We start from the raw sequence: 576,716 nt of genomic DNA, 5'->3' as shown, positions 1-576,716 counted from the left end.
GTGGTCTTTCCAGTAACATGTTCCTTATTCTGTATCAGTACAAAGGAGAAAGCATCATCAGTGCTAAAAGGTGTAATATACTTATTATTCTGCTGGATAACTCTTTCGTATGTTGTACTTGTTACATTTCACAGTGAATGGAACATTTATTTCCAAAGATTACTGTCAGTGCAAATTATTTTTTTTCAAATAATTAATTAAATTTGCATTTGTTCAGAATCTATAATCCCATTTCACAATAATTAAATCATCAGAACTGAATTATTGGACGGAATGTAACAGAATAATTTCACCTCCTTCAATATCCTTGAATGCATCACATCCTGTCCCGGTGTCTTGTCAACTTTAAGTACTGACAGTCTATTCAACACTTCCTCCATATCAATTTTGAACCCTTCTAGGCACAGAGGGCGCGATACAATGGGAAAATTTCGATGTTAATTTTTGGTCGGATTTTTCAGGAAGTTTCCTGCTGGCGAGTTTCCGATCCAATGACGCTTAGAGCGTGATTCTCCGGCCTCATTGTACTCTCGCTCAAGCGTACTGAGGCCGGTGAATAGCAGGAGGGGCCAAAAACGAGGTCCGCGCCAAGCGCCAAACAGTTTGCGATGCAACTTGCATGCCAAGGCGAAATCAGGATCTCGCCGTAGCGTGGCGAGAAACCATTTATCACCACTTAAGCCCCATTTCCATACAATTAACGGGAGCCACCCCATATCCAACAGCCTCCTGTCATTCAGCAGCCTCACCAGCAAGTGCTCACGCTGGCGCCGATCAGAACTCCGTTTGAAAAACGTGAACCTGGTGGAAGGGCTTCCATGGGGAGCCGAGGAGGTGAGACGCCATTTCTGCTCACGGGCAAAGAACCCGGGGGTGCTGGATTTGCCACCCCAGTGCTTGGCTGAGGATAGGGGACCCTCCGCAGGGGTGGACCGCACGGGGAGGGGGGGGTGCGCTGGGAGGGCAACCGGGGGGGGGGGGGGTGAACCGCTCGTGGCACTACCATACCAACGCCTGGATCATGTGTACCCATTCCAGGGGCAGCCCTTGCCTCTGCTCGTCTGCCGCACCAGCCACCCATTACCCCCAGCGACTGCTGCGGCCTCTGGCAGCGCGGCTGAATGCTATTGTTAATAGGAAATCGGCAATCGTGGTGAAAGAGCACTTCACACATGTCAAGTGGATTCCCGTGGGTGGGCGGGCCATGTAGCATGTGGGAGTCATTGCCTTGAACACTGAGGGAGGCAACACCACACACACAACGTCCGATCACCCAGGGGACATGTCCATGGCTGGAGGGTAGGTGAGCACCATGGGGGGGGGGGGGGGGGGGGGGGGATGCCTGGAGAGGCAGGCAAAGGGTCCAGGGGTCAGCCCACATTTTGGAAGGAAGTGACTGAGGCATCATAATGGTTGTGCGAAAAGGTGTTTAATAAGGGTCAGTGGGCAAGGGGGGGGGGCATGCACATGAAATTCGGGTAGAGGGGGAGTTTGAAGGGTGGGGAAGTGCAGGGCAGGTAAATCGGGTCCTCTGGAAGGGTGGAGGGGTGATGGGTGGGGGTGCTGGAAGGGAGGAAGTTCTGTAAGAGGGCTTGGGGGGGCCTGAAGAGAGGGGACCCCCAGGGACCCCATAGCGGGGTGTCCTAACTTGGGGGGTGTGGGGTAGTGTCCATGTGTGTCGGGCGTGATATTGTCCATGTGTGGGGGGGTGACCACATGCTCGCTCAGAGATCGGGGCACCCTTTCAAAATGGCGGTCCGATCTCTGAGTCCAACTTCCCAGTACTAAAAAGGGCAGGATTCTCCAGCCGCGTCTCGCCCATGGCGTTCTTGCGGCGATAGGGTGGAAGAATCCAGCCCTAAGTGTGGGCTAAACCGGTGAGAAATGCCCCAGGGCCCAAAAAAGTGAGTAAGTGTCATTGAATAGCAACGGGGAACTCGCCGGCAGAGCCGATGGGAAACTGGCTATAAAACCCGCCACAAATGAACTTCAAATGTTTTGGGGAGAATCGCACCCGGAATTTCTTTCAGCACAGGGGAGCTGAACTCAGAAATCGGGCCGCCATTTTGATAGGGTTCCCCGATCTCAAACTGAGCTTGTGGGTCTCCACCCATGGGCAACGTTATCCCCCCCTAAACACACATGGGTGTTACCTCGCACCCTCACAAGTAAAGACCCCACTTTGGGCTCCGTGGAGGCCCCCACTCTTCGAGACCCCCCACCCGTGACCCCCCAACCTCCCAGAGGCAGTGCCAGAGTGGCAGTGCCAAGGTGCCTAAGTTCCGGGGAGGGGGGGTGCCAGGGAGCCCCCCCTGCACTATCCCTGGCCACTCGGGGGCCTCCGATGGACCAGTACTGAACGGCACCGGCTGCGCCCTCGCTGGGGAGGCTGGGAGCTCCCGGGGTAAGCTTGACTGAGTATTTTTTTAAAATTAATTTAGAGTACCCAATTCTTTTTTATTGCACACCTTTTTGGGTTGGGGGGTGAGACCAACGCAGACACGGGGAGAATGTGCAAACTCCACACGGACAGTGACCCGGGGCCGGGAACGAACCGGTGTCCTCGCCGCCTTGAGGCAGCAGTGCTAACCACCGTGCCACCCGAGCTTGCCTAAGTAGGTTTAAAACCTACTTAGGTGAGCGCCGTTTGGTCACGGCCCCTTTGGGCGGGATTCTGATTTTGACGCCTCAGGGGACTTGGGTATATCCCGCGAGGCGTAACGGCTGCCGGGAAGCCCACGGGAGGCCTCTCCCCGGGATCTACTGGCCGTGTTGTGCTGTCGCTCGAGTGCAACGCGGCCAGCAGATCGCGCCCATTATTGTACTCAAGATGTAGAAGAAAATGCTGGAAATCCTCAGCAGGCCTAGAAGTATAGTTGGAGAGAGAAACTGTGTAGAGGTCTCAGGTTGCTGACCTTCAGTCACAAATTATTTATCAATATTTTTATTTCAGTTTGCCAGCACCTGCAGTGATTCGCGTTTGTTGTTTTTTTCGCACTGTCTGACGTTTGGTATTTGGTTTGAAACCTGAAAAACTCAACAGAATTTACATCAATAACCCTGCGTCGTCCACTCAATCACTGGCTACAATTGAATCCAGCCCAATAACTGGCCCAACCGTCTCTCAGCGCATACCACAACCCCAAACCATTCAATTTAGCAAACCTATTTACAGCAAGTAGTGCTTCTGACTTCACAGCCATCTATTTTAATCATCTTCACTCCTGCCTTCTCCAATTGGCAGCCCCTGCCTCACCCTGTCCAGGCAGGAACCTTTGCACACCCATCAAAAGAACAACCCAACTCCATTCAGTCTAATTGCGAGGTAGATTAGTCAAAGGTGATATTCTAACTACAGTGAGAAATGTAGACGGGTGATGTGGAGATTGAATAAAAAATAGAGCAGACCAAAAAAAAGCGGCGGCAAGGATAGAAAATGGGGGAAATGTTTAGCTGAATTGCGAAACAACATCATTCAGGTGAGGACAATGGTTTCAGAAAGGAAGACAAAGCTGGGGGAAGAGGAATGAGCGGGTGATGGATCCGGTTCTGCGCAATTGGCACCAGTGTCTGTATGGTGCTGTTTCGTCTAAGACAGCAGTGTGCAGGAGAACTTAATAATATCATTGCCCTGGATTTTTAATTCGAAAAGGAGAAAGTAATATGTATCATCATAGTGCTACAGAAAACACAGGGCGCGATTCAGGGGCCTCGTTGCATTTGAGCGAGAGCGCGACGAGGCTGGGAAATAGCCGGAGAGGACAAAAACCAGAACCGTGCCGACGCCAAACCGTTCACGATGCAACCGGCCCGCTACCAGCGGCAAAATCGGGATCTCGCCATAGCGCGACAAGAAAACAATAATCACCACCTGAGCCCCATTTCCATACAATTAATGGGAGCCACCCAGTATCGGAGCTGGGTGGGGAGGTCCCTGCTTGGGGGGGGGGGGGCAACCGCGCACGGCTCCACCATGCCAACCCCTGGGGATCGCGTGTATCTGTTCCAGGGGCAACCCTAGTCCCTGCCTGTCTGTCCCACCGACAAGCCATAACCCCCACTGATCGCGGAGACCTGTGACCGTGCGGCTGAAGGCTATTGCTAATAGGGAATTGGCAATCATGGTGAAATGAGAATGTCACACATGCCAAGTGGATTCCCGTGAGTGGGCGGGCCATGTAGCATGTGGGAGTTGTTGCCTAGCGTCCCAATCATACTGTGATGTCTGGACACTGTGCCTGAACACTGCAAGAGGCAACACCATGGACGCAGTGGAAAACATCTGAACACCCAGCGAATGGGCCCCAGCCTCGGGGGCATGTTTGTGGCTGGTGGATCGGTGAGTACAATGGGGAGAGCACCTGAGTCCGGTCCAGGTAACGTTATGTACAGGTGTCTGTGGCCGGAGTGTGGTGACTATGGGATTTGCACAGTAACTTCATTGCAGTGTTAATGTAAGCCTACTTGTGACAATAATAAAGATGATTATTATTACAGGGTCTGGGGTCTGGTGATGGGGAACCCTGCTGCACCCAGATGTGTGTGGGTAGGGCGTGCCTGGTTGGGGGTGCAATCAATGGGGGAATGGAGGGTCCTGGGTGAAGACATTGCTGTTTGTCGGTCTCACATCCTCTCCCAATTCCGTACAGATATTGAACTGCATGGACGATATTTTGCACCCTGTTGAACTTGCCCTAGCGGTACTACTGGCAGGCCGGGCCACCAGGCACCAGAGATGGCGGCAATAGCAGCAGCGTCGTCACCCCCCCCCCCCCCCCCCCCCCCCCACACCCAGAGGACCTGCTGGCCATCAACCCAAGGTGAGACCCAGAGGGTGAGTCCCGCGACGGCCTAAGGTGTACAGGTGTCGCTGTTCTTACGAGCAAATGACGGACAGCGCGTGCCGCAGGAGACGCCACCTCAACAAGAAGACAGTGTGGCACCTGCGTCATGTCCTTGTGGACTTGGCAGCACGTGGAGGAGGAAATTACCCGCTCTCTGTGGCCATCAAGGTCACCGCAGCCACGAACGTCTACGCCTCACGATCATTCCAGGGCTCGAGCTGGGACCTGTGTGGCATCTCACAAGCTACAGCCCACAGGTGTATCCGACAGGTCACAGGTGCAGGCTGTGGTCACCCTGTTTGCCCAGGCAGGAAACTGTATAAACTTTGACATGGACCAAGCCTAACAAGATGCCCGGGCCGCAAGATTCCCCGTCATTGCTGGGCTGCTCTTGGTCTAGATGCTGATTGACTGCACGCATGTCGCCTTGCGCTTACTGGGCCATCTGTGAGTGCCCTACATCAACAGAAAGGGGTTCCACTCCCTGAATATCGAGCTTGTGTGTGACCATCACTTTAGGATCATGCACATGTGTGCATGCTTCCCAGGGAGTGTGCATGACAGCTACATCCTGGGGCAGTCAGGCATCCCCGGATGGACCACCCCAGGATGGTCACTTAGGACCTGGCTGATTACGCCATATGGAAGCCAGTGACTGATGCAGAAACCCAGTACAACGAGGCCCATGTGGCCAGCCGGTCTGTCACTGAGCGGTGCATCAGTCTGCTAAAATTGCGGTTCCGATGCTTCGACTGCTCCTGTGGTGCCCTGCAGTATACTCCCCAAAGGACCACCCGCTTTTTGGTGGCCTGCTGTGTCCTCCACAACCTGGCGCAGTTGCGGGACGATGTGCTGGCGGTGGAGGAGGAGGAACATGTGGCCACTTCCGGAGGACCAGCCGGAGACTGGAGGACAGGCGACTGCGGCAAGGGCCTGGCAAACCTGGAGGGCCAGGGAGGCCCTCATGACCGCCCGCTTCAGGTAGGACATAGCCTAGTCCGTCAACGTTATCCCCCCTCCTCCCCATTTCCCACCCTCCCAGGGTCTGTGGTACATCAATCCAGGGGACTGGGACTGTGCCGGCACTGTCAGGGGATCACTGTCGAGGGCAAGGGCGTGGTGATAACCTACAGAGAGCTGAGCACTGGTGCTCCTCAATCTATGCCATAGTCTGACCCCTGCTTGCCTGCTGAGTGCTCGCTCACCCCCAACACCCGCACGTGGCATGCCGGGGGCATGAGGGAAGGGGCAACGTGGAGGGTCCAGGTCCCCATGTTTGGGAGATGGGGCTAGGGCTTGGAGGTCGGCCCGCATTGCAGAAGAAAGTGCCTGGGGCGTCATACTGGTTGTGGTGACACATAAGTGCCCACCACAGCCCCACTTTCCCGATGGTGCCGCCTCACTCTCCCCACCACCCCTCACCTTCCCCAATGCACACTCACTCCCCCCCCCCCATTACCCCTACCTACCCCACTTGCCCCCTTCCGCCCCCTCCCCCAGTGCCCTCCCAGGAATCCTCGCCGCGCTTAGCTTTCCTTGTTCCACCACTACACCTAGGTGTTTCCCCAGGATGCACATCAGAGGTGGAGGCAGTCAGCTGCTCACCATGTCCTGTGGCCTTCGACTTCCCTGGTGGGATTCCTCTGAGGGCTCTGGGGCTTGACGGCCCTGGTGCACTTAACGGCGGAACATCCACAGCCGTGTGCCCTGTTCCAGGTGCTGAATGTGAGATGCGGTGTCGTCAGAGGGGTGAAAGGCGGGAGCCACCGTCGGCACTTCATAGGACGGGTCCGGGTTTGCATCCAGCGCACCCTCTTCCCGGTCGGTGCCCAACTGTAGTGGTCAGACCTCTGGGGCACATTCTGGTGAGCACCACACAGTTGCAGATGACATCAGGTGGAGGCAGGAATGCCCAGGCGAGACAACAGTTGAAGGTCTGCTCTACCTTTCCAGTGGGGGGGGGGGGGTTAGGGCTGGCGAGAGCAGCCCTGGCAAATCAGCTGGCAAGCCTTGATTTGTGGCATGAAGCCCGTGGGGCCTTCTTAAGTGAACCAATTAACGTTGGATTGCAGTGACTGTGTTGCCGGGCCAAGCGGCAAAAAGCTCGCGCCAGTTAGCGCTCGCTACCACACTGAGAAACTTTTCACTGAATCACTCCCACAGCCCACCAAATGAGCTAGGTGACATTTCAATTCAATTTCTTTGACAAAGCCTTCAGTAAGAATATAAATCCCAATAGCTTTGTACGTTATTTTTATTTCTAACAAGGACAAAACAGAAATGTCGGCAGAACTGGATTGTTTCCATTTTCAGGTGGCATTTGTGATTAGCCCAAACCCAGTTTTGATGAATCAGGCACCATGCAAACCTCCCCACTTTTATGATTGCAATGCGCAGCCCAGTAGTGAATGTACTACTGAACACTCAACAAAGGGACCAAAAGCATGCACAGCAGTGTTTCAGCTAACCTGCCCCTCTTAAACTGAATCTGCATCAATTGTAAGAAGGCTGCAACTGAATGTCTCTGTTGTGTTCTTTGAGAATCCCGCCCAATGTTTCTGCAGGAGATCTTCACGTTACATCCCTGGAAGGGAATGGAAGCAGGTGGCCGGGGAGGTTAATTCCAGGTGTCTGGTCCCCAGGGCTGAGCAGCAGTGCCACAAGATGTTCAGTGGCCTCACACGGTCGGTCAAGGTTAGTGAATGTATCCACAGCGGACATATCCTACCCACCGCACCAACAACATCCCACACTACTCAGTGCACCACACTCCAATCAATCACTCTTAGCAAGCGAGACTCGGGCCCAATATCCAGATACTCTACTCCACTCTCATACATCTGTCAATGCACCCACCTCTCACTACACACACTGACTTACAACTATTCATTCATGGCAGGCACAACATCCAAACACAATGAGTGACAAAGTTGAAGCTTTGCGCAAGTGAAGGAGACACAGCCGGAGTGAGACATATCCAGAGTGGAAATTTGGAACTTGGTAATTTGGTGCAGTGAGGTAATTCGGTGCAGAGTGGGAGAAGGTGCTTTTTCCCGACTGTTTTGTTCTCTCTCTTTCTTCTGGCCTGTAACTTTTAATATGCAGGGAGAGAACCAGAGAGCATCTGTGACCCTCGGAAGGTAAGTAAGTGATTTTTATTCATTTTTACTTTTATTACCTTTTCAAATTGTGTGTGGGGGTGGGGGGAACTGAAGTGACATCACAGAAAAGCTGTGACCTGATTGGCTGGTTGGGAATCTACACTAAATTTAAAAAATCAAGCATTGTTAAACTAATTAAACATAATTACTTAATTATAATTTAGAGGGGTATCTAAGCCAGAAATCGGAGAGTAATGTATTTAGCTTTCACACTTATAGTAGAAAACTAGTGCTCGGAAACATATAGTTAACAGTAACTTTTTTTTTTAACTTTTAAATTTAATTTACTAATTAATTGACGCAATGTCAATTAGAACAAAGAACAAAGAAAATTACAGCACAGGAACAGGCCCTTCGGCCCTCCCAGCCTGCGCCGATCCAGATCCTTTATCTAAACCTGTCATCTATTTTCCAAGGATCTACTTCCCTCTGTTCCCCGCCCGTTCATATATCTGTCTAGATGCATCTTGAATGATGCTATCGTGCCCGCCTCTACCACCTCTGCTGGCAAAGCGTTCCAGGCACCCACCACCCTCTGTGTAAAAATCGTTCCACGCACATCTCCCTTAAACTTTCCCCCTCTCACCTTGAAATCGTGACCCCTTGTAATTGACACCCCCACTCTTGGAAAAAGCTTGTTGCTATCCACCCTGTCCATACCTCTCATAATTTTGTAGACCTCAATCAGGTCCCCCCTCAACCTCTGTCTTTCCAACGAAAACAATCCTAATCTACTCAACCTTTCTTCATAGCTAGCACCCTCCATACCAGGCAACATCCTGGTGAACCTCCTCTGAACCCTCTCTAAAGTATCCACATCCTTCTGGTAATGTGGCGACCAGAACTGCACGTAGTATTCCAAATGTGGCCTAACCAAAGTCCTATACAACTGTAACATGACCTGCCGTCTCTTGTACTCAATACCCCGTCCGATGAAGGCAAGCATGCTGTATGCCTTCTTGACCACTCTATCGACCTGCGTTGCCACCTTCAGGGTACAATGGACCTGAACTCCCAGATCTCTCCGTACATCAATTTTCCCCAGGACTCTTCCATTGACCGTATAGTCCGCTCTTGAATTAGACCTTCCAAAATGCATCACCTCGCATTTGCCTGGATTGAACTCCATCTGCCATTTCTCTGCCCAACTCTCCAATCTATCTATATTTTGCTGCATTCTCTGACAGTCCTCCTCGCTATCTGCGACTCCACCAATCTTAGTATCATCTGCAAACTTGCTAATCAGACCACCTATACCTTCGTCCAGATCATTTATGTATATCACAAACAACAGTGGTCCGAGCAAGGATCCCTGTGGAACACCACTAGTCACCTTTCTCCATTTTGAGACACTCCCTTTCACCACTACTCTCTGTCTCCTGTTGCCCAGCCAGTTCTTTATCCATCTAGCTAGTACACCCTGAACCCCATACGACTTCACTTTTTCCATCAATCTGCCATGGGAAACTTTATCAAACGCCTTACTGAAGTCCATGTATATGACATCTACAGCCCTTCCCTCATCAATTAATGTTGTCACTTCCTCAAAGAATTCTATTAGGTTTGTAAGCCATGACCTTCCCTGCACAAAACCATGCTGCCTATCACTGATAAGTCTATTTTCTTCCAAATGTGAATAGATCCTATCCCTCAGTATCTTCTCCAACAGTTTGCCTACCACTGATGTCAAGCTCACAGGTCTATAATTCCCTGTATTATCCCTGCTACCCTTCTTAAACAAAGGGACAACATTAGCAATTCTCCAGTCCTCCAGGACCTCACCCATGCTCAAGGATGCTGCAAAGATCCCAGCTATTTCTTCCCTCGCTTCCCTCAGTAATTAGAGGGGTGCAGTGCTCTGACTGTGAGATGTGGCAGGTCCGGGAGGCTTCCAGCGTCCCGGATGGCTTCATCTGCAGAAAGTGCACCGAACTGGAGCTCCTCACATACCGCATGGTTCGGTTGGAGCAGCAATTGGATGCACTTAGGAGCCTGCAGGTTGCGGAAAGCGTCATAGATCGCAGTTATATAAATGTGGTCCCACCCAAGATGCAGGCATAGAAATGGGTGACCACCAGAAAGGGCAGGCAGTCAGTGCAGGAATCCCCTGTGGTTGTCCCCCTCTCGAACAGGTATACCCCTTTGGATACTGTCGGTGGGGATAGCCTATCAGGGGAAAACAGCAGCAGCCAGAGCAGTGGCACCACGGCTGACTCTGATGTTCAGAAGGGAGGGTCAAAGCGCAGAAGAGCAATAGTCATAGGGGACTCTATAGTCAGGGGCACAGATAAGCGCTTCTGTGGATGTGAAAGAGACTCCAGGATGGTATGTTGCCTCCCTGGTGCCAGGGTCCAGGATGTCTCCGAATGGGGAGCGGGCATCCTGAAGGGGGAGGGCAAACAGGCAAAAGTCGTTGTACATATTGGTACTAACGACATAGGCAGGAAGGGGCATGAGGTCCTGCAGCAGGAGTTCAGGGAGTTAGGGAGAAAGTTAAAAGACAGGACCTCTAGGGTTGTAATCTCGGGATTACTCCCTGTGCCACGTGCCAGTGAGGCTAGAAATAGGAAGATAGAGCAGCTAAACACGTGGCTAAACAGCTGGTGTAGGAGGGAGGGTTTCCGTTATCTGGACCACTGGGAGCTCTTCTAGGGCAGGTGTGCCCTGTATAAGAAGGACGGGTTGCATCTAAACTGGAGAGGCATAAATATCCTGGCCGCGAGGTTTGCTAGTGTCACACGGGAGGGTTTAAACTAGTATGGCAGGGGGGTGGGTACCGGAGCAATAGGTCAGAAGGTGAGAGCATTGAGGGAGAACTAGGGAATAGGGCCAGTATGGCTCTGAGGCAGAGCAGACAGGGAGAAGTTGCTGAACACAGCGGGTCTGGTGGCCTGAAGTGCATATGTTTTAATGCAAGAAGTGTTACGGGTAAGGCAGATGAACTTAGAGCTTGGATTAGTACTTGGAACTATGATGTTGTTGCCATTACAGAGACCTGGTTGAGGGAAGGGCAGGATTGGCAGCTAAACCTTCCAGGATTTAGATGTTTCAGGTGGGATAGAGGGGGATGTAAAAGGAGTGGTGGAGTTGCGCTACTGGTTAGGGAGAATATCACAGCTGTACTATGGGAGGACACCTCAGAGGGCAGTGAGGCTATATGGGTAGAGATCAGGAATAAGAAGGGTGCAGTCACAATGTTGGGGGTTTACTCCCAACAGCCAGCGGGTGGTAGAGGAGCAGATAGGTAGACAGATTTTGGAAAAGAGTAAAAACAACAGGGTTGTTGTGATGGGAGACTTCAACTTCCCCAATATTGACTGGGACTCACTTAGTGCCAGGGGCTTAGACGGGGCAGAGTTTGTAAGGAGCATCCAGGAGGGCTTCTTAAAACAATATGTAGACAGTCCAACTAGGGAAGGGGCTGTTCTGGACCTGGTATTGGGGAATGAGCCCGGCCAGGTGGTAGAAGTTTCAGTAGGGGACAGTGACCACAATTCAGTAAGTTTTAAAGTGCTGGTGGACAAGGATAAGAGTGGTCCTAGGGTGAATGTGCTAAATTGGGGGAAGGCTAATTATAACAATATTAGGCGGGAACTGAAGAACCTAGATTGGGGGTGGATGTTTGAGGGTAAATCAACATCTGACATGTGGGAGGCTTTCAAATGTCAGTTGAAAGGAATTCAGGACCGGCATGTCCTGTGAGGAAGAAGGATAAATACAGCAATTTTCGGGAACCTTGGATAACGAGAGATATTGTAGGCCTCGTCAAAAAGAAAAAGGAGGCATTTGTCAGGGCTAAAAGGCTGGGAACAGACGAAGCCTGTGTGGAATATAAGGAAAGTAGGAAGGAACTTAAGCAAGGAGTCAAGAGGGCTAGAAGGGGTCACGAAAAGTCATTGGCAAATAGGGTTAAGGAAAATCCCAAGGCTTTTTACACGTACATAAAAAGTAAGAGGGTAGCCAGGGAAAGGGTTGGCCCACTGAAGGATAGGCAAGGGAATCTATGTGTGGAGCCAGAGGAAATGGGCGAGGTACTTAATGAATACTTTGCATAAGTGTTCACCAAAGAGAAGGAATTGGTGGATGTTGAGTCTGGAGAAGGGTGTGTAGATAGCCTGGGTCACATTGAGATCCAAAAAGACGAGGTGTTGGGCGTCTTGAAAAATATTAAGGTAGATAAGTCCCCAAGGCCTGATGGGATCTACCCCAGAATACTGAAGGAGGCTAGAGAGAAAATTGCTGAGGCCTTGACAGAAAACTTTGGTTCCTCACTGTCTTCAGGTGATGTCCCGGAGGACTGGAGAATAGCCAATGTTGTTCCTTTGTTTAAGAAGGGTAGCAAGGATAATCCAGGGAACTACAGACCGGTGAGCCTTACGTCAGTGGTAGGGAAATTACTGGAGAGAATTCTTCGAGACAGGATCTACTCCCATTTGGAAGCAAATGGACGTATTAGTGAGAGGCAGCATGGTTTTGTGAAGGGAAGGTCGTGTCTCACTAACTTGATAGAATTTTTCGAAGAGGTCACAAAGATGATTTTTTGCAGGTAGGGCAGTGGATGTTGTCTATATGGACTTCAGTAAGGCCTTTGACAAGGTCCCTCATGGTAGACTAGTACAAAAGGTGAAGTCACACGGGATCAGGAGTGAGCTGGCAAGGTGGATACAGAACTGGCTAGGTCATAGAAGGCAGAGAGTCGCAATGGAAGGATGCTTTTATAATTGGAGGGCTGTGACTAGTGGTGTTCCACAGGGATCAGTGCTGGGACCTTTGCTGTTTGTAGTATATATAAATGATTTAGAGGAAAATGTAACTGGTCTGATTAGTAAGCTTGCAGACGACACAAAGGTTGGTGGAATTGCGGATAGCAATGAGGACTGTCAGAGGATACAGCAGGATTTAGATCGTTTGGAGACTTGGGCGGAGAGATGGCAGATGGAGTTTAATCCGGACAAATGTGAGGTAATGCATTTTGGATGGTCTAATGCTGGTAGGGAATATACAGTGAATGGTAGAGCCCTCAAGAGTATTGAAAGTCAGAGAGATCTAGGTGTACAGGTCCACAGGTCACTGAAAGGGGCAACACAGGTGGAGAAGGTAGTCAAGAAGGCATACGGCATGCTTGCCTTCATTTGCTGGGGCATTGAGTATAAGAATTGGCAAGTCATGTTGCAGCTGTATAGAACCTTAGTTAGGCCACACTTGGAGTATAGTGTTCAATTCTGGTCGCCACACTACCAGAAGGATGTGGAGGCTTTAGAGAGGGTGCAGAAGAGGTTTACCAGAATGTTGCCTGGTATGGAGGGCATTAGCTATGAGGAGCGGTTGAATAAACTCGATTTGTTCTCACTGGAACGACGGAGGTTGAGGGGCAACCTGATAGAGGTCTACAAAATTATGAGGGGCATAGACAGAGTCGATAGTCAGAGGCTTTTCCCCAGGGTAGAGGGGTCAATTACTAGGGGGCATAGGTTTAAGGTGCGAGGGGCAAGGTATAGAGTAGATGTACGAGGCAAGTTATTTTACACAGAGGGTAGTGGGTGCCTGGAACTTGCTGCCGGAGGAGGTGGTGGAAGCAGGGACGATAGTGACATTTAAGGGGCATCTTGACAAATACATGAATAGGATGGGAATCGAGGGATACGGACCCAGGAAGTGTAGAAGATTGTAGTTTAGTCGGGCAGCATGGTCGGCACGGGCTTGGAGGGCCGAAGGGCCTGTTCCTGTGCTGTACTTTTCTTTGTTCTTTGTTCTTTGTTCTTCTTTGTTCTTTCTCGTCTCTAACAGGACAAAACCAACAATAACAAAAGGAAATAGACCCAGAACCAGAAGGGGATAATATAAAGCAGAGTGTAAAATTCCAAAAGGGAGCAGAGCAGAGAAATTATGGGGGTAGGTGGGGGGTGGGTGGGGGTTGGGGGGGGGGGGGAGGGGGTATTGGGAGCAGGGTATAAGAGAAAAAATAATCAAAAATATCAGGGAAAGTTCAGGAAGCAGTTAATAGAGTATATAACATTGTGGGTTTTATAAATCGAGGCATAGGGGCGGGTTTAGCACAGTGGGCTAAGCAGCTGACTTGCAATGCAGAACAAGACCAGCCGTGCGGGTTCAATTCCCCTACCGGCCTCCCCGAACAGGTGCCGGAATGTGGCGACTAGGGGCTTTTCACAGTAACTTCATTGAAGCCTCTTTGTGACAATGAGCTATTATTATTATAGAGTCCAAAATAAGGAGGTTATCGTAATCCTGTAGAAAACGCTGATTGAGGTATGTCTGCGTCACCTAGTCCCTCTGGAAGAGACATGACAAGCGCTGTGACAAAGCCCACTGCGTCCAAGGATGTTCAGCAGGAGGATGTGTTGCTCCATTATGCTCCCTCTCAACCCCCACCTCACCCTCATCCTGGTATCTGGCATTAAGTACAAGCTGCAGATGGTGTGGCCACGGATGTCTCGCTTTCCACCCCTCTCCCCTTCCCTCACCCCAACCCTCCCCTTCCGCACGTGTGCTCTTAGATACCAAAGAGTTGCCACGTGGCCAGCAGCTGCAGCCCTCGTAAGGAAAGGTGAGAGGAGCACCAGGTTTCTAATGAAGAAACATTATCTGACAATCGCAACAGCCTGCTCCAATACTGGTACAGCGCACAACTTGGAGACCTGCATATGCTGAGTCACTGGGCACAACTGGCAGATTTAATTCACAGAATTGTGAAGTGATTCACTGACAAATGGCAGATTTAATTCACAGAATTGTGAAGTGATTCATTTTGGTAGAAAACAACATAAAATAGAGGGTAAAATTCTAAAGGGGGGGGGAGGAACAGAGGGATGAAGGCTGAGGAGGCATATGAATAAAAATCATCAAAACTGAATCATCAACAAGTTTAGAAAGTAGTTAATAATGTGTATTGAATTGTGGGGTTTATAAATAGAGACATAGAGTACAAAGTAAGAAAGCTATTAATAGAAAACACTGATTCAGTCCCAACTGGAGTATTGTGTTCCACTCTGGTAACCACACTTTAGGAAGGACGTGAAAGCATTAGAGAAGGTACAGAAAAGATTCACAAAAATTATTCCAGGAATGAGGCATGTCAGTTTCAAGTCTTGTGTAGCACAAATGCAACTTGCCACTTGTCAGCCCAAGCCTGAATATTGTCCAGGTCGTGCTGCATTTGGACATGGACTACTTCATTGTCTGAGGAGTTGCGAATGGTACTGAACATTGTGCAATCATCAACGAGCATCCCCACTTCTAACCTTATCATGGAAGGGATTCATAAAACCCCTACAGTGCAGAAATAGGCCATTTGGCCCATTGAGTCTACACCAACCCTCTGAAAGAGCACTCGACCTCGGCCCAATTCCCCACCCGATCACTATAACCCCGCCTAACCTGCACATCTTTGGACACTAAGGTCCAATTTTAGCATGGCCAATCCACCTAAGCTGCACATCTTTGGTCATTGATGAAACATCGAAAAGTGGTTGGGCCTGAGACATTACCCTGAGGAACTTTGCAGTGATGTCCTGGAGTTGAGATGATTGACTTCCAACCACCACAACATCTTCCTTTGTGCCAGTGTCTCATTTATTTATATGAAACTTACTTTGAAATCTGTTCATTAGAACAATAGTCAGTTCATATTGTCAGTCAAAATGGTGCATTTACCTTCAACTAGTTTGTGGATATGTCAAATTTTGTACCCCTGTTTTGTCATGACTTAAGGTTATGAATGCTGAAATCCTTATTTTAAAATGGGTATTAAAGACTGGGCTTTAATATTTACATTAAAATGCCCTTTTACCTATCAGAAATAGCTGATTTCCTTCAGCCAGGTATGACTGCAATCAGCGAGAGTTTCCTCCCAATTTCCATTGACTCCAGTTCTTCCAGGGCTCCTTGAGGCCATTCTCGGACAAATGCTGCCTTGATGTCAAGGGTAGTTGCTCTCGTCTCACCTCTGGCATTCAGCTCTTTTGTCCAAGTCTGAGCCAAGGCTGTAATGAGGTCAGGAGCTGAGTGACCCTGGCAGAACACAAACTGAGTGTCAGTGAACACGTTATTGTTGAGTACGTGCCGCTTGATAGCACTGTTGATGATCCCTTCCATCACTTTGCTGATGATCGTCAGTAGGCTGATGGGGCAGTTCATTGGACGGGTTGGACGTGGCCAGCCAGGGGCTGGTTTAGCACAGTGGGATAAATAGCTGGCTTGTAAAGCAGACCAAGGCCAGCAGCGAGGGTTCAATTCTCGTACCAGCCTCCCCGAACAGGCGCCGGAATGTGGCGACTAGGGACTTTTCACAGTAACTTCATTTGAAGCCTCCTTGTGACAATAAGCGATTTTCACTTCATTTTTCATTCACTTGTCCTTTGTTTTGCGCAAGGTCTTTCCTGAACAATTTTCCATATTTCCGGGTAGATACCAGTGTTGTAGCTGTACTGGAAGACCTTGGCTAGGGGTGCGGCAAGTTTTGGTGCACATGTCTTAGAATATAGAATATAGAACATACAGTGCAGAAGGAGGTCATTCGGCCCATCGAGTCTGCACCGACCCACTTAAGCCCTCACTTCCACACTATCCCCGTAACCCAATAACTCCTCCTAACCTTTTTGGTCACTAAGAGCAATTTATCATGGCCAATCCACCTAACCTGCACGTCTTTGGACTGTGGGAGAAACGGGGAAAACCTGCAGACCCCGCACAGACAGTGACCCAGCGGGGAATCGAACCTGGGATCCTGGTGCTGTGAAGCCACAGTCCTATCCACTTGTGCTACCGTGCTGCCCTTCATTATTATTGCCACCATATTGTCAGGGTTCATAGGCTTTACAGTATCCAGTGCCTTCAGCAGTTTCTTGATGTCACGTGGATTCATTCAGATTTTAAAAACTGTTCACATTTTCTATCCACTTGGGTACCATTTTGTTGTTTCTGAATGAAGTGGGAATCGTCAGGTCATTGTACACTAGGTTGAACCGCAAACCTCTTTTTTACTTCTTCAAAATCTTCAGTATCTTATACCCACCAAAATTTGGTAGGATTTGAGTAAATGGGAACTCTATATTTATTATCATTCAACTGAATCATAGATCATTGCAGCAGAGAAGGAAACCACTTCATAGCTGTGTTGACTCTTTATAAGAGATGTTCTGCTTCTCACCCGTACCCTTGCATTTACTCCTGTATATCCTCCACCTTCCTCAGGTAACGGGCTCAAAGAGGATGGTGGCTGTTGTATGATGTTGCATTATGTGCCTGTAAGGTGCTGCCTAGCTGAGGAAGGGTTAACATGGGACTGGAGTATAGCACCACCCACAGTATGATGTATAGAGTCACATGGCAAGGGGCTCAGAGAGAACGCTCTGGGAACAGCTTGCATGGGGCAGCAAGCACCATGCATGGCAATATCTCGGAATCTGAAAATCGTTAATGAGTAACATTAGACAGTTCATGTTTAAACACTCAGGTCTCAAGATGTCGTTATTGAGACACCAAACACAAATCCATAATGGTGCATAGCAGTGGACTTCCACTGGATTGGTCCATGTTTACGCTTGGAAAAGTACTGCAGTGATTTGTCTTTGACTTCTCTCCTATTCTTACTGTCTGCCGTTAGGCATATTGCAAGGATATACAGGCTGATTAGCAACCTGTTCTGCCATGTTATGCACTCACCTTCCATGGTCATCAAGTTCTGAAGTGGGACTTGAACTTGAAGCTTCTGGCCCAGAGTTAGATCACAGCCATTGCACCCTGAGACCTCCCTAACCCTGTATACAGTTGACTAAAATGCTATTTCAGTTCAGTAATCCTTTCCGGAAATACTTTTTTGACATTTATATCCCAGAACATTATAATCTTTTGACCTTCTCCTTTCTCCCCCTTCCACTCCACGAATGAAGGGAGCATAGCGTTGTCTGCTAGTGCAAACAGGATGGGCCAAATGGCTTCCATCCGCATTGTAACAATTCTGTGACTGTTTCCCTCTTTCACAATACAATCTGAGGAAAGCTTGTCACTATTTTGTGCAAACATACAATTGAGACACACGGGAATGAAAGGTCAGTTTCTCCCTTTGGTCTGTCCCCCAATGTTCCCCAGCTGTACGAGAAGCCACATAATCTTCTGCCGGAAGCAACAAAATTTTTTTTTCGAGAAACCTCTGGGCCACTGTAGGGGGAAGAAGTCCGGGAAATTCCTCCCCAATCCCTGAAGGCAATCAAAATGAGTTTCAGGAAATATAAAGAGATCATTCGATAATCTTTCAACACAGCAATATCAGCCTCCCTCCTTCACAACCTTCCCCAGCACCTTGTTGAACCTTTACAAAAGTCGCTGTAAAAGCCAGCAACATATTCCAAAGGTCGACAATCCAAGCAGAAAAAGCCAACTGACATCAAACCTAGTTTTGTGTTTCTCCTTGTTCTCCCTAACTTATTCAAATACCCCATCCACGTAGTGTAGTCCCTTCATTATTTTAAATACTTCAATCAAATCACCTTGAAGTCCCCCCGTTTCCACAGTAAAAGATCCAGATTTCGTGAGACTATCATAATAACTAGCTAAACTTGATAGGAGTCCAGTCACCCTGACCTGGACCTGCTCATAAGAAATAGGAATAGGTCATTTGGAGCGTTGCGCCTTCTCTGCCATTCGATAAGAGAATGGCTTAACTCCATTATCCCATATGCCCCCGTAACCCTCGACCCCTCTGCCGATCAAAGATCTGTTTAACACAGCCTTGAATTTATTCAACAATCCAGCTGGGAATGAGATAAATGACCCACGGAAAAACAACATCTCCATCTGAAATGGGAGATCATGGATTCTTCGATTCTGAGGTTAAATCCCCATGCTGGCGTGGAAATGGTGGTGTTTTACGCCAGACGTAAAACAGCCACCGATCCTCCGTTTGGCTGGGGGCGAGCATGCCGGCAGCATAGAGCACCCGGCTCTAGCTGCCGATACGGCCCAGAGAAACGCCCGGGTCCATGGCTGTGCATTTGCACGGCGCCGATCTGTGGCGCCGCTGGACTGAGTGCGCAGCCGCCACGCCGTGTTCCCAACGGATGAGACCGCACGCGACTGACGCCACCGGAAACTCGGCCGGTCGGGGGGGCGAAGCATCGGGGGGGCGGGTCACAGGCAATGTCCTGAGGCCGTCAATACATTGTGCGGGCGTACTCTCCAAGTATGCCGCTTTGGAGCGGGCGGAGCATCGCAAACGCGGCGCCGCCCCCGATTCGGTCGTGAACTACGATTCTCCGGCTGATTGCCGAACGCAATTTCGGAGTTGGCGACCGAAGAATCCAGACCCTTTCATTTTTAAAACTGTGGCCCCGAGTTCTAGATTCCAAGAAGAGACATCCTCTTGGAATCTACCGCACCAAGCTCCCTCGTAATCTGAAATGTTTCAGTAAGATGACCTCTTATTTTTCTAAACTCCAATGAGTGTAGATCCAACTTGCTCAACTTTTCCTCATGAGACAACTGCTTCATCCTAGGATTCAGCCAAGTGAACCTTCGCCAAACTACTTCCAATGTCAGTAAATCCCTCATTAAGTAAGAAGACCAAAACTGTACTTGGTAATCCAGGTGCGGTCTCACCAATGCCCTGTACAGCTTAATAATAATAATCTTTATCATTGTCACCAGTAGGCTTATATTCACACTGCAATGAAGTTACTGTGAAAATCCCCTCGTCGCCACATTCCAGCCCCTGTTCGGGTACATGGAAGGAGAATTCAGAATGTCCAATTCACCTAACAAGCACATCTTTCGGGACTTGTGAGTGGAAACCGGGGTGCCCGGAGGAAACGCACGCAGACACAGGGAGAACGTGCAGGCTCCACACAGACAGTGACCCAAGCCAGGAATCGAACTTGGGACCCTGACGCTATGAAGCAACAGTGCTAACCACTGTGCTACCGTGCACTGTAGCAAGACTTCCCTCCTTTTATACTCCATCCACCTTGCAATAAACGGCACCACTCAATTTACCTTCATAATTATTTGCTGTACCTGCTTGCTAGCCTTTTATGGTTCAAGTACCAGGACATCAAATCCCATTCGACTACAGAGTTCTGCTCCATTTAATCTCTCTCCATTTAAATAATATTTGGTGTTTTTTTCTTCTTTGGGTCGAATTGGACAACCACACATTTTTCCATATTCTGCTCCATCTGCCAATTTCTTGTCCACTCAGTTAACTTCTCTGTGTCCCTTTGCAGACTCTTTGGGCACAATCTAACAAAATGGGAACAGAGTCCCATGGTGAGAACGTTGAGCAGGGTTTTTCCTGGTGCTCGCAGAGCCGAGAAAGACAACAATATCTAATGTGACACTGGTTAGATTCGGGGCCTCAGCGGGGAATACGTCCCAATCTCTCAAGCCCTTGACGTGACCCCCCAAATCCCCAACTCACCTATAAGGGGGCCCTCAGGGCCCGCTTGCACCCCACCTCACATGGCACCCCTGGGCTCGATTCCCATCAGTGCAAGAAATGTCACCTTTCCACCCTGGCAGTGCCCAGGCATTTGGCAGTGCTACTTAGGCATCTTGGCAGAGCCAGCCAGGGTCCAAGGTGGCATTGCCCGAGGTCTTTGAGGCGAAGAGGATAGATGCCATGTCTAGGTTATCTCAGTGAACTGCATATTAGAGTGGGACCAGCTATCTCGCTCTAATATGCAGATTTGCCAAGAGGGGCAGGATTCACATCGCTATGTCTCGCGAGATCCCGTTAGATCACCTGAGGAGTAGCGAACTGCGTAGATCCCGGGAGCTTTCCTACTTTGCGTCATCAGCAAAGTTGGTTACAATACAGTATGCCCCTTCATCCAAGATTGTAGATTATAAATATTTGAAGTTCCGGACTGGTCCCCGCAGTACTCCAATAGTTACAGTTTGCCAACCTGAAAATGACCCATTTCATAGAATCCCTACAGTGCAGAAGGAGGCCATTCGGCCCATCGAATCTGCACCGACCCTCTGAAAGAGCACCCTATTGAGACCCAATCCCCCACCCTATCTTCGTAACCCCACCTAGGAGTATTTTAGCAAGGCCTAACCTGCACATCTTTGGACTGTGGGAGGAAACCAGAGCACCCGGAGAAACCAACATAGACACAGGAAGAATGTGCAAACTCCATACAGTCACCCAAGGTCGGAGTCAAACCCGGGTCCCTGGCACTGTGAGGCAGCAGTGCTAACCACTGTGCCACATCATTATTCTGCTCCTGTTAGCTAATCCTCTATCCATGCTAATACAGCACCCCAATACCATGAGCTCTGATTTTGCCCAGTAACCTTTTATGTAGCACTTTATTGAAGGCCTTTTGGAAATCCAAATACATTACACCTACTGGTTCCCCTTTATCCGCCCTGCTTGTCACATCCTCTGATCAATTTATCAAACACAATTTCCCTTTCAGAAAGCCATGTTGACTTTGCCTGATTGTGTTGTGATTTTCTAAGTGTCTGCTACTAATGGATTCTAGGATTTCCCAATAACAGATGTTAGAATATGTGATCTATAGCTTCCTGCTTTCTTTCTCCGTCCTTCCTTGAATAGCGCTGTTATATTTGGGGTTATCCAATCTGTTGGACCTTCTCCAGAATCGAGAAAGTTTTGGAAGGTAACAAGCAATGCATCCATTATCTCTACAGCCACCTCCTCTAAAATCATAAGATGCAAGCCATCAGCTCAGATTTTAGCCCCATTAGATTTCTTGGTATATTCTTAAGGCAGCCTTTGCTGATTTCTGAAATGTTCCCAGTCTTTTGGCCCACACTCATCTTTGTCGTGTTGTAAAAAAATCTTTGTAGTGTCTTTTTTCCAATTTGAATACCATCCTTAGCCAGGGATGGTGTATCCTGCTCATAGCATCATCATTTCTCTTTGTTGAGAGTTATGAAATTATCTCCTCAAATGTCTGCCACGATCGAATGGTGGAGCAGACTTGATGGGCGAATGGCATAATTCTGCTCCTATATCTTATGGTTTTATTAGTGCAATAACTTTTTTACTGCATGTTAACCTTAAGAGAACCCCTGAGCAACTAGTCTCTCACCATTTCCCAGGATCAGAACTGGTCTGCTGTGCTATAAAATTTCAAATTAGTTTTGGCTCCTTTCTAGGAATAAAAAGGAGTGAATGTATTTGGAAAAGGTTATTTGGTGTGGGGGTTGAGTACAGGTGTGAGTGGTGTTTCAGGAGCCCTGCGAACCATACACACGCGTTCTGGGTCCTGTCCTAAGTTGGGGATTTTGGGGGTCTTCTTTTTAAACACCATATCGGCAATTTTTAATGTGGATTTGGAGCATTGGCCATTAGGAGCGAAATTTGGGGTGTCAGAATAGCCGGAACTGAGGATGGGGGTGGGGGTGGATGCTCTGGCTTGTGCCTCATTGCTGGCTCGTTGGAGGATCCTGCTGAGTTGAAGGCAGGTGGCACCGCCCAGTGGCTGGCTGACTTGATGGAGTTTTTGCATCTCGAGAAGGTCAAGCTCACGCTGAGGGGAGCGGTTGTCGGGTTATGTCACAGCTGGCGTCCGTTTATATTGCATTTCTGTGACATTATACAAATGTACAGCATGTGAGGAGTTAATGTTATGTTAAGCCGAGCCACTAGAGGGAGCTAAGGGACAGTACTATAAATTGCACTGGCTCTTAAGCTAAGGGGAGGAGTTTAGACTGGAGCTAACGAAGAAAAGATTCATAGTGTATTGCAGTTAGTTGAGATATAATAGTTAGAATTAGTATATAGTGGGCGAAATTCTCCGGAAACGGCGCGATGTCCGCCGACTGGCGCCCAAAACGGCGCCAATCAGACGGGCATCGCGCCGCCCCAAAGATGCAGAATGCTCGGATCTTTGGGGGCCGAGCCCCAACATTGAGGGGCTAGGCCGACGCCGGAGGAATTTCCGCTCCGCCAGCTGGCGGAAACGGCCTTTGGTGCCCCGCCAGCTGGCGCGGAAATGACATCTCCGGGCTGCTCATGCGCGGGAGCGTCAGCGGCCGCTGACGGTTTCCCACGCATGCGCAGTGGAGGGAGTCTCTTCCACCTCCGCCATGGTGGAGACCGTGGCGGAGGCGGAAGGGAAAGAGTGCCCCCACGGCACAGGCCCGCCCGCGGATCGGTGGGCCCCGATCGCGGGCCAGGCCACCGTGGCGGCACCCCCCGGGGTCAGATCGCCCCCTGCCCCCCCCAGGACTCCGGAGCCCGCCCACGCCGCCTTGTCCCGCCGGTAAGGTAGGTGATTTAATTTACGCCGGCGGGACAGGAAATTTATCGGCGGGACTTTGGCCCATCCAAGCCGGAGAATCGAGCGGGGGGGGGGCCCGCCAACCTGCGCGATTCCCGCCTCCGCCGAATATCCGGTGCCGGAGACTTCGGCAACCGGCGGGGGCGGGATTCACGCCAGCCCCCGGCGATTCTCCGACCCGGCGGGGGGTCGGAGAATGTCGCCCAGTGTTCGTGAGTGTAGTTTAATTCTTACATGTATGTTTGCTAGTCAGAATAAGTGTGGAACTCAAATTTAGTAGTGTTAATAAAATGAGTTTACTTCCTCAAAAGAGGTTTGTGTATCTATGTGATCACTACACCTTCCATTCTGGAAACCCCTCACAAAGATCACCACAATTTCAAGGATCTGGTCAGTGTTAACGGTTGGGGTGGGGAGTGGGTGCGGTTCTACTGGGGAGGGAGTTGTAAGTGCTGGGTGGGGGGGGTTGGTTTTGGATTGTTGTGGTTGCTGATACATATTTCGTAGTTTTGATCGCTATTTTGTATAAAATGTTAAAAACCTAATACAAAAATATATTTTTAAAAAATGTTTTAGGTGGTGTTAACGACAACATCTCACCCCTCCCCTGTTCAACACCCCTCTGTAAACCCAGAAGATTTCTTAAGAAAACAACTTTTCAATTAATTGTGAGCTGAATTTTATTCAGTTGGCCGCACTGGATCCAAACTTCACTTGAGTTCTGCAATAACCTCTCTGGGATACTGAATAGAATGAACTGCAATACTTAACGTCAAATAAAATCACAGTCATGGACATCCCTGTGTTGTTGGATTTCTCATCCTGTTAGCTGCCGGTACATCACATGAACACGGACTGATGCAGATTCACTCCTGCGCTTCTCCCCATTCTCCCCCTGATAGGAGCATTCGGCCCATTGAGTCTGTTCCGACATTCAATGAGAACACAGCTGATGTGATAGCTGTAAGGGAGGCTCAGCATGGAACAGGATCTTGCACAGGGAGAAGTAAAATAACAGAGAACTTCCATTCATGCATCCTTTGTGCCGTACTGTGAGACCTTACTGTGGGTGGATATGCCTTGAAAGCCAATACACCCCACGCCTTTCTGCAATTCAATAGGAAATTAACAGCAATGAAATATAGAACCACCATCAAAGTTTGAGTTAACAAAAAAACCTGAAACAACTGTTTCTTGCTATCAATTCAAACAAAACAACAAAATGGAATAAAATGGTTTTAAGCAAAGGAATAGGGGGGCGGGATTCTCCCATTGGGCGGCTAAGTGCCGACGCCGGAGTTAAAACGGGAGTGTTTTACTCTGGCGTCCGTTCTGCGGCCCAAAGGGGGCTAGGACGGCGCTAACAAACCCCAGCACCGCGGGGTCTGCGCATGCGCAGTTGGGCAGGCGCCAACTAGCGCATGCGCAATGGCCTTCTTCCCCGCTCCGGCCCCGACGCCAACAGGACTACAGGAGCCGGCCAGAGGTAAGAAGGGCGGAGGGCAGAGAGGACGGCCCGCCGATCGGTGGGCCTCGATCGCGGGCCAGGCAACTACGGAGGCCCCCCTTCGGGGTCGGACCCACAATTCCCCCCCACAGGATGCCGCCGGACCCTTCAACGCCGAGGTCCCACCGGCTCAGAGGATGTTAGAACAGTGCCGGCGGGATTCGGCTTTTTGATGACGGCCACTCGGCCCATCCGGGCCGGAGTGTCGGCGTTTACCCCGAGCGGCGCCGCGCCGACCACGCCGATTCTCCGCATTGCCTATCTTGTCACAGAACCTCCGGTCCGCCAACATTCCATTTGCCACCTCGGCCTCTGGGTTGCGCCCGTCTCCAAAAAACTACATCCATCCAACGTGGAGCGTGATCCGAGATCATAATTGCCAAGTACTCCGACCTCTTAACTCCGCCAACAGCGCCTTCCCCACCACAAAAAAGTCTATCCTTGAAAATATCTTGTGCACGGGGACAAACACGAATACTCCCGATCCCTTGGATGTAACCCCCCCCCCCCCCCCCATTATGTTCCAATTGCCCCATCGCATCAGCTCATGGGCATCCAGATCCTGAATGGCACCCAACGCTCTCTTCACAAACCCCACTTTGTCCCAATTGTGGTCATGTACACTTCCCAACGTCACCAACCTCCCCTCCAATGCACTCGTCACTATCACATACCTGCGCCCCCCCCCCCCCGGTCAGCCACCACCTTCTCCATCTGAAACCTCACCCTCTTGCCCACCAATATCGCCACCCCTTGAGCCCTGCTATGAAACCCCGAATGAAACACCTGCCTCACCCACCCTTTCCCATGCCTCACCTGATCCTTCACCTTCAAATGGATCTCCTGCAGCATCACCACATCAGCTTTTAAATTCTTCAGGTGCGGGAAAACTCTTGATCTCTTCACCGGTCCCCCGAACCGCCTGATGTTCCACATCCCCATTCTGAGCGGGGTTCTCTCATCCCCCCACTCCTCCTATCTGCCATCACCATTCCCCCGGCCCTGCCCATCTGGCCAGGCCTGCCCCATCCTTTTGTTATTGTCGAACCCCTCCCAGAGTCCCCCTTCCACTTCCTCTTGCAAACACCTCACTCAATATTGATCCCCTCCCCCCACCATTCACATTTCCCAGGTCCATCGAAACCTGCTCAATCAGGCTCCAACGACAATGGCCCCTCCCCCACCACACTCCCGTTCTCTAGCCAACCTACGTTGGCTAGTAGTGACCCCTGCCAAAGCCCCCCATCCCCCTCCTCAGTAACACAGCCCCACATGCCCAAAACCCACCTCCCTTAAACCAATAAACAATTCAGAACCGCAAACATAAGGAAAAAAGAAAAACAGTACCCAAAGGATATATAAACAAATGCCCCCCATTCAAGAGACAGAGAAACAAAACCCCAATCAAATAAAAAAACCCTCATAAGAAAAACACCCCTTCCCCACCAACCAAGTCCAAACCCCAACTCTCATCACAGTCCCAGTCCTTCCATCGTCTCAAAATAAAAATCCTTGGGATTGTGCGTCACTTCGCTGGGTAGACCACTCCAAATCTCACTCCGCTGTTGCACAATACAGCCTTCACCCATACAAAGACCGCCTGCTTTCTCGCCAGCTCCGCCGTCAGGTCCTGGTATATGTGTATACCAACGCCTTTCCACTTCACACCTCGTCTCTGCTTCGCCCAGCTCAAAACCTTCTCTTTCACGTGGTAGCTGTGAAAGCAAACTATAACCGCCCTTCGCGGCTCATTAGCTTTTGGCTTTGGCCTGAGTGACAGATGTGCCCTGTCCAACCCATAGTGGGAGGGATCTTCCCCCTCCCCCATCAACTCCGCAAACTCCTTTGCAAAGTACTCGGTCAGCCTAGGGCCCTCAACCCTCTCGGGCTATCCCACGATTCTCAAGTTTTGCCTCCTCGTTCTGTTTTCCAGGTCCTCGACCGTGGCTCTGATCATTTTGTTGATCTCCGCCACCCCCTACAGCTCCTCAGCCATCGAGGTGAACTGGTCGCTATGTTGCGACAATGCCTCCTCCACCCCCTTCAACTTCTCTCCTTGCTCTCGACACCTCGACCGAAGACTTCACCATTGCCGTCTTCACCGGGGCAATCACCTCCTCCACCCACTCTTTCATTGAAACCATCATCTCTCTCCAAAGCACCTCCATGTGCTTGGCAAACAGCCATCTCGAACACCCCTGACATCACCTCGGTCAGAGTTTCCACCATGAGGGGGCGGCCCCACCCGACGACCCAGCTCCTACCATCTTTCTACCCGCAGAACTCTCAGCCTCACTCGCCAGTGGACATTCACTCAGCTCCTTCTTTCCAGTACCTTTCCTCTGGGGCTTCAACATTCCTAGTCTTCCTTGTGACTTCCCACCCCAACTCAGCCACAAACTACCCCTGAAACCGGGCATAAAAGTCCAAAAAACAGAGACTGTGGCAGGAGCCACCTAACGTTTGGCATTCACCTACATGCCACCACCAGAAGTCTTATTCAACTATCTTAGCAGCTCTTGCAAAGTGTGCGTCTACCTACCAGTGCTGGGGGAGTACACCAGCACTACTGACACATTAGATTCGGTGTCCGTGCCATCCTCATGTATACGTGACCATCCGGTCTACATCTTCCCTATATAAGTTGAAGCAGGTGGTACTACAGGCATATGACAATGTAGGACCAGAGTTGAAAGGTTACATACTATTTACAATGTACAGAGCACAAACTTGGGCAACAGAACATAAAGTATTTACAATACGCGGAGCACTGACTTGGACTGCTACACTTGGCCCATGGCCCATTGTGTATCCCCCCCCCCCCCCCGTTTCTTTTAGAGAACACAATTCATATGTAGACTAGGTCAGCACATAATCCTTGAACTTTGAATTTGGCCTAGTCAGGCACCCTGAGCATGTGATTGCACCATTTGTCTGTCCTTGGGTTGTTGTCCTCAGGTTGGATGGCATTAGATGTCCATGTGGTGTGCCCAGTGGCTGCAGGTCCTGTTGCATGGACTTCAGGAGGGGCGTCCGTTTCCACCAGCGCAAAAGGCGCAGATTGAAGACTCGGTGTGTTGGGCCCTCTGCTGGTTGGTGGTGCTGGTTCGGGTACCTGCAACAGGTGACACCAGTTCCTGACAGAGAGCACCGCCCGACGCAACCACATGGCTGTTTGGTTGTGGGACATGGTCATGTACCACTGTTAGTGGCAGCATGTGGTTTGGATCTGAGCCATTTGGCCTGGTTTTTGAGTGCAGAGTCTGTGGGCATTGCGATCATAGTACCCTTTATCTCTGGTCGCCGTTTCCTGAGGATGGCACACACACCTGTCACTTTTGGTTGCAGGGCTTTGTCCATAGGTTCCATGGTTATGGGATGCCTGGAGAACATAGAACATACAGTGCAGAAGGCCATTCGGCCCATCGAGTCTGCACTGACCCACATAAACTCTCTGTACTGGTGAGAGCAAGCCCTGCCTTACGACGTTTCGCAGGTTGAGTAGGGCAGCATAAAAGTCTGCGTTATCGGAGACACAGTTCTCAAGGAGCTGCTTTGCTGAGTGCCCTTTCTCCCAGACCATTCAACTGTGGGTAGAGGGGACTATTTGTGATGTGCTCAACGTCCCATGTTTGCATAAAGTCCTTGAACTGCTGAGTCTTGTCCATCATAATTTTCTGCGGTTGCCATGTGTGGTAAATTGTCTCTTCAGCTTACTGATGACTGTGTTGCTTTTCAGATCAACCAGAGTACGAATCAACCAGGACCAGGTGCGGTTTTCCCTTCAATTCCAATATGTCTGCTGCCATGTGTGACCACAGCATTCCTGCACATAGTTGCAGTGGTTCTTTGGGTAGATGAAGCCTGAGGGTGTTGCACAGTGCACATCTGGACACTTCCCTCTATACTGTCTGTGTGCAGTTTGCCCAATCTCCCCGTGTCTGCGTGGGCTTCCTCTGGGTGCTCCGGTTTCCTCCCACAGATCCAAAGATGTGCAGGTCAGGTGGATTGGCCACGCTAGAAATTGCCCTTTCATGTCCAAAGATGTGCAGGTTAGGTGGATTGGCTATGCTAGAAATTGCTCCTTCATGTCCAAAGATGTGCAGGTTAGGTGGATTGGCCATGCTAGAAATTGTCCCTTCATGCCCAAAGATGTGCAGGTTAGGTGGTGTTACGGGATTACGGGGATAGGGCGGGAGGGTGGGCCTAGGTAGGATGCTCTTTCAGAGGGTCGGTGCAGAATTGATGGGCCAAATGGCCTCCTTCTGCACTGTAGGAATTCTACGATGATTGTATACCCACATACATGGCGGGCCAGTTCAAAGATTTCTTTGCCCTATACCTTGTTTCCAAACTCAGGTGCCCTTAGTGGAGTTGTTGAGTAGAGTAACTCTGCAGAGGGTTGGGGATGGTGAATCGCTGGCTATGCAGTATCAGTCCATCTTGTGCGGTTAACCCCTCTCTCTTAGTGAAGAAGGTGCGGAGCTCGTGGGGAAGCTCTTTTGGTGACTTGGGTCAGCCTTTCATAAGGCTGCCTGCATGTGTGATCAGCCTATAGGGCAGCTTTGAGTTTGTCAATTTGTCGGGATGACAGTACCTGAATCTTCATCATGTCCTCCAGACAATCTGCGTGATCAGTGGCGGTGGGTAAGCCCTGGAGGTATAGCTCCTTACTGCACTTGTAGAGACACGGAGGGTGTAGTGTTGAGGCTTGAGCATCAGGCACTGCAGTCGTGCTAACGCAGTGCAAAGAGGCTTTTTGAGAACAGTTACGAGCTGCTGTTGATCAGGTTCAACATTGGCGGGGCAGCCATAGGTGAAGTCATGAAATTTCTGACAAATGAAGGGCAAGGAGTTCTTCCCAATCTGGGCATAATGCGTTTCATTGTCAGTGAGGCCTTGTTGTGAAGGCGACTGGTCTGTCATCTTGGATAGAGACTGCACAGAATCTGTGCAGGGAGGCACTGCTGATAAGAGTAGAGGTGCTCTAATGTCAAAGTATTATAACATGGCAGGGGCTGAGAGTGCCTGCGGGAACATAGTGGTGTAGTGCTCCTACCAACACCATTCAGCATCTTGGTGGAGGAGCTGACAGAGGGATCCAATCACCTCACTGGACCAGGGAACGAACTTGGATAAATAATTCATACCAAGGAAGCACTTCAAGACGCATTTGTCCTCTGGAAAAAAGACATCTGTCACATAGTCGGCATCTTGTCTGGATCTGGCCTTACATCGGCTGCAAGCAGCTGACTCGCGTAAGGAACCTGGTCGAAACTGCATTTAGCAGGGTTGAGCTTCAACTTTATGGTCCTGGTTCGGTGGAGGACCAAACAGAAACATGCATCGTGTTCTGGCATTGTACGATCCCAGACCAGGATGATGATTTTGCAGGGTTGGCCTGCAAAGAGTTGTTCCATGCACTCTTGGAAAACCTCACTGCCAGTAGAGATCCCATAGGGCATGCGGAGGAAATGGAGTAGGGTGCTCGTCCGAGGGTCGGTGTAGAAGCAATGGGCTGAATGGCTTCCTTCTGCACTGTCGGTATTCTATGAAACTGGAAGTTACCCTGCGCGCAATGAAGAGTGGCCACTCCTTCCATACGGATGGTTTGCCCACCGTATGCCACCTTTACCTTGATGGTGGAATCTGGTGCAGTATATGGGCAATTGGCAATCTTTAAAGTAGCAAAGATTTCACCTTACCCTGTGACGGAGTCAGGACTCTCGCAATTGAGTGTTTTGAGAGGCTCAGTGCTCTGATTGAGCTCCAGTGCATTCACACTGTTTGTGTTCCGAACTCTGGAGGAGTAACCAGTTGCACTATGGCTATTGGCTGTGACTTGTACCTGCAGCATTTAGCAAAGTGGCTCCACTTGCCGTAGTTGTTACAAGTGTACAATTGGGGGCTGGTTTAACTCAGTTGGCTAGACAGTTGATTTGTGATGCCAAGTGAGGCCAACAGCATGGGTTCAGTTGCCGGGCTGGCTGAAATTGTTCATGAAGCCTTCATTTTCTCAACCATTGCCCCTTGTCTGGGTGGTGATCCTCAGGTTAAATCACGCCCAGTTGGCTCTCCCCCTCCAAGGGGAAAGCAGCCTAAGGTCATCTGGGATGGTGGGGACTTTACCTTTAGTTGATCAATGTTTATTAGTTGCAAAACACTCGCTTCTGCTCTGTGTGATGGCCGACGCAGTTGGAGCAGGGAGTGTTATGTATTGCAAAAACTTCTGTTTCCTGCCTTAACTCTTTGGTGCTGCTTTCCGACTGCTCATTTAGCATGCAGATGCTGATGGCAAATTCTAGTGTTAGGTTTTTCTCTCAAAGCAACTGTTTACACACATCGCTATGGATTCCACAGGCGGTGATCTCTCACAAGTTTGTCGAAGAGGGTGCCTGTCATGGGAGTGTCCCTTTAAGAAAGGTTTGTGTCTTATCACATGGCTTTAGTGATGTCATTTGTGTGGGTGGAGCTGGGCTGTGGCTGTAAGTTTTTTACTTTTGCTTTGGGTTTTGGACTGGTTTGAACTGCACAGGTTGAAAGAAGTGTTTTTCTCTTTCTTCTGCTTGGTAACCCAAAAGAGATAATTGCTTTCTGGAAGGAATTCAAATCTGCTGTTTGAAAAGGGGAACAAGAGTATCAATAACAGGTCTTATACCAGTGAGAATGCCGTGTGCTGGGCTACACCGTTGAAAAGGGGTTTCTGGTTTTACTTGGATTTTGTTATTGAATTGGAACAGTTAAGGGGGAATTCCTTAAGGGTTATACATAGATTACTGTAGCTGTGTGGGGGCTTTGGGTTTGTAAATGATATAATTCTTGCTGTGTGTGTTTATACAAATGTTAACTAAATTCTAAGAATAAAGCTTGTGTTTTTGATTAAAAGCACCTGAATAACACTTTGAAGTTTTCTAAACCCTGGCCCATAACAGTGCCAAACGCACACCTTTTGGTAAAGATCTTTAAAGTCGTGGTGTAAGACTTTAACACCTCGTCGAGCTTTTGGTTGGAAGTGTTAAACTCAATGTCTGTCTAATGATATTTTTCACCGACATAAATATGTTAAAATTCCTTTCACAATATCTCTGGGTCCTTGCTCTCTTCCACTCCTTGGAAGGATTCAAACTTTTCGACTGCTTCAGGCCCCATGAATTTTCAGTGTGTACGCTTGTACCTTTCGGAGAGGCCGACACCACAGTGGATACACCAATCTTTTTCAAACTTGGTCCAGTTATCCATGTTTTCATCGAAGAGAAGCGGGTTGATGTGGCAAAGTCCCCTGTGCCATCTCTTGAGAACATGTAGAAGTTGCAGGGTTGCGTAGACTGACGACAAGGGACTAACAAGCAGAGAGGTTTATTCAACAATCTTAGCAGCTCTTACAGGCGGTGTGTCGGCCCACGTTGGGGGAGAACACCCCTTCCATCGACATCACTTCCCATGTCCACGTCATCCCGATGTACATGTGACCACCCAGTCTACAGTAGCGAAATGTCAGCTTCAGTTATTTATCAGTATCTGGGAAGCATTTTTTATTGCAAGAAACAGCAACTGAAATCTCATTTGCTTTTGATTCCCTATCTTTTAACAGGATAGTGGTTGCACTCCCTTCTGCCTTAACAATCATTTGCGAGAAGCTGAAGGTACTGTCCGAAATAAAAACAGAAAATACTGCATAAACTCCGCGTGTCTGGAAGCGTCTGTGGAGAGAAACAGCTAACATTTCAAATCCATTTAACTTTTCTATAGGTTCTGTTTTGATAGAGTAGAAACTTTTTTTGCACGGGGTAAATTAAAACAGAATATACCACAGCACTTTGGGAAGCTGACATCTTTCTGAGCTGATCAGGGATTGGTGCTGCCTTCGAGAGAACTGAAGTTTCAGATTCACAAACTTCGCATCATGGCAAAAAAAAAAAGCTATTGGCTGGGTAAGAAGCCATGAATGACAACCATCACTTAATATAAACGCTCTTTTCTCTTAGTCTCGGTTAGTGGGCTGTGACCATTGACTGCACTCATTATGCACTGCCTGTGAAAATTGCCTTGTGGAAGATCATGGAGGCAAACTTTAGGGAGTGAAGCATCACCATGCCAACAGAAGAGAATGGGTTCCAGAAGACAACACGGCTTGATGCTGTAGCATATTTTTTCTGTTTACAAATGGCAAAGCCAAACATAGCACCACAGCCAGTAGTAAATGTCCATGGTTTCGCAGAAACTGGGTGAATGGCAGGGGAGGAGGAAAAAATGGAATCCCTTCCTGACCTCATTCTCATCTAAAAATGTGGTTATACGGAGGCCAGCCGATTGTGCTCGTCACCAGGGATTGATATTTACAACGAGAAATCCACAATGACCACCTTAGGAATGATTTAGACCAATTGTTAGAGTCAAGCAACTTCTACAAAAATGGCAGAGTCCAATAGAATGAAATGTACAGATATAAAATGTATTTAGAGCATATGCAAATTGTCTGTGCCATTGTCTAAGTTTAATTGATTCAGTGCAAGATTCGTATGAATGGCGTGGGGACAGGATCTATGTGCTCTATGCAAGATTTTAATAAATAGGCCCACTCCTATACTGCTTGAATTAACAAGGTCTGAAAATATTCATCTTGTCAATAAAAGGGTGTTTATAAGCATGTTTTGATCTGAGGTACACACAATAAATAGATACACAAAGAATATGAGATCAAACCATTTGGTCAAGAGTACAAGTTTATTATTTATAACTAAGTTGAAATACTTTATACACATGCAGAGTGTACTGCCTGGAACAAGTTCAAGTAATCCTGGAGAACCATTACAGTCATTCACCATATCACAAGAGTTTGCACCTCATGGAACAGTAATCTGTGAAAATTTAAATCATATCTTTTTTTCACTTTAATAAGAGTACTGAATACTCTGTAAACCTGTTTCTTTAAAAGGAGCCCCTGCAACACGCAAACACATTAATATTAATAATCTATTAAAGGTTGCTCAGGATAGGTGAATGATCCGGCAAAAGGAGAAACGTAAGGCCTCAGCTCAGCAATATACACCTGACTAAATCAAGATGGACAAGTCGTTAATTTCTGACTGGATACTGACAGGTTTGGCACAGGATTAGTAAAATTGCTGATAGGAAAACTGAAACTGTACAACTCACTGGGGTCAGTGGTCCAAACAAAGTCCAGGCCTTCAGCCCAATTGATAAACACTCACATCAAAACAGGGTTGAATCTTGAAGGTGTTCCAGGTCATCTTCCATGAGTTGGCTCAGTTAAATGGCCATCATGATTCAGATCATCGTTGTCCTCTTGTCTTGAAAAGGTGGGAAGATAGATAAATGTTGCAAGGAAAGGAGTTCAGACAAACAAATTTGTTTTCTAAATTAATTTCATGTCCCTCACCATTACCATCAAGAAAGGAAAGCCACAGTGGCAGCATACATGATCTCAATAGGGGAGCGAAACCAACATTGTTACTCTACCATTCAAGCTGCCATACCTTCATATGTCCTACACAACATGTTTTTCTTTAATAAACTACTGCTGATTCTAATAACTTCTAAAATAAAAATGATTCCATTAGCAGTGTACAGCTAGGGATTTCAAGGTGTAACGTTGAACCGAGTATTCAGTGCTAGTTTTATTTCACATATTTCAAAATAATTGTCGCCAATAACTTGCAACATTTAGACAAATACCTTTGAGATAGTGTGCTATGTTTTGGAAGAGTATTTTTGAAAGGGCCGACGAGTGGTTATTTATTTGCAAGATTGTAGATTTGAAGGATCTTTGTCAAGGTTTTTGGAGGAATGGGCTTCCAAAAAGACTCACTTTTTAAAGCACCATTGCAGCAGATGTTGTTCTTATTGTGCAGCAAACTGCTTGTGGAGTCCGTGTTACTGAGGGATCAATAAATGTTTCATTGGTAACCGGCAAAATTGCTGGCACAAAACAGTTCACATTCACGTTACTCAAGATCCACACAGGATAAAAAAATATACCTCTCAATTTTGGATGATAATACTGAAGAATGGTGGCTCAATTCGTTAAACAATTTTCAGGAGAATTCTTCGCCCAATAATAAATTGCTGTTTGCAAGGTTGGATTAAAAATAAGTCAAATGTGCCGCTGCAGTTTAAGGTTTTCAAATCATGAAAAAAAGAGGATTAAAGTTTTTAATGAGGTAGTCACTCTTAAGCACGATATTAGTCTTCCTACCAAGCAGTTTACAAACTCTTAAAGTGCTTGTTGCTAGCTTGGGTGTCTCGCAGCTCAACAAGATTAGACGTTTTATTCAGCCATCCTCAAATCCAATTTAAAGAGTCTTGGTGCCGCTTCTTCTCACAGATCAGACCAATCCCTTCTCACCTAGCACAGATCAGACCAATCCCTTCTCACCTAGCACAGATCAGACCAATCCCTTCTCACCTAGCACAGATCAGACCCATTCCTCTACTAGGCCAATTCCAGTGCTTACAGTCTTCTGGTTGATTGGAATTTCTCACTCCAGCAACATACCATATCCCTCATTAATTATCTAATTTTACATGGAAATCAATCCAAAGGTAGCTGTGGCAACTCAAAATGGCGGCAAATTTAAAGCCCAATTGCATGACAAGCTAAGTGTTGATGGCACAAATCTTAATTTCAAGGGGAAAATGAATGTCAAATTTCCTGAACTTAAACCTAACAAAGGCATCTTTCAGTCCACAAAAAAAGGAGCAACTTAAGTGATTGCTTGTATCATTAAGAAATGGAATGCACTTGACGCCATTCAAGGTAACATGTACATCTAACCGGGCAAGGAGGAACTTAACAAAAAACAAAGTCTTAAAGAACTAACCTTAGATAAATAACTGAGTGGAAAAGGATTTTTTCGAACTAATAGTTCTTATATTTTGTGAAGTGAGGGTACTACATCTAGCGGGATTCCCAGTATTCGCTACAGTCCCAAGCTATCAGAGTAATGCTGATTGTAAACACCGATTAGAAAAACTTCATTTTAATAAGCCACCGTATCCTTTGAAAACAGATAGATCAGGAGGTCACAAAGAACCTTCCTGGAATTAATCATTAAATGCAGCATAAGAAAGCACCAAGTGTAAATGGTCTGTTGTTCAATAGAGATCTGGTACCATAACACTGAGATACAAGTTGTACAGGTTAACAATCAAAACATTAGTGCAAATAATATAATTAAAGTGAACACAATGGCAGGATCTGGGAGGAAGGGGCTTAGAATGGATCAGCAAAAACACCTAAATATTCACCAAAGGATTACAGCCTTTCTCCCATTTAAAAACTGAAAAAATGTTTAAGGATCTTTAATGCAGTTATAAGACTTTTGCTGGGCATGGTAATTGTCGTCCATGTATAAACTCAACATAATGAAACAGTCCAAATATGCAATGCACATACTTAAACAGCAGATGAATCCCAATTCACATCATCTAAGTTATTAAACACATCAGTTTAACCTTTTATTTACTCACTAACCATGATCTTTTTTTAAACTGGGCTATTAAAACATATTAAAAATTAGTTCTATTATATGCCATACAATGTACTGTTCAACTGTATGGTCTGTCAGGGAAGGCAGAAGCAGAGTGGCAAGTATATACAAGAACTGCAGTGAGGAATGATCTTTAGAGAAAATGTTGGAATCAGGTTCGTCAGCAACTGAAGAGATGAAAAAGAATTAACATTTTAGGTACACTGGGTCAGAATTTAAAGATTTAAACTCAAATCATTAACCTGTTTTATTTCTTTATGGGAGTTGCTGCATCTTTCTCCCCGGCTTTATTATACAACAAATGGAAATCTATTCCAAACTTAAAGGTGACTCCAGAAACGTGATGGCAAAGGGAGGAGAGGAGATCCAAGTGATGCTTACATGTTACAGGCAAACACAGAACAATTCTTCAAATTAAGCCAATCTGGTAGAACCAGACATGAATTTAGATGAGCAAAAGGCAAATTTAAAACAATCATGTCTATTCTTTACTCAGAGTGATAAATGTTTGGATAGGTTTGTTAGGTAGGGTAAGGAAACAAAACGAGGGATTCCAAATGAATCTGGATGTCATAATGGGAGAATTGAGGTACTGGAGGGTTGAGTTTTGGTGGGCTTTGTATCCTTTTCTCATTCTTGACTTATTTTAAACTCTTACATACAAGAGTTTAATGTTGATTTCACGGTCAACAGCTTGACTGAAACATTAAGGAGGTCATTTACCACTTAACTGTTGAATCATCTTCCTTCTATGAAAAATTATACCATGAATTTCTTTTTAAATCTCCAAAAAGATAACACACAGCTTCCCCTCACTTAATCCTCAATGGCAGCTTTTGTTTTTCCTTAAGGCAACTTAAAAATAGATGTAAAATTTGAATAGCTGGATTATACAACAGAATCCAGAAAAGACAAGTTCCATTTTACAAGAGGAAATAGATCACCCTAACAGGAATTAAACTACATTTAAAATAAATAGACTATTTTTTTTTTTTAAAACAAAAAGTGTTACAAAAATATCATCCAAGTTTCTTAAGCAGGTTAAATGTAGTATTAAAAAAATAGAAACAATCTTAAATCTTTAGAAAATGAGTCTAAAGCTGAATTAAATTAGATCCGCTAATGACAACATACTATCTTACTACTGTTTTCTTATTTACGGTGACAGACATTTTCAAACAATTCATTCATTGGTTGGACAAGTTGTTTAAACCTAGCAGAGCCTTACTGAAACCCAGACATTTACAATTAATAGTCATATCAAAATCTGCGCTAACGCTAGTTAATCTGACAAAAATCAAAGCGGTTAGTTCCTGGACTCGTTGAAACCTTGCAGAAGTTATCCAATCAGCTAATTTCCACTCAATTTAACCAAATGGGCGTTTTCCCACAAGTTTGATTTGACTAGTTCCCTCTCCCTCCCCCCCTATAAATTAGCTTTATTAGGTTTACAACCCATACTCGGCATACTATTCCACGATGTGTGAGTGAGTACACCATAATGAGGGCTGCACTTATAACAATGAAATTAATTAGCCACTGGAAGTAAACTGGGTGCCAGATGCTCGAGGTTAATAAGGTAAACTGTGTTGAAATGTTGCTAAAATTTGAAAACTCCATTTGAGTACTAGCTCTTCTTTTAAAAAAAAATCAATAAACTAATTTCACCACACCCAACTATCTTGAGAAGTAGCCTTAAAGCAAGTTGCAACATCAAAACTCCTCTACAAGATCAGGTAACGACAGCCCGAAGTATGAGATCAATGCGAAAATGTTTTAAAAGGTTCACAATTACCATCTTTGAACTAGTTAAAAATGGTACTGGGCATGTTCATCACAACTTCTGGCTAATCCTCGTGCCTCTTAATAGAGGACTTCTGGCTGGCAAATAATAGTTATGACATGTTTTTAAAGTTCTCCAACATAGATGCAATGAGGACAAAGGTATTTGAGAAATAAGTACTCCTGTCCCAAAGGCTGAACTTGGGTCTTCTCACGTTTTTGCTTCTTTGCGGCTCTGGGGCCAGGGTTTGGGGGGGGGGGGGGGGGGGGGGTGTGGAAGAGACAGTCTACAGGACAGAAAAAAAAAAGTTTTATAACAAGTAAACGCAACTGAAAGTCAAAAAATGAAATAAATCGAGTCAAAAAACAAAGTTGCAAGTCCATCTTTGGCATTGTCAGTTATCTGCACAGAGATCGACACATATTTTATAAAGACAAATGCTAGCTGTGTCAGACAATGCTGTTGGTGCCTCTCAGTCCCACTCCACGTGCAAACTGTTCTAGAAGTCCACCAATGCCTGATGATGGGCTGGATGACACAGATCTGAGGCCCACAGTTGCGCTGTATGCAGACAAGAATATGGCTCGGACTTCCTCCAGCTTGGCCCTGCGTTCTGGGATGAGTGGATAACTGCAAAAATAAAAGGAGTTATTTTGACTTGAGATTCCATTGAGGTTGTAAAATTACTCAGATTTTTCAACACCAAAAGTTTGTTATTCCCTTTCATTAAACATAATACTTGGAATATTTCACTCTTGGGCTATTTCATGACAAGAAACAGCTTTCCAATCACGTCAACTATCATGTTGTTAAGCTGTCAGCTTGTGCTCAAAAGAAAATAAATCAGCATCTTTGCTGAGATTGGAGGGTGTCAGAATGAGAGATATCAGAAGACAGGTTTGTCAGCTGTTAGAACACATTAGTTTGGTTGCAGGAAAAGAATGGGCAGAATATTGCAAAAGTATCAGGGGTCTCGCCTACTGGCTGCACAGCTGCCGAGGGGTCTCGCCTACCGTCTGCACATCTGCCGAGGGGTCTCGCCTACCGTCTGCACATCTGTCGAGGGGTCTCGCCTACCGGCTGGACGGCTGCCAAGGGGTCTCACCTGCTCCGGCTGGACAGCTGCCGAGGGGGTCTCGCCTACCGGCTGCACAGCTGCCGAGGGGTCTCGCCTACCGGCTGCACAGCTGCCGAGGGGTCTCGCCTGCCGGCTGCACAGCTGCCGAGGGGGTCTCGCCTGCCGGCTGCACAGCTGCCGAGGGGTCTCGCCTACCGGCTGCACAGCTGCCGAGGGGTCTCGCCTACCGGCTGCACAGCTGCCGAGGGGTCTCGCCTACCGGCTGCACAGCTGCCGAGGGGTCTCGCCTACCGGCTGCACAGCTGCCGAGGGGTCTCGCCTACCGGCTGCACAGCTGCCGAGGGGTCTCGCCTACCGGCTGCACAGCTGCCGAGGGGTCTCGCCTACCGGCTGCACAGCTGCCGAGGGGTCTCGCCTACCGGCTGCACAGCTGCCGAGGGGTCTCGCCTACCGGCTGCACAGCTGCCGAGGGGTCTCGCCTACCGGCTGCACAGCTGCCGAGGGGTCTCGCCTACCGGCTGCACAGCTGCCGAGGGGTCTCGCCTACCGGCTGCACAGCTGCCGAGGGGTCTCGCCTACCGGCTGCACAGCTGCCGAGGGGTCTCGCCTACCGGCTGCACAGCTGCCGAGGGGTCTCGCCTACCGGCTGCACAGCTGCCGAGGGGTCTCGCCTACCGGCTGCACAGCTGCCGAGGGGTCTCGCCTACCGGCTGCACAGCTGCCGAGGGGTCTCGCCTACCGGCTGCACAGCTGCCGAGGGGTCTCGCCTAGCAGCTGCACAGCTGGCGAGGGGTCTCACCTACCGGCTGCACAGCTGCCGAGGGGTCTCACCTACTGGCTGGACAGCTGCCGAGGGATCTCGCCTACCGGCTGGACAGCTGCCAAGGGGTCTCGCCCACCGGCTGGACAGCTGCCAAGGGGACTCGCTTACCGGCTGGACAGCTGCCGAGGGGGACTCGCCTACCGACTGGACAGCTGGCAAGGGGATTCGCCTACCGGCCGGTCCGGCTGCACAGCTGGCGAGGGGTCTCACCTACCGGCTGGATAGTTGCCGAGGGGTCTCGCCTACCCTCTGCACAGTTGCCGAGGGGTCTCGCCTACTGGCTGGACAGCTGGCAAGGGCGTCTCGCCTACCGGCAGGACAGCTGCAAGAGACCGGGATACAGAAGCAAGGGAGGTGGTAACTCTCTGTAGGCACCCTCTCTCCTAGTGCCCAGTTCCTCAACAAGGCACTGACTACCTTTGATTAAGGATCCCCGCCTGACCAAATGTGACAAGCTGCCCGTATGGTTGTAGTTGCACTTGCAGATTGACTAGAGCATGGCGGCAGGCCCACCTACAGCTGGATTTATCTCAGCGACGGAGGGATGAGGCCCTAAGTAGTCGTTAATGGGCTTTCCCACCCAGAGCTTAATTCTGAAAGAGGTGGGAAGGCAGCGGGATTTAGAATTGTCACCACCCCACCTAAGTATGTGCCCTTCCTTCCTCCAAGCTCATCACCAGTGAGAGTTACAAGATTTCACCCAATCGAATCAACCAATTAGACATTCCTTTTTTGCCAGTGTTTGTTCTGCACAAACTTGAAGTGGAAAAAAATGAAAACTAGTTCGTCCCCAAATACATAAGGGTGAAGTCTAATTTTCCTGAAAGTATGACGCGAGTTGATTGTCTCACTTGAAGGTGTTTTCTTTCCTCCAAGACTACATTTAAAAAGATAAAAGGTCACTGGTATGGATGCATTAATTGGCTTTATTTGAGTTTACCTGACTTTGCATAATGGCTAGAGTTGGAGTGGAGGTAGCGATATTGAATGTGAAAAATTACCAATTTACACTCAAAATGTGGGCAGCATTGTTGCGCAGTGGTTAGCACTGCTGCCTCACGGCGCTGAGGGCCTGGGTTCGATCCCGGCCCTGAGTCACTGTCCATGTGGAGTTTGCACATTCTCCCCGTGTCTGCGTGGGTCTCACCTCCAACAACCCAAAGATGGGCAGGTAGGTGGATTGGCTAAATTGCCCTTAATTGGAAAATTCTTTTAAAAAAAACACTCAAAATGTACTAAATCCAAAGTCAACGTGACAATTTTGGTGGCGGATGTCCACCAGCACTCATACCCCATTTTAATACTCAGAATCCTCTTCAATAACATCTCAATCCACCACTGCTGCAAAATGCTTTTATTCTGCTCAAAGTTACAATGAGATATCTACGGCTTGAGTTAAAACAAACCTGTCTTTCAGTTATACTCTTTGCCTTCCCATGTCATAATGCCTATATTCTGGGCATGCTTTTTTTAGCTGAAGCGTTGTTGCTGCTGTGTCACCTTTGATATAGCTCAGATGGTCCTAGTTTTCTATTCTGTCACACATCCTGGTACAACTTCTCACATCGAACACTATTGTGGCTTGGATGCAAGTGAAAATCTGGTACCAATTTCTAGATTCATGGCTCCCAGAGGGTTAGGTAGAAAGCACTGAAAGTAATTTCACACAGGACACTTATAGCCTGGAAATAGAGTTAACTTTATTTCATCAATCTAGCCTGGATTCAAATTACAAGTGCAGCCTGCCCTCTCTGCACTGCCCAACTTTCTGCATTTTGTATTTAAAAAGTTGACTCCTCTGCCCTGTTAAGTCCTCCATCACTTTTCAAATTCCTCATCTCAGTAAGCAACCTCCATTCTCCTGGATGTCCAGCAGACTTCAAAAATCACCATCAGTAATTGCCCTCCCCTGGGTACGCCAATCTATTGCACCCAGGACTGCCACCACAGGACTGCTGAAAAAAAGATGGCGCCGGAGCGAGGCGACCTCTTGCAAGCTGTGTCCAGCATACCCTCTAATTCTATCTTTTACTCTCGTTCTATGCTTCTAAAACTTCATTCTAACTCTTTTAAACTCTCTAACAATGTTGTACATTATATTCTGCATTCTCTCCTTCCTTCCCTATGTACGCTATGCATTGTTTGTACAGCATGCAAGAAACAATACCTTTCACTGTATACTAATACGTGACAATAATAAATCAAATCAAATCAAAAATTTAGATTTTGAGTTTGTATATTTCACCTCTGAACTGGAAACTATTAAATGAGAACGAATGGCACAGAATTTAGTTCACAGGAATTCAGTTTGGTGAAACATAGTCCAAATCACTGGAATGTTTTCCCTGTTGGATTAAATGGATTTATTTACGTGCTGCGGTTTAGATATCAGTCATACAAACACATAATACTTGTAGTCATACGTAATAATTTAAAATAACTTTTTCTTGGGTGTTCAGATAACCTGAAGCACCAAAAGCACAAAACTGAAATCGTCACTTCGTTCAATCTCAAAACTTTTAATTAAAAAGAAAATAAAATAAAAAACTTCTCCACATTGCCATCAAAACCATTCAAGCGAGTTACATTATTAACCCAATCTCTCGCACGCATACTAGGTTCAGTGAAATTGAAAATTTTATTTGGACAGGGGTATTGAGAGCATATTGTACCGTTGGATGATCATTTTCCATAAAGGACCCTTTCTTTCATCAACAAGATTCTTAGGGCATTCATTGGCAGTGTCAGCAATGATTCACTGCCTGAAAGATGATGGATATAGGAATTATTTTGGCTCTTACTGCAACTCGCCTTTATTTGCTGGTTTCAATTCTGACAGCTATTTAAGCATAACTGATTTCTTTTATTGACAGCTCACAACCATTTGGTTTCAAATTGCCACAAGGATCAGCACAAAATTCATCCTCGCAGCCCGTTCATTTCCATCTTCATACTTTGATTCTGTTCTTCTTTCTTCCTCCCGCCCCTCCTCCCTAACTGTGCTCATCACACAAATGAGAGCTTTGACCATTTGAAGTCAAGTATAAACGCCTGAAATGCAAAGGAGACTCCACCAAAAAACACGAAAACAATTGAGCGCTGCGTCTCTGATATTACATTTAGTAACATTAATTACAGCTCCCTCTAGATTTTAAAATTATTTTCTTCCACTTCTGGAGGCCTCCCCAAAATAACGACTTCTTCCAGGTTCTCAGCATTATTGGTGCAATTGAGCTTCTTTGAGGAATGCAAGAAACAGGCTAGTTGGACTGGTTACAAATATTTCTTCCTTTTAGATAAAATCCCTGCTCTTTCCTACTGAGCTCCAGCTGAGAATGGAAGCTCACTGCGTAAAGCATTGTGCAAATAGTGCACGGGGTCAGAGAAGGACATGGGAGAGACAACAGCTGGACAGACAGAGAAAGACACCTACAACAGGATTAAATCATTCTGATGCAAAAGCTGCATAATCTCAGCACACTCACAGTCTCCCATTGGCTCCATCATCTTGAACATTGAAGGGGAGGGATGAGTCATTGGTAACTACAGCCTGGTCGTGAATACTGCCACAGCCAGATACGATCTGCCAGCTGCCATAATCCGTGGAAGAGGATGAAGAATGGCAATACTCTGTGGAGCTGCACAGAAAGACAGTGAAATACAAAATAAGCACAACTGGCCTTTTGGACTGAGATCTTTTAAAAAAGAAAATACCTTAACTACATATGGAGTATATGGGTTATGAAAAATTTTCTCAATTGGTTTCTTATTTACTGTGAGGCCAGTTTCTTCCTCAAGCCAATGGGGCAATAAGCCATGTAGGCAAAGTCTAACTGCATCTATAGATAAAACTTCAGTTCAAAGCAATAATAAAATGTTGCCCAAAGCACATGGCTTATAGTTGCCACCCAGGTTGATAGGGCTGTTAAAGGCGGCGTATTGTGCGTTTAATCATGGAATTAAAATCAATGCTTGCAGGAATCTTGAAATGCTCTTCAAAAAATCTAAAAAGGGTGGAGACAAGGGTAGTATTTTCTATTCCGTTCTCCTAATTTCATGTTTTATTTGAAGTCTCTGAACCTAACAGAAGATATTTATATTTGCCATTGTTTCCCTAGTTGTGCAAAGACATGCACTTGCGCTGGATATCAGATGGACAGTCGATGTTTTCTACATCAACATCTCCAGTCAGCATGCAGGGCCAGAAACAATGTTGATCTATGTTGCTCCTTACGGTACCGTTCATGAGCTGGGCAACAGGCGAGAGTGAAAACCTAAAATTGTGGGAAGAGCCAGTGCAAGGAGGTAAACATTTGGAGGTCACATTATGTTCTTGTTGGGGACGGGTTAAAGAAGTGTTTTAGCAGAAAGTATGTCCCATTGCACATAACAATTATCTCTACATTAACTGAGTATTTGTTTATCTGCCTAGTGGAGTAACTCAAGAGGAGATTGTAAACTTTAAAGACAAAAATAAAGGGTTAAATCAATGATAGTTTTGGAAAGGAAGCACAGTAAGTCATTAAAGAGTTTGAGGAATTGAGGAAGTCAAGAGAAGCCACAAAATGTACACTGGGGAAAGAAATGCATTTAGAACATAGAACAGTACAGCACAGTACAGGCCCTTCGGCCCACAATGTTGTGCCGACCATTTATCCTAATCTAAGATCAACCTAACCTACACCCCCTTCAATTTACTGCTGTCCTCGTGCCTGTCCAAGAGTTGCTTAAATGTCCCTAATGACTCCACCACCTACGCTGGCAGTGCATTCCATGCACCCACCACTCTCTGTGTAAGGAACCTACCTCTCCCCTATACCTTCCTCCAATCACCTTAAAGTTATGTCCCCTCATGACAGCCATTCCCACTCTGGGGAAAAGTCTCTGACTATCCACTTTATTCCTGCCTCTCATCACCTTGTACACCTCTATCAAGTCACCTCTCTTCCTTCTTCGCTCCAGTGAGAAAAGCCCTAGCTCCCGCAACCTTTCTTCATAAGACAGTCCAGGCAGCATCTTGGTAAATCTCCTCTGCACCCTCTCCAAAGCATCCACATCCTTCCTATAATGAGGCGACCAGGACTGGACACAATATTCCAAGTGTGGTCTAACCAGGGTTTCATAAAGCTGCAGCAAAACCTCGCGGCTCTTAAACTCGATCCCTATGTTAATGAAAGCCAACACATCATACGCCTTCTTAAGGACCCCATCAACCTGGGTGGCAACTTTGACGGATCTATGTATGTGGACCCTAAGATCCCTCTGTTCCTCCACATTTCCAAGAATCTTGCCTTTAACCCGGTATTCAGCATTCAAATTCGACCTTCCAAAACGAATCACTTCACATTTATCTAGGTTGAATTCCATCTGCCACTTCTCAGCCCAGCTCTGCATCCTGTCAATGTCCTGTTGTAACCTGCAACAACCCTCAACACTAACTACAACTCCACCATCCTTCGTGTCATCGGCAGACTTACTAACCCACCCTTCCACTTCCTCATCCTCATCCAAGTCATTTATAAAAACCACAAAGAGCAGAGGTCCAAGAACAGATCCTTCCAGGACACCACTGGTCACCGACCTCCAGGAGGAATACTTTCCATCCACTACCACTCGCTGCCTTCTTTCGGCCAGCCAATTCTATATCCAGTCAGCCAAGTTTCCCTGTATCCCATACCCCCCCGATTTCTGAATGTGCCTACCATGGGGAACCTTATCAAATGTCTTACTGAAATCCATATATACCACATCAACGGCCCGACCTTCATCAATATGTCTCTTCACATCCTCAAAGAATTCAATGAGGCTTGTGAGGCATGACCTTCCCCTCACAAAGCCATGCTGACTATCTTTAATCAAACCATGTTTTTCTAAATAATCATAAATCCTATCTCTTAGAATCCTTTCCAGTATTTTGCTCACCACAGACGTAAGACTGACTGGTCTGTAATTCCCAGGGATTTCCCTATTCATTTTCTTGAACAGGGGAACAACATTCGCCTCCCTCCAATTATCCAGTACTGCTCCAGTGGAGAGTGAGCACGCAAAGATCATCACCAATGGCGCAGCAATCTCCTCCCTCGCTTCCTGTAGTAACCTTGGGTGTATCCCGTCAGGCCCAGGGGGACTTATCTATCCTGATGTTTTCAAAATTTCCAGCACATCCTTCTTCTTAATATCAACCTGTTCGAGCCTATTAATCTGGTTCACGCTATTCTCACGAGCAACAAGGTCCTTCATGCCCCCTTCTAGCTCTCCTAAGTCCATTTTTGAGTTCCTTCCTGGCTACCATGTAACCCTCTAGAGCCGTGCCAGATTCTTGCTTCCTCAACCAAGGCTCCTTCACCTTACCATTCCTTCCTTGGCTCAGTGGAACAAAACTATCCAGCACTCGCAGCAAGTGCTCCTTAAACAACCCCCACATTATTGTTGTGCATTTTCCTGCGAACAACTGTTCCCAATTTATGCTCTGGCTACCTTGTAACACCTCCAGAGCTACTAGGTGGTTTAAAACAGGTCAGTAGCCAATCCCTGCTGATTCTAATTCTTCAGCACTGTTACAGCATAGAAGCCATGCTGAGGGCTTTACTCACGTCAGTCCTCTGTCTGGATGTCGGAACCCCAACTTTGACACAATAACCATATTGAAGATGCTCAATACATTGATTCGCCAAACTGCCTAATAAAGGTTAGTAATTTGAGACAGCGTGGCACCATAATCACGCTGGAGCTTCAATCTGCTGGCCGATTGGGTTGTAGAACTCAGGAGCCGTAATCAGCTGTCTATACATGGCCTTTCGATATTTGCCGGCATAACAGCGATTGCACTTCAGAAAATAACCCACTAGCAAAAGTAAATCTTTGGGAACATGACGAGGATATGATAAGCCAGGTCCATTCCAAATCTGAGAAGTCATTGTCTATAGGTATTCAGGGCAAGGTACATGCTTTTCCAGGGTTGTGAAGATGAAAACAAAATTATCAATGACTGAGAGTCTGTTACAAGTTTAGAACACTAGGGGTTTGAATAAAGGCAAGATAACCTCCATGCTCCTTCAAGCCCCATGTGCATCTGTACAGCCTCAAACATAGTCAGCTTTGCTGTTAATGCACGTGGCTAAAGTTAACCTTTGCAGATATTACTGCGGCAATTGATGGTAATAAGCGTATCTGTGAAGATTTCTTTCTATCAATACGCTATCATAGTTTGTTAGCTATCAAAAAAGCAAACAGTGTATTTCAACCCAGAACTCAAGCATGCCTGCAAGTAAACATTACCCGACTTATCCTTGGTAGAGGATTAAAACACACCAACCTTCTTTCAGGAACAGCTAAGGGGCTACTACTTCCTGTTCTGAGAAAGTTATTTTCTGATTGGTAGAACGATGGCCTAGCTTCAGATATACCAGATTGCAAGAACCGGTCTTCTAGTTGGTTAGGCAAGTGAGGTTTATTCCACACAATAGTCTGTGGTGATGATGTTCGGCCCCTTCTCCTGGAATTTAATGAAAGCAGATAAAATTGTAGGTGAATAGAAACATTTTTCCTTTTATAAATCCAAAAGTCCACATGCGGATGACATTAGAGTGATGGTAAATTGTTTGAAGGATGCATTTAGTGATATTGCTTCAAGTAGCTTGTTCGAGTAAAGCCTTGACTTTAAAAAGGAATGTAAGCCAGCTTTGAATAAAGCGAAAAATACCCTATTACTTTCAAATCGCCGAGGCTGCTGAGAATCGGACCAAGTAGCAAAACGCTTTCCCAGCCAGCTCTGCCAATGGGACAAAGATTATGTATTATGAGCAGCTAATTAATGCACAGAAACGCTTTTGAGAAAACAGACATTTCTTAAGATCTGGAATGGAACGAAGAGAACCTTACCCCCCAACAGAACACCTACTCTGGATCCTGAGTTCCGTACAGTGCTTTGTATATAGAGAGATAGTGACTTCAAAGCAATTAATTGCACATATGTACTTTGAGACGTTTGCAAGATGCAAATTAAAATCCTTCTTTCCCCCATAAACACCTGGCTATAAAGAAATGCATAGGCTTCATTTGTCATTGTTGAACATGTTATGCAGTGCAGCACCCCATGAGGAGTGTTGCTAATGGCACAACCGCAACTATACACCCCAAACCCTTCAGCACCTTCCTCCGTGACACTTTCCTGAAAGAGATGAAAGCTTCTTTGTGCTATTTAAAAGAATTGCCTAGAAAGGTTCTCTCTGATTGTTTGGAGACTTAACCACTAATCTTGTTAGGTGTCCATGGTGTACCACATAGTGCTTGAACCGTTTGGATATGGGTGACAATAGGCAATCCAGAACATCACATACTCCCCTCCTGTGGGAGGATACTTGTCAAGAGAATGCCCCATACACAGGAACCAGTGAAAGATTTTGGAATGCCATTTTCCAGATGGAGACTTATGCTCTCATGTGGGTACAAGATTTTAATTTTAATTTACAAAATATGCGATTTAATATAAAAAATAAGCCATTTGGGGAAAAAAATACTTGCCATCTCCGACAATCAAAGAGCTAATGAAATGCAATAAAAGCCGGGCGGCATGGTGGCGCAGTGGTTAGCACTGCTGCCTCACGGCACTGAGGGCCTGGGTTCGGTCCCGGGTCACTTTCTGTGTGGAGTTTGCACATTCTGTGTCTGCGTGGGTCTCACCCCCACAACCCAAAGAAATACAGGGCAGGTTGATTGGCCACGCTAAATTGCCCCTTAATTAGAAATATTGAAGAAATAAAGGCAAAAATGTATCACTCAAAAGGTATCCAAAAGAATATAATGAAATGGGGAAGGAGAGGGAGGGGGTGGAAGGAAAAACAAGCAAAGAAACATGAGACCTGAGGAAATAAGAAAGAAAAGGAGACAATACCACATTAAAATCGTAATTGATTTATCCACACTAACACTGTTGCTGTCGAGAAGGACGGATGATTTAATGATAGAGTTACTCACTATGCTGTGTGCTATGTAATTTTAAACTAAAGGAAACAGGGTCAGCATGAAAGCAGTTTGTAGCTGCAAGACATATTCTTAGTAGTGGCAACATAATATACCTGGGACTTGCAGAGTGACATGTATAGTAAGTAGATATTATGCTAGTTAGAATTAAGCAGTAGATTTGATACGTGTGTTTTTGCTTTTGTTCTGTTGTAAACTTAAAAAAGAACATTAAAAGATGTTTTATCACCAGCCTTTAAAAAAAATCCAAAGTCAACAATTACAATAAATGCTGGAAATGACCATTTGTCATCCAGCTGAAATGTTAACACTATTTATTTTTCTACAGACGCTGCCTGATCAGCTGAGTACTTCCAGCACATTATTTTTATTTGATTTTTAGAATCTACAGTATTTTGTTTTTGGACGAGGGGTCAATTACAATTTTTCGTTGCTAATTTGAAATTGTTGTTGCTTACATGATGAACACAAGATTTACTCAAGTCCTACACCTCCAATTTTAGTGCCTGCATGTGGAGTAAAACATTCAGAGTATTGGGGGCAGCACGGTAGCATTGTGGATAGCACAATTGCTTCACAACTCCAGGGTCCCAGGTTCGATTCCGGTTTGGGTCACTGTCTGTGCGGAGTCTGCACATCCTCCCAGTGTGTGCGTGGGTTCCCTCCGGGTGCTCCGGTTTCCTCCCACAGTCCAAAGATGTGCAGGTTAGGTGGATTGGCCATGATAAATTGCCCTTAGTGTCCAAAATTGCCCTTAGTGTTGGGTGGGGTTACTGGGTTACGGGGATGGGGTGGAGGTATTGACCTTGGGTAGGCTTTCCAAGAGCCGGTGCAGACTCGATGGGCCAAATGGTCTCCTTCTGCACTGTAAATTCTATGATTCTATGATCGCAGAGTCGGGCTGCTCCCCGATATAGCCCCCACCTATGCACTCTCAAATTGAACATATTGGTGTAGTTCCTCCGTCCACTGCCTTCGCTGTCAAATTGCCCACTACTCGAGGACTATCCGAGTAGGCAAAGATAACACTGGCCTCCTTTTCCCTCACGTCTGATTGCCTCTTAAATCCTCTTCCCTCTCCACCTTCAACTCTAATAAATCTGAGGTGTTCACATATTTTTGTCACCAAGGCAACCCTTTTCATGCCCTTGAAGATAATTCACAAAGACGACAGCCCAAAATAATCATCGCTCTTTCTCATTTCTGCCTCATCAACCCCTCCCCAGTCCTCTGTAAGCTCATTTTATCTTTGAGACTTAGTTCTTACTCCCCCGACTCCAATCCATCTAAATTCCTGACGACCTAACTTCTGTTCCCAGTCCTCATGCTGGTAGACAATCTAACTGGTTCACTTTCCTTAGGCACCCTCCCCTTGCTTCAATAGTGCTATCATCTACCCTTTCCTGAACAAAAGAGCAGAACCAAATTTTTGTCTGGGCTCGGGAAAACATAACCTGCGCACATTTGCGGACCACAGGATGCATTAAACTCAAATTTATATTTTGAAATATCTCATGTGGATCCTTAGAAAATTCCTTCAGATGCCAGGAACCGGTCTACTCTCCCTCATCACTCCTGTCTGAAGTACTTTTCCCGTTCACTTTGATACCTTGCTTTTAATACAGAAGAACCTGGGCTTTCCAGGTTGCAAGGATCTGAAGCTGTTAATCTGCTGGATTAAACAACCCATGGCATGACTCCGATTCAGTATTTACATGGACATCGAATGTGACAAGGTTTGTCCATGAATTCAAAGTCTGTGTTGCTGCCTCCTCTCGTAACTTCAACTGGAGGTACAAAGAAATATGGCCTGAAAAATATTTCCCCATAGCAAAAACTATTTCCGCTTCCAGACCCACACATGGTTAGCACTTAGGAGGGTGGGAGGTTTCAGTAAAAGAGGTGAATGTTTTCTTTTAATTTAAAAAAATCATCTGCATCTTCTGGAATTGAGGTTACATGCAATTTATCAACCAGAGCCCCAGGTTTCGGAACAGGATCCAAGGTCGAGTTAGGGATAGACCTAAACAGTCAGAGGTGGCTAATATGGGGGCGGCATGTGGCGGTGGTTAGCACTGGGACTGCGGCGCTGAGGACCCGGGTTCGAATCCCAGCCCTGGGTCACTGTCAGTGTGGAGTTTGCACATTCTCCTCATGTCTGCGTGGGTTTCAGCCCCACAACCCAAAGATGTGAAGGTTAGGTGGATTGGCCATGCTAAATTGCCCTTTAATTGGAAAAAAGTAATTGGGTACTCTAAATTTTTTTATTTTTTTTTTTAAAATGGCAGCATGGTGGCGCAGTGAGTAGCACTGCTGCCTCAAGGCGGTGAGGTCCCAGGTTCGATCCCGGCTCGGGGTCACTGTCTGTGAGGAGTTGGCACATTCTCCCCGTGTTTCCGTGGGTTTAACCCCCACAACCCAAAGATGTGCAGGCTAGATGGATTGACCACGCTAAATTGCCCCTTAATTGGGAAAAATGAATTGGGTACTCTAACTTTATTTTTAAAAAAAGAGGTGGCTAATCTGTATATCAAAGTTATGCAGAAAAAAAATCCATGGGCTAATGAGAAGCCTATCTAGTGTAACAACATTGCATAAAACAACGAATCAACTGATAATTTGTTCTTATTGTGCACTGTGTTGTTCCGTGACAAGGCAGTTAGCTTCCTTTGTGAACTGTCTCAGCAATAAGTGCTGTTGCACTCAGTTAAATGATCTAAATTTAGAACTTCTACAAGTAGTTCATTAAAAAAAAAAAAAAAAATCACAATTGAAATAAAAATACAAGCCAATTTCCCCTGTAAATAAACGTGGCATCAATCAATCAACTGGCTTCAACTTGATCATAAAAGTGATTATGCATACCTAAATCAGTTCCTATCCATGCATCAGTATTCATTATAGTGACTATAGCCAAGTTAACCTGACAGGTGAGTGTATTTAACTGACTTTTAGTATTAGAGGTAAAAGCATTTAAAATCCGATGTTTCATGCTTAACTCTTATCAATTTATCATCAAAAAAGAAATGCATACACTTGCTGACATTAAATACTATCTACCACTTCTTGATAACACACTTCATTTTTGTGTCAAGGTGGTTAGGATGTGACCAGCCCCTCCCATCCTATATCTAAATCACTGTTGTGTAGTGAACATTCTGTGCTACTGAGTTCTGTAGGCTAGGATAGTTTCAGATCCAAATCGTGTTCCATGTTGAATTAGAAGACATCAAGAAGGGTCAGAAAGAGGGGAGAGTTACTACAACTGGGTTTAGAGCAGATATTATTCAATCTCCCCACTCTTAATTGCCCCAATAACTGAATAATCTGTCAGTCCTTTCTATTCTCTAATTCAGATAGGTTAAAGATCCTATTGGGTGAAGTACAGTCAGCCCACTGAACCACAGCCCTAATATTAAATCACCTCCTCAGGACGGAAAACAAAGAAACAAAGAACACAGCACAGAAACAGGCCCTTCGGCCCTCCAAGCCTGCACTGATCACTTGTCCTATCTAAACCAACCGCCAGTATCCTTCTATACCCCGTCTGTTAATGTGCCTATCCTGGTAAGTCTTAAAGGTCGCTAACATATCTGCCTCAATCACCTCACTTGGAAATGCATTCCAGGCCACCACCACCCTCTGTGTAAACAAAACGTCCCACACACATTTCCACTGAACCTAACCCCTCACCTTGAACTTGTGCCCCCTTGTAATTTTCAATTCTGCCCTGGGAAAAAGCCTCTAACTGATCAACCTATCTATACCCCTAATAATTTAATAAACTTTTATCAGGTCGCCCCTCAGCCTCCATCTCTCAAGGGAGAACAATCCCAGTTTATTCAATCTCTCCTCATAGCTAATACCCTCCATATCAGGCAACACCCTGGTGAACCTTTTCTGTACTCTCTCCAAAGCCTCCACGTCCTTCTGATAGTGCTGTGGCCAGAATTGGACACAGTATTCCAAATGTGGCCTAACCAACATTCTATATAACTGTAACATAATTTGCGAGCTTTGATACTCAATATCCCGACTTAGGAAGGCAAGCATGCCATATCCTTTCTTTACCACCATTTCCACCTGTGCTGGCACTTTTCAGGATCCGTGACAAACATGCCCAGATCTCGCTGTGTCTCTATGCTCCTGATGATTCTACCATTTATTTTATAGCTCCCACCCGAATTGGATCTACCAAAATGCATCACCTCACATTTGCCCGGGTTAAATTTCATCTGCCATTTCTCCGCCCAATTTTGAAGCCTATCTATACCTTGTTGTATTCGCTGAACAATCTTCATCACTACCCGCAACTCCTGCAATCTTAGTATCATCCGCAAACTTGCTAATCAGACATGCTATGTTTTCTTCCAAGTCATTTATATATATTACAAACAGCTGAGGTCCCAGTACTGATCCCTGCGGAACACCACTAGTTACAGATCTCCATTTGGAAAAACACCCTTCCACTGCTACCATTTGTCTTCTATGGCCAAGTCAGTTCTGGATCCATCCAGCTAGTTCACCCCTGACCCCATGTGATTTGATCTTTTGCACCAGCCTGCCATGAGGGACCTTATCAAATGCTTTACTAAAGTCCATGTAGACAACATCCACAGCCCTTCCCTCGTCAATAATTTTTGTCACCTCTTCAAAAAACTCAATTAAATTAGTGAGACATGACCTCCCTCATACAAAACCATGCTGCCTGTCGCTAATAAGACCATTCACTTCCAAATGTGCATAGATCCCATCTCTGAGAATCTTTTCCAACCATTTCACTATCGCTGACGTCAAGCTCACTGGCCTATAATTACCCGGGTTATCCTTGCTACCCTTCCTAAATAATGGGTCAACATTGGCTATCCTCCAATCCTCTGGGATCTCACCTGCAGCGAACAAGGACACAAAGATTTCTGTCAGAGGCCCAGCGATTTCAGCTGTCTCCCTCAGTAATCTGGGATCGACGCTGTCTGGCCCTGGGGATCTGTCTACCTTAATGCTTTTTAACACAGCTAACACTTCCTCCCTCGTAATAACGACATGTTCTAAAGTGTTTACACATCCCTCAGACACTACCAATCAACGTGCCCCTCTCCTTTGTGAATACTGATGCAAAATACTCATTAAGGATCTCACCTACTTTCTTTGGTTCTACACATAATTTCCCTCTATTGTCCTTGAGTGGACCAACTCTTTTTCTAGCTACCTTCTTGTTCCTAATATACATATAAAATGCCTTGTGATTTTCCTTAATCCTATCTACCAAGGACATTTTGTGATCCTTTTTGCCCTCCTAAAGCCTGCTTGAGCTCTTTTCTACTCTCCTTGTATTCTTCAAGTGCTTTATCTGTTTTTAGTTGTCTGTATCTCACGTATGCATCTTTTTTCTTTTTGACTGGACTCACAATTTCCCTGGTCATTCATGGTTCCTGAATCTGCCTTTCCTGTCCTTCTCTTTTACCAGCACATGCCCGTCCTGCACTCCCATCAACTGCTCCTTAAAAGACTCCCACATGCCAAATGTGGATTTACCCTCAAACAGCCACTCCCAAACAGCCTTCAATTCCGGCCTAATCTGGTTGTAGTTAGCCTTCCCCCAATTTAGCACCTTAACCCTAGGACAGCACTCGTCCTTTTCCATGAGTAACCACGGAATTGTGGTCACTGTTCGCCACATGTTCCCCCACTGCAACCTTGACAACCTGGCCGGGCTCGTTCCCTAGCACTAGGTCCAGTATAGCCCCCTCTCTAGTCAGACTATCCACATATTGTTCCAAAAAACCTTCTTGGACACACTTAACAAATTCCTCACCATCCAGACCCCTAGCCCTAAGGGATTTCTAGTCAATATGAGGAAAATTAAAGTCTCCCACTACAACAACCCTATTATTTCGACATCTATCCAGAATCTTCTTGCATATCTGTTCTTCAACTTACCATGGGCTGTTGGGAGACCTGTAGTACACCCTCATCATAGTGACTGTACCCTTCCTGTTTCTGAGTTCTACCCACAGTGCCTCATCACTTCATTTTTCCTCCCGCTGAACGGCTGCAATATGTTCTCTAACCAGTATTGCAACTCCCCCATCGCTTTTACCTTCCTCCCTGTCTCGCCTAAAACACCTATATATCCTTGAATATTTAGCTGCCAGTCCTGTCCCTTTTGAGAATTGATTGAAGAAATTTGAAGAGAATGAAAAAAAACCCCAATAAAATAGTCATTCACAAGGGCAGCAGGTAGTCTGAATTTCCAACATGCCGAATGCACTGATGCGGTGCGAGTTTGTGTCATGGTTTCTCACAGAACAAGTCATAAAACTTGAGCTGGGGATCTGCATCAAAGTAAAACACCTACAGAAGATGCTACCCAACAGAGGCGGAAGGAGAACTTTATATCTCGTTACCACTCTCACTTATCTCCAGCTGCCTGGAAGAACACATGTTTAGAAACCAAAGAGCAGACGAGAAGGGAGAACGAAATCTGAAGAATATGTATACAACAATAAAAAGGTTACTCACCAAGCCACCTGTGTTGCTGGGCCCGCTGTCATTTCTACTGCTTCATAGTTGAAAGTCCCTGTAGTAGTGGGAAACTCTTCCATGATGACAGAGAAATCGCTACTTAGACTGGTAGTACTTCCTCGATCTGCACGTGCTAACACAAACACTTGTTAAGCATCAGGTTCTAATACATATGCATTATGCTGCAGGAGCTTTAGCCCACAATGTGCACCATTCTTGTGCCAGGCCAACCTCAATTAAAGTCACGAGAAAGTTATCTCAAACCTTTTTCAGGGGCAGTCCTCGGGTCATACATATCTCAAACCTTTTTCAGGGGCAGTCCTCGGGTCATACATGCTATCTGTTCAAATGAATTGTTTAAGTGTGAACTAGGAAAACACAGCTTTGAAGCTCATAAATGACTCCATTTGTTGGTGGTGGTGTTGGGTGCGGGACCGGGAAACAAGTAGCTTTTAATTGTTATTATTTTCAATTAGCAAACGTGTGGGTGGATTAAAGGCTCTAAACATTTATCCCCAGTCACTTTCTTCAATAAAAGCTTGCAGTGCCAATGTCAATCTTTTCAGACCCTTCTTCATAACAGGAGCATATCACAAAGCCCTTGCACGCAGTAAAAGGATTCTGAGAGTAGAAAATGAGTTATGGATGACTCACTACAGGAGAAGTTATTGAATAATTGAACCTTCAACATGTGCAGCATGAAAACCAATATATTTGTTAATGGCAATACTGGATACCAAATTATTTTTTTAAAAACAGTATATATAAGCCATGTGAGACTGGGGTATACAATGCATCACAAGTTGGCAGATAATTATCGCTTTCAAAAAGTCTGATCACATCAGTGATTGAAGTGAACAGCAATTCAGAGTCCATTCTAGAGATGGTAAGTACTGATCCTTAGAACTGTTCCAGATTTTTTTTTTTTTAAAAAGAAGGCTCCTCTACAGGATTCCGCAAAGCTGCTATTTCAGAAATCAATGAAGTGGATTCATTGGTTGATGCAAATGTTGAAATTCCCTTGGATCGCTCCATGCAGATTGACAGTCTGATTGTTCTTTTTATAAAAGGACTGTGAATTAACCATTTATTTTTCAGTCTCCTCCCAGCAAAAACAGCAATAAAAGGATCATTTTCTTTTTCAGGATCAGGAAGATACTAAATGGCCAATCAGTAAGTACTTCGCCAGCAAATCTCTATTTGGCAAGAGATCCCACCAATACAAATATTTTGGCAGTCTCTAATGATAGAAACTGGGCAATGCATCACTGCAGTGCAAATAGCAGGGCAGATCGAGAATACTTCAGATATTCCGAATAGGTTTACTCAGCATTTGAGGCTCTAACACTCCATTTCTACCACCAGATCTTGTCAGTGAGCAAAGCAACATATCAGCAAATGCAGCTGCAGCAAGCAATAGAAAAGGCAAATGGTATGTTGTCCCTCATCACAAGGGGATTTGGATACAGGAGTAAAGATGTCTTGATGAAATTGCACAGAGCCTTGGTGAGACCTCACCGAGAGTATGGTGTAGTGTTTTGGTCCACTTATCGAAGGAGGGATACAACTGTCATAGAGGGAGTGCACGGAGGTTCACCCTTGATTAATCCCTGGGATGGCAGGATTGCCTTACGAGGAGACTGGGCCTGTATTCCCTGGAGTTGCAAAGAATGAGGGGATAACCTCAGTGAAACTTACAAAATTCCGACAGGCCCAACAGGGTGGGTGCAAACAAGATGTTTCATCTGGCTGGTGAGTCTAGAACCAGGGGTCACAGTCTCAGAATAAGGGACATGCCATTAAAGACTGAGATGAGGAGGAATTCCTTTGGAATTCTCAGCCCCAGAGTTGTGAAAGCTCAATCATTGAGCATATTCAAGATATAAATCAATAGATTTCTGGAGACTAATGGCATCAAGCAATGTGGAGATAACTCAGAAAAGTGGGAATGAGGTAGAGGAGTTCCAGATTCACCACCCTCTTCAGCCAGAGGGTGATGAATCTGTGGGACTCTTTGCCGCAGGAGACTGTGGAGGCCAAATCATTGAGTGTCTTTAATACAGAGACAGATAGGTTCTTGATTAATAAGGGGATCAGGGGTTATGGGAAGAAGGCAGGAGAATGGGGATGAGAAAAATATCAGCCATGATTGACTGGCGGAGCAGACTCGATGGGCCGATTGGCCTAATTCTGCTCCCATGTCTTATGGTCTTATGATCAGTCATGATCTGAATGATGGATCAGGTTCGACTGGTTGAATGGAATACAGATTGAGCATCCCTCATCCGAAATTCCAACTTTTTTTGAGCGCCGATGTGACGTCAGGAGTGGAAAGTCCCGCAAGGCTCCCGGCTGCTGCATATGCCCAGTTCCCAACGGGCGCCGTACATGCCCAGTTCCCAACGCATTTCACACATGCCCAGTTCCCAACGAGCGCCGCATGTGCCCAGTTCCCAACGGGCGGCGTACATGCCCAGTTCCCAACGCATTTCACACATGCCCAGTTCCCAACAGGCACCGTACATGCCCAGTTCCCAACGCATTTCACACATGCCCAGTTCCCAACGAGTGCCGCATGTGCCCAGTTCCCAACGGGCGCCGTACATGCCCAGTTCCCAACGCATTTCACACATGCCCAGTTCCCAACGAGCGCCGCACGTGCCCAGTTCCCAACGGGCGTTGCATGTGCGCCGCACATGGGCTGTTTCCAATGCGTGCCGCATATGCGCAGTATATTCTGAAATTCAAAAATCTCATACACACTCGCCCATAGCATTCTGGATAATTCAACCTGTACTCCTGCTCCTACGTCCTTGTGCAAATGCAGTAGAAACTAGGAACTATGACATTTATTGCAACACTCATCGGGTTGTGGCCTTGTAGTTTCTGTTGATCTTGTAGAAGTCCACTGCAGCATACAGCAAAGTCTTCGATCACATTCATTACTATATTATAGCTACTCTGTAACCTTGAAAGTGATACAAATTAAGATTTTATTTGTAACTATCCAGTTACCAAATCATTTCCAGCAGTGTTTGGTGCCGAGATTGCATTAGAGTTGAGATTAGGGCAACACGGTGGCGCAGTGGTTAGCATTGCAGCCTCACGGTGCCGATCCTGGCTCTGGTTCACTGTCTGTGTGGAGTTTGCACATTCTCCTCGTGTTTGTGGGGTTTCGCCCCCACAACCAAAAGATGTGCAGGGTAGGTGGATTGGCCATGCTAAATTGCCCCTTAATTGGGAAAAAATGAATTAGGTACACTAAATTTAAAAAAAAAAGAGTTGAGATTAAAGTTAGGGACAGTACTACTGTAGGCTATGGTAAGCTGTTTCACCTTGGATTTAAGAGGATGTGGGGAGCAATTGTGCTTACCTAGTAGACAGAGATCTTCCATAGGAAACTCAGATTCTTTACAATGCGTCATCTTCTTTCTGCAAGGAAAAATAAAGTTAACTACTGAAAAAAGGACTGGAGCTTTTCTTTCTTGGCCGACTAGAATATATTTACTTGGGTCTATTAAAAAAAAAATGTAATAGCTACCACACAATTATGGCATAGACACTAACACATGGAATTACAGTTAGTGGAAAGGAATATATTGGAAGGAAACCAACAAGAAATCGAGGTGAATCCGTGTCTCATGGGCAGCATAGCAAGTTGCGATCAACAAAAGGTTTGTCTCGTTGTCACTCTATTTACTATGTGCATTAATCTGAACTTGAACAATAACAAAATTTGCTGATAACCACACCACATTGGGTGACACTGTGCAATTGTGCTGCACGGTGGCACAGTAGTTAGCACTGCTGCCTCACGGCGCTGAGGACCTGTGCCCTGGGTCACTGTCCGTGTGGAGTATGAACCTTCTCCCCGTGTCTGCGTGGGCTTCACCCCACAACCCAAAGATATGCAGGGTAGGTGGATAGGTCACGCTAAATTGCCCCTTAATTGAGAAAAAAATGATTGGGTACTCTAAATTTATAAAAGAAAAAGACAAAAAAACAACAACTGTGCAGTGGTTTGTGAAAGACTGCAGGAGGACAAGACAAGTTATCATGATTGACAAACAGTTGTCAGATGCAGTTCAATGGAGAAAAATGTGAAGTAACATTTTGGAAGGTGAAGGGATTTAAGATAGAGAACCGGACTGACATCAGTGTATAGGTACACATCATTAAAGATGGCAGCACCATAGATAAAACCAGAAAAAAAAGTATTTGCTTTTGTAACTAGAGGGATATATTTAAAATGGAAGATGATCATACTGAAAGTGCAAATTGTTTGTTCGGCTCCAACAGGAGCACTATGCAGTGTTGGCCATCTTCATTATAGGAAGAATGTAAAAACAATGCATACGGTGTAATGTAGGTTCACCACGATATTATCAGGGATGTGAGGTTAAAGTTATAAAGGGAGATTGGAAACACAATTTGGCAAAGATTTAGCAGATAGAGTGTAATGTGGAATAATGTGAACTTGTTCACTGGCAGGAAGAGTAGAAAAGCAGTATCTTATTTGGAAGGAGAGAGACTGTAGGTCTGTGTGGTACAGAGGGATCTGGGTGTCCTGGTACAAGAATTGCAAAGAGCTGATATGCAGACACAGCAAGTAATTAGGAAGGAAAACAGAATGTTGGTGTTTATTGGAAGGGGAAATCGAGTATAAAAGTAAGGAAGTGTTGCTGCAGCTGTAAAGAGCCTGAGTTAGACTGCATCTAGAGTAAACAGAAAATGGGAGCAGGAGTAGGTCATTAGGCCCCGTGAGCCTGGTCCATTATTCAATACCATCATGGCCGATTCTCTATCTCAATGCCAAATTCCTGCGCTTTCCCCATACCCCTCGACACCTTTAGAGTCTAATTCCTAATTCCTTCTTAAATATATTCAGCGATTTGGTCTCCACAATCTTCTCTGGTCGGGAATTCCCCAGCCTCAGTGAAACAATTTCTCATCTCAATCCTAAATGCCCTACCCCGTATCCCAAGACTATGGCTCCTTCTTCCACACCCCTTCAGGCCAAAGGAAACATCATTCCTGCATCCAGCCCTGTTAATATTTATTGCTATGTTCCATTTCCTGTACTGTGCGCAGTTTTGACTCTCCTTGCTTAAGGATATAATTGCATTAGAGACAGCTCAGGGAAGGTTCACTCGACTGAGGAGGAAAAGTTGAATAGGTTGACTATACTCACTGTTTAGAAGAATGAGAGATCTTATTGAAACATACAAGATCCTGAGGGGACACGACTGGGTGGATGCTGAGAGGATGGTTCTCTTTGTGGGGGATTCTAGAACAAGAGGACACAGTTTAAAAATTAGGAGGCTCCCATTTAAGACTGAGGGGAGGAGAGTTTTTCTTTTGTTATCGAGGAGGGTTGTTAGTCTGTGGTATTCTCTTCCCCAGATGTTTTCCAAAAGGCAGGGTTGGATAGATTTTTGACAAACAAGGGATTCAGTCAAGGACTATGAGGGGTGGGCAGAAAAGTGGAGTGGATGCCACAATCCGATCAGCCATATTATTATTGAATGGCACAGCAGCCCCAAGGGGCTAAGGGGTCTACTCTTGTTCCTAACTTATATGTTCTTGGATGGACATTTTGTTTGCCAGAGATGAAAAGATTAAGGGGCGAGCTCAAGATTACCCACAGTTTGATGAGGTTAATAATGTGGATTTGTTGTCGGGTGGACATCCAACAATGGGCACAAATTCATTCAAAAAAGAATGAAAGGTGAGGTTGGAAAATAACTCTATCCGGGGGGTAGTTAGAATGTGGGAATTTCTGTCCTAGGTCATTGTTAAAACATATTCTAAAAGTCAATTTATAAAAAGACTGACGCTTGCAAAAGAGGAAAAATTACGTTTTTTTGGAGTGCGCTGGATCAGGTTGGGTGACTTACATGGGGGAAAAACAGAAATGACACCAGCTTGTCTTGCTAAACCTGCTTTATCTGTGTATTAAGATTGTTGTATTCTATGAACAGGACTGCTGTAGCTGTCCAAATTGTGCAACAGCTCTAAACTCCCAGGTGACCATTGCATATTTAGAAATGACACGTTTTCACAGAAAGGAAGTAGTCTAGTTACAGAGGTATATTAATGTAAACAGGATTATAACTGGTCCTTCTTCCCACCCTCTTCCCCCCCCCCATACCCCACAACTAACTGAGTTGTTATTCTCAGTTCAACCTCCTGGAAAAGGTAAAAAGTGACAAAGAAACAGGCAAGGGAGCTAATGAAAGTTGTTCCCCCATTGTCGAGGGTTACCCTCACCCGCCTCCCATCAATCAGCACAAGGCAAGATTTAGCAGAAACTGAGAAGCAAGTGAATAGAGCAGCTGTAGTAACAGCGAGAAACCGGAGGTACTAAGGGAAGAGCTGAAACAAGACTATCAAAATACAATGTTTTTTTCTAATTGTCAAGGTCAAGTTCAGGTGCTTTCTGACACCTACCTGAACCCTGGGCACAGCCTAGAAAACAACAGAAATTAAGGTTTAAGGGGTGAGCAAAACAGAGGGAAAGAATAAAGACAACATAAAAAGTGTGCAAGATTTTAAAAAATCATATGGAGGCATCATTGTTTCTACAGGTTAGGGAAGTATTTAAATAAAATCAGCTTCTATAAAATTAGAGACCAGCTTCCCACTTTGGGCCTTTTTCTGGATGAAAGCCCCGGTATGGGTAGCACAAGTCCTGAAAGACGTGCTGTTAGGTAATTTGGACATTCTGAATTCTCCCTCTGTGTACCCGAACAGGTGCCAGAATGTGGCGACTAGAGGCTTTTCACAATAACTTCATTGCAGTATTAATGTAAACCTACTTGTGACAATAATAAAGATTATTATTAGGAGCATCACAAAGGATTTTGTGGACAGAGTTTTGTGATTTGCCAACTGAGAGATGAGCACAAAGCTCATTGGTCAACAGAAGAAAAAATGCTAATAGAAGGCAGTGATGCACAGATGTTGCATTATTAAATATTCATCTCTTCTTGTCATTTCAGTACAACCACTGAGTGGCAGTATATCCAGACTTTCTCCCCTCCCAAACTGTTTTAGTCTGGTATGATTTGTGCGTAGATTTCCACTGAGGTTTCTTTCTAAATTTAGTATAGGATAGTAGCAACCAGAAGCTAAAAGCTCCCACCTCTCTACCAAATCTTTTTTAAGCCTTCCTCCTCTATCCAACCTCTTTCAAGATTGTTTTTGGTGCTACTAATATTGCTGTACTTTTGGATCTCTGGTGACTTAGTGAGGTGAGATGTTTTTGAGGCTCTCTTTCCATTGGATATGGAATAAGGTAAGCAACAATACAGAATTCTTGTCGAGAATCAACAATTTGCACCTTTTAATGTAACAGGCATCCCAAGGCACTTTGCACAATGAGCAAACAGATGGCAGGTTAGGAGAGAAATCTAAAAATATAACCAAAGGTTATGCACCAAACTTAAAGACAGGAAGCAAAGTAGCAAGGCAAAGAAATTTAGGGAAAGTGTTCAAGAGCACAGGACGGAAGAGGAATGGTAGAAGGCAGCACCTCACCAGAGGCGGGAGTTGGAGACAACAGATGAGGAGGAGATTAGAGGTGCGGAGGGTTGAAAACCTGTGAACCAAGCTTTGGAACCTTCGTATTTTGAGATGCGGGGGGGGGTCCAGGCAACCAGTGGCATTTGGCGAGAGTGTGTAACGTGAGATCAGGCCTTACTTCAGGACAGGGGATTGATTGGAAGTGTCGGAGCCGCTGAGGAGGGTTTGGGATACATAGAGCATTGTTAAGGATTACAGCAGCAGGAGGAGGGTGCTGGAAGAACAGACATGGGCAATGTCACATAGATGGAGTGAGTGCTCTTGGATGATGGATGTGCAAAAAGTTAGAATTTTGAGGGCAGCACGGTGGCGCAGTGGTAGCATTGCAGTCTCACTGCACCGAGGTCCCAGGTTCGATCCCGGCTCTGGGTCACTGTCCGTGGAGTTTGCACATTCTCCCCGTGTTTGCGTGGGTTTCGCCCCCACAACCCAAAGATGTACAAGGTAGGTGGATGGGCCCATGCTAAATGCCCCTTAATTGGATAAAATGAATTGAGTACTCTAAATTTGTTTTAAAAAAAGAAGAAAAAGTTAGAATTTCGGGCAGCACGGTGGCACAGTGGTTAGCACTGCTGCCACATTGCGCCGAGGTCCCAGGTTCGATCCCAGCCCTGGGTCACTGTCTGTGTGGAGTTTGTACATTCTCCCCGTGTTTGCATGGGTTTCACCCCACAACCCAAAGATGTGCAGGGCAGGTGGATTGGCCACACTAAATTGCCCCTTAATTGGATAAAATGCATTGGGTACTCTATATTTATTTTTTTAAAGTTTGAATTTCAGCTCTGGATCAAAAACTCTGGGCTGGATTCTCCGATTCTAAGGCTATGTCCGGAGCATGTGTCTACTCTTACGACCCAAAAGTCAGTGCTGCCGCTGCACCAATGCTCTGCCCGGTTGGGGGCTAGCAGCAGCGCCACAGAAAGCCCCCAGCTTTACCTGCAGATACGGACGGAGAATTGGCAGGTCTGTGGCCGTGCTTGTGCACGGCGTCAACCTGTGGAGGTCGCGTCGTACAACATGACACCGGCCACACGTGGACATGGCCTGCCAGATAGTGTCCCCCTCGCCACCCCCCACCAATCTCCCCAACCTCCGCCGAAGCCCCCCCCCTTCCGTCTGTGGCGGTGCTGGGCACAGTACGCAGCTGCCACGCGAGGCTGACAAAACCTCAAGTCCCACGCCATCGGGAAGTCGGCCCATCAGGGGTCGGCCCATCAGGGGTGGTGCATCGGGGGAGGCCCTTCAGGTGACGTCCTGAGGCCGTTCCAATGGCGTGCGGCAAACTCACCGATGATGCTGTTTCAGAGGGGGTGGAGCATCCGAAAAATGGCACCGCATCCGATTTCGGCATCTAAACAGATTATCTGGCCAATCGCCGAATGTGATTTCGGCGTCGGCATTCGGAGAATCCAGCTTTAAGGCTATGCAACATCTGGTGCAATACATTTTTTTTAAAGAATTGGGTACTCTAAATTTATTTTGAGTATATTTATTTATAAAAAGCCTTCAAAGGTAAAACACATATCTGATGCTATTTTAATACAGTCTGCGAATCAAGAGTTTAAGCAATTGTGAGCAGTCTGCACAGCAGTCGAGACAAAGAAATCCAAAAGAGATTGGTGTGAAATCCTGCACTGAATTTGCTGTTAAAGGTTGGGCTAAGCTTTGGTCAGAAGTGTCATTTGGAAAGCCTGGTCTGGATTTCAGAATGCAAACTGTTAAGGGAAAACATAATTCTGAATTAAGATTTTAAAACAAGATTTTGGGTGTGGAGTTTGCAAAATCTTACATGAAAATCATCTGGAGGGGGATTGTGAGGAGATACCCACAAACAGTCACTTGGGGTTCAGAGTGGAGAGTGTATTTGCCCACAGTCATCTTGTGGGCTTAAAAGGGACTTAGTATTAATGAGACCATGTTGTGTAATTGATAAGCTAAGGTGGGAATGGAGTATTGTATTGTAGATCAATTCTTTCATGTTTAATAAACTATTTTTCTTGTTGTTAAAACTAATTAGCATGACTTCCGGTGGCGGCCATGGAGGGGTAGGTCGCACATTTGATAGCTCCCGCCTGTAACGGACTTTTGGACCTTTCCCCCCCGTTTTTTTCGGATTTTATGGGATAAAGCAGTGAAGAGTAAGACAGTAAGGAGAAATCCCCCTCCATGTATGGAGAATTGGACCAAAAGTGGACGTGTGAGACGACAATATAAGGGAGACGCAAGCAGAGCTGGTAACACGGGACAGCATGGCGGAGGGCAAGGGCCGCAGGGAGACGGCACAGTGGTCGACGGAGCAGCTGGTGAAGTTTTTCAAGGATTGCTTCGCCAAGCTGAAGAACGACTCGCTGGACCCGATTAAGGCTTCGATTGATCAAGTGGTTCAGAATCAGAAAACCAACGGGAGAACGATCCAGGTGGTCGAACAAAAGTTGTCTGAGCACGAGGAGTATATAACCATGCTGGAAAGCAAGATGGGGATGATGAACGACCGCCAGAAAAGAATGCAGGAGAAGCTGGAGACCCTGGAGAATAGGTCCATGAGGCAGAATCTCAGAATTGTTGGCAGTGAGGGATCGGATGCGAGGGCTTCTGTGATGGACATGTTGGAGAAGTTGATGGGGGCTTGGGCATTCCCTCAGCCCCTGGAATTGGACAGAGTGCACAGAGCCCTCGCGAGGAAGCCCAGAGCGAACGAACCGCCGAGGGCCATGGTGGTACATTTTCACCGTTTCATGGACAAGGGTCACGTTTTGCAGTGGGCCAAGAAAGAGCGGAGCAGCAAGTGGGAGAACTGTGAGTTGCGCATTTATCAGGACCTGGGAGCGAATTTGGCCAAGACGCGAGCTGGGTTCAATCGGGCAAAAACGACCCTCTTTAAGAAGGGGGTGAAGTTCGGGATGCTGTACCCAGCTCGCCTGTGGGTCACACATGAGGAACAGGACTTCTACTTTGAAACGCCAGACGAAGTATAGACCTTTATTAAAGAAATGAAGCTGGAGGCGAATTTAAAGACACTTAAGCCTTGGAGAAATACTGTGGCAGCGATTTGCGGTGCTGGATTGTAAAAACTTAAGTAGCTCTATGTGAAATAAAGGGCCGTGTGGATGCTTAAAGGTTGATCTGTCTTGCAGGGACCTTGTTAGAGGGGGGGGGGTGGGCTTTGAATTTAGTTCTGCTTTTTGGGTGACTATTTTTCTAAAGTGATTGTTTCTTCACGGTTTTATTTTCTGTTGTTTGTTTACTGGGGAATGTGATGCTTTAAAAATGTTTATTCATGTGGGGGGGGAAAGAGAGGAGAGTACAATAGGGAGACAGACTGCTTGGTGCCAGGGGCAGGAGCTATCGAGTCAGCATGGGTCAGCTGACTCTCAGAAGCGCAGTGGGGGGTGGACAGGTGTTAAGCTGGAGCTCGACTTGGGGGATTGGGTTTTTAGTGTTGTTGCTGGGGGGGGGGGGGGGGGGGTGAGCTGCTTTGCTGACAGGGGAGGAACTATTACTAGGGGACAAATGGGAGGTCGAGTGGGGACTTGAGGAAGCAGAGGGTGTGACCTCGAGGCTGGCCTAAAAAGGGTGATGGCTAGTCAGCAGGGGGGGGGTTGGAAGCCCCCCCGTCCAGGCTGATCACATGGAACGCGAGAGGACTGAATGGGCCAGTCAAGAGGGCTTGCGTGTTCGCGCATTTGAGGGAACTGAAGGCAGACATGGCAATGCTGCAAGAGACACACCTAAAGGTTACAGACCAGACGCGATTGAGGAAGGGGTGGGTTAGCCAAGTGTTCCACTCAGGACTGGACTCAAAGACCAGGGGGGTAGCGATCTTGATCAGCACACGAGTGGCATTCGAGGCAGGGAGAATCTTGTCAGACCAGGGTGGTAGGTACATAATGGCGAGTGGGAAGCTGGAGGGGGTGCGAATGGTACTTGTGAACATATGCTCTGAATTGGGACGACGTGGAATTTATGAGGCGCGTGTTAGACAAGATCTCAGACTTAGAGTCACATAACCTGATCATGGGAGGGGACTTCAACACAGTCATTGATCCGGAATTGGACCGGTCAAAATCTGGGACAGGGAGGAGGCCGGCTGCTGCAAAGGATTTAAAGGGTTTTATGGAACAGATTTGGGGGGGGGGGGGGGGGGGGGGGGGAGAGAGAGAAAGTAGACCCAAGGAGGTTTGCATGGCTGAGGACGAAGGAGTTTTCCTTTTTTCCCCACACGTCCACAAGGTATACTCTCGCATCAACTTTTTTGTTATGAGCAGGGTGCTAATACCGAAGGTGGTGGATACGGAGTACTCGCCAATTGCAGTGACGGATCATGCCCCACACTGGGTGGATCTACGGGTTAGTGTGGAGAGAGAGCAACGCCCGCTGTGGAGACTGGATTTGGGGTTGCTAGCGGACGAGGCGGTCCGTGGGCGGGTTAACAAGTCCATCCAGAATTACCTGGAAACAAATGATACGGGGGAGGTCTCTGCAGCGACGGTCTGGGAAGCTTTGAAGGCAGTAGTCAGAGGGGAATTAATCGCGATACGGGCCCACAGAGAAAAGGTGGAACGGGCAGAGGGGGATAGATTAGTGGAGGAGATATTCCAGGTGGACAGGAGATACTCGGAAGCCCTGGACGCGGGGCTACTGAGGGATGGAGGAGGTTACAGGTGGAGTTTGGGCTGTTGACCACATGAAAGCTGTGGAACAGTTGAGGAAGACAAGGGGGGGCGATCTATGAGTACGGGGAAAAGGCAAGCAGAGTGTTGACGCACCAGCTCAGGAAAAGAGAGGTGGCCAGGGAGATAGGTAAAGTAAAGAGTAGAGATGGTAATACTGTTCTGGACCCAGCGGGGGTGAACAAGGCGTTTAAGGACTTTTATAGTAAATTATATGAGGCAGAACCCCCGGCTGGGGTGGAGGGGATGAGGCAATTTCTGAATCAGTTGAGGTTCCAGAGGGTGGAGGAGGACCTGGTGGAGGGGCTGGGATCCCCAATTGAGATTGAGGAAATAATCAAGGGGCTGGAGGGCATGCAGTCGGGCAAGTTCCCGGGGCCTGACGGCTACCCGGCGGAATTCTATAAGAAGTTTTCAGAGATATTGAGCGCACTGCTGGTGAAGACATTTAACGAAGCAAGAGAGAAGGGAGTCCTCCCCCCAACAATGTCGCAGGCCTCGATTTCATTGATCTTGAAACGGGAGAAGGATCTGGAGCAATGGGGGTCATACAGGCTGATTTCTCTACTAAATGTGGATGCCAAACTGCTGACTAAGATACTGACCACAAGGGTAGAGGACTGTGTCCCGGGGGTTATAGGGGAAAACCAGAAGGGATTTGTTAAGGGCAGGCTACTCAAGGCCAATGTTCGAAGGCTTTTAAATGTTATTATGATGCCCTCAGAAGGTGAGGAGGTGGAGATGGTGGTAGCGATGGATGCGGAGAAGGCTTTTGATCGGGTGGAGTGGAAGTACCTGTGGGAGGTGCTGGGAAGGTTTGGGTTTGGTGAATGCTTTATTGACTGGGTGCGGTTGCTCTATCAGGCACCAGTAGCGAGTGTGCGTACGAACCGGCTGAGGTGGGGGTATTTTGAACTACAGCGAGGGACGAGGCAAGGGTGCCCACTCTCCCCGTTACTGTCTGCTCTGGCCATAGAGCCATTGGCCATGGCGTTAAGAGCCTCTAGGAACTGGAAAGGGCTGGTTCAGGGGGCGGGGTGGAGCACCGGATCTCGCTTTACGCAGATGACCTGCTCTTGTACATTTAGGACCCTTTCGAGGGGATGGGGGAAAGTAATGCGAATCTTGGGGGAGTTTGGCAATTTTTCAGGGTATAAATTGAACATGAGGAAAAGCGAGATGTTCACGATCCAGGCAAGAGGGCAGGAGAAGAGACTGAGAGAGCTGCCGTTTAGAATGGTTGGAATGAGCTTTCAGTATCTGGGAATCTAGGTGTCCTGTGAATGGGCGGCAGTGCACAAGTTAAACCAATCCCGGTTGGTAGACCAAATGGAAGGGGACTTTAAGAGATGGGACATGCTCCCGCTATCACTGGCGGGGAGGGTACAGACCGTGAAAATGACGGTCTTCCCCAGATTTCTGTTCGTCTTTCAGTGCCTCCCCATCTTCATTCCCAAGGCCTTTTTGAAGCGGGTGAATAACTTTATTTCCGTCTTTGTGTGGGCGGGTAAAACCCCGCGAGTGAAGAACGTGTTGCTGGAGCGCAGTCGGGGGTAGGGTGGGTTGACGCTGCCGAACCTCTGCAATTACTACTGGGCAGCTAATATAGCCATGGTCAGGAAGTGGGTAGTGGGGGAGGGGTCGGCATGGGAGCTGATGGAGGCGGCGTCATGTAAAGACACCAGTCTGGGAGCATTGGTAATGGCTCTTCTGCCATTCTTGCCGGCCTGATACTCCACAAGTCCGGTGGTGGTGGCGGCTCAGAGGATCTGGGGCAGTGGAGGAGATATAAGAGAGTGGAGGGAACATTGATTTGGACCCTGATTTATAACAACCGCAGGTTTGTACCGGGTAGGCTAGATGGCGAGTTCCGGAGTTGGCAGAGGGCAGGAATTAGAAGGATGTGGGGTCTATTTATAGATGGGAGCTTTCCCAGCTTGAAAGCTTTGGAGGATAAATTTAAATTACCAGCAGGGAATGGTTTTAGGTATTTGCAGGTGCGCGACTTCCTGAGAAAACAGGTGCCGGCCTTTCTGCTTCAGCCGCCATGGGGGATACAGGATAGAGTAGCTTCCAGTACCTGGGTGGGAGAGGGGAAGGTATCGGATATTTACCAGGAGTTTTCGGAGGCGGAGGAAACTCCGGTGGAGGAGCTTAAGGGCAAGTGGGAGGACGAGCTAGGAAGAGAGATAGAGGTGGGTCTATGGGCGGATGCCCTACGCAGGGTTAATACCGCCTCATTGTGCCCCAGGCTTTGCCAGATACAATTTAAGGTAATCCACCGGGCACACATGACAGCGGGTAGGATGAGCAGGTTTTTCGGGGTAGAGGACAGGTGTGCGAGGTGCACGGGAAGCCCAGCAAATCATATCCACATGTTTTGGGCAGGATTTTGCTAAGGCAATGTCCACGGTGCTAAAAACACGGGTGGTGCCGAGTCTGGAGGTAGAAATCTTTGAAGTGTCGGAAGATCCGGGAGTTCAGGGGGCGAAAGAGGCCGATGTCCTGGCCTTTGCCTCCCTGGTAGCCCAGAGACGGATCTTATTAATGTGGAGGGACCCGAAGCCCCCGAGTGTAGAGACCTGGGTTAGTGACATGGCTGGGTTTCGCAGTCTTGAGAAAATAAAGTTTGCCGTAAGAGGGTCAACGTTAGGGTTCACCCGGAGGTGGCAGCCGTTTGTCGACTTTCTCAGGGAAAATTAAAAATGTCAGCGGATGCAGTATTGCAAGGGGGGGGGGGGGTGGGGGCGGATTGTTGTATGGTTGAGGTGTGTGAAGATTGGGCTGGGGGGGGGGGGGGGGCTGGGGGAATGTTTATTTTACCATGTTGATGTCAGTTTTTATTACTGTTATAAAAATGTTCAAATACCTTAATAAAATATTATTAAAAACAAAACAAAACTACTTAGCGGACCTGTGACTGTTCCTCCACGTTTTAGTTTTAAAGAAAAAGAAAAAGTTTGTCTTTTGAGCCAGGATCCCGTTCTGGGATCTTCCAACATTAAATAATCAAACCATTTCCCCTCGACACTCAATGGCATTCGGTGAATTCCCCACCATCAACATCCATGGGCCAGTCACATAAATACTGTGGCTCCAGGAGGAGGAGAGGGGCTGGGAATTCTGTGGCAACTAACTCACCACAAATAGGTGGAATCCTTACCTGGGCTTCTTTGCTGCAGAGAACTCTTCCGAGGTGATGTGCTTCAAAAAATTGAAGCAGAAGAAGAAAATCTGGGTGGGTGTGGTTGGGGGAGGTGGGGGGAGAAAAATTATAATTTGTTTTAGATTTCAAGTTCCCTCATGTGATCTTCTACATTTGTTCAACAATACAATCCCCATCTTTGAAAATGCAAAGCTAAACACACACGGATGTATTCAGAAATAAGTCGATATAGGGAACAAAAATGCTTTATATCTGGAATGGTCAAAAAAAACTGGCTTTTTTCACCATTACAAAGCCCCCTCAACTTTTCAGCTGAAAATGCAACTAGGTTAAAAGCCTACACTGCTGGAAACACACAGCAGGCCTGCCAACACCTGGAAAGAGATGTTCAATTTAATATTTGGAGACCAATAATCCTGCCCCATACTTCCAACGTTTTCTGTTATCTATTTCAGATTTCCAACTGTTTTTCGATTTAATAATGCTGGTTTCCCGCAGTAACTTTTCCCCATCAGCAGGTGGTAGTATTGCTAAACTGTTCACGGAATGAAGTCAAGCAGTGCAAAAGTGCCATCTCCTGGTGGCAACTAATTCTACAGAACAAAACTGTTCGACTAAATAAAATCGAATGCTGATATACATCATTCTTTCACCCCTAGAGGAGGCAAAATTCAGACTGTTTCCCTACATTCATACTCGGCCAAAAAAAAAAAAATCAACAAACAGGTGAGCTGAATTATTGTTTCCAAGGGCATCTTTCACACCACATATATTCCAGTGGCAAATTTGCAAATTACAGTAATTTTCACAACACAAAACACCGATGGTTTTTTAATTAACCTAAAAATCTGCACAGCCAGTCTTATTATAATTATTTGTAAAGAAACTAAATTGTCAGCTTTTTTGTCATTGGGTTGATACAATATGAATGCAGATCACCAAACTAATCCTACACAAGATATTTCTCCAGCTTTTGACTCACCTCCTCCCCTTTGCTGAGCCTGTCGGACAACATGTGCCTGCAAACACATACACAAATAGAGCATTTAATCTATAGAATGAGTTGGCGTTGTGTGTAATAATGGCAGAACAGTCAACTTCCCTTTATTTATATCTAGAACAGATTATATACACAGAGAAAGAGAGAGCGAGAGAGAAAGAGAGAGCGAGCAAGAGAAAGACGAGAACTTAGAACATACAGTGCAGAAGGAGGCCATTCGGCCCATCAAGTCTGCACCGACCCACTTAAGCCCTCACTTCCACCCAATCCCCGAAACCCAATAACCCCTCCTAACCTTTTTGGACACCAAGGGCAATTTAGCATGGCCAATCCACCTAACCTGCACGACTTTGGACTGCGGGAGAAAACCGGAGCACCCGGAGGAAACCCACGCAGACACGGGGAGAACGTGCAGACTCCGCACAGTGACCCATGCTGGGAATCGAACCTGGGACCCTGGCGCTGTGAAGTCACAGTGCTAGCCACTTGTGTTGCCCTCTTAAGTTCTGAGCCACTTTTCTTACAATTCTGCACATGCGCTCTAACTACTTTGCTACATGGGGCATTGGCTGACAATTAAAATACTGGCAAGTCCTCAATGAAAGAAAACCTCTTTGGCTGGGGTACAGAGGGGAAGGTGGTGGCATAGTGGTATTGTCACTGGACTAGAAATTGAGACCCAGGGTACGTGGCCTGGGGACCCGGGTTTGAACCCCACCAGGGCAGGTGGTGAAATCGGAATTCAATAAAAATCTGGAATTAAAAGTCTAACGATGACCGTGAAACCTTTCGGGACGGAAGCTTCCCTGTGACTCCAGATCCATAGCAATGCGTTGGTCTCTTAAATGCCCTCTAAAGCCCCTAGCAACCACTCCGTTCAATGATGGGTGACAAATTGCCAACACCCACATCCCATGAATGAATAAAAAGAGTTCATTGGGCACATTCCACTCTTGGCACCTAAACCATTGGGCATCTCTTCACCCTTTAAAAACTGCCCATAGGGATTGATACTCATCCCATCATACTTACACCAGGGACTCGGAACAATAGTTAGTTGCTTCAGGTCAAGTATCTCAAACACACACGCTTTTCTAAAATCTTTATTGTTAAAGTCGACGAACGGCTGCCACCTCCGGGTGAACCCGACCATTGATCCTCTTAAGGCGAACTTTATCTTCTCGAGACTGAGAAACCCAGCCATGTCACTAACCCAGGTCTCTGCACTCGGGGGCTTCGAGACCCTCCACATTAATAAGATCTGTCTCCGGCTACCAGGGAGGCAAAGGCCAAGACTGTCAGCCTCTTTCACCCACTGAACTCCCGGCTCTTCTGACACTCCAAAGATCGCCACCTCCGGACTCGGCACCACCCGTGTTTTTAGTACCGTGGACATTGCCTTAGCAAAACCCTGCCAAAACCCTCTAAGCTTCAGGCATGCCCAAAACATGTGGACATGGTCTGCTGGGCTTCCTGCCCACCTCGCACACCTATCCTCTACCCCAAAAATGTGCTCATCCTAGCCACTGTTATGTGTGCCCGGTGGACTACCTTAAATTGTATCAGGCTAAGCCTGGCGCATGATGAGGATATTTTAATCCTGCTTCGGGCGTCTGCCCATAGATCCGCCTTTATCTCTCCTCCTAGCTCGTCCTCCCACTTGCCCTTAAGCTCCTCCACCGGAGTTTCCTCCGCCTCTGAAAGCTCCTGGTAAATATCTGAAACCTTCCCCTCTCCCACCCTGGTACTGGATACTACTATATCCTGTGTCCCCCATGGCGGCAGCAGCTTAAAGGCCGGAACCTGCTTTCTCAGGAAGTCTCGCACCTGCAAATACCTAAACCCGTTCCCTGCTGGCAATTTAAATTTATCCTCCAAGGCTTTCAAGCTGGGAAAGCTCCAGTCTATAAATAGATTCCCCCATCCTTCTAATTCCTGCCCTCTGCCAACTCCGGAGCCCGCCATCTAGCCTACCCGGTACAAATTGATGATTATTATAAATCAGGGTCTAAACCGATGCTCCCTCCACTCCCTTACATCTCCTCCACTGCCCCCAGATTCTCAGAGCCGCCACCACCACCGGACTTGTGGAGTATCGGGCCGGCGAGAACGGAAGTGGTGCCGTTATCAGTGCTCCCAAACTTGTGTCTTTGCATGACGCCGCCTCCATCCGCTCCCACACCGACCCCTCCCCCACTACCCACTTCCTGATCATGGCTATATTAGCCGCCCAGTAGTAATTGCAGAAGTTCGGCAGCATCAACCCACCCTCCCCTCGACTGCGCTCCAGCAACACTTTCTTCACTCGCGGGGTTTTACCTGCCCACACAAAGCCCAAAATAACCTTATTCACCCACTTGAAAAAGGCCTTCGGGATGAAGATAGGGAGGCACTGAAATACAAACAGAAATCTGTGGAGGACCGTCATTTTCACGGTCTGAGGGCAGCATGGTGGCACAGTGGTTAGCATTGCTGCCTCACGGCGCCGAGTTCCCATGTTCAATCCTGGCTCTGAGTCACTGTCCTTGTGGAGTTTGCACATTCTCCCCGTGTTTGCATGGGTTTCGCCCCCACAACCCAAAGATGTGCAGGGCAGGTCGATTGGCCACGCTAAATTACCCCTTAATTGCAAAAAAATGAATTGGGTACTCTAAATTTATATTTTAAAAAAAAATTCATGGTCTGTACCCACCCCGCCAGTGATAGCGGGAGCATGTCCGACCTCTCAAAGTCCCCTTCCATTTGCTCTACCAGCCGGGATAGGTTGAACTTGTGCAGTATCTCCCATTCCCGGGCCACCTGGATTCCCAGATACTGAAAGCTCTTTCCTACCATTCTAAGCGGCAGCTCTCCCAGTCTCTTCTCCTATCCTCTTGCCTGGATTGCGAACATCTCACTTTCCCCATGTTCAACTTGTACCCCGAAAAATTGCCAAATTCCTCCAGGATTCACATTACTTCCCCCAACGCCTCCACGGGTCTGAAATATACAAGAGCAGGTCATCTGCGTAAAGCGAGGCCCGGTGCACCACCTCGCCCCCGAACCAGCCCTTTCCAGTTCCTAGAGGCTCTTAACGCCATGGTCAATGGCTCTATGGCCAGAGCAAACAGTAACGAGGAGAGGGGGCACCCTTGCCTCGTCCCTTGGTATAGTTTAAAATACGGCGACCTCAGCCGGTTCGTACGCACACTCGCTACTGGTGCCTGATAGAGTAACTGCACCCAGTCAATAAAGCCCTCACCAAACCCAAACCTTCCCAGCGCCTCCCACAGGTAATTCCACTCCACCCGATCAAAAGCCTTCTCCGCATCCATCGCCACCTCCACTTCCTCTCCTTCTAAGGGCATCATAAGAACATTTAAAAGCCTTCGAACATTGGCCGTGAGTTGCCTGCCCTTTACAAATCCCGTCTGGTCTTCCCCTATCACCCTCGGGACACAGTCCGCTATCCTTGTGGCCAGTATCTTAGCCAGCAGTTGGGCGTCCACATTCAGTGGAGAAATTGGCCTGTTTGACCCGCATTGCTCCGGATCCTTTTCCCATTTCAGGATCAATAAAATCGAGGCCTGTGACATTGTTGGGGGGAGGACCTCCCTTCTCTCTTGCTTCATTAAATGTCCTCACCAGCAATATTTCTGAAAACTTCTTATAGAATTCCACCTGGTAGCCGTCAGGCCTTGCCTGACTGCATGCCCTCCAGCCCCTCGATTATTTCCTCAATCTCAATTGGGGCTCCCAGCCCTTCCACCAGGTCCTCATCTACCCTCGGAAGCCTCAACTGATCCAAATCTGCCTCATCCCCTCCACCCCAGCCGGGGGCTCCGACTCATATAATTTACTTTCAAAGTCCTTACACACCTCATTGACACCCACTGGGTCCAGGACAGTATTCCTGCCTCTATTCTTTACTTTACCTATCTCCCTGGCCGCCTCCCTTTTCCTGAACTGGTGCACTAACATTCTGCTTTACTTTTCCCCGTACTCATAAATCGCCCCCCCCCCTTAGCCTTCCTCAATTGTTCCAAGGTACTTGCGCCTTGCTCAGAACAAAAAAGTCAATGCGAGAGTATACCTTGTGGACATGTGAGAAAAAAGAAAACTCCTTTGCCATTGGCCGTCAAACCTCCAGGGGTCTACTCCCCCCATGTTCCATAAACCCCTTTAAGTCCTTTGCCGCGGTCGGCCTCCTCCCTGTCTTGGATTTTGACCGGTCCAATTCCGGATCAATGACGGTGTTAAAATCTCCTCCCATAATCAGGTTATGTCACACTAAGTCTGGGATCTTACCTAACACCTGCCTCATAAATTTCCCATCGTCCCAATTCGGAGCATATATGTTCACGAGTGCCACTCGCACCCCCTCCAGCTTCCCACTCACATTATGTACCTACCCCCCCCTTGTCTGACACGATTCTCCCTGCCTCGAATGCCACTCCTTTGTTGATCAAGATCGCTACCCCCTGGTCTTTGAGTCCAGTCCTGAGTGGAATACGTGGCTAACCCACCCCTTTCTCAATCTCATCTGGTCTGTTACCTTTGTGTGTGTCTCTTGCAGCATTGCCACGTCCACCTTCAGCCCCCCTCAAATGCGCAAACAAGCAAGCCCTCTTGGCCAGCCCATTGAACCCTCTAACGTACCATATAATCAGCCTGGTCGGGGGCTTACCGCCGCCACCTCTCTCTCTCTCTCTCTCTTCCCCCCCCCCCCCCCCCCCACCCCCCCCCCCCCCCCCCCCAACTAGCCAACTAGCCATCACCCTCTTCAGGCCAGCCTCTGGCCCGCGCCCTCCGCCTCCTCGAGCCCCCCCTCGGGGCATTTGCCGTTCCCGACCTCCCAGTTGTCCTCTAGTAACAGTTCCTCCCGTCAGCAAAGCAGCTCCCCCCCACTTCCTCCCCTAGCAACAACACTAGAAACCCAACCCCCCAAGTCAAGCTCCAGCTTAACACCTGCTCGCCCCCCACTGTGCTTCCATGAGTCAGCTGACCCTTGCTGACTTGATAGCGCCCACCCCTGGCACCAAGCAGTCTGCTCTCCCTTGTTCTCTCCCCCTCTCCCCCACTTGAACAAACATATTAAGAACATCACATTCCCCAGTAAACAAACATCAGAAAAAACAGTGAAGAAACAGCCACTTTAGCAAAAAAAAAAACCACCCAAAAACAGAATCAGCCCCAAAGACCACCCCCCCCCCCCCCCAACCAGCTCACTGCAATCCAAAGTTACCGTTAGCCATCCAAACAGCCCCTTATTACACATAACACTACTTATACTTATACAGCAGAACACAACAAATCGCCACCACAGTACTCTCCAAGGCTTCAGTGTCTTTTAGTTCGCCTCCAGCCTCTTTTCTTTAATAAAAGTCCATACTTCGTCTGGTGTTTCGAAGTAGAAAGTCCCGTTCCTCATGTGTGACCCACAGATGGGCTGGGTACAACATCCCGAACTTCACCCATTTCTTAAAGCGGGCCGTTTTTGCCCGATTAAACCCAGCTCGCCTCTTGGCCAAATCCGGGCCCAGGTCCTGATAAATGCACAGCTCACAATTCTCGCATTTGCTGCTCCGTTCCTTCTTGGCCCACCGCAGAACGTGTTCCTTGTCCAGGAATCGGTGAAAGCGGACCACCATCGCCCTCGGCGGCTCGTTCACTCGGGGCTTCTTCGCGAGGTCTCTGTGTGTTCTATCCACTTCCAGGGGCCGAGAGAACGCCTCAGCCCCCATCAACTGCTCCAGCATGTCCGTCACATAGGCCCTCAGCATCCGATCCCTCACTGCCCTCAAGGAGGCCGACAATTGTAAGGTTCTGCCTCCTGGACCTGTTCTCCAGGTCCTCCAACTTCTCCTGCATTCTTCTCTGGCGGTCGATCATCATCCCCACCTTGGTCTCCAGCACAGTTAGGTTCTCCTCGTGCTCGGACACCTTTTCCTCCACCTCCTGGATCGCTCTTCCGTGGGTCTCTTGATTCTGCACAACTTGATCAATCGAAGCCTTAATGGGGTCCAGCGTGTCCTTCTTCAGCTTGTTGAAGCAATCTTCGAAAAACTTCACCAGCTGCTCCGTCGACCACTGTGCCGTCTCCCGCGGCCCTTGCTCTCCGCCATGCTTTCCCGCGTTACCGGCTCTGCTTGCATCTTTCTTATAGGACTTTGTCTTCTCACACGGCCACTTCTGGTCCAATTCTCCATACACTGGAGGGCGATTTCTCCTCACTGCCTCGCTCTTCACCGATTTATCCCATAAAATCCAGGTAAAAATGGGGGGCAAAGGTCCAAACGTTCGTCACAGGCGGGAGCTGTCAAATGTGCGACCTACTCCTCCACAGCCACCACCGAAAGTCTTCTAAAATCTTTATTTGATAAATTTTATTTTGTAAGACATACTTTCCTGGTTGCAAAGCATTTGGGAAAGACACAAACAGGAAAAAAAGGAAGGGGTGGTGGCAGTAATGTTATTTATAGCACAGGAGAATGATGTAGCAGGGTTCAAAAACATATTCTGTTTGGTTAGAATTAAGGAAGTATGACACTCGTAGGTATACACTCTTGGCCACCAAATAGCAAAGAGCGAGAGAAGCAAATTTGCAGCTGAATTATAAAACAAAATGCAAAAGAGCAGTAATAATGAGGCTCCTCAGTTACCCTAACGTAGACTGGATTTGACAGTGCCAAGGCAAAACAGTGAACAGAATTCTAGAAATGCACATAGATTTTTCTTGATCAGCTTGTTCCCTCCCAGCCTTGTGAGAAAGGAAGCAGCAGTGGATCAAGTTGAGGAAAAGTGAGGCAAGTGTAATATATTCGAGGGGGGAAAGCATTTTGGGAACGCTGCTCAGTACATTATCAGGATTGGAATAGTCATAGAAAAGGACAAGGAACAATCAAGTGTAAAATTTTTTAACTGGAGTGAGTTGAAGTGGGACCCTATCCAGGTGGATCAGAATCAAAAACTAGGAGGCAAAACAGTAAATGAATAATCGGGTGATATACAGTTATATTCTTTTGGAGGCAAAGGATGTGGGTGAGGTACTAAATTAGTTCTTTGCTTTTGTCTTCAGTAGAGAAGATGCTGCCAATGTAGCAGTAAAAGAGGAAACATTATTTCTATCCTATCAAATGTTTTTGAAAGGAGTTACTTAAAAAGTTGGCAGTCCTCAAAATGGGCAAGTCACTTAGCCCGAAGGGGATACATCCGAAGCAGGGTGGAAGGTGCAGAGGTTCTGACCACAATCTTCCAATCCTGCTTGAATGCGGAGTTGGTGTTAAAGGACAGGATGATTACAAATAGGTTACAAATCTATTTAAAAACAGGAACGATGATAAACCCAGCAACTACAAGCTAGTCAGCTCAAGGTTTTTAAAAAATTTATTTTATTAAAGATTTCAATTAACAAACGTGATCTAACCCTGAAAATTGTTCAAACAATGTCCAATTGGCACGCTAACAAGGAATCAGAGAAAAACACACAACAAAGGCTACATCAACCCCCCTAATCCCACAAATAAACCCTACCTCCCCCTCCCCAGAACAGCTGATGGTAATTAATTCTGAAATAGGAGATAAATGGCCGCACCTTGGATAGAATCCCGCCTCCGATCCCCTATCGGTGTGCTTGACTTTTCCAAGTATAAAAAGTCCATAAGGTCACCCATCCAGGCCAGAGCACTGGGCAGAGTGGACACTCTCCATCCCAGCAGAACCCGTCTCTGGGCTATCGGTGAGGCAAAGGCGAGCACATCCGCCTTCACCCCGTCCGCCTTCCCGGCAAGTCCGACACCCCAAAAATGGTCACCAATGGACAAGGCTCCAGATCAATGTTAAAAACCGCTGACATGGTGTTAAAGGAAACCCGAATAGCCCGCCATCTTTGGACAAGACCAGAACACGTGGGTATGGTTGGCAGGCGCACAGGAACTTCGCTAACACTTGTCCTCCACTCCAAAGAACCCACTCAAACTACTTTTGGTTTGATGAGCTCGGTGAACCATCTGGAATTGGATTGGGCTTCGCCATGTGCAGGGTGAGGTGGAATTTACTCTACAAAGGGCCTCATTCCACACATCCTCATCGAAGATGGGTCCCAACTCCTCGTCCCATTTCACCTTCACCTGATCAAGTGGTGTAGATTCCAATGAGATGGTCCACTCATAGTCCCCCGACCCCCCCCCCCCCCCCACCCCCACAAACCCCCCACACACAGTCCTTGCCAACCGTAAGATTTCCTCCAGCAGGCAAGGCTGTGGCTCCAAGGGGAACGCAGGGAAAACCCTGCAAACTAATATTGGAATAGGCGTGTCCTTGATAGATGGTATTTCGCTGAGAACTGCTTCCAACTGGCGAATCGTCCATCTATAAACAGGTCCATCTATAAAGCACGCTGACCATTTTCCTTTCCATACTTTAAAGTCAAGTCCAAACCCGATGGCGCAAACAAATGGTTACCACTTAAATGAGCCAATAATGACATGGCACTCAGCTTGTAATGTTGTCCGAGTTGCCTCCATATCTTCATAGCGGAGATCACCACTGGGTTTGAGGTATATGTCGTTGGAGAGAGCAGGAGAGGTGCTGTTACTAGAGCCCAGATGCTCGCCCCCTTACATGAACGTGCCTCCATCCTCCCCATATGGTGTCCGATTCTATGTACCACCCTAACCCCTTCTCCATGTTGACCACCCAGTAATACATGAGGAAATTGTGTAGTGCTAGACCCCCCCTCCCCCCCTCTCAACTGCTGGCCCCTCTGGAATTCTCGGCACCTTACCCACCCATATAAAGGAATTCACTAACTTGTTCATTCATCCTAGCAAAGAACGATTTAGCGAGAAAAATAGGAAGACATGGAAACAAGAATAGGAAACTCTGCAGAATATTCATCTGAACTCTGCCCGCCAGGGATAATGGGAGGCTGCTCCATCTCTGCAAATCAGGTCTCACCCGATCCAACAAACTTATAAACTTTAACTTATGAAGCCTATGCCAATCATATGCCACTTGGATACCCAGATACTAGCAGCTACCTCAGGCCCAGCAGCCTTGCTCACCCCTCCCTGGGGGATTAACCTGAAAATATTCACTTTTCCTCATGATTAATGTATAGCCTGAGAAGGAAAGCCTCTCAGCAGTTTCAGAACCTCATCCAGAGACCACCGGACCTGCGACATATAGGTCATTATCATAAAGCAACACCCTAGGTTCCCTTCCCCCTCGATTAATCCCCCTCCATTTCCCAGAAGCCCTCAGTACTAACGAGGTTCTATTGCCAGAGTGAATAGGAGTGGCAACAATGGGCATCCCTGTCTTGTACCCCCCGCTCAGAGGAAAGTATCCGCACTCATGAAATTAATTTCTGCCCGAACCCAAACCTCCCAAGTTCCTGAATGAGCTACTTCCACTCCAACCTGTCAAATGCTTTCTCTGCATCCACAGATATAATCACCTATGGTTCAGGAGCCGAAGGAGGTGAGAGGACAACGTTCAGAACCCGCTGTATATTAGATGGCCGCTGGCTTCCTTTCACAAATCCTGCCTGGTCTTCTGCCACTATATCTAGAATACATGGCCCTAACCGCAAAGCCAGCAGCTTAGCCAGTACCTTGGCATCCACAGTTAGCAATCAAATGGGTCTCTGAGAACCACACTCTATAGTATCTTGGTCTTTCTTTAAAATGAGGGAGATGGAGGCCTGTGAAAGCAAGTCAGGCAGGGAACCTCGAGCTCAAGTGTCGCTGAACCAATCTACCATTAATGCCCTAGCTGGTCTAAAGACTTTTTGTAAAGCTCAACAGGATACCCGATCAGCCCTCAGCACCTCATCTGAGCCTCCAGCTCCTCATTTTCCTCAACTCTTGGGAAGGACAACCTGTACAGGAATTCTGTAATATCTGGCGCCCCTTCTGAAGGTTCTGAATATTGTTGATCCTTGTAAAAAGTCTCAAATGCTGCACCGACTTCCTTCGGAGCTGTCACTAAACCACTCCTAGTGTTCCTGACCTGAATAATCTCTCGAGGCCGCCTGCCACCTCAGTTGGTGCGCCAACAGATGACCTGCCGTCTCCCCATGCTCCTATACTACACTCCTCACGTGTCGTACTGTTTCACCGCTCCAGTATATAACAAGCCAAACTGCACCTGGAGTCAATTCCTGGTTGCAAACCGCTCCGAGGTAGGAGCCGGCAGGTAGTGACGGTCTGTTTCCAGGATCTCTCCCGCCAAATCAACAGCTTGCAGGTTTCCATCGACCGGAAGCTGAACTGGACTAGCCATATTAATACTGTGGCTGCCAGGCCATGTCAAAGGCTAGGAATCCTACAGCAAGTAATGCAACTCCTTAAACCGCCCCCCCCTCCCAACCGCGCCCCCCCCCCCCCCCCCCCCCCCCCGGAAAGCCTGTCCACCACCTGCAAGGCACAAGTCAGGAGTGTAATGGAATACTCTCCACTTGCCTGAATGAGTGCAGCTCAAACAACATTCAAGAAGCTTGACACCATCCAGGACAAAGTAGCCCACTTGATTGCTTCCCCTTCCACAAACATTCAAACCCTCCACCACCGAAACTGTGGCAGCCTTGTGTACCATCTACAGGATGCACTGCAGTAACTCACCTAGAAGGACAAGAGCATCAGATACCTGGAAACCCCACCACCTGGAGGTTTCCCTCCAAGTCATTCACTACCCTGACTTGGAAATATATCGCCGCTCCTTCATTGTCGCTGGAGCAACATCCTGGAACTCCCTCCTTAATAGCGCAATGGGTGTACCTACCCCTCAAGTCGGCAGTGGTTCACAAAGGCAACTCATCACCACCTTCTGAAGGGCAACTAGGGATGGGCAATAAATGCTGGTCTAACCAGCGACGGCCAGAATTTATTTATTTTATTTTTTTTAAAAAGGTTGCCATTCCTCCCTCACTGCCCTGTCTAATTGCATTTTATACGAGATCACCTCTCCTCTTATCACTGGTTTAAGTGTCTCCCATAGTGTGGAGCTCCTTAGCCCACCGCAGGACGATCTCCTTATCTCCCACCATCTTCCAGAACATCCGTGATAAATACTCGGTGGGGTTCGGGCCTTCCATTCCCACAATTTGGAGGCTCTGCCTCTGTCACCGATTTCCCAGGTCGCCGACCTCCGTCTTCAACCTTTTAGTTTCATTAGCTATCACTGTTACTGTGATCTCTAGTGACGCAAGCTAGCAACAGATTTGGCAAAAGAACCAGAGAACGTGAAGAAACTTTAAAAAAAAATCAGTGCAAATGATGATGATTAATAAGAAAGAGGAGAGTGGGTCTCATTGGACAGCTCTATCAATAAGCCTGCACAGGTATACAAGCTGCAAGGCCTCCCTTCCATGCTGTATGATTCTATGATTCTATATATGTAATGGCTCCATAACACATCCAGAATCACAGAATTTCACAAAATCCTGCCAGATGTTTGCTTTTCACAATAAAATCAATAACATTGTCACCTAATTACTGTGCTAGCCCTGCAGTCATGAAATACAAAACAAACTCACCCAAAAAGGAACCAATCATAAGCGATGGTTAGATAAAGGATTTCCACAGGCTCCAGACAAGTATGAACAAGTCCATCCTGTAAAAAGCAAGTTGTGGCAAATTCTTTAACCTACAGATGTGGCTCCAACAACTCTTCGATAGAAACTTTCAAATCAACTACATGAGCAATGTTAATTGTAATAAAAACAAAATACTGCGGATGCTGGAAATCTGAAATAAAAAACCCCAGAAAATGCTGGAAAAACTCACAGCCAGTCTGGCTGCATCTGTGGAGAAAGAGAAACCCTCTTCAGAAGTTACATGGACTCAAAACGTTAACTTTGTTTTCTATCCAGACGCTACCAGACCTGCTGAATGTTCAATGTAAAGCTGTGTAAGGATTTATACAGAGGAATTTCCAGGTTTTAAAACTGCATGTCCTGTCCTTAATAAATTTAAATGTGAGAAAAGTCATACACCTTCAGTATTTTGGTGCTGTTTACCACAAACGGTAGGCACAGATATGAGTGGCTTTTCATCTCATCTTAGTTCATCTATAGTAATCCTCCTTCCCCTGGTCATTAGTATCCAATTGCATCTTAAATAATACCAGTGTTTGCCTTTCCTTCCCCATCTGGAATTCCAATTCATGTATTGGTCACCTCTAGAAGTGAAAAAAAACCTGTTGACATCAGTCATAAATTTGCCCTTCAGCAGTTTGAACTTATTCTACAGTCAATATTTATTACCTCACACACGTGACACTTTTCAGTTATCTCCTTTAAAGACTTTCCCTATAACCTGTTCCTGACACTAGGGATTTGACTTGCCATATATGAAATATCATGGCTCATTTGCAGAGTGATTTGGTGAAGATTCCCAGTATATTTTTATTACTGCCTCTAAACTAGAGCCCTTTATAAACGTTCTCACAAAGTACTTACAAAGCATTTAAGTGACAGCACGGATAAACAAAGACATGAAATCTTTCCTTAGGGAGCTTTTAGCATAATCAGCACAGTCCCAGAGTTATTCCCATTCAGCGTTATTGAAACTTAATTTCTTCCAGCTTTCTAACCCACATTCTTGTGTCATCTGCGGTTATGGCAGATACAGCAAAGGAAGGCAGTCTGCAATTTTTTTTCTGCTGTGTAGCTGATCTTTTGTGCCCCAGTGCCTAATGGCCTTCGGCTGCAGCTTTGATGACTTTTACTAAGGCCCGGACATCTGGATTCAGAGTGGCACCAGTGGAGACCTGGGAGGTGGTCTAACCTCCGCCTGCAGGACGAGCATTGAGGTAGGAAGAACGATGGGGGGGGGGGGGGGGGGACAAAAACAAATGGGGTCAAAATCTTTTCACACAAATTATAACTGTGCAAAGACAAAAGGTAGATTGTGATTTCTACATTATCCTTGGCCCATGAAGATTTCTGTTACACGATCCATAACTTAATTTTATTCAGTGCGGGAGAGCACATGCCTCATTATAAAAGAAAACTGAAGAATCTTCAATCCCAGGGGCTGTATTATAATTAAGGATAGGCGGTGACAGATTATTCATTGCCCTGGAGAATGAGCAGACAATGAAGCTGATTCCAGATGGCAAGATGCAAACGAGGAGAAAAAAAGTGAAGGAATTTCACTTCCTTCCTTTGGGGAAGAAACCTTGAGGTAACCTGACCATGAAATGTCTGAAGATTATGCAATTGGAATCAACAAAGCAGAACGTGTAAAACTAACCACAACAGTGAAGGGTTCAAATACCGTGAATATAAGTTGAAAGTTAGAAAATTACATGCCCAGAAGGGAAGTCCAGCAGAATTTTTCCACATAAAAGGCCAATGGATTTATGTAATAAGTTACCAGGCAAGCAGCTCAAGCAGGCAGTATGATTGGGTTCAACATAGGTACAATTCTGGAGAAGAGACTGATGGATATAATGAGACAGTGGATAAAGTGGCCTTGATTAATCAAAGAGCGACTGCTTCATGGAGCCAAATGACTCTGCCTCTTTGTAAAAGGCAGGAATGAGGATTTTCAAAAGTAAAATAAATTAAAAAGTGCAACGATGCAGTTCAATGAACAATTTCCAACCTCATTCAGCACAACTGGAGAATGTGAGTGTCTTTGGCAGCCAAACTCAAGTGACCTGGATAATTTCTATGTCCCATTTCATTACAGGAGCTCGGCTGATTGCAGGCACACATTTATCCCATCACTGGGTCTGTGAATCTGGTTTTGTTCCAGACTGTCCAGGGATACTAATCACGGCAGGATTTGACAGCAGATTCCATGATCACCATTTCCCCCCGCCTATCTTCTTTTAGGAAAAATGATCCATGATTTGAAAAGCAATGTTTCTCTGAAGTTTGTGAAACCAAAACCTGGCAAAGGACAAACAGGCTGGATGCAAAGCAGGCCCCTGTATCCTTCCAACAAATGCAGAGCAATCACTCCCCATATCAGCAGCACAAAGACAACTCAACAACAGAAAAGTAGCGACTGAAATTTTCAACACAGCTGATTAGTACCGTACCAGTGGCTAATTGTAATGTTCTACTCCATAGCTTGGCAAAAACAAGCTGAAAACACAGGAACTGGCAGAACATACTTATTGCTAGAATTGTATTTAGTCAAAACTGAGCATTAGAGCTTTAAGGAAAATTTAAATCATATGCATTCTAACATATATTTATAATACACATTTAAAGAATATTTAAATATTTTAAGAAATATTTAAGCAAGGCATTAATGTAAACATTTGACTTTGTTCTTTTCTGAGGTTACAATAGCACTTCCGGCTGAGAAAAATTAAGAGTATGCATACTTACAGCCCACAGTGACAGACGAAGAAGAGAGATAAAGAGTGGAGTTCGATCCCAGCCAGAAATACAGTGCACTAACAAACCACTGTCTTCTGTCAGCAGAAGAAAGGAACAAAGATTAGAACAGTGCATCAACATCAAGAATCAAATTCAGATCAGAAGTTATGAACCAAATTTAAAGGGCCACCTTCTATGTAAAAGTTTAAGGACAACGTTGTAACGCACTGCTCCCCATTCCTTCAGGAGAGGAGGTTTCTATCTTAGATTACATCGCATCATTTTCAAGCCAACTGTGAATCAAAAGTCACTTACCATCTCGATTTATTGTATGAATAAGCAGCTTCAGGTAATTCTGTGTCTGTTGAACAAGGTCCCACGACTATACAAAGAGGCAACAAGAAATAATGTTAGCCTGACATGACGGAGAAACCAGAGGAATAAGATTTGGACATGTATTAGCAGAGAGAGGATTTCAGACTAATAATGCAGTGGGCTATCTCCATTACTGGCATTTCATAAACACAAGTTGCAGGAATGTACTTAAGAACAGAAGTCTGGAAAACACAATTAATCATGTTTTGTCCCACAAAGTCAACAAAAATACTGCAGTGCTTGTCTGCCGCCACTAGAGGAAGCTTCAACCCAGTACAACACCCTCCAGTGATATGAATCTGGTATTACAATATTTAAATGTTTTGTTAAAGTAAATCATAGATTGATCATAGAATAATAGTGTTTCAAACAGCAAAACACCCAAGAAAATGTATTTTCATGGGTCCGTGCACCCAATTTTCCTGGCACACTGATAATCTGGGTTTAAAATTCTGCATTGTCGCCACACTTGACATTTGAATGAATATGATCTTTACTTTAAAAAAACATATATTTTTATTCTCCTCCTTTTTCACATTTTCTCCCGCATTTACACCCATCAACAATAAACAATAATCAGCAAGATATGTCAATCCCCATAATAACAACGATCCCATCCGCCCACCAACCCCCAAACATCAGCCCGCATGTTTACATAAACAAATGACAAAAAGGAATCAGGGATTACCCATAGTCACCCTTAATCTACACGGCTCTCCACCCACCCCCCAACCCCCCCACCCCCAACTTTGGACAGGACCAAAACATATGAACGTGATTAGCGGGGCCCCCCTGCAACGCTCTCACACATCCTCTACTCCTTCAAAAAAATCGGCTCATCCTCGCCCTCGTGAGGTGCGCTCTATATACCACCTTCAGCTGTATCAGCCCCAACCTCGCACATGAGGTGGAGGCATTCACTCTCCGGAGCACCTCACACCAGACCCCCTCCTCTATAACCTCTCCCAGCTCCTCCTCCCACTTTGCTTTGATCCCTTCCAGTGGTGCCTTATCCTCTTCCAAAATAGCTCCGTACACCGCTGACACTGCCCCCTTCTCCAGTCCCCTTGTCGTCAACACCTCCTCCAGCAATGTGGAGGCCGGTTCCTCTGGGAAGCTCTGTATCTCCTTCTGGCAAAATCCCGAACCTGCATGTACCTAAACACTTCTCCCTGCTCTAGCCCATACTTCGCTTCCAGCTCCCTCAATCCTGCAAACCGACCCCGAAGAAACAAATCTTTTAGCGTCTTAATCCCACTCTCTTCCCATTTCCGAAAACTTCCATCCCACCTCCCTGGCTCAAATCTGTGGTTCCCCCGAATCGGCATTTCCCTTGACCCTACCCGAAGTGTTGGCGAAACTGCCTCCAGATTTTCAATGAAGCTATTATTACCGGACTCCCTGAATATTTCCCTGGAGCTATCGGGAGCGGCACTGTTGCTAGTGCCTTCAGCCCCGATCCCCTGCACAAACTCTCCTCCATTCTGACCCACTGAGAATCAACCCCTCTGACCCAGCTCCGCACCTTCTCCACATTTGCCGCCCAGTAGTAGTACAACAGGTTTGGGAGACCCAAACCCCCTGCCTGCCTTCCCCTCTGTAGCAGCACCTTTCTCACTCTGGCCACCTTCCCTCCCCATATGAATGAGGTAATCCTTCCCTCAATCTCCCCGAAAAAAGACTTTGGCAGGAAAATCGGTAGGCATTGAAAAATAAACAGGAATCGCGGCAACACATTCATTTTAACCGCCTGTACCCGACCCGCCAGTGTCAGAGGAAGGCCATCCCACCTTGCCAGATCGGCTTTCACTCTCCCCACCAAACTAATGATGTTGTACCTGCGAAGCTCCCCCACTCCTGGGCAACCTGCACCCCCAGATACCTAAAATGAGTCCCTGCCCTACGGAATGGCAGCCCCCACACCTCTGCCCCCACCCCCGGCCGAGACACCACAAAATACTCACTCGTGTCCAGGTTCAGCTTGTACCCCGAGAAAGACCCAAATACCCGCAGTAGCTCCAATATTCCTCCTATCGACGCACTCGGTTCCGACACATACAGCAGCAAGTCGTCGGCATATAAGGACACCCTATGCTCTACCCCCCCCCCGCACTATTCCTTTCCATGCTCCTGAACTTCGCAATGCGATGGCCAACGTCTTAATCGCAAGTGCAAACAGCAGGGGGGACATAGGACATCCCTGTCTCGTCCTACGGTGGAGAGAAAAGTATCTCGAACTGATATTATTTGTGCGGACACTCGCCTTCGGCTCCTTATATAATAGCTTTACCCAGTTCACAAACCTTGGTCCAATCCCAAACCGCTCCAGCACTGCCATCAGGTACCCCCATTCTACCCGATCAAACGCCTTCTCGACATCCAATGGATCTTTACTTTTAATGCTGCACCTAATCGGTTTCATATTACAATGGGTGTGTGTAAATCTCTGGCCCTTGCTATAAATAAATCTAAATGATTCAGTAATTATTAATTATCCATTTCGTATCTGTTAAAAGAGACCTTATGTTAATGAGAGGCTGAGTAAATTGGGTCTATACTGATAATAATAATAATAATAATAATTGCTTATTGTCACAAGTAGGCTTCAATGAAGTTACTATGAAAAGCCCCTAGTCGCCACATTCCGGCACCTGTACTCTCAGGCATTCAGAAGAATGTTTCGTCATCTCACTGAAACATACAAGATTCCGAAGGGACTTGACAGTGTAGACAGACAAGTTGTTTCCCCTGGCTGGGAAATCTGAAGAGGGGCTCACATTCCTGGAATAAGGGGCTGTTTATTTAGTATGGAGAGGAGGATGAATTACTTCACTCAAAGAGTAGTGAATTTTTGGAATTGTCTACCCCAGAGGGTGGAGGCTGCTGTATTGTTGAATATATTTAAGGCCAAGACTGACAGGTTTTGGTTTCTCAAGAAAATCGAAGGGCGGATGAGAAAGTGGAACTGAAACCGGCAATCATTTTTTCCCGATTCATTCATGGGATGTGTGTCACTGGCTGGGCCAGAATTCATTGTCTATCCCCAACTTCCCTTGAACCCAGTGGTATGGTAGGCCATTGCTGTGGATCTGGGGTCACATGTAGGCCAGACCAGGTACGGGCGGCAGGTTTCCTTCCCTAAAGGGCATTAGTGAACTAGATGGGTTTTTAATGACAATTGACAAGGGTTTCATGACTTTTAATTGCAGATTTTTATTGAATTTAAATTTCACCATCTGCAGTGGTGAGGTTTGAACCCAAGTGCCCAGGCATGACCTTGGGTTTCTAGATTACTAGTCCAGTGGCAATACCGTCATGCCACCGCCTCTCCTCCAGGCACCCGTTGAATGGCAGAGCAGGTTCAACAGGCTGTAAACTCTATTCCTGCTTGGCGCTTGTGTGTGATCTTAGCAAGAGCAAGTTAGCCAGGTTCAGGATAGTAAACTCATGGAACCAGGCCTCTCATTTCCATTGAGCAACGTCCACGCATAGCAGTGAAACCCAGTATAACTGGCACTATACCTCAAATCATTAAGAGAGGGTGATGCACAGAGACCATTTTACCATGACAGAAAATAATTAACTGGCAACGTGAAATAGCCATGATGTTAAAAACTTGTCTCCACTTTGAAGAACCTTCATGTGCGCCTGTCCCTTTTTTAATTTCACTGTCAGATTTCCATCTCAGTACTCTCACTGGGTTCAAAGCGAATGTATACAGACCAGATTGCTGTAGATAGTGCAAATACGCCAGACCAGCTACCTAAGGGGGAATTTAGTGTGGCCAATCCACCTAACCTGCACAACTTTGGGTTGCGGGGGTGAAACCCACGCAGGCACGAGGAGAATGTGCAAACCCCCACAGTGACCCGGGACCGGGATCGAACCCGGGTCCTTGCCGCCATCGGCAGCAGTGCTAACCACTCTATACCTCCAATATAAATGATGTTATCATGAATAGGCTCTAGGGTGGCAAGGAAGTGTAACACGTTAGATTGCAGTGGGGGCACTGTGTACAGTTTCGGCATCATAAAAAGGAATTGAATTATTACCAGGGATGAGTGGTTGCAAGTTAAGATTGAGAAGTTAAAGCTTATTTAACTAGAGCCGAGTGGCTCTTTGTGTTGAAGTGACAATAAGTGGACCCGATACCTAAATGTAGGTCTGTCCAGCACTTGAGCATTCCCCTGACCCCGAATGTTCAGCATTTTCTTGGAGCTGTATTATCAATGTCAACCAGTGAAAAGGAGCGGAAAAATCTGGATAATAGCAACATTTATTCTGAAGATAGAATCCAGTATTTCTGGAGCACAGACTCACCTGATAATCCTTCCAGTCAATGTTCAGATTCTCCGTCAGAGAAGGGGGGATATTCAACGGCGCATCTACAAAATCCTACAAGTAGATTATGGTCAGCAATCAAGTGCAAAAATACTCATTTTATACAATGCATGGGCTACTATTGAAGCTGGGAATTGCAAAGAATAACTGCAGAGGCCGTTATGATGGTCAATGTCTTTACTAGGAACAAGCAGACATCTGGTACTGATCTCTTTTTTCATGAACGTTCTTACACATGGTAGATGGGGGTGGGGAGGATGGAGGGGGGGGTGGAGGGGAGGTTGGATGCAGTATATGGAGGTTGCTTGAGAAGATACCACGCATGGGCATCCACCTTTTGCGGATTGCCACGCTTGAGCTTTCCGCTGATCTCAAACCCCTGGCAGGGTCAGCCATGAAGTAAAGAAGTAAAGTCTGCGGGGAGGAACCAGTCAAAGCGCAATTCCAAAACAACTCAACGACGGAGCAGGCGGAAGATACTAATAGGGTATCAACGATTGCAATGGCAGGTGAAGGTTGCAACAGTAGGGAGGTTCCCGGTCGTCGAGGCTCTCTTGTCACTGGAACTGGGCCTACCTTCTGTCAAGGACTGAGTGTCTGATGCGCAACAGCACACCCACGTTAAAAGATATCGTGCACCAGGAATCCTCAAGCCCTGTGGTGATAGGCAAGAAATGATGGGGACAGGACCACGAGATCCAGAAGTCCTAGCTTTTGACCGTCATGTAGGTGGGGAGAATGATTCACTCATTTTGCTTTTGGAATAGGAACAGGAGAGCATTTTTGCAGCTTTCTTCACAACTGAGCAGCCCTCTTCAGCATCCACTTGCTCACCCAGCAAGGGGAAAGGGCCAGAAAAGATGCCCTTAAAATAGTCCATACTATCTCCAACCGGCTGGAAAACCGCATCCAGCAGGCTCATCCACCCATGGCTAGAAAATCACAGTTAAACTCAATTTCAGAACCTCGAATGTACCCTCATGGATAACGAGCAAAACAATTGACTGGAACGGAGAACTGCCCTTATTGCCAATGAACTCAGGCAATTCAAACTGGTGTTGTTGCTCTGCAAGGGACCTGAAGAGCAGGCGAAGTGCAGCTGAGGGAACACTGTGGTGGTTACACCTTCTTCTGGAGAGGAAAACCCGAGGATCAGCCCAGGACACATGGAATTGGATTCGCCATCATGAACAAACTCATCAACCGACTCCAAGAGCTCCCTGTTGGCATCAACGAATGCCTCATAACTCTCTGTCTACAACTTACCAAAAACCAGCAGGCAGCAGTCGAGAGTGGCTACGCCTCAACCCTCAATATCATTGATGAGTCCTAAGGAGGCTGCTACTCTACACTGGGCACCATATTTTTCAATATTCCTGAGGAAAATAAGATTATCCTCCTTGGGGACTCCATTGCCGGGTTTGGAAAGCGCTCCCAACTCTGGGAAGGAATCATCGGAAAGGAAGGCACTGGGAATTGCAACTCCCAATGGGGTTCTCCTGTCGCCAAATGTGCTGAACACGAGCTTGTGATCACTAACACACTGTTCTGCCAAAGATACAAGTTCAACACTTCCTGGAAACATCCATGATCAAAGCACTGGTACATGATTGACTGTTCCCGAGCCCAAAAGCATGCCCTCATCACCCAAAGCGACGACCAGTGTAGGCCACTGCTGGTCAGACCACCATTCCTCTATGCCCATCAAACTCCATCAGAAGAAACAGCTTAGAAAAAGATTAATGTTGCGAATCGTCAAGAGCCAAGCTTGCTAGTTAACAATGTCTTCTCCAAAATCTCCAAAGCGTTCATTCTAACAGTGGAGGAAAACTGGAAAGAGTTGGAGACAGCCATCATCTCAAACTGCGAAGAAACCATCAGCTACAAGACCAGGGAACATCAAGACTGGTTGAATGAAAAGGACCACACCATCCACGACCTCATCGATAAGAGGAATGTTCTCCACACCTGACAAACTGACATCACCAGCAAGGCAAAGAGGAGAATTCATCAAACAGCAACGGTGGAGATACAAAGAAGAACTAGGGAAATCAGAACTAATACTGAACTGAGAAAACTAAGGAGCTATAGGGGGTTCTTCAGTGCTACCAAGGCAATGTATTTCCAACAGTCTAGGCCTCAAACCGGTGCGGTGTAAGGACGGAACCCTTTTGAGAGGCAGAGAACTCATCAACCTTCAATGGAGAGAGCACTTCAAAGAACTCTTAAACCGTGATACAATCATAGATGAGGTGGTGTTCCAGGATATCTCCAAATTCCCCATCAAAGATGATCTTGGACTTCCATCAAACATGGATGAAGTCGAAGCTGCCATTAAACACGTGAAGAATGGAAAAGCAACAGGAGTAGGTGGGATCCCAGGGATTTTCACACTTGGAGAAGAGATCACCTTCATTAACTATTCCTGAAAATCTGGGACAGAAGAAATCCCTGCCAACCTCAGGGATTCTGTCTTCACCACCATCTTCAAGAAAGTAGACAAAGCGGACGTAGGAACTACCGAAAAATCTCCCCATTCTCCATCGCCAGAAAGATCATTGCCCTAATCCTCACTAGCTGCCTTCTCCCAGTCTCTGAAGAAATCCTTCCAGAAAGCCAGTGTGTCTTCCGACCAAATTGTGGAATAATGGACATGATTTTCACTGCTCAACAACTTCAAGAAAAATGTCAGGAGCAACATCAACCAGTTTACATAGCCTTCAGTGATCTGACCAAGGCTTTTGACTCAGTCAATCATGAAGTGCTATAGAAGACCCTGTCAAAGGCTGGCTGTCCAGAGAAATTAATTAACATCCTCTAACTCCTCTGTGATAAGATGCCGGCACCAGTCCTCACTAATGAAAATAAGATAGAAACCTTTCTGGTCAAGAATGAAGTGAAGCAGGGATGTGTCATCGGCCTTGCCCTTTTATCCATCTTCACCGCCACGTCCTTTACCATGTCAAGAACATGCTTTTCAGTGGAATGGACATCGTCTACAGGATGGACGGAAAACCTTTCAACATCAACGGGCTGAAATCCAAGAAGAAAATTACACTGACATCGCTCACGGGAACTTGAGTATGCATGACAGCGCCATTTCTGCTTTCTCGGAAGAGAATCTCCATGCCATGCTTGACGCCTGCGGAAGCATACCAAAGAATTGGTCTCAGCCTCAAGTCCTTTACCAACCTGCCCCAAACCAATGTCTGGTCTCTTCCTCCATTAAGATCAACAGAGAACCCCTCCCAAACTTAGAACATTTCCCCAGCCTGGGGAACCTCTCATTTATGGCTCACATCGGTGTGACGATCCAACATCGCATCCAATCTGCAAGCGCCACCTTTGGACGCCTAAGGATGAGTCTTCGATTGCCTCAACATCGGCGCTGATACCAAGATCCTTGTGTACAAGGCAGTCATCCGCCCAATTCCTCTATACGGCTCAGAAACTTTGACCATGGACAGATGACACTTCAAAGCCCTGGAGAGGTAGCAACAAAGCTTCAACGCTAACTGAGACAGTTTCTCCGCATCAGCTGGGAGGACAGGCATACTAACAGGAGTGTCCTTGAAGGAACCAAGAGCACCAGCATAGAGGCCATATTCACCCGAAACCAACTCTACTAGGCCGCCCATGTGCTTAGGGTGCCAAATACCTGACTGCAAAAGCAAGACCCAGAAAAAACAATACCGAAAGAAGGCTTCGGAACAAGAGGTCAAAGGAAGCATTTCAAAGACATGCTGAAGGCTGACCTGAAGAAATGTCACATAGGCGTCAGCACCTGGGAGAACCTTGCTCAGAAGTGACCTACTTGGAGGAACCTCCTGACTGAAGGGACACAATTCTTCGAGAGCACCCGGCAGCAAGAGGAGATCCAGAAAAGGATTCCGAGAAAGGAATAACAGTCTAAAGGCCAATCACACCTCCCGGAAACACCAGCCAAATGTGCAGTCGGAGATTTGGACTCATCAGCCATGCAACAACCCACAGAACTTATGATCAGTAACACAGAGTTACAACCATACTAGCTAGTGAGTGATTGCCAAAGAAGAAGAAGATGACGATACATAATTAATTACTCGGGAAGGTTAAGAGGAATGGAATTAGGGAAAAGAGTAAGAGTTAAGCACAGTTTCTCCGGAGTTGGTGGAAGTGGCCTGCAGGTATTATTTATCTTAAGTTGTTTATCAGTGATTTGTATATAGGCCTCGAGAAAGAGTGTCAACATTTTCAAATAATGCTAAAACAGGAAGTGTGGCTAGTTATAAGAACAAAGGAAGCTGAAAAGGGGAAGTGACAAGGTGGAGGATACAGCTAAAAGAGAGTCGGAATTCAAGTGTGAAATTATACACTCTGGTAAAAATAAACTATATTCTAAATGGCAGTATGCTTCATTGCTGTGATATGCAGAGGAGTCTGGAGGTGCAAATTTACAGACCTAGAAGGCCTCAATTTCATCCCCTTGCACGCCGATGAATTTCAAGCTCGGCACGACTCTGGGATGTTCTTGTGTTGTCTACTTCTTTGGCCAAGAATCCTCCCCAACACAGCAGACTCTTGGTCCTTGTCTTCAGAATTCTCATTCCAACTCAACCTCTCCCTCAGGCATCAACAAATTCAGTTCATAACCACTACTTCCATTTTTTTCAGCCAACAACTCAAAATGATTCTGCTGTTACTCTTGACTCACCTTTTGTTTCTTGTTTATTTGCCCCATTCCTTTTTGCGTTGCATCCCTTTTGACATGTAGCCTGCTTTCCACTCCATCGCAGACCTGCCCTTTTATTCTATTTCCCGCCCCCTGCTTTGTACTTGCTTAAAACCTTTTAACTTCCAGATCTGATGAAAGATCATCGACCTGAAAAATTAAATCTCTTGATTCTCGCTTCACAGATGCAACCTGACCCGTTGAGTATTCCCAGAATTTTCTGTTTTATTTCAGATTTCCAGCATTGTCATATTTTGGTTTTCTATTAAAGACAGCAACTCAGGTTGGTAACATTTTTAAAATGCTGGAATTCAATGTTGTATCACAAGATACAACTTAGCCTGGAATGCATCCCAGAGTGCTAAAAGAGATGGCTAGGGAAATTGCAAATGCACTAGTGATAATTTACCAAAATTCACTAGACTCTGGGGTGGTCCCGGCGGATTGGAAATTAGCAAACGTGACACCACTGTTTAAAAAAGGAGGTAGGCAGAAAGTGGGTAATTATAGGCCAGTGAGCTTAACTTCGGTAGTAGGGAAGATGCTGGAATCTATCATCAAGGAAGAAATAACGAGGCATCTGGATGGAAATTGTCCCATTGGACAGACGCAGCATGGGTTCATAAAGGGCAGGTCGTGCCTAACTAATTTAGTGGAATTTTTTGAGGACATTAACAGTGCGGTAGATAACGGGGAGCCAATGGATGTGGTATATCTGGATTTCCAGAAAGCCTTTGACAAGGTGCCACACAAAAGGTTGTTGCATAAGATAAAGATGCATGGCATTAAGGGGAAAGTAGGAGCATGGATAGAGGATTGGTTAATTAATAGAAAGCAAAGAGTGGGGATTAATGGGTGTTTCTCTGGTTGGCAATCAGTAGCTAGTGGTGTCCCTCAGGGATCAGTGTTGGGCCCACAACTGTTCACAATTTACATAGATGATTTGGAGTTGGGGACCAAGGGCAATGTGTCCAAGTTTGCAGACGACACTAAGATAAGTGGTAAAGCAAAAAGTGCAGAGGATACTGGAAGTCTGCAGAGGGATTTGGACAGGCTAAGTGAATGGGCTAGGGTCTGGCAGATGGAATACAATGTTGACAAATGTGAGGTCATCCATTTTGGTAAGAATAACGGCAAAAGGGATTATTATTTAAATGATAAAATATTAAAACATGCTGCTGTGCAGAGAGACCTGGGTGTGCTCGTGCATGAGTCGCAGAAAGTTGGTTTTCAGGTGCAACAGGTGATTAAGAAGGCAAATGGAATTTTGTCCTTCATTGCTAGAGGGATGGAGTTTAAGACTAGGGAGGTTATGCTGCAATTGTATAAGGTGTTAGTGAGGCCACACCTGGAGTATTGTGTTCAGTTTTGGTCTCCTTACTTGAGAAAGGACGTACTGGCACTGGAGGGTGTGCAGAGGAGATTCACCACGTTAATCCCAGAGCTGAAGGGGTTGGATTACGAGGAGAGGTTGAGTAGACTGGGACTGTACTCGTTGGAATTTAGAAGGATGAGGGGGGATCTTATAGAAACATATAAGATTATGAAGGGAATCGATAGGACAGATGCGGGCAGGTTGTTTCCACTGGCGGGTGAAAGCAGAACTAGGGGGCATAGCCTCAAAATAAGGGGAAGTAGATTTAGGACTGAGTTTAGGAGGAACTTCTTCACCCAAAGGGTTGTGAATCTATGGAATTCCTTGCCCAGTGAAGCAGTAGAGGCTCCTTCATTAAATGTTTTTAAGATAAAGATAGATAGTTTTTTGAAGAATAAAGGGATTAAGGGTTATGGTGTTCGGGCCGGAAAGTGGAGCTGAGTCCACAAAAGATCAGCCATGATCTCATTGAATGGCGGAGCAGGCTCGAGGGGCCAGATGGCCTACTCCTGCTCCTAGTTCTTATGTTCTAAGATATACAGGATGTCAAAGCCAAAATTCAATGAACCACCAATATAAATTCTTAATACCGTTTAAGGATACTGGATCAATATTAGGCTCCAGACAATAGGAAGGATATTGAAATTTGAAAAAGGACAACACAGATTCACTAAGATAACAAAATACAAATATGAATCTTTGAAATATTAGAAAAGCACAGATTAAGGGGCAATACAATAGAAGCTTTTAAAATTATGAATGGGTGGGACAAGTAGACAAAAGCAGACTGGAGTATAGTGTAGTTTTAGTCCCCTTATTTGAGGAGGGATGTAGTTGCATTAGAGACAGTTCAGAGGAGGTTCACTAGGTTGATTCCAGACTCATTAATGATAGGCAGGATGGTTTTGTGAAGGGAAGGTCGTCCCTCACTAACTTGATCGAGTTTTTTGAGGAGGTGATAAAGATGATTGATGAGGGGAGGGCTGTGGATGTTTTTACATGGTCTTCAGTAAAGCCTTTGACAAGGTGCCTCATGGCAGACTGGTACAAAAGGTGAAGTCACATGGGATCAGAGGTGAGGGGGTAAGATGGATACAGAACTGGCTCGGTCACAGAAGGCAAAGGGTAGCAGTAGAAGGGTGTTTTTCTGAATGGAAGGTTGCGACTAGTGGTGTTCCACAGGGATAGGTGTCGGGGCCTCTGTTGTTTGTAGTATACATAAACGATTTGGAGGTAAACAATTTGGAGGAAGATGTAGCTGGTCTAATTCACGGATGACACCAAGGTTGGTGGAGTGGCAGATAGTGTTGAGGATTGTCAGAGGATACAGCAGGACATAGATAGGTTGGAGACTTGAGACAAATGTGAGGTAATGCATTTTGGCAGGTCTAACATAGAGGGAAAATATACCGTAAATGGCAAAACACTTAGGAATATAGAAAGTCAGAGAGATCTGGGTGTGCAGGTCCACAGATCTTTGAAGGTGGAAACACAAGTGGACAAGGTAGTCAAGAAAGCATATAGAATGCTTGCCTTCATTGGACGTGGCATTGAATAGTATAAAAACCGGCAAGTCATGCTACAGTTGTACAGAACCTTGGTACGGCCGCACTTGGACCATTGTGCACAATTCTGGACGCCACACTACCAGAAGGATGTGGAGACTTTGGAGAGGGTAGAGGAGGTTTACCACGGTGTTGCCTGGTCCGGAGGGCATGTGGAGAGACTGAATAGACTCGGAGTGTTTTCATTAGAAAGATGGAGGTTGAGGGGTGACCTGATAGAGGTCTACAAGATTATGGGATGCATGGATAGAATGGATGGGCAGGCACTCTTTCCCAGGGTGGAGGGGTCAGTCATCAGGGGACATAGGTTTAAGGGCGAGGGGCAAAGTTTAGAGATGTGCGAGGCAGGTTTTTTTACGCAGAGGGTGGCGAGTGCCTGGAACGCGTTGCCAGGGGAGGTTGGTGGATGCAGATACATTAACGGCGTTCAAAAGACATCTTGACAAACACATGGATAGGATGGGTATAGAGGGATACGGCACAAGGAAGTGCTGAGGGTTTTGGCAAAGGTTGGTATCATGACCGGTACAGGCTTGGAGGGCCGAAGGGCCTGTTCCTGTGTTGTATTGTTCTTTGTTCTAATTCATTTCTTCCCAAGGGAGAATAGATCGGGATTGGTTATCTGAACCACCGAGGTAGGCAGCCAATAAAGAGAAGTACAGACACAATTACATCCGACAGAATAGTGCCCCTCTGTATGTGGCCGCTAGCTCAATGGTGGGGACTTCCTTGTGACAGGCCGGGAGTGCCATCGGAGCTTGAGGTTCCATAACCAAAGAGGGGCCTGCCGGCAGGAAAGGCCACACCAGTAGTGCATTCAATGCATCCGAAGAGGCCTAACAGCTCTGCCCTTCATTATATTAAGTTTCAACACATGCCCCCCAAGGGCACCTCTATGTTGAGATACCCTAGTGCAGCTGCTGAGACTCATCTCTCCTAGTGCGGCTGCTGAGACTAGAGTTGCCAGCCCTCTGATTGGGCCTTCAGCATCAGCTGTTCCTTCTGCAAGATTCTCTTTGGGCCCACTGTGGGCTCGCAACCTCTATTTCTTTTTATTTGTTTAGATTGTGGATGGCGCTGGCTAGGCCAACACTGAGTGGTTTGCTAAGCCATTTCAGAGGTTGGCAACCCTTTATGGCAACCAGCAATGGTTTCAATTCCAGGTTTTTATTGAATTCAAATTTCACCATCTGACGTGGTGGGATTCGAACCTGGGTCCCCAGAGCATCATCCTGGATCTCTGGATTACGAGTCGTGACACTACTACTGCGCCACCACCTTCCCTAGACATCGATGTCCCAAAGTCCATGCAGCTTCAATATATTTAATTTCAGACATAATATTTATTTTTACACAGGGTCAAATTTCAAAGTGCATTCTTACAGATGTGTTGTCATGACTGGACTGAACATTTGTATTTGAGTTTAAAGTATATTTTTGCCTAATTAGACCTCTAAGCACTTTGGAATTGTTTTGCTACAAAAGCTTCTAAATAAATGCAAGTTGTTGCAGAATTTATTACACTATTTTATGGCAGTTACAAACATAGATTACATAGATTACATAGAACATACAGTGCAGAAGGAGGCCATTCGGCCCATCGAGTCTGCACCGACCCACATTAATCCCTCACTTCCACCTTATCCCCGCAACCCAATAACCCCTCCCAACCCTTATGGACACTACGGGTAATTTAGCACGGCCAATCCACCTAACCTGCACGTCTTTGGACCTTTTAGAATTCTCCGTTTGGCTCAAGTGAATTATTAAAATGCATTTGTTCATGCAGATGAAGCCTACACACTCTTGTCCCTAATGTCAACCAGTGATAAGATTCTAGTTCACTGCAGAAAAACTGTCTCAATCACAACTAATGCCTGTTCCTGCTCCATGCCACCCGTTAAGCTCAAAGCCAAGCAGACAGCACACAGTTGTAGGAGGTATCCCTGCACATGTTCCCACAGTACACAACAGAGGGCAAAAGAAAATCTGTAGTATCTACAACCTACCCACCATGGAAAACTCCTTCCTTGATCAGTAATCTATACTCTAATTATATACTTGTTTTTCTCAATTGTGAAGGGCAGGGAAAAAGGGTGTTGGCTGGGAGAAAGAAAAACAAGACAAACAGTTTCGACGTGCATGCCTCCCATCAGCTGAAAACTCACCTGGTTCCAGTTGAACACCAGCCCTTCAGCTGTGTAATCACGATCCTTGTAGTCCTTAAAAAATTCACAACCTGCAGACAAGGTAGAAAAAAAGATGCAATGACTATGACAACACTGCCTTCACTGTGCCCTTAACTAACAACAGTGCAACAGGTTCCAAATAAGGGTCATATTGAAGCATTAACTATGTTTCCCTCTCCATAGATGCTGCCAGATCTGCAGAGTTTTCTCCAGCATTTTACGTTTTTACTTCAGATTTCCAACATCTGCAGTATGTGTCTTTTATTTTAGTGAAACAGGTTATCTGATTATTATAGTGCGACTTGTGGGACTTTCCTGTGGGCAAATTAACGGTTGTGTGTTCCATATTACAACAGTGGCCCCACTTAAAAAGTACTTCATTGAGTGCAAAGGGCTTTGGGACAGCCTAAGATCGTGAAAAGCATTGGATTAATATAAATATTGCTTCCTTTTCTATCTACACCTCAGGAGTGTACATCACTCTACATCTACTATCTACATCACTCAGCATAAATGGGTTTTTCAGAAACATCAGAATACTGAATGGCTACAGGCAATCAATCATCTCTTGATCCGATGCTTACTACCCACCTAAGAATAATCTACATCCAGAATTTTCCACAGATGTTGGTGACATTTTATCAATTCAAGCTAGGTTTTAAAAATCAAATGTTTCTTTTCATTCAAACTTGATGAGAAAGATGCAACTGTGTAGTCTCAGTAATCACTGATAATTCAAAATGAACATTGATTCTTTAGGTTTAAACTGATACATCAACAGAAGTGATAGTGGGCAGACAACTAGTTCAATGGGCCAGGAAAGGTTTCAAACATTGACTGGGCCCCCACAAACAGGCTGCTGCTTGTGTCAGCTTTCCCATAGCTGTCTTTGGACAAGATGAAGCAAGAACATTGCTGATTTGAATTATTTAGCAAGTCTATTTAAAGAAAAACAAGGACCAATAACTTTGATTAGCTATTATCTCTGCAAACATATTCAGCCCTTGCTGTGAAGTGGTTACCTGGGTATGGTATAGATAACAAGGTGAAATCTGCGTATCTCTGGGCTTTGTCCACCTTCTCAGATGAGGTCACACTGAACAAGGAGACATGAAAAGGATCATTATTTATGATACTTTGCCACCTTGTCACGACAAATCTTGCATATTTGGTGCATTTATATGCTAAACTTAACAGATTCTACAAATGGGGAATGAAACTTTGTTCCTCTTTTGTCAACTTCCAGGCAGGGCGTGGTGCAGTGGTTAGCACTGCTGCCTCACGGCACTGAGGACCCGGGTTCGATCCCAGCCCCGGGTCACTGACAGTGTGGAATTTTCACATTCACCCCATGTCTGTGTGGGTCTTACCCCCACAACCCAAAGACGTGCAGGGTTGGCAGATTGGCCACACTAAATTTCCCCTTAATTGGAAAAATTAAAAATTAAAAAAGAACATCCAGGTAAAGAAAACTGGGTGCAGTCACACCGGGTGATAGCAGACTGCACTGAAATCAATCTGAATGCAGCCCACCATACAAAGAGTAATTTTAAAAATTCATTCACGGGGTGTGGGCATCGCTGATTAGGCCAGCATTTATTGCCCATCCCTAGTTGCCCTTCAAAATGTGATGGTAGCTACCTTTTTGAACTGCTGCAGTCCTCAAGGTATAGGTACACACAGTGTTGTTCGGGAAGGAGTTCCAGGATTTTTCCCCACTGACAGTGAAGGAACGGCAATATATTTCCAAATCAGGGTGGAGAGTGAGATGGAGGGGGAAACTCCAGATGGTGGGGTTCCCAGATATCTGCTGCTCTTATCCTTCGAGATGGTAATGGTTGTTGGTTTGGAAGATGCTGTCTAAGGAACCTTGGCGAGTTATGCAGTGCATCTTGTAGATGGTACACGAGGCTGCCATTGTTCATCGGCGGTGGAAAGTTTGAATGTTTGAGAAAGGGGGAGAAATCCTGTTTGCCCTGAATGGTGTCGAGCTTCTTGAGTGTTTTGGAGCTGCACTCATCCAAGCAAGAGGAGAGTATTCCATTACACCCCTGACTTGTGCCTTGTAGATAGTGGACAGGCTTTGGGGGGTAAGGAGGTGCGTTACTTGCCGTAGGATTCCTACCCTTTGGCCTGCCCTGGTAGCCACAGTATTAATATGGCTATTATATATTATTCAACGCCATTGAATGTCATGGGGTGATGGTTAGGTCCTCCCTTGTAGGCGATGGTCATTCCCTGGCATTTGTGTGGCACGACTGTAATTTGCCACTTGTCAGCCCAAGCCTGGATATTGTCCAGGTCTTGCAATATTTGGACATGGGACTGCTTCATTATCTGAGGAGTCACAAATGGTGAACATCCGTACTTCCGACCTTATGATGGAAGGGATTGATGCATTGATGAAGCAGCTGATGATGGTTGGGTCTAGGACATTACGCCTAGGAACTCCTGCAGTGATGTCTTGGAACTGAGATGATTGACCTCCAACCACCACAACCATCTTCCTTTGTGCCAGGTATGACTCTCCAACCAGTGGAGAGTTTTCCCCCCCGATTCCCACTGACTCCAGTTTTTCTAGGGCTCCTTGATGCCATACTCGCTCAAATATTGCCTTGATGTCAAGAGCAGTCACTCTCACCTCCCAACAATTGGAATGGCACAGTGGTTAGCACTGCTGCCTCACAGCGCCAGGGACATGGGATTCGATCCGGCCTCGGGTGACTGTCTGTATGGAGTTTTCATATTCCGTGTCTGCATGGGTTTCTTCCGGGAGCTCTGGTTTCCTTCCACAGTCCAAAGATGCGCAGGTTATGTGGATTGGCCATTCTAAATTGCCCCTTAGTGTCCAAAGATGGATACGTTAGGTGGGGTTACTGGCATGGGGAAGGGATGTGGGCCTAGGTAGGGTGCTCTTGGTAGGGCCGATGCAGAATTGAGGGGCCAAATGGTCTCCCTTCTGCACTGCAGGGATTCTATGATTTTGTTTTACACACCAGACATCATTGTGGCCACTAAGGAACACTTTCTAATTTATAGTTATTCTTGTGCTATTGGCATCGAGGGCCCAAGTTCGATACCGGCCCTGGGTCACTGTCCGTGTGGGGTTTGCACATTCTCCCCGTGTTTGCATTGATTTTGCCCCCACAACCCAAAGATGTGCAGGGTAGGTGGGCTGGCCACGCTAAATTGCGCCTTAAATGGAAAATATGAATTGGGTTTATTCAAAAAAAGAAGCGGCGCGTCATGGCGACGCCTGTTTGGAGGGGGTGGAGGATGATGGACCGGCATTAAACAGGCGCTGGCCTCGATTCCGGCGTCAGAATCCATTCTCCGCCCGATTGACGATCACTATTTTGGCGTCGGGCTATGGAGAAACCAGCCCAATCCGGTGTTTTAAGTGGTTGCTCTGCCAGCAGGAGGGTTCAAAACAAACATTTGTCATATCTCAGGAAGATCAGTCACACCAATCTCAAGAAATATGGTGACTTCTTTCCACTACATTCTCATTGGAAGCAAAATTACAAACCAGATACTATTGTTACTTTAAAAAAAAATTATTTCACGGAGTCTAGGTGTCACTGGCTAGACTAGCATTTGTGGCCCACCCGTACTTGCTCTCATGGTGATGGTGGTGAGGTGACATCTTGAACCGCTGCAGTCCATGCGGTAAAGATCAGTGTTGATGGTAAACAATTTCCCGCTGTGGTCAGATAAATATACTTTAGGTATTGCCATTCATCCCTACAATCAGATCTGCACGACAAATGGCTGAGAATTAAACTATGCATAATCATACTTCACTTAGCCTTTCAGTTTATGTGAGCTTTTGATTGAGTTGTAATAGTGATTTTTGATCATTAAATGCTACCCACTCATGCTTCATAGAATTCAATCTTTGAACAGCCCTAAGCGTAGATGGTTCTTAGCAGCAATTTTAGTTTTAATCAACGCCAACAGATCAGCAATGATTGAAGGATGAAGGCAAACTAGCAATTAGAATAAAACATCGCACCCTTGGACCAATGTCTCCTTCTAATCTTGTACCATAAGAACATTAAACATCCTCTCCCAATGACAGGCAAATATGGTTCCAATGTATCACATTCAAAGCAAAATGAATAGAAGTTTCTTATTATGGTTATCTGGAAGATCCTCCTCATACAGATAGTTGGAATTAATATTTCCTGAAGGTGCATTGATTGAACTTTGTGAAATTTCTGAGCAATTCTGGGATTGACTTGTTGCACAATGAGTGGCAATTCTACCAACAGAAATCACACACTCGAGTCAGTTCTTTTTCAAACTGTCAGCTGATGACCAATGTTGGATGGGATGCACATAGTTGTGGAGGATGTTCCTTCAGACAAGAATTAGTGTGGTGAATAAATTCCCTTTTGACTTTCAGATTCGGCCCCGCTACACATATACCTTCTAAAGTAGTATTTATTATGAAGGAGGTTGACAGGATTACTTAGGGAACAAGTAAACGAGGCACCGTGAAGGTGTATACGAGGAAAGAAAATAATCAAAAGAAATAACAAATAACAACACCCATTAGATCCAGGACATAGTCTGACAAACTGAATTGATGATCATGCCACTGACCAAATTTCCTCAAGCTGACATATATAATCTGCTGTTGAGACAAATTAACATCTATCACAGTGAACTCTGCCTTAGATAGGGCAAAGGCAGTTTGCCAAAGACTGGTTAGCAATAATTGAAGGAGCATTTTCATGTTCAATTTGCAAGTCATTGCAGTGAAATGCATAGCCTAACTATCTGAGAGAAAAATCGAGGACTAGGACGGACTGATTGAGATAAGTACCCCCACTTACAATAGGAACCAATAATCTTGGTTGCTCAATGTCAAATGCGAAGCCCTTTTGCAGAATTGCATCATTAGTTGAAATGTTGCTCTAATCAAAGTGGGACATTGGCTACTTTAAAATTTTCATACTTGGATTCAAAAGTTACACATCTGCTAGCAAACGGTGAACATGGCTAGATAAAACTATCAAATTTTATCTGCATAAGAAGCCAGCCCCACATGGAAATGCTAGTTGAAACTTTGGCACGGTAGCACAGTGGTTAGCGCTGCTGCCTCAGTGTCAGGGACCCGGGTTCAATTCTAGCCTTGGGTCTGTGTGGAGTTTGCACTTTCTCCGTGTCTGCGTGGGTTTTCTCTGGGTGGTCTGGTTTCCTCCCACGGTCCAAAGATGTTCAGGTTAGGTGGCTTGGCCATGCTAAAATTGCCCCTTAGTGTAGGTTAGATTAAGGGATTAATGGGATAAAACGAGGGAGTAAGCTTGGGTGAAGTACTCTTTCAGAGGTTCGGTGCAGGCTTGATAGGCTGAATGGCCTCCTTCTGCACTGTGAGAATGATTACTTAATTAATTCCTGACTTTAACTTACATTTTTATTAAGTTATGAAATGCACTTCAGCATGTGGGATACGCACACACACAGTGAGATAGGCATATAAGTGAGGAGAGAACAGATAGTTATGCTGATTGACTGACTAGCAGATGGCAGAGAGTGGGAACAAAGGGGTCTTTTTTAGGATGGTAGCCAGTGACGAATGGTGTTCCGCAGGGGTCAGTGTTGGGATCACAACTATTCATGTCATACATTAGCGATTTGGAAGAAGGAAGTGAGGGCATTGTTGCTAAGTTTGCAGATGATACAAAGATATGTAGAGGGACAGATAGTGTTGAGGAAGCAGGAAGGCTGCAGAAGGACTTTGACAGGCTGGGAGAATGGGAAAAGAAGTGGCAGGTGGAAAACTGAGAGATTATGCACTGTGGTCAGAAGAATAGAGGCATAGACTATTTTCTAAATAGGGAAAGGCTTTGGAAATCTGCAGCACAAAGGGAATTAGGAGTCTTGGTTCAAGATTCGCTTAAGATTAACATGCAGGTTCAGTTGACGGTTAGGAAGACAAATTGATCGTTAGCATTCATTTTGAGAGGGCTAGAATATAAGAACAGGGATGGACTGCTAAAACTATATAAGGCTCTGGTCAGATCCCATTTATAATATTGTGAGAAGGTTTGGGCCCATAATCTAAGGTAGGATGTGCTGATCTTGGAGGTGGTCCAGAGGAGGTTCACAAGAATGATCCCGGGAATGAAGGGCTTGTCTATGAGGAGGGGTTGAGGACTCTGGGACTGTACTTGGTGAAGTTTAGAAGGATGGGGAGGGGGGATCTCATTGAAATTTACAGAACACAGAGGCCTAGAAAGAGTGGGTGTGGAGAAGATATTTACAATGGTAGGAGAGACTAGAACTCGAGGGCACACCACAGACTGAAGAGACTATGCTTTAAAACTGAGATGAGGAGGAATTTCTTTAGCCAGAGGGTGGTGAATCTGTGGAACTCACTGTCACAGAAGGCTTTGAAGGTCAAGTCACTGATTTGATTTGATTTTGATTTGTCACGTGTACTGAGGTACAGTGAAAAGTATTGTTCTACGAACAGAACAGGCAGATCATTCCATACGAGAGAAGCATAGGACATACGATAAATTCGCAATGTAAATACATAGACATAGGGTGAAGCATATGGAGTGTAGTGCTACTCAGTAGAAAAGATACATGGAGATCTCAATTGAGTCCATAGGAGGGTCAGTCAGGAGCCTCGCAACAGAAGGGAAGGAGCTGTTTTGAATCTGTTAATGTGTGTTGTCAGACTTTTGTATCTCCTGCCCAATGGAAGAGGTTGGAAGAGAGAATAACCCGAGTGGGAGGGGTCTTTGATTATGCTGCCCACTTTCCCAATGCAGCGGGAGGTATAGACAGACAGAGTCAATGGTTGGGAGGCGGGTTCGCGTGATGGACTGGATTGTGATAGATTCTTCATTAATAAGGGGATCAGAGGTTACAGGGAGAAGGCAGGAGAATAGGGATAAGAAACATATCAGCCATGATCGAATGGGGGGGGGGGGGGGGGGGGGGGGGGGGGGAACAGACTTGATGGGTCGAATGGCATAATTCTGCTCCCATGTCTTATGGTCTTAGGATGGAATTAGATTTGGGAGAATTGGAAGAATCTCAAGTGAAGCATAAATGCCAGCAGGTGGGTCAATTGGTCGGTTTCTATGTAATTCTGTGCAACTGTAACTGTGATTTAAGATTTCATATTATCTAAGACATGCCAAGCACACAAGGAAATGGGGTAAGTGCTGGGAAATAGGATTAGAATACTTAGGTGGTTGTTTTTGACCGACTTAGACGTGATGGGCCAAAACGCCTTTTTTGTAGATTCTATGACTCTATCTGAGAATGAAGCAAATTGAGGGCTTTTGTGAGGCAACAGGTGAGGGAATTCCCGCAGCTCCCGACGCAGGAAGTGCAGGATAGAGTGATCTCAGAGACATGGATGGGGGACGGTCAGGTAGCGGACATATACAGGGAGATGAGGGACGAGGGGGAGATCATGGTAGATGAGCTGAAAGGGAAATGGGAAGAAGAACTGGGAGAGGAGATTGAGGAGGGGCTGTGGGCGGATGCCCTACGTAGGGTAAACTCATTGTCCTCGTGTGCCAGGCTAAGCCTGATACAATTTAAGGTGTTACACAGGGCGCATATGACTGGAGCACGGCTTAGTAAATTTTTTGGGGTAGAGGATAGGTGTGCGAGATGCTCGAGAGGCCCAGCGAATCACATCCACATGTTCTGGTCATGCCCAGTACTACAGGGGTTCTGGGTGGGGGTGGCAAAGTTGCTTTCGAAGGTGGTGGGGGTCCGGGTCGAACCAAGCTGGGGGTTGGCTATATTTGGGGTTGCAGAAGAGCCGGGAGTGCAGGAGGCGAGAGAGGCTGACGTGTTGGCCTTTGCGTCCCTTGTAGCCCGGCGCAGGATATTGTTAATGTGGAAGGAAGCTAAGCCACCGGGGGTGGAGACCTGGATAAACGATATGGCAGGGTTCATAAAGTTAGAACGGATTAAGTTTGTGTTAAGAGGTTCGGCTCAGGGGTTCACCAGGCGGTGGCAACCGTTCGTCGACTACCTCACAGAAAGATAGAGGGAATGGAAAAGAAGTAGATAACAGCAGCAACCTGGGGGGGGGGGGGGGAGAGAGAAGAGAGAGAGAGAGAGGAATCGGACAGACTCTCAGGGATGTTATTGTACATGTATAGGTATTTGGTATATGTAATTGTATATTGGACTGTTGGACTGTAATTTTGGAGAGTATTTATTTTGGACAAGGCAGTTGCCATTTAGTTTTGTTTTTCTTTTGTTTATATATATATTATTTATTTATTTGTTTAAAACTGGCCACGGCTATTTATATTGCTTTATTGTTGTGTAAAAGAAACACGACGTATTGTTATGTTTGGCCAAAAAACTCGAATAAAATATATTTTTTTTTTAAAAAGAGAATGAAGCAATTAATTAATGAGATTTCTAATGCACACAAACTCTCTTCATGCTCTGATCAGTCAGAAAGAGTTGGAATACACGGGACACAGGATAGACTTGTGCAAATGTTCAGAATCCTCGAGATTTCAGAGACAAATTGCATTGTTTTATTTTAAAAGGCGAGGATACACATTATACTACTATGAATGGCTAAACCTGGCAGTCAAGATGATGGATGACAAAAGCCATGACTAGAAATATTAGTTACAGAACTATAGAAAATATAATAGATGTCTGGAAACACATTAGATTCAAGGGTTCACATGGCAACAAAGCAGAAGTGATTTATCTACATGATGGTACCCCAAGAATCCATTTCAGCCTCAATAATGCATGGAATTTGCAAGAAATATTTCCAAAATTAATATACAGCTGGTGTGTCAACATTGCAAAGAGAAAAGAGGTCAAGGTGTCGACACTTTAGATTTCAGCATCCTTTTCTTTATTTCTAATATTTATGATTTATTTTCTGGAGCTGGCATCTTTTATGAAAATTAATAAATTGTTGCTCCTGCTGGTAATCACCATCATTACCTCTGCTGATTTATGCAGTTGTGTTTCACATGATAAGTGATCTTGTTTTACAAGATAATTAAAATGGTGTTATAAAAATTGGTTAAAGGTTTTAAATATTTCTTTCCCTGTGTGGTTGGCAGTGCTGGTAAGGCACTTATTGCCAATCCTTATTTATCCGGTCTGTGTTAACAGTCAGCCACAAAGTGTAGGACTAGAATCACACGTTGGCCAGAGCAGCACCGGTGGCAACTTCCTTCCTTGAAGGACATGAGTGAACTACTGGAAATTTTGTAACAATCTCGCAGATTTTGTGGTCTTTTCTGCTGCCAGCCACACATGAGCATAGGTTTATTGCATTCACTTTCACAACTTTGCTGGCTGGGATTTGAACTTAATAGTCCACTATCACAACGATAGTGCTCCCCGCTGACCACCGACCTTGGTTTTCCTAATAACATATTCTGCTTTCCTACCTTTGCCACCATTTACACCCTTCGATCCTTAATGGCTCCATTAACTGCCCTTTTGTCTCTTGTCCATGACATCGTTGTCCATCACTCTTTAGCTCAGACATATCACAGACATTCTTTTCTGCCCCACTCCTCTCCAAACATACAATTCATCATATTTCTATCCCTTTTCAGTTCTGTAGAAGGGTCATATGGACTCGAAACATTAAATGTTGGGGAAACTCCAAGTGGTTTAAAATAACCATCCAGACCACAAGAGCAAGTTATAACCTTGATCATACATGTTAGTCTGACTTCTATTTCCACTCCCCCCTCCCTTCGGTTACGAACATTACCATGTCGCTTCTTCACTCATACGTGTCACAGCAAGACACCAAACTAATAAACCCGACAATCAACTTACTTCAACCCAAACTTCACTTTCTTCTTCTCTACCATCAGATCACAGATGTAGCGAACAGAAAGATATCGCAGCAGCTTTATGTCATGACCTCGGACCTTATCAAATAGCTGTGAATCACCATTCCTGGAATAATCAACAAAATAAAAAATAAAGCAAGGTCAGAACAAAAACAAAATCTAGCATCTTCTTCAGTGAAAGTTCTCCAGTGATAAATATTCATTACAGAGAATGTAAGCCCATACACTTCTGAGAAAACAATTTGTGATTGAGTCGCAATGTTGGAGATTCTGCTGATTCTTCTTAGTGCATCATTCCTTCAAACTATGAGTCACAACTTGATTGCAAAACATACTGTACAATCACAGAACATAAAAGAGCCCAAGTGTCAAGAAATATTTTCGGCAAAATCAGCTAAAAATCTCTTTAAAAGCACAAGCTCAACTTGGTGAAAGACTTTAGTGTGGGCAACTGTATGTTCATCCACTTTAGACCCAAGAGAGAGAAGTCATAAGCACTACTTCCTCAATATGATTATGGCAAACCATTGATGAGAATGCATTACTGATTCTTATAAATTGAGGAAAGAAATGACAGCATATTTTAGGAACCATAAGTTTAACATTCGTAGACAAACCTATTTACATTCAGTCCTGCATTACCGCCCTACATTATTGCTCTAGGGGGAGACGGTGACATAGTGGTAATGTCACTGGACCAGTAATCCAGAGAACCAGGCTTTTGCTCTGGGAACATGGATTCAAATCCCACCATGGCAATTGGCAGAATTTAAAATTAAATTAATAAAATGTGGAATTGAAAGCTAGCCCCACCATGAAACTATTATCTATTGCTGTAAAAACCCAACCCGATCACTAATGTTCTCGGAGGAAGGAAATCTGCTGTCCTTACCTGGTCTGGCGTACAGTCCAGATCTACAGCAATGTGGTCAACTCATAAATGCCATCTAAAATGGCCTAGTAAGCCACTTAGTTCAAGGGCAATGAGTTGGACAACAAATGCAGGTCTTGTCAGCGCACATTCCATGAAAGAATAAAGGGGAAAAAAAATCACCATTCACTGAAATCTACAAGGCCTACTTCAAAACAACAGGATCAACAATAATCAGAAAAACATTCAAAGGAGAAAAACAAGAAATATAAAAATGCTATCCTCTCACGTTAGATCAATTCAAATGGCTGCACTCTCATTTCATGTTTTTAAAGACAAACATTAGTGTCACTATCTCTCTGCGCAGTAGCTAGCACTGCAGCCTCACAGTACCAGGGACCCAGGTTCAATTCCACCCTTGGATGACTGTGTGGAGTTTGCATTTTCTCCCCGGATCTGCATGGGTTTCCTCCGGGTGCTCCTGTTTCCTCCCATGGTCCAAAGATGTGCATGTTAGGTGGACTGGCCATGCTCAATTGCCCTTTGGAGTCACAAAGATGTGGTTAGGTGGGGTTACGGAGATAAGGTGGGGAGTGGACCTAGGTGGGGTGCTCTTTTGGAGGGTCGGCGCAGACCTGATGGGCCGAATGGCCTCCTTCTGCACTGTAGGGATTCTAGGATTCCTAACCCTAATACTGGAAGTAGATCACTTACCGTACTGCAAAATCATCAGGCACTTCATCAGACTCTGCCCCTGCATCATCAGATCCTCCTAAGGAAAGAGAAAAAAAAGAAAGATTGCGCACATGATTAATCCATAACAGCGTGAGGAGATTGATAGAAGCACTCCTATCCTCCAGACTAAGAGACTGCACTGAGCTTTAACAGATCAACCCAGCTAAGTACTTCAAATGCCCAATTTCAGAAAACTATATATACAGTTCAGTACATCAGTTTAATGTCTGGCACATTTGAACCTTGAAGGCAACTGTTGCTTGTTAGTGCTCAGTTTAAAAGCTCTGGCTCATATGGAGCATAAATAAATACCTGGCATGGACAGTTCGGCCAAATGGCCCATTTCAATGTTGCATTTACTATTTAAAACTACGTATGTATCAGTCTGAAAGCAAGGAACCCCTGGATCTCATAATGCCCCTGCCCAATTCTTCCCAAAGCAGAGCAAAGAGCATAACCAAGAGTATTAGTGGGTGGCACAATAGCACAGTGGCCAGCACTGTTACTTCACAGCGCCAGGGTCCCAGGTTCGATTCCCGAATTGGGTCACTGTCTGTGCGGAGTCTGCACGTTCTCCCGGTGTGTGCTTGGGTTTCCTCCGGGTGCTCCAGTTTCCTTCCAAAAGAGCCGAAAGACGTGCTGTTAGGTGAATTGGACATTCTGAATTCTCCCTCTGTGTACCCGAACCGGCGCCGGAGTGTAGCGACTAGGGAATTTTCACAGTAACCTCATTGCTTGCGGTGTTAATGTAAGCCTACTTATGACACTAATAAAGATTATTGTTGCCATCTGCTCAAATACTATCAATATAATGTCAAGTCAGCCCAATCAGCCTAATTCAAGCCAAGGCAGAAAGATTTAAGTTACAGTCAGATCTGCATTCCCACCAATTCTGACATCTTGCTTTGGAGAAAAAGACATAATTTAAAAAAAAAAAAAATTTTCATGGGATGTTGGCTGTGCCAGGATTTATTGCCCATCTTGAGGGCATTTAAGAGTCAACCACATTGCTGTGGGTCTGGAGTCACATATAGGTCAGACGAGGTAAGAATGACAGATTTCCCTCCCTAAAGGACAGATGGGTTTTTACGACAATCGACAATGATTTCATGGCCATCATTAACTTTTAATCCTAGATTTTTATTGATTTCAACCCAGATTCGAACCCTGGTGCCCCAGAACATTACCCTGGGTCTCTGGATTATTGGTCCAGTGACAATACCACTATGCCACTGCCTCCTCATATTCCTACAACTAGTTTGGTCAGAAAATACTTGTACATCTAATTAATTAAATCATTATTCACCTGAGAATAAGTAATTGTACCCACTGCGTCCATACAGTTCCCCCCAGCCAGCCAAGGTTGCCGACCGACAAATATGCTGCAATAGGAGAGAAATGGAAATTAAACCTGGGAAAAGGAAAATCAATAACACTTAAGTAAATAACTGCAGTGTAACAAATAAATATGTTCACATAGTGCATACTAGAAAAATAATGAGAAACTGTTCCCACTCAAGAGAGCATCAAGAACTAGAGAGCACAGATTCAAAATAACTGGCAAAAGAAGCAAATCTGGTGAGAGGAAAAAAGATTTCACCCTGAGGGTGGTTGGGGTCTGGAACAAACTTCTTGAGAGAGTGATGGAGGCAAGTACGATTGAGGTATTCCAAAGGGAATTGGATTGCTTTCGGAAAAGAAAGAATATGTAAGTTTACGGGGCAAAGACAGGGGAGTGGGACTGAATGCCCTTTCAGAGAGCCCGTGCAGATTCGATGAGCCAACACTATAAAGATTCTGAGAATTAGGGTTTTTTGTCCTTTAATTATAGAGGCAGAAATATATGATTAAAATTGACAATGAAAGCAGGAAAAATCAAGGTTTACACATACTCTTGCCTGTACATTTCTGTTCGCTGACTCAGTAATTTTGGCCAGGAACTAGGAGTTTGCGACGAAGCGCTGGTCGTTGCTGTGGAACTCAAAGAAAGCTGTCCACAAAGGTCTAGCTTTCTTTGTAGTTAAATTTCCGTTTCCCAGTGTTAGTTTATGTTTGGTGCCAAGTTATGGGGATTGCCAGGCATCCAACAACAGTGATGTCATCAAGCAGGATAAGCAGCCATTTACATTGAAGTATTCTCACAGACAGCAAACCAGGCAAATACATGATTTTCCTTCACCTTAATTCAGTTTTACGGATAGAAATAAATGATTCTTTAAATTCTTTCACAGGATGTGGGCGCCTCTGGCAGGCCAGCATGTGTTGCCTACCCCCAATTGTCCTTATGGTGGTAGTGAGCTGCCTGCTTGACCTCTGCAGTCTGCATGATGTAGGTACATGCAGGGTTGATATGGAGTTCCAAGACTTTGACCCAGTGACAAAGAAGGAACAGTAATAGCATCCTAAGTCAGGATGGTGTGGGGTTCGGAGGGTAACGTGCAGGTGGTGGTGTTTCCATGCATCTGCTGCCCTTGTCCTTCTAGGTGACAGATGTCATGGGTTTGAAAGTGTTGTTGAATTAGCCTTGTTAAGTTGCTGCAGTGCATTTTGTATATGCTGCACTCTGCTGCAACTGTGTGTCAGTGATGGAGGAAGTAAATGTCTAAAGTGGCAGATTTTTAACAATTCATTTATGGGATTTGGGCGTCGCTGGTTAGGCCAGTATTTATTCCCTAGTTAACCTTCAGAAGGTGGTGGTGATTTGCCTCCTTGAACCGCTGCAGTACACCCACTGTACCATTAGGGAGGGAATTCCAGGATTTTGACCCAGTGACAGCGAAGGAATGGTGACACATTTCCAAGTCAGGGTGGTGAGTGACTTGGGAGGAGAACCTCCAGGTGGTTGGGTTCCCAGGTATCTACTGCTCTTGTCCTTCTAGATGGTAGGGGTCGTGGGTTTTGAAGGTGTTAGCTAAGGAATCTTGGTGAGTTACTGCAGTGCATCTTGTAAATGGTACACAAGGCTGCCACTTGTCAGCCCAAGCCTGGATATTGTCCAGGTCTTGCTGCATTTAGACATGGACTTCTTCATTATCTCAGGAGTCGGGAATGGTACTGAACATTGTACAGTCATCCACATCCGCAAACATCTCCACTTCTGACATTCTGACGGAAGCAGCTGAAGATGGTTGGGCCTAGGACTCTACCCTGAGGAACTCCTGCAGTGATGTCCTGGAGCTGAGATGATTGACCTCCAACCACCACAACCATCTTCCTTTGTGCCAGGTAAGACTCCAATCACCGGAGAGTTCCCGCCCCCCTCCCCTCCCCCAGGATTCCCAGGTGGCGTGCCAATCAAGACTGCTTTGTGTCCTGGATGGAGTTTCTTGAGTGTTATTGGAGCTAGACTTATGCAGCAAGTGGAGAGTATTCCATCACACTCCTGGACTTCTGCCTTGTACATTGTGAACAGGCTTTGGTGAGTTACACGCCACAGTATTCCCAGCCTCTGACCTGCTCTTGTTGTGACAGAATTTAATTGGCTGGTCCAGTTCAGTTGCTGGTCAATGGTAACCACCTGGATGTTGATAATGGGGGTATCAACAATGGGAATACCATTTGGATGCCATGGGATTACGGTTAAAGCTGAAATGAACCTTCTTTAAAATGTGGAATTTATCATAATTAATGTATCTAACATTCTACAAATATAAAATTAGTTTTTCAGGGTCAGAGGGGTCTGTCATCAGTAATTAAGAAATTGGTACACCACCTTACTGAAAAAGGCAAAACATTTTCAGGTTTTTGATGAAATTAGTGACATAAAAGGGAAAATTTGTCAGTTCAATGATTTCCTGTTGATCCCAGTTTGGGGCCACTCCAGTGGCATTCCAGATGGAGCGAATCATTGAAAACAGCTTCTGGATTTCTGTTTAACTGCGTTTAATGTCTAGATTCGAGAAGATTCTGCCTTTTTCAGGGAAGTAATTATAGAGAATGCTGACAGTTTCACCATCATGCCTACTGCAAAACCCAGGCATTTGTTTTGATAAAGGGGCTGAAGAGCCACAACATTTAGCAGAGAAGCTATTCATTTAGCCGAGAAGCTATTACTGGTAAGCAAATTCAGACAGGAAGCACCAAGAACATATGAATTATTTTAGAAACAATACATTAGGTCCAAAAAATGTATCATTTTGATGCACTCAACCTTCTGATCTTATCCCTCAATTCATCTCTCTCAAGAAACCCATCTACTTTCTCAAACTATATTTGTTGTCAGTTTCAATGGCATTCCCAGTCAACCTTCATGCGATTTCCCTCCTTACTCTTAACTTTCTACTTTTTAAAAAAAACCTCACATTTGAAGCCTTCATCACAAAAACAAAACAGTTGCCTTCACAATCTTGAAAATGCATGACAGGAGCAGCAATGTTTCTCTCCCCTCTCACCCCACCCCACCCCCACCCAGAGTGCACAAGTCTAATTTAATTTATGGTTCCTCTTAGGGTTCCTGATGCATAGAATATCAAAGGAAATTAGGGATGGGGAATTAATGTTGGCCTTGCCAGTGTTTGCTCTTCTCAGGGGGCAGCAGTGGCACTACTGCCTCACAGCATCAGGGATGCTGGTTCGATTCCAACCTTGGGTGACTGTCTGTGTGGAGTTTGCACATTCTCTCGTGTCTGCGTGGGGTTACGGGGATAGGGCGGGGGAGTGGGCCTAGGTGAGTGCTCTTTCAGAGGCCGAATGGCCTCCTTCAGCACTGTTGGGATTCTATGATTCTATGAACCCAGGAACAAATATAAAGTAGCACGATACCTTACTTTTTTCCCTATGTCAAAGGTTGTCTTTCCTACGAAGATTTAATCCAGTACTTTATTTACCTTTGCTTGTGCAGCTAAGCTTCGGGCTGAATGTCTATAGACTGACAATAACTCAGTCTCTTTCTTGATCAGCATGAATTGCATTTACGACATATTAATCAAGTTACTTTTAAAAAATGCAAATACGGGCAGCACGGTGGTGTAGTGGTTAGCACTGCTGCCTCACGGCGCCGAGGTGCCAGTTTCAATTCCTCTGGGTCACTGTCCGTGTGTAGTTTGCACATTCTCCCCGTGTTTGCGTGGGTTTCACCCCCACAACCTAAAGATGTGCAGGGTAGTTGGATTGGCCAATGCTAAATTGTCCCTTAATTGGAAAAAATTAAGTGGGTACTCTAAATGTCTAAAAGATAATGCAAATACTTCTGAGTTGCTGTTGATTGTTTTTTATTTGCCGTCCCTAGTGGAAAACAATGTTCATAGTAGAGGGGATTTCGACTTCCGGGTGCGGCGATGACCAGCTGAGTCGCACGTTTCGGCAGCTCCTGGTGGAACGGACTTTTGGGCTCTTAATAAGAGCCCCAACGGCAATTTTAACGGCTAAAGGTACTGTGCGGTGAACCAGAAGGGAATCCCCCCTGGATACGGATGAAAAAAGGAGAGGAAGGTGGCCGGATTGCGGTGGATCCTTTAGAGCAGCGGCAAGGAAGGCAAGCAAAAACCAAGATGGCGTCGGAAGGTGGCAGTTTAATATGGGGCCCTGAACAACGCGAGTTTTTGAAACGCTGCGTGGAAGAACTCAAAAAGGAAAAGAAGAAGGAGCTGTTGGCCCCGATATTACAGGCGATCGAAGGGCTAAAGGAGGAGCAAAAGACCCAGGAGCGAGAGCTTCGGGTCGTGAAGGCAAAGGCTGCCGAGAATGAGGACGACATACAGGGCCTGGTGGTGAAGACGGAGATGCACGAGGCACACCATAAACGATGTGTGGAAAGGCTGGAGGCGCTGGAGAACAACGCGAGGAGGAACAACCTAAGGATTCTTGGTCTTCCTGAAGGTGCGGAGGGAGCGGACGATGGGGCATATGTGAGCACGATGCTGCACTCGTTAATGGGAGTGGAGGCCCCGGCGGGTCCGCTGGAGGTGGAGGGAGCATACCGAGTGATGGCGCGAGGACCGAGAGCAGGAGAAATTCCTAGAGCCATAGTGGTGAGATTCCTCCGTTTTAAGGACAAAGAGATGGTCCTTAGATGGGCAAAGAAAACTCGGAGCAGTAAGTGGGAGAATGCGGTGATCCGCGTATACCAAGACTGGAGTGCGGAGGTGGCGAGAAGGAGGGCGAGCTTTAATCGGGCCAATGCGGTGCTTCACAAAAAGATAAAATTCGGAATGCTGCAACCGGCAAGACTGTGGGTCACATATCAAGGGAGGCACCACTACTTTGAGACGGCGGATGAGGCGTGGACTTTTATCATGGAAGAAAAATTGGAATGAGCGGGTTATTAAAAAAAAGAACGTTTGAAACAAAGTGGTGGGGCGAGTATGGGGGGCGAAGAGGGGGGTAAAAAGGGGGGAAAGAGGAGTTTTATGTAGAGGGGATTTCAAGAAACTCCCTTTGGATCCTCACCTACTAATTTTTCAGCTTGAAAAGTTTTAATTTTTGATTATCTTCAGTTTCTTATTTTTGAATCTATTATCCATACTTTCCACTTTTTACTCCTTATCATAAATCAACAGTCCACATGCGATGGCTATTGGAAGTATTTCAGATAATGCAGATATACATATACTAATTCTCATGTCACTGGCATCTATAATATTTCTGAAAAAATAGTGGATAACCATTGAAATCCCAGCGCTCATTTCCCCCAGCCGAGTTGGATTTTAAATAACTGGTGGCAGATGTAGTTTGGCGTTGAATAGTTAGTATGGAGCACTAAAAGTTAGCCACAGGTTCTCAGCATCATATGATGGGAACATATGATCATATAGATCAATAGTGATTGATCTTCTGTAATGTCCAAACTGATCATATCAAAAGTAGGCAATGAATAATGATAAAGTATCTCATTTTTAAATTCAGAAATGTTATGGAATTACTTTATTTCCCTGAGAATTTAGCAACTCACACCTCTTCAAAACTATTCAATTATTCACTTCCGATTTCAAGACAAATACATTCTATTCCACAAAACATCAACAATAATTATCATTCTCCGCTGCAATGTTTTTCAGTTCCCTTCGTAAATTCCATCTTTTAAATCAAGCATAAGTTCCAGTCAAATAAAGAGCCCATCTCTTTCTGTGCCCTAACCATTTTAAATTAATATATCAACTGGAAACCCAATGAAAGAGAACGGTTATACCTTTCCATGGTACAAAATGACTGGGCACACAAAGCGACTACGACATCTTGCCATCTTACTACGGCTCACAAAGTCCTGCAGTTTGCTCGTTTGAACTGTGCTCTCAAACCTGCTAAAGAAAGGGAAAATATTAAAACCAAAATTAACCAGTGAAACTCTGGCACATTGCATTGGCATCCATTGGTAAAACATACCACAGGGAGAGAAGCTTTGCATGCACTAGTAATCCAAATAACCAGGGTAATGCTCTGAGGCCCCAGGTTCGCATCCCATCACGGCACGTGGTAAAATTTGAATTAAAAGATGATCAGGAATTAAAAGTCTAATGACGGGGAACCATGTGATGCAGGCACAGGAACAGCAGCTTTTCTGCTGGCGCTGGCGCTACTCTTTTTGTAATCCTGCTTTTATCCTATTTGCGTGGCACATGCTTGCCTAATCCGGGAGTTAATACTCCATAGCATGTCCCCAGAAGATTTTTAGAGGCGTGTTGGAGAAAAAATGCTGAGAAATTCTAAGAAACGTGATGATAAAAGGGAGCAATCGGATGCAACATGGGTGAATCCATCATTTCATTATGGTGACCTGATCCTCGAGCAGGCTCTTGACCCGGCGCTTGGCTAAAGCGCTGTAAATGATGACTGTGAATATTATCAGAGTACTTGATGACAGACTTGGCCTGTTGGCACATAACCCAAGTGCTCATATGACCGAGCTGCAGAATGCTAATAAAAGGCTCAATAAAACGGAGGAAAGAATCCGGAACATCAAAAATGTTGCTTCCTGGACTTCCGGGTGCGGCGATGACCAGCTAAGTCGCACGTTTCGGCAGCTCCCGGTGGAACGGACTTTTGGGCCCTTAATAAGAGCCCCAACGGCAATTTTAACGGCTAAAAGTACTGTGCGGTAAACCAGAAGGGAATCCCCCCTGGATACGGATGGAAAAAGGAGAGGAAAGTGGCCGGATTGCGGTGGATCCTTTAGAGCAGCAGCAAGGAAGGCAAGCAAAAACCAAGATGGCGTCGGAAGGTGGCAGTTTAATATGGGGCTCTGAACAACACGAGTTTTTGAAACGCTGCGTGGAAGAGCTTAAAAAGGAGATGAAGAAGGAGCTGTTGGCCCCGATATTACAGGTGATTCAAGGGCTAAAAGATGAGCAAAAGACCCAGGAGCGGGAGCTTCGGGTCGTGAAGGCAAAGGCTGCCGAGAACGAGGACGATATACAGGGCCTGGTGGTGAAGACGGAGATGCACGAGGCACACCAATAATGATGTGTGGAAAGGCTGGAGGTGCTGGAGAATAATGCGAGGAGGAAGAATTTAAGGATTCTTGGTCTTCCTGAAGGTGCAGAAGGGGCGGACGTCGGGGCATATGTGAGCACGATGCTGCACTCGTTAATGGGAGCGGAGGCCCCAACAGGTCCGTTGGAGGTGGAGGGAGCATACCGAGTGATGGCGCGAGGACCGAGAGCAGGAGAAATTCCCAGAGCCATAGTGGTGAGATTCCTCCGTTTTAAGGACAGAGAGATGGTCCTCAGATGGGCAAAGAAAACTCAGAGCAGTAGATGGGAGAACGCGGTGATCCGCGTATATCAAGACTGGAGTGCGGAGGTGGCCAGAAGGAGGGCGAGCTTTAATCGGGCCAAGGCGGTGCTTCATAAAAAGATTAAATTTGGAATGCTGCAGCCGGCAAGACTGTGGGTCACATATCAAGGGAAGCACCACTACTTTGAAACGGCGGATGAGGCGTGGACATTTATTGTTGAAGAGAAATTGGAATAAGCGGGTTATTAAAAAAGAACGTTTGAGACAAAGTGGTGGGGCGAATATGGGGGGCAAAGAGGGGGGAAAAAGGGGGGGGGGGGGGGAGAGGTGATTTTTATGTTGTTAATCCTGCGACCCGGTAACTTTTCTCTCTTCCACAGGTTGTGGGGGAGGGAGGAAGGGAGGTGGAGGAGCTGGGGGCGTTGGCCATTGGGGGCGGGGCCAAAAGGGAAGCGCGGGCTTTGTTCCCGCGCTATGATAATTATGGCGGGAATAGGGAAGCAGGAAGGAGGGGGCATCACACGGTGCGAGCCGAGGTCACGGGGGGAAGCCGAGGTCGGCCAGAGTTTGCTGATTTCTGGGAGCAACATGGGGGGTGTAACTACGCTAGTGGGGGATCTAGCGGGGGGGGTGGGAGGGGGGATTTACTGGGTTGCTGCTGCTGGGGAGAAGGGGGAGCTGGTATGGGGTGGGGTGGGCGGGGCGGGAGGGCACCGCCTGGGGGGGACACAGCTGCGTGGGAACCGGATGAGAAGCTGGATAAAAGGGGATGGCTAATCGACAAGGGGGAGGGGGGGGGGGGTAAAGAGCCCCCCAACCCGGCTGATCACGTGGAATGTGAGAGGGCTGGACGGGCCGATAAAGAGGGCACGGGTACTCGCACACCTTAAGAAACTTAAGGCAGATGTGGTTATGTTACAGGAGACGCATTTGAAACTTATAGACCAGGTTAGACTACGCAAAGGATGGGTGGGGCAGGTGTTTCATTCGGGGCTAGATGCGAAAAACAGGGGGGTGGCTATACTAGTGGGGAAGCGGGTAATGTTTGAGGCAAAGACCATAGTGGCGGATAGTGGGGGCAGATACGTGATGGTGAGTGGCAAATTACAGGGGGAGGCGGTGGTCTTGGTGAACGTATATGCCCCGAACTGGGATGATGCCAACTTTATGAAGCGCATGTTAGGACGTAACCCGGACCTAGAGGTGGGGAAGTTGGTAATGGGTGGAGATTTTAACACGGTGCTGGAACCAGGGCTGGACAGATCGAGGTCCAGGACTGGAAGGAGGCCGGCAGCAGCCAAGGTGCTTAAAGACTTTATGGAGCAGATGAGAGGAGTAGACCCATGGAGATTTAGCAGACCTAGGAGCAAGGAGTTTTCGTTTTTCTCCTATGTCCACAAAGTTTATTCGCGAATAGACTTTTTTGTTTTGGGAAGGGCGTTGATCCCGAAGGTGAGGGGGACGGAGTATACGGCGATAGCTATTTCGGATCACGCTCCACACTGGGTGGACTTGGAGATAGGGGAGGAAAAAGAACGGCGTCCACAACGGAGAATGGACATGGGACTAATGGCGGATGAGGGGGTGTGTCTAAGGGTGAGGGGGTGTATTGAAAAGTACTTGGAACTCAATGATAATGGGGAGGTCCAGGTGGGAGTGGTCTGGGAGGCGCTGAAGGCAGTGGTTAGAGGGGAGCTGATATCAATCAGGGCACATAAAGGAAAGCAGGAGAGTAGGGAACGGGAGCGGTTGCTGCAAGAACTTCGGAGGGTGGACAGGCAATATGCGGAGGCACCGGAGGAGGGACTGTACAGGGAAAGGCAAAGGCTACATGAAGAATTTGATTTGCTGACAACGGGTACTGCAGAGGCACAGTGGAGGAAGGCATAGGGTGTACAGTACGAATATGGGGAGAAGGCGAGCAGGTTGCTGGCCCACCAATTGAGGAAAAGGGGAGCAGCGAGGGAAATAGGGGGAGTGAGGGATGAGGAGGGAGAGATGGAGCGGGGAGCGGAGAGAGTGAATGGAGTGTTCAAGGCATTCTATGAAAGATTATATGAAGCTCAGCCCCCGGATGGGAAGGAGAGAATGATGTGTTTTCTGGACCAGCTGGAATTTCCTAAGGTGGAGGAGCAGGAGAGGGTGGGACTGGGAGCACAGGTCGAAATGGAGGAAGTAGTGAAAGGAATTAGGAGCATGCAGGCGGGGAAGGCCCCGGGACCGGATGGATTCCCAGTTGAATTTTACAGGAAATATGTGGACTTGCTCGCCCCGCTACTGATGAGAACCTTTAAATGAGGCGAGAGAAAGGGGACAGCTGCCCCCGACTATGTCAGAGGCAACGATATCGCTTCTCCTAAAGAAGGAAAAAGACCCGCTGCAATGCGGGTCCTATAGGCCTATTTCCCTCCTGAACGTAGACGCTAAGATTCTGGCCAAGGTAATGGCAATGAGGATAGAGGATTGTGTCCTGGGGGTGGTCCATGAGGACCAAACTGGGTTTGTGAAGGGGAGACAGCTGAATACGAATATACGGAGGCTGCTAGGGGTAATGATGATGCCCCCACCAGAGGGGGAAGCGGAGATAGTGGTGGCGATGGATGCCGAGAAAGCATTTGATAGAGTGGAGTGGGATTATTTGTGGGAGGTGTTGAGGAGATTTGGCTTTGGAGATGAGTATATTAGATGGGTACAGCTGCTGTATAGGGCCCCGATGGCGAGGGGGTCTGCGTATTTTCGGCTCCATAGAGGGACGAGGCAGGGATGTCCTCTGTCCCCATTATTGTTTGCACTGGCGATAGAGCCCCTGGCAATAGCATTGAGGGCTTCCAGGAAGTGGAGGGGAGTACTCAGGGGAGGAGAAGAACACCGGGTATCTCTGTATGCGGACGATTTGTTGTTGTATGTGGCGGACCCGGCGGAGGGGATGCCAGAGATAATGCGGATACTTGGGGAGTTTGGAGAATTTTCAGGATATAAACTGAACATGGGGAAAAGTGAGTTGTTTGTGGTGCATCCAGGGGAGCAGAGCAGAGAAATAGAGGACTTACCGCTGAGGAAGGTAACAAGGGACTTTCGCTACTTGGGGATCCAGATAGCCAAGAATTGGGGTACATTGCATAGGTTAAATTTAACGCGGTTGGTGGAACAGATGGAGGAGGACTTCAAGAGATGGGACATGGTGTCCCTGTCACTGGCAGGGAGGGTGCAGGCGGTTAAAATGGTGGTCCTCCCAAGATTCCACTTTGTGTTTCAGTGCCTCCCGGTGGTGATCACGAAGGCTTTTTTCAAAAGGATTGAGAAGAGTATCATGAGTTTTGTGTGGGCCGGGAAGACCCAGAGAGTGAGGAAGGGATTTTTGCAGCGTAGTAGGGATAGGGGGGGGCTGGCACTACCGAGCCTAAGTGAGTACTACTGGGCCGCCAATATCTCACTGGTATGTAAGTGGGTGGGAGAAGAGGAGGGAGCGGCGTGGAAGAGATTGGAGAGGGCGTCCTGCAGGGGGACTAGCCTACAAGCTATGGTGACGGCACCGTTGCCGTTCTCACCGAAGAAATACACTACAAGCCCGGTGGTGGTGGCTACTCTGAAAATTTGGGGGCAGTGGAGACGGCATAGGGGAAAGACGGGAGCCTCGGTGTGGTCCCCGATAAGAAATAACCATAGGTTTGCTCCGGGGAGAATGGATGGGGGATTTGGAACATGGCAAAGAGCAGGAGTAACACAATTGAGAGATCTGTTTGTAGATGGGACGTTTGCAAGTCTGGGAGCGCTGACCGAAAAATATGGGTTGCCCCAGGGGAATGCATTCCGGTATATGCAACTGAGGGCTTTTGCGAGGTAACAGGTGAGGGAATTCCCGCAGCTCCCGACGCAGGAGGTGCAGGACAGAGTGATCTCAAAGACATGGGTGGGGGACGGTAAGGTATCAGACATATATAGGGAAATGAGGGACGAGGGGGAGATTATGGTAGATGAGCTGAAAGGGAAATGGGAAGAAGAACTGGGGGAGGAGATTGAGGAGGGGCTGTGGGCTGATGCCCTAAGTAGGGTAAACTCATCGTCCTCGTGTGCCAGGCTAAGCCTGATACAATTTAAGGTGTTACACAGGGCGCATATGACTGGAGCACGGCTCAGTAAATTTTTTGGAGTAGAGGATAGGTGTGCGAGATGCTCGAGAAGCCCAGCGAATCACACCCACATGTTCTGGTCATGTCCGGCACTACAGGGGTTTTGGGTGGGGGTGACAAAGGTGCTTTCGAAGGTGGTGGGGGTCCAGGTCGAACCAAGCTGGGGGTTGGCTATATTCGGGGTTGCAGAAGAGCCGGGAGTGCAGGAGGCGAAAGAGGCTGATGTTTTGGCCTTTGCGTCCCTAGTAGCCCGGCGCAGGATACTGTTGATGTGGAAGGAAGCCAAGCCCCCGGGTGTGGAGACCTGGATAAATGACATGGCAGGGTTTATAAAGCTGGAACGAATTAAGTTCGTCCTAAGGGGATCGGCTCAAGGGTTCACCAGGTGGTGGCAACCGTTCGTCGAATACCTCACAGAAAGATAGAGGGAATGGAAAAGAAGAAGACAGCAGCAGCAACCGGGGGGGGGGGGGGGAGAGAAAGAGGAACCAGAAGGACTCTCAGGGATGTTAGTGTATAAGTATAATATGTATAGGTTGTTGTTATAGGTAATTGTATACTGGACTGCTGAATTGTATTTTTGGAGGGTATTTATTTGGGACAAGGCAGTTGCCATTTAGTTTTGTTTTTTAATTTTGATGTTGTTTATATATTATTTATTTCTTGTTTAAAAAACTGTATATTGTTATATTACTGTGTAAAAGATACACAATGTACTGTTATGGTTGGCCAAAAGTTTTGAATAAAATATATTTTTAAAAAAAAATGTTGCTTCCTTGGCTGAAACTCACATTCAATCTTTGGGAAACCAGCTACACGGTATATCAAAAATCCTGGAAGATTCGGAGAACTGAGGCCAGAGAAAAAATGTCTAGGTCGTCAGTCTGCCAGAAGTGTAGGGTAAAACTCCTCTTACGTTTGAGTGCTGGCTGCCATGTTTCCGAAAGCTGGATGTGAAGGCTGGCATTTCAAGTTGGAAATGACGCACCATATCCTCTCTGGACTGGTGTACATGCACATCAAGGTCCCCTCTGATCCTCAGTGCTTCCCAGAGTCCTGCCGTTTACCATGTATTCCCTTGCCTTGTTTGTCCTGCCCAAGTGCATCACCTCACTCTTACCCAGATTGAATTCCATTTGTAACTGTTCAACCCATCTCACCAGCCTGTCTATATCCTTCTGTAATCTCAGGCTATCCTCCTCACTATGTACCACCTCCCCAATTTTCTTGACAAACCTCCTACATTCAAGTCTGAATCATTTATAATAACCAAACCTGGAAGGGGCCCAAACACTGATCCCTGCAGGACCTCACTGGACACAGGCTTCCAATCAGAAAAAAAAACCTTGGCCCTCTCCTTCAGCCAATTCTGAATCCAATTTGCCAAATTTCCTTGGACCCCATGGGCTCTTACATTTGCTATCAGACTCTCAAGTGGGACCTTATCAAAAGCCCAAGCAGTCTACGTCAAGTGCATTTCCATCATCTACAAATCTGGTCACCACTTTGAAAAATAAAATCAAGTTGGGGCAGCACGGTAGCATTGTGGATCGCACAATTGCTTCACAGCTCCAGGGTCCCAGGTTCGATTGAGGCTTGGGTTACTGTCTGTGCGGAGTCTGCACATCCTCCCCGTGTGTGCGTGGGTTTTCTCCGGGTGCTCCGGTTTCCCCCCACAGTCCGAAGATGTGCAGGTTAGGTGGATTGCCCATGATAAATTGCCCTTAGTGTCCAAAATTGCCCTTAGTGTTGGGTGAGGTTACTGGGTTATGGGGATAGGGTGGAGGTGTTGACCTTGGGTAGGGTGCTCTTTCCAAGAGCTGGTGCAGACTCGATGGGCCGAATGGCCTCCTTCTGCACTGTAAATTCTATAATTCTATGGTCAGACATGACTTCCCTTTGACAAAACCATGCAAATTGTTCTCAATTCATCCCTGCCTCTCCAAATGCAGAGTCTCTCAGAATTGCTTCCAATAGCTTCCCCACCCACCACTGAGGTTAGACTGACTGGCCTGTAGTTTCCTGGTTTATCTATTCCTCCCTTCTTGAATAATGGTATCACAGTGGTTATCCTCCAGTCCCCTGGCACCTCTCCTGTGGCCAGAGCGGAATTGAAAATTATTGCTGGCACCCCTGCTATTTCCTCCCTTGCCTCACTCAACAGCCTGGGTTACATTTCATCCGGCCCTGGAGATTTATCTACTTTTAAGCTCACCAAAGTACCGGGAACCTCCTCTCTAACTATGTCAATTTATTTAATTTTATCACAGTCCTTCTCCTCGATTCCACTCATCATCCCTCTCATTAGTGAACGCCAACACAAAGTATTCATTTAGAACCCTACCTACGTCCTCTAGCTCCATACACAAATTACAACTGTGGTCCTAAATGGGCCCTACTCTTTCACAAGTTATCCTTTTACCCTTAATGTACTTGTAGAACTATTTAGGATTTTCCTTCATTTTACCTGCCAGTATCTAGTATCTTATCATGTCCCCTTGTTTGCTCTCCTAATTTCTTTCAAGTTCCCTCTTACACATTCTATACTCGTCTACGGCTTCTGCTGTTTTGAGCCCACAAATATCTGCCACAAGCCTCCCTTTTTCTCTTTATCCAATACTATATATCCTTTGATATCCAGGGTTCACTGGATCTGTTGGTCCAGACCTTTTTCTTTCTTGGAACATATTGGTCCTGTACTCTCCCTATTTCCTTCTTGAATGTGTCCCACTGTTCTGTTACAGATTTACCTAAAAGTGTCTGCTTCCAGTCCATTCTGACCAATTCATAGCCAGTGTAGTCATCACTGACTTTAAAGCGCTTTGAGATGATCGTGAAAAGTGCTGTATAAACGCAGAGGTTAAATTCGGATGGATTCTATCTTTGTAAAGTTAAATTCCCAGTCAGTGAAGTTCCTTGTCAATAATTATAACTGATCATGCTTTTTAAAATTCACTTACACCCAAAATCACCAGCACATTTTTTTGCCATCTTTAGTGGCTAACCAGCGGGTTAGTCAGTACTGCAGGTTCATGCCAATTGATTTCATTGCTGAGTCGATAAGTGAGGTACTCTTATGATTGCAGCCTGCAGAGGAGCAGGGTAACTCGGGACCTCAACTTCTGACTTTGCATGTTTAATTGTGCATTTGCATACTCCAGATGTTGCTGCCCAATGAGTGCTCTTCACCGTTCTGTTACTCTCTTCACAAAATCAAGGCCAAACTCTCAGAGACCAAACCACACAGATGCAAACAATCTTTTACATTCAGGATGCAGATATCTACCAAGAATCTTTCAACAAAAACAAAAAAATTAAATTACCCAGTGAAAGACACTCCTCAGGAGTCCGGGTATTTTAGGTGGGTCAAAGTTCTAATTTGCACTCAGCTAATATCACCCAGAGGTTCAATGTGAGCCTGCAAACTCATAACAAGGTTTGGTACTCTTAACATTCCTGATGTTAAATATTAACTGCCGTTAAGTTCCTTATCAAAAACTTGCCCGTCTCAGAACTCCACATGACCTGAACGTTGAAGTCTCCACAAGGTTTGCTGCAATTATACAAATTATATACTCTTTAATAGGCAGAATTTTAAAATTAAATTTAAACAGGAAACATCAAATGGGAAAGTTTTTTACATTGAAGTTATTTTCTCTGCACTATTAATATTCCACAAGGTACTCGGCCAAGTCTGGTTACCTGTTAAACATTAACTGTGCAACTGGAGATATCTAGCTGACCCTAACAGCCAGTATCTAAGAAAATCAATGTATTCTTATGCACCATTCACTCTTCCGCCAATGTGGCCCAAAACCAAAAATCCGTTTGAACATAAAATACTTTCCATCATCAAGTACAAATGTTTCCTTCCCTTTTCACTGCAAATAATGTGTTGCTATAAAAAGAAACCCACAATACACATTAGGACTGTTTCACTTCTGTTACTGCTCTTACAACATCAGCCAATCACTGCCCAAAGGATATACCTATCAACACTTGCAACCCCATCTACATTTTTTAGAAGTGATTGGATTTGTTTGTTTATTGTCACATGTACCGAGGTAAAGTGAATAGTATTTTTCTGCGAGCCGCTCAAACAGATCATTAAGTACATGAAAGAAAAGAAACTATAAAGAAAATACATTATTGGGCAACACAAGGTTTGCAAATTGGATTGGATTTGTTTGTCATGTGTACCAAGGTACAGTGAAAGGGATTTTTCTGCGAGCAGCTCAACAGATCATTTAGTATATGAAAATAAAATAAAATAAATTATATAATAGGGCAACACAATGAACACAATGTAACTACATAACACCGACATCAGGTGAAGCATACAGGGGGTGTAATGTTAATTAGGTCAGTCCATAAGAGGGTTGTTTAGGAGTCTGCTAACAGGGAAGAAGCTGTTTTTGAATCTGTTCGTGCGTGTACTCAGACTTTTGTATCTCCTGCATGATGGAAGTTGGAAGAGATTGCATAGCGCTAACATTTGGTCATATTAATTATGATGAGCCGATCTGTCAATGGATTATTTTATTTGTTTGTAACAGTGATATCCACAGCAGATGTCATTGACACATAGAAAATACTTGTTTTGGTTGGGGGGCGGGTGCGGAGAGGTGAAGTTGAGAAAATTTGTTTAAAGTCAGAGAAAGTATTGCTTAATTGATTTTTAAGCAGGCCTGGAATCTTCCTTTAAACTGTAGCTGAAAGAGTTTCACTATCTTGCAATACAAATTACAGCTATTTCTGAAAAAGAAATGGTAATTAAGCAGATCAGGAGCAGCGGTCCCCTTTGGTACTCAATGCGTAATGAAACAAACACGTGGATTACTGTAGGCCACTTCTCACTATTTGGGTCACTGCCATTCTCTCACTAAGGCAGGGAGTAAAAACGGTTTAAAAATACAAAATACTTTGTCCAGAAATATTATTCTTGGATCAGTTCAATATTTTTTTTCAATATGAATTTCTTAGTGCAGCCCAAACAACTATTCATTCAGAAAATCAACCTACATTAAGACAGAACACAATGAAAGAGATTGATTCAGTTTCTGAATGTGTCTAGTTGAGATTTGGCACTGATTTGACCACATTCATGGTGATTATTGATAAAACGTGTAACTAGGTCACATTTTGTGAGCTGATTGGAATGAGAATGAATGGAAACATGACCTACAAGGATGTTAAAGCTTTGATCAGATGTGGAATTTCCTGGAATAGAGGAGCTCAACATCTTTTCCCAAAGGTAGAAGAGTCTAGAACTAGAGGGCATAGGTTTAAGGTGAGAGGGGAGAGAGATATAAAAGAGACCAGAGGGGAATTTTTTGTACACAGAGGGTGGTGAGCATCTGGAACGAGCTGCCAGAGGTAGTGATAGAGGCAGGTACAATTTTTTCCTTTAAAAAAGTTAGACAGTTACACGGGCAGGGTGGGTATAGAGGGATATGGGCCAAATGCGGGCAAGTGGGACTAGCTTAGTGATAGAAACTGGGCGGTATGGACAAGCTGGGCCGATGGCCTGTATCCATGCTGTAAACATCTATGACTCTAATCCTGCTCTGTAACCAGCAAACGGGTGGCACGCACAAATAACCCCTCCGAAAGAGCAACCTACCTAGGCCCACTCCCCTGCCCTGCCCCCATAACCTCACCTAACCTGCACATCCCTGGACACAAAGAGGCAATTTTAGCATGGCCAATCTACCTAATCTGCATATCTTTGGGCGGTGGGTGGAAACCGGAGCACCTGGAGGAAACCCACGCAGTCACGAGGAGAAATACAAACTTCACACAGACAGTCACACAAGGCCAGAATTGAACCCGGGTCCCTGCCGCGGTGAGGCAGAAGTGCTAACCACTGTGCCATCATTCCGCCGCTTCCTTTTGAGGGAGTGAGTTCCAGAGGTCCTCAGAGCAAAAAAATCTCCTAATCTCTTTCTTAAATGGAGACTCCTTATTTTCAAACAGTGACCACCAGTTCTAAATTCTCCAACATGAGGAAACATCCTCTCCACATCAACCTATTCAATACCCCTCAGGACCTTACCAAGCATCGATCAAGTCGCCTCTCGTTCTTCTAATGTGGATCTCTAGTGGATCTTCATTAGACAACTTGCCCATTCCTGATATTAGTCTAGTAAACCTTCTCTGAACTGCTAACATATTTGAAATGAAATGAAAATCGCTTATTGTCACAAGTAGGCTTCAAATGAAGTTACTGTGAAAAGCCCCGAGTCACCACATTCCGGCGCCTGTTCGGGAAGGCTGGTACGGGAATTGAACCCGCGTTGCTGGCCTGCCTTGGTCTGCTTTAAAAGCCAGAGATTTAGCCCAGTGTGCTAAACCAGCGGATACATGTTTCCGTAAATAAGGAGACCAATACTGCACACATTAGAGGTCTTATCAACAATGCTCTGTACAGCTGAAGCACAACCTCCCACTTTTGTAATCAATTCCCCTAACAACAAACAATAACATTCAATTAGCTTTCCTAATTACTTGCTGCACCTGTATACCAGCCATTTGAGATTCATTCCCTGCGGCAGGCAGGTCCCTCTGCACCTCAAAGTTCTGTTCAGATAATAACTATTTTAAAAAGTTTGTTTTATTCTTCCTGCCAAAATGGACAATTTCACATTTTCCCACATTATACTCCATTTGTCAGATTGTTGTCCACTCACTTAACTTAGTTATGTCCCTTTGTAGCCTCCTTACGTTCTCTTCACAATTTACATTCCTACCTAATTTTGGCTCGTCAGCAAATTTAGCAACCCTATCTTCAGTCGCTTCATCCAAGTCATTTATATAAATTATAAAAAGTTGAGGGCCCAGTTTTGTGTGGTGTGACACATTATACTACTGACATTGTCACATAAATTATAAAAATTCAAATTCATATGAAATGAATATTCAATATGCCCTTTCTCCCAGGTTAAACAGTTAGCAAAGGAGGAGGAAGCAAAACCAGGTGCAAAAATAATTTTTAGCTTCTGCGGTTCAACCTTTTGCATCTGTTAACCAATTCCCTCCCTCTCTCAGATTTATCCGAATATTAGATAGCTCCCATCAGCTATATTTCCTCCAATAACCATAACCAACCAATTTATTATTAGGTCAAAATAGCTCCTTCTATTTTCTTTGATACACAGCCCAAATTTGATAAATAAAGTGGCAAATTTCCACTGATGGCTCAATGAGGTGATACAACATGTAACTGACCAGAGACCAGAAGATCTCAGCCTCATTCCCCAATCTATGCTTATTTGATAGTCTGGCAATGGTGTTGATGCCACAACTGCTGCCTCCAACAGTGGAGGCCAAAGATGGAAGTCCGCATGTGAAGTTCCAGTAAGGGCAGAATTGGTCTTGACTGTGATCTATTCAGCATACAAACAGGTTATCATCACCCTGCTAAATCTCTCGTGTGAATCATACACCTTGCTACGGTACTGTAGAGACTATGCAGAAGGAACAATAGCTACATAAAATATGTCAAAAGAACATTCGTATGATGTAGGATACCATTAAAATGATTAGAAGGACCAAACAGAAACATTGGCATAAGCACACAGAATTAAAAGTTATGCAGATCACGGATTTAACTTCAAAGAGCTGACATAATAAGTAACATACTGTAGAGCCTATGCGGAAGGAACCATGCTCCTGAGGAAGGAGCAGCGCTCTGAAAGCTAGTAACATCGAAACAAACCTGTTGGACTTTAACCTGGTGTTGTAAGACGTCTTACTATAATAAGTAATGACAAAGGTTTGAGGTGCGGTAATTGTGGATGAACAGGAAAAGATCAAGGTGTGGTATGTGTTGTATGAAATACTTCATTATTTTAAAGCACTTTGGGACGTCCAGAAGCCTTAGTCATTATAAGTACAAGTCTTACTTTATGGGAGCACCCAGCAGCTTCACAATTCAAAAAGGGCAAGATGACGATAATTGAAGATGTGAAGTGACCCAAAAAACAGTCAGGCACAAGTTTATTAAAAACAAAGTTCTGCATTATTAATTTTTCCACAAAAATGGGGTTACAAGCAGCAGGCGAAACCCATTTTTATATTATTGCCCTGGCCTGGAGTGTGAACAGGGTTGTCAGGGTTGATACTGAGAGGTTGTTTCCCTTTGTGGGGTGTCCAAGGCCAGAGGGCAAAATCTCAGAGTAAGGAATCACCCATTTAAGACAGAGATGAGGAGGAATTTATTCTCTCAGAGGGTAATGAATCTGTGGAATTATTTACCACAGAGGGCATGAGAGACTGGGTTGTTCAGTATGTTCAAGGCTGAGATTTCTAATTAGCAAGGGAATCAAGGGTTATGGAGATACAGTGGGAAAGTAGAGTTGAGGATTATCAAATGAGTCAAAGATCTCATTGAAGGGTAGAGCAGACTCGTTGGGCTGAATGGCCTACTTCTGCTACATGTTATGGTCATTCTCCTGTGTTTAGTACTTAATAATTACACTATTCATCCCAACTACACTTTAGGCCTTAGTATTCTATTCACATGTAAGCTGTCATCACAGAAAGAAGTTTTGAATCCACATGGTGATTTCATTCTTGCTGCCAGAGCAGTAGTTTTGTCCCAGGAAACCCAGCAATAGTTAGGAATACCTGGTTTCAAAAATCCATCAGCTGAAGTCAGATCTAAAAACAGTTAAAGGTTCCCTCCTACTTTCTAGTACTGAAAAACATCTATAGTCAAGACAATTGCTTGTACTTATTGAATGAACGTCACCATTCAGGCCATCTTTTAAATAATTTGATTCACTATTTGTTTTTCTTGTCTATTTGCTTTTACTGGTTTTCTTTGAACAGAGAGAGGGGGGCAATGACATGATGTGAACTGAGCTAAGAGTCCAAGAGTGCAACAAAAATAGTTGAACTGCTGTGTTGTTTACCATAACCTATGTCATTAAAGATCTCCCTCACAAAACAGGCTCAGCAACAACTCCCAGCAAGATACCCTGTGCGGAGTCTGCACATCCTCCCCGTGTCTGCGTGGGTTTCCTCCGGGTGCTCCGGTTTCCTCCCACAGTCCAAAGATGTGCAGGTTAGGTGGATTGGCCATGGTAAATTGCCCTTAGTGTCCAAAATTGCCCTTAGTGTTGGTTGGGGTTACTGGGTTATGGGGATAGGGTGGAGGTGTTGGCCTTGGGTAGGGTGCTCTTTCCAAGAGCCGGTGCAGACTTGATGGGCCGAATGGCCTCCTTCTGCACTGTAAATTCTATGATTCTATACCCAATTTCATCAGTGCAATGGAAAACAAATACTCCACTCAAGAGAAAGCTCAACAAAAGAAAAACAAAATTGATGTTTCTTAAAGTGCTACAGCAGAAGAGACAAATTGAAATCCTGGAGAGAGGAACAGAAAATTTTCCTGGAAGAGAGGTGGAAATGAATGAAACAATCAAAAGCAAAATAGTGCAGGTGCTGGCAATCTGAAATAAAAACAGAAAACGTTTTAGGTCATTTACTGATGAAGGGTCATCCCCCTGAAGTTTGCTTTCTCTCCACAGCTTCTACCTAACTTGTGTAGTCTTCCCAGCATTTTCTGTTTTAATTTTGGATTTTCATCTGCTGTATTTTGATACTGTTTGAGCTTCTTAAAGTTGTCATTAATCTACTCCAGGCACCAGCTCACCCTCGTCTCCAACTGAAGTCAAAAGGCAAAACCAGAATTATCAGCATGCTTTTATTTTTCTGAGGAGATATGTTGTTTTGGACAGTTTTATAATACTTTTTTTAAATTCCATTCATTATTGGGATGTGGATATCACTGATAAAGCCAGCATTTATTCCCCATTGCTAATAGCCCTTGAGGAGGTGGTGGTGGTAAGCTGCCTTCCTGAACCACTACAGTCCATGTGGTTTCTTTATATCCCAGTATTATTCAGGGGGAGGTTCCAGGATTTGACCCAGCGGCAGTGAAGGAATAGCAATATAATGCCAAGTCAGGATGGTAAATGTCTTGAAGGGGAACTTGTAGCTGGTGTAATATATATCTGCTGCCCTTGTCCTTCTAGGAGACAGAGGTCGTGGGTTTTGCCAAAAGAACAATCCATTGCTGTTCCAATGTAATGTATCATGGACAATTCGTCAATTAGTTTTCAACCTCGGCCATTAGAGGAGATGGGGGTTATTTTCCCACAGAAATATTGGGATTTTTTTTTAAAAAGCAGGCAAGCATCCCCAAACGCTTTTCCCTCACTGCTCTTTTATACATGCTGCTTATCTACAATAACTTATTAGTTCTGATGAAGGGTTATGTCTGCACCATTAACTAGTCACTTTTCAACATAGATGCAATGACTGGCTTGCTGACAGTTTCTAGCATTTTCTGTTTTTGTCACCACATAGTCATTAGTTACTGAGCTGCAGAGGCTGAGGCTTAGGACAAAACCATCTGCCCATCCACTTAGCTAGGGAAAGGTGTGTGACGTAAGGCAATTTAAGAGACAGGAAAAGGGGGGAAAAGTGCCAATATTCAATAAGCCAATTTCACATTACATTATTGTAAGGATGACAAAACATATTCAAACATACAGCATGTTATTAGAAATGAAGGCTTCATAGGTTGCTGTGAACAATTAAAATTCTTTCTCTCATTTCCATCCCCCCAGCCCTCTGAAACAACTTAGCTTGCAAGTTCTCTGAGAAACATAAGAGATATGAATAACCAAACAAGATTCACAAGGTCCTGGTCATTTTGTCTACTTGGATTTAATCCCATTACCTGTCCTTGTCACTGTCTGTGCTTGCATATTCCATAAAGATGATCTGGCGTGGGTAATGTCCACAAAGCTCTCCATTTGGGTTCTGAATCACACTGAAAACATAGTCTCGCCTGAACAATTCCAGGCAGCGATTCTCAATCTTCTCCACCTGTAACCAAAGAGGCAGTCCAAATTACTACAGTGAAGAGTGACAACCTGCAGTGAAATGTCAGCCTGCAGATATATCCAGTGTCTTGAACATAGCATCTAAAGGACATCACTGTGAGGATATTGGAGTCATTTTTCAGGTTCTTCTAACTGGCCTTTATACAAAGATATTATTGCATGTGATTCTTCTTGCATAAAGAGGTTTTTATTTTTGTTCAGCAAAGCCTTTTAAGTTGTTTATTATCCCATATTCCTTCCAATCAACTCCAGTGTTCAATCCTTACCTCAGGTGCACATTTTAGCCAAAGTATAGGACTTGAGTTTGTGTGTGTCAAAAGACACCCAATGATTGAAGTTCATACGTATAACTCATGAGACACACAGATACTGAGTTTTAAATGTTGAAATAAAAGACAGAAAAGAGAAGAAACTTACATTTGTAGGCTATCTTTCATGGCCTCGGGATGTCCCAAAGCACTTCACAGCCGAGTACTTTTGCATGTATGGAAACACAGGAACCAATTGGTGCACAGCAAGGTTCCACAAAGTGCAATGAGATAAATGACCATTTAATTCTTCTAGTGGGTGAGTTAATCGCTGGCAGAGCACTGGAGTTCCCCTACTCTTCACTCTGGCAGTGCAAAACTCCCTCAATATTGGACCAAAGTGTTAACCAAGATTATGTCTTCAAGTCTCTAAAAGTGGGTTGAATTGTTCTGGTTCAGAGAGTGCTTTCAACCATCCAAGCCTAACCTTTTTGTATTACATATAGATGAGGATGATCTAGTAACATGCAAATTACATGTGTAGTTCACCCTCGGCACTGAAAAAGTTTAAAGTCCCCAGTTGCCAAGCTGCTTAAGATGTTGAGCTGCACAACTCCATTAGGTTCCTGGGCACAAGTAAAATTGGGTTCAGCATGCTTAAGCTCGGGAGGGCAAAACTAGCCAGCTACCTACTCCCGATTGCTTTTCCTGCTGTGATATAAATGCAAGTGGATGTTGTCCAACGACAGGACTGCAATCACACGATGCCTCCGACCACTAACTTTAAGTACATTGTTCAAAGTCACACATGATAAATGATCCTTGGGTGAGAAGCTAGAACGCCGAGCACCTGGAGGAAGCTCAGCGCCTTGGGCAGACAGATAGCAAATAAAATCTTTTAAAGAGATGAGATGATGAATTTTGAAAATATGAACGAGGACAGGAACGATACATGCTAAATGGCACATATATTTCTCCAACAATAGAGATGGAAATATTGTTTGCACTATTGCTTGTAAACTACCACAGCCTTATAATACAATTCAAAAGTTTCTCAGTTGTGTACTAGCCAACAAGATGTTCTGCAGCAACTTGCCAAGCACCTTCCAAACGCATGACCTCTGAAGGACAAGAGCATCAGATGCATGGGAACACTTCCACCTGCAACTTAAGCCACGTACTATCCTGACTTGGAAGTATATTGCCACTCCCTTATTGTTACCGAGTCAAAATCCTAGAACTCCCTATCGAACAGCGCTCTGGGTGCACTGACAATACACAAACTACAGCGGTTCAAGGTCATGGTTCACCACCACCTTCTCAACAGCGATTCAGGATGGGCAACAAATGCTGGCCTTGCTGGTAACACTGGTTCAGTGATATCATACACTGCGCATTTCTTAATGGTGAACTAGAATTATACTTCAAACATACTGCTGTAAATAGGTCAATATGTTCTGATGAGACCTAAACAAAGTGTGCATTCACAAATGGAAATTATAAATTGCATGGCGCGGGGAGGGGAATGGTGGGGGACAATTCCTGTTGTAAAATGAAAACCTATGTTATCGAGACAGATGAAAAAAAATTATTGCACAATATAATCTCAAATCAGTTGAAATTACAAACTTCGCATCCACAGGGTCGTCACTCGCAGATGGCAAAATCCAGTAAAGGTGGAAATATCAGCAAACAGATCAAGAAATTGAAAAATACACAAATGGCAATCGACCGCTTTCTTTTCAGAAACAAAACTCTTTGCATTACTAATCAGATTTTATTCAAAGCTTTCTGGTTACCTTGAGGTTAGCAAGTACAATATGAAAACAGTAGGGAGGAAGCACGGAATCCGCTGCTGCATGTAGAAGTTGCTACTTATTACTGACAAATCAAAGAAATAGACTCCTAAACACAATTAACATGAATATGTAGCTCGGTGCCACAGTACAAGCAGTGCTCTCACTGCATTGTACAGCATTGGTAAGACTTAGCACCTGCCTGCTACATGGCATTAAATGGCGACTGGCCAAATTGGCAAACAAGTCACTATGGGCAGCTCGGTGGTTAGCACTGCTGCCTCACTGTGCCAGAGACCCGGGTTTAGTTTCAGCTTTGGGTGACTGTGTGTGGAGTTTGCACTTTCTCCCCATATCTGCATGGGTTTCCTCCGGGTGCTCCGGTTTCCTCCCAGTCCAAAGACGTGCAGTTTAGGTGGATTAGCCTGATAAATTGTCCCTTAGTGTCCAAAAATGTGTAGGTTAGGTGGACTTACGGGGATAAGGGCAGTGCAGTGGACCAAGGGAGGGTGCTCTTCCAGAGGTTTGTTGTAGACTTGATGGGCCTTCTGCACTGCATGGATTCTATGGTTCTATGAACTCATAACTGGTCAATAGTCATTGGATACAGGCAGCTAAGTATACAAAAAACTGCCCATAAGCGCTAACCCTGTATGTAGTAAATAATCAAACACAGGAGGGAAATTAATTCTTAAATACAGGTGAAAGGACACACAGGGTTTTAATGCCGAGCACCAATGTACAATAGTACTCAGTTCAATATCCCGCTCTACTCAGTTCCTGATATGAGCCAGCCAGAAAGGACAGTACTGAAGGTGTAGTAACTTTGATGGCAGGCTTTTGTTTTGTTAAATAAATGTTTGCCTTATGGTGGTCACCTATATATTTTTTTAAAATAATTTTTTATTCGGGTTTTCACAAAATATCAACAACAGAATGAAAAAGAAACCCAGTAAAATTAAATACAGAACAAATTAAAACAACCCCCATACCCACCTCCCCCCTATACATATATAATAAATTAACACCCCGAGTTAACACAAAGCAAACATAGCAAATATATACACCCCCTCAGATCCCCCAGGGTAAATAAACAAAAATAAAATAGAACCCCCCCCTCCTCCCCAGGTTGCTGCTGCTGACCATTGTCTACCGTTCTGCCAGGAAGTCCAAGAACGGTTGCCACCGCCTAAAGAACACTTGTACCGATCCCCTTAAGGCGAATTTCACCCTCTCCAATTTAATAAACCCCGCCATATCGTTGATCCAGGATTCCACGCTTGGGGGCCTCGCATCCCTCCACTGAAGAAGAATCCTTCGCCGGGCTACCAGGGACGCAAAGGCCAGAATACCGGCCTCTTTCGCCTCCTGCACTCCCGGCTCCCCTGCAACCCCAAATATTGCGAGCCCCCAGCCCGGCTTGACCCTGGATCATACCACCCCCGACACCATCCTCGCTACGCCCTTCCAAAATTCCTCCAGCGCTGGGCATGCCCAGAACATATGGGTGTGATTTGCTGGGCTCCCTGAGCACCTAACACACCTGTCCTCGCCCCCAAAGAACCGGCTCATCCATGTCCCGGTCATGTGTGCCCTGTGCAGCACCTTAAACTGTATGAGGCTGAGCCTCGCGCACAAAGAGGAAGAGTTCACCCTCCCTAGGGCATCTGCTCACGTCCCCTCTTCGATCTCCTCTCCCAACTCCTCCTCCCACTTACCTTTCAACTCCACCACCGAGGCTTCCTCCTCCTCCTGCATCACCTGGTAAGTTTCCGAGATCGCCCCCCCCCCCCCCCCCCCCCCCCCCGAGAGCACCCTGTCCTGTACTGTGCGTGGCAGCAGCCGCGGGAATTCCACCACTTGCCGCCTGGCAAACACCCTTACCTGTAAATATCTGAAGGTTTTCCCGGGGGGAGCCCATACTTCTCCTCCAGTTCACCCAGGCTCGCAAACTTCCCGTCCACAAACAGGTCCCCCAACCTTCTTATCCCTGCCCTGTGCCACCCCGAAAACCTTCCATCTATTCTCCCTGGGACAAACCAGTGGTTCCCCCATATTGGGGTCCACACCGAGGCCCCAACTTCCCCCCCTGTGCCGCCTCCACTGCCCCCAGATTTTGAGGGAAGCCGCCACGACCGGGCTCGTGGTATACCTCTTTGGAGGGAGCAGCAGCGGCGCCGTTGCCAGCGCCTCCAGACTCGTACCCTCACAAGACACCGTCTCCAGCCTCTTCCATGCAGCCCCCTCCCCCTCCATCACCCACTTGCGCACCATCGCCGCATTGGCGTCCCAGTAATACCCGCAGAGGTTGGGCAGTGCCAGCCCCTCCCCATCCCTACTCGGCTCCAGGAACACCCTTCACACCCTCGGAGTCCCTCGCGGCCACACAAACCCTGTTATGCTCCTGTTGACCCGCCCAAAGAAGGCCTTCGGGACAAAAATGGGGAGGCACTGGGACAAGAACAAAAACCTTGGGAGCACCGTCATCTTAACTGACTGCACCCTACCCGCCAGGGACAGCGGCAGCACATCCCACCTCTTGAACTCCTCCATTTGCTCCACCAGCCTCGTGAAATTAAGTCTATGCAGGGCCCCCCAGCTCCTGGCCACCTGGACCCCCAAGTACCTGAAGCTCCTCTCTGCCCTTTTTAGTGGGAGCTCGCCAATCCCCCTCTCCTGGTCCCCTGGGTGAACCACGAAAAACTCGCTCTTCCCCATGTTGAGCTTGTACCCTGAGAAATCCCCGAACTCCCTGAGGATCCTCATTACCTCCGGCATTCTCCCCACCGGGTCCACCACATTTAGCAGCAAGTCGTCCACATAGAGCGATACCCTATGCTCCTCCCCGCCCCCACCAACCCCTTCCAGTTCCTCGACTCCCTCAGTGCCATAGCCAGGGGTTCAATCGCCAGTGTGAAGGGCAGGGGGCACAGGGGACACCCCTGCCTCGTCCCTCGATGCAACCAAAAGTACTCAGACCTCCTCTTGTTCATGGCCACACTCGCCATCGGGACCTCGTACAACAACCTAACCCACCTAACAAACCCCTCCCCAAACCAGAATCTCTTTAGCACCTCCCACACGTACCCCCACTCTACCCTATCGAAGGCCTTCTCAGCGTCCATCGCCACCACTATCTCCGTCTCCCCCTCCCTCGCTGGCATCATAATAACGTTCAGGAGCCTCCGCACATTCGCGTTCAACAGCCTCCCCTTCACGAATCCCGTCTGATCTTCGTAGATCACCTCTACCACTCAATTGAGTTGATCACCACTCAATTTTCGTGGCTAAGACCTTCGGCAGCACCTTGGCATCGACATTTAACAACAAAATTGGCCTGTAAGACCCACACTGCAGGGGATTCTTGTCCCCGCTTCAGGATCAAGGAGATCAGTGCCCGGACATCGTCGGGGCAAAGCCCCCACCTCCCTTGCCTCATTGAAGGTCCCAACTAGCAACAGGCCCAACAGGTCCACATATTTCTTGTAGAATTCGACCGGGAAACCATCCGGCCCCGGTGCCTTCCCCGCCTGCATGCTCCCTATCCCTTTGGCCAGCTCCTCCAGTCCAATCGGGGCCCCCAATCCTGCTACCAGTCCCTCCTCCACCTTCAGAAACCTCACTTGGTCCAGAAAGCGGCCTATCCCTCCCTCCTCCGTGGGGGCTCGGACCGATACAATTCCTCAAGTCCCTGAAGACCCCATTGATGAATACCCCACTCCGTACCACACTCCTTCCCCTATCCTTAACTCACCCGATCTCCTAGCTGCGTCCCGCTTCAAAAGCTGATGCGCCAGCATCCGGCTTGCCTTTTCGCCATACTTATAAATCGCCTCCTGGACCTTCCTCCACTGCGCCTCCGCCTTCCTGGTGGTCAACAGGTCGAATTCGGCCTGGAGGCTACGCCTGTTCCTCAGCAGTCCCTCCTCCGCCACGTCCGCATACCTCCTGTCGACCCTCACCATCTCCCCCACCAGCCTCTCCCTCTGCTCTCTCCTCTCCTTGTGGGCCCTAATGGAGATCAGCTCTCCGCTAACCACCACCTTCAGCGCCTCCCATACCATCCCCACTCGGACCTCCCCGTTATCGTTGGCCTCCAGGTATCTCTCTATGCTTCCTCGGACCCGCTCACTCACCTCCTCGTCCGCCACCAGCCCCACCTCCAAGCGCCACAACGGGCGCTGATCCGTCTCCTCCTCCAGCTCTACCCAATGCGGGGCGTGATCCGAAATGGCTATCGCCGAGTACTCAGTATCCTCTACTCTCGCTATCAGCGCCCAACTAATAATAAAGAAGTTGATCCAAGAATAAGCCTTATGGACATGCGAGAAGAATTAAAATTCCCTAGCCCCCGGCCTTGCAAATCTCCACGGGTCCACCCCTCCCATCTGGTCCATAAACCCCCTCAGCACCTTAGCCGCCGCCGGCTTCCTACCCGGCCAAGACCTGGAGAGTTCCAGTGCCGGATCCAACACCGTGTTAAAGTCCACCCTCCCCACCCCGCCCCCCCCATTATCAGGCCCCCCACTTCCAAGTCCGTGATCCAACACAACATGCGCAGCATAAAACCCGCATCGTCCCAGTTGGGGGCATACACATTGACCAGCACCACCCTCTCCCCTTGCAGCTTACCATTTACCATTACGTACCTGCCGCCATTGTCTGTCACAATGCTCGACGCCTCGAACGACACCCTCTTTCCCACCAAGATCGCCACCCCCTGATTTTTGGCATCCAACCCTGAGTGAAACACCTGACCTACCCACCCCTTCCTCAATCTTACCTGGTTTGCCACCTTCAGGTGTCTCTCCTGGAGCATGACCACATCCGCCTTCAGCCCCTTCAGGTGCGCGAACACCCGGGCCCGCTTGACCGGCCCGTTCAGTCCCCTTACATTCCAGGTTATCAGCCGGATCGGGGGGCCACCCCCCCCCCCCTCCCCCGCCGACGAGCCATAACCTCTCCTTGGCCAGCCACGCGCCCACACCCCACACCCGGCCCGTTCCCCACAGCGGCAGACCCCCTTCCCAACCCCCTCCACTCGCTCCAGCTCCCCCTTGACCATAGCAGCAGCAACCCGGTTCCCCCCCACCCACCCCCATCCCAGCTAGGATCCCTCCTAGCTGCTTTACTCCCCCCATTGCACTCCCGCAAGTCAGCTGACTCCTGCTGACCCCGGCTACTCCCGCCTCTCTTTCGACTCCTCCCATTGTGGGACATATCCTCCTCCTCCATTACCCATCCACAGGCTCTCCGCCTCCCCCTTCCATCCCAAGCGTGGGAAACAACCCTCGCTTCCCTGCCCCGGCCACGCTCCCTCCAGCCTTCAGCGCAGGAAAAAGCCCGCGCTTTCCACCTGCCCGGCCCCGCCACCCCTGTCGCCGCTCCTTTTACAGGCCCAGTCCCCTCACCCCCGACTCGGACCTCATCCTCCCCCGCCGGGCCTCCCCCTCCCCCGCCGGGCCTCACCCTCCCCCGCGGGGCCTCACCCTCCCCCGCGGGGGCCCCATCCCCCCTACCGGCCATCCACCCCTACTCCATTTACTTACCCCCCTCCAAGAGCCCACCCGACAGACACAACCAAAACAGTGCCCAACCCACCTTAACCACCCTCATCAAACCAAACAGAAATAAGAGCAAATAAACCCCCCCTCAAAGTGTAACACCCCAACAACAATCCCCGACCACCCATCCCGACCCTCAGTGTGTGTCCAGTTTCTCGGCCTGGACAAAGGCCCACGCCTTCTCCGGAGACTCAAAATAATGGTGCCGGTCCTTGTAGGTGTCCCACTGTCGCGCCGGCTGCAGCATGCCAGACTTCATCCCCTTTCTGTGCAGCACCGCCTTCGCCCGATTGTACCCGGCCCTCTTCTTCACCACCTCCACACTCCAGTCCTGGTATATTCGAACCTCCGCGTTCTCCCACTTGCTGCTCCTCTCTTTCTTGGCCCACCTGAGCACGCACTCCCGATCAGCGAACCGATGAAACCGCACCAGCACCGCCCGCGGCAGCTCGTTAGCCTTGGGCCTCCTCGCCAACACTCTATGGGCCCCTTCCAGCTCCAGGGGCCCCTGGAAGGACCTCGCTCCCATCCGCGGGTTTAGCATGGTGACCACTTCCGACCCCTCCAGCCCCTCCGAGAGGCCCAGAATCCGCAAATTCTTCCACCTCGACCGATTCTCCATCTCCTCGAACCGTTCCTGCCATTTCTTGTGGAGCGCCTCGTGCGCTGGAGGGGTCGGAAGTGGTCACCATGCTAAACCCGCGGATGGGAGCGAGGTCCTTCCAGGGGCCCCTGGAGCTGGAAGGGGCCCATAGAGTGTTGGCGAGGAGGCCCAAGGCTAACGAGCTGCCGCGGGCGGTGCTGGTGCGGTTTCATCGGTTCGCTGATCGGGAGTGCGTGCTCAGGTGGGCCTCCACCTTTACCGCCAGGCCTAATATCTCGTCCTCATTGTCAGAGGTAGTTTGTCGAGCCTCTCGGATCGCCACTCCCTGGGCCGTCTGTGTCTCCAGCAGCTTATCAATAGACGCCTGCATCGGCTCTAGCAGGTCCGTTTTAATCTCCCTGAAGCAGCGCTGGATAACCTCCAGCTGCTCCTGCGCCCACTGCATCCACGCTGCCTAATCCCCGCCCGCCGCCATTTTGCTCTTCTTCCCTCGCACCTTCTTTGGGTTCACCACCACTTTTTTTTAAATCGCCCCGCTCCTGGTCCAAGCCATACACTGTCGGGGAACTATTGCAATCTCCTTCCCACACGGGGAAACGTCGTTAAAATGCCGTTGGTGCCCCTGAAAAGAGCCCAAAAGTTTGTTTTTAGCGGGAGCTGCCGAGCTCCGCATAGCCGCGACCGGAAGCTGGTGGTCACCTCTATTAAGCATTGTCTGGTGTGGCTAAGGAGTCCCACTCTGGCATGGCAGTCTCTGTCACGTTTTCGGCAAAGAAAGACAATAAGCTGAGATGGTGATTTACTGGCCTTTGGTTTCTCTGGGCCCTCTTCTCGGCCAGCTGAGTTTTTCGTTTCTGCTCGCCTCTTCCAATGTTCTTCCAATGACCTTCCAAACAGTCAGCTTCCAGAGATCACAATGGTCTCCCGCACGCCAATATACACCATCTTCAGAGTGATGGACACCCAGGAAGCTATGAACCAGTGACATCACTGCAGAGAGGTCTTTATGCTGATGGAATTGGAACATTTCAGGACTTCTGAGTTGGTGACCTTGTCCTGTCAAGAGATGCCAAGGATATGTCCCAGGTAGCAAAGGTGAAAACATGAGCCTTTTCTCCTGCCGAACATATGTTGTCCAGGTTTTACCACTGTGCAGGAGTGTGCTGAGGACACACAGTTTGGTGCTCACAGTAAGGCTGCTGCTTTTCCACACTGCTACTCAGCTTGGATATTACAGCTGCAGATTTACAGGGTGTAATGGGTTAAGTTGCACATCTCGGCACAAAAACAATCTAAATGCAAGCAGATTTGAGGGGGGGGGGGGGGAATTGAATTAATTTAAAGGGGAAAATGACAAGGTAAGAACAATTTGTATGAATGATGCTTTCTCCATTAAATCATAGACGTTACAGTGCAGAAGCAGGCCATTCGGCCCATCGGGTCTGCACCCGCCCTTGGAAAGAGCACCCCATTTAGGCCCATGCCACCACCCTATTCCCGTAACCCCACCTAATGTTTTTGGACACTAAGCGGCAATTTAGCATGGTCAATCCACCTAACCTGCACATATTTGGACTGTGGGAGGAAACCGGAGCACCCGGAGGAAACCTACACAGAGTGTGCAGACTCCGCACAGACAGTGACCCAAGCCGGGAATTGAACCTGGGACCCTGGAGTTGTGAAGCAACTATGCTAACCACCGTGCTGGCCCCACTGTGCTACCGTGATTCAGGGAAAAACACAGGAATTGGTAAAAACAAGTTCTGACCATCAAACTGCATTTGCACTTTACCAGTCAGTTCACAAAAGATGTGCGCCAAACAATTATTTGGAGGAACATTAATATCAGGGAAAGGGGGAAGTAATGCAAAGCATGCTTCTAAAAATATTGGGGAAATGAAAGTCCTTTAGAGGAATTGTTCCACATTCATTTTAGTGTTGAAGAACAAAAGTTCCTCCATCCTTCAAACAGGTGTTTTAGCGTGTAAATGTTGTCACTGTCTAAAAACTTGTTAAAACAAATTGGAAATCTAACACTGGGAATTACGTCAAATCGGTTATCCAAAGAATCCCGACAGTGCAGAAGGAGACCGATCGGCCCACTGAGTCTGCACTGCCCCTCTGAAAGAGCACTCTTCCCAGAACCATTCATCCGCCCTATCCCAGTAACCCCGTACATTGACCAGGGCCAATCCACCTAACTTGCACACCTTTGGACGCATTTTTAAACATATGGACATGTTTTAAAGATATGTATCCAACATTTACTCCAACAATCCTTTCACTAATATTTCAGAATTAAATACTCTTTCCCCATCCAAACTATTGGACACCTCAGCACAGGGTATCACTTTACCTAGCAAGACCCGAGACCAAAAAAGTGCTAAGTAAGAATCTGGATTTATATTGGACCTCAGGACATTCCAAAACACTTCACTGCCAATTAAATACTGTTGAAGTGTAGTCACTGTCATAATATTTTACGATGTGGAGATGCTGGCGTTGGACTGGGGTGAGCACAGTACGAAGTCTTACAACACCAGGTTAAAGTCCAACAGGTTTGTTTCGATGTCACTAGCTTTCGGAGCGCTGCTCCTTCCTCAGGTGAATCATCTGAGGAAGGAGCAGCGCTCCGAAAGCTAGTGACATCGAAACAAACCTGTTGGACTTTAACCTGGTGTTGTAAGACTTCGTACTATAATATTTTACAATGGGGGTCGGTTTGCTCCGGGGCGGCCCGACCCGGCCGCTCCGGGGCTGCCCGACCTGGCCGCTCCGGGGCTGCCCGACCTGGCCGCTCCGGGGCTGCCCGATCCGGCCGCTCCGGGGCTGCCCGACCCGGCCGCTCCGGGGCTGCCCGACCCAGTCTCTCCGGGGCTGCCCGACCCGGTTACTCCGGGCTGCACGACCCGGTTACTCCGGGCCCAGGCTGCCCAACCCGGTTACACAGAGGGAGAATTCCAAATTACCTAACAGCGTGTCTATCGGGACTTGTGGGAAGAAACCGGAGCACCCAGAGGAAACCCACGCAGACACTGGACGAACGTGCAGACTCCACACAGACAGTGACCCAAGCCGGGAATCGAACCCGGGTCCCTGGCGCTGTGAAGCAACAGTGCTATTCACTGTGCTACTGTGCCAACACTGCTACTCCGGGTCTGGGCTGTCAGACCCTGTTACTCTGGGTCTGGGCTGTCAGACCCGGTTATTCCGGGTCTGGGCTGTCAGATCCTGTTAATCCAGGGGGGTCTGGGCTGTCAGGCCCTGTTACTCCGGCGGGGGGGGGGGGGGGGGGGGGCTGTCAGGCCCTGTTACTCCGGCGGGGGGGGGGGGGGGGGGGGGTCTGGGCTGTCAGACCCTGTTACTCCGGGTCGGGGCTGTCAGACCCTGTTACTCCGGGTGGGGGCTGTCAGACCCTGTTACTCCGGGTGGGGGCTGTCAGACCCTGTTACTCCGGGTCGGGGCTGTCAGACCCTGTTACTCCGGGTCGGGGCTGTCAGACCCTGTTACTCCGGGTCGGGGCTGTCAGACCCTGTTACTCCGGGTCGGGGCTGTCAGACCCTGTTACTCCGGGTCGGGGCTGTCAGACCCTGTTGCTCCGGGTCGGGGCTGTCAGACCCTGTTGCTCCGGGTCGGGGCTGTCAGACCCTGTTGCTCCGGGTCGGGGCTGTCAGACCCTGTTGCTCCGGGTCGGGGCTGTCAGACCCTGTTGCTCCGGGTCGGGGCTGTCAGACCCTGTTGCTCCGGGTCGGGGCTGTCAGACCCTGTTGCTCCGGGTCGGGGCTGTCAGACCCTGTTGCTCCGGGTCGGGGCTGTCAGACCCTGTTGCTCCGGGTCGGGGCTGTCAGACCCTGTTGCTCCGGGTCGGGGCTGTCAGACCCTGTTGCTCCGGGTCGGGGCTGTCAGACCCTGTTACTCCGGGTCGGGGCTGTCAGACCCTGTTACTCCGGGTCGGGGCTGTCAGACCCTGTTAGTCTGGGTCTGGGCTGTCAGACCCTGTTACTCTGGGTCTGGGCTGTCAGACACTGTTGCTCCGGGTCTGGGCTGTCAGACCCTGTTGCTCCGGGGGGGGGGGGGGGGGTCTGGGCTGTCAGACCCTGTTACTCCGGGTCGGGGCTGTCAGACCCTGTTACTCCGGGTCGGGGCTGTCAGACCCTGTTAGTCTAGGTCTGGACTGTCAGACCCTGTCGCTCCGGGTCTGGGCTGTCAGACCCTGTTAGTCTAGGTCTGGACTGTCAGACCCTGTCGCTCCGGGGGAGGGGTCTGGGCTGTCAGACCCTGTTGCTCCGGGTCTGGGCTGTCAGACCCTGTTACTCTGGGTCTGGGCTGTCAGACCCTGTTACTCTGGGTCTGGGCTGTCAGACCCTGTTACTCCGGGTCTGGGCTGTCAGACCCTGTTACTCCGGGTCGGGGCTGTCAGACCCTGTTAGTCTGGGTCTGGGCTGTCAGACCCTGTTAGTCTAGGTCTGGACTGTCAGACCCTGTCGCTCCGGGGGAGGGGTCTGGGCTGTCAGACCCTGTTACTCTGGGTCTGCGCTGCCATTTGATCTTTTAGTTGTGTCTTGGCAGCAATGCCGTTTACCTTGTAGTTGGCCTCCTTGGCCCGGTACTGGTGTTTGGAGAAATGCTCGATCAGCTCTCCGATCTCTTCGGTCCTGCTGCCCAGCCCAGGCTCGGTCAGGCTGGTCTGCTGCCACATCGCGCAGGCCTCACTCCACTCCCCGATCCGCACAGCTTCCACCGGCCTCTCGGTGTAATGTACCGCTGGGGCTGCGGCCCATGGCCCTGCCGCCGCACCGGTGCCGACCTTCCCGGCGGCTCTCACCGCCCAGCAAGCGGACCGCTTCCCGGGGAGCGCGGGCCCAGCGCCCGGCCTCCGAGCGGACCGCCCGCGGCGTATCCTGGCGGCTGGCGAGGAGGAGGGGCGGGGCGGGGGGGGTCGCGGCCGGTCTCTTCGGCCAAAGGCCTCTCCAGGCCCCCGGGTGGGCAGCCGCTTACTCCAACTCCGACTCTCGCCCGAGGAAACTCCACGTGACTGCCATCGTCATGGGAAACCGGCCTGACCTCTCACCCCAAAGGGGGCGGGCAGCAGGGGGCGGGGCGCTCGGGGAGGGGGCGGGGCGCTCGGGGAGGTGGGCGGGGCGCCCTGGGGGCGGGGCAGCAGGAGGGCAGGGCACTCGGGGAGTTGGGGGCGGGGCAGCAGCGGACGGGGCACTCGGGGAATTGGGGGCGGGGGAGCAGGGGGCGGGGCACTCGGGGAATTGGGGGCGGGGCAGCAAGGGGCAGAGCGCTCGGGGAGTTGTGGGTGGGGCGTTCTGGGGGCGGGGCAGGAGGACAGGGTGCTCGGGGAGTTGGGGGCGGGGAGTTGGGGGCAGGGAGGGTGGGGTGGGGGGCTTTGAGATGGGATAGGGCACTCTGGGGCAGGATGGGGTGCTTGGCACTGGCTGGGCGGTGTGTTCCTGATGGTGTGTGGCATTTGGGGTGGGGGGGATGGGGTGCTCTGGGGGGCAGGGTGGGGTGCTCTGGAGGGCAGGGCATTCTAGGGTGAGGTGGGGTACTCTAGGGCCTGGTGTTCGGGGTGGGGCACGCGGGGCAGCCAGGGGAGGCGGGCAGCTGCCAAACCAAAGGGAGTCCCGTATTTTGAGTACCCAACCCTATGTTGACCCGTGTCCCTCGTTTTGATGTAGAGATGCCGGCATTGGACTGGGGTGGGCACAGAAAGAAGTCTTACAATCCCAGGTTAAAGTCCAACAGGTTTGTTTGGAATCACTAGCTTTCGGAGCGTTGCTCCTTCATCCCGATCTCAGGGATTGAGTCCCTGATTCCTCATCGTCGTGTTTAGTGTGAGCAGCATTTGCACCACGACACCACCCCTTCCCCACTCGACACCCCCTCCGCTAGGCTGCCCAACTCTCATGGAACAGAGTGAGGGGCACTCTGTGACTGTGGGACCTGGGGTGGGTCTTGAGACCATAATATGGGGGATTAAAATCGACCAATGTGCGCAACCTCTCTTGTTGAGTCACAACATTCATTCCTAGCCCACCCGCTCATGTAAGAACTGCAAGGGTTAATGAAATGTCTAGATCAGCCACCAGAGGGAGTTAGAGTTACAAGTATATAAAACGTTGAAGCTAAGCCTTGGGGGAGAGAAGCGAAGGAGATAACTAGAGTACAGGCTGATGGAAAGATAGTGTGAGAGAGCAGATCATAGTTAATAATAGTGTAGAGATTAGTAGTAGATGAGTGCAGATTATGAGTTAATTATCAACTGTATATTAAGTAAGTGTCGAATCTAATTTAGTGTTAAAAAATTCATAGTTTTGTTCAAGTTAAAGCTATTTTGTGGTCTTTGTGAACACTACACCAACCATCCTAAATTTAGCAACACAAAGAACACCACACTCACTTGCAGCCACTCTCGAATCTCACCCTGGAGACTGCCAGGATCAGCCTCCCACAGGCTGTCCTAGAAATATGGGACAGAAGGGCGGTCCTTCGGAGACATGCATTAACAGTCAAAATAAGGGACAATCCCTAAACATTTGGGACAGTTGGTCATCCTGCACCCCCACCAACACCCATTCTTATGGTCACCAACTCCCCCACTCCTTCCCCATCCTCCAGTTAACATATTCCTTACTTCTGACATAAGAGTAGATCACACTGATTATATTGGGAATAAGAGCAGGAGTGGGCTATTCAACCTCTTGAGCCTCCTCCATCATTTAATTACCAAAGACCTTGCAACATTTTAATTTTAGAAGAAGGTTCTACACTATTATCAGCAATTCCTCAACTAAGATATTGAAAACTTGTCTCGTTACCTGTGCCCTGAAGCATTCCATCTAACGAGGCAGCCATTCTCTGTTCTGATAATGCCGAAGGGTTGTTTCAAGGGGTACCTGAAGGATCACATCCTGTGTGTTACCCAGGAAAGCAGAAAAAAAAGCAGGATGCTAGGCGACAAGAATACGATTGATCGGAGGTCTCCTGGGACCACAAGGGCTATAAGGTTACTTTTAATGTAAATTGGACTTAGAGCCGAGATTGTTAGAATGTTATTTGGAGCAGAACTGGACAGGCTCAAGTGAATATATGGCACCTGGAGTCTGAACATTTCCGCTGGTATAGTTATAAATGTTGTATCTCAACATCTTGTTTACCGTGTTAACCTTTATATTTTAAGTATATTTCTTGCTTTTTTACTCATTCATAGGATGTGGGCATCGCTGGCTAGGCCAGCATTTATTGCCCATCCCTAATTGCCCTTGAGAAGGTGGTGGTGAGTTGCCTTTTTGAACTGCTGCAGTCCAGGAACACTGATGCTGTTAGAGAGCGCGTTACAAGATTTTGACTGAGCGTCGGTGAAGGAACGATGATACATTTCCAAGTCAGGATGGTAAGTGGCTTGGAGGAGAACTCCCAGATGGTACACACTTTGCCACTGTGTGTCAGTGTTGTAGAGAGAGAATGATTGTAGACGAGGTGCCAATCTAGAGGACAGCTTTGTCCTGGAGTGATGTTGGAATTGCATTCATCCAGGTAAATGGAGAATATTCCATGACATACCTGATTTGTGCTTTGCACATGGTGGACAGGCTTTGGGGAGTCACGAGGTTACTCACCACAGGATTCCTAGCCTCTGACCTGCTCTTGTAGCCAAAGCATTCGTATGACTAGTCCGCTTCAGTTTCTGGTCAATGGTAACCCGCAGGAAGTTGGTAGATTCAGCAATGGTAATGGCATTGAATGTCAAGGGTGATGGTTAGATTCCCTCTTGTTGGAGATGGTCATTGCTTGGCACTTGTGTGGCACAAATGCCACTTGTCAGCCTAAGCCTGAACATTGTCCAGGTCTTACCTGGAAATAGGATCTCTTGACAACCTTGGGTCAGCCCCAGCAAGGATCAGCTATCATCAAGGGGAACCCGCGGAAATCTCAAGTAGAATTCCATGAAGCATGTGAATAAAATTTAAAAATTCCGAAATTGAGAGGGATGATATCATTCCCATATCTCATTGAAGCCTCTTGTGGTAAAAGCTAACCACTTAAATCTCAAATGCAACAGGAAACACTCAGCAGGTTAAAGCATATCAGTGGAGAAATAAACAATTAACGTGATGATCCTTTATAGGAACTGGAATATGTTGGAGGGAAACACATTTAAACAAGTACAGAGCCAGAAAAAAGTGCAGGAAAGGATCAAACAGGGTCGGCCAACACATTTAGCTTTGGTTTCACTGAAATGATGGTGGTTCCACCAATTCATTTTTAAAATACAGCCTCGCACTCACCTCTGTCCTATCTTCACCCCCTTCCCATTTCTCACTGGGGCAGCAACAACAAGTAACAAAAGATAATACTTATGAAAGATAACTCTTTCCTCACCCCTACTTCAGCCTCTTTGTAGGTCAGGGCAAAAGAAAAAAAAAATAATTGGGCAGTCAATCCTCAAAATCCAGAAAAAATGTAACGCAGTGCATCCTATCTTACAATAACTTCTTCCAAGAACTCTTTCTTTTGCCCCTTCTCGTCCCTCACTCCCATTTGAAGACTTTATTTCCCCTCTGTAGATCTCAGCAACAACTAACGGTTAGCAAGGCCTCAGAAAAAAACAAACCAAGCATGGGGCTTTATTTCCAGAAGGATACAATTAAAAAGTAGGCAAGTTATTCTCAACCTGCATCAAACCCTGGGGTTCCATTAGAATTCTGCAGACTGTTCTGGTCACCACATTATAGAAAGAGTATTGAGGCACGGGAGAGGGTGCAGGGTAGACTAACAAGGATGATGCCAGAAATGCGTGGGTGTACACATCAGGAAATACACATTAATTCTATGGCTACCAGGGTAGGTCAAAGGCTAGGAATCCTACGGAGAGTAACCCACCTCCTGACTCCCCAAAGCCTGTCAACCGTCTACAAAGCACAAGTCAGGAGTGTAATGGAATACTCTCCACTTGCCTGGATGAGAGCAGCTCCAACAACACTCAAGAAGCTCAACACCATCCAGGACAAAGCAGCCCCGCTTGATTGCTCCCCCTCCCACAAACATTCAAACCCTCCACACCGACGAACAGTGGCAGCCATGTGTACCATCTACAAGATGCACTGCAGTAACTCAACAAGGTTCCTGCGACAGCACCTTCCAAACCTACGACCACTACCATCTAGAAGATAATAGCAGCAGATACCTGGGAACCCCACCACCTGGAGGTTTCCTTCCAAGTCACTCACCACCCTGATTTGGAAATATATCGCCGCTCTTCACTGTTGCTAGGTCAAAACCCTAGAACTCCCTCCCTAACAGCACAGTGGATGTACCTACACTTCAAGGACTGCAGCAGTTCAAGAAGGCAAAACACCACCACCTCCTGAAGGGCAACTAGGGATGGGCAATAAATGCTGGCCTAACCAGCGACGTCCACATCCCATATGAATAAAAAACAGGAAAGAATTGACAGGCCGGGTTTCTCTTCTTTTGAAAAAGGCTGAAGGGTGATCTAATTTGAGGTTGTTAAGTTTATGAGAAGGTTTTGATAGACTGGATACACAGGCGATGTTTCCTCTTGTGTGGAAGAGTGTAACTAGAGGCCATCAATAGAATACAGTCACTGAGAAATTCAATCGAAAATTCTGATAAAACATCTTCAACCACAGAGGGCCGAGAACCACAGGTGTAAACAGGATAGTGCATCGAAAGGGAATCGAGAAAAGCACGTGAGGGAGAAGATAATAGAGGGTTACAATGATAGATTTAAATGAGGAGAGATGGGAGCAAGCTCAAGTGAAGCCGGCATGGACTGCTAGGGCTTAATTCTGTGACCTGTTCCCTGGACAATCCTTCTGTCTGCCTCCGAAGTAGCTCCAGCTAAAATTTGCACCGGTTGGATTTATGTAAAGTTCCTGGGAGCCTGAATGTTTAACGCTGTCAGTTCATAAACCTGTGCAGCTACAGCTTTTTTCATACCCAGCCCTTATTTTCAAAGATCAGATATGCTAAGAGCTTGCAAGAGCTTTACTTACTTGACAGTACAAGCACAGTGGCTGGTGCCAAATGCCATTAGCAGGCTGCAATTCACAAAACATTAAAGCATCAGCTTATCCTGTCAAACTTACAGTGATGGCTCTACATGTCGCTCGGAAAATGACATTTGGCGCAAACCTGCTGACAGTCTGAAAAGCCGTTCAAAGAGATTCTTCACTTTTCCTTGAGCAGGCACCTGTATGAGAGGGAAGAGATTAAAGCCAAACAGAAAGCACCACCAGAGGCTGTAAATCTCTATGACTCTAATGCAGGAGGGGCTATCTCAGACTCTGGATAGACCATTCATTTGCAGGACCGTAACATTTTAATTTGTGTGAGTTGCTTTGCTTTGTTGCAGGGTGCTATTGTTTGCTTTTTAATATTATTGTCCCTTGGGATTTCCTGTTTTATTTGCTTCCGTTTTTATGGATTGTTTTCATAGAATTATATAATTTACAATGCAGAAGGAAGCCATTCGGCCCATCGAGTGTGCACCGGCCCTTGGAAAGAGCACCGTACTTAAGTCCACCCTATCCCCGTAATCCAGTAACCCCACCTAACCCTTTGGACACTTAAGGGCAATTTAGCACGGCCAATCCACCTAACCTGCACATCTTTGGACTGTGGGAGGAAACTGGAGTACCCGGAGGAAACCCACGCAGACACGCGGAGAGAACGTGCAAACTCCACACAGACAGTCAACCTGGGTCCTGGAGCAGTGAGGCAACAGTGCTAACCACTGCCACCGTACCACCCCAATATACAGAAATAAGATAATAATGACAGAACCATGAACTCCTTACAAATCCCCTCATGTCCGGCACTCGTTAGAAATATTTGTCACAAGTAGGCTTACATTAACACTGCAATGAAGTACTGTGAAGATCCCCTCGTCGCCACATTCCGGCGCCTGTTCAGGTACGCTGAGGGAGAATTCAGAACGTCCAATTCACCTAACAAGCACGTCTGTCGGGCCTTGTGGGAGGAAACAGGAGCACCCGGAGGAAACCCACACAGACACAGGTTGAAGGTGCAGATTCCACACCGACAGTGACCCAAGCCGGACTCAAACCTGGGACCCTGGTGCTGTGGAGCAACAGTGCTAACCACTATGCTACCATGCCGCCCACAAAATTCACAGAGTACATAAAACAGAAGGAAACCTTTTATTGTGGCGTTATTAGGTTAGTTGGATGCCGGAATGTACTGGTTAGATTACTAGATTCATGAGTTCAATTCACGTCATGGAAATTTGGGAATTTAAATTCTGCTAATATCATTTGGAAATAATAAGCTGGTATCGGTCAAATTGCCTGTGAAACCATTGTACTGTTGCAAAAATCCAAATAATTCAGTAAAGGGAAGGAAAATACTGTACTTATCCAGCCTAGACTATATGTGACTCCAGTCCAATATCCCAGTATCCTAGCAAGGGTGGGGGGGTGGAGAGCAGTTTAGCTCAGTTGGCTGGACAGCTGGTTTGTGATGCAGAGCAAGGTTGAATTCCCATAATGGCTGAGGTTATTCATGAAGGCCCACCTTCTCAGCCTTGCCCCTCACCTGAGGTGTGGTGACCCTCCGGTTAAATCACCACGAGTCAGCTCTCCCCCTCAAAGGGGAAAGCAACCTATGGTCATCCAGAGCTATGGCATCTTTATCCTTAGCAAGTCATTCCCAGTTACATTAAAATTACTGTCGCTAGTTTAAAATCCTGGAATTCCCTCCCTAAAAGCACTCTGGCAGTACCTACACCTCAGGGACTGCAGCAGTTCAAGACGACAGCTCACCATGAACTTCTCAAATGCAACTAGGGATGGGCAATAAATGTTGGCCGAGCCAGCAATGCCTACATCCTGTAAAATTGAATCTTTAAAAACTACCAGTGGACAACTATCGCCGTCTTGAAGCAACCAGCTTTTCCAATGATACCCACAGCTGAAACTGATTTTTGTAGACCACATTGAGTCCGGACAGAGATGGTCAAAAGAAAATTTTGTTTATTGCAAAGTAATTTTATTCATAATCTGTATCAGATCCCAGCCGGGTCTCTCTGTCAGTTCCATACCTGGCCGACTTTATACAGATCTTGATCCCCTTAACAGGGAGCTCGTATTTAGCGAGACTCACGGGAAGACTGATTGCTCCAACCCCGTAAGTTGGTTATAACATCCCCCCCCCCCAAAGTCCGAAGAATGCAGAGTAGGAGGGTGCCGGACTCTCTTCGCCCGTGGCTATGCTTCCTGCACTCACAGTGCTGCATCTGGTGGATTATATCTGGACAGTGAACGCCGCTTCCGATTGCATCATGGTGGTGGTTGCACTGCCTGAGGCTGCTGTACTGCTTGCTTCCCATTGGAGACCTGCGACGCCAATGTTTCCATGTCAAACTCCATGGGCTTGATTCTCCACTGTCGGAATGCTCTGTTTTGCCGGCAGTGCGGGGGTTTCCCAACGGTGTGGGGCTGCCCCACAATGGGAAACCCCATTGACCAGCCGGCGTAACGGAGCCGCCCGCCGGTGGGTGATACAGAAATGTAGTGCAGCAGGGCGGAGAATCCAGCCCCATATCTATGACCTCCCACATTTTGGCGTCTTGACACGCTTGGGTTAATGCTCTAGCCTTTTCTGGCATCGAATTTGGTTTGACTGTATCTTTACTCTCCCGAGGAATTGTGTGCAAAACTGGTCATCTTGACCATATGTGTTGGAGGCGCTTTTTCATGACATGACTGTGTGCCTGAACTGGATAAGATACTGGCCCTTTCTGTAGGACGATTGTCTCGGAGATCCACTGGGAGATTTGCAAAGTTTCACCATAGACTGCATCATTGGGTACAAATAGTCTGGGCGATGTTCATCAAACAGGGCAATGCCTTTGCAGCTCCTGGCTGTGGCGTACTTTCCTACCTATAATCAGGAAAAACAAGACTGAGACGGGTTCAAAGTTTCCAGCCCTTTAGCAATTCAGCCAGCGCCACCCTGGTTGCGGCATGCTAAGTGGTCCTGTAGCAGAACAGGAACCAGGTCAGTCTCGTGTCCATCGACCCCAAAGTCTGCTTTTTATTCGTTGTTTGAATGTTTGTGCCACCCTTTCCGCCAGCCTGTTTGAAGCCAGGTGACATTGGACCATATGGATGTGCCGTACTCCATTAGCCTTCAGGAATCCCAAGAACTCCTCACTTATAAAAGACGTTCCATTGTCGGTAACCAACACCTCTGGGATACCTGGTGTACAGAAGGACAAGTGCAATTTTTCAATGGTCACTCTAGAGGTGGTCTCTGACATTCGATGGATTTCCAATTGCTTATAGTGGGCATCTATCGGGTGTAAGAACATAGTCCTTGAACAGGACCGGAAACGTTGGCGTGTAACCGCACCCATTCCCATAGTTGAAGGGGCGCAGCTGGCTGAATCTTCTTGTGTTGCTGACACACGCAGCACTGCTGAGCTACTCTCTATCTCAGCATCCAGACCTGGCCACCAAACGTAGCTGCGTGCTAGCATTTTCAGTTTGGACACCCCCAGGTGTCCGTTGTGCAGGTCTCACAGGATCAGATCCTGGCCCTTGCCTGGCACGACGATACGCGCACCCCACAACAGGATGTCATCCTCCACGTTAAACCAGGACATCTTCATCGAGGAGGCCCGCAAATCGTCTGGTAGCCACCTATGCTGACCCCTATGTAGAACTATGGGTAGAACTTTCAAAAGGCCTGAGCCAGTCTGTGTCCATTCATGGATTTGGGACGCTGTATTAGGGAACAAACCCATGAGGTTGAGCGTGGCCACTACCTCATCCATCCAGGGAGAAGGAGGGCAGGTCAGCAAAGGCAGCCGGCTCAATGCATCCGCATTTGCAATCTGACTACCGTGACGATGTTCAAACTAGTACTCGTGGGAGACCAGCAGGAAGGCCCAATGCTGGATCCTGTCGGAGGCGGTGGGCGGAATTGCTTTATCTTGTTTAAAAAGACTGAGCAGTGGCTCGAGGTCCGTGAGGATTGTGAAACGTCGAATGCACACATATTGATGGAATTTTTTCACAGTGAAGACAACTGTCAAACCTTCTTTCCTGATTTGCGCATAATTGCGTTCAATCACGGCCAGTGTCCAGGGGGGAAAAACGATCGGCCTCTCGCTGCCATCTTCCATGCAATGTGATAAAACGGCCAAAATGCCGTATGGTGATGCATCACATGCGACAATGAGCTGTTTGGCGGGATCATAATGTGTTAATAAGCTGAAGGAAGTCAATTCACTTGCGCGAACGCTGCTTCCTGTTGCTTTCTCCATACCCATTTCTGGTTCTTTTTCAAAAGGAGATGTGGGGGGGGGGGGCTATCATGATTGCGAGGCCGGGGATGAATTGCCATAATAGTTCACCAATCCCAAAATAGACCACAACTCCCTGGTGTATTTATCCACTAGCTTTGACAAAGGGTCATCTGGACTCAAAACATTAACTCCTTTCTCTCCCTACAGATGCTGCCAGACCTCCTGAGATTTTCCAGCATTTTCTCTTCGGACACCATTTCCCTCGCTTGGAAACACAATTTTCTCTCCACAGGTGAGCGCCCATCTCCGAGAAATGACGGAACACCTCACCCAAATTACTTAAATGTTGCCCCTGTGACCAACACATCATGCAGATATACTGCCACTCACGGCAAACCTCGCAGTATGTTTTCCACTACCCTCTGGAATATGACACAGGCCGACAACACGCCAAAGGGTAGTCTGGTGTACTCGTACAGGCCTCATGGGTGTTTATAGTGACGTATTTACAAGAGGCAGGGTCCAATTCTAACTGCAAATCCGCATGGCTCATATCGAGCTTGGTAAATGAGTGTCTAGTTTTGAGTATGTCCTCTATGCAGGGCATCGGGTAACAATCCAAACGGGAGGCCCTGTAGACCATTAACTTATAGTCCCCACGCAATCTGACAGTCTTATCAGGTTTGACCACCAGGACCACCAAAGCCGCTGAATCTGCAAAATGTACCAGCCTAATGATCCCAAGGCCCTTGAGTTGCTGAGTTTGGCCTTAACGTTTGCTAACAAAGCATAAGGAACCAGGCGTGCTCTGAAATACCTTGGTTGTCCATTCGAGTTGACCTGATTTTTTGCCATGGCCCCTTTTATTTTTACCAGGCCGGGTTGAAAAACCTCAGGGTATTTTCCAAGCACTTTGCACTGGCTCACGAATCCCATTTGGAAAATCTGTAGCATGTCCAGGTGCAGGCGCTTTAGCCAATTGCGGCCTAGCAGGCTGGGGCCGTAGCCTTTGACTATAATCAATGGGAGTTGCACCGACTGCTAGCCATAAACTGCCGGGTTCTTTGTGGTTCTTGCAATGGCTAATGGTTCACCGGTGTATGTCGCTAATCTTGCCTCCGTGTCCAGCAAATCCAACTGTTGCATCCCCGACTTTATCCTGTTGAAAGTCTGCTTTCCAACAATGGAAACTACAGCTTCCATCCAGCTCCATGTCTAATGGATTCCCATTAACTTGCATAGCTATCTTGATGGGAGCCACTCGTGGTGCTGTAACACAATTCAGCTGCATACACGGCCCCACAACGCCCAGGCTCTCCCTCAATAGACTCCGGGGAGGTGTACCGTTGGGACAACTCAGTCCTTGAACAATGGACCTGGTCCATACGGTACTCAGTCCAGGGTGGGGTTTCAGTCCTGGGGAGGGCGCTCGCCGGGAGGAGGTGCGTCCTAGGGTGTTTACCTCTATTCCCCGAGTCTCCTGCACTCCTCTATTGGCACTTTCACGAGAGAACGAGATTTGTACGCTTGCTGAAGATCTAGGAACGGTACAGCTAGCAACATCCTTTGAGTAGCCATGTTATTTACGCCGCAGACCAAACGGTCACGCATCATTTCAGAAAGGAAAGTTCCGTCTTCACAATATTTGCCTAGTTTTTGTAGCCTTGTCAAAAACTCAGTTATGGACTCTCCAAGGGTCCTCTCTGCTGTATTAAAACAGTCTCTGCACTATAATGAATGGTTTAGGGTTGAAGTGTTGCGCCACTAGGGTTACCAATTGCTCAAAAGTTTTAGTGTCCGCAGCTGCAGGATATGTATGGCCTTTTATCACTCCACAAGTATGTGCTCCACAGGCAGTCAGCAATATTACTGTCTGTTGATCAACATCTGTGACAGTATTTGCCCGGAAAACGTTTAACGCATGCTACTGTGTCCAATCTAAGCTTGTGTCAAAGACGTCCAATCTCCTGAACAAAGGCATATTTGTAAAAAAAGAATTTCAACCTTGGTCCAGCAAAGTGCTTCATTCCACGGTGTAGCAGCGTCGACAGTATTCCAGTTTTATCCTTGTCGCCAGATTTGAAGGCCTCAAACAAGCCCGAACCAAGTTGGTCAAAACAAAACTTGGTTTATTGCAAAGCAATTAGATTTGTAATATATATCAGATCCCAGCCGGGTCTGCTCTGTTAGTTCCATATCTGGCCGACTTTATACAGATCTTAATCATGAATGATCTAGGGCTCCCCGCCCCCTTAGCGGGGAGCTCATATCTGGTGAGAGTCACGGGGAGACTGATTACTCCAACCCCGTAGATCTCGTGCAGGTTACAACCGCAGATATTTTAAAAAAGTTGAGGGTGACTAAACTCCTGAAGTTGATGATCACCATACTGGCTCCATTTTGCCACAAGGGAGGATAAACATCTTCCAGTCAGTGCCATTTGTCTGATATGTGTGACTTTGACATGTAACATTTCACCACTTCCAACAATTGTCGCCTTACCAATTGAAAAAATGGTTGGATAAATAATTTTCTACAATTTGTTGTTCACATTTTCGACGTGGCAAGTTTTCACAAGATCATAGTTTCTTTTTCAAGTGCCTACTCAATTGAAATCTAGACGTTTCCGCAAAATGCTTTTGATGGAACTTCAGCAACTCTGTCCATTTATGGCAGCACGTGTGTCTTTTATCTCAATGAGCATTAGTTTTGCGCAATATCTACGATCCATTGGGATCATGCTGAAACAATACTACGTGCTACATACTAAATTAGAAGGTAACCTAGAAGGTAAAGCAATGCAACATAAACTACGTTAGAACGTCAAATGCTTCAAAATTGTAACTCAAAATGGGCCATACTTCATTATGCTGTAGTACTCAATGCTGTCCAACAGATGGAGAAACGATGCAATATAAACACATAAGTACTCTGCAGAAATGAGTGCATCAAATCATTTTGTAAATGAAGGATTTGGATTTATACACGTCAACACATCTCAAAGTCTTATGGTCTTTTGCATACAATGAATAACGTTAAAGTGCAGTGATGGTTATTTGGCACTTAGTGTCATCTCAAAAACTGCTGTCAGATTCAAGCAGACTAATCTGTTTGAGGCAGTATAGATTGAGTGAGGAATGTTGGCCAGGACAGTGGGACAATTCCTTGGAACTTTTTGAATTGTGTCTGAAGATCTTTAGAGTCCACTCTATTAACAGACATTAACAGATTATCAGTTTTGCCCAGTTACTGCAAGTCACTCCAAGACTTGAACATGCAATCTTATGTGATACATTAATGCAATACTGAGGAAATATTTGCAGAGATTATGCATTGTGTATAAGACAGTAGACAGAGGCCCTGATTGCCTGTACTGGTGGATATAAAAGATCCTATGACATTACTATAGCACGGTAGCATATTGGTTAGCACAACTGCTTCACACCACCGAGGTCCCAGGTTCGATTCCCGGCTTGGGTCACTGTCTGTGTGGAGTCTGCACGTTCTCCCCGTGAGTGCGTGGGTTTCCGCCGGGTGCTCCGGTTTCCTTCCACAGTCCAAAGATGTGCAGGTTAAGTGGATTGGCCGTGCTAAATTGCTTATTGTCCAAAATTGCCCTTCGGTGTTGGATGGGGTTACTGGGTTATGGGGATGGGGTGGGCTGGAGGTGTGGGTCGGGTGCTCTTTCCAAGAGCCGGTGCAGACTCGATGGGCCGGGTGGCCTCCTTCAGCACTGTAAATTCTATGATAATACTCACAAAAGAAAAATAAGTTCTTCCAGTGTTTTGGCCAACATTCTTCCCGATTCCCAAGAAATAAAAGTGACTACATATTAAAAGTAAAACAATGATTGTGAAGCTCTTTTGGATATCCCGAGGATGTGAAAGGTGCTATTTAAATGAACATTCTTTCTTCAATGTTTTGTCTGAAGGACAGCACCTCTTACAATGCCGCACAGTGTCATCACTGCAGTGCGGTGTCAGCCGAAATTGTGTTCCTGAGGTAGGTTTTAAAATGAGGGTACTATGAATTGAATAATGGTCTCTTCCAAAGCAATTAAGCCACAATGAGAAACTCTACCGTGTTTGTGTGCGGAATTATTCATTATTCCCATGATGTAGCTGAATTACTGTGCAAAGTACCAACTATTTTTTGACATTTCGCATGTCTGATACAATTTCTATGCTCACTGGCACAAACCTTCATCACAACTGTCACCTTGCTGTCTTATTTTTGAAAGAATGTCATATTTATTTTCACTGGGTCTGAATTCACTACTGGATGATCAGACGGGAGTGTCTCTCGCAACTGGCTGTCAATGCTGTATTCTGTGTTCTGTAACAAATTGGGGCGGATAGCCTCAACTCATTTTCATTTGAGCGCAAACACACAAACCACGGAAATGTCCTGATTTTGGCAATTGAACAACATTGGCAGACTCACTGACCGAGGCACAATCTAAACTAAAATGCAGTTATGGGAGAAGTTACCTGAAATATTCGTTGACTCTGTTCCCCTCTCCGCAGATGCTGTCTGACCAGCTGAGTATTTGCAGCATTTTCTGCTTTTATTTGAGCTCGTATGCAAATTGAAATCCTTCATTGGTACAGTAGGAGGTGTTCTCTGAAGCATGACCCTAAGCAACATAGTTGGTGTTTTACTCTGCAATTAGCTGTGCTATGTAGCTGTGACTACTTGATGCTGACGCTCTGTGTGCCTGAAGGTGTCAACATTTTATTTTTCAATATAACTATCATTCCACCTTGATGGGCACAAAGAAATTACTTTTGAGATATGATGTTACCGCGCTTGTCAGATGTGGTGTTATGTGGGGACATCACTGTGATCAACAGTGCAGATGTGGGGGGGACAGGTATCACCATGGTTAACAGAGTGAAGATGATCGGCGAGACAGCATCATGATTGACAAGTGGACGTGAATAAGTATGGGGGGAGTGGGGTTGGATGAGACCGGCAGCACAATGGTTGGCAATGCTCCCTCACAGGGCCAGGGACCTGCATTTAATTCCAGCCTTGGGTGAGTGTGTGGTGTTTGCACATTCTCCCCGTGTCTGTGTGGGTTTCCACTGAGTGCTCCAGTTTCCTCCCACTGTCCAAAGATGTGCAGGTTCAGTGGATTAGCCATTCTCACGTTGCTCCTTGGTGTCCAAAGTTGTGCAGGTCAGATGAGGTTACAGGAATAGGGTGGGGGAATAGGACTAGGTAGGGTGCTCTTTCGGAGGGTCGGTGCAGACTCGATGAGCCGAATGGCCACCTGCATTTCAGGGATTCTATGACAGCACCACGACTGACAGAACGGACAGGGAGGGAGTATCAGCATCAGGACTGGCAAAGTGGAAAAGCTGGGCTGCCATCACCATGATTGATGCAGGAGGCATAATGGAATAAATATTACAGTGATTGACAAAGTAAAGGGTTATGGTGCATTAGTTAATACCTCAGCTTGATATCTCAGAGTGTGCCTATCCCTTAAGCCCTCATATGAGATTTGGAATTTGTGGAGGGAATTACAAGGGAAATCCATACCCTATCAGTAAATGGCAGAGGCCCCTCAGGGTGCTCATGCACTGTGTTTTTTATTTGTTTATTGTCTAATTCACATGCCTGTGAGATTGTGTTGACAGCACAGCAAAGGACAATTTCATTTCTAGATGAAATAAGTTAACTCCCCAAGGATTGAATACCCCTGTTGACTTTCAGATTTGCATGTGGCTTTTACCTTGTAACCTCCGCACTCGTTGCTGTGAATACTGAGAACTGTAAGCTGGATTTGAAGAAGCGCGTGGAATAATAAACAGTTTTTGCATCCAAACGAAAGACACAGGGGTTGAATTCTAACCCTGAGCGGGTTTTAGACAGACTAAGGGTGGAACAAGTGTGAAATACTCTCCCTGGTCTGGATCTGGGACTCAAAGGAGGGCAGTTTAATTTTACGGAGTCATAAAAATGCCACTCGTCCATTTTGAAGTCACTCCGGGTGGGAAGAGGGTGCATAGGGGCTGCAGCAGGGAAATAGTGACCCTTTTCTCACCCATTGCCTTGGAGAAGATTTGGGGAGGGTGCCATAGGATGGAAGTAGAGGAGTACAGGGGAGGACACAACTTTCCTTGTCTGGCTAGGAGGAGTTCTCTTGGCTCCTAGGACCCACAACGAATAATTATACTTTCCGGCCCTCTTCTCTCTGCAGACCAGGCACAGACCTGCTTCCGCCTGGTGGGATTTCTGACGTGGATTTCATGCTCAGGCCCCAGTTACAATGTAATTGGAGTCCAACTGAATTAATAGGACCCGATGTACACACTTATGATACTCCCCACTTCCAGCTCAAGGACATCCCCTTATCCACGTACAGAACTCAGCAGGTTAAAATTGGTAATGGAAACCTGGGCCCTGGGCCACATTTTCTCAAATGCAAGGTTGTCCCGCTTGTAAGGTTCTGATAGTAAACGAATTTTCAGGGTTTGGTGTTGATCTGGCGTAATCTATGGATTTTATTGTTAACCATTTTTTAAACAATTCTGTTAAATAATTAAGGTAATTGGGGAAAGAAAGCGACTTGTAAGGAGCCATTTTTAAGTGAAGTGTATGACATCCTGGTTCCTCCGGGATGCATTTGAGAAGTTGTCTGCTTTGAAGGAAAAGGCAAAAAAGGTTGAGTTCAACAGTTTGAATTTAGGATGACATCTTGGGCTGGATTCTTCGCTGTCGGGATTCTCCGTTGCGCCGGCAGCCCGGGGATTTCCCGATGGCGTGGGGCTGCCCACAATGGAAACCCCATTGGCTGTTTGGCGAGACGGAGAATCCCGGGGGCGCGCCGCACCAGAAATCTGGTGCGGCGGGATGGAGAATCCCACCCCTTATTTTTAAACAAACCATGCATTGCTTTAATTGATCTGTACTAGAGTGAACCCTTTCTTTTCCGATACTATGGTCAGAAGTGTTTTCAACATTTGTTCTTGAAGGCTTTAATAGCTGTGGGACTTGGGTTACACTGTTTGTAACTGCTCTGTATCAAAAGGAAATGTGTTATTTATTCACAATGGAATGTAAATTCTGGGGGCCCGGGGAAAAGGGATGGACATTTGCCTTTAGTCCGTATGGGTTGAATTACAATTGGGGGTGACACAAGATGACTTGCACCCTAGGCCAATGGAAGAGGTAAATTTGGACTCCTTCCAAATTAGGGATTCCGGAATAATGAGAAGAAGGGATAAAAGTTGGAAAATTAGAGTCTGCATTGGCAGTGTTACCATGGCTTCTGGGGTATGATTCTTCTGACAGTTCAATATTACTTCAGAGATCGAAAAAGAGAAAGAAAATGGACTGTGCTGGCAACACTCAAGGAATCCTAGAATTTGAGGGATAACGAACTCCCACATTGTCTTCGTTGTTTAAGTATATGTAAAATCTTGCTTCATAAATTCTACTTGTTCGTAAATACTAGATATTCGCACCTCGTTATTTCACGCACAACTGAGGATCCTAGTGTTAGAAATTAAGAATTCAGAACGTTAAAATTTGAATTGGAAGGGTTTCGTACTTTGAAACCCTAAATTCTTACACGCTGCTGGAACCAAAATGGGTCCTCAGTGGGCCTGTTCAAGTAGTCAGTGGGACCCCAAAGGATATTAAGAGACTGATCGCCTGGAATGTCATCCAATTAAGGATGTTAACCCGGCTCTCAAAACTGCTGGTTCAATCAGGGCACTGATGACCAGGAGAATAGGGTTAAAGTCAACCGCATAAGTTGCAATATATACTTTTGGACTGCGAGTAAAGTATTTGCCATTTATATGAGGAAGGTTCATTTGGCCCACTAATCAAGGAACCCGTATTCCAATTGGCCAATCTCAAAGGCCTGGCCTAAGTCATTACATCCCCCCCCCCCCCCCGCCCCAATGGGAACAGCCACGGCATCATCCATGATGTCCATATCAGAGTCCAATGTCCTCACGTACATAGAACATAGAACATAGAACATTACAGCGCAGTACAGGCCCTTCGGCCCTCGATGTTGCGCCGACCTGTGAAACCACTCTAAAGCCCATCTACACTATTCCCTTATTGTCCATATGTCTATCCAATGACCATTTGAACGCCCTTAGTGTTGGCGAGTCCACGACTGTTGCAGGCAGGGCATTCCACGCCCTTACTACTCTCTGAGTAAAGAACCTGCCTCTGACATCTGTCCTATATCTATCTCCCCTCAATTTAAAGGTATGTCCCCTCGTGCTAAACATCACCATCCGAGGAAAAAGGCTCTCACTGTCCACCCTATCCAATCCTCTGATCATCTTGTATGCCTCAATTAAGTCACCTCTGAACCTTCTTCTCTCTAACGAAAACAGCCTCAAGTCCCTCAGCCTTTCCTGATAAGATCTTCCCTCCATACCAGGCAACATTCTGGTAAATCTCCTCTGCACCCTTTCCAATGCTTCCACATCCTTCCTATAATGCGGCGACCAGAATTGCACGCAATACTCCAAATGTGGCCGCACCAGAGTGTTGCCTAGCTGCAACATGACCTCATGGCTCCTAAACTCAATCCCTATACCAATAAAAGCGAACACACCGTACGCCTTCTTACCAACCCTCTCAACCTGGGTGGCAACTTTCAGGGATCTATGTACATGGACACCGAGATCTCTCTGCTCATCCACATTGCCAAGAATCTTACCATTAGCCCAGTACTCAGTCTTCCTGTTATTCCTTCCAAAATGAATTACCTCACACTTTTCTGCATTAAACTCCATTTGCCACCTCTCAGCCCAGTGCTGCAGCTTATCTATGTCCCTCTGTAACTTGTAACATCCTTCCGTACTGTCCACAACTCCACCGACTTTAGTATCATCTGCAAATTTACTCATCCATCCTTCTACGCCCTCCTCCAGGTCATTTATAAAAATGACAAACAGCAGTGGCCCCAAAACAGATCCTTGTGGTACACCACTAGTAACTGGACTCCAGTCTGAACATTTCCCATCAACCACTACCCTTTGTCTTCTTCCAGCTAGCCAATTTCTGATCCAAACTGCTAAATCACCCTGAATCCCATGCCTTCGTATTTTCTGCAGTAGCCTACCATGGGGAACCTTATCAAACGCTTTACTGAAATCCATATACACCACATCAACTGCTTTACCCTCAACCACCTGTTTGGTCACCTTCTCAAAGAACTCTATAAGGTTTGTGAGGCACGACCTACCCTTCACAAAACCGTGTTGACTATCTCTAATCAAATTATTCCTTTCCAGATGATTATACATCCTATCTCTTATAAACCTTTCCAAGACTTTGCCCACAACAGAAGTAAGGCTCACCTGGTCTATAGTTACCGAGGTTGTCTCTACTCCCCTTCTTGAACAAGGGGACAACATTTGCTATCCTCCAGTCTTCTGGCACTATTCCTGTAGACAAAGATGAGTTAAAGATCAAGGCCAGAGGCTCAGCAATCTCCTCCCTAGCTTCCCAGAGAATCCTAGGATAAATCCCATCCGGCCCAGGTGACTTATCTATTTTCACACTTTCCAGAATTGCTAACACCTCCTCCTTATGAACCTAAAGCCCTTCTAGACTAGTAGCCTGAATCTCAGTATTCTCCTCGACAACATTGTCTTTTTCCTGTGTGAATACTGACAAAAAATATTCATTTAGCACCTCTCCTATCACCTCGGACTCCAAGCACAACTTCCCACTACTGTCCTTGACTGGCCCTACTCTTACCCTAGTCATTCTTTTATTCCTGACATATCTATAGAAAGCTTTTGGATTATCCTTGATCCTACCTGCCAAAGACTTCTCATGTCCCCTCCTGGCTCTTCTTAGCTCTCTCTTTAGGTCCTTCCTGGCTAACTTGTAACTCTCGAGTGCCCTAACTGAACCTTCATGTCTCACCTTTACATAAGTCTCATTCTTCCTCTTGACAAGTGTTTTGACTGCTTTAGTAAACCACGGTTCCCTCACTCGACCACTTCCTCCCTGCCTGACAGGTACATACTTATCAAGGACAAGCAGTAGCTGTTCCTTGAACAAGCTCCACATTTCCATTGTGCCCATCCCCTGCAGTTTTCCTCTCCATCCGATGTATCCCAAGTCTTACCTCATCGCATCATAATTGCCTTTCCCCCAGATATAACTCTTGCCCTGCGGTATATACCTATCCCTTTCCATCACTAAAGTAAACGTAATCGAATTGTGGTCACTATCACCAAAGTGCTCACCTACCTCCAAATCTAACACCTGTCCTGGTTCATTACCCAGTACCAAATCCAATATGGCCTCGCCTCTCGTTGGCCTATCTACATACTGTGTCAGGAAACCCTCCTGCACACATTGGACAAAAACGGACCCATCTAATGTATTCGAACTATAGCGTTTCCAGTCAATATTTGGAAAGTTGAAGTCCCCCCATAACAACTACCCTGTTGCTTTCGCTCCTATCCAGAATCATCTTTGCAATCCTCTCCTCTACATCTCTGGAACTTTTCGGAGGCCTATAGAAACCCCCTAACAGGGTGACCTCTCCTTTCCTGTTACTAACCTCAGCCCATGCTACCTCAGTAGACGAGTCCTCATCAAACATCCTTTCTGCCACCGTAATACTGTCCTTGACTAACAATGCCACCCCTCTCCCTCTTTTACCACCTTCCCTGAGCTTACTGAAATATCTAAATCCCGGCACCTGCAACAACCATTCCTGTCCTTGCTCTATCCATGTCTCCGAAATGGCCACAACATCGAAGTCCCAGGTACCAACCCATGCCGCAAGTTCACCCACCTTATTCCGGATGCTCCTGGCATTGAAGAAGACACACTTTAAACCACGTTCCTGCTTTCCGGTACACTCCTGCAACTTTGAAACCTTACTCATGACTTCATTACTCTCAACCTCCTGTATACTGGAGCTACAATTCAGGTTCCCAAGCCCCTGCTGAACTAGTTTAAACCCTCCCGAAGAGCATTAGCAAATTTCCCCCCCAGAATATTGGTACCCCTCTGATCCAGATGCAGACCATCCCGTTTGTAGAGGTCCCACTGATCCCAGAATGAGCCCCAACTATCCAGAAATCTGAAACCCTCCCTCCTGCACCATCCCTGTAGCCACGTGTTCAACTCCTCTCTCTCCCTATTCCTCGTCTCGCTATCATGTGGCACGGGTAACAACCCAGAGATAATAACTCTGTCCTGGATCTAAGTTTCCACCCTAGATCCCTGAATTCCTGCCTTACATCACCATCCCTTTTCCTACCTACGTCGTTGGTACCTATGTGGACCACGACTTGGGGCTGCTCCCCCTCCCCGTTAAGGATCCCGAAAAGACGATCCAAGACATCACGCACCCTGGCACCTGGGAGGCAACACACCAACCGTGAGTCTCTCTCGATCCCACAGAATCTCCTATCTATCCCCCTAACTATGGAGTCTCCAATGACTAATGCTCTACTCCTCTCCCCCCTTCCCTTCTGAGCAACAGGGACAGACTCTGTGCCAGAGACCTGTACCCCATGGCTTAATCCTGGTAAGTCGTTCACCCCAACAGTATCCAAAGCGGTATACTTGTTACTAAGGGGAACGGCCACAGGGGATCCCTGTACTGACTGCTTCCTCCCAGCCCCTCTCACCGTCACCCATCTATCTTTATTCTTCGGAGTAACTACATCAACTACATCCCTGAAGCTTCTATCTATGACCACCTCTGCCTCCCGAATGATCCGAAGTTCATCCAACTCCAGCTCCAGTTCCCTAACACATAAAGCATTTATAAAGCATTAGTTAGGCCCCATTTAGAATACTGTGAGCAATTTTGGGCCCCACACCTCAGGAAGGACATACTGGCACTGGAGCGGGTCCAGCGGAGATTCACACGGATGATCCCAGGAATGGTAGGCCTAACATACGATGAACGTCTGAGGATCCTGGGATTATATTCATTGGAGTTTAGGAGGTTGAGGGGAGATCTAATAGAAACTTACAAGATAATGAATGGCTTAGATAGGGTGGATGTAGGGAAGTTGTTTCCATTAACAGGGGAGACTAGGACCCGGGGGCACAGCCTTAGAATAAAAGGGAGTCACTTTAGAACAGAGATGAGGAGAAATTTCTTCAGCCAGAGAGTGGTGGGTCTGTGGAATTCATTGCCACAGAGGGCGGTGGAGCCCGGGACGTTGAGTGTCTTTAAGACAGAAGTTGATAAATTCTTGATTTCTCGAGGAATTAAGGGCTATGGAGAGAGAGCGGGTAAATGGAGTTGAAATCAGCCATGATTGAATGGTGGAGTGGACTCGATGGGCCGAATGGCCTTACTTCCACTCCTATGTCTTATGGTCTTAACACGGTTTCTGAGGAGCTGGAGATGGGTGCAATTCCCACAGATGAAATCAGCAGGGACACTGAAGGCGTCCGTCACCTCAAACATTCTGCAGGAGGAACATTGCACTACCTTCCCTGTCATCCCCTCTAGATAAAAAAAGAAACAAAGAGCTTACCTGTTATTCACTCCCCTTCTCAGCAAGCACTCACTCAGCAACCTCTGCACCCCGCACGATAACACCCGAGGGAAAATAAATAAATGCTACTCACCAGCCAATCCCTTACCTGCAGGCTGTGACTTCACGGTTCAACTTTCCACTTCTACCTGCCCTCGAGCCTTCCTCTTGATCCTTACAGCGGTTGGTTTTTTTTTGGTTAGAGGAGGGGGTAGGGAGGGAAACACTGAAGAAGTGTTTCGGGTTTAAGTGTCACTTGACAAGAGCTCCTCCACAAACCGCCTCCAAGTTAGGGGGAGCACAGGGACGTATGCAAATTTCCCCTGCAACGGCCAATCAGCAGCTCCGCTCTACTGCCCTCTGCTGGACGTAGTGCCGGAGGGGTGTGAATAGGCTGTCGGGGAGGAGTCTCCACAGAGCTTGCTATGCTGGTCTGAGTCAGCTCCAGAGGAGGAAATGAATCCGAGGCCCGCACCTGGTCAAGGTGCTTTTTTACGACGTGTTCTCCCACACGTATTTCAAACAACACAGGTCCTAGTCTGGCTTTGACCATTCCTGCTACCCATGTGGGGCCATTTGCATAATTTCTGACCCATACCTTTTCGGCCGCACTGAACTGCCTTTCTCGGCGAGTGTCGTTGTGGCCCCTGCATTGGGCCTCTTGGTGTTTTTCCACTCTTCCGCCTACATTTGGGAATAGTAGGCTCAGCCTGGTTCGGAGTCGCCTGTCTGGAGTAGCTCCGCCAGTGCTATTCCCTTTGTGGCATGGGGGGTTGTCCTATAGTCGAATAGCTAGCGCGATAGTTTAGTGTCTATTGATGCTGCTGACTGCTTTTCAATCCGACTTTAAGGGTCTGGACGGCTCTCTCCGCCAGCCCATTTGATGCTGGGTGGTATGGTGCCGTCCTTATGTGCCAAATGCTGTTTGACTTCATGAATTTTGTGAACTCCTGGCTGGTGAAAACCAATCCATTATCTGAAACTAACACCTCCGGGATACCATGTGTTGCGAACGAGGTGTGAAGTTTTTCGATGATTGCTTTTGTATTTGCCGAGTTCATTTTGTAGACATCCAGCCATTTGGAATGGGTGTCTACTATCACAAAAAATATTGAACTCATAAACGGGCCTGCAAAATCGACATGAAGTCACGACCATGGTCTACCTAGCCATTCCCATGGGTGCAGCGGGGCTGCCGGTGGCACCTTCTTGACACCAACCTACCAAGTCCGCTGTCGGATGGCGAAAGGGAACCGGGAGTACACATCAATCACGTTTAAGAAATACGTGTTGCGGTCGGTGGAGGAAAGGGGCGTTTGAAATCCACGCTGAGGCGTTCAAAGGGGTGGGAAGCCTTCACCAGGTGCGCTTTCTCTGGCCTGCAGAAGTGCGGCTTGCACTCCGCGCAGATTTGGCAGTTTCTGGTTACGGCCCTGACCTCCTCGATGGAGTAGGGCAGATTGCGGGTTTTAACAAAGTGGAAGAACCGGGTGACCCCCGGGTGGCAGAGGTTGGCGTGGAGGGTCCGGAGTCGGTCTACTTGTACATTGGCACAAGTGCCGCGGGACAGGGCATCAGGAGGCTCGTTGAGCTTCCCGGAATGATACAAGATCTCGTAATTATAGGTGGAGAGCTCGATCCTCCACCGTAAGATCTAATCATTCTTAATTATGCCCCGCTGTGCATTGTCAAACATGAAGGCTACCAACCGTTGGTCAGTGAGGAGAGTGAATCTCCTGCCGGCCAAGTAATGCTTCCAATGCTGCACAGCTTCGACGATGGCTTGGGCCTCCTTCTCGACGAAGGAATGGCGGATTTCTGAGGCGTGGAGGGCGCGTGAAAAGAAGGCCACGGGTCTACCCGTCTGATTGAGGGTGGCAGCCAGAGCTAGGTCTGATGCGTCGCTCTCGACCTGGAAGGGGAGGGACTCATCAGTTGCGTGCATTGTCGCCGCGGGCCTCTGCCGATAGGGGGAAAACCGTGGACTGGATTAGTGGTCGGGCCTTGTCCGCATAATTGGGGATCCACTGGGCGTAATAAGAAAAGAAGCCCAGGTAACGTTTCAGGGCCTTGGGGCAGTGGGGGAGGGGAAACTCCATGAGGGGGCGCATGCGTTCGGGATCTGGGCCTCTGACTCAATCATGCACTACGTAGCCAAGGATGGCTAGGCGATCGGTGCTAAACACGCATTTGTCCTTGTTATAGGTTAAGTTAAGGATTTTTGCGGTCTGGAGGAATTTGCGGAGGTTGGTGTTGTGGTCCTGCTGGTCGTGGCCGCAGATGGTGACATTGTCAAGGTACGGGAACGTGGCCCTCAGGCCGAACCGGTCAACCATTCAGTCCATCTCCCATTGGAAGACCGAGACCCCATTTGTGACACCAAAGGGAACCCTTAGAAAGTGGTAGAGCGACTTCCGGGTGCGGCGATGACCAGCTAAGTTGCACGTTTCGGCAGCTCCCGGTGGAACGGACTTTTGGGCTCTTAATAGGAGCCCCAACGGCAATTTTAACGGCTAAAAACACTGTGCGGTAAACCAGAAGGGAATTCCCCCTGGACACAGATGGAAAAAGGAGAGGAAGGTGGCCGGATTGCGGAGGATCCTCCTGAGCAGCGGCAAGGAAAGCAAGCACAAAGCAAGATGGCGTTGGAAGGTGGCCGTCTAGTATGGGGCCCTGACCAACAAGAGTTCCTGCGGCGCTATGTGGAAGAACTTAAAAAGGAGATGAAGAAGGAGCTGCTGGCCCCAATATTACAGGCGATTGAAGGGCTAAAGGAGGAACAAAAGACCCAGGAGCAGGAGCTTCGGATCGTGAAGGCAAAGGCCGCGGATAATGAAGATGAAATACAGGGCCTGGTGGTGAAGACAGAGATGCACGAGGCACAACACAAAAGGTGTGTGGAAAGGCTGGAGGTGTTGGAGAATAATGCGAGGAGGAAGAATTTAAGGATTCTTGGTCTTCCCGAAGGTGCTGAGGGGGCGGACGTCAGGGCATATGTGAGCACGATGCTTCACTCGTTAATGGGATCGGAGGCCCCGACGGGCCCATTGGAGGTGGAGGGAACTTATCGAGTTATGACGCGAAGACCGAGGGCTGGAGAAATACCTCGAGCCATAGTGGTGAGATTTCTCCGATATAATGACAGAGAGATGGTCCTCAGATGGGCGAAGAGAACTCGGAACAGTAGATGGGAGAACGCGGTGATCCGCGTATATCAAGATTGGAGTGCAGAGGTGGCGAGAAGGAGGGCGAGTTTCAATCGGGCCAAGGCGGTGTTTCACAAAAGGAATGTCAAATTTGGAATGCTGCAACCGGCAAGACTGTGGGTCACACACCAAGGGAAGCACCACTACTTTGAGACGGCGGAAGAGGCGTGGACATTTATTGTGGCGGAGCAGCTGGAATAGGCGGGCCAAAAAAAGAACGTTTGGGACAAAGCGGTGGTGTGATTACGTGGGTTGAAGGGGGGGAAAAAAGGGGGAAGGGATGATTTCTCAAGTTGTTAATCTTGCGACCCTGTAACTTTTCTCTCTTCCCCATGTCGTGGGGGAGGGGGGGGTGGGGAAGGATGAGGAATTGTGGGCGCCGGCCATTAGGGGTGGGGCCAAGTGGGAAACGCGGGCTTTGTTCCCGCGCTATGGTAATCATGGCGGGAACAGGGAAGCAGGAAGGAGGGGGCCTCGCACAGTGGGGGCCGAGGTCACGGGGGGAAGCCGAGGTCAGCCAGAGTTTGCTGACTTCTGGGAGCAACATGGGGGGTGCAACTACGCTAGAAGAGGATCTAGCAGGGGGAGGGGGGGGGGGGAGGGATTAACTGGGTTGCTGCTGCTGGGGAGAAGGGGGAGCTGGTACGGGGTGGGGTGGTCGAGGCGGGAGGGCGCCGTCGGGGGGAGATACGGCTATGTGGGAACCGGGTGAGGAGCTGGATTAAAAAAGGGGATGGCTAGTCGACAAGGGGGGGGGTAAAGAGCCCCCCAACCCGGCTGATCACGTGGAACGTGAGAGGGCTGAACGGGCCGATTAAAAGGGCACGGGTACTCGCACACCTAAAGAAATTAAAGGCAGACGTGGTTATGTTGCAGGAGACGCATTTGAAAGTGATAGACCAGGTCAGACTACGCAAAGGATGGGTGGGGCAGGTGTTTCATTCGGGGTTAGACGCAAAGAACAGGGGGGTGGCTATATTAGTGGGGAAACGGGTACTGTTTGAGGCAAAGACTATAGTGGCGGATAGCGGGGGTAGATATGTGATGGTGAGTGGCAGTTTGCAAGGGGAGGCGGTGGTTCTAGTGAACGTATATGCCCCGAACTGGGATGATGCCAATTTTATGAGGCGAATGTTGGGACGTATCCCGGACCTAGAGGCAGGAAAGTTGGTAATGGGGGGAGACTTTTGACAGAAATCTTTGGATCCTCGCTGTCTTCAGGGGATATCCCGGAGGACTGGAGAATAGCCAATGTTGTTCCTCTGTTTAAGAAGGGTAGCAAGGATAATCCCGGGAACTACAGGCCGGTGAGCCTTACTTCAGTGGTAGGGAAATTACTGGAGAGAATTCTTCGAGACAGGATCTACTCCCATTTGGAAGCAAATGGACGTATTAGTGAGAGGCAGCACGGTTTTGTGAAGGGGAGGTCGTGTCTCACTAACTTGATAGAGTTTTTCGAGGAGGTCACTAAGATGATTGATGCAGGTAGGGCAGTAGATGCTGTGACCAGTGGTGTTCCACAGGGATCAGTGCTGGGACCTTTGCTCTTTGTAGTATATATAAATGATTTGGAGGAAAATGTAACTGGTCTGATTAGTAAGTTTGCAGATGACACAAAGGTTGGTGGAATTGCGGATAGCGATGAGGACTGTCGGAGGATACAGCAGGATTTAGATTGTCTGGAGACTTGGGCGGAGAGATGGCAGATGGAGTTTAATCCGGACAAATGTGAGGTAATGCATTTTGGAAGGTCGAATGTAGGTAGGGAATATACAGTGAATGGTAGAACCCTCAAGAGTATTGAAAGTCAAAGAGATCTAGGAGTACAGGTCCACAGGTCATTGAAAGGGGCAACACAGGTGGAGAAGGTAGTCAAGAAGGCATACGGCATGCTTGCCTTCATTGGCCGGGGCATTGAGTATAAGAATTGGCAAGTCATGTTGCAGCTGTATAGAACCTTAGTTAGGCCACACTTGGAGTATAGTGTTCAATTCTGGTCGCCACACTACCAGAAGGATGTGGAGGCTTTAGAGAGGGTGCAGAAGAGATTTACCAGAATGTTGCCTGGTATGGAGGGCATTAGCTATGAGGAGCGGTTGAATAAGCTCGGTTTGTTCTCACTGGAACGAAGGAGGTTGAGGGGAGACCTGATAGAGGTATACAAAATTATGAGGGGCATAGACAGAGTGGATAGTCAGAGGCTTTTCCCCAGGGTAGAGGGGTCAATTACTAGGGGGCATAGGTTTAAGGTGAGAGGGGCAAGGTTTAGAGTAGATGTACGAGGCAAGTTTTTTACGCAGAGGGTAGTGGGTGCCTGGAACTCGCTACCGGAGGAGGTAGTGGAAGCAGGGACGATAGGGACATTTAAGGGGCATCTTGACAAATATATGAATAGGATGGGAATAGAAGGATACGGACCCAGGAAGTGTAGAAGATTGTAGTTTAGTCGGGCAGCATGGTCGGCACGGGCTTGGAGGGCCGAAGGGCCTGTTCCTGTGCTGTACATTTCTTTGTTCTTTGTTGTTCTTTAATACGGTGCTGGACCCAGGGCTGGACAGATCGAGGTCCAGGACCAGGAGGAGGCCGGCTGCAGCTAGGGTGCTCAAGGACTTTATGGAGCAGATGGGAGGAGTAGACCCCTGGAGATTTAGCAGGCCTAGGAGTAAGGAGTTCTCGTTTTTCTCCTATGTCCATAAAGTATATTCACGGAGAGACTTTTTTGTATTGGGAAGGGTGCTGATCCCGAAGGTGACAGGGACGGAGTACACGGCAATAGCTATCTCGGACCACGCTCCACATTGGTTGGACCTGGAGATAGGGGAGGAAAAAGAACAGCACCCGCCCTGGAGAATGGACATGGGACTATTGGCAGATGAGGGGATATGTTTAAGGGTGAGGGGGTGTATTGAAAGGTACTTGGAGCTTAACGACAATGGGGAGGTTCAGGTGGGAGTGGTCTGGGAGGCGTTGAAGGCAGTGGTTAGAGGGGAGCTGATATCTATTAGGGCACATAAAGGAAAGCAGGAGGGTAGGGAAAGGGAGCGGTTGCTGAAAGAACTTTTGAGGGTGGACAGACAATATGCGGAGGCACCGGAGGAGGGACTGTACAGGGAAAGGCAAAGGCTACATGTAGAATTTGACTTGTTGACTACGGGTAATGCAGAGGCACAATGGAGGAAGGCACAGGGTATACAGTACGAATATGGGGAGAAGGCGAGCCGGTTGTTGGCCCACCAACTGAGGAAGAAGGGAGCAGCGAGGGAGATAGGGGGGGTCAGAGACGAGGAGGGAGAGATGGAGCGGGGAGCGGAGAGAGTGAATGGGGTGTTCAAGGCATTCTACGAAAGATTATATAAAGCTCAGCCCCCGGAAGGGAAGGAGAGAATGATGTGCTTTCTGGATCAGCTGGAATTCCCTAAGGTGGAGGAGCAGGAGAGGGCGGGACTGGGAGCACAGATTGAGATGGAGGAGGTAGTGAAAGGGATTGGGAGCATGCAGGCGGGGAAGGCCCCGGGACCAGACGGATTCCCGGTGGAATCTTATAGGAAGTATATGGACCGCTTCTGACGAGAACCTTTAATGAGGCTAGGGAAAGGGGGCAGTTGCCCCCGACTATGTCAAAGGCAAAGATATCGCTCCTCCTAAAGAAGGAAAAAGACCCGCTGCAATGCGGGTCCTATAGGCCCATTTCTCTTTTAAATGTGGATACTAAGATTCTGGCCAAGGTAATGGCGACGAGGATAGAGGACTGTGTCCCGGGGGTGGTACATGAGGACCAGACTGGGTTTGTGAAGGGGAGACAGCTGAACACGAACATACGGAGGTTGCTAGGGGTAATGATGATGCCTCCGCCAGAGGGGGAAGCGGAGATAGTGGTGGCGATGGATGCCGAGAAAGCATTTGATAGAGTGGAGTGGGATTATCTGTGGGAGGTGCTGAGGAGATTTGGCTTCGGAGATGGATATATCGGATGGGTACAGCTGCTGTATAGGGCACCGATGGCGAGTGTGGTTACGAATGGACGGGGGTCTGAATATTTCCGGCTTTACAGAGGGACGAGGCAGGGATGTCCCCTGTCTCCGTTATTGTTTGCACTGGCGATTGAGCCCCTGGCCATGGCACTGAGGGGTTCCAGGAAGTGGAGGGGAGTGTTTAGGGGAGGAGAAGAACACTAGGTATCTCTGTATGCGGATGATTTGTTGTTGTATGTGGCGGACCCGGTGGAGGGGATGCCAGAGATAATGCGGATGCTTGGGGAGTTTGGGGATTTTTCGGGGTATAAATTGAACATGGGGAAAAGTGAGTTGTTTGTGGTGCATCCGGGGGAGCAGAGCAGGGAAATAGAGGATTTACCGCTGAGGAAGGTAACAAGAGACTTCCGATACTTGGGGATTCAGATAGCCAAGAATTGGGGAACCTTGCACCGGCTTAATTTAACAAGATTGGTGGAACAGATGGAGGAGGACTTCAAGAGATGGGACATGGTGTCCCTGTCACTGGCGAGTAGGGTGCAGGCGGTTAAAATGGTGGTTCTCCCGAGATTCCTCTTTGTGTTTCAGTGCCTCCCGGTGATGGTCACGAAGGCTTTTTTTAAGAGAATTGAGAAAAGCATTATGAGTTTTGTGTGGGCCGGGAAGACCCCGAGAGTGGGGAGGTGGTTCTTGCAGCATAGTGGGGATAGGGGGGGGTTGGCACTACCGAGCCTAAATGATTATTACTGGGCCGCCAATATTTCAATGGTGTGTAAGTGGATGGGAGAAGGGGAGGGAGCAGCGTGGAAGAGATTGGAGAGGGCGTCCTGCAAGGGGACCAGTTTACAAGCAATGGTGATGGCACCGTTGCCGTTTTCACCGAAGAAATACACTACAAGCCCGGTGGTGGTGGCAACATTAAAAATTTGGGGGCAGTGGAGACGGCATGGGGGAAGGACGGGAGCCTCGGTGCGGTCCCCGATAAGAAATAACCATAGGTTTGTTCCGGGGAGAATGGATGGGGGATTTGGAGCATGGCAAAGAGCGGGGGTGGTACAATTGAGAGATCTGTTCGTAGATGGGACGTTTGCGAGTCTGGGAGCGCTGACGGAAAAATATGGGTTGCCCCAAGGGAATGCATTTCGGTATATGCAACTGAGGGCTTTTGCGAGGCAACAGGTGAGGGAATTCGCGCAGCTCCCGACGCAGGAGGTGCAGGATAGAGTGATCTCAGAGACATGGGTGGGGGTGGTAGGGTGTCGGACATATACAGGGAAATGAGGGACGAGGGGGAGATCATGGTAGATGAGCTGAAAGGGAAATGGGAAGAAGAGCTGAGGGAGGAGATTGAGGAGGGGCTGTGGGCTGATGCCCTACGTAGGGTAAACTCGTCGTCCTCGTGTGCCAGGCTAAGCCTGATACAATTCAAGGTTCTACACAGGGCGCATATGACTGGAGCAGGGCTCAGTAAATTTTTCGGGGTAGAGGATAGGTGTGGGAGATGCTTGAGAAGCCCAGTGAATCACACCCACATGTTCTGGTCATGTCCGGCATTACAGGGGTTCTGGGTGGGGGTGGCGAAGGTGCTTTCGAAGGTGGTGGGGGTCCGGGTCGAGCCAAGCTGGGGGTTGGCTATATTCGGGGTTGCAGAAGAGCCGGGAGTGCAGGAGGCGAGAGAGGCTGATGTTTTGGCCTTTGCTTCCCTCGTAGCCCGGCGCAGGATATTGCTTATGTGGAAGGAAGCCAAACCCCCGGGCGTGGAGACCTGGATAAACGACATGGCAGGGTTTATAAAGTTAGAACGGATCAAGTTCGTATTAAGGGGTTCGGCTCAAGGGTTCACCAGGCGGTGGCAACCATTCGTCATCTACCTCACAGAACGATAGAGGGAATGAAAAGAAAGAAAGACAACAGCAGCAACCCAGGGGGGAGGGGGGGAAGGGTGGGGGGGATCCGGGCGGGCTCTTAGGGATGTCATTGTATATGTATAGACATTTGTTATAGGTAATGTATATTGGACTGTTGGATTGTATCTTTGGAGAGTAACTATTTCTGACAAGGCAGTTGCCATCTTGTTTTGTTTTTGTTTCTGTTTATATATTATTTATTTACATGTTTAAAACTGGCCACTGTTATTTATATTGCTTTATTGATGTTTAAAATAAAAACCATGTACTGTTATGTTTGGCCAAATAATCTTGAATAAAATATATTTTAAGAAAAAAGAAAGTGGTAGAGCCAACCATCTGCTTCGAATGCAGTGTACTTGCGGTCGTCCGGGTGAATGGGGAGCTGGTGGTAGGCTGATTTGAGGTCTACTATGGAGAAAACCTTGTATTGCGCCATCTGGTTGACCATTTCAGATATGCGGGGGAGAGGGTACGCGTCGAGCTACGTATACCTGTTGATGGTCTGACTGTAGTCTATGACCATTCTATGTTTCTCCCTGGTCTTTACAACCACCACTTGAGCTCTCCAGGGGCTGTTGCTGGCCTCGATAATATCTTCCTTTAGTAACCGTTGGACGTCCGACCTAATGAAGGTCCGGTCCTGGGCACTGTACCGTCTGCTCCTGGTGGCAACGGGTTTGCAATCGGGGGTAAGGTTTGCAAACAGGGAAGGCGGGTCGACCTTGAGGGTCGCGAGGCCGCAGTCAGTGAGGGGGGGTATGGGGCCGCCGAATTTGAACATTAAACTTTGCAGGTTACACTGGAAGTCTAGTCCCAGGAGTGTGGCAGCACAGAAATGGGGGGAGGACGTAGAGTCGGAAGTTATTGAACTCCACGCCCTGGACCGTGAGGTTGGCTATGCAGTACCCCCGGTTCTCCACAGAGTGCGACCCAGAGGCCAGGGAGATCTTTTGTTTAATCGGGTGCGCAGCGAGGGAGCAGTGTCTTACCGTATTGGGATGGATGATGCTCTCCGTGTGTGGTAAACCACTGTTGCACCTGTATTAGGTGATGTACGGTAGGACCTGTACTACAGGTTCGCTGGTAGTCCCTGCTTGCTGGCTCCGCCCAGGGGGTGGGGTATAAATATGCGTGTCCTCCAGCCAGCAGCCATTTCGCCAGCTGCTGTGGGAGGCCACACATCTGATAGCAATAAAGCCTCAGTTGGATTCAACTATCGTCTTTGTCCAATTGATCGTGCCTCAATTTATTGCTATCAGTTTCTAAGGATGGACCTCCGTATCAAACCGGATCGCCTGCAGCTGGATCCGCACTCAAGCGACGCCAGAAAGGACCTCCAGCGCTGGCTAGCTTGCTTCGAGGCGTATATCAATGCGGCAATCAACTCCCTGGTGAGTCCATAGAAGACTTCTGCGGGCCCTAATCCCACTAGTCCGGGACTGTGACTGTCAGGCCGTTACGGCCACGGGACACTCAGACCTCCTTATGCGTGACGCTTTTGTGACTGGAATTGGGTCAGATCTCATCCGCCAGCGACTTCCAGAAGGGGCCTCGCCGAGACTAAAACGCTAGCACTATCCATGATGGTCGCCCTGCGCAACATCCAGTCCTACACACCCAGCCGCGCGGCCCACCCCTCCTACGCTTCGTGGACCCCACAGACAGCCGCTCCAGTGGGGGCGCTGCCCACCCAATACGCCTGTGCTGCAAACCAGCCAGTGAACCCCGGGGGCCCCCGATGCTATTTTTGCGGCCAACAGAAGCACCCCCACTAACGCTGCCCGGCCCGCGCTGCCCTTTGTAAATCCTGCGGGAAGAGGGGCCACTTCGCCGCGGTGGGCCAGGCCGCTCAGCAGCCACTAACGCCCCCACCCCCCTCGGTCACGGACAATGGGCCCCACCATCATCCCCTCCACGCAACACGTGTGTTCCATGCCTGCCGCCATCTTGTTCCACCCCCGCAACATGCGTTCCATGGGTGCCGCCATTTTGTAACCCTCAAGATCTTCGGGCGCCGCCATCATGTCTACCCCTCAGCACATGGGCATCACCAGCGTTCCAGGACCCGGGCTCACCAGCCGCCCCATTACCCGACGACAAGCCAAGACTCGCCTCCATGTCAATCGACCAGTCTCGTCCGCATAAATCTGACCAACGCATCCACCAGCGTGAAAGTCGACGGACATGTAACCTCCTGCCTGCTGGACTCCGGGAACACCGAAAGCTTCATACACCCAGGTACGGTAAGGTGCTGCTCCCTCACGATACACCCCGCCAACCAAAAAACCTCCCTGGCCTCCGGATCCCATTGCGTAGCGATCCAGCGGTACTGTATGGTCACACTCACGGTCCAGGGCGTAGAATTCAACGGCTTCCGCCTCTACATCCTCCCTAACCTCTGCGCTGCTCTAATCCTCGGCCTGGACTTCCAGTGCAACCTCCAAAGCCTAACTCTGAAATTCGGCGGGCCCTTACCACTTCTTACTGTGTGCGGCCTCGCGACCCTAAAGGTCGACCCACCTTCCCTCTTTGCCAATCTAACTCCAGATTGCAAACCCGTTGCACCAGGAGCAGACGGTACAGCACCCAGGACAAGACCTCCATCAGGTCCGAAGTCCAGTGGCTGCTTTGGGAGGGTATCATCGAGGCCAGCAACAGCTCCTGGAGAACTCAAGTGGTAGTCGTTAAAACTGGGGAGAAACACCGAATGGTCGTGGACTACAGCCAGACCATCAACCGGTATACGCAGCTAGACGCGTACCCCCTCCCACGCATATCTGACATGGTTAACCAGATTGCGCAGTACCAGGTCTTCTCAACGGTAGACCTGAAATCCGCCTACCACCAGCTCCCCATCCGTAAATCGGACCCTCCAGACACCGCCTTCGAGACAGACGGCCGCCTATACCACTTCCTTAGGGCCCCCTTCGGCGTCACAAATGGGGTCTCGGTCTTCCAAAGGGAGATGCACTGAATGGTCGACCGGTACGGGTTGCGGGCCACCTTTCCGTACCTAGACAACTTCACCATCTGCGACCATGATCAGCAGGACCACGACGCCAACCTTGCTAAATTTCTCCACACTGCTACTCTCCTAAACCTCACTTACAACAAGGAGAAAAATGAAATGAAAATCGCTTATTGTCACAAGTAGGCTTCAAATGAATTACTGTGAAAAGCCCCGAGTCGCCACATTCCGGCGCCTGTTCGGGGAGGCTGGTACGGGAATTGAACCGTGCTGCTGGCCTGCTTTGGTCTGATTTATAAGCCAGCGATTGAAGTGCGTGTTCCGCACGAACCGCTTAGCCATCCTCAGCTATGTGGTCCAGAACGGAGTTCTGGGGCCCGATCCCGACCGCATGCGCCCACTCATGGAGCTCCCCCTCCCCCACTGCCCCAAGGCCCTCAAACGCTGCCTGGGGTTCTTTTCGTACTACACTCAGTGGGTCCCAAACTATGCGGACAAGGCCCGCCCATTCAAACAGTCCACCCAGTTTCCCCTGACGGCCGAGGCCCAACAGGCCTTCGCCCGGATCAGAGCTGATATTGCCAAGGCCACAATGCACGCTGTAGATGAGACACTGCCCTTCCAAGTAGAAAGAGACGCATCAGACGTCGCCCTTGCCGCCACTCTAAACCAGGCAGGCAGGCCCGTGGACTTCTTTTCCCACACCCTTCATGCCTCTGAAATTCGGCACTCATCCGTCGAAAAGGAGGCCCAAGCCATCGTTGAAGCTGTGCGGCATTGGAGGCATTCCCTGGCCGGCAGGAGATTCACTCTCCTCACTGACCAACGGTCGGTAGCCTTCATGTTCAATAACACACAGCGGGGCAAGATCAATAACGATAAAATCTTGAGGTGGAGGATCGAGCTCTCCACTTATAATTACGAGATTATGTATCACCCCGGCAAACACAACGAGCCCCCAGACGCCCTATCACGAGGTACATGTGCCAGCGCACAGGTAGACTGACTCCGGGCCCTGCACGACAGCCTTTGTCACCCAGGAGTAACATGGTTGTACCACTTCATTGAGGCACAAAATCTGCCCTACTCCGTCGATGAAGTAAGGACAATCACCAGGGACTGCCAGGTCTGTGCGAAGTGCAAGCCGCACTTCTACCGGCCGGACCGCGCGCGCCTGGTGAAGGCCTCCCGCCCCTTTGAACGCCTCAGCGTGGACTTCAAAGGCCCCCTCCACTCCACCGACCATCACACATATTTTCTCAGTGTGATCGACGAATACTCCAGATTCCCCTTTGCCTTCCCATGCCCCGACATGACTTCTGTCACCGTCATTAAAGCCCTCACCATAATCTTCACTCTGTTTGGTTTCCCTGCCTACATCCACAATGACAGGGGATCCTCGTTCATGAGTGATGAGCTGCGTCAGTTCCTGCTCAGGTAGAAAGGGAGAATGGGACGGTGTGGAGGGCCGTCCAGCTGGCCCTACGGTCCAGGAACCTCCCGGCCTCCCACTGGCAGGAGGTTCTCCCTGACGCACTCAACTTCATTCGCTCATTACTCTGCACTGCCACTAACAATACACCCCATGAACGTCTTTTTGCCTTCCCCAGGAAGTCCACATCCGGGGTGTCACTCCCGACTTGGCTCGCAGCTCCGGGAAGACTGCATCTCTGTAAGCATGTCCAACTCCACAAGGCGGACCCGTTGGTGGAGAGGGTGCACTTACTCCACGTAAACCCCCAGTACGCCTACCTGGCGTTCCCCGACGGCCGCCAGGATATTGTCCCCCTCAGGGACCTGGCACCAGCAGGTTCCACCCCCACACCCTCTCTGCCCCCGGTGCCAGCCTCCCCTCCCCCATCGCTCCCAACAGCAGCCCCCCAGGACCATCCGTCCTCACCCTGCCCACGCCTGACGATGAAGAGGATTTTGGCATGCGCCCGGAGTCACTATCGACCAGATCAGCACCAACATCACCGACACCACTCCCTCACTCCCAGAGGAACATCAAGGCCCCGGACCGGCTAAACCTCTGACCGGTCCACCAGACATCAAAGGACATTTGTTTGCTCAAATCCTGTAAATATTAACTCATTGTTGTATGTAGTTATCCACCACTACCGCCGGACACAATATTTAACAGGGGGAGAATGTGGTAAACCACTGTTGCACCTGTATTAGGTGATGTACGGTATTACCTGCACTATAGGTTCGCCGGTAGTCCCTGCCTGCTGGCTCCGCCCAGGAGGTGGGGTATAAATATGCGTGTCCTCCAGCCAGCAGCCATTTCGCCAGTTGCTGATCTGATAGCAATAAAGCCTCAATTGGATTCAAGTATCACCTTTGTCCAATTAATTGTGCCTCACCGTGCTCCCAGAGTCGATCAAGCAGGATGTCTTGTGCCCGTTGACGAGTACCGACGTCGTAGCGGTTGAAAGTGTTCAGGGCTGAGACTGGTCCAGTGTCACTGAGGCAAGTTGTGGCAGAAGCTGAGAGATCTCGTCGGGCGATACACAGCTACCCGAGTCGGGGTCCTGAGACATCATCCAAGATGGCTGCCCCCATGAATCGCACATGGCCGGCTGGGAGATGTGATCAGGCGATACATGGCCAGCCGAGTCGGGGTCCTGAGACGATATCCAAGATGGCTGCCCCCATGAATCACACATGGCCTGTGAGGAGAGGAATGGCAGCGGGCCCGGTTCGCCTGTGGAGACAGCGGCGGTCGACCGGGCCTGGCATACTGCCACGAGGTGCGCCTTCGTCCCGCAGCCCTTGCAGATTGCGGATCGGGCCGGGCAGCGTTGCCGGGGGTGTTTGTTTTGCCCGCAAAAATAGCATCGGGCCCCCCCCCCCCCCACCTCAGGATTTCCTGGCTGCCACACTGCACAAGCTTGTGGGGAATTTAGGGGTGCTTTGGAATTGCCCGCGGGTGGGGTCCACCCTGTCCATGCGGGTACCGCGCGGTCGGGAAGGTAGGCCTGGGCATTGCGGGAGGCTACATCTAGGGAGTACGCAAGTTTCTGTGCCTCTTTAAGCCCTAGCGTGTTGTTTCCGCTGGTGGATTTTAGATGACAGCATGCCCGCAACAAAAGCAATCCGTATTAAGAGTTCGGTGTGGTCATTGGCTGAGACTTGTGGACAGTTACAGTTTCTACCTAACACTAACAATGCACGGTAAAAATCGTCCAGTGATTCCCCTGGGATCTGCCGTCTGGTAGCTAAAAGATGCCGAGTGTATACCTGATTCACAGTGCGGACGTAGTGCTCTTTTAACAAAGTCATTGCGTCCTCGAAACCGTCCGCGTCTTCGATAAGCGTGTAGATTTCTGGGCTCACCCTTGAGTGGAGGACTTGCATTTTCTGTTCCTCCGTGGGGGTAGTCTGGGCCGTCCTGATGTACGCGTTGAAACATGCCAGCCAATGTTTAAAAGTTGCTGCTGCATTTGCCGCGTGGAGGTTGATTTGTAGACACTCTGGCTTGATGCGGAGAGCAGCCATTCTTCAATTTTGTTCATTAAATTGATGCACGATCAATCACTACTGAAGCAAGATTGTAGTCCAATTGAAGGCTTTAATGAACAAGTAATTACCCCAGCAGCTCCGGTACAGAATGACTGCTGTGGGTGAAACACAGACTCTTATGCTCCGCCTGCTGGGCGGAACCAGCAGGCAGGTTCTACCACTCATACTACAGTATAAGGTACATCCCACCTAGATAACGCGATACCCCGAATATAGCCTACCACATTAACAAAACCAACAGCAGTACAGCCATGTGCATTCAGCTTGCTGTCTACACTGGGAGTGCAGAGGACCTGACACTCCCTGTTATATACAAAGAAGTGGTTCCCTGATTGGGCCACTAATCAGGGAACTCGTATTCCAATTGGCCAATCTCAAAGGCCTGGTCTAAGTCATTACAGTTGATGAGATTCCCTGCAAAAATACAATTCAAAAACAGGGGCGAAATTCTCCGGAAACGGCGCGATGTCCGCCGACTGGCGCCCAAAACGGCACCAATCAGATGGGCATCGCGCCGCCCCAAAGGTGCGGAATGCTCCGCATCTTTGGGGGCCGAGCCCCAACATTGAGGGGCTAGGCCGACACCCGGAGGAATTTCCGCCCCATCAGCTGGCGGAAACGGCCTTTGTTGCCCCGCCAGCTGGCGCGGAAATGACATCTCCGGGCGGCGCATGCGCGGGAGCGTCAGCGGCCGCTGACAGTTTCCCATGCATGCGCAGTGGAGGGAGTCTCTTCCACCTCCGCCATGGTGGAGACCGTGGCGGAGGCGGAAGGGAAAGAGTGCCGCCATGGCACAGGCCCGCCCGCGGATCGGTGGGCCCCGATCACGGGCCAGGCCACCATGAGGGCACCCCCCGGGGTCAGATCGCCCCGCGCCCCCCCCCAGGACCCCGGAGCCCGCCCGCGCCGCCTTGTCCCGCCGGTAAGGTAGGTGATTTAATTTACGCCGGCGGGACAGGCAATTTATCGGCGGGACTTCGGCCCATCCGGCCGGAGAATCGAGCGGGGGGGCCCGCCAACCGACGCGGCGCGATTCCCGCCCCCGCCGAATGTCCGGTGCCGGAGACTTCGACAACCGGCGTGGGCGGGATTCACGCCAGCCCCCGCCGATTCTCCGACCCGGCGGGGGGTCGGAGAATGTCGCCCCAGGTTCCTCCCCGCTATTACCAGATTCCTGAATGACCCTCTTATGGACTGAACTGATCAATCTAAGCATCTTCTCTACTGTTGTAGCACTGTACTCCACATGCTTCACCCGATGTCTATGTCTATGTATTTTCATTATGTATTTATTTTATGACCTATGTTTTTCTCATGCGTGGACTGTACACAGAATCATACTTTTCACTGTACCTCGGTACACGTGGCAATAAATCTAAATTTGGTAAAACTGCCCCTGTCAAGAAACCAGAGAAAATGGAAACTAAAGCTTTTTAATTATGGGCAGCAAGGTAGCACAGTGGTTAGCACAGTCGCTTCACAGCTCCAGGGTCCCAGGTTCGATTCCCGGCTTCGGTCACTGTCTGTGCGGAGTCTGCACGTTCTCCCCTCCTAACCTTTTTTGGACACTGAGGGCAGTTTAGCACGGCCAATCCACCTAACCTGCTCGTCTTTGGACTGTGGGAGGAAACCGGAGCACAAGGGGAGAACATGCAGACTTCGCAAAGACAATGACCAGCGGGTAATTGAACCTGGGACCCTGGCGCTGTGAAGCCACAGCACGAACCATTGTGCTACCCTGCTGCCCATACAAATGGAATCAAACCTAAGACTTTATGGATCTGATATGGATCTGACTGACTTACAAACAATAATTTGCCTCTGAATTATGCGGGAAGTTCTGCTCTTAACCTCTTCAGATTATCTACCTCTGGGTCCTCTTATGTTGGTGAAATCTGAAGTAATAAAAGTGGAACAATTGCTCCCTGAAACCTCAAAATAACATCCTCAATGCACAGTATAAATAGTTTCAATTCTGATGTAAGGATCATCTCAGTAAAATACTAACCACAACTTATTTGCTGTAATAAGAATTGTTGTATACGTGACCTTGGACAGACACAGGACATTGACATTTGAGCCGTTTAGAGAGGGCACCCATATATATTTGCTAAAAAGGTCCAAAAGTCATATGAATCTGAGAGTGTTTTTACAATCATGCAGCATGTGTGCAGCTATCTATAATACTTTATAATGCTTCTCTTGTTTGTTACTGCCACAATTTTGTGTTAGAAAGATTCTTTTACACATTTCATGCTTTTTCACACTTAGCATTAACCTTCAGGACTCCATAGATATTTTTCTGGAAATGACAGGCTGGAAAGACCTGCTAGTCCATTAAATCTGCACCGTTCTCACGATGACTGGAGCACTGTAACTAAACACCGACGAGACATCTTTTCACCCATACTTCAGTGTGACTGTGTGCCTGCGAGATTAGAACTGGGAGACACAAGGGGGTCTCCCATTTAAGTCGGACATGAGAAATGTTTCCCTCAGAGGGTTGTTAGTCTGTGGCATTCTCTTCCCCAGAGAATAGTGGAAGCATTGAGTATTTTCAAGGCTGAGTTAGATGAACTCTTGACTGGCCAGGGTGTCAAAGGGTATAGGAGGTAGGCAGGAAAGTCGAGTTCAGGCCACGGCCATGATTTTAACAAATGGCGGGAAAGGCTCGAGGGACCGAATGGCCAAATCCTGCTCCTAATTTGTATGTTCACTTGCTCTTAAAAATACAGTATCGCAAATATAAACATTTTACAAAAATACAATTCATATCAGGGCTTCAAATTGAGGAAAAAAGAAAAACAGCGTTTAATATCTGTTTCAAATGGTGTTGATTGAGGGATAAAAGTTGACCAAATAGCCCCACGGGAACTTTGTCAGTCATCTAAACAGGTGGGTGTGCCTTTGGTTTAACATCTCATCCAAAGAATAGCCGGGAAGAATTTAATAACCATCCCTGTGGCAAGTTTGATGGAATAGGGGCATTAATTGGGAGAGAGTGTGGAGGGCGGAGACCCCACTGCCTCTGCCCTGGTTAAGTCTACGACGGGGAGATTTGTGAACAGCCTTCCTGCCCCACCACCAATTGAGACCCTTAAGTCTCAAGGGCAATTATTGTCCCAGGCCTCATCCTGCCACCGCTGGTATTCATCCACTGGCGGGTGGGGTCTCGCCATGCAGGAGACTTTGCCGGGGTTGCTCGTGGGCTAATGGGCCCACTTTTCAAAAGCACTCCAAAGAAAAGGAAATTCCCTACACCACGAACTGTCAGGATAGTGATTAATGCGTTGGAATTCCCCACCTGGTGGAGGTATGAGAGGGGCTTCGCGCAGGTCAGTCATTTCTCCATAGTGGGAGAAACCGGAAACAGATGAGATATCATTTATCTGGATTGTCTAAAGGCCTTCGGTAAGGTGCCCCTTAATAGAGTAATGAGTAAAGTCAGAGAACGTGGAGCCAGGGACAAGTGTCAGATTTAAGGGCTTACCAGCCAGCTTCAAGACTGAAAGCAGAGAGTGAGGATAGAGGTGAGTTATTCAGAGTGGCAAATGTGGGAAATCGTGTTCCACGAGGATTAGTGCAGGGAGCTAGTATATTTCAGTAGGAAGATCAGAGAGGTCATAGGCGCAGTGTGGGCTCAGGGAATGCGTTCTCCCGCGATCTGAACCACAGAAGTGCCAATTATAAATAATAATTTAGAGCGTCTTCGAAAGAGGTCTTAGGCACAGCGAGTTGGTTTGGGAACACTGGGGTAGAGCTTGACTTGGTGCACTCTTCCAATTGTAATTTTCATTGACTTGCATTGATCCATCGGACCCCTACAGTAGAGAGGGAGACCATTCGATCCATCAAGACTGCACCGACCCTCCACAAGAGCACCCATCCTATCCCCAGACCCTCACCTAACCTGTACATCTATGGACAGTGCGAAGAAACCAGGCCACCCGGAGGAAACCATCACAGACATGGGGAGTATGTGCAAACACCACCACAAACATCACCCAAGGCCAGGATTGAATCTGGGTCCCTGGGGCTGTGAGGCAGCAGTACTAGCCACTGTGCCACCTTGCCATCCATAGTGACACTCACCATCTCAGGACTTTCCAAAGTACCATAGTAAGTGGAATGCCAAGCAGGCTATCGCCATTTCACTCTATCATGCAACATCATTCCCGTACCAGCCTCCCCGAACAGGCGCCGGAATGTGGCGACTAGGGGCTTTTCACAGTAACTTCATTTGAAGCCTACTTGTGGCAATAAGCGATTTTCATTTTCATCAAGAAGTTCTCCTCACTAATTTGGCACCAAACGTACAGGTTTACATGCAGGACGCGTAACTTGTTCACGGCTGCCGCTTATGGTCAGAAGACTGCACACAGCCTCATTTCATTCCCATTTAAAAGACGGTAGTGACTGCCATTCTCAATTTAAATGCCAGTTGTGGCCGACGGCACTTCTTCCGCGAACGGGAGACCGTGGGAATGCCGCGGCCAATCACTCCGTGACCCTCCTAACACCTGCCTGCGACCTACCTACGGGTCGCGAGAAGCACTTTGAAAAATCCTGACCTAGATTATATCCTCAAGCCCTGAAGTGGGGGCTTGAACCCATGACTATTCAGAACTATTACAATCCCGGACCGGGCCCCAACAGTTGCTAGGATACCGGACAGAAACCCCAAGATTTTATTTAATTTGTAAGCTTGTGAGGAAAGGATTCTTCATCAGGAGTGATTCTACGATGATATATTAAAATAACTTTATTACTAACACAGTATTTCTTTAACACCATAAAGAAAATATCTAAAATTGCCAGTTAAACAGTGCTTAACAATGACTATGAAATACTAAATCCTAGCTGCTATCTTTTATCGCCAATCAAGCAAAGCCCATCTCAGGTCAAAACCCACTTTTAAATAGAGGTAACAAACACAGCATTACTTGCCAAACATTGGGTCGAGATCTTTGAGACAGCTTGAAAGAGAGAGACCTGACACCCAGTCAGAATAATGCAGACTGTATGCTTCAGAAGCTGCTTCTCAGCTCACCTGCTAACCAAAAGCTAAACTCTGCCTGCCTGCTGGATACCTGTTACAGCACTAGCTCCTCCCATTAGTTACATCATCTTACTGAGGCCAAACGCATGCCTCTAATTATCTACTCCCCAGGGAACCCTCTTTATATAAACAAAATTCCATTCGACCAACTTCAGGTAAACAATATCTAATGCTGGAATGAATGATGATCTTATTTTACGATGCTTTAATTGCACCTCTGTAGCCAAAGTGTCTGTCTTTTAAACCAGGACTTTTAAAAAGATTGCTGCAGCAGATTCCCACACACACCAACCCAGATATTAACCCTTACTGCAGCAAATACACAAAGTACAATCTGTCTGAAATTCCTACATTCATCGCAGAACAAGAGATGCTAAACAGAAGTGATGTTTGCAGCATTGACTTTAGAATTGAGAGAAAACTTAAACTGTTTACTTTCCACACAGATCCTCTGCATCGCACATCCTGTCACACTGCTCAAATTGCATTAGCTCTGTTAAGCACTGACGTAGCACAATGGCAATCATAATTCTGTTTAAATACTCTCCCCAGTTCTACAATAATGCTTGAGACCAAAGTATCTTGTGTATTAAATATTGGCTAACGCATGAGCAGCAATGAACCAGGTGACAGTAATTCCATAAATTAATTCAGATAGTACAATAAACCTGGAGAACAGAACTGAGGCATTTTCTGAATGCCAGAGGAGCCAAAGGATTAAATTGCTATACACCATGTAAAATATTGAAATAATATAATAGAATACATACTATTTAATAAAACATATAAATTACATAATTAAGTACAGCAAATGATGCAGCATTGTATATACTATGCATTATAATTTACTCTACTGAATTACATACAGTTTAGAGCACAGAAACAGGTCATTTAGCCTAACTAGTGCATGCCACCATTTATGCTTCACACTAGCATTCTCTACCTTCTTTATCAATCCCTATAAACACATCCTCCTATTTGTTTCTCCCTCATGTGCTTGTCTATCAGCCCCATTAAATGTATCAATGCCATTGACCTCAACAAGTCCCTGTGAGTTCTGTATTCTCACCACACTTGGTAAAGTGGACTGTGATAGAAACTAAGGGATCATGTGGTTCTGTACAAAGAAAGGGGTGGGATGCTGGACGCTTTGGATTTATCGTACGTCCTATGTTTTTTATTTATCATGCGTCCTATGTTTTTTATTTACCGTACGTCCTATGTTTTTTATTTCTCGTATGTCCTACGTTTTTTTTCATGTGTGGAACGATTTTCATGTATGGAACTGGGCTGGTTTAGCACAGTGAGCTAAATAGCTGGCTTGTAATGCAGAACAATGCCAGCAGTGCGGGTTCAATTCCCGTACCGGCCTCCCCGAACATGCGCCGGAATGTGGCGACTAGGGGCTTTTCACAGTAACTTCATTGAATCCTACTTGTGACAATAAGCGATTATTATTATTATCTGCCTGGACTGTGCGCAGAACAATATTTTTCACTGTATCTCGGTACACGTGACAATAAATCTAAATCTAAATCTTTGGCCTTATTGCCGGCTCGGAGGCTGATCCTGCTGGGTTGGACAGACTTGATGGAGTTTTTGCATCTCGAGACGGTTAAGTTCACAATGCGGGCAGTTTTCAGATGGTATCCGTTTACATTGCATTTCAAGGATCTGGCCACTGTTAGCTGTTAGCGGGGAGGGCATTCTGTTGGGGACAGGAGTTGGTTATGGGTTGTTGATACATGAGTTGTTGCTTTGATTGTTATTTTGTATAAAATGTTAAAAACCTAATAAAGGGACTTCCGGTGACGGCCATGGCGTGAGTGGTTGCACATTTGGTGGTTCCTGCTCAAGGTGGATTTTTCCGGTCATTTCCCACGGGAAGGGTGTGATATCTGAGGGCAAAAGGTACAGGAGTGCCCGGGGAAGGTAGTACTCCTCTGGTATGGCTGGTGCATGGATCAGCATTCGAGGAGCGCCACGAGAAAGAAAGTGAATGTGAAGCCACAGTTTAAGGTGGCAGAGGGCAACAGGGCCACCTTGCCCGCCCAGTGGTTGACGGAGCAGCTGGTGTAGTTCTCTGAGTAACAAGTTCCAGCAGCAGAGGAAAGACCCTGGAAGACCTGGCCAAGGCAGTGGAGCTGCTGAGATCTGGGATCGAGTGGAGCAGAGGCTGAAGTCCCAGCGCCGGGCGTTTCAGAAAGTGGAGGAGGCGGTGGAGGAGCATGGGGGGTAGGTGGCTTTGTTGGCGGCGGAGTTGGGAATGATGAGGGAAAGCCAGAAGAGGCTGAGGGAGAAGATGGAGGACCTGTGGAACTGCTCTTGGAGGCAAAATGTGAGGATTGTCAGGATGCTTGATGGCATTGAAGGTGCGGAGGCCGCTGTGTATGTGGCGAGTATGCTGGAAAATTTGATAGGGGAGGGGGCCTTTGATTGCCCTCTCGAGGTGGACCAAGCGCATCGGGCGCTGAGGATATTGCTGCAGGTTGGGAGCCATTGAGGGTGATAGTGATGCAGCTGCATCGCTTCTTGGATAAAGAAAAGGTCCTACGATGTGCGAGGCAAACCAAGAAGTGTATCTGGGAAGGGAGTGAGCTGTGGGTCGACCAAGACCCGGGTGCAGAGTTGGCAAAGAAGAGGGCCGGATTTAACCAGATCAAGGCTGCCCTCTTTGAGACATTTGACGTATTGTACCCGGCCCGTCTGTGGGTGACTTCAGAAACAGGAGCTTTATTTTGACACACCAGAGGTGGCGATGGACTTTTTGAGGGACAATGGACTGGGAGGAGAGTGAGAACATTGAATTTTGGAGGAGTTTTGTGTGCTTTCAAAAGTGTTTAGGGGTGGGTATTTTGGGGCAGGACTTGGCGGGGGAACAGTGATGGTGAGTGTGCGTTTTGATACTCTTTGGGGGTTGACAATCGGGATGTTCCAGGGCAGACTGGTGGGCAGGGGAGAATCTGCAGGCCTTGGGCAGGGAGCACCATGCTAGCTGGGTGGGCTAGTGAGGTGGGGGTTGCCAGGAGGAAAATGTGGGAGGGGGGTGATGGGGTTGGTTCTTTGTTTGAGGGCCGGGGGGGTAGGGTTGCTGACAAGGGTGTGGTTGGTGTGGCGCAGTTGGGAAGGGATCGATGGCGGTGGACATCCGAGGGTGGGCCTGGTGGGGCACGTGGGGGTTGTTCATGGGAAGGGGGGGGGGGGGCTTTTAACACAGACATAGATTGGTGCTTGGACCTATCGAGTCCTATGACATCGAGGGTGTCGGCAGTGGCGAGAGAGCTGAGGGGATTCATGTAGCACATGGGGTGGGGGGTGCACCCATGGGGGTTTGGGAGGGCAAGGGCAAAGGGATTCTGACACTTCTCCCATGTGCTCCGGTGTCCTCCTGGATTGACGTTTTTGTGATGGACAAGGTGCTGCTGGCGGGGGTGGCCGATTCGGAGTACTCGGCGATTGTGATTTCCGACCAAAAGCTGCACTGGGTAGATTTGCGGGTGGCTCAGGGGGAGGCCGAACGGCCGCAGTGGAGGCTAGACATGGGTTTTTGGGCGAATGAGGAGGTGTGTGAGCGGGTGCGGGTTGCCATTCAAGGTTACGTGGCGTTGAACGACACAGGAGAGGTCACAGCCGCCAAGTTGTGGGAAGCACCTAAGGCTGCAGTCAGGGGAGAATTTATATTGATTTTGGCGCATGGGGAGAAGGCAGAACGGGAGGAGGGGGCAAGGCTGGTGGATGAGATTTTGAGGGTAGACAGGGAGATATTCGGAGGTGCCGGAGGCGGGGTTGTTGAAGGAGAGGAAGAGGCTCCAGATGGAGTTTGGGCTAGTCTCTACGGGGAAGGTGGTGGGACAGTTGCAGAGGGCCAGGGTGGAAAAGGTGAGTGGGATGTTGGCCCATCAGTTGAAGAAGCAGGGGGCGGCGAGGGAAATTGGTAGGGTTAGGTATGATGAGGGGGAGGGATCCGGAGGGGGTGAATGGGGTGTTTGAGGCCTTTTATAGGAGGCACTACGAGTCGGAGCCCCCGACCAGGGAGGAAGGGGTGCGGTGGTTCCTAGATGAGCTGAAGTTTCCCAAAATGGAGGAGGGGTTGGTGCAGAGTCTGAGGGCCCCAATTGGGCTGAGGGAGGTGATGGATGGTATGGGGGGCAATGCAGTCAGGTACGTCCTGGGGCCGGATGGGTTCCCGGTGGAGTTTTATAAAAGGTTTGAGGTGGGTCTGGGACCACTGCTGGGAAGGGCGTATAATGAAGCGAGGGAGAGGGGGAACTTCCCCCCCTACATTGTCGCAGGCTTCCATCTCCATGATTTTAAAGAAAGTCAAGGACCCAGAGCTCTGTGTGTGGTATCGCCCGATATCATTGTTGAATGTAGATGCCAGGTTATTGGCGAAAGTACTGGCATCGCTGTGCACGGGGGTGATATGCAAGGATCAGACAGGGTTTGTGAAGGGAAGGCAGTTGTCGGCGAATATAATTATGATGCCTTCGGGGGGGCAGGAGGTAGAGGTAGTGGTGGTGATGGACGTGGACAAGGCTTTTGATTGGGTGTAGTAGGCTTTGCTGGGGGTGCTGGGGTGGTTCGGGTTTGGGCAGGGGTGTGTGGACTTGGTCCGACTGCTTTACAAGGCGCCGATGGCGAGTGTGAGGACGAACCGAGTGAGTTTGGGTTACACCATGGAAATAGACAACAGTGCTGGCAACCCCATTGCTTTTCGCCTTGGCGATAGAGCCATTGGCAATGGTGTTTAGGGCGTCGAGGGATTGAGCGGGGGGAGAGTGGTGTATACAGGGTCTCGTTGTATACAGATAACCTGTTGTTGTACATCTCAGACCCGGTGGGCAGCATTGGAGGTAATATGGAAATTTTGGGGGAATTCGGCCGATTTTCAGTATATAAACTGAACATGGGAAAGAGTCCCAATTAATGCCAGGGGGCAGCAAAGGAGATTGGGGGAGTTGCCGTTTAGGGTGGTGGGGGCTAGTTTTAGATATTTAGGTATCCAGGTGGCGCGGATCTAGGCGCAGTTGCAGAAACAGAACATGGCTCGACTGGTGGAGCAGATGACGGCAGATTTTAAGGGGTGAGATGTGCTACCTCTGCCATTGGCAGGGCGGGTGCAGACAGTGAAAATGATGGTGCTGCCTAGGTTTCTGTTTGAGTTTCAGAACCTCCTGATTTTTACCCCTAAGTTGTTCTTTAGGTAAGTCAATGGGCTGAGATCCGGGTTTGTATGGGCGGGGACGTCCCTGCGGGCATTTTTGGAATGGGGTGGGGGGATGGGGTGCTGGCGTTGCCGAATATGATAAACTATTACTGGGCGGTGAACATTACAATGGTGACGAAATTGGCCCAGGGGGCGGGGTCGGTGTCGTGGCCGGTGGAGGTGGTATCGTGCAGGGGAACGGGTTTGAGGGCTTTGTTGTTGGTGCCTTTACCCTTCTCACCGGCCAGGTACTCCACAAGCCCCATGGTGGTGTTGGCCCTCAGGGTGTAGGGGCAGTCGAGGCAGCATTCAGGGCTGCAGGGTGCCTCGGTGTGGGCACCAATCTGCGATAACCGTAGGTTTGCGCCAGCGGGGCTGAATGTGAGGTTTAGGGGGTGGCAGCAGGCAGGGATTGAGCGCTTTGGGGATTTGTTTATAGGGGGCAGATTTGTGAGGCTCGAGGACTTGGAGGAAGTGTATGAGTTTCCCAGTGGGAATGGCTTTAGGTATTTGCAGGTCCAGGACTTCGTCAGGAAAGAGATGCCATCCTTTCGGGGCTGTCGCCCCTGGGGTTGCAGGACAAGGTGCTGTTGAAGGGTGAAATAGTGAAGGGGAAGGTGTTGAATATATACAGGGAATTGGTGAAGTGCCCTGGTGGGGGACATTAAGCGTAAATGGGAGGAGGAGCTGGAGGGGAGGTGGGGGCCGAGACATGGGCAGAGGCCTTGCGGAGGGTGAACGCGTCCTCATTGTGTGCGAGGTTAAGCCTCATACAGTTCAAGGTGATGCCTGAGCTCATATGACAATGGCGAGGACGAGCAAGTTCTTTGTGTGGGGGTAGAGGATAGGTGTGGGCGATGCCCGGGGGGGCTGGCGAATCACGTCCACATGTTCTGGGTGTGCCAGGTCTAAGGGGGTTCTCAGACGTGATGTCTGAGGTGTTGTGTGTGGGGGTGGTTCTGAGTCCGGAGGTGGCGATATTTGAGGTGTCGGAAGACCCGGGAGTCCAGCGGGGAGGAGAGAGGCCGAGGTCTTGGCCTTTGCCTCCCTGAGAGTCTGGAGATGGATTTTGCTCGGGTGGTGGGACTCAGAGCCACCAATAGCGGGCGTGTGGGTGAGCGACCTGGCAGAATTCCTGAGGCTGGAAAAGGTTGCTCCGCGAGGGTCGGCAGAAAGGTTCACATGGAGGGGGAAGTCGTTTATCGATTCCTTTACGGAGGACAAAGGGGTCAGCAAGGGGGCAGGGGGGGGTTAAAATGGGAAGGTGGAAGTGGTGGGGTGTTGTTATCAGGGGGCAGGTGGGTGGTGGTTCTTCATTGAGCTGATTTGTAGTTCTTCTGATATTTTGTGTAGAAATGTGAAAATGTCTTGAATAAAATATATTTGTTTAAAAACCTGATAAAAATATTTTCAAAAAACAAGAATAATGGCAGAGCTTTATGAAGTGTTTATTTTATTTTACAGGACTGTTAAATAGTCTTAAGCACAGAATTAAACAGCATGCAGAGCCATCCTAGTTTAAGGGAAAGATTGTTGCCAGCAATTGAAATAGTTTGTCTGAAACTGTATTGCTCAGACGATCTCAGAGTAACAGACTTGGGTGGAATGCATCTCAGGGCAAGAAATCTATTTTAGGAATGTCACACTTCACAGTGTTTGCACCCAAGGGCTGAAAGTCAGCTGACATATAAAAGATTAGTGGGCGGAGTCTCCGTTCCTGAGGCTAAGTGTTGACGCCGGGCAGGATTCGTGGACCTCCATGACAGCAAACCTGGCGCCACACCTGGGCCGACTCAGCGACCGTTGAGGGGATAGCACCAGAGCCACCTGGAACACAACTGATTCCAATGAGAAACGGTGCGGGATTTGCCGGGTCCGCAATTGACACTCGGGGGGCTGACAAGCTGCAGCCGCACATGTACACATTACAATCCCCACACATACTCATCCCTGCCAACAAGATGTCACTGTTTGCGCTGGAGCGCACCCATCCCACTGATGGGTCGGCTGGGGCCCGAGGGTACCTGGGGGGGTGCCCTGGGGGACACCCATACGACCTGTAGCCCTAAGTTCACAGTGGGCATTCAGTGGCGTGCTGGTTTGTAAGCCACGGCAATGATGCTTCATGCTCAGCCACCACGACCCCTCAGCCCACCCACCGGGTCACCCCCGCAACTCCCCCCCGGCCCTGGCAGAAGGCACCACCCAGCGGCACGCCTGTCATCAAGCTATGGCGATGTTGGACACTTTCCGAACCCCCTCTCGCTCCCTTAGCAGCCACGGTGCCTGTTTCAAGATTTCTAAAACCTCTCGCTGTTGGGAATTTGCCCCAGTGGAGGCGGAGCAGCGCGGAGGCCACGCTAATGATATGCCAATGGCGTTTACAGTACGTGCATTCTGGAATGCAGTGACGCCGCTTTCGAGACACCAGAAAATTGTGATTTGGCGTGAAACCGGCACCCGCCACGATTGCGGCATCAAAACCGATTCTCCGCCCAATCGCATATCCCGATTTTGGAGTCGGCCGACGTAGAATCCCCCCCAGGTACAGGAACCTTGGAATTATTTGGCTAATTATTTAACATTGTCCCTGGAAAAAATGTTTATATGTACAACAAAGGAAGCAATTCATGTCAGCCTCTCAATAGGGGAGGTAATACGTTTCACAGGCAGGTTGTTGTAACCTCAATAGTGTCGAATAAATCAATAACAATACTTTGAATACTTTAAATAACAGAGATGCTGCACAATAGAATGACGGTGGACAGTTCCAGAGAGAGACGAGCAGAAAAGTAGCAAGGGAGAGATGAGATTTATTTTCATCTGAGTTATTGTGATCTGAAACACATAGGGTGGTCGAAGCAGAATCAATAGTAACCGTTCAATAGTAATAGTGAGAATTGGATATAGACTTGAAAAGAAAATTTTGCAGGACTGTATATAGTGAAAGACCACGATAGTGAGAGTGATTGAATAGCTCTAAGAAGTAGCCAACACCGGTATAAAGGGCCAGGTGGCCTCATTCTGTGCTGAAGGTCTCAACAATTCTATAGTATAGTCATAATTTCCATTTGATAAGGCTCTTTATAGTATATTATAAGTGAGATATGAATCTATAGAGCCCCAAATTATATTGTAAATCAGATTAATTGGCTAAATAAAAATAAATTTACAGCAACAATCAATAGTAATAGTGCTGATTGGACAGCTCTGACTAATGGAATAAGGGCCTTGGAAGAGGTAAATAGAATTAATGATCTTGCTGATAACACAAAGTTTAATTGGAAAATACAATGTTTTGACAAGATATATCATAGATTATCATAGAATTTACAGTGCAGAAGGAGGCCATTCGGCCCATCGAGTCTGCACCGGCTCTTGGAAAGAGCACCCTACCCAAGGTCCATACCTCCACCCTATCCCCATAACCCAGTAACCCCACCCTACACTAAGGGCAATTTTGGACACTATGGGCAATTTAGCATGGCCAATCCACCTAACCCGCACATCTTTGGACTGTGGGAGGAAACCGGAGCACCCGGAGGAAACCCACGCACACACGGGGAGGATGTGCAGACTCCGCACAGACAGTGACCCAAGCCGGAATCGAACCTGGGACCCTGGAGCTGTGAAGCATTTGTGCTATCCACAATGCTACTGTGCTGCCCTCAATATATTGCTCAAAGAAATCTATTGATAGTTGGAAACTGGGTAAATGACTTGGAAATAATATATGTATAGTCATGATGTTAACTCAGCAAAGACAGTCAAGTTTGACCCAACATGCTACTGTGAAACCAAGGGTGTCAGCAAGTGTGTGGTCCTCTTTAGTCAGATATGTGGGTTGAGTTGGATATGTGGTTGAACAAAGGCAAAGAGTTATGCCCAGGATATGAGGGGTTGTTTGGGGGGGGGGGGGGGGGGGCAGAAGGGGAGGGGGCACCTGATTTTCTGGTGGAGCCTCGAGGAGCACATCTGTTCCCCCTCGCCCACAAAAGAGACCTTCAAGCAAGAAGAAGGGTCTTACATTCTTAGCCTTCTTCTGGATCTACTGCTCTTTGGTCCCAGGCTTCTGCAGTGGGGCTGGCACCAGGTGCCTGTCTCATGAAGCAAAGTTATAAAAGCTTTGTCTTTTGATACCATTCATCCCCGATTTTGAAACTCAATGAGACTCTCGTTTTCCTGTTAAAATGCTGAGTGAGGTCGGTACAAGGGTACTTTAGGCGGTGGCAACCGTTCTTAGACTTCCTGGCAGAACGATAGACATTGGTCAATGGCAGCAGCAGCTCGGGGGGGGGAATGGTTTACTTTATTTTTGTTTATGTTATTTACACTGGAAGGGTCTGAGGGGGTGTATACACCTGTTGTCTTAAGTCGGGGTGTTAATGTTCATTTATTATTTAGGTACGGGGGGGAGGGGTTTGGGGGGTTGCTTTTTTAGATTGTGTTTTGTACTTAACCCTGTTGGGTTCTTTTTTCTTTCTCATTTTGTTATTGATATTTTATGAAAACCTTTAATAAAAATTATTTTTATAAAAAAAATGCTGAGTGAGGTTGGGGTGTTGAATGCACACTTTTATTCTCTCCACATGTGGACGAGGAGGTTGAAATCAGGCCTATGCATTTGTTAACACACAGTGTTATGAACCCCACTGATGTTATATGCAACAATATCCCAAAACCCAGAATAGTAACTTGGAACACTGGTTCTTAGCGGTGTATATTTTCAATTTAGTATAATGTGAGGAAAGATATGCAAACCAGGGAGGAAGGGTCCTTGTTGTGATCAAATGAGAAAGAATATTTATTAATTTACAAGAAATACGCAACAAGAGAAACTACTATACGCTACAAACGTACACTTAACTACAATAATCACTATGCATACACAGTATCTTATGATGTTAACCCCGTCCCCAGCTATCTACATTCTTGAACTCTGAGAAATGTACCTTTCCCAAAGAACACCAATATTATATAATTCTATGAGGTAAATCTAGTATATAGTTACCACCAATACGCTATCTTTAGGTATGGGAGAGTATTCCTTCCAATCAATCTCGTTGTTCTCGGGATTATCGAAAAACCAGCAGCTTTCAAGGTGGAGTTCTGTGCTTTGTGAGAGAGTCATGTTTGCTGGCTGTTTCCCTCTCTCTTCTCCTCTCCTATTAGCCCTGCTATGGATGTATTGGGCGCGATCGAATGGGGACAGAGTCCCACAGCGCATGCAATTAGCCGGGTGTTTCCGGGTGCTCAGAGTGCTGAGAAACATTCTGCTATCTAACGCACAACCGGCTAGATTGGGGGCCACAGAGGGCGATGCACGGCCGATGTCGCACTTAGCCCAGCTTCCTGTACTGAGGAGTTCCGGCGAGGTTGGGCAACATTTTTAGATGATGTCCCAATCTCCCGACCCTCCGACGCAACCCCCGAATCCGTGCAAGACCCAACTCATGTATAAAGGATCTTCGGCCTCCCGCACCCCCGGCCTGATCCCTGCTGTGCAAAATATTCCTGCTTGGCAGTTCCAGCCTGGCACCCTGGCCGTGCCCCTACCAGCTTGCATTGTCACCAGGGCATCTTGGCAGTGCCAGGGTGCCAGGCCAGCAGTGCCAAAGGTGCCCAGGTGGCACCAGCAGTGCCAGGGTGCCATCCTGTTCAGAGGGCAAGCACCTGGGGGCCTCAAATCCCTTGGGAAAACCTCACGTGTGCCATTCCATCTGGTCCCCGTTTGAGGAGACTAGCACTGAAAACATTCGCGCGCGGTCTCCAAGGCGAGGGAGTTAAATCCTACGACCTGGTTAGATCTTGGAAACGCATATTAGAGTGCCTCTAGCTATCTCACTCTAATATGCAGACTTGCCTGAAAGTGATTTCACCCACAATGGATCTAACATTCACATGTTAGACCTCCCGAGGCATGGTGAGCTAAGTAGATTCTGGAAGTGCGATTACCTGGCATCTCTCGGCCGCACCGCAATGGTTTAGGGTGCAACGCGACCAGTAGATCTTGCCCATTGATTTTTACCTTTGATGTTAGTCTATCTCACTAACATCTTGGACAAGACTTTCTAGGTGTAAATTGTGTTCTTATCTCTCCACTTTGAGCTCACCTCTTCTACAGTTCTAGCAGCAGTTTCTATACATCATTGTTCAACCATCTTGTCACTTTGATAAACACTTGTTTTCCTGCTACCAAGCTAATTCGCGTATCAAAAACATCTTCAAACAGATGCAGCCTTATGGGTTTTATCCAGTTCTTTACTTTATTTGATCCCAATTTTATTTTTGATCTTGATTTTACACAATTCCTGAATCTTCCTTTTACTCCAGTATCTTGACGACAGTAAGAAAATTGTCTGGGGTCACCAGTTGACCCAAGTGCTAAAAATGTTGTTCCACTGAATGTCGATAATTGCCAAGTTAAACAGAGGCTGAGATCTCCCTGATTTTCCTGTCCCATTGATGTGGCACCCCGCCGCGGGATCCCTGGCAGCGTGGGTTGGATTCAATGGGAAATCCCATTGGGACCAGAAGATCCCGCTAAGAAACTTGCTGCAGGAAGGTCAGGGAATCTCGCCCAGAATGTTTGCCAGCACAAGTAACTTTATACATTCCAGTGGAAAATGTCATCTGGCAACATTTCAGAAGTAGCAGCAGGCTTTCCCATCGCAGTTACAAATAGCAAACTTGTAAACCTTTCTGTGAATGTTTTTATTATGTATCTAGAAATATTCCTGTTACGTTTATGACATCATTTCAAATTCTCCACTCAGAAGTCCATTGAGCTCTTAATTTTTTTATCAAACGTTTTGCTGCATATAATTAAAATGGTCTGGTTTGCATTACGAAGATCCCACCTCACATTACTGCTCTTGTTGATGAGGTGTTTGTCAGTGATACAAAACCTTACACGCTTCTTTCATTGCATGAATGCTACAGTCAAGATTTCTTTTTACATGTCCTCCTTCGACTGATGCCTTAGAACTATCTGAAGGTTGTTACTGATAACATTGATTATTCCTTTTTATCAGAACTCCTCTGGATTGATGTTGCCAGTTGTCACCCGCTTAGCTGTTGAAATGTGGGTGTTCTAAATCAGGATCCATAGCTGTTTGGTCTATTTGAGTTTTATGGCTACATCCATCAAATGAATGTTTTTCCTTCATATTGTATTTTGATGTTTTTTTGAGTGATTTATTGGGTTTGATTTTTAATTTGATGTTTACGATGCTGTATTCTCTTTCCATGTAGATGAAATTTATGGAAGTGAGTTATGCACACATGCTCTGTTCCGATGCCCTCTAAAGATGTTGGCCATTTTAACTGGTGCACTGGGCACTGGCATTTATGTTTGTTTATTATTGTGTTACCTTTGTCTGTTTCTGTTGCTTCACAGTGTTAGGGTCCCAGGTTCGATTCCCGGCTTGGGTCACTGTCTGTGCGGAGTTTGCACGTTCTCCATGTGTCTGCATGGGTTTCCTCCGGGTGCTCCGGTTTCCTCCCACAAGTCCAGAAAGATGTGCTGTTGAGACTGCAGGCAGTATCCTGCATATCCTCTGAGGGCTTCTGCTCATGTGACTCCCCACTCATCCCCCCCACCCTCTGGAAACCCTCATACCCCAGCAATATCATCAAGCGGATGGGCGTGGCCATGCTCAACTACTCCGTGCACCCCTCAGAAGCCCGGCCCAGGGCACAGGAATCAGGGTACAAACAGAGCCATCCAAACAAAGGACACAGGCACCATTGCCACTAGAACTCTCCCTGCCACACAATCTCTCTCACAGCGAATGCCTCACCAGTGGTACTTTCAGCTAGCCCACCCCTGGGGATCACAAGCTGTCTCCAAGCGCTGTCTGTCTGCCTTCCCTACCGCTGCAGAGACATAACCTAACCTGGCACAAGAGGAGCCTCCTTCCGAAGAGTATGGGCCAGTCGGTGAGGCTCAAGTTCCGACTGGATAAAGGCCAAGGAGGAGATGCAAAGAAGGCATCCCATCAGGCTATGTGTGTAGCGTTGCTGCCCGTCCTTTGAGTAGCTGCTGGATTGCGTGTGCTGCTGCCGACTCCGACTCACCAGGAGACTGTACATCATCTGTGCCAGATGGCGGCACACTTGGCACAGTGGAGTGTGGAGGAGGAATCAAGATGATGGCTGCCATGAGTTTTTAATGCAACTGTCTCATTCCAGGGCTCGAGCGAGGACCAGTGTGGGATCTCGCAAACAGGTGCATCCGCACTGTCATGGGCACCCTATGCATCCTGGGCATCGGACTACATCATCGTCAACCTGGACAATGCCCAACAGGATGCTGGGGCAGCAGGATTTGATGCCAATGCTGGCATACCCCAGGTCTGGGACAATCTATGGCACACATGTCATCCTCCGAGCACCAATTGGACATGGGGTGCCCTTCATCAATAGGAAGGGCTTCCACTCCATGAAAGTGCAGTTGCTGTGCGATCATAAGCCGCACATTATGCACATCTGTGCCCAATATCCAGGCAGCATGCACAACACATTAATCCAGGTGCACCCGTCGGTTCACAACACCTTTGAGGTGCTCCCTTGGGTGAGGGGTTGGCTAGTAGGTGACCTGCTGAGGTCATGGAGAATAACACCTGAGCCGAAGCGGAGAACCGTTATGACGATGCTCACAGAGCAACCAGGAGGGTCATTGAGAGGTGCATCGGCTTGCTCAAGTTACGCTTCCGATGCCTGGACCGCTCTGGTGGGGCTTTCCAAAATATCCGCCAGAGGGTCTCGAACAGCGTGATGGCTGGCTGCGTATTTCACAACTTCGTGCAGCAGCAGGGTGACATGCTGGAGGAGTAGAAAGAACAGCACGCCTCATCTGACGAGGAGGACGATGATGGTGTCTAGAAGGATCCTGGCGTGGAGCCTAGATGGGCACGGCACACTGCCCAGTGTGTGAAGGATGGGCAACAGGGCATGCATGCCATATGTGACTCAGGGCCGTCGCACAGGGAACAACCTCATCACCTCCCAATTTACCATCAAGGACACCTGGCCACAGGCAGCTCCGCTGTCCACCCACACCCCCAGTTCCCCCTACTTCAACCCCCTCCCCCACACCACAAAGATTCCACCTTCCCCTGAGCCTTTCACACTGTCCCTCTCCCTCAGCCCTTCCACACTTTCCTCACCCTTAGTCCTTCACTCCACCTTCCCCCTCACCTTCCACTCCTTCTCATGAACCCCCCCACCCCCCCCCCCACCCCACCCCCCCCGCAAAGGTCATACCAGCATCACCACGGGGTGTTGGCCCTGGGTAGGCAATATCAGCCGGCCTTGTCCACGGGATGGAGGAGGATGATGACGACTCGCTTTCAGGTGAGCTCTGCTGCTCCTCATTGTCTGACAAAGACTGACTCCTGTCTTTAAGATGATCCCTGCAAGTGTGCTGCCGATTCCTTCTCACGTGCCCAAAAATGTTGGTGGGTGGGTGATGGGTGGGGCGGTTCGGGAGGATTGTGGGTTTTCCAGGGGATGGTGAATGGTTGGGACTCACTCACTGGGGATGCTGTCATACTGCTGTCCCAGACCCTGCCATTTTTCGATGAGGGTGTGACCATGTAGGACATTCATGTGGCATGGGTGCCCTTCAGTCCATCCTTCACACCCGTGAGTCAGAGATTAGAGGAAGATTGGACTGGTGGTGCAAAAGTTTTTAATGGTGCGTATTTACAATAAGTGTTCCCTTCCCATTACTATCAACTCTCCGCAACACCTGTGCCAACTCAAGTGTCACCTATTTTTCTAATCCTTCGTGCCTACCACTGCTTCTAGGCGTTACCCCAGACGGCACATCAGAAGAGGAGGCAATCTGCTGCTTGTCTTACCCTCTGCCTTGTGGTGCTCTTGACGGTCGTCCTCTGGAGGGCCTGGGCTTGGCTGAGCCTGGCTGACTTCCGGATGTCACAGGTGACGACATGACAGCCTGTTTTGCCCACTGCCCATGAGATACACCAGTGGCACATGGGGAGGAGTTGGAAGAGCGGAGGTTCCAGCACCTCCCTTGTGGGAGGTGCCAGCGTGGGCCTATCACTTCCTCCACTCCACCGGGGTTGGAGGTGCGGCCAGAGTAAGCTCCAGGGGTGCTACCCTCACCTGGCGCTGCCAGTCCTGGAGGCCCGTACTCCTCTAAACCATGGTCCCGATGTCCTCAGCCATGGAGCACTGAGAGTGGGTCATACCCCTCACTGCCTTGGTCATGTCATTCTGGGATTGTGTTATGTCCACCTGTTCCTGTGATGTGGAGATGCCGGCGTTGGACTGGGGTGAGCACAGTAAGAAGTCTGACAACACCAGGTTAAAGTCCAACAGGTTTGTTTCGATGTCACTAGCTTTCGGAGCGCTGCTCCTTCCTCAGGTGAATGAAGAGGTATGTTCCAGAAACATATATATAGACAGATTCAAAGATGTCAGACAATGCTTGGAATACGAGCATTAGCAGTGATTAAATCTTTACAGACCCAGAGATGGGTTAACCCCAGGTTAAAGAGGTGTGAATTGTGTCAAGCCAGGACAGTTGGTAGGATTTTGCAGGCCAGATGGTGGGGGATGAATGTAATGCGACATGAATCCCAGGTCCCGGTTGAGGCCGCACTCATGTGTGCGGAACTTGGCTATAAGTTTCTGCTAGGTGATTCTGTGTTGTCGCGGGTCCTGAAGGCCGCCTTGGAGAACGCTTACCCGGAGATCAGAGGCTGAATGCCCTTGACTGCTGAAGTGTTCCCCGACTGGAAGGGAACATTCCTGCCTGGTGATTGTCGCGCGATGTCCGTTCATTCGTTGTCGCAACGTCTGCATGGTCTCGTCAATGTACCACGCTTCGGGACATCCTTTCCTGCAGCGTATGAGGTAGACAACGTTGGGCGGGTCGCACGAGTATGTACCGCGTACCTGGTGGGTGGTGTTCTCATGTGTAATGGTGGTATCCATGTCGATGATCTGGCACGTCTTGCAGAGATTGCCATGGGATTGCGACAACGAATGAACGGACATCGCGCGACAATCACCAGGCAGGAATGTTCCCTTCCAGTCGGGGAAAACTTCAGCAGTCAAGGGCATTCAGCCTCTGATCTCCGGGTAAGCGTTCTCCAAGGCTGCCTTCACGACAACGCAGAATCGCCGAGCAGAAACTTATTGCCAAGTTCCGCACGCATGAGTGCGGCCTCAACCGGGACCTGGGATTCATGTCGCATTACATTCATCCCCCACCATCTGGCCTGCGAAATCCTACCAACTGTCCTGGCTTGACACAATTCACACCTCTTTAACCTGGGGTTACCCCATCTCTGGATCTGTAAAGATTTAATCACCTGCTAATGCTCGTATTCCAAGCATTGTCTGGCATCTTTGAATCTGTCTATATATATGTTTCTGGAACATACCTCTTCATTCACCTGAGGAAGGAGCAGCGCTCCGAAAGCTAGTGACATTGAAACAAACCTGTTGGACTTTAACCTGGTGTTGCAAGACTTCTTACTGTTCCTGTGAGATATTCCTCTGTGACTGGCTAAAACACTTGATGCTCTCAGCCTTTGAGAATGAGTCAAGCTCTGGAGCGCTGCAGCAATGTCCATGTGCGCCCAGGACATGTCCGCCTGTGACTGGGCTCTCATGACCTGCACCTCAGCAATGCACCACATAATGTGCCCCAGGCCTTGAACGACCTCATACATGGCTCTGGCGTTTTGCCCCAGGCCTTCCACATTGCTGTGGTCTGGAGTCATGTAATCCAGACCAGGTAAGAATGGCAGATTTCCTTCCTTAAAGGACATTAGTGAACCAGATGGGTTCATTTGACTTTTAATTCCAGATATTTCATTGAGTTTAAATTCCATCACCGTGCCGTGGTGCAATTCAAACTCGGTTCCCCCAATCATTCTCCTGGGTCTCTGGATTACTAGTCCAGCAACAATACCACTATGCCACCGCCTCCCCTGTAGGTTTCCTTTGGATATCTTACAGGCTACCTACTACCTTTTAGGATTTGCTAAGATGCAGATCAGGATCCTAGAGTTGTTTTAAAGGATCCAATCACATTGGGAGATAGGATGAATTGACTCTTTTTTTTAGAATGTTGTGGATTGTCTCAACTGCTCTGGTGCAATTTATCACATTGTGAGCAGAGTTTTCAGAGCCGGTTGCTGTGTATGGAGTGATTTGAAGCCTCCTCAGTGACATGGGAGCTCTTAATAAAAATATTTACTTCTTCATCTTCGCAGTTACAGAGCATCAACCAGGCAGGGAAAACTGTATAATTGTAATACTGTGTTGACACAACGTGGCAGGGGTATGAATTCTACTGAGTGCCCTCTTCACTTGTTTACGCTATGGTCCTTCCATATTTCTCCCATTTTTATGCCATTGCCTCAATGGAAAGGATCATGTAGTTGTCAATGTATTTGGGAAAGAGCCTGGCTTATAGATTTCCTCAGGATATCTTACAGGCTACATACTACCTTTTATTTTTCCAGATCCCTTCAGTCTCCTTTCGTACCTGACCTGTGATGCAAGATACATTTATAGTTCTTACAACCTGCTAGTTCTGTATAGGTGCTTATGGGTTTACAGCATTACTTGTTACTTTCTTTAATAACCATCGGGGATAGGTCAGGTATTTAGGAAGAAAACCCAGATCCAGCAAGAGTCCCTAATGATAACACTGCCAGTCATTGTTTAAAAAAGTATGTTCCCTCAAATTAAAAGCTTAAGCAATAAAGTTAAGGCAGCGGTATTCCTTGATTAAAATTGTTGACTTTGTTGGGATCTGATTGATCAACATTTGGTTGGTGAGCACATTTTCAAACAAATCTATCACTTTTAACTTTGAACTATTAAAAATTATTCTCTGGCTTCCGGTTGCGGCTATGCGGAGCTAAGCCGCACGATTCGGCAGTTCCCGCGATCACGGACTTTCGGGCTCGCTAGAGGAGCCCCAACGGAATTTTTTCACAGACAACCTGTGGGGAAGAGAAGAGAGAGGTCCCCTACCAATTTTTATGGACCGGACCCGAAGTGCAACGGCCAAAAAAACGGCATTGGAGCAGCGGGAGAAGCGAGGGAAAAAAAGCAAAATGGCGGCGGCCGGGGACAAAGCGGAGATGCAGGAATTCATCAAGCGCTGCTTCGAGGAGCTGCGGAAGGAGATGCTGGCGCCTATGCTGGCGGTAATTGAAGGACTAGGGATAACCCAGAAGGCCCACGAGGTGAAGATCCAGGAGGTACAGAAAAGAGTGAGTGAGAATGAGGATGAGCTCTTGGGCCTGGCGGTGAGAGTGGAGTGGCACGAGGCGCTACACAAGAAGTGGGCGGGAAGACTCGAAGACTTGGAGAACAGGTCAAGGAGAAATAATCTGAGGATCCTGGGTCTCCCAGAAGGAGTGGAGGGGGCCGATGCCACGGCATACGCGGGCACGATGATCGGGGCGATGATGGGCGCGGAGGCCCCTTCGAGGTCGCTGGAGCTGGACGGGGCGCACCGGGTGCTGGTGAGGAAGCCCAAGGCAAATTAGCCGCCAAGGGCGATGGTGGTGAGATTTCACCGGTTTACGGACAGAGAGAGGGTCCTGAAATGGGCCAAGAAGGAGCGGAGCAGCAAGTGGGACAATGCAGAGATCCGAATATACCCGGACTGGAGCACGGAGGTTGCTAAGCGGAGAGCGGGTTTCAACCGGGCCAAAGCGGTGCTGAACCGGAAAGGAGTGAAATTCGGAATGCTGCAGCCAGCGCGACTGTGGGTCACATACAAGGACCAACACTATTACTTCGAAACGCCTGAAGAGGCGTGGACCTTCATACAAACCGAAAAGGTGGACTCTAACAGAGGGTTTGTGAGGGTGGGGGTTGTTTGAGGGTTGAAGTATGATGGTTGTTGTATACAGGGGGTCAATCACGCGCAGGAAATGTTACATGGGCTAGGGAAGAGAGACAAGGCCGCGATAGGAGCTGCGCCAGAGGGGGCGGGGCAGGCTTTGGAAAGCACGGGGTCAGGTTAAGAAGGGGATGGGTAGGACAGGTATTTCACTCGGGACTGGACGCGAAAAATAGAGGGGTGGCAATTTTGGTGGGAAAGCATGTGTCATTTGAGGCCAAGACTATCGTAGTGGATAATGGAGGGAGATATGTGATGGTGAGCGGTAGGTTGCAAGGGACGTGGGTGGTGTTGGTAAATGTATATGCCCCGAACTGGGATGATGCTGGATTCATGAAGCGCATGTTGGGGCGCATTCCGGACCTAGAGGGGCCTGATAATGGGAGGGGACTTCAATACAGTGCTGGACCCAGCACTGGACCGCTCCAGATCAAGGACGGGAAAGAGGCCGGCGGCGGCCAAAGTACTCAGGGGGTTTATGGATCAGATGGGGGGAGTGGACCCATGGAGGTTTGCAAGACCGCAGGCCAGGGAATTTTCTTTCTTCTCCCACGTGCACAAAGCTTACTCCCGGATAGATTTCTTTGTTCTGGGCAGGGCGCTCATCCCGAGAGTGGAGGGGACGGAGTATTCGGCCATAGCCGTTTCGGACCACGCCCCTCACTGGGTGGAAATGGGGCTGGGAGAGGAGAGGGTCCAACGCCCTCTCTGGCGGCTGGATGTGGGACTGCTGGCAGACGAGGTGGTGTGTGGGAAGGTGAGGGGGTGTATCGAAAGGTACTTGGAGGCCAACGACAACGGGGAGGTGCGAGTGGGGGTGGTATGGGAGGCATTGAAGGAGGTGATCAGGGGAGAGCTAATCTCCATCAGGGCTCATAGGGAGAAGACAGAGGGCATGGAAAGGGAGAGGTTAGTGGGGGAGATTTTGAGAGTGGACAGGAGATACGCAGAGGCCCCGGAGGAAAGATTACTTGGGGAAAGACGACGGCTCCAGACGGAGTTTGACCTGTTGACCACGGGGAAGGCGGAGGCACAGTGGAGGAAGGCGCAGGGGGCGACCTACAAGTACGGGGAAAAGGCTAGTCGGATGCTGGCACACCAGCTCCATAAGAGGACGGCAGCGAGGGAAATAGGGGGAATCAAAGATGGAAGGGGAGCCACGGTTCGGAGTGTAACGAAAATAAACAAGGTATTCAAGGCGTTCTATGAAGAGCTGTACAGATCCCAGCGCCCAGGGGGGGAAGAGGGGATGAGACGATTCCTAGATCAACTGTGGTTCCCGAGGGAGGAGGAGCAAGAGGTGGCTGGTTTGGGGGCACCAATCGGGTTGGAGGAGCTGAGCAAGGGTTTGGGGAGTATGCAGGCGGGGAAGGCCCCGGGGCCAGACGGGTTCCCGGTGGAGTTCTACAGAAAGTACGTAGATCTGTTGGCCCCGCTACTAGTAAGGACCTTTAACGAGGCAAGAGAGGAGGGGACCCTGCCCCCGACAATGTCGGAGGCGACAATTTCCTTGATTCTAAAGCGAGACAAGGACCCACTGCAATGTGAATCGTACAGGCCGATTTCACTCCTCAATGTGGACGCTAAGTTATTGGCAAAAGTGCTGGCCACGAGGATTGAGGACTGTGTCCCGGGGGTGATTCATGAGGACCAGACGGGATTCGTAAAGGGCAGGCAATTAAACACTAATGTGCGGCGGCTCTTAAACGTGATAATGATGCCATCGGAGGAGGGAGAGGCGGAGATAGTGGCAGCTATGGACGCGGAAAAGGCCTTTGACCGAGTAGAGTGGGAGTACCTCTGGGAGGTGTTGCGTAGGTTTGGGTTCGGGGGAGGGTTTATCAGCTGGGTAAAGCTCCTTTACAGAGCCCCGGTGGCGAGTGTAGTGACGAACCGGCGGAGGTCGGAGTACTTTCGGCTGTACTGAGGAACGAGGCAGGCCTGTCCCCCCTGTTGTTTGCATTGGCGATCGCACCCTTGGCCATATCACTGACGGAGTCTAATAAATGGAGGGGGGTGGTCCGAGGGGGAGAAGAGCATCGGGTGTCGCTATACGCGGATGACCTGTTGCTGTACGTGGCGGACCCAATGGAGGGGATGGTCGAGGTCATGCAGACTCTGAGGGAGTTTGGGGAGTTCTCGGGCTATAAGCTCAATGTAGGGAAGAGTGAGCTTTTTGTATTACAGGCAGGGGACCAAGAAAGAGGGATAGGGGACCTACCGCTGAGGAGGGCGGCGGGGAGTTTTCGGTATCTGGGGATCCAGATAGCCAGGAGTTGGGGGGCCCTACATAAACTGAATCTGACGAGGTTGGTGGACCAAATGGAGGAGGACTTCAAAAGATGGGACATGTTACCGCTCTCGCTGGCGGGTAGAGTGCAATCGATCAAAATGGTGGTCCTTCCGAGGTTTTTGTTTGTGTTTCAGTGCCTTCCCATCGTGATCACCAAGGGCTTTTTCAAGAGAGTAGGTAGGAGTATTATGGGGTTTGTGTGGGCGAATAAGACCCCGAGGGTAAGTAGAGGATTCCTGGAACTCAGTAGGGACCGAGGAGGGTTGGCGCTGCCAAACTTAGGGAGCTACTACTGGGCAGCAAATGTGGCGATGATCCGCAAGTGGGTTATGGAGGGAGAGGGGGCAGCATGGAGGCGTCCTGTAAAGGAACGAGCTTGGGGGCGTTGGTGACGGCGCCGCTGCCGTTCTCGCCATCAAAGTATACCACGAGCCCGGTGGTGGCGGCAACGTTAAGGATCTGGGGCCATTGGAGACGGCACAGGGGGGCAGTGGGAGCCTCGGTGTGGTCCCCGATCAGGGGTAACCACCGGTTTGTCCCGGGGAAGATGGACGGGGGGTTCCAGAGCTGGCATCGGGCGGGGATTAGAAGAATGGGGGACCCATTCATTGACGGGACATTTGCGAGCCTAGGGGCACTGGAGGAGAAGTTTGAGTTACCCCCGGGAAATGCATTTAGATATATGCAGGTGAGGGCTTTTGTGAGGGGAGAGGTGAGGGAATTCCCGTTGCTCCCGGCACAAGAAATTCAAGACAGGGTGATCTCGGGTGTATGGGTCGTGGAGGGCAAGGTTTCGGCAATACACCAGGAGATGAAAGAAGAGGGGGAAGCGCTAGCAGAAGAGTTGAAGGGTAAATGGGAGGAGGAGCTGAGGGAGGAGATCGAGGAAGGTTTGTGGGCTGATGCCCTGGGCAGGGTTAATTCCTCCTCCTCATGTGCCAGGCTCAGCCTGATACAATTTAAGGTGGTTCACAGAGCGCACTTGACGGGGGCGAGGTTGAGTAGGGTCTTTGGGGTAGAGGACAGATGTGGAAGGTGCTCAGGGAGCCCGGCGAACCATGTCCATACGTTTTGGTCATGCCCGGCACTGGAGGGGTTCTGGAGAGGAGTGGCGGGAGCAATATCTCAGGTGGTGAAAGTCCGGGTCAAGCCAAGCTGGGGGCTAGCAATATTTGGAGTAGTGGACGAGCCGGGAGTGCAGGAGGCGAAAGAGGCGGCATTCTGGCCTTTGCGTCCCTAGTAGCCCGGTGAAGGATCTTGCTAATGTGGAAGGAGGCGAAGCCCCCTAGCCTGGAGGCCTGGATAAACGACATGGCTGGGTTCATAAAGCTGGAGAGGATAAAGTTTGCCTTGAGAGGGTCTGCGCAGGGGTTCTACAGGTGGTGGCAACCGTTCCTAGACTATCTCGCGGAGCGTTAGAGGAAGGTCGGTCAGCAGCAGCAGCAACCCTGGGGGGGTGGGGGGGGAATGGGGGATTGCTTGGGGGGATGGATGAGCAGGAGATAACATGAAGGGTGGGGGAAACTGGCACGTGTGGGAGAGAGCCAGTGTATAAAGCTATGTAAATATACCATTTTGCCATGTATATATCTTGCTCAGTGCGATTTCGTGTTATTTTGTTACGGGGGGGGGGGGGGGTGGGGGTTATTGTCTGTAAGGGGGAAAAAATTGTGTTGGTAAAAAACTTTAAGAAATATATATATTTTTTTTTAAAAATTAGTCTCTTACAACTGTGAAGAGTTTCTCAACATCAGAAAGACAAATGTCAAGATCCAGGATGTTGTCATACCACCATCTATCAGCATGGAGAATTGTTCATAGCTTCACATGTCTGGGCAATCACCAGCAATCTATCACTTGATGCTGAAATCAGCATCAATTTAAAAGCTGCAGCTACTATGTCTAAGCTGAGTAAGAGTGTGTGAAACAGCAGGCACCATACTGAGAACACCAAACTGTGTGCTATCAAGCCTGTGTTCTCACTGCACTCCTCTACAATGGTGAGACCTGGACAATATATTCCAGGCAGGAGACAAGGCTGAGAAGTTTCCACCTTCGCCATCTCAGTCATATCCTCAGCATCTCTGTGCAGGACAAGGTAACCAGCTCAGAGATCTTGGCGCATGCAAATTCCTTCAGGATACATTCATTGTTACGCCAATGACAAGTCAGTGCTGACTCAGCCACATTCATCATATTGATGATGGCCTTAGACCCAAAGACCTTCTGGACAGTGAACTGGTCACTGTGTCACAACCTCCTGGGTGCCCATACCTTCATTTCAAGCACACTTACAAGTGAGCTGGCGAACAGGACACTGACAACTGGGAGACAGTCGATGATGGCTTAAACTTTGGATGTTCCAGCGCCGAGGATACGGGTTCGATTCCAGCCCCGGGTCCCTGTCCGTGTGGAGTTTGCACATTCTCCCCGTCTCTGCGTTGTTCTCACCCCCACAACCCAAAGATGGGCAGGTTAGGTGGACTGGTCACGCTAAATTGCCTCTTAATTGGAAAAATAATAATTGGGTACTCTAAAAAAAACTTTGGATGCTGCCTGCTTGAAGGGGCACTAGATGAAGCGAGAATAAACAAAAAGCTCAGCTGGCCGAGAAGAGGGCGCAGATGAAACAGATGCCGGCCAATTGCACACCTGCTCGGCCCACTGTGTCTCTGTGTAGAAAATGTGACAGTGATCACTGTGCCAGGGTGGGGTCCTGAACCAAGTGGTGTTCAACACAGAGTTGACCACCGCAACACATTCCGCCGTCTTACGAGACAGCAGGGTACTTTCAGGTATATTTTCAAACAAATCCCTCATGTTCAACGTTGAAGCATTAATAATCATTGTGACCTCTAAATCCTGTTTCTGATAGTTGTCTAGTGGCCTATGCCGAGAAATGTGTGCATGATGGGTGGGTATGGACCACAACTGGAGACAGGACTGGATTCTCCTGTCCGTCAGCCGCGTGTGTTTTGCGGTGGTGCGCTGTTCGCTGAGGAGGGGGGGGGGGGAGGGGATTTTATATTCCTGCCGCTTATCAATGGGATTTCCCATTGTAATCAAACCACGCCTTCGGGAAACCCGCTGGCGTGAGTGCGCTGCCAGAGGGAAAAGTGATTCGCAATGACTGGAGAATCATGGCCAGGGGTATGCTTAGCTTTGCTTTTCCCGACATTAGACGTTAAGACCCATGCATGAAGAATGGTGACTTTGACAGGCTTGTAACCCTGCAGCTGGATCACAATGGTCATTTTAACTTTTATTTGCAATAGTTCAGGGCGAAATGCCACTCTGAGGCATGGTGATTTAGCGATTTGATTCCCACTCTGTCGTTTCCAAAGGATGTCAAAGGATACGATTGATGTGGCAGCACTGGATGTTGCACCGCTATGGTCCTTGCCATTCAATGGAAGGGTTGGAAGGTTTCAAATTCAACTTCCACATCTGTTCAATACCTGATCTAAAAAGTGTCGAACGGAAATACTCAGCAGATAATTCAATAGGAATGAACGGAAGCATCAGTCCAGGCAAACCAAAGAACAGAAAGAAATTGCTGGAGGAAAATTGCCAGTAAGAATACTGGTTACGACTAGAGGAAAATCCTAAAGTGACAATTAGTGTCACACTAGCTAAGTTACTGCAGCGTTTTATGCAACCCATGTACTGTCATATTTCAATTAAAGTCCGTTTTGTTGGGCTGTAGAATTCGATTGACGTTGAGGAGTTTTCGATAATTGCATTCTGCTAGGGTGATCATCGATACTTATTTGGATTGTTAATTTTGTGGAGGCTGCAATTTGTGTTTCATGCCACAGAGATGTTTATGCTGATGCGTTCACACTGTAGCCCCAGATGAAGAAAACCCTTGGCGCTGTGAAGCAACAGTGCTAACCACTGTGCTACCATGCCGTCAGATTCATTGCAGATTCAAATGCTGGATTCATTAATGTTAACTTCCTTTCTCTTCAATTTTAAAGGAATATTAGTGCATTTAAAACAAAGAGCTAAATGCTGTGTTCAAACAGTGGTGGAAGGGACTTGATTCAAACAAGTTGAATCTTCATATGATAATGTTGCTTCACAGTAATTTCCAGACTATCATCTCTGCCTGTAGAAAGACAGTAAAAATTGTGCTGATGCATATCAGGGGACCAGCTTAATTCATCTTCCAGCTGATGCCACACTCAGACATTTCATCTGAAAAAAAAATTCTGGGTGTAATTTTCTGTTCTGGAGACTGGGTGCAGGGACAGGTGGGAAAGTCAGCGTGATTCCTATTGGGCGGCGGGGTGGATTTTGGCACCAGTTCTTCTGCTTTTCAGATAATTATTTATGCATCAGCGAGGAGCCCGTTGAATTTTGTGGCAGGTGGAAAGTGATGCATCCACACCTTACTCAGGGGGGTCAAAGATCCTGGCGCCATAGTTAAACAGCGCCCGCACACACATCTTTTCCTTCTTGGCCAGTCCTTCAGTGTCGAGGATGACTTGCTTTCACTCTGGGGAGATGGGTTCTGCGATGGCCGACAGGTCTGATCCTGGATCCACAGACTCTGCCACAGGTTTGGCAGGTGGTGGTTGATGAGGTGGGTGGGTGAGACGGTCTGGATTCTGCGCTCTCCTTCCACTGTTTACGCTTGACCTGCGACGCTCGAGGTGGTTGGCTTCGCGGATGCTTTTTCTCCGGTTGTGTGTTCTAAGGCAAGTGATTCCCACGTGTCAGAGAGGATGTTGCATTTATTTAGGGAGGCTTTCAGAGTGTCCGTCTAGTGTTTCCTCTGCCCTCCTAGTGATCGCTTGCCATTGCGGAGCTCGGAGTAGAGCATTTGTTTTGGGAGCCTTGTGTCGGGCATGCGGGCAATGTGGGCCGCCCATCACAGCTGCTCGAGCATGACCAGTACCTTGATGCTGGAGATATTGGCCTGGTAAAGGATGGTCACGTTGGTACGCCTATCCTGCCAGTGGATTTGCAGGATTTTGTGGAGGCAGCTTTGGCGATATCTCTCCAAAGATTTGAGGTGTCTGCTGTGCATTGTCCATGTTTCTGATGCAAACAGGAGGACGGGGACCACAGTTGCTCTGTAGACCTTGACCTTGGTACTGGATTTGAGGTCTCAGTCTTTGAAGACTCGTCTCCTCAGGCTTCCGAAGACTACACTGGCACATTGGAGTCGATGTTGGATTTCAGCCTGTGCACTTCACTGATTGGGCAGCAGATTAGACAGCCCACCTCTATGGTGCCTATAAATTGATGCTGAACACAGCTTTGAGATTAGACCATTACCCTTTACCGGCCATCACGAATTGGACTGCAACATTTGCCGGTGGCTGTACTTTCATGGAATTGGACATGAGCAACAATTATCAACAGCTGGTGCTCGATAAATCCTCACGGAAGTACATCACGATTAATACGCACAAGGGACTCTATGAGTACGCCCGGGTCCCGTTCGGAGTATCCTCGGTGTGCGCCGTCTTCCGGTGCATTATGGACAACAACCTGTGTGGTTTGCTGCGTGTTGCAGTTTACTTTGATGCTGCGTTAGTCACAGGAGATTATGCAGATATTAGGGGAATTTGGCTGGTTCTCGGGGTACAAATTGAATATGAGTAAAAGTGAGGTTTGTGTGATCCAAGCAAAGGGACAGCGGAGGAAATTGGAGGATTTGCTGTTTAAGGTGGGGGGAGATAGTTTTCGGTACCTGGGTATTCAGGTAGCAAGGAGATGGGAGCAGCTACGCAAATTAAATCTGGGCCGATTAGTGGAACAAATGAAGGAGGACTTCCGGAGATGGGCCATGCTCCAGTTGTCACTGGCGGGGAGGGTACAGACCGTAAAGGCGACAGTTCTCCCAAGATTTTTGTTTGTTTTTCAGTGTCTCCCTATTTTTAATTCAAAGGCCTTTTTTTTAGCGGGTGAACACGGTGATATCTGGGTTTGAGTGGGCGGGTAAAACCCCGCGAGTGAAGAAAGTGTTGCTGGAGCGGAGATGAGCAGAGGGAGGGCTGGCACTGCCGAACTTTAGGAACTACTACTGGGCGGCGAATATAGCCATGATTAGGAAGTGGATAGTTGGGAAGGGGTCGGTGTGGGAGCAGGTGGAGGCGGCATCTTGTAAGGGCACATGTTTGGGGGTATTGGTAACGGCACCTCTGCCATTCTCGCCGGCCCGGTACTCCACAAGCCCACTGGTAGTGGCGGCCCTGAGAGTCTGGGGGCAATGGCGGATGCATATGGGAGCGAAGGGAGCGTTGGTGTGGGTTCCGATCTGTGGTAATCACCGGTTTGTGCCGGGGAAGATGGATGGGGGGTTTCGGAGGTGGCAGAGAGCGGGTATTGAGAGGCTGGGGGATCTGTTTATTGATGGGAGCTTTCCCGGTCTGGAGGATCTGGAAGTGAAGTTTGAATTGCCGGCAGGGAATGGCTTCCAATATTTCCAGGGAAGGGACTTTGTGCAAAGGCATGTTTTTACCTTTCCGCTCCTTCCACCACAGGGGATACAGCACAAGGTATCTCGAACGGGGGTGGGGGAGGGGAAGGTATCGGAAATTTACAAAGAACTCATGGAGTGGGAGGAAACCCAGATAGGGGAGACAAAACGTAAATGGGAAGATGAGGTGGGAGAGGAGTTAGAGGTGGGTCTGTTTGAGGATACCCTGAGCAGAGTCAATACATCCTCATCATGTGCCAGGCTCAGCCTGATACAATTCAAGGTGGTCCACCGGGCACACATGACGGTGGCCCGGATGAGCAGGTTTTTTGGGGTAGAGGACAGGTGTGGACGATTTGCAGGAGGGGCCGCAAATCATGCCCACATGTTTTGGGCATGCCTGAAGCTCAGGGGATTCTGGCAGGGATTTGCAGATGTCATGTTCAGCATGTTGAAGGTGAGGGTGGCACCAAGTCCAGAGGTGGCGATTTTTGGAGTGTTGGAAGACCCGGGAGTCCAGGGGGCAAGAGAGGCTGATGTTTAACCTTTGCCTCCTTGGTAGCCCGGAGACGGATCTTACTAGCGTGGAGGGACTTGAAGCCCCCGAGCAGGGGGGGGGTAGGGGGGAGGGAGTTAGACTTTGTCAGTCTAGCTTAGGCGATAACTGTGGGAGATGAAGAGGTGTGTTACGTGTTGAGCTATGTTTATATCTGTACTTGTGTCTTTTGTTATTAGAAAACCATAAATGCCTTAATAAAATGTTTTTTTCTTTAAATTGGCAGCAGCATGTATGGGCAGATTGGACTCACATTACAGGATTTCTAACTTTTAACTCACCCCTCAAACCCTCTCTCATCCAAGGAGTGGAGGGTGGGCTAATATTGACCCCTATGTTGAGCCAAATTTCTGTCTGTGTGTTCAAATCTACATTAAAGATCCTACAACACCATTCAAACAAAGCCAAGAGATTTTCCTGATATCCTGAGCAACATTTCTCCCTCAATCTATGTGGGACGTCACGGTAGCACAGTGGTTAGACTGTTGCTTCACAGTGCCAGGGTCCCGGGTTCGATTCCCGGCTTGGGTCACTGTCTGTGCGGAGCCTGCATGTTCCCCCCGTGTCTGCGTGGGTTTCCCCCGGGTGCTCCGGTTTCCTCCCACAAGTCCTGAAAGATGTGCTTGTTAGGTGAATTGAACATTCTGAATTCTCCCTCAGTGAACCCGAACACGCGTCGAAGGTGTGGCGACTCGGGGATTTTCAAAGTAACTTCATTGCAGTGTTAATATAAGCCTACTTGTAAAATAAAAATGAAAATCGCTTATTGTCACAAGTAGGCTTCAATGAAGTTACTGTGAAAAGCCCCTAGTCGCCACATTCCGGTGCCTGTTCGGGGAGGCTGGTACGGGAATTGAACCGTGCTGCTGGCCTGCCTTGGTCTGCTTTAAAAGCCAGCAATTTAGCCCAGTGTGCTTTTGTGACAATAATAAAGATTATTATTATTAAAGAATTGCTTGGTCAAGGATCACATTTGTTGTTTCCGGTAAAAGACGACCTTTTCTGCTGACCGTTTTAAACTAGTAAATGCCATTTCGTGCATCAGAAAGCATGGTACATTTGCTAACTTGTCTCTTTTGCAACTTTCACTGGCTTACCACCAGAAGTAAAAAAAACAACAATTTTACATTTAAAGTGAAGGGATTGCAAATGATGCCAACCTCACTTTCCGACTTCCAAAAGAGATCTGATTTATATTAGTCGCTACATTTGCAACTGCACCAGACTTAGCTGCATCGCCATTCTTCGGATTCTCGTCAAATGTCCAGGTCAATGCCATGAGACACAGCAGTGTAAACACGAACACAACCTGTTGTGGAGGCTTGGCAGAGTTTCTTAACACTGCACTGCAGCTCATCGCCACAGCATTCTGGGCATCTGATCCTGATTTTAAAGGTCTCAGTCGTTCTCTTAGAATCATAGAATTTACAGTGCAGAAGGAGGCCATTTGGCTCATCGAGTCTGCACCGGCCCTTGGAAAGAGCACCTCGTTTAAGCCCACCCCATCTCCGTAACCCAGGAACCCCACCTAACCTTTTTGGACACTATGGGCAATTTATCATGGCCAATCCACCTAACCTGCACATCTTTGGATTGTGTGAGGAAACCGGAGCACCCGGAGGAAACCCACGCACACACGGGGAGAACGTGCAGACTCCGCACATGTCGCGATCAGTGACAACAATTCCGTAAGCTTGTGGAAACTCATGGAAAACGACGAGTGTTGTCCTAGGATTAAGGTGCTAAATTGGGAGAAGGCTAACCACAACCAGATTAGGCAGGATTTGGAGGCTGTTGTTTGGGAGAGACTGTTTGAGGGTAAATCCACATTTGGCATGTGGGAGTCTTTTAAGGAGCAGTTGATGGGAGTACAGGACAGGCATGTGTCGGTGAAAAGGAAAGGCAGGAAGGGCAGGATTCAGGAACCGTGGAGGACCAAGGAAATTGTGAGTCTCGTCAAAAATAAAAAGGATGCATACGTGCGGTCGAGGCAACTAACAACAGATGAAGCACTTGAAGGATACAAGGAAAGTAGAAAAGAGCTCAAGTTGGGAGTTAGGAGGGAAAAAAGGGGTCACGATATGTCCTTGGCAGACAGGATTAAGGAGCATCCCAAGGCATTTTACATGTATATTAGGAACAAGAGAGTAGCTAGTGTTATGGGCCAGGATTTAGAGAACCCCAAAGTGTATCATGGAGTTCACCTGACCCACAATTTTTAATAGATTGTGGTATGGGGAGCACACGGCCCACTCTACAGGTGTGGTACAGCAGAAATGGAAAAGTAATTTTTAAAGCAAAACAATGTTTATTCTATGAACTCAAGTTAACCTTTTTGAAACATATAGTGAACATCTTAGCAACCATCAATTCAAACACAACCCCCAAAGAATACAACACTAAGTAATCCTTAATAACTTCCCAAACAACATCCAGAAGACAGAAGAAACACCTTTCAACAGAAGCACATTAGGTTTACATTCACTACTGAGAACATTTATAATTCTGAACTCACCAAATGATCAAGAGATAGTATTTTCATGGCAGAGAGATCAACAGTACACCTGCTCTGTCTGGCTTCAGCTCCAACACTGAAAACAAAACTAAAACACACCCTGCAGCAAACAGCCTAAAATGAAAGTAAAAAGCTGACAGACAGCCCAGCTCCACCCACACCCTGACATCACTGATAAACACCCATTTCTTAAAGGTACATTTTTTAAACACCCATTTCTTAAAGGTACTCTCACATGACACTAGAGAAAGAGTTGGACCACTCAAGGACGAAGGAGGGAAAATATGTGTAGAACCAAAGGAAGTAGGTGAGATCCAAAATGTGTATTTTGCATTGGTATTCACAAAGTAGAGGGACATGTTGATTGGTGGTCTCTCAGAGGGATGTGTAAACACTTTAAAACAGGTCATTATTATAAGGGAGGAAGTGTTAGGTGCGTTAAAAAGCATTAAGGTAGACAAATTCCAATGACCAGGTGGCATCTATCCCAGATTACTGAGGAAGACAAGAGATAAAATCGCTGGGCCTCTAGCAGAAATCTTTGTTTCCTCGTTGGCCACAAGTGAGATCCCAGAGGATTGGAGGATAGCCAATGTTGTCCCATTATTTAAGAAGGGTAGCAAGGATAATCCGGGTAATTATAGGCCAGTGAGCTTGACGACAGTGATAGTGAAATTGTTGGAAAAGATTCTCAGAGATAGAATCTATGAACATTTGGAAGTGAATAGTCTTAATAGTGACAGACAGCATGGTTTTGTATGAGGGAGGTCATGTCTCACTAATTTAATTGAGTTTTTTGAGGAGGTAACAAAAATGATTGACGAGGGAAGGGCTGTGGATGTTGTCTACATGGACTTTAGTAAAGCATTTGGCAAGGTCCCTCATGGCAGGCTGGTGCAAAAGATCAAATCACATAGGGTCAGGGGTGAACTAGCTAGCGGGATTCAGAACTGACTTGGCCATAGAAGACAGAGGGTAGCAGTGGAAGGGTCTTTTTCCGAATGGAGGTCTGTAAATAGTTGTGTTCTGCAGGGATCAGTACTGGGACCTTTACTGTTTGTAATACATATAAATGACTTGGAAGATAATGTAGATGGTCTGTTTATCAAGTTTGCGGATGATACTAAGACTTTCATAGATTATCATAGAATTTACAGTGCAGAAGGAGGCCACCCGGCCCATCGAGTCTGCACTGGCTCTTTGAAAGAGCACCCTACCCAAGGTCAAACACCTACACCCTATCCCCACAACCCAGCAACCCCACCCAACATGAAGGGCAATCTTGGACACTAAGGGCAATTTAGCACGGCCAATGCACCTAACCTGCACATATTTGGACTGTGGGAGGAAACTGGAGCACCCGGAGGAAACCCACGCACTCACGGGGAGGACGTGCAGACTCCGCACAGACAGTGACCTAAGCTGGAATCGAACCTGGGACCCTGGAGCTGTGAAGCAATTGTGCTATCTACAATGCTACCGTGCTGCCCCAAGTACTTCACCTCAAGTACAGACATACACAAGAACCGAGCCATTGATAATAATAATAATACTCTTTATTGTCACAACTAGACTTACATTAGCACTGCAATGAAGTTACTGTGGAAAGCCCCTAGTCGCCACATTCTGGCATCTGTTCGGGTTTCAAGAGGGAGAATTCAGAATGCCCAATTCCCAATGCCCACCTAACAGCACATCTTTTGGGACTTGTGGGAGGAAACCGGAGCACCCCCGACAAACCCACGCAGGCACGGCGAGAAAGTGCAGACTCTGCGCAGACAGTGACCCAAGCCGAGAATCGAACTTGGGATGCAGGAGCTGTGAAGCAACAATGCTACCCATTGCACTACCGTTCCGCCCATGGGGAAGGTTATGGACATGGTCCAAAAAGGAACGATAATTGACGTACATCATAAACATCCAAGCCCTACATCATAAGAAGACTTGAGTTGATAGTGGACTTTTTTATACAATTGGAAATCCGAGTGATTATTCCTCCACACTTGCGTAATAAAATCATTGACTAATGTATGAGGAACTTCTTGGTGTGCTGAGGATGAAAGAATTGGCATGCAGTTATTTTTGGTGACCAGGATTAGGGGCGAAATTCTCCAGTATTGGCGCGATGTCTGCTGACCGGCGCCAAAAACGGCGCAAATCAGTCGGGCATCGCGCAGCCCCAAAGGTGCGGAATCCTCCGCATCTTGGGGGGCCCAGCCCTAACTTTGAGGGGCTAGGCCCGCGCCGGACTGATTTCCGCCCCGCCAGCTGGCGGAAGTGCCCCGCCAGCTGGTGCGGAAATGACATTGCCAGGCGGCGCATGCGCGGGAGCGTTAGCAGCCGCTCACGGCATCCCCGTGCATGCGCTGTGGAGAGAGTCTCTTCCGCCTCCGCCATGGTGGAGACCGTGGCGAAGGCGGAAGGAAAAGAGTGCCCCCACGGCACAGGCCCGCCCGCGGATCGGTGGGCCCCGATCGCAGGCCAGCCCCCCCCCCTAGGACCCTGGAGCCCGCCCGCGCTGCCTTGTCCCGCCGGTAAGGTAGGTGGTTTAATCCACGCCGGCGGGACAGGAACACTCCACCGCTGCAGCCCTTACATACGTGAGAATGGCCGATGCAGCCATAGCAGAGAATTTGCATCGACTACGGGACACATGGGGCGAAATTCTCCCCCAACGGCGGGATGCCCGCCGACTGGCGCCAAAGCCGGCGCCAATCAGACGGGCATCGCGTCGGCCCAAAGGTGCGGAAGTCTCCGCATCTTTGGCGGCCTAGCCCCAACATTGAGGGGCTAGGCCGACGGCGGAGGGATTTCCGCCCCGCCAGCTGGCGGAAATGGCGTTTGTTGCCCCGCCAGCTGGCGCGGAAATGCGGCGCATGCGCGGGAGCGTCAGCGGCCACTGTCAGTTTCCCGCGCATGCGCAGTGGGGAGAGTCTCTTCCGCCTCCGCCATGGTGGAGGCCGTAGCGGAGGCGGAAGGGAAAGAGTGCCCCCACGGCACAGGCCCGCCCGCGGATCGGTGGGCCCCGATCGCGGGCCAGGCCACCGTGGGGGCACCCCCCGGGGTCAGATTGCCCCGCGCCCCCCCCAGGACCCCGGAGCCCGCCCACGCCGCCTTGTCCCGCCGGTAAATACCAGGTTTGATTTACGCCGGCGGGACAGGAAATTTCTGGGCGGGACTTCGGCCCATCCGGGCCGGAGAATCCAGCGGGGGTTCCCGCTAACCGGCGCGGCCGGATTCCCGCCCCCGCCCAATCTCCGGGAGCGGAGACTTCGGCGGGGGCAGGGGCGGGATTCACGGCGGCCAACAGCCATTCTCCGACCCGGCGGGGGGTCGGAGAATGACGCCCATGTTCCTGGTGATTGTAGATGCACATAGTAAATGGCTGGAAGTAGTGATTACGAAATCCATGATGACAGAACAAACTATTGAGAAGTTAGATGAAATATTTGCAAGACTTGGTAGACCGGAGCACTTACGACCGGAGCACTTACGACCACTGAGGTCGTAAGTGGCAATGGAACTCAGTTCACTGCCATGGAGTTCGAAGACTACTTAAAAGGAAATGGTACACAGCACATAATATAATAATAATAATCTTTATTGTCACAAGTAGGCTTGCATTAACACTGCAGTGAAGTTACCGTGAAAAGCCCGTAAAGTCAGCTCCATATCATCCTGCAACAAATAGACTGTTTGAACGATTTGTACAGTCACTTAAACACTCAATTAAGTTATCAAAGGATCAAGGTACACTGTTAAGACGAGTGAATTACTTCTTGATGTCAGACCAAAACACCGCACAAACAACGGCACAGAGTTCACCAGCAATGCTGCTTTTCAAACGAAGGCTAAGGACAAAGTTTGACCTTTTGATACCACCTGATACTTGAGAGGTTGAGAGATTGCCAAACTACAATAATGGGCGGCACGGTAGCACAGTGTTTGGCACTATTGCTTCACAGCGCCAGGGTACCAGGTTCGATTCCCGGCTTGGGTCACTGTCTGTGCGGAGTCTGCACATTCTCCCCGTGTCTGCGTGGGTTTCCTCCGGGAGCTCCGGTTTCCTCCCACAAGTCCCGAAAGACGTGCTGTAAGGTAATTTAGACATTCTGAATTCTCCCTCAGTGTACCTGAACAGACGCCGGGGTGTGGCGACTAGGGGATTTTCACAGTAACGTCATTGCAGTGTTAATGTAAGCCTACTTATGACAATAAAGAATTATTATTACAAGCACAGATTTCCAGGAGGGAACAAAAGGAGAGTGTTGACTCAATGAGAGCAAGTGCTAGCAAGAAGCTACACTACAAATGAGAAACGGGTACCTTCAATTATCCTCGCAAAAACAAGTCCAATATCATACACCATACACACGGATGGTGAAAAGGTTTGGTGATATTATACTGACCAACTTTCAAAGTGAAAGCGCTGAAACTTCCCAAGTATTTCCTTTGGAAAATCTAAGAAGTGATACCTCTGAGGAGACAAATTCAGATTCTGTTTCTGAGGGCTATCCAATACCTATGGTGACGGACACTGGAGTAACTTCACAGGAAATGTACTGAAGAAAAAGAAAACACTTCAAAAGTCTCAAGTAGCCAGGTTCCAGAACGTCGAGTACAGCTCAAAAGAAATAGAAGTCCACCTGAGAGACTGTCTAATTAAGCTGTGTATATGTAAAGAGATAATGGTGCAACGTAATGTATCTAATGTGTAATTAGATCTGTTGTTTAAATGTTAAGAAAGGTTATTGTTTGTACTGAAGAAATAAAGTGGGGAGGTGCTATGTATTTAAGTGATACATCCCTGTTGGTGGAATGTCATGTGATCTGTAGAGCAGCAGAGTGTTTGCATGGGCTTTCGTTCTCCATCTCAGTATTGTATGAGCAACATCTCCTAAACAAACCTTGTATCGTGTTTGGAAGAAACCCAAATGTATGGCACCTCCGTACCTTTTCTCCTTGTGGCACATTGAGAATATATTTTTTAAAATATTTTTATGAACCTTTTATCATTTTATACAAAAATACTGATAAAACAGTAACCATAAATTAAAAAGAAGAATAAATGAATCTACACAACCCTCCCTTTCAGAAAGAACACCCTCCCATGTACTCCCCCCACCCCCCTCGAGGAAGTAACAGTGACCTTGAAATATAGTATAAACGGGTGCTATCCCGATAGAACCCATCAATTAATAATCATCTTTATTAGTGTCTCAAATAGGCTTACATTAACACTGCAATTAGGTTACTGTGAAAATCCCCGAGTTGCCACACTATGGCAAGCCAGCAGCACGGTTCAATTCCCATACCAGCCTCCCCGAACAGGCGCCGGAATGTGGCGACTAGGGGCTTTTCACAGTAACTTCATTTGAAGCCTACTTGTGACAATAAGCGATTTTCATTTTCATTTCAGAGGGAGAATTCAGAATGTCCAATTCACCTAACAGCACGTTTTTCAGGAGAAAACAGAAGCGCCCGGAGGAAACCCACGCAGACACTGAGAGGACGTGCGGACTCCGCATAGACAGTTACCCAAACCTGGAATCGAACCCGGTCCCTGGCTCTGCTTCTGTGCCGCCCAATTGATCCCCTCACAGTGTACTTGACCTCACGTCAAAGCTCCAGGACTCGCCTCCGAGCAACCAACGAGGCAAAGACAAGGATATCCACCCCCTCACACATCCGCAGCTCAGGCAACCGAAAATACCTCAAACTAATCTCATATAAATACTCATTCAATCGTGGGACTGTGTCTCATATTCGCATTATCGATACATTCGGAAATGAAAACTGGTGCAACTTTGAATTTAATACCCTCTTAGTGGAATTCAATTATGAGAACGTACCCGTTCTTAACTTGCCTGTAAGTCGAACTATGTTGTTGATATCCAGGACTTGGTCTTTGTTGTACCTCTGCCCCAGGTGTGCAAAGAGTCATTTGGTAGTACAGAACTTGGTGAAATAAGGCACATCAAAGCTATCCTGTGGGATAATGCTTAACTTGATCTGATGCTGTTATTGTGCAAACTCATGTATTTGACCTCGGGAGTTTCACTTTCGGCCCTGAAAATTCCCCTCGACCTCGGATTACCCTGGATGAATACGGTATCTCAAATATTTGAGCAGTGGATGAAGCTAGCTGCAGGAGCAACATGAGTGGTATTCGTCACCAACAGGATGCTGCAATCAAGCCAAACAGACATTCTGCCGATCACACAAATGAAAAATGTGGTATACGAATTTCAGTACCAGTGTGATATTTCCCCTGACATTGGGACTCTTGCGATTATCTTGATGAGTGCAAGGCAATAAACGACGACAAAATGTCCTTTTTCAGTCATACGCAAATCATAATGTTAAATTTCGTGTGTCTAAGATTAGAGATGCTTCATAAAAATTTGCAGCTGGCACCTCCCTCAGGGTTGAGCATATATTAGATCCAACATCAGAGCAGCCGAGGAACGTAGAGATGGGAAAGATTACTTTAAAACAGAAAGCAAAGAGCATATGTGACAACCAGTAGGATCAGAAGAAGAGAAAGTTCCTAGTTGTTCTGATGGCAAAGTAAGCATTATGCAGCAAACGCCAAGAATGCATGTGTTGCCATTAATGTCAACTTCCTCCATTAGATTTTTATGACACTGTCCAAATACATAAGAGAGAACTGAAGATCTACACAATTCCCTAAACATGAAAACATGTTAAGATTACATTGAAAATGATTCTGTTGGTTATCTTTTGTTGGGCGTATATTTGATGAAAATGTGGAGAATGAGAATAAAAATATTTTTTAAAAAAGAAAATGATTCTGTTCATATCAGCAGTGCATCACTAACAGAACTATTGCAAATTGTTATATCTGCTGACATTCAGCCTACTGTTAAAATGACATGATTGCACTGTACTTTTCTGCAATGCAAGTATTAAAATTCAGCACCTAATATATATTCTTGAATAGCATATCAATTTACAAGATCTAGCATGTCAAAAAGTCTTTTTCTCAAGTGTGCAAAAGGGTTGACGACTGTGTCTGTAACAGGCTGAGCGCTTGGAACCTTAAAATTAATGAGTTGCTCAGTATTGCACTTTTAAGCATGTACTGACAATGATTTGCTTCAATGATATGGGTCAGTTTAACAAAGTGTAGATAAAAATGTTAATGGTAAGGTCTAAAGAATGCCTTTTGGATTGCATGTTTTTCTCCAATGATACTGAATGAAAAGCTATCTTGAATAATGACCTACAATTTACAATGTCAGTTCGTGAGCATCAATGTTTTTTTCTTTATATAAAGGCTCATTACGTGGTGATTCCACATAACTGCACAAATTATTGAATATGAGAGAAAGAGTTCTTTTGTGCAGCACATTCTATGCATGTACATTATACACTCAGACTTTGTCACTGTATTACCTTCAGCACAAAATGATGTGTGTAAATGTCCTAATCATGGACTTGAGCTTTTAAAACAAGTCTACTCTCAGAGGCACAACCTAATTGGATTATTTACATGTATGATAGTGTAAAATCTTATATTGCTACCACAAGGCTTATTCCCCAGTCTATTATCCAGCGATCTAGAGAGTAGTGAGGTACTGAGGAGGATATCAAGGTCGCAGGAGTGTACCGACAGACAGAAAGGTGGGTTGAAGTGTGTCTACTTCAATGCAAGGAGCATCCGGAATAAGATAGGTGAACTTGGAGCGTGGATTAGGTACTTGGGACTACGATGTTGTGGCCATTACGGAGACATGGTTAGAACAGGGACAGGAATGGTTGTTGGAAGTTCCGGGGTATAGATGTTTCAGTAAGAGTAGGGAAGGTGGTAAAAGAGGTGGAGGAGTAGCATTGTTAATCAAGGATAGTTTAAAGGCTGCAGAAAGGCAGTTTGAAGGGGATCTGCCTACTGAGGTAATATGGGCTGAAGTTAGAAATAGGAAAGGAGCGTTCACGTTGTTAGGAGTTTTCTATAGGCCCCCAAATAGTAATAGAGATGTGGAGGAAGAAATTGCAAAACAGATTATGGATAGGTGTGGAGGTCTCAGGGTAGTTGTCATGGGTGACTTTAACTTTCCAAGTATTGATTGGAACCTCTATAGGTTGAACAGTTCGGATGGGGCAGTTTTTGTACAGTGTGTGCAGGAGTGTCTCCTGACACAATATGTGGATAGGCCGACAAGAGGGCGGGCCACATTGGATTTGGTCCTGGGTAATGAACCGGGCCAAGTGTTAGATTTGTTTGTGGGAGAGCACTTTGGAGATAGTGACAACAATTCGGTGTCTTTCACTATTGCAATGGAGAGCGAGAGGGCCATACGGCAGGGCAAGGTTTATAATTGGCGGAGGGGTAATTATGATGCGATTAGGCAAAAATTAGGGAACATAAGATGGGAACAGAAACTGTCAGGGAAAGGCACAAATGAAAAGTGGAGCTTGTTCAAGGAACAAATACTGCGTGTCCTTGATAGGTATGTCCCTGTCAGGCAGGGAGGAAATGGCCCAAGGTTCAGTTGGGTCGTTTGAGGGTTACGAGGTAACAAGGAATGAGCTAAAAAAAAGGGCTTAGGAGAGCTAGGAAGGGGCATGAGAAGTCCTTGGTGGGTTGGATCAAGGAAAACCCCAAGGCTTTTTACTCTTATGTGAGAAATAAAAGAATGACCAGGGTGAGGTTAGGGCTGGTCAAAGACAGTAGTGGGAACTTGTGCATGGAGTCAGAAGAAATAGGAGAGGCGTTGAATGAATACTTTTCTTCAGTGTTCACCAAGGAGAGGGGCCATGTTTTTGAGGATGAGAGTGTGATACAGGCTGGAGGAGGTAGATGTTCTGAGGAAGGATGTATTAGCAATTTTGAAAAATCTTAGGTTCGACAAGTCCCCTGGGCCAGATGGGATATATCCAAGGATTCTTTGGGAGGCGAGGGATGAGATTGCAGAGCCTTTGGCTTTGATCTTTGGGTCCTCACTGTCCACGGGGATAGTGCCAGAGGACTGGAGAGTGGTGAATGTTGTTCCTCTGTTCAAGAACGGGAATAGGAATGACCCTGGTAATTATAGGCTGGTTAGTCTTACTTCGGTGGTCGGTAAGTTAATGGAAAAGGTCCTGAAGGATACGATTTATGACCATTTGGAAAGATGCAGCTTAATCCGGGATAGTCAACACGGATTCGTGAAGGGTAAGTCTTGCCTCACAAATTTGATTGAATTCTTTGAGGAGTGTGTAGATGAAGGTAGAGCAGTTGATGTCGTATGCATGGATTTTAGTAAGGCGTTTGAAAAGGTTCTCCATGGTCGGCTTATGAAGAAAGTAAGGTGTTGGATAGAGGGAAATTTGGCCAATTGGATAAGTAATTGGCTATCACATAGAAGACAGAGGGTGGTGGTGGATGGAAAATTTTCAGACTGGAGACCAGTTACCACAGGGATCAGTGCTGGGTCCTCTGCTATTTGTGATTTTTATCAATGACTTGGAGGAGGGGGCTGAAGGGTGGGTCAGTAAATTTGCTGATGACACCAAGATTGGTGGAGTAGTCGATGAGGTGGTGGGCTTTTGTTGGCTGCAAAGAGACATTGATAGGATGCAGAGCTAGGCCGAAAAATGGCAGATGGAGTTTAACCCTGATAAGTGCGAGGTGATTCATTTTGGTAGAAATAAATTGAATGCGGATTACAGGGTCAATGGCAGGGTTCTGAGGAATGTGGAGGAACAGAGAGATCTTGGGGTTCATGTCCACAGATCTCTGAAGGTTGCCACTCAAGTGGCTAAAGCCATGAAGAAGGCCTATAGAGTGTTCGCGTTTATTAACAGGGGCTTGAGTTTAAGAGCCGCGGGGTTATGCTGCAACTGTACATGACCCTGGTGAGACCACATTTGGAGTATTGTGTGCAGTTCTGGTCACCTCACTATAGGAAGGATGTGGAAGCATTGGAAAGGGTGCAAAGGAGATTTACCAGGATGCTGCCTGGTTTGCAGGATAGGTCTTATGAGGAAAGGTTGAGGGAGCTAGGGCTTTTCTCTTTGGAGCGGAGGAGGATGAGAGGCGACTTAATAGAGGTTTATAAGATGAGGGGGATAGATAGAGTGGACGTTCAGAGACTATTTCCTCGGGTGGATGTAGCTGTTACAAGGGGGCATAACTATAAGGTTCAGGGTGGGAGATATAGGAGGGATGTCTGAGGTAGGGTCTTTACTCAGAGAGTGGTTAGGGTGTGGAATGGACTGCCTGCTGTGATAGTGGAGTCGGACACTTTAGGAACTTTCAAGCGGTTATTGGATAGGCACATGGAGCACAACAGAATGACAGGGAGTGGGATAGCTTGATCTTGGTTTTGGACAATGCTCGGCACAACATCGAGGGCCAAAGGGCCTGTTCTGTGCTGCACTGTTCTATGTTCTATGTTCTATGATCTCATCACAGTTCACAGAAATGTTACTGAACTATCCAAGGGGATAATCCTGGAGCTGATGATACCCACTAACAATAAGCAGCACTTCCACAAACTATAACTGTAACACAAGCAACAGTTGTCTTCACAAGAAGCAGAAGAACCGTCTTTAAGAACTGAGCAAATCCAGGGCCACCGAGTGTATGGAATTTCCAAAACTTTCAAATGAGCAAATCAGGACTAAAATTACGAAAGGCATTTGCACTGCATGGGAGCTGTACTAAAGATTAGCGATATGCAACTCATTAAGTGCTTCTTTCACAGTATGATAATTGGTTCAACGGCATTATGGTATGTTCTGTTTTGCTAGTTTACTATGATGTGTTGTAACAACTTCCAACTCACAGAAGTTACTCTGCTGAATATAATTTGTGAAAAATTAATTCTTATTTTTCGTGTGGAGGAGAAATTTCAGCCCAATGTTAATCGGGCAACTTAGAGTGCAACGGATGTAAGTGAAAAGTCAGTATTCAATTTTGACTTACTATTTTCAGTAGAATAACTTCTGTGAGACGGACATTAGACATTAGTCCCACTGCAATTTGGAATGCTATAGTCCTGATAAGTACAGAGGAGTATATTAATTACAGCAGGTAAACAGGTAAATAGAGCTTATTATTAATAGGACAAGTGGGCCCAATACAGGCAGAGACAGGAGAATAGGGAAATGATGGAGAAGCTGAATAATTAGTTTGTGTCTGTTTTCACAGAGGCAGATACAGAAAATCACCCAGAAATACTAGGGAATGGGTCGGCATAGTGGCGCAGTTTTTACCATTGCTGCCTCAAGCTGCCGAGGACCCAGGTTCGATCCCGGCACCGGGTCACTGTCCGTGTAGAGTTTGCACACGCTCCATATGTCTACGTGGGTATCACCCCCACAACCCACAGATGTGCAGGATAAGTGGCTTGGCCTTGCTAAATTGCCCCTTAATTGAAAATAAAAGAAATACTAGGGAACCCACAGGGCTTGAGAAAATGAAGGAACTGAAAGAAAATAGTATTAATAAAGAGGTAGTACTTGAAAAATTAATTGGATTGAATGTAAATAAATCCCCTGGACCTGATGAACGACTATGGGTGGCACGGTGGCACAATGGTTAGCACTGCTGTCTCACAGCTCCAGGGTCCCAGGTTCAATTCCGGCCTCAGGTGATTGTCTGTGTGAAGTTTGCACGTTCACCCCATGACTGCGTGGGTTTTCTCCGGGTGCTCCAGTCTCCTCCCACAGTCCTAAGATGTGCAGGTTAGGGGGATTGGCCGTGCTAAATTTCCCTTCGTGTCTAAAAGGGTAGGTGGGGTTACTGAGTTACGGGGATAGGGTGGTGTGGGCTTAAGTAGGGTGCTCTTTCCGAGGTCTGGTGCAGACCCAATGGACTGAATAACCTCCTTCTGCACTGTAGGGATTGTTTGGATTCTATCGCAGAGTGTTGAAGGGGATGACTATCAAGATAGTGAATGCACTGATGATTATCTTTCAAAATTCTATAGATTCTTTTCAAGGTTGCTGTGGACTCGAAATAGTATTTGTAACCCCACCATTTAAGAAGGGAGGGAGAGAGAAAATTGAGAACTAGAGACTTATTTGTTTGACATCAGTAGTAGGGAAAATGTTAGAATCTATTATAAAGGATGTGATAACTAGACACTTGGAAAATAATGCTATGATCCCAGTTGGTGTTATAACTGGACAGAAAGATCCCAGAACAGAATCCTGGCTCAAAAGACCGTAACTTTTTCTTTTTTCTATAAAATGTGAAAGAGCAGAGTCATAAGATCACCAAATAGTTTTAACAAAAAGAAAAAACATTTATTAAACATGAAAAGATTGGATTAGGTGCAATACGCCTTTACTCGCCCCTTGTTTTAACAATTTCAAGTAGGTTTTAGGATTAACATGGATTACAAATTACATCTTAATCTACAATGGTCTTATTAACGCAAAGTCCCCTTTAACCCCGAAAAGCACACAAGATACCTGGGGACAAATGCACACACTCTGCTCTGACCCCAACTTAGTGTCTACGGATTTCTCTTCAGAATCCCCACGGATGATGTTCACATGTGAGTTTACAAACTCCACTCCTAAAAACACACATTAAAATATTTTCTTACGATTATGTTTCCCTTACCGATTTGCATTCCGAAATCCAGACCAGGGTTTCCAAATGAAAGCGTGTTTAAACAAAGCTTCTGCTCCACTTTTAGCAGAGAATCCAGTTGAGAATTTTACACAACCCTCTAGGATTTCTTTGTCTTGGCTGCTGTGTAAACTGCTCGCAATTGCTTTAACTCTCAATTCCCAGACTGTATTAAAATGGCATCAGACATTTATTTTACCTCTGAAATCTGCTGCCCCACTTTACATCTAGTTCCTGCAATTGTCTGTTTAACTCAGAATACTTTGCTTACTCTTCTTTGGATTCTTGTGAGCAATACCTTGGTCTCTGTTCACTTAGTTCCAGACTTTTTGGACATGTCTCTTAATTTCTCTAGTTTCCTTAATTTGCTCAATTTTAGATTTCTGGATTATGTTTTCTCCATAGTATGGTTTATATTCCAGCAAGGCTGAGAGAGAAGTTCCCTCTTTAGCCTTCTAAGACCAACTGCTTCTAGCAGAGCTGTGAGAGCTGCTTTCTCTCTCACAACATATCTTCAACTGCAATCAAATTAGCTAAAATAAAACTAAAAAGCTTATGGGCAGGATTCTCCATAGTCTGACACCAAAATTGAAAACGGTGATCAGGCGGAGAATGGCTCCCGACACCGAAATCGGGGCAGGCGTCAGTTTGACGCCGTTTCGCGATGCTCTGCCCCCTCCAAATCGGCGTCATCAGGATGCACACAGTCGCACCCTGTCAAAGCGCCATCACCCGGCCTACCCGCAATGTTCCGCCTCCAATGGGCCGGGTTCCTGATGGCGCAGGCCACATGTGGTCCCAGTGGTTGGGGACCTGGTGTGCCGGCTGCGGATAGTGTCTTGCGCCGCCACACTCAGCTGAGTTCTGCGCCACTGGCCGGGGGGCTTCTGCTAGGGCTGGAGGGAGTGGTGGGGGGTGGCCAGGAGGTTGGCTGTGGGTTACAAGTGGGTGGGTACACAGTCCAGCACAGCCAGTGCCATGTTTTACGGCATGACCGGTGTGGGTGTAAATGGGCACGGCTGCAGCTTGTCAGTCCAGGATCTTGCGATTCTTCGGCCGTTTTCCGCGCATTCCGCGGATGTTCCACGTGCCGCCGGTGCTAGCCCCTCATTGGTCCCGGAATCGGTGAGGGTTTCACGCCAATTTTCCTGTTGAGGAACACCATGGATTCTCCATTGGCGCCAGCACGTAGACTCAGAAATGGAGAATCCAGCCCTATGTACCTGACAAAGCCCCAGTTGTTTAGCAACACCCACATGTTTATGCCTTTTATTTATTATTCATGCTTAGCCCTCTGCAAACACAATAGAAACACAGGTGGAACTTAACCATCCCACATGTACAGACAGGCACCTTTGTCCAGCATGAATCTAACTAATGATTTTACCCTTCCAGACACAGAAACATTAATTTAAACCCACTTAAATCTATACATTTTTTCTAATGATTACCAATGCAAACATAAATCTCTCAAAGCTACCTTTGTTTTCCTAATAATAATTATATGATTGGACAGAGTCAGCATGGATTTATGAAAGGGAAATCATCTTCACAAACCTATTGCCATTTTTTAAGGAGGATAGATAAAGGAGAACCAGTGGATGTGGTATATTTGGATTTTCAGAAGTTTTTTGACAATGTTCTACACGGACGAGTAGCAAACAAAATTAAATCACATGGGATTCAGGGTATGGATTAAAAATTGGTTAACAGACATAAAAGAGAGAATCGGAACAAACAGGTCATTCTCAGGGTGGTAGGTTGTTACAGTGGGGCACTGCAAGGATCAGTGCTGGGACCACAGCTGTTCACATTCTACATACATTATTTAAATGTGGGGACCAAATGTAATATTTCCAGATTTGCTGATGACACAAAACTAAGTGAGAGTGTAAGTTATGAGGAAGATCCAAGGAGACTTCAAGGGGATTGGACAGGTTGAATGGTTAAGAAATGGCAGAGGGACGGACCGACTGGTAAAGGAGTTACTTCAGCTTGATAGGAGGTGTGCGGAGACCCAGGAGGCAGGGCTTTTAAGGGAACGGCGGAGGTTACAGGCGGAGTTTAGCTTGCTGACCACAGGGAGGGCAGTGGAGCAGCTCAGAAATGTGAGGGGGTGATCTATGAACATGGAGAGAAGGCCAGCAGAATGCTTGCACAGCAGCTTAGGAAGAGGGAGGCAGCTAGGGAGATAGAGAAAGTAAAGGACGGAGATGGGAACCTAGTTGGTGATTCAATAGGGGTGAATAAGGCATTTAGGGATTTCTGCAGCAGGCTGTACAGGTCATGGAGGTAGGGAGGTGGAGGTAGTGATCGCAATGGATGCAGAAAAGGCCTTTGATTGGGTAGAATGGGACTATCTGTGGGAGATACTGGGATGGTTCGGATTCGGGCAGGGTTTAGTTGACTGGGTCAGGTTACTGTATCAGGCTCTTGTGGCAAGTGTACAGATGAATCGGACAACATTGGACTATTTTAGACTGCACCGGGGGATGAGACAGGGATGCCCCCTCTCCCCACTGTTGTTTGCGCTGGCTATAGAGCCATTGTCAATTGCCAATTGCTCTGAGAGCCTCAAGGGGCCGGGTGGGGGGGGGGGGGGGGCACAGGGTTTTGCTCTATACGGATGACCTGCTTTTGTACGTTTCGGACCCAATAGAGGGGATGGAAGAAATCATGAGGACTCTAGGGGAATTTGGCCGGTTTTCGGGGTATAAGCTTAATATGGGAAAGAGTGAGATGTTTGTCGTCCAGGCGAGGGGACAGGAGAGGCGGCTGGGAGAGCTGCCGTTTAGGTTAGTAAAGGGAAGCCTTAGATACCTAGGCATCCAGGTGGTGCTGGAATGGGACCGGCTGCATAAATTGAATCTGGCCCAGCTGGTGGACCAAATGAAGGACAATTTTTGGAGATGGGACGCGCTTCCGTTGTCTCTGGCTGGGAGGGTGCAAACGGTGAAGATGACGGTCCTCCCGAGATTCCTATTTGTATTTCAGTGTCTCTCCATCTTTATTCTGCGGTCCTTTTTTAAGCGGGTTAACAGAGTGATCACGGGCTTCCTCTGGGCGGGCAAGACCCTGCGAGTAAGGAAGGTAATGCTTGAGTGGAGTCTGGGAGAGGGCGGGCTGGCGCTACCAAATTTTAGCAACTATTACTGGGCAGCTAATATAGCCATGATCATTAAGTGGGTGGTGGGGGAGGAGTCGGCATGGGTGTGCATGGAGGCTGTTTCATGTAAGGGCACCAGTTTGGGGGCGTTGGCAACGGCGCCTCTGCCATTCCCGTTGGCACGGTACTCCACCAATCCAGTGGTGGTGGCGGCCCTGAGAGTTTGGGGCCAGGGGAGGCAGCATGTGGGAGCAGTGGGAGCATCGGTCTGGGCCCCAATCTGTGATAATCACTGGTTTGCCCCGGGGAGATGGACGGGGGGTTCCGGTTATGGTGGAGAGCGGGGATTGAGAGGTTCGGGGATATGTTCATAGAGGGGAGCTTTCCGAGTATGAGGGCATTGGAGGAAAGTTTGGGTTGGCGAGGGGAAACAAATTCAGGTATCTGCAGGTGCGGGACTTCCTTCGTAAACAGGTGTTAACCTTCCAGCTCCTACTGCTAAGGGGGTTCAGGACAGGGTAGTTTCCAGTGGGTGGGTAGAAGAAGGGAGTGTATCGGACATTTATATGGAGCTTATGGGGTCGGAGGAGACGCAGACCGAGGAGCTGGGAGGTGAGATAGAGGATGGTCTATGGGCAGACACGTTGAGTAGAGTCAACGCATCTGCAACATGTGCCAGGCTCAGCCTGATACAATTTAAGGTTGTTCACCGGGCTCACATGACAGTGGCCCGGATGAGCAGATTCTTTGGGGTGGAGGACAGGTGCGCAAAATGTGCGGGAGGACCGGCGAACCATGTCCACATGGTTTGGACATGTCCAAAGCTTCGGGGGTTTTGGCAGTGGTTTTGCGGACGTCATGTCCACGGTGTTAAAAACAAGGGTGGTGCTGAGTCCAGAGGTGGCGATTTTCGGGGTGTCAGAAGACCCGGGAATCCAGGAGGAGAAAGAGGCAGATGTTCTGGCCTTTGCTTCCCTGGTAGTCCGGAGACGGATATTATTAGCATGGAGGGACTCAAAGTCCCCGAAGTCGGAGACCTGGCTATCGGATATGGCTAGCTTTCTCTGTTTTGAGAAAATCAAATTCGCCTTGAGAGGGTCACTGTTAGGGTTCACCCAGAGGTGGCAACCTTTTATCGACTTCTTTGCTGGAAATTAATCATCAGCAGACGAGGGTGGGGTAGTTTAGATTAGAGTAGGGGGTCAATAAGGGTGGGTCCTGTCCGAGAGGTGAATGGCTTTTGCACTATGTTTATGGTTTCATGTATATTGTTTATTTTGTTGTTGTCACTAGACCAAAAATACCTCAATAAAATGTTTATTAAAAAAAAAGAAATGGCAGATGGAATATAATGTGTATAAGTGCGTAGTTATTCACTTCGAGAGAAAAAACAAAAGGGTAGATAGAGTATTTCTTAAATGATGAAGTGGTGGAAAGTGTTGATGTCTAAGGGGACCTGGGTATTCTTGTTCATGAGTCACTAAAAGTGAGCATGCAGTAAGGAAATTGTATGTTGGCCTTCGTCACAAGGGGATTTGAGTACAAGAGTGAAGATGTCTTGTTGCAATTGTACAGAGTCTTGGTGAGACTGCACCTGAAGTATTGTGTACGGTTTTGGTCTCCTTTTCTAAGGAAGAATATACTTTCCATGGGGGGAGTGCAATGGAGGTTCACCAGACTAATTCCTGGGTTGGTGGCATTGTCTTGTGAGGACAGATTGAGGAAACTGGGCCTGTTTTCTCTCAAGCTTCAAAGGAAAAGTGTTGGTCTCATTGGAACTTGCAAAATTCTTCCAGGATGTGACGGGGAGATGTGGATAGTCTCAGAATAAGGGACAAGCCTTTAAGGACTGAAATGAGGAGGAATGTGTTCAATCAAAGGTGAATCTTTGTAATTCTCCATACAAGGGTTGTGGAAGATCAATCATTGAGCATGTTCAAGACAGAACTTACATCAAGGGATAGTGCAGGCAAGCAGCTTTGAGGTAGTTGATTGGCCATGATCTAATTGAATGGTGGAGCAGGCCTGATGGGCCGAATAGCCTACTGCTGTTCCTATGTTCCTAGGCCAAGTTCTTCTCTTCTAATTATCATCCGCAAACACTTAAAGCTCCCAACTACCAAGAAAGGCTTCAATTCTGCAGCTAAATCTGGGACCTGTCTTTTAGAACATTTCTAAAATTCAGACTGGATTCAATATATCCTGACCACTAATGCCTGATCTTTCTCTCACCTCCAACCTTTATCCTCTCTTTCTTTCATCGAATCCATAGAATCTCTACAGTGCAGAAGAAGGCAGTTTGGCCCATTGAGTCTGCAGCGACCCGCCGAAAGAGCACTCTATCTAGGCCCACTCCCCCACCGTAACCCTGCGCATTAGTCATGGCCAATCCCCCTATTTGCACATCTTTGGATTGTGGGAGGAAAACGGAGCACTCGGAGGAAACCCACGCAGACACGGGGAGAAAGTGCAAACTCCACACAGTCACCTGAGGCTGGAATTGAACCCGGGTCCCTGGTGCTCTGAGGCAGCAGTGTTAACCACTGTGCCACTGACACAACCTTTCTTGTTTAATTTTGATTGCTGTGTGAAGTAAAAAAACTCACCACTATTCTTAGAATTCCCGCTATACCAAAAAGGGTCAATAAGACATTCTAAATGCTGAACAGGGATTCTCACTCCCTGACTCCTATGCAGACTTAGGTGGGTGCTATTCAGGTCAAACTATATTTTCAAGTTATCCCCCGGTATAACCCATATCTTCATAGAAGAATTTTATCTACTTACCACTTAGTAGCATCGATCCTGGGTCCCGCGTAGCTAAGTAAAGTGGACTTTGTAATAACCACTGTTTCAGGTTAAAACTTTTAAGTTATTTTATTATTATATTTTTTCTTTTAAAAGATGCAATCACTGTCTTTACAGAAAAGTAAAAAGATCTTGCTTCTGGATTCTCCTTGTTGGTTGAAAAGACCTTCAGGTCCACCTTGACAATCTCTCTTCTTTAGCTTTTGGTCTTCCTAAGGTGGATTCGCTGTTCCTCTCGGTTGCTATGTTCCATTCTTCCCATGACCAAGCTATGAGAGCTGACTCAGTTGGTTGTCCCCATTTTTAGGGTTTATATACCCCTTCTAGCAGTTATTAAGTTTTTATGACATTATCGTAAAGTAATTTTATTTTACTCTTGATTGTACAAGTACCTTTAATCTGAATTGTTTCTAACACGACTATGTATTCATATTCAGCATGTCTTCAGCTCATCGAACTCTGATTACATTGTTTCCTTTGTGATGTTCAAAAGTGCTTTGATCCCAGAGGGGTGTTATATCTGGTTTCTGTCATTTCTAAAGTTGCTTTATTATCAAATAGTGCCCCCAGCTCAGAACTCTTGACTCCGATTTGGGTCTAACATGTATTCTCGTGGACACGTTGTCTCCAGCTTCCCATATTCACCTGGTGTCAGCAGAATTTCACACCTAAACATTTGTCACCCGATTCAACTGAAATTCTGAGCCATTCTTTTCTAGCTGCTTACTAAAATAATTAACTTCAAAGAAGGTGCAAATTATTGTTTTTTTCCATATAACTAAAAGTTCAATCTGCTGTGACTTAAAAGACATACATCAGTTTTACAGCTTGAATAGTCACAAACTGTTTTCTTAACGCCTGTTTGATAAAGGCTATCTGCATTTCAAAACCTTCTTTTGCAGCTGCTGTTAACCCTTCGTGGGATTTTTCCCTACATTCTCTCATGTAGCCTTAGGTCAGGTATTGCCAGACTTCCATGTTTCAAATGACATAATTTCCCATTTTTTCTTTTACCTGTGGTAATTGTTCGAGTGAATGCTCCTTTTTGTTTCTGTTCAGCTCGAAATATTCCATCCTACTTTCCCTTGCACTTTTTTTTCTAATCATCCTCAGGATCTCTAAAAAGTGATGACGAGTCACTTTGAGCCACTGCATTCAATACGGAGGTGGTAATCTCAGGACATCATTAACTAGCGATTCCAGGGTCTTGGTCCAGCAGCAATGAAGGAACAGCTCAACTTGTGATGATGTGTAACTTGGAAGAAAACCTGAAGATTTCTCTGTACCTGGTGTCCTTGTTGTTAAGGCCGTGGGTTCCGGAGGTGATGTTCAGGAAGACTTGGTGAGTTGCTGCAGTGCATCCTGTAGCTGGTACACACTGCAACCACGGTGCCCTGGTGGTGAAGGGAGCGGGCTGGCTACCAATCAAGCAGTCTGCTTTGTCCTGGATGGTGCTGAACTTGTTTTAATTCATTCATGGGATGTGTGCATCGCTGGCTGGGACAGCATTTATTGCCCACCCCTGAGGGCATTTATGAGTCAAACACATTGTTGTGGGTGTGGAGTCACATGTTGGCCAGACCAGGTAAGGACGGCAGATTTCCTTCCCTAAAGGACATTAGTGAACCGGATCTGTGCTGATGTAACTGCAGCCATCCAGGCAAGTTGGGAATATCCTATCACACTCCTGACGCCTTGTAGGAAGGGGAGAATATTTGAGCAGTCAGAGACAAGCCTTTCACAACAGACTCTGATCTGATGTATTCGCTATGGCGAATGTGATTAGCCTACCTGACTTTCTGGTCAATGGTGATTCAAGCAACCCCATCACCCACTCTCGCCGCCACCCCATCCCATCCCTCCAATGACCTCACCCAGTCCCCAGGAGGTTAATGGTGGGGATTCAGCAACGATAATACCTTGAAATGTTAAGGGAAGGTGGTTAAGAGGACACACTTCTCTGTATCCTCATTCACCTATCAGCATACTAGCCCATCTGTCTCAGAATTCCAAGAACCGCAGACTCTTTCACCTACAATAGGATGACTTTCTGATTTATCTCGCCTTCGCACCCAGTCCGTTTAACCTTGGTAAGGTCTTTCTTCCCTCACCTGAGCTTCCGAAACAGTAAAAGCAGCAGCAAAGTACTGCCCCAACATTGAGGCTCTTCTGGGGGAGTGAGGGTTGGCGGGGGGGGGGGGGGGGGGAGAGAAGAGTCCAAGGCAGGGATAGTTTCATATAGTCCTTTAAAAAATGTTAGACACCAGGCTGAATATATGCTGCAACAGCCAAGTTTCTTGTAATATTTGAAAGGAATTGTGTAATTGGAGTGATCCTGCTGTGAGTTAATTCTCTCTTTGTGAACTTAACTAAAATAAGTTCTAAGGCACTTTGGGGAGAACCAAGTGTACAAATGCGTGAAATGGGCGTGTAGAGAGGCTGCCTCTGGGAGATTAGACAAAGATTTACACACATTGATATTGCTTCACTCTGTGACTGTACACAGGGATGTCAAAGTATCTCGCTCCAGCGAGTTAGATTGGGCAAATATGGCTACACCGCGCTCAGCAACTCAATCGTGTTTCATTTAACGAAAGAATGTTTCCATCTTTCCAGGGATCTGGCGAGTTCAATCTGATTTGGGAATCCTGAGCTGAACACACCGTGATGTTCGCCGGGAAATATTCCCAATAAGGCTGCATTGACTCGGCGACGCGCATTCGCCAAACAGCAAGTGTGTCGGGAGCGCGCATCCTGGAGCGAGAGAGAGGGAGGAAGGGAGAGAGGGAGGGAGAGAGAGAGGGGGGGGGTGGGGGGGAGAGAAAGAGAGGGAGAGAAAGAGGCAGAGAGCATCTGGAGAGATGGGGCATCTCCATCACATAGCCACACTATAACGATTGGACAAGGGGCAACATATTATTGGGATTTCATTTTAAAAGCTCTTGCACTAGCCTTAAGGAGCTACCGAGGGGAGAGAGACCGGGAGAGAGAGGAGAATATGTTGCCTTCACAGGAAGCCTGTAAAATCTACCATGACAATTACATGCGGAATTCCCGAGCCATTGGCGTGCTGTGGGCCATCTTCACCATTTGCTTCGCGATCATTAACGTGGTGGTTTTCATCCAACCTTACTGGATCGGGGACAGTGTGGATACTCCCTACGCCGGCTACTTTGGCCTTTTCCACTACTGCATCGGCACAGGTTTAAGCAGCCGGGATTTAATATGCCAGGGAACTTTCTCCGACTTCTCCAGCATCCCCTCGGGTGCCTTCAAAGCGGCGGCGTTCTTCGTGCTGCTCTCCATGGTGCTGATCCTGGGCTGCATCACCTGCTTCGCTCTCTTCTTCTTCTGCAACACTGCCACTGTCTACAAGATCTGCGCCTGGATGCAGCTCCTCGCAGGTAGGGGGTGGGCGATGGGTACATATGTGGGGATATACCTGTGTGTGTGTGTGTATTATATATACATGTGTGTGTGTGTGTGTGTGTGCAGAGAGAGAGAGAGGAGTCCTCAGATTGCCCTGAATACTGGAATCGACAGCCGATGTCAGGGAACTGCTAGAGAATGGTGCTCCCAGTATCATCCACCCAGCTCCATCTCACATCCGATGGCTGTTATTAATTGAATCGATGTGCAGGGACATATGCAGTGGGTTATATAATATGTGGAGCAACGATTAAAGGTGGCGATAGACTGGAGGATGGTTAACAGTGACGGATTCCCAGGCACCAGTGGCGAGTGTGCTGAATGCAATGCGATGTTAATGTGATGGATCGCAGGGTGCTGAATATTCTGTGGCGACAGGGCTGGAATAACAACCCCCCCCCCCTCCCCCCAACTCCCTCCCAAAGTGTTTAACATCGCTCACCCTAATTATATCTCAGACATCGAACTGAACGTATCGACTGCATGGTGTGGAATGCTGATCAGTAACTGGGGCTGTAATCATGCTCCGAGTGCAGTCGCTCATTTTGATGATTAATCGAGATGATTGATCGCTGGGTGTAGATTACGGAGAGCTGCCCGAACAGGAGGTTGGGTTCCCTCTACTGTGATGTTGAATGGGATTGGCCATTCAGTGCTTTGAATTGATTGCTGTGGAATCGCCCAAGGGCAATGAAGAGTTAATTAGCCACTGGAACTATTAATGAAAGAGCTGGGTGGCCAGACATAGACACGGCTTGTTGTATTTTTATACTTCAGGGTCCAACTATTCAAATATGGATTCGAACTTGAGTTGGGTAGTCTCGGTTGCAATCAGAAATATTGATAGGCAACGTTGCGAGTTTTCTATGCAAACAATTTGTTGGTTTCGTTGCTTTCGGGGAGATGGAATGCTGAATTTATTATTCACTCTGCCCCCCCCCCCCCCCCAACATTTCAGTTCGTCCATTACCAAGTCTGGATGAAGAGGCAATCACTAAAACACAATAAAGTGAGGGTGTCAATGCAGCACATTTCCAGGTATTGTAGGGACCACATTGATTAGGAGACAGCTCACAGCGAATGGTAAGTGAGGTGTACTCTTCTGAGTACCCCTCAGATAGGAAATATCCATTCCCTCGTTCTTATGAAGGGAAGCAAGGATTTCATCGTTGAGTCAGTTGATACGCAAAGGAGCTGAACTGTTAGAAAATCCTCTTTACGCAATGTATTCTCAAAGGGGACCTCTTTTAGCAATGCTTTCCTATGCACATTTGTCAGGCGAAAATGTTTTGTCTTGGGGGTTTGCAACACTTGTAGCCCAGGGCTCTGGGCATCGACAGATGTCACACGATTCCTGCGAAGCATTGTCAATTTTAAATATTTGAAGGAATTTCGTCGAAGGAGAGGAAATGATGGTCGGGTGGACTTGGAAATCAACCCGAGCCCCACATGTAGGCGAAAAGCTTCTTTCTCCACTTGTTGGATCAAATGGAGAATCTTACTGGTTATCAAGGCCAGGTGATAAAGACAGAAACGGGATACATGAGCAGACCTGGGGCACTGTTACACACAGACCATTCAAAGAAAACTAAACGTCACGTTAATAAAGCCATAAAATCAACTGGCGTTAATTTGTAGTGGGATAGAATTTAGAAAGAATGAGACTATTGAGCTGGATGTTCCTTCTGGGGGTCGAGACTCCTATGCCAAGACAAGCCCTCGCCCAACACCATGTCAGAATTAGTCACCCGGCACAGTTTTCAAAGGAATGGCCAGATGATGCTCTTCCCATTCAGTTGGGCTGCGAAAGCTGGAGGCCATTGGAAGGCGTTGACAGTGTGCACCTTGTGTTGCCCTATTATGTATTTTCTCTTCATGTACTCAATGATCCGTTTGAGCTGCTGGCAGAAAAATACTTTTCACTGTACCTCGGTACACGTGATAATAAACAAATCCAATCCAAGGCCTCCAATCCGCTCACCATTGTGGATGTTTGTGGCTGTAGCTGTGATCGTGTAGGTATGGCGGTCACAGGGCGCGGGTAATCCTCAAATTTATCCAAAAGCGCTACCTCCCCCCCACCCACACCTCCCAGGAGGCTGTCTCCAGTCATCTCCCAGGCTCCGAATGCCAGGGGCATTTTAATTCACTCAATAAGCTATCCGCTGTTTGCCGCTGGTTGTCCATCACCCCTGCCTGATTTGCCTCCCGATGAACAGCCCAGAGGTGGGAAGATGGCAGCCAGACCTCACTCTGAATATTGGGGAAAGTTTTGGTTTCAGATTATGAAGCGGACATGCGGACACTGGAGAAGGTGCAATGCTACCGTACCAAAGTTGGGAGTCTGTGCTGACCAGGAAAGATTGAGCACCACTGGCGCTCCTTTCTGGGGAGTAGAAAATAGCTGTGGAGTGTCCTGATGGAGGTTTTTAAAGTTATGAAGTTTCCCATTTACAGGTGTAAGAAATGGTACTTTTCAAAATAGTGTAGCATTCTTATGGAATTTGTAACATGACATGAGGCCAACTGGTAGAAAAGTTGTTTCCCCTCTCTCTCTCCAAAAACAGCCCTTAGAAATGTTGAGGTCTCCTGCCACAACGGCACCTTGTACACTCCTGTCTATACAAGTGCTAACAAATGGCTCCCAACTTGAGGTAAACTGAAAGGTGTCCTCAAGCTAAAGTGATGGACAAGAGGAGAGGTGACCTCTCCGGACACCTTGGGTACCTGTCTTGTGTTCATTGGCTGGAAGGGTTAGAATAAATGATTGACAAATCATAAACAACCAGCACCTTGAAATAAAATATGTTACTGGGTGCTTAGAGGCAGTGGCCAGTCCTTGTCAGGAAGCTACCTGATCTTCAGATGGAGACAGATCAGGAAAGATGGAGGAAGACTGAGGGAAGAGCTTCCTAGTTCTTCAGTTGGAGAGGCATATGCTGCCAGCACACAGTATAGAGAAGCACACTTGAGTCTATCCCATCCACAGAAAATGCTGAACAATCTCAGCAGGTCTGATGGCACCTGTGGCGAGAGAACAGAGCTAATGTTTCAAGTCTGCTTGAAGCTTTGACAAAGAGTCACCCAGACTCAAAACATGAGCTCCGTTCTCTCTCCACAGATGCTGTCAGACTTGCTGAGATTATCCAGCATTTTCTGTTTGAGTTTCAGATTCCAGCATCCAGCTGCCCCAGGGTCCCGGGTTCAATTCTGGCCTCGGGTGACTGTGTGGAGTTTGCACTTTCTCCCAGTGTCTGTGTGGGTTTCCTCCGGGTGCTCTGGTTTCCTCCCACAGTCCAAAGATGTGCGGGTTAGGTGGATTGGCCATGCTAAATTGCCCTTAGTGTCCAAAAATGTTAGGTGGGGTTACTGGGTTATGGGATAGGGTGGAGACATGGGCTTAAGTAAGGTGCTCTTTCCAAGGGCCGGTGCAGACTCGATGGGCTGAATGGCCTCCTTCTGCACTGTAAATTCTAAGGTTCTATGATCTGCAGTAATTTGATTTTATCTACCCATCCATCTGTTAGGAGCTGTGAACAACTCTCACATGTCATGGGTCGGATGTTCCTCCTATCTGTATAGCTACTGCATTATAACTAAACTATTGCTTTTTAATAAACTATCTTAAAATCACGTATGAGTTCTCAACTGCCTGTTTTAGGTAACCTCTGACTCCTGAACTCTAAAACTTAAACAGGGCAGACCAGACCTTGGGGCCACATATGTAAGAGTGTCACTAATACATTCAACAGGGAATTCAGGAGAAAAGTCTTTATCCAGACAACGGTTAGGATGTGGAGTTTGCTACCACAAGGAGTAGTTGAAGCCACTTGCATGGATTTTTTAAGGAAAGCTAGATAAATATATAATGAAGAAAGGAAGAAAATTAAATGTTGGTAGGCTTGGATGAAAAAGGGTGCTAATGTGATGTGAGAACATTTTCTTTCAATCAGTGAGTGGTTAGGGTCTGGAATGCACTGCCTGGAAGGATGATGGAGGCAGGTTCAATTGAGCCATTCAAAAGAGCATTAGATGATTATCTGAATTGAAACATTGTGCAGGGGTACAGGGAAATCGCAGGGGAATGGCACAAAGTCATGATAGTCGTTTGGAAGCCGGTGCAGACACAATGGGCCAAATGGCCTCCTTCCGCACCATAATAATTCTGCAATGAGGTTCATGTGGGGCAACACAGTGGCACAGTGGTTAGCACAACTGCCTCACAACTCCAGGGACCCGGGTTCTATTCTGGCCTTGGGTGACTGCCTGTGTGGAGTTTGTATGTTCTGCCCGTGTTTGCATGGGTTTCCTCCGGTGCTCCGGTTTCCTCCAAAGATGTGCAGGTTAGGTGGATTGACCATGATAAATTAACCCTTAGTGTCCAAAATTGCCCTTGGGTGGGGTTACTGGGTTATGGGGATAGGATGGAGGTGTGGGCTTGGGTAGGGTGCTCTTTCCAAGGGCTGGTGCAGACTAGATGGGCCGAATGGCCTCCTTCTGCACTGTAAATTCTATGATTCTATAAAGATTAGGTGGGCACAGGGCTGTGGGGGAGTGGACCTAGATAGGGTGCTCTTTTGAGGGTCGGTGCAGACTCGATGGGCCAAATGGCCTCCTTCTGCACTGTGGAGATTCTATGCGGAGCATAAACATTTGTTGGAATATGCACTGTTGGAATAAATGGTCTGTTTCCATGTCATAAATACTGTGTGTGCTATGCATGCAATCTAACTTTATACAACTTAAACCTAGCCTTATACAACTTAAAATCACGACCCTTCTAGTCCTTCATAACCTATTTACTTGGAACTTACGGTCAACTTGAACTCAATGGAGGCAGCATCTTGTAGGGGAACGAGTTTGAAGGCTTTGTTGTCAGCTCTTCCTTCGCTCTCGCTGGCCAGGTACTCCGTGAGCCCAGTGGTGGTGCCGGCTGTAAGGGTGTGAGAGCGCGAAGGCAGCATTTGGGACTGGAGTGTGCCTCGTTGTGGGCACCAATCTGCGACAACCATAGGAACTCAATGGTTTAGCTGCTGATCTTGAAGAGGCCTGTCCACAATGATCTAGTAATCTCTGTGACATAGCCTTCCCTTTCCTGGTGTCAGTTTGTTTCTGGCACCAATTCAAAGGAGTTTCCAGGCATCCACCAACAGTGATGACATCACGCAGGGTAGGCAGTCAAACTCATTAAAGTAACACTGAAACACCCAGACAACAAACCAGTAAATAAAAACCAGAAATCCCCTCACTTTTAATTTCAAATGTTTAAATATAATGAGACAAATGATTGGGGCATACATATGGGATTAAGGCAGAAGATAAAATATCGACAAACATTTAAAGAAATTGTTATTTTCAAAATATGTGGAATACTTTTATCATAAGGAAGAAATTTGACATGCAGCAAATGTAAAAATACACTTTTGAGGCTAATGAGGGCAACATGGTGGCACAGTGGTTAGCACTGCTTCCTCACAGCTCCAGGGACCCGGGTTCAATTCGGGTCTCCGCTGACTGTCTGTGTGGAGTTTGCACTTTCTCCCCATATCTGTGTGGGTTTCTTTCCTCTGGGTGCTCCGGTTTCCTCCCGCAGTCCAAAGATGTACAGGTTAGGTGAATTGGCCATGATCAATTGCCCCTTAGTGTCCAAAAGGTTAGTTTAGGTGGGGTACTGCGTTAAGAGCATAAGGCGGGGGCCTGGCCCTAGGTAGGGTACCTTTTCAGAGGGTCGGAGCAGACTCACTGGACGAAAGGCCTGCTTCTGCACTGTAGTGATTCTATTCTATGATAATCAGGAATTCATGCACTGTTAAAATCCCAATTACATCTAATTCAAGATGTATAACTTTTACAACAGTTTATTTTAACAGGGAATAAGAGCCTAAGCATGGAGGGTTTTTGTCAGTTTAGTGATTTCCAATTGATTGAAGTCTGGGGGATGGTGGGGACTCAACAGTGCACCCTCTGGAAGTCTTGATGTCCGAAAAAATGCAACATCCCCACTGATATGTTGGGATCTCTTGCTCGAGACCCCCATAACTGGGGAAGAAGCATGCATGGAGGTGCCAAGCATTTTGTGCATCCCTACCAGGCCGAAGTCGAGGCCAAGTGCAAACAATGGAAGAAGTGGACCAAATTCCAAAACAATATCAAACGCTGCCTGCCTCACCTGTGGCAGAGTGTGCAGATCCAGCATTGGGCATTTTCATCACCTCAGGACCTAGAACCTGTAGAAGAAAGTAATCCTCGGTCTGGAGGGACTGCTTATGAAGAATAAGGAGATCCTCTGAAGAAGCATAAAATCACTGACAGCAACTTTTGGATCTTTGCCTTTGTTGTGCCTACTGCAGAAGTTGCTGCCAGTTTAAGAGGAGTAATAACGATGAATGCTAACAGTTTCGCCATCATTACCACTGCAAGATTTGAACCAAAGTATTCCATTCATCATCTTATGAACCTTGATTAGATTAAGTCTACACTGCTGTAAAGAGCACAATTGTAGCACTTTTAACCTCACTTGAGAACTAAGTCAGTCCTATCCAGTCAGCTCATATCATTGTCCAAAGATTAATAGATTGGTTATGCTGCTTAGCTGATCGGCAGTAGTATTAAATGGTCATTATGGAGACACAAACTTCCCCTCACTGAGATTTCCAAATTAAAATGTATATTCTTGCAAATCATATTGGTCTTTGAATCAAGGAAGTTCAAAAGAAGCCAAGTGCTTAGTATCAGTCATTTAGCCACAATGTTAATAGGGCTTGTGTGCAACAGGAACATTGGCCTTGACATTTTGCTGTGAGGTAATTGTGTATGAATGATTAACATCTTTGTTTAAACTCCTTTCCACTATTTTAGCAGGTCTGTCCACCCATTCATTTTAAATGTCTTCTTTGAAACAGCAGAGAAGGATTTCAGATGAAGGCATTAAGTGCTCACTGCATAATTTCAAAGTCATTACCTAAAGATGTTTTTGCATTTGTAAACAAAACCAAATATTGGTTGTGATGCAACCATCAATTCACACGAAACCAGGAGTAGAAGTAAACTGTGGCTTTAATCAATAGAACAGTGCCTACCTGCGACTGATCTGTTAGGGGGAGCCGCCTACAGGGCGACTGCTCTTTATACCTCCCCTCAAGGGGTGGAGCCAGGGGCGGAGCCCACACAGGCCCCAACATGCTACATTATCGGTAATACCTTACAATGGTCCATAGGTGGAGCCCACATGGGCAACAGTGTAATACAGATATGCACATGGTGAATTGTTACAGCAATACATTCACCACCGGTTGTTTGTACATAGTTACGACATCACTTATGTCATCATTGTGCCCCAAACATGTGGACTTTGTAACTCAATGCTGTCGTGCAAATTTTGGAGGTTCATTTGCTAGATGCGTTTTAATATTTTGGCTGAAGGCTTAATGAAGTCGTGCTGTAACTAAATGCACTGTCCGTCCAGGTTGGTTAGATTGAATAGGTTGAAAGTCTTGTGTTGACTTAATGTTGGAATCTGATGATGAAGTGAGATTTCAGCAGTCTCAAGTCAGTTCTTATCTTCAACATAAATTAGTGGCGTTTGTCAGAAAGATGTCAAAAATGATCGGTGTGGAAATTGGAATTGTTGTGTGGGGTTATCCTTTTGAAATTGGGTTGTATTGTTGAAGAGAGAGTGGAGATAAAATGTGGACAACCAATTCCAGGCATTTGTTTTTCCCAATTAAGGGGCAATTTAGCGTGTCCAATCCACCTACCCTGCGTCTCTTTGGGTTGTGAGGGTGAGACCCACGCAGACACGGGGAGAATGTGCAAACTCCAGAGGGACAGTGACCAAGGGCCGGGATCAAGGGGCCAAGGCAGGCACAGGAGGCCGCACGACGTGTGTGCCTGGGCCAACGCGCACGAGACACTCTGATCGCCTCCAGGTTCACCGACTAGGTGTGGGGGGTCACTGGCCAGGGGCACGGACACCGCATCCCCCCCCCCCGGCTATCCCCCGCCTGCAACCCCCCCCCCCCCCCCCCCCATGATACATACCTGCAGCACTGTGGGTGCAGACCCTGGGTTGACAGGAACAGCGGGTGCGGGCCATGGGATGCAGGATGATGACAACCCGCTCTGTGATGAGCTCTAGTGCTCTGCATCGTTCAGCAACGTCTGACTCCTGCCCACGGTAGCACTTTCCACCATCCATCTGTGTGATCCCTGCACGCGAGCCGGCCATTCCATCACGTGGTGCCATCGGATCCCTGGGGTGACGACGTTGGGGATGGTCAGGGGGGAGGGGGGGGAGGGTGGGGAGCCCAGGCTACTCACAATGTCCGCCCATTCCCCCCCCACCCCCCGCATCTCCTCTGTGGCCTGCCCAGACCAGCCCACTCCTCACACCCACCTGACCGAGCACCGGGACAGGTTGTAACAGTGTGAACAGGTGTTTAATGTGACAATGTATATGATGCACGATCAATGACCACTAAAGCGAGGTTGTAGTCCAACTGAAGTGAAGGCTTTAATAAGCTAGATGTTTCCCCCAGCAGCTCAGGTACAGAATGAAGGCTGTTGGGGCGGCACGGGCTCTTATACCCCGCCTTGCAGGGTGGAGCTACCATACAGCTTGACCAATAGGAAACATACAATATCTACCAATGATGTTCCAGCATTACCAGGTACCGTAATACCTCTACACAGACTACCACATTCACCCCCTGTTAAAAAAAAGAGTCCGGCAGGGGGTGTGGCCTGATATTACAACATGGTAATGTAGTAAAAAGTATAGTTATGGCGGTACCGTAATACCTCTGGACAGCATTTTGTAACTATTTACAATTTTATTTACTATTTACAATTTATGATTCATAATTAACTATACAGTTTAAAATGAAGCAATCAGTCGATCGGGGGCCCTGGTCGTCCTCTGTGATCGTTGGAGCCTCGGTGGTGACTCCGGTGGAGGCTCGGGCGTCTGTGACTCCGCGAGCGTGGCCTCGATCTCTGTGGCAGCTTCGACACCCCTAGACTGCACTGGTGGGGAAAACGGTTGACCTGGGAAGGGAGCATCTGCGGGGTGCGTCGGTGGGTGGGGGGGGGGGGGAGCCTAGATGGGGCCGGCGGGAGGACCGATCCTCCTGTAAGGTGCACTGGTGGGAGGGAGGGTGGGACTGGTGGCTGGGGTGTGCTGGAGCTCCGGCGGGCAGCAGATCTCGAAGGGAGACCGTATCTTGACGTCCGTCGGGGTACGCCACGTAGGCGTACTGGGGGTTAGCGTGGAGAAGATGGACCCTCTCGACCAACGGGTCCGATTTGTGTGCCTGCACGTGTTTTCGGAGCAGGATGGATCCTGGAACTGCCAGCCAGGTTGGGAGCGAAGTCCCAGTGGAGGACTTCCTGGGGAAGACAAGGAGACGTTCATGAGGTGTTTGGTTGGTTGTGGTACAAAGCAGTGACTGGATGGAGTGGAGGGCATCCGGGAGGACTTCCTGCCAGCGGGAGACTGGGAGATTCCTGGACCGTAGGGCCAGTAGGACGGTCTTCCAGACTGTTCTGTTCTCCCTCTCTACCAGTTCGTTACCCCGGGGGTTGTAACTGGTCGTCCTGTTCGTGGTAATGCCCTTGCTGAGCAGGAATTGACGCAGTTCGTCGCTCATAAAGGAGGACCCCCTATCACTATGTATGTAAGCGGGGAACCCGAACACTGTAAAGATACCCTGGAGGGCCTTGATGACGGTGGTTGCGGTCATGTCGGGGCAGGGGATGGCGAATGGGAACCGGGAATACTCGTCAATCACGTCCAGGAAGTACGTGTTGCGGTCGGTGGAGGGGAGGGGGCCTTTGAAGTCCATGCTGAGGCGTTCAAAGGGATGGGAAGCCTTTATCAGGTGCGCTTTCTCTGGCCGGTAGAAGTGCGGTTTGCACTCCACGCAGATTTGGCAGTCCCTGGCGGCTGTCCTGACCTCCTCGATGGAGTAGGGCAGGTTGCGGGTCTTGATAAAGTGGAAAAAGCGACTGACCCCCGGGTGGCAGAGGTCCTCGTGGAGGGCTCGGAGGCGGTCCACTTGTACGTTGGCACATGTGCCGCGGGACAGGGCATCAGGAGGGTCGTTTAGCTTCCCGGGACGATACAAGATCTCGTAGTTGTAGGTGGAGAGTTCTATCCTCCACCGCAAGATCTTGTCGTTTTTTATCTTGCCCCGCTGTGCATTATCGAACATGAAAGCAACCGACCGTTGGTCAGTGAGGAGAGTGAATCTCCTGCCGGCCAGGTAATGCCTCCAATGTCACACAGCTTTTACTATGGCCTGGGCCTCCTTTTCGACTGAGGAGTGGCGGATTTTGGAAGCACGGAGGGTACAAGAGAAGAAGGCCACGGGTCTGCCCACTTGGTTGAGGGTGGTCGCCAGAGCTACGTCGGACGCATCGCTCTCGACCTGGAAGGGGAGGGACTCGCCGATGGCGTGCATCGTGGCCTTTGCAATGTCTGCTTTGATGCGGCTGAAGGCCTGGCGGGCCACTATCGACAGGGGAAAAGCTGTGGATTGGATCAGGGGACGGGCCTTGTCTGCATAGTTGGGGACCCACTGGGCATAGTAAGAGAAAAACCCTAGGCAGCGCTTCAGGGCCTTGGAGCAGTGAGGGAGGGAGAACTCCATAAGGGGGCGCATGCGTTCAGGGTCGGGGCCTCTTACTCCATTTCACACTACGTAGCCGAGGCTGGCTAGGCGTTCGGTGCTAAACACGCATTTATCCTTGTTGTATGTAAGGTTAAGAATCTTTGCGGTCTGGAGGAATTTTCGGAGGTTGGTGTCATGGTCCTGCTGGTCGTGGCCGCAGATGGTGATCTTCTCGAGATACGGGAATGTTGCCCGTAAACCGTACCGGTCAACCATTCGGTCCATCTCAGACTGGAAGACCGAGACCCCGTTGGTGACACCGAAGGGAACCCTTGAGAAGTGATAGAGCCGCCCACCTGCCTCGAAAAAGGGTATTTGCGGTCACTAGTGCGGATGGGGAGCTGGTGGTAGGCAGACTTAAGATCCACCATGGAGAAGACATTGTCATGCGCGATCCTGTTTACCAGGTCGGATATGCGGGGGAGAGGGTACGCGTCCATCTGCGTAAACCTGTTGATGGTCTGACTGTAGTCGATGGCCATCCTATGCTTCTCCCCGGTCTTTACCACCACTACTTGAGCTCTCCAGGGACTGTTGCTAGCTTCAATGACTCCTTCCCTCAGTAGCCTTTGGACCTCTGACCTAATAAAGATCCGGTCCTGGGCACTGTACCGTCTGCTCCTGGTGGCGACGGGTTTGCAATCCGGGGTGAGGTTCGCAAACAGGGAAGGCAGATTGACCTTGAGGGTTGCGAGGCTGCAGACAGTGAGGGGGAGTATAGGGCCGCCGAATTTGAAAGTTAGACTTTGGAGATTACACTGGAAGTCTAAACCTAGGAGTGTGGCCGCGCAGAGGTGGGGAAGGACGTAGAGCCGGTAAGTTTTAAACTCCCTTCCCTGGACTGTGAGGTTTGCGACACAAAACTCCTTTATTTCTCCTGAGTGGGAACCGGAGGCCAGAGAGATTTTTTGATTAACGGAGTGGACGAGGAGAGAACAGCGCCTTACTCTGTCGGGGTGTATGAAGCTCTCCGTGCTCCCAGAGTCGATTAAGCAGGACATCTCGTGCCCGTTGATTAGTACTGTTGTTATAGCAGTTGAGAGTGTTCGAGTCTGGGACTGATCCAGGGTCACCGAGGCTAATCTCAGCAGTTGAGTGTTCTCTTCCGGCGCTGTGTGGTCAGCCGAGCTGGGGTCCTGGGAGTCCATCCAAGATGGCGGCTCCCATTGGTCGCACATGGCTGGGAGTGCACAAAATGGCAGCGCCCATCCATCGAACGTGGCGTCCGTGGGACAAGATGGCGGCGCCCGGGGGCCGCACGTGGCCCTGGTGTAGGAAGATGGCGGTGCCCGTTGGCCGCACGGGGACCGTGGGGAGGTTTGTGGTGGTGGTCCACATTCGCCACCGGAGACCGCAGCGACCGCACGGGCCTGGCATACCACCATGAAGTGGCCCTTTTTACCGCATCCCTTGCAGGTGGATGCGTGGGCCGGGCAGCGCTGCCGGGGGTGCTTTGCCTGCCCGCAAAAGTAGCAGCAGGGACCCCCGGGTTGCCAGGCCGCCTTGCAGCACAAGCTTGTGTGGGGATGGGGGAATGTCTCGGGGTCGGCCGCGGAGGGGTTCCACGCTGCCCAGGGGGCTGCCGCGCGATCGGGAATGTAAGTGCGGTTGTTTCTGGAGGCCACATCCAGGGAGCCTGCAAGGGCCCGTGCCTCCTTGAGGCCTAGGGTGTCTTTTTCCAGCAATCGCTGACAGATTTGGGAGGACAGCATACCTGCCACGAAAGCGTTCCGGATCAAGAGTTCTGTATGGTCGCTCGCCGCAACTTGCGGGCAGCTGCAGTTTCTCCCCAACACCAGGAGCACACGGTAGAATTCTTCCAGCAATTCCCCAGGGATTTGTCGCCTCGTTGCTAGCAGATGTCGGGTGTAGACCTGGTTTACCTGGCGAATATAATGTCCTTTTAGCAGCTCTATTGCTGCATCGAAGTCTTCCGCGTCTTTGATGAGGGTGTAGATTTCTGGGCTCACCCTCGAGTGCAGGACTTGCATTTTCTGTTCTCCCGTGGGTGTGTTTTCGGCTGTTCCGAGATATTCTTTAAAACACGCCAGCCAGGGCTTGAAGATTGCTGCTGAGTTTGTCGCGTGGGGGCTGAGTTGTAGACACTCCGGCTTGATTCGGAGCTCCATCCTTTTAAATCTAACTTATTAAATTGATGCACGATCAATGACCACTAAAGCGAGGTTGTAGTCCAACTGAAGGCTTTAATAAGCTAGATGTTTCCCCCAGCAGCTCAGGCACAGAATGAAGGCTGCTGGGGCGGCACGGGCTCTTATACCAAGCCTTGCAGGGTGGAGCTACCATACCGCTTGACCAATAGGAAACATACATATCTACCAATGGTATTCCAGCATTACCAGGTACCCGTCATACCTCTACACAGACTACAACAGTATATACAGATTTGTACCCTAGCTCCTAAAACTAAACTGTACCCTGCACCCGTGCCAACTTTCTGGCCTTATGGGCCCTATCGCCTCGTCTTGGTGGATCCCCAGACAGTACAGCAGGGGTGGAGGTAGTCTGCTGCGATTCCCGCCCTGTGACCTGGGTCCCCATTGGCGGCCGTATTCTGGGGCGACCTGGCCTGGATGAGCCTGGCTGCTGCTCAGGGGTCCCAGTTGGTGTAACCATAAGACCATAAGACATAGGAGTGGAAGTAAGGCCATTCGGCCCATCGAGTCCACTCCACCATTCAATCATGACTGATTTCAACTCCATTTACCCGCTCTCTCTCCATAGCCCTTAATTCCTCGAGAAATCAAGAATTTATCAACTTCTGTCTAAAAGACACTCAACGTCCCGGCCTCCACCGCCCTCTGTGGCAATGAATTCCACAGACCCACCACTCTCTGGCTGAAGAAATTTCCTCTCATCTCTGTTCTAAAGTGACTCCCTTTTATTCTAAGGCTGTGCCCCCGGGTCCTAGTCTCCCCTGCTAATGGAAACAACTTCCCTACGTCCACCCTATCTAAGCCATTCATTATCTTGTAAGTTTCTATTAGATCTCCCCTCAACCTCCTACACTCCAATGAATATAATCCCAGGATCCTCAGACGTTCATCGTATGTTAGGCCTACCATTCCTGGGATCATCCGTGTGAATCTCCGCTGGACCCGCTCCAGTGCCAGTATGTCCTTCCTGAGGTGTGGGGCCCAAAATTGCTCACAGTATTCTAAATGGGGCCTAACTAGTGCTTTATAAAGCTTCAGAAGTACATCCCTGCTTTTATATTCCAGGCCTCTTGAGATAAATGACAACATTGCATTTGCTTTCTTAATTACGGACTCAACCTGCAAGTTTACCTTTAGAGAATCCTGGACTAGGAATCCCAAGTCCCTTTGCACTTCAGCATTATGAATTTTGTCACCGTTTAGAAAATAGTCCATGCCTCTATTCTTTTTTCCAACGTGCAAGACCTCGCACTTGCCCACGTTGAATTTCATCAGTCATTTCTTGGACCACTCTCCTAAACTGTCTAAATCTTTCTGCAGACTCCCCACCTCCTCAATACTACCTGCCCCTCCACCTATCTTTGTATCATCGGCAAACTTAGCCAGAATGCCCCCAGTCCTGTCATCTAGATCGTTAATATATAAAGAGAACAGCTGTGGCCCCAACACTGAACCCTGCGGGACACCACGGTTGCCATTCCGAAAAAGAACCTTTTATCCCAACTCTCTGCCTTCTGCCTGACAGTCAATCGTCAATCCATGTTAGTACCTTGCCTCAAATACCATGGGCCCTTATTTTACTCAGCAGTCTCCCGTGAGGCACCTTATCAAAGGCCTTTTGGAAGTCAAGATAGATAACATCCATTGGTTCTCTTGGTCTAACCTATTTGTTATCTCTTCAAAGAACTCTAACAGGTTTGTCAGGCATGACCTCCCCTTACTAAATCCATGCTGACTTGTCCTAATCCGACCCTGCACTTCCAAGAATTTAGAAATCTCATCCTTAACGATGGATTCTAGAATCCTGCCAACAACCGAGGTTAGGCTAACTGGCCTATAATTTTCCATCTTTTTTCTTGTTCCCTTCTTGAACAGGGGGGTTACAATAGCGATTTTCCAATCCTCTGGGACTTTCCCTGACTCCAGTGACTTTTGAAAGATCATAACTAACGCCTCCACTATTTCTTCAGCTATCTCCTTTAGAACTCTAGGATGTAGCCCATCTGGGCCCGGAGATTTATCAATTTTTAGACTTCTTAGTTTTTCTAGCACTTTCTCCTTTGTGATGGCTACCATATTCAACTCTGCCCCGTGACTCTCCTGAATTCTTGGGATATTACTCATGTCTTCTACTGTGAAGACTGACGCAAAGTACTTATTTAGTTCCTCAGCTATTTCCTTGTCTCCCATCACTAGATCACCAGCATCATTTTGGAGCGGCCCAATGTCTACTTTTGCCTCCCGTTTGTTTTTAATGTATTTAAAGAAACTTTTACTATCATTCCTAATGTTACTGGCTAGCCTACCTTCATATTTGATCCTCTCTTTCCTTATTTCTCTCTTTGTTATCCTCTGTTTGTTTTTGTAGCCTTCCCAATCTTCTGACCTCCCACTACTCTTTGCCACATTATAGGCTTTCTCTTTTGCTTTGATTCATTCCCTGACTTCCTTTGTCAGCCATGGCTGCCTAATCCCCCCTTTGATAACCTTTCTTTTCTTTGGGATGAACCTCTGTACTGTGTCCTCAATTACTCCCAGAAACTCCTGCCATTGCTGTTCTACTGTCTTTCCCACTAGGCTCTGCTCCCAGTCGATTTTCGTCAGTTCCTCCCTCATGCCCCTGTAGTTACCTTTATTTAACTGTAACACCTTTACATCTGATTCTACCTTCTTTCTTTCAAATTATAGACTGAATTCTACCATATTCTGATCACTGCCTCCTAAGTGTTCCCTTACTTTAAGACCTTTTATCAAGTCTGGCTCATTACCTAACACTAAGTCCAGAATGGCCTGTTCCTCGTGGGCTCCATCACAAGCTGTTCCAAAAAGCCCTCCTGTAAACATTCAATGAATTCCCTTTCTTTGGGTCCACTGGCAACATTATTTACCCAGTCCACTTTGTGCTCCAGGGACAGGAGGGGGGGAGTCCGAGGAGCTGTGATGCTCCGGTACCTACCCTGCGGGAGTCACAGTCATGGTCCCCCACACAACCTCCTCCCTCGGGGTGCCCAATGGCCGCAGGGCTACTTCATGGGAGGTGAGTGGAGCTATCCCCTGAGGCTCCCCCGCCACCTGGCATTGCCAATCCTGGAGGCCCACTCTGGTTTCAACCAGGGTTTGCATGCTCGTAACCATGGAGCACAGGGAGTGGACCATCTCGGCTTGGGTCACTGTGCGGAGTCTGCATGTTCTCCCCGTATCTGCACCGGTTTCCTCCCACAAGTCCCGAAAGATGTGCTTGTACGGTGAATCTGCATTCTCCCTCTGTACCCGAACAGGTGCCGGAGTGTGGCGACGAGAGGGAATTTTCACAGTAACTTCATTGCAGTGTTAATGTAAGCCTATTTGTGACACTAATAAAGATTATTATTATTATCTCTGTCTGGGACTGTGCCACATCACCCAATCACCCACATCACCAAAGGGAAATAAATAGTGATGTCATGAGAAGTGTGCATATTACAGAGGAGGAGGTGCTGGAAGTCTTAAAGCGCATCAAGGTAGATAAATCCCCGGGACCTGATGAAATGTATCCCAGGATGTTGTGGGAGGCTAGGGAGGAAATTGCGGGTCCCCTAACAGAGATATTTGAATCATCGGCAGCCACAGGTAAGGTGCCTGAAGATTGGAGAGTGGCGAATGTTGTGCCCTTGTTTAAGAAGGGCAGCAGGGAAAAGCCTGGGAACTACAGACCGGTGAGCCTAACGTCTGTAGTAGGTAAGTTGCTAGAAGGTATTCTGAGAGACAGGATCTACAAGCATTTAGAGAGGCAAGGACTGATTCGGGGCAGTCAGCATGGCTTTGTGCGTGGAAAATCATGTCTCACAAATTTGATTGAGTTTTTTGAGGGGGTGACCAAGAAGGTAGATGAGGGCAGTGCAGTAGACGTTGTCTACATGGACTTTAGCAAAGCCTTTGACAAGGTACCGCATGGTAGGTTGTTACAGAAGGTTAAAGCTCACGGGATCCAGGGTGAGGTTGCCAATTGGATTCAAAATTGGCTGGACGACAGAAGACAGAGGGTGGTTGTAGAGGGTTGTTTTTCAAACTGGAGGCCTGTGACCAGTGGTGTGCCTCAGGGATCGGTGCTGGGTCCACTGTTATTTGTGATTTATATCAATGATTTGGATGAGAATTTAGGAGGCATGGTTAGTAAGTTTGCAGATGACACCAAGATTGGTGGCACAGTGGATAGTGAAGAAGGTTATCTAGGATTGCAACGGGATCTTGATCAATTAGGCCAGTGGGCCGACGAATGGCAGATGGAGTTTAATTTAGATAAATGTGAGGTGATGCATTTTGGCAGATCGAATCAGGCCAGGACCTACTCAGTTAATGGTATGGCGTTGGGGAGAGTTATAGAACAAAGAGATCTAGGAGTACAGGTTCATAGCTCCTTGAAGGTGGAGTCGCAGGTGGACAGAGTGGTGAAGAAGGCATTCGGCATGCTTGGTTTCATTGGTCAAAACATTGAGTACAGGAGTTGGGACGTCTTGTTGAAGTTGTACAAGACATTGGTACGGCCACACTTGGAATACTGTGTGCAGTTCTGGTCACCCTATTATAGAAAGGATATTATTAAACTAGAAAGAGTGCAGAAAAGATTTACTAGGATGTTGCCGGGACTTGATGGTTCGAGTTATAAGGAGAGGCTGGATAGACTGGGACTTTTTTCCCTGGAGCGTAGGAGGCTTAGGGGTGATCTTATAGAGGTCTATAAAATAATGAGGGGCATAGATAAGGTAGATAGTCAACATCTTTTCCCAAAGGTAGGGGAGTCTAAAACTAGAGGGCAAGGTTTAAGGTGAGAGGAGAGAGATTCAGAAGGGCCCAGAGGGGCAATTTCTTCACTCAGAGGGTAGTGAGTGTCTGGAATGTGCTGCCAGAGGTAGTAGTAGAGGCATTTAGATGGTTACATGGGTAAGATGGGTATAGAGGGTTATGGGCCAAGTGCGGGCAACTGGGACTAGCTTAATGGTAAAAACTGGGCGGCATGGACTGGTTGGGCCGAAGGGCCTGTTTCCATGCTGTAAACTTCTATGATTCTATGAATAACTGTGCCACCATCTTCTGGGTTTGTGTCGCATCAGCCAGTGACTGCGCTATCTCCCTCTGGGACTGGGCCACCTCCCTCTGTGCCTGCGCCACGCGTTCAGTGCCTGGGCAATGCCGCCGATGTTCCCAGCCATGGCCTGCTGCGGCTGGGCCACACTCAGAAGCGCCGCTGCGATTTCCAGGTGGCTCTCGCACGCTGCATGTGAGGCGGCAACCCTGTCCTGGGCCTCAGCCACCGCCTGCACAGAATGCCCCAGGCCTTGGACATGCTGATCCATAGCCGAAACCGTCGCCCCCCATTGCCTCCAGGGTCGGTGCCACCCATGCGGTGTTGGCCTGGGTGTCACCCAGCACCACCTCCTGCTCCTGCGCGCGGTTGGGCTCCTCCGCCTGCACCTGCAGATGCTGGATGTTTGTTGACAACCCCTCATGTAGTCCCTGGCTCTGTGACTGTATCTCCACAATCGATGGGACTGTCCGTTCCAGAAGCTGAAACCCACCTGGACGGCAGCTAGTTCCTGGCATCAACCAACCCTGCGACCGTCCGCCCCCTCGGGTGTTCCTACCTCCACCTACTGTACCGGATCAGCTGTGTGCTGCGCACCAGATAGTGTCCCAGGAGCTTCTTCATTAAAGAGCCCGACCCAGGTGAGTGCCTCTGGGATGGTGGAGGGTGTTGGAGCCAGCTGTGACGGGAAGTCAGTGTCATCGCTGGACTCGAGCTCCGGGGTGTCCTGCGTCTCGGGTCGGTGTTTGGCTCACGGGGGGGGGGGGGGGGGGGGGGCTCCCCCTGTGGCTCTGGCTCGGGGGCGGGGTCGGGGGGGGGCTACCCCTGGAGCACTGGCTGGGAGTGGGGGATGCCAGATGGACCCAACTCATCACCAAGACACACGACAAGACGCATGATTAGACATGATTAAGGTGGGGGTGAGGGGGTGGTGAGTGTGGACGTGAGGGTGGGTGTGAGGGGACAGTGGGGGTGAGGTTGAGGGTGGGGGTGAGAGTGGGCATAAGGGTGGGTGTGAGGGGATGGTAGGGGTGAGGGTGAGGGTAGGGGTGAGGGTGGCATGAGGGATGGTGAGGGTGGGGATGATGGTGAGGGTGGGGTGATGGTGGGGCTGATGTCAGGGTGCAGGTCTGGACATGGGTGAGGGTGGTGAAGGGGTGACGGTGGGGGTGATGGTGAGGATGGGGGTGATGGTGAGGGTGATGTCGGGGTGCGAGTATGGACGGGGCTGAGGGTGGTGTAGGGGTGAGGGTGGGGGTGATGGTGAGGTTGGTGTGGGGGTGAAGGTGCCGTTGGGTGGGGTTGACACACATGTCACGGGGAACCGCAACTCAACAGGGCCTCACTTCCTCTCCCTCGGCCGAACTCCACACCGGCGACCCCCCTTTCCTTCGGGCAGCCAACAACATCCAGTGCCCTCTGCTCTGCCAATGTGAGGTGCTGCAGGTCCGGCGGTCCCCCTCCAGTCTTCTCCCACACCCGGCGGTTATGGGCAGCCTTCTCCTGTGGCGGGGGTCAAACGGAAAATGACAGTGTTAAACAATCCGACGCATGCAGCCCAGGCGGTGGGTATCTGGTGTCCTCAGTGGTCAGGCCACCCGGCCATGGCGGCCGGTGTGGGTACCGGCATGTGGTGCAGGGTGGGGATTCTGCCACCCCCCCGTGTTGCGGTGCGGGTCGGGTTACGGGTGTGTGGGATGGTGGTTAGTGCCAAGGGCACAGTGTTGCCTACTCACCCTGGCCACCCTGAGGTCATACAGTTTCTTCCGGCACTGCTGGCCCTTCTGGACGGTGTTGCCCACGGTGCTGACCGCCTCTGCCACCTGCACCCAGGCACGACAAAAGGTGGCAGCCTTCTTCCCGAGCCAGGGTACAGGAGCATCTGCCTCTCCACCACCGGTTCCAGGAGGGATCAGCTCTGCGTGTGTGAAGTGTGGAGCTGCTCCCCTTGCTGCCATCTTGTGAGCTGGGATGGTGTGTGTGGGGGGAGTATATGTAGCTGCAGCTTGTCGGCCTCCTGAATGTCAATCGCGAAACCGGCGAATCTCGCACCTTTTCTCAATGGAATCGATTGTGATTGTGTTCCACGTGGCGCCAGTACTAGCCCCTTAACAGTCGCTGAATCAGCCCAGGTCCGGCGCCTGTTTTGCTGTTGTGGAACTCACCGAATTCTGCTCCGGCGTCAACACATAGGGCTGGATTCTCTGTATTTGAGGCAGTGTCCGGAGGAAGTGTCTAGTTTTACGATGAAAAAGTTGCGCCGCCACCGCACCAATGCTCTGCCCGGTGGGGGGGCTGCCACGCCCCACAAAACTCCCTGTGGCCCCGACATAAACGGCCGGAGAATTCCCGGGACCATGGGCGCACATGCGCACAGCGACGACCTGCAGCGGCCGTGCCGTACAACATGGTGCCGGCCGCGCACGGACTCGGGCCCCCCCCCCGTACCTCCCCTCGCCACCCCCCCCACCAGTCCCCCCAGCCCCCGCCAAAGCCCACCCAGCCCCCGCAGAACGGCTCACCACTGACTGTGACTGCCACGCGAGGCTGACGAAACCTCAGGCCACAGGTGATCCACGCCGTCGGGAAGTCGGCCCATCAGGGGTCGGAGCATCGGGAGACGGCCTTCAGGTGACACCCTGAGGCCGGCCCAACGGCATGCGGCGTACTAACCGATGATGCCGTTTTGAAGGGGGCGGAGCATCCGAAAACAGGCGCCTCCCCCGATTTCGGCATCAAAATGGATTCTCGGCACAATCGCCGAATGCGATTTTGGGATTGTCAATCGGAGAATCCTGCCCCCTGTCTCCAGAAATGGAGAATCCAGCCCAACATCTTTGAATTGATGGCTCCCCACAGAAACAAATTCTTACATTTTCAGCACTTCTAGGGTCAGTCACCTTTCGGTTGTCAGTTCTCACAGCATCATAAATCTCATACATAAACATTAATAGCACAAATATTAGTCGTGTTTTTACACCATTCCTCCTCGGTCCAACAATAAACACATAAAATATTATTTTAGTTGACAGTTTTAAAAGATTTATTTCTGCTTATCCTGTTTCAATTTGCCACCGCATTTTTCTTCTTTCTATTGTAATTGAATTATTTTCCTGTCCAACGAGTTCATTTCATCCATTCAAAACTTTTCCCTTTCTGATGACAAATATTTTCCTTGCTGCTTTTCTTCTTAATTCCCAATGGCTGAAAAGCAGCTCCAATAATAATAATCGATTATTGTCACAAGTAGGCTTCGATGAAGTTACTGTGAAAAGCCCCTAGTCGCCATATTCCGGTCCTAGTTCGGGGAGGCCGGTACGGGAATGGAACCCGCACTGTTGGCTTTGTGCTGCATTACAAGCCAGCTATTTAGCCCTCTGTGCTAAACCAGCCCAAGGTGCTTAGAGATGTCAAGAGTTGTTAAACGTACATCTGAGATATGATGAGATCAAACCAGGGACAAACAACTGAAGGGCAAATAAACTAACTTATGTCTTACAGAGTTCTAATGCAAGTGGATGAAATAATACAGTCAAATTTGTATTATCCGGCATGCGCAGGGAATGGGTGGTACTGGTTAATCAAAAGTGCCAATTAATGGAGAGTTTCTGATGGAATGCAGCCCAATGCTTCACAGATTCATAGAATCTCCACAGTGCAGAGGAGGCTATTCAGCCCATTGAGCCTGCACCGACCCTCTGAGAGAGCACCCTGCTGAGGCCCACTCCCCCACCCTATCCCTGTAACCCCACCTAATCTACACATCTTTGGACACTAAAGGGCACTTTAGCATGGCCAATCCACCTAACCTGCACATCTTTGGACTGTGGGAGGAAATCCACGCAGACATGGGAGAAAGTGCAAACTCTGCACAGTCACCCAAGGATTGGATTGGATTTGTTTATTGTCACGTGTACCGAGGCACAGTGAAAAGTGTTTTTCTGCGAGCAGCTCGACAGATCATTAAGTACATGAGAAGAAAAGGGAATAAAAGAAAATACATAATAGGGCAACACAACATATACAATGCAACTACATAAGCACTGGCATCGGATGAAGCATACAGGGTGTACTGTTAATGAGGTCAGTCCATAAGAGGATCATTTAGGAGTCTGGTGACAGTGGGGAAGAAGTTGGTTTTGAGTCTGTTTGTGCGTGGAATTGAACCCAGGTCCCTGGCACTGTAGTGCTAACCACTGTGCCACTGTGCTGCCCCTAAGCATGAACTAATATGCAAGTACTCGGGAAGAAAAGAACAGTATTGTTTATACTTCTAAATCTTCAACAATGTTTTACAATATAAATTAAAGTTAAAAGTGATGCAGTATAAGGTAAGGGCTCTGGATAACTTTGTAATTGCTCCCGGTTGGCAAAACCGTAATTGGGGAACGTCAGAAATTCTGGTCAGTTGACAATTCTGCTGGAGTTCTGGATAACACAAAGTTGGCTGCATATCAATGAAGAGTTAAGGTTTGAAAACGCAGCTTTGCAATATGATGATGCAGACTTTCAGTTGTGCCAATTGTGTTACAATCCTGTTCTGAACTCAACTTTCAAAACTTGAAAAAAATATTTTCAGGCTCTTGTGAATGCAAACCTGCTGAACTTTCCTTCATGACTTACATAGTGTCACAACTCAGATTACCAGGTGGTTCATACACATACAAGTTTTTATTTACAGTGACACACGTTACATATCACACACCTTCATTCCAGCAACACTGCTCTTGCTCTCAGATATGTAGGCATGGGTGATGTCCTCTACTGGAATATAACTCAATCATTATACAATTAACATATGTAACCTATACCTAGATACATGTAGAGATTTCAACCATGCAGCTCCCTTATTATAGATTAAAAAGTATCCAAAGATGTCCAAAGATGTGCAGGTTAGGTGGATTGGCCATGCTAAATTGCCCCTTAGTATCCAGGGATGAGCAGGTTCATTTACTGGGATTGGGGGGGGGTGGATCTAGGTAGAGTACTGTATCGGAGGGCCGGTGCGGACCCGATGGGCCAAATGGCCTCCTTCGGAACTGTAGGGGTTCGATGGTTCTATGATGACGTTTGAACTGTATTGGGTAGTGTAAACAATGGCACAGAAGTGCGAGATCAAACATCCGTGAGTGTGAGCTAATACACGATACATCAGCACACACAGAGGCTACACTCATATCTCGATAGAAAACAAGCCAGTGACCAATCTTCCCGCTAAACCGCAGCCATGCAGTCGTCTGAAATGTACTGCACAGGCGTGAGCTGTGTGCAAAAGTAAAGCAAGAAACAACTAATTGTAAAGGGAACATCGCCGGTGGCTAAATGTGATTCTGACTAGTGCCTCAAACTAAAAAGTGCATAACAATTAAACTCTGATTCACCTCAATTTAACAATTAGTCACTGTGACCTCAAAGGCATACAAAAAGACAATCTGACCTCGAACTGAACTGAGTATGGATTGCAAGACTGTAAAACAATTCTTTATAGTTCTGAAGGAATGCGCAGAGTTACAATCCCAGATGATGATGCGACTGGACAATCAAAGTTCCAGAATGGAACCCTGGTTAAATAGACTAACTTTTATTATTTTTTGTTTGGAGACGTGGATGACCAGGGTCACATTAACTTTTAACAATGGAGTAAAACATTTATTTCACATGAAAAGATTAACGAGAACATAATAATCTTCACAGATTAATGCAGATTTTTAAGCATAACACAAATTACTGAATCTTATACTTTAATATTCTAGGTAAATACGCAGTGGGCTGGATTCTCCGCAGCCCCGTGCAAAAATCGGATTCGGTGTGGGGGCGGAGAATCTAATTTCACGCCGAAATCGGACTCAGCGCCGGTCCAGTGATTCTCCGGGACCCGAGAATCGGCGTGATCGCGGCGTATGCCGCGCGGCCGGGGGCCCATTGACAGAGGCCAGCCCAGCGATCCTCCGCTCCTGACCGGCCGAGATCCCGACGGCGTGGAACTAACCTGCTATTGCCGGTCGGGATGCTCGCGAGTCTGCAGCCGCCCTGGTGGGGTGCCGGGGGATCGGACACCAGAGGGAGGCCTTATAGGCGACCGGGGAACAAATCCGCATGATCAGATCCTTGGGCGTGCGGCCGATCGGCGGGATCTAATTTGTATGTCGACTCCGCAGTCCAAGCCCGCCGTGGCGCTCTGCGCGGCCGCTAGAGGCTGCCACCGTGCGCATGCGTGGACTCAAAACCGAAAGTGCGGGGGCCCGTATCTGCAGCTAACGCTGCGTGAATTACTCCATGTCCCTGCTAGCCCCATGCAGGGCATTGAATTCGCTGATCTTTTTTGCAGGAACCTTCAGAGTAAAATTCCAGTGTTTTTCCGTTGACATTGGGACATTGTCCCATTTTGGGAGAATGCAGCCCAGTATGTGTAAACCAACTGTGGGTCAGACACACCGCACTTTGAAACCAAGTAACAGCTGCCACCCGATATAACTTCTGTGGATTTCTCATCAAATCCCCCCAGATGCTTGTCACATTGCGAGCCAACTGGCCTCATTGGAATCTGACTTCCGCACAACTGTTTCCAAACTCCACTCTCGAACAACATGCCTCAGAATCTTCTCCCAAGCAACAATTTCTCTCAGAAGCCTTCACCAAGGATCCATTTCCAGGATTTCAATCTCACCTTTCAGTATGCCTTGGCCTTGGATTGCCACATGCATTCACACTTCCACACAATCTCTCAAGTACCCAGCCAGGCCAACAGAGCACCACTGCTTCACAGGCTGTATCAAGGTGTCACCAATCTTTTTGTTTTACCTCTGTTGTCAAGTTCCCCCACTTTAAATCTGGTTACTGCAGATGTCTCTTTATCTCAAAGCACTTTCGCTGCCTTTCATTTGACTTGTCCTGAACAGGAACTTGCTCAACTTTCTGTTCTTTGTCCCTTTAACTTAACTGTCTTCCTTGTTGTCTAGATTTTCTCTACTTCTTTTGGGAAGTCTTCCTTTCCCAGAAGCTCCCTTGTCCTGTCCAGCTTCTTCTTGGTTCAGTTAACAGCTAAATTCAAAAGTTCTTTCGACCTAAAGTGGCCGCTGGTTGCTAAGCAACAACCTAGTGAAATTAAATGAAAAATGAAAACCACTTATTATCACAAGTAGGCTTCAAATGAAGTTACTGTGAAAAGCCCCTAATCACCACATTCCGGCACCTGTTTGGGGAGGCTGGTACGGGAATTGAACCGTGCTGCTGGCCTGCCTTGGTCTGCTTTCAAAGCAAGTGATTTAGCCCAGTGCTAAACCAGCCCCTGTCTTTACTTTCATGTTGTAAACCCTGTAATTACAATACAGGCACAGTTTGAAATGAAACCAAAACTCACACACGTGCAGGCACCTTTGCTTACCATGAGCTAACTGAAGTTTTAACCTTTCTCAGCACACAACTACAGGGATACAAATTAAGCTTAAACATGCCTTTACCTGCTGAAGCAGAATCTGCAGAAAGGGCCACAAATGTAGATTGGAATGTGCTTGTCTGTTTCACATTACTGTTCAAAATCATTCAGCGTTTCTTTTCATCTGTAACAAAAGGGACAGATTTTCAAAATGGGTTTGGGGAACCCAACGTCTGGATAGATTTCAGGTCCCGGCCCCATACCAGGGGTGTGTCACTCCGACTATTTTGGTAGAAATGCCCTAATTGGGCTGGAGGTGAGCTCAGTGCCTAATTAGTGGCACTGACATCTCCAGGAAAGTGAAAGACCGACATTTATATACTGCTTTCACAATCTCCAGACACCTCAAAGCACTTTACAACCACTGGAGTACTCTTTGAAGTGTTGTAACTGAGGAAAGGCAGCGACTAATTTCCACCCAGCAAGCTCCCACAAACAGCAGTGTATTAATGACCAGATAATCTGTTTTAGTTATGTTGACTGAGGGATAGATATTGGTCAGGGTACCAGGGATGACACCCTCACACTTGTTCCAAATAGCAATCTTTTACATTCACTCGAGCAGGTAATAGGACCTCGGTTTAAAAGACAGTGGCCCGAATTCTCTGGCCGTTCGCTGCCGGCGGGATTCTCTGGCCCCACTGGCAACTCCCCCTGGCAACTCCCCCCCCCCCCCCCCCCCCCCCGTGGGATTCCTGGCAATGTGGGGTGGCTTCAAAGGGAATTCCCATTGATAGCGGCGGGTGCAGTGAATTCCGCTGCTAGTGAACAGCGGCAAATTCTCCGTCCTCGCGAGCAGCGATCGCGGGTGGACTCACGACAAAGAATCCTGGTCAGTACTTCTGTCTGTATAGTACACCCTCAGTGCTGCACTGCAGCGTCAGCAGTGATTTCTGTGCTGAAGCCCTTGAGTGAGATTTGAACCAGCACCTGGTGATTCAGAGGGAAGTGGGCTACCACCTGACCAATAGTCTGAAGGGAAATGGGAGCTACCTGAAGAACGTGAGTGGCAAAGGCAGATGGCATCCATGAGGGGGCCTGTCACTGCCTTGCGAAGACAGGACCAACAGCATAAACACTCATGACAGCGGCTGTACAGCGAGATGATTTGCATTTGGATTTTGTTTATTATCACGTGTACCAAGGTACAGTGAAAAGTATTTTTCTGCGAGCAGCTCAAACAGATCATTTAGGACATGAAAAGAAAAGAAAATACATAATAGGGCAACACAACGTACACAATGTAAATACATAGACACCGGCATTGGGTGAAGCATTTAGGGGTGTAGTGTTAATCAGGTCAGTCCATAAGAGGGTCATTTAGAAGTCTGGTAACAGCAGGGAAGAAGCTGTTTTTGAGTCTGTTCGTGCGTGTTCTCAGACTTTTGTATCTCCTGCCCGATGGAAGAAGTTGGAAGAGTGAGTAAGCCGGGTGGGAGAGTTCTTTGATTATGCTGCCCACTTTCCCCAGTCATTGGGAGGAGTAGATGGAGTCAATGGATGGGAGGGGGATTTGTGTGGTGGACTGGGCTGTGATCACGACTCTCTGAAGTTTCTTGCGGTCTTGGGCCGAGCAGTTGCCATACCAGGCTGTGATGCAGCCAGATAGGATGCTTTCTATGATGCATCTGTAAAAGTTGGTAAGAGTTAATGTGGACATGCCGAATTTCCTTAGTTTCCTGAGGAGGTATAGGCGCTGTTGTGCTTTCTTGGTGGTAGCGTCGACGTGGGTGGACCAGGACAGGTTTTTGGTGATGTGCACCCCTAGGAATTTGAAGTTGCTAACCATCTCCACCTCAGCCCCGTAGATGCTGACAGCGGTGTGTACAGTACTTTGCTTCCTGAAGTCAGTGACCAGCTCTTTAGTTTTCCTGGCATTGAGGGATAGATTGTTGTTGCTGCACCACTCCATTAGGTTCTCAATCGCCATCCTGTATTCTGACTCGTCGTTATTTGAGATCCGACCCACTATAGTTGTGTCGTCAGCAAACGTGTAGATGGAGTTGGAACCAAATTTTGCCATGCAGTCGTATGTGGACAGGGAGTAGAGTAGGGGCTGAGTACACAGCCTTGCGGGGCCCCGGTATTGAGGACTATCGTGGCTGTTTATTCTTACTGATTGTGGTCTGTGGGTCAGAAAGTCAAGGATCCAGTTGCAGAGTGAGGAACCAAGTCCTAGGTTTTGGAGCTTTGATATGAGCTTGGTTGGGATGTAATAGGCATGACCTGATGAAAGCTCCTTCTACAAGATTCTGTTATAAAGATCCTTAAAGGGACTTAAAGGGCTGTTAATTAGAGGCAACAAGGTTCCTGTTGCCCCCACAGTCCTCTCTTTTGAAAATTTGAGTATGTCCCGGTGGTGTTGGGATCCAGAGATTCCCTCTGGGAAGACAATTTTAACATTGCGCCCATACCTGATGCCAGCCCCCACCATCAATTGAAAATCTGTCTCAAAATGTGGTGGCCAGAACTCATTGACCTTTCTGATGTTATTTGAGGGTCCCCTATGTGCTCTGCTTTAAAGACACCAGTGTTACTCTGTGTAATACAGAATGTATTATTTTATCACCAGAATTTTACGTTTCTTGGGCAGGCACATGCCCAGCCCAGAAGTGCACAAAATTGTGTGAGAGGAGGTGTCAGGCATGCATCCTGATGTCATCGCGCACTCGCGCAATATTTCGGTGTGTGGGTGCATGCAAGAGTCCGAAGCATGTCTGCCGCCGAGCAAGCCGGCAATTTAGCCCTTTAAGGGGATCAATTGAAAACAACTTTACCGGGCCCATCTGCTTTTGTGGTTGGGAGGTGGGGGGCGATTGGTCAGGTGGCCTTCACGTTTTAGCTTCAACCTCGATCCAGGGATGGATTTAATGTCGGAGCTGAAATAAAATTTTGAAAAGGTGTCTGGGGACCGAGGTTTGGGCCTGAATGTGCTGCCTCGACATTCTTTGCTGCGCTTCTCCATCGTAAAATTATTTTTCACAGGTCAGCAGTTCCCTGAGACAGCTCCACACCAGCTGTCCCGCTGAGGGAGCGCATTAGAGGCGCCAGCCCGCACCCTCCCTTTTCTCCGGGAGGCCTGCCCTCTTCCCACCTTCCCCGGCCGCGCTGAGCTTTTCCCGACGCGCGTTTTTCATGCTGGCTGCCCGTTAAGTGGCCGGCCAGCACAAAATCGCATTCTAGAGCTGATGGTGGCCAGAAACACGTTTTGTGCCCGCTTCCAGGTCCACCTAGAGCGCACGCAGGCCTGCGGGTGAAAATATCAGGCCGGGAGAACGTGCAAACTCCACGCAGACAGTCACCCAAGGCTGGAATTGAACCTGGGTCGCTGGCACTGTGAGGCAGCAGTGCTAACCACTGTGCCGCACAATAAATGCAACGGATATAGTTGGAAAACGTAAAAACATTACAGATGCTGGAAATTTGAAGAAATAATAACAGGAAATGCTAGAGGTACTCAGGAGAGTAAGGTAATTTCATGTGGAAAGAGAATCAGAATTAATGTGCAGGACTTTCCTTCTGGGGGTGAAATAGAAGTCGGGACTGTGTTTGGGTTCCAAACTTATGCCCGCGGGGAAAGTAGTCCTCATTGTGTTTTGCACAGTGGGAATTGGCCTGGAGACAACGACACCCTGTAATTAAGGACAGCAGGACAACACTCAAAGCTTGTGAGTCAATCAGAGGCTTGAAGGTGGCTCCAGGCCGCAGGAGGATAAGTGAGAGTGAAGGTTCTTCAAAATGGAGGTGCCCGCCTTTCAACGTTTTAAAATCTTAAATTTAAAATTGGGTCGTGCGTCCAAGCTACCACTGACAGGGAGTTTGGACCCTCGGCCTACCACGGGGAGATTGCCTCCAGGCGCCTCAACTGGCTCCAGCCGCCGGCAGGAACCTAGGAAATACCAGTCAGCCTCCTCTAATTGGCCTAAATAGTCTCCGAATGAGCAATGTTGGCTACCTACAGCATGCGGGCGTGTGGACCTGCTGCCCTCCCATCTTGTCTCCACAATAATGGACCGGGGGGGGGGGGGTGATAGAGCCGAGGAACAGGCAGACACCGGTCGGTTGGGCTATTTTCACCACCTGCGCACTTTCATCCTTGGCCCTCGATAGGGTCTCAAATTCCTGCCCAAGATTTCAGGTCTGTGAATTCTTTGGCAGAACTGGAAAATTTCTCAGATGTGACTTTTTTTAAAGCAAGCACAGAGGGGGCGAAAGGGAGAGTGGAGGAAAAGAATGAGCAAAAAGGATGTTTGTGACAAGGTAGACAGAAAGGACGATAGTGGCAAATAGGGTGGCAATAGGATCAAAATCAAAAGATGCTTCTAGAGCAGTGCTTTGTAAACTTCCTCATTGGTGGAGACTGTGTAGGTCACATACTGTCCTATCCAACCCGCTTTTGTTTGCCACTGCAAAATAAACTCATCAGAGTGAATGTGAAGAGGGGAGTGCCTTTGCTGAGGCACCAATGCAATGATGTCTGGCTTCAAGCTGAGAACCTCAGTCTCATGTCAGATTCCACATTCAGTTGAGTCCTCTTCTTCGTTTTGTATATCCAATCTCACAGCTGTAAGTTGTAACAGTAACCCAAATCTTGCTTATCAACCTACATTTTTGTTGCTTGCACTCATGATGTCACACCACTGGCTGAGGGTCCTGGCCTGTTTTCTCGTACGGTTACAGCCATGGAATTGCGCCTCAGTGACTTGCATTTTGAACCAGCCAGCGGACCACATGATAGGTAAGGCAAAGTCGCCATAGTCCCAGATGATCACAGGCTGCTTCCCCCTTTGAGGGGGAGAGCTGACCTGTGGTGGTTTAACCTGAGGATTACCACACTTCAGGCGAGGGGAGAGGTTGAGAAGGCGGGGCCTTCATGAATAACCTCATCCCGTACGGTAATTGAATCTGCGTTTCTGGCCTCACTTTGCATCACAAACCAGCTGTCCAGCCAGCTGAGCTAAACCGGCCCCATCGGACAACTGAGCTAAACTAACCCCCTCAGACCACCAGTGCTCCACGGACCACACCTTGGGATCCACTGGTCTCAAGAAGCTATATTTGTCAACAGCAAATCCTGTGCCTGCTGTCTGAAAAAATGTGAACATACATCGAAACATACATGACAAATAGTAGCAGGAAGAGGCCATTTGGTCCTTCAAGCCTGCTCAACCATTCATTATGATGATGGCTGATCATCAAGTTCAATACCCTGATCCCGCCGTCTCCCCATATCCCTTGTTTCCTGTCACCCCTAGAGCTATATCTAATTCCTTCTTGAAATTACACAACGTTTCGGCCTCAGCTGCTTTCTGTGGTAGTGACTTCCACAGATTCACCACTCTCTGGGTGAAGAAATAGCCCCTCACCTCAGTTCTAAATGTTTTACCCCTTATCCTCAACTATGACCCCTAGTTCTGGACACCCCCACCATTGGCAACATTCTTTCTGAATCTATCCTGTCTAATCCTATTAGAATTTCGTAAGTTTCTGTGAGATCCCCTCTCACTCTTCTAAACTCCAATGAATATAATCCTAACCGACTTAGACTTTCCTCAGTCCTGCCATCCCAGGAATCAGCCTGGTAAACCTTCTCTGCACTCCCTCCACAGCAAGAACATCCTTCCTCAGATAAGGACACCAAAACTGCCCACAATACTCCAGGTGTGGCCTCACCAATGCCCTATACAATTGCAGTAAAACATCTCTACTCTGATACTCAAATCCTCTCGCTATGAAGGTCAACATACCATTTGCATTCTTTACTGCCTGCTGTACCTGCGCGCTTACTTTCAGCGACTGATGCACAAGGACACCAAGGTCTTGCTGAGTATCCACCTCTCAATTTACACCCATTCAAATAATAATCCGTCTCCCTATTTTTGCTCCCAAAGTGGATAACCTCACATTTATCCACATTATACTGCATCTGCCATGCATCTGCCCACTCACTCAGCCTGACCAAATCCCGCTGAAGCATCTCTGCATCCACCTCCCAGCTCACCCTCCCACCCAACATTGGATCATCTGCAAATACAGAGATAATACATTTAGTTCCCTCGTCCAAGTCATTAATATATAATGTGAACAGTTGGGGTCTTAGCACAGATCCTTGTGGTCTGCAAGTCGCTGCCTGCAAATCTGAAAAAGACCCATTTGTTCCAACGTTTTGCTTCCTGTCTGCTAACCAGTTTTCTATCCATCTCAAGACACTACCCACAATCCCATGCGCTTTAATAGTACGTAGTAATCTGCTGTGTGAGTCCTTATCGAAAGCCTTCTGAAAGTCTAAATAAACCATATCCACCCGTTCTTCCTGGTCAACGCTACTGGTTACATATGAAAATGAAATGAAAATCGCTTATTGTCACAGGTAGGCTTCAAATGAAGTTACTGTGAAAAGCCCCTAGTCGCCACATTCCTGCGCCTGTTCGGGGAGGCTGGTACGAGAATTGAACCGTGCTGCTGGCCTGCCTTGGTTTGCTTTCAAAGCCAGCGATTTAGCCCAGTGTGCTAAACCAGCTCCTATTTTAAAGTATTCTAGTAGATCTGTCAATCGTGATTTCTCTTTCATGAATCCATGCTGACTTTGTCTGATTATACCACTGCTTTCCAAATGCTGTGTCATGAAATCCTTGGTTACGGTTTGAAATTGTGAACTTGATGTTGACTGAAAGGCTGGGAAGTGTCCAATTGAACGATTCCGCATGTACCTGTTGAGCTTCATTGGAACACCATGGTGAGGACAGTCAGAGTGGGTCTGTAGCAGAGAATTAACTGGCAAGTGACTAAACGCCAGGGCCCTTGTGCTCCCCGTTGCCCAGTCTGTGTTTCGTCTTCTCAGTGTGTCGAGACCGCATTGTGAGCAGCGGTTACAGAATGCGAACTTACCCGAAGAGCAAGTAAATCACTGTTTCACCCGAAGGATGTGTTTGGGGCCTTGGACAGTAGGAATGGAGGACGTGAAAGGGCAGGGATTGCAACTTTTGCACTTGCATGGGAAGATACTATGGGAAGGGGAGTGGGTGTCGGAAGTGATGGAAGAGTGGACCAGGATGTAACAAGTGGAATTAGCCCCTTGCTGAAGATTGCTTGCTATTTTAAATCCTTGTCCCCAGTCCTACTCTCATCTCTGTCCTTCGCCTCCTACACTGTCCCATTGAAGCTCAACAAAAGCTCAAGGAACAGTGTCTCATTGTTTGATGAGGCACTTTACAGCCTTCAGGGCATAACATGTGTTTAATAATTTCAGAACTTCCGTCCTCATACTTTCAGACAGCAGGACCTGATAATGAACTTACGGTTGCCATTCATACCTCCTCTTGACCCATCTTTTGGTCTTTACCTGCCACATTACCTCCGCTTTACCTCACGCTATCATTGTTTTTGTCAATTTAATTTCTCCTGGCGTCCACCCTATCTTTGATCTTCTCTTTTGTTCTTTATTACATTCTATCCCCCTTTCCCTGCCCCTGTGGTTGCTTTAACCTGCTACTCTATAACAATAAATGCAGTGGGACTACAGAATGCTCCAGTACAGAGGAATCTCATACATGAAATAAAAACAGGTTAAAGTCCAACAGGTTTGTTTCGATGTCACTAGCTTTCGGAGCGCTGCTCCTTCCTCAGGTGAATGAAGAGGTCTGATCCAGAAACACATTACCTCTTCATTCCTCTTCAGACCTCTTCATTCACCTGAGGAAGGAGCAGCGCTCCGAAAGCTAGTGACATCGAAACAAACCTGTTGGACTTTAACCTGGTGTTGTAAGACTTCTTACTGTGCTCACCCCAGTCCAACGCCGGCATCTCCACATCATGAAATAAAAAGGGTGAGTGTGAAAGTTCAGCAAGTAGTTAAGAAGGCAAATGGAATGTCGATATTTATTGTAAGGAAGCGGGGTAGACAAATAGTGAGATTTTGCTACAACTGAACAGGGAGTTGGTGAGACCACACCTAGAACACTGTATATAGTTTTGGTCTCCATATTTAGAGATACAGATGTGCAGTGGATCCAGCTTAGAGATTGAACCCTGGGATGAAGTGGTTGTCTTATGAGGAAAGTTTGAACACGTTGGCCCGATACTCATTGGCGTTTAGAGGAAGAAGACCAGGGGCGCGATTCTCCACTCACACGCCGGTTGGGAGAATCGCCTGGGCCGCCACAATTTCCGGGGACGCCGGTCCGACGCCCTCCCGCGATTCTCCCAAGCGGCGGGAACGGCCCGGTCGAGGTTCGCGGGCCGCAGGCCGGAGAATCGCCGGAGACACCGAAAATGGCGATCCTCCGGCACCCCCGCTATTCTGAGGCCCGGATGGGCCGAGTGGCCAGGCCAAAACGGCGGGTTCCCCCCGGCGCTGTCCACACCTGGGGCGAAATTCTCCGGAAACGGCGCGATGTCCGCCGACTGGCGCCCAAAACGGCGCCAATCAGACGGGCATCGCGCCGCCCCAAAGGTGCGGAATGCTCCGCATCTTTGGGGGCCGAGCCCCAACATTGAGGGGCTAGGCCGACGCCGGAGGAATTTCCGCCCCGCCAGCTGGCAGAAACGGCCTTTGGTGCCCTGCCAGCTGGCGCGGAAATGACATCTCGGGGCGGCGCATGCGCGGGAGCGTCAGCGGCCGCTGACAGTTTCCCGCGCATGAGCAGTGGAGGGAGTCTCTTCCGCCTCCGCCATGGTGGAGACCGTGGCGGAGGCAGAAGGTAAAGAGTGCCCCCACGGCACAGGCCCGCCCGCGGATCAGTGGGCCCCGATTGCGGGCCAGGCCACTGTGGGGGCACCCCCCGGGGCCAGATCGCCCCGCGCCCTCCCCAGTACCCCAGAGCCCTCCCGCGCCGCCTTGTCCCGCCGGTAAGGTAGGTGGTTCAATTTACGCCGGCGGGACTGGCAATTTATCGGCGGGACTTCGGCCCATCCGGGCCGGAGAATCGAGCGGGGGGGGGGGGCCCGCCAACCGGCGCGGTGCGATTCCCACCCCGCCGAATCTCCAGTGCTGGAGACTTCGGCAACCGGCGGGGGCGGGATTCACGCCAGCCCCCGGCGATTCTCCGACCCGGCGGGGGGTCGGAGAATGTCGCCCCTGGTCACTGCAGTCGTGGGCGGTGCGTGAACGCTGCGGGGGCAGCCTGTGGGGGGGCGAGGGGGGATCCTGCACCGGGCTACACCTGGAATGTAGGGTGGCCCGCGATCGGTGCGCACCGATCGTCGGGCCGTCCTCTCTGAAGGAGGACCTCCTTCCTTCCGCGGCCCCGCAAGATCTGTCCCCCATCTTCTTGCGGGGCGGACTTAGAGAGGACGGCAACCACGCATGCGCGGGTTGGGGCCGGCTAAACCGCGCATGCGCGGATGACGTCCGTTATGCAGCGCCGGCCGCGTCATCTATGCGCCGCCGCTTTTACGCGGGCGACAAGGCCTGACGCGTGTAGATGACGCGGCCCCGATACTGGCCCATTGTCAGGGCCTGAATCGGTCGAGACCGGGGCCGTCCGGGCCGTCGTGAACCTCGACAGCGTTCACGACGGCGCGGCCACTTCGGCGTGGGGGTGGAGAATCCCGCCCATGATCTTATTGGAACATAGGTTTTTGGGGTGACTCGACAGGATGGATGCTGTGAAGATGCTTCTTCTCGTGGGGAATTTAGAACGAGAGGGCATAGTTTCATTTAAAACAGAGATGGGGCGGAATTTCGTCTTTCATTGGGTCATGAATCTTTGCAATTTTCTATGGCAGAGAGCTGTGGAGGCTGGGTCATTAAATGTATTCAAAGCTGAAAAATAAAGATTCTGGATGTATTGGGAAATTCAAGGGTTAGGAAATCAGGCAGGAATAGGTGGAGTTTAGGCCAAGATCTGATCAGCCATGATTTTATTAAATATCAGTGCCAGCTGGAAGGGCCATAAGGCCTACTATTTATTATGTTCTTATTTTCCAGTTCAGATGAAAGGTTACAAATGTATTTGGAAAAAGGCTTTGATTACTCTATTGCAATTCATTTAATTATTGGTACAGGTCTGTACACAAGCTCCAGGCTTTACTACATACATGACAATTCACGTTTCCATAATCTGAACTTGGTATAAAAATACTGCACCGAGAGTGGCAGATTTTCACAAAACTCTAAGTAATCATGCAGTGGTCAAATACATTGGAGCTTTGGAGTCATGATGCAGATGTTTTCCATCCTCTATATGGGCTCTATCCCAAACAGAATGGCAAGATTGGAATAAAAAGCAGCTCGAATTGTTTTGCACGCCTTCTAGTGATCAATTTTGGACTAGTTGTGGCAGTCAGGGATCAAGCTGTTTGCCTTTCGGACATCAGTTCAATTAAAAAAAAAGGAATAATAATAACCTTTATTATTGTCACAAGTAGGCTTACATTAACACTGCAATGAAGTTTCGGTGAAAATACCCTCGTCGCCACACTCCAGCGCCTGTTTGGGTACTCTGAGGGAGTACTCAGAATGTCCAATTCACCCAACAAGCATGTCTTTCAGGGCTTGTGGGAGGAAACTCATGCAGACACGGGGAGAACGTGCAGACTCCCCGCAGACAGTGATCCAAGCCGGGAATTGAACCCGGGTCCTGTTGTGTTGGGCGCTCTAGATCCATGGAATACATACAGGTCACCAACACTTGAAATAGTGCAACACCATTTTATTGAGTCATTAACTGTTTAACATACTCTCACTGTGGGTTAACACGATATTAGCTTTAACTAAAGACCTTTGCCTTGTCCTAACCAGTCGATGCACTCAGCACATGGTGAGTGTCTGTGCTGCAGGCTGTGAGCTCTGTCCTACTAGGAAGCTGCAGCTCGAATGAGCGGGAACTCTGATGCCCCCTGTCTTTATAGTGCGTGTGCTCTAACTGGTGATTGGCTGCGGTGTTGTGTGTCTTGATTGTTCCCACTGTGTGTCCATCAGTGTGTGTGTCTGCACCATGATATACTGGTGTATATTATGACATCCCCCTTTTATAAAAGAATGTACATGTGTGGCAATAAATAGTGTATGGTGAGAATGTCCCTAATTACGTGTGTGCGACAAACATATTTACAGGACTATGTACATGAGAACTAAGCTATATACATGGGAAGGTGCCTGGTGCAGAAAAACAGTATGCAACAAGAATAACGAGATGAACACTATAGGCAAACCATGTAAACGATCAAACGGAGGAACAAAACAATTCAGAAAGTCTATAAGTCCACAAAGTTCACAAATTAAGTCTCTGAGGTGGGTGACGAATTCTGGTTGACCGTCAGGGTGGCACACCATTCATCGTCTGGATCGATGCTGTATACCGACAGCAACTGATGTCTTTGCTTCGGGGACACTGTTTTTTGTCACGATGCCGACTCGAAAAGGCGCCTTCGGGTCCTCGGTGTCACTGTTGTGTGAGAGGTCCGCATCGGACTCGGTGTCCGTGGGTTGAATTGCCCGGACATTCCTGCGAGGCTGGCTGAAGCGATATGAATTGGCAGGCTGAGCTGCTCGACATAAGGCAGCATAGTGGCCAGGTCTGCCACATCTTAGGCATTGTCGAGATTTGGCAGGGCATTGCCGTTTTAATTGGGCGGAGCCACAGTTGCCGCACATCGTAGCGCCAGCACGTTCGCTGCACCACCGCGCATGCGCGGTGCGGTTGTGCTTGGTGCGCGCCTGCGCATTACGTTCTTCGATGTCGCCGTCCCCTCATTTGGAGCGCACAAGCGCGGGAGTCGGCAAAAAGCATGCAAAATGGCCGCCCTCATCCAGGCTGAGGCCCTGGAGTTGCTCAATTGCTCGGACCCGTTCCGCCTCGTGGGGACCTTGCCGCGCCGTTTCAGCCGCTTGGATGTGGGAATACCGACTCGTGGCATTTTCCTGTAGGACACAGGTCTCAAAAAATGGCCGCCCTCATCCAGGCTGAGGCCCTGGAGTTGCTCAATTGCTCGGACCCGTTCCGCCTCGTGGGGACCTTGCCGCGCCGTTTCAGCCGCTTGGATGTGGGAATACCGACTCGTGGCATTTTCCTGTAGGACACAGGTCTCAATGGCGGTCGCTAGGGTGAGCTGCTTTACTTTGAGGAGCTGCTGTCATAGGGGGTCCGACTGAACACCGAAAACAATCTGGTCGCGTATCATGGAGTCAGAGGTGGGCCCGTAGCTGCAAGACTGCGCAAGGATGCGGAGGTGAGTGTGAAAGGATTGGAAAGATTCATCCTTACCCTGCAAACGCTGTTGGAACACGTAGCGCTCGAAACTTTCATTCACCTCGACGCTGCAGTGAGTGTCAAACTTGAGAAGGACCGTCTTGAACTTTGTTTTATCTTCATCATCCGCAAAGGTGAGAGAATTGAAAATGTGGATGGCATGGTCCCCGGCCGTGGATAGGAGGAGAGCAATCTTCCTGGTATCCGAGGCGTCCTCCCTGTCTGTGGCCTCAAGGAAGAGTTGAAAGCACTGTTTGAATATCTTCCAGTTGGCGCCTAGGTTGCCGGCGATGCGGAGCGGCGGCGGTGGGCAGATGTTGTCCATGCTGCAGGATGACAAAATGCTGGCAGAAGGCAGATCACTTGCAGGTAGGTCTAAGAAGTGCTAATATCCCTCAACTCCTGGTATCATGTTGTGTTGGGCGCTCTGGATCCGTGGAACACATACAGGTCACCAACACATGAAATAGTGCAACACTATTTTATTGAGTCATTAACTGTTTAACAGACTCTCACTGCGGGTTAACACGAAATTAGCTTTCACTAAAGACCTTTGCCTTGTCCTAACCAGTCTATGCACTCAGCACATGGTGAATGTCTGTGCTGCAGGCTGTGAGCTCTGTCCTACTAGGAAGCTGCAGCTCGAATGAGCGGGAACTCTGATGCCCCCTGTCTTCATAGTGCGTGTGCTCTAATTGGTGATTGGCTGCGGTGTTGCGTGGGTTGATTGGTCCCACTGTGTGTCCATCAGTGTGTGTGTCTGCACCATGATATACTGGTGTATATTATAACAGGTCCCTGGTGCTGTGCAGCAACTGTGCTAACCACTGTGCTACCGTGCTGCCCTATGCATCATTGCCACAATAGATAGTTCTATTTATGATTTAGAACATAGAACGGTACAGCACAGTACAGGCTCTTCGGCCCACGATGTTGTGCTGTCCATTTACCTTAATCTAAGATCAACCTAACCTACACCCCTTCAATTTACTGTTGTCGATGTGCCTGTCTAAGAGTCGCTTAAATGTCCCTAATGACTCTGACTCCACCACCTCCGCTGGCGGTGCATTCCACGCACCCACCACTCTCTGTATAAAGACAGTGCAATCGCGCTCGACGCGGGGCTGGAGAATGGGCGTTAGACCCACGATCGGGTCCGACACCCCTCCTGTGGTTCCCTGGGGACCAGAGAATTGCCGCCAATCGCCTGCGTGCGGTTGACACGGCGCCAGTCAAGGGCCATTGAAAGAGGCCCCGCAGCGATTCTCCGCCGACCACTGGCCGAGTTCCCCCCAGCATGGTTCACTCATGGTTCCACCCGGCGGGGGCTCGGAGTGGCGGCTGCAGACTCAGTCCGCGGCCGCCCTGGTGGGGGGGGCGGGGGATCCGTCACCAGGGGGGGGCCTACAGGACGGCGATTGGGGGCCACTGATTGGCGTGCACGCGCGATCTGGGAGGAGCCTATATTGTCGGGGCCAGTCCGCGGTGTGGGTCCGCCATGTTGCGCGGGGTCGCCACCACAGGCGGCTTCTGCCCGCATGCACGGACCCGCGGCCGGAAGTGCAGGGCTCCATATCAGCAGCCGGAGCTACGAGGAGCACTCCAGTGCCCTGCTAGCCCCCTTCAAAACGGAGAATCATTCTGGACTTTCTCCAGAATGGTCCAGAGTGATTCATGCCGGTTTTCTCGTAGGCATGGGGACAAAGCCCCATTATGAGAGAATTCCGCCCCCTAAATCTGACATCTCCCCGATACCTTCCTTCAATCACCTTAAAATTATGTCCCCTTGTGACAGCCATTTCCGCTCTGGGGAATAGTCTCTGGCTATCCACTCTATCCATGCCTCTCATCACCACTCTACGTTTATTCCATGTAGGCCTTGATTGTCTTTTGCTTTGAATTCTTGTCCAGTACTGGCACGATTAGCAGGGATCAAACATTGGTTACGATTGGGTGAAGTGATTTATTACTCAATGTTGATGTTGATGTTGATATCGGTTACTACTGTGGTATTCTCTATGTGCTGAGGTTTATGCATATGAGATAGAGCTCAAAAGTTGACTGGAGCAGCTTTATAGGGAGGTTAGGAATTGTCAACCAATTGTCAACCAATAACCAAAGTTGTAGCCACAACCTAGTTAGAGATTTGCTGAGTAGAGTTCAATTAACACCCAGGAACTGATCCGGTATGCTGTTAAATTGGGCTTACTTATTGCAGTTGACAAAAAAAGGAACTCTATTTGATTCTGTGTTTTATTTTCCTTACTCAAACATTCCTCAATTTAAAAGGTTACCATGTTCATGAATGTTTGAGGTCTTGGTCAATGTCTGGGGTTACCCCGAGCATAGCAAACATCCACCTCCGTGTGGACAATCTATCCACATACTGTGTCCTGCAACCTAAACAATGATGTGGTTAATGTAAGAGGCAGCACATTTCAAAAATATATCCCACTTAAGCCAATTAGTTGGCGTAAGTGGTGAATACTGAAGTGTGATTAATGTCAGTATCAAGTAAAGCAGACTGTTGTCCATTAACTTTGCCTGACCATTATGATGGTTTGAGACCATCTGAATGACTTGCAGTGGCAACGAGTTATTCTTCTTCGCTCAAGGCTAATGTACTAAATTATTTAATGTGGTTCTAAGGACTATGAGCTAAACTTTCTTCTGCCGCATTGATTTCAGTTGTGGCCTCAAGTGGTGCAACAGTGCTCTTTGTTTCTGGTTTAGGCATTTGAATACAGTCACTTTATCAGGGCTTTGTGTACCTCGTAATTGGAGTCAGAATTTGCTGCAGTCCTTGGTGAAAAGCACTGACCGTAACTGCTGACTAGAGGGTTTCCGAACTGATTGAAATCCAGTTCTTGGGCATGAAGCCAACATCCTTGTTTTATTTATCTGCTACAGATTTCATTGTAAGTTATATCCCTTGCATTCTCACTTTCATACACAAAAGGATTACCCACCTGTAATATGTTTGGCAGTCCAGTTCGGTGTTCTTGTTCACAGATTATATTTGTAACACCAAATCAAAAATTCCTTAATGTTGTACTGCCAGACACTATGTACATTGGCTGACATATTTTCATTGAAAAGCGGAGCACAGGGAAGGTCACTCTCATGTTTACTGTTATATTTTATTTATTGCAAAATGGTTCATTATTCTGAAGGAATCCTAATCCAACTGGAGTAGAAGACATGTTAATGGCCACTTGCTGCTTATTGTCAGTTTGCAGGTTGATCACATGTATATGACAGGAACAAAAGTCATTGGACATGCCCTGGGATTAGACTAAATCTTTTCCTTTTGTCTTGAACATTGTGGCCATTTTCTTTTGTGCAGGTTTGAACCATCTACTGTCCATGTCTGTAGCCTGACCATCGAACAAGGTCACTGGGGAGTTAGGAAGTGAAGTGAAGTCTTTCAGAAAGGGGAATTGTGGATAAAGAAAATGGAGCAATTTGATCAGGAGGAATGGCAATTGTGGACTGACACAATACAGACAAGGAAGAAAATAAGTCCGAGGAAGTGTGATCAGGATTAGGATAACAACCATGGACTGGGTAGCGTGGTCTTGAATCTGAGAAAGTGAGATTGTGCCTGGGGGATAATGAACTAAAGCTTCTGAACTTGAATGTTTAAACTACTTTGTTGACATAATAGTCTCCCAGTTGTGCAGCCACAGAACATGCCTTGCTCTGTCATCTTGCTTGCCCTACACTCAAATAAATACAATTATGTATATAATATAGGTAACCTGAGTTGGAATTATTTACTTTGAGGTAAAGTAGGGGATGTAGAATGATGGATATAGCATCCAAAAATGACAAAACAATATTTCCACAACATAAAACTAACCTCAGATGTCGGCTCCAGGGAGGTGGATATTGTTGCACCAATGCACCACGTCAGATGCACAGTAAACCTCATTTGATTATTCCCTCATATGTTCCCCTCTATTTGCAAAATCTGTTCCTGTATTCACGGCCACCTTTTTTTTTGACAGCGTCATCAAATGTGTTCTCAACCTAACAAGAGAAAAACTCCACGGCACCTGTGGGAATCTTTCCATTTCCGACAGCAGACATTTATAGCATCTTTGAGACTGCCAATTCGTGGGCAGCTTCGCACTTTGTAGCTATTCTGAAAGCTGGGTTCAAACCGCTCACACTCATTGAGACGTTGTCACCTTCAGATTTCATCTTAACAATTTGGGTAAACTCAAACCCAAAACCCACGAGTAAGAGGGCAGTGCCTCCAACCCATTGCACAGTGCAAAGCTCATAAAGTTTGTTTTTATTCACATTGAGCTTTGATTCATCCTGAACGAAATAATTTAACGTTATATTTCAGTGACTCGTCATTAAGAATTCATGTGAACAGTATACAAGATCAATAATCAAGTTAGGATTCATTTTTTTCCCCCATAAATCTAGAGTACCCAATTAATTTTTTTCCAATTGTGGGGCAATTTAGCGTGGCCAATCCACCTACTCTGCACATCTTTGGGTTGTGGGGGCGAAACCCACACAAACACGAGGAGAATGTGCAAACTCCACACAGACAGTGACCCAGAGCCGGGATCGAACCTGGGACCTTGGCGCTGTGAGGCAGCCATGCTAACCACTGCGCCGCCGTGCTGCCCCAAATTAAAGATTGATGAAGATAATTGACTTTTGAAATTGCAAACCCCCCTCTGCGATTTTCCACAATATCTTTGCAGTCACATTTTCGCTCTAATGTGCCTTAAAAGTAAAAACAAAACTTTCAAATTTGTTGAAGTGTTTTGGGGGGGGTTTCCCTGAAGAAAGCAAATCAAATTGTCAAGGAAGTTATTCTGGACATAAATATAAACATAAAATGCTAGAAATACTCAATGGGTCAGACTGCATTAGGGGAGAAAGAAATGTAGTTAATTGGAAGAATTTGTGTTTTGGGTCGAGACTAGGGGCGAAATTCTCCGGTATCGGCTCGATGTCCGCCGACCGGCGCCAAAAACGGCGCAAATCAGTCCGGCATTGCGCCGCCCCAAAGGTGCGGAATCCTCCGCCCCTTGACCGGCCGAGTCCTAACCTTGAGGGGCTAGGCCCGCTTCGGACTGATTTCCGCCCGCCAGCTGGCGGAAGTGCCCCTCCAGCTGGCGCGGAAATTACATTGCCGGGCGGCGCATGCGCAGGAGCGTTAGCGGCCGCTCACGGCATCCCCGCGCATGCGCTGTGGAGGGAGTCTCTTCCGCCTCCGCCATGGTGGAGACCGTGGCGAAGACGGAAGGAAAAGAGTGCCCCCACGGCACAGGCCCGCCCGCGGATCGGTGGGCCCCGATCGCGGGCCAGGCCACCGTGGGGGCACCCCCGGGGCCAGATCGTCCCGCGCCCCCCCCAGGATCCCGGAGCCCGCCTGCGCTGCCTTGTCCCGCCGGTAAGAGAGATGGTTTAATCCATGCCGGCGGGACAGGCATTCTAGCAGCAGGACTTCGGCCCATCCGGGCCGGAGAATCGCGCGGGAGGGGGGGCGCCAACCGGCGCGGCGTGATTCCCGCCCCCACCAAATCTCCGGTGCCGGAGAATTCGGCAACCGGCAGGGGCGGGATTCACACCAGCCCCCGGCGATTCTCCGACCCGGCGGGTGGTCGGGTGGAAAATGATTTTCCCTGAATTGGTCAAGTAGCTCCCTGTCCCATTAAGAATGACAGGCTGGTTCTCAAGCTGGAGGGCCAATGGCAAGCTATCCAGCACATTAGATCTGCAGCCTGCCATAGCAGGTGAGAGAGAGATGTTGCCGTCATCTTGAGGTGCCCACTCAGCAACTTTAAACAAATGTAAAAATCTTTTAAAATGGCCACAGCTGCCAGGCCACCATTGCCGAGGGGGGACCCCTCCACAGGCAGACCTGTGGCTGCAGCCATGGCCAGCAGGTGAGGGAAGGCCTCAGACTCTGCCTGGAGTGCTGGCCTCTCACCAGGTGGTCACCTTAAGGCAGTTGTTCCCAAGGCCAACTGGAGTCCAAGAAATCAACTGGAAAATTCAAGTCAACCTCTCATCATTGACCTGAAACAGCCATTAGCTCACCTCAGTGGGTTACCTGCTGCTCGAGGGCATGCAGCCCTTCCGCCACATGGAGAAGCTGCCAGCTTAATGGAGGTGGCCTCCTTGTGGCAACTTAGGGTCAGAGCAGGTGTCTGGATAGCACGGGGCAGTGGGGGTGTGGAGTGGGGGGAGGTTGCAAGCCGGGACGGCAGCTCTTTCTCCTCCAACCCGCAGCCCGCTGAATTTTATTTTGGACTTATCAATTGGGAGCTCGTGGCCTGCCTTGGCAGCACCCATCCCTCCGGGACTGGCGCTGCTGGTCCTCTGATTTGGTCAGAGCATCAGGAGCCTGCCCAGTGGAAATGCGGCAGTTGCAGATCTGGGTCTCACTTTTCACCCTGAATTTGGAGACTTGAGGCTTACGGTAAAATGCAGGCCTCTGTCTTTGCCTCCACTAAACAGTGTATTGAAAAAGAGTTATACAGAATCAAAACGACAACTGTTTCTCTCCCCACAGATGCTACCAAACCTGCTGAGTTTTTCCAGCATTTTCCACTTTTATTTCAGCTTTCCAGCACATTCCAGCACCCCTTGCCAGGCATGGGGCAAATAGATTGTGTGGCTGCATCCGCTTTAAGATGTGAAATTGTAAGGCCATGTGGCATTCTTAAAGGATCGCGCATTGCAATGGGTCTCATACAACAAAGGGGAATTAAAGGGAGCATTGCTGTTCAAACACATGGGGCTGGATTATCCGCCAGCGGGTGCTCCATTTTGCCGGCAGCCCGAGGGTTTCTCGACGGCGTGGGGCTGCCCCACAATGGGAAACCCCATTGACCAGCCGGAGTAAAGGAGCATCTCGCCGGAGCAGTGAGATAGAAATGTGGCGGGATGGAGAATCCAGCTCATGACTCTCACTCAATTTCCACTAAATATCATGATATTCGCCTTGTGCTCAAAGATCTTTCACCTGAGGAAGAAGCCGTGCTCCGAAAGCTCGTGATTCGAAACAAATCTGTTGAACTTTAACCTGGTGTTGACAGACTTCTTACTGTGCCCACCCCAGTCCAACGCCGGCATCTCCGCATCATGGCTCAAAAATCTTAACATCTTCTCCCTCCATTATGCTCAGCGTCAAGATCGCCGCCTTGTCCAAAGCTAGCAAGCCTTGAGATCGCCTTCCTCCCCAGGACGCCCCAGACTCACCATAAAGAATGTCCTGGATCTACTGGTAATATCGAAAAAAAAAAACATCAGCATCCATTTCTTCCAGATGCTTCCTTTTCACAATTTCTGGCCGACTCAAATTTCATATTCACAAAAAGGAACTCTGCATGCAGGTGAAGCAAAGCAAGCAGCTAGAGAGCGACCAATTAGACAACACTAAACGCATAGAAAAGCAATGAACCAGCCATGTCAATGAAGCAATTGTCGATATAATAGTTACACCAAAGCAGTCACCCTCTGAGGCTCTCCAGTTTATTTGTTTTCAGATGATGGTGTAATGCGGCTTTTTTTAACTGCGGGTCTTAATTCAATGTGGAGAATAATGGTAATATCATCTCATTCTTAATTCTGGCTAATGGTTAGTTTCTTCTTTCTGACAGGAGAACGGAATTGTCATGACGCAGAATGAGACCATTTGGCCCATTGTGTCCGCACCCACTCTCCGAATGAGCAACTCACGGATAACCATTCTCCCGCCTTCTCCTCATATTCTTTTCAGATAACAGTCTAATTCCCTCTGGAATGTTTCAATTGAACCGGCCTCCACTGCATTCTCAGGCAGTGCATTCCAAACCCTCGCTGCATAAAATGATTTGCTTTATATCATTTTTACTTCTTTTGCGAATCACTTTAAATCTATGCCCACTTGTTCTCGATCCTTTCACAAGTGCGAACAGTTTCTTCCTTTCTTCTCGGTCCAATCCCCCGCCTGATTGTGAATACCTCTATCAAATCTCCTTTTCTTTAAGAAAAACAGTCCTCACGTCTCCAGTCTATCTTCATCATAATGAAGCTCCTCATCCCGGAATCATTCTCATGGATCTTTTCTGCACCCTCTCTAATGTCCTCATATTCTTACTGAAGGCTCATCTGGGATTTGAACCTAGGATCACTCGCACCCAAAACAAGAATCATACCCATAGACCAGCAGGCCGATCTATGACACATTTTGAGGCAGGGTAGACAAGGAGTTTTTTTTTATTTCCAATATATATTTTATTCATAAAATCTGCAAAGAAAAAACATTGCAAATACATTTCAAATAGTCATAACTGTAAAGTACGATCATATTCACAATTCCTCCAGAGCTTAAGATGCACTCTGAGGTGCTTCAATTTACTAATGAGGACATTACATACATTTCAATATTTTCATTACAATTCTGTTCAAACTATACACGCCGGTCATGTTGCACTCTGTGGTGCTTCAGTACAGTTAGATACATAGAATTTTTTCATAGAATTTCATAGAATTTACCCTGCCTAACCTTTGGATGCTAAGGGACACTTTAGCATAGCCAATGCACCTAATCTGCACATCTCGGACTGTGGGAGGAAACCGGAGCACCCGGAGGAAACCCACCCACACACGGGGAGGATGTGCAGACTCCGCACAGACAGTAACCCAAGCCGGAATCAAACCTGGGACCCTGGAGCTGTGAAGCAATTGTGCTATCCACAATGCTACCGTGCTGCCCGTACAGTTACCATTAAGCACACAGACCAAGGGCTTTTACCCTGTTACCAGCCCCTTGGCCTAAATTTGCTGAAAGGCCTTACACAATGGCAATTCACCATAGCGCCTTGGTGGCAGCTGCCCCAAGTTGGAGAGCGTTCCTCAGCACGTAGTCCTGGACCTTGGAATATACTAGTCTGCAACACTTGGTCGAGGACAATTGTTTCGACTGGAAGATCAACAAGCTTCGGCAGACCAAAGAGCATTTTTGTCCCTGGGAACATCCCGTAGAGCACAGGGTCCTGCGGCACAGAGCTGCTCGGGATGAACCTCAGCAAATACCACTGCATCTGTATCCAGACCTCCTTTAAAAAGGCACATTGCACTAGGAGGTGAGTCACCCCCCCCCCCCCGCCTCCTGCCCTCCCGCCCCGTAGCTGCTTTGAGGGTAGCGTGCAGTGCCACTGAAACTTCGGGCATGAATGAAGGATCTGACAGTGAGGGCCCTTCTCAGCACCAGCCAGGCTGGGTCTTAATGCTTGTTTGAAAGTTCTGGTGATGAGGCATCTACTAGATGACTCTATCATCCTTTGCAACACCCGAGTACCTCAGTACATAGTGATACTTGGTGTTTGCGTCCCAGGGCCCACGCACAGCTTGATGCAGCCACACACAATGGTGGCCATCAGGATGAGGGAGGCGTTGGGTACGTTTCTCCTTCCCTTATCCAAAGATTTGTGCATGGTGTCTGTCATGTGAGAGTACCTTTAAGACATGGATGTTTAAGCAATGTACCTTGAAGAAAACAGTGATGTCAGAGAGTGGGTGGGGCTGAGCTCAGGTCAGCCATTTTGCAAGTTTTTAGTTTCAGTTTAAAAACAGCTTGTGTGTGTGTCTGTGTTTTGCAGTGAGCTGGATCTCTACCATGAAAGACTATCTCTGGATCATTTGGGTGATTTAAAGTAAAGCCTTTAACCTGATGTGATTTTGTTTAACGGTGTTAAGTCTCTTGGAAGTTTGAAGGAACATTTTAAGGAATTATTTACTGTTGCAATATTTTCTGAGTTATCTTTGAAGTAAGGGGTGTTAAGAGATCCAATGTTTTTTTAAGATGGTGCTGAGGGACTTGATGACGGTGGCAGACGTCATATCGGGGCATGGGATGGCAAAGGGGAATCTGGTATGCTCATCGACCACACTGAGAATATACGTGTTACGGTCGGTGGAGGGGAGGGGCCCTTTGAAATCCACGCTGAGGCGTTCAAAAGAGTGGAAAGCCTTCACCAGGCGCGCACGATCTGGCCGGTAGAAGTGCGGCTTGCACTCCGCACAGACCTGGCAGTCCCTGGTGACTGTCCTTACTTACTCGACGGAATAGGGCAGATTTGCGAGCTTTGCCCAGATGGTACAATCGGGTGACCCCCGGGTGACAAAGGCTGTCATGTAGGGCCCGGAGTTGGTCCACTTGTGCGCTGGCACATGGACCTCGGGAGAGGGCGTCTGGGGGCCCGTTGAGTTTACCGGGGCAATACAAGATCTTGTAATTAAAGATGGAGAGCTCGATTCTCCACCGCAAGATTTTATCATTTTTGATCTTGCCCCGCTGTGTGTTATTGAACATGAAGGCTACCGACCGTTGGTCCGGAAGGAGAGTGAATCTCTTACCGGCCAGGTAATGCCTCCAATGCCGCACAGCTTCAACGATAGCTTGAGCCTCCTTCTCGACGGATGAGTGTCGAATTTCAGAGGCATGAAGGGTGCGGGAAAAGAATGCCACTGGTCTGCCTGCCTGGTTTAGGGTGGCGGCAAGGGCGACGTCTGAAGCGTCGCTTTCTACTTGGAAAGGCAGTGACTCGTCCACTGCGCGCATCCCGGCCTTGGCGATGTCTGCTCTGATGCTGGTGAAAGCATGTTGTGCCTCGGCCGCGAGGGGGAATTGGGTGGACTGGATGAGTGGGTGGGCTTTGTCTGCATAGTTTGGGACCCACTGAGCGTAGTTGGAAAAGCACCCAGGGCAGCGTTTGAGGGCCTTGGGGCAGTGGGGGAGGCGAAGTTCCATGAGGGGGCGCATGTGCTTGGGGTTGGGCCTGAGAAGACCATTTTGGACTACATAGCCGAGAATGGCTAACCGGGTCGTGCTGAACACACACTTCTCTTTGTTGTAGGTCAGGTTGAGAAGAGTGGCAGTGCGGAGGAATTTATTGAGGTTGGTATCGTGGTCCTGCTGGTCATGGCCGCAGATGGTGACATTATCTAAGTATGGAAAGGTGGCCCGCAAACCGTACTGGTCGACCATTCGGTCCATCTCTCTTTGGAAGACCGAGACCCCATTTGTGACACCGAAAGGGACCCTAAGGAAGTGGTAGAGGCGACCGTCCGCCTCGAAGGCAGTGTATGGCCGGTCTGACTTCCGGATGGGGAGCTGGTGGTCGGCGGATTTCAGGTCAATTGTGGAGAAGACCCGGTACTGCGCAATCTGATTGACCATATCAGATATGCGTGGGAGGGGGTACGCGCCGAGCTGCATGTACCGATTGATGGTCTGGCTGTAGTCCACGACCATCCTGTGTTTCTCCCCAGTTTTAACCACTACCACCTGTCTCTCCAGGGGCTGTTGCTGGCCTCGATAATACCCTCCTTAAGCAGCCGCTGGACTTCGGACCTGATAAAGGTGTTCTCCTGGGTGCTGTACCACCTGCTCCTCGTGGCAACGGGCTTGCAATCCGCAGTTAGATTTGCAAAAAGAGAGGGGGGATCAACCTTGAGGGTCGCGAGGCCGCAAATGGTAAGGGGGGGTTAAGTGTCTGCTGAATTTGAGGGTTAGGCTCTGGAGGTTGCACTGGAAGTCCAGGCCCAACAGGAGTGCAGCGCAGAGATTAGGAAGGACATAGAGGCGGAAGTTACTAAATTCTATGCCCTGAACCGTGAGGGTGACTGTACAAAAGCCTCGGATCGGGACGGAGTGGGATCCGGAGGTTAGGGAGATCCTTTGATTGGCCGGATGGACCGCGAGGGAGCAGCGCCTTACCGTTTATCTGGGTGAACGAAGCTTTCGGTGCTCCCGGAGTGCAGCACGCACGAGGTCGTGTGGCCATTCATTTTAACCGTCGTCGACGCGGTGGCCAGGCTGTGCGGGCGAGATTGGTCCAGCATCATCGAAGCGAGCTGCGGGTAGCCATCGGATGCTTCGGGTGGCGAGCGGGTGCGGCTCCGATGTAGAGATGTCCGGGGACCCTGTGGGGAACAAGATGGCAGCGCCCATGTTGCACACATTGTGGGGTCGGGACAAGATGGCGGCGCCCATGGTGCGCACATTGTGGGGTCGGGACAAGATGGCGGCGCCCATTGGTCGCACATGGACCCGGGAGGAGAAGATGGCAGCTCCCATTGTGCGTCTGGCGTGGGGGAGGGCGCGATAGTGGGCGCGATCGCCGCGACTGCGCGGGCCTGGCACAGAGCCGCGAAGTGGCCCTTTTTACTGCAGGCTTTACAAACTGCAGTGCAGGCCGGGCAGTGTTGGCGGGGGTGCTTCTGCTGCCCACAGAAGTAGCAGCGGGGAACCCCGGGGTGCGTGGATCGGCATGCGGTGCAGGTGTATTGCGAAGGCAGGGCCCCGGCTGAGGAGGTCGTCGGCGGGGTCCAAGAGGGGTAGGAAGGGGTAGAAGGGTGGGCAGTGCGGCGGGAGAGGTACGATTGTATGTTACGGGATGCGACCGTCATGGAGAGCGCCAAGGTTTTCGTCTCCACCAGTTCGAGCGTGGCCCCTTCCACTAATTGTTCTTGGATGCGGTCCGACGCAAGCCCCGTCACGAAGGCATCGCGCATGAGGAGATTCGCGTGTTCGGCGGCCGTGACGGCCTGACAGTCACAGTCCCGGACAAATGGAATTAGGGCCCGCCAGAAGTCTTCGATGGACTCACCAGGTAGTTGCGAGCGGGTGGCAAGTACATGCCTGGCGAAGAGCGTGTTCGCCTTCTGTGCGTAGTGTTCTTTGAGGAGTTCCATCGCTTTTGTGTAAGTCGTGGCATCTTGGATCAATGGAAACACGCTGGAGCTCAGTCTGGAGTACAGGACGTTTATCTTCTGAGCCTCCGTTGGCGCGGAGTCCGCCGCGTTGATGTAAGCCTCAAAACATGCTCGCCAGTGAGTAAAGTCTTTCCTGGCGTCGGGCGAGTGAGGATCCAGCTGCAGGCGATCGGGCTTAATTCTGATATCCATTCTGTGGAAAATCTGACTGTAATAAATTGATGCCCGATCAATTGCACAAAGACTAAAGTTGGGTACAACTGTGGCTTTATTACAGTCAGATGCGTGGCCTCCTGCTGCAGCTGGCGAAATGGCAGGGCACTGGAGGTCATGCATATTTATACAGTTCTCCCTGGGCGGAGCCAGCCGGCAGGAGCACCGGCGAACCTGTAGTGGAGGTCCTACCTTACATCTCCTATTACAGTGGATCACCACATTCAGTTCCACAGGGAGCCTGCAGGACCAAACGACAATCTGCATTGCTAAACACACATGCAAAGTGGAAGGTGCAGCCACGCTCCAGCTTCAACCAGCACAGTGGAACATCATTGTGTAACCTTCAACGTCCACCAGGGGAAAAGTGAATTCACTTTTCAGAATCCACACTATTAGATTACTTTTAATTCCTCCGAAGGAAGATCAGACAAGGTACAGTGAAAATTGTGTGAAGTTATGTGTGAGCCCAAACCACTGAGTATAGGTTGTCTATTATACTTACTTTTTTGGACAAGTTAAATATTTAGAAAGTTTAGAAAGAGTTAAGCCACTGGCAGAGGGCAACATGAGTGACAGCAACAGTTTCATTGTTCCATGGCCTGGATCTGGACTCGGGGGTGATCATTCATTGCAGTGGAAACAATCTAAGGTACTGATCATTCCTAAGGTCATCAGTCAATGCATTGTAAATGGACAGTGATTAATACTCTGATCCACACACTGTTAGAAATTCGGTGCCCGACGCTAGCATTCTTTTCTCTTGTTTTTAAATTTGAAGTACCCAATTCATAATTTTTCCAATGAAGGGACAATTTAGCACGGCCAATTCACCTCCCTGCACATCTTTGGGCTGTAGCAGCGAAACCCACGCAGACACAGGGAGAATGTGCCAACTCCACACGGACAGCGACCTGGGGCCGGGATCGAACCCGGCTCCTCGGCGCTGTGAGGCAGCAGTGCTAACCACTGCACCACTGTGCTGCCCACTGACCGTTGCATCCTTAAATGGGTACAATGGATGATTGTGCAGTTTCATCACCTTCCCCTTCCAGTAACGACTTTCAAAATGGAAACGTTACCTCTCCATGGGCAACAGACAAATATTCAACAATGATAAATGTGAGAAAAGCTAAACACTGTGGATGCTGGAAACCAGAAGTAAAAATAAAATGCTGGGAATACCCAACAGGTCATGCAGCATTTGCAGAGAAAGAACCAAAGCGAATGGCAAGGTAGAAGACCAGGGGGCCAGTAGAATCATAGGGGGCCTGTTCGGATCATTTCCCCGATACAGTCCCACCATCAGGGGACTTAACCGATGACGGGACAGGATGTGGAGAGGCTGCCTGTCCCAAAGAGGTGGAAAGCCAATTCATGTAACTAAAGGTAAAATTCATCGTGCCAACTACATTTTGCCAAAGGCGGGGTGATGCCCCGCCACCCTGGGAAACTACCAGTTAAATGAAGGCCGCTGCTCTGTTGCCTTTCGGGAGGAGGTGGGTTGGCATGGCCAAAGAAGAGGTTACGGGCAGGGAAGGCAGAATCCATGGTCCCACTAAACTCTTCAGAGGTGTTTGTTTTTCAATCTTCTGCCCTGTGTGAATTTTTTTTAACAGTAACCTCTTGCATGTTCCAGGTCTCCTGCACCCATCAGCATTGGCCATCTCTCCCAGTGGTGCTGTTGAGAATTCAGAGTTACCGGCCAGCATCAGGAGCAGTCTATCCTTCCTTAATCGGATGGCGGGCTCCCAGGCAGCCGATTAGGAGGCCGCTTGTGGCAAAATTGCCGAGCGGGTCCCATGGCCGGCAAGCGCTAGCTCAGAACCCACTTTTAACCCTGACATCAGGCACCCTCTTCAAATCTGGCCCACTGTTTCAGGTTGTTGATTTCCTGTCAGAACCGACCTGCTGAGTATTTCTAGCATTTTCTGATTTTTCTTAGATATGACTTGATTTCAAAGAGTTATTTTGAGACCACCAAACTTACAGCAGCATTTGTAAGCGAGAAATAGGTCAGAATGTGATCCTCAGAGGTAAGAACGGAAAGAGCAAGCAGTCCGGTGAACTGTTAATAGACAATCGTTAGGAGCACAGTGGGGAGCCATGGTCTCTGCTGATTTGAAACACCGAATAAAAGGGAAAGTCAAACCGAGATGCTCATGTGTTAGCACAAAGTTTCCATCACATGAGCACAGTGGGTTAAATACCTGATGAGTGAGCATTTGGGTACTTGTTTGGGCTGTGAGGCTGCTGGTTCTCTGCTCTCCGGCCTACTTCATTCCTCAAGGCAATGGCCCACGCCTTGGTCTTTCAGAATCACCTTGCATCGCCAGTCCCCACCTCCAGGCTGTGCCTCACGCCACTAATTGGGCACCAACTCCACCAGTTAGGACTTTGCATATCAAAACAGCATCGCGTAAGTGAAGCTGACCCGGCATGGGGATGGGATCTGGAAATTATACGGGCATTCTTTTTTGCAAAAGTATACTTTATTCATTAAATATCTGAAAGAACATTACAAACATTTCAAAGTGGCCTTTACACAAAGTGCAGTAATATTCAGATTTGAAACATACATCCCGTTGCACTCTGAGGTGCTTCAATACAGTCAAAGAAACATTAGACATTTCAAAATGGTCATTGCAAATGCTGCAGAGGTATTTAAGTTGCCTACATGCATCAAGTTGCACTCTGGCGTGCTACAATACAATTGTGGTGCATGTAATGTTCACGGTATATATTCAATGTTAGTCATATAGCTCAAGGGGGTCCTACACAATGGGGGTCCCCTCGATGCACTATGGCCGAAAGGTCTTAGACAGCGACTTTCCCCCATTGTGCCTCTGTGGAAGCTGTCCCAATCTTTAGTGCACTCCTCAGCACGACGTCCTGGACTTTGGAATGTGCCAGTCTGAAACATTCGGTTGGGGAAAACTTTGGGTTCCCAACCCTGAATTGAAAATCCAGTCCCTGGTGTGTGTGGTTCTGAGCTAACCTTGGGGCAGTTAGTACAAAGTACACATGAAGGTAAGCATTACCGATGCTATGAGTAATGGTACCAACATTGTTCAATGGCAAGGAATCAAATAGGGAATTCAGAGAGTGATGAGAATGTGGAACTTGCTACTACAGGGGTAGTTAAGGTGAATAGTATAAATGTATTTAAGAAGAAGCTGGATAACCACATGAGGGGGACATGAATAGAAGGTTATGCTGATAGAGATTGATGAAGAAGGAGTTGAGGAGCATGAACATTGTTATGTTCTTCATAAAGAGCTAGGAACTAATTTTTATGTGAATACATATCCCGGGGTGCCACATTTTACTGTTGCACTGCGATCATGTGCTGAATAACAATGCATCAGTCTATCAGGTTACCAGCCACACAGAGAGCAAAAGGAAATACACTGGATGAAGTTCAAGCATATAGAAGATAAAATGTGATTATTGTGAACTTACGTGGACATAACATGATGACAACGGGGGTCTGTGAGTATAAAGGCCCCAAACATTTTAAACAAATGTAATGTCGAATTTGATTGAAAAATCAGTCAGAATTAGCGTCACAGAGAGAGAAAAATACTGAGCGAATCGTTTTTTTAAAATAAATTTAGAGGACCCAATTAAGGGGCAATTAAGCATGGCCAATCCACCTTGCCTGCACATCTTTGGGTTGTAAGGGTGAGACCCATGCAGACACGGGAAGAATCTGCAAACCCCACGCAGATAGTGACCTGGGGCCGGGATCGAAACCGGGTCCTCGGCACCGTAAGGCAGCAGTGCTAACCACTGCGCCACCGTGCCGCCCATACTGTGTGAATCATGTGAAAATGAAATGGGTGCTGCAGTAATGAATGCACAGCTCCAACCCATGATGAATTGGTGGGTTAATGATGTTGTAGAGGTCGTTGAAAAGTTTAGTCAAAAGTGTGGACTGACAATCAGTAGCTTCCTACAAGGCACTAGTGAAGAGGACATGTTCAGCTGTTGGATCATTGGATCTTTCAATATGTATTTCAAGACCTAAGGCAGGAATCAGGTGAGCCTGCTGACAATTTCATAACAAGATTGAAAAATGTGGCCAGAAAATGTAAGTTCAAGGTCACAGATAACGGGCTGCAAGATTAGCTTAAATCTGTGCACCCTAAAACACAAAAAAAAATTGTTTGGAAAGACAAGCTCACAATATCACAGGCTGTAGACTCTGGCACAGCACATGAAGCCACGAGTCGACAGGTGAAGAAAATGGCTTACCTAACTGCCGACCGTTCATTTAATTCAAGAGAAAGGCAGCAGGGAGTGACGCAACAATAAAATAATGCACACCAGACAGTGAGAAAGAGCTGTGAGTGACTACTTGAGTTCGTTGACAGAAGGAAATGTCCCATACATGGATCAAATTGCAGAGATTGCGGAAAGCCCAATCACTGGGAGAAGATGTGCAGACCAAAGAAAAAAGATAGCAAAGGAATTATCAGAGACAAACCAGCAGGGAGAATGAGAAGGAAAAAGAACCAAAACAGCCATACCCTGGAAGATGACAATGTGTTTGAGAACACAATAGACGCAGGAAACATACACCCGACAGTTCCCTCGAGAAAAGGAATTCACACAACCATTCAGATCAGGAAGCATGTGAGAAATAAGCTCACAAACAAATCTGAAGTTGAAGCTTGATACTGCTCAGGCTATATCAGGATATCTCCCCTGAATATTTTCAAGTAAATGGATAGTCAAAGAAAGGTGCCCTAGAGCTGAGCTACTGGCAAACAGGGGAACTGTGATTCGACAGCTAGGAACAACGCAAATCAGAGAGACACACAAAAGGAAAGTATTAAAGCTGTATGTTCTATGTCAATAAACCATGAGGTGAAGGAGGGGACTCTGAGGCTCAAGGGTAGTACACCCATGGGAAAGCACTCTCCAATCAGAAACAAGGCAAACCTGGGACAAATGTACCTGAAGTGGTTTGACGAGACAGTCGGATGGTTCGAGGATTTTGAGTATCACATCACTATTGATCAAGCGAGGAAACCAGTGATTCATCTCCCGCGTAAAGTACCGACAGAACGAGCAGGAAAGCTTGACGTAAAGCACCAGAAATAAGCGTTCTCCAAGGCGGCCTTCAGGACGCGCGACAACGCAGAACCGCCGAGCAGAAACTTATAGCCAAGTTCCGCACACATGAGTGCGGCCTCAACCGGGACCTGGGATTCACGTCGCATTACATTCACCCCCCACCATCTGGCCTGGGCTTGCGAAATCCTACCACTGTCCTGGCCTGAGACAATTCACACCTCTTTAACCTGGGGTTACCCCTCTCTCTGGATCTGTGAAGACTTAATTACCTGCAAATGCTCGCATTCTAAGCATTGTCTTGCATCTTTGAATTTGTCGATATATATGTTTCTGGAACAAACCTCTTCACTCACCTGAGGAAGGAGCAGTGCTCTGAAAGCTAGTGTTTGAAACAAACCAGTCTTAACCTGGTGTTGTAAGACTTCTTACCAGAAATGGAAGAAAGGAAATGATCACCAGGGCTACAGAGCCTACAGATTGGCTAAGTTCCAGTGTGGTGAGAGAGAAGCCAAATGGATGGCTAAGAAATTGCTTGGATACCAAAGGTGTTACTCAAGCAATAAAGAGGAATCACTGGCCTATTTCAACACTGGAACCGATCGCACCAGCATTGGCAATGACTAAAGTATCCGGCAAGCTCGATAAGTGACTACTGGAATGTGAAGCTTGATGAGGAATCTTCGCCGCTGACAACATTCAGCGCATCCTTTTGTCAGTACAAATCCCTGTATTTACCCATTGGCCTTAAAGTGAACCAGGATATGTTCCAGCAGAAAGTGGGCAAGACATGTCAAGGATGTAAAGGACAGTTGGTACAGCTGATGATATCGGCGTGTAGATGAAAAAGAGTGTAACCGCCATCTGCATGAAGCCATGGTGGGAACCACTGAAACTGGGATGAAGCTAACACAGAGGGATGCATTGCGAAGGAGACGGAATGATGGTTCTTTGGACCGTGTGCACACACGACAGAGTCAAGTCAAGGCCTGAAAAAAAATCACAACCACCGCTGAGATGGAAGATCCAAGAGGCAAAAAAGAGACAAGAAGTGTCTTTGGTTTGATCCAATACATGAGTTCTTTCATTCCTCGCATGTCAGAATACATAGTAAATCTATGAGAACTGATGAAAGAAGATGTTGAATATGTTACGACGATGGAGAAAAACCCTGGAATTATACAAGGAAAGTTTGGACTTTAAAAAATGCTTTTTTTAATGGACACCAAAGATGGTTGAGAATGTATAACTAGCCAATGACAGGGATTGCTGCAGGGGGTTTCTCGAAGGAACAATGAAACCCTCCTGTACTTCCAGACAAGGTGCTTTTAAAACCATCCAAAGACAGATTAAGGACAAAGAGACGTAATGGCCCTTTCATCTCTAAGACTCTGGGTATAATGGCTAGTACATTCTGTTCCTCTCGGAATACACACATCTGGGGTTAAAAGCCAGCTTGCCATCAGCCTGAGCCATCAGTCTGTATGTGTGTGTGCTGTGAAAAAAGCAGCTGAACGTTTGCCACACTGAAGAGGATACGATAACCGAGGCAGGACCCCTGCAAAGATAGCCAGGTTTTGCAGGAACATCTAACACTCTCTCTCTTTCTGTGAAAGTCGATAAGCCAGCAGAAGGATCACAGCTGGAAAAGAACAGGAATATCCACCAAACTACAGGACACCTGAAGTGAAGAATCAACTGTTCGCCGGGTAGACAACAGCCATACTGAAAAGAATTGTACGAGCTCCAACACGTCTCCAACTACTCCTCCCAATTCAAGGGCTACTTCGTATAACAATTCTTATCTCTAATCTGAGTGACTGCAGATGTGTTTGACCGTTTCTCCTTACTTTTTAGCAATTAACAAACTTGCCCTATCTTAACTCAAGAGAGCCTGGCTGAATTGGTTCCTTTTTAACCATAACAATTGGGTCTGGAAAAGACATCCAAGGGAAAGGGAACCTTCTTAGATTAAACCTTTGTTGCTACCAACAGAGGGTGTGTTGAATAAGGACATAGTGACAGCTATCCCTTCTCACCCGGGTCTATGACACTTAGTGGGGTATTGTTGCTGGACAAATCGAGGGGCCTCGCCCAGAGCAATAACTTTTTGGCAACCTCACCTGGGGATGTTTGTAGCAACTACCAGTGGTCAGAGTCACATGAAAAGAGGCACAATAAACTCAAAGAAGCAGTACACAAGGAAACAAGTGACTGAAAAAAAACCTGTTGCTCTGCACATAGATACTTCTACAAGAGCACGGTAGCATTGTGGATAGCACAATTGCTTCACAGCTCCAGTGTCCCAGGTTCGATTCCGGCTTGGGTCACTGTCTGTGCGGAGTCTGCACATCCTCCCTGTGTGTGCGTGGGTTTCCCCCGGGTGCTCCGGTTTCCTCCCACAGTCCAAAGATGTGCAGGTTAGGTGAATTGGCCATGATAAATTGCCCTTAGTGTCCAAAATTGCCCTTAGTGTTGGGTGGGGTTACTGGGTTATGGGGATAGGGTGGAGGTGTTGACCTTGGGTAGGGTGCTGTTTCCAAGAGCCGGTGCAGACTCGATGGGCCGAATGGCCTCCTTCTGCACTGTAAATCCTATGATAATCTATGAAGAGGATTTGACACAGTCCTGGTTGCAGACAGAAAACCAATTGCATTTGCATCCAAAGCTCTAACATCAACTGAGACCAGATATGCCAACATCAAAATGTAGCACCACAAAACGGAGTCAAATTAGAGCAAATCAGCAAACATGAAGAGTTACAGATGCTCTCTCAGCATGTGATCCAGGGATGGCTGATTAAATACAGTAAGCGCAGTCAGAAATACAGAAGCACAGGTCCATCAGAGGTTAGAAGATGGTGTTCTGTTAGCCAGATCCAGAATAATTATAGCCAAAGCAATGCAGGAAGGACTTCTCTAGAAGAAACATGTAGGCCTCATGGGAACAGTAGAAGTGTAAGCTTAGAGCCAATCAGCAGGATAGGCATCTACAAAGACATCAAATAAATGGTGTCTCCATGCAAAGTATACACTAAGTGCCAAAATACACTGCATAAAGAGATGATAGCTACTGAAGTAGCACCCAAGGCACGGCATACTGTGAGAGCTGATTTATTCACACACAATCTAGAATGGTATCTCATCGTTGCGGACCACTACTCAAAATCCCCTTTTATCTGAAAGATGAAAGATTTGAGAGCTACAACAGTGATCTCAGCCGCACGAGTTCTGTTCCCTGAGCAAAGGATTCCTGAAAGGTTAATGTCTGAGATTGGAACCCAATTCTCCTCCAGAGAATTTAAGGGAATTACCGAACAGTGCGGGCTCAACATCATCACCACATTCCCCAAAGGGACACAAGTTTATAGGAGGAACATCCAGACTGTCACGAGAACTCAACCGAAATGCCGAGGGACAAAAGAATACCCAAACCGTGCCTTGTTGTCACTCTGATCTGCACCTTTCAAGGCTGACATGCCTGCAGAGTTGAAGGATGCCAAGCAAGACACTCCCTGCAAGTGACCAGGAGGAAGTAAGTCAACAACTCATTGCTGCACAGTTAGAAGGAGGTCAACACTTCAACAAGCATGCTAATTCCCTGAGTTGGTGAAAGGCCAAACCGTACACGGAGAGCATCCAATCATGAAAACCTGGAACCAGCTCAAGTTGTTGGTGCAGCTGAGACTCCAAGGCCAGCGAGATCAAAATCGGTAAGCAAATAAGAAGGAATACGGGGCGAAATTCTCCATTATCGGCGGAAAGTCCGCCGATCGGCGCAAAAAACGGCGCAAATCCCACTTGCGTTACGTCATAAAAATGAGCCGATATTCTGCGGCCCGAAATGGGCTAGCAGCGACGTAACGGGATCCGCGCTTGCGCAGTGGTTCACGCCATGCAGCGTCATACGCGCTGCACGGCGTGACGGCTCATAAGGCCGCGCAGCTCCCCCCCACCCGACCGGAACAGCCGACCGCAACACCCGACTTGATGGCTGGCCGTCGCTCAGCCCCGAGGTTCGAGTCACGCGATGTGGAGGCGCTCCTGGATGCGGTGGAGCAGAGGAGGGACGCCCTGTATCCCGGGCACGGCCGCAGAGTTGCCCCACGCCACAGCCGGCGTCTGTGGAGGGAGGTGGCAGAGGCCGTCACCGCTGTGGCCCTAACACCACGGACAGGCACCCAGTGCCACAAGAAGGTGATCGACCTCGTCAGAGCAGGCAGGGTGAGCCTCCCCATATCCCCCATATCCCCCCTCCCCCATATCCCCCCTCCCCCATATCCCCCATATCCCCCCCTCCCCCATATCCCCCCTCCCCCATATCCCCCATATTCCCCCCTCCCCCATATCCCCCCCTCCCCCATATCCCCCATATCCCCCCCTCCCCCATATCCCCCATATTCCCCCCTCCCCCATATCCCCCATATCCCCCCTCCCCCATATCCCCCCTCCCCCATATCCCCCATATCCCCCCTCCCCCATATCCCCCATATTCCCCCCTCCCCCATATCCCCCCTCCCCCATATCCCCCATATCCCCCCTCCCCCATATCCCCCATATCCCCCCTCCCCCATATCCCCCCTCCCCATATCCCCCATATCCCCCCCTCCCCCATATCCCCCCCTCCCCCATATCCCCCATATCCCCCCTCCCCCATATCCCCCCTCCCCATATCCCCCATATCCCCCCCTCCCCATATCCCCCCTCCCCCATATCCCCCCTCCCCCATATCCCCCATATTCCCCCCTCCCCCATATCCCCCATATCCCCCCTCCCCCATATCCCCCATATCCCCCCCCTCCCCCATATCCCCCCTCCCCCATATCCCCCATATCCCCAAGTGAATCCAGCCCTAACCTTAACCTCTGCAATGCACGCGCAACCGATGGCGTGCATTCATATACCTGTCTAACACTGTTGCCTTTTACCCCTGCCACCACCACCACCCCCCCCAGGAGAAGCGCGCACACAACAATAGGGAGCATGTGAGGACTGGAGGAGGGCCCGCTGATGAGAGGCCACTGACCGTACACGAGGAAAGGGCCCTGGAACTGGCTGGCGGACCTGAGGACCGGGAGGTTGCTGATGCAGAGGTCGGGGCCCCACGAGCAAGTGAGCCACCAACAGCCCGTCCCCATATCCCCCCTCCCCTATATCCCCTCCCCCGTATCACCTGATCACTGCCTGATGTCTAACCATGCATGCTTCATTGTGTATCGCAGGACCAAACGTCCAGGCACCCATCCCCGCAGATGCAGACCGCCCGCAGGATGCTCCTCGGAGACCACAGGAGACGGAGAGACCCGAACCCTCCAGCATGCGACGCCCGCAGGGTGCCCCTCGGAGACCACGGGAGACGGAGAGACCCGCACCCTCCAGCATGCGACGCCCGCAGGATGCCCCTCGGAGACCACGGGAGACGGAGAGACCCGGACCCTCCAGCATGCGACGCCCGCAGGATGCCCCTCGCACACCACGGGAGACGGAGAGACCTGGAGCAACAGGGAGACGACACCCCCGTCACGTGCGGGAGCGACCACCCAGCGATGAGGGGGGCAGCCACAGGCCCCCGTCACATCCGAGCCAGGACACCACTACCCAGGACACCACTATCCAGGACACCCCTACCCGGGACACCACTTCCCAGGACACCCCTACCCGGGACACCACTACCCAGGACACCCCTACCCGGGACAGCACTACCCGGGACAGCACTACCCGGGACAGCACTACCCGGGACAGCACTACCCGGGACAGCACTACCCAGGACACCCCTACCCGGGAAGATGAAATACCGGACAGTGACTCAGAGTGGATGGGTGGAGACGAACCCCCACCCCAAAGTGCCATGGACTCAGAGTGGGACGAAGAGCACGACACAACGCCACTGCTGTCACCAACACCCTCCACCATCGCAGAAACACTCACCACGGTTGGGCACTTTAGTGATGAGGCGTCTGGTACACTCACTGGTGCGCACAACACAGCCGTCCCGGTACAGCAGGTGGAGGTAGGAGCAGCAGAGGGACCGGGCGGTCGGAGGGCAGCCCAGGCCAAGCGAACATCTGCCGCCCAGATGGATCCCGGGTTCCTGCAGTTACCACACCCACACATAGATCCGATGCAACCACTGACACGGAGACGAGCGAATAGGGTGACGGGTGGCTTGCGGCGGCTGCGGTCGCAGGTGGAGGAGTCCACCCGCGTCCAGGAGCTGGGAGTGGTCCCGGTCATGCGTGCCACCCAGGCTGACACCGCACGGGTGGCGTCCGCGGTGGAGGCAATGGGTGCGACGGTGTCAGACATGGGGAACGGTTTGCGAGGCCTGGGGCCTTCCGTGCAGGCGGCGTCTGTGGCCCAGGAAATGGCTGCCCTCTCACAGGAGGCCATGAGCCGGTGCCAGCGCCAGATGGCAGAGGCGCTCAACGCCATAGCCCAGTCTCAGCACGCCATAGCCCAGTCTCAGCAGGCCATGGCCCAGTCTCAGCAGGCCATAGCCCAGTCTCTGCAGGCCATGGCCCAGTCTCTGCAGGCCATGGCCCAGTCTCAGCAGGCCATCGCTGAGGGCATCGGCGCCAGTGGCCATGTGCGAGCTGGCGTCGCACTGTCGCAGACAGGGTTCGACAACCCCCTGGGCTCCATGGCTGCAAACCTGCAGACCCCTGTCGATACCAGCACGGGCCTCCAGGACTGGCAGCGCCAGATGTCGGGGGCGCGTCGGATGGCCAGTCCGTTCGCATCCCCCACCCATGTAGAGGCCTGGGGGCCATCGGGCACCCCGAGGGAGGAGGAGGTGGTGTGGTCCGTCCCGGCTCCCTCTGTAGGGGAGGTCCCGGTACACCGCGACACCTCGGACTCCCCCCCTTCCGTCCCAGGTGCATCGGGTGGGCAACGGGCAGGACAGGCTGGCAGCTCGCCATCCCAGTCGCCCGGGCCGCAGCCTGGCCCATCTAGGCCAGGACGCCCCAGGAAACGGCTGCCAAAGGGATCCAGTGTCAGAGGGCAGGAATCACAGGAGTCCACCTCCAGTTCTGCTGTACCGTCTGGGGAACCACGTAGACGTAGTCAAAGGGCCCGTAAGGCCAAACAATTAGACACTGAGTAAGTTGGCACGGGTGCAGGGCACAGATGAGTTTTAGGCGCTAGGGCACGTGCATGAACTCCTTTGGTTATTAAAGTCAATGTTACACCTACCGAAGCTGCCTTTGTGCTCTGTCCAAAGTGTGCGGGGGTGTCATGTACGTTGAGCGCAAGTGTGTGTGTGAGGGGTGGTCTTACCTCAGCCCCAGGTGAGTCTGCCCCCTTCCCCCTGGGCCGCCATCAACATCCCCCGGGCAGAGGACGGGACCGTGCGCTGCAGTGTCACAGCCGCATGCAGGGATGGTCCGGGTGGATGGTGGTACTGTGGCCATGGGTCAGACATAGTCCAACGATGTAGAGCCAGGAGCTCATCGGAGGCGGGTTGTCATCATTCTCCATGGCCTGCGATAGACATGCGTCCACCCGCAACTGGGTGAGCCCGGCCCGTTGTGCCGCCGGTGGATCGGCAATTGTGGGTGGGGGGGTGGTGTGCATGCGGGTGGGGTGTGTGGGGTTGGGGAGGGGGGTGAGGGTGCTGGGTGGGTGGATGGGTGGGGGGTGTGGGTGGTCGGCTGTTGTCATGGTGTGCGGTCTGTGGCCATACTACCCGATTCCCACGCCCATCTAGTCAGTGAAGCGGGCGTCTATCAGTCTGTCCCGTGCCCGCTGGGCCAGCCGGTAACGGTGGACAGCCACCCGTCTGTGTCTACCCCGTCTGCCCTGACCATTGCCCCCATCCCCCTCATCTGGGGAGGACTGGGCCTCTTCCTGCTGCTCCTCCACTCCGCCCTCCTCTGCCTGCGGCACATCGCCCCTCTGCTGGGCTATGTTGTGCAGGACGCAGCACACCACAATGATGCGGCCGACCCTATCTGACCGATACTGGAGGGCGCCCCCAGAGAGGTCCAGGCACCTGAAACGCATCTTCAGCACGCCAAAGCACCTCTCGATCACTCCCCTTGTCGCTACATGGGCATCATTGTAGCGGTTCTCCGCCTCATTGCGTGGCCTCCGTATAGGCGTCATCAGCCACGATCGCAATGGGTAGCCCCTGTCGCCCAGCAACCAGCCCCTCAGCCGGGGATGGCGTCCCTCGTACATGCCGGGGATGGATGACCGCGACAACACGAATGAGTCGTGTACACTGCCTGGGTGACGGGCGCAGACGTGTAGGATCATCATGCGGTGGTCGCAGACCACCTGTACGTTCATTGAATAGGTCCCCTTCCTATTAGTGAACACGGCCCTGTTCTCTGCAGGTGGCCGCACGGCGACGTGCATCCCATCGATCGCGCCCTGGACCATGGGGAACCCGGCAACGGCAGAGAAGCCCACGGCCCGGGCATCTTGGCTGGCCCGGTCCACGGGGAAGCGGATGTAGCGGTGCGCCATGGCATAAAGGGCATCTGTCACTGCCCGGATGCACCGATGCACCGATGTCTGCGATATGCCGGACAGGTCCCCACTCGGTGCCTGGAATGACCCCGTTGCATAAAAGTTCAGGGCCACCGTAACCTTGACGGACACGGGGAGAGGGTGTCCCCCGCCAGTGCCACGCGGTGACAGGTGTGCCAGCAGGTGGCAGATGTGTGCCACGGTTTCCCGGCTCATCCGGAGTCTCCTCCTGCATTCCCGGTCCGTGAGGTCCTGGTATGACTGCCGGGGCCGGTACACATGGGGCGCCCTCGGGTGCCTCCGTTGCCGTGGGGCCGCGACGTCCTCCTCCCCCTCCTCGTCCTGTCGGTCAGGTGTCCCTCCAGCCTGGGCGGCTGCCGCCTGCCCCTCTGCTGCAGCCTGCGCCGCCTCTCTGGCACGCTCCTCCTCCTCCTCCTCATCCTCATCCAGGGCAACATAGACATGAGCGGCTGCCACCACGGCGGCCAACATCGCTGGATGGTCTGAAAACATGACGGCCTGGTGGGGGGGAGGGGAACGACGACATGTCATCATTGCCCATATCCCCTCCTCCCCCCAGCCAGGTGGCATGGACCGCATGGGTCCAACTGTTGGAGGCTGGCACCTGGCCAGGTGGACCAACTCATTTGCCCTCCCATCACCCACCCCAGCACGGACCCCCCCCCAACCCCCAACCTCCACTCCGGCACGGACCCCCCCCCCCCAACCTCCACCCCGGCACGGACCCCCCCCCCCCAACCTCCACCCCGGCACGGACCCCCCCCCCCAACCTCCACCCCGGCACGGACCCCCTCCCCAACCTCCACCCCGGCACGGACCCCCTCCCCAACCTCCACCCCGGCACGGACCCCCTCCCCAACCTCCACCCCGGCACGGACCCCCTCCCCAACCTCCACCCCAGCACGGACCCCCCCAACCCCCAACCTCCATCCCGGCACGGACCCCCCCTCCCCAACCTCCACCCCGGCACGGACCCCCTCCCCAACCCCCAACCTCCACCCCAGCACGGACTCCCCCCCCAACCTCCACCCCGGCACGGACCCCCTCCCGGCACTCCCCCGGAGCCCAACCTACTCTAACCACCCCCCCCCCTCCCCCCCCCCCCCCGGCCGCACACACACACACACAAGCCGAGACACACCTCTCCTCACGCAATCAGTCTGCGGCCACGCCATTTCCTGCCCAGAGCCAACCCCCCAGGCCGTCACTCACCTCCTCGCTGGTCGGCGTGAGCCTGGAGCACCGGGTCACGCCGATGAAAAGGAGGTTTGATTCACGTCGACGTGAACGGTCATCACGTCGACGGGACTTTGGCCCATCCGGAAGGGAGAATATCGGGAGGCCGAAAATCGGCTGCCTTGCGCAGACCCGTGACATTCTCCGCGGCAGCGGCGCCATTAACGCCCCGCCGACTTTTCTCCCTTCGGAGACTTCGGCGGGGGCGGGGGCGGGATTCACGGCGGCCAACGGCCATTCTCCGACCCGGCGGGGGGTCGGAGAATGACGCCCACAGTCTATATTTGACCGACACTTGAGCTGAAAAAGCAGGGGAAAAATCAACATCACTAACCAACAACATCACTAACCAGCAAAATCATTAACCAGAAACATAAATAACCAGAAAAATCATTGATCAGCAACATCAATAACCAACAACATCAATAACCAGCAACATCAATAAGCAACCGAACAGAATTACCAACTAGTGGTGCAGCATCAGTAGCAAGGAGCACAACATTAGCGACATCATGCATGACTCCTACAACACCAGGAGCAACACACAACATTGCCTGTGCAGCATTGCAACTCACCACTGAGGGCGGCGATTGCCAATTCCACAACGTGAGGTGCAAGAGCCTACCAGCTAAGCGTTACCGTGAATAATGTTTTTTCTCAGAAAAGAAAACACGCTACAAAAGATTCTTAAAACATTGAGTTTATTTATTGTTAATCTCAGAGCAGGCTCGAAGGGCCAAATGACCCCACTTCTGCGCCTAGTTTCTATGTTTATTTAGTTTAGGGAAAAAGGTTAATGATTGAAAGTTACATTGATTATGGAGGCACTATTCTCGCCAGAAGATAGTGATCGCAGCCACTTGTACTTGCATACTTGGATCGGGAAATGCCTCGCAGTAGTTCACCTGCCCAATTCTATTGGCCATGGAATGGTGTATATATATAGCAAGGGGAGGTCCAGATGGAAAAATGGGAATAGAATGGCATGGAAAATGTGAAATTTCAAAGAGAAAATAATCAACATTTCCTGCAAAACTCTCAAAATGCCTGACAATGGAAAATAAAATGTCATGATGCAGATTAAGAAAAGTTTACAGTACTTTTCACAGTAACTTCATACATGTGACAATAAAAAGGTTATTATACCGGGCAGCATGGTAGCATTGTGGATAGCACAATTGCTTCACAGCTCCACGGTCCCAGGTTCGATTCCGGCTTGGGTCACTGTCTGTGCGGAGTCTGCACATCCTCCCCGTGTGTGCGTGGGTTTCCTCCGGGTGCTCCGGTTTTCTCCCACAGTCCAAAGATGTGCAGGTTAGGTGGATTGGCCATGATAAATTGCCCTTAGTGTCCAAAATTGCCCTTAGTGTTGGATGGGGTTACTGGGTTATGGGGATAGGGTGGAAATGTTGACCTTGGGTAGGGTGCTGTTTCCAAGAGCTGGTGCAGACTCGATGGGCCGAATGGCCTCCTTCTGCACTGTAAATTCTATGATTGAGCTGCGGGTTGAAGGAGACTCGCCAAGTGTATTAATCTCATTTGTCCTACTATCAATTCTGTTGAGATTTTTCTTAACGAATAGGGATTGAATGAATTAGCCTGAGTGCAGCAGCATGTAATCACACCATTGGGAGAGGTTGATGTTTAGAAAGATGTTAATGGCCCTCCATAATGAGGAGAGGTGTTAAAATTCCAATTTGATAGCTGACTCCAACATGTTGATGAATTGTGAAATCGGCCAGCCATTGCCTATCCTAATAACTGGCTCCACTTCTCAATTATAAGTATAATAATCGCATCCCTTTCGAATCCCATCATCCATCGGTAAAACGGAATGCACCAAAAGCCAATGTCCTTACTGACAGTTGCTGTTGACACAAGCTAAACAGACCCCCTCAACCAATGTGCATATCAACTGAGAACAGGATTGCACTCAGCATGGTCAAACTCGGAAATGAAGAACAAAAATATTCAGTGCAAAGTACTGGAGGATTGTAAATGCCGACAAAGTCATATAATCCCTGCAGTACAGAAGGAGGCCATTCAGCCCATCGAATTCGCAGCAACCCTCCGAAACAGCACCCCTAGGTAGGCCCACTACCCCCACCCTAACCCTGTAAACTAGTAACCCCACCCAATGTTTTTGGATACTTCGGGACAATTTAGCATGGCCAATCCACCTAACCTGTTATCCCTGTAAACATCAGTGACCTTAGGGAACAATGGGACAATAAAACAAGCAATACCAGGGACTGATCACAAAGCTGAAATCTTAATATTTAAGACATCATTTGTGCTCCTTGAATGAATCTTCTCCCATTTATGCATTAGGTCAACACTGGTGGGAAGGGTGAGGATGCGATTCAGTTTCAATTATGCATCTGAGCTCTGAAACTACTCCTTAGCTTGGGTACATTCATTTTATTTTCTTGAGCTCTTTGTCCATACCACAAGTCTGGCAGTCACTCTATTGACATGGTCCTTACCAACAGAGAGCTCCTCAATCACAGCAGTGGTTTTCAGATTTTACAGAATAGGGAACAACTGGAAAATGGTCTCCCATTTCCAAGACCCTTATCTTGTGTCAAAGGAAAGCAGAGCTAAAATTAGACAATGTTTTTATTTTTAATGCAGAACCATTGGTGACTCAGTGCAGAAATCAGTGAAATCAACAGGTGAAATGAACGGAAACACGGTTATCTCAAATGATGATGTCGCCAGGAGCCACAGTTTGAAAACTTAAGTCTTGGTCCAACACTGCACTCTACACAGTTGAGGTCTTGTGGTGCAATGGTATAGTTCCTGCCTTTGAGCCAGGATCTCTGGGTTTGAGTCCCGCTCCAAGGCTCGATGGCTTTCCTTGGAAGGTGCTTTCATAATGTGGTGAAACAGGCTGATTGCCAACTTGCAAATATGCCTATGGCAGGTGGTAAGAGTGGGCAAGTCTCTTGGTCCACCAAAGCTTGGTGACAGCCACAGTGCAACAGCCTTCCAATGTTAAAAGACTCCCCACCAAATCCTTGTCACAGGGTGCATTCTGTGTTAGGAATCCCCTTGCTTTGAGGGGGATTATGCTGTTCTTCATACCAGCACAGTTTTAGGCTTTTAATGCCACTTAATAATGGCTAAATCACTGAATCCATTGAGGAATACTTGAAGAGCTAACTGACTGCATAGACTGCCCGGCGGTGAAATTCTGCACGAAAAGTTGGCCAGATTAAAATGTTCCCTCCTGCCATGCAATCTGGTTACTGATTGTTACTCAGATGCCTGGGAAGCAGATGACTGTGTGTCACAATTGCCAGTTTGTCTGCAGTTTTAGCTTTGGCTCGGAAGCAAAAATCTCTCCTTCGTACATGGAGAATTAATGTAGGCACAGGAAACTCCTGTCGTATTTTCGTCTTGAGGAGTTTTGTTGCGTTCAGTTTTGTCTGGCATTCGTATTCCTTCTGGAAGATCTCTGCTCGTGATAATCAGCCGCATTCTTTTTATTCCTTCTTGCATGCGGAGTCTGGAGAACAGCCTACAATCAGCAACCAACAGAAGAAGACATGGACCGTTGACGTGGGTGCAGGGGGCAGGAGAGGAAACCTTACTCTATTAAAACTTCCCGCGCTGAAACCTTAACCTCTCTAATGGATCAGCGATAATGCACCACAATACTTGATAGTAAACCCATAGCACATTTTATACAATGCGCAGAAATCAGAACAAAATATACATTATGCACTGTGTTGGGAAAGCTTTCAAACAAAATTAGATTAAAAACAAATCTGCTAACCTATTCTTTTCCCAAAACGAAATCGACACTACGTAATACTACCATTTTAATGTAATCCTCCTCTGTCTAATAACCTGTCAATAAACGTGTTGCTGCCTTGTGGAGGTTAGGCTCACTGCTTATCACAGAACATTCTAGTTGTCTTCCAGATGTCTTACACACCAACATAGCTTCAGGAAACCTCTGAGCTATTTCAGAATATTGATTCTCTGTAACACCACAAATGTTTGTTCTGTTCGAAAAGCAATAGAGCTGCTGCCTCTTTCTCTCTCTGTTTTTTATATGGGCTCTCTCGCCCGCAATTGGAGCCTGTGAGATTTGTTTGACATCAAGAGCCCATGAAGTTGCTCACGCTGAGTCCAGACTTTGAGAACGCTGCTGCTAGACATCAAATAATTTCTGTGGAGCAGGGGGTGCCCAAGCATCGTGGACAATTACTTTTCTAATGCTGAATAAGCGTGCTCTGGCCTAACCCGACAGCGTGCAATTTCCTTCTGCATTAATTCACCCTTTAAATGGATTATGGTCTTTTATTCGCTGGAATCTCGCATTCTCTGTGATCTTGGTACTCATCAAGGAGAGGAATGTCATAGCTGGGAAGCAAAACTCTCCCCATGGTTCACAAACAGTGTCAGCATCAGGAACATCCATGTCAGGCGGAATAAAGCTGTGTCCATTAATGAGTCTTATCCTTCACTGCAGTGGTGTGGTATCTCCAATACCGTCAGGACTTGTGGCAAAAAAAAAATTGAAATCATGGGCAATCATGGTGGCCCACAATGCTGAGGTTAGAATTGTTCGAACCCACTTCTCTTGGGCCACCTGCAGCCAGCAAGGGAAAGGGATACGCTACTCACATTTCTCGGAGTTGAAAAGCCAGCTTGCTAATCTAGCAGCCATCCTGTATCAGTCCCCTCAAAGGACAAGGGTTTCTTGCTGCAGTGGCCAATAGCAAATATTGCTGTTGTTAGGAGTGTCCAATTCTCTATAACTAATCATCTCAAATATTAGCTGCAAGTAAAGGTAGCTCAACTAGACTGCAGCAGGGGCCTAGTGAATTAGTGCAATCTTTTCCTCTTTCAAAACAGCAGTGACATACACTTCAATCTTTAGGCAACTAACCATTTATCCCCAAATCAGCAGAAACAGGGCGGGATTCTCCGACCCCGGGTCGGGTCAGAGAATTGCCGGGGTGGGGGGAGAATCGCGCTCCGCCGATTCTCCGGTCACTGGAGAATTGCTGCCATTGGCGCCGGCATGGTCGGCGCAGCGCCAGAGAGCGGCCCCACCGGCGAATCTCCGCGCGGGATGGGCCGAGTGGCCGCCGAGATAAGCCGAGTCCCGCGGGCGCCGTTCACATGTGGTCTTACCCGGCGGGACCTCGCAGTCCATCCTGAGGATGGTGGCCTGGTGGAGGAGAGGGGCCTCCGACCCTGGGAGTGGGGGGGGGGGGCCTCCACCGTGGCCTGGCCGGCGATTGGGGCCTACTGATCGGCGGGCTGGCCTCTCCTTCTGGGGGCCTCTTTTCCTCCACACCGGGCCCCTGTTGCTCTACGGAGAAGGAAACTAACGCGCATGCGCGAATTCGCGCCGGTCGCAGCGCGCCTGCGCGGACCCGCGGCGCCCGTTTGACGCCGGCCTCGGCAGCTGGAGCTGCGTGAGTCGCTCCAGTGCCGTGCTGGCCCCCTGTCGGGCTCAGAATCGCTGCTCCTGGGAGCCTATGGCGGCGATTACGATGGAGTCAACACTTAGCCTCAGGATCAGAGAATCCTGCTCAGGAACATTGGGGTGGGGAGTTGGTATAATTTCTACTTTAAGTGTTTTGAAAGTTTCTAAGCGCAAACTGTCACCACGAGGACAAAGTTCAAAGAGTATGAGACTGATAACCAGTTCAGATATCAAATGGGGCAGTGGGGAGAAACAACAGCAACTGGAGTTCAGTGAGCCATGCCAGGCGACACAGTCAGCATCATTAAATCTATTCAGGAATAATATAGAATAACAATGGACGTTAATGCAATTTTAAAAGAGTATTGCCTTTTAAAAGACAGGAGCATTGGAATGATCCTTTATTGCTCTCTTTGCCTTTGAATGACAGTCAGCGGGCTGGTTTGCCGGACCCCCAGCCACATGTTTCACGGCGGCACGCTCTTCACTGGCAGTGGGATTCTATCTTCCTGCCCATTGCCAAAGGGATTTCCCCTTGTAGCCACCCCACGCCTCCGCGAAACCCGCTGGTGGGCCTGCGCCGCCCGCGAGAAAGTTGAATGGCAACAACACGGGAATTTCACCCAGTGTTTCTGACCGACTACTTCATTGGAAACCCATGGAACTGCAGTACAAACCACTTCAATTTTGTTTGCGCCGACGTGTTAAAAGTTCATTTACAAAGGTTCGGCACAACATCGTGGGCCGAAGGGCCTGTTCTGTGCAGTATTTTTCTATGTTCTATGTTCTATATGATGCAAAATCAATGAAAAGTTAAAAGTATATGCACTTGTGACATTTTGTGCCAAAATGAATGACGATGATAAAGGGGTGAATTGTATCACATCTGAACCTTCTCCGGTGTTCCCTAGATCTTCCCTCTGAAACTGTTTAAAGATACAATCGGGAACCCAGCTCTTAATTACAGGGTTTGGTAATTAGTGCGTGGTGTTACAAATGGTCTGTCAAAACAGGTAGAATCTCCTCAAACAGCTCATTACTCTGAGACAGGAACCGTTAATTATGTAATAATCAGGGTCTTTAATGACATAGACTATTGGCCAGCATTGGGACTGTAAAGTCCTTTTGATCTGGCACAGATTTCGTTTTGGTGGGGGTGCAAGGTGTGGGACAATGGTAAAAGTTTATTTTTAGTTTGTGACTGATTTAATGTATTTGGCACCCAGATTCAAGATTTAACCCTCTCAAAATGCATGTTGGGGTTTCTGGATCACATTGTGATCCAGGACAAACACGCCTACAGTAAGTGTTTGCGGCTTGAGGAACTTCGGCTCAGAGACATTGAGCTCCAGACACTGCAACACATTCAGGGAGGGGGAAAGTTGCCTGGATCCTCTGTACCAGGAGGTAGTCACACCTCTTAGGATAGGGTCTTCTCATTCGGCCAGTGGCCAGGGACAGCGCAGTGTGACTGTGAGTAAGGGCAGGAAAGGAGGGTAGGGGTGCAGGAGTGTCAGCCTCTGCAATTGTCCAACAGGTTTGAGGTCCTTGCAGATTGTTTGAATGAGAGCGAGGGCTGCAGGGTGGATGGGCTGACTAACCATAGCACTGTGGTGCAGGAAGCCATTCAACTGGGGGGGAGCACTTAAGAATGTAGTGGCATTCGGAGACAGTTTAGTGAGGGGCTTAACGCTGTTCTCTGCAGCAAAGAATCAGAGACCAGACAGCTGTGTTGCCTGCTTGGTGCCAGGGTTTGAGCGCCTACCCGGGCTGGAGTAGAACTTGCAGTTGGAGAGGCATGATTCAAGTGGTCATGGTCCATGTAGCAACCAACAACACAGGTGCAATGAGGAAGGAGGTTCTGCATAGTCAGTTTTAGGAGCTAGGCACAACGTTAAGAAACAGAGCTTCGAAGGTAGTCATTTCTGGATCATTACACGAGCCATGTGCAGATTGACATCAGAAAAATAAGGCTAGAGAAATGATTGTGTGGGAGAATTGGGTTCCAGTTTGTGGGGCACTTGTCACCAGTGCTGGGGTAAGTGAGATTTATATCGCTGGGATGGTCCACAACAGATCCAAGCTGGGGCTGATGTTCTAGCGAGCTACATAACTAGGGAAGTAGAGAGATAATGGCAGTAAGAGAGGGAGATACAAATATCAGAAATGATGAACCGTCCGTGGCAGGAAGGGACAGAAAGTACAAGTCTAAGAGCAATTCAGCAGTCAGGTTAGATGTTATAAAAGTAATAAAAGGACAAAACTAAATGCCCCCTCATTGCAACAATAGGGTAGGACAGAGGATGATAGAAGAGATCGTCAGAAAGATATGGTGATAATCATGGAGGATTTTATCTATATCTGGACTGGAAAAATCAGGTGGGCAAATGTAGCATAGATAAGGAGTTCTTCGAATGTTGGGGGATAGTTTCTTAGAGCAGCACATTCTGGAGCCAACCAGAGGGCAGGTTAAAACCTGGTATTGTGCTAAAGGATAGGATTAATTAATAACCTCACAGTGAAAACACCCCTAGGTAGCAATAATCAGAATTTCATTGAATTTTACATGCGGCTTGAAGGAGAAAAGAGTACATCCAAGATTAGTATTTTAAACTTAAATAAGGGCAATTATGAGGGCCTGAAAGTAGAGCTAATCAGAGTGAACTGCCAAATGTGCTTAAGGGATAGATCAATAGCGGTTCAGAGGCAGAGTGAACATGGCTTTGTGAAAGGGAAATCCGGGGCGCGATTCTCTGATCCTGAGGCTAAGTGTTGACGCTGTTGTAAATGCCGTCGTGTTTCTCGACGGCGTCAACATGGCCTCAGGAGCAGAAATTCTGAGCCCTGTAGGGGCACTGGAGCGACCCACGCCGCTCCAGCTGCTGATCACGGGTGTCAGATGAGCGCACAAGCGCAGTGGCTCCCTTCTCTGCGGCGGCCCTGACGAATATGGCATAGGGCTACAGGGGTCGGCACAGAACAAAAGAGGCCCCCAGCCCGAGAGGCCGGCCCACCGATTGGTAGGCCCCGATCGCGGGCCAGGCCACAGCGGAGGCCCCCCCTTGGGGTCGGACCCCCTTCCCCCCCTCCCCCCCCCCACCCCCCCCAACCAGGCAGCCCCCGGATGCATCCACGCCGAGGGTCTGCCGGGTAAGAGCAGGTGTGAACTGCGCCTGCGGGATTCAACTTTTTTTTGCGTGGCCGCTCGGCCCATCCCGGGCTGAGAATCGACGGAGGGGCTTCGTAGAGTGGTCCCCGACCAGCGCTGCACCGACCGCGCCGGTGCCAATGGCGCTGATTTTCCGTTCTCCGGAGAATTGGCGGACCGGCATCGGGGCGGCGTGGCGCGATTCACGCTGGCCCCGGTGAGATAATCCTGCCCCCTGTTTACCTAATTTATTGGAGTTCTTTGAAGGAGTCACATATGCTGTGGATAAAGGAGAACCAGTGGATGTACTGTTTAGATTTTCAGAAGACATTTAATAAAGTGACGCATCAAAGGGTTATTGCATAGATTAAAAGCTCATGGTGGAGGGGGTAACATACTGGCATAGATTGAAACTTGACTAGTGAAAGTTGGCAGGAATGGGTCTTTTTCTGGTTGGCAGGGTAGATGAGTGGTGTGCCATAGGGATCAGTGCTGGGCCCTCAGCTTTTTACAGTTTATGTAAATGACTTGGTTGAAGGGACTGAAGGTATGGTTGCTAAATTTGCTGATGACACAAAGATAGGTAGGAAAGTAAATTGTGAGGAGGACATAAGGAGGCTATAAAGGGACATGGATGGATTAAGTGAGTGGACAAAATTGTCTATTTTGGGGGCTGGTTTAGCTCACTGGACTAAATCGCTGACTTTTAAAGCAGACCAAGGCAGGCCAGCAGCACGGTTCAATTCCCGAACCAGCCTCCCCGAACAGGCGCCGGAATGTGGCGACTAGGGGCTTTTCACAGTAACTTCATTGAAGCCTACTCGTGACAATAAGCGATTTTCATTTCATTTCATTTCAAATGGTGAGCGATTGCAGAGCTCTGAGGTGCAAAGGGATCTGGGTGTTCTCGTGCATGAATCACAAAATTCTAGGACACAAGTACATCAAGTAATTAGGGAGGCTAATAGAATATTATCATTTATTGTGAGGGAAATTGATCACAAAATTAGGGAGGTTATGCTTCAATTGTACAGTGACTGGTCAGATCACATCTGGCGTATTGCGTACAGTTTGGTCTCCTCAGGAAAGATGTAATTGTGTTAGAAGCAAGTCAGAGATTTACTAGACTAATACCAGGAAATGGGCAGCTTGTCTTATGGGGAAAGGTCGGAGAGGTTAGGCTTGTATCCACTTGAGTTAGGAAGAGTTAAAGGTGACTTGTGGTATATTGACAGGATGGACATAGGACGATGTTTCCTCTTGTCTGCAAATCTAGAACTAGGGGTTTCTGTTTAAAAGTAAGTGGTCACTCATTTAAGTTGGCGATGAAAATAATTTTTTTCTCTCAATGGATCGTGGATCTCTGGAACTCTGGAACTCTGAAGGCAGCGGAAGCAGAATTTTGAATATTTCAAAGGCAGAGCTAGATAGATTCTTGATTAACAGTGGGGTGAAAGGTTATCAGGGGTAGGCAGGAATGTGGGGTTAAGGTTACAATCAGATCAGCCATTGAATGGTGGAGCAGGCTCGAGAGGCTGAATGGCCCACTCCTCCTGATATGTATGTTCATATGTATAATGCATGCTCCACTTATTTATGAATACACAACCTCTTTCTCCACTATTATTTCTTCCTCACCCCCCTTCTTTCCTGCAACTTCTTCGTCCTCACACGTCCCTTCCCTGCCACCCTCCTTCCCTCACTCTCTCCTTCACTCTCTCTGCTTCTGCTCTCATCACCTTCCCTGCTCACCTTCACCATCTCTCTCATCCTCTGTCACTCTTTCTCTCTCCCACTCTTCACTCATCCCTACAAATGCCCCCCCCCCCCCTCCATCTTTACCTTATTTGTATCCTCTCATCTCTGTCCTCCTTATTCCCACCCTCTGCTCCCCTCGTAACCTTTTCTTATTTGGCGCCATTCCCTCCTTCTTCATCCCGTCGTCCCCTTCCACCCACTGTTCCCCAAGCCTTCCTTCCCCTGTCCATCTTTTCTCTGGTCTTTGCACACCTCAACCTTCTAGTCTTTCGCCCTGACCCCGTGTCCTTCTCACACATCCTCCGCAGTCTCTTTTTCCCCTGAACCTCCGGTTCCTCCTCCCTCTCCCTTCCTCATATCCCTTCCTTTTCTTACCTGATTCTCTCCCTCCCCACCTCTCTGCTTCTCCTCTTCCTTCTGCCCTTTGTTTCCTTCTTGCTCTCCCTAGTACCCTAATATTTACTCACTTCTCCTTCACCACTTCACATGCAAACGTGCAAACAGAATCTCTGGCACGTATGTATCCCATTGTTCCAACAATTGTTCCCTAAATATATTATTGGTATCTTCAGTTGAAGGTTCGCGTTTAAAAGAAATTCAAAGATTGGCTGGTGACATATTAGTGGGGGGTGGGGGGGGCGGGGCATTCTTGCACTGAAGTGGTGCTTGGTGAAGTAAACATATACTTTTTAAAATGTATTCTTTCATGGCCAGTGGGTGTTGCAGGTGAGGGTAGCATTTGTTGCCCATCTCCAGCTACCCTTGAACTGAGTGGCTTGCTGACCATTTCAGAGGGCAGTTAAGGGTCACAGCGATTGACTCTTATCTGCCCTCTGAAATGGCCAGAAAGCCACTCAGTTCAAGGGCAATAGGGCAAAATTATGTGAAAGCTCACTGTGAGATCTAATTTCATAGAATCACTTTCATAGACTTTTACAAAACAAAAGGAAGCTATTTAGGTCATCTGCCTGTATGAGCTCCATGAATGAACTTTCTACAGAGTTCATTCTTCTGCCTTAACCCCTGCCCTTTAAAACAAAAATTCTAAAACAAGGTAAGTGTTAGGAAGTTGGAATGAAGTGAAAAGTAAAGAATTGGATACAAAAGGAGCTGATAGGGTTTAGCTACACTGAGGACTTGTGAGATGCAGATTAGGCTAATAGCGGGGTGAAATTCTTACCTTGTTAAGCAAAGTGGAGACTAGGAGTCTATCGACTTAGATCATAGCCATGTCCAGTTGCAACGCAGAGCACTGTCAGAAAGAATCAAGCCGGTATACAGAAAATAAAGCACCAGGGGCGAAATTCTCCTACCCGCCCCGCCACATTTCTGCCCCGACCGGCCGGCGGGAGTCTCCGTAACACCGGCCGGTCAATGGGGTTTCCCATTGTGGGGCAGCCCCACGCCGTCGGGAAACCCCCGGGCGCCGGCAAAACTGAGACTCCCGCCGGCGGAGAATGACGCCCCTGATGTTTCGCTGGGTGAGACCACTTAGTTCTACTCCAAGTTAGAAGAAAGGTTTCTCAAAAGAAAGCTACAGGTCCTGTGTGATAAATATTTGCTTGATTTGGCTCATAATGCTAAAACTTATAGGATGTTGTTTTGGGGAAGAGTATTCTCAGAGTTTAGGAAAATAGATAGATTTAGATGGGGGGGGGGCGTAATTTAAGTACACTGTCTGGGTGATCATTATTGTAGTTAATTGTAAATATTCTTCACTGCTGCCTTTCTCGTTTTGTTTTACAAAATGATTTGTTCTTGGAATAATTAAGGCGGCACGGTAGCACAATGATTAGCACCGCTGCTTAACAGAGCCAGGGTCCAAGGTTCGATTCCCAGCTTGGGTCACTGTCTGTGCGGAGTCTGCACATTCTCCCTGTGTTCGCGTGGATTTCCTCCGGATGCTCCGGTTTCCTCCCAAAAGTCCTGAAAGATGTGCTGTTAGGTAATTTGGACATTCTGAATTCCCCCTCTGTGTACCCGAACACGCGCCGGAATGTGGCGACCAGGGGCTTTTCACAGTAACTTCATTGCTGTGCTAATGTAAGCCTACTTGTGACAATAAAGATTATTATTATTTACAGCAAGACATCACGGTTTCATCTCTTTTCTCGGGCAGGATTCTCCGACCCCACGCCGGGTCGGAGAATCGCCGGGGGGGCGGCGTGAATCCCGCCCTACCGCTCCGACGGCAGCTGCCGAATTCTCCAGCGCCAGTTTTTTTGGCGGGGGCGGCGATCACGTTGTGCCGGTCGGGGGCCGTTGGCAGTGCCCCCTCCCCCCCCCGGCGATTCTCCGGTCCCCGATGGGCCGAGCGGCCGCCTGTTTTCGGCCGGTCCCGCCGGCGGGACCTGGCTCTGAGGGCGGCCTGCGGAGTCCTTGGGGAGCCGCGGGGGGATCTGGCCCCGGGGGGGGGGGGGGGGGGGGGGTTGGTGGCCTGGCCCGTGATTGGGGCCCACCGATCCGGGGGCAGGCCTGTGCCGTGGGGGCACCCTTTCCCTCCGCCATGGCTGGCGCGGAGAAGAAACCCCCTGCCACCGTTTCTTCACATGCACCAGAATACGCTGGTGCTCCTGTGCATGCGCCAACACGCACCGGCTGGCAGAGGCACTTCGGCGCCGGTTGGCGCGGCGCCAACCACTCCAGCGTCGGCCTAGCCCCCGAAGGTGTGGAGGTTTCCGCACCTTCCGGGCGGCCCGACACCGGAGTGGTTCATGCCACTCCTTGGCGCCGGTACGCCCACCCCGCCGGATACGGGAGTATCCCGGCCCTCATGTTTGTTTTTCAAATCACAAAAAAGAAATAGCTAAAAACCAGCATTCCAAGTTTGACTTTTGGGATTTGGGATGCCCTCGCATTGAACATCAGTGAGGTTCATAACATAAGTTATCATGAATTTTGGGATAAAATTAACCCCGTCACTCAAATATGATTCTAATTGGCTGACTTCCACAATATCCCAGTACAGCCTGTTAAGTGCAAATCTAACAACCACACTCACACCTAACACCTAATGACACTTATTCTGGTTAAAGCTACTTATGTTTTTTATAATACTGCAATGGTGCTGGAAAGCATCAAGCCTTGAATTTCCATGCCATTCTTTGCACAGAATTAGAAGCTTTTGGGTGAATGAGGTATTTGGATTGTAACATTTTCCATGGGATTCCTGCCCCTCTCTGTCTCATAGAGAAATTTTGACTTGGGGGCAGGAAGCATTTCTTCTGCCCTCTTCAGTCATGACATCAATTTTGGATTTGAGTACAGGAGCAGCGAAGTCTTGCTTCAATTGTATGGAAGCTTGGTTAGACTGCACCTGGAGTACTGTGTGCAGTTTTGGTCCGCTTACCTCAGAAAATATATTATTGCCATAGAGGGAGTGCAACGAATGTTCACCAGACTTGTTCCGGGGACGGTGAGACTGTCCTATGAAGAGAAATTGGGGAAACTGGTCCTGTATTCTCTAGAGTTTTGAAGGATGAGAGGTGATCTCATTAAAACTTGCAAAATACTTAAAGGAATAGACAGGGTAGATGCAGGTACGATGGTTCACTGGTTTGGGGAGTCTAGATCCAGGGAGCAACAATTTCAAAATAAGGGGGAAGCCACTTATGACTGAGATGCGGAGAATTTTCTTCACTCAGAGGGTGGTGAATCTTTGGAATTCTCTACCCCAGAGGCTGTGGAAGCTCATTGTTCATGTTTGAGATAGAAATTGATAAATGTCTGATTTACAATAATGTTATGGAGATAGTGGGTGTAAAAGACATGGAGGTGTCCCATCTGCCATGATCATATTGAATGGTGGAGCAGGTTGGATGGGTTGAATGGCCTACTCCATTTGCTGTCTTTCTATGGTTGTGGGACTGGTAGAAAGCCAGGCTTCCCCAGTAACCCCATCAGATCAATCCAGCTTTTGGTAAGCACAGCCGGATGAAGCTGACATTTTTGTCACACAGTTGCCTTAAGTGGGCCTCACCATCATATCCAAGAGAAATTGATTTGGAGAGAAGCAAATTAACAAGGGAGCAGGGATTGGCCAGAATCCTAGTAATTCAGCACCTAGGCCAGACCAGCCTGGCAGAAATTGGGACATTACTCTGACATCCTACTGGGTCTGCAGGACATCAGTTACTGGCTCAGAAAATCATCTCTATTATTCAAACATTTCGCAGGTCAGAAGGCAGAGTGAGAGTAAAGGGGTGGGCACATGTTCCATCATGTCATTCTTCCAGCAGCAGAGAGAGCTGCCTAGAATTCCTAATCTTCAGATCGAGATAAATTAACATTACAGTGCAGTTGTAATAGAATGTCGTGGTGAGCCTGGTAGACGTCAGCAAAAAAAAAAAGCACCTAGTCAAGGCTGTTACATGTGTATATATATAGCTATGTGTTATTAATAAACAGTTATTGTTCAACCATGTAGGGCCTGGGCAGTATATCAGTCATTTCATTTGTGGCCCATTCAACCCTTCACTTTCGCTTTAATAGTGCACATGCCTTACGGAATCAGATCCAAAAATATGACTTCTTGGACAATTGGATATCAGTAACTATTTATAAACACAAGGTATAAAATCTATTCTGGCTTCCCCTCACATATAAAGGCTGGCTTATAAGCACGGTTCATGCTGTGTTTGGTTCAGTTCACAAATTGACATGCTTGAGAGTATATTCTCTAGCCAGGAATCAGAAGGTTAGGATTGTCATAGGTACAGGAAGCTCACAACGTGACCTTGTTAAAACTGGCAGAAAAGGTCGGTGAGCTCAGGTGATGAGATTCAGTTCTTTCAGAGCTCATTGTTCAGCAAGTGAATTTTAAATTGCAGAATGTCCCTGTTAGTTGTAGTATTAGGGTGTTTAGGACTATAAGGTTTCATGTGCGACTGGGGAAACAATACCACCCACATTATGATATAGAGAGTCACATGGGAGTTATAGAGGATGGGATTTTCCGGTTGTTCCGTCGGCAGGATCTTCAGATCCCTCCAGCGGTCACCCCGCCCCCCGCTCCGCCGCGGCAGAGGGTGCGAACAATGGGAAACCCTGACAGCGACGGGGCCGGGAAATGCCTCCACTGGCCACTGAAAAACATGCCGCGGGGAGGTGTGGGGTGGAGCAGATAATCTCGCCCAGAGTGTACTGGCATGAAGATAGCACCTAGTCAGAACTGTATCCTCTATATATATATATATATATATATATATGCATACATGTTACGTGTTGTTAATAAAATTATTGTTCAACCGTCCAAGCCACTCAACCTCTTCATGGTATAACATACATAACATTACAATATGGAAGCAGCAGATGATGGACCCCAAAATCCTTCAGAATGAAGAAGCAAAGAAACTGCAGTCTGACCTGAGAGAAGTGGCCGCATCGTGAAGGCCTCGAATGCAGCGCTGGAGATTGCCTAAGGATCTGCATTGCAGGTCGGGAGGCTGAAGGGCAGAAGAAAGATCCACTGTGTTGTGTAAGAAGACGGCTCTTCGAGGTCCATTGCGAGACCTGATTGGAAGTAAATTCAAAGGGCTTAGCCGGATCGCAAAGGGTGAACAAACTCCAAAAAACATGGTTGAAAACCCCTTTTAAATTCCGCGCAATAAGCAGGTAGCACCAGCAGAACGGTCGTCTTGACGAGCGTGACTTGAAGAACGCTACATTCCAGATCCAAAGTTGGCGCCCTAACACATGGTGACCGCACAAGATCAAAAAAGTTGAAGCTGTACTCCCCTGTGCTGAAAACAGCCATGGATGGCAAATCAACATTGCCTGGCCAATGAAGGAAGATGGAAGGGCCAGACCTGGTGTAACATTGGGCATTATGGAGAAGACAATTTTAAGATATGTGGTAGCATCAGGTTTGAATAAGGAAACAAGAGGCTGAACAAACACTATTATATGGGGCAGCACGGTAGTGCAGTGGTTAGCACAGTTGCTTCACAGCTCCAGGGTCCCAGGTTCGATTCCTGGCTTGGATCACTGTCTGTGTGGGTTTCCTCCGTGTGCTCTGGTTTCCTCCCACAGTCCAAAGATGTGCAGGTTAGGTGGATTGGCCATGCTAAATTGCCCTTAGTGTCCAAAAAGGTTAAGTGGGGTTACGGGGATAGGGTGGAGATGTGAGCTGGGTAGGGTGCTCTTTCCAAGTGCCGGTGCAGACTCGATGGGCCGAATGGCCTCCTTCAGCACTGTAAATTCTATGAAATATTCAGTGGGTCCAATATTACGGAGCTGGTTTAGCACAGGGCTAAATAGTTGGCTTTTAAAGCAGACCAAGGCAGGCCAGGTTCAATTCCCGTTCCAGCCTCCCCGAACAGGCGCCAGAATGTGGCGACTCGGGGCTTTTCACAGTAACTTCATTTGAAGCCAACTTGTGACAACAAGCGATTTTCACTTTTTTTTCACAACATGAAGTCGATCCTGGAGCAGGAGAGAAATGGCCACTAACTCACCAAGACAAATCTCAGGGAGGCACAAGTGCCCATAAAGACACAGAACGCAGCCTTAGAAGTCAAACTGCAGGTTGAGCTCAAGGATGAAGAACACACAAACGGACGTGAGGTAAACCTTTAACTTCCAGGAAGAACATGGTGGAGCCCATCGAGAAAGAAAACCCAAGTCTGCTTGATGAATGAATGGTGTGAACATTCTGCCCAGAAGAAGAGGAATAAGCTCAAGGAAGACAGATTATCGACAAAGAAAAATACAACCCGAAGGAGTGTAAGAAGTGAACCAGATGATGACATCTGAGTAATTGAAAGACGAGTCCGACATCTTCAACTCCAGACCAATAAAGTCATCCCAAAACAGCTAAGGCTATAATTCCTCCAAATGTGAAAAGAACAAAATCTGGAAGACTTGTAGAGTTTCCAGATTGTCAGAAGCTGTGAAGTCAGAGATCTTGTTGGAGAAGGGGTGACATGTAAATATTATTGTAAATACATTTGGGTAAAGACTTGGAGGAGGTGCAGTATTAGGGTGTTGGGAACTGTAAGGGTTAATGGGGGACTGGGGAAACAGTACTGGCCGTATTATGATTTAGAGAGTCACATGGGAGTAATAATAATAATAATCTTTTATTGTCACAAGTGTGAAGTTACTGGGAAAAGCCTCTCGTCGCCACATTCCGGCACCTGTTCGGGTAAGCTGGTACGGGGAATTGAACCCGCGCTGCTGGCCTTGCTCTGCATCACAAACCAGCTGTCTAGCTCACTGAGCTAAACCAGCCCTTAGAGAGGTAGTGGTGAGTTTGGGGAAGTCGGCATGTAGATTGCACCTAGACAGGATTGTACCTAAATATATTACAAATATAAAGCGTTATTATCAAACAGTCTCTAGACCTATTCATGCGACAATATACAACTGTACAACATTAACTAATTTGAAAACTAGAAGTAGCACAAAACCAAATGCAAAAATATTCTACATTAAGCCAGGCTTCAGTTTATTTTAATGTGTGTGGAACTTACTATACCGTACCTTCAACATGCTGACCTGTACAAAAATAACTTCCTTTTCAGCAATGGATTCCTATTTTCCTGCATGAGTAAATGTCTCGTCAATCTGCTAATCTTCCTGTCAGTGTTGCAACTATAAAATAAACACAATGTGGATTATGTTCTGCTCTTTGAGCGAGGCATTACAGAAATAAACATACAGCTCATGCATATCTAATCCTGAGCATCAAGCAGTTTGCAGGGACATCATAGTCCGTGAAATGATTTGTTTTAGATTCCCGTTGGATTAGTTATTTGGGATGAGAATCAGGTCACTGACCTGGATTCACCTTTGTTTTCCTCCTCCCCTCCCACTTTCAACCGTAGAGCTGTGCAGTTTACGGAGGGAATGGTGTAAAGCTGCTGTTCCGTCATTGTTCTCTCATTGGAGTTCCAGTACAGACTCACAGGCTCCTGATCAGACCATCTGAATACAGTGTTGTTAATGGAAATTCACCAAAGTTGTTCTTTTTGAATTCTCTGCCGAAAGCAGGTCTGACCCACTGTGCCAAAACCTCCAAATCTGTGGATAGGGCAAGGAGGCAGGTTCCAAATAAAGCCCCATGTCTGGCCCACATCAGCTGTCCAGCCATCAATTCCAAGTTACTGTGACAGCAGACACTTTTACATGCACGTTGTAGCCTCGGGTTATGGGTGGTAATGGTGGGGGCTCCAATTTCCTTTCTGTTACATGGAATCTCCACCACCAGGAACCTTCCCACTCACCATTGGAACATGCTGGAAGGCTTTATAAGTTGATACACAATCTGTTAAGCAGCATTCTTAATGCACCTTCTGTGGCCATCAAGTCCTGGGGTGGGACTTGAACCTGCAGCTCCTGGCTCAGAGGCAGAGATGCTATCACTGCACCAAGAGACCTTCTCACCACAGAGAAATGGAAAGGCAGTTTAGTCAGTGGTTTCGGTTACAAGTATTCGAAGCAGTTTTTCTTGTAAACTCAATACCATTAATCACCAATTAAACAATGCATTCACACCTTACTGCTCATCATAAAACCACCTGCATAATTTATTAACCACTTCAGTCACGCTGTACAAGATCAATTCCACATTTGGTCTAGATTTGTCATGTCACATAGCAGGCAGGCGTGTGTTTTGGAGAGTCTGCATGTGGAATATCCGACTTCACACAACTTTTGAGGATAACTCAACTGTTGTCTTTATTAACATTCATTTCTATAGCTGGAGTGGAGGTTTGATACAATTTCTATGTGTTCACATTGATTCTGAACTGTGATAAGATGTTGTAATTGAGCATTTCATCAAGGAGACAAACATTTTGTAACTCTTAGCAGAATAAGAATTCATCCATGGAGGTCATGTCTCATGAAAAAAGGTTGAGGGAGCTAGGGCTTTAATAACTGGAGCGAATAAGGAAGAGGGGTGACCTGATGGAGGTGTACAAGGTGATGAGAGGCATGGATAGAGTGGATAGCCAGAGACGTTTCCCCAGGGCGGAAATGGCTGTCACGAGGGGACATAATTTTAAGGTGATTGGGGGAAGGGAAAGGGGAGATGTCAGAGGTAGGGGGCGGGATTCTGCCGTAATCGGCGGGGCGGGCAACTCCGGCGGGATGGAGTGGCGTGAACCACTCCGGCGTCGGGCTGCCCCAAAGATGCAGAATCCTCCGCACCTTCAGGGAATAGGCCGGCCCCGGAGTGGTTTGCGCTCGCCGGCCGGCGGGGAAGGGGCTTGGGGTCAAGCCAACCGGCGGTGAAGGGCCTCCGCCGGACGGCGCGAGTTGGCGCATGCGCTGTTGCTCTTATTAGCCTTAGTTTTATTAGCTCTAATTCTGTCACCTTTGCTCACGAGTCGCCAGGTATCTTTCTGATACCGCCACGTGGTTCAAGTTCAAGTAATGATTAATAATACAGCACACCGCTTAGTAAATGTTAAATCAACGATCATTTATTAGATACAGCAATAAATACTTATACAATAATACTACCTCTAGACTATTACCTACCACTAAAGGCCAATACTTAACTTTGGTGATGACCCACCTGGTCAGGGAAACGAATGGCTTATCGAATTGGGTCTGGCCTGCGGGATTCAAAAAGGCTGGTACGGGTCGATAGTCTGGAACACCTATCAGGTAGCGATCGCTGGAGTAAGACTTACTTGTTCTTTCGTCGAAGGGTCTCGAATGTTGCGAGTAGGAGAAGAAGGGTCGATTTGAACTTGGCCCCTATCTTTATAGTTCCCAGGGACTTCCCGCCTCTCGGGGCGGACCTTGACCCTGGTCCCAAGTGATTGGACTTGGTCCCAATCACTGGGTTCGATATGCTCCAATAATGGGGCGATTCCTTGATCGGGGGGTGGTCGTTCACCTTTCTTTGTCTCGGCCACTGCTGGCGCCGAGAGGTCTGGATCGGCTTTCAATTGCTAATTTGTAGCAATTGTTCCCGGGGATAGCCAATTAAACTGCAGATGGCTGGGTTGATGTGCTGCTAATGGTCGCAGGTATAGGTCTGGGCCGACTTCCCCAGAGCCGAATACACTGTTCTGTCTGTAGCTGTCCGTTTGTGTCCTATTGGCTGATTTTCCCATCAGCCTTTTCAGTTCGCCATTTTACATCGGGGTTTGGCCAAATTAATCGAGAATCAGCCATTTTAGGTGGCTACAGCGCGGGAGCACCAGCGTGTGCTGGCGTCATCCCAGCGCATGCGCAGAGGGCTTCGGCTCTGCACCAGCCATGGCGGACCGCTACAGCCGCAGGTGCGGAAGAATAGAGTGCCCCCATGGCACAGGCCTGCCCGAATTCGGAAACCGGCTGCAGCATTCACGCAGCCCCCCGACGATCCTCCGTCCCGGCGGGGGGTCGGAGAATCCCGCCCAGGATCTTTACACAGAGAGTGGTGGGTGTGTGGAATGCACTGCCAGCGGAGGTGGTGGAGTCAGAGTCATTAGGGACATTTAAGCGACTCTTGGACAGGCACATGGACAGCAGTAAATTGAAGGGGTATAAGTTAGGTTGATCTTAGATTAGGATAAATTGTTGGCACAACATCCTGGGCCGAAGGGCCTGTACTGTGCTGTACTGTTCTATGTTCTATGTATATGCCTTAACTAGGTAGTACAATTTTTTTTCAAAAGCCAATTTTAATTACAAATTTATCAAATAATGATTTTGCGAAAGAACAGCTTCATAATCTAGGGTACATTTGAACAAGTAACTGTGTGTCACTGTCTAACCAAAGAGGGCTTTTTGTGCCCAGTTCAAAAGGGTTTAATCCACTTGCTGGAGGGCCCCGCATCACCTCTTTTAGGGAAGGCCCTGCCAAAATAAGTGACACTCAGGCAATCAACTGGACAGCGGTTTGGCCTTCTCTGAGGTCAAGGACCCCAGTGTGCAGAAATCACGTGTGCCGAGAGCTGCCAGCCAATCAGAGAGACCGGTTGCTCCAATGAACGGCAGCGCCACCGGAAAGATGGTGGCTGCAGCCTGTACTGCATTTACTCGAGGCTTAGCATTGTCACTGGATCCCAGAGAACAGATGAATATTGGAAGGGTGGGGGCCAGGAGGCTGGGGAGAGAGGGTTGGTCATTAGCAAGATCATTACCAAAGGCTCTGAGCAGGTCATCCCGACCCCTTACCCGCTGTCAGCTCCCTCGACCAAGCACTGGGTGCCTTTGATCGAGGGACCCCCACTCTGCATCCCGGGCGTGTGCATCATGTTCCATCGTATGGCAACGCCCCAGCCTGTTGTTGAGTTAATACCAGAGGGCCTCAATTGACAGCAAGGTGGGACGGTCACCCACGGACCTTAACCGTGGTGGAGGTGGGAAGGTGACGGGGTCCCCATCCACCTGAATAAATGCCCCCTGGTGGGGGAGGGCATTGTCCACCCCCAGAGCCTGTCACACAAAAACATTACAATTCTATGCTATTTGACTAGTTTGGGCTGATGCCGTCACGTATCGGGGTTTCCTTGGCTGAAGAGTAAGAGTTCTATCGTATGCAAGGGTTGTGTCTTCACTCTCAGATTCTCAGTGATCTGTCTGAATAGGAAGAAACCCCAAATCTGAGCATTGATTGCTGGAAGGAAATGGAAGAGTTGAGAAGACACTAATGAACTGCCAGAGCTCTATTACTAAGTAACTGTATACTGCGGATAGGACTTTCTCATTGCCTACTATTGTGCTTCTCAATCCTTCCTTTTTAAGTACATGTCACATTAGCGTGGTTCACTTTGTAGCAGTATTACAGGATTTAAGTACGCAATCCAGGCTGACACTTCAGCGCAGTGCACAGGGAACATTGCATTTTCAGGCATTTCATCTTTTGTTTATGATGATAAACCGGCTCTGCACCACCACTACCAAAATATAAATTAACCAGTCGTTTATTTAATTTGCCGCTTGTGGGAGTTTTCTGTGTGTAACAGGCTGTCACTTTGCCCACATAACAACAGTGACTGCACTTCAAAAATAATTCTTTGGCTGAGATGTTCTGAGAATATGATAAGGTGTTAACTGCATGCAAATGATTTCCTCTTTAATCCTCTGCAACTCCCAATGACGGTCTCCTGTTCTGTGGAGTCAAACGATTCTCATCCTATTTTAAGCTCAATAACTCCACCTCACAGTTTGGAATGCAGTGCGAATGTCTGATTCTCTTAGTTACTGTTTATATTTATATTTGTACAGAATTCCTCACACAAAGATAACACATCTTTGCAAGCTGCAAAAAGATGAAGGAACAAACCGGTGCGGGGGTGGGGGGAGAGATGGGTACTGTTTGCGCAGTTGGAGAGAGTTTGAACACTTTTAGAAACAGGAAGGAAGATCTGTGCAGAATAGCCTACTGACGGAAAGAGAGCGGGTCACAGTAAAAAGTCTCACAACACCGGGTTAAAGTCCAACAGGTTTGTTTCGAATCACTAGCTTTCGGAGCGCTGCTCCTCGGGTGAATTCTTCCTCACCTGAGGAGCAGCACTCCGAAAGCTAGTGATTCGAAACAAACCAGTTGGACTTTAACCTGGTGTTGTAAGACTTCTTACTGTGCTCACCCCAGTCCAACGCCGGCATCTCCACATCTGAGAGCGGTGTGGAGGATGTAGGAAATGAGCAGTCGCATACTTTCAGGCATTGGGCAGGATTTTCCATTTGGGAGACCATGGGCGAAATTCTCCACCAACGGCGTGATGTCCGCCGACTGGCGCCAAAAACGGCGCCAATCAGACGGGCATCGCGCCGGCCCAAAGGTGCGGAATGCTCCGCATCTTTGGGGGCCGAGCCACAACATTGAGGGGCTAGGCCGGCGCCGGAGGGATTTCCACCCCGCCAGCTGGCGGAAATGGCGTTTGTTGCCCCGCCAGCTGGCGCGGAAATGCGGCGCATGCGCGGGAGCGTCAGCGGCCGCCGACAGTTTCCCGCGCATGCGCGGGAGCGTCAGCGGGCGCTGACAGTTTCCCGCGCATGCGCAGTGGGGAGAGTCTCTTCCGCCTCCGCCATGGTGGAGGCCGTGGCGGAGGCGGAAGGGAAAGAGTGCCCCCACGGCACAGGCCGCCCGCGGATCGGTGGGCCCCGATCGCAGGCCAGGCCACCGTGGGGGCACCCCCCGGGGTCAGATCGCCCCGTGCCCCCCCCCCCCCCCCCCCAGGACCCCGGAGCCCGCCCACGCCGCCTGGTCCCGCCGGTAAATACCAGGTTTGATTTACGCCGGCGGGACAGGCAATTTCTGGGCGGGACTTCGGCCCATCCGGGCCGGAGAATTGAGCGGGGGGTCCCGCCAACCGGCGCGGCCCGATTCCCGCCCCCTCCCCATCTCCGGTACCGGAGACTTCGGCGGGGGCGGGATTCACGGCAGCCAACGGCCATTCTCCGACCCGGCGGGGGGGTCGGAGAATGACGCCCCTTAGGCGGGATTCTCCCCCGCGGTGAAATCGGGAAATGCGATTGGGCAGAGAATAGCTTCCGACACCAAAATCATCAGGTGCCGATTTGATGCCAAATCGCAATTCTCCGTCACCTCGAAAGCGGCGTCAATAGGTTTCACTCTGTGCCTACAGTAGGCACCGTTTGCATATCATGAGCTGGCCCGACCCAGTACACCTCTGTGATTCTCCACCTCCGACGGGCTGCCATTAACACATTCTGGCCTCTTAATGTGCACTATCAGCACCCTTCTTAGCCTTGATCGCCACCATTTACATTCCCTTTGTCTTTCTGTCCAGAAACCTTTGTCACTCTCTACCTATCGCTGGCCCGCTATCCTGCCCCACCGCTCCATGCACCCCCCTCCCCACCAACAGTATAAATCTGATTTTATTTCCAGTTCATAGAATCATAGAATTTACACTGCAGAAGGAGGCCATTCAGCCCATCGAGTCTGCACCGGCTCTTGGAAAGAGCACCCTACCAAAAGGTCAACACCTCCACCCTATCCCCATAACCCAGTAACCCCACCCAACACTAAGGGCAATTTTGGACACTAAGGGCAATTTATCATGGCCAATCCACCTAACCTGCACATCTTTGGACTGTGGGAGGAAACCGGAGCACCCGGAGGAAACCCACGCACACACGGGGAGGATGTGCAGACTCCGCACAGACAGTGACCCAAGCCGGAATCGAACCTGGGACCCTGGAGCTGTGAAGCAATTGTGCTATCCACAATGCTACCATGCTGCCCATCTTATATTGCCCATCTTTATCTTATATTGGTTCACCCGGCCTGCCCCAGGAATTGTGCCATCTTCTGCATCACATTGCATTGGGCTAGATTTTGGACAGTACGAAGTCTTACAACACCAGGTTGACAGCTCACATCATAGATTTTGGAGTCAGTGGTGAAGCAACTGTATCATCAGCGACTTGGAAGAAAGCTGCCCATAAAAGATCCAGCAATCTGTGTGTGGGTGGTTCCCCTTTGTTGATGCCAGTTTGAATCTGGCACCCGGTCAAGGGGCTCACCAGATGTCCAGGAACAGTGATGTCAATGGAGCAGGGTAGGCAGCCAATCACATTGAAGTATTCTCAGTGGTCGCAAACGAGGAAGTAAAAAGCACTAAACCTTTGCTCCACTTGAGCTGTAATTTTCTAGATTTTACAGAGAACAAAATAAATGATTGGGTCACACACATGGGATTAAGATAGAAGCTAAAATATTGTAAACACGGTTTTAAAAGTATATTATTTTTAAAATGTGTATTTTTTAACGATAATGGAAAGAAATTGACACTCAGCTATTTCAAAATTACACTTTCATAGAATCATAGAATTTACAGCGCAGAACGAGGCCATTTGGCCCATCGGGCCTGCACCGGCCCTTGGAAAGTGCAACCTACTTAAGCCCACGCCTCCACCCTATCCCCGTAACCCCGTAAGCCCACCTAACCTTTTTGGACATGAAGGGGCAGTTTAGCATGGCCAATCCACCTAATCCGCACATCTTTGGACTGTGGGAAGAAACCGGAGCACCCGGAGGAAACCCCATGCACACACGGGGAGAATGTGCAAACTCCACACAGACAGTCACCCGAGGACGGAATTGAACCCGGGACTCTGGAGCTGTGAGGCAGCAGTGCTAACCAATGTGCCACCGTGCCACTTTCAGGGCCAGTGAGGCATTTTCACGGTAATTATAAACTTCAGTTACCCCCCATTCAAGAAGGTGCAACTTTTCCCTGGGCTTTTACTGAAAAACTAAGGGCATCCGTGTGGAAGTTCTTGTCAGTTCCAACCCCTGGAGAAGTGCAGAATCACTGACAAGCAACCTCCGCACTTACCTACACATCGGTGGATTCACTCCGACAGCTTTATCATCGCTACTGCCGTAAGGTCCAGGACACTTCCAATCGCACCAGGTAATCTCCCGGGAAGGCCAAAGAAACACGATTGGAAATCTCAACCTGTTATAGGTGATGTACCATCAATTACCACGAAACGAGAATGGTGAAACAATCGAGGCTTTATTGCGCAAGATGTTGTGCCTCACGCAGCTGGAACCAGAATGGAATCAGCGCAGGAGAGCATACACTTTTATACGCCACCTGCTGGGCGGAGCCAGCAGGCAGGGATTTACTGTCGTACCTGTAATAGATGGGCAGTGCCGTAATACATACAATATACCACCAGTGGTGTCTACCACATTCACCCCATGTTAAAAAAAAGTCCAGCGGGGGTGACGAAAACATTACAAATTAAGTCTGTCGGGGGCTTTGACCCTCCGCTGCGATCGCCTCAGTCCTGGTGTGATGTGGGCACCGACGTGGTCACCTGCGACTCCGGGAGCGTGTTGTCCTCGTCTTCGTCACCCCTGAGTGAATCCAGTGGGAGGATGGATCCCGCTGGGGTGGGGGCTGCGGTGAGGTTCGCTGGTGAGAGGGTGGGTGGCGCTGGGGTAAATGAGGCAACCGGTGGGGGTGTCAGGTAGGTGGTACCAGGCGGTACTCAGCCGGTACCAGGTCCTGGAGGGAGACTGTGTCTTAGCGCCCGTCGGGGTGTGCCACGTAGGCGTACTGCGGGTTTGCATGTAGGACTTTCTTGACCAAGGGGTCCGATTTATGGCTCCGCATTTGCTTCCGGAGGAGGACGGGTCCAGGAACTGTCAGCCATGTTGGGAGTGAGACGCCGGAGGTGGACTTCCTGGGGAAGGCAAACACACGTTCGTGAGGGGTCTCATTAGTGGCGGTGCAGAGGAGCGGCCAGATGGAGTGGAGCGCGTCGGGGAGGATCTCCTGCCAGCGGGAGATCGGGAGATTTTTAGACCGCAGGGCCAGCAGGACGGCCTTCCAGACTGTCCCGTTCTCCCTCTCCACTTGCCCGTTTCCCGGGGGTTGTAGCTGGTCGTCCTGCTCGAGGCGATGCCCTTGCTGAGCAGGAACTGACGCAGCTCATCGCTCATGAACGAGGATCCCCGATTGCTGTGGATGTAGGCGGGGAAAGCGAACAGAGTGAAGATGCTGTGCAGGGTTTTGATACCGTGGCAGAAGTCATGTCGGGGCACGGGATGGCGAAAGGGAACCGGGAGTACTCGTCAATTACGTTGAGGAAGTACACATTGCGGTCGGTGGAGGGGAGGGGCACTTTGAAATCCATGCTGAGGCGTTCAAAGGGGCGGGAGGCCTTCACCAGATGTGCTCTATCTGACCGGTAGAAGTGCGGCTCTGGTGACGGTCCTGACTTCCTCAATGGAGTAGGGCAGGGTGCGGGCCTTGACAAAATGGAGGAACCGGGATACCCCCGGGTGGCAGAGGTCATACTGGAGAGCCCGGAGTCGGTCCACTTGTGCACTGGCACATGTACCGTGGGATAGGGCATCAGGGGGCTCGGGGAACTTCCCCGGGCGATACAAGATCTCATAATTATAGGTGGAAAGCTCGATCCTCCACCTCAAGATCTTGTCATTTTTGATTTTGCCGCGCTGTGTGTTATTAAACATGAAGGCAACCGACCGTTGGTCAGTGAGGAGAGTGAATCTCCTGCCGGCCAGGTAATGCCTCCAATGCCGCACAGCTTCCACAATGGCTTGGGCCTCCTTTTTGACAGAGGAGTGCCGAATTTCGGAGGCATGGAGGGTGCGGGAAAAGAAGGCCACGAGTCTGCCTGCCTGGTTGAGGGGTGGCGGCCAGAGCTACGTCCGATGCATCGCTCTCCACCTGAAAGGTGAGGGACTCGTCGACCGCGTGCATCGTGGCTTTGCCGATGTCCGCCTTGATGTGGTTGAAGGCCTGGCGGGCCTCAGCCGTCAGGGGGAAAACTGTGGTCTTGATGAGTGGGCGGGCCTTGTCCGCATAATTAGGGACCCACTGGGCATAATACGATAAAAACCCCAGGCATCGTTTCAGAACCTTGGGGCAGTGGGGAGAGGGAGTTCCAGGAGGGGGCGCATGCGGTCGGCGTCAGGCCCTAGGACTCCATTTTCCACTATGTAGCCAAGGATGGCTAAGCGGTTGGTGCGGAACATGCATTTCTCCTTATTGTAGGTGAGGTTAAGGAGTTTGGAGGTATGGAGGAATTTTTGGAGGTTTGCGTCGTGGTCCTGCTGATTGTGGCCGCAGATGGTGACACTATCTAGGTACGGGAAGGTGGCCCACAGCCCGTACTGGTCAACCATCCGGTCCATCTCGCGCTGGAAGAGCGAGACCCCATTGGTGACGCCGAAGGGAACTCTGAGGAAGTGATAGAGGCGGCCATCTGCTTCGAACGCAGTGTATAGGCGGTCCTCCGGGCGGATGGGGAGCTGGTGGTAGGCGGACTTCAAGTCAAGTGTAGAGAAGACTCAATACTGCGCAATCTGATTGACCATGTCAGATATGCGTGGGAGGGGGAACGCGTCGAGCTGCATGTACTGTAGTCAATGACCATCCTGTGCTTCTCCCCAGTCTTCACCACCACTACTTGAGCTCTCCAGGGGCTGTTGCTGGCCTCAATGATCCCCTCCTGCAGAAGCCGTTGGACCTCCGACCTGATGAAGGTCCTATCCTGGGTACTTTACCGTCTGCTCCTAGTGGCGACGGGTTTGCAGTCCGGGGTGAGGTTCGCAAACAAAGAAGGTGGATCAACCTTAAGGGTCGTGAGACCGCAGACGGTGAGGGGGGGGGGCAAGTGTCTGCCGAATTTCAAAGTAAGGCTTTGGAGATGGCATTGAAAATCCAGGTCGAGCAACAGGGCAGCGCAGAGGTGGGGGGAGGACGTAGAGCCTGAAGTTGCTGAACTCTACGCCCTGGACGGCGAGGGTCGCGATGCAGTACCCCCGGATTTCAACGAAATGGGTACCGGAGGACAGGGAGATTTTCTGGGTGACGGGGTGTACCGGGAGGGGGCAGTTCTTACCGTAGTGGGGTGGATGAAGCTCTCTGTGCTCCCGGAGTCAAAGAGGCAGGTCGTCTCGTGCCCTTTGACCTTCACCGTCGTCGTTGCGGTCGCGAGGTTGCGGGGCCGAGACTGATCCAGGGTGATACAGGCGAGCAGCGGAAGATGTTGGGAGGTCCCGGGCTGATCAGCTTTGGCGGAGGTAGCAGTAGGCGGCGAACGGCCAGACGAGCGGCGCCCCTGGGTCGCAAATGGGGGTGTCGAAATGCTGGGCCTGGAAAAAGCGGCGACTGAACATGCCTGGCAAACGGAAACGAAGTGTCCTTTCTTCCCACACCTGTTGCAGGTTGCGCTCCACGCCGGGGCAGCGCTGCCTGGGGTGTTTGCTTTGTCCACAAAAATAACACTTGGGCCCCCCAGAGCTGGCTGGCTGCCGTGCGGCGCAGGCTTGCGGTGAGCTGGATTCGACAGCTGGTGGGGCCCACGATGCCCACAAGCGTGCCGCGCGGTCGGGTGTGTAGGACTCCAGGCTACGGGAGGCCACTTCTAGTGAATTTGCAAGCTGTCTAGTCTCCGCAAGATCAAGCTTACCCCCTTCCAGTAGTCGCTGGCGAACGTATGTAGACTGCATGCCCATGACATAAGCGTCTCTGATTAAAAGTTGTGTGTGTGGACTGCCGAAACTGCCTGGCAGTCACAGTTCCTACCGAGGATCTGTAGGGCCTGCAAGAAATCATCCAAACTCTCCCGGGGAGTTGCCGTCTCGTGGCCAGGAGGTGCCTGGCATACACTTGGTTCACCGGCTTAACGTAATGTCCCTTTAGGAGCGTCATCGCTTCTGAGTAGGGTGCATCCCGGATGAGGGGGAAAATTTCAGGGCTCACCCGCGAGTAGAGGACTTGGAGCTTCTGTGAGTCCGAGGGTTCTTCAGTGGCTGCTCTGAGGTAGACTTCGAAGCAGGCTAGCCAGTGGTTGAATGTAGACGTGGCGTTGGCTGCATGAGGGCTCAGCTCCAGGCGATCAGGCTTGATTAGGAGATCCATCTTTTAAAATCTTGTGCAATAAATTGATGTACCGTCAAATACCACGAGACGAGAATGGTGAAACAATCGAGGCTTTATTGCACAAGAAGTTGTGCCTTCCACAGCTGGAACCAGAATGGAATCAGTGCAGGAGACCTTACACTTTTATACGCCGCCTGCTGGGCGGAGCCAGCAGGCAAGGATTTACCGTCGTACCTGTAATATACGGGCAGTGCCATAATACATACAATATACCACTAGTGGTGTCTACCACATTAGGGAAAACAATCTGGGAAATTACCCTCTGGTCCCTTTTATGCGATCAAAATAAATCCAGGAGACCATGCTAACGCTGATTGATGTTGCACGATAGCTATTCTGACCCAGCAATTTGTTATGCTTTTCATAGTTTGCCCGCATTGTGGCTAGGTCTTCCATATCTGTGATAAGTTAGCCTTCAGCACAAACAAGAACTGACGGCTCGGTCTATCATAACGGAAGATGACTGCTGGGGAGAGACATGTACGCCCACTGCTGACAACAGGATGGAACATTAAGCACACCTGGATACTTGAGTAAGCATTCCTTGCCACGTCTCCCAATGGCACCGAAAGGGAAAGGCTGCACAGAACTAACAGCTTTCATGCATTATTCAGCAATCGCTTGGTTTAATTGTGATGTTACGGCAATTGTTCCGTTGATATGAGGGACTCAGCATTTTATTTTAAGAAAGTCATGTTTGGTCTGTTTTTCCAACAACTCCCTGACGCCCACAGTGAAATGAGGTTCCAAAGTTTGTGAAATTTATTTTACAGAAAACCTGTCCAGCTTTACGTTAACAACTACTTCACTTTGCTTGGTGCCTTTTTAATGTTTTTTTTTTAAAGTTAATTTTTGTGGGTGATTTGAGCAAGCCCACTTCCTATTTTAAGAATCTATTCCTGAGGTCTCCAAATTATTCTAGGAATTGTGGGTATAATGCATGGTAAAACTCAGTGCTGACGTCCCCACTGAAGTGGGTGTAGTAGTGTCGCAGTGGTTAGCACTGCTGTCTCACGGCGCCGAGGTCCCAGGTTCGATCCCGGCTCTGGGTCACTGTCCGTGTGGAGTTTGCACATTCTCCCTGTGTTTGCGTGGGTTTCGCCCCCACAACCCAAAGATGTGCAGGGGAGGTGGATCGGCCAAGCTAAATGTCCCCTTAATTGAAAAAAATAATTGGATACTCTAAATTTAATTTTAAAAAGGAGGGTTTAAAACCGCTCGAATATTGCTGACTTTTCATCCCACCTGCTCCATGAACAACCAGTCCTGCTCTTTAATATACAAACATGAGCTCGGTACGTGGGGGAGGGCGGTATTGTCACTGGACTAGTAATCCAGACAATAAGGGTAATGCTCTGAGGTCCCAGCTTCAAATCTCACCATGGCAGATGGCGAAGTGTGAGTTTAATAAGAATCTGAAATCTAATGGTGACCACGAAACCATTGCTGATTGTCGTAAAAACCGATCAGGTTCACGAATGTTCTTCAGGGAAGGAAATCTGCCATCCTCTCTGTGACTCCAGAGCCACACAGCAGTGAGGTTGACTCTTAACTTCCCCCCCACTGAAATGGCTTAGAAAGCCACTCAGTTCAAGGGCAATTAAGGATGGGTAACAAATGCTGGGCCCAGCCAGCGACGCTCACATCCCAAGAACAAATTTTAAAAAACGCACATTTTTTATTGTTGAATTATATAATAAACAGTCTGTGATTTGTTTCCTTTTGGCACGAGGCGGAGTGATCTAATCACAGTTTCCTCCAAAATGTCACTCTGATATGGGGCACACTGTTCATTACATTAGTCTCTGTCACTCATGTGGTTCCTCGTTCACTGCGCTGCAGCCTCGCCTCATTGCGCTGGCTCCATCTGACACAAACGATAGAATTGGATAACCTACAAGTTGTGGAATGGATCTGCCTGTCACAGCCCCGCAAAGTAACGTGCATAGCTGCATTGCACAAAGAGGCCAGACAGCAAAAACTCTGAGCAAGATTCAATTGATCATTGTGTGCTAAATTACGACCTATTAATCTGGCATCAATCATTCTTCAGAAGTGGAAATGCGCACATTTGGAGACGAGGATCTAACCTCTGCAGCTGCGTACCGCTCTGATATAGCTGCTAGACTTTTTCATCTGCATTTGCGTCGCCTGCAGAACAGTGAGTCCAATGTGTCAATCAATGGGATCCAGAGTTACTTCAGTGGCTTCCAACATGCTGAGACCGAACTGTTAGATGCTGCAGTGGTGATTGATTATACCTTTGGTGCGGAGGACGCGATCTACAAGTTTGTACCTCCTTTTGTAATGAGGCTTCATTCACACTAATGGGACATGGAGCATCTTTTGACCTTGCAAGCTTTGCTTGAGAGATGGCAGGGATGCAACAACACCTACAGAGCAATAATATTTAAAGGGAAGACGATAGATAGATAAATTAAGTGTAACAGAAGTGCCACCCTAGCTCCCTGCACTGGTACATTTGCGTTGAATGCAGTGTATGCACAGCTGCTGTTTGGTTAGTGGGTGAGTTGGTAGTATTCTTACCTCCGACTCATCAAGTCCTGGGCTCTGGTCCCAATGCACAAAAATCAAGGCCGAGAGAGTGCTGTACTCTCAGGAAAGTTTCATTCAGATAAGCTGCTAAAATGAAGCCTCATCTGCCTGCTTGGGTGTATGTAGAAGAATCTGTGACACTTTTTCAAGGAAGAGCTGTGGAGTTATTCTGGGTCAATATTTATCTCTTAATCAACATTGCAAAAACAGACTATCTGGTCATTTGTCACGTTGTTCTTTCTGAGAGCTTGCTGTGCGCAAATTGGCTGCCATATTTCCTACATTACAACAATAACGACAGATCAGATGTATTTCATTGGCTGCAAAACATTTCTAGATGACTGGTGGTTGTGAAAAGCCTTATATTATGCGATTTGTTTTGGTCCTGAATGTTAACAATCTGCGTAAATCCGAAGGGCCTTGTCTTACTCTCACTCTGTGCTGAATTGGTTGATCTCTCCTGGGAACTGTTCTGATCACAGGGACTTGTGCGCGTGTGGTGATTGGTTGAGGACAAATGTAAGCTCATCAGTGGTGCCTCCCACAGCTTGAATACTTGCAAATGCTCACTGTCTTCGCGACGTATGAAGAAAAGGTCCTTGGAATGGGGTGTTTTGCAGGTGGGGGGGGGAGTGTAAATCTTTGATATCTGTAAATCCATACCCTAACGAGTCAATATGTTCAGGAGACTTATTATTATTTCTTACAATGCCGTCATCTTCTATTATTTTACCACCACTGTCTAATTTTTCTCTCATGCTTAAGCTTACTCATTTCTTACTCTGACTTCTCGACCTTCTGTCTAAGATCAAGTGTAGTATCTGCTCTGCCTTTTGGCTCAGATCTGTTATGTCTCTCTTGTGGGGACCATGAATTGGATTCAATTTGAATTTGAATTGGTTTTTGGAGCTGGCGAGGAGCTGGATTAGGAATTGGCCCCTGTCCACACTCTGAGCCCTGCCTTTGTATCTCAGAAAAAGTACTTCCTGATCCAACCTCAACTGTTTAAAAAGGAGGTAGGCAGAAAGCGGGTAATTATAGGCCAGTTAGCTTGACTTCGGTAGTAGGGAAGATGCTGGAATCTATCTTCAAGGAAGAAATAGTGAGGCATCTGGATGGAAATTGTCCCATTGGACGATGCAGCATGGGTTCATAAAGGGCAGGTCGTGCCTAACTAATTTAGTGGAATTTTTTGAGGACATTACCCGTGCGGTAGACAACGGGAGCCAATGGATGTGGTATGTCTGGATTTACAGAAAACGTTTGACAAGGTGCCACACAAAAGGTTGCTGCATAAGATAAGAGAGGGCAGCACGGTAGCCTTGTGGATAGCACAATTGCTTCACAGCTCCAGGGTCCCAGGTTCGATTCTGGCTTGGGTCACTGTCTGTGCGGAGTCTGCACATCCTCCCCGTGTGTGCGTGGGTTTCCTCCGGGTGCTCCGGTTTCCTCCCACAGTCCAAAGATGTGCAGGTTAGGTGGATTGGCCATGATAAATTGCCCTTAGTGTCCAAAATTGCCCTTAGTGTTGGGTGGGTTTACTGGGTTATGGGGATAGGGTGGTGGTATTGTCCTTGGGTAGGGTGCTCTTTCCAAGAGCCGGTGCAGACTCGATGGGCCGAATGGCCTCCTTCTGCACTGTAAATTCTATGATAAAGATGCATGGCATTGAGGGTAAAGTAGTAGCATGGATAGAGGATTGGTTAATTAATAGAAAGCAAAGAGTGGGGATTCATGGGTGTTTCTCTGGTTGGCAATCAGTAGCTAATGGTGTCCCTCAGGGATCAGTGTTGGGCCCACAATTGTTTACAATTTACATAGATGATTTGGAGTTGGGGACCAAGTGCAATGTGTCCAAGTTCACAGACTACACTAAGATGAGTGGTAAAGCAAAAAGTGCAGAGGATACCGGAAGTCTGCAGAGGGATTTGGATAGGTTAAGTGAATGGGCTAGGGTCTGGCAGATGGAAGACAAATGTTGACAAATGTGAGGTTATCCATTTTGGTAGGAATAACAGTAAAAAGGATTATTATTTAAATGATAAAATATTAAAACATGCTGCTGTGCAGAGACCTGAGTGTGCTAGTGCATGAGTCGCAAAAAGTTGGTTTGCAGGTGCAACAGGTGATTAAGAAGGCAAATGGAGTTTTGTCTTTCATTGCGAGACGGATGGAGTTTAAGACTAGGGAGGCTATGCTGCAATTGTATAAGGTGTTAGTGAGGCCACACCTGGAGTATTGTGTTCAGTTTTGGTCTCCTTACCTGAGAAAGGACGTACTGGCGCTGGAGGTTGTGCAGAGGAGATTCACTAGGTTAATCCCAGAGCTGAAGGGGTTGGATTACAGGAGAGGTTGAGTAGACTGGGACTGTACTCGTTGGAATTTAGAAGGATGCAGGGGGATCTTATAGAAACATATAAAATTATGAAGGGAATAGATAGGATAGATGCAGGCAGGTTGTTTCCACTGGCGGGTGAAAGCAGAACGAGGGGGCATAGCCTCAAAGTAAGGGGAAGTAGATTAAGGACTGAGTTTAGGAGGAACTTCTTCACCCAAAGGGTTGTGAATCTATGGAATTCCTTGCCCATTGAAGCAGTTGAGGCTCCTTAATTAAATGTTTTTAAGATAAAGATAGTTTTTTGAAGAATAAAGGGATTAAGGGTTATGGTGTTCGGGCCGGAAAGTGGAGCTGAGTCCACAAAAGATCAGCCATGATCTCATTGAATGGCGGAGCAGGCTCGGGGGGCCAGATGGCCTACTCCTGCTCCCAGTTCTTATGTTCTTATTCCTTGGTAGGATGTGGCAGTGAGTGGAAATAGGCCAGAGAGCCAGTCACAATACCCCCCATCTCTAAACTTTTGGTGGATGAGGAAGAAGCGGTTCCAGTCACGGTGGTGAGGCAGGGGTGGGCCTCACTGACCAAATGTTTCCTCATTCTCCCACATGACCCCATCGAGCATTGGGCAGGAATGCAGAGAGAGGATCCTGGTCTACATGTTAACTACACAAATGAACAAAAAGAAAGAAAGACTTGCAATTTTATAGCTCCTTTACAACCATAAGACATCCCAAAGTTCTTCACAGTTAATGAAGTACTTTTGAAATGCAGTCACTGCTGCAGTATAGAAAACGTAGCAGCCAATACGCACACAGGAAGCTCTCACAAACAAGAATATAATAATGATCATAAAATATGTTCTTGTGACATTGCTTAAGATAAATGTCAACCAGGACATCAGGGGTAACTCCCTTGCTCGCCTTTGTGCCATAGGTTATTTTCTATCTATCTGAGAGGGAGAACAATTTAATATCGCACTGGGACCAGGTTTAGCTCAGTGGGCTAGATGCTGGTTTGCGATGCAGAGCTAGGCCAGTAGCACAGGTTCAATTCCTGGACCAGCTGAGGTTATTCATGAAGGTCCTGCCTTCTCAACTTTGCCCCTCACCTGAGGTGATCCTCAAGTTGAACCACCACCAGTCAGCTCACCCCCTCAAAGGGGAAAGCAGCCTATGGCCATCTGGGATTATGGTGACTTCACCTTTTATCTCTGATGGTGCAGCGTACACTTAGTGTCTTGCGCTGGAGTGCCAGTCTAGATTTTCATGCTCAAGTCCTGGAATGGAACTTGAAACTCACAGCTCTGGTGACTCAGAATGCTACCAACTGAGATCAGCTGACACGAGTCTAAACTGGGACTAATGATGAAGGCCATTGCTTTACAGTTTGCAGGAAAATGTGACCAGAATCACATCATTTGAACACAAAATATCTCTGATGCTCTTATAACAGAAATAAAAGGCAGTAAGGGGGAAAGTGTAAGGCAGAGAAGCCATAGTCAAAAATCAAAAAGGGCGACAGTATAAGGTACAGTGACTGAGGGGAGCTCAGTGAATAGGACCAGGAATACTAAAAGAAATAAAACGGGAAGTGAAAACATTAATGGTAAGCGATGCGGCAGGTTGTTACAGGAAGATGTGGGTTCGACGACAAGGAAAATTAGGAGAAAGGTTAAGAGGAAATATAACTTAGGAGAGGTTACTGATCGAGGTGTTAAGATTCAGAACAGAGGTAAAAAAAGCCAACATAAGTGTACTTTACCTGAATGCTCGTAGTATTCGGAATAAGGTAAATGAGTTGATGGCGCAAATCATCGTGAATGACTATGATTTAGTGCCCATACTGAAACATGGTTAAAGGATGGTCACGACTGGGAGTTAAATATCCGAGGGTATCAAACTTTTCGGAAGGACAGAGTGGATGGTAAGGGAGGTGGTGTAGCTCTGTTATTTAAGGATGACATCCGGGCAACAGTAAGGGATGACATCGGTGCTATGGAGGATAAGGTTGAATCCATTTGGGTGGAAATCAGGAATAGTAAGGCGAAAAAGTCACTGATAGGAGTAATCTATAGGCCACCAAATAGTAACATTATGGTGGGGCAGGCAATAAACAAAGAAATAACAGATGCATGTAGAAATGGTACAGCAGTTATCATGGGGGATTTTAATCTACATGTTGATTGGTTTAACCAGGTCGGTCAAGGCAGCCTTGAGGAGGAGTTTATAGAATGTATCCGCGATAGTTTCCTCGAACAGTATGTAATGGAACCTACGAGGGAACAAGCGGTCCTAGATCTGGTCCTGTGTAATGAGACAGGATTGATTCAGGATCTCATAGTTAGGGATCCTCTCGGAAGGAGCGATCACAATATGGTGGAATTTAAAATACAGATGGAGGGTGAGAAGGTAAAATCAAGCACTCGTGTTTTGTGCTTAAACAAAGGAGATTACAATGGGATGAGAGAAGAACTAGCTAAGGTAGACTGGGAGCAAAGACTTTATGGTGAAACAGTTGAGGAACAGTGGAGAACCTTCCAAGTGATTTTTCACAGTGCCCAGCAAAGGTTTATACCAACAAAAAGGAAGGACGGTAAAAAGAGGGAAAATCGACCGTGGATATCTAAGGAAATAAGGGAGAGTATCAAATTGAAGGAAAAAACATACAAAGTAGCAAAGATCAGTGGGAGACTAGAGGACTGGGAAATCTTTAGGGGGCAACAGAAAGCTACTAAAAAAGCTATAAAGAAGAGTAAGATAGATTATGAGAGTAAACTTGCTCAGAATATAAAAACAGGTAGTAAAAGTTTCTACAAATACATAAAACAAAAAAGAGTGGCTAAGGTAAATATTGGTCCTTTAGAGGATGAGAAGGGAGATTTAATAATGGGAGATGAGGTAATGGCTGAGGAACTGAACAGGTTTTTTGGGTCGGTCTTCACAGTGGAAGACACAAATAACATGCCAGTGACTGATGGAAATGAGGCTATGACAGGTGAGGACCTTGAGAGGATTGATATCACCAAGGAGGTAGTGATGGGCAAGCTAATGGGGCTAAAGGTAGACAAGTCTCCTGGCCCTGATGGAATGCATCCCAGAGTGCTAAAAGAGATGGCTAGGGAAATTGCAAATGCACTAGTGATAATTTACCAAAATTCACTAGACTCTGGGGTGGTCCCGGCGGATTGGAAATTAGCAAACGTGACACCACTGTTTAAAAAAGGAGGTAGGCAGAAAGTGGGTAATTATAGGCCAGTGAGCTTAACTTCGGTAGTAGGGAAGATGCTGGAATCTATCATCAAGGAAGAAATAGCGAGGCATCTGGATGGAAATTGTCCCATTGGACAGACGCAGCATGGGTTCATAAAGGGCAGGTCGTGCCTAACTAATTTAGTGGAATTCTTTGAGGACATTAACAGTGCGGTAGATAACGGGGAGCCAATGGATGTGGTATATCTGGATTTCCAGAAAGCCTTTGACAAGGTGCCACACAAAAGGTTGTTGCATAAGATAAAGATGCATGGCATTAAGGGGAAAGTAGGAGCATGGATAGAGGATTGGTTAATTAATAGAAAGCAAAGAGTGGGGATTAATGGGTGTTTCTCTGGTTGGCAATCAGTAGCTAGTGGTGTCCCTCAGGGATCAGTGTTGGGCCCACAACTGTTCACAATTTACATAGATGATTTGGAGTTGGGGACCAAGGGCAATGTGACCAAGTTTGCAGACGACACTAAGATAAGTGGTAAAGCAAAAAGTGCAGAGGATACTGGAAGTCTGCAGAGGGATTTGGACAGGCTAAGTGAATGGGCTAGGGTCTGGCAGATGGAATACAATGTTGACAAATGTGAGGTTATCCATTTTGGTAAGAATAACGGCAAAAGGGATTATTATTTAAATGATAAAAAATTAAAACATGCTGCTGTGCAGAGAGATCTGGGTGTGCTAGTGCATGAGTCGCAGAAAGTTGGTTTTCAGGTGCAACAGGTGATTGAGAAGGCAAATGGAATTTTGTCCTTCATTGCTAGAGGGATGGAGTTTAAGACTAGGGAGGTTATGCTGCAATTGTATAGGGTGTTAGTGAGGCCACACCTGGAGTATTGTGTTCAGTTTTGGTCTCCTTACTTGAGAAAGGACGTACTGGCACTGGAGGGTGTGCAGAGGAGATTCACTAGGTTAACCCCAGAGCTGAAGGGGTTGGATTACGAGGAGAGGTTGAGTAGACTGGGACTGTACTCGTTGGAATTTAGAAGGATGAGGGGGGATCTTATAGAAACATATAAGATTATGAAGGGAATAGATAGGATAGATGCGGGCAGGTTGTTTCCACTGGCGGGTGAAAGCAGAACTAGGGGGCATAGCCTCAAAATAAGGGGAAGTAGATTTAGGACTGAGTTTAGGAGGAACTTCTTCACCCAAAGGGTTGTGAATCTATGGAATTCCTTGCCCAGTGAAGCAGTAGAGGCTCCTTCATTATATGTTTTTAAGATAAAGATAGATAGTTTTTTGAAGAATAAAGGGATTAAGGGTTATGGTGTTCGGGCCGGAAAGTGGAGCTGAGTCCACAAAAGATCAGCCATGATCTCATTGAATGGCGGAGCAGGCTCGAGGGGCCAGATGGCCTACTCCTGCTCCTAGTTCTTATAATGTTTTGGATAAAATACAATTTCAAGTATGCAATCTAAGTTAACAGTGTCCCTGATATGTTGTGCTTTCCATAGCATGGAACAGCACATCCTGTGTCTCACTGTGAGCAACATCATGGCGGATCTGCTCATCTGTACTGCTGCACAGAAATGCCATTCTTTCCGCAGTCCACATTTGCCTATGAATAATGCAGAATTTGTAAGCATTGTTCCAGTGGGCAGGGCAGGTTGTGAGTAGGGGGTCTTTTGCACCAGATCTATTACTTGTTCACCCAAACACTTTTCCTCAGTAGTTTCTAGTAGACGGCTGAAGTGCCTATCCTAAAATAGGGACGTGTTTTGAATTGAAGTGATAATGACATGGTTGTGTTAGTCTTCTCAATTCATGTCATTATTCACTCATTTACATTCCTCTGTAACCGTGTCTGTGTATAAAGGGAGTTCAGGGTTGCTAGGCACCTAGGAAAAGTCCTACGTGTAAATAAAAGAGTGAAACACCAGAGATATGGAAGCTCAAAAAAAATTCTTATGTATCCACTTGTTTCTTTTTTTTTTAAATTTAGAACACCCAATTGAGGGTCAATTTAGCATGGCCAATCCACCTACCCCTGCACATCTTTGGGTTGTGGGGGTCAGACCCACGCAGACACGGGGAGAATGTGCAAACTCCACACGGACAGTGACCCGGGGACGGGATCGAACCCGGGACCTCGGCATCATGAGCAAACAGTGCCAACTACTGCGCCAACGTGCAGCCCTTTTTTTGTTTCTGTCAACTATTTTACCCTCTTCCTTTGTGAAATTTTCCGGAGGGAAGTTTCCCCATATTCCCGCACCCATCTCCACCCCCCCACACCTCACCTCCCTTCCCTTCAGACAGGGATTTGCCGAGGACAATCTCTCTGTACCTCGGCTTGGTGTAAGAAGAGGAAGAACAGAGGTAGCCCAGGAGGCTGAGGTTGTACTGAAGAAGCATGCCGCTCCATGCCATTGTTCCCTACCTGACAAGACAAGGCAATGGTGCTCCTGGTCGAAAATTGTTCTTGAAACACAAGCACTAACGCCACATGGATACTGAAAGACAGAGGCTGAGGAGAGACCTGATGGAGGTCTACAAAATTATGAGAGGCATAGACAGGTTAAATAGTCAGAGGCTCAATTACAAGGAGGCGCAGGTTCAAGGTGAGAGGGGAAAGCTTAAGGGAGATGTATGGGGTAAGTTTTCACGCAGACGATGATGGGTGCCTGGAACGCGCTGCCAGAGGATGTATTAGAAGCACATTAGCAACATAAGAGGCATCTGATGAGTACATGAATAGGGAGGAAATGACCGAGTAAGGGCAGCAGGTTTTTTTTAAAGTTAGGGCATCATGATCGGCACAGACTTGGAGGGCTGAAGGGCCTGTTCCTGTGCTGTACTTTTCTTTGTTCTTTGAAGAACTTTATTTGACTCTATCCTGCCCGTTGCATAAACAGTCCTCCATACATCTTCCTGTCATTTTCATGAACTCACCCGCAGAACCTTCCCTCATGTCTGCTCCATTCATGCTGTCTCAGCAAAGCCAAATCCAAGATAAAAAGCAAATGACTGCAGATGCTGGAATCTGAAACAAAAACAGAAAATACTGGACAGCATCTGTGCAGAAAGAAGGGAGTTAACGTTTCCAGTCTGGACGACTCTTTGACAAAGCTTTCAAAGATTCCAGCTTTGACAAAGGATCATCCAGACTCAAAACATTAGCTCCCTGTTTTCTCCACAGATGCTGTCAGGCCTGCTGAGAGAGCCAAATCCAAACCTTGTCAAGAACGTTGTGTGTGTGGATCATGCTGCAAGCATAATTTTTACCTCCACCCATAGTGTGTCTTTGCCTAATACTTCATAGAATTGTAGAATCTACAGTACAGAAGGAGGCCACCCGGCCCATCGAGTCCGCACCGGCCCTTGGAAAGAGCACACCAAAAAGCCCAGTCTTCCACCCCACCCCCATAACCCAGCAACCCGACCCAACCCTTTAGGGACGCTACAGGGCAATTTAGCATGACCAATCCACCCAACCTGCACATCTTTGGACTGGATGTTTCCCCTTGCTACTAGTATGCAAAATCGATTAACTTTTACTGCTAATTTTGGGTTTCTCTGAAGGCCAATCAAAATGCACAGTGGTTGGCAGCTGCGTATAAATGTGAGTGCCTTATAACTGAGTGGTCCTCACCTCACGTCAGCTGTTTCGGCAAGGACCAGCTTCAGGTTGCACTGCCTTTGCTGGTGAATGGGCAAGTTGTCCTCACCTCATTCCACCGTAAATTACAGACATTCATGGAGGCTGGTGGAAGGACGTTGCATGTGCTGCCTTCCTGCGAGACAGGATTATCGAAGCAAGCCCACTGATTTGTTGGAAAGAAGGCCTGGTAAAGGATGCTGAGATTCTTGTCTGCAACCTGGTCTTTGGATGCTCACCAACCTTGGCAGTCCAGATCTCGCTGGCAGCAGTCTGGGCATCCATGCAAGGAAACACATTAGCAACTCTACCCAAACCTGTCGCTCATGCCAGGGAGGACTGCAGGTGCTGAGAAGGCATTGGATGAACGGTCATTTGAGGTGGATTACCTTTCTGTGTTTCCAAAATTACTTGCTTCGTATTTTTCCATATTGAAAAACAGCAACTGCGAGGTGACGCAACCTGTCATAATCCTCTTCATGAAGATTATTTGCATTTCTACTGACAGTTTGAAATGTTAGGTAATGTAACACCAATACCGTGCCCATTCCTGGAGTGCAGTTCAATCCTGCACTTCAAACAGCGAATTGTCTTTATTGTTGGAGGAAGGAAAGGAGGAAGAGAGGGAAGTAAATATTAGGACACATTCCTTTCATCAGGTACATTGATTGATTTGGTTTTAAGTCATGGACTTTTCCTTTGGGGATGGGAAACAAAGGTCAGGACTGAGTCTTGAGCCCTCCACCAGGAGAAAACAGACACTCAATAAGATTTTCACATGGGCATCCCCTTAATTGACATGGATCTCCATCCAGTCAAGGATGGCGGGTAAGCTCTCGAAGTTGAAGGGCAAATCAGAGGCAGAAGAGGAGCTACAGGAGATATAAGAGAGGGTGCCTCAAAATAGAGGCCTCCTCTCATCAACCTTTTCAAATCTGCTGTTAAAAAATAGATTCAGTACTTGCTCTCCAAAAGAGCCTGATCAGCCGTTCATAGAAGATTTGCTGCTCTTCTGACCCCAATACCACCTTCTCGAAAATAGCCCAGCGGGATGGAACCATGTCAACGATCAGGGCTACCTTTCGACCCGTTCACCTATGATCCTGGCCCCGGCAGAGGCTGCAAATACAGCCAAGGGTCGTGCTTTAAAGTGAATCCTCATTCTCCATCTGACAAAGAGCCACAAATCATCAATCAAGAGCATGATATATTGGTACATCTCGTGCACATTCCCTTCCTATTTCTCGAATTGCTCCCTCCAATCAAATTCTCGCTAGCTAATTGGCTCAAATTTCAAACTGGTGAACTACCAGCAAATCAGAACTGGTTGATTGAAAATGTACAGATCAAATATAAAGAAAGTTGATGAATCTGCAATGAGAAGCTTCTTGGAGCATTCCTTTCAGTGCCATCTTCATTGCTTTCTTCAACGAACACTTCTGACTGGAATGAAGTTTTGTAACATCATAAAACATCAAAAACAACACAAAATGAACACCCCAGGTGTTCCCAAAGTACTTTATCTAAAAGAAATTAGGTTAATATAAAGCTGGCAAATGAAATTCTAAGCACCGTCACATTTCAAAGGGAAATCTTTATATTACTCATACTTGTTTACTGTGCTCTAGATAGCTACAACAGCTGCCTTTATTTTGTTCATTTATACTGGGAACTTCATGTGATATTTTCTGTCCTAAATGCAATTGTTGAGGAAAAACATTGACTTGACAAGAACATGGGAGCCAGGAGTGGGTCATTCAACCACTTGTGCCTGACCAACCCAGCATTCGATTAAACAATAGTTTAACTATATCCCCATGCACTGGACAAACATAAGAACATAAGAACTGGGAGCAGGAGTAGGCCATCTGGCCCCGCGAGCCTGCTCCGCCATTCAATGAGATCATGGCTGATCTTTTGTGGACTCAGCTCCACTTTCCGGCCTGAGCACCATAACCCTTAATCCCTTTATTCTTCAAAAAACTACTATCTTTATCTTTAAAATATTTAATGAACGAGCCTCAACTGCTTCACTGGGCAAGGAATTCCATAGATTCACAACCCTTTGGGTGAAGAAGTTCCTCCTAAACTCAGTCCTAAATCTACTTCGGTGGTAGGCAAAGTAATGGAAAGGGTACCGAAGGATAGGATTTCTGAGCATCTGGAAAGACACTGCTTGATTAGGGATAGTCAGCACGGATTTGTGAGGGGTAGGTCTTGCCTTACAAGTCTTATTGAATTCTTCGAGGAGGTGGCCAAGCATGTGGATGAAGGTAAAGCAGTGGATGTAGTGTACATGGATTTTAGTAAGGCATTTGATAAGGTTCCCCATGGTAGGCTTATGCAGAAAGTAAGGAGGCATGGGATAGTGGGAAATTTGGCCAGTTGGATAACGAACTGGCTAACCGATAGAAGTCAGAGAGTGGTGGTGGATGGCAAATATTCAGCCTGGATCCCAGTTACCAGTGGCGTACCGCAGGGATCAGTTCTGGGTTCTCTGCTGTTTGTGATTTTCATTAATGACTTGGATGAGGGAGTTGAAGGGTGGGTCAGTAAATTTGCAGACAATACGAAGATTGGTGGAGTTGTGGATAGTGAGGAGGGCTGTTGTCGGCTGCAAAGAGACATAGATAGGATGCAGAGCTGGGCTGAGAAGTGGCAGATGGAGTTTAACCCTGAAAAGTGTGAGGTTGTCCATTTTGGAAGGACAAATATGAATGCGGAATACAGGGTTAACGGTAGAGTTCTTGGCAATGTGGAGGAGCAGAGAGATCTTGGGGTCTATGTTCATACATCTTTGAAAGTTGCCACTCAAGTGGATAGAGCTGTGAAGAAGGCCGATGGTGTGGTAGCGTTCATTAACAGAGGGATTGAATTTAAGAGCCATGAGGTGATGATGCAGCTGTACAAAACTTTGGTAAGGCCACATTTGGAGTACTGTGTACAGTTCTGGTCGCCTCATTTTAGGAAGGATGTGGAAGCTTTGGAAAAGGTGCAAAGGAGATTTACCAGGATGTTGCCTGGAATGGAGAGTAGGTCTTACGAGGAAAGGCTGAGTGTGCTAGGCCTTTTCTCATTAGAACGGAGAAGGATGAGGGGCGACTTGATAGAGGTTTATAAGATGATCAGGGGAATAGAAAGAGTAGACAGTCAGAGACTTTTTCCCCGGGTGGAACAAACCATTACAAAGGGACAAAAATTTAAGGTGAATGGTGGAAGATATAGGGGGGATGTCAGAGGTAGGTTCTTACCCAGAGAGTAGTGGGGGCATGGAATGCACTGCCTGTGGAAGTAGTTGAGTCGGAAACATTAGGGACCTTCAAGCAGCTATTGGATAGGTACATGGATTACGGTAGAATGATATAGTGTAGATTAATTTGTTCTTAAGGGCAGCACGGTAGCATTGTGGATAGCACAATTGCTTCACAGCTCCAGGGTCTCAGGTTCGATTCTGGCTTGGGTCACTGTCTGTGCGGAGTCTGCACATCCTCCCCGTGTGTGCATGGGTTTCCTCCGGGTGCTCCGGTTTCCTCCCACAGTTCAAAGATGTGCAGATTAGGTGGATTGGCCGTGATAAATTGCCCTTAGTGTCCAAAATTGCCCTTAGTGTTGGGTGGAGGTGTTGACCTTGGGTAGGGTGCTCTTTCCAAGAGCCGGTGCAGACTCAATGGGCCGAATGGCCTCCTTCTGCACTGTAAATTCAATGATAATCTATGATTAATCTAGGACAAAGGTTCGGCACAACATCGTGGGCCGAAGGGCCTGTTCTGTGCTGTATTTTTCTATGTTCTATGTACTACTTCCCCTTATTTTGAGGCTATGCCCCCCTAGTTCTGCTTTCACCCGCCAGTGGAAACAACCTGCCCGCATCTATCCTATCTATTCCCTTCATAATTTTATATGTTTCTATAAGATCCCCCCTCATCCTTCTAATTTCCAACGAGTACAGTCCCAGTCTACCTAGGCTAAGTGAGTGTGAGAAGACTGTTGATTAACACAGGACCACATGCAGGCTGCTGATGGATTGCAAGTCGAACCTGGCCCTGCAATATATATGTAGGAGATTGAGTAAATGGCTCAGAGGAATTACAGATGCGAAAAAGGTTTTCCAGTCTAAGTCAATGGGGAAATTGCTGAATATAGAGTTCTAACTAAGAGAGATTGTAATAAATGATTAACCTTTGCTGCGTTGTAGGCTTTTCCCTGGCATCTTCACTCATGCAGATGAAATCCCAAAATGAAATAGGGATCCATTGTCCATTAATTGGGCCATGGTAATTTGATTTTGAAATTGCTTTTCCTTCCTTGCTACATTTGTCAAAAATGGCTGCAGTCAGGTTTGTTACAATAATATAAAAAGGCCGGATTCTCCCACCCCCCGCCGGGTCAGAGAATTCCCGGGGGGGTGGGCGGCGTGAATCCCGACCCGCCGCTCCGACGCCGGCTGGCGTATTCTCCGGCCGGTGAAAAATCCCGCCGACGGGAATGTCCGCGCCGCGCGCCTCGCAGAATCACGAGAATCGGCACGACGCGAGAGGCCCCGGGGCTGCCCCAAATCTCCGGCCCGGATGGGCCGAAGTCCTGCTGGCGTGAATCAAACATGGTCAACCAGTCATGCTGGCTGACGCCAGCGAGCGCGGAGGTAGGGGCCGGCATGGGGCGGCCGCCAGAGAGGAGACGGCACGACCGTGGCTGGGGGGGGGGGCAGGGGGTGGTTGTTGGTGCCGGTGGAGGATGCTACCCAGGGCCGGGGTTGCGTGCCGGTGATCGTGGTCAGTGCCGGGGGTAGGAGTCGGGGAGGGTGTGCCGGGGGTGGGGAGGGGAGTACCGGGGGCGGGGAGCTGAGTGCCGGGGGTGGGGAGGGGTGGGTGGGGGTGGGGAGGGGAGTGCAGGGGGCGGGGAGGGGAGTGCCGGGGGCGGGGAGGGGTGTGCCGGGGGCGGGGAGGGGAGTGCCGGGGGTGGGGAGGGGTGTGCCGGGGGTGGGGAGGGGAGTGCTGGGGGTGGGGGGGGGGGTGTGCCGGGGGTGGGGAGGGGAGTGCAGGGGGCGGGAAGGGGAGTGCCGGGGGTGGGAGGGAAGTGCCGGGGGTGGGGAGGGGAGTGCCGGGGGTGGGGAGCGGAGTGCCGGGGGTGGGGAGGGGAGTGCAGGGGGCGGGGAGGGGAGTGCCGGGGCGGGGAGGGGTGTGCCGGGGGCGGGGAGGGGAGTGCCGTGGGTGGGGAGGGGTGTGCCGGGGGTGGGGAGGGGAGTGCCGGGGGTGGGGAGGGGTGTGCCGGGGGTGGGGAGGGGAGTGCCGGGGGTGGGGAGTGCCGGGGAGTGCCGGGGGTGGGGAGGGTAATGCCAAGGGTGGGAGGGGAGTGCCGGGGGTGGGAGGGGAGTGCCGGGGGTGGGAGGGGAGTGCCGGGGGTGGGGAGGGGAGTGCCGAGGGTGGGAGGGGAGTGCCGGGGGTGGGGAGGGGGGTGCCGGGGGTGGGGAGTGCCGGGGGTGGGGAGTGCCGGGGGTGGGGAGGGGAGTGCCGGGGGTGGGGAGGGGAGTGCTGGGGGTGGGGAGGGGAGTGCCGTGGGTGCGGGTGGGGGGGAGGTTTCCCTGGCCAGGTGCCAGCTGGCAACAGTCGTGACCATGCAGCCCATGGCACCTGGCTGCGGAGGGGGGTTATGGGCACTGATGACATGTCATCTACACCCACTCCCTACAGACCGTTAAGTTTGGGCATCACCCAGCGATGTTGGCCAACGTAGTGGGACCCGTCCTTCTACATTGCGAGAATCGGCGCCATGCGATGGGCCCCGGGGCTGCCCCAAATCTCCGGCCCGGGGCGCCACTCGTCGTACCAGGATCTCACAGACCGGGCATGCACCAGGAGACTCAGGATGAGCCGGGAAACCGTCACCCATATCTGCCACCTGATGGCACAACTGGCACCGCATGGGATTGGGGGTGGACACCCTCTCCCGGTGGCTGTTAAGATGACGGTGGGCCTGAACATCTACGCCACGGGGACATTCCAGTCGCCGAGTGGGGAACTGTCCGGATCTCCCAGACGTCGGAGCATCGGTGCATCGGTGCAGTGACTGACGTCCTGTACGACATCACAAACCGGTACATCCAGTTCCCTGTGGACCAGGCTGTGGTAGTCACCACTAACTGTATTAGATGTATATTAGATGTAGTATGGTTAGACTCCTGTACTATAGGTACATGGGTAAATCCTTGCCTGCTGGAGTAGGCGGCGTATAAATGTGTGTACATTCTGGTAGCAGCTACAGGAGGCCACACATCTTTGCTCAATAAAGCCTCGATTATTCACTACTCTCGTCTTTGTAGTAATTGATAGTGCATCAATTTATTGAGCAAAGATTTTAAAACAATGGAACTTCGCCTCAAGCCTGATTGCCTACAGCTGAGCCCTCAGGCAGCCAACGCCACGTCTGCTTTTGACCACTGGCTAGCCTGCTTCGAAAGCTACCTCGAACATCCGCTGAAGAACCCTCAGCCGCACAGAAGCTCCAGGTCCTTTATTCATGGATGAGCCCTGACATTTTTCCTCTCATCAAGGGTGCGCCCACTTACTCTGAAGCAATGGAGCTCCTGAAAGGACATTACGTTCGGCCGGTCAACGAACTATAGGCCAGGCACCTCCTGTCCACGAGACAGCAACTCCCCGGTGAGTCCCTAGACGATTTCTGGCGTGCCGTGCACATCCTGGCGAGGAATTGTGACTGCCAGGCAGTTTCGGCAGTCGAGCATACAGAACTTTTAATCAGAGGCGCTTTTGTTACGGGCATGGGGTCGTACATCCGCCAGCGCCTATTGGAAGGGGGTACACTTGATCTTGCGGGAACCAGGCAGCTCGCGAACTCGTTAACAGTGGCCTCCCGTAACATCCAGCTGTACGCCCCCGACCGCACGGCACCCTCATGGGCATCGTGGGCCCCACCAGCTACCGACCCCAGCCCACTGCAAGCCTGTGCTGCGCGGCAGCCAGCCAACCCCAGGGATCCCAAATGCTACTTCTGCGGCAGAACAAACACCCCCAGCAGCGCTGACCGGCACGGAGCGCAACCTGCAACGGCTGCGGAAAGAAAGGACATTTTGTTGCTGTGTGCCACGCCCGGTCGGTCGCTGCTGTTTCCAGGCCTGGCGTTCCTACACCCCCCACGTGCGGCTCGTGGGCGCCGCCATCTTCCTCTCCGCAGGCCACGTGCGGCCCGTGGGCTCAGCTACCTTTAATGCCACCCGCCATGTGCGCCCCGTGGGCGCCGCCATCTTCGGCGCCATTTTGGACGGTGCCTCAGGACCCCTGCCCGTCGGGAAGCTCATCTGGCCGACCATCGCCTGCCACCACTGCTGACCAGCCCAGGGCCTCCCAGCATCAGCCGCGGCTCGCCTTGATCACCCTCACCTCCCAGCCCCACAACCTCGCGACCGCAACGACAACGGTGAAAATCGATGGGCACAAGACGTCCTGCCTTTTTGACTCCGGGAGCACGGAAAGCTTCATCCACCCCACTACGGTAAGGCGCTGCTCCCTCCCGGTACACCCTGTTACCCAGAAAATCTCCCTGGCCTCCGGATCCCATTCCGTGGAAATCCGGGGGTACTGCATCGCATTCCTCACCGTCCAGGGCGTAGAGTTTAGCAATTTCCAGCTCCAAGTCCTCCCCCACCATTGCGCTGCCCTGTTACTCGGCCTGGACTTCCAGTGCCACCTATAAAGCTTAACTTTAAAATTCGGCTGACCCCTACCCGACCTCACCGTGTGCGGCCTCACGATCCTTAAGGTCGACCCACCTTCCCTGTTTGAAAACCTCACCCCGGATTGCAAACCTGTCGCCACCAGGAGCAGACGGTACAGTGCCCAGGACAGGACCTTCATCAGGTCGGAGGTCCAGCGGCTTATGCGGGAAGGCATCATCGAGGCCAGCAACAGTCCCTGGAGAGCCCAAGTGGTGGTTGTAAAGACTGGGGAGTAACACAGGATGGTCATTGACTACAATCAGCCCATCAATCGGTACACACAGCTCGACGCGTACCCCCTCCCACGCATATAGAACATAGAACATAGAACATAGAACAATACAGCGCAGTACAGGCCCTTCGGCCCACGATGTTGCACCGAAACAAAAGCCATCTAACCTACACTATGCCATTATCATCCATATGTTTATCCAATAAACTTTTAAATGCCCTCAATGTTGGCGAGTTCACTACTGTAGCAGGTAGGGCATTCCACGGCCTCACTACTCTTTGCGTAAAGAACCTACCTCTGACCTCTGTCCTATATCTATTACCCCTCAGTTTAAAGTTATGTCCCCTCGTGCCAGCCATATCCATCCGCGGGAGAAGGCTCTCACTGTCCACCCTATCCAACCCCCTGATCATTTTGTATGCCTCTATTAAGTCTCCTCTTAACCTTCTTCTCTCCAACGAAAACAACCTCAAGTCCGTCAGCCTTTCCTCATAAGATTTTCCCTCCATACCAGGCAACATCCTGGTAAATCTCCTCTGCACCCGCTCCAAAGCCTCCACGTCCTTCCTATAATGCGGTGACCAGAACTGTACGCAATACTCCAAATGCGGCCGTACCAGAGTTCTGTACAGCTGCAACATGACCTCCCGACTCCGGAACTCAATCCCTCTACCAATAAAGGCCAACACTCCATAGGCCTTCTTCACAACCCTATCAACCTGGGTGGCAACTTTCAGGGATCTATGTACATGGACACCTAGATCCCTCTGCTCAGCCACACTTTCAAGAACTTTACCATTAGCCAAATATTCCGCATTCCTGTTATTCCTTCCAAAGTGAATCACCTCACACTTCTCTACATTAAACTCCATTTGCCACCTCTCAGCCCAGCTCTGCAGCTTATCTATATCCCTCTGTAACCTGCTACATCCTTCCACACTATCGACAACACCACCGACTTTAGTATCGTCTGCAAATTTACTCACCCACCCTTCTGCGCCTTCCTCTAGGTCATTGATAAAAATGACAAACAGCAACGGCCCCAGAACAGATCCTTGTGGTACTCCACTTGTGACTGTACTCCATTCTGAACATTTCCCATCAACCACCACCCTCTGTCTTCTTTCAGCTAGCCAATTTCTGATCCACATCTCTAAATCACCCTCAATCCCCAGCCTCCGTATTTTTTGCAATAGCCTACCGTGGGGAACCTTATCAAACGCTTTGCTGAAATCCATATACACCACATCAACTGCTCTACCCTCGTCTACCTGTTCAGTCACCTTCTCAAAGAACTCAATAAGGTTTGTGAGGCATGACCTACCCTTCACAAAGCCATGCTGACTATCCCTGATCATATTATTCCTATCTAGATGATTATAAATCTTGTCCCTTATAATCCCCTCCAAGACTTTACCCACTACAGACGTGAGGCTCACCGGTCTATAGTTGCCGGGGTTGTCTCTGCTCCCCTTTTTGAACAAAGGGACCACATTTGCTGTCCTCCAGTCCTCTGGCACTATTCCTTTAGCCAATGATGACATAAAAATCAAAGCCAAAGGTCCAGCAATCTCTTCCCTGGCCTCCCATAGAATCCTAGGATAAATCCCATCAGGTCCCGGGGACTTATCTATTTTCAGCCTGTCCAGAATTGCCAACACCTCTTCCCTACGTACCTCAATGCCATCTATTCTATTAGCCTGGGGCTCAGCATTCTCCTCCACAACATTATCTTTTTCCTGAGTGAATACTGACGAAAAATATTCATTTAGTATCTCGCCTATCTCTTCAGACTCCACACACAATTTCCCATCCCTGTCCTTGACTGGTCCTACTCTTTCCCTAGTCATTCGCTTATTCCTGACATACCTATAGAAAGCTTTTGGGTTTTCCTTGATCCTTCCTGCCAAATACTTCTCATGTCCCCTCCTTGCTCGTCTTAGCTCTCTCTTTAGATCCTTCCTCGCTACCTTGCAACTATCCATCGCCCCAACCGAAACTTCACACTTCATCTTCACATAGGCCTTCTTCTTCCTCTTAACAAGAGATTCCACTTCCCTGGTAAACCACGGTTCCCTCGCTCGACGCCTTCCTCCCTGTCTGACCGGTACATACTTATCAAGAACACGCAGTAGCTGATCCTTGAACAAGCTCCACTTATCCAGTGTGCCCAACACTTGCAGCCTACTTCTCCACCTTATCCCCCCCAAGTCACGTCTAATGGCATCATAATTGCCCTTCCCCCAGCTATAACTCTTGCCCTGCGGTGTATACTTATCCCTTTCCATCATTAACGTAAACGTCACCGAATTGTGGTCACTGTCCCCAAAGTGCTCTCCTACCTCCAAATCCAACACCTGGCCTGGTTCATTACCCAAAACCAAATCCAACGTGGCCTCGCCTCTTGTTGGCCTGTCAACATATTGTTTCAGGAAACCCTCCTGCACACACTGTACAAAAAACGACCCATCTATTGTACTCGAACTATATCTTTTCCAGTCAATATTTGGAAAGTTAAAGTCTCCCATAATAACTACCCTGTTACTTTCGCTCATATCCAGAATCATCTTCGCCATCCTTTCCTCTACATCCCTAGAACTATTAGGAGGCCTATAAAAAACTCCCAACAGGGTGACCTCTCCTTTCCTGTTTCTAACTTCAGCCAATACTACCTCGGAAGAAGAGTCCCCATCTAGCATCCTCTCCGCCACCGTAATACTGCTCTTGACTAGCAGCGCCACACCTCCCCCTCTTTTGCCTCCTTCTCTGAGCTTACTAAAACACCTAAACCCCGGAACCTGCAACATCCATTCCTGTCCCTGCTCTATCCATGTCTCCGAAATGGCCACAACATCGAAGTCCCAGGTACCAACCCACGCTGCCAGTTCCCCTACCTTGTTTCGTATACTCCTGGCATTGAAGTAGACACACTTCAAACCACCTACCTGAACGCTGGCCCCCTCCTGCGACGTCAAATCTGTGCTCCTGACCTCTATACTCTCATTCTCCCTTACCCTAAAACTACAATCCAGGTTCCCATGCCCCTGCTGCATTAGTTTAAACCCCCCCAAAGAGCACTAACAAATCTCCCCCCCAGGATATTTGTGCCCCTCAGGTTCAGATGTAGACCATCCTGTCTGTAGAGGTCCCACCTTCCCCAGAAAGAGCCCCAGTTATCCAAAAATCTGAAACCCTCCCGCCTGCACCATCCCTGTAGCCACGTGTTTAAATGCTCTCTCTCCCTATTCCTCATCTCACTATCACGTGGCACGGGCAACAACCCAGAGATAACAACTCTGTTTGTTCTAGTTCTGAGCTTCCATCCTAGCTCCCTGAAAGCCTGCCTGACATCCTTGTCCCCTTTCCTACCTATGTCGTTGGTGCCAATGTGGACCACGACTTGGGGCTGCTCCCCCTCCTCCCTAAGGACCCGGAAAACACGATCCGAGACATCACGTACCCTTGCACCTGGGAGGCAACATACCAAACGTGAGTCTCTCACGCTCCCACAAAATCTCCTATCTGTGCCCCTGACTATAGAGTCCCCAATTACTAATGCTCTGCTCCTCTCCCCCCTTCCCTTCTGAGCAACAGGGACAGACTCCGTGCCAGAGGCCCGTACCCCATGGCTTACCCCTGGTAAGTCGTCCCCCCCACAAGTATCCAAAGCGGTATACTTGTTTCTCAGGGGAACGACCGCAGGGGATCCCTGCACTGACTGTTTTTTCCCAGTCCCTCTTACAGTTACCCACCTATCTCCAATCTTTGGTGTAACTAATTCCCTGAAGCTGCTATCTATGACCCCTTCTGCCTCCCGAATGATCCAAAGTTCTTCCAACTCCAGCTCCAGTTCCCTAACTCGGTCTTGGAGGAGCTGGAGATGGCAGCACTTCCTGCAGGTAAAATCAGCAGGGACACTAACTGCATCCCTCACCTCAAACATCCTGCAGGAGGAACATTGCACTCCCTTCCCTGCCATTCCTCTAACTTTCTACCAAGATCTGGCTAACAACTAAATTAAATTTTTATAAAAAAATAATAATAATATAATAAAAATATGGTACTTAGCTCAGACCAATGGGTTTTATTATTAGGTTAGAGGAGGAGGGCGGGTGGGAGACACTACACGTGTAGTGTCTCGGGTTTCCTCTCCACCAGAATTTATTGGTGAGGGTCTTCCCAGACGTCCGCGGGTCGACTTCCTGATCCCGCCTAAAAAACTAATTAAAAAAAAAAAAAAATTCTCAACTCCTGCTGAAACTGACTCACCACTCACCAGCTGTTCTCCCGCCGAAATCCCGAAATCGACTGGCCTGCCCCTGCAAAGAGAAGTGCTTTTAAAGGTTGACTTACCTCCCAGCAACCTCCTTCCGCAATGCTCCCGCTGAAATTGACTAACCAGCTGCTCTCACGCCGCCAAAATCGACTGGCCTGCCCCTGCAAAGAGAAGTGCTTTTAAAGGTTGACTTACCTCCCAGCAACCTCCTTCCGCAATGCTCCCGCTGAAATTGACTAACCAGCTGCTCTCACGCCGCCGAAATCGACTGGCCTGCCCCTGCAAAGAGAAGTGCTTTTAAAGGTTGACTTACCTCCCAGCAACCTCCTTCCGCAATGCTCCCGCTGAAATTGACTAACCAGCTGCTCTCACGCCGCCGAAATCGACTGGCCTGCCCCTGCAAAGAGAAGTGCTTTTAAAGGTTGACTTACCTCCCAGCAACCTCCTTCCGCAATGCTCCCGCTGAAATTGACTAACCAGCTGCTCTCACGCCGCCGAAATCGACTGGCCTGCCCCTGCAAAGAGAAGTGCTTTTAAAGGTTGACTTACCTCCCAGCAACCTCCTTCCGCAATGCTCCCGCTGAAATTGACTAACCAGCTGCTCTCACGCCGCCGAAATCGACTGGCCTGCCCCTGCAAATAGAAGTGCTTTTAAAGGTTGACTTACCTCCCAGCAACCTCCTTCCGCAATGCTCCCGCTGAAATTGACTAACCAGCTGTTCTCCCGCCGAAATCCCGAAATCGACTGGCCTGCCCCTGCAAAGAGAAGTGCTTTTAAAGGTTGACTTACCTCCCAGCAACCTCCTTCCGCAATGCTCCCGCTGAAATTGACTAACCAGCTGCTCTCACGCCGCCGAAATCGACTGGCCTGCCCCTGCAAAGAGAAGTGCTTTTAAAGGTTGACTTGCCTCCCAGCAACCTTCTTCCGCAATGCTCCCGCTGAAACTGACTCACCAGCTGCTCTCACGCCGCCGAAATCGACTGGCCTGCCCCTGCAAAGAGAAGTGCTTTTCAAGGTTGACTTACCTCCCAGCAACCTCCTTCCGCAATGCTCCCGCTGAAATTGACTAACCAGCTGTTCTCCCGCCGAAATCCCGAAATCGACTGGCCTGCCCCTGCAAAGAGAAGTGCTTTTAAAGGTTGACTTACCTCCCAGCAACCTCCTTCCGCAATGCTCCCGCTGAAATTGACTAACCAGCTGCTCTCACGCCGCCGAAATCGACTGGCCTGCCCCTGCAAAGAGAAGTGCTTTTAAAGGTTGACTTACCTCCCAGCAACCTCCTTCCGCAATGCTCCCGCTGAAATTGACTAACCAGCTGTTCTCCCGCCGAAATCCCGAAATCGACTGGCCTGCCCCTGCAAAGAGAAGTGCTTTTAAAGGTTGACTTACCTCCCAGCAACCTCCTTCCGCAATGCTCCCGCTGAAATTGACGAACCAGCTGCTCTCACGCCGCCGAAATCGACTGGCCTGCCCCTGCAAAGAGAAGTGCTTTTAAAGGTTGACTTACCTCCCAGCAACCTCCTTCCGCAATGCTCCCGCTGAAATTGACTAACCAGCTGCTCTCACGCCGCCGAAATCGACTGGCCTGCCCCTGCAAAGAGAAGTGCTTTTAAAGGTTGACTTACCTCCCAGCAACCTCCTTCCGCAATGCTCCCGCTGAAATTGACTAACCAGCTGCTCTCACGCCGCCGAAATCGACTGGCCTGCCCCTGCAAAGAGAAGTGCTTTTAAAGGTTGACTTACCTCCCAGCAACCTCCTTCCGCAATGCTCCCGCTGAAATTGACTAACCAGCTGCTCTCACGCCGCCGAAATCGACTGGCCTGCCCCTGCAAAGAGAAGTGCTTTTAAAGGTTGACTTACCTCCCAGCAACCTCCTTCCGCAATGCTCCCGATGAAATTGACTAACCAGCTGCTCTCACGCCGCCGAAATCGACTGGCCTGCCCCTGCAAAGAGAAGTGCTTTTAAAGGTTGACTTACCTCCCAGCAACCTCCTTCCGCAATGCTCCCGCTGAAATTGACTAACCAGCTGCTCTCACGCCGCCGAAATCGACTGGCCTGCCCCTGCAAAGAGAAGTGTTTTTAAAGGTTGACTTACCTCCCAGCAACCTCCTTCCGCAATGCTCCCGCTGAAATTGACTAACCAGCTGCTCTCACGCCGCCGAAATCGACTGGCCTGCCCCTGCAAAGAGAAGTGCTTTTAAAGGTTGACTTACCTCCCAGCAACCTCCTTCCGCAATGCTCCCGCTGAAATTGACTAACCAGCTGCTCTCACGCCGCCGAAATCGACTGGCCTGCCCCTGCAAAGAGAAGTGCTTTTAAAGGTTGACTTACCTCCCAGCAACCTCCTTCCGCAATGCTCCCGCTGAAATTGACTAACCAGCTGCTCTCACGCCGCCGAAATATGGTCAATCAGATTGCACAGTACCGGGTCTTCTCTACAGTGGACCTGGAGTCCGCCTATCACCAGCTGTCCATCTGCAAGGCGGACCGCCAATACACTGCGTTCGAAGCAGATGGCCGCCTCTATCACTTCCTTAGGGTTCCCTTCGGCGTCACTAACGGGGTTTCAGTCTTCCAAAGTGAGATGGACCGAATGGTTGACCGGTACGGACTGTGGGCCACCTACCCGTACCTAGACAACGTCACCATCTGCAGCCACGATTAGCAGGACCACGACGCTAACCTTCTCAAATTTCTCCACACTGCCAAACTCCTTAATCTCACGTACAATAAGGAGAAGTGCGTGTTCTGCACCAACCTCTTAGCCATCCTTGGCTATGTTGTGGAAAATTAAGTTCTCGGGCCCGACCCTAACCGCATGCGCCCCCTCATGGAACTCCCCCTCCCCTACTGCCCCAAGGCCCTAAAACGATGCCTGGGGTTCTTCTCCTATTTTGCCCAGTGGGTCCCTAACTACGCGGACAAGGCCCGCCCACTCATTCAGTCCACAGTCTTTCCCCTGACGACTGAGGCCCGCCAGGCCTTCAACCACATCAACACAGACATCGCCAGGGCCACGATGCACGCGGTCGACGAGTCCCTCCCCTTTCAGGTCGAGAGCGATGCATCGTACGTAGCTCTGGTCGTCACTCTCAACCAGGCAGGCAGGCCCGTGGCATTCTTTTCCCGCACCCTCCATGCCTCTGAAATTCGGCACTCCTCTGTCGAAAAGGAGGCCCAAGCCATTGTGGAAGCTGTGCGGCATTGGAGGCATTACCTGCCCAGCAGGAGATTCACTCTCCTCGCTGACCAATGGTCGGTTGCCTTCATGTTCAATAATACACAGCAGGGCAAGATAAAAAACGATAAGATTTTGAGGTGAGGATCGAGCTCTCCACCTATAATTATGAGATTTTTGTATTGCCCCGGGAAGCTCAACGAGGCCCCCGATGCCCTATCCCGAGGTACATGTGCCAGCGCACAAGTGGACCGACTCCGGGCTCTACACAATGGTCTCTATCAACCGGGGGTCACCCGGTTCTTCCACTTCATGAAGGCCCGCAACCTGCCCTCCACCATTGAGGAGGTCAGGACTGTCACCAGAGACTGCCAGGTCTGCGTGGAGTGCAAACCGCACTTCCACTGGCCAGATCGAGCGCACCTAGTGAAGACCTCCCGCCCCTTTGAACGCCTCAGCATGGACTTCAAAGGGCCCCTCCCCTCCACCGACCGAAACACGTACTTTCTGAACGTGGCCGACGAGTACTCCTGGTTTCCCTTCGCCATCCCCTGCCCCGATATGACTTCTGCCACGGTCATTAAAGCACTCAACGGTATCTTCGCGTTGTTCGCTTTCCCCACTTACGTCCACAGCGATCGGGGATCCTCCTTTATGAGCGATGAGCTGCGTCAGTTCCTGCTCAGCAAGGGCATTGCCTCGAGCAGGATGACCAGCTACAACCCCTGGGGAAACGGGCAGGTGGAGAGGGAGAATGGGATGATCTGGAAGGCCGTCCTGCTGACCCTACGGTCTAAGAATCTCCCGGTCCCCCGCTGGCAGTATGTCCTCCCTGACGCGCTCCACTGCATCCGATCGCTCCTCTGCACTGCAACGAACGAACCCCCCCATGAACGTCTCTTTGCCTTCCCCCGGAAGTCCACCTCCAGAGTCTCGCTCCCAACTTGGCTGACAGCTCCTGTACCCGTCCTCCTTCGCAAACACGTGTGGACCCATAAGTCGGACCCGTTGGTCGAAAGAGTCCAACTATTGCAGGCGAACCCGCAGTACGCCTACGTGGCGCACCCCGACGGGCGCCAGGACACAGTCTCCCTCTGGGACCTGGCACCTGCTGGAGCCCACCCACGGCCCACCACCCGACAGCCCCCCCTCCAGTTGCCCCTGCGCCACTCCCCCTCCCCCAATGCACCTCACTGCAGCCCCCGTCCCAGGAGGATCTGTCCTCCCACTGGTTCCACTGGGGGGCGATGAAGACGAGGACAACACGCTCCCAGAGTCACTGGTGACCAAGTCGGTGCCCGCATCACCACCAGGACCGAGGCGATCACAGCGGAGGATCAAGGCCCCTGACAGGCTGAACTTGTAAATCTTTCCACCACCCCCGCCAGACTCTTTTTTAACAGCGGGTGAATGTGGCAGTCACCACTAACTGTATTAGATGTATATTAGATGTAGTACGGTAAGACTCCTGTACTAGAGGTACATGGGTAAATCCCTGCCTGCTGACTCCTCCTAGTAGGCGGCATATAAATGTGTGTGCTCGCCGGGGCTGCTCCCAGTCTGGCAGCAGCTACAGGAGGCCACACATCTTTGCTCAATAAAGCCTTGATTATTCTCTACTCTTGTCTTTGTAGTAATTGAAAGTGCATCACAGGCCAACCAGGATGCCCGGGCAGCGGGTTTCGCTGCCGTGGCCAGGATAGCCATGGTCCAGGAGGCAATCGATGGGATGCACGTCACCATGCGGCCACCAGCAGAGAACAGGGACATGTTCATGAACAGGAAGGGGTACCACTCCATGAACATTCAGGTGGTCTGTGACCACCGGAAGAAGATCCTGCACGTCTGTGCCCGGTACCCGGACAGTGTACATGATGCGTTTATCCTGGCACAATCGTTCATCCCCGCCATGTTCAAGGGACACCGCCCATCCACCCCAACCCCCCCACCACCACCCCCTCCCCCACCCCCCACCCCCCACCCCCGCCGGCTGAGGGGCTGGTTGCTGGGCGACAAGGGTTACTTACTCGTTGCGGTCATGGCTGATGACGCTGATACGGAGGCCACAGACCGATGCGGAGACCCGATACAATGAGGCCCATGCAGCCACCAGGGGTGTGGCCGAGAGGTGCTTTGGGCTGCTGAAGATGCACAAGGTGCCTGGACCGCTCTGGAGGGGCCCTCCAGTACCATTCGGAGAGGGTCGGCTGCATCATTGTAGTCTGCTGCTTCCTCCACAATATTGCCCAGCAGAGGGGCGAAGTGCTGGAGGCAGAGGAGGGGGCGGGGGAGGAGCAACACGACGAAGGGCAGGCCTCCCAGATGAGGAGGATGGGGGCAATGTACGGGACAAACGGGCTGGCAGGGACGGGAGGCTGCCCACAATCACCGGCTGGGCCAGCGGGCACGGGACGGGCTGATAGCCTCCGGGTCACAGACCAGGGGTGTGTGGGAATCGCTGTGTATGGGCACGGACAGCACAGTATGCCACCCTGCCCACACCGCATCACCCGCATGCACACCACCCCTCCATTGCACATCCACCATGCGGCACAACGGGCAGGGCGCACACGGTCGCCAGTGGAAGTGGGTCTATTGCACGCCATGGAGGGTGATGACAACCCGCTCTGCGATGAGCGCCGGGCTCTACATCGTTAGACAATGTCTGACTGATGGCCACAGTACCACCTTCCGCCTGGACCGTCCATGCATGCGGCCTGGACATTGTAGCGCAGGGAGCTGTCGTCTGCCTGGGGGCGGGATGGCGAGGGAGGGCCGGGGAGGGAGGGGGGGGCGCATGCCACACTCACCTGAGCTCGACGTCCTATCACCCCTCACACACACTGGCGCTCACCTCACACCACCCCCTCCGCACGCATCGGACAGAGCACAGAGGCAGCTTCTGCAGGTGTGAAAGTGATTTTAATGACAAACAGTTCATACGCGTGCCCTAGCCCCTGTGACTAATCTGTGCCCTGCACCTATGCCAACTTACGCAGTGTCTAATATTTTGGCCTTACTTTTGGACTACGTCTAGGTGGTTCCCCAGACAGTACAGCAGAACTGGAGGTGGACTCCTGTGATTCCTGCCCTGTGACTAGGGACCTCTTTGGCGGCCGTTTCCTGGGACGGCCCGGCCTGGATGGGCCAGGCTGCGGCTCGGGCGACTGGGCTGGCGTGCTGCCAGCCTGTCCTGCCCGCTGCCCACCTGATGCACCTGGGCCGGAAGCGGGGGAGTCCGAGGTGTCGCGGTGTTCTGGGACCTTCCCTACAGGGGGACCCGGAATGGGCCCCAGCACCTCTTCCTCCCTCGGGGTGACCGATGGCCCCCGGTCCTCTCCATGGGTTGGGGATACGAACGGATCCAGCACCCGACGCACTCCCGGCACCTGGCGCTGCCAGTTCTGCAAGGCCCACCCTGGTATCAACAAGGGTCTACAAATTTGCAGCCATGGGGCTCAGGGAGTTGGCCATCCCTGCCTGTGTCCGGGCTGCGCCAGCCAGCACCTGGGCAATGGCGCCATGACCTGTTGATACTGGGCCATGGCCTGCTGAGACTGGGCCACGGCATTGAGTGCCGCTGCGATCTGCAGCTGGCTCTGGCTCATCCTTCCTGTGAGAGGGCAGCCATGTCGCGGGCCACAGGCGCCGCCCGCACGGAAATGCCCAGGCCTTGCACACTGCGACCCATGTCTGACACCGTCGCACCCATTGCCTCCACTGCGGACGTCAACCGTGCGGTGTCGGCCTGGGTGGCACGCATGACCGGCACCACTCCCTGCTCCTGCATGCGGGTGGACTCCTCCACCTGCGACTGCAGCTGCTGCAAGCCGGCCGTCACCCCATTCGATCGTTCCTGGGTCCGTGACTGCATCGGGTCTGTGGGTGTGTGTGGTAACTCCAGGAACCCGCGACCTGTCTGGGTGGCAGATGGGTGCTGGCGCCCTGGCACTGGGTGGGGACGCCGTATTCCTGATGGCCCTGGTCGGTCCCTGTTTTGTGGGCGCCCCGGCACGTCCTGGGGGCGCCGTATTTCTGACGACCCTGGTCTGTCCCTGTTTTGTGGGCGCCCTGGCACTGGGTGGGGGCATCGTATTCCTGACGGCCCTGGTCGGTCCCTGTCCTGTGGGCGCCCTGGGGGCGGTCGGCATCTGCAGGGACGGGTGGCTCGACGTTTGGACCTGCAAAACACAATACAGCATGCATGGTTAGACACACAGATGAGGGGGACGGGAGGAAGGTGGAGGGTGGCAAGGGGGAAACGGGGGAGACAGGATATGGGGGGCAGGGGGCAAGGGGGTAGGGGGGCAAGGGGGTAGACAGGAGATGGGGGAGGGGATGGGGGAAGGGGGGATGGGGTGAGAGAGGTTGGGGTGAAGGGGGGAGGGGATGGGGGCAAGGGGGGAAGGGGGAAAGTGGAGATGAGGGAAGGGAGGAGGAGATGGGGGAAGGGTGGAAGGGGGAGAGAGGATATGGAGGGAAGGGGAAAGGGGCAGGGGGGATGTGGGGAAGGCAGTGGGGGATCTCACTTGGTACATTGCCCCCGACCTCTGCCTCCGCAACCTCCCGGTCCTCAGGTCCGCCTGCAAGGTCCAGGGCCCTCTCCTCATGAACGGTAAGGGGACGCAATTCAGGTTGACTCCCTCCGGTCCTCTCATGCCGCCGGTTGTTATGGGCGCTTCTCCTAGGGGTGTGTGTGTGTGGGTGGGGGGGGTGACAGAGATAAAGGGCAACAGTGTTAGGCGGACATATACTTGCAGACCAGCGGTTGTGTGTATGTTGGCATAGGTTCACAACCCATACTGCCAATGCAGCCTGCATGGGCGGGTGCAGCCTTGTCGGGTCCAGCTAGGGCTGTGCCGTCCATCCTGGGGGGGGGGGGGGGGGGGGGGGGGGTGCGCTCACCCTGGCTGCCCTGAGTAGATCATTGACCTTAAAAAGCGTGGGAGCTGCGAGTCGGAGCGGAGATTTAAAAAGCGCGGGAGCTGCGAGTCGGAGCGGAGATTTAAAAAGCGCGGGAGCTGCGAGTCGGAGCGGAGATTTAAAAAGCGCGGGAGCTGCGAGTCGGAGCGGAGATTTAAAAAGCGCGGGAGCTGCAAGTCGGAGCGGAGATTTAAAAAGCACGGGAGCTGCGAGTCGGAGCGGAGATTTTAAAAGATCGCGGCCTAGTTTCGGGAGCTGTTCGGAGGAGGAGGAGCAGTCTCTGTCAGGGAGAGAACCTGAGAACATCTAAGACCCTCAGAAGGTAAGAAGGTAAGTAAGTGATTTTTACTCATTTTTACTTTTATTACCTTTTCAAATTGTGTGTGTGGGGGGGGGGGAACTGAAGTGACATCACAGAAAAGCTGTGACCTGAGTGGCTGGCTGGGAATCTACACTAAATTAAAAAAATTAAGCATTGGTAACTAATTAAACATAATTACTTAATTATAATTGAGAGGGGTATCTAAGCCAGAGATCAGAGAGTACTATATTTAGCTTTCACATTTATAGTAGAAATCTAGTGCTAGGAAACAGATAGTTAACAGTAACTTTAAAAAAACAAATTTTAACTTTTAATTTTAATTTACTAATTAATTGACGCAATGACAGTTAGAGGGGTGCAGTGCTCTGACTGTGAGATGTGTCAGGTCCGGGAGGCTTCCAGCGTCCCGGATGGCTTCATCTGCAGAAAGTGCACCCAACTGGAGCTCCTCACAGACCGCATGGTTCGTTTGGAGCAGCAATTGGATGCACTTAGGAGCATGCAGGTGGCGGAAACGTCATAGATCGCAGTTATCTAAATGTGGTCACACCCAAGGTGCAGGCAGAGAAATGGGTGACCACCAGAAAGGGCAGGCAGTCAGTGCAGGAATCCCCTGTGGTTGTCCCCCTCTCAAACAGGTATACCCCTTTGGATACTGTCAGTGGGGATAGCCTATCAGGGGAAAACAGCAGCAGCCAGAGCAGTGGCACCACGGCTGGCTCTGATGTTCAGAAGGGAGGGTCAAAGCGCAGAAGAGCAATAGTAATAGGGGACTCTATAGTCAGAGGCACAGATAGGCGCTTCTGTGGACGTGAAAGAGACTCCAGGATGGTATGTTGCCTCCCTGGTGCCAGGGTCCAGGATGTCTCCGAACGGGTAGAGGGCATCCTGAAGGGGGAGAGCAAACAGGCAGAGGTCGTTGTACATATTGGTACTAACGGCATTGGCAGGAAGGGGCATGAGGTCCTGCAGCAGGAGTTCAGGGAGCTAGGCAGAAAGTTAAAAGAAAGGACCTCTCGGGTTGTAATCTCGGGATTACTCCCTGTGCCACGTGCCAGTGAGGCTAGAAATAGGAAGATAGAGCAGCTAAACACGTGGCTAAACAGCTGGTGTAGGAGGGAGGGTTTCCGGTATCTGGACCACTGGGAGCTCTTCTGGGGCAGGTGTGACCTATATAAGAAGGACGGGTTGCATCTAAACTGGAGAGGCATAAATATCCTGGCTGCGAGGTTTGCTAGTGTCACACGGGAGGGTTTAAACTAGTATGGCAGGGGGGTGGGCACGGGAGAAATAGGTCAGAAGGTGAGAGCATTGAGGGAGAACTAGGGAATAGGGACAGTGTGGCTCTGAGGCAGAGCAGACAGGGAGAAGTTGCTGAACACAGCGGGTCTGGTGGCCTGAAGTACATATGTTTTAATGTAAGAAGTATTGCGGGCAAGGCAGATGAACTTAGAGCTTGGATTAGTACTTGGAACTATGATGTTGTTGCCATTACAGAGACCTGGTTGAGGGAAGGGCAGGATTGGCAGCTAAACGTTCCAGGATTTAGATGTTTCAGGCGGGATAGAGGGGGATGTAAAAGGGGTGGCGGAGATGCGCTACTGGTTAGGGAGAATATCACAGCTGTACTGCGGGAGGACACCTCAGAGGGCAGTGAGGCTATATGGGTAGAGATCAGGAATAAGAAGGGTGCAGTCACAATGTTGGGGGTTTACTACAGGCCTCCCAACAGCCAGTGAGAGATAGAGGAGCAGGTAGGTGGACAGATTTTGGAAAAGAGTAAAAACAACAGGGTTGTGGTGATGGGAGACTTCAACTTCCCCAATATTGACTGGGACTCACTTAGTGCCAGGGGCTTAGACGGGGCAGAGTTTGTAAGGCGCATCCAGGAGGGCTTCTTAAAACAATATGTAGACAGTCGAACTAGGGAAGGGGCGGTACTGGACCTGGTATTGGGGAATGAGCCCGGCCAGGTGGTAGAAGTTTCAGTAGGGGAGCATTTTGGGAACAGTGACCACAATTCAGTAAGTTTTAAAGTGCTGGTGGACAAGGATAAGAGTGGTCCTAGGATGAATGTGCTAAATTGGGGGAAGGCTAATTATAACAATATTAGGCGGGAACTGAAGAACATAGATTGGGAGCGGATGTTTGAGGGCAAATCAACATCTGACATGTGGGAGGCTTTCAAGTGTCAGTTGAAAGGAATTCAGGACCGGCATGTTCCTGTGAGGAAGAAGGATAAATACGGCAATTTTCAGGAACCTTGGATAACGAGAGATATTGTAGGCCTCGTCAAAAAGAAAAAGGAGGCATTTGTCAGGACTAAAAGGCTGGGAACAGACGAAGCCTGTGTGGAATATAAGGAAAGTAGGAAGGAACTTAAGCAAGGAGTCAGGAGGGCTAGAAGGGGTCACGAAAAATCATTAGCAAATAGGGTTAGGGAAAATCCCACGGCTTTTTACACGTACATAAAAAGCAAGAGGGTAGCCAGGGTAAGGGTTGGCCCACTGAAGGATAGGCAAGGGAATCTATGTGTGGAGCCAGAGGAAATGGGCGAGGTACTAAATATATACTTTGCATCAGTATTCACCAAAGAGAAGGAATTGGTAGATGTTGAGTCTGGAGAAGGGTGTGTAGATAGCCTGGGGCACATTGAGATCCAAAAAGACGAGGTGTTGGGCGTCTTAAAAAATATTAAGGTAGATAAGTCCCCAGGGCCTGATGGGATCTACCCCAGAATACTGAAGGAGGCTGGAGAGGAAATTGCTGAGGCCTTGACAGAAATCTTTGGATCCTCACTGTCTTCAGGTGATGTCCCGGAGGACTGGAGAATAGCCAATGTTGTTCCTCTGTTTAAGAAGGGTAGCAAGGATAATCCAGGGAACTACAGGCCGGTGAGCCTTACTTCAGTGGTAGGGAAATTACTGGAGAGAATTCTTCGAGACAGGATCTACTCCCATTTGGAAGCAAATGGACGTATTAGTGAGAGGCAGCATGGTTTTGTGAAGGGGAGGTCGTGTCTCACTAACTTGATAGAGTTTTTCGAGGAGGTCACTAAGATGATTCATGCAGGTAGGGCAGTGGATGTTGTCTATATTGACTTCAGTAAGGCCTTTGACAAGGTCCCTCATGGTAGACTAGTACAAAAGGTGAAGTCACACGGGATCAGGGGTGAGCTGGCAAGGTGGATACAGAACTGGCTAGGTCATAGAAGGCAGAGAGTAGCAATGGAAGGATGCTTTTCTAATTGGAGGGCTGTGACCAGTGGTGTTCCACAGGGATCAGTGCTGGGACCTTTGCTGTTTGTAGTATACATATATGATTTGGAGGAAAATGTAACTGATCTGATTAGTAAGTTTGCAGACGACACAAATGTTGGTGGAATTGTGGATAGTGATGAGGACTGTCAGAGGATACAGCAGGATTTAGATTGTTTGGAGACTTGGGCGGAGAAATGGCAGATGGAGTTTAATCCGGACAAATGTGAGGTAATGCATTTTGGAAGGTCTAATGCAGGTAGGGAATATACAGTGAATGGTAGAACCCTCAAGAGTATTGAAAGTCAGAGAAATCTAGGAGTACAGGTCCACAGGCCACTGAAAGGGGCAACACAGGTGGAGAAGGTAGTCAAGAAGGCATACGGCATGCTTGCCTTCATTGGCTGGGGCATTGAGTATAAGAATTGGCAAGTCATGTTGCAGCTGTATAGAACCTTAGTTGGGCCACACTTGGAGTATAGAGTTCATTTCTGGTCGCCACACTACCAGAAGGATGTGGAGGCTTTAGAGAGGGTGCAGAAGAGATTTACCAGAATTTTGCCTGGTATGGAGGGCATTAGCTATGAGGAGCGGTTGAATAAACTCAGTTTGTTCTCACTGGAACGACGGAGGTTGAGGGGCGACCTGATAGAGGTATACAAAATTATGAGGGGCATAGACAGAGTGGATAGTCAGAGGCTTTTCCCCAGGGTAGAGGAGTCAATTACTAGGGGGCATAGGTTTAAGGTGAAAGGGTTTAGAGTAGATGTACGAGGCAAGTTTTTTACACAGAGGGTAGTGGGTGCCTGGAACTCGCTACCGGGGGAGGTAGTGGAAGCAGGGACGATAGTGACATTTAAGGGGCATCTTGACAAATACATGAATAGGATGGGAATAGTGGGATACGGACCCAGGAAGTGTGGAAGATTGTAGTTTAGTCGGGCAGCATGGTCGGCACGGGCTTGGAGGGCCGAAGGGCCTGTTCCTGTGCTGTACATTTCTTTGTTCTTTGTTTTTTGTTTGTTCTTGTGGCACTGGATGCCTGTCCTGGCTATTACGGCCCCAGTGCTGATGGCCTCTGCCACCTCCCTCCACAGGCGCCGGCTGATGTGTGGCGTGAGCCTGCGGCCATGTCCGGGGTACAGGGCCTCCCTCCTCTGCTCCACTGCGTCCATGAGCGCCTCGAAGTCCCACTCTTGGAAACTCGGTGCTGCAGGGTGGGTGGCCATTTTGCCGAGTCTCCGGCGGTGGCGTCTTTTGTGCTGCGATGCCGCGCGGCGTCAATGAGGGCGCGTGTGTCTGTGATGGGTGATGCCGTTGCGATTGGCGTCACGCCGCTGCTAGCCCCTTGCAGGTCGGAGGTTTCTGGTAGTTCCGGGTGGCCTGACGCTGGAGTGGTTTGCGCCGTTCTTGGCGCCAGCATCAGGCCATCCCACCCATAATCTTTATTAGTGTCACAAGTAGGCTTACAGTAACACCGCAGTGACGTTACTGTGAGAATCCCCTCGTCGCCACACTCCGGCGCCTGTTCGGGCACACTGAAGGAGAATTCAGAATGTCCAAATGACCTAACAGCACGTCTTCCGGGACTTGTGGGAGGAAACCGGAGCACCCGGAGGAAGCCCACGCAGACACGGGGAGAACGTGCAGACTCCGCACAGACAGTGACCCAAGCCAGGATTCGAACCTGGGAGCCTTATGCTGTGAAGCAACAGTGCTAACCATTGTGCTACCATGCACATGTTAACTTCACGTTTCTGGGGCATAGATCAGTAGCTTATTGCTTACACATAGCATTAGCTATGGTTCTTGTTGGTTGCATCCACTTCTCTATAGCCTGTAAAGTTCATATGAGTAACTGTTCCTGTTAAACTCTGTAATGTTACGCTCCGGAACCCTGTAATACAAATATGTAACTGATACGAGTAGGTATCACGGCAGTCCAATATTCAAATATTCCAGTCTACTAGCTGATATTCTACTGAAGATCATTAACGTGGTCTAGGCTTGTGACACATAACTGATGTATATCAGCTTTCTCAACCTTATAACTGGACCTATTACCCAGTGCAGGATTTCAGTGTCAGAAGCGGGACCAGCTGATTTATAAGCTAGTGAACTCCACGGTTAAAATGTTAACATTTAGACTGCAGAGCTCTGAAATGCACCCAGGGTTGTCAAAGGGTTATTGAGATAAGCACGAGTGTTCAGTTGACATGTTTCCCATGTAGATGTTGGAAACAGAGGCGCTTGTCAGTGATTCGGGATGTTGTTTGTAACTGAGAATCTCTTGTAGGTTGATGGAGGTCAACCTGGGCAGCACGGTAGCATTGTGGATAGCACAATTGCTTCACAGCTCCAGGGTCCCAGGTTCGATTCCGGCTTGGGTCACTGTCTGTGCGGAGTCTGCACATCCTCCCCGTGTGTGCATGGGTTTCCCCCGGGTGCTCCGGTTTCCTCCCACAGTCCAAAGATGTGCAGGTTAGGTGGATTGGCCATGATAAATTGCCCTTAGTGTCCAAAATTGCCCTTAGTGTTGGGTGGGGTTACTGGGTTGTGGGGATAGGGTGGAGGTGTAGGGTGCTCTTTCCAAGAGCCGGTGCAGACTCGATGGGCCAAATGGCCTCCTTCTGCACTGTAAATTCTATGAAAATTCTATGATAAACTGCATGGGATGGTTTGGGATCCAGAGAGAGGCAGAAGATTCTTATAGAGCATAGGTTTGGAACACCACCACCTCCAAGCTCCCCTCCAAGTCACACGCCATCCTGACTTGGAATTATATTGCCATCCCTTCATTACTGCTCAGTCATAACCCTGGCTCTACCTAAAAACAGCGTTGGAGGACTTTCACCACATGGTGCTCAGAGTCCAAGAAAGGAACTCGCCGCCACTTGAGGACATTTAAGGATGGACAATAAATGCTTGGCCTGTCAGGGATGCACACACCCCCGCAAATAAATTTTTAAAAAATCTCTTGAGCTGGAAAGGGGAGGAGGAAAGTGACTCAAATGACATAACTGTTTGACAACAATATAATAGTTCTTTAGATTGTGTTGCGCTGATCAGGTAAGGTTACCTGTATCAGGCAACATTCGAGGACAGGTCGAGTTTCTTCTATGCTGTGTATCAGCAATGCCGAAGAGTGCTGGAGAAACTCCATCAGCAATGCCTCCGCCTTATCTTTCAGATTCAATGGGAGAACAATCAAACAAATGCAAATGTCCTTGAAGACAGGGTACGAGTTCCTTCTATCCAAACTTTCAGGCAATACTCCTGCAAAGTCAACTTTGATGGATTGGCTGCTGTGCCTGCATGGCCTGTTCTCTCAACTCTAAAATGGCCAACGTTCCAAGGCCAGATGAAGAAAACGCTTCTGAGACACTCTGAAGCTCTCCTTGAAGTGAGGCAGCCTTGACCAAATGACTGGAGTAGTTTGCTACCAATCATTCAGAATGGCGATATCGAGCTGCATCAGGCTTCAAGTCCCAATATCTTACGTCATGAGGCAGAGCGCTGGTGGAGAAGGAAAGTCAAGGAAGCAAATCCCGCATTCCGGAACCCACTACCTCCGGGATATCCTGCTCTGTGTGGCCAAAAATCTGTGGGTTGGGAATTGGCCTTGTTTAGTCACGTGTAGCCCCATGGTAGAAACTCGCAACCCTGAGTAGACATCATTCTCATATTGAGAGATGGACAATGGTGCAGAACCCGTCCTCACTATTTGGAAATTAGTGTTGATCTCAAGCACTCTCTGGTTGGGTGTAGTTGTGTTGCAGAGTAAAGTTCCTTCTGCCCTACTCAGTGCCAATAATTCATCGTAACCTGTCAGGTGTCAGCCGTGGTACATTTGGTAGCAATCTCGCCTCTGCGTCGCAACGTTGTGGGTTCAAGTCCCGCTCCAGAGGTTGAGCACAATAGACCAAGGACAACACTCCAGAAAAGTACTGTCAGAGGCACTGGCATTTGATGAGGCAGTAAATTGAAGCTTCACCTGCCTGCTCGGGAGGATGTAAAGCAGCCCATGACACTGTTTTGAAGAAGAGCCAGCAAAGTTATCACCCTGGTCAATATTTTCCCATCAATCAACATTAAAAAACCCATTATCTGGCCATCATCACGTTGCTGTTTGTGGGAGCTTGCTGTGTACAAATGGCTGCACTGTACATTACAAAAATGACTACACTTCCAAACTACTTTGAGACTTACAATAGTCGTGAAAGGTGCCGTGAAAGGGCAGCACGGTAGCATAGTGGGTAGCACAATTGCTTCACAGCTCCAGGGTCCTAGATTCGATTCCTGGCTTGGGTCACTTTCCCCCCGTGTGTGCGTGGGTTTCCTTCGGGTGCTCCGGTTTCCTCCCACAGTCCAAAGATGTGCAGGTTAGGTGGATTGGCCATGATAAAGTGGCCTTAGTGTCCAAAATTGCCCTTAGTGTTGTGTGGGGTTACTGGGTTATGGGGATGGGGTGGAGGTGTGGTCTTGGGTAGGGTGCTCTTTCCAAGAGCCGGTGCAGTCTCGATGGCCCGAATGGCATCCTTCTGCACTGTAATTTCTATGCAATCTATGTAATCTATGTATAAATGCAAGTTTGGCTTTTTTTTTTAAGTTTCAGAAGTGATCCATTCAACTCCATCAATGGGACATTTCCAACCTCCCATAACAATCATGCATTGAGATATCTGTCTATAATTCAGCACAAATTAGCTGCCTGAGCTATTTTTATACCATGGGCCTGTAGCCATGGAAACTGGGTTGAGACTGCCAAGTTCGTATTACATAGGAAACTCATCCAACATTGGTGTGAGGCTCATTTGAACCTCAATCTATGAAGCTAAAGAGCAATGTGCTGACCCACTAGAGATGAGATGATCAGGAAATGTGTCCTTCTCGGTTAAGGTTGGGTTTGAGTTTAATTTCAATCTGCAAACTCCTCTGGAAAATGACTATCTTGAAATGTATGTGTCCTGTGTAAATATTTCCTATATTTAAGAAAATAGGCATTTTAAAATTCAACTACGAGTCTATTAGTAATTTTAAATTAAGTTCCAGGCCACTTTACTGTAAGGATGCTAAATGTAACTAGGCCCTATCAGTTTCCTCCCAATTTTCCGTAATGAAAGGAGTCATCAATAGTGCTATGGAGAGGGCAGCATGGTGGCACAGTGGTTAGCACTGCTGCCTCACGGCGCCGAGGTCCCAGGTTCGATCCCGGCTCTGGGTCACTGTCCGTGTGGAGTTTGCACATTCTCCCTGTGTTTGCGTGGGTTTCGCCCCCACAACCCAAAGATGTGCAGGGTAGGTGGATTGGCCACGCTAAATTGCCCCTTAATTGGAAAAAATGAATTGGGTACTCTAAATTTAAAAAATAAAATAGTGCTATGGAGTGACACCCATAAGCTGCCCACTGGCATTCAGATTGGATTTCACGAGAATCACACAGTTATATGCTTCATTATGGCTCGGTTCTAAACATGGATGTAAGTAGTCAATGCCACAGGAGGGATAAGAATCTCTGTAAATATCAAGGCAGTAGAGTTTAAGGGGAAAATGTTCCAATTGTTGGAATCATACTTGTTAAAATGGAAGATGTTTGTCAGAGGGTTAATCATCAGAGCCCGAGGACATCGCTGCATAAACTTCTCAGAGGGACATCCTTGAGGCAATGTGAGATCAGAGGTGGGTTTCCTCACTGATGTTTCTACAGTTTTTCTAAGGTTGGCCTGGTGGCACAGTGGTTAGCACTGCTGCCTCACGGCTCCAGGGACCCCGAGTTCAATTCTGGCCTTGGGTGACTGACTGTGTGGAATTTGCACGTTCTCCCCGTGTCTACGTGGGTTTCCTCCGGGTGCTCCGGTTTCCTCCCACAGTCCAAAGATGTGCAGGTTAGGTGGATTGGCTGTGCTAAAATTGCCCCTTAGTGTCCACGGATCTGCAGGTTAGGCCTAGTTACATTTAGCAACCTTACAGGTCAGGGGTAGGGCGGGCGAGTGGGCCTAGGTGGGGTGCTCTTTCTAGGGTTGGTGCAGACTCGATGGGCTGAATGGCCTCCTTCTGCACTGTAGGGATTCTATGCTCAAGTCCATTCACAATTCCTCCAGTAAAGAAGCATGTATCAGTTTCCTCCCAATTTTCAGTAATGAAAGGAGTCATCAATTGTGCTATGGAGTGACACCCATAAGCTGCTCACTGGCATTCAGATTGGTTTCTTATGCAGGACTTGGACAATATCCAAGTTTGGGATGGCAAACTGGCAGATAACATTTTTAAAAATTCTTTCACAGGATATGGCCATCGCTGGCTCGCCCAGCATTTATTGTCTTTCCCTGATTGCCCTTGAGAAAGTGATGGCAAACCCACTTCTTGAACTGCTGCAGTCTTGTGTGGTGTAGGAATACTCACAGGGTTGTTAGGCAGGGAGTTCCAGAGTTTCGACCCAGCAACAGTGATGGAACGGCAAAATATTTCCACATCAGGATGGTGAGTGGCCTGAAGGAGAACCAGGTAGTAGTGTTCCCATTCATTTGCTGTCCTTGTTCTTCTCGGTGGTAGAGGTTGCGAGTTTGGAAGATGCTGTCAAAGGAGCTATGGTGAGGTGCTGCAGTGCATTGTAGATGGTGTGCACTGCTTCCACTGTGTGCCGATGGTAGAGGGAGTAAATGTTTATTGTGGTGAATGGGGTACTGTTTGTCTTGGATAATGTCAAGTTTCTTGAATGTTGTTGCTGATGAACTCATCCAGGCAAGCGGAGAGTATTCCATTAGACTCCTGACTTGTGCCTTGTAGATGATGGACAGGCTTTGAAGAGATAGGGGGTGAGTTACTTGCCACAGGATTCCTAGCCTCTGACCTGCTCTTCCAGTCACAATATTTATATGGCTGGTCCAGTTCAGTGTCTGGTCAATGGTAACCCCCAGAATGTTGATAACGGAGGATTTAGCTATGGTAATGCCATTGAGTGTCAAGAGGCGATGGCTGGATTTTCTCTTGTTGGAGATGGTCATTGCCTGGCACTTGTGTGGCATGAATGCAACTTGCCACTTGTCAGCCCAAGCCGTCTTGCTGTCTTTGGGCATGGACTGCATCAGTATCTGTGGAGTCGCGAATGGTGTTGAACATTATGCAGTCATCAGTGAACATCCCCACTTCTCACCTTATGATGTAGGGAAGGCCATTGATGAAGTAGCTTGTCGTGTTGGGCGTTCCGATACACAAATGATCCAACACGGTTGTAGATGGTACAACTCTGTTTTATTGTCTTAAACAATAACAACTAATAACTTCTGGCTGAGGTTCGTGCTTCACCAGCTAACCTGTGGACCCAGCCCTTTCACTATCTTGGTGAGGCACTCAGCACATGGTGTATGTCTGAGTGGCACGCTGTGAGCTCTGTGCTCTGAGCTATCTTCTGGTAGAATGAGCGGGAACTGTGGTGTTCCCAGTTTTATAGTGCGTGTGCTCTCACTGGTGATTGGCTGCGATGTTGTGTGTGTGTTGGTTTGTTGGTTGGTCCAACTACCTATCCATCAGTGTGTGTGTGATTGCACCATGATATGCTAATGTGGATATCATGACATCCCCCCTTTTTACAAGAATATGTGCCTACGTGGTAATAAGTATTGCTGTGTACTGAGTGCAGCTGAATATGTGTGTGCAATATCTACAACATATACATGAGGCTAAACTATATACATGGGAAGGTGTCAGGTGCAACATAGCAAAGAGGTTGTACCACAAACAAAACAAGTGCAATCATCAAACATCAAAAACAAACTCCTGTAACGACAAAAAGAGAAACACATTAACATTGTGGCATAACACTTTAGTGAGTCCAATGTGCTAACAGGCTCATAAGTCCAGCCTAGTAGGTGGGCGACGAATTCGGGTTGACCGCCTCAAGGGTGGGTCAGGATCCACCGGCTGAGGAATGGGCCTGGCCACAGGCGAGAGAGGAATAGGCAGAGTGGCAGGAAGCTCAACGAAGCCGACATCAGGGACAACAGGAGGGCGTGGCTCCGGTGCATGATCTCGTAGCGAGCGCGGAACCAGATGAAAGGCCCACCGATTACGTCGGCGAATGGAGCCATCAGGCATGCGAACCAGGAACGAGGCGGGAGCCACACGGCGGAGAACCTCGGCGGTTGCCGACCAGCCACCCTCTGGTAGGTGTATGCGGACGTTGTCTCCAGGCGCCAGGGCAGGATGATCAGTTCCCCGAGCGTCATGTGCCACCTTCTGCTGAGCACGCTGCTGTCGCATCCTTTGCAGTACTGGAGCATGGTCGGGTTCAGGAACATGAATGGATGGCACAGTGGTCCTGAGGGTGCGACCCATCAACAGCTGGGCTGGCGAGAGGCCCGTGGACAGTGGGGCAGAGCGATAGGCCAGCAGGGCTAAACAGAAATCAGATCCGGCATCAGCAGCCTTGCAGAGGAGCCGCTTCACGATGTAGACGCCCTTTTCCGCCTTGCCAGTCGACTGGGGATGCAAGGGACTGCACGTCACATGCGTGAAGTTGTATGAAGTGGCAAAGGAAGACCATTCTTGGCTCGCAAAGCAAGGCCCGTTGTCAGACATGACGGTGAGCGGAATTCCATGGCGAGCGAAGGTTTCTTTGCATGCCCGGATGACAGCTCATGATGTCACATCGTGCAGGCGTATGACCTCCGGATAATTTGAAAAATAGTCATTCAGAATGATGTAGTCCCTGCCGAGCGCATGAAAGAGGTCCACACCCACCTTCGTCCAGGGGGACGTGACCAACTCATGGGGCTGAAGGGTCTCAGGGGGTTGCGCCGGCTGAAACCTCTGGCAGGTGGGGCAGTTGAGCACCATGTTACCGATGTCGTTGCTGATGCCCGGCCAGTACACCGCTTCTCGGGCCCTCCGCCTGCACTTTTCAACTCCGAGATGCAGTTGTTCGAGGACAAGCCGGTGCATGCTGTGTGGGATCACAATCCGGTCCAACTTCAAGAGGACACCATCAATGATGGCCAAGTTGTCCTGGACATTGTAGAATTGTGGGCACTGCCCCTTGAGCCACCCTTCCGTCATGTGGCGCATTACACGCTGTAGAAGGGGGTCAGCCGCATTCTCACGGTGAATGTGGGCCAGACGTGCATCAGTGGCCGGCAGATTGGCCGATGTGAAGGCTACTTGTGCGTCGACCTGACAAACGAACCCCTCCGATTCGGGCGGTGTGTTCACCGCCCTGGACAGAGCATCTGCGATGATGAGGTCCTTCCCCGGGGTGTAGACAAGTTGGAAGTCGTACCTCCGGAGCTTGAGCAGAATGCGCTGGAGGCGAGGGGTCATATCGTTGAGGTCCTTCTGAATGATGCTGACCAGGGGGCGATGGTCGGTCTCCACAGTGAACTGCGGAAGACCATACACATAATCGTGAAATTTGTCGATGCCGGTCAACAAGCCTAGGCACTCCTTTTCAATCTGCGCATAGCGCTGATCTGTGGGGGTCATGGCCCGTGAGGCATAGGCGACCGGGGCCCATGATGCGGTGTCGTCCCGTTGCAGGAGTACCGCCCCAATGCCGGACTGGCTGGCGTCAGTCGAGATCTTTGTTTCCCGTGTGGTATCGAAAAACGCCAGTACCGGGGCGGTGGTGAGCTTGACCTTGACCTCCTCCCATTCACTCTGGTGGGCGGGCAGCCACTGGAATTCCGTTGTCTTTTGACCAGGTGGCGAAGAGCCGTTGTGTGCGAGGCAAGGTTAGGAATAAACTTCCCCAGGAAGTTCATCATCCCGAGAAAGCGCAGCACTGCCTTCTTGTCTGCCGGCTGCTGCATGGCTGCGATGGCTGCGACTTTGTCGGCATCCGGCCGCACCCCTGACCGGGAGATGTGGTCCCCCAAAAACTTTAGCTCAGTCTGGCCAAAAGAGCACTTGGCTCGGTTGAGGCGCAGACCCTGATCTCGTATCCGTGCAAAGACACGCTGGAGACGACTAATGTGCTCCTGTGGTGTGGTGGACCAGATGATAACGTCATCTACATAGACGCGTACCCCTTCGATGCCCTCCATCATCTGTTCCATGATGCGATGGAACACCTCGGAGGCCGAGATGATGCCAAACGGCATCCTATTGTAGCAGTATCTGCCAAATGGAGCGGTGAAAGTGCACAGCTTCCTGCTGGACTGATCCAGTTGAATCTGCCAAAAACCCTTTGAGGCATCAAGCTTGGTGAATATTTTTGGCCGAGCCATTTCACTCGTGATTTTTTCTCGTTTGGGTATGGGGTAGTGTTCCCTCATAATGTTGTTGTTCAGATCTTTTGGGTCGATGCAGATCCGGAGCTCGCCGGAGGGCTTCTTGACGCACACCATGGAGCTGACCCATGGCGTTGGCTTTGTGACCCGGGAAAGCACTCCTTGGTCCTGCAGGTCCTGCAGCTGCTGCTTGAGGCGGTCCTTGAGTGGTGCTGGGACTCTACGAGGTGCGTGAATGACCGGGGTGGCGTCCGGTTTGAGCCGTATTCTGTACGTGTAGGGCAGTGTGCCTATACCCTCGAAAACCTCCTGGTTGTGCGTGAGGAGTGAGTGGAGCTGCGCCCTAAAGTCTGCATCCGGGAAATCGGACGTGCCTTCTGGAGACAGAGTGTGTACCCGCTGAACGAGGTGGAGGATCTTGCACGCCTGTGCGCCTAACAGAGAGTCCTTCAAGGATCCAACTATTTCAAAAGACAATGTGGCTTTATGTGAGTTGTGTGTAACCTCGAGCTGGCAGGACCCCGTGGCCGGGATGACGTTTCCGTTATAGTCAACCAGCTGACAGTGGGATGGCAGAATCGGTGGTTTAACCTTCAAGGTCTGGAAGGCTGACCATGCAAGGAGATTGGCGGAGGCACCAGTGTCCAAGCGAAATCGGTTGACCATTAGAGTGGCACACCACTCATCGCCCGGATCAATGCTGTGCACTGGCAGCGGCTGGTGGTTCCGACTTGGGGACATCCGGTTCTTGTTTATTACCGCAACGCGGAAGGGTTCCCTGTCTTCGGTATCACTGGTCTGCATGTTGTCAGGATATGACTCACTGTATGGGGGCTGAATGGCCCGCATGTCCCTGCGAGGCTGGCGGAATTGTTGAGAGTTGGCAGGTTGAGCTGCTCGACAGCAGGCAGCGTAGTGGCTCATCCTGCCACAGCGGAGGCAGTGTCGCTCTTTGGCCGGACATTGCCGCTTTAAGTGGGCGGAGCCACAGTTGCCGCACGTTGTGACGTCATGGCGTTCGTTGCGCCACTGCGCATGCGCGGTGTGGTCCTGCGTAGAGCGCACCTGCGCATCCCGTCCCTCCGCGTCGACGTCCCCTCTTGTGGCGCGTACAAACGCGGGAGGCCTCGGAAAGCGCGCGAAATGGCCGCCCTCGACTGGACCCGCTCCGCCTCGTAGGACCCCTGCCGTGCCAATTCGGCCGCCTGGATTTGGGAGTACCGGCTGGTCGCGTTCTCATGGAGGACGCAGGTCTCGATGGCAGTCGCTAGGGTGAGGCGCTTTATTTTGAGGAGCTGCTGGCGTAGGGTGTCCGAGGTGACCCCAAAAACTATCTGATCCCGAATCATGGAGTCGGAGGTGGCCTCATAGCCGCAGGACTGCGCGAGGATACGGAGGTGTGTCAAATAAGATTGAAAAGGCTCATCCTTACCCTGCAGGCGCTGCTGGAAGAGGTACCTCTCAAAGCTCTCATTAACTTCCACACTGAAGTGTTCCTCGAACTTTAGAAGCACCGTCTTGTATTTCGTCTTGTCCTCGCCTTCCGCGAATGCCAGGGAGTTGTAGATGTGGATGGCGTGTTGCCCTGCCGTGGAGAGGAGGAGGGCGATCTTCCTGGCGTCCGATGCATTCTCCCTGTCTGTGGCTTCTAGGAAGGGCTGGAAGCACTGTTTAAACAGCTTCCAGTTTACGCCAAGATTTCCAGCGATTCAGAGCGGCTGGGCGAGCTGATGTTTTCCATGGAGCAGGATGGCGGATTTCTGAAAGGGTGCAAGTTGGTCTCACAATCGCTGGTTAGCTTCCACTACTGGTATCATGTCGTGTTGGGCGTTCCGATACACAAATGATCCAACACGGTTGTAGATGGTACAACTCTGTTTTATTGTCTTAAACAATAACAACCAGTAACTGCTGGCTGAGGTTCGTGCTTCACCAGCTAACCTGTGGACCCAGCCCTTTCATTATCTTGGTGAGGCACTCAGCGCATGGTCTATGTCTGAGTGGCACGCTGTGAGCTCTGTGCTCTGAGCTATCTCCTGGTAGAATGAGCGCGAACTGTAGTGTTCCCTGTTTTATAGTGCGTGTGCTCTCACTGGTGATTGGCTGCGATGTTGTGTGTGTGTTGGTTTGTTGGTTGGTCCAACTACCTGTCCATCAGTGTGTGTGATTGCACCATGATATGCTGATGTGGATATCATGACACAGCTGAAGATGGTTGGGCCTAGGACTCTACCCTGAGGAACTACTACTGTGATATCCTGGAACTGAGAAGATCAACCCCCAACTACCACAACCACCTTCCTTTGTGCCAGATAGGACTCCAATTAGTGCAAAGGTTTCCCCCTGCTTTCCATTGACTCCAGTTTTGCTAAGGCGTCTTGATGCCACACTTGGCCAAATGTAGCCTCATGCCGAGGGCAATCACTCCCACATCTGACAGGAAGTGACAACCTCAAACAACAGAAAGCCCAGATATATCTCGCTGAATGTTAAAAGCACCACCATCTTTGAGTACCCCACCACCAACATCTTGGGTGTCTCCACTGACCAGAAGCAGTTCACTAAGGTTACTTCAACATGGTCTCGCTTGTCTCTCTCAATGAACCCTACTGCTGAGACAGTGATAAGACAGTGATAACAGGAGTGGGATTAATTTACCCAGCTCTGTTTCTCTCTCACCACCCACCCATAAACAGAAAGGGGTTTTGGATTTTGTGGTAGCGTGTTTTGACCAAACCTTCAGCTTTGGGGAGATCCAATCCTCTATCAGCACACCCACAGCATACTAGAGATAAGAGGCTGGATTCTCCGATTTTGAGGCTATGTCCTCACGCCGGCGTGGGAATGGTGGCGTTTTACGACAGAGAAAATGGGGTAAAATGGCCACCCATCCTCTGTTTTGCTGGGGACTAGCAGACGAGCAGCATAGAGCAACCGGCTCTAGTTTCCGGTACCGCCCGGAGAATTGCTTGGTCCGTGGCCGTGCACGCGCATGGCGGCGGCCTGCAGCGGCCGCGCCGTGCAACATGCCGCTGGCCGTTCGCGGGCCCGGCCTGTGAAATAGTGCCCCCCTCCCCTTTGGCCGGCTCACGCACCCCGGACCACCCCCCAACAGTGCCCCCAGCACCTGGCAAAGTCCCCACTGCCCTCAGATGGGCCCTCCCCCGACTGTGGCGGGGCTGGACTGAGTCCGTAGCTGCCACGCCGAGTTTCCGGCGGATGACACCCACACGCAAGTGACGCCGTCGGGAACTCGGCCGGTTGGGGGGGCGGAGCATCGGGGGGGCGGGGGTAGGCCTCAGGCAACGTCCTGAGGCTGTTGGTACAGCATCTGGTGTACTCTGACCAACGTGAGGGCAGAGTGAGGGCTCCATGAGATAGCGGTGAGGGTGAAGATTTCGGGGGGGTGAGGGTGGAGGTTTCGGGGGGGGGGAGGGGGACGTTTCGGGGGATCAGAGCGGAGGTTTTGGGGGTGAGGGTGGAGGTTTCGGGGGGGTGAGGTTGGAGGTTTCAGGGGGGGTGAGGGTGGAGGTTTCGGGGGATCAGAGCGGAGGTTTTGAGGGTGAGGGTGGAGGTTTCGGGGGGTGAGGGTGGAGGTTTCGGGAGGGTGAGGGTGGAGGTTTCGGGGGGGTGAGGGTGGACGTTTCGGGGGATCAGAGCGGAGGTTTTGGGGGTGAGGGTGGAGGTTTCGGGGGGTGAGGGTGGAGGTTTCGGGAGGGTGAGGGTGGAGGTTTCGGGGGGTGAAGGGGGACGTTTCGGGGGATCAGAGCGGAGGTTTTGGGGGGTGAGGGTGGATGTTTTGGGGGGTGAGGGTGGAGGTTTCGGGGGGTGAGGGTGGCTGTTTCGGGGGATCAGAGCGGAGGTTTTGGGGGTGAGGGTGGAGGTTTCGGGGGGTGAGGGTGGAGGTTTCGGGGGATGAGGGTGGATGTTTCGGGGGTATGAGGGTGGAGGATTCGGGGATGAGGATGGAGGTTTCGGGGGTGAGGGTGGAGGTTCTGGGGTTTGAGGGTAGTTGTTTGGGGGGTGATGGTCGAGGTTTCAGGTTTTTGGGTAATGAACCAGGCCAGGTGTTGGATTTGGAGGTAGGAGAGCACTTTGGGGACAGTGACCACAATTCGGTGACGTTTACGTTAGTGATGGAAAGGGATAAGTATACACTGCAGGGCAAGAGTTATAGCTGGGGGAAGGGCAATTATGATGCCATTAGACGTGACTTGGGGGGGATAGGTTGGAGAAGTAGGCTGCAAGCGTTGGGCACACTGGATAAGTGGAGCTTGTTCAAGGAACAGCTACTGCGTGTTCTTGACAAGTACGTACCGGTCAGGCAGGGAGGAAGGCGTAGAGCGAGGGAACCGTGGTTTACCAAAGAAGTGGAATCTCTTGTTCAGAGGAAAAAGGAGGCCAATGTGAAGATGAGGTGTGAAGTTTCAGTTGGGGCGATGGATAGTTACAAGGTAGCGAGGAAGGATCTAAAGAGAGAGCTAAGACGAGCAAGGAGGGGACATGAGAAGTATTTGGCAGGTAGGATCAAGGAAAACCCAAAAGCTTTCTGTAGGTATGTCAGGAATAAGCGAATGACTAGGGTAAGAGTAGGACCAGTCAAGGACAGTGATGGGAAGTTGTGTGTGGAGTCTGAAGAGATAGGTGAGATACTAAATGAATATTTTTTGTCAGTATTCACTCAGGAAAAAGATAATGTTGTGGAGGAGAATGCTGAGACCCAGGCTATTAGAATAGATGGCATTGAGGTACGTAGGGAAGAGGTGTTAGCAATTCTGGACAGGCTGAAAATAGATAAGTCCCCGGGGCCTGATGGGATTTATCCTAGGATTCTCTGGGAGGCCAGGGAAGAGATTGCTGGGCCTTTGGCTTTGATTTTTATGTCATCATTGGCTACAGGAATAGTGCCAGAGGACTGGAGGATAGCAAATGTAGTCCCTTTGTTCAAAAAGGGGAGTGGAGACAACCCCGGCAACGATAGACTGGTGAGCCTCACGTCTGTAGTGGGGAAAGTCTTGGAGGGGATTATAAGAGACAAGATTTATAATCATCTAGATAGGAATAATATGATCAGGGATAGTCAGCATGGCTTTGTGAAGGGTAGTTCATGCCTCACAAACTTTATTGAGTTCTTTGAGAAGATGACTGAACAAGTAGACGAGGGTAGAGCAGTTGATGTGGTGTATGTGGATTTCAGTAAAGCGTTTGATAAGGTTCCCCACGGTAGGCTATTGTAGAAAATACGGAGGCTGGGGATTGAGGGTGATTTAGAGATGTGGATCAGAAATTGGCTAGCTGAAAGAAGACAGAGGGTGGTGGTTGATGGGAAATGTTCAGAATGGAGTTCAGTTACAAGTGGCGTACCACAAGGATCTGTTCTGGGGCTGTTGCTGTTTGTCATTTTTATAAATGACCTAGAGGAGGGAGCAGAAGGGTGGGTGAGTAAATTTGCAGACGACACTAAAGTCGGTGGTGTTGTCGACAGTGTGGAAGGATGTAGCAGGTTACAGAGGGACATAGATAAGCTGCAGAGCTGGGCTGAGAGGTGGCAAATGGAGTTCAATGTAGAGAAGTGTGAGGTGATTCACTTTGGAAGGAATAACAGGAATGCGGAATATTTGGCTAATGGTAAAGTTCTTGGAAGTGTGGATGAGCAGAGGGATCTAGGTGTCCATGTACATAGATCCCTGAAAGTTGCCACCCAGGTTGATAGGGTTGTGAAGAAGGCCTATGGAGTGTTGGCCTTTATTGGTAGAGGGATTGAGTTCCGGAGTCATGAGGTCATGTTGCAGCTGTACAAAACCCTGGTACGGCCGCATTTGGAGTATTGCGTACAGTTCTGGTCACCGCATTATAGGAAGGACGTGGAGGCTTTGGAGCGGGTGCAGAGGAGATTTACCAGGATGTTGCCTGGTATGGAGGGAAAATCTTATGAGGAAAGGCTGATGGCCTTGAGGTTGTTTTCGTTGGAGAGAAGAAGGTTAAGAGGAGACTTAATAGAGGCATACAAAATTATCAGGGAGTTAGATAGGGTGGACAGTGAGAGCCTTCTCCCGTGGATGGAAATGGCTGGCACGAGGGGACATAGCTTTAAACTGAGGGGTAATAGATATAGGACAGAGGTCAGAGGTAGGTTCTTTACGCAAAGAGTGGTGAGGCCGTGGAATGCCCTACCTGCAACAGTAGTGAACTCGCCAACATTGAGGGCATTTAAAAGTTTATTGGATAAGCATATGGATGATAATGGCATAGTGTAGGTTAGATGGCTTTTGTTTCGGTGCAACATCGTGGGCCGAAGGGCCTGTACTGCGCTGTATCGTTCTATGTTCTATGTGGGTGAGGGTGGATATTTCGGGGGGGGGTGAGGGTGGAGGTTTCGGGGGGTGAGGGTGGAGGTTTCAGGTGGGTGAGGGTGGATGTTTTGGGGGGGGGTGAGGGTGGAGGTTTCGGGGGGTGAGGGTGGAGGTTTCGGGGGGTCAGAGTGGAGGTTTTTGGGGGTCCCAGCGGAGGTTTCAGGTGGGTGGTGGTGGACGTTTCGGGGGATCAGAGCGGACGTTTCAGGGGGGTGAGGGTGGACGTTTCGGGGGATCAGAGCGGAGGTTTCAGGGGGGTGAGGGTGGACGTTTCGGGGGATCAGAGCGGAGGTTTCAGGGGGGTGGGGGTGGGAGGTTTTGGGGGGTCAGAGCGGAGGTTGGGGGTGGGTAGATGAGGTGCTCAGCAGTAGTGGATGTTGGTGCATCATCTGTTGTGTGTCAGACGGGTTCTAGTCTGAAGGTGTCTGTGGGATGGCTGTGAGGCTCTCGTGCTGCAAGGCAAGCATAAAAGTTGGCTCAGTGCAAGGTAGATACTGCAGTCCACCTTTAAAGCGGAAGAATTAGTTTACATTTGTGCTGAGGCTGTGAATATGAAAACCAAAATCTTACCTGATAGTGCGTCCGGAATTGATCCTGCTGGTACAGGTTGAGGCCCTGCATCGTGTCCGAATGGTCCCGTGCCCAGTGCCATTTTCTCGAGGTCTCCTCCAGTTCCCTAGTGAGATCCTCCACCTTCCACTTCAGCACCTGGTTCTCATCTGCCAGGCTCCAGAAATTCCCTTGTGCCTCTTCCTGGCATTCAAGGGTCGACACTCTTGGCGCAGGGCTGACCCGCTCAAAGTTGCTAGGGCCGGGGGTGTTATGGGGTCAGGTTGCCTCACGCTCCCTGGGGTGAGTTGGATCTCCTCCAGCCATTCTAAGAGAAGGCTGCTTCTTCCGGGCGCTCATTGTCTGTGCGTTCTTTTCCTTCCATCCACGTACAAAAATGTGGAGGTTAGTAATTGTGAGGTGTGTAAATACAAAATGTATTGCTGTGCTGGGGAGTTCCTACCCTGTACAGGACTGCTCTGCCTCTACCTGGATCTACACCGCAGATCTCCTCCACATTTCTATCCTCTACAAGAGGTCGCAGAAGTCTGCCTCGCTCCTTCTTGCCTCATACAGCCTCGAGGGCTCTGAGGAGACAGTTGCAACAATTAATCAACTTATCAGAGGAAAACATGAAATTTTAAAAATAACATAATTCCGCATTATCGTAGTCATCGGACACGTCTGTGCTCGCCTGGACCCAGAAGGCCTTGTAGACCCTTGCAGGTTTGTGCGTAGTGGGGTTGAATTTCTTTATATTCTTCCTGATTGTCACAATTCTAAATATTCCCTTATCATCAAGGCATTGGATACACGCATGGGCAATGGAATCCATATCAACAGAATATATTGTGCAAGAGAACAGGATCTTTAAAAGTATAACACCTTGGTTTGAAATGTGCTGGACTGACTAGACCTCTCAATGTCAAGCTGCAGGTCACTTCTTCATAAACAGTCAGCCAAATGCACATGGCAAAAATTAACTTCCAGGTCCTTTCTGGTCACAGGTGAGGTGTCAGAGGGCTGGAGGGCAGCTAAATATTCAAGTACCATTATCCAAGAAGAGGGGTAATTACATTCAAGAAGGTAATTACATTGAGTCTACCATCAGTGGTAGGGAAATTATTGGATAAACTCTGAGGGACAGAATTAATCTCGACTTGGAAAGGCAAGAATTAATCAAGGATAGTCAGCATGGTTTTGTCAGGGGGGAGATCATGTCGAACAAACTTAACTGAATTTTTTGAGGAAGTGACTAGGTGTGTAGATGTGGGTAGTGTAGTTGATGTAGTTTACATGGACTTCAGTAAGGCTCTGTTTTTTCTCCAATGATGCTGTCAGACCTGCTGAGATTTTCCACATTTTCCGCTTTTGGTTCACCAGGATGGTGCCTGGCTGGAATATTTCAGCTATGAAGGGAGGCTGGTTTGGCTGGGGTTGTTTTCCTTAGAGCAGAGAAGACTAAGATAGGATCTGATTGTGTTGTACAAAATTATGAGAGACATAGATAGGGTTGTGTGATTCGTGCGACCTGTATATTCTAACCCCCCCCCAATCCCTGCCCCCCCCCCCTCACAATCACTATTGTGGTATTCCAGAATCCAGGTTTGCGGGTGACCTCCATCTTACCCTCCGCAGGCAGCCCCAGGTATTGTTCAGGTGCGTCCTGACATTATTCTGATTGTGTTTTGCACCAGCGTGTTTTCCCGCTGGCACTGCGGAGAATTGGGCATGGGTGGTCAAGCCGTCGTCTGCATTCCATTAATGAGGAGTTTCATGCTGGCCTCCACTGGGATTCCAGGGGCTGGATTCTCCGCAGCCCTGCGCCAAAATCGCGGCCGGCGGCGGGGCGGAGAATCCAGTTTCACGCCGTAATCGGGCCTGCCGCCGGTTCGGCGATTCTCCTGGCATCAAAAATCGGCATCGCCATGGAGTACGCTATGTCGCCGGGGGGGGGGGGGCCATTGCCAGAGGTCCACCCAGCAAACCTCCGCTTCCGACTGGCTGAGTTCCCGACGTGGGACTAATCACCAATTCCCGTCGGGATGCTGGCGTGGCGGCTGCAGACTCATTCCGCGGCCGCCCTGGTCGGGGTGGGCGAATTGTAGACCAGGGGGGGCCTTACAGGCGGCCGCTGATTAAATGTGCGGTGTTTGGTGCTCGGACGCGCAGCCGATCGGGGGGTTTATTTTTTTTGTCAGGCTCCGCGGTCCGAGTCCGCCATAGAGCACACGCGGCCGCTGGAGGTCGCCGCCCTGCACATGCGCGGCCTCTGACCCAGCAGAGCGGGGGCCCGTATCTACAGCAAAAGCTGTGGGATTCACTTGGGGTCCCTGCTAGCCCCCTGCAGGGCTATGAATACGTCTAACTCTTTTCACGGAATTTGGGGAGTAAAACTCCGCCGTTTTTACGGCGGCGTGGGGACATAGTCTCATTTTCGGAGAATCCAGCCCCAGATTTACCATGGCAGGCACTAGCGGAAGATCCCGTGGGAAATTCATATTGGCGTAAACTGATTTTGGGGCCGAATTCTTCCCCACTGCCCGTCATTGAATGCACTGGCCGGAACTTGGGAAAATTCAGCCCCAAACACGTCACTGCTGGGTTTAACTTGCGGTATAATTCTGGGCTACTACTCTGGTGAATGACAGCCTCTGCAGGTAACCTTTCTCAGAACAAGTGGAAGTGTATGTACTCCTGGCTGGTTCTCTTCTGGTGTGACCACGTGGTTAGGTTGGACACCAATCACACCAACTCCTTGACCCTCTTGTTCCCCCTCTTCAAAAAGCAGAACAGCAGAATTTGAAATAAAATGCACCACAGCCACAAGTCAGTGGACTCTGGAAACTGGGAAAAAGAAAGATTGGAAAGAAAATTCAGCAGCGACCTGAAAAATGAGTGGGAGATTTCCTTTTTAGAGCTCAAGCACTCGGCAGCCCTGACACCCAGCTTCGCAAAGCAGGGTGTCGAGATCTGCGAAATGATTGGAACATCGGAGGAATAGGATTGTAATCTCGCGATTCGCATGCAATTCCAGTCACAATTTGACCAGTGTTTTCTACACTATTTCAAATGCCGATTGGAGAATTGCAATTGGGGGGGGGGGGGGGGGGAGTTGGGGCAGAGACCTTGCATGAAAAATTGACGCCAAGTATCCGCTTAAGCCTCAGAAAGGAAACATGATGCCCACTTACATTGGCGGACGGGCAGTGAATCACCCATTTGTTTTACACCCCCACCCGATTTGAAGTCAATGGAAACAAAATTGGGCAAGACAGGGCCCCATTTTCCACATACTGGTTAAAAGTGTAAATTCACCTCTAAAAGTGTGCTGGGGGCAAACAAATTCTTGCCAGCGGTAGGATTTTCCTGTGCTCAGAGGCCTGCATCATTTTTTCCCCTTCCCATTTGGAGCAGGATCCTTTTTTTGCAGGAGGCCGCAGCTGTTCCTTTGCCTGGATGGCCTGTTATGTTTTATGGATGAGCCAGGCAGGGAGTAGCTGATTCTAATTCTGCCCAAGCGTTGTGACGCACATGCCCTCCAAGGTTGAAGCTCGTGCACAATAACCACAGTCACAATAAACACAACGCACAACACAGCTTCCCAGATGGTAAGTGCACAGCTGAAACAAAGCAGTCTCCCGAGACAAGAGAGAGAGGGATGAATTTGAGCTCCTGCTGTTTGGCCGTTGACATCGTGACCAACAACAATTTACTATATGAGGTGTACTTTTGTTTGTTGGGCATCTATCTCTGAAGTGTTAATTACTTAATGTGAGCTGGTCAGGAAGGAATTCCTAATAACATGCTCTGTGGTTGGCATTGGTCCATACACAGTGTGTATTCAGCACAGCCTATAGCAAACTGGAGCTAACATCAGTGTGGGTGGCACGGTAGCACAGTGGTTAGCACTGTTGCTTCACAGCTCCAGGGTCCCAGGTTCGATTCCCGGCCTGGGTCACTGTCTAAGCGGAGTTTGCACGTGCTCCCCGTGTCTGCGTGGGTTTCCTCCGGGTGCTCCGGTTTCCTCCCACAGTCCAAAGATGTGCAGATTAGGTGGGTTGGCCATGCTAAATTGCCCTTAGTGTCCAAAAAGGTTGGGTGGGGTTGCGGGGATGGGGTAGACTTGTGGGCTTGGGTGGGGTGCTCTTTCCAGGAACCGGTGCAGACTTGATGGGTCGAATGGTCTCCTTCTGCACTGTAAATTCTACGATTCTATGATCCGTGTGTAAGATTCAGAGATGCTGAATGGTTTTTAAAGTGGAAGGCAGGCTGGAGGAATGATTAGGGTGATTCCCATCATAAACAAAAAGGCTTTTTGCTTAAGGTGGGTCAAACTAGATCTGGGAAATATTGCAGAGCATGTTTTTGATGGACTCCGCCGTAAATCACTTTGTGTAAAATAAGTATTAATTTTACATTTTCTCTCTCCACATTGGCTTGCTTTCGGCAAAAGCGATCTGCTCTTTATTCCTAATGAGAATTGGGGGTTTAGAAAATGAACTGAGAGAATAGCTTCTCCCTCTATCCAGCTCCCAAATGATGAAACATGGGCCACCAATCAAACAATTTGTTCAAGGGTTGTAAATGTTCCTCTCAGGTTTGGCTGAGCATAATCAAATCATTACTATGTACCTCACTATTGCATAATCCTTCAATGGCCTTGTTGATTAATCCTTGAAAGGTTGCTGCAGAATTTTTAATCCCAAAAGGCACGACTTCAGAATGATAAAAACCATCCTGGGTTACAAAAATTGCATCAGTTAATGGAACTAGCCAAAAATCGCTTCAATATATCAATTATTGCAACAAATATTGCCTGTCCAATCTTCTCAATATAATCCTCTAATTACCTGGAATAAAGAGCATGCCATATGAGGAGTGGTTGAGGACTCTTAGTCTGTACTCGTTGGAGTTTAGAAGGATGAGGGGGGATCTTATTGAAACTTACAGGACACTGCGAGGCCTGGATAGAGTGGACGTGAAGAGGATGTTTCCACTTGTAGGAACAACTAGAACCCGAGACCACAGCCTCAGACTGAAGGGATGATCCTTTAAAATGGAGCTGAGGAAGCATTTCTTGAGCCAGAGGGTGGTGAATCCATGGAAATCTTTGCCACAGAAGGCTATGGAGGCCAAATCACTGAGTGTCTTTAAGACAGAGATAGATAGGTTCAGGGGTTATGGTGAGAAGGCAGGAGAATGGGGATGAGACACATATCAGTCATGATTGAATGGTGGTGCAGACTCGATGGGCTGAATGGCCTAATTCTGCTCCCATGTCTTATGGTCTTGTGGAATTGGCTATGCATTTGCCTTTGTTACCACATTAACTTTGCGATAATCTATACGTAAATTGCTGTAACGCACACAGTTTAGGTTCCATTACAATAAGTGAGCTCCAGTTATTGTGACTATTCAGTAATGTCATTTTCCATCATGAACTTGATCTTTTCCCTCACTTGAGCTGACTTCTCGGGATTGAGTCTGTAAGGATGTTGCTTTATTCGGTAATGCATCTGCTATCGTATCATATATGTCCCAGGGCATGTTCCCTCTCTGTTAACGGTTCACCAGAGACAGGTAGCAATGTCTCCAGTGACAAAATTTTGAATGTTGCTATTTTTACCTGTTTTAGCTTTCATTGTTTGTTGAGCAATTTCCAAATGCCCTTTGGCCAATTCACACGCTTTGGTGACCACTCCCAGTAATTTGATATGCAAGTCAAAACCACTGAGCTTTGTTTTGTAAATATTTATTTAATGAAGGGGTCCTCTCACCTGATACCCATCAGTTAAAAAGGACTGAATCCTGTTGACTCATTCAGGGCATCCCCAATGGCAAACATTAAAAATGGAATTCCTTGATCCCAGTCATTAGGGCATTCCTGACAATCGCCTTCAATCATGGCTTTTAAAGTTTGGTGCTGTCTTGTGACTACCGATGATAAGCTGAATACTTCAATTGTTTTATTCCCAAACTATTCATTATATCTTTAATTCTTGCAACATAAAATTTGAGCCTTGATGTGATTATATTTCCTTGGGTAATCCAGATCTTGTAAAGAATTTGAACTAACATTTTGACTCACAATGTTTTCTGCAAATTTCCCCAAAGGCACTGACCAGGAAATCAGGGGAGACAGCGGTATTGTCGCTGGGCTAGTAATCCAGAGACCCAGAGTCATGCTCTGGGGACCTGGGTTCAAATCCCGCCATGGCAGATGGTAATATATAAATTCAGTAAAAAGATCTGAAACCATTGTCGATTGTCGTAAAAACCCATCTCGCTCATGAATGTTCTTTAGGGAAGGAACTCTGTCATCCTTACCTGGTCTACCCTCCATGTGACACCAGATCCACAGCAATGTGGTTCACTCTTAAAAATGCCCTCATGGGGGACTTCCGGTTGCGGCGATGACCAGCTAAGTCGCACGTTTCGGCAGCTCCCGGTGGAACGGACTTTTGGGCTCTTAATAGGAGCCCCAACGGCAATTTAAACGGCCCAAAACACTGTGCGGTAAACTAGAAGGGAATCCCCCCGGACACGCATGGATAAGGGAGAGGATAGCGGCCGGATTGCGGAGGATCCTCTGGAACAGCGGCAAGGAAGGCAAGCTCAAAGCAAGATGGCGTCGGAAGGTGGCCGTTTGTTATGGGGCCCAGACCAACAAGAGTTCCTGCGGCGCTGTGTGGAAGAGCTGAAAAAGGAGTTGAAGAAGGAGCTGTTGGCCCCGATATTACAGGCGATTGAAGGGCTAAAGGAAGAGCAGAAGGCCCAAGAGCAGGAGCTTCGGGTCGTGAAGGCAAAGGCTGCTGAAAATGAAGACGAAATACAGGGCCTGGTGGTGAAGACAGAGATGCACGAGGCACAGCACAAAAGGTGTGTGGAAAGGCTGGAAGTACTTGACAATAATTCGAGGAGGAAGAATTTAAGGGTTCTGGGTCTTCCCGAAGGCGCAGAAGGGGCGGACGTCGGGACATATGTGAGCACGATGCTTCACTCGCTAATGGGATCGGAGGCCCCGACGGGCCCTTTGGAGGTGGAAGGAGCTTATCGAGTTTTGGCACGAAGACCGAGGGCTGGAGAAATACCTCGAGCTATAGTGGTGAGGTTTCTCCGCTATAATGACAGAGAGACGGTCCTCAGATGGGCGAAGAAAACTCGGAGCTGTAGGTGGGAGAACGCGGTGATCCGCGTATACCAGAATTGGAGTGCGGAGGTGGCGAGGAGGAGGGCTAGTTTTAATCGGGCTAAGGCGGTGCTTCACAAAAAGAAGATCCAGTTTGGAATGTTACAACCGGCGAGATTGTGGGTCACACACCAAGGGAAGCACCACTACTTTGAGACGGCAGAAGAGGCGTGGACATTCATTGTGGAGAGAAGCTGGAATAGTCTGGCGAGAGAAAGAACTTTTGGGACAAAGTGGTGGGGTGATTATGTGGGGCGAGGAAAAAGGGGGGGGGGGGATGATTTTTCAATTTGTTAATCTTGCGATCCTGTAACTTCTCTCTCTTCCCCATGTTGGGGGGGGGGGGGTGAGTATGAGGAACTGTGGGCGCCGGTCATTAGGGGCGGGGCCGAGTGGGAAACGCAGGCTTTGTTCCCGCGCTATGGTAATTATGGCGGGAACAGGGACGAGTGGGGGCCGAGGACAAGTGGCGAAGCCGAGGTCAGCCAGAGTTCGCTGACTTCTGGGAGCAACATGGGGGGTGCAACTACGCTAGAAAGGGATCTAGCGGAGGGGGGTGGAGGGGGGGTTAACTGGGTTGCTGCTGCTATGGAGAAGGGGGAGCTGTTATGGGATGGGGTGGTCGAGGCAGGAGGGCGCCGTTGGGGGGATACACGGGTACGTGGGAACCGGGTGAGGAGCTGGGTTAAAAAAGGGGATGGCTAGTCGACAAGGGGGGGGGGTAAAGAGCCCCCCAACCCGGCTGATCACATGGAACGTGAGAGGGCTGAACGGGCCGATTAAAAGGGCGTGGGTACTCGCACACCTAAAGAAATTAAAGGCAGATGTGGTTATGTTGCAGGAGACGCATCTGAAACTGAGAGATCAGGTCAGACTACGTAAAGGATGGGTGGGGCAGGTGTTTCATTCGGGTTTGGATGCGAAGAACAGGGGGGTGGCTATCTTGGTGGGGAAACGGGTACTGTTTGAGGCAAAGACCATAGTGGCGGATAGTGGGGGTAGATATGTGATGGTGAGTGGCAAATTGCAAGGGGAGGCGGTGGTTCTGGTGAACGTATATGCCCCGAACTGGGATGATGCAAATTTTATGAGGCGTATGTTGGGACGTATCCCGGACCTGGAGGCGGGAAAGTTGGTAATGGGGGGAGACTTCAATACGGTGCTTGATCCAGGGCTGGACCGGTCGAGGTCCAGGACCGGGAGGAGGCCGGCAGCGGCCAAGGTGCTCAAGGACTTCATGGAGCAGATGGAAGGGGTAGACCCCTGGAGATTTAGTAGGCCTAGGAGTAAGGAGTTCTCATTTTTCTCCCATGTCCACAAAGTATACTTACGGATAGACTTTTTTGTCTTGGGAAGGGCACTGATTCCGAAGGTGACAGGGACGGAATATACGGCCATAGCTATTTCGGACCACGCTCCACATTGGGTAGACCTAGAGGTCGGAGAGGAAAAAGAACAGCACCCACTCTGGAGAATGGATACGGGCTTATTGGCGGATGAGGGCGTATGTTTAAGGGTGAGGGGGTGCATCGAAAGGTACTTGGAGCTTAATGACAATGGAGAGGTTCAGGTGGGAGTGGTCTGGGAGGCGTTGAAGACGGTGGTTAGAGGGGAACTGATATCCATAAGGGCACATAAAGGGAAGCAAGAGGGTAAAGAAAGGGAGCGATTGCTGAAAGAACTTTTGAGGGTGGATAGGCAATATGCGGAGGCACCGGAGGAGGGACTGTACAGGAAAAGACAAAGGCTACATGTGGAATTTGACCTGCTGACCACGGGTAAGGCAGAGGCACAGTGGAGGAGGGCACAGGGTGTACAGTATGAGTATGGAGAGAAGGCAAGTCGGCTACTGGCCCACCAATTGAGGAAGAGGGGAGCAGCGAGGGAGATAGGTGGGGTGAGAGATGAGGAGGGAGAGATGGAACGGGGAGCAGAGAGAGTGAACGGGGTGTTCAAGGCATTTTATGAGAGGTTATATAAGGCTCAGCCCCCGGAAGGAAAGGAGGGAATGATGTGTTTCTTGGATCAGCTGGAATTCCCTAAGGTGGAGGAGCAGGAGAGGGTGGGACTGGGAGCACAGATTGAGATGGAGGAGGTGGTAAAAGGGATTGGGAGCATGCAGGCGGGGAAGGCCCCGGGACCGGACGGATTCCCGGTGGAATTTTATAGGAAGTATATGGACTTACTGGCCCCGCTTTTGACGAGAACCTTTAATGAGGCTAGGGAAAGGGGGCAGTTGCCCCCGACTATGTCAGAGGCAACGATATCGCTCCTTTTGAAGAAGGAAAAAGACCCGCTGCAGTGTGGGTCCTACAGGCCCATTTCTCTTTTAAATGTAAATGCTAAGCTCCTGGCCAACGTGATGGCGACGAGGATAGAGGACTGTGTCCCGGGGGTGGTCCACGGGGATCAAACTGGGTTCGTTAAGGGGAGACAGCTGAACACGAACATACGGAGGTTGCTAGGGGTAATGATGATGCCCCCACCAGAGGGGGAGGCGGAGATAGTGGTGGCGATGGATGCCGAGAAAGCATTCGACAGAGTGGAGTGGGATTATCTGTGGGAGGTGCTGAGGAGATTTGGTTTTGGAGAAGGGTATATCGGATGGGTACAGCTGCTGTATAGGGCTCCGGTGGCGAGCGTGGTCACGAACAGACAGCGGTCTGATTACTTCCGTCTTCATAGAGGGACGAGGCAGGGGTGTCCCCTGTCTCTGTTACTGTTTGCATTGGTGATTGAGCCCCTGGCCATAGCATTGAGGGGCTCCAGGAAGTGGAGGGGAGTGCTCAGGGGAGGAGAAGAACACCGGGTGTCCTTGTATGCAGATGATTTATTGCTGTATGTTGCGGACCCAGCGGAGGGGGTGCCTGAGATAATGCAGACACTCAGGGAGTTTGGGGAATTTTCGGGTTACAAATTGAATATGGGTAAGAGTGAGTTGTTTGTGGTGCATCCGGGGGAGCAGAGCAGGGGAATTGATGACTTACCGCTGAGGAAGGTAACAAGAGATTTCCGGTACTCAGGGATTCAGATAGCCAGGAGTTGGGGAATCTTACACCGGCTTAATTTAACAAGATTGGTGGAACAGATGGAGGAGGATTTTAAGAGATGGGACATGGTGCCCCTGTCACTGATGGGTAGGGTGCAGGCAGTCAAAATGGTAGTCCTCCCGAGATTCCTCTTTGTGTTTCAGTGCCTTCCAGTGATGGTCACGAAGGCTTTTTTCAAGAGAATTGAGAAAAGTGTCATGAGTTTTGTGTGGGCCGGGAAGACCCCGAGAGTGAGGAGGGGGTTCTTGCAGCGTAGCAGGGATAGGGGGGGGCTGGCACTACCGAGCCTAAGTGAATACTACTGGGCCGCCAATATCTCAATGGTGTGTAAGTGGATGGGAGAAGGGGAGGGAGCGGTGTGGAAGAGATTGGAGATGGCGTCCTGCAAGGGAACCAGCCTACAAGCAATGGTGACGGCGCTGTTGCCGTTCTCCCCGAAAAAATACACCACAAGTCCAGTGGTGGTGGCAACACTAAAAATTTGGGGGCAGTGGAGATGACATAGGGGAAGGACGGGAGCCTCAGTGCGGTCCCCGATAAGAAATAACCATAGGTTTGTCCCGGGGAGAATGGATGGCGGATTTGGAGCATGGCAGAGAGCTGGGGTTGTGCAACTGAGAGATCTGTTCGTAGACGGGACGTTTGCGAGTCTGGGAGCGCTGACGGAAAAATATGGGTTGCCCCAAGGGAATGTATTTCGGTACATGCAACTGAGGGCTTTTGCGAGGCAACATGTGAGGGAATTCCCGCAGCTACCGACGCAGGAGGTTCAGGATAGAGTGATCTCAGGGACATGGGTGGGGGATGGTAGGGTGTCGGATATATACAGGGAAATGAGGGACGAGGGGGAGATCATGGTGGATGAGCTGAAGGGGAAATGGGAAGAAGAGCTGGGGGAAGAGATTGAGGAGGGGCTGTGGGCTGGTGCCCTACGTAGGGTAAACCCGTCGTCCTCGTGCGCCAGGCTAAGCCGGATACAATTCAAGGTTTTACACAGGGCGCATATCACCGGAGCATGGCTCAGTAAATTTTTCGGGGTAGAGGATAGGTGTGGGAGATGCTCGAGAAGCCCAGCAAACCACACCCACATGTTTTGGTCATGTCCGGCACTACAGGGGTTCTGGGTAGGGGTGGCAAAGGTGCTTTCGAAGGTGGTGGGGGTCCGGGTCGAGCCAGGCTGGGGGTTGGCTATATTCGGGGTTGCAGAAGAGCCGGGAGTGCAGGAGGCGAAAGAGGCTGATGTCTTGGCCTTTGCGTCCCTAGTAGCCCGGCGAAGGATATTGCTTATGTGGAAGGAAGCCAAACCCCCGGGCGTGGAGACCTGGATAAATGACATGGCAGGGTTTATAAAACTAGAACGGATAAAGTTCGCACTAAGGGGTTCGGCTCAAGGGTTCACCAGGCGGTGGCAACCGTTCATTGACTACCTCGCAGAACGATAAAGGAAATGGGAAGGTAACAGCAGCAACTCAGGGGGGAGGGGGGGGGGGGGGGCCCGGGCGGGTCCTCAGGGGTGTTTCTGTATAAATATCTGTATTAGGCTATGTATATTGGATTGTTTGATTTTATTTTTGGAGAGTTATTATTTTTGATATGGCAGTTGCCATTTAGTTTATATATTATTTATTTATTTGTTAAAAACGGCCACTGTTATTTATACTGTTTTACTGTTGTAAAAAGGAAAACCTTTGTATTGTTTTGTCTGGCCAAAAAATTTGAATAAAATATATTTTAAAAAATAAATGTAAAAAATGCCCTCATGGATGGGCAATAAATGCTGGCCCAGCCAGCAACGCCCGCATCCCATGAACAAATAAAAAAAACCCTTGCTGAAATTAAAATATATTGATTCCCTACTTCTCGTTTTAGGTAGGCGTCCAACACCATCTATTAAGACCCAGCTAACCGGTTCTTCAAAAGCCAGCGTTGGAATGAAGGGTGCAGGTTTAGATGATAATTGGGAATTCCCCACTACCTAACTGACATGTGTGACACATCGGGAGGAATTTAATCATGTCTTCATGCCATCCTGGCAATAAAACTGTGAATATTTTGGGTGGAGCTTATATCTTGTTATAACCTGCATGAGACCTACAGGGGCGGACCAATTAGCCTCCCCGTGAGCATTGTAGAATACTAACTTCCTGGCTGATGGACGGGGGCCCATCTGCGGAGTAATGGACTCCAGCATAACAGCCGGCCCAGATAGGAGCCAAGCATGTGTAGTCCCAGCTGGGACTTGGAATATACTATAAATATAGTTTACTGTGCAATAAACTAAGTTTCTTTACGCCTCTCATTTTGAACTCCTTTGTGGCCACTAAATATCTTTAACCCTTTTTCTAACTAAAACGTACTACCATTTCAAGGAACGTCTTCAATAGCTACCCCTGCAGAAAAGGACAAAAAGGCAGCACGGTAGCATAGTGGTTAGCACAACTGCTTCACAGCTCCAGGGTCCCAGGTTCGATTCCCAGCTTGGGTCACTGTTTGTGCGGAGTCTGCATGTTCTCCCCGTGTGTGCGTGTGTTTCCTCCGGATGCTCCGATTTCCTCCCACAGTCCAAAGATGTGCAGGTTAGGTGGATTGGCCATGACAAATTGCCCTTAGTGTTCAAAATTGCCTTTAGTGTTGGGTAGGGTTACTGGGTTATGGGGATAAGGTGGAGGTGTGGGCTTGAGTAGGGTGCTATTTCCAAGAGGCTGTGCAGACTCGATGGGCCAAAGGGCCTCCTTCTGCACTGTAAATTCTATGAAAATGGAAAGAGAAAAGGAACCTGCATTTAAATAGCACCTTTCCCAACATCAAGACAACCCAGATTGCTTAATGGACAATGAAGAACAGGAGCATGGGTACAAGAGTAGAGCATTCAATTGGGCCCATTCCACCATTTACTTCCATAGAATCGCTACAGTGCAGAAGGAGGCCATTTGGCCCATCATGCCTGCACTGACTGTGCAAAAGAGCACTCTATCTAGACCCACTGCCCCACCCTATCCCTATAACTCCCCACAATTTAACATGGTCAATCCACCTAACCTGCACATCTTTGGACTGTGGGAGGAACCCGGAGCACCTGGAAGAAACCCACCCAGACCCAGGGAGAATGTGCAAACTCCACACAGTCACCCAAGGCCTGAATTGAACCCGGGTCCCTGGCACTGTGCCAGCAGAGCTAACCACTGTGCCACTGTGTCGGCTTTGGATCACAGTTGATATTTACCTCAACTCCATACCCATTTAATAATAATAATCTTTATTTGTTTTTTAAAATATAAATTTAGAATACCCAATTTTTTTTTTTCCAATTAGGGGCAATTTAGTGTGGCCAAATCACTTACCATGCACATCTTTGGGTTGTGGGGGTGAGATCCAAGCAGGCACAGGGAGAGTGCAAACTCCACACGGACAGTGATCCGGGGCTGGGGTGGAAACTGGGTCCCCCGTGCCGTAGGCAGCAGTGCTATCCATTGCGCCACCATGCCGCCCCAATAATCTTTATTGTCACAAATAGGCTTACATTAACGTTGCAATGCAGTTACTGTGAAAATTTCCCAGTCGCCACACTCGGGTACACTGAAGGAGAAATCAGAATGTCCAAATCACCTAACAGCACGTCTTTCGGGACTTGTGGGAGGAAACCGGAGCACCCGGAGGAAACCCACTCAGACACGGGGAGAACCTGCAGACTCCACACAGACAGTGACCCAAGCCAGGTATCGAACCTGGAACCCTGGCTCTGTGAAGCAACAGTGCTAACCACAGAGCTACTGATTTATATCCCATAATAGCCTTGCCTAACAAAAGCCTATCCATTTCAATTTTGAAATTGATCTACTCTCAAGAGCTTTGTGGGCAGTTTGCGGTGAATGAAGCAGCTTTGAATTGTCATTGTTGGAGTGCAGGGAAACAAAACAGCAATTTGAAGAAGCAAAGTTCCACAAACACTGATGAATAAATGATCAGATAATCTGTTTCAGTCATTTTGACTGGCCAGGGCCAGGTCACTTGGAAAACCTGCCAAGTAGTGTCTATTCTTGCAAGACTGCCTGAAAAGGCAGACTGAACCTTGGTTTCACATCCTATGTGAAGCACACGACTTTGATATTGATTTTACTAGACTGTGAGAAATGAATGAATGGCTTGCAGTTCAAGGAGGGGGTTTAAACCCAGCTGACTGGTTTTCTCTTTCCAGGAATTGACAGGTGTTGCTTCCTCTGCCTGAGCCAGCAGGTGTATTGCACAGGTGATTTTTTTTCACTGCCTCTGTCTGGCTAAGGATTGAACATAGAACATAGAACATTACAGCGCAGTACAGGCCCTTCGGCCCTCGATGTTGCGCCGACCACTCTAAAGCCCATCTACACTATTCCTTTATCGTCCATATGTCTATCCAATGACCATTTGAATGTCCAACAGTGTTGGCGAGTCCACTACTGTTGCAGGCAGGGCATTCCACGCCCTTTCTACTCTCTGAGTAAAGAACCTACCTCTGACATCTATCTTATATCTATCTCCCCTTAATTTAAAGCTATGTCCCCTCGTGCTAGACATCACCATCCAAGGAAGAAGGCTCTCACTGTCCACCCTATCCAATCCTTTGATCGTCTTCAGTTAAGTCACCTCTTAACCCTCAATTAAGTCACCTCTTAACCTTCTTCTCTCTAACGAAAACAGCCTCAAGTCCCTCAGCCTTTCCTCATAAGATCTTCCCTCCATACCTGGCAACATTCTGGTAAATCTCCTCTGCACCCTTTCCAAAGCTTCCACATCCTTCCTATAATGCGGCGAACAGAATTGCACGCAATACTCCAAATGCGGCCGCACCAGAGTTTTGTACAGCTGCAACATTACCTCATGGCTCCGAAACTCTATCCCTCTACCAATAAAAGCTAACACACCGTACGCCTTCTAAACAACCCTCTCAACCTGGGTGGCAATTTTCAGGGATCTATGTACATGGACACCGAGATCTCTCTGCTCATCCACACTGCCAAGAATCTTACCAGTAACCCAGTGCTCTGTCTGCCTGTTATTCCTTCCAAAATGAATCACCTCACACTTTTCTGCATTAAACTCCATTTGCCACCTCTCAGCCCAGCGCTGCAGCTTATCTATTTCCCTCTAACTTGTAACATCCTTCCACACTATCCACAACTCCACTGACTTTCGTGTCATCTGCAAATTTACTCACCCATCCTTCTACGCCCTCCTCCAGGTCACTTATAAAAATGACAAACAGCAGTGGCCCCAAAACAGATCCTTGTGGTACACCACTAGTAACTGGACTCCAGTCTGAACATTTCACATCAACCACCACCCTTTGTCTTCTTCCAGCTAGCCAATTTCTGATCCAAACTGCTAAATGACCCTGAATCCCATGCCTCCGTAGTTTCTGCAGTAGCCTACCGTGGGGAACCGTATCAAACGCTTTACTGAAATCCATATACACCACATCAACTGCTTTACCCTCATCCACCTGTTTGGTCACCTTCTCAAAGAACTCAATAAGGTTTGTGAGGCACGACCTATCCTTCACAAAACCGTGTTGACGATCTCTAATCAAATTATTTCTTTCCAGATGATTATACACCGTATCTCTTATAAACCTTTCCAAGACTTTGCCCATAACAGAAGTAAGGCTCACTCGTCTATTGTTACCGGGGTTGTCTCTACTCCGCTTCTTGAACAAGGGGACAACATTTGCTATCCTCAAGTCTTCTGGCACTATTTCTGTAGACAAAGATGACTTAAAGATCAAAACCCAAGGCTCAGCAATCTCCTCCCTAGCTTCCCAGATAATCCTAGGATAAATCCCATCTGGCCCAGGGGACTTATCTATTTTCACACTTTCCAGAATTGCTAATACCTCCTCCTTATGAACCTCAAGTCCTTCTAGTCTAGTAGCCTGAATCTCAGTATTCTCCCCGACAACATTATCTTTTTCCTGTGTGAGTACTGACGAAAAATATTCATTTAGCACCTCTCCTATTTCCTCGGACTCCACGCACAACTTCCCACTACTGTCCTTGACTGGCCCTATTCGTAAGCTAGTCATTCTTTTATTCCTGACATATCTATAGAAAGCTTTAGGGTTATCCTTGATCCTACCTGCCGAAGACTTCTCATGTCCCCTCCTGGCTCTCTCTTTAAGTCCTGTCTAGCTAACTTGTAACTCTCGAGCGCCCTAACTGAACGTTCATGTCTCATCCTTACATAAGCCTCCTTCTTCCTCTTGACAAGTGTTTCGGCTGTTTTAGTAAACCACGGTTCCTTCGCACGACCACTTCCTCCCTGCCTGACAGGTACATACTTATCAAGGACACGCAGTAGCTGTTCCTTGAACAAGCTCCACATTTCCATTGTGCCCATCCCTGCAGTTTTCCTCTCCATCCGATGCATCCTAAGTCTTGCCTCATCGCATCATAATTGCCTTTCCCCCAGATATAACTCTTGCCCTGCGGTATATACCTATCCCTTTACATCACTAAAGTAAACGTAATCGAATTGTGGTCACTATCACCAAAGTGCTCACCTACCTCCAAATCTAACACCTGTCCTGGTTCATTACGCAGTACCAAATCCAATATGGCCTCGCCTCTTGTTGGCCTATCAACATACTGTGTCAGGAAACCCTACTGCACACATTGGACAAAAATGGACCCATCTAAAGTACTCGAACTATAGCGTTTCCAGTCAATATTTGGAAAGTTAAAGTCCCCCATAACAACTACCCTGTTGCTTTCACTCCTATCCAGAATCATCTTTGCAATCCTTTCCTCTACATCTCTGGAACTTTTCGGAGGCCTATAGAACACCCCCAACAGGGTGACCTCTACTTTCCTGTTTCTAACCACAGCCCATACTACCTCAGTAGACGAGTCCTCATCAAACGTCCTTTCTGCCACCGTAATACTGTCCTTGACTAACAATGCCACCCCGCCCCCTCTTTTACCACTTTCCCTGAGCTTACTGAAATATCTAAACCCCGGCACCTGCAACAACCATTCCTGTCCCTGCTCTATCCATGTCTCTGAAATGGCCACAACATCAAAGTCCCGGGTACCAACCCGTGCCGCAAGTTCACCCACCTTATTCCGGATGCTCCTGGCATTGAAGAAGACACGCTTTAAGCCACCTTCCTGCCTGCTGGTACACTCCTGCAACTTTGAAACCTTACTCATGACCTCACTACTCTCAACCTCCTGTATACTGGAGCTACAATTCAGGTTCCCAATCCCCTGCTGAACTACTTTAAACCCTCCCAAAGAGCATTAGCAAATTCCCCCCCCCAGGATATTGGTACCCCTCTGGTCCAGGTATAGACCATCCCGTTTGTAGAGGTCCCACCGACCCCAGAATGAGCCCCAATTATCCAGAAATCTGAAACCCTCCCTCCTGCACCATCCCTGTAGCCATGTGTTCAACTCCTCTCTCTCCCTATTCCTCGTCTCGCTAGCACATGACACGGGTAACAACCCAGAGATAATAACTCTGTTTGTCCTAGTTTCCACCCTAGCTCCCTGAATTCCTGCCTTACATCCCTATCCCTTTTCCTACCTATGTCGTTGGTACCTATGTGGACCACGACTTGGGGCTGCTCCCCCTCCCCCTTAAGGATCCCGAAAACATGATCCGAGACATCACGGACCCTGGCACCTGGGAGGCAACACACCAACCGCGAATCTCTCTCGTTCCCACAGAATCTCCTATCTATCCCCCTAACAATGGAGTCTCCAATGATTAATGCTCTACTTCTCTCCCCCCTTCCCTTCTGAGCAACAGGGACAGACTCTGTGCCATAGACCTGTACCCCATGGCTTACCCCTGGTAAGTTCCCCCCCCTCAACAGTATCCAAAGCGGTATACTTGTTACTAAGGGGAACGACCACAGGGGATCCCTGTACTGACTGCTTCCTCCCAGCCCCTCTCACCGTCCCCCATCTATCTTTATTCTTTGGAGTAACTACATTCCTGAAGCTTCTACCTATAACCACCTCTGCCTCCCGAATGATCCGAAGTTCATCCAGCTCCAGCTCCCTAATGCGGTTTCTGAGGAGCTGGAGATGGGTGCACTTTCCACAGATGAAATCAGCAGGGACACTGACGGCGTCCCTCACCTCAATCATTCTGCAGGAGGAACATTGCACTACCTTCCCTGCCATCCCCTCTAGATAAAAAAGAAAAAGAAAGAAAGAGCTTACCTGTTATTCACTCTGCCCCTTAGGTTAAAGGAGGTGGAAGGGTGGGGACATTAAAAGTGTTGTGTCTAGGGTTTAGAAACTGCCCAACTTAAATACAGGTAAAAATAAAACACTGAACCAGCAACCACTGCGCCCCGCACGACAACATCTCAGGGAAAAGAAAAACTGCTTACCAGTCATCAGTCAATCACTTACCTGCAGGCTGTGACGTCACGGTTCAACTTCTTTCTACTTCTACCTGCCCTCGAGCCTTCCTCTCGGCTGGGATCCTTACAGCGGTTGTTTATTTTTTGGTTAGAGGAGGGGGTAGGGAGGGAAACACTGACAACACTTGACAACAGCTCCTCCACAAACCACCTTCAAGTTACAGTGACCACAATGCACGTAGGCAAATTCCCCCACAACAGCCAATCAGCAGCTCCGCTGTACTGCCCTTTGCTGGAGGCTTGCCTTCACTCGAACAGCTAGGGTCTCTTGCACAGGTACACCTTCAAGTTACAGTGACCACAATGCACATATGCAAATTTCCACCGCAACAGCCAATCAGCAGCTCCGCTGTACTGCCCTCTGCTGGATGCTTGCCTTCACTTGAACAGCACGGGTCTCTTGCACCGGTACACCTTCAAGTTACGGTGACCACAATACACGTATGCAAATTCCCCCTGCAACAGCCAATCAGCATCTCCGCTCTACTGCCCTCTGCTGGATCACTTGGGAATCACTTCTGTTGCAATTCCATTCCGATGGGAGAACATTGGTCGGGATTCTCCGATTGCCGACACCGAAATTGTGTTCGCCGATTGGCCGGAGAATCCGTCTTTACACCGAAATTGGGGGTGGTGCCGTTTTTCGGACGCGCCGCCCTCTCCAAAATGGTGTCATCGCTGAGTTTGTCACCTGAGGCCCTCCCCTGATGCTCCACCCCCGATGGGCTGACTTCCCAACGCCGACGGTCGCGTGAACCCTCAGTTTTTGGGGACCTCACGTGGCTGCTGCACACTGTATCCAGCACTGCCACAGTTGTGGGGCATGGGGGGGGGGGTAGACATCCTGCTGGCAGGGGGGGGCTTCAGCGGGGGCTGGGGGGACTGGTGGGGAGTGGTCCGGGGTGTGAGGGGAGTTACAGGGGGGAACTATCTGGCAGGCCAGGTCCGCACGCGACCGGCGCCATATTGTATGGTGCGGCCGCTGCAGGTCGCCGCCATGCACATGCGCGGCCATTCTCTGTCCGTATCTGCAGGTAAAGTCGAGGGTTTTACGTGGTGCAGCTGCTAACCCTCCACCGGGTGGAGCATCGGTGTGGGGGCATCGCGCCGACATTTTGATCGTAAGACCAGACGCTTCTCCGGCCATTGCCGCAAAATCGGAGAATCCAACCCATAGTCTCCCAAATGGAAAATCCTGCTAAAAGTTACAAACACACAAAAATAAAAGTTACAAGTGAAGATAAAATGACACTTGTAAAGGTGACTTAAGTTCCATCAATTTCAGTGCAGGCCTGATACGTTTTAAGGTTGAGAGGTTGCAATGTCAAAACAAAGGAGTTCTCGAGATAGTAGAGTTGCCTCTGCAGTTGCAATGGCTTCTATTGTTGAATTGGCAGAGGTTGCTTTAACAGATGAGCTTCGTTGGCAAAATAAAAATCAGGTTCAAAAGAAGGAGAGCAAGTCCCTTGTTCTAATTCTGCAGGTGTGGAACTTATAGCTACCATCTTACTTACAGCAGACTAGTAGCTGTTTATGGATATCTCTCCCTGGGCTGAAGCTTCTTAAGATGGATCTGCGAGATGGATTTCTCGATTTGTCCTTTTCCTGCCCTTTTTTATTGCTTTTGCAGACAAGGCAAGATGGCCACTGCTATCACGTGACCCGTGTAACAAAGCCGAATCTCTATCCATGTAAGGCAAATAGTAATTCCATTACAATTGATCAACGTGTCCTTACTCCCTGTAGTAATCAAAAGGGTCAAGGTTGTTCAAATCTTCCAGTGGTTTATCAGTTTGTGTTTGGAGGAAAAGCCATTAGGTCAATGAGTTTCTGCAAATGCTCATGATAGTTTAAATGCACATGTTAGAGGAATGCATCCTTGTCTCCTCTGGATGCAAGAGAAAGGTGATTGAAATCCACAATTCTCTCGGATAGCCTGCACCCATCTTGAGAATAGTCTTTAAACTTTATTAGTTTAAAGTTTTAAAAAGCAACCTTTGTCCAAGATTTAAAAAATGTAACCATTAAATCAGGTTATCTAAAATTTATAACATCATAGTTGCGCAACATAATATACCATGGAGCTCGGTCTAGCACAGGAGTTGAATCCAGCATTCAAATCACAAAAGAATATATGGGGCTGAATTCTCCAATTTTCAGGCTATGCCTTGACGCCGGCATGGGAACGGTGGCCTTTTACGACCGAACATTCGGAGCAAAACGGCCACCGATTCCCCGTTTGGTGAGGAGCTAGTAGGCAGGCACCCGGCTCTACCAAATAGCGGACTCGGCCTGCCAAATAGTGCCCCCCTTTGGCTGGCTCGCGACCCCCAGACAACCCCCCAATAGTGCCCCCAGCCCCTGCCAAAGTCCCCCCTGCCCGCGGGATCGGCTCTCCCTCGATTTGGCGGCGCTGGACTGCGTTCGCAGCCGCCACGCTGAGTTCTCGACAAATGATAGCATGAGAGATCCACGCAGTTGGGAAATCAGCCGGTCGGGGATGGAGCATCAGGGGGAGGGCGTCAGGCATGTCCTGAGGCCGTCGATACGGCGGGCGGTGTACTCCTAGAGTACACGGCTTTGGAGGGGCGGAGCTTTGCGATTTTGCTGACGGCAACCAGAGAATCTCGGCCATAGTACCTATGCGGAAGACAATAAACTCAATTACTATTTGTAATACATACAAGCGTTCTCCCCCCCCCCCCCCCCCCCCCCGCCCCCTCTATTTCTACAGCGTTAGGTGAAGGAGATATAACAAAAGGCTAAATCTTAAATGTTGTGAAAAAAGTTATTTATGACTTGAACCCTGATGGCACCAGGAGGAATATAATATCAGGAAGTGCATCCCTTGAATAATTTACAAAAGGTTTTCATCACTAAGGGATCCGTTGATTATGCCATTACTTGTTATTCAGATTTCCACTATTAAATCATGCATCTCTGACATACATAGATACATAGAAGATAGAACCAGGAGGAGGCCTTTTGGCCCTTCGAGCCTGCTCGCCATTCATCACGATCATTGCTGATCATCCAATAGCCTAATCCTGCTTTCTCCCCATAGCCTTTGATCCCATTCTCCTCAAGTGCTATATCCAGCTGCCTCTTGAATATATTCAATGTTTTAGTATCAACTACTTCCTGTGGTAATGAATTCCACAGGCTCACCACTCTTTGTGTGAAGCAATATCTCCTCATCTCTGTCTGAAATGGTTTACACTGAATCCTCAGACTGTGACCCCTAGTTCTGGACACATCCATCATTGGTAACATCTTCCCTGCATCTACCCTGTCTAGTCCTGTTAGAATTTTATAAGTCTCTATAAGATTCCCCCTCATTCTTCTGAACTCCAGCGAGAACAATCCCAACCTAGTCAACCTCTCCTCATATGACAGTCCCGCCATCTCTGGAATCAGTCTGGTAAACCTTTGCTCAAGATTTTTTAATCAAATAATAGCATGAGAGAGCTCCCTCGAGAGCAAGAACATCCTTCCTCAGAGAAGGAGACCAAAACTGCACACAATACTCCAAGTGTGGCCTCACCAATGCCCTGTATAATTGCAACAACACATCCCTGCTTCTATACTCGAAACCTCTCACAATGAAGGCCAACAGTTTAGCACAGGGTTAAAGATCTGGCTTTTAAAGCAAACCAAAGCAGGCCAGCAGCACGGTTCAATTCCCGTACCAGCCTCCCCGAACAGGCGCCGGAATGTGGTGACTAGGGTCTTTTCACAGTAACTTCATTTGAAGCCTACTTGTGATAATAAGCGTTTTTCATTTCATTTTCAACATAGCATTAGCCTTCTTTAGCGCCTGCTGCACCTGCATGCTTACCTTCAGCGACTGGTGCACAAGGACACCCAGGTCCCGCTGCACACTCTCCTTTCCCAATTTACAACCATTCAGGTAGTAATCTGCCTTTCTGTTTTTGCTTCCAAAGTGAATAACCTCACACTTATCCAAATTATACTGCAGTGCCATTGAGTTGCCCACTCGCCCAACCTGTCCAAATCATGCTGTAGGATCCCTGCTTCCTCATCACAGTTCACCCTCCCACCTAACTTGGTATTATCTGCAAACTTTGAGATGTTAAATTTTGTTCCCTCATCCAAATCATTAATATATATTGTGAATAGCTGGGGTCCCAGCACCGATCCCTGTGGCACCCCACTAGTTACTGCCTGCCAATTTGAAAAGGACCCATTAATTCATTGAATCAGATACTGTTTCTAATTTCCTTTGTAAGCCATGGATTGGCCCTCTTACCCATTTTGCTTTTGTGCCAGACAGAAGTGAACAGTTGCTGTAGTTCTCTCGTGCGTTCCTTGAATGTTTGCCATTGCCTATCCACTGTCATCCCTTTAAGTAACTCTCCCAATCTATCAAGGCCAACTCATGCCTCATATCTTCATAGTTCCCTTTATTAAGATTCAGCACCCGAGTCTCCGAATCAACTACCTCACTCTCCATCTTGATAAAAAATTCTATCATGTTACGGTTGCTCGTCCCCAAGGGGCCTCGCATAGCCAGATTGACAATGATTCCCTTCTCATTACACAGTACCCAGTCTAAGATGGCCTGCTCTCTACTTGGCTCCTCCACATATTGGTCAAGAAAACTTCCCGTGTACACTCCAGGAATTCCTCCTCTTTGGCATTGTGGCTAATTTGTTTTGCCCAATCTATGTGCAGATTAAAATCACCCATGATCACTGATATTCCCTTTTTACATGCATCTCGAATTTCATGCTTAATGCCATTCCCAACATCACCACTGCAGTTTGGGGGTCTATATATGATACCCACTAATGTTTTTTGCCCTTGGTATTTCTCAAGACTACCCATACAGACTCCACATTGTCAGAGCTAATATCCTTTCTCACCACTGTGTTAATTTCCTCTTTAACCAGCAGTACCACACCACCACCTTTTCTTTTATGCCTGTCCTTCCTAAATACTGAAAAACCAGGGACATTCAGTTTCCCACCCTGGTCACCCTGCAGCCATGTCTCCATACTCCCAATTATATCATACCCATTTATATATATCTGCTCGATTAGTCCATCCATTCTATTGCAAATGCTCCGTGCATTAAGGCACAGAGCCTTTAAGTTTGTCTTTTTCACATTGTTTGCCTTGCTCCCAATATTTTTCTCTTTTGTCCTGTTTGAATTTTGCCCTTGGTTTCTCCACCTATCATAAGACCATAAGACATAGGAACAGAATTAGGCCACTCGGCCCATCGAGTCTTCTCCGCCATTCAATCATGGCTGATATTTTCTCATCCCCATTCTCCTGCCTTCTCCCCATAACCCCTGATCCCCTTATTAATCAAGAACCTATCTATCTCTGTCTTAAAGAATCTCAGTGATTTGGCCTTCACAGCCTTCTGTGACAAAGAGTTCCACAGATTCACCACCCTCTGGCTGAAGAAATTCCTCCTCATCTCTGTTTTAAAGGATCGTCCCTTTAGTCTGAGATTGTGTCCTCTGGTTCTAGTTTTTCCTACAAGTGGAAACATCCTTGTCTATGTTCTATGTTCTATCTTGTAAGTTTCAATAAGATCCCCCCTCATCCTTCTGAACTCCAACGAGTACAGACCCAAAGTCCTCAACCGTTCCTCATCCGACAAGTTCTTCATTCCAGGGATCATTCTTGTGAAACTTCTCTGACCCTTTCCAAGGCCAGCACATCCTTGGATACGGGGCCCAAAACTGCTCACAATACTCCAAATGGGGTCTGACCAGAGCCTTATACAGCCTCAGAAGTACATCCCTGGTCTTGTATTGTAGCCCTCTTGACATGAATGCTAACATTGCATTTGCCTTCCTAACTGCCGACTGAACATGCACATTAACCTTAAGAGAATCGTGAACAAGTACTCCCAAGTCCCTTTGTGCTTCTGATTTTCTGAGCATTTCCCCATTTAGAAAATAGTCTATGCCTAAATTCCTCCTTCCAAAGTGCATAACCTCACACTTTTCCACATTGTATTTCATTTGCCACTTCATTGCCCACTCTCCTAGCTTGTCCAAATCCTTCTGCACCTCCCCTGCTTCCTCAATACTACCTGTCCCTCTACCGATCTTTGTATCATCTGCAAACTTAGCAACAGTGCCTTCAGTTCCTTCTTCCAGATCATTAATGTATATTGTGAAAAGTTGTGGTCCAGCACAAACCCCTGAGGCACATCACTAGTCACCGGCTGCCATCCTGAAAAAGACCCCTTTATCCCCACTCTCTGCCTTCTGCCAGTCAGCCAATCCTCTATCCATGCCAGGATCTTACCCTTAACACCATGGGCTTTTAACTTATTTAACAGTCTCCGATGCGGCACCTTGTTAAAGACCTTCTGGAAATCTAAATAAATCACGTCCACTGGTTCTCCTTTGTCTAACTTCCTTGTTACCTCCTCAAAGAACTCTAACAGATTTGTCAGACACAACCTCCCTTTGACAAAGCCATGCTGACTCAGTCCTATTTTACCATGCACTTCCAAGTACTTTGCGATCTCATCTTTAAAAACAGACTCTAAAATCTTACCAATGACCGAAGTCAGGCAACCGGCCTATAATTTCCCGTCTTCTGCCTCCCTCGCTTCTTAAACAGTAGTGTTACATTAGCCACTTTCCAGTCCTCTGGGACCCTTCCTACCTCCAGTGATTCCTGAAAGATCATCACCAATACTCCACAATTTCCTCAGCTATCTCTTTTAGGACCTTTTAGGGTGTAGTCCCATTTATCACAAAGTATTACTTTATTTATTTACTTTTCTACCTTTTGTTTTGTCCTTGCTCCCTCTTTCTCTGAGTCCTTGCATAGGTTCCCATCCCCCTGGCATATTAGTTTATCAGTCAGTAAAGTGAATGAATCTGCAGTGAGAACTACTCTGTCTGCGGATCCTCCTTCCCAAAGTGTATTTTTCCCGTACAGCCTTAAAACTGCCTTGGGATTATGGAGACATGGCTTCAGGGTGACCAGGAATGGGAACTGAATGTCCCAGGGTTTTCAGTATTTAGGAAGAACAAACATAAAAGCCTTAAAACTGCCAAAACCATCTTAAGCAATAGCTCGTTGACTAAGCTTTTGGTTATCTGACCTACTATTTCCTTATGTTGATTGATGGGCTATTTTATTCTGTAACACGTCCATAAGGTGTCTCAGGATGTTTTAGTATGTTTAGAAGGCGCTATGGGATATAAATATGTTGTTGTATGGTGCAGCAGAATCCAAAGGTACAGCTGTTACGGAAGCCTGGTCAGCTCTCAACAGGAGCTAAGATACTGGACCAGAGCCATAACGTTTTTAAGTTTTAATGCAGTGCGGAAAGATCGATTTGTTCCAGGAGTGATAACATAAGGAATAGGGCTTGGTTATTTTAGAAACAAACTTTATTAAAACAAAAGAAAAACAGTATTCAAACTTCAACCCGAACCATACCAGATTACATGTAATTTCTTAATCCTAACACACGGGTTCCCATTAAACAGCACTTCAAAGGAACATGCAGCTCTCATTCCACTTACACAGGAGGCAAAGGTGATACTTGCATTTACAAAGCAATTTTTCTTCTCTCCTTCAGAACCTTTTTTGAAAGCGTGTGTCTGGAACAGCTTTCCATGACCTCTCTCTGTGGCTTTTCAAATCTTTCTGGCTGTACATGCTCAAAAAGGATTCTTTGTTTTTCTCTCTGAGCTCCGCCCAGCCCCTCAAACAAATGTTCTCTCCTGGGGTGTTCAGACATGAACTCATTATCGTTATCTTGGTTGTCTGATTTCCCACTCCCGTTTATGCAAAAAGAACAGACCAATGCTATTGATATGCTACTAACCTCCAATTTACGGATAAAAGCGACCTTCAGACTCTGTAATGGGCTAATGGCTGGTCAAACAAGAGTGTCCTGAAGGATAATGGATCTTGAGTGGATCACCCTGGCTGAACAGGGTCATCCTGTGTATTCCCATTAACGAGTTTGAATCTGAATGGGACAATGTAACACAGGCCAGGTGTGGGAGTATCCCTCTGACCCCATGCTAGCAGTTTTCCCTCAGTCTGTTAACCCCTAAATTGCCTACCACATCTTCGATCCCATTTCTGGACCCAATTTCCTAATATCTCCTTCTCGTAATACAGGCATTTTGGAATCTGTTGATGTTCACATTGAGTTGGAGTGCAGATATACCTTACATTTCACCATTTTCAATTCCACTGGAAAACTTGCAAAGTTCACCAAAGCACACACTGCTGAAGTTGTGATTACAGAAATGACTGGATAGAACATGACTGGAGAGCACATGTGATACAGGTTCTAGGGAGATCGGGCCATGTCCCTTTGCAAATAAATGATGATATGTAAGGCTGGATTCTCTGGTCCTCCAGCCAATTGTTTCTCGGCAGTGCGCTGTTTGCTGGGGGTGGGGTTCTATCTTCCCGCCGCTTGTCAACGGGATTTCCAATGGAAACTGCTCCAAGCCACTGGGCGGGGTGCGCTGCCAGTGGGTAAAGAGAATCCCAACGACCGGATAATTCCGGCCATATTTAAATTTTGTTCATTTGCCCGGCATTTCTGGTACCTACCAGGCATCTGCCTTTCAAGCCAAGGGTTGGAAATATTCCGTAAGCAAACAAAACTCATCGTTTGGACTTGGGTAAAGGGAAAGTTAAAATAAATGCGTTGCTTTCATCCCATTACAATGAATAATGGAATGTCAAATAATCCCTGTTGAGTCAGCAGCATCACCAACAATAATTTAGCCAACGTTGGCCATTTGAACCAGTCAAAAAAGTTTACTTCTCCTCCAGGACGGGCAGCTGCTGATCATCATGAATTATGAAGACCAATATGATGCCCCTGATATTTGCCTTGCCACTGTTGAATATTCATCAGAAGCTTTGTACTCATTTAGCTGATGTTTTTCTGTCATAAGCTGCAAAAGTATTTTGGGGGAAAGGAATTTTTTTTTAAAGACCGACTTAATATCCAGTTTTCATTTCAGAAACTTTAAGCAGCTCACTCAAAAGCCAAGCTTCTGGATCAAAACCAAACAGCTGAGCCCTGTTTTAAACGGATTGACTAATCATCGGGCAACTAGAATGGAACAAAATTATTCTTTCAGTAAATATCAAAAGCAAAACTGTCAGATGATAATATGAGTGCCATTATTTTTTTTAATGTGTTAAATCCAGTGAAGCAGACATACCCAAGTAGCGCAGGAAAGGTGCTGTAAATGTTTGTCGTAAACCAGATAGATTTTGGAATCATTTGCATCCTTTGACTGCAATAATTTTGGCATCACCTTGGAAGGCATTCATGTCCTTTACGTAATACTGAATTTTTCGCAATGAAAGCAATTCATCGAAGCTTAGAATCCCGACAGTGCAGAAGGAGGCCTTTCGATGAAAAAAGGTGTGGGACTTGCCGGGTCCATGATTGACACTCAGGAGGCTGACAAGCTGCAGCCGCACATCCACATTACACTCCCCACACACAATTATCCCAGCCAAAAAGATGCGCTGGTTGTGCTGGAGCTGATGGATCGCCTGGGGCCAGGTGGCACACTGGGAGGTGTCCTGGGGGAGCACTTTAACAATCCGTGGCACTAAGTTCAAAGTGGGTTGTTAGCGGTGTGCGCAGCTGCATGGCTGCCTTGCTGGCTGCGGCAATGGTATTCCATGCCTGTCCATCCTGACTCCACAGCCTTCCGCCCGGCCATCCCCTGCTACTTCCCCGGCCCCGGCAGAAGCCCCCCCAGCCAGCGGCACCACTGTCAGCACACTATGGCGATGTTGGGCACCTTCCGTACCCCCCTCTCTCCCTCAACAGCTGCCACGCCGGTTTCACAATTTTTAAAAGCATAAGTGAAATGCACCGTCGGGAACTCAGCCCATCGGCGGCGGAGAATCGCGGATGCCTCGGAGAATACCAGGTCGGACCCGCTAATGATATGCCAATGGTATCTACTGCATGTGTGTTCCGGACCGCATTGACGCTGCTGTCGAGGTGCTGGAGCATTGCTAGTTGGCATCAAATCTCCGTCTGCCGCAATGTTGCCGTTGGAACTAATTCTCCGCCCAATCGCCTTTCCCGATTTCGATGTCGGCCAACGGAGAATCCCGCCCAATGTCTCTCTTGTCCCTTATGGACCACAGCATTAGCTCTAGGGAGGCATTTTTGAAGGAAGGTGCAGTCTTCCCAAGTTGAGGATCCTTGCTACAGACCCTATTTCCGTTCAAACACCCGGGAAATCCACTTTTATCTTGGCAATGTCCCTTTAAATAGTTCAGTTGAAATAGACTTGTGCAGGTTGACATCATGCTCAGTCATGCTAATTGGTCAGGAAAGCCGGAGGTCCAGTGTAAATGCAGTGGCTGCATTGGAAAGTCACTGAGAAAGATGCTGCAGAAGCCCCCAGCTTTCCCACTGGCAGGATTTCCCTGCTCCTCGTGCCCCAGTTACTTAAAGTTGCTCCTTTTGTGTTCTCTGTTCTGAACATAAGAACTAGGAGCAGGAGTAGATCGTACGGCCCTGAGAAGCTGCTCCACCATTCTACGATCATGATTGATCTTCTGCCTCAACTTTCTGCTCCATATCCCTCAATTCCCTGAGAGACCAAAGGTCCATCTACCTCAGCCTTAAGTGTACTCAATGATGGAGCATCTGTTGCCAATTCGCACCGGAGACACCAATAATGTTGCTCTTTTTAACTGGATACTGATATGACAGTTATTAATGATGATATTGCTTTTCAGAGTCGCCAGGTATCAAATGATACCACCACAAGGTTTTACCGGATATCGATCAAAGACCAACCAACCAGTTAGTTAGTTCAAGATCAATGATAGTTTATTTACACACAGGAATTACTTTGACATGCAACATAAAACGCTACAAGCTAAATTACACCTAACACTACAACAACCTGTACTTAACTTTAGGCACCCGGCTTTATGCAGAGGAATAAGGCCTTTGTTCGGATCTTGCGTGGCTGGGTCTGGAGAAGTGACATTGTTTCTGCTGGGCTCATCCATCTGGTAGCGATCGTTGGTCTTGAACTTGTCTTCTGGTCGTGATGCTTCACTTGGTTTAGGCGTAAATCGGGGCCAAGAGAGACTGAGTGCCATGGCCAAGAGAGACTGAACATATGGCAGTGTCTTTCTTTATCCTTCTGGGGTTTCGTGCTCTTTTGGGCGGTCCTTAGCTTTGGACCCAATAAGTCGTCAGGCTTCGATTACTGCCTTCGAATTTGGCCAATAAAGGGGCGGGCGCCTTGATGGCGGGGCGTGTCCTGAGCGGTCATTGACCTTGGCTGTTTGGGCTCCCTGAGCAAAGGGAGTGGCACCGATGAGTCTGTTTCTGTAACTGTTACCTGAGTACAGGTCTTTTGTTCTAGGGAAATGAGCCATTAGAATGCAAAGTAGCTGGGGGTTTCGATAGCGTCTAGTTATCTGAGTTGCCAATATACATAAGCTCTGAGCGTCTGAGTCCTGGGTTGACCATATTTCCCATGGTCCTTTGCAGGTGGCCATATTTCCCGGGATCCTTTGTAAGTGGCAGCATGGTAGCACAAGTGGATAGCACTGTGGCTTCACAGCACCAGGGTCCCAGGTTCGATTCCCCGCTGGGTCACTGTCTGTGCGGAGTCTGCACGTCCTCCCCGTGTGTGCGTGGGTTTCCTCCGGGTGCTCCGGTTTCCTCCCACAGTCCAAAGACGGGCAGGTTAGGTGGATTGGCCATGATAAATTGTCCTTAGTGACCAGGAAGGTTTATTGGTTTACGGGAATAGGGTGGAATTGGGGGCTTAAGTGGGTCGGTGCAGACTTGATGGGCCGAATGGCCTCCTTCTGTACTGTATGTTCTATGGCCATCGCAGATGGCTACACATCCACAATCTTCTGGGGGAGACAATTCCAAAGGTTCACAAAACTCCGAGTGAAGAAATTTCTCCTCACCTCAGTCCTAAATGACCCACCTCTCATCCTGAGGCTATGTCCTCGTGTTTTCAAATTCCCAGCCAGGGAAAAATAATCTTTCAGGATCTTGCATATTTCAATGAGATGACCTCTCAATCTTCTAAACCCACAGGATAAAGGTCTAATTTACTCAGTCTCTCATCATGGGACAAATCTCAGATCCCAGGAACCGATCTAGTGAACCGTCACAGTGTCACCTCCAAGGCAAGTATGGCCTTCCTTTGATGTGTTGACTGGAATTGTACGCAGTACTCCAGGTGTGATGTCACCAAAGCACTATTTGGCAAATTGCCTTCCTAATTGCTTGCTGTTCCTGCATGCTAACTGTCTTCCAACTACACCCGAGTCTCTCTGAATGGAAACATTTAGAAATTTAAAGCTTTAAAAAATAATTTTGCAAGAAGTTGACAAGGGACGCGATTCTCCCAAAAGGAACTAAGTCCCCAAGCGAACGCGTTTAGCCACGTGTTCCCTGGCGTTCGCAGTGCCGAGAAACACACGAGTATTCAACGCAACTCGCATTGAATAAGGGACCTGAATGGGGAGCTCGTGGCCAAGGCCGCACAGAGACCCATTTTGTACCGTGGGGAGCTCCGCTTGCCGGAATTCCCAATTGTAGCGAGAGATCGGGACGCCATTTTTAAAATTGTGGGCGGGATTCACATCGCAGTGCCTCGTGAGATCTAGCGCGATGTTGTGAGACATGTAGATCCCGGTAGCGGGATCACCCAGCTTTCATCGGCCATGCTGCACTGCAGCAAGTCGCTTTTCTGGTACAGCGTGGCTGATGGACCATGCCCAAGCTTTCAAAGCTTTTTATCTTGCTCTCATCAACACAGCTGGCAAGAAATGACCAACAGTAACGGGGCACAACAATTTATACTGCATGAGAAGGGAGTGCTGATTGGTTGGCAAGTGGACTCTGGTTTATGCAGGCATTGCCCTGGAGAATGCAGAATGGGACAGTTAACTGCCCAGATTTACTCAAATTGAAACCAGGCAAATCTGGACAGTAATTTGTTGCTAGCTGTCCTGAGGAAAGTATGATAATGTGTCTCTTTTTTCAGCAATACTCAAGGTCTATACTGCCAAAATATATATTTTTTTAAATCATGCTTTTCTGTTACCACCTTACACATCCCCCAGATTATATTTGCACTTTCCTTACAGTTTACATTCTCACCTAACTTTGTACCATCAGCAAACTTGGGTACATTACTTGTGGTCTCTTTTGTAACTAGCTGAGGCCCCAGCACTGATTATTTTGGTACTTCACTAGCTACAGTCTGTCAAGATGAATATGTCCCATTTATCACTACATTCTGCTTCCAGTCCATTAATCGATGCTCCATCCACACTAATATATTAACCCAAACTTCATGAGGCGTTAACTTGTGTACTAACATTTTACCTGACACTTTATCAAATGCCAAGTATACTATATCTATTAGCGCCCCTTTATCTAGTCTGTTCTTTCGATCCATAAAAAAAATCCGTAATATATTTTTCAAACACGATTTCCTTTTTTGTAAAATTTAATTGACTCTGTCTGACCCGGCAATGATTTTCTAAGTGCATTGTTAAGACTTCCTCAATCATAGATTTCAGCACTTTCCTGAAAACTGATGCCAGGCTAACTGACCTGTAGTCCCTAGCTTTCTGTCTTCCTAATTTCCATACTCCATTCTGCTTTTTGCTGGGCAGCACGGTAACACAGATGGGCAGCACAGTAGCACAGTGGTTAGCACTGTTGCTTCGCAGTTCCAGGGTCCCAAGTTCAATTTCCGGCTTTGGTCACATGTCTGTGCGCAGTCTGCACGCTCTCCCCATGTCTGCGTGGGTTTCCTCCGGATGCTCCAATTTCCTCCCCCAGTCCAAAGATGTGCAGGTTAGGTGGATTAGCCATGATAAATTGCCCTTAGTGTCCAAAAAGATTAGGTGGCGTTACTAGGTTACGGGGATGTAGTGGAGGCGTGGGCTTGGATGGGATGCTCTTTCCAGGTGCCGGTGCAGACTCGATGGGCTGAATGGCCTCCTTCTGCACTGTAAATTCTATTCTATTTTTTGATCATCCTAGTGTCTATAATGTTTATGTTGTAGGATGAACGCTGAGTCAGCAAAAGTGGAGTTGAGACCACATAGAGCAGCCATAATCTGATAGAATGGCAGAACAGGTGCAAAGGGCTAAACAGCCAACTCCCAGGCCTTGTGTTCCTATATTTTAGCTCAATTTATTTCCAGTTTAATTAAATATAACTGTAACATATGAACTAAGCAATCACCACCAACACTGATAAAATAATCAGAAAAGTGTAAGCAAATAGAGCTTCTAATTACCAGAGAGAGAATAAAGTTGCATGCTCATGGCGGAAGAGCATGAGTCAGTTTAGTATCACTTTATCGTTAAATCTCTGTCGAATCGGCAGGCTGGAAAAGTGTTGATTCAGAATAGATCAGACTGCAGTGGTGAGGGCTCAGTTAATTTGGACTGGATTAATCAGATTAATTTGAGTTAGGTGAGGCAGACTTATATTTGGCCTAGTTAAATCTAACCAAACTGAGCCAGATTGGATCGGGTTGAACTGAGCCAGTTCCAGAGGTTACTGATACATCTGGCAATTAATCCATCCTTCAATGAAATTTATTTTCCATTAAAAATTAACAGCATATGTGGCTTTCCTGACAGCAGCTGTAGTTTAGTCATCAGTAGAGAAATGCAGTTGACTCTGATGAGGTGTGCTGGGACTTGATTTCATTCCTTGTAGCACAAACAGTGCTACGTTTGAACTAGGCCAGCTATTACCAAATGGTGAGGCATGGCGATGAGGTAGAAGCTGATCTACTATTATTGTCAACACTCATGTTACTCTGCAGGCATTTTCTGCTTCTTGCACAGCAATGTGGCCCTCTTCCCTCTGAACAGAATCCCATGTTTTGTCGGGAGGCAGGGATAAAAGTGTTGTTTCACTATTCTTCAAACTGATCAGAAAAATCTGAAGCCTCAGATTATTCCTTACAACGAGTCAGGGGGGTAAAGGCTCAGTACTTTCTAACAGGGCAGTGGGAAGAGCGTGAAATGAATACCACCTCCAGAAACAGCACAGCTTTGTTACAAGGAAGAAATTTGTATTGGAGACAGTTCAGAGAAGGTCGAAGGGTTGATCCTGGGATGATGGAGGTTGTCTAATGAAGGGGTTGTCTAATGAAGGGGTTGAGGGGTTGTTTAATGAAGAGGTTGGGACTATATGTATTGGAGCTTGGACGAATGAGAGGCAATCTTATTATCATAGATTATCATAGAATTTACAGTGCAGAAGGAGGCCATTCGGCCCATCGAGTCTGCACCGGCTCTTGGAAAGAGCACCCTACCCAAGGTCAACACCTCCACCCTATCCCCATACCCCAGTAACCCCACCCAACACTGAGGGCAATTTTGGACACTAAGGGCAATTTATCATGGCCAATCCACCTAACCTGCACATCTTTGGACTGTGGGAGGAAACCGGAGCACCCAGAGGAAACCCCCGCACACACGGGGAGGATGTGCAAACTCCGCACAGACAGTGACCCAAGCCGGAATCGAACCTGGGACCCTGGAACTGTGAAGCAATTGTGCTATCCACAATGCTACCGTGCTGCATATTGCATGGTTGCTTATTGCATATGCTACCATATTGAAACGTAGAAGGTTCTGAGGGGGCGAAACGGGGTAGATGCTGAGGGGATGTTTTTCCTCAAGGGGGAATCTCGAGCTGGGGGCATAGTTTCAGTCGCCTATTTGAGACTGAGGTGAGGGATTTCTTCTCTTCTATGGCCACATGCGGACATGTCGGAGCTAGAAGAGGTATATCAGTTGCCGAAGGGGAATGGGGTCAGGTACCTACAGATCAGGGCCTTCCTGAGAAAGCACTGGGCTAAATCGCTGGCTTTTAAAGCAGACCAAGGCAGGCCAGCAGCACGGTTCAATTCCCGTACCAGCCTCCCCGAACAGGCGCCGGAATGTGGCGACTAGGGGCTTTTCACAGTAACTTCATTTGAAGCCTACTTGTGACAATAAGCGATTTTCATTTCATTTCATTTCACATTCTAAATGTGGATTTCACTTTGCACCTTCTGTGTTCCAGCATAAGCAAAGTACAATTGCATAGATCTCTAAATCTGAAATAGCATATTGGTAAAGGGGTAATTTGATGCACTCGATGTATCTGCTACATCATAAGCCTTTCAACGAGTAGCTAAGGTTTAATTAAAAGGAGCAGATTTGTAAGATCCAACAATAGTTTGTTGGGAAATGTAGGGTGCAGAATGGGACTACTGCATTATTCCACATTAGACGACCTCCGACTCAAACGCTGGTCTTTGCTGAGTTAACTGACTCCGCTAGAGTGGTGGTAAGGGTGCTGCAATTAGCTTCAACGCCCTCAAACTTAACTGGGGTTTCCAATTTAGACTGCTATCCAGGGACTTGTCCATTGGAATGTGCATAAATGTGGACAAACTTTGAGAACAGAATCTGGCTTCGCTGTCATGTAATTCTTCTTCCACTGGAATAGCCTTCACATAAAGAATTTACACTTCACTGAGGCAGCAATGGTGGCCGGTCACCATCAAGTTATGTCCCAGGAACATCCTTTCCCACAGAGCAAATATTGAAAGAGCAAAAAGACAACAGTCAGAACCTGTGAACAATGATAATACTGTCTGATTACATAATGAGACCCCCTCCTCTCTTAGCGCCAACAAGGGTAAAGTGTTTAATAAGACCCTTATGATGCAGATCATGTTTTTCGAAAGAACACCTATGCAGCAGGCACGTGTAAATACAAGCTCTAAATAAGTAGATGGAACTCAACAGGAATTTTGGCAAAAGCCAGATAGCTATCAACAGAGTTAAAGGAGACATTTCAATAATCATTGCTTAAGCTAATGCCTCTGTACAGGGATTTTCATGGTCTCTAAGCTGGCTAAATGAGTTAAACTGGAGTTTGCCCCATTCATTCCATTTCTCTCCATTTATACCCCCTGTCCCCCTTCTCTTTGAGGATACCAATTCCTTGATGAAGCTGCAAGGGCACCCAAGTGGCCATTTGGCATATCCAAACAAAGAGCGAGTGCTGGCTGGCTAGCTACTCATTTGAAAAGAATCATAGAATCATGGAATTTACAGTGCAGAAGGAGGCCATTCAGCCCATTGAGTCTGCACCGGCCCTTGGAAAGAGCACCCTACCTAAGCTCCACGTCTCCGCCCCTTTTTATCCCCGTAACTCAACCTAACCTTTTTGGACACTAAGGGTAATTTAGAATGGCAAATCCACCTAACCTGCACATCTTTGGACTGTGGGAGGAAACCGGAGCACCCGGAGGAAACCCACGCAGACACGGGGAGAGTGTGCAGACTCCACACAGAGACAGTGACCCAAGCCGGGAATTGAACCTGGGACCCTGGAGCTGTGAAGCAACTGCGCTAACCACTGTGCTACCGCGCTGCCCTAAAGGACTTCACATCTGAGCTTGATGGGCGGCACAGTGGCGCAGTGGTTAGCACTGCTGCCTCACGGCGCCGAGGACCCGGGTTTGATCCCGGCCCTGGGTCACCTTCCGTGTGGAGTTTGCACATTCTCCCCGTGTCTGCGTAGGTCTCACCCCCACAATCCAAAGATTGGCCACGCTAAATTGCCCCCTAATTGGGAAAAAAAATAATTGAGTACTCTAAATTTATTTAAAAAAACATCTGAGCTTGATTCCATTTGCACCCAATGTAGGCACAATTTTCAGCTGCGATCACAGGTTTGTGACGATAAGAACATAAAACATAGGAGCAGAATTAGGCCACTCTGCCCATCGAGTCTGCTCTGCCAATCAATCATGGCTGATATGTTTATCATCCCCATTCTCCTGCCTTCTCCCCATAGCCCCTGATCCCCTTCTTAATCAAAAACCTATCTATCTCTGTCTTAAAGACACTCAGTGATTTGGCCTCCACAGCCTTCTGCGGCAAAGAGTTCCACAGATTCGCCACCCTCTGGCTGAAGACATTTCTCCTCATCTCTGTTTTAAAGGATCGTCCCTTTAGTCTGAGATTGTGTCCTCTGGTTCTAGTATTTCTTACAAGACCAGAAGGTGAAACCATGCCCAACTTATCCTTCCCTAATACAGGAGGGCTGAGGCTAATACTATCATCCGTTAAGATCACCTAGAGAGCACAGATTGGGATCAAACTTGACGTTTCATGAAGCTTCCATCAAAATGTGTTTGAAAAATAAATGCCGCCAACAATAAAAGGCACAGGGTTGTCCCTGAACTGGTGATTTCAGAAGGCAGTTAAGAGCTGACCGGTTTGCTGTGGATCTGGAGTCACATGTAGGCCAGACCAATCAAGAATGGCAGATTTCCTTCCCTGAAGGGCGTACGTGAAGCAGGTGGGTTTTTGCAACATTTGATAGTTTCATGGGGCGAGATTTGACGGGGAAAAAACAGAGTCCCCTTTTGGGTGCGCTTAGCGAGGTGTTTAGCACTGAGAACAACTCTGCTATCAAACGGGACTCTGTTTGTTTTTTGACCTCGGCCAGGAACCCCCGCCGAGGCCGCACTTACCTCGCTTCCATTTTTAAATGCTGCCTCGATCCCTCGACCTCGCTCGGACTTCATACTGCGGCCCCTTCACCCCACCTCATAAGGGCAGGGCACTCCCGGGCCCGATCCCTGGCACAGGCAACCTGGCATCAGGGCATGTTGGCACTGCTAGCCTGGTATCTCGGCACTGCCACCTGGGCATCCTGGCAGTGCCAAGTTCCCCAGGTGGAAGCAGGAGTGTCAGGGTACCACCCGGCCAAGAGCCAGACCACCCAGGGACGTCCAATAGCCTGGGAGAACCCCCAGGTGCCAGGTTGGTGTGGACGAGTGCTAAATGGCACCATGACGTGTCTCACGGGCACGGGCGTCGTTCCCGGACCTCGGGAGCATTGGACTCAGACATATTTAAGTGAACCTAACTGCTCACTTAAATATGTAAATCTGGATCTTGCCCAGCGAGGGCGAGATCCAGATCGTGACTTGGATCTCACTAGGGAGTTCTGAGCATCGCAAAACACGCAAGAGGCCTCTCGCGAGATTTAACAACCTCATCCAGTTACCGAATTGGGTGCGACGAGGCCGTTCGATCGTGTCCATGGTCACCATTACTGAGACTAACGTTCAAGTCCAGATATTTGTCATGCTGGGATTGGATGCTGGGGTTCGAACCTGTGCCCTCCCAAACCATTAGACCAGGTCCCTGCACTATTAGTCCAGTGTCATTACCACTGTGCCACCGTTTCTCCTCCCCAAACTACACCCCCCCCCCACCCCCCCGCCCCCCCCCAGACCCTATAAACGTTCTTCACTTGTTCCATTACCTACTCCCTTTGGCCTTGCACCTCAATCTCTTTTGTTGCTGTCTTTACTTTCAATCGCCCCCCCACAGACTTTTGTTCTTCTTCCCACCCTCCCTTCTTTTACTCGCATGTAAATTTTTCTTAGTTCTGATTAAAGGGCATTGACCTGAAACTTTAGCTCCGGCCAGAATTTTTAAGGCCCTTTGGGAAAGGGGTGGGAGATGGGAAAGCACCTGAACTGGGGTCAAGGATGCCTTGTCATTGAGACACATTCTCCCTGCGGCTGCAGTCTCAGCAATGGCCAGAAATAGTGGTGGCGCTGCTGAGCTGCTGGCTGTCTGATTGGGCCTGTAACTCCTGGGGGCTGACTGCTGTCCTTAATTGGAGAAAAGCCTGGGTGGCAGGCTCTTAATTGGCTGCCGCGAGCAATACCTGGATTATGCTGTCTGACTGGCAGGATCTCCTCCTGCTATCAGCCCTGGCAGTGGGATTCCTGCTGTCACAATCCAGCCCTTTGACCCTCTCTGCACAGCTGCTGCCAGACCTGCTGAGTATTTCCAGCATTTTCTTTTTCTATCAGAATCATTTGGCTTGCTAGTTCATGACCACTATGATGAATTACCTTGAATTAATATTCAAATCTAATGAGCGAGAAACCAGGTCAGATCAAAAATTAAATAAATCTCAACAGATCCCTTCAGCATTAATGTATCAGATCGATGTACTGCAGGGAATCTCATGGCTCATTTATATGGATCAAAACATGGGCTGGGTGGTACACTGGGTTGGGGGTGAGGAGGGGTGATGGGGTAGGGTCCTACCCTCGCCAGCGTAAAGTCCAGGTTGCCACACAGCCATTTAGCAGCTATCAACGCATTAATTGGCTTGAGGCGAGACTATCGTTCCCATTGAGCAAGCAGTCCCGCCTTTTGGCGCGACAGCTCTCTTGACCCAGCATGTCACCAGGAATGGTGGCCACTGCCGGGACTGCAGCCAGTCCTGAAGAAGGCATCCTGTGATGGAGGTACATCGGGGCAGGTTGGTCCTGGCGAGGGATTGTGACAGGATAGGGAAGGAAATATAGGAAATAGGGAAGGAAGTTGGGTGAATACTTTGGAGGGGCATCCCATGGGCGCAGGGGGCCCCATAAAGGAGGCACTTTGCTCCCTCCCTCCATTTGACCAGCCACCGGCCTGACCAGTGAAGGGTACTAAGCTGCACACTTGGTACAGGCCTTTCCCATAATGGGTAAAACCGCAGCAGTGGCACGACGAGGCCCTTAAGTGGCCATTTATTGGCTACTTAAGGGCCTCATTTGGCCCACAGGTGGCCACCCTCCTGACACCTCTCCCGTCACTGATAAAATTGCAGCCGGAGTGAGGGTGAGCATTTGGGTGCCCGGAACGGGCATGGCCCCCCATTTTACAGACACGCCCTGCCTACCAACCCACCATTAGAGGGGTCGTTAAATCTAGCCCATGGATCGAGCTGCTTGTTATCTGGGGGCCAACAACAAAAAACCCTCCTCCTTCTACAGTGTTTTGTTCCTGTAATGAATCATTAATGAATATAATGTTGTCTTTTCTGCATTCAATTCACTGTTTCTCCCACTGCTGCATGATAGCTTCTGACACTTTCACTGCTGGAACTGCCACACACTTCCACCTCATCCGTCTTGCATACAGACTGACAAAATACTGACATAGACTGCTAATGCGGGGTCAAACTGAAAGACCACGTTCCCTGCCATACTTAACCACACCCCTGCTGCCAGCATATGTTGTCTGATCTGGACCTAGTCGAGCACGGCTGCAATTTACCAGCTGACGAAGCACCAAATGAGCTGCCTTTCCAATCGGAACTAATCTCCTCGGATAGGAAAAGGCCTAAAAGGCCTACAGTCAGAGCACAAGAGAGAGAGCGAGAAACAGCACGGGTACTCCTCCCTGAGCCCGAGCTCTGGCCCAGAGTGAAGCACTCACTATTCTCTGTGTGTGTATAAATCACCTGTGCATCCCCCCCCCCCCCCACCCCGATACACTTACGCCCCACCTCAACACCACAAACAGTTTGCAGATATTAATCACCCGGCCAGAAGGAAGCAAGAGATAAATCAGTGTGCCACGAGAATTCATCCTCTCCTTAGGAGAGGTGAGTAGACACAGGTTAAATCAAAAGGTCAGAATATTGTTGTTATTTAAATCATTACTTCTTAATAGTGTCATAATATACACCAGTATATCATGCTGCAGACACACACACTGATGGACACTCAGCAAGACCAATCAACACACACAACACCGCAGCCAATCACCAGTTAGAGCACACTCACTATAAAGACAGGGGGCATCAGAGTTCCCGCTCATTCGGGATGCAGCCTCTTAGAAGGACAGAGCTTACAGCTTACAGCACAGATCTTCACCATGTGCTGAGTGCATAGACTGGTTAGGACAGGCATAGGTCTTTATTTTAATCTAACATTGTGTTAACCCACAGTGAAAGTATATTCAACAGTTTCTAACTTAATAAAATAGTGTTGTACTATTTTAAGTGTTGGTGGCCTATATGTGTTCCACGGATCCAGAGCACCCAACACATCATGATACCAGGAGTTGAGGGATATTAGAACTTCTTAGACCTACCTGCAAGTGATCTGCCTTACACCAGCATACAGCCCTCCTGCAAAATGGACAGCGTCCGCCCGTCGCCGCCGCTCCGCATCACTGGTAACCTAGGGGCCAACTGGAAGATATTCAAACAACGCTTCCAGCTCTACCTTGAAGCCACAGACCGGGAAGCTGCCTCAGACACCAGGAAGATCGCTCTCTTCCAATCCACGGCCGGGGATCATGCCATCCACATTTTCAATTCTCTCACCTTTGCTGATGATGAAGATAAATCAAAATTCAAGACGGTCCTCCTCAAGTTTGACAGTCACTGCGACATCGAGGTGAATGAAAGTTTCGAGCGCTATGTATTCCAACAGCATTTGCAGGGTAAGGATGAACCTTTCCAGTCCTTTCTCACCCACCTCTGCATCCTTGCGCAGTCCTGTAATAACGGGCCCACCTCCGACTCCATGATATGCGACCAGATTGTTTTTGGTGTTCAGTCGGAGCCCCTACGCCAGCAGCTCCTCAAAGTAAAGCAGCTCACCTTCGCGATTGCCATCGAGACCTGCGTGCTACACGAACACGCCACTAGTCAGTATTCCCACATCCAAGCGGCTGAAACTGGGCGGCAAGGTCCCCGCGAGGCAGAACGGGTGCAAGCAATCGAGCAACTCCAGGGCCTCAGCCTTGATGAGGGCGGCCATTTTGCGCTCTTTTCGCAGATTCCCGCGCTTGTGCGCACCGAACGAGGGGACGTCGACGAATGTACTGCGCAGGCGCGCACCACGTACGACTGCACCGCGCATGCACGGTGTTGCAGCGAACGTACTGACGCTACAACGTGCGGCAACTGTGGCTCTGCCCACTTACAGCGGCAATGCCCTGCCAAATCCCGACGATGCCTGAGATGTGGCAAACTTGGCCACTTTGCTGCTTTATGCAGATCAGCTCAGCCTGCCAACTCATATCGCTCCAGCCAGCCTCGCAGGGATGTCCGGGCCATTCAACCCACAGTCACTGAGTCCGATTCGGACCTGCTACCCGATATTGACACCGAGGACCCGAAGGCGCCTTTTCGAGTCGGTATCGTTACAAAAAACAGGGTGTCCCCGAAGCAAAGAATCCAGCCTCTATCGGTATACAGCATCGATCCGGGTGATGAGTGGTGTGCCACCCTTACATCAACCGGTCCCAAATACGATTCCGCCTGGACACTGGTGCCTCCACCAATCTCATTGCGCGGTCTGACCTTCGTGTCAAACCAGCCATTCTCCCATCAGCCTGTCAGCTATTAGATTATAATGGCAATGCCATTGCTGCCAGCGGCTCGTGCCAACTTGAAGTGACGCACAGGTCACGCAAAGTCATCCTTCCCTTTAAAATCGTGGGCTCCTCAAAAGCCTCCCTGCTTGGCGCGTAGGCATGCAAGCTGTTCAGAGAGTTCACTCTCTCTCTCCTGCTGACGCATCTGCCTTTCAGGACACCGACCTCAGGGCGCAGCTCGACGCCATTATCAACCAGTACCACGACGTCTTCGAGGGCATGGGCACGCTCCCGTACACCTACAAGATTTTATTAAAACCGAATGCCACGCCTGTGGTGCACGCACCTCGCAGGGTCCCAGCACCCCTTAAGGACCGCCTCAAGCAGCAGCTGCAGGACCTCCAGAACCAAGGAGTGATTTCCAAAGTCACGGGACCGACCGACTGGGTCAGTCAGTTCCATGGTATGTGTAAAAAAGCCTTCCGGCGAATTGAGAATTTGCATCATGAGGGAACATTATCCAATTCCCAAGCGCAAAGAGCTCACATGTGAGATGGCTCGCGCCAAGCTCTTCACCAAACTCAACGCCTCAAAAGGATTCTGGCAAATCCAGCTCGATAAATCCAGCAGGAAATTTTGCACATTTAACAACAATATTTGGCAGATATTGTTACTACAGGATTCCGTTTGGGATCATATCTGCATCAGAAGTGTTCCATAGGATTATGGAACAAATGATGGAAGGCATTAAAGGTGTTCGCGTCTATGTCGATGACATAATCATTTGGTCCACCACCCCGCAGGAGCATGTTAGTCACCTCCAGCGTGTATTCAGACGTATACATGAGCATGGTCTCCGCCTCAATATGTGTTCCACGGATCCAGAGCACCCAACACATCAAATAGTGTAATACTAATATTAGATTTGGGGAAAATGTAAATTCATCGTTAAATAGAATGTTTGGTATTAAGATAATACCAGACAACAGGTGAAAAGTAACAGCACCCCCCCCCACCCCCCCAACCCGGCTGGCACTAGGGCAGAACTGCCAGGGTGCCCAGGTGGCACTGCCAGGGTGTAAGGCTGGCGGTGTCACCTGTCCAGATGCCAACCACCCGGGGTCCTCCGATCACATGGGATAACCCCACCCCCCCCCCCCCCCAAGCGCTGTTCTGCCTGGTACCCGTTTGTGCGCTCCATGCGCTCGCTTAACCCTGCAAGTCTGAGTCCTTCTCATTGTGGATGGGATCCGGATCACAACATCTCGTGAGATCTAAGGAGATCTCACGAGGCGTAACAGCAGTCGGAAATCCCGGAAGAAGCCCCTCGTGGGATCTACCGGCTGTGACCTATCCCGATTCCAGCGGCACGTGGCCGATAGAAAATAGGAGCAGGAGTAGTCGAATTGACTCTTAAAGTCTGCTCCAACATTCAATATGATCATGTGTGATCTTCTATTTCAGCACCATACTTCACTCTCCGTATATCCCTTGCCACCACCTTCAGAGTCTAGAAATCTATCTATTTCCTTCTTAAATATATTCAGTGACCTGACCTCCACAGCTTTCTGTGGTAGAATTCCACAGGTTTACCACCTTCTGAGTGAAGAGGTTCCTCCTCATCTCAGTCCTAAATAACCCAGCCCGTATCCCGAGACTGTGATCTCTTGCCAAGGGAGCCAACATCGCTGCACCCAGTGTGTCTGGCCCTGTTAGAATTTTATACATTTCAATGAGATCCTCTCTCATTCTTCTAAACTCCAGTGCTTACAGATCCAGTCGCCCCAATCTCTCCTCGTACGACAATAATGCCAACAATAATGCCAACAATAATGCCATCCTCGGAATCAATCTGGGGAATCTTTGCTGCATTCCCTCTGTCGCACGTATATCCTTTCTTAGATAAGGAGACCAAAACAACACACAGTACACTAGGTGTGCTCTCACCAAGGCCTTGTACAGCTGCAAAAAGACATCCCTGCTCCTGTCCCCAAGTCTTTGAAGTATTCACTGTGTATCTACAGGTACTATTACTTTGCAGTTCTGATTCTGGGTGCCATAGCTATACAACAGCAATAACTTGCAATTAGATAGCATCCTTATTGTAAGGACATTTCACAGGAGTGTCATGAACCAAAATTTGACATTGAGCAACAAAAGGAGATAAGTAGGTTTTAAGGAGCATATTAAAGGTGGAGAGAGAAGTGGCGAGGTTTAGGGAGGGAATTCCGGAATTCCAAAATCCGGGAATTTCGAGCAAGAATGTCTTACTGCCGACTTGCCAACCAATGGTGAAGTGATTAAAAATCCAGGACAGGTAAGAAACCAAAATAGGTCTACAAGATTATGAGAGGCATGGATAGAGTGGATGGGCAGGCACTCTTTCCCAGGGTGGGAGGGGTCAGTCACTCGGAGGCATAGGTTTAAGGTCCGTGGGGCAAAGTTTAGAGGAGATGTACGAGGCAGGTTTACGCAGAGGGTGGTGAGTGCCTGGAATGCGTTGCCAGGGGAGGTTGGTGGAAGCAGATACATTAATGGCGTTCAAAAGGCATCTCGGCAAATACATGGATAGGATGGGTATAGAGGGATACGGCACTAGGAAGTGCTGAGGGTTTTGGCTAAGGGTGGTATCATGACCGGTACAGGCTTGGAGGGCCGAAGGGCCTGTTCCTGTGCTGTATTGTTCTTTGGTGGAGCAGAGAGAAATTGGAGGATGATGAGGATGGAGAAGGTTACAGATGCTCCTTCTTGCGTTAGACGCCAAACAGAAGTGGACCCAATGAATCTACCAGACCCAAAGGAGGTGAGGCAGCACAAGTCAGAAGTTGATCAATGTTACAAGGGACACTCACTGCATTCAGATTAAGGAATTATTGGAATGCTTTGTCTTTAAAAGATGTTGTGCTGCTATATCGCCTTGGGTTCAGTGCCTCTACAGTATGACAAAGTAACCTTAAATAAAACACGGTGGTACCAGCAGGAGTTTGACATTCAAACTGCCCTCAAGCTCCAAAGCTTGAATACTCATTAATTTCAGTGTTCCAATATTACAGTATCTATTATTTATACATTAAAAATTGAGCTGCTAATGGAATAGGGCCTGTAGTGACGCTACCAGAGTAATGTGATGTCACTCATTAATTCAAATGGCATTCCACACAATTTTAGCGGACTATTAATCAATTGATGTGAAATCTCTTCTGTGGCCAGCCACTCTGTGCAATTTCTACCTGTACCCATTGGCTATTGCTGCACTCATAGAACAGGCAGTGCAGAAGGAGGCCATTCAGCCCATCGAGTCTGCACCGACCCGCTTAAGCCCTCACTTCCACCCTATCCCCGTAATCCAATAACCCCTCCTAACTTTTTTGATCACTAAGGGCAATTTATCATGGCCAATCCACCTAACCTGCACGTCTTTGGACTTTGCATTCATCCGCTTCTCAGGGAACATTGGATATTTAGGTAAAAGTGGGGAAAAGCAAGTTTCTCATTCACCGTGAGGCACAATTAACAGTCCAATCCACAGTAATACCCAAGTACTTAGAGCTGCAGACTTTAAAGAGTGAGCTATCTTCCCAAAGACTCTTTCGAAGGAATGGCTCCCAAAACAGTGCATCATCCATCTGACAACCATGGTGAAATGTTGGGTGCCCTAAATCCAAACTCTTAAATTTCTCGGCAACCAAGAACTTTTATATATTTTCCGTGAAAAATTAATATCTTTGAAGCCTGTCTTGGTCAATGGACTGATGCGTTACATAGAAACATAGAAAATAGAAGCAGGAGTAAGTCATTCGTCCCTTCGAACCTGTTCAACCATCATGGCTGATTGTCTGTCTCAATGTCATTCGCCCACTCTCTCCCCATAACCATCGGCACCTTTAGAGTCTAGAAATCTATCTATTTCCTTCTTAAATATTCAGTGATTTGGCCTCCAGAGCCTGTTGTGTTCCTCTGCTGCTTCTGATATGAAGATGTTGGTGACTGAATCACTTTCAATCCCCTTCCCCTACATCCCCCAGGCCCCCTAATCAGATTGACAGTTCTTATTCCCCCACCATCTATCAACCACCCCGCGATCCACCAAACCAACCACAATTTTCCAAACCCATGTCACCTACTTATCCCTGACCTCCAACCTCCTCCATGATCTACTGAACCCCAACAATCTTCCACCCAACAGGTGCTACAGTTGCCTGCGACGTGCCTCCTTCCTTGTGGTCTGTGTCTCTGCTCGCAATCTGCCAACCGCCCCCATCTTCCGCCTTCCCCTCACAATCTGCCTACTCCCGCCACTGCACCAGATGTTTATCCCCAGCTGCACTCTGTGACATCCCACCGGACCCTGATCGCCATGGCCATTCCCTAAGAGCCCCCAGCTGTGGCCTCCTACCCCAGGTCAGCACGCCCCACTGCCAGCCTCACAGCCAAGTGAAATCAAAATTGATAACGTGAACCCAGGATTAAATTCTTCGCATCTAGAATTGGCAGCTGGAAACACCCCCCTCCCCGTACCCTGGGCAGATCAGGGTCAGAATGGTCTGAGTTACAGAATGACCAAATAACTGAATAAACTAATGAGAGACTGAACAATTAACAGAAATGATGAATAATAAAATAACAGATGGAAAGAGTAAGGAGAGAAAGTAGTACCTGAATAAGGAATGGAATGATTGAGTGAACAGAATGAACAACAAAATAATAGCATGACCGAGTATGAGCAAGTCGTTGGATAAACGAGTCACCGAAAAAACAAGCACCGTTAAACGTTTTTGTTAGTAAAGCAAATACTGCCAGAGCTACTTAATTAAATTAATTAAGGCCATTGTCCAAAGGGACAAAATTCTAATATAAATGTAAACATCTGTAGTACGTGGAGTGAGATCGGGAGGAGTATGTGATAGGCAGAGGAGAGAGGCCAAGTAAAGATGGAAAAAGCAATTTCTTCTGCAATTACAGAGAATTATTTAGCACTGGCTTGGAGCAGAAGAACAGTGCTTGCCTCGATGTGAGGACTGTGATGCTGTTTTTTGTTTGTACATTTAAGCTGCATGCCTATGTGGGAAGCAGTTCTACAGGGGTTTAATCTTTCATCCTTGCAGCACCCCCCCCCCCCTCCCCCCCCCCCCGCTGTACTTGAGGAACTAAGGTAGCAAGTAAAGTCCCATGGTATCTCCAAGATTAAAAAGAGTAAATGAGGGGGGGGGTGTCATGTGATGTGTGCGCGGGAGCAGCTGCATTTTCACGAGCTCTGTCTCGGCTCACCTTGTAATTCTTTATTTTATCCAGGTGCACATTTCATATTGGTCTTTTCTTGTGCTGTGCCCCTGGAGGATCCTGATTAATGTTTTTGTGAAGAGGAGCTGAGATAAATTGTAAGAATCCTCGTTTGACTGTGCTGGTGGGAGTGGCCTGGGATGTGGCCCAGCTTGCAGTGCTGTTCATAGATCATAGAATTTACAGTGCAGAAGGAGGCCATTCGGCCCATCGGGTCTGCACCAGCATTTGGAATGAGCACCCCATTTAAGCCCACGCCTCCACCCCATCCTCATAACCCAGTAACCCCACCCAACCTTTTGGACACAAAGGGGCAATTTAACATGGCCAATCCACCTAACCTGCACATCTTTGGACTGTGGGAGCACCCGAAGGAAACCCACGCAGACACGGGGAGAACGTGCAGACTCCACTCAGACAGTCACCCGAGGCTGGAATTGTACCCGGGTCCCTGGAGCCGTGAGGCAGCAGTGCTAACCACTGTGCCACCGTGCCGCTGGTGCTGGTAAGCAGGCCTTCGCCTCAGTGGCGCTGGGTGCATCTGGATTATGGCTGCCATTGGATTGGATTTGTTTATTGTCACGTGTACCGAGGTACAGTGAAAAGTATTTTTCTGCGAGCAGCTCAACAGATCATTAAGTACATGGGAAGAAAAGAGAATAAAAGATAATACATAATAGGGCAACACAACATATACAATGTAACTACATAAGCATTAGCATCGGATGAAGCATACAGGGTGTAGTGTTAATGAGGTCGTCCATAAGAGGGTCATTTAGGAGTCTGGTGACAGTGGGGAAGAAGCTGTTTTTGAGTCTGTTCGTGCGTGTTCTCAGACTTCTGTATCTCCTGTCCGATGGAAGAAGTTGGAAGAGTGAGTAAGCCGGGTGGGAGGGATCTTTGATTATGCTGCCCACTTTCCCCAGGCAGGGGAGGTGTAGATGGAGTCAATGGATGGGAGGCAGGTTTGTGTGATGGACTGGGCGGTGTTCACGACTCTCTGAAGTTTCTTGCGGTCCTGGGCTGAGCAGTTGCCATACCAGGCTGTGATGCAACCCGGTAGGCTGCTTTCTATGGTGCATCTGTAAATGTTGGTAAGGGTTAATGTGGACATGCCGAATTTCCTTAGTTCCCTGAGGAAGTATAGGCGCTGTTGTGCTTTCTTGGTGGTAGCGTCGACGTGGGTGGACCAGGACCAGCACCCCTAGGAATTTGAAACTGCTAACCATCGCCACCTCCCAGGTTTGATTCCGGCTTGGTTCACTGTCTGTGCGGAGTCTGCACATCCTCCCCGTGTGTGCGTGGGTTTCCTCCGGGTGCTCCGGTTTCCTCCCACAGTCCAAAGATGTGCAGGTTAGGTGGATTGGCCATGATAAATTGCCCTTTGTGTCCAAAATTGCCCTCAGTGTTGAGTGGGGTTACTGGGTTATGGGTATAGGGTGGAGGTGTTGACCTTGGGTAGGGTGCTCTTTCCAAGAGCCGGTGCAGACTCGATGGGCCGAATGGCCTCCTTCTGCACTGTAAATTCTATAATCAACGTTGGACCTCGGCCCCGTTGATGCTGACAGTGGTGTATACAGTACTTTGCTTCCTGAAGTCAGTGACCAGCTCTTTAATTTTGCTGGCATTGAGGGAGAGGTTGTGAGACATTGGGAATGTTGTTCTGGATGAAGATCCCAGCTCTGTGGTGCAGGTCTTCAGAACTCCGATTTGCGAGACAGCATGGGGAGAATGGTGGAGGAGGAAGACAGAGTTCTTACATTTGAAAGAGCACTTTCCATAAGGACCTGCCTTTGAGACTTTGAGTTCCTGCTGCATGGCGTGTCGTCCATCCTGACGTTCGGTTGGTAGGGACCGGTGGCAAGGTTCATCCGTGAGCCTAAGTCCCTGGTGGAAAATGAAAGGCAAGTTCCTGACTGAGTTTGAAAATTGGCTGCCATGCTTTCATAATCTGGATTTGGATGCTGGGTGCTTAAGGTTTGACGGAGCACAGAGTTTCCGATCTTCGAGGCCTGGGGTCAGTTGGGCCCCTCGACCACAGGCCCTATATTAATCTATCCTCGATGCACGTTGTGAGGGTTTGGAGGTGGCTGAGCAGGTCGAGTCATCCCCAGGGCTGGAGCCTAAACTGTGGGCCGCTTGGGCACCGGAGCAGCGACATGGTGGACGTGACGGTGTTTCGTTCATTGGAATCCTTGAGGGATCCTGAGGAATGTTCACTGATCCTGTCTTGGCTCCGACCTTCTTGAGCAACATAGATGGTGCAATTCATCTCTGATCCTGGATGTTATTCCCCTGTGATTATGTTGTTGATTATTCATTGCTGTCTTTTTCCTGCAAGGGCGTGCGAGATGTCAGTTGGAGGGCTAGTGTCATCTGTTATCCTATTCTAGCAAAATCATAGTGAGCCGATTATATGAAACGTGGGGCTGGATTCTCCGTTTGCGAGACTACGTGTGTGGTGCCTGGTGCGTGGGAACAGTGGCGTTTTACGCCCAAACAAAGGTGCAAAAGCTGCACCGATCCTCCGTCTGGTGTGGGCTAGCAGGTACGCGGCGTAATGCCCCCGGCGTTAGCTGCGGATACAGCCGGAGAATTCCTGGGTCCATGCCGTGCATGCGCAGGGCAGCGGCCTGCAGCAGCCCCGCCGTGCAACTTGGCGCCGGCCGCGCGGGGACCCGGCCTGCCAAATAGCGCCCCCCTTTGGTCAGGCTTGCCACCCCCCGGACCACCCCCACCAGTGCCCCCAGCCCCTATCAATGTCCCCCGTGCCCGCGGAACGGCTCCCACCCGACTGTGGCGGTGCTGGACTCAGTCCGCAGCCGGCACCCCGCGTTCCCGAAAGAAAATAGCACGCGCGCCCCCCGCAGCCGGCACCCCACGTTCCTGAAAGAAAATAGCACGCGCGCCCCACGCCGTCGGGAAGCCGGCCCATTGGGGCCGGAGCATCGGGGGAGGGCCTCAGGTGACGTCCTGAGGCCATCCCGACGGCATGCGGCATACTCTGCGAGTACGCCATTTTCGAGGGGGCGGAGCATCCCAAAACGATACCGCCCCCGGTTTTGGCGCCAACGGGGATTCTCCAGCCGATTGGCGAATGCGATTTCGCCGTTAGAGACCGGAGAATCACGCCCACGTGGTCAGTGTGCAGTTTTACTCCGTTTTGCCATTATATGTTATAATCCTTGTGGTTATGGGAAGTGAGTGCTTTTTTAGGCACCCTGTGGTAGTATGTATTGGGGGTCATGTGGGACTGGAAGCCCTAATGTCATTGGCTGACAGATCCCGGGTCCTGGTTGGCCGTTGACCTCTAGCTCCGCCCTGAAGGCGGAGTATAAGAAGCCGGAGTCCTCCCCCGCAGGCCATTCTACTATCGAGCTGCGGGGGAACAGACACGCTTAATAAAGCCTCATCGACTTCACTCTATTCGTCTCACGGAGTCTTTGTGCGCTTCAATTTATTAAGCGTGCCTAAAAAGGACTATGGAGCTCAGGATCATTCCGGAATGCCTGAGGATCAGCCCCCACGCAGTGAACGCGGCAGCAGCCTTCAAGCACTGGCAGACTTGTTTCAAGGCCTACCTCAGAACGGCCACCGGCCGGGTCACAGAAGACCAAAAACTACAGGTCCTGCACTCGAGGGTGAGCACGGAGATTTTCTCCCTCATCGAAGACGCGGAGGATCTCCAGACGGCGTTCGCAGCACTGAAAAGTCTCTATGTCCGCCCAGTTAACCAAATCTACGCTCGCTACCAGCTCACGACGAGACGGCAAGGTCCCGGAGAATCGATGGACGAATTCTACGCCGCGCTGCTGATTTTGGGACAAGCCTGCAGCTGCCCTTCGGTGAACGCAAATGAACACACGGACATGTTAATGCGCGATGCTTTTGTGGCAGGTATGAATTCCTCCCAAATCCGCCAAAGACTTCTAGAAAGAGAGTCGCTAGGACTCTCAGAGGCCCGGGCCCTAGCAGCCTCCCTAGACGTGGCCGCGCGTAATACCCGCGCCTACGGCCCCGACCGCGCGGCAGCCCATTGGGCTCCGTACGTACCCGTCGCGACAAACCTCCCCCCCCCGGACACCCCACAGGCTTGCGCGGTCCTAACGCCAAGTCACACCGGGGGCGCCCGCTGCTATTTCTGCGGCCAGACGAAACAGCCCCGGCAGCGCTGCCCGGCCCGCGCAGCAATCTGCAAGAGCTGCGGGAAAAAGGGCCATTTCGCGGTTGTGTGCCGGTCCCGCGAGGTCGCCGCTGTCCCGGGAGAACAAGGAGCCCTGCAAGCCGTTTACGCTCCCCAACCCCCCCAGTGCCCCATGTACGACCCGCAGGCGCAGCCGCTCTGGGTCCCGACCACCGCGGTCCCGGGAGAACAGGGAGCCCTGCACGCCGCTTACGCTCCCCAAACCCCCCCCCACCCCCCCCCCCCCCCCCCCCCCCACGTATGACCCGCCGGCGCTTCCACTTTGGGTCCCGACCACCACTCTCCCCGGAGAAGAGGGAGTTCGGCGCGTCTCTAATGCCCCCCAAACCCCCACCCGCGCCCCATGTCTGACCCGCCGGCGCTACCAACTTGGGTCCCGACCACCGCTGTCCCCAGAGATGAGGGAGCCCCGCGCGGTCCTAACGCTCCCCAACCCCCCCAGCGCCCCATGTGCGACCCGCAGACGCCGCCATTTTGGGTCCCGGCCACCACGAGGGGAGGAAGGGCGCCGCCATCTTGGACCACCCCAGACCTGTACGACGCGTGGGGGTGGCCATTTTGTCCACCCCCGCCGCCATCTTGTGACCCCCCAGCCATGTGCGATGTATGGGGGCAGCCATTTTGTTCATCCCCGACGCCATCTTGGACGGCAACAACGGGCCCCACTCCACTACTACAACCACGTCTCGCTTCAATTACGCTCGATCAAGCTCGGCCCCGGACACTCCAGACGACGACGACAACGGTGCTAATATACGGCCACGAGACACCATGCCTAGTCGACTCCGGGAGCACGGAGAGCTTTATCCACCCCGACACGGTAAGACGCTGTTCCTTGACCCCCTATCCCAGCGCACAAAAGATTTCCCTAGCTGCAGGATCCCACTCCGTACAGATCCAAGGATTCTGCATAGTTACCCTAACGGTGCAGGGGAGGGAGTTCAAAAACTACAAACTAAACGTCCTTCCCCAACTCTGCGCCCCCACCTTACTGGGATTAGATTTCCAATGCAATCTACAGAGCCTTACGTTCAAATTCGGTGGCCCAATACCCCCACTCACTATCTGCGGCCTCGCAACCCTCAAGGTGCAACCCCCGTCCTTGTTTGCGAAACTCACCCCGGATTGCAAACCCATCGCCACTAGGAGCAGACGGTACAGCGCCCAGGACCGGACCTTCATTCTGTCCGAAGTCCAGCGGCTACTAAAGGAAGGCATAATCCAGGCCAGCAATAGTCCCTGGAGAGCGCAGGTGGTAGTAGTGAAGACAGGGGAGAAACAAAGGATGGTCATAGACTATAGCCAGACCATCAACAGGTACACACAACTAGACGCGTACCCTCTCCCCCGCATATCCGACATGGTCAATCGGATTGCCCAATATAAAGTCTTCTCCACCGTGGACCTCAAGTCCGCCTACCATCAGCTCCCCATCCGCCCAAGTGACCGCAATACACAGCCTTCGAGGCAGACGGGCGATTATACCATTTCCTAAGGGTCCCATTTGGCGTCACAAACGGGGTCTCGGTCTTCCAACGGGAGATGGACCGAATGGTTGATCAACATGGGTTGCGGGCCACGTTCCCGTATCTCGACAATGTAACCATCTGCGGCCACGACCAGCAGGACCACGACGCCAACCTCCAAAAATTCCTCCAGACCGCCAAAGCCTTGAACCTCACGTACAACGAGGACAAGTGCGTTTTTAGCACCAATCGGCTAGCCATTCTGGGCTACGTAGTGCGCAATGGGATAATAGGCCCCGACCCCGAACGTATGCGCGCCCTCATGGAATTTCCCCTCCCGCACTGCCCAAAAGCCCTGAAACGCTGCCTGGGGTTTTTTCATACTACGCCCAGTGGGTCCCCCAGTACGCAGACAAGGCCCACCCCCTAATACAGACCACGACCTTCCCTCTGTCGACAGAGGCTTGCCAGGCCTTCAGCCGCATCAAAGCGGATATCGCAAAGGCCACGATGCGCGCCATCGACGAGTCCCTCCCCTTCCAGGTCGAGAGCGACGCCTCCGACGTAGCTCTAGCGGCCACCCTTAACCAAGCGGGCAGACCCGTGGCCTTTTTCTCCCGGACCCTCCACGCCTCAGAAATCCGCCACTCCTCAGTGGAAAAGGAAGCCCAAGCCATAGTGGAAGCTGTGCGACATTGGAGGCATTACCTGGCCGGCAGGAGATTCACTCTCCTCACTGACCAACGGTCGGTAGCCTTCATGTTCGATAATGCACTGCGGGGCAAAATCAAAAACGACAAGATCTTAAGGTGGAGGATCGAGCTCTCCACCTTCAACTACGAGATTTTGTATCGTCCCGGAAAGCTGAACGAGCCGTCCGATGCCCTATCCCGCGGCACATGTGCCAACGCACAAATTAATCGCCTCCAAACCCTCCACGAGGACCTCTGCCACCCGGGGGTCACTCGGTTTTTCCACTTTATCAAGTCCCGCAATCTCCCATACTCTTTAGAGGAGGTCCGTACAGTCACAAGGGACTGCCACATCTGCGCGGAATGCAAACCGCATTTTTTCAGGCCGGATGGTGCGCACCTGATTAAGGCTTCCCGCCCCTTTGAACGCCTTAGTCTCGATTTCAAAGGGCCCCTCCCCTCCACCGACCGCAACACATACTTTCTTAATGTGGTGGACGAATACTCCCGCTTCCCATTCGCCATTCCCTGCTCTGACATGACCACGGCCACAGTCATTAAAGCCCTGAACACCATCTTCACACTGTTCGGTTGCCCCGCATACGTCCACAGCGACAGGGGGTCCTCTTTCATGAGTGACGAGCTGCGCCAGTTCCTGCTCAGCAAGGGCATAGCCTCAAGCAGGACGACCAGCTACAACCCCCGGGGGAACGGGCAAGTAGAGAGGGAGAACGGCACGGTCTGGAAGACCGTCCTACTGGCCCTACGGTCCAGGGACCTCCCAGTTTCACGGTGGCAGGAGGTCCTCCCGGACGCTCTCCACTCCATCCGGTCGCTATTATGTACGAGCACTAATCAAACGCCTCATGAGCGTCTCCTTGCCTTCCCTAGGAGGTCCTCCTCTGGAACGTCGCTGCCGACCTGGCTGGCGGCCCCAGGACTCATCTTGCTCCGAAAGCATGTGCGGGCACATAAGGCGGACCCGTTGGTCGAAAGGGTTCACCTCCTCCACGCGAACCCGCAGTACGCTTACGTGGAGTACCCCGACGGCCGACAGGACACGGTCTCCCTGCGGGATCTGGCGCCCGCCGGCAACACACACACCCCCCCGACACCATTCACCCAACCCCCCCGCTTCCTGCCACCGCCGCACCCCGCGACCGCCCCCTTCCCAGGAGGATCGGTTCCCCTCCCCTCAGGCCCGACCAAGAATAAAGCCCAAGCTGAAACCGTAAGGCTCCCGGAGACGACAACACCGGTACAAGCACCACCACCACCACCGGGGCCGAGGCGATCGACACGGACGACCAGACCGCCCGACCGACTCGTGGCGTCGATCTAAATCAATATATGGACTTTTCACAAAAACACTTTGCTTTTCTCCCGATACCTTCTGTAAATAGTTGAAACAGGACAAAATTGTACAATACTGTATTGCCATGTGAATGTTTTCCTCCCAGGACCAGCCCTGTAAACCCTTACCACCATACGAAGCATCACCCCGCCGGGTTCATTTTTGACAAGGGGTGAATGTGGTAGTATGTATTGGGGGTCATGTGGGACTGGAAGCCCTAATGTCATTGGCTGACAGATCCCGGGTCCTGGTTGGCCGTTGACCTCTAGCTCCGCCCTGAAGGCGGAGTATAAGAAGCTGGAGTCCTCCCCCGCAGGCCATTCTACTATCGAGCTGCGGGGGAACAGACACGCTTAATAAAGCCTCATCGACTTCACTCTATTCGTCTCACGGAGTCTTTGTGCGCTACACACCCCTTATCTCGTTTGTAATGAAGATGAGTGGATCCTTTCTTATCCAGTGGGTTACATCTGGTGACTCTAGCTCTTCTTCATTTCTGTTTGCCTGCGAGGCCCTAAAGGCTTTGATCACAATCGGAACATGTTGTTGCCAGTCCTCTCCATACAAATGTATGGAATGATGTTGGTCCTGTACTGGCCCTGAGACTGGGTTTATGTTGTGTTTTGTGGTATACATGGAACTCCCCTTTAGAACTGAGGTTGTCACTTATTTTCTTTGCTCGTTTCCTTTTTTTTAACGGGTGGGTATAAAGAATTTGTGATCGGTTCCTGCGTGAGTGCAGACGGGTCTGGTATCCAATCTGCACATGGAAAGCTCCCACAAACCACAATTCGATAAATGCTCAGATGATCTGCTTTTGTGATGTTGGCTCAGGAATACATGTTGGCCAGGCTTCCTCCCATGCTCTCTTTTTCAAATAGTACCATGGGCGGGATTCTCCGATAATGGAGCTAAGTGTTGACACGGTCATAAAGACGGAGCGTTTTACAGTGACATCATCTGGCCGCCAGAGCAGCTATTCTGCACAGGGGGCCAGCACGGCTCTGGAACACTTCACACAGCTCCAGCTGCCGATACGGGTGCCAGCACGGGTGCCACGAGTTTGCGCATGCGCATGGGTTGCCGCCTACGCGCCGGGTCCCCGGGCAACATGGCGGAGCCCTACAGGGGCCTGGCGCAGAGGAACATAGGCCCCCCCCCAGAATTAGTCCGCTGGCCGATCGGTAGCCCCCGATCGCAGGCCTAGTCACCATGGAGGCCCCCCCCCTCGGAGTCGGATCCCCCCTCCCGCCCCACCAGGACGGCCCCTGCAGCCAGAACGGCAAGGTCCCGCCGGGTAGGAACCACACGCGAACGACCCCAGCGGGACTCAGCCGAACTCGGTGGCCATTCAGCCCGTCGAACACGGAGAATCGCCGGGGGGGGGGGGGACCTGCCCCCGACCAGCGCCACGGCGACCGCGCTGGCGCCAATGACGGACGATTCTCCGGTCGCCGGAGTATCGGTGACCCGGCGTCTGGGGATTTGTGCCTTTCAAACTCGGGAAACTTTAACAAGTACAGCACCTCCTCAGTTATGAACTGAACTGTCGGCCTAGATTTAAGGAGCTGGATTGTCAGTTGCCTGTGGGGTTCAGCATAAGTGCGGACACATGTTGAAAACTGTTATCCCGGAAAGCATCACAAGACCACGGTGCCTTTGGAACAAGGCGCGATTTTCAAAGGGAAGGGGTGGTGCTTGGTGGGGGTGGGGGGGTCGGAGAGAGTTAGAAGCCCGCATGTCTCTAATTAAGTGATTGTTCATCTCGTTGATGAGTTCATTTAAATGGCTTCAGCAGTTTGATAATAACAGCTGTGAGTAACAGGGAACTGGCAGCATATGGGGCACATCAAGGCACAGCTGTTGGGAGCCATGAATGCAAATGGATGCACTGGTCAATATAGTGAGGAAATGGAGAATTACACTCAACTCAATCGGAGATACAGAGATACCGTTGCCGGTGCTGAGAGACTTGCATTTGTGAGCAGTGAGTGATCGGGTTCGTGAGTGTGATGTTGGCCTCACTTGGGCAGTGGCGAATAGAACAAAGAACAAGAACAAAGAACAAAGAAAATTACAGCACAGGAACAGGCCCTTCGGCCCTCCCAGCCTGCGCCGATCCAGATCCTTTATCTAAACCTGTCGCCTATTTTCCAAGGATCTACTTCCCTCTGTTCCCCGCCCGCTCATATATCTGTCTAGATGCATCTTAAATGATGCTACCGTGCCCGCTTCTACCACCTCCGCTGGCAAAGCGGTCCAGGCGCCAACCACCCTCTGCGTAAAAAACTTTCCTCGCGCATCTCCCTTAAACTTCCCCCCTCTCATCTTGAAATCGTGACCCCTTGTAATTGACACCCCACTCTTGGAAAAAGCTTGTTGCTATCCACCCTGTCCATACCTCTCATAATTTTGTAGACCTCAATCAGGTCCCCTCTCAACCTCCGTCTTTCCAACGAAAACAATCCTAATCTACTCAACCTTTATTTATAGCTAGCACCCTCCATACCAGGCAACATCCTGGTGAAGCTCCTCTGCACCCTCTCTAAAGCATCCACATCGTTCTGGTCATGTGGCGACCAGAACTGCATGCAGCATTCCAAATGTGGCCTAACCAAAGTCCTATACAACTGTAACATGACCTGCCGACTCTTGTACTCAATACCCCGTCCGATGAAGGCAAGCATGCTGTATGCCTTCTTGACCACTCTATCGACCTGCGTTGCCACCTTCAGGGTACAATGGACTTGAACTCCCAGATCTCTCTGTACATCAATTTTCCCCAGGACTCTTCCATTGACCGGACAGTCCGCTCTTGAATCGGATCTTCCAAAATGCATCACCTCGCATTTGCCTGGATTGAACTCCATCTGCCATTTCTCTGCCCAACTCTCCAATCTATCTATATTTTGCTGTATTTTCTGACAGTCCCCCTCGCTATCTGCAACTCCACGAATCTTAGTATCATCTGCAAACTTGCTAATCAGACCACCTATACCTTCGTCCAGATCATTTATGCAAATCACAACCAACAGTGGTCTGAGCACGGATCCCTGTGGAACACCACTAGTCACCTTTCTCCATTTGGAGACACTCCCTTCCACCACTACTCTCTGTCTCCTGTTGCCCAGCCAGTCCTTTATCCATTGAGCTAGTACACCCTGAACCCCATGCGACTTCACCTTTTCCATCAGTGACCCGAGGCTGAAATTGAACCTGGGTTCCTGGCACTGTGAGGCAGCAGTGCTAACTGCTGTGTTATGTACTCTGGGATAACACAGGCTGCAACTCGATGCAGCTTTGACCAAATGATACTCCAGACTTTGAAGTAAGTTCAATGTGATTTATTGAACCATCAGCACAGTTCTCTATGAGTTCGACTTTCCTGCTAATCTTGCTATAGGTAACTCAGTCTAACTAACCAGTCTGCCCTAAGCCACGTGGTGGGTGATGTGCTTCTGATCTGCCCCTGTCCTACTCTCTAAGTTTCACCTGTGGAGAGAGACAGAGCATGTGTGCCCTGTCCTTATATATGGGTTGTGTAATGCCCCCTTATGGTAGTGTCACCTCTGGGTGTCTTGACTGCCCATTGGTCGTGTCCTATTCTATGCATTCATTAGCTGTATGTCTGCATGTCATGACGTCTCTGGTGCTCCCTCTAGTGTTTACTTAGTCGTAGTGTATTTACATTAACCCCTTGTGTATTTACAGTGATGCATATCACCACACGAACCACCGTGCCGCCCCAAATAGACCTGTTTGACTTTTATAGTTGCACCATTGTTATAGACAGTGCCTCTCATTCAAGAAACAGGTATCACAGTTGTTACCATTGATGTTTCCAATACAGCTGAAATAGCAAATTATTCTGAATGTGCCATTGGAGCTTTTTTTTCAATCACGACAATCAGTAGCTGGAACAAATTGCCATTAATTCTGCTCATTTTAAGTTTGTTTGTTTCAAAGCTGACTTTACTGACAAAGCTATAGTTTAAAAAGTTTTTTTAAAAAGCAATAATTCAGTTGGGTTCATAGTAATTAGACTTTTTTCTACTAATACATAAATTATATATTATTGCAAATTACCCATTTTCTCAGAGATACTTGGCAATTTGTCACATTTTCATCAAGCTCCGAATAGTTTTTGATTTAGGTTAAATTATTTATTTTTTTAAAAGAATAGGTTCTTCCAGGTAAACAGACCCTTTTTAGTCTCAAGACGTTTCATTTGCAACGCCCTTGGTGTGAATCAAGGATTTTGTTTGGGCTCCAATATGCGGAGATGAGACGAGGAAACTGTAGCCACTGAGCAAAGGCACTAGCAGCGATCCACGTTTCCGACACGTTCCTGGGGAAAAGGGATGCACGGGACCATTCTCTGAACTAGCAGCGATCCACGTTTCCGACACGTTCCTGGGGAAAAGGGATGCTCGGGACCATTCTCTGAACTAGCAGCGATCCACGTTTCCGACACGTTCCTGGGGAAAAGGGATGCACGGGACCATTCTCTGACTTTTCAGAGAGCCTTGCCTGCTGAGGCTTCAAACCAAATATTTGGCCGTACGCTATTTATGGCCTTCTGAGAATGTGTCAGAGATTTCGCTGCTACTGCCTCTCGAGTGTGACCAAAGGCAGGAAGTTAGAAAATTACAATCTTTAACTACTCAACAGTCACCCAAGGCCGGAATTGAACCCGGATCCCTGGTGCTGTGAGGCAGTAGTGCTAACCACTGTGCCACCCTCTCCTGTCTGCCATTGCATTTGTTTAAAGCCTCAAGGGAAACATCCAAGAATCTTGCTTACGCCCGGGATGTCTACTGGCCTTTTGAGGTCTCTGCTGCTCTATTCCGTCAATGAATGGCAAACCCTGTTGTACTTGCTGTTCCCCGCCTCCAGGTCGCTCCTGGTGCCACCTTGATGTGCCATCAATTAACACAACATGAATAGTGAACGAAACTGTGGCTTTAATAAGCTAAACAGAAAGCCTCCTGGCCACTGATTCCGAACTGGGGCAGGGCCGGAGGTCAGCCACCTTTATACAGCGCCCGAGGGGAGGAGCCACAGGCAGAGCCATCAGGCAGTGGTTTACCACAATACATGTAGTACAGTAACAGTTTACCACAATACATATAATACACTAACAGTGGTTTACCACACACCTGAGTGTCCCTTGACAATGAGGCCCTATGTATATGAAAATTGTTTTCTGTCACTGTGATTTCATGCCCACTAGCATCTTGAGTCACCGATAGAGGTTCACAAGGTGGCCAAGGTGAAGTGGCTCTGTGCACTTAGAAGGCCATGGAAGGAAATCCACATATGAGCCACAGACCGGGCGACTCATGAGAAAGTGGCTGCTTGCTGCTGTCAGATGAATAAGGCTGATTTTGCACTTGTCAATGCCAGTAACGTGGTGAGAGCTGAGACTGAACAATGTGAAAGCACATTGAGATTCCACAGGGGAGCTGCTGAATTGGGCAGTGATTCCTTTGCAAGAAGAGAATCAATCTATTGAGCCGGTTTGATTAATGTATATGGAGACAAGGCTTCCGGCTGAATTTTGTGGTTCATTAATAATAGTTATCTTTGGTTCATCACTTTCTCACAGGTGTTCTAACTAATAAGATTAACAAATGACCGGAAGATTATTGTCCACTTAATTAAAGGGGAGGTGACGATGACAAATGCTTTTTATATCTTGCATATTGAGTTTCGCTGTGGAGTTATTTTCAGTTCTTCTTTCCAAGTGCCTGACGGTTTGGTCTTAAATCTAAACGCTTTTCTCCTCTTCCCGTTGCATACTTACCTTTTTATTATTCAGTTAAAGCTTTCTTGGTGATTAGCCCCAAACTCGCTCTGCATTGATGAAAGAGCACCAGAATGTAGTATGGGTTTTCAAATTAAGCTCTCCAGATTGCAAGCAATCAGCGAGTTCATCAGATCTATGCCCGTCTTATTCAATGTCAGCACTTGGCTGTATTTGCTAATTTATTTAATTTACTGAACAAAGAAGTATACCGACAACTGAACAACCAAGCAAAGAAGTATACCGACAACTGAACAACCAAGAACACTACAGACAGTTACCCGCAGATCCGACCAAGGAACACATCCGCCAACTTAACAGACTGATCAAGACCTTGGATCCAGATCTTCAGAGCACCCTACGTGCTCTCATCCCACGTACTCCCCGCATTGGAGATCTCTACTGCCTCCCGAAAATACATAAGGCCAACACGCCAGGCCGCCCTATCGTTTCAGGCAATGGGACCCTGTGTGAGAACCTCTCTGGCTACATCGAGGGCATCTTGAAACCCATCGTACAAGGTACACCCAGCTTCTGTCGCGACACGACGGACTTCCTACAGAAACTCAGCACCCATGGACCAGTTGAACCAGGTACATTCCTCGTCACAATGGACGTCTCGGCACTCTACACCAGCATCCCCCATGACGACGGCATTGCTGCAACAGCCTCAGTACTCAACACCGACAACTGCCAATCTCCAGACGCAATTCTGCAACTCATCCGCTTCATTCTGGATCACAACGTCTTCACCTTCGACAACAAGTTCTTCATCCAGACGCACGGAACAGCCATGGGGACCAAATTCGCACCCCAATACGCCAACATCTTCATGCACAAGTTTGAACAGGACCTACTCACCGCACAGGACCTTCAACCGATGTTATACACCAGATACATCGATCACATTTTTTTCCTTTGGACCCACGGCGAAGAATCACTGAAACGACTACACGATGACATTAATAAGTTCCATCCAACCATCAGACTCACCATGGACTACTCTCCAAAATCAGTTGCATTCTTGGACACACTCGTCTCCATCAAGGGCGGTCACCTCAGCACTTCGCTTTACCGCAAACCCACGGATAACCTCATGATGCTCCACTTCTCCAGCTTCCACCCTGAACACATTAAAGAAGCCATCCCCTATGGACAAGCGCTCCGTATACACAGGATTTGCTCAGACGAGGAGGAGCGTAACAGACATCTACAGACGTTGAAAGATGCCCTCGTATGAACGGGATATGGCACTCGACTCATCGATCGACAGTTCCAACGCGCCACAGCGAAAAACCGGACCGACCTCCTCAGAAGACAAACATGGGACACAACCGACAGAATACCCTTCGTCGTCCAGTACTTCCCCGGAGCGGAGAAACTACGTCATCTTCTTCACAGCCTTCAACACATCATTGATGACGATGAACATCTTGCCAAGGTCATCCCCACACCCCCACTACTTGCCTTCAAACAACCGCGCAACCTCAAACGAACCATTGTTTGCAGCAAACTACCCAGTCTTCAGAACAGTGACCACGACACCACACAACCCTGTCATGGCAATCTCTGCAAGACGTGCCAGATCATCGACATGGATACCACTATTACACGTGAGAACACCACCCACCAGGTACGCGGTACATACTCGTGCGACTCGGCCAACGTTGTCTACCTCATACGCTGCAGGAAAGGATGTCTCGAAGCGTGGTACATTGGCGAGACCATGCAGACGTTGCGACAACGAATGAACGGACATCGCGCAACAATCACCAGGCAGGAATGTTCCCTTCCAGTCGGGGAACACTTCAGCAGTCAAGGGCATTCAGCCTCTGATCTCCGGGTAAGCGTTCTCCAAGGCGGCCTTCAGGACCCGCGACAACGCAGAATCGCCGAGCAGGAACTTATAGCCAAGTTCCGCACACGTGAGTGCGGCCTCAACCGGGACCTGGGATTCATGTCGCATTACATTCATCCCCCACCATCTGGCCTGCAAAATCCTACCAACTGTCCTGGCTTGGTACATTTCACACCTCTTTAACCTGGGGTTACCCCATCTCTGGATCTGTAAAGATTTAATCACCTGCTAATGCTCGCATTCCAAGCATTGTTTGGCATCTTTGAATTTGTCTATATATGTGTTTCTGGAACAGACCTCTTCATTCACCTGAGGAAGGAGCAACGCTCCGAAAGCTAGTGACATCGAAACAAACCTGTTGGACTTTAACCTGGTGTTGTAAGACTTCGTACTGTGCTCACCCCAGTCCAACGCCGGCATCTCCACATCATGTTTAATTTACTGGCATGTTATTTCTGTGACGGTGCAACAATAACCAAGAGGCCCAGAGTTTCCCCTTCGGGTAGCTGTTGCTGTCTTTTGAATTTGTAGCAAATGATTACCATGTATACAAGAGGTTTATCTTGATATTTATAGGAGAGACTACATGACAGTGTTTTAATTGTGTCTGAATGTGTCATAGTATGTTCAAGGGGTCTCTAGGAAAATATCAATAGTTGCTTTAGATTTTTAGCACCATGTTAGTATTACAGGACATTCTCCCTAATGTAAGAGTTCTGAAAAACACTGGTGTCAAGGAATCACAAGTGACAGCACATGGTTCCTCCCTCTATGATTATCCAATACCTATAATGTAATGGCCATGTATGGGCATTATAGCAGACGATGAGGAAGTGAGTGTATTGGAAATGTTCCAATGTGGGACACACCATAAAGTATGACAGATGAGCGTGTCATCATGAGGAGCATTGATGCATTGTAGAATGTTATAGTCAGGATAATGGATATCTGGGGCGCAATTCTCCGGAAACGGCGCGACTGGCGCCCAAAACGGCACAAATCAGATGGGCATCGCGCCGCCCCAAAGGTGCGGAATGCTCCGCATTTTTGGGGGCCGAGCCCCAACATTGAGGGGCTAGGCCGGCGCCGGACGAATTTCCGCCCCGCCAGCTGGCGGAAAAGGCCTTTGGTGCCCCGTCAGCTGGCGCGGAAGTGACATCTCCGGGCGGCGCATGCGCGGGAGCGTTGGCGGCCGCTGACAGTTTCCCGCGCATGCGCAGTGGAGGGAGTCTCTTCCGCCTCCGCCATGGTGGAGACCGTGGCGGAGGCGGAAGGGAAAGTGTGCCCCCACGGCACAGGCCCGCCCGCGGATCGGTGGGCCCCGATCGTGGGCTAGGCCACCGTGGGGGCACCCCCGGGGCCAGATCGCCCCCCCCCCAGGACCCCGGAGCCCGCCCGCGTCGCCTTGTCCCGCTGGTAAGGTAGGTGGTTTAATTTACGCCGGCGGGACAGGCATTTTAGCGGCGGGAATTTGGCCAATCCGGGCCGGAGTATCGCGCGGGGGGGCCCGCCAACTGGCGCGGCGCGATTCCCGCCCCGCCGAATCTCCGGTGCCGGAGACTTCGGCAACCGGCAGGGGCGGGATTCACGCCAGCCCCCGGCAATTCTCCGACCCGGCGGGGGGTCGGAGAATCTCGCCCCTGTTACATTTGCCATGTTTATCATAGCAGGCAGGAAATGCTGTTGCCCCCTGGGGGCGACGTGGCTTGAACTGATTAGGCTGATTTATTAAGTGCAACAAGAACAACAACATTTTGTTCTGGATCGCACCTTCATCCGGTCCCACCCTCGGCCGGGATATTCCAGTCCCACCCTCTGCCGGGATCGTCCAGTCCCGCCCTCTGCCGTGATCTTCCGGTCCCACCCTCTGCCGGGATCTTCCGGTCCCACCCTCCACTGGGATATTCCGGTCCCACCGTCTGCCGGGATCTTCCGGTCCCACCTTCTGCCGGGATCTTCCGGTCCCGCCCCTGCCGGGATCTTCTGGTCCCACCCTCTGCCGGGATCTTCTGGTCCCACCCTCAGCCGGGATCTTCTGGTCCCACACTCTGCCGGGATCTTCCGATCACACCCTCTGCCGTGATCGTCCGGTCCCACCCTCCGCCGGGATCTTCCGAGCCAGGATCTTCCGATCCTGCCCTCTGCCAGGATCTTCCGGTCCCGCCCTCCGCCGGGATCATCCGATCCCACCCTCCGCCGGGATCTTTCAGTCCCACTTGTTGGCCGGATCTTCTCATTCAGCCCTCCACTGGGATCGCCCAATCCCACCCTCAGCCGGGATCTTCTGGTCCCACACTCTGCCGGGATCTTCCGATCACACCCTCTGCCGTGATCGTCCGGTCCCACCCTCCGCCGGGATCTTCCGGTCCCGCCCTCTGCCGGGATCATCCGGTCCTACCCTCTGCCGGGATCTTCCGAGCCAGGATCTTCCGATCCTGCCCTCTGCCAGGATCTTCCGGTCCCGCCCTCTGCCGGGATCATCCAGTCCCACCCTCTGCCGGGATCTTCCGAGCCAGGATCTTCCGATCCTGCCCTCTGCCAGGATCTTCCGGTCCCGCCCTCCGCCGGGATCATCCGATCCCACCCTCCGCCGGGATCTTTCAGTCCCACTTGTTGGCCGGATCTTCTCATTCAGCCCTCCACTGGGATCGCCCAATCCCACCCTCAGCCGGGATCTTCTGGTGCCACCCTCAGCCGGGATCTTCAGGTCCTGCCCTCTTCAGGGATCTTCCGGTCCCGCCCTCTGACAGGATCTTCCGGTTCTGCCCTCTGTCGGAATCTACTGGTCCCGCCCTCTGACAGGATCTTCCGGTCCTGCCCTCTGTCGGAATCTACTGGTCCCGCTCTCTGACAGGATCTTCCAGTCCTGCCCTCTGACAGGATCTTCTGGTCCCGCTCTCTGACAGGATCTTCCAGTCCTGCCCTCTGACAGGATCTTCCGGTCCTGCCCTCTGACAGGATCCTCCGGTCCCGCCCTCTGACAGGATCTTCCGGTCCTGCCCTCTGACAGGATCCTCCGGTCCTGCCCTCTGACAGGATCTTCCGGTCCTGCCCTCTGACAGGATCTTCCGGTCCTGCCCTCTGACAGGATCTTCTGGTCCCGCTCTCTGACAGGATCTTCCAGTCCTGCCCTCTGACAGGATCCTCCGGTCCCGCCCTCTGACAGGATCTTCCGGTCCTGCCCTCTGACAGGATCTTTCGCTCCCGCTCTCTGACAGGATCTCTGCTGCCGATCCATGATTGAACACGATTGACATTGTGTTTTCAGATGATGTTGCAACATATGGATGAAAAATAAGTGGGGAGGCCAAGAAAAGATCCATGGGGGAGACCTGAGGTAATAACATGGAAGATAAATATGGTGACAGGAGGAATCTCATGTCGATTGTCCACTGAGCTAATGCAGTGTGAAATTTGAGGCCGGAGACTAAATGCATTTTGACATTTCCTTTTCGAATCAGTGGTGGACTAATGTGTACCATATCTCATTTACCATCAATAATTAATCAAAGGTCTTTTTTTAGACCCTTTCACGTGGATTCGAAATGATATCAAAGTGATTACCTTCAGAAGAATTTGCTCTCATCTTGGAGCTTCTGACTGAATGCAGAAACAGTGGGGCAAAGTATGATGTACAGCTGCAGTGTAATCAAATTTAATTTAATCTCTTTGATACTGTGCCTTTTTACCTCCAAGCCCATGATGAGCATGTCAAGCAGGACTGTGGAAGCTCTATTGATGAGACAGGATCAGAGTGCTGGAAGTTGTGAAGGTGCAGAAGGCAGGAAGTTGCTCTCATCTCCATGTTCTCAGTGACATTGGTTGCTATTGGCCCAGTTATCGCCCAGCACCGTGATGCAGAGGACCATCTTCTCCACAGAACTCGGGAGATGCAGGTTTGCCTGACCCCTGTTTGGTTCTGCTCTACTGCCTATTCCATGCCATCGTGCCCTGGAAGGGAAGAATGTTTGGGTGATGTGCCTGCCTTTGCTGAATAGCTTGAGGTATGTGGAGGCAGTGAGTGATGGATGTGAGGTTTCCAGCAGTGATAAGTATAACACGTAAGGCAGATGAACTTAGAACTTGAATTAGTACTTGGAACTATGATGTTGTCACTGTTACAGAGACATGGTTGAGGGAGGAACAGGATTGGCAGCTAAACTGGGCTGGTTTAGCACAGTGGGCTAAACAGCTGGCTTGTAATGCAGAACAAGGCAGCAGCGCAGGTTCAATTCCAGTACCGACCTCCCCAAACAGGCGCCGGAATGTGGTGACTAGGGGCTTTTCACAGTAACTTCATTGAAGCCTACTTGTGACAATAAGCAATTATTATTATTACTTTATTATTATTATTATTATTATTGAACATTCCAGTATTAGATGCTTCAGGCAGGATATAGGAGGATGTAAAAGGGGTGGGGGAATTGCATTGTTGGTTAAGGAGAATATCAGACTTCCGGTTGCGGCTATGCAAAGCTACGTCACACGTTCGGCAGCTCCCACTAGGAACGGACTTTTGGGTTCTTTTTAGAGCCCGTAATGGCGCTTGCTCGACGTTTCCCGGTGTGGGAAGGAGATAGCAACATTCCCCCAATAGTGTATGGCTTGGACCAGGAGTGGGGCGATCAAAAAAGTGCCAGCGAAGCAAAAGAAGGTGCGAGGGAGGAAGACCAAGATGGCGGCGGGTGGAGACCAGGCAGTGTGGTTGCAGTGGGCGCAGGAGCAGCAGGAGTTTCTTCAGCGCTGCTTTAGGAGCTGAAAGCGGATCTGCTGGAGCCGATGAAGGCGTCAATTGATAAGCTGCTGGAGATCCAGACGGCCCAAGGGGCGGCGATCCGGGAGGTCCGGCAAAAGGTCTCTGAGAACAAAGATGAGATCCTAGGCCTAGCGGTGAAGGTGGAGGCGCACGAGGCGCTCCACAAAAAATGGCAGGAGAGGATTGAGGAGATGGAGAACCGGTTGAGGCAGAAGAATCTGCGGATCCTGGGCCTCCCGGAGGGACTGGAGGGGTCGGACGTGGGGGCCTACATGGTCACCATGCTGAATTCGCTGATGAGAGCGGGGTCCTTCCAGGGGCCCCTGGAGCTGGAGGGGGCCCACCGAGTGCTGGCGAGGAGGTCCAGGCCCAACGAGCCGCCGCGGGCGGTGCTGGTGCGGTTCCACCGGTTTGCCGATCGGGAGTGCGTGCTAAGATGGGCCAAGAAGGAGAGGAGCAGCAGGTGGGAGAACGCGGAGGTCCGGATCTACCAAGATTGGAGCGCGGAGGTGGCAAAGAAGAGGGCCGGGTACAATCGGGCGAATGCGGTGCTGCACAGGAGGGGGGTGAAGTTCGGCATGCTGCAGCCGGCGCATCTGTGGGTCACCTATAAGGACCAACATCATTATTTTGAGTCCCCGGAGGAGGTGTGGGCCTTTGTCCAGACCGAAAAATTGGACTTAGACTGAGGGTCTGGGTTGGGGGCAAGGGGACCGGGCCTGAAAAGGGAGCTGCTGCAGGGGAGACGGGGCCGGGCGAGTGGAAAGCGCGGGCTTTTTCCTGTGCTAAGGGCTGAAGGGGGCAGAGCCGGAGCTGGGAAGCGCAGGCTTTTTCCCGCGCTGGGAGTGGGAGGGGGAGGGGGAGAGCCTGCTGGTGGGCAATGCGAGGGGAGGGGAAGTCCCACACTGGGAGGGGTCGAGGGAGTGCTGGGAGTGGCCGGGGTCAGCAGGAGTCGGCTGACTTATGGGATTGCAACGGGGGGAGCAATGCAGCTCGGGGGGGGACCTAGCTGGGGTGGGGGGGGGGGGACCGGGTTGCTGCAGGAATGGCCAAGGGGGAGCTGGAGCCGGTAGAGGAGGTCAGGGCGGGAGTCTGCCGCTGTGGGGAACGGGCCATGCGGGGGGCGCGGGCACGTGGCTGGCCTAGGAAGGGATATGGCTAGTCAGCGGAGGAGGGGGGAGGGTAGCCCCCTGATCCGGCTGATAACCTGGAACGTAAAGGGACTGAGCGGGCCGGTCAAACGGGCCCGGGTGTTCGCGCACCTGAAGGGGCTGAAGGCAGATGTGGCCATGCTTCAGGAGACGCACCTGAGGGTGGCGGATCAGGTAAGGTTGAGAAAGGGGTGGGTAGGCCAGGTGTTTCATTCGGGGTTGGATGCAAAAAATCGGGGGTGGCGATCTTGGTGGGGAAGAGAGTGTCGTTCGAGGTGTCGAGCATCGTGGCAGATAATGGCGGTAGGTATGTGATGGTAAGTGGCAACCTGCAGGGGGAGCGGGTGGTGTTGGTCAATGTATACGCCCCGAATTGGGATGATGCGGGCTTCATGCGGCGTATGTTGGGCCGGATTCCGGACCTGGAGACAGGGGGCCTGATAATGGGGGGGGTTTCAATACGGTGCTGGACCCGGCACTAGATCGCTCCAGGTCTAGGACAGGTACGAGGCCGGCAGCGGCCAAGGTGCTGAGGGGGTTCATGGACCAGATGGGAGGGGTGGACCCATGGAGTTTTGCGAGGCCAGGGAATTCTCATTCTTCTCCCATGTCCACAAGGCCTATTCCCGGATTGACTTCTTTGTTATGAGTAGGGCGCTGATTCCGAGAGTGGAAGATACGGAGTACTCAGCGATAGCCATTTCCGATCACGCTCAGCATTGGGTAGACCTCGAGCTGGGGGATGAGAGGGACCAGCGCCCGCTGTGGCGCTTAGAGGTGGGGTTGCTGGCGGACGAGGAGGTGAGCGGATGGGTCCGAGGGTTCATAGAGAGGTACCTGGAGGCTAATGACAATGGGGAGGTCCCAGTGGGGGTGGTCTGGGAGGCGCTGAAGGCGGTGGTCAGGGGAGAGCTGATCTCCATTAGGGCCCATAAGGAGAGGGAGGAGCAGAGAGAGAGGGAGAGGCTGGTGGGGAAGATGGTGAGGGTGGACAGGAGGTACGCGGAGGTCCCGGAGGATGGATTGCTTAAGGAGAGGCGTAGCCTCCAGGCCGAATTCGATCTGTTGACCACCAGGAAGGCGGAGGCGCAGTGGAGGAAGGTGCAGGGGGCGGTATATGAATACGGAGAAAAGGCGAGCCGGATGCTGGCGCACCAGCCTCGGAAGAGAGAGGCAGCTAGGGAGATCGGGGAGTTAAGGATGGGGGAGGGAGCATGGTGCGAAGTGGGGTGGGTATCAATGGGGTCTTCAGGGACTTCTACGAGGAATTGTATCGGTCCGAGCCCCCACTGGAGGAGGGAGGGATGGCCGCTTTCTGGACCGGTTGAGATTCCCGAGGGTGGAGGAGGGGCAGGTGACGGGGCTGGGGGCGTTGGTTGGGTTGGAGGAGTTGGTCAAAGGGATAGGAAGCATGCAAGCGGGGAAGCCACCGGGGCCAGATGGGTTCCCGGTCGAATTTTATAAGAAGTATGCAGACCTGCTGGGCCCTCTGTTGGTAAGGACCTTTAACGAGGCACGGGAAGGAGGGGCTTTGCCCCCGACGATGTCTCGGGCGCTGATCTCCTTGATCCTGAAGCGGGACAAGGATCCCCTACAATGTGGGTCATACAGGCCGATCTCACTCCTAAATGTAGATGCAAAGTTGTTGCCGAAGGTTTTAGCCACGAGGATAGAGGACTGTGTGCCGCAGGTCATTCACGAGGATCAGACGGGGTTCGTGAAAGGGAGACAGCTGCATACGAATGTACGGAGGCTCTTGAATGTTATAATGATGCCGGCGGTGGAAGGGGAGGCGGAGATAGTGGCGGCGATGGATGCGGAGAAGGCCTTTGATAGGGTAGAGTGGGGGTACCTGTGGTAGGTGCTGAAAAGGTTTGGGTTTGGGGAGGGGTTCGTCAGGTGGGTTAAGTTGCTGTGTGAGGCCCCGGTGGTGAGTGTGGCCACGAACAGAAGGAGGTCAGAGTATTATCGGTTACACCGGGGGACGAGGCAGGGGTGTCCCCTGTCCCCCCTGCTCTTTGCGCTGGTGATTGAGCCCCTGGCCATGGCATTGAGGGAGTTGAGGAATTGGGGGGGCTTGTGCGGGGTGGGGAGGAACATCGGGTGTCGCTGTATGCGGACTATTTGCTGCTATATGTGGTGGACCCGGTGGGGGGAATGCTGGAGTTGATGAGGATTCTCAGGGAGTTTGGGGATTTCTCCGGGTATAAGCTCAACATGGAGAAGAGCGAGTTGTTTGTTGTTCACCCAGGGGACCAGGAGAGGGGGATTGGTGAGCTCCCACTAAAAAGGGTGGAGAGGAGTTTTGGGTACCTGGGGGTCCAGGTGGCTAGGAGTTGGGGGGGCGCCGCATAAGTTTAACTTCACGAGACTGGTGGAGCAAATGGAGGAGGAGTTTAAGAGGTGGGACGTGCTGCCACTCTCCCTGGCGGGTAGGGTGCAGTCAGTTAAAATGACGATGCTCCCGAGATTTTTGTTCCTGTTCCAGTGCCTCCCCTTCCTGATCCCTAAGGCCTTCTTCAGGTGGGTAAATAGGAGCATTATGGGGTTTATGTGGGCACAGAAGACTCCGAGGTTGAGAAGGGTGTTCCTGGAGCGGTGCAGGGATAGGGGGGGGGTTGGCGCTGCCCAACCTCTGTGGGTATTTATTGGGCTGCCAATGTGGTGATGGTACATAAATGGGTGATGGAGGGGAATGGGGTGGCATGGAAGACGCTGGAGATGACGTCCTGTGTGGGCACGAGCCTGGAGGCGTTGGTGACGGCGCCGCTGTCGCTTCCTCCAATGATGTATACTACGAGCCCGGTGGTAGCGGCTACCCTCAAAATTTGAGGGCAATGGAGACGTCACAGGGGGGAGGTGGGGACCTCGGTGTGGTCCCCAATTCGGCCGGGGTGGATGGATGGAGGGTTCTTGAGCTGGCACAGGGCAGGTATCAGATGGATGGGGGACCTGTTTGTGGACGGGAAGTTTGCGAGCCTGGGTGAGCTGGAGGAGAAGTTTGGGCTCCCCCCGGGAAACACCTTCAGATATTTGCAGGTAAGGGCGTTTGTTCAGCGGCAGGTGGTGGAGTTCCCACTGTTGCCGCCACGCAGGGTCCAGGACAGGGTGCTGTCGGGGGTGGTGGGTTGGAGAGGGGAGGATCTCGGCAACATATCAGGTGATGCAGGTGGAGGAGGAGGCCTCAGTGGGGGAGTTAAAGGGTAAGTGGGAGGAGGAGTTGGTGAGGAGATTGACGAGGGGGCGTGGGTGGATGCCCTGGGGGGAGTGAACTCTTCCTCCTCTTGAGCGAGGCTCAGCCTCATACAATTTAAGGTGCTGCATAGGGCTCACATGACCGGGGCAAGGATAAGCCGGTTCTTTGGGTGCGAGGACAGGTATGTTAGGTGCTCAGGGAGCCCAGCAAACCACACCCATATGCTCTGGGCATGCCCAGCGCTGGAGGAATTTTGGAAGGGCGTAGCGAGGATGGTGTCGGGGGTGGTATGATCCAGGGTCAAGCCGGGCTGGGAGCTCGCAATATTTGGGGTGGTAGAGGAGCCGAGAGTGCAGGAGGCGAAAGAGGCCGGTATTCTGGCCTTTGCGTCCCCGGTAGCCCGGCGAAGGATTCTTCTTCAGTGGAAGGATGCGAGACCCCCCAAGCGTGGAATCCTGGATCAGAAATATGGCGGGGGTATGTTAAATTGGAGAGGGTGAAATTTGCCTCAAGGGGATTGGTGCAAGGGTTCTTCAGGCTGTGGCAACCGTTCCTAGACTTCCTGGCAGAACGTTAGAAGATGGTCAGCAGCAGCAACCCGGGGGGGTGGGGGGTTGGTTTGTTTTTCTTGAGTGGGCGTGTATATTTGCTTTTGTGTTGATGAAGGCTGTTAATTTATTATTTATGTATACGGAGGGGGGGGGGGGGTTGTTCTTTTCTTTCTGTATTTTGTTGTTGATATTTTGTGAAAATTTGAATAAAAATTTTTTTTTTTAAAGGAGAATATCTGGACACCTCAGAGAGCTCATACAGCGAGGCAATATGGGTAAAGCTCAGGAATAGGAAGGGTGCAATCAAAATGTTGAGTGTTTACTACAGGCCTCCCAACAGCCAGCGGGAGATAGAGGAGCAGATGCGTAGACAGATTTTGGAAAGACGTAAAAACAACAGGGTTGTTGTGGTGGGTGATCTTAATTTCCTCTATGTTGACTGGGACTCGCTTAGTGCTAGAGGCTTGGTTGGAGCAGAATTTGTAAGGAGCATCCAGAAGGGTTTCTTGAAACAATATGTAAATAGTCCAACTGAGGAAGGAGCTGTACTGGACATACTGGTATTGGGGAAAGAGCCCAGCCAGGTGATCAAAGTTTCAGTAGATGAGCATTTCAGGAACAGTGATCATAATACTGTAAGTTTTAAGGTACTCGTGGATAAGGATAAATGTAGTCCTCGGGTGAAGTTGATAAATTGGGGGAAGGCTGATTACAACAATATTAGGCAGGAACTGAAGAATTTAGATTGGGGGCGGCTGTTTGAGGGTAAATCATTATCTGACATGTGGGCGTCTTTCAAACGTCCGCTGATTAGAATTCAGGACCAGCATGTTCCTGTGAAGATGAAGGAGAAGTATGGCAATTTTCGTGAACCTTGGATAACGAGGGATTTTGTGAGCCTAGTCAAAAAGAAAAGGGAAGCATTTGAAAGGTCTAGTAGGCTTGAAACAGACAAAGCCCTTGAAGAATATCAAGAAAGTAGGAAGGAACTTAACAAGGAGTTAGGAGGGCTAAGAAGGGTCATGAAAAGTCCTTGACAAACATGATTAAGGAGAATCCCAAGGCATTTTATATGTATATAAAGAGCAAGAGGGTAGCCATGGAAAGGGTTGGCCCACTCAAGGACAGAGGAGGGCATCTATGTGTGTGGAGCCAGAGGAAATGGGTGAGGTACTAAATGAGGACTTTGCATCAATATTCACCAAAGAGAAGGGCTTGGTGGAAGATGTCCAGAAAAGGTGTGTAGATAGACTGGGTCATGTCACTATCAAAAAGGAGGAAGCGTTGGGCGTCTTAAAAAGCATTAAAGTAGATAGGTTCCCAGGGCCTGATGGGATCTACCCCAGAATACTGAGGGAGGCAGGGAGGAAATTGTTGGGGCCTTGACAGAAATCTTTGTATCGTGGAGAATAGCCAATATTGTTCCTTTGTTTAAAATGGGTAGCAGGGATAATTCAGGAAATTATAGGCCGGTGAGCCTTACGTCAGTGTTAAGGAAGTTATTGAATAAGGTTCTTAGTGACAGAATTTACTCACAGTTGGAAACAAGTGGACTTATTAGTAGCCATAGGCAGTGTGGTTTTGCGAAGGGCAGGTCAAATTGTCTCACCAATTTGATTGAGTTTTTTGAGGAAGTGACAAAGATGATTGATGAAGGAAGGGCAGTGGATGTTGTCCACATGGACTTCAGTAAAACATTTGACAAGGTCTCTCTTGGCATTCTGGTACAAAAGGCGAAGCCACACAATCAGAGGTGAGAAGGCAAGATGGATACAGAACTGGCTCGATCATAGAAGACAGGGGGTAGCAGTGGAAGGGTGCTTTTATGAATGGAAGACTGATCAATGCTGGGACCTTTGTTGTTCGTAGTTATATAAATGATTTGGAGGAAAATGTAGCTGGTATGTTTGCGGACGACACAAAGGTTTGTAGAGTTGCGGATAGTGAAGAGGATTGCCAGAGGATATAGCAGGATATAGATTGGTTGGAGACTTGGACGGAGAAATTGCAAGTGGAACTTAATCCGGACAAATGTGAGGTAATGCATTTTGGAAAGTCCAGCACAGATGGGAATTATACAGTAAATGGCAGAACCCTTAGGAGAATTGACAGATAGAGAGATCTGGGCGTACAGGTCCACAATCACTGAAAGTGGCAACTCAGATGGATAAGGTAGTCAAGAAGGCATACAGCATGCTTGCCTTCATTGGTCGGGGCACTGAGTATAGAAGAGGTTTACCAGGATGTTGCTTGGTCTGGAGGATATTAGCCATGTGGAGTGGTTGGATAAACTCAGATTGTTTTCACTCGAACGAAAGAGGTTGAGGGGCAACCTGATAGAAGTCTACAAAACTATGAGTGACATGGGCAGAGTGGCTAGTCAGACGTGTTTTCCCAGGGTGGAAAAGTCAACTACGAGGTGACATAGGTTTAAGGTGCAAGGGGCAAGGTTTAGAGGAGATGTGCGAGGCAGTTTTTTTGCACAGAGACCTGGAACATGCTGCCGAGGGAGGTGGGGGAAGCAGATACGACAGCGACGTTTACGAGTCATCTTGACGAATAAATGAATAGGATGATGATAGATGGATATGGACCCCAGAAGTGCAGAAGGTTTTTCTTTAGACAGACATCATGATCGGTGCACGCTTGGAGGGCTGAAGGGCCTGATCCTGTGCTGTACTGTTTTTTGTTCTTTGATAGATGTGTGAGGGTGAGGCAGAGTATCTGGAGGTTAGGGTGAAAATTCTGAGTGCCAATGTGCGTGAGTGAGGGGAGTGTGCTGCATTGAGCACTTAAGAGGTTGGCAGTATGGTGGATGGGAGATGTCATGTGAAGATTCATTCCCTGAATATGACTACCCCCATTTGGCTTCTTATAGCACAGTTGCTAACTCCTCAGGCCGAAACTCCAGGGGTTGTCCTTCCGGGTGACCTGCTCCCATTTCTTTCTGAGGGTACCCTTTGAAGGAGTTGCACTGCCCCCTCGCTCGATCAATCACCATGGTACCATGGGATCTCTCCTCATGCCCACTTGGATCATTAATGCTTTTGGAGTCACATACATCACAATGGAACCTTTGTCTGTTCTGACATTCTAAACATTTGCATTGTAGCATTTGTTTTTGTTCAGCTTAAAAGATAGTCTGCCTTTTAAGGAAGGGTAAGCTGCCTGTGACATATGACTGGCAAACAACACTGCCAGGGGTCCGGGACAGCATGGTGGCATAGTGGTTAGCACTGCTGTCTCACAGCGCCAGGGACCCGAGTTCGACTCTGCCCTCGGGTGACTGTCTGTGTGGCGTTTGTACATTCTCCCCGTGTCTGCGTGCGTTTGCCCGGGTGCTCCGGTTTCCTCCCACAGTCCAGAGATGTGCAGGTTAGGTGGATTGACCATGATAAATTGCCTCTTTGGGTCTGGTTGCAGGAATAGGGTGGGGGATTGGGCCTAGGGAGGCTGGTATTTCAAAAGGTCCTTATGCACTTTTGGATTCTGTGGTTCTGTCCTGTGTGCACAGCTTGTCGGCAATGTTCGGAAGCACAAATCAGCTTCCTTTGGCTTCTGCCACATAAGGGAATTCCATGTTTAAAGGCCTGATATCCCCATCATGGAATACATAAAAATAAGGAATAGTACACCTAACCACTCTATAGCTCAAATCGATCTGTTTGCAAAGTCCTGCAGTGCAGATTTACTTCCAGGAATTTCCTAGCTGGAATGTGCTGCATTATAATGTGATGATGCAGGTCCTTCAAGTGTTAAGGTGGTTCAGTTAATCTAAATACAACCAGGCTTTTTGCTTTAGGATATAAACGCACACAACTGGATGATAAAGGCTGAGAACAACCAGGCCTGAAGTAGATTTTAAAATATTGTCCCCCCCCCCCCCCCCCCCCCCATACAAATGCAGGTTGTTGTTGTTGAAATTCCTTTAAATGATAGAAACAAGTTAAAGAAACCTTGCCCGGTGATCTGCCCGGCTTGTCAGAGTGCAGTGCAATCAGCTGACATGTTTCCTGAAATAGACCAAATGTGATAATCTATTCAATGGCATTCTCAAAGCAAAGTGGGCAATGTGAGGGTTCCCAACTGTCTGCTGGGAAATATTAGGAGGAGCTGGGTGCCTGAGATATGAAATGCAACTTCAGAACACGTGTGAAGAGTGGCCTTGAAAGCAGTTCTCAGCATCCTGTACTGTGGCCCGTTGTGGAACCACTGTGTTCCTATATTAAGGGTTGTACGGTAGAACCTGCACTACAGGTTCACCTGGGCCCCTGCATGCTAGCTCCACCCAGGAGGCGGGTTATAAATATGCGTGGCCTTCAGCTCGCAGCCATTTTGTCAGCTGCTGTAGGAGGCCACAGTTCAGATACTAATAGAGCCTCAGTTTGAATTCAACTTCGTCTCCAGCCAAATTGATCGTGCCTCACCCGTCAAATGTATTAAACGTTGTACAGGGTTGCATATTAAGTCTGTTGGAGAATGCTTTCCAAGAACTACTTCTGAAAGCTCTCGAAATAAGGAGATGGCAAACCTAAAGCGGTCGACAGGACCATGGTGCACTTCACTGGCAGGGGGTGGGGTAATTTTTATAAAGCCACGAAGGAGTCCACACCGAGTAGTTCAAAGGAACTTAGGGCGGCATTCTCCGGCCGTGTCTGCCCAGCGACCAGAGAATCCCGCCTGAGGTCAATGGACGTCTCTGGGGGCGATTCTCCCATATGGAGGCCAAGTGTTTGCGCCGTCGTGAGCGCCGTCGCATTTCACGACTGCGCGAACAGGGCCCAGGCACGACCTATTCTGGCCCCCATAGGGGGCCAACACGGCGCTGGAGTGGTTAACGCCGCTCCAGCCTCCTTACACGGAGCCAAATGGGTGCCGCGCCAAACCGCGCGTGCGCATTTGGCCCACTTCAGTCCTGCGCATGTGCAATTGGGCCGTGCCATCCTGCACATGCGCGGAGAACTTCTTACGCGCGCTGGCCCAACGTGGGGACGGTGTTCAGGGGCCGGCCATGCCGGAAAGTAGGCCCGGGGGGGTGGGGAGGCCGGCTCGCCGATCGATGGGCCCCGATCATGGGCCGGATCCCATCGGAGGCCCCCCCGGTGAAGGAGCCCCCTTCCCCCCCCGCCCCAGGCCGCCCCCCCAAGCATTCCCGCAGAGTTCCCGCCGGCATCGACTAGGGGTGAACGGCGCCGGCGGGACTCTGTCATATCGGGGCGGCTGCTCGGCCCATCCGGGCCGGAGAATCGGCGGCCGGCACCGCGCCAAACGTGCCGGCGGAAATGGCGCCGATTCTCCGCACCTCGGAGAATCGCGCACCGGCGTCGTGGCGCGGTCTGCGGCGACTCTCCGGCCCGGCGCGGGCCCCGGAGAATCGCCCCCTCTATTGTCTGCGTCCCGCCCGTGGCGTACTTGTGGCGGGCGGAACGGAAGAATCCAGCCCTTAGTTTATTTACAGTAACTATTATATACATCACACGGTGGATCTCAACTGGGCCTGCCTTCCGGCACCTTACGAGCCAAATCGACATTGTTTAGGGGTCCCCTACCCCCTGAATGAGGCAGCTCGTATTCTGCAAGGTTGACGGAGGAGTTAATTGTTGCCACCCCCGGTTATCGCAGGAATGATTTTGTTTTTGCTCTGATCATTACCTCTGACCCAATCGACCAGCCGATCAAGCGGGCTATTGTAAACCTATTCTGTTGTTACACCAAAGGGATTGGATGAGTTGTGACAGCTTCTTGGTGTGGTGCCGTGGTTTGTTCCCATCAATTATTCAAACGGACCGAGCTTTGGGGAAATGTATCCCATTACCAGCGGATTGAGAGTGCGTGGTAAGGAGAGGATAGTGAAGCTGAGCTTTTAGTATGGAGAGCAGCTGCTGCCAGTGACTAATCCTCCATTACTTCAATAGAAATGGAAGGCCTTTTTTTTCCCAGGGTATCCTGTGGGGGCATTAATGTACTTTTTAAAAAGATCAAAGCAGTGTGATGCCATTTCTATTTCCGAAGAGATCTGTGGTTTAATCTGCTGTATCTAGGAACTAGAGGGCGCCAATAAAGGGGAAGCTTTAAAGGGGTTGAAATTGCTCCTTTATCGCAAAGAAAAATTGAAAAATATTTTTCTCTCTCCCCACGGTAACCTCACAGAAACACACTTTCACTCTGTCTCACACTTATCTCTCCCATGCATCCAAATATCTCCCAGTCACACCTCTCATTTGAGGAAGGGGGCGAGGTGAATTGGTTCTGACAATTGGTGCTGCAATTTTATTCGATATATTTTTTTTAATGAAACCGTGGCAATTACACAAAAGATCCGGCAGCGACAATCTTTCCATTTACATCGCAATCCTTTATCAAGCTCATAAATATTTATGACAGTGTCGGTGGGGATTAGCAGCTTAACTGAGAGAGAGAAATCTCACAAAAGGTAGAATTAATTATTCTCAGGGTGAACTGTGTTGCGAACCCACTGGGTCAAAACAGACACAAAAGTAAAACAAAAAGACGATGGGTTATTCACTGAATAATTAGTGAGTTAAAACAATTGGGTGTTGAGACAGTGCCGTGGTCTTGTCAGAACTCGGTGCATCAAGCATTCGCGCAAGTCATTTTTCTTCAGAGAAGGCGTGTCTTGGTTCAGTGTCTAAGTAGTACCTCGCTTTGCTTAGGTAAGAAGAATCTTTTACCGAGGTCTCTTGGGATCCCAACATCAGCTGCATCCTGGAACAAAAAACTGTCCTGATTCCACAGGGATTTCCTTTAAAATTGTTATTTTATGAACAGTTCAGTTCCAATCCAGCCGCCCATCAGTCACCTGATGCCTCAATCTCCACCTGTCGTTGCCCCCACTACTCCACGCCCCCCCCGCCCCCTTTTGTAAAGGCCCCGAAGAATCCAGCACGAGTTTTAAGGATACAAATTAATAAAGTTTATTTACTATAACAATATATACATAGTAGTAGCAGTAACTTCCCTTGCTACCTTCTCCTTCCTCCTGGTTCCTGGACTGGCCAGCTTATTTATAGTAGGAGTTTCTCTGCCCCCCTCATTGGGGAAGTTCATACTCCCATAGGATTGTGGGATAATCATTAGTCCCCAGCCAATCGTCAGTAGGCAGGTTATAACATCCCTCCCCCCCAAAGTCCAAGGAATCCACTGTAGGCCCTGGCGAAGGAAGGCGTCAAACTCGTTTGGCCGCAGGCCGGACGCCATTTGCACGCGGCGCTGGATCAGGGGGCGTATAACGAGACGGAGACCGGCGCTTCCGTGATGAACGGCGCGGTTGTACATCCACGGCCTGTGGACCCGAGGATTCCCCCTCTGATTCATCCTGTGTCTCCATCTCGGAGTCAGAGTCTGCTGCCTCCGTCATGTCAGCGTCTCTATCCCCATTCGGTCCCGTCATGACCTGCGCAGGCTTTGAGTGAGGCACCAGTGGAAGATTTTGAGGACTACCTTCCCTTGTCTCTGGTCTCTGCGGCTGTTGAAATGAGCTCCGGGGGCGGGGAATCTTTTGCGGGGATGACCTTCTGGACCGGACGTGGTCTACATGTTTTCGCTGGAGACGACCCTGGGCTTGCACTTGGTACGATATAGGGCCCGATTGGCGAAAGATTACCCCAGGAACCCATTGGGCACCACCAGCAAAATTCCGCAGGAATACTGGGTCACCGGGCGCAAACTGCCGAATCGGACGATGCTGAGACAATCCCGGTCCCTGCCCTTCTTGTGTGCGGCGTACTTTTGCGCCAATGTCCGGGAAGACCATACTAAGGCGGGTGCGAAGTCTCCGGCCCATTAGGAGTTCTGCGGGAGCTACCCCAGTCACTGTATGGGGGGTGGTCCTGTACGTAAACAAAAACCGAGCCAGTCTCATGTCCATTGATCCGGAAGACTGCTTCTTTAGGCCTCTTTTGAATGTTTGCACTGCACGCTCTGCCAACCCATTTGAAGCCGGGTGGTAAGGGGCAGTGCGGATATGGCGGATGCCGTTCATCTTTGTAAACCTAGCAAACTCCTCACTCGTGAATGGAGTGCCATTATCCGTGACCAGCACCTCGGGGAGGCCATGCGTGCTAAATGATAAACGCATTTTTTCAATTGTTGCGCAGGACGTTGTCCCCTGCATCTTATGCACCTCCAGCCATTTGGACTGGGCGTCAATTAGTAGGAGGAACATGGATCCCTGAAAAGGGCCTGCGAAATCTGTATGTAAGCGTGCCCAAGGCCGCCCTGGCCATTCCCAGTGATGTAGGGGCGCGGCCGGCGGAAGCTTCTGATGCTCCTGGCAAATGGAGCAGTTTTGGGCCACCTTCTCAATGTCGGTGTCGAGGCCTGGCCACCAGACATAACTCCGGGCCAACATTTTCATCTTGGTCACGCCCGGATGCCCATTGTGCAAGTCTGATATCAGCTCCTGGCCTTTTTCCGGGACAACCACACGCGTCCCCCACAAGAGGATGCCGTCTTCCACGCTGAACTCTGACAGCTTGGAGGAAAATGCCCGTAACTCGCCTGGGAGTTGTCTATGCTGCCCACCATACAGGACTATGTGCCGAACCTTTGACAGGACTGGCTCCGTCTGGGTCCACTCACGGATCTGTGATGCCGTGACAGGCAAGGTGTCCATAAAATTTAGGGTTGCGACCACCTCACCGGTCGTGGGGGTCGACATGGGGCCGGTCGATAAAGGCAATCGGCTCAGTGCGTCGGCATTTGCTATCTGCGTACCTGGTTTGTGCTCCAGAGAATACTCATATGCAGCAAGCAACAAAGCCCAGCGCTGGATCCGTGCAGAAGCAATGGGCGGTATCGGCTTATCCTCTCTGAAGAGTCCCAGCAGGGGCTTATGATCAGTCACGATAGTGAAATGGCGGCCGTACACATACTGGTGGAAGCGTTTCACCGCGAAAACCACTGCCAGGCCCTCCTTCTCGATCTGCGTGTACTTCTTCTCCGCTGCAGTCAATGTGCGGGAGGCGAAAGCTATCGGTCGCTCGGCCCCGTTCTCCATCTTGTGGGACAGGACAGCCCCAATACCATACGGGGATGCATCACATGTGACGAGCAAAGGCTTTCCCGGATCATAGTGGGTTAGTAACCCAGACAACGACAATTGTTGCTTTACCCGCCGGAAAGCGGTTTCTTGCGGCTGACCCCAAACCCAGGTGTGATTTTTCTTTAGCAGCAGGTGTAAGGGGGCCAGCGTAGTTGCCAGATTGGGGAGGAACTTCCCGTAATAGTTTACGAGACCGAGAAAAGAACGAAGATGCGAAGTGTCAGTCGGGGTGGGGGCATGTTGAATTGCACGCACCTTCTCTGCGACGGGGTGCAGACCCTCACGGTCCACCCGATAACCTAGGTAGACTACTTCTTTTGCCTGAAATACGCACTTTGTGTGACGTAAACGGACTCCAGCCTCCGAAAGGCGTTTAAGGACAGCCTCCAGATTTTCCAAATGCTCTTGCTCCGACGTCCCTGTAATCAACACGTCATCTAGGTAGACAGCCACACGTGGTAAACCTCTCAAAATGCCCTCCATAACACGTTGAAAAATTGCGCAGGCAGAGGATACTCCAAAGGGCAACCGTGTATATTCATACAGGCCCCGGTGTGTGTTAATTGTTACATATGGTCGGGAGGCAGGGTCCAGCTCCAACTGCAGGTAGGCGTGACTCATATCTAATTTTGTGAATGAGAGTCCGCCTGCAAGTTTCGCGTAGAGATCCTCTATGCGAGGCATTGGGTATCGGTCGAGTCGGGAAACTGTATTCACTGTAAGTTTATAGTCGCCACACAAGCGAACTGTGGCATCTGGCTTCATTACTGGCACAATTGGTGCTGCCCAGTCAGCAAAACGGACGGGCCTGATAATACCCAAACTCTCCAAATGAGTGAGCTCCCCTTCTACCTTCTCGAGCAAAGCGTAAGGCACTGGGCGCGCCCGGAAATAGCGCGGTGTGGCTCCTGGTTCAACTTGGATACGGGCTACGGCCCCTTTTATTTTCCCCAGACCAGGCTGGAATACCTCTGGGTATCGTCCTAGCACCTCAGTCAACCCTCCAGAAACTGTTTGGAGGATGTGCTGCCATTGCAACCGCAAATGGCGCAACCAGTCCCGACCCAACAGGCTGGGCCCATGGCCACGCACTACGATAAGTGGGAAACGCCCCTCCTGGCGTCCATAGACAACAGGGGTCATTGTAGTTCCTGCAATGTCCAGTGGTTCCCCCGTGTAGGTGGCCAACCTGGCCTGTGAGTCAGTTAGTGTAAGGGTCTGTATACCCTGCTTGATGCGGTCGAATGTCCTCTGGGCGATCACGGAGACCGCTGCGCCAGTATCCAACTCCATCTCCAGCGGGTGGCCATTGACCCGTACTGTCACCTTAATGGGGGCCACACAGGGAGCTGCCACACAATGCAGCTGCAGGCAGTCGTCCTCCGTCTCCACGTCCTCAGGAGTGGTCGCCGCAGGTTCATCCACATGGAAGGTACGGCCTCTGGGCTGGTCCCAGTTAAGGCCCCTGGGCTGGTCCCAGTTTCGGTCGGAACGACGGCGCCTCTGGCGTCCCCAGGACCGCCGTCCGCGACGGGGTCGGCGCCTACAAGTCTGACACGGACATGGCTCCTCATCCATTGTGCTATGCATGCGTGGGTTCGAATCCCATCTTCGTCGCCAGTTTTGTAAAGGCCCCGAAGAATCCAGCACGAGTTTTAAGGATACAAATTAATAAAGTTTATTTACTATAACAATATATACATAGTAGTAGCAGTAACTTCCCTTGCTACCTTCTCCTTCCTCCTGGTTCCTGGACTGGCCAGCTTATTTATAGTAGGAGTTTCTCTGCCCCCCTCATTGGGGAAGTTCATACTCCCATAGGATTGTGGGATAATCATTAGTCCCCAGCCAATCGTCAGTAGGCAGGTTATAACACCCCCACAACGGTATAAATCTGGTCCCATTTCCGGTTCTCTCTAGCTTTGACAAAAAGTCATCCAGATTCAAAACAGTTGCTCTATTCTCTCTCCACAGATGCTGTCAGATCTGCTGAGATTGTCTGTTTTTGGTTCACACCAATAATGTGGTAGTCACCACTGTTTGTATATATTGCACATATGAGAAGTAATACGGTAAGGCTCCTGTACAACAGACACGGGGGTAGATCCCTGCCTGCTGGCTCCGCATCAAATATATTTTTTGTTTTCCAGATAAAAAACAATAATTGCACGAGTTGTGTCAGAATGGGAGAGATGGATGTTTGAGTCCCCGCTGTTTCTAATTAATCTGATTCCGAAACTGAAAACATGATCGAATGTGTATGTATGTGTGTGCATGGTAGGGAGAGGAGTGGGGAGCAATATGAATCGGAAAAAGCAGCTCAAGTATTAAACCATGAGCTGGACAAGTGTAAGTAATGTAGGTAGAGAAATAACAGATGAAATTTAATGGAAACAAGTGATATTTTGAAAGGAAAAATAGATGAAACACAGATCCTGAATGGTGTTACTGAAGATGAAGATGTTAGGGAGCTAGGAGTCTTAGCACACTTAACGGGCTGAATTTAATGTGCATTGCATGCCCAGTCAGTAGGGCTTCCCACAGCCATTTAACAGCGATTGGCTGAATACACTAGAGGCGGGACTTCCAGCCCTCAGAAACACCAATTAAATCCCACCTCAGAGAACTGACGACCAACCAGACGTGATTTGGTGTGCTCAGCGCTGAAGAAGAGCCATAGAACATAGAACATAGAACATAGAAAAATACAGCACAGAACCGGCCCTTCGGCCCACGATGTTGTGCCGAACTTTTGTCCTCGATTAATCATAGATTATCATTGCATTTACAGTGCCGAAGGAGGCCATTCGGCCCATTGAGTCTGCACCGGCTCTTGGAAAGAGCACCCTACCCAAAGTCAACACCTCCACCCTACACTAAGGGCAATTTTGGACACTAAGGGCAATTTATCATGGCCAATCCACCTAACCTGCACATCTTTGGACTGTGGGAGGAAACCGGAGCACCCGGAGGAAACCCACGCACACACGGGGAGGATGTGCAGACTCCGCACAGTGACCCAAGCCCGAATCGAACCTGGGACCCTGGAGCCGTGAAGCAATTGTGCTATCCACAATGCTACCGTGCTGCCCTTAAGAACAAATAAATCTACACTATATCATTTTACCGTAATCCATGTACCTATCCAATAGCTGCTTGAAGGTCCCTTTTGTTTCCGACTCAACTACTTCCACAGGCAGTGCATTCCATGCCCCCACTACTCTCTGGGTAAAGAACCTACCTCTGACATCCCCCCTATATCTTCCACCATTCACCTTTAATTTATGTCCCCTTGTAATGGTTTGTTCCACCCGGGGAAAAAGTCTCTGACTGTCTACTCTATCTATTCCCCTGATCATCTTATAAACCTCTATCAAGTCGCCCCTCATCCTTCTCCGTTCTAATAAGAAAAGGCCTAGCACCCTCAACCTTTCCTCGTAAGACCTACTCTCCATTCCAGGCAACATCCTGGTAAATCTCCTTTGCACCTTTTCAAAGCTTCCACATCCTTCCTAAAATGAGGCGACCAGAACTGTACACAGTACTCCAAATGTGGCCTTACCAAAGTTTTGTACAGCTGCATCATCACCTCACGGCTCTTAAATTCAATCCCTCTGTTAATGAACGCTAGCACACCATAGGCCTTCTTCACAGCTCTATCCACTTGAGTGGCAACTTTCAAAGATGTATGAACATAGACCCCAAGATCTCTCTGCTCCTCCACATTGCCAAGAACTCTACCGTTAACCCTGTATTCCGCATTCATATTTGTCCTTCCAAAATGGACAACCTCACACTTTTCAGGGTTAAACTCCATCTGCCACTTCTCAGCCCAGCTCAGCATCCTATGTATGTCTCTTTGCAGCCGACAACAGCCCTCCTCACTATCCACAACTCCACCAATCTTCCTATCGTCTGCAAATTTACTGACCCACCCTTCAACTCCCTCATCCAAGTCATTAATGAAAATCACAAACAGCAGAGGACCCAGAACTGATCCCTGCGGTACGCCACTGGTAACTGGGATCCAGGCTGAATATTTGCCATCCACCACCACTCTCTGACTTCTATCGGTTAGCCAGTTTGTTATCCAACTGGCCAAATTTCCCATTATCCCATGCCTCCTTACTTTCTGCAGAAGCCTACCATGGGGAACCTTATCAAATGCCTTACTAAAATCCATGTACACTACATCCACTGCTTTACCTTCATCCACATGCTTGGTCACCTCCTCAAAGAATTCAATAAGACTTGTAAGGCAAGACCTACCCCTCACAAATCCGTGCTGACTATCCCTAATCAAGCAGTGTCTTTCCAGATGCTCAGAAATCCTATCCTTCAGTACCCTTTCCATGACTTTGCCTACCACCGAAGTAAGACTAACTGGCCTGTAATTCCCAGGGTTAACCCTAGTCCCTTTTTTGAACAGGGGCACGACATTTGCCACTCTCCAATCCCCTGGTACCACCCCTGTTGACAGTGAGGACGAAAAGATCATTGCCAACGGCTCTGCAATTTCATCTCTTGCTTCCCATAGAATCCTTGGATATATCCCGGGGGACTTGTCTATCCTCAAGTTTTTCAAAATGCCCAACACACCTTCCTTCCTAACAAGTATTTCCTCAAGCTTACCAGTCTGTTTCACACTGTCCTCTCCAACAATATGGCCCCTCTCATTTGTAAATACAGAAGAAAAGTACTCGTTTAAGACCTCTCCTATCTCTTCAGACTCAATACACAATCTCCCGCTACTGTCCTTGATCGGACCTACCCTCGCTCTAGTCATTCTCATATTTCTCACATATGTGTAAAAGGCCTTGGGGTTTTCCTTGATCCTACCCGCCAAAGATTGTTCATGCCCTCTCTTAGCTCTCCTAATCCCTTTCTTCAGTTCCCTCCTGGCTATCTTGTATCCCTCCAACGCCCTGTTTGAACCTTGTTTCCTCAGCCTTACATAAGTCTCCTTCTTCCTCTTAACAAGACATTCAACCTCTCTTGTCAACCATTGGACTCAAAAGTCCAAAGATGTGCAGGTTAGGTGGATTGGCCATGCTAAATTGCCCTTAGTGTCCAAAATTGCCCATAATGTTGGGTGGGGTTACTGCGTTCTGGGGATAGGGTGGAGGTGTGGACCTTGGGTAGGGTGCTCTTTCCAAGAGCCAAACAGTTTGCAATGCAACCGGCCCACTCCTGTAAGCGAAATCGGGATCTTGCCGTAGCGAAGTGAGAAACCAATTAGAACCACTTAAGCCCTATTTCCATACAATTAACGAGAGCCACCCCATATCCAATGGCCTCCCTTGATTCAGCGACCTCCCCATCAAGTGGTCACGCTGGCGCCGATTAGTACTCCTATTTAAAAACGGGAACCTGGCAGAAGGGCATCTGTGGGGAGCCGAGGAGTTGAGTAACCATTTCTGCTCACAGGCAAAGAGCCTGGGGGTGCTGGGCTTGCCACCCCAGTGCTCAGTGGGGGGTGAGGAACCCACCACAGGGACGGGCCACCATATCATGGCCAATCCACCTAACCTGCACATCTTTGGACTGTGGGAGGAAACCGGAGCACCCGGAGGAGAACCACGCAGACACAGGGAGAATGTGCAAACTCCACACAGAGAGTCACCGAAGGCCGGAATTGAATTGGGTCCCTGGAGCAGTGAGGCAACAGTGCTAACCACTGTGCCACCGTGCTGCCCCGAGGAGCACTTTACTTAGGCCCACTCCCCAACCTTAGCCCATAACCCTTGCATTGATCATGGCCAATCTGCTATCTCTATCTCTTCATATCTGCTATCTCAAGAATTCCCTGAGGTTTGACAAGTATACTTACCCCTTTCGAAATCCATGTGGGCTATCTTTAAACACTTTTTCTTCATCTGGGAACATGATCATTTCCTCCTTACGTAAAGACATTAAACTCTTCCTCTCTTCAAATATTAAACCAACCAGCCTCTATTATCATTAGCTCTTTGTCTCTTTTGAAAACTTGGTATTACACTGGCAGCTCTCCGTGTCATTAGCTGCCTATCTCCTAAGCATGGAGTGGCAAGGTGGCACAGTGGTTAGCATTACAACTTCACAATGCCAGGGACCCGGGTTCAATTCCGGTCTTGGGTGACTGTCTGTGTGGAGTTTGCGCAGCATCGCTGTGTCAGTGTGGGTTTCCTCCGGGTGCTCTGGTTTCCTCCCACAGTCCAAAGATGTGCAGATTAGGTGGGGTTACGGGAATAGGGTGGGGGAGTGGGTCTTGGTCGGGTGCTCTTTCAGAGGGTCGGTGCTGACTTGATGGGTCGAATGGCCTCCTTCTGCGCTGGGAGGGGGGGCGATGCTTTCGCGATGCTCCGCCCCCTCCAAGCGGCGTACTCGGAGGCATTGCCTCAGGCCCGCCTCCTGATGCTCCACCCCCAACCGGGCGAGCTCCCGACAGCGTCGGTCGCGTGTGGTCTCATCCGTCGGAAACTCAGCGTGGCCGCTGCAGACTGCAGTCTAGCGGCGCCACAGTCGGAGGAGGGCCGATCCACGGGCAGAGGGGACTTTGTCAGGGGCTGGGGGCACTGGAGTGGGGGTGGCTCCAGGGCGCGTGAGCCGTCCAAATGGGGGAGCCACAGGCCGCCGCCATCCGCATTCGCGGCCATGGACCGAGAGATTCTCTGGTCCTTATTGGCAGCTAGAGCCAGGTGCACTAAGCTGCCAGCATGCTGGCCCCCAGCCAGTTTGTCTGCCATAAAATGCCACCGTTCCCATGCCGGTTTGGGGACATAGCCTCAGAATCGGTGAATCCAGCCCGTGTAACTAGTGTGGCAGCTGCTGAGGGTGAGAGAGGGGATATGGAAAATGCCCAACATCGCCATAGTTTGCTGACAGTCGTGCCGCTTGCCAGGTGGCTTCTGCCAGGGCCGGGGGTAGTAGCGGGCCAGGAGGTGGGCTATGGGGTCGGGGTGGACGGGCACGGAACACCATTGCTGCAGCCGGCAAGGCAGCCATGCAGCTGCGCACACCGCTAAGGGCCCACTTTGCCACGGGTCGAATAGGTGTCCCGCAAGGAGACCCCCCTGGAAGCCCTCTGACCCCAAACGACCTATCAGCTGTATGGGCAAGCTCCAGTGCCATCTTTTGTGGCTGGGATAAGTTTGTGTGAGGAGTGTAATGTGTATGCGCAGCTGCAGCCTGTCAGCCTCCTGAGTGTCAATCACGGACCTGGCAAATCCCGCGCTGTTTTTCCACACGGCACCGGTTCTGGCCCCTTAATAGTAGCAGAATCGGTGCCGGTGTGGCGTCATTTTTTCTGTCGTGAAAGTTCATGGATTCTCCGTTGGCGTCAACACTTAGGGCTGGATTCTCTGATTGCCGAAATCGCACTCGGTGATTGGCCAGAGAATCCGTTTTGACGCCAAAATCGAAGCCACCGCCGTTTTTCAGATGTTCCGAGCCCTCAAAAACGGCGTCATCGCTGAGTACGCCGCACGCTGTTGGGACAGCCTCAGGATGTCACCTGAGGCTCTCCCCCGATGCTCGCACCCCGAAGGGCTGACTTCCCGACGGCGTGGGGCGCGTGTGCTCACAGTTTTCGGAAACCTCCAGCGCTGCCACAGTCAGGGAGGGGAGCTGCTCCACTGGCCATGTGGGGCTTCGGCGGGGGGGCTGGAGGTACTGGTGAGGTGTGGTCCGGGGGTGGCAAGGGGAGTTACAGGGTGGCACTATCTGGCAGGCCAGGTCTGCGGGGTGTAGGCGGGAAACCGAACAGAGCGAAAATGGTGCTGAGGGACTTGATGACAGTGGCAGACGTCATATCGGGGCATGGGATGGCGAAGGGGCATCTGGAGTACTCATCGACCACACTGAGAATATACGTGTTACGGTCGTTGGAGGGGAGGGGCCCTTTGAAATCCACACTGAGGCGTTCAAAGGGGTGGGAAGCCTTCACCAGGCGGGCACGGTCAGGCCGGTAGAAGTGCGGCTTGCACTCCGCACAGACCTGGCAGTCCCTGGACACTGTCCTTACTTCCTCGACGGAGTAGGGCAGATTGCGAGCTTTGACCAGATGGTACAATCGAGTGACCCCCGGGTGACAAAGGCTGTCGTGTAGGGCCCGGAGTTGGTCCACTTGTGCACTGGCACATGTACCTCGGGAGAGGGCATCTGGGGGTTCGTTGAGTTTACCGGGGCGATACAAGATCTCGTAATTATAGGTGGAGAGCTCGATTCTCCACCGCAAGATTTTATCATTTATGATCTTGCCCCGCTGTGTGTTATTGAACATGAAGGCTACCGACCGTTGATCCGTAAGGACAGCGAATCTCTTACCGGCCAGGTAATGCCTCCAATGTCGCACAGCTTCAACGATAGCTTGAGCCTCCTTTTCGACGGATGAGTGTCGAATTTCAGAGGCATGACGGGTGCGGGAAAAGAATACCACGGGTCTGCCTGGCTGGTTTAGAGTGGCGGCAAGGGCAACGTCTGAAGCGTTGCTTTCTACTTGGAAAGGCAGTGACTCATCCACTGCGCGCATCCCGGCCTTGGCGATGTCTGCTCTGATGCGGGTGAAAGCGTGTTGTGCCTCGGCCGCGAGGGGGAATTGGGTGGACTGAATGAGTGGGCGGGCCTTGTCCGCATAGTTTGGGACCCACTGAGTGTAGTAGGAAAAGAACCCCAGGCAACGTTTGAGGACCTAGGGGCAGTGGGGGAGGGGAAGTTCCATGAGGGGGCGCATGAGGTCGGGGCCGGGCCCGAAAAGTCCGTTTTGGACTACATAGCCGAGAATGGCTAACCGGGTCCATGACCATCCTGTGTTTCTCCCCAGTTTTAACCACTACCACTTGGGCTCTCCAGGGGCTGTTGCTGGCCTCGATAATACCCTCCTTAAGCAGCCGCTGGACGTCGGACCTGATGAAGGTCTTGTCCTGGGTGCTGTACCATCTGCTCCTAGTGGCAACGGGCTTGCAATCCGCAGTTAGGTTTGCAAAAATGGAGGGGGGATCGACCTTGAGAGTCGCGAGGCCGCAAATGGTAAGGGGGGGGGGGGTAAGGGCCTGCCGAATTTGAGGGTGAGGCTCTGGAGGTTGAACTGGAAGTCCAGGCCCAACAGGAGTTCAGCGCAAAGATTAGGAAGGACATAGAGGCGGAAGTTACTAAATTCTACGCCCTGGACCGTGAGGGTGACTGTACAAAAGCCTCGGATCGAGATGGAGTGGGATCCGGGGGCTAGGGAGATCCTTTGCTTGGCAGGGTGGACCGCGAGGGAGCAGCGCCTTACCGTATCTGGGTGAACAAAGTATTCGGTGCTCCCGGAGTCCAGCAGGCACGAGGTCGCGTGGCCGTTGATTTTAACCGTCGTCGACGCGGTGGCCAGGTTGTGCGGGCGAGATTGGTCCAGAGTCATCGAAGCGAGCTGCGGGGAGCCATCGGATGCTTCGGGTGGCAAGCGAGTGCGGTTCCGATGTCAAGATGTCCGGGGACCCTGTGGGGAACAAGATGGCGGTGCCCATGGTGCGCACATTGCGGGGTCGGGACAAGATGGCGGTGCCCATGGTGCGCACATAGCAGGGTCGGGACAAGATGATGGCGCCCATGGTGCGCACATTTCGGGGTCGGGACAAGATGGCGGCACCCATTGGTCGCACATGGACCCGGGAGGAGAAGATGGCAGCTCTCATTGTGCATCTGGCGTGGGGGAGGGCGCGATCGCAGCGACTGCGTGGGCCTGGCACACAGCCGCAAAGTGGCCCGGTTTACTGCAGGCTTTACAAACTGCAGTGCGGGCCGGGCACTGTTGGTGGGAGTGCTTCTGCTGACCGCAGAAGTAGCAGCGGGGACCCCCGGGGTGCGCGGATAGGCGTGCGGCGCAGGTGTATTGCAAAGGCAGGGCCCCGGCTAAGGAGGTCGTAGGCGGGGTCCAGGAGGGGTAGGAAGGGGTAGAAGGGTGGGCAGCGCGGGGGGGGAGAGGTACGATTGTACGTTACAGGATGCGACCGTCCTGGAGAGCGCCAAGATTTCCGTCTCCGCCAGTTCGAGCATTGCCCCTTCCAGCAATCGTTCTCGGATGCGGTCCGACGCAATCCTCATCACGAAGGCATCGTGCATGAGGAGATTCGCGTGTTCGGCGGCCGTGACGGCCTGACAGTCACAGTCCCGGACAAATGGAATTAGGGCCCGCCAGAAGTCTTCGATGGACTCACCAGGTAGTTGCGAGCGGGTGGCAAGTACACGCCTGGGGGGCGGGGTGGGTGGTGGGTAGACTAGATGGACTTTCCGCTGCAACATTATGAATGCTTTCAAGTGGGCATGTATTTTGATATTGCTGCATGTTGCGACCCAGCGCAATTCTTCTCTCTTGGAGCTGACAGTCTGACATTAGCTGTCAGAGTGCTTGCCATGCGTGCTGAAAGTATTTAAATAAGATGGATGGTTCATTGAACATTTTATTTGCTACATTCCAGTTCAAGTGCATTGAAGTGAAAGAGCTGATAGAAAACTCACATCCTTCACAGGACAACCCAAGACTCAGCTACAAAAGAATCCGGAGCTTTAATTGATAGATTTTTTTTTAATGGTGGGTTAATACTGTTTTATCTTCAATCAGTTTCACTCGATATCTGCAAGCAATGTAAAAGCCAGTCGAAAATCCTTTCAAGGCCAATCTGTTCTTTCTGCTCCTTAAATCTGTGCTGGATGTTGTTAAGCTGCTGGAGCGCTCTTTGCAGTTGATGTTTGGCAGGTGTCTGTGGATCCTGTTCAACAAGCCCGTAAGTTTGTGTTGGTTCGCATTCCGCTCCATAACTCAGGGCTACAATCTAAGTCAGCGAGTCTTGTAGTTGCGCAAGTTTGAAAGCCGAAGATCCTAAATTCCGTATAGCTTGTCACACTTATAAAGAGGTTAGTTAGGCAGTTTGTCAATCTAAAGATCAAAAAGAGCAAGCTTATTATTATTAACCATCGTTGCAATCACTGTATTACAACCACCACGTTATAATCGTGGCCACACCGTCTTCAGGCAGTTTAGCCTGTTTCTATTTAATCTCCAATCAGTGCCGGCACTCCGAGTCAAATGCTTGTGGATTCACGCTCTACCTGTGCACATAATCCAAGCTGACACGTCAATGTAATATTGAGGAAGCTCTGCATTGTTGGAGGTGCCATTGATCAGATGAAATGTTAAACCAAGGACATATAGGTCATTTTCAGCGTAAGCAAAACATCCCGTGGTATGATTTGAAGAAGAGAAGACTCTTCCAATTTCCTTTTTTTTTAAAAATAATATTTTATTGACGTATTTGAAAATTTTTAAAACAGTAACATAAACAATGACATCAACATGGTAAAATAAACATTCCCCCCCCCCCCCAGCCCAATCTTCAAGCACCTCAACCATACAACAACAATCCGCCCCCCCCCCCCGCCCCCCTTGGAATACTGCATCTGCTGACATTTTAATTTTCCCCGAGAAAGTTGATGAATGGCTGCCACCTCCGGGAGAACCCTATGACCCCCTTAAGGCGAACTTTATTTTCTCGAAACCCCGCCATGTCACTAACCCAGGCCTCTACACTCAGGGGCTTCCAGTCCCTCCACATTAACAAGATCCGTCTCTGGGCTACCAGGGAGGCAAAGGCCAAGACGTCGGCCTCTTTCACCCCCTGTACTCCCAGATCTTCCGACACTCCAAAGATCACTCCGGACTCGCACCACCCGTGTTTTTAGCACCGTGGACATTGCCTTCGCAAAATCCTGCCAAAACCCTCTAAGCTTCGAGCATGCCCAAAAGATGTGGACATGATTTGCTGGACTTCCCGCGCACCTCACACACCTATCCTCAACCCCAAACTACTCCTCCTAGCCTCTGTCATGTGTGCCCGGTGGACTACCTTAAATTGTATCAGGCTAAGCCTGGCACATGATGAGGAGGTATTAACCCTGCTTAGGGCATCCGTCCATAGACCCGCCTCTATCTCCCCTACTAGCTCGTCCTCCCACTTGCCCGTAAACTCCTCCACCGGGGTTTCCTCCGCCTCCGAAAGTTCCTGGTAAATATCAGATACCTTCCCCTCTCCCACCCAGGTACTGGAAACTATTCTATCCTGTATCCCCCGTGGCGGCAGCAGCGCAAAGGCCGGCATCTGTTTTCTCAGGGAAGTCTCACACCTGCAAATACCTAAAAGCATTCCCTGCTGGCAATTTAAATTTATCCTCCAAAGCTTTCAAGCTGGGCTCTTTCAATTTCCTGACCAACATTTACCCCTCCATTGACACTGATAATGCATTTGGCCATTTATTTCATTATGATTAGTTGATATGTGCAAATTGGCTACTGTATTTCCTTCATTATATAAGTTACTAAATTAAGGTTGTGAAGTGTTTTGGGGCATTCTGAGTTCCTTCCTTTCCTCACTACAGAATGGATATTTCCTGTTCTATTAATGTAGTACAGTAGAATGATCTCTCTCCTTGCCAATTTCTGGAGAAAAACGAAAACTCCTTACTCCTAGGTCTACTAAATCTCCACGGGTCTACTCCTCCCATCTGCTCCATAAAATCTTTAAGCACCTTGGCTGCTGCCGGCCTCCTTCCAGTCCTGGATCTCGACCTGTCCAGCCCTGGCTCCAGCATCGTATTAAAATCTCCCCCCATTACCAACTTTCCCACCTCTAGGTCCGGGATGCGTCCTAGCATGCACCTCATAAAATTGGCATCATCCCAGTTCGGGGCATATACGTTTACCAAGACCACCGCCTCCCCCTGTAATTTGCCACTCACCATCACGTATCTGCCCCCGCTATCCGCCACTATGGTCTTTGCCTCAAACGTAACCCGCTTCCCCACTAGTATAGCCACCCCCCTGTTTTTCGCATCTAGCCCCGAATGAAACACCTGCCCCACCCATCCTTTGCGTAGTCTAACCTGGTCTATAAGTTTCAAGTGCGTCTCTTGTAACATAGCCACGTCTGCCTTAAGTTTCTTAAGGTGTGCGAGTACTCGTGCCCTCTTTATCGGCCCGTTCAGCCCTCTCACATTCCACGTGATCAACCGGGTTGGGGGGCTTTTTACCCCCCCCTTGTCGATTAGCCATCCCCTTTTTCCAGCTCCTCACCCGGTTCCCACGCAGCTGTGTCCCCCCCAGGCGGTGCCCCCCCGCCCACCCCACCCCATTCCGGCTCCCCCCTCTCCCCAGCAGCAGCAACCCAGTAACTCCCCCCTCCCACCCCCCCCCCCACCCCCCCCCCCCCCCGCTAGATCCCCCACTAGCGTAGTTACACCCCCCATGTTGCTCCCAGAAGTCAGCAAACTCTGGCCGACCTCGGCTTCCCCCCGTGACCTCGGCTCGCACCGTGCGACGCCCCCTCCTTCCTGCTTCCCTATTCCCGCCATGATTATCATAGCGCGGGAACAAAGCCCGCGCTTCCCTTTTGGCCCCGTCCCCCATGGCCAACGCCCCATCTCCTCCACCTCCCTTCCTCCCTCCACCACCACCTGTGGAAGAGAGAAAAGTTACCGCATCGCAGGATTAATAACATAAAACTCATCTTTCCCCCCTTTTTCCCCCCTCTTCGCCCCCCATACTCGCCCCACCACTTTGTTTCAAACGTTCTTTTTTAATAACCCGCTTATTCCAGTTTTTCTTCCACAATAAACGTCCACGCCTCATCCGCCGTCTCAAAGTAGTGGTGCCTCCCTTGATATGTGACCACAGTCTTGCCGGTTGCAGCATTCCAAATTTTATCTTCTTTTTGTGAAGCACCGCCTTGGCCCGATTAAAGCTCGCCCTCCTTCTCGCCACCTCCGCACTCCAGTCTTGGTATACGCGGATCACCGCGTTCTCCCACCTACTGCTCCGAGTTTTCTTTGCCCATCTAAGGACCATCTCTCTGTCCTTAAAACGGAGGAATCTCACCACTATGGCTCTAGGAATTTCTCCTGCTCTCGGCCCTCGCGCCATCACTCGGTATGCTCCCTCCACCTCCAGCGGACCCGCCGGGGCCTCCGCTCCCATTAACGAGTGCAGCATCGTGCTCATATATGCCCCGACGTCTGCTCCTTCTGCACCTTCAGGAAGACCAAGAATCCTTAAATTATTCCTCCTCGCGTTATTCTCCAGTACCTCCAGTCTTTCCACACATCGTTTATGGTGTGCCTCGTGCATCTCCGTCTTCACCACCAGGCCCTGTATATCGTCCTCGTTCTCGGCAGCCTTTGCCTTCACGACCCGAAGCTCCCGCTCCTGGGTCTTTTGCTCATCCTTTAGCCCTTCGATCGCCTGTAATATCAGGGCCAACAGCTCCTTCTTCATTTCCTTTTTAAGTTCTTCCACACAACATTTCAAAAACTCTTGTTGTTCAGGGCCCCATGTTAAACTGCCACCTTCCGTCGCCATCTTGGTTCTTGCTTGCCTTCCTTGCCGCTGCTCTAAAGGATCCACTGCAATCTGGCCACTTCCCTCTCCTTTTTCCATCCGTTTCCAGGGGGGATTCCCTTCTGGTTTACCGCACAGTGCTTCTAGCCGTTAAAATTGCCGTTGGGGCTCTTATTAAGAGCCCAAAAGTCCGTTCCACCGGAAGCTGCCGAAACGTGCGACTTAGCTGGTCATCGCCGCACCCGGAAGTTCTCTCCTTGCCAATTTCTAACACTCCTGGCCTGATGGAGATGGTGCTTCAGAAAATGATGTATGGAAATGCAGGACATGAAAGAGAAGACTGTGACCTTTAATGGGAGAGGAGAAACTCGGTACAAATATACAAGGTTAAATAAATGGGGCAAATTCTTAGTGACCTCCTCAACCCTAGAACCCTGCACTCCTCCAATTTGGCCACTTGAGATTCCTTAATTTTCATCTCTCCATGTTGGAAGTCCTACTTAGCTGCAAAGCCCATTTAAGGCATGATATAAATTCGAGTTATTGTTGCTAAACAGTCATTTGGTCATACAGAACTTGAAGATTGCTGAAAAGAGATACATATTGCCAAAGCTTTATGTCTTGCCCTGCTCAGGACAAATACAAGAACACCAAATATCAAATGAGCGCAGCAATTTACACTACAGGAAAGAAGGCTGCTGATTGGCTGAGGCATTGTCTTGGAAAAAGCAGCATGAAACTGCAGGCTCCCAAGTCCCTGGATAATTTTAAAAAGTCGCAAGGCTTGAGCATTTTCCTTCTGGTTTCTCCACTGCAATGCCAACCAAAGGTGACTTGCCAACCAATCAGCCCCCTTTTGTCCTGTAGTATAAATTGTTGTGACCATTTGAAATTTGGCATTCTTGCATTTGTCCCGATAAGTGCAAGATGCAAAGCTTTGGCAACATCATATCCCTCTTTTCAGCAATATTCAAGCTATTGGTGACTGTTCATATTTGGTAGTCCATTGCAAAGTCCCCAGAACAACTCAGAACTTGCATAGAACTCAAACTTGATACTGCAATGCAGTACTGAGGGAGTGCTGCATTGCTGGAAGAGCATCTCTTAGATGAGGTGTTAACCGAGGCTAATCGGCCACTTCAGATGGATATAAAGTAATCTAGAGCACTATTGTGAAGACAAAATGAGGGCAGGGGGGAGGGATGGAAGTGTGAGCTGTTATCCGCAGTAACCTGGCCAATATCTATCCCTAAATTAACATGATAACAAATAGATTATCTGGTCATTATCACATTACTGTTTGTGGGTGTTTGCAGCATATATAGTGGCTACCTGGTTTCCTACATTATAACAGTGACTTCACTTCAGATGTAATTCAATGGCTGCGGAGTTTTGAGACATTGGTCATCATGAAAAGCATTGAGTTAAGACCAGGAGAAGAGGGAGTCCAGGAGCTCCCCATGTTCCCCTCTCTTTGTTGACAGGATGCTGCGAGGCCCGGATAGAGTGCTCGTGGAAAGGATGTTTCCACTTGTAGGAAAAACTAGAACCAGACGACCCCATCTCAGATTAAAGGGACGATCCTTTAAAACAGAGATGAGGAGGAATTTCTTCAGCCAGAGGGTGGTGAATCTGTGGAACTCTTTGCTGCAGAAGGCTGTGGAGGCCAAATCACAGAATGTCTTTAATACAGAGATAGATAGGTTCTTGATTAATAAGGGGATCAGGGGTTATGGGGGTGAGAAAAATATCAGCCATGATTGCATGGCGGAGCAAATTCGATGGGCCGAGTGGCCTAATTCTGCTCCTATGCCTTATCGTGTTATGGACCACAATGTTTTTTCTTAAAAGATAAAGATATCTTTATTAATTTAGTGTGCACTTAACTATTTACATTCTGTGATCATAAAATAACAAGGCAGACAGATTTTCTTGAGTTTAACAAAGAAAGAGGTTAGGTTTATTATGTCAAAACCAAATGGTGTAAAAGTAACAAAACTATGCTCCAACGTCCACATGCACATACGGTAAAAGTTCACACACACAAATACAGGTTACAGGGTAGGGGAGGATATGATTTGGCCAAATATCAGTCCATCAGAAACAACAGAAGTTCACAGTCGTAGCTTGGAGTAACTGCTGGCTGAATCCTGTTGTCTTGCTTTCAGTGCTGTAGTGATTTAAAACTGCAGTTGATCTTTCTGTCACCCTGGAGACGCTGTTGTGGAGTTGAATTCTTTGATTAAGAAATTTCTGTCTACTGCAGAGTGGAGACAAAGTCGAATTAGTATTCAGAGCCCGAGCTTGGGAGTGAGGGAGAGGTAGGCACTCAACTGCTAATTCCATTCTGCCGAGAAACGTATGTGCTTAAAGCCCCACAAAGCGCTTGGGTCGCTTATGTGAACTCCCTCAAACTGCCAGGAATTCAAACAAGTTGCATACTCCAATTATAATTAGGTTAGCTCACCTGGTGAGCCATCTTAGTAATCAAGGCCTTTTATCCAGGCAGTTAACCTTTGACTGATGTGCAGGTTAGGTAGATCGCAAAGATGTGCATGTTAGGTGGATGGGCCATGCTAAATTGCCTCATGGTCCAAAAGGTTAGGTGGGGTTATGGTGTCACGGGGATAGGGCAGGGGCCTGGGGCCAAGGCTCTTTCTGAGGGATTTTGCAGGTTCAATGGGCGAAATGGCTTCCTTCTGCACTGTAGGGATTCTGTAATACTATGACTGGGTCATCTTCAGCTGTTACGTTCTGAAGGTGATATTCATAGATACCGTGTCAATAGGGCAATGTCTGGGCAAGGTTGGGGGGTGGGGGGTAGGGGGGAGGTCATGTCTTTGGAGAGTTTTGCATAATTGCTGTCTCCTCTCCTCGGGGTTGAAATCTGGAATAAATACCATAATGTGAATGAATGTCAGCCATCTTGATGTCGGTTGAAATCACTTTAGTCTGATTCAAAATAATCTGTCTTTGATAAAAGGCCAGCCGATGAATTAAAAATCAATAATTGATATGACTGAAAAAGTGACAAGCTATCAAACTTTTATGTCTTGCACTCAGCACGGCAGCCCGCAAGAAATGACCAACAGTAACGGGGGAACAACAATTTACACCGCATGAAAAGTTAGTGCTGATTGGTTGGCAAGTAGATTCTGATTAGTGGAGGTGTTGCCATGGAGAATTAAAGAATACTCAAGATCTGCACTACCAAATGACTATTTGATATAAGCACGTTTTCATAACAGCAGGACAAATTAAAGGAATTCTTTCTTTTTTCTTGAGGGCTGGCAAATCACCCATTAAACAAGATTGTAATACAATCGATTATAAATGGCAATAGAGTACAATTTCAGAGTAAGAAAATGCTCAAATCTGCATACAGAACTGCTGAGGGACGAGGGCAGGAAAACAAAATGATTCACTCAGTGACGAAGGGCTGCGGCAGGGGAGGAATTTTGTAACAGGAATTGGAAACTGGGATGTATCAGGGTGAAATCAGGACTTGGAATCACAGTTTATATATTCAGACTGTGCCAAGGCAAATTGTGGCAGTCGACAGCAAGAGTGTCTGAAAATGTGTGAATCAACACATGAATAAACGACTGCGCTGAGGATTTCCATGCTTGAGTGAGAACAGATTGGAGCTGGCAGGAGTTTCCCAAACATAGTTTGTATCTGTCTGCCTGCTGCTCTTGTTGTTTCCTACAGTCTGCGTTAAACTGCGTAGAGATTGACAGCAGAAGTAAGCACACCAGGTGAAATCTGCTGCGCCAAAGTTTGACACTGTGGTAAACCACCCATTACCATACCAACCTTAATAGCACTTGTATTTGCATGCTCACAGTAGCCTACATCATCAGCAGCATTCAAAGCACATTGATTACAGATTAAATAGAAAATGCAGCTTCAAAATGAGTTTGTCATTTAATCCATCATAGTTGCATTGGCATGCACGCTCTCTGCTCTCGACGGAAAGGATTAAAAACTGGGACTGTTTTCAACGAATCGAAGTGGGTGGCCTGTTTCTCCACACAATGACATTTCAACCTCAGCTCTGTCTTTAGGTAGAAGTGGTGAAGAGGCGACCTGTCCCTTTTCCCACAGGGAGATGAGGAACAATCGCAAAGTGCCACTCTTTTGCATCCCCTGATGACGGCTCAATGACGATGCTTGACATAGCCTGGAGGCAGGCTATCTGTCTGCATAGCCCAGGAGACAGATGGAGGAGACAGTGAAACAAATATATAAATTAAGGTGATTATTTCACTTTAAAATCCACAAATCAATTGTCATGTGAGTGTCCCTTTAAGAAGGCTTGGTCTCTTATCATGTGACTTGTAGCAAGGCTTTAGTGATGTCATTTTGTGGGTGGAGCTGGGCTATGGCTGACAGGTGGGAGAGGTTTTTTTTGTTTCAGCTTTTGTTTGGGTTGCTTTGGACTGTAGAAGTGTTTCCCCTGTTTTTCTCTGTTTTCATTTTAGAAGCTGTTCCAGTGGGTGCGGCAAACTGCCTTGGTAATTTTAAAGATAGAGTTGTTTTCCATAAGGAATTTGAAACTGCTGGCTGGAACTGGATCAGAATCTCAGGGAAAGGACCAGTCCCATTCAAGTGAGAATACAATGTGCTGGGCCACGTCCTTGAAAGGGGTTTTGGTTTATTGGATTTTGTTATTGAATTGGAACAGCTAAGGGGGAATTCATTAAATGTTATATACAAAGATTACTGTAGCTGTTGTGTTTTCTTTATGTTTGTAATTGATAAAATAATTATTGCTGTGTGTTTATATATATACATATTACATTCTAAAAATGTAGTTAACATATATATATATATATATATATGTTAACTACATTTTTAGAATAAACCTTGTTTTGATTAAAGTGTCCAGGAAGTCTGATGAATCACACCTGAAGCGAAGGCTTTTGTGCTCATCCTAGCCAAATTCAACATAAAGGTTATAGGTCAGGTGAACTACATAATACACTTTGGAGATTCTATGCCCTGGCCCATAATACAATTAACAGAACAGTTGACCTCCTCAATATGCTTCAACCAATAAGCTAAGCAAAGTCAGTGGCATCTAAGCACAGTTTGGCTAAAAGAGCATCATTAGGGTAGGGTTCTAGATAAGGGGTAAACTTGGGACAGGTAGAGCATTTTCCCGAGAGCTATCTCCACTATTTTAGAGACTAATGTGCATCCAGAATAAGGTGAGTTCTTTGAAATACCAGCCCTTAGAGACATGCAGATCAATTTCAAGTGAGAACTGTAGGCCATGATATCCAGAGTACTCTGCAATTGTGAGCCATCATGAGGACTGTTGCCCCAAAGTTATCAGCAGCAATGTTTGGGAGACCAATTGTTCACACACGCAGAAAGGGGCAGCCCCATTGGCAACACAGCCTATAGGGAGAAGCTGGACTCATATAGAATGCCAGCAGGGAATCTTAGCTGATCCTAACCACCAGGCCTTGTGAGCACAGGAAGGGTGAGATACTCCGCATGCTCAGGGGCACGGTAAACAAAGTAGCGCACCCAGTCTTGGGCGGAAAAAATGGGCATGATATCACTGGTGTGCCTGGCACCCACAACACTTGGCCATTTCTCCCACCAGGATGTGTGAAGTCCAGACAGAGGTGAGTTACTTCATACAGAAGCTCCAGCCTCTGTCCTGCTCATGTCGCCACAGATATATTTGACTGATCCAGTTTGGTTTCTGGTTAATGGTGGATGCCCGGGATGTTGTTGGTGGGGGGAATTCAGCAATGCCATTGAATGTCGAGAGGAGATGGTTAGATTCTCTCGTGTTGGAAATGGTGATTGTCAGGCACTTGTGTGGTACAAATGTTGCTTGCTACCTATCAGCCCATGATGTCCAAACCTTGCTGCATATGGACAAGAACTGCTTCAGCCTCTCTTCCATAGATGCGAATCCGGCCTGACCATACGTGCAGGCGAATGGCCTTTTGAGTGTTTAAACATTCCCACATCCTCAGTGGGCAGGAGTGGTGGTCACCCATTTGAAGACCTGCCTACAAGTTGATTCAGATGGGCAAATGGATATGAAGGTACCCCATCGAATTTTCAGCTGACCAACAGTCCCTTCTTTCAGGCAGGAAACGGGGGGATGTGGGAGGGGGGGGGGGGGGGGTGGGGTGGGGGGGGGGGGGGGTGGGTCCAGGAATCGCAAGTCTCTAGTTTTGAGTTGGCAAAAAACTTTTATAGCTCACATGAGATTTTACCTTGGCGGACGATATGATCTTACTCATAGAGAGCATCTGTTTGTTAAGTAGTGTTTCCCACTGTGTGGAGCTGTTGTTCACAAGAAATAGATGGAAGCATGTGTGTGTGTGTGTGTGTGTGTGGTCAGGAGGAGGCTGGGAATAATAAGACATAATCATAGCCAGAACACATTGCTAGGAAGGGTGTTTGATGACAGAACACTGAATCTAATTACAAAACAGCTAGATGGAAGATGGTACGGTTGACATTCCAAAAAAGATAAGCTGTCGGGTCTTTCTTGCTCTCAATCTATCTTCCAATAAAACGGAAAAACAAAGAAAATGCCCTGTAGCTGCTGAGGTAAATATTAATCAATCTTGTCTGAGGAGGACTATTGGCATTCATTTATTCTGATTAATATTTCCAATATATTAAATAATAGTTTCCAAAAAGCTTATGTTAACAATTCTCTGTATTTTCTGAGTATCATTGACCCAGCCAATTTCAAGAATTCCCATCAGAAGTGACATGGACTGTTAAAGTGCCAAGCATGCTTCCACTCGATCGCTTTTATTAATAATGGAGAAAGCTTTCTGCTACAAGAATCTCTTTCAACGTATTTGCCTGACTACCTGTTTTCTCTCTCTCTCTCTCTCTCTCTTCCCCTCCATCCATCCCTCAGCTGTTTGCCTTGTGCTGGGCTGCATGATATTTCCTGATGGGTGGGACTCGGAAGCTGTGAGACGGATGTGTGGAAACAAAACAGGGAAATACACACTGGGGAACTGTTCTGTGCGCTGGGCCTACATCCTGGCTATCATCGGGATTCTGGACGCATTAATCCTCTCCTTCTTGGCGTTCGTACTTGGGAACCGACAAAATGAACTCCTTCAGGAAGACCTCAAAGTGGAGAACAAAGGTGGGTTTGAATTTTCTGTGCAAAAATGCTTGAAATTGGCAATTTATATTCCACCAGCCACCCCTCCCCCCCCAAAAAAACAAACAAGATAAGCAGCTTGTATTATTGCCCGGAGCCCCCAAAAATACACACACGGCCCAAAACAACAAGCAACTTTTTGGGTTAGTACCCTCCCCCCAACAATTCGAATGACAGAGTGGTCACAGAATAGACCTGTAATCAGTTCCAGATTCCTTTCTTAATAAACTTGCACTGGCAAAATCACAATGGTCCATTATCTTGTGTGAATGTGTAATACGCGGGGAGCACCCAACTGCAGATCTTCCAACCCTCTATGAATATTAAAACCCTGCCTAGCTGCAAAGTGCCACCAAACTCTCTATTTTTCACAACTCTCTTCTTCATTTGGTCCGACACAAAGTGTGCCAGGAAGCTAAGTGATGAAGCAAGTGCGCATATTATTGTTAACAATGCGAGTGCCTGTACAAGAACTAGGGTGTCACCTTTGAAATGAAGGTGAGTTGGAAGGTCTGCAGCATTAACAACAACAGTCGCAATGACAGCCACTATAGCCCCAGGAGTGAGCCAAACACACACGCCTCCTGATACTAAACGTCTCAGACACCGAACATGCATCAGGGAGTCATTTCCAGGCTGCTAATCTCAGCTTCAGTAAAATCTAAACGGTTCGAGTTGCTCCTGTGATTTGTGACACACTCCCACAATGCCACAAATTGAATAGCCTAATATTACCCTAAATCAGATAATCCTACTATATGTCACCGGCAGCTTTCCTCAAGGATACAAGACTCAATATACTTACCATCTAAACCCTTCCATTAGATTACAGCCTGAACTTCACTGCTAAATACCCATTATTCTCTTGTATAACGGAGCTTAATGATTTACATTAATCTGAAATGCCTCTAAACTGTAGTTCGCTCCCAGTTATCTATGCCAACTATCAGGATCCCTTGAATAAACTACAGCATACAGCTCTCTCCAGTTTCTATTATACTTTTATACCAATCAGGGGGATGCTTTGCTTTAGATTACAGACATGTACCTCACACCCAGGTATCCATTATTCTTTTATATAAACCACCCAAATCCATTGATGTAGATGGCAGGCCTGCAATTCACTACTAGCTACCCATTCTTTTCTTTATATAAATTATTTAAATCCCCGAATTAGACTCCAGTTGTAGCCGACTCCATTATCCATTATTTCTTCTGTTGTTTTCACTGGTGTGGGTTATTGTTCTGGCGGAACGTGAAACCATCTTTCACTCCCAAAGAACAAACCAATGTTTTCAATGTGTGAGTGGATAGCGGTAACGAGGAGGGCACAGCGAGCAGTTGACGATGTTTGTAATTACTAATGATGGATACTGATTGCTGTATGTCTAAATTACATTAGCTCTGACAATTCACTATGGGATACTAGACATGAACATATGACAATTATTCAGGTGCGTCCTTTTGGTGTTTCAATGCGGTGTTAACCCATTTAAAATGAATGGATTCATGCCTGTACTTGATTAAATAAGAGTGGGAGCTTCCAGAATGGTATACGTTCACATGCTGTATCACATGGTGCAACCGCAGAGCCATTTTGTGCCTAGAAGTCTGTACAAAAGTCACATCAGACTCCAAGGTGGTCCCAAATTGGGCATGTCCAAAATTGGCTCCTTTGGGAGTTTGGGCAACAAAATCTTTGGTCGAACGGAACTACTCCTTTTGAAGGCAGACTTGACCATTGCTCCTTCTGACTTTTTGCGGAATCCACCGCTGCTTTTTACTGTTTTGTGTGCTAAAGGGTTAAAAGGTGTGAGGACCTCCTGGTGACAGCAGTTTAAACAGTACATGTGCCTGTCAGTGTAATATCAAGCTGGTGCGCGCAAGTTTATTTTCTGGTTTTGTTCAATGTCCACATGCCCCAAGAGACATGCCTCCTCCACCGGCCCAGTAATATCTCTGTAGCCTCTGGTTTGGTTTCTTACAGATATGAACCTCAATACCGAGAAGTGAATAAAGGAATAAAACGCATAAAACGGAAAGAGCTCAAAGGGGTAGATTAAATTGGAGCCAGGAAAATCCCACTTCATTCCTGACCTGTGCTGTGCCCGCTGGTCACGCTAGTAGTGTATTAAAATTGGCCTGTGTAACCTGGGGCTTAGAATGGGAAATAACCCCGTCTGGGTTATCCTGATTATTATGGCACAAGGAGTGGTATTCATATATGAAGAGTGTTGGTTGTGACTGAAATGGCCTTACACACACTGTCCAGGCAAAACCTCTTCGATGCCAGGTGTCCCTCAAACAGTCCCTACAACAGGATGGGAACTTCAGGAGTGAGAGTTTTGGATTACCCAATAATGGGTCGTGCATATATGTGTTTGACCAATTCCCCACTAATTACTAAGAACCCAATGTGACAGTCTAATCCTGGACATTTGGAGAAATGATGGACAGTCACCGTTAAGGGGCTGTTTAGCACAGGGCTAAATCGCTGGCTTTGAAAGCAGACCAAGGCAGGCCAGCAGCATGGTTCAATTCCCGTAACAGCCTCCCGAGCAGGCGCCGGAATGTGGCGACTAGGGGCTTTTCACAGTAACTTCATTTGAAGCCTACTTGTGACAATAAGCGATTTTCATTTCACTGGGCAGACTGATATAGAAGGAAACTATATTTGCTTTGTGAGAAGACTATTCGCACTGTCTCTTCGTGTGGTTTTCATTTTATGAGAAAGCAATCAAATATTTGCTTCTCACCACAGAAGCATTCAGTTGGTCCCTCAGAAATAATCTGATGGGAACACAGATGTATGTATCCAAGGCACGGATGAGAACTCGGATTGAATTTATGTTCTGTAGTCAGGGGTCCTGAGGCCAGTAGTATCATTTCGATTGCAATGCTTTACTGGCAATTGAACCTAGATTTACTTGTTGATTGCTTCGCCAACTGAAACACCAGCTAAGGCCCCGTGTTTGCATCACTCTCACCCATTCAGTTGGCTAGGATCACCCCGAGAGGGCGCCCAGATCTCCTGGCAGAAGAATGACACGTTTAGGGACACCCAGATTTTGGATCACGTACCTGTTCGAGATTTCAGATTACCTGAGCTCTATAATTCTCTAGTCCCGTACTTCAGAAAATTTCTATTTATCTTTAAAAGTTTCATGCAATTGCTGATGTCTTCAGTTGATGATAGTACCTCTTAATTATGGCAATTTGAATTTTGGCTTTCATTTAATTTCACGGGGTGATTGTCATTAGTAACACAAACTGGCCATAGTGAATCATAGCCTTCCTTTTACGCTGTGCCTACACTTCTTTCCCACAGATTTCAACAGAAAGAAAAGAGGTTGAGGTATGAATCAGGCTTCTGATTTATCACCCATTCCACACTGCTAATAAGACCAATTTCACACACCCTAATTTGAAAAGAGAGAGGAGTTCATTCATGGCAAGGCACTTTGAAGAACATGCCCTTTTAAGGGAAGCAGGGGAGATCTCCACGGTGTCCTGGCCCCATATACTTATCCCTCAGTCAACATCACTGAGATAAATGTATAATCTCATCATTATCCCATTGCTGTTTGTGGGAGCTTTGCTGTCCACGAATATGCCTGTGGTGTTTCATACATTTACAATATTGACTTCATTTTATAATTAATCAATTGGCTGTAAAGTGCTTTGGAGGGCCCTGAGGTCCTGGAAAACACAATGGGCGCGATCGAACACGCACACTGTGCCTGAAAAGCAGCCCATGTAGCACAGCGTGCCAAAAGAAGTCAGGAGACCCCGCTTCCGGTATCTACCCGGCTCGCAATGCCTCGTAATCTAACACGATCTCGTGAGATGTTGCCCACGGTGGGCGGGGTCACTTTTTGGCAAATCTGCATATTAAAATGAGACAGCTAGTCTCACTTTAATGTTCAGATTCCAGAGTTACCCGAGGCGTTGGGATCTATCCCCTTTGCCTTGCAAATCTTGGGCGAGTGCGGTTCAGTGCTGGTCTCCTCAAATAGGGACCAGACGGAACGGCACTCGTGGGGATCTCCCAGGGGATTGGAGGCCACCTTTGGGCATGGTGGTACCCTGGCACTGCTGGTGCCACCTGGGCACTGCCAAGGAGCGCAGGTAGCACAGCCAGGGTGCGAGGTTGGCACTGCTAAGATGCCAAGCTGGTGTTTTTTGCACAGTGGTGATTGAGCTGGGACGCCCAGTGCGGGTGTTGGGACAGTGGGTTGTGACTTGGTGGGGTGGGAGGGTCGCTTCGGGGGCTCTTGCTACACTGAGGAATTCCAGCGAGCTGAGCTCCTCGGTGCACAAAACGGGACTATGTAGCCTTGGCTATGCGTTTCCCGCTGAGGTCCCCTATCTACCCCAGGTGCCGTTTTATAGCGTTGTGTTTCTCGCCACTGCGAGTACCGGGAAACACGCAGCTAAACGCGCTCGCTATGGGACTTTGTTCCCATTTAATTAAATCCATGCCTTAATGCAAATGCAATTCTTTCTTTAATCTGGGAAGGATTGAAGTTCTACCTGTAATCGTCAATGACCTGTGTAGGAGCCAATCGATTAAACTTATCATTACATTTGTTTCTGATGCAGTCAGCACATGTGGATGCCAATCCCCTCGCCCGCCCAGACATCTTTTTACACTGAAATTAAATAAAACTTAAAAGGGGTTGAATTTTGGAAGAGTCATTGGGCTGGATTCTCCGATTTTGAGGCTATGTCCAGAGGAAGTGTCTAGTTTTACAATGAAAAGGTCGGCGGTGCCCCTGCACCGATGCTCCGCCTGGTGGAGGGCTAGCTGCCGTGCCCTGTAAAACCCCCGGCGTTCCCGACATAAACGGCTGGAGAATTGCTGGCTCCGACCGCGCATGTGCACGGCGACGACCTGCAGCGGTCGCGCCATATAACAGAGTGCCGGCCGCCGCGCGGGCCCGGCCGGCCAAATAGTGTCCCCCTGGACATTCCCTCGCCACTCCCTGAACACCCCCCACCAGTCCCCCCAGCCCTCGCTGAGGCCCCCCGCCCCCCCCCCCCCCCCTCGACTGTGACAGTGCTGGACACAGTCCGCAGCCGCCACGCGGGTTTATGAAAACCCAGACCACACGCGACCCACGCGGTAGGGAACTCGGCCCATCGGGGGCGGAAGATCGGGGGAGGGCCTCAAAGCGACACGCGCCTCAATGATGCCGATTTGGAGGGGGCGGAGTATCCGAAAAATGGCGTCGACCCCAATTCGGTCACAAATGGGGATTCTCTGCCCGATTGCCGAATACGAATTCGGAGTCAGGCAAGGGAGAATCCCGCCATAGAGTTTTTACAGGACGGAAAGAGGCTCTTTGGCCCATCATGTCTGCGCCAGCCATCAAGCCCCTATCTATTCTCTATCTATCCAGCGCTCGATCCGTAGCCTTGTATGCTATGGCATTTCATGTGCTCATCTAAATACTTCTTAAATGTTGTGAAGGTTCCCACCTCTCCCACACTTTCACGCAGTGAGTTCCAGATTCCCAGCATCCTCTACGTGAAAAAGATTTTCCTCAAACCCCTCTAAATCGCTTGCCCATTTACCTTAAAACTTTGCCCCCTGGTTATTGACCCCTCTACTAGGGTTCAAACTTTAGCTGAAGGCCCTGAAAATTCCAGTCTTTCGCAGTGTTACTGCAACAATCAGAGAGCCCTGCAGAAATTCAAGTGTTAAAATCTGGGTCTTTGGAAGAACCGCTTAATTAAACATCAACAATGTAGTGTTAAACGTTGACTTGGTGCAGCAGTGTAAAGTGGGTACTAGGAAGTGGCCAGACTTAATGGAAATAGAAATCAGATTTATAGTATTGCAACATTGCCCCATTGTCTCCTACAGAATGGATATGTTTGGAAAAATGTTGAGTAGTTAAAGATTGTAATTTTCTAACTTCCTGCCTTTGGTCACACTCCGAGGCAGTAGCAGCGAAATCTCTGACACATTCTCAGAAGGCCATAAATAGCGTACGGCCAAATATTTGGTTTGAAGCCTCAGCAGGCAAGGCTCTCTGAAAAGTCAGAGAATGGTCCCGTGCATCCCTTTTCCCCAGGAATGTGTCGGAAACGTGGATCGCTGCTAGTTCAGAGAATGGTCCCGTGCATCCCTTTTCCCCAGGAACGTGTCAGAAACGTGGATCGCTGCTAGTTCAGAGAATGGCCCCGTGCATCCCTTTTCCCCAGGAACGTGTCGGAAACGTGGATCGCTGCTACTGCCTTTGCTCTGTGGCTGCATTTTCCTCGTCTCATCTCCGCATATTGGAGCCCAAACAAAATCCTTGATTCACACCAAGGGCGTTGCAAAGTCTCGAGACTAAAAAGGGTCTGTTTACCTTTTCTCTTTTTTTGAATAATTCAACCTACAACAAAAACTATTCAGAGCTTGATGAAAATGTGACAAATTGCCAAGTGTCTTTGAGAAAATGGGTAATTTGCAATAATGTATAATTTATGTATTAGTAGGAAAAAGTAATTACTATGAACCCAACTGAATTATTGCTTTTTTGAAACTTTTTTAACTGTAAAGTCAGCTTTAAAACAAACTAACTTAAAATGAGCAGAATTAATGGCAATTTGTTTCAGCTATTGATTGTCATGTTTGAAAAGAAAGCTCCAATGGCACATTCAGAATAATTTGTGGTTTCAACTATATTGGAAACATCAATAGTAACAACATCAATGTTTCTCGAATGAGAGGCACTGTCTACACCAGTGATGCAACTATACCAGTCAAACAAATCAAGGTAGCACAGTTGTTATCACTGTTGCTTCACAGCGCCAAGGACCTGGGTTCGATTCCCGGCTTGGGTCACTGTCTGTGCGGAGTCTGCACGTTCTCCCCGTGTGTGCATGGGTTTCCTCCGGGTGATCTGGTTTCCTCCCACAAGTCCCGAAAGACGTGCTGTTAGGTGAATTGGACATTCTGAATTTTCCCTCTGTGTACCTGAACAGGCGCCGGAGTGTGGCGACTAGGGGCTTTTCACAGTAACTTCATTGCAGCGTTAATGTAATCCTACTTGTGACACTAATAAACATTTATTTCTTATTTATTTATTTGGGGCGGCACAGTGGTTAGCACTGCTGCCTCACAGCACCAGGAACCCAAGTTCAATTCAGGCCTCTGGTGACTGTGTGGAGTTTGCACGTTCTCCCCATGTCTGCGTGGGTTTCCTCCAGGTGTTCCGGTTTCATCCCCACAGTCCAATGATGTGCAGGTTAGATGGATTGGCCATGCTAAATTGCCCCTCATGTCCAAAAATGGGCAGGTTAGGTGAGGTTACAGGGATGGGGATTGGGCCTAGGTATGGTGCTCTTTCAGAGGCCCGGCGCAGACTCGATGGGCAGAATGACCTCATTCTGCACTGTAGGAAATCCATGGGGCAGGATTATTTTGTTTATAATAATCATTTTAAACTGTAAACCGCAGCATAACGATTAGTCTTCTCTTCCCACAATAAAAACACAGCTCTTACTTCCCTTGACTTACTTCCCCGCACCCACCCCGGTTTTTATCATGTTAATGCAATCCAATTGGAAAAGATTGGGAGCCACAAATGAGAAGCGGAACTTAATGTTTAAATTTCTCAATTATTGATATCCCCACACTGTCGTTGTGCTTCATTACATGACTATTTATGCATGTGGGCGGCACGGTATCACAGTGGTTAGCACCGTTGCTTCACAGCACCAGGGTCCCAGGTTCGATTCCTGGCTTGGGTCACTGTCTGTGCGGAGTCTGCACATTCTCCCTGTGTCTGTGTGGGTTTCCTCCGGTTTCCTCCCACAAGTCCTGAAAGACGTGCTGTTAGGTGAATTGGACATTCTGAATTCGCCCTCTGTGTACCCGAACAGGCGCCGGAATGTGGCGACTTGGGGCTTTTCACAGTAACTTCATTGCCGTGCTAATGTAAGCCTACTTGTGACAATAAAGATTATTATTATTGTGAATTATGAGTGCAATCTATTGGCTCATGTTTAAAAATCATGTTGACGACACTGTTATGCATTAAAAGTAAAAAATTAATGGTCAGCAAAAGGGGACGGTTCCAGATGGAGAAGGTGGTTGCAGATCAGGGGGGTAGGTATGTAATTGTGACAAGGGCGCTGGAGGGGAGGCTAGTGGCACTGGTAAGTGTATATGGTCCCAGTTGGGACGATGTGGGATTCCTGAAGAAGGTGTGTGGGGCCATCCCCGACTTGGACACACACAAACTGATTGTGGGGGGGACTGGAACTTGGTACAGGAGCCAAGGTTGGACAGGTCACGGCTGCACTTGCTGGTCCCGTCAGGGGGTGCAAAGGTAATGGTGGAAATGGGAGGGGTGGACCCTTGGAGGTTTCTGCACCCGGGGGAGAGGGAGTACTCGTTTTTCTCAGCGGTCCATAAGGTGGACTCGCAGAATGACTTCTTCATGGTGGGGAAGGCACTGTTGGCTGGGGTTAATGAGTCAGAGTACTCGGCAATTGTAATATCAGATCATGCTCCGCATTGGGTGGATATGGTACTGGAGAAGGGGATGGTACAGAGACCAGGCTGGAAGTTAGATGCGGGACTGTTGGGGAACCGAGGGTTCTGTGACAAAATTGAAAAGGTAATCGAGGAATATGTAGATTCGGGTGAGGTGTCAAAGGTGGTTGTCTGGGAGGCTTTAAAGGTGGTGGTGAGGGGTGAGGTGATCTCGTTCAAGGCTAGGCTAGACAAAGAGGAGAGGTTGGAAGGTCAGAGGGTAATAGATGAGATGCTGGAGGTAGACAGGAGGTATGCAGAAGATAGGGACCCAGCGCAGTTGGAAAAGAGGAAAGAACTCCAGGCGAGCTTTGACCGACTATCTACCAGGAAGGCGATGCGCCAATTGAGGAGAGCAAGGGGGGCAGTTTACGAGCATGGAGAAAAGGCGGGCCAAATGTTGGCGGGTCAGCTCCGTAGGGAGGCTGCGGCAAGGGAAATTGTCCAGGTGCGGGATAGGGCAGGGAAGATGGTGGTAGCTCCAGATCAGATTAACTAGGTCTTTAAGGAATTCTATGAGAGGTTGTACAGGTCAGAGTCACTTGGGGGAGGCTGGGAGATGCAGGAATTTCTAGATGGGCTGGAATACCCGAGGTTAGGGGAGGGGGACAGGGCTACATTAGACGGGGTGATAATGGAGCAGGAGATAAAAGATGCGATTGGGAGGATGCAGTTGGGGAAGGTGACAGGGCCGGATGGGCTTCTGGTGGAATATTATAAAAAATTCAAAAATAAGCTGGTACCGCTGATGGTGGGGATGTTTGAGGAGGCGATAGGGAACGGGGTGTTACCACAAACTTTGGGGCAGACATCGACTTCCCTGTTACTTAAGAAAGATAAGGATCCGACGGAGTGTGGGTCGTATAGGCCCATATCACTTTTAAACGTGGACGCACAGATATTGGCGAAGGTACTGGCGGGTAGGCTGGAGGAGTGCCTTCCGAAGGTGATAGGTGAAGATCAGACGGGGTTTGTGAGAGGGACACAGCTCTTTTCGAACATTAGGAGGGTATTGAACGTGGTTATGGTACCGGCGGAGGGGAAGGAAACAGAGGTGGTTGTGGCATTGGACACCGCAATAGCACTGGGTAGAATGGGGGTACTTGATGGCAGTTCTAGAGCGGTTTGGAATTGGACCCAGATTTCTGGACTGGGTAAAGCTATTATTTAAGGAGCCAAGGGCCAGTGTCCGCACAAATAACATCAGCTCAGAATACTTTCCTCTCCACCGTGGGACTAGCCGGGATGTCCTATGTCCCTTTGCTGTTTGCACTCGCGATTAGCCAGTGGTCATCGCATTAAGAAGTTCGGGGGTATGGAAAGGGATAGTGCGGGGGTGGGGGGGAGATAGTGCGGGGTTGGGGGGGTTAGAGCATAGGGTGTCCTTACATTGCCGGTGACTTGTTATTATACATGTCGGAACCGAGTGTGTCAATAGGGGAAATACTGGAGCTGCTTCGGGTGTTTGGGTCTTTCTCAGGGTACAAATTAAATCTAGACAAGAATGAATATTTTGTGGTGTCTCGGCCAGGGGTGTGGGCATGGGTGGGGAGGGTTGCCATTCCGTAAGGCAGGGACTCACTTTAGATACCTGGGAGTGCAGGTTGCTCGAGATTGGGGGGGGGGGGGGGGCTCCGTAGGTACAACATTTCTAGTTTGGTGGGGAGGGTGAAAGCTGACCTGGCAAGGTGGGATGGTCTCCCTCTGTCATTGGCAGGTCAGGTTCAGGAGGTTAAAATGAATGTGCTGCCGCGATTTCTGTTTATTTTTCAATGCCTGCCGATTTTCCTGCCAAAGGCATTTTTTAGAGAGATTGAAGGGATGATTACCTCGTTCATATGGGGAGGGAAGGTGGTCAGAATTAAAAAGGTGCTACTACAGAGAGGAAGGCAGGCAGGGGATTTTGGGTCTTCCGAACCTGATGTATTATTACTGGGCAGCAAATGTGGAGAAGGTACGGAGCTGGGTCAGAGGGGTTGACTCCCAATGGGTCAGAATGGAGGAGAGTTTGGGCAGGGGGTCGGGATTGAAGGCGCCACTCCTGACGGCCCCGGTGAGATACTCGGGGTGACCAGTAGTAATAGCTTCGTTGAGAATTTGGCGGCAGTATCGACAGCACTTCAGGTTGGGGGCAGGGTCAAGCGAAATGCCGATTTGGGGGAACCATAGTTTTGAGCCAGGGAAGTGGGATGGAAATTTTCGGAGATGGGAGGAGAAAGGAATTAGGACACTAAAAGATTTGTTTCTTGGGGGTCGTTTTGCAGGATTGAAGGAGCTGGAAGCGAAGTATGGGCTGGAGCAGGGGGAAATATTTAGATACATGCAGGTTCGAGACTCTGCCAGAAAGGAGATACAGAGCTTCCCAGTAGAGCCGGCTCCCACATTGCTGGAGGAGGTGCTGACGACAGGGCGACTGGAGAAGGGGGTAGTGTCAGCGGTTTATGGGGCTATTTTGGAGGAGGAGAAGGTACCACTAGAAGGGATCGAGTCAAAGTGGGAGGAAGAGTTGGGAGAGGGTATGGAGGTGGTGTTTTGGTGTGAGGTGCTCCGGAGGGTGAACGCCTCCACCTCGTGTGCGAGGTTGGGGCTGATACAGCTGAAGGTCGTGTATAGAGCACACCTTACAAGGGCGAGGATGAGCCGGCTCTTTGAGGGGTAGAAGATGTGTGTGAACGTTGCAGGGAGGGCCCCCGTAAACCACGTTCATATATTTTGGTCCTGTCCATAGCTGGAGGATTACTGGAAGGAGTTGTTTCGGGTAATCTCTAAAGTGGTGCACGTGAAACTGGACCCGGACCCTCGGGAGGCCATATTCGGGGTGTCGGACCAGCCGGGGTTAGAAACGGTGCGGAGGCAGATGTTGTAGTCTTCGCCTCATTGATCGCCCGAAGGCGGATCCTGTTAGGTTGGAGATCAACCTCTCCACCCTGTGCCCTGGCATGGCGGGGGGACCTGCTGGAATTCTTAAAGCTTGAAAAGGTCAAATTTGAACTGAGGGGAAGGATGGGTGGGTTCTACAATTCATGGGCGTTATTCATTATGCACTTTCGAGAATTGGATCACATCGAACATTAGGGGAGTTGGGGGCTGGGAGGGTTGGGGGGAGGGGGGGGACTGTGTGTGTTAATGGTGACTATGGGTGATTCCTGATTCCTCTTTGTCATTTGTTTATGTGTACATGCGGGCTAATGTCTGGGGTTTGGTGGGAGGATGGGATCGCTGTTATTGATATGGGGATTGACATTACATTCGTTACTAATTATTGTTTATTGTTGGGTGTAAATTTTGGAGAAAATGTGAAAATATTTTAAAAGTAAAAAATTGAAATGAAAGAAACGAGGGATGCATTATGACTGTGGAGCCACAGAATGCAGAGCACTGAGTTATACTGATGTGAAATGTACAGGATATACATGGCAGAATAGCAGAAATTGGAAGGCAAACAATCAGATAGTGTGATTTTGAAGGTACACATTTGAGGAATAATATAATGTAGAAGATTGTCCATGGAACACAATCACTGAGCTTTTTAAATCAGGAGACGTGCATAACAGGAGGCCACGTCCATTTCGTTTGCTTTACATTCTCTTCCAAAGTCAAAATGCTTGAGTTGGAAAGAAGAAATTGCGTTTGAAAATCCAGGCTCAATGGCATTCAGCAACATTTTTTGTATCCCAACACATCTTTGTTCCATGAGCTACTTTAACCTGTCTGCACCCTTCGCTCTCTATGGCTTCAATGTGCCGTGGTTGCTTGTGGATTGAGGTATATCGAAGGAGGAGCTGACGTGGTGGGAAAGAAATCAGCAGAAAAATGGTGGGATCAAAGCAAGTGTCATAACTACAAACATATCAACGGATTCCAAAATCACCATCATCCTGGATCCTGCAAGTCAGAAGATTAAGGTGCAAAACGCCTACTAACTGCAAGTTCCAGGTGGCGGAAAGGTTCGTTTGCATTCCTTCCTGATGCCTTTTCAAGTGCTTCCCATAGTGAAGTAACAGACGCAGGGTCGCTCGTGAACCCAGCAATAGTGCTGCAATATTTCACGGAATCTGCTGGTGAAGGGAGTCTAGGACAAGGGCCACAGCCTTAAAATCAATACCTTGCCATTCAGGAGAGCAGTTGGGAAACACTCCTTTATGTAGAAAGGTGGTAGGAGCGTGTAACTATCTTCCACAAAAAGCAGCAGATGCCAGCTCAATGAATCATTTTAAATCTAAGATCAATGATATTTATGTTATGGAAGGGGAGAGAGAGCCAAAGTGGGTGGATGGAGTTATGTTACAGATCTGCCAGGATCAATTTGAATGATTTGATTTGATTTGATTTATTGTCACATGCACTGAAGTACAGTGAAAAGTATTTTTCTGCGTACGCAAGGGAACGTACACAGTACGTACGCGGTAGACATAAAAGAAGAATCAACAACAGTCTTGAGGGACTGAATGGCCTACTCTTGTTTCCTTGTTCCTATATTGATAGGTTAATTTTTACAGAAATCAAATAATAAGAATTGATGCGTTTGATATTGCTGAAATCATACCCAGCCTTTCCCCAGCTTTCAGAAGGAACATCGGTTCAATACAATGGGTTGGATTTTCTCCAATTCGGGATGGCTCGGGGGCCCTTTGAAAATGGCGGATGGGTCGCAATTCTGGTGTTTCCCGACCCCATTCCCAGGGTTTCCAATTTTTGGAAGTGCCTTTTAAGGGTGTGGGCTCCTTCGGGTGGCAAGCTGTCATCCAGTACGCCCAACCTGGCCGGCTGCATTGCGTGTCCGAGTCCTCCTTAATTTCTATGGAGTCAGACCAACCTTTCGACATGTGGTTCAGGGCACCTTAGTGGGGAGGAAACCTTTTGAAAGGCAAGTCCAAAAGGTCATCCTCATGCCCCCATGTCATACCCCCCACATGCCAAGTTATGCTCCCCAATCATCTCCACAGCCCTATTGGCCCATGCCAATGTATGGTCCCCAACCAGTTCCTATGGTCAGTTATGCCCCCTATGACAATGTGTGCATCCCAACTAACCAGTGGTGGGACATGAGGTGTGAGATCAATGCAAAGAGGCTTCAAGGGGTTTTAGATAGCCTAGGTGAGTGGGAACAAAAGTGGTGAATGAAATATAATGTCGAAAAATGTGATGTTATCCACTCAGCTGGGAAAGACAGAAATGCAGAGTGTTCCTTATGTGTGGAGGGATCGGGTAGTGTTGACATCCAGAGGAACCTGGGAGCTCTTATGCACAAGGCACAGAAAGTTAACATGCAGGAGCAGCAAGCAGTTAGGAAGTCAAGGGATTTGAATACTGTCAAAAGGAAGTCTTGCTGCAGTTGTTTAGAGCCTTGGTGAGACCACACCTTGAATATTATGTCGTGTTTTGGTCCCCTTATCAAACAGAGCGTTACTTGCCATAGAGGAAGTTCACCAGACTGATTCATAGAACATACAGTGCAAATGGAGGCCATTTGGCCCATCGAGTCTGCACCAATCCACTTAAGCCTCACTTCTACCCTAAACCCTTAACCCAATAACCCATTCTAATCTTTTTGGTCACTAAGGGCAATTTATCATGGCCAAGCCACCTAACCTGCACGTCTTTGGACTGTGGGAGGAAAGCGGAGCATCCAGAGGAAACCCACGCAGACACGGGGAGAACGTGCAAACTCCGCACAGACAGTGACCCAGCGGGGGATCGAACCTGGGGCCCTGGCACTGTGAAGCCACAGTGCTATCCACTTGTGCTACTGTGCTGCCCCGCGGTCGTGGGATGGCTGCATTGTTCTGTGAGCAGAGATTGAGGAGTCTGGGCCTGTGTTCTCGAGAGTTTAGGACAATGAGATACAATCTCATTGAAACATACAGAATTCTTACAGAGCTCGACATGAAGAATGTTTCCCCTGGCTGGGGGGTTCGGTCTTGAAGCAGTGGACGCAATCTCAGAATAAGAGGGAGGCAATTTAGGATTAAGATGAGGAGGAACTTCTTCTATCAGAGGGTGGTGAATCTTTGGAATTCTCTACTCCAGAGGGATGTGGAGGCTCAGTCACTGAGCATGTTCAAGGTAGAGACTTTAAATTACTAGATACCAATGACATCATAGGATAGTGCGGGGAGATGTTGTTAAGGTAGAAGATTAGCCATGATCTAATTGAATGTGGAGCAGACTCAAGGGGCAAAATGGCCTACACCCTCTGTTCCTATGCCAAGCTATGGCATTTCCATTCATATGCACCCTCTATAACCTGTACAGAACCAGTGAACCCTCTAGTAATAATAGGCTATGTAAAAAAAAAAGCTTTCATAAAAGTAATTAATTTGATCTTTTTTGCTTTCTTTAAAAAACCCTCCTCATTACAACAGGCCAATAAAAGTGTCAATCATCTAAACCCTTTAAAGTATCAATAGCAGAAACTGCAAGCACTTGAAACATCTCACATCTTGTGAAAATATACATTGCCGGTACAGCAGGAAGTAAAGAAAGCAAATGGTATGATGACCTTCATTGCGAAAGGACTTGAGTACAGGAGAAAAGATGTCTTACTGCAGCTGTACAGGACCTTTGTGAGGCCACACTTGGTGCATTATGTGCAGTATTGTTTCATTACCGAATAAAGGATCTCCTTGCCATAGAGGGAGTGCAGCGAAGGATCACCAGACTGATTCCCGGGATTGACAGGATTGTCCAATGAGGAGAGATTGGATCAACTAGGGCTGTATTCACTGGAGTTTAAAAGGATGGCGGGGGTGGATCTCATTGAAATGTATAAAATTCTGTCAGCGCTGGATAGACTAGATGCAGGGATGTTGCTTCCTCTGGCTGGGGGTATCTAGAAAAAGGATCACAGTCTCAAGATACAGGGTAGGCTATTTAGGACTGAGACGAGGAGAAACCTCTTCATTCAGAGGGTGGTGAACCTGTGGAATTCTCCATTACAGAAGGCTGTGGAGGCCAAGACATGAGACTCTAGACTCTAATCGCATCAAGGGTATGGGGAGAGTGTAGAAGTATGGCATTGAGATAGAAAGAGCGAATTACCTACTCCTGTTCCTATTTTCCATGTTTCTATGTGAAATTGATAGAAGAGATCAGAGAGCCAGAGCTGTCAGTCAAGCAATGTTTTCCCTGGGGCTCAGATGTTTCAGTAGACAAATGGATTTTCGGCTTCTCAGCCAAGCCCTATTCTATATTCTTGGCAGAGATCCAAACGTCCATTAGAGGTGGAATGCATGGGGCATTGGGGAGTGTGTGGGGATAAGGACTGAAGGGCCTTTCTGTTTTTATTATACCTAGGATGATCGAGCGGGGCTTTTTAAACAGCTTGCCTCCACACACTGCCTCCTCCTCCAAACTGTTGCCTGGGACAGCTGAACCGATTGTAGCCTGGACCTGCCCCCACCCTCCAACTCCCGCTAGCCTCCTTGAGGATGCAAATCCAGCCCATAGAGTTTGCGTAAATCACCAATTATACATTAAAACTGCTGGGCAGAATACCATTGGGAAGATGTTAATGTCACCATGGCAATTTTCAGCAGGGCTTCCTTAATAGCTCTATATATTTCATTCAGTGAGAAATTGAGGCCTACAAACCAGGAAGATCTAAAGTTTAACCTCTTGATATATTAGTCACATTTTAAACAATGATAGACGTACTACAATTGGTTAACAAATGGCAAACAAAATCAAGCATTTGATATGTGCATATAGAAAAGATGCTTTAACTTATGAGAGATACCAGAGTTTGGTTTTTAATATAACAGTCAGAAAACAATCCAGCAGGGAATTCAGGATGAGATTTCTTATCCAGAGAGTAGGTAAGAGTGTGAAACTCAACACTGCAAGGAAAACTAGTATTGATGCATTTCACGCTAGGTAAATACATGAGGGAGAAAAGAATATATGGATGGCAGGGTGGCACAGTGGTTAGCACTCCTGCCTCACAGGGCAGCCCGAGTTCAGTTCCGGCCTTGGGTGACTGTCTGTGTGGAGTTTGCACATTCTCCCCGTGTCTGCGGGGGTTTCCTCCGGGTGCTCTGGTTTCCTCCCACAGTCCAAAGATGCGCTGGTTGGATGGATTGGCCATGCTAAATTGCCCCTTAGTGTCCAAAGGTTGGGTGGGGTTACAGGGATAGGGTGGGGGATTGGGCATTGGGAGGGTGCTCTTTCAGAGGGTTGGTGCAGACTTGATGGGCCGTACGGTAGGGATACTACAATACGTTAATGGACTTAGCTAGAGCAGAGTGGGGGAGGCTTGTGTGGAGCACAAAAATCTATTGAGCTGAGTGGCCTGTTTGTGTGCTGTAAATGGGATGTGATAAATCAGAATTCCAAACCTCCAGCAATCCTTGTTGGAAGTGTAAATGTGTAAGAGCTACTCTTGACTTTGATACTCAAGTGATCAAGCTGCCTGCTGACACCTTCTGTCTTGATGAAACATGAATAGTGGGAGCTTAAGTGAGCTACTAGAGGGAGTTGAGAGCCTGTTTAGCAAAGAGTGGACAAAAATCCACAGAAAAAGGGGAGAGAAATAGAACATGTTGAAAAGGCCAAATAATCATTGATACTGAATATATACTGAATAGATACTGAATTGATACCAACTATCATTGCATGGCAGTGCCAAGATTTATCATTTCTTTACATCAGAATTATTCATATTTGTCATCTGATTTCCATGCCTAAAAGTGCTTACTGAAATATGTGACTGTTTTCAGGTTATCTATAAGGACTACAATGCAAAAGGTTTTCATTGAAGGTGACAAATGCATTGGCATTAAAAACAGATTTGTTCCAGTACATGGAATGGCTCGCAGTCCACATCTAATAATAAAACGTACCCACTTTAGATCAATTTCCCCAAAATGTGCCCCCTTCTGTTTGTACCATAGAATCTTAGAGTGCAGAAGGAGGCCATTCGGCCCATCGAGTATGCACCGACTGTCTGAAAAAGCACCCAACCTAGGCCTACTCCCCCACTCTATCTTCATAACCCTGCCTAACCTTTGGATGTTAAGAGACACTTTAGCATAGCCAATGCACCTAATCTGCACACCTCGGACTGTGGGAGGAAACCAGAGCACCCGGAGGAAACCCACGCGGACATGGGAAGAAAGTGCAAACTCCACACAGATAGTGGCTCAAGGTCGGAATCGAACCCGGGTCCCTGGCACTATGAGACAGTTGTGCTAACCACTGTGCCACCATGCCGCCGTTGAATTATCTCTAAATTATAGGGAATGCGAAGAGGCCTCACATCCATCAACCCTGGGCCCTCCATAAGAACCTCAATTATGCGAAAAAGAGTCGAGATTTTGATCCCATCCATCAATTGGAAGCCAGGTGGGTGAGTCAAAGTCACCCAAGTTGCCTATTCTCCCCTGGAGCTGCAGGAAGCTGCCAAGTTCTGATTTTTAGCTGCTCTCAAACAGGTGGGAAGGACACCCTCCAAAGCCAGCGGGATCTATGTTAACATATGCATGTTGGGTCCCAATCTTGTCACTTGGTCCTGGCTGCAGTTTTAACCTGAATAGGAAGTGCAGGGAGCTTTGTTCCAGGTTGATCCAGCAATGAGGAAAATCGGGGCCCAAAGAAGCCAAAAAGGAAGTAAATCTGTAATGTTTCTTTGAATTTTCCTTTATAAATTATACGTTCCTCCTCTCTGGAGCAGCAGGTGAAATTCAAACTCACTCCACTTCTTACCCCCTGAGAACTGGGCCACAGTTGAAATCGAGCAATGAATTATATCCAACCTATCAATACTCCGAATTGGGGAAGGGAAACTTCAACTCCCTATGTCACAAAAACCAACAAAACTAACCTCCAAAATATCAACCTTACTTTGCAAGCCATGTCAGTTACATTCCAAAGGCTAATCATTATACAATGCAGCATATTACAATAGCAAGGTTGATGCCCAGTAGCAGAGGCCAGAGTTCTTTGAGTGGAAAACCTTGGACTTTACAGCCTTGAAAAGAAGGGACTGGGAGGAAGCGTCATATTAAAGAATAAGTGGAAGGCCAATTGTCACAGGGTATCACCCCAAATGAAACTGTGGCAACAGGATACAGGAGCAGAAGTTCAGACCAGCATAGGCAACTTTGGAGCCATGTTTATCACATGTGGGATGAGCATCCAAGTGGATTAGAAAAGGCAAAGACCCTGAAACATTTAGCATTGTAATGACACTCTGTCGGTTCTCCCTGGAGGGATGAGCTTGGATGGAACCAATAGCCTTCCTCATCTGTACCTGTTTGGCGATTTTGTGACTATTTTTATCACTATGCTTTCAAACATTTACCCATTTCATTTTGCTGCATGGCGATTATGCCACATTTACCCACACGTTAAAACCCCTCTTCATTCTTGACCTGAATGTTGAATAAAATAGATCATCAGGATTCAATCGTCCGAAGGGTAACAAGCATGTTGGCGATAGATGTTTTGGCGAATGTCCTAAATGTAAATCAGTCACTTAACATGGGAAGGCACATAAAGAGACCAGTGCAGAGTGCTGACCATCTCATAGATAATTTGCAATAGAACCGTTGCTTTTATGGAGGAGACCTTACTCTCAGAAATTTTACCCATGATTAGATATAGTTCTTGGGAATTAGATATAGCTTTTGGGGTTAAAGGGATCAAGGGATATGGGGGTAAGGCGGGATCAGGGTATTGAACTTGATGCTCAGCCATGATCATAATGAATGGCGGAGCAGGCTCGAAGGGCTGAATGGCCTCCTCCTGCTTCTATTTTATATGTTTCTATGATTATTTCTATCTCAGTGGGGAGAATACGTGTTCCATTGACAGGAGCAGGCTAAATGTTAACAAGTGTTATCCCCCTCAACCCTTTTTCTCTCTGAAATGTAATGTTCTGACACTTTACGTATGCAAGATGAATGAACAACATAGTTACAAATAAAGGATCTGGCAAAGTTACTGGTTAAGTGGTGACTTTTCAATAATCTGGTTTACATGAAATCTTAGAGCAACAAATTGCGATCAGCTTGTTTTATTCTTTTTTTCCCACTCTTGGTTCAATTTATATTCCTTAATATACCTCTGTAATGGAGCAAATGTCCTGTCACGGAATTCAACATTGTCATCAAACACAGCCACATACAGGGCAAAGCTGCCTCATAAAATACCCTTTAATGACTAAAAAGTCCAATTATGTGAATTCTGTGAATTTTTTGAACACATTTTATTGTGATTTTCTAACTCATCGATGTAGTGCACAGGAGGTTACTCTAAGTAAATGCATAAATTCCCACACATGTATTTTATCATCCCTGAAACACAGGCGCCCTGAATGAACATTGCAGTCACAATCTGTCCAATATTGCAGCATCAGGCACTTGTTTTACAATGATATTATTGCAAAATGACTCACCATAATGCTAATAGTCTAAATATGAATGATCTATTCGTTACTCAATACTAGAAGAGAAATCACGTTAACAGACCTCTTTTTAATCCCTTGCCAGTCATTCCTCCAATGAAGACAGTTTTGCCACAAAATGTTGCGTACCCTTAATTTCTTCCGTGATTTTCTGCTGCCAACTTCAATTATTATTCCAACGAGAACGGGAACTTTCCCGAAATCCAAATGGTTTTATCCAACGATTGGAAATAACAAAATAAGAATATGCCAGAAATACACAATTCAATAGCAACTTGAATTTATATCGTGCCTTTAACATATTAAAACATCCCTTCACAGGAGTGTTACCCAACAAAATCTGACACCGGGCCCACTTCAGAAGATATGGGGACAGATGAACCAGAAGCTTGATCAAAGAGGAAGATTTTAAGGAGTGACCTGATAGGAGAAGAAATAGGCAGAGAGGTTGAGGGAGGGTATTCTAGAGTTTAGGCCCTTGGCAGCTGATGCATGGATGCCAATGGTGGACCGATTAAAATGACAACTGCTCATTAGGACAGAATTTGTGGAGCACTGCTATTAAGGGGATTTTTAAAAAAATCATTCATGGGATGTGGATGTCACCGGCTGGGCCAGAATTTATTGCCCATCCCTAAATGCCCTTGAACTGAGTGGCTTGCTAGATCATCTCCGAGGGCTTTTAAGAATTAACCACATTGCTGTGGATCTGGAGTCACATGTAGGCCAGACCAGGTAAGGACGGCAGATTTCCTTCCTTCAAGGACATGAGTGAACCAGAACGACAATCGACAATGGTGTCACAGTTGCCATTAGACTTTTTAATTCCCTATTTTTATTGAATTCAGATTTAACCGTTGGCCATGATGGGATTCAAACCCAGGTTCCCGAAGCATTCCCTCTGTCTCTGGATTATAAATCCAGGGCTGACAGAGATTGCAGACATAGCGGGACAATGCCATGAGGCGATCCATCGGTATTTGAAAACGAAAGGCAGGTTGACATTTTCTGGGTGCGATCTTTGATCAGAACTAGCCAGCAATTCACCTTTACCTCCCAGGTTTCCACCAATCACAGCGTCCTATCGGCAGCATGGTAGCACAGTGGTTAGCACTGTTGCTTCACAGTTCGATTCCCGGCTTGGGTGACTGTCTGCGCGGAGTCTGCAACATTCTCCCTGCATGGGTTTCCTCCGGGTGCTCCGGTTTCCTCCCACAAGTCCCGAAAGTCGTGCTTGTTAGGTGAATTGGACATTCTGAATTCTCCCTCTGTGTCCCCGACCAGGCACCGGAGTGTGGTGCCGAGGGGCTTTTCACAGTAACTTCATTGCAGTGTTAATGTAAGCCTACTTGTGATAATAAAGATTATTATTATCGCTGTTTCATACAGTTTATTTCTAAAAGGGGACTGCTCCAAGGCACCCAGAGTAACGAGGGAGCCAAGTGTAGTTTTCATTGCAGTGTTATTATGGCAAACACACAAAGTGAGATGTGATCGACACTTCATGGAACGTTTTAACAGACTGAGCTGAGTAGACGGTAAAAAAATAAAACTTATATCATACCAATAGTGTCAAAAGTATAACGTGAAAAAGAAAGGCAAGATTTTATATCTCAAATGCATCACACACCAGCAATGAAAACAATGGTGGTAGATTTTGGATTTTCATCTTTTTTTCGCATGTAAAAGATTTTTTCGAATCAGGTTTATTTGTAGCCTTTTATTTATATTAACCCCAAGTTCTTATTTATTTGCCCAACTTCCCCTCCCCAATCAGACTGTTCCTAATACAACTAGCGTATAGCAAGAGTGCTGTTTCTGTGACTCAGTCTCCAGGTTTGTCTTACTTCTTCCCTTGTGGCATGGAGAGGGAAGATATTCGTGGCCATCTAGCACCTCCCTATTGATGGGTCAGCTATATCACCTTGCAGGAGCTCACATAAGCTGAGTTGAATAGCAGAAATGTCACATCGGCCAAAGCAAAGGATAAGACCCGAGGGAAATACTGGAATGGCTAACAGAATGGCTGAATGATATGCAGGAGGGAGAGCACCCAGTCACACTGGCTAATGCACCAGCCCAGGGAATGGTATCTGGCTCTTGTCGCAGGGACAGGTCACACTGACCAGAGTTGCCTATGGCCCATGCCCTCATGGATTTCAGTGATGAAACTGACACTGGTCGTGCAATGGCGGCTCTCCAATGTCGAAAGAATGAGATGGGCAGAGGGAAATTGCTTTAAGTCGGAATGATTTACTTGTGCTTCTGTAAGGACAAACTATTCATTACATTTATTGCTTTTTAAAATTTCTATTGTTTTTCAGATTTCACCGGTGCCGCGGTAAGTGGAAACCATGTTATTTCATGTAATGTCGTCTGCCGAACAGACCAGTGAGATGCAGGCTACCAATTTGACATCTAATATCTATGTTAAGAAAATCTGGTTTACGTGTGCAGTGCAAAACAAGTTTTGAAACTGGGACACCTATTGTTACAAGAAAAAGTAGTGAATTATGTCCATCTTGCTGTCGACATGGGATTTATAAAAAGCTTACCTTCAATTAGAACTAGCAAAGGGCCCTAGATTCATTGTGTACTTTTTTTTCTTCTTTAAACAATCTCCCTGCTTCCATAAACTGCTCCACGCTGTTGCATTATCTCTCAAAGAGTCCGTAGATAGATGAGCTCCTTCTCATACCTCGAACAAATGCCTTCTCTGCATCATAGGGGGTTTGGATCAAGTATCTGCTTATTAGTTTGGAATGGTTCCCTCCCTCCCTTGCTTCTACTTGGTACCTTCCATCTCATGGGACAGATTTGATTGGGAACTTGCTATTCAGAATCACCCCTTGCGTCCTATAACACAAAAAGCATTGTACCATCCGTATGTTATTAAAAAAGTGCAATATGTAATATTTGACGTATCTACGATAGGAAATATAATTCTTTGGGATACCAAAGACAATGAGATTCAGGACTTCTAAAGTTTAAGCTGCGAGGTACACCGTACCTTGTGCAGTAAACAGAAGGAAACAATACCTTTCTTACAAAAAGTAAATGCAGAATTTACTCTCTATATTCTGAATGAAGGAAAAATACTTCTTTACATATTGTATATACAAAAGAATGCAATTGCTTGTATATGAATACAAACAATACAGTGCCTTGTATATATTACATATCTAGAGATTAAATACTTTACATATTTGACATAGGAACGCAGTAAAAATATAGTATATAGTATATATTATAAATAAGTAGGATAGAGTGTGTGGTATTGAAGCAAATATTTACAAAGTCCATTTGTAAAGTGCACCAAATTGTTCTGCAGCAAAATGTTTCTCGTTACTTTAAAGTTAGTGTTTTTTAGTTAACTATCTGGTTACTTCCAGTTAAATGAGGAGTTGGATTGTTGTGCTGACTGCTCAGTCAGTCCGCACCTCCACACAGGGAGAATTTGTTTGGGATGATACAACAGACTCAATAGAAATACAAGGCTTGTTTTTTAAAAATAAATATATTCCTGAAATTGGTCTTTTTACTTTTAATATTTATTCTTAAAGCTCATTGATCAATATACACTGACGTTAGAAATTACTTGGTAGACCTGCTAGTTTTGTGTCTAGATAACTGAGCCATAGTTGGTTTCATGACTTCAGTTGGTGTTGGTTCTGTTCATGACGTACTTTACATTCTGGCCCTTGTAAGCCAAGACTCTAACTTTCAGCATGATGCTCGGAATAGGGTTACTGCCTGGAGAGGAGTGGATTCAGGTTCGGCTGTAAAGTTGTACTGAACTTTCATTTTCAAGCAATATGTTGAGAATAATGGATAAACTGGGAGCGTCTACATGTCAGTGCCTCAATTTAAATTACATCACAGACCAGAGGGAGGTTCAAGCTCTTCTGACCATAATAAAAATCTGCAAGATTTGCCGGTGTAAACACAGTTTTCTTTTATTCACAAGCCAATTTGTTTTATTCCATATTTTAAGGCTTGTTGGCTTTTGGTCTCTCTGTGGCTCACACCACATTTACTCACGAGGTGGGTCGATAACCTGCTCTCAGATCCTTCTATTGCTGTCCTATAAACAGACATTATCGGATTTAGTCTACCCTCAACCCACTCCCACCCCAGGGCGAATCGCATTCCAGCTCCTTCTTCGTCCATGTGGGGACTCACCTGACACTGGACGCATGCCCTCCAATGACAACATGGCTGAGACAGGAACTAACCAAAATCAGAACTGTGAGTGTACATTCACATCCTACCAGGCCGGTATCGCACTGCCATTGTTGTTTGTCACAGAGCTTAAGTATTGTTAAAAAAGGAAGCACATTGTTGAAGCTGTTCGTCCAGTGCACATCATGACAGATGCAAGGATTTCACATTGCAAAGTGAGCAACAATATATAGCTTCCTGGTGCATTCGCAATTGCGACATCTTGACCAATCAAAGCCAACTTGCCAACCAATTAGCATCCCTGGATGGAGTATAAATTGTTGTTCTCTTTGAAATTTTGTATTCTGGCATCTGTTCTAATGAGAGTGCAAGATACAAAGCTTCGATAGCATCTCTCTTTTTCAATGCCATTGGCTCTATTCTTCTGTCACCAGTGTCATTGGTGCAACAAGGAATTCTCTTCAGTTTTGCAATCATACGCTATGCTGGAAGCAGCTCCCAATGCTGGTATTACAACTCTGTACACACCATGTAACTGATACATGATGACATTCACACACAGATTAAGCATTGTGTGATACCATCAGTGCAGGTTTATTGAGAAATAAACGCAGTTAATTAACAAAGGGTATTTTGTCATTATTTGCTATGATATTGAGAGATGCCTAAATTAATCTCACCTACTGAACAGTGGTGGTGTGACCATCAATTTTACACCTGAAGCTATGAATCAAAATGGGGATGTTGACCAATCATCTGAGCCTGTGCATATTATGTGAGAGTTCCTGTATTCACTATTGTAGAAAACTCAGAATCACATACCTCATACAGTTACAATTCTCAACATATAACAAGCAGAGCAATTCTCCCTTTTGCCATCCCCTGCAAGCTTTGGTAAAAATATTAGCATGTGGTTCTGCTTCAAATATCAGCCATTTGCTTGGAAAAATGCAACATGGAAACTATTCCTGAAATCGGTGCATTTTCATTATGGAGAATTTTGCTAATTTTTAAGTTTGTACAATTTGGCCCAAGCGTTCACTTTGGTGAACAGAAGATCATTCCATTTCTGGCACCAAACAGTCCCAGCAGTTAAAGCAAGAGTCGAAACTCAGAGTAATTGCCTCCATTCTGCTTCAGAAAAGTACTCCCTTATACACTAACGAATAGTTTATGACTTAGCATAACAAGGTTGGTTAATGTGCTGTTAGGTTGAAAACATAATTAACAATTTTATCAAGCTGACTCATGCTTATTAGAAATTCATTTGAGATTGCCCAATTGTAATTCATGTTGGGAGAGAGTCATTTTCCCCATCAGTCATGGTTATAGTTGGACCAAAGTCCCAGAGGCATTGGTGGAAGGAGGGGCAACTCAAATTGGAGTGGTGAAGGCTGCATTGTAGCAGTGATTCTCCCGCACCTGTCAACCTGTGGCCCAATGTAATTTTGGATTAGGCCGAGAAAGAGGCCTCCATCCAAAACAGGCATGAGCAAATCAATGTTCCGGGAAAATGGAATTTCATTAGCCTTGCATGAACTGCAATGAAACCCTAATGCATGATAACAACTCATGAGGCAAGACAGTGAAGAATCATAGAATCCCTACAATGCCGAAGGAGGCTATTTGGCCTCCACCAAGCCCAATCCATCACTCTATCCCGAAACCCCTCCTAACCTTTGGACACTAAGGGGCAATTTAGCAAGCCTGATCCACCCAACCAGCACATCTTCGGACTGTGGGAGGAAACCGGAGCAACCGGAGGAAACCCACGCAGTTTCGGGGAGAACGTAGAAACTCAACACAGACAGTCAACCGAGGTTGGAATTGAACCTGGGTCCCTAGCACTGTGAGGCAACAATGCTACCCACTGTGCACCATACCACCCCAATGGGCCAAGAGATTAATTCTAGTTCAGAACTAACTGCTATAGGTTCAGTTGTGTTCCTTAGACTATGCTTCTCCAATCTACATAGCCTACTTTTAGATCACCAGGAACAAGCGTAAATACATAGCCTACTATTAGATCACCAGGCATAAGCGTAATTACATAGCCCACTATTAGATCACCAGGCACAAACGTAATTACATAGCCCACTATTAGATCACCAGGCACAAGTGTATCAAGTAAGTGCAGCTTTCTCAGCAAGTGAAGCATTGAAGAGGAATAAACCGGTTAATTTCAAAAGTGGTTATCTTCCAGACTATGGCCACAGTAAGTCAATTTTTAATAAGGTTTGGGAGAGAAAAGTCTTCCCAACTGCTCCACAAAACCATCTACCAAAAACTTCCATCACTGGAATTCATTCCTGGCAGTGAATGAAGATGGTCAAGCACATAACAGTAATTATAGTTACAATGAACTAACTAGCACAATGAGCTGAAAATTAAATCTTTGGTTTGTTTAACATCACATCCAGAGATCAAGTGTGAACATCGAATGAGACGACCAAAACCTACACATAGAGATTAGGTTATTGGATGAATTGACAGCGAAGGCTTCAGCAAGATATAGCATCAAAACAGAGCAAATCAATAAAATTTAGAAGGGAGGCAATTACTCACCAATAAATGCTCCATGCACTTGATTTAACTCTGTGTGAATGAATTGGTTTTATGAATGAGTTAAAATCTCACCCCATGTGTCACAAAAAGATCCAGCCAGGTTAGCTGAAAAGGTTTAAATTATACCTAAACTGTGGCAAAGACAACACTGGTCTTCAAAATTGAACCAGTGCAGCAACACCGGCCATAAAGTATTAACAATGCAAAGGAGAAAGTCCTCCAACTCTTGCCTGCTGAAACCCTGCATGATATGGGAAACCATGAGCCAGGAGTTGTCTCGACAGACTCTGGTGAGTAATTGTTATTGTGTTTTTACCTTTAACAATAAATGAGTTATTTTAACAAATGCTGTGAATCCAGAACAGACAAACACATTAATAGCCGGATATTATTGGGTCATGTCCAATTTATGTCTGTTTCTAAGGAGTTAGATTCCGAAGGCAGAGTGACACTAATTTACCTGCATTCTCCTCTCCACAGATACATCAGGACTCTCTGCCTCAGCTACAAGCCAGAACTCGCCACCAATTTCAGAGGTACCTGCTCACCCAACAACATCTGCCTCAACAACAGCATCTGCATCACCCACTGCTCAAATTGTGCTCACCAGCACGGCTCCTATTTCGCCGTCATCGCAATTGTTGGTTAGATCTCCTGCACATGAAAATGTGGATGGCATTGAAGAATTGGCAGTGCCAGTTGAGGATGGCGAATTGGACAGATCTATTGCAGATTGCAGCAGCCACAAAGAGGAGTCCCCCGAGCATGACAATGAGGAGGCAGATATTGATGAACAAGCCTTCAAGGCAAAAGTATTGGTGCATCAACAGGATATTCACCAGGCAGTGAAGCACTTCCACAAATCCGTGGATCAAAGATTAGAAGAAATTCAAGGATCTCTCTTTGATCTCAATGAAGTGCTGGATGCAAGAATGGGTGCTGTGCAGACCTGTATGGTCACCCATGGGGTTAGTGACTTGGTATCAGTTCTGAAGGAAGGGCTGGTGGATCTCAAAGAAGGATTGCAGACAGCTATCAAGGATGGTTTCTCAGAGCTCAGGGATGCCATGAAAACCGGCTTTAACCAACTGGATGGACGCCTTGAGCATATGGAAGGCACACTGGAACAAACCTTTGGGCACCAAAGGCCAAACGATGGCACTCATGCCAGCAACTTAGCTTTGTTGGTGACGAGCTCAAGTACTATAACCACAGAAACATATCAAGTAGACATTGGGCCTGCCCTACAGATGTGTCAAGAGATCACTTGCCACGATGCACAGACATCAGCGAGTGCTTCTTCTGTGTCCATTATCCACGCCCCACAAATTGATGTGTCTCTATCTTCGACTGATATTGCTATGATGGGGTCACAATCCACCACGAGTGGACATTCACTGAAAAGATGTTGTAAAGTTACACTGGAAAAACTACCACAGTACAAACATTAGGCACGCACATTTCATCAAGTTGTAAATAAAAAATGTCATTTAATTTCTTGTATTTGCTTCAGTTATTTGTAAAGCCTCTAAAACTTTGAACGATACCACTGTATGAAAGTATTTCTCTTTCGTGCAGGTTATTTGAATATTGGGTTCACGTTTATATGATTGCAGTACTATCTGATTATTCCCGACAACACAAGATAAATATAGACTTGTATTTTGTAAGCATCAATGTTCTTTCTGTAAACAGCACAAAAATGGCAGTTTGTCACTTCTTCATGTGAAGTGGTTTCCAAGCCAGGTGCCAAGACAATCACCCTCTGGGGCAGGCTGTTCTAGATCCTTGACCTCTGCTTGCATTGCACATATTAGCTGCTTGTCAAACTGAACATCATTCTTTACTGCCAGATTGTATCACACACCGCAAAGATTCCAATCCCCGACTGGCAAAATGAGATACCTCCACCTTGACTTCAGTCAAGCACATCGGATCAACCAGATCAGTTGTGGAACAGTTACTTTCTGCTTTATTCCATGGGTTTTACGCTAGTTTCATCAGCAAGCCCAAGAGACAAACTTGCACACTTCTGCTCTCCTCAGTCAACGCTGCTACACATTATTTGTGTAAAATAAGGGGATTGTGTATTGATACAGGGACTTTTCATAATCATCGCATGATGGAATGCTGTGACCCGCAGAGCATCTGTATATTCGGGGAATGGAATTCTTCTTGGCTGGTGCAAACAAGAGAGTTTTCAGCGGTGCCTAGTTTGTATGGAGCCAAACACTGCTTGAACTTGTGAAAACCATGAAACCGTACAGAAACTTCAACCGCCTTTTGAACTGGAGAAATTGGCAAAGAATGAAGAATGCGCCTTGAATGCCTCAGCCGACATGTGCACTGGCCTGTGGACAATCCCTACCAGAAGCTTTGGAAGTACCTTGTGCCAAAAGGAAATTCAAGGTAGGTGTGTCTTTGAAAGCTGCATGTGGAGTAAAGGGAGTGTCAGAATTGTGTTCAGGTGCGGGACAATCAAATCTCAGATCTCTTTGTTGTCATCCTGTGAGCTTTCATGTGATACTCTCCCAAGCCCTTAACCCTGTAACTATCTGAATGCACATGTATCAAGATCGGTTTCACCACTCCCATCTTCCCATCATAGATTCTGTTCCACTTCATGCTGAACCTTAGAGTCGACAGCTACTAGCATAATCCAAATCAGAGAGATGTGCAAAATAACACTGAGATCTGGGTGGAGATTCTGCCAGTGCTGATATTGCATCTGAGTGATTTCATTCTTCTGATAGCAGATTCAATCCACGGAGATTCTCAGGCAATCTCAGAAGTTGGTCAGATTTGCTCCGTATTAATGGGATAATTTAGCTAACAAAACAATGCATCTCTTCTTCCCAAACACGTATCGCGTGGATGATGGAAAATTGGCCCGGAAAAAGATTTCCGTATAAAATCCATGTTGTCTACATGTTAGTAAATGGACAGGAAATTCAAGAGAATGGAAAGGGGTTTGATCCAACCAATCAAATCATGGAGATTTGCGCCAAGAGATTTTCAATGTACAACTTTTAGCAAGTGACAAAACAGGCAAATGAATAAGATGGAATGAACTCTGGATTTGCATCTATATCTCAATCAGTATGCCTGTTAGATCAGATTCTGAATCCTATCTTCAAATTAAATTAATATCTCATTTTGCCTTCACTGCTCAAAACACACACTTCAGTAAATTAAGATTTAGGGTACTTTGAAACTGTGGAAATGTTCCAATCCACAATGGATAAGTAAAGTTTACTAAAGTGCCTGGATACTACAGAATGGATTTGTTGACTGCCCTTTCATATCTGCAAACCAAGGGTACTCTGGGATCCAATTTATCCAGATTGAAATCAGATTAATTTGCCTCATTGTACTGTTTCTAAACGAAATGAATCCTCAACTCAGTTCTCAGTGGCTGGCCACAATTCAAAGATACCCGTATATTGGTACAAAACTGAGTAGCCGTTTGGTATTACAGAACATGTGTGTTGCTGAAAAAAAAGAGATATATTTTTGTCCAAGGTTTTCACCTTGCATTCGTCAGGATATTTTGCGAGAATGCAAATCCAAAGGAGACAACAAATTTATAACTGTATGAGAAGAGAGTGCTGATGGGCGACAGGATGGCACAGTGGTTAGCACTGCTGCATCACAGCGCCAGCGACCCGGGTTCAATTCCGACATTGGGGAACTGTCTGCATGGAGTTTGCACTTTCCCCCCATGTCTGTGTGGGTTTCCTCCGGGTGCTCTGGTTTCCTCTCACAGTCCAAAGAAGTGAAGGTTAGGTGGATGGGCCATTCTAAAAATTGCCTCTCGCTGTCCAGAGATGTGCAGGTTAGGTGGAGTTATGGCGGGAGAGTGGGCCTAGGTAGGGTGCTCTTTCAGAGGGTCGGTGCAGACCCGATGGGCTGAATGGCCTCCTTCAGTACAGTAGGAATTCTGTGCTTGATTGGTTGGCAAGTATACTCTGATTGGTTGCTATGGAGAATGCACCAGTTGATAGTGACTGAGTTAACTGCCAAGTATTGTTTGAAAGTTAAACCAGCCAGCCTGACTTTGGTTGGTCAAGGCATTACTCTGAGGAATGCACCAGAAAATGGAGGTCACTTATTTTGTTTAGCTGAAACAGGCACAATGTGTGTGCATATTCTTTCTGTCTGCCAAGAACAAGGTCCATGTAGCGTGCGTTATATGCAAATGCGCCAAAAAGACATCTTGTCTATCACGCAAATGAGTATGGCAGTATATGAATTTCCTTTCCAGTGTGATACTAGGAATGTAGGTCGTACATCCCAAAGACTGGATCGTATCAAACAGCATGCCCATTCTCTGTTTGCAATGGGCAAGGTACAGACCATAGCCAACCAGCCCATGCTTACAAACTGCAAAGCACAGTGGTTAACTTTAGATGTGATTCCACAATTGGACAACATTTGTTAAATAGTCCTCAGTGTGTGAACAATTACACTGAGTTCCAAATTTAAGATTTTCAGTCAGGCAGAAAGAACATGTACACACATTGTGCCTATTTCAGCCAAACAAAATAAGTGACTGCCATTTGCTGGTTCATTCCTCAGAGTAATGCCTTGCCCAATCAGTCAAGTTGCCTGATTTAAATTTTAAACAATGCTTTGTCAGTCACCGTCAACTGGTGCATTCTCCATGGCAACGGCTCTGTCAATCAGAGTCCACTTGATAACCAAGCAGAGCTCTCATCTCATACGGTATGAATTTGTTGTCCCTCTTGGATTTGTGTTCTTGCGAACTGTTCTGATGACTGCAAGATGAAAAGCTTTGATTTTTAAAAATTCAGCAATACAAAACTGTGTCTTATTTACAAAGGCCTTAATGTTTTGTCTTCATCCGTGTGTGCTGAATTCACTCATGAGTGCCTGATACCGAAAGTGAAAAGTACTTTCAATGGGGGTGATTTACTGGCTGCGCTGCGCTTCAGCGACAGTGCAAGGCGGCTACTAGATCCCGGGAGAGGACCCCCGTGGGCCTTCCGGCAGACTTTACGTCTCGCGGGACATACCCAAATCCCATGAGGCGCCAAAGTCAGAATCCTGCCCCAAGAGGGCGTGACCAAATGAGGCACGCCTAAGTAGGTTTTAAACCTACTTAGGCAAGGTTACCCGGGACCGACCGCCTTCCTGGGATCCATTGCAGGGCCCTGGGTGGCCAGGGGTAGTGCAGGGGGGGCTCCCTGGCCCTCCCCCTGGAACTCTGGCACCATAGCAGTGCCCAGCTGGCACCTTGATACTGCCACCCTGGCACTGCCAAGGTACCCGAGTGACACTGCCAAGTAGGCAGGAGCACTGCCAGGGTGACAGTTCAAGGGTGCCCAAAAGCCAGGATGGTACTGCCAAGGTTCAGGGCCAAAGGGGGGGGCTATTCCCATGAAAGGGTTGGAGCGGGGTTTGAAGGGTGGTGGGGTGCAGGACAGGTAAGTTGGAGCCTCTGGGAGGTTGAAAATGAAATGAAAATCGCTTATTGTCACAAGTAGGCTTCAAATGAAGTTACTGTGAAAAGCCCCTAGTCGCCACATTCCGGCACCTGTTCAGGGAGGCTGGCACGGGAATTGAACCGTGCTGCTGGCCTGCCTTGGTCTGCTTTAAAAGCCAGCTCTTTAGCCCTATGCTAAACCAGTCCCAGGTTGGGGGTGTGTGACAGGTGGGGGTCCTGGAGGAGGGGACCTGTAAGGGGGTTTGGGGGGCCTGGAGAGGGAGGCTCCCCAGGGACCCCATAGCAGGTTATCTTCACTTGGCAGTGTGTGCAATAATGCTCATGTGTGGGGGGTGACATTGCCCATGATTGGGGATCAGTGCTGATCAATGAGGGGGATTTCCATCGTAACATCTCGCGAGGTCGTGTTGGATCTCACAAGGCGTTGCGAGCCAGGTAGATCCTGGGAGCAGGGTCTCCCACTTTTATTGGCCACACTGCACAGCAGTGAGCCATTTTTCTGGTGCAGCATTGTCATTGGATCACGCCCTCCGTGTAATTTGGTAGCGGTGGGGAATTCGCTGGCAGATCCGGGGGGGGGAGATTCCCTGCAAAACCCGCTACAAATGACATTTAATGTTTCCATTAAATTCCGCCCAATGCGTCTGATTTTCTGCTTTTATTTCAGAATTGCAGCATCTGAGCTTTTTGTCAGTTTGGTGATCATAAAACGTCTTCACCATAAACAAAGAGGGAAGATTAACATAACTATCGGCATTGCTAATGCCAAACAATTGTATTCTGGGGCAATCTTCAGAATTGAAGGAAAAATCTTTCGTTTGATCTCTGTTATCAAATAACGAACCAGATTGTAAATCGCTGATAAGATTACAGTTATGAAATTAACGAACCTTTAATTGACAATCCTGCAGACAGTTAAATATGTTATGGTCTATTTATGATGAAATTATCTTTGACAAGTCTGGTTAAGGGACTCAATTTGATCTGGATACTGCATCACCCAGACAGCGGCTCAAACTGCAGTAAAAGCCACATCAGACCAATATTCTGGACGTTGCTAATTTTGAATGTTGTATTCTGGTTCAACAGTAAAATGGGAAAGGTGGCCGCACCATGCTTTTTAGTATTCGATCTAAGGAAGAGACATACAAAACTGGTCAACAAATAACAACAAACCTGAGGATTGGGAGCAGTTTAGAATTCAGCAAAGAAGAACCAAGGGATTGATTAAGAAGGAAAAAATAGAGTATGAGAGTAAGCTTACGGGGAACATTAACACTGACTGTAAAAGTTTCTATAGGTGGGGGAAGAAATGAAAAAATGAACTGAAAATCGCTTATTGTCACAAGTAGGCTTCAAATGAAGTTACTGTGAAAAGCCCCTAGTCGCCACATTCCGGCACCTGTTCAGGGAGGCTGGTACGGGAATTGAACCATGCTGCTGGCCTGCCTTGGTCAGCTTTCAAAGCCAGCGATTTAGCCCTGTGCTAAACCAGCCCCAGAGAGAAGATTGGTGAAGATAGTCAAACAGAGGAATTTATAATGGGGAACAAAGAAATGGCTGGTTAACTAAATACATATTTTGATTCTGTCCTAACAAACGAGGACACAAAAAACATACCAGAAATGTTGGGGAACACAGGTTTAGTGAGAGGGAGGAACTGAAATAAATCAATATTAGTAGGGAAATGGTATTGCGGAAATTGATGGGATTGAAGGACGATATATCCCCACGGCCTGAAAATCTATACTCCAGAGTACTTAAGGAAGTGGCTCTAGAAATAGTGGATGCATGGGTCATAATCCTCCAAGATTCCAAAGTCTCTAGGACAGTTCCTACAGATTGGCAGGTAGGTAATTTAAGAGAGAGGTAGAGAGAAAACTGGAAATTATGGACCAGTCAGCCTGATGTCAGTAGTGGGGGAAATTCTAGAGCCTATTCTAAAAATTTCACAACAGAGCACTTGGAAAACAGTAGCAGAATCGTACCGAGTCAGCAATCATTTATGAAAGAGGAATCATGCTTGACAGATATATTGGAATTATTTGAGGATTTAACTCGTAGAGTTGATGAGGGGTGCCAGTGGATGTGGTTTATTTGGACTTCCAGAAGTCTTTCGACAAAGTCCCACATCAGAGATTAGTGTTAAAATTAAAGTGCATGGGATTGAGGATGGTGTATTGAGAAGGATAGAAAACTGGTTGGCAGACAGGAAACAAAGAATAGGAAGGCAGTGACTAGTGAGGTACAGCAGGGATCAGTGTTAGGATCCCAGCTATCCACAATGAATATTAATGATTTAGATGAGGGAACTAAATGTAATATCTCTAAATTTGCAGATGATGCAAAGCTGGTTGGGAGGGTGAGCTGTGTGGAGGATGCAGAGATGTGCCAGTGTAATTTGGACAAGCTGAGTGAGTGGGCAAATGCATGGCAGACGCAGTATAATGTGGATAAATGTGAGGTTATCCACTTTGGTAGCAAATACAGGAAGGTAGATTATTATCTGAATGGTTATAAATTGAGAGAGGGAAATGTGCAACGAGACCTGGGTGTCCTCTAACACCACTTGCTGAAAGTAAGCATGCAGGAACAGCAGGCGGTAAAGAAGGCAAATAGTAAGTTGGCCTTCATAGCGAGAGGATTCGAGTACAGGAGCAGGGTTGTCAATTATACAGGGCCTTGGTGAGACCACACCTGGAATATTGTGTGCAGTTTTGTTCCCCTTATTTGAGGAAGGATGATCTTGCGATAGAGGACGTGCTGCAAAGGTTTACTAGACTAATTTTTGGGATAGCAGGACTGACGTATGAGGAGAGATTGAGTTGGTTAGGATTATATTTGCTGAAATTCAGAAGAATGAGGGGGGATCTCATCCAAACCTATAAAATTCTAACAGGACTAGACAGGGTAGATGCAGGAAGAATGTTCCAGATGGTGCGGGAATCCATAACCAGGGATCACAGTCTAAGGATGCGGGGTGGACCTTTTAGGACTGAGATGAGGAGAAATTTCTTCACCCAGAGTGGTGAACTTGTGGAATCCGCTGCCACAGAAAATAGTTGAGGCAGCCCGGTGGCACAGTGGTTAGCACCACTGCCTCACAGCGCCAGAGAACCGGGTTCAATTCCAAACTTGGGTAACTATCTGTGTGGAGTTTGTATATTCTCTCCTTGTCTGTGTGGGTTTTCTCCGGGTGCTCCAGTTTCCTCCACAGTCCAATGATGTACAGGTTATGTGGATTGGCCAAGCTACATTGTCCCTTCGTGTCCAAAATATTCAGTGGGGTTGCTGAGTCACAGGGATAAGAAGGATGTGTGGGCCTAGATAGGGTGCTCCTTCAGAGGGTCGCTGCAGATTCGATAGGTCAAATGGCCTCCATCTGCACTGTAGGAATTCGATGATTCAAAACATTGAATGTTAGATATAGCTGTGGTGTTGGGTGCTCTGGTGCACAGATGAGCCAACACAGTTGTATGTGGTACAACTCTATTTTATTATAACTCTTATAATACAGTTCGTTCTGGATACTCTGCACGTGCTGTCTCCCTGAGTGTCTTTGGCAATAGCTGTGTCCTGGTTCTCCTCTGCAGCTCTTACTGACCACCAGGGGTCGTGTCTGTGCTTTTATATCTTTCTGTCATTGGTTGTGGTGTTGTGTGTTCTGATTTGTCTGTTGGTGTGTCTATCATGATGTGTGTGTTTGAATATCATGACATCCCCCTTTTTACAAAGACAAGTGCCTACGTGGTTATAAATATAATTGTGTCGTGAGTGCATCTAAGAGTGTGCGTTTGTGTTGTGTACAGCGTGTGTTTATGACGTAACTATTTACATGGGGCGATGTCGGGTGCGTCACACTAACAAGGTTGTACCATAACAAAACTTGGATGCGAGAGAAAAAAAAAACTTGAACATTGGTCCGGTCAGACGATATCTGGAACAATAAACAACAACAGGTTATAATACAGAAGTGTTTGACTTTTTGAACGTATTAACAGCGTTATAAGTCCAGTCTAATGGGTGACCGCTTCAAGAATGGGCTGGTCCTCAAGCCGGTTCAGCTGTGGAGATTTGGGGTCACACTGGTTCACCTTGGACTGTTGGAGGTGATGCTGTTGCCGAAGTCTCTACTTTACCATTTGTTGTACTTCATGCAGTGCTTGGTTTTTTTCATTCTTGCAAATATAACATTCAACATCTTTGTTAGTGGTGCCCTGGCTGTGGTTTGGTTCTGGTGGCGATGGAAGGGGCATGATCCGTGGCATCTCCACGAAGTCATCCTTGGGAACCAGTGGAGGATCCGGCGTGTGCGTACGGTGCAGTTGCGAGCGTGGAAGGCGGCACAAAGCCCGCTGATTGCTCCTACGCACCAATCCATCCGCCCTGCATGCCAGGAACAAGGTGAAGTCTGTTTTCTTTTTATGTTTGTGGTGGACGGCATCTTGTAGCCGATGGGTCGTTGCCATCGAAGTAGCACCATCACTAATATCATGCAAGGCGATGACTGTGCCAGATGTGGAAGTTGGCCAAGACCGTGTACGCTGGTTCCGGCCTTCTGCTGTGCCGGAAGGGCGACTCCGCAGAGAAACGTCGAAGCATGTCGCCTTGGAGAGAGAATTGTTGCTCGCATCAACGTCTGGCGATGGCGCGAATTGGTGTGTCCATCTTGGACCGCCGGTGCTGGTTGCCACTGCCGACCCAGTGGGACTGCCACGCGATCCATTCCCTGTCGCCGTGGCATCTGCCGTCACCCTGAGCGTGCCATCACCGAGGCCGCGACACCGCCCGTCCGGAGCAAGGTCTGGCGTGCGCAAATCAGAGTCGGCGCTTGGCTGCTCCCCATCTGGAGTCCGGTCTGCCTTCCGCCGATGCCCCCCGTCCGGAGTCCCAACAGGTTCACTGGAGGCAGCCGAGATTCCCTGAAGCTGCACTTCTGGAGTCGGAACATGCAGGAATGCACCAACCAGTGGAGAGGCTCGAGCCATCGAGGGTGGAAGCGGTGCGCCGCCACCGCAGTCGTCAGTGGTCCCACCGTGATCGTTGAGTGCCTCGGTACGCACTAGGCGAGGTCTGTCACCTTGCACCTTTTGCATGGGAAGTGGGATGCTGTCGTCACTCGTCTCACATCCCGTGGATAGATCGTCATTAGCAGCTTGCTGTTCACTAGGGTTGGGTAAATTGTCAGAGTTTTCATCTGGTGGTGCACACCATGTCGGTGGACTGTCATTGTCTTGCCATTGTCCTTCATTTGGGCTTTTCTTCTTTGGAACTTTAAATCTTCCCCCAGACATTGCAGAACCTTGTTTATTACCCCCAAATTCTCCCATATGTATGGTCTCGAATATAGGATCCACTGTTTCTATCGACATTGTACCATTTTCCAAAGAACATTCCGTTTCACTTTTCTTCTCAGGCATATGTAACTTTGTTTAATGTACATGCCTTCATGGTCTCTGGGTCTGATTTTGCTGGGACTGGCATGGTCACGGTCTCTCTTTTACTGTTCTCAATTGCCCACATTATACTCCCCATACATAACTGCTTAATCACTGGGGTTAGTGTGGTACAATGGACAATCGGGTCGACCTTATCTGCATCTTCACCATTAGTGGAAAGCACACTTGGTTCACTTGAAACTGCTGTGGGTTTTAAATTCGTTATCTGGCTACTCGATGTCGGTGTCCTCAGGATTCTTGCTCCAATGTTCTGCTCAATAATCAGTGGAGTGTGTATAGGTTCAATGCAATTAATGTTCCCCTCCAGGTTTGAAGAGTCATTACTGACTAACTGCTGGTCTCCGAAGTTGGGATTTTGCGGCATTGTGTTGAAGGGAGACATTTGTCCCTGCTGTAGATATGATTCAGGTTGTGTTATTTCCATTACCTGAGGATCAATGTCTTGTCCATTTTTTCGATCCGTACTAAAACACTGGCAATTCTCAGTCTGCTCCTTGCAAGTTAAACATTCAATTAATTTCGTTAGCAAATCCTCAGCATCCTTCTGTGGCCGTGCAGCATTATTAATCTCTGTTCGGCTACAATGATCCTGAAGGTCAGCGCATAAACCTTTTTTCTTCGGGCTTGGACGAGGCGATTCCTTTGGCTTGTCTTCAGTTGGGCTTGAACAGTCTTCAGCGCTGTGCCCTTTATTGTAGCATGAGAGACCGTCATGGTCATGCTGCTGTGTAGTGGAGCATGGTAGGCTGTTATAGCCTTCTTGCTGTTCACGGGAGCATGGCAGACTTGCATCGTCTGCCGCTGGTTGGTCAGGAGAGGTTGCTAGACCCTCATGGTCTTGTTCCTGCAAGGACTGCGCTCTGGAGTCTTGCGTTCCTTCCATCGTGGAGTCCGTCCACGAGCTCTCTGTGGAGGCTTGTGACACTGGAGTCACTTCTTGTTCGTGCAAGGACTGCGCTCTGGAGTCTTGCGTTGCTTCTATCGTGGAGGCTGTCCACGAGCTCTCTGTGGAGGCTTGTGACACTGGAGTCACTTCTTGTTCGTGCAAGGACTGCGCTCTGGAGTCTTGCATTTCTGCAATTGTGGAGTCTGTCCACGAGCTTGCTGTGGAAGCTTGTGACACTGGAGTCACTTCTGGTTCATGCGAGGACTGCACTCTGGAGTCTTGCATGTCTTCTTTCATAGAGTCGGGAACGTTGAGCGGGACGTGGACCACGCTCTGTGTGGCAGCAGGGCACTCTCCGTGTGCTTGCACCGCTCCCTGTCTGTTAATGTCAGGCTGCAGCATCATCCGGTACTGATAAGTTGGAACGTCATATCTGCTGGATTGAAGATCCTCAAATCCGAAAAATGAATCCGCATCTGCGTCGGATTCAATGTGGGGGCCGCCAATGTGCAACACGAAAGGTTCGTCCGAGTCATAGTCATATAGGACCACGGAGCTATCATTGGGCTCGCGAGGTCCGGAAACACTGTAAAAATCGTCATCGAAGTATTCAAGGTCGGAATCATCGGCTTGTGCGTAGGTAACTGCTTGTCGGAGGGTTCTTCGGAGGTTAAATTCATCTCCTGGGTTAATTTGCGGCACTGTGCTGTCATTCCAGGTGAAGGAAGGTTGTTTTACAGCTTTAACAGATTTTTGTTTTTTTTGATTTGGGACGTTTCCCTTTTAAATTGGATTTGGGACATTTCCTTTTTAAATTGATCCAGTCTTGGGCCTCTGACATCCTGACGCTCGGTATGTAGCACGTAGGAAGCGACTGCGCATGCTCAGATCGCTGTTCCTTTACCGATGGCCGTTTTCTTGACTGCGCATGCGCACCATCTCGCGCATGCGCAAACGAAACTTCCGGTTCTGCGCACTTCTCGCGCAACTGTGCTAGCGTTATACCTTTAGCAAGATGGCCGCCGACCTCGACCCAGCCTTTTCTCAGGCCCGGGATTTCGGGCTCCGGGATCCCAGCCACGAGGTGAGTACTGCAGCTTTTCTTACCTTTAAGTCCCCATTGGATTGCGTATTCTTCACAGTACTTGGCGAATTTGCCCATGACTGCCTGGTAATCGTGCCTTTGCTGCCTCCTGAAGAACCTGAACCTTCTGAACATTGCTCTTGCCCTTGCACCGGCGACGGTGAGGAGAAATTCAATTTTTTCCTTATCATCCAGGTCCTTGAGTTCAGCTGCGGCCAGGAACAACTCGAACATTTGCCGGAATCGCCGCCAGTTTTCGTGGAGGTCGCCGTCGCACTGGAGCGCCTGCGGAACCGGGAGCTCGTACATCATGCCTGGGCACTGCTGGTTGTCTCTGTACACTGAGGTATGCCGGCAGGTATCGATCCACTCCTGTACCATGTGGTGTTGGGTGCTCTGGTGCACAGATGAGCCAACACAGTTGTATGTGGTACAACTCTATTTTATTATAACTCTTATAATACAGTTCGTTCTGGATACTCTGCACGTGCTGTCTCCCTGAGTGTCTTTGGCAATAGCTGTGTCCTGGTTCTCCTCTGCAGCTCTTACTGACCACCAGGGGTCGTGTCTGTGCTTTTATATCTTTCTGTCATTGGTTGTGGTGTTGTGTGTTCTGATTTGTCTGTTGGTGTGTCTATCATGATGTGTGTGTTTGAATATCATGACAATAGCTCTTGGGGTGAAAGAGATCAAAGGATATGGGGGGAAGGAGGGAACAGGATATTGAGTTGGATGATCAGCCATGATCATAATAAATGGCAAAGCAGCCTCAAAGGGCCGAATAGCCTCCTCCTCTTTTGTATTTAAAAAATTTTTTTTTTTTAATTCATTTACGGGATGTGGGTGTCGCTGGTTAGGCCAGCATTTATTGCCCATCCCTAATTGCCCTTCAGAAGGTGGTGGTGAGTTGCCTTCTTGAACCGCTGCAGTCCTTCAGGTGTAGGTACACCCACTGTGCTGTTAGAGAGGGAGTTCCAGGATTTGGTCCCAGCGACAGCGAAGGAACAGTGATAGATTTCCAAGTGAGGGTGCTGAGTGACTTGAAGGGGAATCTCTACGGGGTGGGGTTCCCAGGTATCTGCTGCTCTTGTCCTTCTAGATGGCAGTGGTCATGGGTTTGGAAGGTGCTCTCGAAGGAACCTTGGTGACTTATTACAGTGCATCTTGTAGATGGTACACAAGTCTGCCGCTGTTCCTCGGAGGTGGAGGGGTTGAATGTTTGTGGAAGGGGGAAGCTATCCAGTGGGCTGCTTTGTCCTGGATGTGATGAGTTTCTTGAGTGTTGTTGGAGCTGCACTCATCCAGGCAAGTGGAGAGTATTCCATTACACTCCTGACTTGTGCCCTATAGATGGTGGACAGGCTTTGGGGGGTCAGGAGGTCAGTTACTCTCCGTAGGATTCCTAACCTTTGACCTGCCCTGGTAGCCACAGTATTAATGTGACTAGTCCAGTTCAGTTTCTGGTTAATGGTAGCCCCCCAGGATGTTGACTGTGGGGGATTCAGTGACGGTAACACCATTGAATGTCAAGGGGCGATGGTTACGTTTCTATAAAAATTGCCTGGTTATTTAAGTAAGCTTAAAAATGTGGTACTCCTCTTTTGCACCTTCCCTTCATTTACCATCCCATATCACCAATTATAATTGGCCAAGGGAGCTTAAGAGAGATGTCTGAATGCCCACTACCCCCCCTCTCACCTGTAGAGAAACACCTGATTCACTGCCCGGGCATCAGTGGCATGACGAAGATGACCACATCGGTGAAACTGCAAGGTTTTTTTATCCACATTAACTTGGAACAGAAACTGTGGTGAGCTTTTGGTTTGAAAGTGGAACCTTTCAGACACAGCAGGGTTTGAAAAGAAAATGCTACTGCTTCGAGATGGGGGTGAAAGGGATTACATTCCTTCTCTGCCCAACTGGTTCTATGTTGACCCAGCATACATATTGAAATTGGATCTCTTATTTTTGCAAAAATGTTGGATAGATCTATGTGGACAGACCACCTATATGTCCACACTGAGCTAATATGATAAATGATAGCATCAAACACTATGTTGTGTGCATACATGGATTTAGTTCTTTCATTGTCTAACTTTGTGTAAAATGACTTCAAAATCATTCTCTGCTTGTATTTCCAATAAGCAGAAGATCCGCTCTTAACCTGAGAGAACTGAGCTTTAGAAAATTACAGCCCACCATTTTGAGGATCTTTGATGGTTGATAATAATGGGGGTGAAATTCTGTTGGGGCTCTCTTGCTCATGATGCTTATGCCTCAGTTCCTGAGCTTCTGCAGCTTTGCCACTGAACTTGCAACAGAAGAATGAGCCCCTATGGAAGTTCGCCCGCCCCGGGGATTCAGTTGCAATAAAGGGGGGCTTTCCTCTGTGAAGTGTATGGGGAAAAATTGCAAAATAGTTTGTAAAGAACACATTTATATCTTTGCGTAAACTGTTTTCAGATCTGTGAAAAAAGATGGTCATGAAATATTCTTTTAAAATATGTGTAATTGAACTGCTTAACCCATGATATCTTTTATTACAATGTTCCTCACCCCAGGCAGGCCATTTTTGATACTATGAAAGATTTGGCTCCAGATTGATTTCAGCAGTAGGGTAACTGATTAAGACATCCAAAGCGACTGTAAGTGGCACACAGCTTGGGGCTCACCATTGTCACAAGCTTGTAGCAGTGTTAAGTGCTGTCACTGCACTGGGAGAAACACGTGGAACAACGGCACAACATCCTGTCCTTGCATTATTTCTATCAAAGCACCAAGCTCCTCTTTCCCTCCATGCGATTTACCGTTATCATTTTCCTGTCAGATTCCATTCTCTGAATGCCTGGTAAATGAAGAGCCCTTTGGCACACTATTTCCATATGTTTAAAGGAGTACTCCGCATGCTACCCGACACACTACACAGTGTACTCCCCTCTTCTCAACAACAGGGCTGCAGCTGGTGAAGAGCAGGGGCTCCCAGGCCAAAGAAGTCACTAAGTGATTGTGGTAGCGTGCCTTTAAGGGGGCCTTTAAGGGGGCGGTCCTGGCGGCCCATGTGCAGGGAGAGAAGGCATGTAATCCCTTTCACCGCCTTCGCCAAGCACGAGCATTTTCGTTTTAAAGCCTTCCCTGTTGTAAAGTCCCAATTTTAACCCTGTAGCTCAGCATAGTTCCTGTTCCAAAGGTCATGGGGATAAAAAACAAAATTCTGCCCTGCCATCTTGAAGTTTGACAGATATTGTGGTCATCTTCGTTGTGCCATTGATGCCCGGGCGGTGAATCAGGGCCAATCGCGTGGGAGCGCGCAAACCCTAGCCAACAGCGAGTAAGCGCCGGGCCGGGGCAGTGTGGTCCCTGGAGCCGGAGAGCGAAGACCCCTCCTTTAGTGTTTCGTGCCTGTATATATACCAGCCTTTGCCTTTCGTTAATGTACCTTTTTGTTACTACTCAAAATCTCCAGAGTGTTATCTCGAGCCACCACATTGGCGACGAGGTAAAAGGTTTGAAGCCTCTGTTATTTCACGATTCAAGGGGGGGGGGGGGGGGGGGGGGGGGAAGGAAAGAGCATTTGAACAAAAAAAAACTAACGAGAGTCAGGAACCATAAATCGTGACACCCAAAACGTGAGCGAAAATGCCTATTATTAGTAAACTAGACCCACTTGTCCAAGGGGCTGAAGATTGGAGCCAGTACATCGAATGAATCTGATTTTTCTTCACTGTGAATGAGATCACAGGGGAAGACAATGGAAGCTGAACTTCTGACAATTTGTGGGGCCCAAACATATAATTTGATAAGGAATCCCCAGAGGCCTTTGATCAATTAGTCAAGTTAATCAAAGAACTTTATAACTCCAGGCCCTCGTTTACCCTCCAGCGGTTCAAATTCAATTCCACTGTCAGGGACCCTAACGAGTCCATCTCAGCCTTCATAGCCAGACTTTACCAGCTCGATGAGCACTGCGAGTTCGGAACCATGCTACATGACCATTCAGTTTGTGAAGTCCATAATCTCAACATCCGAAAGAAAGTCCCGGCTTAAACTACAATTACATCAGAAAAAGTGACCGAGATAGTTTGACAGATATTGTGGTCAGGCGAGAGAGTGCACCGAAAAAGGTGCCACTGACCTCCAGATCATGGCCGAAGGAGAAGTCAATCAAGTATGGGGCAGTATGGCAGCGAGGGGTACGGTGGGGTCAACAGGCACAGGAGCGTAAAAAGTCCCGCACCTGAATACATTCCCTCTCCGGAGCTGAAACTTCTCTGACAACTAGTCCAGGCTGACGAATATACCTTCCAGAAACATGTCCCTAAACCTCTCTAGCCCTCCCTCTCCCAATCCCTAAATGATGAGTGTAAGCCAGATGCAACAAGCCTATGGTTCCTGAAAATTGGAGGTAGCAGTGACAAAGAGCCCAGTTAAAATGCTGCCTATACCGAGTCCAAATTCTCATAGTGACTATTACCACTGGGCTCTAAGAGACCAGGGCCCTCAAACTCGACCCTATGCCTGAAACCTCCTCCATCCGTCCCCATATGGAGTCCGGATTCTCGGACCACCTGCATCTTATGAATATTTCCCACCCAGTGGTAGAACAACAAATTGGGCAGTGCAAACCCCCCCCCCCCCCCCCCCCCCCCCCCCACCCCCCGACTGCCTATCCCCTTGCAAAAGCGTCCTACGAATCCGAGGAGTCTTATCAGCCCAAATAAAAGTAGAAATCAATTTATTAACCCTGCAAAAGAAAGACTTGGGAAGAAAAACTGGGAGACACTAGAACAAAAACAAAAACCTAAGGAGAATATTCATCTTCACCGTCTGTACCCTTCCTGCTGAGGTCAGAGTGTCCCACCTTTTCAAATCAGCCTTCACCCCCTCCATCAGACTGAAACAGTTGAACTTATAGAGCATGGCCCGGATTCCCAGATATCCAAAGATAATCCTGGTTGGATGAAAAGGCAGCCTCCCCAGGTCAGCTCCCCTCCCCGACTCACTGCTGATTACGTACCTCCCCCCTGGGTCTGCTTATATATACATGTATATATATCTGTAAAGTATTTTTATTGAAAATATTCATTCATAACCAACACATCAACATTAAACAGCCCAGAAAACAAATATTACATAATACAATATCGCACTGAAGCACATGAAGGGGGTGCTACTCACTAAGTGGTCCTTCAAATGACTGTTCCGAAAAGCTAGGTTTTCTTTTGGGGCTTTTGCAGAGCTCACAAAAATCTCCTGACCCATTCTCACCGACTGCCCCAGAATTAACCTCCCCGTGCCCTCTTCCCCCAGCCTGCGCTCACGAACGGGCCCCTTCCCTGACTCGCTGCAGGCGCCAGTCAACACCCTGAGCTCTGAAGCTAGCGGGCTGCTTATTTGTTTTGCCAGCTGCAGCTCAGTGATGCACAAACCTCAAAATGGGTTGGGGGAGTGAATGGGTAGGGGGTGATGGAGGGGGGGGGGGGGGGGCTTGCTTCCCAAATGTGACCCTGAGCAGGGGGCTCCCAAATGTGATCCTGAGCAGGGGGTCGTGGGCATGCCATTAATTTAGTGCCCATTTTGGACTGCAATGGAAGATCCATTAGCCCCCCCCCCCGCCCCCATCCACACACACACACCTACACACACCCTACCCCCACCCCTCCGATCTCCTGCTTTGTAAAGCTTCTGCAATCTGCTAAATCAATCTGGAAACATTCTGAAAATAGTAAAATGTTTCAGAAATTCTTCTGATGCAATGGCCGGGATTCTCCGACACCTCCGCTGGGTCGGAAAATCCCCGGGGGGAGGCGCGAAGCCTGCACGGCCACCCCGGCATCGTTTGTTAGGGGGTCGGTGGGATTCCGACCATGCCGGATTCTCCGGGCCCCGATGGGCCGAGTGGCCGTCCAGTTTTGGCCAGTCCCGCCGGCGTGAATTACTCACCTCGCGCACAGCGGGACCTGGCAGGTATGTGTGCGGGGGCGGTCCTGGGAGGGGATCCGACCCCGGCGGGGGGCACGGTGGCCTGGCCCGCGATCGGGGTCTACTGATCCTGCGGGCAGGCTGTTTTCGTGGGGGCCTTCTTTCCTCCGTGCCGGGCCCCTGTAGGGCTCTGCCATATTGCCCGGGGGCCGACGCGGAGAAGAGAGCCCTCGCGCATGCGTGGAAATACGCCGGCCGGTCTGCGCATGCGCGGAAATACGCTGGGCGGTCCACACATGCACGAGATCACGCCGACCGTTCAGCGCATACGCAGACCCGCGCATGTCCTTCCGCGCCGGCTGGAGCAGCGCCAACCATTCCGGCGCCAACCTAGCCCCCGGAAATGTGGAGAATTCCTCACTTTCGGGGGCTGTTGACGCCGGAGTGGTTGACGCCGGTTCTCCCGCCAGCATGGGGACTTAGTCCCCAGAAGGGAGAATCCCGCCCAACGATTCTCAAGTTAATACAGATGGCCCACACCTAAATCTCACAGTGCCAAGTGTAGCAATCTGTGGTATTTTTCTGTGGTATTTTTCACCTGGTTTTTGTAATGATTCTGATATCAGCTCCAGAACAGTTGTGGAAACTCAACCCCAGAGTTTGTATCTCAGCACAAGCTTCAGAAATGCTTTAGTTCAAATCTAAGAAGAGGTGCAACAAGCTTAAAAATATTCTTTGATGGAACATCAATGATTGCGTGACCTCAAATAATGTTATAGGGAGAGAGTGTATTGGCGGCTTGTTTACATCCTGCATGGTATCCTTCCCCATTGATTTCAAAGCGGGCTCTCAAATCGTCATTGCCAGGTTTATGTTCACCACCCAAGATGAGTTTGACCCTGGTGTCTTGGTGGGTAGATAGAGTCATAGGGTCATAGAATCATACAGCACAGAAAAGGCCCCTCGGCCCAGCATGTCTACGCCCGTAAAAAGCAACCACCTAACCATTATAATCCCATTTTCCAGCAGTTGGCCCATAGCCTTGTATGTCCTGGGTTATTTTAGTTCGATACCGCAAGTAGATATGTAATAATAACAATCTTTATTGTCACAAGTAGGCTTACAATAACACTACAATGAAGTTATTGTGAAAAGCCCCGAGTCGCCACATTCTGGCGCCTGTTTGGGTCCACGGAGGGAGAATTCAGAATATCCAATTCACCTAACAAGCACGTCTTTCGGGACTTGTGGGAGGAAACCGGAGCACCCGGAGGAAACCCACGTGCAGACTCCGCACAGACAGTGACCCAAGCCGGGAATCGAACCTGGGACCCTGGCGCTGTGAAGCAACTGTGCTACCGTGCCGTCCATAGTGCGACTATCCTCTCGTACGTCATACCACCAACTGGCGGGTATCTCAAGTCACGTGATTGATCTCTATCGCCACCAGCTGGTTGGAGGTCACATTGCTAACTATATACAGAACTGTGCACAGACATATCGCCACATACACTTAGGACCTGTTGCAGTGGGCCCACATACTCTCATTGGCTTTGCAGAACCTGGCCTTGAATTCATTCCATGCCCTTCGAATTAAAGGTCACAAACAAATTGATGGCAGGCATGACACCATTACAAAGAAAAAAACCTGCCTCTAATTTGCAATTGGTCATTTGGATTAGTAATCCACTGAGACGGCTGTTAAGGACTGTGAATGTAGTAACTAGTAACATTTATCAACCAGATATAATAATATTGTTTGAGACTGTTCAGTGATTTTACTTTTGGTATTTGAATACACTGCATGCAGAATCTAGGTGAACACCAAAAAGAATGCAGATACATTTTTTAGAAGCACTATTCAGTTGGAGAGTCTAACCCGGCCGATTGCAAAGTCCTTGGTGAGATACACTCGAACGGGCTCAGTTCAGTCCATTGTCCTAATGAACACACATCACAAACTTCGTATCTTCATTTTTATCGAATTAAAATCAGCAACCGGCACATTCAGCGTAGACATTGGCAGGAAACACTAACGAGGTCTGATAACTAAAGCATGACGCAGTTCCTTGGAGTATCCTTTTGATGAAGGAAGCGAGGCCCCAGCACCATTTATTTCACTGCAATAAAAACATTTCAAATCTTCCATAGGATTTTGGGGGCAAATTCTGAACAGGGCATGCAAATGAGAGCAGGAATATGCTCACTTTATTTGATGAGTGTGGAAGATTTATGTAAAGCATGAATGTCCCTGGTTTATTCAGTATGAGATTAAGATTCCGGCAATGGATTTTTTTTCTGTGTGTGATCCTCGATTAAATCTTTACCGCTGTTTCTTCTTCTGCATCCTGCTGTTCAGAGGATCTGATGTGAGGTAAGACTAAACATATCGCTTCTGGCTCTTAAATTAATCGTTCATCTTCTGTACAAGTTATCCCAATGGTAAGAGTGCAAAAGTTAAATATTACGATACTACAGTCATGTGGCAGTGTGTGATGGTGTATTTTTGGTGATATAGTATTCCAGTATAAACGTATAATTGTTGAGTTTTTTTATTGTAATGATGTGAAGTTCTTGAGAAGGTATAGCGGTGGAATGATGGTGTAACGCTTGCAATGTAATGGTACAACATTGGTGAGATGCCATTATAATGTCTGACATTGATGGTATGGGGTCAGTTTCCTTACATAAATCCCTCCTTCGTTTCTCTTGACTCCTTAACTACATAGAACAATACAGCACAGGAACAGGTCCTTCAGCCCTCCAAGCCTGTACCGGTCATGGTACCACCCTTGGCCAAAACTCTCAGCACTTCCTAGTGCTGTATTGCTCTATGCCCATCCTCTCCGTGTATTTGTCAAGATGCCTTTTCAACGCTATTAATGTATCTGCTTCCACAACCTTCCCTGGCAATGCGTTCCAGGCACCCACCACTCTCTGTGTAAAAAGCCTGCCTCGCACATCTCCTCTAAACTTTGTCCCATGGACCTTAAACCTGCCCATCCACTCTATCTATGCCCCATATAATTTGTAGACCTCTATCAGGTCACCCCTCAACCTCCGTCATTCTAATGAAAACAGTCCGAGTCTATTCAGCCTCTCCGCATAGCTAATACCCTCCAGACCAGGCAATATCCTGGTAAATCTCTTCTGCACCCTCTCCAAAGCCTCCACATCCTTCTGGTAGTGTGGCGACCAGAATTGTGTGCAATATTCCAAGTGCGGCCTTACCAAGGTTCTATACAACAGTAGCGTGACTTGCCAGTTTTTATACTCGATGCCCCATCCAATGAAGGCAAGCATTCCGTATGTTTTCTTAACTACCTTGTCCACTTGTGTTGCCACTTTCAAAGATCTGTGGACATGCGCGCCCAGATCTCTCTAACTTTCTATATTCCTCCACCTCTTGTGTTCTGAAGACTTTGTGTATGATATAAAGTCATAGATGAGCCAACATTTCCTTCTTGTGCATATCAGGAAGACTGAAGGTTTGGAGCCCCACCATAAATTCTACACCCTGTTACTGATTTAATTCCCGCTTCTCGGCCATTTGCTCAAGGCTTTGCCCATCCTATCTCTGCAGCTACCCACAACCTTATTTCTATCCTTTCTTGCATCTTTCAGTCACCAGAGCTGGCTTTTTGGATACCACAGCCTACCATACAAACATATGAACATAGAAATTAGGAGCAGGAGGCCCCTCAGTTCATAGCTGATCGATTGTGTCCTTAACTTCACATTATGCCCACCCATCATCGATAACCTTTGACTCCCTTGTTGTCGAGAATCGATCTACCCGACCTCTGCTTTTAAACTTTCATCAACCCTGCGTCCACTGCTCTCTAGGTAAAAGTGTTTCAAAGATTATAACCTTCTGAGAAAAAAAAAGTCTTCTCATCTCTGTCTTAAGTGGGAGGCCCCTCATTTTTAAACTAAGTCTCCTAGTTCCAATTGGCAATTCTCAAATGGCCTCTCAACTCCTCCCTGTGACTACTGAACTCCATCTTTAAGAGCCTTCTTAAAACACAACTTTTTCTGTCAAATCTTTGGTCACCTCTCCTAACACACACCATGACGGCGAACCCTTATCCCCTTTATAGAATAGAATATAAACACTACAGTACAGAAGGAGACCATTCGGCCCATCGAGTCTGCACCGATCCTTCGAATGAGCACTCCACCCATGTCCACCCTCCTCTATAACCCCGTAACCTGTCCTGCACATCTCTGGTCTCTAAGGGGCAACTTAGCATGGCCAATCCACCTAACTCACACATCTTTGGACTGTGGGAGGAAACCAGAGCACCCAGAGGAAATCCTGCCGACGCGGAGAGAACGTACAAGCTCCACACAGTCACCCAAGGCCGGAATTAACTCAGTGCCCCTGGTGCTAGTGAGGCAGCAGTGCAACCACTGTTCCACCATGCCACCATTATCTTTTTCATTTCTCTCCCCTTCTGTAAAGGACATTGGGGTATTTCCTTATAGGTTCCATATAAATGCAATGCATTCAAATGTAATGGTAGTTGTTGGTGAGATAAACTGGTTTTGGTTGATTGCCTGCAGGTGACAAAGGACACAGAATTAACATATTTTTCAAAGAGCATATTCAGTTATCAGAGGGATACGGGAGAGGGGTTACACGTTTGATCACAGAACTTTAGGGAATGTCATATGAGGAAAAATTGCCAACCTTGGGTCTTTCTACTCTTGAAAAGGAAAGTCTGAGATGGGAGAAGATGGAACTGTTTAAAATAATGAAAAATGTGGACAAATCATATCCAGTACGTTTTGCTGTGGTGTACAGATTAAGTACATGTGTTATATTTATAAATGAAGGAAAACAAATTAAAATAAGAAATGCAAGGGAGCGGGGACAGCATGGTGGCACAGTGGCTAGCACTGCTGTCTCACGGCACTGAGGACCTGGGTTTGATCCCGGCCCCGGGTCACTGTCCGTGTGGAGTTTGCACATTCTCCCTGTGTCTGCATGGGCCTCACCCCCACAACCAGGGTAGGTAGATTGGCATGGCGATATTGCCCCTTAATTGGAAAAAAAGTGAATTGGGTACTTTAAATTAATAAAAAAAGAAATGAAGGGAGCATTTTACTAAAGTGGTCATAAGCATGTGGAACTGATAACAGAGAGACATGGTAGAATTTTTTTAAAATGTGCTTCCATGGGTACTGGAGAGATTCTTGACAATACATGAACACATAAAGAGATGAATTGGGAAGAGGAATCGGCCTCGCTGTCACCCGAGCCGGCGCTGCCATTCATTAATATCATGGCCAATATGATTGTACCCTGAACTCCACATTCCCACCAACACATCGGCACAGTGGTTAGCACTGCTGCCTCACAGCACCAGGGAACCGGGTTCAATTCTGGCCTCGGGTGACTGTCTGTGCAGAGTTTGCACGTGTCTGCGTGGGTTTCCTCCGGGTGCTCCGGTTTCCTCCCAAAATCCAAAGACGTGCAGGTTAGGTGGGGTTGCGGGGATAGGGTGGGGGAGTGGACCGAGGTAGGGTGTTCTCTCAGAGGGTCAGTGCTGACTTGATGGGCCAATATCCTCCTTCTGCACTGGAGGGATTCTATGTATACCTCCAATAACCTTTCACCCCATTGCTTCTCAAGAATATATCAAGCTCGCCTTATAAACATTCAAGGACTCTGCTTCCACAGCTCTTTGAGGAACAGAGTTTAATGTGAACACAATTGTCCTCCACCGTCAAATCTGATCTAACATGTCAGCCATTTTGTAAAACACACCTCCTTGACTGGTAACCAAACCCACGACATGGCAGCGAGGGCACCAAATCTAACCACTAGACCACCAGGGTTAATAGAATTACACCAATAGAATTGTGGGTGGGCGGTCTAGATGGACCAAAAGCACTCCTATCTGAAACTATTAGCGCGTTATGATGACATTTTGGCTTCTCAACTGAATTTGTGACAAAAAGACCGACAGTGTTTATGAAACCTCACATTTAACTTGTTTTGCCTCCTCGCTCCGCAGATTGAAGCCCGGTGTTGCAGACGCCTCATTACTTGCCAACATCACTGAGATTAAAAACGCCTTTAAGCACTGCACCAACGCGACAGTACAGTCCTTTTTACTGAAAACAAAAACAAAATGGAAAAAAAAACGACACAAGGGAAACACAACAACAGGAAATTACATCTGCAAAGACTGCCATGGCACCCCCCCCCCCCCCCCCAAACCTCTGCACCCTCACCCCCACCCCCTCCTCCACAAGGATGTACAAAATCGCTGCACCAGAGAAATCCTTCCCCTGGAACATTCACGTACAACAGCGGATGATGTACTACACCGCAAGGACCCTGGATCAAACAGTATGTATTCACCAATCAGGATCGACTTCTTAGACTTCAGGTGCATACAGGACAGCATCTGATTCTGTACTTTATTGTACTTTGACTACAAGACTGTAAAGTTGATTTGATATTTTTCTGTACAAAGTTTAAAAAATGCTGAAATATATAATGTAAATTCTACTGAATACAGGGTAAGATAGGATATAGTGGCACATGTATAAAGAATTTTAACAAAAAAGTTGCTACATGCCAGGAAGCTTCAGAGTAGATCATCTGTTATATAGACAGTGGACAGACCATGCAGGCATTTTCAGTTTTTAAAAAGACAAAAACTACACTCAGAGTGCTTCATAAACTCTTGTCTGCTCCTGGGTTCAAACTGCTTTTCAGAGCGAGATTGATACCGTTCATCCAATCACCCAAAAGGACTGAATTGGTCTGGGCGGGGTTCATTGGTGCTTGTGTTCCAGGTAACTTATTTATCCTTTTTTAAGGTGTATTTGGGGGAGGGGGAAGGGGGGGGGTCAAGGAATGCTGCTGCAATCTGCTGAGGTATACAGCCATCACTTGTATATCTGTGAGTAACACGCGGGCGAAGGTTCTCTGTGCCCGACTGCTTAGTTGATTATGAGTGAGATCTACTGACCGACAACCCATTTGGCCCAAACTTAATCGAGACCCATGGTGAAGCAGACTCATAGACTTTTCAACCCCTGAATCTGCCTAAAATTTAACCTGGTTCGGAGAAACTGAAAGCCCATCAAACCCCCAAAACAACATTGGTGCTGTTTGATCCCCCCTGTGCTAGTATTGGGAGAAGATTATTGCCTAGAAATACAAGTTGGCTGACTTGCGCTGTGGTGGGCCTGAAAATCGGCACTCACTTGTTTGCTCAAATGTTTGCTGCTAAAATGCATAGAAAATTTGCAACTCGAATGAGGCAGTTCTGGAGATCGACTAGACTGTAGATCAGGCTGTGGAAGAGGAATGGGACTGGGATCAGTGTTGGTGCTAACTGATTGGTCAACATGGTTTTTTAAATTTGTTTATTTTGAAAAAGTAAATGGCAAATAACTGCTCTTAGGTCAATTACTTCTCTGTAGGTAATTACATTTCTTTTACAGAGAATACATTTTACACAGGCTCATGGTCAGCTCCAGCCCCTCTAGTTTTTTGTCTAACCTCCGTCCCTACCTGTACCTCTCCTCCTTGTTCCTCCTTCCCATTACAGAGCAGCCCCTTCAGGAATTCAAAAATAAGAAACCGAAATGTAACAAATATTTTCTAAGTTACAAGTGACTTTGAGTTACAGTCTGCACTGTGGGTCGTATTTCATTTCCTCTTTATTTCCCCGGATCCGGGGACACGTGCAGCAGCGATAATGGGGTCAGGTGGAGTAGAGAGGCTGGGCAGGTTCAAGGCTCAAGCTAGCAGCAACTCCTTGGCCGCATTTTCCAGGTGGCCTATCTTTGATGTAGTTAGTCAGGATTGTGCAGGTAATGAACATGAAGCAACAGCCGTAGCTCTGTGGTCACTGCTTAAATAAGGAAAAGAAAATAATTTTGTGCTTAGTAACTGCTGCCTCGTGGTGGCTTTGCCTCTTATGAATGACCCTGCCATCTAACTGCAAGTTTATCGTGTTCTATGGACAGCAGTTGACTCTTGAGGTTTTCCAAACTTTGGCCAAAATCACCTGATTGAAATCCAGTTAAGAGCCGGAATCATCCTGACTTCCAATAAAATCCCCACACACGTTTTACCAGGCGTTGTGATTGCAGTGCACTGTTAGTGATGGTGGAAGCTAATTAAACACTGAATAGCAAATACAGATCTGGATAGCATTGAACAACCATTTCTAATGTAGTGTGTAACTTACTGTGTCTTCTTCAAAGACATGAGATTCTCCATTGGCGGGATCCTCCGTGGGCGTGGAGCTGCACACCATGGGAAACCCCATTGGCCGGCTGCCAGGACGGAGAAACCTGTACCAGAAAACGGGTGTGGCGGGACACTGAATCCCGCCCATGAGGCTTTGCATATGGATGATTTTGCATGTTCAGTATGTGCAAATTAGACATATTGCGTGGTAAATTGGGCTGGTGCCCATACCATTGGGTGGTATTACTGCTCACTTGTGTGGGACGAATTACGCCAGATGCTACATTAGTCCAGGGGAACACAGTGAACCTGTGTCAGAAGGGGCAGCACAGTTAGCACTGCTGCCTCACATCGCCAGGGACCCGTGTTCGATTCCCGGCTGGGTCACTGTCTGTGTGGAGTTTGCACCTTCTCCCCGTGTCTGCGTGGGTTTCCTCCGGGTGCTCCAGTTTCCTCCCACAGTCCAAAGAAGTGCAGGTTAGGTGGATTGGCCATGATAAATTGTCCCTTAGTGTCCAAAGGTGGGATTATGGGGTTACGGGGATAGAGCGGGGGAATGGGCCTAGGTAAAGTGCTCTTTCAGGGGGTCGGTACAGACTTGTTGGGTCTCCTTCTGCATTGTCGGAATTGTATGGTTCTAAGTGTGTAGAACAAGCAGAGCAGGGCGGCACAGTGGAGCAGCAGTTAGCAGTGCTGCCTCAAGGCGCCGAGGACCTGGGTTCCATCTCAGCCCCAGGTTACTGTCCGTGTGGAGTTTGCCCTAACACTAACATTCTCCCTATGTGTGCGTGGGTCTCACCCCAACAACCCAAAAGATGTGCAGGGTAGGTGGATTGGCCATGCTAAATTTACCCTTAGTTGGAATTGTTTTAAGAAAAGAACAAGCGGAGTAGCAACTGTGATTTGACACCAGTGGTGCCATTTTGGAGCTCCCTGCTCCAGCTGAAGCTCTTTCGTCACCTTGCACAACTGAATACATATTCAACTGGAGGAAGAACCCTGCCCCCTGTCCCAACCGGGCACCCCCCCCAACAGCACCCCGCCATACAACCTGTACAATTTAACGGAATCATCGGCTTACTTAGAGGTTAGTTGTTGAATTGTTTTATTCTGACTGCTATAGTTCTAAAAGTGACTGGTGCTTTCTATAATTGTTTCAAGTTCCTATAGACTGCACTATGACAGGTGCTAAAGGAGCTTTTGGCTGACTTCAAGGCTTCTGCACAAACCAGTTGCTCCCAGAAATGAGTAGACATTCCCGTTGGAATACATTATGACCTGGAGGATAAACAGAGCCCACACAAAGCTGAACAAACATCTGGAAGAGGAAGGAAGAGAGGGAGGGAGATGGGCAGCCAGCGGGAAGCCATATCAGCCCAAGGGTTTCAGGGAGCAATTTTCTGCTTGAACCACAGTGAGGAATACTCTGTGAGCCATCTGCACTTCAGTAAGTTGCAATAGTGCGGCTTTCATTATCTCTTACCAGAAACCAGCAGACAGTGAGCATATCTCCTCCATGATGAACACCACTTGGAGGAAGCACTGAGGATGGCAAGGGCACTGAATATACTTTGGGTGGTAGACTTCAATGTTCATCACCAAGAGTGGGTCAGTAGCACCACGGAGTTGGCAGAGTCCTGAAGGACATAACTACGAGACTGGACCTGCGGCAGGTGGTGAGGGAGCCAACAAGAGGGAAAAACATACCAGACTTCATCCTCAGCTACCTGCCTGCTGCAGATGCATCTGTCATTGACCGTATCAAAGGAGTGACCTTGTGGAGACAAAGTCCCGTCTTCACATTGAAGACACCCTCTATCATGTGTGGCACTACCATTGTGCTAAATGGTATAGATTCAGAACAGATCCAGCAACTCAAGACTGGGCATCCATGAGGCACTGTGGGCCATTAGCAGCAGCAGAATTGTACTTCAACACAATCCGTAACTTCATGGCCCGGCATATCCCCCACTCACCATTACCACCAAGTTAGGGGATCAACCCTGGTTCAATGCAGAGTGTCGGAGAGCATGCCAGGAGCAACACCAGGCATACCACAAAATGAGGTGTTGACCTGGTGAAGCTACAACACAGGATTACATGTGTGCCAAACAACATAAGCAGCAAGTGACAGAGAGAGCTAAGTGATCCCCAAACCAACGGATCAGATCTAAGCTCTGCAGTCCAGCCACATCCATCGCGAATGGTGGTGGACGATTAAACAACTCACTGGAGGAGGAGGTTCCACAAATATCCCCATCCTCAATGATGGAGGAGCCCAGCACATATGTGCAAAAGACAAGGCTGAGGCACTTACAATAATCTTGAGCCAGAAGTGCCCAAAACAATGATCCATCTTGGTCTGCTCTGGAGGTCCCAAGCATCACAGATGCCAATCTTCAGCCAATTCGATTCATCCTACGAGATATCAAGAAATGGCTGAAGGCACTGCATACTGCAAAGGCTCTGGGCCCTGACAATATTCTGGCAATAGTGCTGAAGAATTGTGCTCCACAACGTGCCGCGCAGCCTAGCCATACTGTTCCAGTACAGCTATAACACTGGGCATCTACCCGGAATTGTAGAAAATTGCCCAGGTATGTCCTGTACACAAAAAGGAGGACAAATCCTGCAGCACGGTGACACAGGGGCAGCATGGTAGCCAGTGGTTAGCACTGATGCCTCACAGTGCCAGAGACTGGGGTTCAATTTCAACCTCGGGTGATTTTGTGGAGTTTTCACTTTCTTCCCGTGTCTGCATGGGTTTCCTCTGGGTGCTCCGGTTTCCTCCCTCAGTCCAAAGATGTGCAGGTTAGGTGGATTGGCCATGATAAATTGCCCCTAGCTGGGGTTACGGGGATAGGGTAGGTTAGGGTGCTCTTTTGAAGGTCAGTGCAGACTCGGTGGGCCGAATGGCCTTCTTCTGCACTGTAGGGATCCTACGATTCTATGAAATCCAACCTGGCCAGTTATTTCCTTATCAGCCTACTCTCAATCATCAACAAGTGATGGCAGGAGTCACCAACAGTGCTATCAAGCAGCACTTACCCAGCAATAACCTTCTCATGGTTGCTCAGTTTGGGTTCCGCCAGGGTCACGGAGCTCCTGACCTCATTACAGCCTTGGTTCAGACATGGACAAAAGAGCTAACTCCAGAGATGAGGCGAGAGTGACTGCCCTTGACATCAAGGCAGCATTAGATTGCATACAGCATCAAGGAGCCCTAGCTAAACATTCTGTGGAATCAGTGGAAAAATACTGCACTTGGTTGGAGTCGCACCTAGCACAAAGGAAAATGGTTGTGGTTGTTGGAGGTCAATCATCTCAATCTCAGGACATCACTGCAGCAGTTCCTTGCGTTGTGTCTTAGGACCAAACATCTTCAGCTGCTTCATCAATGACCTCCCTTCCTTCATAAGGACAGGTGGGGATATTCGCTGATGACTTAACATTGTTCAGCACCATTTGTGACCTCTCAGACACTGAAACAGTTCACGTGCAAATGCAGCAAGACCTCGGCAATATCCAGGTTTGGGTTGACAAGTGGCAGGTAACATGTGCACCACACAAGTGGCAGGCAATGGCCACCGCTAATAAGAGAGAATCAAACCATCGCCCCTTGATATTCAACTGCATTACCGTCACTGAATCCTGGGGGTTACCATTGACCAGAAACTGAACTGGATTAGCCATATACATACTGTGGCTACAAGAGCAAGTCAGAGGGTAGGAATCCTCACATCCCGACCCCCCCCAAAGCCTGTCCACCATCTACAAGGCACGTCAGGTGTGTAATGGAATACTCCCCACTTGCCTGGATGAGTGCAGCTCCAACAGCACTCAAGAAACTTGACACCATCCAGGAGAAAGCAGCCTTCTTGAATGGCACCCCTTCCACAAACAATCATGTCCTCCACCACCAATGCACAGTAGCAGTAATGTGTACCATCTACAACAGTGCTTTTCAAACATTTTTTCTCGGGACCCATTTTTAACAACCAGCCGATCTTCGCGACCCACACCGTCCGATCTTCGCGACCCACACCGTCCGATGTTCACGACCCACACCGTCCGATCTTCGCGACCCACACCGTCCGATCTTCGCGACCCACACCGTCCGATCTTCGCGACCCACACCGGCTGATCTTCGCGACCCATGTTGGCTGACCTTTGCAACCCACGCCAGTTGACCTTTGTGACCCATGCTGCTGACATTCGGGACACACCATTTTCACTTACCTTTCGCGCGACAGGTGAGCCTGCTTGGTCCTCATGATCTCACGTGCTACCTTATTCAATATTCCGTTTCTGCTAAGGACTTCAGCTGATGATTTAAGTTCTCGCTGCATCCTTCGAAAAAAATTTGTCCTCGAACTCGCCACGCTTAGTCTTCAAATGCCTTTGAAGTTTTAAGAACAAAGAACAAAGAAAAGTACAGCACAGGAACAGGCCCTTCGGCCCTCCAAGCCCGTGCCGACCATGCTGCCCGACTAAACTACAATCTTCTACACTTCCTGAGTCTGTATACCTCTATTCCCATCCTATTCATTTATTTGTCAAGATGTCCCTTAAATGTCACTATCGTCCCTGCTTCCACCACCTCCTCCGGTAGCGAGTTCCAGACACACAGTACCCTCTGTGTAAAAAAACTTGCCTCGTACATCTACTCTAAACCTTGCCCCTCGCACCTCAAACCTATGCCCCCTAGTAATTGACCCCTCTACCCTGGGGAAAAGCCTCTGACTATCCACTCTGCCTATGCCCCTCATAATTTTGTAGACCTCTATCAGGTCGCCCCTCAACCTCCGTCGTTCCAGTGAGAACAAACCGAGTTTATTCAACCGCTCCTCATAGCTAATGCCCTCCATACCAGGCAAAATTCTGGTAAATCTCTTCTGCACCCTCTCTAAAGCCTCCACATCCTTCTGGTAGTGTGGCGACCAGAATTGAACACTATACTCCAAGTGTGGCCTAACTAAGGTTCTATACAGCTGCAACATGACTTGCCAATTCTTATACTCAATGCCCCGGCCAATGAAGGTAAGCATGCCGTATGCCTTCTTGACTACCTTCTCCACCTGTGTTGGCCCTTTCAGTGACCTGTGGACCTGTACACCTAGGTACTCTGACTTTCAATACTCATGAGGGTTCTACCATTCACTTTATATTCCCTACCTGCATTAGACCTTCCAAAATGCATTACCTCACATTTGTCCGGATTAAACTCCATCTGCCATCTCTCTGCCCAAGTCTCCAAACAATCTAAATCCTGCTGTATCCTCTGACAGTCCTCATCGCTATCCGCAATTCCACCAACCTTTGTGTCGTCTGCAAACTTACTAATCAGACCAGTTACATTTTCCTCCAAATCATTTATATATAATACAAACAGCAAAGGTCCCAGCACTGATCCCTGTGGAACACCACTAGTCACAGCCCTCCAATTAGAAAAGCATTCTTCCATTGCTACTCTCTGCCTTCTATGACCAAGCCAGTTCTGTATCCACCTTGCCAGCTCACCCCTGATCCCCTGTGACTTCACCTTTTGTACTAGTCTACCATGAGGGACTTTGTCAAAGGCCTTACTGAAGTCCATATAGACAACATCCACTGCCCTACCTGCATCAATCATCTTTGTGACATCATCGAAAAACTCTATCAAGTTAGTGAGACACAACCTCCCCTTCACAAAACCATGCTGCCTCTCACTAATACGTCCATTTGCTTCCAAATGGGAGTAGATCCTGTCTCGAAGAATTCCCTCCAATAATTTCCCTACCACTGACGTAAGGCTCACCGGCCTGTAGTTCCCTGGATTATCCTGCTACCCTTCTTAAACAGAGGAATAACATTGGCTATTCTCCAGTCCTCCGGGACATCAGTGAGGATCCAAAGATTTCTGTCACGGCCTCAACAATTTCCTCTCTAGCCTCCTTCAGTATTCTGGGGTAGATCCCATCAGGCCCTGGGGACTTATCTACCGTAATATTTTTCAAGACGCCCAACACCTTGTCTTTTTGGATCTTAATGTGACCCAGGCTATCTACACACCCTTCTTCAGACTCAACATCTACCAATTCCTTCTCTTTGGTAAATACTGATGCAAAGTATTCATTTAGTACCTCGCCCATTTCCTCTGGCTCCACACATAGATTCCCTTGCCTATCCTTCAGTGGGCCAACCCTTTCCCTGGCTACCCTCTTGCTTTTTATGTATGTGTAAAAACCTTTGGGATTTTCCTTAACCCTATTTGCCAATGACTTTTCATGAACCCTTCTAGCCCTCCTGACTCCTTGCTTAAGTTCCTTCCTACTTTCCTTATATTCCACACAGGCTTCGTCTGTTCCCAGCCTTTCAGCCCTGACAAATGGCTCCTCTTTCTTTTTGACGAGGCCTACAATATCTCTCGTTATCCAAGGTTCCTGAAATTTGCCGTATTTAACCTTCTTCCTCACAGGAACATGCCGGTCCTGAATTCCTTTCAACTGACACTTGAAAGCCTCCCACATGTCAGATGTTGATTTACCCTCAAACATCCGCCCCCAATCTAGGTTCTTCACTTCCCTCCTAATATTGTTATAATTAGCCTTTCCCCAATTTAGCACATTCACCCTAGGACCACTCTTATCCTTGTCCACCAGCGCTTTAAAACTTACTGAATTGTGGTCACTGTTCCCAAAATGCTCCCCTACTGAGAGTTTTAAACTTGCAGTTTCCAGTATTTTCCTGCGGAGAACACACATGGGCCTTGCATTGGCACAATTAACAAAGCCATACCTCAAGATATCATCTTCATAGTGCTTTGTTCCCGATTTCAGCTTCTTCTTAATGGGTTATTCATCAGAGGCCCTGGGGCTCTGTATGTAGCTCACACCAGCATTGCTCTGTCCTGCTGTGGACTCTCCTCAGAGGTTCTCTCCAGCAGATTCAGTTGTAGGATCCTGGACTGTTTGTGTCTCTGGCCCTCTCTTCCTTATTACAAAATGATCCATCTTCAGTTCTTCACAGTACTTGTTTATTGGCAGCTACTAAATGGAGGAATCACTCCTCCGTGAATTTACACCCAAAGCACAGACTTACAGGACGCATGACGTCAGTATACGTGCCGGCTGCGTGACCTGCTCTCTGCCATCGCTTCGAGCTGGAAGACTCCATCGTTCATATTTAACACACAGGCTCCTTCGGCCACACCTTCCAAACCCACAACCACTACCATCTATAAGGACAAGGGCAGCAGATATATGGGAACATTACCACTTGGAAGTTCCCCTCCAAGTCACTCACCGTCCTGACTTGTAAATATATTGCCGTTCCTTCACTGTCGCTGGGGTCAAAATCCTGAAATTCCCTCCCTAACAGCACTGTGGGTGTGCCTACAACACGGGGACTGCTGCCGTTCAAGAAGGCAGCTCACCACCACCTTCTCAAGGGTAGTTAGTGATGGGCAACAAATCTGGCCTAGTCAGCGAAGCCCACATCCCGTAAAAATGAATTTTTGAAAAATGAATCTACATCCTATTTTAAGCGGTTTCCTCAGGGTTATCCTAGAATTGACTGTGACCAAAAGGGCTTCACTGACCATCTTAACAGTGCTTTTCCTCCTATCCTGTAATGGAGATGTGGAGAAATAAATGGCACCTGAAATCTTGCCAAAGTATTTATGAACTGATAAGAGCTGGAGTATTGTTCTCGGTAGTGATGATATCTTCACACTGTGTAAATATCAATGGTTTTTGAATGTGTGTGTGTGAGACAACACCTGGAATTGAGAGTTACTGTCTTCTCATGCTGTAGATACCACAATATACACGTCAGAGATGCCTGTAAGTGGGACTCAGCACAGTATAGACATCTTTCCACATCAAAATCTTTGAATCAGTGAATCGTATATTTGTGAGATCATCTCAAGCCCATGCACTGACTAACTTGTTAATAACTCCAGCCTGCTTAGGGAAAGATGCGCGGTCCTGCTCTAGTTAGCGAGGGCCTGGCTGAATAATATTCTGAAGATTTATTGAGAAAAATCAGCAGGTGAAGCTTTTTATATAAACCTCATGTGGAGAAATATCAGTGGAAACAATAAATTATATTTTCATACTCACAAGATACATCGCCAAGCATTTTCCTTTTGATTTTATTTACTGTATATTTTTTAAAAAGACTGAAGAAGCATGATAAGTTAGTATACTATTATTAAGTAGAATGTCAGCTCCCCTAATCAGTTAGCCTTTCCAAAAGCTAGTTAACAATTGACTGACCAAACTTAAAATCCCTAATTAGTGATAGGCGATATATTCACATGTGTGACGATACTTTTAACTGCAATTCCTCATTTTGAAAGAACTCTCTTGTATTCAGCAATTATAACATATTCTATCTTTAATTATACAAGACCAGATCATAGCGTGCTTTTCATTCCATTCATTCTGCACTGTATGTTCTATGATCCATGATGTAAATGGAAGTCAGCCAGCAGTAGGGCTTTGTGACCCTCAGTTTCTTATTCATTCCAAAATACCATGTCAGATTATTTATGTCAAGTAATTTGCTTCAGAGTGAAATGAGTCAGTCAAGACTACTTTCGTTGCATGCGCCTAATTATTTGGCTACCTAGGTCACTGTTAGCTGGTGCAAGGATGCAATACTCCACTACACACAGGGTGTTACCTCCCTATTGTGTGAGCTTCTGAAGCAAGAAGTAGAGGCAGCTGGGTATCATTGCACGGCACACTGCATTACAGCATGGCACGGTGGCACAGTGGTTAGCACTGCTGCCTAACAGCGCCAGGGACCCGGGTTCGATTCCAACCTCGGGTAACTGTGTGGAGTTTGCACATTCTCCCCGTGTCTGCGTGCGTTTCCTCCAGGTGCTCCAGTTTCCTCCCACAGTCCAAAGATGTGCAGGTTAGGTGGATTGGCCATGCTATACTTTCCCCTTAGGGTGGAGTTGCAGGACTAGGGTGTGGGATTGGGCCGAGGTAAGATAGTCTTTCGAAAGGTCGGTGCAGACTCAAAGGGCTGAATGGCGTCCTCCTGCACTGTAGGGATTCTATGATCTATAACACTGTAATGGTGTAATGGTAGATTTCTATCAATGACAATTACTACCGTCAGGACATGATGCCGTCGAGATGAAAATATGGTGGAAAAGGAGGCCAGTAAATATTTCCATCCATAAGTAGAAATTAATTCCATCAGATGACATTAATTTACAGATACAATGGAAGCTTCATCAGATTAATTTCAGTTTATTGTAGATACAGCATTAATTTAGAGGGGAATTGATCTCAAGAATAATGTCACCCTCAAAGAAAAATATCTTAATTTTGTTCTGTATTTCTATCTGTAGAGGATTCCTAAATATTGCTACGTAGGCACGAAAAGGCTCACTAGAAATTCTTAATGGTTGGGGAAAGGATTCATCACCAACACTTTATATTTACACACCTGGAATGGTGTGTTGAAAGCATACAAAATCAACATTCTGCAGATGCTGGAAATCTCAAACAAGCACAGAAAATGCTGGACATACAGCAGGTCGGATAACATGTGAAGAAAGAAACAGTTTAATTTTCAGGTCGCTGACCACTCATCAGAGGTAAACGCCTCTTTCTTTTCACAGATGCTGCCTGACCTACTGAGTAGTTCCAACATTTACTGCTTTTATCTGCAAAAGAGGCATTGTGGAATGAAAAGGTCAGATTCACAAGCCCCCTGAACTAGAGCCATGAACAAAAAATTAGACATCACGCAGAATCTGATGTGCTTTATTTAATGTGATGCATAATAATTTACACTGTAATGAGGAATGTTTTTTGTTTCTGTGAGAGAAAATCTGTTCTTAGATAGGATTTCACTTTGCGAAAGCTGAGTCTTGTGAGATAGACGGTAAATAAAAACTACACGTCTTTGAACTCTCAGTGACCTGCACAAATATGTCCATTTGTCTGGGATGTGCTTCTGGGCTACCGATCACCTTAGTCCTGTTCAACAGGTTTTACTCACGAGTGCAAGTTGCCACGTCCCTCACACCAGACACGTACAGGAGTCAAGTTCACCCCTGCTACATCCAATTATTCTATGCTACTACTGCTGCATTGCGATCCCAATGTTTACTGATACTGCACTGTCCACAACAATTAGTCTCACAAATCCTCAAAGTTACTGAGGAGACACGGAGTCCTGCGTGACACTGCTGTTTAATCGCACTACACCATTCTGTTCTGCACATCTCAGGTTCAAGAATCCAGAGTGTGCAGTAGTGACCTCAGAGTCCCCTCAGCACAGAGTTAAATGGTCTGTGTAAAATTGATGCGGAAATTTAGTGAGCAGTGACACCATCACATGTGCAACGTGTCCTGGTCCTAGACAAGTTTCAAAGAACTGGCTATTTGAACTACCAATTGTAATGGTGTCACTATTGATCATAATAGAATCACTATCGGTCGTGTTCACAAGTAAACGGCTACCCTGACAATTACAGTGGCGAGGCTGCCAATTACTTTGCCATTGTACATTTGGAAATATTACATTTGTTAGATAACATTTCTGCAATAACATTTCAAGAACAGCACTTTGGCTGGAACTGCAGATGATACCAGGTACATATTAATGTCAGTGTGTATCGCAAAACTCAAAAGAAACACAAACGTTCGACCATCGCCACCATTTTGGCATGGCATAGACTAAAATTGTTCTCTATATTGCATTGGACTAAATGAACTAAAGGTTTGACTTTGATGTTATTTTGGTATTATTGTGATGGTGTCTGCTGCCGTGCATCTGTATGAGGCTCTGCACCGAATATTAATATGCGAATATCCATGAACCTCCTCATCTGTAGGAGGAAGTGATGACAGTTCTGATTTTGTTTTAATATATACTGAAATATTTAGACAGAATTGTTACCAAACCATCAATCATTTTTTAAAACAATATGGTCAAAATGACAAATATCACAATACCTAATCCATTGTTTCAGAGGTGAATACAAAGATCCAAAAGTATCAAACAAATTTAAGTTCAGTCCTGAACATTCATTTTTAATAAAGATACAACAGTTATAGAATTAAGGAGCACCATAAAGAAATGACCTCTTTTGGAGAGATTGCATATTACACCCGAGTATAATTCGTTAATCTTTTCCTTTCAAATTTCTTGTCCCAAGGAAGCAGCAGTAGCAAAAATAATAAATAGCATGATCTGTGAACTACATTGGCCAAATTTGAAAGCAAAGCTGTCATTTATTCTACTGTGTAGTGAATTAAAATTTGTTTTCTGTTTTATTTCAAGAACAAGGTCAATGTTGGCCTATGCTGTGTCATTTTCTTTGACCTCAAAGACATTTTCCACCAAACGTATATTATTTCCTGTGCCTTGCACCTCATCCAACAAGATCCTTTAGCAATGACAATATGCGTTAGCATGTCAAGGAAATGGCACTGGTATTATTAGTGGCACATCAAAAGTCCAATTCAAATCCAGGGGGTTCAAAATTCTGGTTCTGTAGGTATTCAGTCATCTCTTCCTTCACTGAGTGAGTTTCTTTCGGCTCCATTACACAATGAGCAGGCTTTCATGGTGTTCAACATCATGTGCAGTTGCTGAGCTTCCAGACTCTTTCATTCTTGTTTTATCAGATCTCAGGTGGACTGCTGGATGCTCCAATGTTAGAGGAGTAGGGAAGCAGTAGGTGCAACTGTTATGAACAGTCTCCTCCAATACGAGTGCTGCGCTCACTGGTCCATTGTAACACATACGCTGTCAATAGGTTTGTGGCTCCTGCCGTCCTGGTCTGCAAGCTAAAGGTTGGCATTTGGACATAAATACTCTTATTGCCCAGTCTGTCCTGTTCGTCCATGCTGAAAGATAAGATGCAACTTTAAGGGACTTCATTGCTCAGGCTTTCTTACATATCTTGTACACAATTGTAGCAACAAACATGCAGCAGAAAAGCCTAACTCCCGGTCTTTCTACTCTCCGCCAAAGAAGGAAAGTTGGAAGCTAGAGGACCGATTGGCCATGCAGCCTCTACAAACTCAAGAATAAAACGGAGAGAGACTAGAAGCCCCATTGCCCAGACCAATCATTCACTGGTACCCGAATGAGTAAGTATAGCGTTAGGAAGCCGCACTGGCCCAACCATCATGCCCTTCCTGGTTGAAGGAGCAAAGGCAGAAATTTAGGGACTATTGCACATTGCAAAATACCACTGTAAGATTCAAATGAGCAAGAAAGAAAACCAGGTAATCTAAGAAATGCTGTCTGAATGAAATGCTGCCTCTCATGTGATAGGGATGGCAGCGAATAACCCAGGAGGGGAATGTAATTAGCTTTTTTTTAATATCTGAGGGCTAACCAAATTCATTCTTATTCAGATTCCCCACCAAGCAGAAGGAGCATTCTTCACACTTGGTCAGGTTAAGATATCACTGGAGTGGCCCTCCCATATTCAGGCTTCCATATGGGCCCATCTATAATCATAGCGTTGATTGTAAATATTAATTAATCAAACCAACAATTGATTGCAACTAATCAATTCCCTCAATGTGACAATATCAAAGAACCTGTGACCCCAGCATTAAGAACCAACAAGCCCCATGATTAATTAGTCATTTGACTAAATGTTTATTACGATTTCCTCTTGATACTGGGTAAAGCTGTAAATCTCTTGGTTTTTTTTTTACCACAGTTACTGTGCTGTATCTGAAAATAAGTCTGTAGTTTGAAAAAAAAATCTATATGTACAAGAGTTTTTGATCATTTCAGGAGAAATATTGTGTCATTAATTCAAGCAAATTTTCATCTTTTAGGTATATTAGTTTAACAAAATAATGTTAAATATAAGCAATGCAATTTTTAGCTTCTGTGTAGTTGGAATGATGTTAAAATAAAGAAACCACTTCATACCACGAGGAGACAAAGGGTTTGTGAGTACTTTCTCGTTTCTATCTCTGGTTTCCCACCCCAATTACCCCTCCTCATCACTCCTCTTACTTTTTCCCTCTTACAGGAGCAACACAAGTCTCATTTTACCAGGACAGCTATTGAGCACAGTGGCGAGCACAGTTGCTTCACAGCGGCAGGATCCAGGGTTCGATTCCCGACTTGGATCACTTTCTGTGTGGTGTCTGCTTGAGTTTCCTCCGGGTGTTCCGGTTTCCTCCCACAAGTCCCGAAAGATGTGCTGTTAGGTGACATTCTGAATTCTCCCTCTACCCAAACAGGCGCCAGAGTGTGATGACTGGGTGATTTTCACACGAACTTCATTGCAGTGTTAATGTAAGCCGACTTGTGACAATAATAAAGATTATTCTTAAATTGGCTACGGCCATCTCTCTCGAACAACCCAGTCTAATAGTTACCTAACATCTTCATATTTCTCCTTTCCCACCAGGAGATGGATTCCTGTCATCCCTTTGCTGCTTAAATCAGGAAAAATAGATTAAGTAAAGTCCAGTGTCCTTTTTCCCAACTAATAATTTGATATTTTTCATGCCTTTCGAATTTGGAAATGTCGTTATGCCATCATTGAATGTTAATATCATGGTACTGCCTCCCTCCTTGTTAAAAGTGTTCCCTCAATGCAATAGTTTTGCTGTTCTTGGGATTGGGCACACCAGTATTTACTGCCCGTTCCGAGCCACCCCTGATGGCATTGAGGGCCAACCACGGAACGTGGAACTGGGAGTCAGGTGGAGGCTACACTTGGTGGCAGGTTTCAATTTCTCAATCCCTTCCCTTCGGTGCTAAACCACAAATTGCCGGCTTTATTAAACTCATGTTCACAATTTGCTACAGGAGGATTTGAACTTAGAAACCACTGAGTTGCTGGTCTGGTACCATAAAGTCGGAGAGGGTCATATAATTGCTGGCTGTGATCTCAAATCAAAATATCAAGTCGAGGAGGTGGTAGGGGTTAATTGATGTGGACTCTCTTAGCAGACTCGGAAGACTCCTGTGGTTTTCTTTCAGGGCAGCATCTTAATGTAGTGTAAATCATTGATCCTTGATGGAAGGTGAAAAGACTTCAACCACTAAAATTGGCCACTGTATATTTTTTCTACCCAGGAACCAGTCTGTCCCTTCCTTTCATTCCCTTGTTTCCCTTCTGCCAGCATCAATTTGTCTTCAGACAATTTCCCTCTTGATAGTTTTCTTTCTATTTTCCACTGTTGCAGACACCAATAATGAGATATATGGCCTTCCACAAAACTGGGAGGTCTTGATGTGTGTATAAAGCTTCAGAGGTGATTACAGTCTCCCTGCCTCACCTGCCTTCAATTGCTGAGCAGCTTTCATGATACCGAGGGAGAATTCAGAATGTCCAGCTCACCCCAACAGCACGTCTTTCGTAGAGGTTATTGGGTAAAGATCTCAGCTGACTGGGCTTATATTGGTACACTTAATAGAATCTGTGACCTGTGCAACAGTTGCACATTACACTTAAAAAGGAACAGTGCATATTTTATAGAGGCACTCAAGTGGTCACATAGGGCCCCTTGCCTAACAAATGGAGCTCTATTAGTTAGACCAGGGTTTTTCAAAGTGCGGGTCGTGACCCGCAGGTGGGTCGCCGACGGGTGTCAGGATGGTCGCAGAGCGATCGGTTGCAGTGATCCCACGGTGGTCAAGTTTGTGGGAGAAGTGTCCAATGGCCACTACCAGCTTTTGAATGAGAACGAAATGAGGCTGTGTGCAGACCTCTGTCCATAAGAGGCAGCAGTGAGTGGGCCACGCGCCCTGTACATACATTTAACGTCAAGCGCCTGTACGTACATGCTTTTGGCACCAAATGATGGAGGAGAGCTTCTTCCATTTTCTAGCTGCTTTCAAGTAAGGCAAGTGAATTGTGAAGATGGATCATTTTGTTACAAGAAAGAGATGGCCAGAGACACATATAGGCAGTATACCTACTGGTCAAGATATCACATCTGAATCTGCTGGAGAGAGCTGCTCAGGAGAATCCAAAGCAGGGCAGAGCAGTGCTCATATTAGCTCTGTGCAGAGCTCCGAGGTCTCTGGTTAACAGCCTACAAAGAAGAAACTTAACTTGGGAATAAGCCGTATAAAGATGATTTCTCGAGGAATGGTTTTGTCAATTGTGCCAATGCAAATAAGGATGCAGTGCCCATGTGTTATATGCAGGGAAGTACTGGCAAATGAGAGAAGTTTCAGATTTTGAAAGAGAAGTGGTGAGTGAAAAATTAACTTACAGCTGACTCCAAATGAGAAGACTAAGCTGCTGTACTTGACCTGTGACAGCACATTAAAAACACGCCAAGAGTCTATGAGGCTGTCAGCATTCCCAGGAGTATCCAATGCTGAGTAAAACTAACATTTTGTTGCTATTGTCCTTCAGCCGACCTACATGTGTGAGGTTGAGTTTTCCGTTCTCACAAAAATGAAGATGGCACAAAGGAACTGTCTGAACTCTGCACCTGATATGCACATAGCCCTCTCCTCCTGTGAACCTGATTGGAGTGAGAACATGAGGACCAAGCAGGCTTCTCTTTCGCATTAAAGGTAAGTGAACATGGCATGTGTCATGAAGGTCTATCAGGCTGTGTGCATTCCCAGGAGTATCCAGTGCTGAGTAAAACAAGTATTTTGTTGCTATTGCCCTTCACGATGACCTACATGTGTGAGGTTGGAGTTTCCATTTTCACAAAGATGAAGACGGTACAAAGGAACTGGCTGAACTCTGCACCAGGTATGCGTATTATCCTCTCCTCCAGTGAATCAGATTGTGAGGACCAAGCAGGCTCCCCTTTTGCACGAAAGGTAAATGAACATGACGTGTGTCGTGAAAGTGGGCCGGTTGACAAAAGTGGGTCCCGGGAAAAAAGTTTGAAAAACACTGTATGAGAGAGACTGAGTAGGCTAGGCCTAAATTTCCTGGAGTTTAGAAGAAGGAGAGGAAGTTCTCAATGAAATGTATAAAATTCTTAAGGGGTCTGACAGGGTAGATGCTGAGAAAATGAGAACACAGAGTCTCAGGATAAAGGGGTGGTCTTTTAGGACTGAAATATGGAGACATTACTTCACTCGAAAGGTTGTGCATCTTTGGACTTCTCTGCCCCAAACGCAGTGTATGCTCAGTCACCGAGCATATTCAAGACAGAGCTCAATAGTGTGGGGGAGCATGAGTATCATTCCAAGTTCGGTGGTCAGATGGAAAAATGACATTGGATCAGGTGGATCCCAGAGGCAGCTTGTGGCAGAACAAGGTGGGTGGACAAGAAAAAGCAACAGAGCTGACAGCAGAAGTAGAAGACAAGCCTGACAAACAAAAAAAAAGGAAATAAATTATTTTTAACTTGGCCCAATATTCAACCTCGTACAATCAGAAAGGAAATAAAAGCATAATGGTGCAAAGTATTGTAAAAGCGAGGGACTTGTGAATTTAATTTATTTTTTAACTGTTTGACAATTCATTAGATAGCTAGGGGGCTGCTTGCAATTAGAATCAAACTTAAGTTACAGAATCGCAGCAACACTCTTTGTGAAATAAAGGGTTAAATCAGGAGCACCTGTTGCTGATGTAACTGTGATGAATCTGACATGATTAAGAGACAGATCTGGTGGGAAGCAGAAGTATGTGTTCGAGCACAGAGATGTACGTAGATCTGTAAATAAGCAGGAATGTTTTATTGCAAATAACGATCTAGGGTAGCATTCTTAGGGTAATCGGCAAACCCTAAAGAAACCCCAACAAGACCTAAACCCAAGACGAAACACTCTTCACCATAATTGGCCAAATTTTCTGTCAAAGAAGAGTGAGGCTAGAGGTATTTACAGTTAATTATGCACAAATATGGTACTGCAAGTTCAAGTGAGGTGTAAATGTGAGGTTAAACATAAATATTCAAAATCTGCTGTGTAAGCTACTCTCTTCTGTCATTAGCTGCCCAAAACTGGCATCTGGCTGTCTACCTCACCATTGAAGTGCATTGAATGGCATGACTTTGCTGCATTTGTACAAAAGTAGGCAACTAAACTCACCACGGAAAGTTAAGCCTCATCATTTCAAGTCTAAGGATCCATTTAACGAAATGATTAGTGCCAATTACTGCCGAACAATCTCTCATGCACTGAAAATTATTTGTTGCAACAGTGCAGTCTCATTTCTTCAGGTACTAATTATTGTTGGAGATCTGAAAAATGTAACATTTTGTTTTCTTTTACTCTTCCTTTCTGCCTCTTGTCTTGCCCCCTCTTCATTCGGTCTTCCTGTTACTCTCGTTATTTCTCCTTCTGTCTCTGATTTGACACAGAATTCACCCATTCTAATTTACACATGCTTCTCAAACCTTGCACTGCTTATTTCACAATCCTTCAATCTGATTGGTTAGGGAGGTGTACAGTTGATTGCCCGGTTGCCTTCGCTGGAATGCTATCAGCATTCTCAGCAACTTGGCAGACAAATAATTACAAAAACCCAACATGCAAGGAAAATCTAATTGCAGACAGTCTTAATTATCCTATCACAGCACACAGGCCTGAGTTCACCTTATGAGTTTTCAGATGTAATTTTACTGTGATATTAGTAGTAATCCATTAACGATATTGACGACACAAAGATAGGTAGGAAAGTAAGTTGTGAAGAGGATATGTAAATGTAAATGTCGCCACAGTCCCAGAGGCTGCTCTCCACTTTGAACGCTGACTGTGGTGGTGATTTAACCTGAGGGTCACCACACTCTTTCATTACGCTCCTGTATTATCTTTTATTCCACTTCTCTGTGTCTTGAAGGAGCTCCAACGAGTTTCATCGAATCAGTTAGTCGTCGAGGATCCATATTCTGTGAACTCTTCCACAGTCGAATATCCGGTATGAATTTTCTTCTCTTTTTGTCTAACCTAATCTAACGAGTTCCTTTAAAGCCAACACGCCTGGTACCATCTTTTATTACGCTCCTGTATTATCTTTTATTGCACTTCTCTGTGTGTCTTGATATACTACGGAGTGTAATATGTGTTACTCAAACCTTGGTTACTGATGAGGTCTTCTGAATCTCAATGAAGAAGACTCGAACTCGTCCAGTGGTAACAAATGGATTATTGAGTAACTATAACAATAATTGCATGAGTTCTTTACTTTAACATTGATACTAGTGATAAGGTTGACAAGATCTAACTACAGTAACTACACTAACCATCTGAGCTAATCTGATACTCCTGCCCTTGTCACAGTCCATCCAAGAGAGAGAGAGAGAGAGACCAAATGTGGTTTCTTTTATACCCGTTGGTCTGGCCCTCTAGTGATCATGTGGTGCTATTGATTACACATTAACCCCTTATGTACATGCACATACAGAGATCACTACACACACCTCAGGGGAGGGGCAAGGTTGAGAAGGCAGGTCCTTCATGAATAACCTCAGCTGGTACGGGCATTGAACCCGCCGTGTTGCCATCGCTCCGCGCCATGGACCAGCCGTCCAGCCAACTGAGCTAACCGTTTTCCATCATCTGCTCATTCTCACTGGCTATTTCTCTCATGCTTTTTAATATTTCATTCATGGAGTGTGGTCATCCCAACAGCCCAGGTATTGCCAGATGGCAAGCAACATGAAACATTTATCAATCAAATATAGAACAAAATTAAACATTTTACCTGGGTCAATGGGCCATTAAAAGCTCAGCAAATTAAAAAGGTGCCCTGGAGTAATAAAAATGATGTGATGTGATCTTTGTGTAAACACAAGGCTCTCCGAACGTCCTTGCGTTTTGTTGGCACGTCTGCAGTTTACAATCGGTACAACTGAGTTGTGTCGATCTGCAAATTTGGTTTGAAGTTATTTCTGCTGATTTTCCACATGTGAAAATCAATGCACCCAAATTTGTAACAGCCCTTCCTGCTATCCAGCCCCCCGAGTACCCACTCAGCTCAATCATGTCAACTCAAACAAAAGCCATTGGCTGTACTTGCAGGCTCACAATTCAGGATAAACCAATCAGATTAGTTGTTATCAGAAGGACCTGTGAGCAGTGACAATTCAGACTTTTGGAAATGATAATGCCCGAATGCAGAAACTTTGATTATTTGTTACTGGGACCAGGAAGAAAAAAAGCCTTTCAGGCAATTTTCGATTTACTTTCCAGCTTGACAGCACTAGATTTGCTTCTGGCCCCATGTGAGATCCTGAATATTTTTTACCTCCATCAACTACGTGGCTGAATGTGTTCCCCTCTCTTACGTACACGCTAAGAACTTGCCATTTGTGTGCTGCTCCACAGTGTCCCACCTGTCTTGGCAGCGGATTTCTCTTTCAGCGTGTCAGTTTTACTGGCCTATCAGAGTTTGAATAGAAGTGTAAACCTCGCTGCCTTTCCTCACAGTCGCTGTTCAGTGATTCCTCACTCACATTGTTATGTGCTGATCCAGGAGGTCTATCAGGATCATTCAATGAGAATAATAATAATAATCGCTTATTGTCACATGTAGGCTTCAATGAAGTTACTGTGAAAAGCCCCTAGTCACCACATTCCGGTACCTGTTCGGGGAGGCCGGTATGGGAATTGAACCCGCGCTGCTGGCCTTGTTCTGCATTACAAGCCAGCTGTTTAGCCCACTGTGCTAAACCCGCCCCTATGGACCGCCATTGATAATGGAACTAAAAGAGCGGCAGTGACTGCTGCCTCTCAGCGTTGAGGATCCGGGTCCGATCCCGGCCCCGGGTCACTGTCCGCGTGGAATTTGCACATTCTCCCCGTGTCTGCGTGGGTCTCACCCCCTCAACCCAAAGATGTGCAGGATAGGCGATTGGCCACGTTAAATTGCCCCTTAATTGGGGAAAAAAAGATAATGGAACAAAGTGAAGGTATTATACCAGCTTCCTGGATATTCACCGAACATGTAAACATTCACATAGCCAGAAAACCTTTATCTTTTAGACCAAGGGTGGTTATTAGAGACTTGATGGGCTTCCTCTGTACCATCCATGGATTGCACCATAGGGGAGCCTGCAAGCTGGTAAACACATTATTATCTCTCTGTGATGCTATGATCTCCTTTCTATTGGGAAAAGGACAAACATGCACAAGAAACAGGGCTTCTCTAACCTGCTTGATGCAACAACGGATGAAAATTTGACCCAAGTGTCAATGGTTTCGCCTCGATGTGGATGTGGTTGGGTAAAATTCCAATACTGCGGTCACCTTCACAGCAAAGGGGATACTGCCTCAGTATTAGATCTGGTTTACAAAATGACCGAGTGATGGTCACTTTCATGAAGTAACCATGGCAAAGAGAATCCTGAGCAAACATAGCTGAGTCGGCTGTGGCCTGAGTGTCACCGCTTGGGTCGAAGATCCGTTGGCGCCCCCAAGCATGGAACAGGACTTTAGGGCAGGAGTAGGCCAGTCAGTCCCTCGAGCCTGTGCTGCCATTTAATAGGATTGTGGTTGTGATCTCAGCTCCACTTTGCTGTCTGCCCCTGCTTAACCATTGAGGCTCTTGTGTCGATCTAAAATCTGTCCAACTCTGGCTGGAATAAATTCTTTGACCCAGCCTCCACTGCTTCCTGAGGAAGACAATTCCACACACTAACGATCCTCGGCGAGAAGAAAATTCTCCTCATCTCCGGCTTAAACGGTAGATCTCTTCTTCTTCTGCTGTGTCCCCTGGTTCCGGCCTCTTCCACATGTGGAAACATCCTCCTGGCATCCACCCCATCAAATTCCCTCAGGACCTTATGTTTCAATAAGATCACCTCTCATTCTTCTGAACTCCAATGGGTACAGACCCAACCTCTTCAACCTTTCTTTTTAATTTCAACAATATTTTTATTGACATTTTAGCATTTTATATCAAAAAGTTTACAAACCACAACAGTACCAACACATATATCAGAAAAATACAAGCAACAACAGTAACAGGAACCCCAATAACAGAACTGCCACCCAGAACAATCCACCTCACTCACTAACCTCTCGCCCCTTCCCCGCACTGACAGCTAACAGTGACCAGATCCTAGAAGTGCAAAATAAACAGCCGCCATCTATGATAGAACCTGTCGATTGACCCACTCACCATGAACTTGACCTTCGTGAGGTACAAAAATTCCATCAGATCACCGAGCCATGCTTCGGCACTGGGTGGCATCGCCTGCCTCCAGCTCAGCAATATCCGTCACCAGCCCAACAGCGACGCGAATGCTAAAGTATCTGCCCCCGCCTCTGCCCTCAATTCTGGTTGGTTCAACACCCTAAATACCATAGGAACGAACAGGGTTCTAAGTCAATATTCATGATTGCCGAAAAATGGGCCCCCAAAAACCCACCAGCTTGGGACAGGACCTGAACATGTGCGTATGGTGAGGAGGCCCTCTCGAGCATCGCTCACACTTATCCTCAACCTCCTCAAAAAAATCCACTCACCCTGGCCCTGGTGAGGTGCGCTCTAAACACCACCTTTAGCTGAATCGGGCTCAACCTCACGCAGGTTGACATAGCATTCACCCTACGAAGGGACTCCCTCTACACCTCGGCCAAAATAGGCTCCGGTTTCCTCCTCCCACCTGGCCTTCACCTCATCCTGTTCGTCCTTTCGGCGAAATAGAAGCCCCTCATCCCAGGAATGAGTCGAGTGAACCTTCTCTGAACTGTTTCTAACCAAACTGTATCATTTTTTTCAAAGACGGAGACCGTGAAATGTAAATAACAGATGAAGGCACACTGACCTTTCCCTCTCGGTCTGAACTCTTCCTCCTCCAAATCCAAAATGGCCACTGGGAGACCCGGTGGAACAACTGAGCAACGTGATTATGGTGAAGCTTTTCAGTCTTTAGTCCCACCACCAAGATCTCTCACTTTGGTGAAATTCATCGAAATATTCGAAGAAGCATTCACTACTCTTGGTCATTCTGCTATGTTTTTCTTTGCATTCTGATGTAGCTTCACTAAGGGTCTTTAGCAAGCATGAAACCTAATTAGATTCTAAAGGTTAATTTGAATTGTTACACATCAATGACTGTTTAAATTTGCCTGAATGGGAAGACGAGCATATTTTGGAAGCATTAACATTTAATTAAACCACCACTGACATTTCCCATTAAAGAGACTTAGGGCTTCCTGAGGATGATCTGTGGTAGTACCCAAGGACCATAACCCGTGGTGTCACACTAGCGCGGTGCCATTTAGGACTGCATCAAAATTAGTGAAAGGGAACAGCCAGTGGGTTGTTCAGCCTGACTCTCTGCCTCTCATCCGCACCTGGGTGTCCCTGGGTATCCCTGGAGAATGAAATCACAATGTTCTCCAGGTGCTTGAGGGCAAAAGGATGAAAGACTTTCACTCTCTCCCTCCCCCTCCACACCGGAGTTAGCCATTCCCACCAAGAGAGGTAATCCAGCATCTACTTAGAAAGTACAAGCAGCAAGCCCACTCAACATGACCACTGAACACTCCATCAAGACAACCATCCGTGACCCCCACCTCCCAACAATACCACATCCAAATAAACAATAAAACAACAGAAAAGCAAACAAAAAAACCCAGCCCCTCGCTCAACTACCGCTAACCCCACGCAAAACAGAAACCCCAAGCTCATTATCTAAAATACAATAAAATAATGAGCTGCAGTTACCCTAACTACTTCACTCACATAAGCCAACTCTTTAGCTAGCAGGGCGGCACCCGCCCAGATTAAAGACAAATAAATAGCCATAACAACCAGATGCACACGCCCAACTTAAATAAACAAGGAAAAAACACCCATCCAACACAAGAACAAGAAAATTCAAACTTGCACAAGAAACACCAACCCCATAACCACATGCCCTTCCCAATCATACAAAGACCTCGTAAATATTATAAATAACTCGCCCCCAGCCATGTTTCATAACAAAAGCATCAGCCTCCTTCGGCGCCTCGAAATAATTGTCCTTCATGTCATAAGTCACTTGGAGATGTACAGGGTATACCACCTCAAACTGAACTCCACAATTCGGCCGTGGCCTTGTTAAACGCCGCCCGCCTTTTATTCAGTTCCGCTCCCACATCGTGATAGTGCCTGATGGCGTGGCCCTTCAAATTGTAGTCTTGGTGATCTTTAGCCCACCTCTTCATAACTATGGAACCTTGTGATGATTGCTCACGGTTACTCGCAAGATCGGGGCTTCTGCCTGAGTGACGGGTGGGTTCGATCCAGCTCTGGAGAGGACGCCGATCCACCATCCCCCACCATCTTTCTAAACATCTTTGAGGTGCAGTCCGTCAGATTTGGGCCCTCCACTCCCTCCGGCAACCCCACGACTCTAAAATTCTATCAAGACTGCTCATTAGTAAAGTATGTTGACTTGTCTTTCTTGAACCCCAATGCACATGTCCTCACACTTATCAACCTTAAACTCCATTAGGTATCGGCCCACCCACTTAGTTTGCTACATATGTGGCCACAACTGTTTCATCTCAGGACCTTCAGCTGAAGGACAGAATCATTGAATGTTGCGGCACAGAAACAGGCAAGTTAGTTATATAGTTAGTTCGTGTATAATGTTTCTATAAACTTGAATTAGCCAGTATAATCTCACTCCTACCTTTAATAGTCTCCTTTTTCAAGCAATTCTCCAATTTTCTTTTTAATTCATTTGTAAATCTTGTTGCACCATTTAGTGACAGATTATATCACATTCCAACCATAGTTTGAGTAAAGACATTTATCCAACCTCTCATTATTATTTTTTGATTATTTTAAATTTGGATTTCCCCTCAGCAATAGGAAACTACTGTCAATGATCATAAGCTTTCGTAATCTTGAAGACCTCTATCAGGTCAAGGCATCTTTTCAATCACTTATATATCCTTCACATCATAGTGTGTAGCCTAATTAACATTTTGTACAAGTTTAACATTACCTCCTCAGTACCATCCAGGACAAAGCAACCCGCTTGATTGACATCCCATCCACCACTTTAAACATTTACTTCCTCCATTACTGGCACAGAATGAGAGCAGCATGTACCATACAAAAGATGCACTACAGCAACTCACCAAGATTCCTTCGACAGAACCTTCCAGACCTCTACCACCTAGATACATGGGAGCACCACCATTTGCAAGTTCCTCTCCAAGTCGCACACCATCCTGACTTGTAAGTATTGTAAGAGTAGTTCCTGTTTATTTCCTTTGCTCCTATTTCCTTATGTTATTTTATTATTTTGGCCAGTGGACCCATAATTGGAATGTTCCTTTAAGCAGAACACTCAATTAAAACAGCCTGCTTGTCAGGACACTGTGTTCCCAGGTTTTGTCTGACTCCACAGCACCAAGTGTTTCTTAGGAACCAGGTTTGGAGGGAGTTGGATCGATTGTTTGGCTGGCAACCAGTGGGTGGCCAGGTATAGTGTTCTGCCTGACAACGCTCTGTGATTGGTTCCTGCATGATGCTTTCTGAGAGAAGTGGGCAGAAGCATTAAGACCTTGGAATTGAAAGGAATGCTCTTTCTCTCTCCTGTTTACTGAAGTGAAGGAACTGCTTTATTGTTCTGAAAGCAGTGAGCGCATCCTTTGCTGTGATCTTGGAATGATGCTGAGCCGACAAGATAGACAACCGTGACAGAGAAAACCAGCTCCACCCAAGAAGGAAGAAATTCCAAAACAAAAGCTGAACTTCAGAGAGACACTAACCGGAAATCATCCCAGTGCTGCATGAAAGATATTTATCCGTTTATTTTATTAATATTTTCTTTACGTTTCCACCACTCTTTCCCCTCTGTGTTGTTTGTTTGTGTGTGTGTAATTAGAGAGAATGGGGCGAGCTAGGAAGGAGAGGGTTGGGAAAGGGATAATAGATAGTCAGTTACATTTTCTGTCCATCTAAGTATAATACTGTACATAATATAATGTTACTTGTGTCAAAGATACAAAACTTTTTTTTAAAAAAATAATTATTCAAATTTTTCAACAAATTTTAAAGAAACAAGAACACACCAAGCAGAAATTATACATGGGATTTCCCCCATCTACAATAACCCCCCATATAACAGTAAAAAGCACAAATAGGGAAAACCCCCACCTTAACCCAAACGCCACCCCGTTTGCAAAAGGCCTTGGGGATCAAAATGGGAAGGCATTGGAACACAAAGAGAAACCTCGGAAGGACCGTCATTTTGACCGACTGCACCCTACACGCTAGTGAGAGTGGCAGCATATCCCATCTTTTAAAATCCTCCTCCATCTGCTCCACCAGCCGCATCAAATTGAGCTTGTGCAGAGCCCCCCAACTCCTAGCTACTTGGATCCTCAGGTACCGAAAGCTCCTTTCCGCCCTCTTCAGCGGTAGCTCGTCTATCCCCCTTCCCTGCTCCCCTGAATGCACCACAAAGAGCTCACTCTTCCCTACGTTGAGTTTATACCCCGACCTACCTAGGCATAGCCGCAACTGGAAGTCTAAAGATACAAACCTGGGGACTGCAGTTTATTGGGCTCAGTCAAGTCTTAGGGTATTTATACCTGTGTTGCGACTCCAGGTCACGCGAGACTGGAATTCACTAGCCCAGGGTGTCGTGACTGTATATCATTGTCCCTTCACGGTCTCTGGGTCAATATCCTGCAACACCCTCCCCAGGGTGTACCTCCACCACATGGACTGCAGTGGTTCAAGATAGCAGCTCACCTCCACCTTGTCAAGGGCAATTCGGGATGGGAAACAAATGTTGGCCGAGCCAGCAATGAATAAAAATAAATTAATTGATTTAGCTGGCTTAGTTCATGATATAATAGGAGGGAATTCATTATCCACATTAAAAATGAATGTCAAAGTCAGTCAGGTTCCAGATTCAGGCTAACACTACAAGCTCAATTTGTTAATCAAGTAATTTATTGAAACCTCTCAAAAACGGGTAAGCATGAATTTCAGACAACTCTATGGCACAACAGGTCAACATGCCAATTTGAGATGCCATTGAGTCTGAAAGATATGAACCAAGACTTCCTCCCTCATACCCCCCTCCCCACCCCCCGCCCCTCTCGGATATGTTTACGGAGAAGCACGGTTCCCGGAGCTGTGAGCCAAGTCGGGAGCGACACCCCGGATGTGGACTTCTTGGGGAAGGCAAAAAGACGTTCATGCGGTGTACTGTTAGTGGCAGTGCAGAGTAATGAGCGAATGGAATGGAGTGCATCAGGGAGGACCTCTTGCCAGCGAGAGGCCGGGAGATTTCTGGACCGTAGGGCCAGCTGGACGGCCCTCCATACCATCCCATTCTCCCTTTCTACCTGTCCGTTTCCCTGGGGTTTGTAGCTTGTCGTTCTGCTGGAGGCAATACCCCTGCTGAGCAGGAACTGACGTAGCTCATCACTCATGAATGAGGATCCCCTGTCACTGTGGATGTAGGCGGAGAAACCGAACGGAGTGAAGATCGAATTGAGGGCTTTAATGAAATTGGCAGACGTCATGTCGGGGCATGGGATGGCAAAGGGGAACCGGGAGTATTCGTCGATCACACTGACAAAATATGTGTGACGATCAGTGGAGGGGAGGGGCCCTTTGAAATCCATGCTGAGGCGTTCAAAGGGGCGGGAGGCCTTCACCAGGCGTGCGCGGTCCGGCCGGTAGAAGTGCGGCTTGCACCCCACACAGACTTGGCAGTCCCTGGTGATTGTCCTTACTTCCTCGACGGAGTAAGGCAGATTTTGTGCCTTAATGAAGTGGTACAACCGTGTGACCCCCGGGTGACAAAGGCTGTCGTGCAGGGCCCGGAGTCGGTCTACCTGTGCGCTGGCACATGTACCTCGGGATAGGGCGTTTGCCAGGGCAATACATAATCTCGTAAGATTTTGTGCCTTAATGAAGTGGTACAACCGTGTGACCCCCGGGTGACAAAGGCTGTCGTGCAGGGTCCGAAGTCGGTCTACCTGTGTGCTGGCACATGTACCTCGGGATAGGGCGTTTGCCAGGGCGATACATAATCTCGTAATTATAGGTGGAGAGCTCGATTCTCCACTGCAAGATTTTATCATTTTTGATCTTGCCCCGCTGTGTGTTGTTGAACATGAAGACTACCAACCATTGGTTAGTGAGGAGAGTGAATCTCCTGCCGGCCAGATAATGCATCCAATGCCGCACAGCTTCAACAAAAGCTTAGACCTCTTTTTCGACGGATGAGTGCCGAATTTCAGAGGCATGGAGGGTGCGGGAATAAAATGCCACGGACCTGCCTGCCTGATTGAGGGTGACGGCAAGGGCGACGTCTGATGCGTCGCTTTCTACTTGGAAGGGCAGTGTCTCATCTACAGCGTGCATTATGGCCTTGGCAATATCAGCTCTGATCCGGGCGAAGGCTTTGTGCCTTGGCCATCAGGAAGAAGTGAGTGGACTAAGCTGTTCGTGCTGAACATGCACTTCTCCTTGTTGTAAGTGAGGTTTAGGAGAGTAGCGGTGTGGAGGAATTTAGCAATGTTGGCGTCGTGGTCCTGCTGATCATGGCCGCAGATTGTGACGTTGTCTAGGTACGGAAAGGTGGCCCGCAACCCGTACCGGTCGACCATTCAGTCCATCTCCCTTTGGAAGACCGAGACCCCGTTAGTGACGCCAAAGGGGACTCTAAGGAAGTGGTATAGGCGACCGTCTGCCTCGAAGGCGGTGTATGGACGGTCCGATTTACGGATGGGGAGCTGGTGGTTGGCGGATTTCAGGCCTACCATTGAGAAGACCCGGTACTGTGCAATCTGGTTAACCATGTCAGATATGCGTGGGAGGGGGTACGCGTCGAGCTGCGTGTACCGGTTGATGGTCTGGCTGTAGTCCACGACCATTCGGTGCTTCTCCCCAGTTTTAACTACTACCACTTGAGCTCTCCAGGGGCTGTTGCTGGCCTCGATGATGCCTTCTCGAAGCAGCCACTGGACTTCGGACCTGATGAAGGTCTTGTCCTGGGTGCTGTACCGTCTGCTCCTAGTGGTGATGGGTTTGCAATCTGGGGTTAGACTGGCAAAGAGGGAAGGTGGGTCGACCTTTAGGGTCGCGAGGCCGCACACAGTAAGGAGTGGTAAGGGCCCG

General features: G+C 48.4%; 2 protein-coding genes and 2 long non-coding RNA genes across 21 annotated transcripts in view; 3 read left to right on the top strand and 1 right to left on the bottom strand.

Moving 5' to 3' along the window:
* The window catches only part of LOC140388521 (uncharacterized), a 57,463-nt gene extending 33,401 nt beyond the window's left edge, over nt 1-24,062 (top strand). Inside the window, exon 3 of the long non-coding RNA XR_011934212.1 lies at nt 23,851-24,062. This is a non-coding gene — a long non-coding RNA (uncharacterized lncRNA). The remainder of the gene's footprint in view (nt 1-23,850) is intronic.
* Nucleotides 24,063-33,486: 9,424 nt separating this feature from the next.
* mtmr14 (myotubularin related protein 14) lies at nt 33,487-154,287 on the bottom strand. Of its 14 annotated transcripts, none has more exons than XM_072472862.1 (21): nt 154,267-154,287; nt 135,768-135,916; nt 119,344-119,455; nt 113,524-113,599; nt 112,197-112,254; nt 110,595-110,717; nt 101,801-101,874; nt 100,758-100,828; nt 90,918-90,992; nt 86,538-86,604; nt 86,232-86,317; nt 83,421-83,497; nt 71,885-71,921; nt 70,900-70,970; nt 61,933-61,950; nt 60,674-60,769; nt 58,856-58,914; nt 55,480-55,615; nt 47,291-47,470; nt 43,461-43,613; nt 33,487-38,704 (listed from the first exon to the last, which is right to left on the bottom strand). In XM_072472862.1, exons 2-21 carry the CDS (start codon nt 135,800-135,802, stop codon nt 38,524-38,526), a joined length of 1,785 nt encoding a protein of 594 aa, XP_072328963.1. In that variant the 5' UTR covers nt 135,803-135,916; nt 154,267-154,287; the 3' UTR covers nt 33,487-38,523. The 14 variants fall into 14 exon arrangements, with proteins under 14 accessions (XP_072328963.1, XP_072328950.1, XP_072328953.1 ...); XM_072472849.1 differs by lacking the exon at nt 154,267-154,287 and adding an exon at nt 148,728-149,190; XM_072472852.1 differs by lacking the exon at nt 154,267-154,287 and adding an exon at nt 148,728-149,190 and having other exon boundaries at nt 55,480-55,606.
* Nucleotides 154,288-243,825: 89,538 nt separating this feature from the next.
* lhfpl4a (LHFPL tetraspan subfamily member 4a) lies at nt 243,826-546,697 on the top strand. 5 transcript variants are annotated; one of them, XM_072472844.1, is made up of 5 exons: nt 243,826-244,411; nt 494,736-494,972; nt 522,155-524,083; nt 542,849-542,863; nt 546,513-546,697. In XM_072472844.1, the coding sequence occupies exons 1-3, from the start codon at nt 244,006-244,008 to the stop codon at nt 523,123-523,125; spliced, it is 1,614 nt and encodes a 537-aa protein (XP_072328945.1). In that variant the 5' UTR covers nt 243,826-244,005; the 3' UTR covers nt 523,126-524,083; nt 542,849-542,863; nt 546,513-546,697. The 5 variants fall into 5 exon arrangements, with proteins under 5 accessions (XP_072328945.1, XP_072328948.1, XP_072328949.1 ...); XM_072472847.1 differs by lacking the exon at nt 522,155-524,083 and adding an exon at nt 517,252-517,268 and having other exon boundaries at nt 243,845-244,411; XM_072472848.1 differs by lacking the exon at nt 522,155-524,083 and having other exon boundaries at nt 243,845-244,411.
* A 7-nt stretch (nt 546,698-546,704) lies between these two features.
* On the top strand, nt 546,705-558,624 carry LOC140388515 (uncharacterized). Its single transcript, XR_011934208.1, has 2 exons — nt 546,705-546,850; nt 558,060-558,624. It is a non-coding gene; the product is annotated as an uncharacterized lncRNA (long non-coding RNA).
* The last annotated feature ends 18,092 nt before the right edge of the window (nt 558,625-576,716 follow it).

The sequence above is a fragment of the Scyliorhinus torazame genome, chromosome 13 (genome assembly GCF_047496885.1).
Source record: "Scyliorhinus torazame isolate Kashiwa2021f chromosome 13, sScyTor2.1, whole genome shotgun sequence".
NCBI classification, from domain to species: domain Eukaryota; kingdom Metazoa; phylum Chordata; class Chondrichthyes; order Carcharhiniformes; family Scyliorhinidae; genus Scyliorhinus; species Scyliorhinus torazame.
This window is presented reverse-complemented; position numbering and strand designations above follow the sequence as displayed.

What these genes read in the sequence shown, in the direction of transcription:
- lhfpl4a (XM_072472844.1), top strand. Translation starts at nt 244,006, where the DNA reads ATGTTGCCTTCACAGGAAGCCTGTAAAATCTACCATGACAATTACATG. An exon ending in CTGGATGCAGCTCCTCGCAG is followed by an intron (nt 244,412 to 494,735) that starts GTAGGGGGTGGG and finishes TCCATCCCTCAG; the next exon opens with CTGTTTGCCTTGTGCTGGGC. An exon ending in CCTCAAAGTGGAGAACAAAG is followed by an intron (nt 494,973 to 522,154) that starts GTGGGTTTGAAT and finishes TCCTCTCCACAG; the next exon opens with ATACATCAGGACTCTCTGCC.
- mtmr14 (XM_072472849.1), bottom strand. Translation starts at nt 148,844, where the DNA reads ATGTGGCAGCAGACCAGCCTGACCGAGCCTGGGCTGGGCAGCAGGACC. An exon ending in TCATTTTGTACCATGGAAAG is followed by an intron (nt 113,600 to 119,343) that starts GTATAACCGTTC and finishes CTCCTATTGCAG; the next exon opens with CATATTTGTCGGTCGGCAAC. An exon ending in TGGTGTTCAACTGGAACCAG is followed by an intron (nt 90,993 to 100,757) that starts GTGAGTTTTCAG and finishes ATCTACTTGTAG; the next exon opens with GATTTTGTAGATGCGCCGTT.